At 40.0% G+C, this 469,678-nt stretch overlaps 7 protein-coding genes across 22 annotated transcripts; 5 read left to right on the forward strand and 2 right to left on the reverse strand.

Annotated features, from left to right (window-relative positions):
- Window positions 1-7,076: 7,076 nt before the first annotated feature.
- On the forward strand, window positions 7,077-127,040 carry LOC132404888 (atos homolog protein B). 11 transcript variants are annotated; one of them, XM_059989455.1, is made up of 13 exons: window positions 7,090-7,380; window positions 10,400-10,442; window positions 23,765-23,877; window positions 71,165-71,309; window positions 89,798-90,025; window positions 91,117-91,231; window positions 102,595-103,631; window positions 107,187-107,245; window positions 108,537-108,636; window positions 114,033-114,191; window positions 116,282-116,350; window positions 120,906-121,102; window positions 125,529-127,040. In XM_059989455.1, the coding sequence occupies exons 5-13, from the start codon at window positions 89,867-89,869 to the stop codon at window positions 125,680-125,682; spliced, it is 2,049 nt and encodes a 682-aa protein (XP_059845438.1). In that variant the 5' UTR covers window positions 7,090-7,380; window positions 10,400-10,442; window positions 23,765-23,877; window positions 71,165-71,309; window positions 89,798-89,866; the 3' UTR covers window positions 125,683-127,040. The 11 variants fall into 11 exon arrangements, with proteins under 11 accessions (XP_059845442.1, XP_059845445.1, XP_059845438.1 ...); XM_059989458.1 differs by having other exon boundaries at window positions 7,096-7,217; XM_059989459.1 differs by lacking the exon at window positions 10,400-10,442 and having other exon boundaries at window positions 7,077-7,217.
- Window positions 127,041-143,485: 16,445 nt separating this feature from the next.
- stoml2 (stomatin (EPB72)-like 2) lies at window positions 143,486-188,391 on the forward strand. The gene is made up of 10 exons (XM_059989469.1): window positions 143,486-143,609; window positions 170,867-171,019; window positions 173,688-173,787; window positions 174,832-174,890; window positions 175,916-176,017; window positions 178,527-178,661; window positions 179,663-179,807; window positions 180,443-180,522; window positions 180,641-180,769; window positions 187,630-188,391. Exons 1-10 carry the CDS (start codon window positions 143,571-143,573, stop codon window positions 187,732-187,734), a joined length of 1,047 nt encoding a protein of 348 aa, XP_059845452.1. The 5' UTR covers window positions 143,486-143,570; the 3' UTR covers window positions 187,735-188,391.
- Window positions 188,392-188,526: 135 nt separating this feature from the next.
- Window positions 188,527-254,122, forward strand: pigo (phosphatidylinositol glycan anchor biosynthesis, class O). 3 transcript variants are annotated; one of them, XM_059989466.1, is made up of 10 exons: window positions 197,750-198,684; window positions 211,001-211,144; window positions 220,920-221,043; window positions 224,605-224,764; window positions 225,809-225,985; window positions 229,076-230,675; window positions 232,831-233,034; window positions 241,885-242,072; window positions 246,609-246,679; window positions 252,735-254,122. In XM_059989466.1, exons 1-10 carry the CDS (start codon window positions 198,195-198,197, stop codon window positions 252,859-252,861), a joined length of 3,285 nt encoding a protein of 1,094 aa, XP_059845449.1. In that variant the 5' UTR covers window positions 197,750-198,194; the 3' UTR covers window positions 252,862-254,122. The 3 variants fall into 3 exon arrangements, with proteins under 3 accessions (XP_059845450.1, XP_059845451.1, XP_059845449.1); XM_059989467.1 differs by lacking the exons at window positions 246,609-246,679; window positions 252,735-254,122 and having other exon boundaries at window positions 188,527-198,684; window positions 241,881-242,061; XM_059989468.1 differs by lacking the exons at window positions 246,609-246,679; window positions 252,735-254,122 and having other exon boundaries at window positions 188,527-198,684; window positions 241,868-242,024.
- A 4,644-nt stretch (window positions 254,123-258,766) lies between these two features.
- fancg (FA complementation group G) lies at window positions 258,767-297,816 on the forward strand. Its single transcript, XM_059989470.1, has 15 exons — window positions 258,767-258,868; window positions 265,891-265,975; window positions 268,444-268,572; window positions 269,657-269,847; window positions 272,149-272,308; window positions 279,425-279,555; window positions 281,893-282,039; window positions 287,409-287,575; window positions 288,688-288,754; window positions 289,961-290,346; window positions 291,955-292,004; window positions 292,810-292,857; window positions 293,392-293,559; window positions 294,196-294,331; window positions 297,131-297,816. Exons 1-15 carry the CDS (start codon window positions 258,794-258,796, stop codon window positions 297,276-297,278), a joined length of 2,088 nt encoding a protein of 695 aa, XP_059845453.1. The 5' UTR covers window positions 258,767-258,793; the 3' UTR covers window positions 297,279-297,816.
- Window positions 297,817-319,103: 21,287 nt separating this feature from the next.
- On the forward strand, window positions 319,104-360,115 carry vcp (valosin containing protein). Of its 2 annotated transcripts, none has more exons than XM_059989471.1 (17): window positions 319,104-319,261; window positions 333,337-333,448; window positions 339,338-339,510; window positions 340,182-340,324; window positions 340,534-340,664; window positions 341,697-341,828; window positions 342,646-342,748; window positions 345,357-345,490; window positions 348,108-348,243; window positions 348,339-348,451; window positions 350,149-350,313; window positions 350,399-350,521; window positions 353,375-353,587; window positions 355,545-355,857; window positions 358,471-358,622; window positions 358,741-358,895; window positions 359,210-360,115. In XM_059989471.1, exons 1-17 carry the CDS (start codon window positions 319,245-319,247, stop codon window positions 359,313-359,315), a joined length of 2,421 nt encoding a protein of 806 aa, XP_059845454.1. In that variant the 5' UTR covers window positions 319,104-319,244; the 3' UTR covers window positions 359,316-360,115. The 2 variants fall into 2 exon arrangements, with proteins under 2 accessions (XP_059845454.1, XP_059845455.1); XM_059989472.1 differs by lacking the exon at window positions 319,104-319,261 and adding an exon at window positions 323,774-323,792.
- Window positions 360,116-368,810: 8,695 nt separating this feature from the next.
- On the reverse strand, window positions 368,811-408,476 carry akr1a1a (aldo-keto reductase family 1, member A1a (aldehyde reductase)). 3 transcript variants are annotated; one of them, XM_059989473.1, is made up of 9 exons: window positions 408,340-408,476; window positions 400,944-401,072; window positions 399,109-399,228; window positions 387,232-387,383; window positions 386,399-386,594; window positions 378,642-378,841; window positions 375,994-376,066; window positions 373,360-373,446; window positions 368,811-369,668 (listed from the first exon to the last, which is right to left on the reverse strand). In XM_059989473.1, the coding sequence occupies exons 2-9, from the start codon at window positions 401,025-401,027 to the stop codon at window positions 369,603-369,605; spliced, it is 978 nt and encodes a 325-aa protein (XP_059845456.1). In that variant the 5' UTR covers window positions 401,028-401,072; window positions 408,340-408,476; the 3' UTR covers window positions 368,811-369,602. The 3 variants fall into 3 exon arrangements, with proteins under 3 accessions (XP_059845456.1, XP_059845457.1, XP_059845459.1); XM_059989476.1 differs by lacking the exon at window positions 368,811-369,668 and adding an exon at window positions 370,622-371,395; XM_059989474.1 differs by lacking the exon at window positions 408,340-408,476 and having other exon boundaries at window positions 400,944-401,091.
- Window positions 408,477-426,164: 17,688 nt separating this feature from the next.
- Window positions 426,165-467,882, reverse strand: dnajb5 (DnaJ heat shock protein family (Hsp40) member B5). Its single transcript, XM_059989477.1, has 4 exons — window positions 467,797-467,882; window positions 467,335-467,595; window positions 449,754-450,364; window positions 426,165-428,545 (listed from the first exon to the last, which is right to left on the reverse strand). The coding sequence occupies exons 2-4, from the start codon at window positions 467,543-467,545 to the stop codon at window positions 428,312-428,314; spliced, it is 1,056 nt and encodes a 351-aa protein (XP_059845460.1). The 5' UTR covers window positions 467,546-467,595; window positions 467,797-467,882; the 3' UTR covers window positions 426,165-428,311.
- Window positions 467,883-469,678: the final 1,796 nt, after the last annotated feature.

Below are 469,678 nucleotides of genomic sequence, written 5' to 3' on the forward strand. Positions count from 1 at the left end.
ACTTTTCAGGTACTAGAATTAGAAGGATAAAGATTAATGAATGCAAAATTGGGTCCTTTACTGACGAAGAGTAGAGAATTGATAATAGAGAAAAAGGAAATGGCAGGGTAATTAAATTAGGGCTGCTGTTAATGTCACAGTTAGCATTACATTTTACAGTGCCAGCAATCAGGGTTCTATTCCTGCCGCTGCCAGTAAGGAGTTTGTATGTCTCCCCATATCTGCATGGGTTTCTTCCTGGTACTCTATCCCAAAGATGTAAGTTGTGGGCATGCTATGCTGACAGTGGAAGCAGGGCATTTGCGGGTTGCCCGACCACATCCTCAACCCTTTTGTTATTGGTGACCCATTCACTGCACATTTCGATGCACTGTACTTGTGACAAATGAAGCTAATCATTATTTTAAAATTCTTAAATAATGAACATTTTTTTAAATGCAGATGCTCAAAATGTGATATAAAAATCAGAAAATGCTATGGATGCTCAGAAGGTCGGGCAGCATGAATGGAGAGAAATTTAATATTTGTCAATAATTAAATAAATGAAATAAGAGGTGTTGTTCTTCCACATTAAGAGTGGCCTCATCATGGCAAAAGAGGATGCCATGGACTGACATGTCAGAATGGGAAAGAGGATAGGAATTAAAATGGTTGGCCTCCAAGAAATACCCATTTTGGCAGATGGAATGGAGGTGGTCGACAAAGTAGTCCCCCAATTTACACCGGGTCTCACCACTGTAGAGCAGGAAAAATATACACTGGATAACCAAGGTCCCAGTGCCAGGAAGGAAATAAACAAAATTAAAATTGTTAAAGAATTACATCTAGAAAAGTTACCAAGCCTTAAAGCTGATAGATTACAAGACCATGATAAGAACATAAGAGATAGGAGCAGGAGTAGGCCATCTGGCCTATTGAGCCTGCCACACCATTCAATAAGATCATGGCTGATCTGTCTGTAAACTCAGCTCCATCTACCTGCCTTTTCCCCATAACCCTTAATTCCCTTACTATGTAAAAATCTATTGAACTGTATCTTAAATATATTTCGTGAAGAAGTCTCAACTGCTTCCCTGGGCAGAAAATTCCACAGATTAACCACTCTCTGGGAAAAACAGTTTCTCCTCATCTCCATCCTAAATCTTCTCCCCTGAATCTTGAGGCAATGTCCCCTAGTTCCAGTCTCACCTACCAATGGAAACAACTTTCCTACTACCTTATCTATCCCTTTCAAAATTTTGTATGTTTCTATAAGATATAACCATATAGCAATTACAGCACGGAAACAGGCCATCTCAGTCCTTCTAGACCATGCCAAACGCTGGCACCTAGTCCCACCTATCTGCACTCAGCCCATAACCCTGTCCCTATACCTATCCAATTTTTTTTAATGACAAAATCAAACCTGCCTCTACCACTTCTACTAGAAGCTCGTTCCACACAGCTACCACTCTCTGAGTGAAGAAGTTTCCCCTCGTGTTACCCCTAAACTTTTGCCCCTTTTGCCCCTCAATCCCCTCTCATTCTTCTGAATTCCAGAGAGTATAGTCCCAGGCAACTCAATCTCTCCTCATAGGTTAACCCCTTCACCTCTGGAATCAACCTGGTGAACCTCCTCTGCACTGCCTCCAAAGCCAGAATATCCTTCCTCCAGTATGGAGACCAGAACTGCACACAGTACACCAGGTGCAGCCTCACCAGTACCCTGTATAGTTGTAGCATGACCTCCCTGCTCTTGAATTCAATCCCTCTAGCAATGAAGGCCAACATTCCGTTTGCCTGCTTAATAACCTGTTGTACCTGCAAGCCAACTTTTTGCGATTCATGAACAAGCACTCCCAAGTCCCTCTGCACAACAGCATGCTGCAATCTTTCAGCATTTAAATAATAATTTGCTCTTCTATTATTCCTTCCAAAGTGGATGACCTCACATTTGCCAACGTTGTATTCCATCTGCCATACCTTGGCCCACTCACTTAACCTATCTATATCCCTCTGCAGACTCTCCACATCCTCTGTACAATTGGCTTTTCCACTCAGTTTAGTGTCATCAGCAAATTTTGCTAGGCTACACTCAGTCCCCTCTTCCAAATCATCAGTAAATGGTAAACAGCTGTGGGCCCAGCACCAACCCCTGCAGCACTCCACTCACCACTGGCTGCCAACTGGAGAAACACCCATTTATATCAACTCTCTACCTTCTATTGGTTAACCAATCCACTCCATGCCAATACACTTCCTCCGACTCCATGCATCCATATCTTATTTATAAGTCTCTTGTGCGGCACCTTGTCGAATGCCTTCTGGAAATCCAAGTATACAACATGCATCTGTTCCCCTCTATCCACTGCACTCATTATGTCCTCAAAGAACTCCAGTAAGTTTGTCAAACAAGACCTGCCCTTTCTGAATCCATGCTGTGTATGTCTAACAGAACCACTCCTTTCTAAATGTTTCACTATTTCTTCCTTAATGACAGCTTCAAGCATTTTCCTGACTACAAATAAAAATAAATAGGCATCCGTTAGTCTCGAGAGACCATGGATTTGTGCCTTGGAAGTTTCCAGGGTACAGGCCTGGGCAGGGTTGAAAGGGAGACTGGCCATGCTGCAAGACTCCCCTCTCCATGCCACCGATGTTGTCCAGGGGAAGGGGAAGGGCCAATACAGCTTGGCACCAGTGTCATCACAGAGCAATGTGTGGTTAAGTGCCTTGCTCAAGGACTCAATACATTGCCTTAGCTGAGGCTCGAACTAGCAACCTTCAGATCACTAGACCAACGCCTTAACCACTTGGCCACACGCCAAAACTCCCAACTACAGATGTTAAGCTAAATGGCCTATAGTTGCCTGTCTTTTGCCTACATCCTTTTTTAAAAAGTGGCATGACATTTGTGTCTTCCAATCTGCCAGGACCTGCCCAGAGTCTAGAGAATTTTGGGAAGTGATTACCAACTTGTTTACTATAACCTCAGCCAATTCCATCAGCACCCTGGGGTGCATCCCATCAGGACCAGGGGACTTATCTACTTTCAGGCCCTCTAGTTTGCTCATCACTATCTCTTTAGTGATAGCAATTTTATCGAGGTCCTCACCTTCCATTTCGTCCTTAACATCATTCTTTGGTATTTTAGACCTGTCCTCCACCGTGAAGACCGACACAAAATAGTCATTCAATGCCTCAGCCATTTCCTTATCCCCCCAATATCAGTTTCCCCTTCTCGCCTTCTAAAGGATCTATGTTGACTTTAGCTGCCCTCTTCTGCTTTATATATTTATAAAAACTTTTGTTATCTGTTTTTAGATTTTGTGCTAATTTACTTTCATACTCTATTTCCCCTTTCCTTATTTCCTGTTCAGTTGTTCTTTGTTGTTTTTTAAAGTTTTCCCAATCCTCCAGTCTCCCACTACTCTTTGTGACTATGTACACACGAGCTTTTAATTTGATACTATTTTTTATTTCCTTAGTTATCCGAGGCCGGCTCTCCCCACACTTACTGTGCTTACTTTTGACTGGAATATACTTCTGTTGAGCACTGTGAAAAATCTCTTCGAAAGTATTCCACTGTTCCACAACTGTTCTACCAAATACCCTGTGCTCCCAATCAACATTAGCCAACTTCTTCCTCATCCTGTTGTAGTCTCCCTTGTTCAAGCATAATACACTAGTTTTAGATCTAACTATTTCATCTTCCATCTGTATGCGAAATTCAGTCATACTCTGATCATTCTTTCCAAGAGGATCCCTGACTACAAGGTCATTAATCTTACCTGTCTGATTGCACAGGACTAGATCTAAGATAGCCTTTTCCCTTGTAGGTTCACTAACATGCTGCTCAAGAAAGCCATCACAGATGCATTCTGTGAAGTCTTCCTCAAGACTTCCTTGACCAACCTGATTCACCCAATCTATGTAGAAGTTAAAATCCCCCATGACAACTGCCGTTCCATTCTTACAAGCCTCAGTTATTTCTTGGTTAATTGCCTCTGCCACTGCAATATTTATATAAGGTGGCCTATAGACAACTCCTACAAGTGATTTTTCCCTTTACTATACTTATTCTCTACACAGATGGACTCAGCATTCTGCTCTGTAGATTTTATATCGTCTCTCACAATGGCCCTGATCTCATCCTTAATTAAGAGCACCACCCCGCCTGATGGTCAACATCCCAGAGCTTTGAAAGAAGTGGCTACAGAGATAGTAAATACTCTGCACTTTATTATCCAAATTTCTTCAGAATTTGGAATCATTTTAAAAAATTCAAGGATTGCATATGAGAAACCACTATTTAAGAAAGAAGGGAGAGAAAACAGGGAACTGTCAAACTATTTGCCTGACACTTGTAGCTGAGAAACTGCTGGAATCTACAATAACGATGTTTAATCAAAATATAATCTGATTCAGCTGAGTAAACATGGATTAATGAATTGAAAATCATGTCTGACCAATATATTGGAGATCTTTGAGACCATACTTTAGAAGAGCAGGTTGATTGGAAACCTATATGGATTTTCAGCAGGCACTTGATAAGGTCCCACTATTCACATTCAATTTCCAATTTGGTTGAGGGAACCAAATGTAAAATCTACAAGTTTGCTCAATGCACAAAATTAAATTAAAAAGTTAGTAATGATAAAGGTTACAAAGAAATTGTAAGTAGGCAGCAATATGGCAAAGATGTGAGGTTATTCACATTGGTAGAAAATGGAAATCCTGATTATTGTTTTAAATAGAAAGAGATTGGAAAATGTGGATGTTTAGGGAGACCAAAGTGTTCTCATGCACAAATCACAAAATAATAACATGCACATACAGCAGGCAAATGGTATGGTGATGTTTTGAGATTGGAATATAACAGTAAAGAAGTTTTACTACAAATATATAGGGATTTAATGAAACCATTCATTTCATGAATATTGTCTGTAGTTTTGGTCTTCTCATCCAAGAAAGGGTATGCCTAAAAGGGACTACAGCATAAATTCTGGTGATGGTGGACATGAGGAAAAGTTGAGTAGACTGGGCCTATATTATCTGGCATTTAGAGGAATGACAAAGGGCCAATCGAAACATAAAATTCTCACGGGGTTTGAGAAGTTAAATGGAGTGTTTCCCCAGCTGAGGAATCAGAGGTCCTGGTCTCAGGAAAACCATTGACCACTTAGGGTTGAGATCAGATGCAACTTCTTCAGAGGGCACTGAATCTATGAAGTTTTCGATTCCAGGAGGTTCAGTCATTAAACGTTACATCTTGTTCATGTTTCTTCTGTACCATTTTACACAGAACAGAAGAAATAGAAATAGCAATTGACCATTCAGTCCTTTGTACCTGCTGTGCTATTCAACATGATTATTAGCTGAACTTTAACCTCAACCCCAGTTTTTGCCCTAGCCCAATATCCCTTGACTTCGCTCATCCCTCACTTTGAATCCAGTCAAGACTGAATCTCCACATCCTTAGTCAGGGAAACCTGGTTAAGGCTTTTAAATATTGTCCATGTTTTAAATAAATATTGCTTTAAATAATGTCAAGACTCATTTTTCTAAACTGCAGAGAAGGCCAGCCTATTCAACTCAGATCCTTTTCCTACATATATGATGGAACTCTGCTGTATTCCCACTATAGCATATACATTATCCTCTTGGTTAGGAGATTATAAATGTACTTTAAAAGCAGACAGCATCTATGTAAAGAAAAAATATTTCAAATACTAAAACCTATAGCAGCACTGGGAAATAAAGAAAACCAATTGGTTTTCAGATAACAGAGTAGAAGGTAGGACTTGGGTAGAACAAGGGCAATATCTCAGATATTGTGAGACCAAATGACTTTAATTAATAGCCCATTTCACTTCTTTGTGTTATGTGTTCGTAATAATAAGCCTATGAATACACCCACAGGCACAGGCTGGACTATACTAACATCAACAGAAAATGGCCAATTCTAATAGAGAAAAAGTGAATTATCTCACATGATCTGTTTCCCAGATCTAACAAAGGGTCTAAGATCTGATACAGTAGTTAATTATCCTCAACGTATCCATAAGGAACTTATCAAAAGCCTTCTTAAAATTCAAAGCGGTACAACCCTGGTTCCCTTTTATTTGTTTGACTAAAATTATATTCATTTAACTCCAGTCAATCATCAAATGTCATTTTTATTTTGTGCATAATTTGTGCCTGTTCAATCATGTTGTTACTTACTAAGTGACTTGACATTGCATCCTTCATTATAGATGCCAGAGGATGTTATGTTCTTTATTAGCTCCCACAGTTTTTCAGATTTCCATTATCAGACTTTGCTTTCAAGGACCCACCATCTCCCATCATGAAAGTCAACAAGTAAAATATTTAAGTTAATTTGTGAAAGAACTGAAGGTTGGAATTGAGAAATTTGGAATTTAAAGCTAGCTGCAGTAAAGTGGCATACCAGCAGCCCTCATGGTTTTTGAAAACTAGCCAGTTGAGCAGATGAAAAGCCATGACCTTAACAGCAACACATTAAAAACTAGGGATATTAGTCCAAAACAGACCATTTGACTGTCACCGATACAAAGAGCTGAGGGAAAAGTTAATACTTTTAAAGACTGGGGTCATTGTTCATATTTTGTTTTTTTCTTATGTTCTTCATTGCAATTTTCCTGCCTTCCCAACAAACATGGGCATGTGAGAAAGTTACCCTACTTTGACAATCCAATCTGTCTGGTTGAGATGTGGCATCAGAAGTGACCTTCGACCAGAGCTGCACCCTTTCACCACACAGGAGAAGGCATCAAAGAATGGGAATCTATCTGGACTGGGGACCATTGGTAATTGGTCACCAACATGATCCTCACCCACTGCACTCAAATTCCCAGGGCAGGGGGCACCTCCTCCATAATAAAACTCCTCCACGACAGCACGTGCACGAGAGGGGGGGGGGGGCTACACGACCTGTGACGTTCACTGATTGACACCCGTCCCACCGATTGATCGCCTGTGCCACGATCCTATTTATTAGCATTGTAATGCAAATGAGTCGCCGTGTGTCCAATCATCCCGCGGCTCCGGAGGGGGCGGGTATTGGCGAGGCACAGTCTCCTGACAACAGGCCGGAAGGAATGTATGTGTACGGAAGCCAGTGTGGGTCAAGCGATGTATGGAGCTGGGTTTGTTTCACCGAGCTGGAAGGGAGGAGATCGTAGAAATTAGGATACAGCGGGTTGGACGGTCCCCAGGTTAGTTGTGTTGAGTGTCGAGGGGAAGGGAACGATAGACAGAAGCGGGCGTTCCTCTGCCTTGTTTTCCAGCCACTTGAGCCGGCTGTTAGTTTCAGGAAGGAGTTAAACTCCCGACTTGCTACAACAGATCAGCTGTGAGCTCTGCTCCTGCTCTGTGAAGGTATGAACCTCGGGGCTTTTTTGTCTGTCAGCTGGGCTGTATCTTGAGGTATTCAAGAGACTGACGGGTATTGCTTTTTGATTCTTGGGGAAGATTGTTGCCTTTGTGGTTATTTGTGCTGTCGTAAAACTTGCAGCTTTATAGTTGTATTATTAGCAATTAATCCTCTTTCCAAATTTAATTCTTAATTTTAAGGGGAAATTAGAGGGGAAGGAGTTTTTGAAATATACGTAGATGTTCATAACGTTTTGATATGCAAAGATCCGTAGAGAACGCTTATATCTCGGAACGTGAGGACAGTTCGTGTTAGTGTTGGTTTAATCTGTCAACTTGTTTGCAGTCAGTGCATTAACAAAAAGGAAAAGGAGTGACTGTCTGGAGGGCTCGTTTGATCAAAAGGCTCATTTGACAATTGCAAATACACCTATTCTTCCGGATGCATTTGACGGATTTTTTTTATTATTAGCAACGAGACTGTGTCCCCATGGTGACCAAAAGAAAGTCCTTCAACGGTCTATAAAAAGTATTGGCATCTACTGGTTAACCCATTGTGTTCCGGATTTCAATTCATTGGGCCTACTTTCCCAGGCATACTTGGATTTTCAGAATCAAGCCATCAGCCCTTAATCTATAAAATAAAAATTCATATGAACTATATTAGTTTTTCTTATACAAATTTAGTTTTCCTATGTCTCCAGCAATGATGAGCATCCCTGAAGTTAATATCAGTATCCATATTTTGGTGTAATAAATACTGATTTTCTTTTAGTAAGTTTTCTAACTTTTAAGATGTTTGTTAAGATTTTGTTTTTCAAGACCATAACAGATAGCAGCACAATTAGGCCATTCAGCCCATCAAGTCTGCTCCACTATTCAATCATGGCTGATTTATTTTTCCCTCTCCACCCCCGTTCTCCTGCTTTCTCCCCATACCACTGACATCCTTACTAATCAAGAACCTATCAACCTCCAGACCATGGTGCACCCATAAAAACCTTTATGACACACAACACATAAAACAAAATATTACCACAAATAAGTGAATAAATATAATTCAAAGTGCATGTAGTGCGCAGCTTGCTGTCCTAGTGATGAGACCTCAGTGGTGGCAGGGTATTCATTCGTCTCATAGCCTGAGGGAAGAAGCTGTAACACAGTCTGGCAATCCTCGTCCTCATGCTCCTGTACCTCTTTCCTGATTTATAGAGGGTTAAAGAGATTGTTGGATGGGTGGTAGGGATCCCCAACAATGCTTCAGGTCCTTTGTCTACAACACACCCAGTAAATGCCACAAATGGGGTGAGGGAGACCCTGGTGATTGTCCAGGTGGTTTTTACTACCCTCTATAGGGTCTTGCAGTCTGATGCCTTGCAGCTCAAAATACACCCAATGACTTGGCCTTCACAGCCATCTGTGGCAATAAATTCTACAGATTCACCACCCTTTGGCTAAATAAATTCCTTTTCATCTCTGACTTGCTTCTGTTCTGAGGCTGTGTCCTCTAGTCCTTGACTCTCCCACTTTCATGTCCACTCTATCTAGGCCTTTCAATATTTGATGGATTTCAATGAGATCCCCTCCCATTCTTCTAAACTCCAGTGAGCAGGCCCAGAGATCTTAAATGCTCCTCATATTCTTTAATTCCTGGGATTATTTTTGTAATCCTCCTCATGACTGTTTAAACGCCAGTGCATCCTTTCTTAGATATGGGGCCTAAAACTGCTCACAATACCCTAAGTTGGTCTGACCAATTCCTTATAATGCATCTGCATTATATCCTTGCTTTTATATTCTAATCTTCCAGAGATGAATGCTGATATCATATTTGCCTTCCTTCATATTTATTTAAGTTTCTTTAAAACTACAGTACCAATGGTTTTTCAATGTGCAGCATCTAATTCTTGAATAGGTTTTGAAAAAAACAAACAGATTTAAAATATCTTTCCATTCAACCAGAAGTGAAGGCAACTGGAAGGAAGGAAGAAAACTTGGAGCAAACTCTTGGTTCACAGATGGCACTTTCCTTTGGGTTGGGTGGCACATGATCCTTTTAAGTGAACACTGCGTCACAATGAGGACAGCAACTGCTTAGTAGCTCCAGCAACCTGGTTTCAATCCTAGCTTCCAGTGCTCTCTGTAGAGCTTGCACGTTCTCCTTGTAACTGCATTAGTTCCACCTAGATACTCTGATTTCTGCCATGTTCCAGAGCTGTGCAAGGTAGTAAGATAATTGACCATTGTATATTTCCCCCTAGCTTGTAGATGAAGGCTGCAATCTGGAGGAGGTGAGAGTGGGGGTGGAACTAATGGGAATGTGGGGAGAATAGGGTACAGAGTAAGTCAGCAGAGTCAGCGTTGCTGTGTGAGTCAGGATCGATAAAATAGGCCTGAATGGCTCTGTCCTATGATGGAGGCATATGGATATTCATATCTGAATTTTGGGTTTACATGGTAAACTAAGTTGTGGTAAGCAACAGAAATTTTTTCTGCATTCAAATCAAGATACCCAGCTGATAGACTGGTTAGTTATTTGCATTATGGATCTTTGCAGCTTGTCAGAAAGTTAAATCCACCTCTTCACTCTAGAAAATGGCAAAGAAACAACAAAGCTGTAGAAAATATATAATGCATTGTTGAATGTTTATGCCAGGTATTAAAAAAATACTAAATAAACTCTTTGAATTAATGATGCACTTCAATCTCATTAATATAGGAGCTTTAAGAAAAACATTGGTGTCACTGGTCTTCGATCGTATACCCCTTTGTACGTGAAATAACTTAAAATGAAGGCTATTTTAGTTAAAGTAGACAATGAATTACAGTTCGTGAAAGTAAAATTGAATGACAGCAGAAATAAAGCTTTTATTCTTTCCGATATTTTGGAAAGCTCATTTGTTTCGTTGACTTGCTAATCCCTTTGGACAACATTTAAAATTGTTTCCTTTCTTCCATTTTGCCTGTCGTTGCCTTTCCACAATCTCCTCCAAACTTGTTCTGTTTGGCTTCCGTGGTGCTGCAGGTTGGGCAAGAGTGCAACTGCCCTTCTTCACCCTTCACAAGGAGTGAGTATCTTTCAGTTTAATATATTGAGAGCTACAGTGGCGTAGCGGTTAGCACAATGCTATTACAGCTCGGGGCGTCAGAGTTCAGTGTGCAATGCCGGCGTCGCCTGTAAGGAAGTGTGGTAGGTTAATTGCTTATTGTAAATCATCCCATAGTTAGGTTAGGGCTAAGCTATGAGTTGTTGGGCAGTGCAGCTTGAAGGCTAGAAAGGCTTGTTCTGCAAAACATCTCTAAATAAATAAATACAAACACAATGCAACGTGTACTCAGTGGCCACTTTATTAGGTACAGGAGTGGAACCCGGCATGGTCTTCTGCTGTTGTAGCCCATCCACTTCAAGATTCAACATGTTGTGCATTCAGAAATGCTCTTCTGCACATCACTGTTTTAACACATGGGTTATTTGAGTTAGTGTCGTCTCCCTGTCAGCTTGAATCAATCTGGCCATTCTCCTTTGACCCCTCTCACTGTCAAGGTGTATTCATGCACCGAACTTCTGCTCACTGGATTTTTTAATCTTGTTTTTTTTTTTTTGCACCATTCTTTATAAACTCCAGAGACTATTGTGCATGGAGAATTCCAGAGTAGCAGTTCTGAGATACTCAAACCACCCCATGTGGCACCAGCAGATAATTCCACAAGCAGTCACTTAAACATATTGGTCCCCCATTCTACCATTTTACTAGTTGGTCTGAACAACAAATGAACTTCTTGACCATGTCCGTATGCTTTTATAAATTGAATTTCTGCTGCATGACTGGCTGATTAGATATTTCATAAACAAACTGGTGTATTTAATAAAGTGGCCACAGCACGTATAATATGAAAAGAAGAATTGCAGAATATGTAAGGGCTCTTCCATACCAATAGTGAGGGCGATGTATTTTTGCTCAAAATTAATGATAATTTTCAGATTTTTGCTGGGAATGTCTTCTATGAAGGTGATGCATGTCTGAAATTAGGACGCTACCAGCTATCAGCACCTTCAGCTTTGTTTGGGGAAAATCTCCCAACAGAAATTTCCGGAGAATATCAAAGAACACTGGGGTCAGCTTAACTCTGCTATCTCTCTATACTTGTAAAAACATCCTTGGGCTCAAGTCCAGAAAGCATCAGGATTGGTTTGATGATAATGACATGAAGATGGAACAACTTATCTGTAAGAAAAGGAAAGCCTTTTGTGCCTGGCAGAACAACATTGGCAGCAAGGCCAAAAGAGAGGCTTACTCCAGAGCCAAGTCCAGTGCAGAGTGAGAGAGCTAAAGAATTCTCAGTGGACTGAAAAAGCCCTGGAAATCCAGAGACTGGCAGACACTGGTTCAGATCATTTGTGAGACTGAGGGAGTGATAGACAGGACATATTGAGGTAGTTACACCCAAGGTGCAGGACACAGGAGAGTGAGTGACAGTCAGGAAGGGGAAAAAGGTTAAAGAGCCGGTGCAAAATACCCCTGTGGCCATCCCCTTCAGCAACAGGTATACCACCTTGGATACTGTCGGGAGTGTTGACCTAGCAGAGGACAGTCACAGCAATTGGCATGAGTCTGGCTCTGTGACTCACAAGGGAAAGGGGGAGAATAGGTGCACTGTGGTGTTAGGGGAACAGAAAAGAAATTCTGTGGACAAGAATGAGATACCTGGATGGTATGTTTCCTCCCGGATGCCGGTATCCAGGTCATCTTGGATTGATTTCTCAGCATCCTTAAGTTGTAGGGTCAGAGGGTCATGGGAGCCAGTGGTCATGGTCCATGTAGGTACTCAATGACATAGGTTGGAAGAATGACGATGTTCTGCAAAGTGAGTTCAGGGATGAAAGAAAAATGGAGGGGTTATGGGGTCGTGTGGGTTTAGTACTTTTTTTTAAGGATTATATGGGTCAGGTCAACATGGAGGGCTGAAGGGCCTGTACTGTGCTGTAGTGTTCTGTGGTTCTATGTTCTTTGATGTTGGGTGTTAAGTTAATAGACAGGACCTCTAGGGTTGTGATCTTAGGATTGCTACCTGTGCCACGTGCTAGTGAGGTCAGAAAAACGAAAATTATACAGTTTAATACATGTCTAAGGAGTTGGTGTAGGAGGGAGGGCATAAGATTCTTGAATCACTGGACTCTCATCCAGAGAAGGTGGGTCCTGTTCAGAAGAGACAGTTTGCACCTGAACTGGAGTTGAACCAATATCCTGGTAAGAAGGTTTGCTAGTGCTGCATGGGGGTTAAAACTAGATTTGCAGGAGAATGGGAACCAGTGTGCCAGAACAGATAGTGGAGTGGCTGTGGAGGTAGATATTGTGAAGTCCTCTGAATAAGTCAGGAATCAAAAGGTTGAGCATAATGGGATTAATGTACTGAGCTGCATATATTTCAAAGGATGAAAAACTGTAGGATAGGCAAATAAGCTCAGGACATGAATCAACACATAGAATTATGATATTGTAGCCATAATGAAACTTGTTTGCAGGAGGGGCAGGGCTGGAAGCTTAATATTCTGGCATTCCATTGTTTTAGACATGACAGAGTGGGAGAGATTAAAGGGGGGGGGGTGTGGCGTTACTAGTCAGGGAAAATGTCACGTCAGTTCTCAGTCAGAACAGACTGGAGAATGAGACTTAAAGGGTGGAACCAAAGAATAAGAAAGGTATGACCATGTTAATATGGCTATATTCCAGACCACCCGACAGTCTGCTTGATATGGAGGAACAAATTTGTAGAGAGATCGCAGACTGTTGCAAGAACCATAAGGTTGTTACAGTTTGACTTTCCACATATTGATTGGGATTGCCAGACTGTAAAAAGACTAGATGGGATAGAGTTTGTCAAATGTGTTCAGGAAAGTTTCTTTAATCAGTGCAGAGATGTCCCAACGAAAGAGTGTGTGATACTTGATCTGCTATTATGAAATGAGACAGGGCAGGTGACAGAGGTTTGGGCCAGGGAACACTTTGCATCTGGTGATCATAATGCCATTAGTTTCCAACTAAATATGGGAAAAGATAACAAAGAAATCAGGAGAGCTAGAAGGCATGAGATTGCCCAAGCAGATAAGGTGAAGGAGAATCCTAAGGGATTCTACAGATAGTATAAGAGGAAAAGGATTACAAGGGACAAAATTAGTCCAATGGGAGATCAGAATGGTAGTCTGTGCATGGAACCAAAAGAGATGGGGGAGATCTTGAATAAATATTTTGCATCTTCATTTGTTTGGGAAATGGACTCGGTCTATAGAAGTGAGGGAAATCAGCAGTGAGGTCATGGACCCTTCACAGATTACAGAGGAGGAAGTGTTTGCTGTGTTGAGGCAAATTAGAGTGGATAAATCTCCTGGGCCTGACAAGATGTTTCCTTAAACCCATTGGAGGCAAGTGCAGAAATTGTGGGGACCCTAGCAGATATATTTAAATCATTCTTGACAACAGATGAGGTACTGGAAGATTGGAGGATAGCTAATGTTGTTTGCTGTTAAGAAATTTAACCAGGAAATTTTAGGCCAGTGAGCCTGACATCTGTAGTGGGAAAGTTATTGGAAGGTATTCTAATGGATCGGATCTTTGAGTATTTGGATAGACATATATTGATTAGGGATAGTCAGCATGGCTTTGTGCCTGGTAAGTTGTGTATGACCAATCTTATAGAGATTTCTCAAGGAAGTTACCAGGTAAGTTGGTGAAGGATGCTGTATACATGGACTTCAGCAAAGCGTTTGACAAGGTCCCACATGAGAGGTTGGTCAAAAGAGTTCAGTTGCTTGGCATTGAAGATGAGGTAGTAAATTGAATTAGACGTTGAGTTTGTGGAAGAAGCCAGAGTGTGGTATTGGATCGTTGTCTCTCTGACTGGAGGCCTGTGACTAGTGGAGTGCTGCAGGGATTGATGCTGGGTCTGTTGTTGGTTGTTATTGATATCATCCAGGTCAATGATAATGTGGTTAACTGGATCAGCAAATCTGCAGGTGACACCAAGACTGGGGGTATAGTGAACAGTGAGGAAACCAGCAGAGCTTGCAGCGGGATTTGGACCTGCTGGAAAAAAGCACTGGAAAATGCAGATGGAATTTAATGCGTACAAACAAGAGGTTTGCACTTTGGTAGGATCAACTGGGGTAGGTCTTATAAAGTCAACACTAGTGCACTGAGGAATGTGGTGGAACAAAAGTGTCTGGGAAAACAGGTTCATAATTCATTGAATGAGGTGGCATAAGGAAAGCTTTGGGCATATTTGCTTTCATAAATCAAAAGTATTGAGGTCAGGAGATGGGATGATACGTTGAAGTTGTATAAGACGTTGGTGAGGCCTAATTTGGAGGATTGTGTGCAGTATTGATCACCTGCCTACAGGAAAGATGTAAATAAGTTTGAAAGACTACAGAGGAAAATTTACAAGGAGGTTGCCAAGACTGTAGGACCTGAGTTATAGGGAAAGATTAAATAGGTTAGGACTTTATTCTGTGGAATGTAAAAGATTGAGAGGAGATTTGATAGGGGTATAGACAGGGTAAATGCAAGCAGATTTTTTTTCCACTGAGGTTGAGTGGTGCTATAATTAGAAGTCATGGGTTAAGGGTGAAAGGTGAAAAGGTTAAGTGGAACATGAGAAATTTCTTCACTCAGAGGGTCGTGAGAGTCTAGAATGAGCTGCCAACATAAGTGGTGCATGCAAGCTCGATTTCAACATTTAGGAGAAGTTTGGATAGGTGCATGGATGGCAAGGGTATGGAGGACTATGGTCCATGCAGGTCAATGGGATTTGGCAGTTTAATTGATTTGGCATGGACTACCTGGGCCAAATGGCCTGTTTCTGTGCTGTACCCTATGACAAGAGGGTTCTTTAGTGCCACCAATGCTATCTATGGTACAAGTTACTTCAGCACTCAAAAGATGGAAAGAACTTGCTAAAGGTTTGGAAGGATATCAATGATCAACTTAGAGAGCACTTTAAAAAATTCTTAACCGCAACAGCACTTCTGAACCAAAGGTTACTAACCAAATCCTCCAGAGACCTGTGAGTGAAGACATGGGGGAAATCCCCCAGTATGGATGCTATCCATGATGTCATTAGGAGCCTGAAAATCAAATCCTGATGGGATTCCAGCAGAGAAGGTGGATCAGTACTTTTGCACCATATAAAATGCTTTGCTCCTGAAGGTCTGGGAAAAGGAACGACTGTTCTTGGAGCTCGGGGCTGCTCTAATAGTGACTATATTCAGGAAGGGAGATGAGGCAGATTGTGGTAATTACAGAGGGTCTCCCTCCTATCAAAAACAGGCAAAGTGCTTGCATATGCTCTTGTCAACCAGCTCCTTTTGATATCTGAAGAAGTACTTGCTGAATCTGTGGCTTCTGCCCGTTTAGAGGTACTGCAGACATGATCTTCACACCACGCCCATTACAGGAAAAATGCCATGAACAAAGGGGACCCTTGTATTTGACAGACATTTGATACTGTAGAATGCCAAGTTCTCTGGCATACACTATCAAGATGTGGCTGTCCTGACAAGTACAGAAAAATACTGAGTCTTCTCATGATGGCATGTCAACTGCTTTGCTCAGCAGTAGGGGTGCTGGATCAGAACCCTTCACTGCAAAGTCAGGAGTCAAACAGGGCTGCGGCATTGCACCCACCCTATTTGCCATCCTTATTGCTACCATTCTTCACCTCATTGGCCACAGGGAACCCCAATCATGGAGACAATAGACACCAGGCTTTTCAACCTCAAGGCACGAACAAGGTCAGCACCACCACTGAGAAATGCAACTGTAGGAGAGTGACCTGCCCTGTGCCACAGGGAACAAGCGGCATCAGCGAAAGGAAAAAATCAACAACTAATCACGGTTACCACTTACTCATGTCCACACTACACCAGAATATGTGGATCCTAGATCAGCCTCTGGAGCCATCTGAGGGCCCACCTATTGACAATCCCTAAGGAGAACCTCTTACCTGACTTGAGTGATCATATTATTATGCATTTATTCCTGCTTGTCACTCCATTGAACTCTTTCATGTGACAAAGTGGTCAAATAAAAATGTTTCACAGAGGCCAGGCAAGTGATGAGTGACGGAAAACCAGAAGAAAGGCAGAAAACGTGTTGTGAAGGCAGCAAAGTTGAGTAAGCAATGCAGTGTATTTGGTAACTCATGCACAATATGAGAAATAGACAAATAAAATAGGAAAACTCATGTCTGCATGCTCTTTGAGAAATTTTTTCTATATTAAATCATTATGTGGGTAGAAGGTGTCGTATTTATGTTAATGATTTAATAATCCAGAAAATATTACTTAAAACTTAATATCTTTTAAAGAGTGGAAATTAATAACCAGTACTATTAAGTAGTCACAAAGCTGTCATATTGTTTTGAAAACCCAATTCTTTCACTGCTTATCCATCTGCTTCACATGTGACTCCAGTCATGTCTCAGTTGCTCTTTGAAGCAATCCTGCAGAACATTTTGTTGAATAAAATAAAGAATAAGAGTCAAAATGCAGTAATGACATAGACATCAAATGAGAATGAGACAAAGGCACATTGCCTAGTCTACATTGCAAAGGTCTTGCACTCTCATCTGGAGATTGTTGCAATATATTGGGAAAAGATAAGTTAGTCTACGATCCAGTAGTCATGCATACAAACTCGTGCATAAACCAAATTCCCCTTCCATCTCTTTATGTCTTGCATCAGAAGTAGAAATGATTAAATAAAGAACAGGGCAGAGTGCAAAATGTCATGACATTTGGTCTCAGTGCGCGTGCGCACACACGCACACACACACACACACACACTTACGATATATAATTGTTCTCATTGGACATCAGTTGGAGAAATTATTGAGAGCAGTAAGCAGTAAAGATTTAATGTCTATGGGATCCAATAACATTCAGGATGGAGGTGGAGAAGAAAGGGAATAATCACTGCCACCTTTTCCAGGGCAATTACAAATGGACAACTAAATGCTGGCTCAGCCTGTGAAGCCCACTCACTTGAATGAATATATTTAAAAATGACATCAACGCATTATCATTCAACCCAGAAAACAAGAGCATTAGAAAATGGCCTGAAAGTTGTCAGAGATGAAGTGCTTCGTGCAACCTTAGTGAATTGTTTGAAAACCCGGATCAATTTGATCTGGAAACATTCTGGATTTGGGAGTCCCCTGATCCCATAAAATCCTAACCCTAACCCTTTTGACACAACTTATCCATGCCAATCATGATGCCTATCTACACTAATCCCATTTGCCTGTATTTGGCATATATCCCTTTATGCCTGTCCATACATTTTCAATCTGTTTTACTTCAAATGATGTGTTGCTGACAATATATCCGAACAGAAACAATTCATGCTAGGAATTTACCTAAGAAAAAGGTAATTACCGTAGCACAGCAACAATTAGAATGTTTTCAATTGGTTTTCTTGCAAAACAGATATTAAAGCACTGGCCCAAAACCAAATGTGAAAGCTACAACAATCAGGAAGCCATATGAATCATGGCCCATAGTTTTCAATGGCGGGCATTTCAATTTCAGCATTCCCAATATTGTTTCTGGCATGAGCAGGTTTAATCTCGTGGTAATAATCCTGCTAGAAGCTACCTTGTTTAGTGAATTGCTTCCAGTACTCTAAAGTTTGGTCATGATTTCACCACACTTTCAAAAGGAAAATTGGTCACAGAAATTGTATTATAAACAGTTGGGCCAAGACCCTTCATTGAAAAGGAAAGGTGAAGATGCCAATATAAGAAAATGGTTGGGGGAGGGGAAGGAGGACAACCAGAAGGTGATAGGTGAAAGTAGGTGGGGGAGTATGATGAAGTAAGAAGCTAGGAGGTGGTAGGTGGGAAAGGTAAAGAGGGCTATAGGAGAAGGACTTAGATATGAGAGGAGAGTGGACCATAGGAGAAACGGAAGTGGGGGGCAGCAGGGGGAGTGACAGGCAGGTGAGAAGAGGTAAAGGCTATGGTGGGGAATTGAAGAGGGAAAAGGAGGGGAAAATGACCAGATGTTGGATAAATTAATGTTCATGGGATCAGTGTGGAGGCTACCTGGATGGAATTTGAGATGTTCCTCCTCTGAGCTGAGAGTGGCCACATCGTGGCAAAAGAGGTGACTGTGGACCAATATGTCAGAATTGGAATGTGACAGGAATTAAAATGGTTGGCCATGGGAAATCCTGCTTTTTGTGGGTGGAGCGCATGTGATCGACAAAGCAGTTTCCCAATCTACGTCAAGTCTCACTGATGTAGAGGAGGTCACATCAAGAGTAGTGATATAGTAGACAACCCCAACAGATTTGCAGGTGAAGTGTTGCCTTATCTGGAAGGACAGTTTTGGGGCACTAAGTTGAAGTGAGGGAGGAGATGAATGGGCAGGTGTAGCATTTCTGCTGAATGGGTCTCTTTTCCCCCACCATTGATGTTGCCCTCAACCGCATCTCCTTCATTTCCTGGACACCTGCACTCATCCCACCTTCCCACTGCCTTAACAGGGATAGAGTTCCTCTTGACCTCACCTACCACCCATAAGCCTCTGCATGCAACACATCATTCTCCATAACCTCTGCTTCTTCAATTTCCCACTCTGGCCTCCTGCCTCTTGTCCTCACCTCCCCCGCTGTCTCTCCTGCTTTCCTTTTTCCCATGGTCCACTCTCTTGTCCTATCAGATTCCTTCTCCAGCCTTTTTATCTTTTCCACCTATCACCTCTCTGCTTCTTTATTCATCCCCCCCACTTTCCCCACCCACCTGGCTTCTCCTATCATCATTAAGCTTCTCCTTCTCCTCCCCCCCATTCTTATTCTGACATCTTCCGTCTTTCCTTCCAGTCCTGATGAAGGTCCTTGGCGCAAAACGTTGCCTGTTTATTCAATTCCAGAGATGCTGCTTGACCTGCTGAGTTTCTCCAGCATTTTGTGTGGGTTGCAGAGGAAATTACTTGTGGATGGAAATAAATAGGCTTAAAGATTACCGTTTTTTATATGCTGATCACCAGACTAGCATTACAACAGCATTAAATGACAAATTACTTCCTTTATGCAATTTTCTCATTGCTTTCTGTATACTTTATTGTGAATTTTCACTATCTTTTTAGTTCCAATTAGTAAGAGAATATTAGGCTGTTTGCAAGGCTAAGAATAACAATCACGCATACTGTCCACTTTACATGATCTTGCTGTCAAATAACTCTGTATTTTGTGAAAATCTTTATGCTCACACTTTTTCACATGCCATGCTTGTCCATCATTAATTTCCACTTGTCATTTATCTTCTGAATCCTTCCAGCCAATAACTGGCCACTTGTCATTCTGCTGAAAATGGCTTTGTCAGGCACTAATCATTTACTATCAAGGAAGCCACTTATGCAGGAATATCTACAAGGTGCAAATTTCTAAAGTATGTGCAACAGCTGCTCAAGAAAGAATGTTAATTGTTTATTAGATGAGGACCACATATTTTCCATGGTTAAAATTTGACTATTCACTATTAATGGACATCTGATTGAAGGTGATTAGGGAATTCTGCATACTACAGTGCTGAGCACAGTACATATTGGAGGAGGTCTCCTACTTGCTGCTGGACTTAGCCCCAAGTCCAATGGAAAATCTGGAAGATGCTGAGCTGAAAAATCCAATGCACCTCCTTAAAAATAGCAAACTTTGCTAAATGATTCTATTTTTCTTTGTTTCCCTGTTATTGTTTCTAATTCGCAGTAGTGTATGCCGTTTTTAATGATTTATTATTTTTAATTCTATTATTTTGATTCATTTTAACTATGTCTCTGTAAAAGGGGGTGAAAGATAACCTTGCCAACAGCAAGTTCTACAGCGGTATAGGATGGCAGGGCTTTCAGTTCATCTGTCACCTGTGTGCATGTCTGCTTCCTGAGAAGTCTGTAGAGTGGTCCGTACTGAAATTGCTGTAGCAGTTGAGTATGTCCAGAAGAATAGCTTGGGGGTTTGAAGGATGCTTGGTGGGTCTGATCCATTGTTTTTGGTCTTCTTGCTGATTCCATTTCTTTCTTTGTCAACTGCAATAATAACATTAAATATATGGTACTGAGATGATGTTCTGATCGTCACCAAACATCATTGATGTCAACATTGCTAGGCTTCATATGTACCTCATGTTCATTTGCTGAAATCCTCCTCTGTGTGTTTGTTAACTCCTGTGCTCTGTCATTCCCCTCTGTTTCAAAACCCCTGTCAAACCTCTCATTCAAAACTCTGCTATGTGCTTTGTGCACCAACCTGTTCTATTCACATTGACCCTGGTGAGCTCCATAGGCACGCAGACAAAAAAAAAGTCTCCTTATATTTGAATCCATATTTGGCATTGGCTCTAATTCTAACTTTCTCCAGCTGTACATCCCCCAAGATATCTTGAATGTTCCCAGTTTTAATCGCTTAGTTGACAACTGTGTTTTGAGCATGCCAAGTCCCAAAACTCTGGCATTCCCCCACTAAATCTCTTTGCTTCTTTACCTCATTCATTTAAAATGTTTCTTTAAATATATATGCTACGTCTTTGAATAAACTTTTGATCATCTGCCAGTATATCAGTTATGTGGTGAGAGAGAAATAGGAGTGTTGCTTGCATAATTCATCTTGCAGATAATCCAAAATATGTTTACCCGGCTGTGCTTCAAGCTGAGGTCACACACTTGTGTCTTTCTCATGGTCAATCCACCAATGATCCAGTGAGGCACGACTGCTGAAGGTTAATCACATCATAATTACCGACCTGCAACCTTTATCTCAGTACTCCGCGTGGCCACGAGATTCTGTAATTTGCTCCTTCCTCCTTCCCCCAAACACCCCCACCCCCAAGCTGAGAAAGCCAGGGCTTTTGTTTTCCTCTCTCCCTGCCTGCTAACCGCGTCAGCTGTTTGATACAATTTTATTACGTTGCGAAGTTATAAAACTTTACACATGGTCAAACACTATTTCAATTGTACGAAGGAATTTTAGGTGGAAAGTGGCTTTGTCTGTTCACATGTTGTGAGAGAAACCTTGCTCTTGGTTTCCTCATGGTATGCTGAAATATTAGTTGGTGACTCTCCATGAGATGTGACAACAAATCCACCCCTAATAACAGACTTTTAGCCCAAATTGGGTTTTGTAGTTGTTGAACAATTTTTGAATAAAATGTCATTTTGTTTTACACCTTTTTAGCTGTCTGGTGTGGATCCTTTTTCCCTGCCTTCTGTCATCCTCTCTTTTATCAGCTACTGCTCTCATTTATTGTCTATCAGTCTTCAAAAATATTTTTCCAACAATCTGCATCTCCTTGCAATGTTCCTAAACCCTGGTATTACCACTTCAATGATGATATGCCTGCACCCTTCCAGTGTTCTTAAGGATCACAATGTCCCCTCTCTTCTTTGTTAATTATACTATTCCATTTTTCCCTCTTCCCTCTTACCCCTTCCAGAATAATGGAAAATTGGTATAACAGTCTACAAACCCTTTCAGACTAGGGACTTGCAAATGAGACCACCTTCCCTTTCTCCTTTTTCTCAGTATCCTTCAAAACACCACAGGTCTACAACTTAGTAGACCAGCATTTTGTTTATTTAATGTCATTTTAAAAATACCCCTTGTAATATGTACAGCCAACAAAATTTTACTATAAGCTCGGGATTTCTAAGTCTCTTGGTAAGCCATGGCTGATAACAAGAGATCAAACCTTTTGTTTTATCTTTTGATATTTCCATCAGGTCAATAGTATTTTTTCTGCTTTTCACAATTTTGACATTCTTCATCTCTTCAGCTGAGGGTTGTTCTTTCACTAAAGCAACAGACGACGCAATCTGATATTTCATTCCGTATTCTGAGCAGCAAATTAGAAAATTTCAACTAAATTTGCTAATACTGGATAGAAGGGAGAATTGAGCTTTGTCCCTATTACATTGACTTGGGAGCTTCCCTCCTCTATTTGTGATTTGCCTTTGTCAATAGGAATTCAGCACAGTCGTGTCATGCTGTCATCGTCATAATAGGAAACCTCATGGGGATCAACAGACTTGCATGTTAGAATTACTGTAGATTGAACAGAGTACTTGAATGTTTGAGACCATGCTAATTTATTTTAACCATTTGTTTTTCAATGAAACTTTCTGAGCCTGACGTTTGAATTTTTACTTCTCTCTTCTGAGAACTGGGTAATTCCTCAAGTATTTTTCTCACAAGGAAAACTATAAAGTTAATTATAAAATGGAAATGTGATATCAAAAAAAACATTTTAAATGATCTCAAAGCTTGTACTCAAAATTCTTGATATTAAGTGAAAAATTCTCATGAGCTCTAGAATGCTGGTTTATTCTGTTTTAGTCCAAAGTGGGGATAATGTTATAGTTCAATAGATTGACATTAAGATATTCAGGGAAATTGATTATCTTGTAAAACTTTTAGCAGCTTGGATTTTTCTGATTTTTAAAAAAATTTCTGCTATTGGTGTTATTCACCTTATCCATAAAATTTATAAACCAAAATGGCATTGAGTCCATGGTATCAGCTTGGCAAGTTTTGAAAGAAATCTATGCTCTTGCACACACGTCAGCTGAAATTAAAATTGCTGACCTGTTGTCATTGTCTAATTCAAACATCTCGTAATTGTGGTTTCCTAGTTCTACCATGTTTACCCCCAGTGATACTGTATTTTCTGTTATGTGGTATCATAAGAGCAGAAATAGGTCTGGATGATCTGTGTTTTAACCCTGTATGTCTGTTTTTCCTCTACAATCCCTTTTCAAAGATTTATTAAATTAACTCACATTCTAAAATAACAAATGATCTGGCACGGTTTGCAGAAAAAGGTGAGAAATTGCAGCTATCTTCTGAATGTATGTAGATTTAATTCCTAAATTTACTTCTGGAAGGTCTAGCTCTAAATTTTAGTGTGTATTTCTCATCTTACAATAGGAATAGGGTTTCTTAATTTCATTCCTTCTATGTACCCTTTTAATTCCCCAGAATATGTTTAATTTAATTTAAATCATCTTTTCACATTCTTATTGGTAAACTGGTTGTTTCATTTTGCTCATTTTATTAGTTAACCCTTGGAGTCCAATTATCATTCTTGTAAGCATTTTTATCCAAGGCCAATATTTAAACATTTTAACGTTTGCTGCTCAGAACTAAATATACAGTGTTATTGTGTCTTCTAACTTTCATTGCACTTCTAGAAATAAACACCCGTTTTCCATATGTTTACATGACTTGTGTGTGTTTTTGGACAGAGTCTATTTGACCTATGCTACCTCAGTTGTGTTTTCACCCCCCACCCCCAACCTTTTCTGGCTCAGCAAATAGTTTTCAGCATTGCTTCCTTCCCACAGACTGAAGATACTGATGATGTGACCAATGACTTATTGTGTGATGGTTCTGATGACTAAGATCTCCTGTGGATTTCTGTACCTTGTTTGAAAATGTGTAAGAATCAGCTGTATGGGTAAGCATTTGACCCCGCTCAAGGTGATTGACCATTCATCAAAATAGTATTTTGATCTATCAGTGTCATTGTAGATTAATATCTCTATTGTTGCTAATTTTGCATTAACTCAGTGACTGACCTGCCGTAGTTCTCTGGGTCAGAGAATTCAAGAGATTTAACATCCTCTCAGTGCAATAGTTTCTCCTGATTTTTGTCTGAATTGACCTATCCCTGTGCTAAGTTTTAGTCTCCTCAGTTTAAGATCTTGTCCACATCTACCTAGCACAGTAAAAAAATGTAAGTTTCAGTGAGCTCTCCTCTCATTAAACTCTAGAGAACACAGACCTTGTCTACTCGCCCTCTGCTCATACAGCCAGTCCACCATTTCTTGTCTTTACTTGGTTTGTTACAAGCCTGTCCATGCCAATCTATTACCCCAAACATTGTATTTTTATCTTGTGCCTTTTATGAATACGTTTTGTAAATCCAAATCTGCTGCATCTGTTCATACATCTTCATCCACCCTTTTGTTACATTCTCAAAAAACTGGCAAATTTGTCTCTTTTCAATAAAGCTGTGTTGATTCTGCTTGACTATCTTATGATTTAGAGAGTTATAGCACACAGAAAGAGATCCATGCCCACTAACTTGTTTCATGTACCCTCAAACCTCCGTGTGGAAAAACTTCTCCCTCAGGTCCTTTTTAAAACTTTCCCCTCTCAACTGAAACCTGTGCCCTACCCTTGGCAAAATACAGTGCTCTTCACCTTTTCCATACTCTTCATAACTTTTAAGGGTCACCTTTCAGCCTTCTTCATTCTAAGGTAAACAATACTGACCTATCCATTGTGCCTTAATAACTCCAACTATTTATTCCCAACAATATTCTTGTAAGCCCATACGCAAAGGAGCTGGAGGAACTCAAGAGTGTCAGGCAGTATCTGTGGAGGAAAATGGACAATTGACATTTTGGGTTAAGACCTTTCCTCAAAACTCCAGTGTTGCTTTAGATTCCAAGCATCTGCAGTCTCTTGTGTTTACAATATCCTTGTAAATCGTTTCTGCACCTTTTTCCAGCTTAATAATAATCTCCTAATAGCTGGGTAAGCAGAACTGCCTACAATCCTCCAAGTACAGTCTCACCAAAGAATTGCAATAATTTGATTTTGGGGGAGAAAAGGTGATTAGTTAATGGATTCCAGTATTTTCTCAATCATAGTTGATAGGCTAACTAGCCTATAGACTCCAGTGTCTTTATTGACATTGGCATTATGCTTCTTATAGCATGTTTTCAGAAACAAGAAATTTTGGCAGAAAATATACCCACTTTCTTGCGATAGCACCTTATGTAGATGCTTTCAATGGTGAGGAGGGCTGTGCTGGTGAAGGTCTGGACTCCGTCCACTACTCTTTGCAGCCTCTTGTGTTCCTGGATGTTGGAATTGCAAGTCTAAGTTTCTTCTCATTTAATGTGTAAATGTATACTGCCAAATGGAACAACTTTCCTCTGGACCAAGTTGCACCACACAGTGCATTTAATTCACTCAAAACATAAAAGTCCCACTGCCTTTTACAGTTTAAGATTGTTCATAGAGCCCATATGTCTAAATCTAAACTATCTCGATTCTACCCTAGCGTTAGTCCGCTCTGTGATAAATGCAAGAGAGGCGTGGCCTGTCTCATCCATATGTACTGGTTCTGTCCTAGCTTGGAGAAATTCTGGAAAGATGTCTTCACTACGTTGTCGTGTATTCTGAATCAGCACCTAGAACCAAACCCCTTAATTGCTCTGTTCGGTTTTTGGGGCGAGACAGATTTATGTCTGGGTCTGACCAAATGCCGAATATTATCCTTTGCCTCTCTCCTGGCTAGACGCTTGATCCTCCTCAGATGGAGAGATGTTGCCCCGCCCACTCATGCTCAATGGCTTAACGATATCATGGCCTGCTTGGACCTCGAAAACATTCATTATTCAGTTCTCAATTCAGATCTAAAGTTCCATAAGGTCTGGGGACCTTTTATTGAGTATTTTCATAACCTTCCTCTTGACTAGGGTTTTTTTTTCTTTTCGGTCCCTTGCTTTCAGCTCCTTTTTTTTCTGGTAGAAGGCATTATTATCCTCTGTTGCTGAGTGTATTCACAGTCTGGGAACTTGGCTGTCCTGACTTATACTCTCTATATTGTGTTGTGGTTGGTCTGGAGTTGCTGTTGTTTTTTCTTGTGTTGTGGGGCTTGGGGAGGACACTAAGCTTACTTGTCTTTAATGTAGGTGTTTTTTTTTGTTAAATTCTCTTCCTTTGTAGCATATTGTTATTGTATGCTTAATTTTGCACTGTTTTAATGTTCCTCATTGGGATTTGGGGTTTTTAATTTGTAAAATGTTTTGAAAAACTAATAAAAAAATTTAAAAAAAACACAAAAGTCATATTATCACAAATAAATGAACAAATAATAAAATCTATTCCAGGGATTTTGTGACAGAAGACAAGAGGTAAACAGTATAATGCTACTGACACTTGGCACTTTATAAGTATACAGACTTGAGTGGTGGTAGGGAGATCAGTAGTCTCATGACCTGTGGAAGAGGCTGTTTCCCTTCCTAACAGTTCTCCTCCTGATGCTACAAATCCTCCTACTTAATGGGAGTGGGTCAAAAAGATTGTGGGACAGATGGGAGGGCTCCACAAAGGGCTCTGCATACATATCTTGGCTAGGTGAACGAAAGACCCTGATGATTGTCTCAGCAGCCCTCGCAATCTTTTTTTTAGGATCTGGTAGTTGGTTGCCATGCAGTTCCCATGGCAAATGGTGGTGCAGCTGGTCAGGACACTCTCTTGTAAAAATTAGTTAGAATAGAGGGGGGGCTCACTTGCCTCAATCTGCTCAGGAAGTGGAGACGCTGCTGTGCTTTCTTGTCTAAACAGGTGGTGTTGAGGGACCAGGTGAAATTGTCCATTATGTACACTCTCAGAAATTTGGTGCTGCTAACTCTCTCAGCAGAGGAGCCGCTTATCTATAGCTCAAGTTGTTGTGCTCACAATATTCTACAAGCCACTCTACCTCCTCTCTGCACATTCTCAACACCAGCCACTGTTCTGTGATCAGCAAACCTGATGATTCAGTTTGAGCTGGATCTAGCAGTGCTGTCATATGTCAGCGGGGTGAACAGAAGTAGGCTGAGCATAGAGCCCTGGGGGTGATAGCTCTTGGCATGATGGAACTAGAGATGTGGTCTTTGTGTTGAGAATTGTGGACTGTGCCCGATAGGTAAATGGGAGCATGTGAAGAAGCGCCAACTTCACTCAGGTCCATGATTGAAGATTAATAAAAACAGTGCTTCGTGACAGTTTTTGGAGTTTGGCTGCACCTAATCCGTGAAAGGGATTCATTAGAGAGGGCAAATAAAACTAAGGCAGGCACAAGCAGAGCGGCCATTCTGTGTGAGCCATGTTAGTATGACTTTGGGTCATCAGGCTTTGGCGAGGTAAATATCTGGTAAGTTTCTTCTTTATTCTTCATTCCTCATCTATTAGGATGCAGTGGAGATGGCTGTGTTTTGTTCTGCGTGTGAGATGTTGGAATTCTGGGAGACCTCCAGCCTCGGGTGCGCCGAGCTGCAGCTCCTCAGAAAACGTGGTAAGGAACAGGAGCTGCAGCTCGATGACTTTCAGCTCATACAGGAGAATGTGAAGATGATAGATAGCAGCTACAGGGAGGTAATCACCCCTCAGTTGCAGGAGGCGGGTAACTGGGTGACTGTCAGGAGAAGAAAGGAAAATGGGCAGTCCGTACAAAGTAACCCTGTGGTGGTTCCCCTCAATGATAAGTATACCATTTTGGATACTGCTGGGGAGACAACCCTCTGGGAGGTGGTGGGGGGGAGCCTGAGGCTCTGGCACTGATTCTGGCTCTGCGGCGCAGAAGAGAGGTGCAAAGGACTGCAGTAGTGGTAGGAGATTCCATAGTTATAGAAATAGAGATGAGATTCTGTGGACAATATAGAGAGACCCAGATAGTATGTTGCCTCCCAGGTGCTAGAGTCATGGATGTCTCCAATTAGGTCCACAGCATTCTAAAGGGGAAGGGTGGGCGGTCAGAAGTCTTGGCACATATTGGTACCAGTGATATAGCTAGTAAAGGTGAGGTGGTCCTGAAGAAAGATTTTAGGGAGTTAGATGGAAAGCTGAAAAGCAGGACCTCCAGAGAGGTGATTCCTGGCACCAGTGAAGGTAGGATTTGGCAGATGAATGAATAGCTGAGGAATTAATTCAAGGAGCAGGGGTTCAGATTTCTGGATCATTGGGAAGGTAATACCTATACAAAAGGGACTGGTTACACCTGAACCCAAGAGGGACCAATATCTTTGTGGGCAGGTTTGCTAGAGCTGTTCGGGAGGGTTTAAACTAACTTAGCAGGGGAATGGGAACTGGAGCGATGGGGCTGAGGATGGGGTAGTTGGTTTACAAATGGAGGTAGCATATACTGAGACTGCTAGCAGGGAAAAGCTGATGATGGGACAAAATTACAATCAATGGGATGAGTTGCAATGTAAAAGGGGGACTAGATCAAAAAGGTCAATGAATACAGGACTGAAGGTGCTATTTTTGAATGCACGCAGTAAGGTAGATGAACTTGTATCCCAATTAGAGATTGGCATGTATGATGCTGAGGGCATTACTGAATTGTGGCTAAAAGATTATAACTGGGAGCTTATCATCCAAGGTTACACATTGTATCATAAGGACAGGCAGGTAGGCAGAGGGGCTGGGGGGTGATGTGGCTCTATCGGTTTAAAAAAAAATGAAATCAAATCCATAGAAAGAGGTGACATAGGATCAAAAGGTGTAGTATCACTGTGGGTAGAGCTAAGATACTGCAAGGATAAAAAGACCTGGCTGGGAAATATATACAGACCTCTGGACAGTGGTAAAGATGTGATCTACAAATGACAACGGGAGATGAAAAACGCATGTCAAAAGGGCAAAGTTACAATAGTCATAGGGGATTTCAATATGCAGATAGATTGAGAAAATCAAATTGGCGCTGGATCCCAACAGGGGGAACTTGTAGAGTGCATACAATTTGGCTTTTTATAGCAGCTAGTGGTTGAGCCCACTAGGGGATCAGCTATTCTGGATCGGGTGCTGTGCAATAAACTGGAATTGATTAGAGAGCTTAAGGGAAAAGAATCATTAGGAGGCAGTGATCATAATATGATCGAAGTTCAAAGCAAAATTTATTATCAGAGTACATACGTCTCATCACATACAACCCTGAGATTGTTTTTCCTGTGGGCATATTTAGCAAATCGAAAGAACAGTAACTGTAAACAGGATCAATGGACAACAAGCTGTGCAAATGCAGATATAAACAAATAGCAATAAATAACGAGCATGAAATAACAATATAACAGAGTCCTTAAATGTGTAGTTATCCCTTTTGTTCAAGAGTCTGATGGTTAAGGGGTAACTGCACTAGATCCTGGTGGTATGAGTCCTGAGGCACTTGTACATTCTACCTGATGGCAGCAGCGAGAAAAGAGCATGGTCTGGATGGTGAGGATCTTTGACAATGGATGCTGCTTTTCTACAACACTGTTTCATGTAAATGTGCTCAATGTTCAGGAAGGTTTGACCCGTAATGTACTGGAGCAAACCAGTTACCTGTTGTAGGATTTTCCACTCAAAGGCATTGATGTTCCCATACCGGGCTGTAATGCCGCCAGTCAGCACATTTTCCCCTGCACATCTGTAGAAGCTTGTCAAGGTTTTCAATGACATGCCGAATCTCCACAGACTCCTGAGGAAGTAGAGGTGCTGTTCGGCTATCTTTGCAATTATATTGAAATGATGGATTGGGATAGGTCTTCTGAGTTAGTGACACACAGGAATTTAAAGTTACTGACCCTCTCCACCACCAATCCTTTAATGATTACTGGCTCATGGACCCCAGGTTTCCCTCTCCTGAAGTCTACAATCACTTCCTTGGTCTTACTGACCTTGAGTGAGAAGCTGTTATTATCACACCACTCAGCCAAATTTTCAATCTCCCTCCTGTATGCTGATTCATCACCACCTTTGATACAGCCCACAACAGTGGTGTCATCAACAAACTTGTATATGGTGTTGGAGCTGTACTTAGCCACACAGTCACAGGTGTAAAGCAAGTAGAGCATGGGGTTAAGTGCACATCCCTTCAGTGTTCCTCTGCTGTAGGAAATTGTAGAGGAGATGTTTTTGTTAATCTGGACTAACTGGGGTCTACAAGTTAGGAAATCCAGGATCCAATTGCACAAGGGGGTACTGAGGCCCAGATCTTAGAGTTTACTGATTAGTTCTGATAGAATTCACCATGCAATTTGAGAAAGAGAAGCTAAAGTCAGGTAGACCCAGGCCGTGCCCTTTTCTCACTGTTACCATCAGGTAGGAGGTACAGAAGCCTGAAGGCACAAGCTCAGCGATTCAGGAACAGCTTCTTCCCCTCTGCCATCCGATTCCTAAATGGACATTGAAGCTTTAGACACTACTTCACATTTTTTTTAATATACAGTATTTCTGTTTTTGCATGTTTTTAAAAATGTATTCAATATACATAATTGATTTATTTGTTTATTTATTTATTTTTTCTCTGCTAAATTATGTATTGCATTGAACTGCAAACTAAGTTAACAAATTCACATCACATGATGGTGAAAATAAACCTGATTCTGATTCTGATTATTAGTATTGTAGTGGAGTAAAGAGAACTACAGAGGCATGAGGGAGAAGCTGGCCAAAATTGATTGGAAGGGAACTGTAGAAAGGAGCAATGGGTGGAGTTTCTGGGAGTAATTCAGAAGGTGCATGATAGATACATCCCAAAGAAAAAGAGGTATTCTAAAGGATTCTAAAGGATGTTGCAACTGTGGCTGACAAGGGAAGTCAAAGCCAACATAAAAGCCAAAGATAGGGCATATAATAGAGCAAAAAATAGTCAGAAGCTTTTGAAAACTAACAGAAGGCAACTAAAAGGTCATAAGGAAGCAAAAGATGGAATACAAAGGTAAACTAGGCAATAATATTAAAGAGGATACCAAAAGTTTCTTTAGCTATATAAAGAATAAGAGGCGAGAGTTGATAGCAGACCACTGGAAATGATGTTGGAGAAGTAGTAATGGGGGACAAGGAAATGGTGGATGAACTGAGTAAGTATTTTACATCAATCTTCACTGTGGAAGACTCCAACGGTATGCCAGAAGTGAATGAAATGGTTATTACTATGGAGAAGGCGCTTGAGAAACTGAAAGGTCTGAAAGTAGATAAGTAATCTGCATCCAGTTTGTTTTGAAAAAGGTAGCTGTAGAGATTGTGGAGCTATTTGTAATGATCTTTCAAGAATCAATAGTTTCTGGCATGGTTCAGGAGGGCTGAAAAATTGCAAATGCCACTTTCCTTTTCAAAAAGGGAGACAGGCAGAAGAAAGGAAATTATAGTCCAGTTAACTTGACCTCAGTGGTTGGGAAGATGTTAGAGTGAATTATTAACATTGAGGTTTCAGTGTATTTGAAGGCACGTAGGCAGCATGGTTTCCTGAAGGGAAAATCTTGTCGGACAAATATATTGGAATTCTTTGAAGAAATAAAAAGCAGAATAGAATAGACAATTGATATTTGGTGGATGTTCTGTATTTGGATTCTCAGGAGGAGTTTGACAAGATGCCTCACATGAGGCTGCGTAACAAGTTAAAGAGCCCATAGTATTATCAGCATGGAAAGAGCATTGGCTGAATGGCAGTAGGCAAAAATTGGGAATCAAGGGAGCCTTTTCTGATTGGCTGCTGGTGACTAATGGTGTTCCAAAAGGGTCTGTATTGGGACCACATTTTTACGTTATGTGTCAACAACTTGGATGATGGCATTGATGGTTTTGTTGCAAATTTTGCAGACAATATGAAGATAGGTAAAGGAGCAGGTACTGTTGAGTTAGCAGAGAGGCTACAGAAGGAATTAAATAGGTTATGAGAATAGCAAAGAAGTGGCAGATGGAACACTCTCAGGAAGTGTATTGTCATGCATTATAGTAGAACAAATAAAAGCGCAGACTGCTTTCTCAATGGACAGAGAATTCAAAAATCAAAGGTGCGAAGGGACTTGGGAGTCCTTGTGCCGAATTCCCTAAAGGTTCATTTGCAGGTTGAGTTGCTGGTAAGGAAGGCAAATTCAATGTTAGCATTCATTTTGAGAGCTCTAGAATATAAAAACAAGGTTGTAATGATGATGTTTTGTAAGGCAATGGTGAGGGCTCGCATGGAGTATTGTGAGCGATTTGGGCTCCTTAACCAAGAAAGGATGTGCTGATATTGGAGAGGGTTCAAAGGAGGTTCACAAAAATGATTCTGGGATTGAAAGGCTTATCATCTGAGGAGTGTTTGGTGGTTCTGGTCTGTACTCACAGGAATGCAGAGAAATGGAGGGGGAGGGTCTCATTGAAACCTATCAAATGTTGAAAGGCCTCAAAAGAGTGGGTGTGGAGAGGATGTTTCCTATGGTGGGGGAGTCTAAGACCAGAGGACACAATGTCAGAATAGAGGGATATCCATATAGAATGGGAACGCAGAGCTATTTCTTTAGCCAGAGAGTGGTGAATCTATGGAATTTGTTGCCATAGTTGACAGTGGAGGCCAAGTCACTGGGTATATTTAACACAAAGGTTAATTGGTTCTACATTAGTTAGAGCTTGAAGAGTTATCAGGAGAAGGCAGGAGATAGGGTTGAGAGGGAAATGGATCAGAAATGATGAAATGGCAGAACAGACTCGATGGGTCAAATGGCCTAATTCTGTTCCTATATCTTATGGTTTTAAATTTCAAGATCCAGTTACAGAGAGTAGTGCTGAACCAGTTGATTAAGAAACTATTAGGATATTTTGTACATTGCTTGTTTAGAAATTTGTCAGAGTATTTGGTGATATGCGAACTCTCCTTAAGCTTAGATATTAACGTGTTGGAACTTGAAGCTGCTAATTTTCTCTTTCGCTGTCCCACTAATGAAAACTGGCATGGGATGTCTGGTTTGCATCCAAAATTTGGTGGATTCAGCTGAGATTAGAAAAAGAAAATGACACATCAGAGGGATTAGAGAATGAGATCAGCTGTTGGAAAATACTGGAACTGGTTGTTAATGAAGTCCCAATGGAATACGTAAAAATGCATATGATTAACATGATTGGACAGTATAAGAGTCAGGAAGTCATTTTGCTAGCAACCCCATCCTGTAAAAACCCAGTGCCACAGAAATGTCAGCAGAAGCTCCAAAGACCTCATCTCTGGGAGAGGAAAAATTTTTGCTTAGAAGACATATAAAATCATGTGGTGAAAGCAGGACCCTCAGGGTCAGTCAACCTTTAGATCAGAACAAAGGACTCTGGTGAGCTGCTCTTGGTAGCCTATGCCCCAGCAGGATTGATGGGCTTAAGAAGAAGAAGAAGTCATATTGCAGCTTTATGAAACTTTGGTTAAGCTGCACTCTGCTTCTATTATGGTTATTATTCTATTATGGATTTATTGAGTATGCTGTCAAGAAAATGAATCTCAGGGTTGTATATGGTGACATATATGTACTTTGATAATGAACTTACTTTGAACTTCTAGGATTATTACATACCATTCAGGGTTGCCACATTTTCTGGAAGGATGTGGAAGCTTTGGAGAGTGTGCAGAAGCATTTCATGAGGATGCTGCTTGGATTAAGTATTAGCTTTAAGAAGAAGTTGGACAAACTTGGGTTGTTTTCTCTGGAGTGTAAGAGGCCGAGGGAAGACCTGATTGAAGATTAAGAGAAATGGAGGTAGACGGCCAGAATCTCTTTTCCCAGAGTACAAATGTCAATCACTAGAGGACATAGATTAAAGATGAAATGAGTTTAAATGGGATGTTTAAAGAGTGGTAGGTCCTTGAAACGTACTGCCAGGGATAGTTGTGGAAGCAGGCATTATAGTGACATTTAAATGGCATAAACATGAATAACAGGGAATAAAGTGATACAGATCACATGCAAGCAGATGTGTTTTGTTAGATTGGCATCATGGTCGGTTTAGACATGGTAGATCAAGGGGCCTGTTGTTGTTTTGGACCAATGCTCTTTGTATTAAACAGTATTTTAAAAGGAGCACTGAAAGTAGTAAGGGTGTAGAACATACTCTGGATGGAAGAGCTTCAGTATCCATCACCCGGTGGCTCGGTAGCACCATTAACAACTAATTGGCTGAATTTGGAAGTACACAGTTGCTAGACTCTGTTCACTACATGTTACTTACTTATTGTCAAGATGAATATAGAGCAAAACTTCTGACAAAAAATGGAGAGCTTTTAGAGACACCATGGATGTCAATCAGAATACTAAGAACATGACTGAGGCCAATCATTGGACCTGTTCCTTCCTTTAATAGATTCCATTGATTTAAATATCTGTGAGGTTGCCCACATCATATTTTTGCATGCCATAGTTCTTGAGGAGACATTTGATTTGGATGAGTGAAAGAGGAGGTTTATTAAAGGACAGGACCTCCAGGGTTGTGATCTCAAGATTGCTATCCATGCCACATGCTAGCGAAGCCAGAAATAGAATGAATGTATGATTTCACAAGTGGCTAAGGTGATGGTGCAGAAGGGAAAGCTTCAGATTTTTGGATCATTAGGCTGTCTTCCAGGAAAATGGGACCTGTACATACGGGACAGTTTGCACCTGAAATGGAGAGTCTAATATCTTCATGGGAAAGTTTGCTAGATCTGCCAATGAAGCTTAAGCTAGAGTTGCAGGGGGATCAAAACCAAAACTCCAGAACAGATAATGGAGTGGGCGGGGAAAAAGATATTGTTAAACTTACATACAAAGTCAGGAATCCAAAGGTCAAGCATGGTGAGACTAACGTTCTGAGCTGCATATATTTCAATCGAACGAGTATTGTAGGAAAGGCAGATGAGCGTGGGGTATAGATAGCATATAGAATTATAACATTGTACCGTTAGTGAGACATGGTTGCAAGAGGGACAGGACTGGCAGCTCAGTGTTCTGGAGTTCTGTTTTAGATGTGATAGAGTGGGAGGAATTAAAGGGGGATCTGTCATGGTAGTGTTCAGTCAGCACAGACTGGAGAGCTTCTCCAGTGAGACTTTATCGGTAGAACTGAGGAATAAAAAAGGTTTGACCATGCTAATTGGATTATATTGTAGACCTCCCAACACTCTGTGAAATTTAGTGGAGCAAATTTGTAGAGTTTGCAGACTGTTGCAAGGAACAGAAGGTTGTGATAGCAGGTGATTTTAACTTTCCACATAGTGACTGGGACTCCCTTACTGTAAAAGGGCTGAATGGGAAAGAATTTGTCAAATGTGTTCAAGAAAGTTTCCGTAATCAGTACATAGAAGTCCCAGTCAGAGAGAGTGTGATACTAGGCCTCTTATGGAATGAGACAGAGCAGGTGACCGACGTTTGTGTAGGGGAACTCTTTGCATCTAGTCATCATAATGCCATTAGTTTCAAGATTATTATGGAAAAGGATAGGTCTGGTCCTTGGTTTAAGATTTTAAATGGCATCAGAAAGGATCTGGGAAGTATGGATTGGGGCGAGTTGTTTTCTGGCAAAGGTGTACCTGGGAAGTGTGAGCTCTTTGAAAATTAAAAGTTGAGAGTACAAAGTTTGTATGTCCCTGTCAGAATAAAAGGCAAGCATGACAGGTTTAGGATACCTAGGTTTTTGAGAGATAGTGAGGCCCTTGTTAAGAAAAAGAAGGTGATACATATTAAGTAAAGGTAGGTAGGAACAAATGAGGCACTTGAGTATAAGAAGTGGAAGAGAACACTTAAGAAGGAAATCAAGAGGGTTAAAATAAGACATGAGGTTGATCTAGCAGATGAGGTGAAGGAGAATCCAAAGGCTTCTACAGATAAATTAAGAGCAAAGGGATAGCAAGGGACAAAATTGGTCCTCTGGAAGATCAGAATGGTAATCTATGCATGAAGCCGAAAGAGATGGGAGAGGTCTTAGATGCATTTTTTATGCATCTGTGTTTATTCGGGCAACAGACACAGAGTCTATAGATGTGAGGCAATGCAACAGCGAGGTCATTACAGAGGAGGAGGTATTTGCATTTTTGAGGCAAATCAGGGTGGATAAATCACCGGGACCTGACAAGGTGTTCCCCTGGACCCTGTGGGAGGCTAGTGCAGAAACTACAGGGGCCCTGGCAGAAATATTTAAAACATCCTTAGCCACGGGTAAGATGCTGGAGGATTGAAAGATATCTAATGTTCCATTGTTCAAGGCTCTAAAAATAAGACAGGAAATTATAGGCCGGTGAGCCTGACTTTAGTGGTGGGGAAGTTATTGGAAGGTATTGTAAGGGACTGGATAAATGTATTTGGATAGACAGACTGATTAGGGTAGTCAACATGACTCTGTGCGTATTAAGTTGTGACTAACCAATCTTACAGTTTTCAAGGAAGTTGCCAGGTAGGTTGACGAAAGCAAGGCAGAGGATGTTGCCTACATGGACCTTATTGAGACCTTTGACAAGGTACCACAAAAAAGGTTTAGGTGCTTGGCATTCAAGCTGAGGCAGTAAATTAGATTAGACATTGGCTTCATGGGAAAAGCCGGAGAGTGGTAGTAGATGTTGCCTCTCTGACTGCAGACCTGTGACTAGAGGTGTGCTGTGGGATCAGCATTTGGGTCTGTTGTTGTTTGTTATTTCCATCAATGATCTGGATGGTAATGTTAACTGGATTGGCAACTTTCTGGATGACACCAAGATTGGGGGGTGTAGTGGGCAGTGAGGAAGATTGTCAAAGCTTGCAGTGGAATCAGGACCAGCAGGAAAAAATGGGCCAAAAAATAGAGATGGAATTTAATTCAGCCAACTCTGAAGTGTTGCTCTTTGAGACTACTAACCAAGGTAGGTCTTGCATGATGAGTGGTAGGGCAATGAGAAATGTGGTAGAAGAGAGGAATCTGGGAATACATTTCCTTGAATGTGATGTCACTTGTTGCTGGGACGCAAGAACTTGAGTTATACCTGAGTTGAACCTGAGTTTGAATAGGTTAGGACTTTATTACAGAGAAAGTAGAATTGAGGAGAGAATTGATAGAGGTATACAAAATAATGAGTCTAGATAGGGTAAATGCAAGCAGACTTTTTCCATTGAGGTTGGATGAGACTACAACTAAGAGCCATGGGTTAAGGGTGAAAGATGAAATTTGAGGGGATTGATCATGGGATGGATCATCTTCACTGGTGAAGGGTGGTGAGTGTGGAACAAGCTGCCAGCACAAGTGGTGGATGTGGGGTCGATTTAAAGTTTGGATAGCTATGTGAATGGGGGGCTGGTGTATGGAGGGAAAGGCAGTTTAATGGTTTGGCAGGGAGTAGTTGGGTTGAAGAGCCTGTTTCTGTTTCATTTTTCTGTGTCTCTATATAGATGCAAGTCTCTGAGGGAAAAATACAATCACTGTGGCAATTTGGATTTTTTTGCTGATCTCCAATGCTTTCATTGCTATTTAGATTACTCAAGTGTCTGCCTGCAAAATATTACTTACTTTAAATGGCTTCTGAGTGCACAAATTTTTCCATTGGACTGAGATGTGGTGATTATAGAGTGCGGAATGACTATTCCTTGAAAGCCTTGATTTTTCCACTATGTTCTACCTAATGTATTATTTCCTGCCATTCAATGTCTCTCCAAATCTCCCATCAATATTTTTTTTTAAAGGGGTGTGGGGTTTACAGACTGAACCAGCATTAATTGCCCATTTCTAATTGCCCCAGCAGGTGATAGTGAGGTACCTTCTTGAACCATTGCAGCACTTGACATTTGGGTGTGCCTGCAATGTTTTCTTTCCAAGTCAGAATGGTGTTTGGCTGGAGGGCACCATCTAGGTGCTTTTGTCCAATGCCTTGTTAGCGGTCAAGGGTTTAAAAGGTGCTGCAAAAGGAGTCTTGAAGAGTTGTTTCAGAAGAAATTGCAGCTACTGTGTATTGATTGTAGGGTGACTGTGGATCGGATCCCTAACAAATGAACTTCTATGTCCTGTCTGATATTGAGTTTCTTAGAGAAGAGGAATATTTAACCATAAATAGAGAAAGTCAACATTTAACTCAAAGTTAATTGAACTTACTGTATGAACACTAATGTACCTGCTCAAAGTTCAAAGTAAGTGTATTATCAAAGTATATATATGTCACTGTATTCAACCAAGAGATTCATTTTCTTGTGGGCATACTCTACAGGTCCATAATAGGATCCATTGAAAGACCACGCCAATTTAGGCATTCAATCAGTGTGCAAAAGTTACAAAATGTGCAAACACATAAATAAATAAATAGATAGATAGACAGATAGATAGATAAACAGACAAATAAATAAATAAATAAGGAATTAATATTGAGGACATGAGACGCTGAGTCCTTGAAAGTGAGTCCATAGGTTTTAGGGACATTTCAATGATGAAGTGAAATTGAGTGAAATTCTTCCCTTTGGTTCAAGAGCCTGATGGTTGAGGGATAATAACTGTCCCGGAACCTGGTGGTGTGAGTCCTGAGGCTTCTGTACTTTCTTCCTGATAGGAGCAGCGAGAAGAAAGCATGTTGTAGGTGGTAGGATAATGAATGCTGTTTTCATGTGACATGTAGATGTGCTCAAGGGTGGCGAGAGCTTTTCCTGTGATTGTCTGGGCCGTATCCACTACTTTTGCAAGGGCATTGGTGTTTCAATACCAGTCTATGATGCAGCCAGTCAATATACTCTCCATTACATATCCATAGAAGTTTGTCAAAGTTTTGGATGTCATGCCGAATCTTTGTAAACTCCTAAGGAAGTAGATGTGCTGCTGTGCTTTCTTTGTAATTGTGTTTTCTTGCTAGGCCAAGGACAGGTAATAACACCAAAGCGTTTAAAGTAGCTAACCCTTTCCACCTCTGATCCCCTGATGAGGACTGGTTTATGGACCTCTGTTTTCATCCTCCTGAAGTAAATAATCAGCTCCGTGGTCTTGTTGACATTGAGTAAGAAGTTGTTGGTGGGGCACCCCTTGTCAGAGTTTCAGTCTTCCTCCTATATGCTGACTCATCACCACCTTTGATTCGGCCCACAACATTGGTGCTGTCAGCAAACTTGAATATGGCATTGGAGCTGTGCTTAGCCACACAGTCATACATGTAAAGTGAGCAGAGCAAAAGTCTAAGCATGCAACTTTCCTGATAAAGATTGTGGAGGAGATATTGTTGCCAATCCAAACTAACTGGGTTCTGTGAGAGAGGAATTTGAGGATCCAGTTGCACAAGGAGGTATTGAAGCCAGGGTCTTGAAGCTTATTGATTAGTTTTGAGGGGACAGTGGCATTAAATGCTGACTATTGTCAATATAGAGCATCCTGATATATGCATCTTTGCTGTTTAGATGTTCCGGGGTTGTTTGAAGAACCAGTGCGATGGCATCTCCTGTGGACTTGTTGCTCCTATATGCTAATTAGAGTGCATCTCAGTTGCTTCTCAGACAAGAATTGATGTGTTTCATCACCAACCTCTCAAAACACTCTATCACAGTGGATGTCAATGCTACTGGACGATAGTCATTGAGGCTGAAACGTGAGGTTAAAGATCTCAGTGAACATTTCAGCCACTTGATCATCACAGGCCTTTAGTACGACCAGGCTCCCCGTCTGTGCCGGATGTTTTTGTTGATTCATCCCGCTGAAGGCTACTTGTACATCGGCTTCAGAGACTGAAGTCACAGTATTATCGGGAGCTGTGGGTGCTTGTGATGGTTCCTCCGTGTTTTGACGATCAAAGCAAGCACAGGAGGCATTGAGCCCATCTGGAAGCGAGGCCCTGTTGTTACCTCTGTCACTTGATTTAACTTTATAAGGGATGATAGTATTCAAGCCCTGCCACAACTGTCGAGCAACCTTTGCTGATTCAGCTTTAGTCCGGAATTGCTACTTGGTCCATGAGATGGCTTTCTGAAGATCATACCTGGACCTCTTGTAACTTTCTTGGTCACTAGACTTGAATGCCTCTGATCAGACCGTCAGCAGATTAAAGATTTCGTGATTCATCCAGGGCTTCTGATTGGGGAAGAATTTGATTGCTATTGTGGGGACACACTTGTCTACAACTATTCTAATAAAGTCTGTGACAGCCATGGTGTATTCATTCAGATCCACAGATGAATCCTTGAACACGCGTCAGTCCACAGACTCAAAGCACTCTTCTGGCTCCCACAGCTACCTTTGTTGTCCTAATCACTGGAGCTTTGCTCTTCAGCCTCTGCCTATATGCAAGTAACAGGAGGACAGCTAAGTGATCCAATTTTCCAAGGCAGGCATTCCTCATCTTGGTCTAACAGTGGTCTAGCTTGTTGTGACCTCTGGTGCCTCAGGTTATATGCTGATGATAATTAAGCAGGGTTTTCTTCAAACAGGTCCAGTTGAAATTCCCAACTATGATTTGAAATGTGTCGGGATGAACTGTTTCTTGTTTAGAGACGGCATCATGCAGCATCTCAAGCACTTGATTATAGTCAGCCACTGCTGGTATATAAACTGTGGTCAAGATTATGGAGGAGAACTCTTCCTTTGACCATGAGATGTTCAAGGCCAGGGAAAAATTAGTTAAACAAAACCTCCACATTGGAGTACCACCATGAGTTTATCATGAAACAGCTATCTCCCCCTTTTGCCTTTTCAGTATCAGCAGTTCGATCCATTCGGTAATTTGAGAGCCTTCAGGCCTGATCGCTATATTTGGTGTGGTGGGGGAAAGCCATGTCTTGCTCAGGCATAGAACACAACAATCCCTCATTTCCCTTTGATACAGCAATCTTGTCCTCAAGTCCTTGCTGTATTATATCATGAGTTCTCACCTAATATCTCTGCACCACCAGTAATTCAATGGGGTACTAAGCCAGCACAAAGTAGCACTAAAATCTAGCATTAATCAGGTCAAAACTTAATTGGCCTCTTTATCCCCATGTAAATTCACCCCACCTGTCTGTATTATGTATTATCTGCAGAATGGACACAGGCAGCTTTTGGTGTTTTGGTGGTGAGGGTGTAGTCTGAGCTTCCAGCACAAGTGGTGGATGCAAGTTTTATTGCAGCACTTAAGTTTGGAGAAGTACATGGGTGAGAGAGGTATGGAGGGCTCTGGTCCAAGTGCAGGGTGGTGGGAGTAGGCAGAATAACAGTTTGACAAGGTCTCAATGGGTCAAAAGGCCCATGTGCTGTCGTGCTCTGTTTTGGTATTTGTGTACAATCACGTATCCTGTTCTTATACATGATTTGCAAGATCTCATCAATGTTAAATTGTATTCTCAGTGTGGCACATACATCCTTCAGTAGGCATCCATAGATAACATTGGTACAGCAGCTCCAAGGTTTGCTGCATTAACAGCCCAACGCAGAGCAACCAACTTTTCATGTCAGTGTTCTTGAGGAAAACTTTGATCGTGGACAGAGAGTAATATTTTTCCATTTAATATTGATGCCATAGCTACAATATTAGTCAGGCAATGATTATGATCTTTAGTGTGAAATTAATATACATCTTGGAATTCTTTTATTCTCCTTGTTGCCCATCACCCCAAGATCTTGGTCTGCTTCTTGTACCGCGAAACACATTTTTGGTTTATCTGTCCTCTTGCCTACCAGTCCCCTGGACTTGCTGTTCCTCTCTAGTGGTCTTGAATGAGGTATATTTCGACGAACTTGGTGAACTTAAAATCCGATGCAGAGGTAAGAAGGTGTTCCTTCATATCTCAAGTATTTGTTTCTGGTTAGTGGAAGCATTTAAGTGGTTAAAATTACTTAACTGTTTTGTTTTTCAAGAGCAACTTCATATCCAGAGGCAAATTTGAAATTGCTCCAAGTCCTTTCATTCATCAATTTCTAATCCCCTTTTGCAAGCAAATTGGCAAAAAGGAAGTTGCACAGCCCAGCCAGTTAAGTAAAACACTGCTAGTGGAAGAGAGATGGGTTACACCTGAACTACAAGGGGACCAATATACTTGCAGGGAGGTTTGCTAGTGTTATTGGGGAGGGTTTAAACTAAATTTGCAGGGGGATGGGAACCAGAGTGCCAGAGTAGATAATGGAATGAGGGTGAAAATAAATGATGTTAGTAGTTCATGCAAAGTCACAAATAGTAAGGTTGTGTGTGGTGGTAATAATCTTCTGAGGTGTGTATATTTCAATGCGGGGAGTATTGTGGGAAAGGCAGACGAGCTGAGGGCCTGGATTGACACATAGAATTATGACATCATAGCCATTACTGAAACTTGGCTACAAGAGGGGCAGGGCTGGCAGCTCAATGTTCCAGGGTTCCGATGTTTCAGACGTGATAGAGGCAGAGGGATGAAGGGTGGTGGGGGTGGCTTTGCTAGTCATGGAAAATATTACAGCAGTGCTTCAGCAGGACAGATTAGAGGGCTTGTCTACTGAGGCCATATGGGTGGAGCTGAGAAACAGGAAAGGTATGACCACATCTGCAGAGGGATAACAGACAACTGCAGGAGACAGAAAGTTGTGATTGTAGGGGATTTTAATTTTCCACATATTGATTGGGACTCCCATACTGTTAAAGGTCTAGATGGGTTAGAGTTTGTAAAATGTGTTTAGGAAAGTTTTCTAAATCAATATATAGATGTACCAACTAGGGAGGATGCATTATTAGATTTCCTATTAGGAAATGAGTTAGGGCAGGTGACGGAAGTGTGTATAGGGGAACACTTTGGTTCCAGTGACCATAACGCCATTAGTTTCAACTTGATCATGGATAAGTTCTAAACTGGAAAACGGCCAAATTTGAAGAAATGAGAAAAGACTTAAAAAGCGTAGATTAGGACAGGTTGTTCTTTGGCAAGGATGTGATTGGTAAGTGGGAGGCCTTCAAAGGAGAGATTTTGAGAGTGCAGCGTTTGTCTGTTCCTGTCAGGGTTAAAGGCAAAATGAATAAGAATAAGGAACCTTGGTTCTCGAGTGATATTGGAACTCTGATAAAGAAGAAGAGAGAGATGTATAACATGTATAGGCAATGGAGGAAGTAGGATGCTTGAGGAGTATAAAAAGAGTAAGGAAATACTTAAGAAAGAAATCAGGAGGGCTAAAAGAAGACATGAGGTTGCTTTGGCAGTCAAGGTGAAGGATAATCCTAAGAGCTTCTACAGGTATGTTAAGAGCAAAAAGATAGTAAGGGGTAAAATTGGTCCTCTTGAAGATCAGAGTGGTCAGCTATGTATGGAGCCAAAAGAAATGGGAGAGATATTAAATGGGTTTTTTGCATCTGTATTTACTAAGGAAACTGGAATGGAGTCTATAAACAAGGCAAACAAGTAGGAGGTCATGGAACTTATACAGATTAAAGAGGAGGAGGTGCTTGCTGTCTTGAGGCAAATCAGAGTAGATAAATCCCCAGGACCTGACAGGGTATTCCCTGGGACCTTGAAGGAGACTAGTGTTGAAATTGCAGGGGCCCTGGCAGAAATGCTTAAAATGTCGATATCCACGGGTCAGGTGCCAGAGGATTGGGGGATAGCTCATGTAGTTCCGTTGTTTAAAAAAGGCTCAAAAAGTAAGCTGGGAAATTATAGGCTGGTAAGTTTGACATCAGTGGTAGGTAAATCATTGGAAGGAATACTAAGAGATAGAATCTACAAATATTTGGATAGACAGGGACTTATTAGAAAAAGTCAGCATGACTTTGTGCGTGGTAGATCATGTTTAACCAATCTATTAGAGTTTTTTGAAGAAGTTACCAGGAAAGTGGATGAAGGGAAGGCAGTGGATGTTGTATACATGGACTTCAGTAAGACCTTTGACAAGGTCCCACATGGGAGGTTAGTTAGGAAGATTCATTCGCTAGGTCTACATGGAGAGGTAGTAAATTGGATTAGACATTGGCTCAATGGAAGAAGCCAGAGAGTGGTAGTGGAGGATTGCTACTCTGAGTGGAGGCCTCTGACTAGTGGTGTGCCACAGGGATCAGTGCTGGGTCCATTGTTATTTGTCATCTATATCAATGATCTGGATGATAATGTGGCAAATTGGATCAGCAAATTTGCTGATGATACAAAGATTGGAGGTGTAGTGGACAGTGAGGAAGATTTACAAAGCTTGCAGAGGGATTTGGACCAGTTGGAGGAATGGGCTGGCAAATGGCAGATGGAGTTTAATGCGGACGAGTGTGAGGTATTGCACTTCGGAAGGTCAAACCAAGGTAGAGCATACAAGGTAAATGGTAGGACACTGAGGAGTGCAGTAGAACAAAGGGATCTGGGAGTACAGATACATAATTCCCTAAAAGTGGCGTCACAAGTAGATAGGGTCGTAAAGAAAGCTTTTGGTACATTGGCCTTTATAAATCAAAGTATTGAGCATAAGAGTTGTAATGTAATGGTTGGATAAGACATTGGTGAGACCGAATTTGTTTGGTCACCTAATTACAGGAAGAATATTAATAAGGTTGAAAGAGTGCAGAGAAGGTTTAGAAGGATGTTGCTGGGACTTGAGAAACTGAGTTACAGAGAAAGGTTGAATAGGTTAGGACTTTATTCCCTGGAGCATAGGAGAATGAGGGGTGATTTGATAGAGGTGTATAGAATTATAATGGGTATAGATAGAGTGAATGTAAGCAGGCTTTTTCCACTGAGGCTAGGGGAGAAAAAAAACAGAGGTCATGGGTTAAGGGTGAAGGGGGAAAAGTTTAAAGGGAACATTGGGGGGCTTCTTCGCGCAGAGAGTGGTGGGAGTGTGGAATGAGCTGCCAGATGAAGAGGTGAATGTGGGCTCACTTTTGACATTTAAGAAAATCTTGGATAGATATATGAATGAGAGGGGATTGGAGGGATATGGCCCAGGTTCAGGTTAGTGGGAACAGGCAAAAAAATGGTTCGGCACAGCCAAGGAGGGCCAAAAGGCCTGTTTCTGTGCTGTAATGTTCTATGGTTCTAAACCTGAAGTAAAATGTGGGTAACACTCAAAAGATCAGGTATCATCCATGGAGAGAGCAAAAAATGTGTATTATTAATCTAAAACATTGACTTTGTTATCTCTCAATATAAACTACCTCACCTGCTAGGTATTTACAGCATATTCTGTTTTTATCCAAAGTATACCTCTACTAAAGTATACTTGAAAAAGGTTTTAAGGTATTTTGTGTTTAGAAAATCATGTTTAAGGTAATTTTTCCACAACTTCGTATTTCTTGAATATCATGTACTAATTGAACAAAATGTTCTATACCGTCATCACAATAAAACTGAGAGTCTATACAGAATGAAGGAAATAATTGGTTAAGTTCCAGAATTAATTGCAATGATAGAAGTAATTTTTCTAGGTTTAAAAATGGAGAACCAGTATCACTAGTTTTGGAAAAAATATTAACTTGCGAGGTGACTTGAATTTCTTCATTCTTTGGAATATTAGGTCTCAATGTATGATCTTTGTTGCTGTGGGCATTTCAACTTCTTTCATGGGTTAATGTTTAAAAATGTATGTTGTATGTACGATTATTTCCCCTAGTACATTACTACCTTTGAGATGATATGTTTAGTGGAAATTATTCTACTCTTGAACCCAATTTAATTACATTTGCAGTGCATGAATTGACATTTTAATAATCTAGGTTTAGATTCCTGTTGCACACCACCTGAATACTAATGAAAAAATAGTGAGGAAATTGATCTCTGATTTTTTTTTTTAAAAAGGGAAAATGTTATATTAACCAACAAGTTTTGAGAAACACAGTATCAGTGAATTTTCTGTCTGGTGCAAAGATTTTTTGCATACGGTATTTGCTGGCTTTATGACTGTCATCCTTGGATTCCTATCTTTAATCACGATTGTTTTTCCACTTCCATTGTCTGTCTAGATGTGCTTGAATGTACATTTAACAACTCAGATTATGGTCTTCCAGGCCCCATTCAGAGCTCCATGATCTGATTATGGATTCATTTAACAAGTACAATACCACCCATTTGGTATGAATTTAATTGAACTCGTGATAAAATTTCCCTTTCGGCCTCAAACTTATTCATTGGTTTGCGCTGCTTTTTCAAGACCCATTTCACTGCAAGTCATTTACAATCCAGTCTGTCTGCTATCTCATTCCAGAATGACTTTTTAATGGCTGCATATTAAATCTTTGGCAGTTTCTATTGCAACGGGTTCACGGAGCATCCTTTACTGACATTTAGCAGCTCCAGCAGTGCTTTAAATTCAGTGTAATACATTGAAAATGTTTAGCCAGATCTTTAGCAGAAAATTAAGTAGGATGAGTTGTACAGATTGACCAATAGAACTTAAAACTATATAAAATTGTCTTGCAAAACCAAATTTAATTGTAGAGGTATTCATTGAAAGAGGACTTGAGTGAAGTAATTTTGAGATTCGTGAAAAAAATCAAAATTGTCTTGATATAATTTCTGAGGCATGCATGTCTTATAAACAAAACAATCTGAGGAATTAGTTTCACTTTGAAGTGTGCGGTTTCAGATAATAATGCTTTATTAAATTGTCATCTTTGAGTGGGAGGGAGCATATAATTCTATTTCTATTACCCAAGTCTGCTATCCTTTGTGTTAATTGGTCTTGTACATAGGATAGAGTGGTGAAGAAAGCTTTTGGTATGCTGGCCTTTATAAATAAGAGCATTAAGTATAGGAATTGGGATGTAATGTTAAAATTGTACAAGGCATTGGTTAGGTTGAATTTGGAGGATTGTGTACAGTTCTGATCACCAAATTTAAGATGTCAACAAAATAGAGAGAGTACAGAGATTTACTAGAATGTTACCTGGGTTTCAGCACCTAAGTTACAGGGAAAGGTTGGACAAGTTAGGCCTTTATTCTTTGGAGCATAAAAGGTTGAGGGAGGACTTGATGGAGGTATTTAATGATGGAGGGCGATAGATAGAGTTGACGTGAATAGGTTTTTCCATTGAGAGTAGAGGAGATTCAAACAAGAGGACATGAGTTGAGAGTTAGGGGGCAAAAGTTCAGGGGTAACACAAGGGGGAATTTCTTTACTCAGAGAGTGGTATCTGTGTGGAATGAGTTTCCAGTAGAAGTGGTAGAGGCAGGTTCGGTATTGTCATTTAAAGTAAAATTGGATAGGTATATGGACAGGAAAGGAATGGAGGGTTATGGGCTGAGTGCAGGTCAGTAGGACTAGGTGAGAGTAAGCGTTCGGAACAGACTAGAAGGGCCGAGATGGCCTGTTTCCATGCTGTAATTGTTATATGGTTATATGCATGTCTAAGGGTTAGCAATCAAGGTTTAGCTTAGAACAAAATTAAGATTGCTAGATGTTTAAATGGGTGAATTGTTTAAAATAGTAAATTTAAATGCTCAATCTATACACCCATGATTTAAAACTAGTCAGTTAAATATATTTTGTGACAAACAGATGGTTAGTCCTGTTTTTTATCTAAATGAGCTGTTAAACCACAAAAGAAAACAAGGTCAACAGAAAGTATTAGAAAGATTGACTACATTCAAATGTAGATTTAATACTAAAATATAAATTAAGGAACAGAGAACTTTAATAGCAACAAACTAGGTATTAAATTGAATGCATCATGTTGAATTAAATAAGCAAAATATTGCAGAAACCGGAAAACAGAAGCTTTGAAAAAAAACATTAACTAGAAATAATCAACAGGTCATGCAGCATCTCAGGGGACAAGCAGAGTTCGTGTTTTGAGGTAATGATCATTCATCACAATTGGGAAAATTAGTGAGAAAATAAGTTTTTAATTGCAGGAGAAGTTGAGAAGATCAGAATGAAATATTGAACATCTTTGATGTGCTGAAAGATGAGAGAGGTTAAGTGACTTGTGGGTGATGGTTCAATAGAGGGAATGTTAAAGACATGAGCTATCATAAAAGATTTTCTCATTGAATCTCTCCTGCCTTCCATCCTCACCATCACAAACCTTCCTTGACCCTGATTTCCTTTCCACCCCTTTGTTAAAAGTTCAAAGTAAATGTATTTTCGAAGTACATATACAGCCTTGAAATTCATTTCCTTGTGGGCATATTCAATACATCTATAGAATAATAATCATAACTGAATCAATAAAAGACCTCCCATCCTGGGTATTCAACCAGGGTGCAGAAAACAACAAATTATGTATGCAATAAATATTGAGAACGTAGGAAGAGTCCTTGAAAATGAGTCCATAGGTTGTGGGAACATTTCAATGACGGGGCAAGTGAAGTTATCCCCTTTGGTTTAAGAGCCTGATTGTTAAAGGGTAAATAATGTTTCCTGAACGTGGTAGTGTGAGTCCCAAGGCTGCTATACGTTCTTCGGAATGGATGTAATGAGAAGAGAGCATGACTTGAGTGGTGGAGGTCCCTGATCATGGATATTACTTTTCTATGACAGTTTTTCATGTAGATGTGCCCAATGGTTGGGAGGGCTTTACCCATGATGGACTGGGCCATATCCACTGCTTTTGTAGGATTTTCCATTCAAGGGCTGTGATGCAACCAGTCAATATACTCCCACCACACATCTATAGAATTTTTTCAAAGCTTATTTGTGCTGAATCTTTCCAAACTCCTAAGGATGTAGAGGCACAACCATGCTTTCTTTGTAATTGCACTTATGTGCCTGGCCCAGGACAGGTTCTCTAAAATAATAATACTAATGAACTTAAAGTTGCTAACCACCTCTGATCCTCTGATAAGGACTTGCTCGTGGGCTTCTGCTTTCCTCCTCAAAGTCAATAATCAGTTTCTTGGTCTTGATGACACTGAGTAGAAGATTGTTGTTATGGTACCACTCAGCCGAGTCTCTCTCCTATATGCTGATTCATCTCCACCTTTGATTTGGCCTAAGACAGTGGTGTCATCAACAACCTTGAATATGGCATTGGAGCTGTGCTAAGCCACACGGTCATAAGTGCAGAGTGAGTAGAGCATAGAAGGCAGTAAGCTCATCTGGAAGCGAAGCCTTGCTCTTACCCATGTTGCTTTGTTATTCAAGCCCTGCCACAACTGTCGAGCATCCTCTGTTGATTCAAGTTTAGCCCAGATTTGTCACTTTCCCTGTGAGATGGCTTGCTGGAGACCATACTCGGACCTCCAAACTTTCTTGGACACCAGACTTGAATGCCTCTGCTGTATTACAATGCATGTTTTAAAAAAAAATGTAACTTCTACTTTTTTCTACTTTCTGTTTGTTTTTTCGCTCCATGATGGCTGTCTGATCTTTTAAATACTTCTGTCATTCTCTATTTCTGTTTCAATACCACCAACATATAACTCAATAGTTTTAGGACAGTGCTGTTCTGTACGCATATGCACACTTTGTACATTTATGCATAGAATATTAAAATAAAGTGAGTTAATTGGTTTATAAAATGAAAGAGATCCAAAATTAAAATTGAAAAATACAGCAAATGCTCAGAAAACTAAGTGGTAACTGACACAGAATCAAAATTGTCATTTGAAATTAATAATCTGTTGAAAAAATAGTGCTGATGTTAAGTAGTGAACTTCCCTCTTATTGAAATGACTTGTTTGGACATATCAGTTTATGTCTGAATATGTCGGTGAGTAGGTGGGAGGGAGGGAAGGGGCTTGTTTTGCTGTTGTTGTTATAGACCCATAAGATATAGGAGCAAAATTAGGCCATTTGGCCCATCAAGTCTACTCTGCTATTTCATCATGGTACTCTATTTTATCTCACAGCCCCAATCTCCTGCCTTCTCCCCGAGGAAATCTGCAGATGCTGGAAATTCAAACAATACACACAAAATGCTGGTGGAACACAGCAGGCCAGGCAGCATCTATAAGGAGAAGCACTGTCGACGTTTCGGGCCAAGACAAAGACGAGACGTGTTCCACCGCCATTTTGTGTGTGTTGTTTGCCTTCTCCCCGTGTCCCTTCATGCTCTGACCAATCAAGAATTTATCAACCTCTGTCTTAAATATACATAAAGACCTGACCTCCACAGCTGCCTGTGGCAAAGAATTCCACAGATTCACTACTCTCTGGCTAAAGAAATTCCTCCTCATTTCCATTCTAAAAGGAGCCCCCTCTATTCTGAGGCTGTGTCCTCTGGTCTTAGACTCTCCCATCATAGGGATATCCTCCCCACATCCACTCTAGCGAGGCTTTTCACCATTTGATAGATTTCAATGAGGTCACCCCTCATTCTTCTGAATTGACAGACAGACATACTTTATTGATCCCGAGGGAAATTGGGTTTCGTTACAGTGGCACCAACCAAGAATAGTGCAGAAATATAGCAATATAAAACCATAAATAATTAAATAATAATAAGTAAATTATGCCAAGTGCCAATTCTAGTTAATACAGGCCTAGAGCCATCAGACGCTCTTCATATGACAAGGCATTCAATCCTGGAATCATTTTTATGAACTTCCTTTGAACCCTCTCCAGTTTCATTACACCCTTTCCAAGATAAAGTGCCTAAACTGCTCACAGTACTTCAAATGAGGCCTCACCAGTGCTTCATCCTTGCTTTTATAATGAATGCTAACATTGCATTTGCCTTCTTCACCACAGACTCAACCTGAAACTCCCTTAGGATTCATTTAGGGAACCTTGCACAAGAACTCCCAAGTCCCTTTCTGGCTCAGTGTTTGGTGTGTTCTCTACATTTAGAAAATAGTCGAGCCTTCCTTCTACCAAAGTGCATGACCATACACTTCTCAGCACTGTATTCCATCTGCCATTTTTTGCCCATTCTCCTAATCTGTCTAAGTCCTTCTGAGGAAGCCATGCTGACTACAGTCTGTTTTATCATGTGCCTCCAAGTACCCTGAGACCTCATCCTGAATAATCGACTCCAACATCTTCCCATCCACTGTCAGACTAACTTGCTTATAATTTATATTCTTCTGCCTCTTCTCTTCTTGAAGAGTGGAGTGACATTTGTAATTTTCCAGTCTTCTGGAAACATTCCAGTATCTAGTGATCCTTGAAATCCCCCTCCTGTAATCCAGCACCAACCTGATTTTTCCCAATCTACCTACGTATTGAAGTCCCCCATGACTATTGTAACATTGCCCTTTTGGCATAAGTTTTCTATTTCCCATTGTAATTTGTAACCAACATCCTTACTACTGTTTGAGGGTCTGTATACAACTTCCATCAGGGACTTTTACCCTTGCAATTCCTTAGTTCTATCCATGATTCAACAGCTTCCAACCCTATGTCACCTCTTTCTAATAATTTGATTACATTTTTTTACCAACAGGGTCGCCCCCTTTGCCTTTCTACCTGTCCTTTTTAATCTTTCAGCCATGATTCAGTGAGATGCCTACAACATCATACCTGTCAATCTGCAGCTGTGCTGCAAGTTCACCGGCTTGTTCCTTATACTGCACGCATTCAGATATGACATCTTCTGTCCTTTATTCACCTTTTGATTCCTGACTTTATCTGAGGTCTGACCAACAGATCTGCCTGTTGCACGTTGTGTTCTGTGCTGTTCTGCCAAGCATTGCGGCCATTCTGTGTTGGCTGTGGGACGCGTGGTGACTCTTGCAGGCTGCCTCATGCCCTCAGGCGTGTTTGTTGTTAATGCAAGTGAGGCATTTCTGATGTGCGTGTGATAAATAAATGCATTTAAATGGTTCTCAGGCCTTGCTGAGTGTAGACACAGATGGCTTCATTACTGAGGGTTGGGAATGAAATTGTACAATCATCAGCAAATATCCCAACCTTATGATGCAAAAAAGATCACTGGTGAAGCAGCTGGAAATCATTGGGCCGAGGATACTGTCCGAAGGAACTCCTGCAGTTGTGATTGGGCCTTTGGAAAAGGAGATCAGATGACTGCCCTGTTCTCCAAACTATTGCTGGTTGTGACACTACTTCAGCTGCAGAATCAATTGCTGCAATACTGGACTTTATCAGACCCTGGAAGTAACTGAGCTGCCTGGTTAGCTGGAAGGGTGGGCATGAGGGGAGAAATTGATTAAGTCAATTAAGAAATTATATTAAAAGCTATGCCTGTGACTAAGCAATGGAAATATTTAAATAAATATTTATTAATTTCCACTGAAAATAAGGAAAGGAAGGAGGGGCAATAAAATTGTGAAGAGGCACCACAGTTGCATAACTATTAGCATAACGCTATGACAGTGTCAGTGGCCCAGGCTCAATCCACCACTGTCTGGTGAAAGTAGTGTACTTGGGGGATTTTGTAAAGGCATTCAACAAAGTCCCATGAAAAGTGACTGCACCGGGTAACAGGTCACGGTATTCTGGGTAATATTATTCACACAGATGGAGAATTATAATAGGATAAATGGGGCACTTTCTGACTTCCTCCATCATTTTGTGTGAGTTGCTGCATCTGTGAGTTTAACATTTTCAGGATTGTCTGGCTGTAATTATTAGGGTGCAACAAGGATCAGTGTTGAGACCTTGCGACTTGCAGTTTGTTAACTACTTGTATGCAGGGACCAGAAGTCACAGGAGCAGACAGGCCATTTGGCCCATCAAATCTTTTCCACCATTCCATTGTGGCTGATCACAGATCCCACTCAACCCCATTCAACTGTCTTCTCACCATATCCTTGGATACCGTGACTGATCAGGAAATGATCAACATTCGCCTTAAATATACCCACGGGCTTTGCCTCTACCACAGCCTGTGGCAGAGCATTCCACAGATTTACTATCCTCGGGCTAAGAAAAATTCCTCCTTACCTCTGTTCGAAAGGGTTACCCTTCAATTTTGAGGCTGTGCCCTCCAGTTCTGGATACCCCCGCCATAGGAAACATCCTCTCCAGATCCGCCCTATCTAGTTCTTTCAACATTCAATAGGTTTCAATAAGATCACCCTGCATTCTTCTAAATTCCAGTGAGTACAGGCTCAAAGCTGCCAAATGCTCCTCGTATGTTAGCCCCTTCATTCCTAGATTCATCCTCGTGAACCTCCTCTGGACTCTCTCCAACAACACCTCATCCTTTCTGAGATATGGGGCCCAAAACTGTTGACAGTGTTTTATAAAGGCTCAGCAAGTGTACCAAGTGTATTGAAAACAGTTTAGAAGATAACTTGTGAGTAACCTCTGAAAAAGATTACCAACAAATGTGGCTGAGGTAACTGGGTGAATAAGGAGATGGCAAATGGGTGACAATATGAGATTATCCACTTTAGTACCAAGAACTGCAAGCAGAGTACTACTTAAATGATGTGAGATTAACAAACACTTGCATCCATAGATTTAAGTATTTTCATGCAGCTTAATTCCACAAAACAATGTTAGATTGCAGATAAAGCTAGAAATTATTTAAAAACATTTTTTTGGCTTTATTGCAGGAGAAGTAGGACACAGTGAAATTATGCTACAATTGACAGTGCTTAACAACCTTTCTCGCAGAGTAGTGTCTAATTCTACTTTCCTTACTTGGGACATATTTGGTTTGAAGGAAGTTCAGAGGAGACTCCTTGTTTTATGAGGAAAAATAGCTGACTGAATTAGGCCTATGTTTTCTGGATTTTAGTAGAATGAGGGTGATTACTGAAAAATATATAACATAGAAACATAGAAAACCTACAGCACAATACAGGCCCTTCGGCCCACAAAATTGTGCCGAACATGTCCCTACCTTAGAAGTTACTAGGCTTACCCATAGCCCTCTATTTTTCTTAGCTCCGGGTACCTGTCCAAAAGTCTCTTAAAAAACCCTATCATATCCGCCTCCACCACCGTTGCCGGCAGCCCATTACACGCACTCACCACTCTCTGAATAAAAATCTTACCCCTAACATCTCCTCTGTACCTACTCCCCAGCACCTTAAACCTGTGTCCTCTTGTGGCAACCATTTCAGCCCTGGGAAAAAGCCTCTGACTATCCACATGATCAATGCCTCTCATCATCTTGTACACTTCTCTCAGGTCACCTCTCATCCTGCATCACTCCAAGAAGAAAAGGCTGAGTTCACTCAACCTATTCTCATAAGGCATGCTCCCCAATCCAGGCCATCATCCTTGTAAATCTCCTCTGCACCCTTTCTATGGCTTCCACCTCCTTCCTGTAGTGAGGTGACCAGAACTGAGCACAGTACGGTACTCCAAGTGGGGTCTGACCAGAGTCCTATATAGCTGCAACATTATCTTTTGGCTCCTAAATTAAATTCCATGATTAATGAAGGCCAATACACCATACGCCTTCTTAACCACAGAGTCAACTTGTGCAGCTGCTTTGAGCGTCCTGTGGACTCGGACCCCAAGATACTTCTGATCCTCCACACTGCCAAGTGTCTTACCATTAACACTATATTCTGCCATCATATTTGACCTACCAAAATGAACCACTTCACACTTATCTGGGTTGAACATCTGCCACTTCTCAGCCCAGTTTTGCATCCTATCAATGTCCCGCTGTAACCTCTGACAGACCTCCATACTATCCACAACACCTCCAACCTTTGTGTCATCAGCAAACTACTAATCCATCCCTACACTTCCTCATCTAGGTCATTTATAAAAATCACGACGAGTAGAATGCTTTGGGGATTTCCTTAACTCTGCCTGCCAAGGCCTTCTTATGGCCCCTTCCAGCTCTCCTAATTTCCTTCTTAAGCTCCTTCCTAGTTGCCTTATAATCTTCTAGATCTCTAACATTACCTAGCTCTCTGAACCTTTTGTAAGCTTTTCCTTTCTTCTTGACTAGATTTATTACAGCCTTTGTACACCACGTTTCCTGTGCCCTACTATAACTTCCCTGTTTTATTGGATTGTACCTATGCAGAACTCAACACAAATATCCCCTGAACATTTGCCATATTTCTTCTGTACTTTTCCATGAGAACATCTGTTTCCAATTTAAGCTTCCAATTTCCTGCTTGATAGCCTCATAATTCCCCTTACTCCAATTAAACGCTTTATTAACTTGTCTGTTCCTATCTCTCTCCAATGTTATTTTAAAGGAGGTAGATGCTGTGAGAATTCCCCTATTTGGGGGACATGATCCCTTGCTCTGAGATAGAGATGAGGAATTTTTCCTGTGGATTGTAAATCAGTAATTCTGGACTGAGATTCGTGGATGCGGAATCATAAGACCGAAAGATATAGGAGCTAATTGGCCTATCGAGTCTGCTCTGCCTTTCAATCATGGCTGATCCAATTCTTTCTGTCATCGCAACTCCCCTGCCTTCTCCCCATACACTTTGATGTCCTAACTAATCAAGAACCTATCTATCTCTGCCTTAAATACATCCAATGACTTGGCCTCCACAACCGATTGTGGTAACAAATTCCATAGATTTACCACCCTTTGACTAAAATAATTTTGCTGCATCTCTGTCCTAAATGGACAGCCTTCAATCCTGAAGTCATCCCCTGTTGTCCTAGACTCCCACATCATGGGAAATAACTTTGCCATATCCAATCTGTTCAGGACTTTTAACATTTGGAATGTTTCTATGAAATCCCCCTTCATTCTCCTGAACTCCAGGGAATACAGCCCAAGAGCTGCTAGACATTCCTCATACGATAACCCTTTCATTCCTGGAATCACTCTCATGAATCTTCTCTGAACCATCTCCAATGTCAGTGTATCCTTTCGAAAATAAGGAGCCCAAAAACTGCACACGATACTGCAGGTGTGGTCTCACGAGTGGCTTATAGAGCCTCAACATCACATCCCTGCTCTTATATTCTGTACCTTTAGAAATGAATGCCAACATTGCATTTGCCTTCTTCACAACCAACTCAACCTGGACGTTAATCTTTAGGGTATTCTGCACAAGGACTCCCAAGTCCCTTTGCATCTCTGCATTTTGAACTCTGTCCCCATCTGAATAATAATCTGCAAACACAAGGAAATCTGCAGATGCTGGAAATTCATACAACACACAAAATGCTGGTGGAACACAGCAGGCCAGGCAGCATCTATAAGGAGAAGCAGTGTCGACGTTTCAGCCCGAAACGTCGACACTGCTTCTCCTTATAGATGCTGCCTGGCCTGCTGTGTTCCACCAGCATTTTGTGTGTGTTGTTTGAATAATAATCTGCCCATTTATTTCTTCCACCAAAGTGCATGACCATACACTTTCCAAGATTGTATTTCATTTCCCACTTCTTTGCCCATTCCCCTAAACTACCTAAGTCTCTCTGCAGGCTCTCTGTTTCCTCAACACTACCCGCTCCTCCACCTATCTTTGTATCATTGGCAAATTTAGCCACAAATCCATTAATCCCATAGTCCAAATCATTGACATGCCTCATAAAAATAAGTGGTCCCAACACCAACCCCTTTGGAACTCCACTGGTAACCGGCAGCCAGCCAGAATAGGACCCCTTTATTCCCACTCTCTGCTTTCTGCCATTCAGCCAAAGCTCCACCCATGGTAGTAACTTCCCTGTAATTCCATGGGCTCTTATCTTGCTAAGCAGTGTCACGTGTGTCACCTTGTCAAAGACCTTCAGAAAATCCAAATACAACACATCCACTGCATCTTCTTTGTCTACCCTGCTTGTAATTTCCTCAAAAAATTGCAGCAGGTTTGTCAGGCAGGATTTTCCTTTCAGAAAACTATCCCTATGCCTACCTTGTCATGTGCCTCCAGGTATTCCGTAATTTCATCCCTAACAATTGATTCCAACATGTTCCAACCACAGATGGCGGGCTAACAGGTCTATAGTTTCCTTTCTGCTGCTTCCCACCCTTCTTAAATAGCGGAGTAACATTTGCAATTTTCCAGTCATCCGGTACAATGCCAGAATCTATCGATTCTTGAAAGATCATCGTTAATGCCTCCCCAATCTCTCCAGATACTTCCTTCAGAACCAGAGGGTACATTCCATTAGGTCCAGGAGATTTATCCACTCTCAGACCATTAAGCTTCCTGAGCACCTTCTCAGTCATAATTTTCACTGCACATACTTCACTTCCGTGACACTCTTAAATGTCCGGTATACAGCAGATGTCTTCTACTGTCAAGACTGATGCAAAATACACATTCAGTTCCTCGGCCATCTCTGTGTCTCTCATTACAATATCTCAGCGTCATTTTGTATTGGTCCTATATTTACCCTTGGCTCTCTTTTACTCTTTATATACTTAAAAAAGCTTTTAGTATCTTCTTTGTTATTAGTTACCAGCTTCCTTTCATAATCTATCTTTTCCTTCCTAGTGACCTTCTTAGTTCCCTTCTGCAAATTTTTAAAAGCTTCCCAATCCTCTATCTTGCCACTAGCTTTGGCTTCATTGTATGCCCTCTCTTTTGCTTTTCTTTGCTTCACTTGTCAGCCATGGTAGTGTCCTTTTTCCCTTCAAAAATTTCCTCAATTGGAATATATCTGTCTTGCACTTCCCTCTTTTTTTTCACAGAAACACCAGCCATTTCTGCTCTTCCGTCCTTCCTGCTAGTGTCCCTTTCCAGTCAACCATGACCAGTTCCCCTCTCATGCCATTGTATTTTCCTTTATGCATCTGAAATTCCAACACATTGGAATATAGTTTCTCCTCCTCATATTCCAAAGTGAACTTGATCATATTGTGATCACTGGTCCCTAAGGGTTCCTGAACCTTAAGCTTTCTTATCACCTCTAGATCATTGCACAACACCCGATCCAGCACAGCCGATCCCCTAGTGGACTCAACAACAAGCTGTTCTAAAAAGCCATCCCTTAGACATTCTACAAATTCTCTCTCTTGAGGTCCAGTACTGGCCTGGTTTTCCCAATCCACTTTCATGTTAAAATCCCCAATGATTATCAAAACATTGCCCTTCTGACACACCTTTTCTATCTCCTGTTGTAATTTGTAATCTACAACCCAGCTGCTGTTTGGAGGCCTGTATACAGCTGCCATTAGGGTCCTTTTACCCTTGCCATTTCTTAACTCAATCCATAGAGACTCTGCATCTTCTGATTCTGTGTCATCCCTTTCTAATGATTTAATATTATTTCTTATACACTGGGCCACACCACCCTCTCTGCCTACTAACTATACTTCCTGATAAATCGTATATCCTTGGACATGCAACACCCAATGGCAGCCATCCTTTAGCCAAGTTTCAGAGATGGTCACAATGTCATACTTGCCAATCTGTAGCTGAATTTCAAGATCGTCCAGTTTATTTCTTATGCTGCGTGCATTCAAATATAACACTTTCAGTCCAGTATTTATTGCTTTCTGTTTTAACTGCACCATGCCTTTATTGCCCTGTAACCCATCCTATTGGCTGTGATCATGCCTCATTTCCTGCCTGTCCTTTCTATCATCTCTGTTGCATGCTATCTTTGATTTATTTCTATTTTCCCCTTCCTCAACCCTATCAATCCAGTTCCCAACCCCTGCCAAATTAGTTTAAACCCTCCCTAACAGCTCTAGTAAACCTGCCTGCTCGGATATTGGACCCCTTTGGGTTCAGGTGTAACCCGTCCCTTTTGTACAGGTCGTACCTCCCCCAGAAGTTGGCCCCAAGATCCAGGAACCTGAAGCCCTGCCCCCTACACCAGTCTCTCAGCCACACATTAATATGCCTGATCATGCTATTCTTGCGCTGGCTGGCACGTGGCACAGGCAGCAATCCTGAGATTACTGCCTTGGAGGTCTTACCCAACTCCCTGAATTCTCTCTTCAGAACCTCCTCCCTTTTTCTACCTATGTCATTGATACCAACGTGTACCAAGACTTCTGGCTGTTCACCTTCTCCCTTCAGAATACTCTGCACCCGATCGGAGACATCCCATACCCTGGCACCTGGGAGGCAGCAAATCATCAAGGATAAGTTAGGGATTCCCAATCTTTTTATGCCATAGACCCTTACCATTAATTGAGGGGTCCCTGGACCCTTGGTTGGTTAATTGAATTTTTCATTACAGGGAGCTATTGTTGTGGGATTGAATAGGACAATGGAGTTGCGATTAAACAATGAAATCGACCGTGAGGTTGCCAGTCTTATTGTTGGATTATAAACTGGAGAATGGCAGTGCACAGGATATGTGTCATGAATTAGATTTATCAGTGCTTCTTTTAAACTAGTTCAGCCAAGCTTCCAAATGGTGATGACATGTCAACAGCACTATTTTCTTAGTTGGAATTAAGTAAGAACTAGAATAGTCTTAGAACATTGGATTTGAGAGGTGAAAATATATTTTTTTAAATAAGGTACAAGTATGTGGATGACTTAAATCTATAAAAGGATGCAAAAGTTCAAAAACTTTGTTTAAATAGCATCATACTTGACTGTATTGTAATGCAAATTTGTTCGTTATTTAAAATGGAAATATGTATTTGAGAATTCTAAATATTTTCATATTTCCACAATCGTGTTTGTGGGAACAGTGAAACGGCAAATTTAAAAAAAAATTGATTTAAATGGTCTCCCTTTCGAGCATGATGCAGTTCCTTTTTAGTTTCCTGTAGTCAGTTAAGGATCCACCTATTTAAATGTTTAAAATGGCATGCTTAAGATTACATTTGCATGAATTATCTTCGCTTTTGAATGGTTTTAATCTTTCTGTTTAGTCAGAATGTCTTGCCCATCATCATGCTAAGCAACAAGGAGGAGTTTTTCTAAGTTAATTGCCAATCGTGGCAGGCTGGAATCTTCCAATCAGCAGTGCGCTGTGCTGAAAAGCCAGAGCTGACGGAATGAGCTTGTTTAGTCAGCTGATAGGAAATGAAGTGAAGGCTGTAGCCGGCACGAACAAGGCTCTGAATGTGAATATTTCTCATTGTGCCTAGGCAGGGGTGAGAATCATAAACGGTTACGAATAACAAATAATGCTACTCAAGGTTTGTAATACACTGCCGTCTGTCTTTGTAACAATATAGAGCTTTGTTTCCTTCCCAGTGGGCACTGAGCAGCTCTGTTAGCACTGGAATAGAATATTCTGTGGAAAAGTTAACTGGGTAATTGCTGTTGGATTAAGGTATGCACACAGTGTTCTATGTAGTCGGTTGTGGGCGAAGCACTGGTTACTTGCCCTGCGCTTGATGGGAAGAATTTTAATGTTGACTTAAAAGTAGTTACTGATTATTCATACTGCTGATTTATTTACAATGTGTTGCTTTCATATGGTTTGTGCACAATTCTTTAAATTTGACTTAATTAGTTTTTTGTGTGCAGTTGTGCAAAATTGAGCTTTTGTAGTTTCTATGCAGTATTGGAAATAGCAGTTTTCATTTTTAAATATACCTTTGTGATAATTTAATTCTTCCTTATCACCTGTCACTAAAGCTGGTCTTGGTCTGAAAGCAAGTGAAATATTAAAGGAGGCGTTTATTCAGCAAGGTGCTAAGTACAGGACAAAATAACCCATCCAGCAGAGAACTGAGATATTGGGTAAATTGACCCGTGTCACAAACTGTTTATGTGCACTTCTGTTAAGAGCTTTTTGTGCTCTCATTTTGATTAATCATGATGACCAACAGAAACAATGATGCATTAGCTTTTGCTTCTAAGATTAGAGGAAATGCATTGTAATAGCATGATTGTTCATGAATCTTGAGAGGAAATTCTGCAAGAATGCTTCAGAATGTTTTAATGACCTAGTATAGCACTAGTGCAATTACTTAAATTAACAATTCCAGTCTTTGTGAAAGTGTTGCTCTGGATACATTTCAGGGAAGAAAATCCTGAATGTTAATTTTAAAACAACCATTTTAAAACATTTTTTAAAAGTATCCATCATATAAATTAGAAGCAGACTAACTCAATAGCAGGTGTACTTTCTCTAATATCTGATACATTTTTTTGTTAAAGTTATCTCTGTGGTCCTTATAGGGTCACTTCATCACAGTATCCAAGAAATGGTCAGATTTTTTTTCTCCCACAACTTTCTAATGGGTATGACACTTATGATTTATTAATTTTCTTTGGATCTTTTGTTTTACATTGACTCTGTACCTCAGACCTCCCATTTCAATAGTATTTTTCCATTAGTGTCACTGCTGCTGGAAGATATTCTCATATTTGAATCCAGCAACAGCAATAAATTTCTAAGTGGGGAGAGAGCAGAAATAAGGTATTGAGATAAAGAACTGATAGTGGAGCAGGCTTGAAGGGCAAAATGTCCTACTCTTGTATCTTAAGGGCGAATGTGTTTTGAAAACTGTTGGATTTCCATCTGTTTTGCTTTATAATTGCAAGAGCTTGAACTGCCATACTATTGAAGTGGGCCTGGCAAACTGCTGCTGCACAACTTTAGTAAGTATCTTGCATAATATGGTGTACCAAGGGTTAATGGTGTGAATGTTTGAAGTCAGGTGCCAATTAAATTGGCTGCTTTGTCATAAATGGTGTTCAGCTGCTTGAGTGGTTTGGATGCACTCAGGCAACTGGAAACTAATCTTTGACACCCATGAAGTCCCTCGATAGCAGAAAGGTTTTGTGGAAGTCTGGACACAAGTCATTTCCTGCAAAATGCAATGCTTTTGAACTATTCCTATCACCATGATATTTTGATGGAAGGTTATTGACCTGAAATGTTAACTGTTTTTCTTTCCAGATACTGCCAGACCTAATGAGTGTTTGGAGCATTTCATGCTTTTAACTTCTGGCAGGTTCTATCAGGTTTCAAACCTGCAATGACCCCAAGATATCTGTGGTGAGATTTTGGTGACAGCGATGTCATTGAATTGGGAGAGTTGCTTCAATGCTGTAATCTGTTTTCTGGTACATTTGCATGATGCAAAATTTACTTGTCTTTAGCTGCCCAAACTTTAATGTCTCTAGGTCTTGTCCTAAAAATAGGACTACATTTATTGCCTGAGGAATTGGAACTCAAATTAACACCCTTCAATCATCAGGTAATATCTTTTGCTCTGTCTGCACAAAAGCTGGTCTTTTTTGGTAGCTACCATTTTTAATTCTGCTTCCTATTCCAACATGTCACTACATGGCCTTCTTGAGGCCATGTTGGAGGAGCAACACCTCGTTCGTCTGAGTAGTCTCCAAGCTGGTAGCATGAACATCAATTTCCCTAACCTAGTAACTTCTCCTCTTCCATCTCTCGACCTCTTTTTCCATTCCCCATTCTGGCTCCCCTCTTGCCCTTCTCTCCAGTCCATCTTTCCCTAGAGCCCCTCCTCCTTCTCTTTTCCCATGGTCCACTCTTCTATCTATCAGATCCCTTTACCTGTTCCACCTACCACCTCCTAACCTCACTTCATTCCCTCCCCTCCACCTGTTTTCACTTATCACTTGCTAGCTTGTATTCCTTCCCTTACCCCTTCCTCTTATTCTGGCTTCTCCCCCATTTCCTTTCCAGTGTTGATGAAGACTCTGAGCCTGAAACGGAACAGTTTAGGTATCTCTATCAATGCAGTTGGAATGGCTGAGTTCTGCCAGCAGTATCCCTACTTTTAGTTGTGATGAAGCAGCTGGAGGTGATTTGATTTGGATCACTGGCCCAAGAGACTCGTGCTGTAATGTCTGGAGTTAAATATCGGTATCCAATAATCTTAATCTTGGCAGTATTTGGACTGTTTTGCAAAGAATTTTGTTCCCACCACCCAAATTGTACTATCCAACTCCAATAGTGACACCAACTCCACAAAGCTGAAACTCACCTACATCTCTCCTGTTTTCAAAAAGCTGGGTATATTTAATGCTGTCAATTATTAATATATCAGTTTAATGTCAATCATCCAAACGGTAACAGTGGATGTTGTTAACAGTGCTAACAAATAAAATTTATTCACAAATAACCAAGACCAAGAAATTGACAGTGAACTTGCGAACCGATGCACTGTTCATTTAGGGTTTTGGTAGGACTATTTGACTGCAGAGCAAACCATGTCATCATGGCTCTGGTCCAACGGAGGATAATTGAGCTGAATTACATAACTGGGGTGAGAGTGGCAGTCTTTTTCTTCAAGTCTTGGTTTTCCTAAATCTATTGTTAAAGAGTGCAAATAAACTTGAAGTCAATATAAATTATGATGAAAGCTCTCCACAAGCTAAACCACAAAAGTAACTCAGCAGGTCAGGCAGCATCTGTGGAAATGAATAAGCAGTCAACATTTTGAGCCAAGACCTCAGCCCAAGGCACACTGCAAGGCCTCCTTGGGGAAGTATTCAAGGCCTGGCTACTTTGAGTACTGAAAATTGGTTTCTTATTGTCACATGTACTGAGGTACAATGGAAAAACTTGCATTCTGTTCAAACAGATCAATTTGTTACAATAGTGCATTTAGGTAGTACAAGGTTAAAAATAAATCAATAAGAGTGCAGAATAAAGTGTGACAGTTACAGAGAAAGGACAATGGGAAGTCTAGACATTATACAGTAGGGGGAGGGGAACGGGGTGGAAGAGACTGGCTTTGATGTACTGAGCTACATCCACAGTTCTCTGCAGTTTCTTCTGGTCACAGTTGTCATACCAAGCCGTGCTGCATCCAGATAGGAAGCTTTCTATATAACGCAGTGATAAAAATTGATGAAGGTCAAAAGGTGCATCCCAAATTTCTTTAGCTTCTGAGAAAGTAAAAGAGATCCCTTATGAGTGCAAAATTGAGTTTTACTAGGAGCTCTGCAGACAAGGAGGCAGTCCATACCCAGGTACCATAAGTACCAAAATGGAGCAAGTTTCAGTCATGTATAATTCCGGCAATGAGAGCAATGTGACAGGAAAATTAATTGGCCCCTGGTCTGATGCTCAGTAAAGTGGCAGGTGAATCGGCTTCTGAATGCCCAAATAATTTAAACTGCTTTTGAGGCGCATCAGAAATATGGTGGGTAGATACAGGATTGTCTGCTTCAAAAACACTCTCTTTTTGACTTTAATCAAGACAAAGAAGCTATTTGATTGGCAGCCTATCCATCATTTTGAACAATAACTCCCTAAGGTGCAGGCATACTTTGAATGCAATAGCTCAGCTGTCTACAACATTCAGCGACAACACATGATTTCTTCAAAGCACCTTCCAAATTAGTTCCTCTGCCTTCTACAAGGGCATGAGGCACATATCAATGCCCCCATCTAGAAATTTCCCTTAAGGAAAAGATGTCATCTACTAACTGGACAAATTACAACTTTTTGGAGACAATATTTAATTAACAACTTCAGATAATCAGCATATCTAACATTTTTATTTTGTGTTTCCAGGTTTTACAGGATTTTCTTGTGTTGCCCTCCAGGTTGCATCTTAGTTTCTACATTAATGTTTTATCAAAATCCTACAACACCCACCTTATCAGCGTATTTGAGAGCAAGTTCATCCCAAGGACTATAGCATTTATAGAAATGGTTCATTACCTCTCTGAAAACATCAAGACTAAATGTACATTAGCAATAATGCTAAAATTAGAATTGGTTTATTTGTCACATGTACCAAGATGCAGTGAAAAGCTTGTCTTGCACACTGTTAATATGGATCAAATCATTACACATTGAGGTAGAACAAGGTAAAACAATAACAATGCAGAATAAAGTGTAACAGCTACTGAGAAAATGCAGTGCATATAAACAAAGTGCAAATCATAGTGAGGTAGATTAGAGTCCATTTTATCGCATTAGAGAAGCAGTCTTATTACAATGGGATGGAAGCTGTCCTTGAGACAGGAGGTGCATGCTTTTGGGCTTTTGCATCTTCTGCCCAATAACTGAGAAGAGAGAACATCCAGGATGGGTGGTGTCTTTGATTAAGCAGATTTGAATCAAATGAAAGATAAAATTCATTCAAAGGGGTGCTGCAAAATGAATAGAAGCAAGGAGGATGTAGATTAGTATTTGGAGGAACAACCTGTAGAGAAAAGACTGCAGATTCTCTAATCTAGAGCAAGTAACTAATTGCTGGAAGAATTCAACAGCTCGGGCAAAGCAATGGTGATGTTTCACTTTGGCATTTGCTCCAGGACCTTCCATTTAAAATCTTTTTAAACCACTTGCTTTAATTCTTCTGGAATATTATTACTGTTTATAAAGCACACTGAGGTTTCTGAATAATTTAATTTCCTGTGGGTGCAGGCAATATATCAAAGAATGATCTTCATTTGGAGTTGGAATATTATACTCATAACCATACAGGGATTTCCTGCAAAGTTTCTTGAAGTTGCCCATTTTTTATTACTTTGGACAGTGAGTAGGAAACACAAATCCCATTTATGTTTGCTATTTAATGTGAAAATGTTTCTAACAATGGAAGGTGTTTTTTCACCACTCTTCCCTTTTCCCTGAATTAGCACCAGCATTTATACATAGTAATATTCCAGCACAATGTCATCTAAGCTATTTCTAAGAACATAAAAGACCTGGTTCAACAAAGCTTTAATTGTCAGATTTGTGTGTCAGCTGTTGGTGTGTTTCCGAAGCACGTAACAGCTAAACCACAATGAATTGACCACAAAGCATCAGCAGGCACATGCCTTTTGAAAAGCTGCTTTTAGATAGTGAATAATAAAAACACTAGTTTCATTAGGAGTGTGTATTTTCATATTCCAGTTTTTTTAAAATTCTAGAATAGTAAGCAAACAAGTTTCTAATCTGCTTCACTTTACATTTTGTTATGTTTCAGTCTGGAACTGATTATTGTGTTACTTAGCATGAGAACTGTCTATGGACAGGTTGAGGGGAAAATAGAGTTTTAATGCCCTGCAGTGACTAGATTAAAATGTTGCATTTCAGTTAACTCAGTCTTTAGCTGTAATCATAAAAAAAGCTGACTCATTTAAAAATTGTTTGCAAGAGTGCAAACTGATGCAAGGTCCAAAAAGCATTATAATCTGACAAAACTAAATTACAGTTTAAACAGCTAAGGCACTATCAGCCAGCAGCTTTCAAACTGATAATGGATGAAAGCTATCCTTTTTTGGCTAATGTGTATGACAATCTATGTGAAAAGTAGGAGTGGGTGTTTCTAAGGCTTGAGACCTGTATCAAGCTGAACATGATAAGATACTTATCACATGACTTGTTTTGGACCTCTTGAAACTAAATCACAAGTTATATGACAGATTAATGGAACAAAAAATATCTAACCTCTGATGAAATTGAAGTAGTTATTTCAAGATTAGTTGATCTCTAACACTGAACTACAGAAGTGTCTATGTTTATCTACAAACTTCTCCATTTTGCTTGCATGATAAAATAAGTTAGAGCACATTTGGCCCATTGGTCCATATCGTGGCTTGATAAAAGAGCTACCATTTATTCCAGATACGTGTTAAGTTTTCCCACAGCCATGGAATTTTTTTTCTCGAAGTATTTACAAAATTCTGCTTGGAGTAGATTTCCATTACTAGTATAAGGATGCAGTATAAAAATTAGACCCTTCTGCCCATCAAATCTATGTTAACAATTGCCCATTTGCACCAGTCCTATGTTAACCACTTTTCTCCCCCGCATATTTTTAGCAACACACTGCAGTGCCCATACAGCCACATATTTGTGGCATTCAACCAATAGTGACCAGCTAATCTACTGTAAAGAAATGTCTTTGAGGTTATGGAGGGAAACCAGAGCATCTTAAGGAAACCCGCACAGTAACAGGGAAAGATTGCAACACCTGATGTCAGGTTTGAACTTGGCACTGTTAGGCAGCGACTCCACTAGCTACCATCTCACACATGACTGTGTACATCTATGAAAGAAGATGTATCAGGAGACCTCAGATGTTGTAAATCATGATTTTCTTAAAGGAAATAAATCTGACTACAGAGTGGTCCCCTTGCTGTCTACCTTTGGGATAAGTCATTGCCAGAGTCGTCCTCAGTTGTTCCTCCCAGTAACCAAACAACTATGTCCCCAAATGGCAATGTGGACTCCATCAATTTGTCCCAAGGATTCCCAGCCTGGGGTCTCTTGATCCCTCTGATAACGGCATAAAAAAGATTGAGAACCACCAATCCAGACACACACAATGAATATTATATAACATTATCCTAATCAGTGGGTTTGTATCAAAACCAGTTATCAGTCAGGATCACCCCAACATTATTGTCAATCCTTTTCAAGATACCTTGTGTGGAGCTATTCTTCAGAACTAAATGTGTCAATAGTGGAACATCACCACCACCTCACAAGCTACTCACTCAGTTAGTAGCAACGTACCCATCTCAGAATCGACAAAAATAGACTGGAAACAAATCACCTGTGACTGGGGGACAGCATGAGAAGAATAATTCTACAGCAGTACTTTTTACTTTAAAACATGCATTTAAGACATTCTAAATAAGAGGAAGAAAACATGGTTCAATATTGGATTAAGATTATCACCACTATTGGATATCAAGCAAAGCTTTGTATTGGTGTAAAATTAAAATCCAAACTGAATCCAATTCAATAATGCCCAATCTGAATCTGATCTTTTTGTCTGAGTACTTAAATTTGTATGCCAAGTTGGCCCAACCTGCAGGCTTAAGGATATTTTTTTAAGTACCTGAATAAAACAATATTTTTAATTTTGTCTTCAAACATTGTCTTGCCAATGGTTTGATGCATGTTTGTAACTCTGATTTAATTTATATTTAAAAAATAAATCTCAATTGACAAACGTTTTATGTAGCATGGAAGAAAGATTGCTTTATGAATCCTACCTTATCGGCTGTGGTCCCTATCTTTAAGCATAGTCTGGCCTAGAGAGGAACAAGTTAGAAACAAAGTTGTTGAAAATTAAGACAGCAAAGATGTTTAAAGTTGCAGGAAGGAAGTGGTAGGAAGACTCAAGGGAATGTCTGTGATAAGGCAGAGCCCATGAGAGAATGAATGACACAACTACTGTTGATGCCAATTCAGAGAGGAATGGCAAAGGTTTATTTGTCTGGATCAAAATAAATGTGTTTCAGGAATCATTTATTGTTATCTTACTCATTTGCCTGATTTAATATGAAAAGATTCTGTCACAGAATCTTCTGTTTTTCAAAACAGCATTGACATTGATTATCAGAGGATAAATACTTAAGCACTGTGGGCTGTTAATTAAATCTACCTCATTAATTGTTAATATATTTAATATAGTCTACTTGTATTTTTGCTTCAAAGTATCCATAGCAGTCTTCATAAGGACCTTGTGTTCTCATAATTATGGGATTCTGCTGTTTAGTTTTAATTCCCCAATCGTGACTCATGCTTTTTCCCTTTCTGAATACTTTCTCCATCAAGATGCCATAATAGTCATTATGTCTGACCTTCCTTCTCAAAACCATCATTTTTTCCCATTTGAATACACTGAATGCATGTGATTAAGATTCTCTTCTCCAGTACATCAATCTTGCTAACCTTGTGCTTTGAAAGATGCAAGCTGTAGCTGACGCCTGGATCAAACCGTCCAGCTCCTTTGTCAGAGGGTCTTCAATTGGCATTTCACCTAAATGATTCTGAGCTGGAGAGTTTTGAAAGCTGAGATGTCCACTGTCAGTTGTGGCTAGGTTTATTTTGTAATTCTACTTTTAACTTGGATTATCTGTAAGAACAAGTCTCAATTTACAATCGTGTTATGTAGGATGGAAAGAAAATTAGTGACTGAGCTTTTTACTGTGTCAAGTCTATACTAAATGGTACTATGCTGCCCACAAAGTTTCCCACTCTGCACATCTGAGAGGAGACATCTTTTTCTATTTCTTGATCTCAACTTGTTTGTTCCCACTTTTTTCATGAATTGACATTAAACACAGGGCCACTGAGTCATATTTTCAAAACCTATAGCCTTGGAAGCAACTAACCCAACCCCCCATACCTGCTTAGGATTCCAATTCTGACTACCAATGGCAAGTGAAGCAATCCTGTTTTAGATTAATAATCTCTGGGTAGAACATTAGTTCTGATGGCCCTTGATCCAGGCGCTACTTCCACATCCTGCTTGATATGTTTAGTATCCAAGCATATTCTGCTTATTAAACTCCTTGTGTATTTCTAGACCTAGGTAGTTTTGTAATGTGACGATATGTTGAAAAGCTCTCTGAAAGAAACATAACAGTGCTGCTCCTGGTGGTGTTATTTGCATATTAGCAATTTAACTGTTTCAGTGTCACTTTATGATTGCCTTAAATCTGAACCATCCATACAATAAATTACTTTTGATAATAGAGTAAGTCATAAGGTAACTACTTTGGATTAGAATAATGTGATTTCCAAAATAAAATGTTATACTTTATGATGTTCTAATATTTTTGTAAGTGTACTAAATGTTTTATGTGGCAGAACTGCAAAGAAGCCCCGAAGGAGCAGTGTTAATCTGTTCCTATCATGATTAAAAGCCGAATATTTACAGGACATGAATTTACATCAGAGAAACCTATCTGTCAGCAAAACAACACTTAAAGATTAACCTACTTCCCAGCACTCCGCTCCCCAGCTCTTTCAGATGGTTATCTGGAATCAGGGAATTGGAAAATAACTTTAGTTAATGCCTATGCCACTTTTCCCCATTTTTAATACTATCAGATATATTTTCTGGTGCAGATATATTTTCCAATGTCACCACAGTGATCCTGTTCCATAACATAGGACTTATAGAACTATAGCAATTTGTCCCCAAAATAAGGTACTATTTCGGTCTAAATGAATACACCAATCAATAAGTTTCCCCCCTCGTTTCATGCCTTCATTTTCCATTTTTTCATGCACCATCTTTTCCTGAGTAACTTTTATTTTTAACCCTGATGCACAGTATTTCTCCAGACACTTTGAATGTACAGTATTCCTGTTGGCATTTGTTATCTTCCTTTTGCTTGCCTCTCCCTATCTTAAATTGTATCTTGACATCAAAAGAGACCTAGATTTGGAGCTCTCACTTTTTCATTTGCTGGGGCAACATTAATTATTTCCTCAAATGCATATGGCGTTTTGACACCTGTTTATCATGAAGTGGCCTTTTCCAGTGTACTTCTCATCCTAGTAAAATAGGTGTATCCCAATTGAGTAATGTTATTCTTGGTCTATTTTTGTTCTTTTCCAGAGCAGTGCTAAATCTTTTTGTTAAACCTGCTAAACTCTCGTTCTGTTGAAGAGTATTGTGAGCAGTTTGGGCCCTTTATCTTAGAAAGGACTTTCTGACACTGGAGAGGGATCAAAGGAGGTTCACAAAAGTTATTCCAAGATTGACCAGCTTATTATATGAAGTGTATTTGGCTTTGGGCCTGGATTCACTGGAATTCAGAAAGATGAGGGATAACCTCATCAAAATCTTTCAAACGTTGAAAGGCCTCGATAGCATGGATATGTAATCTATGCTTCCTAGAATGAGAGAATCTAGGATCAGAGGACACGGCATCAGAATAGAGGGGTGTCCTTTTAGAATGGAAATGAAGAATTTCTTTACCCAGAGACTGAATCTGTGGAATTCGTTGCCACAGGCAGCTGTGCAGGCCGTCTTAGTGTATATTTGATAGGTTATTAATTGGTCAGGGCATGAAGGGATATGGGGAGAAGGCAGGAGATTGGGGCTGAGAGAGAAATGGATCAGCCATAATGAAATGGCAGAGCAGACTTGATGGGCCAAATGGTCTAATTCTGCTCCTATGTGTTATGGTCTTACGAATTTTGCTTCTCCAATGATTTCCCAGTGCTACATTTTTTTTAAATCAAACCAATCTTGTTCAATTAAACTGTTCTATAACTCCCCCACTTAGTACGTTCTGATTTCAGAATGGATTTTTCTCTACTAATATAGCTAAACTCCTTATTCCTTTTCACAATCCTTTTGATGTAAATATTGAACTGCTGTTTCCAGCATCTTTAAGCCGTGTCTTAGTAATTGCCACAATATTGTGTCTATTTCCTCAGTTCATATAATCATATAATCCAAGGAATTATAGAAATGAAATGTGCACAATTCAATGCAAACCAAGCTTTGAGATTTTATTACACATACCAAATTGTGCTTAGCATTCTGTATTTCACCAGCCAGGCAAACAGTGCTTTGGTTGAACAATGTAACGCTAATTTCTTCATTGAAAACATCTCATTTCTGATGAATTGCTCAAATTCTAGAGAAGAAAAGTGACTTGTCTTGAAAAATTCAAGTTTTCTTAGTCTAGGACAGTGCTACCAGCTGAGCCAAGCTAGTATATATTAAGCCATAGATCAAGATCCATAGCCCATAGTGTCCAATATATTTAAATTCCATTCTGGTCAGTTAAAGGTTCACCCTGACAAACTTTCTTGAACAGTGTGTATTAAAGTGGCAGGTGTAAGATTCCAAACTCCACTGGTATTGGGCTATTTCCTCTTCCTGGTCATCATGTGCGTTACTATAGGCATGCTGCTAAATTGTTTGCATGTTTTGATCCTACACAGGCTGAATGATTTTTCCAAACAGATATTTTAATATTCCTATCATTTCAATGTCCTGGGATTTCATTTAAAATGGCTTCCTTCATCAACAGGTTCTTGTGATACAACAAAGATTATTTTCTTTCGAACTCTCTGATTTGTGGAACTGTTGCACAAGCTTGAAGGTTGAACAGCTCATTGGCAGTTGTCGAACATATGATAACATGAAAATGATCATCAAATGATGTCCACCTCCAGGTTAGTTCAATGACATTTACTGCAAACCTCCCTAAAAGTAATGTTCACGTTGGTATGAACTTTCTGATGTTGGTAATGTTCATGTGTTCTGCTCTTTATTATTAAATGCTGTTCATTTGTTAACCCTCAATCTCAATCCATTATTCATTATTGATCTTGGACACTTTTTTTCAACTTTCCCTTGTTTTTGTTCTAGTCAGTGTTTTTTCTCTGCTTCCTTTTTGTGAAATGCCTTGCAGTATTTCATCATTTCTTTGTATTTGTTTATTGAAACATCTTATTAAGCATAATTGAATTGTGTACATTTTAATTAGCATTTAATCAAAAGATATTGCAAAGAAGCTTGGGCTCTAACTTTGGAGATGGTGAAAACTGTGGTGCAGGCACAAATTAACCTTGCTTGAGTGAGAGATTTAGGAAGGCTAAAGAAACTTAATTTTTTCATTTGAGTGCACTGAAGATGTGGTAGAAATGTTCAAAAATAATGAGAGCTAGAGGAGCTTGACAGAGAGAAACTGTTCCTTTTTGTGGAATAATGGTGAGCCTGAAGACCGGTATATCAGGGAAGTAGGAAACGAATGAAAAGTAATGTAAGGAACAGCCTTTCCAAAGACTGAAAGGTTAATGATTGGGTGTACTGTGCAACAAATAAGTGGAGGTAGATTCATTTGTGACTTTCAAAGGGGAACAGGATCAGCATTTCAAATAAAATTGCAGGGCTTCAAGAAAAGGTGGGGACGTAGACTTGGCTGCATTGCTGTTGATTTGATACTCTTTAGTACTGATGTTTTATGATCCTTTGTTGGCACAGCTGAAAATCAAATTCGTAGAATGTTATAATTAGGAACTTTGTCAAGAAGGTGTGGTAGTGCACTGGAGTTTAACTGCAGCTGAATAAATATTCAGATCATAAAGCAAATTCATTAATACCCTTTTGGGAAGGAAATATTATTACAACTCTGAACTGTCCTCCAAAAGTGGTCTGAAACTCCATTTCATTGCATCAAGGTGCTGCTAGCAGTTGAAGGTAGAGGTCCATCATCAAGGGCCTCAAGTATGAGCTTGAATGCATTTAATGCCAATATCCTGTGAATTCTTTTTCCCCACAATGAACCGTTCAGGTCATTCCTGAACTGCAGTGCATTGCGAGACAATTTGCTCAAGGAATCAGAAAACCTTCATAACTTTAATTACATCATCGTATCACCGAGCACTCTCCTTTACAATCATAGCAATCCACGAACATGAAGAAATACTGAGCAATCAAATTTACTTCATAGATCGACACCTGATAAAAGATACAATCACTATTACTTTTCTATGCTGTCTTTCTTCTCTGCAAGCACTGAAAAAGAACCAAGTTTAGTAACTTCTGAATTTTTTCTGTACGAGCTACTAATATATTTCCAGCATAACAAGTACTTTCTTTAAAGTTTAATAGGAAACAGGAATTGTGTTCAGTAAGTTAGGACAGTTTTTAAAGATACTGTGACACATTTTAACCAACCAGCTGAAGAATGGATTGCTGTGGACAAATTTAGAAAATTACATGCTTTATTTGAGTGGAACGGTTTTTCCTTTTTGAAGAAAGAAATACTGAGACGCAGCATAAGTTTGAGGACTGCACTTCCTCTTCCATCCGGGCACATTGTCATCTTCCAGATTCGATATTATTGAACTCTCCAGCTTCCATTAACTTTTTCTGGCTGGTATTAATGCTGACCATTCCTGCTATAATTCATCCATCTGTACCATTGGATGAGTTTTTCCTCTTTCTCTGACTTGCCAAATATGTTCCTCAGTCCTGTTATTTGCAAAATACTGAACTTTATTGTCACCTTCTAACTTTTATTGTTAATGCATTTGACTGTAGGACATTTAAAACTCGTCTCCATGGCAGCTCTGGTTTCACCCCAACACAGATATCCACTACTGCCCCTCATGACTTGAATTTTGTTTTTATTTTGTTTCCCAAGCTTTTCTTTAACTGGAAACAATGTTTTTACCACTGAACGCTTTAAGTATTATGAAGTCTAATCTAGATCTTCAGGTTAGTATTTTGGACATTTTGCTTGGATGCCAGATTGCTGAATTGAACAGGTGCAATAGGTTACTTGGTCTCTTTCAATCTTTTGAAAGTCCAGCACTTTGAAGATTCTGAAAAGTATGTTTTGTGCAAGTACAAAGTTTTGCCCGATGAGATAATAGAATATTGTTTAAGATAATTCCTTAATCTCAGACTTGTGTTTGTAACCAGAATTTGAACATTTTACTTTTAATATTATAAACTGTATTTTACTCAAGTCTGGTTGTGTAAGGAATTTTCAAAAATACATCATTACTGTTTAAAAAAAGAATAAAACACTCCTTAGACAAAATTAAACCTTTGACTTTCAGACATATTTGAAAAGTATTTGCACACCATATATAATTTTACATGTTTAGATTTACACCATTATGTTTTTGCAAGTCTTGATGTAGGTCTGTAGTCCCAGCGATTAAAATATAATCTGTTCCAGATAATTTGGCAGACCATTGTTATGCTTCTAGAACTTTTCATTAAAACTTAACAACAATCTGACTAATAAATAGACCTGCAAATTGTGCAGTTAATAATATATATTTTCTGATGTACTTCCAATATCAATACTCTGTGTATTCTATTAATTAGGAATATTTTTGACTAAAATGTAACGGGTTATTTTATAACAGCTTTCACTGTTGCCTAGAGTTGCTGGAAAACAGGAGTTTCATTCAAAGGATAGAAGTACACTCGGTGACCATTTCTGACTTCTGATGTCACTGTGGCTACAATCTGCTGAGGGACAGACTGCATTAGCAAATAATAGATGAGCAGACTGTTTTTGTCTTTCAGTCAAGCTGCCCTGGGTTCATTACAGCATGCTGCTTTAGAGATTGAAATCTCTAAAACAACATTTTCTGACAACTGCCCACCTGGTATATCTGAGGCCAGGCATCATAGGTGTTATAAAATGTCTCTCTTGGGACAGCACCTTAAGCTCAGCAGTACTAATCAGAGTGATAATGGAAAAATGTCAAGTATAATAATACACCGACAAGATAACGCATAAACTTTTAACTCCAGAAAAGTAGCTTTGAATCTATTATGCCTTCAAAGTTCTGATTGCAGTACTTATTTTTTTTATATATGAAGTTTCATAGTCTATCAAATAGTTTCATAGTCTATCATATCAAATAAATTGCACTTTTAAATTGTATTTGGTTTTAATCAGCTGTTCCCATTGTTCTGCTGAATCATTCAAATCAAAAACATTCTAAATTTGAATGCCAATTTAAGTGTTCTTACCTGAGAATACAGTATATTGAAAATGTATACTGTTTGAATTAATATATGTTCTTTAATTTAGATGATTTTGTCTACCAAAATGATTCAAGATTAGTTTGCAAGTATACCAAGTAAGTAGCAAGGAAAGTGACAGAATGTGATTATTTATCGCTAGGAAAGGTAATACAAAGCCAGCGAAGTTGTGCTTTATTTATTTAAGGCATTGATGAAACCATAACTAGAGTACTCTACAATATTTGCCTTTTTTTTAAGGATATTAATACTTTGGATGCATTTGGGGGGGGGGGGAAGTATACTATATTGAGCATTGGAATAGGCAGGGATTGTCTTTAGAGGCTGGGATTTAGAAGAGTGAGAGTGGACTTAATTGAAACGGGATTCTGAGATGTCCTGATGGGATGGATGTGGAAAGATCCATGAGTCATTTCTTATTTTTATAAAAGGATAATATATTTTGTATTCTAAGAATTGTGTGTCTTTGAAACTCTACTCAGGACTGTTGGAAGCACTTCTTGAATAGTTTTAAAGGCAGAAGTAGATTTATAGCTGATAAGAAGGTGAAAGGTTGCCCAAAGTAAGCGGGGAATGCAGAGTTGAGACTGAGGTCAAATTAACCCATCATACATACTGAAAGTAAAATTCAAAGTCATAGAATCATCATTACTTTTGCTCTACTATCTGTATTTTTCCACGCCTGTGTGCGTGTCTGAGTGTATGCATGTTTCTGATGTGACAACAGTGAATACTCTTTTAAAAAAATACTTAATTGGCTAGACTTTGGTAATGCACCTCTGACGTTATTTCCGCCCGGAGAGGGCAGGAGCTAGGGATTAAAAGCCAGCACCATGAAGTTTGAGTGAACTAGTCTCGAAACAACTTACCGACTGCGTGTCGTTGTTGCTAGCTCTGTATGTGGTACATTGCTACATTGGTGACCCCGACGGTCCAAACGGGATTTGGACCAAAGATGACTGACTCTTCATCTGTTCACGCAGTTTCACTAAAACTGCTGACTTTCTGGACGCTGCGACCACGCGTGTGGTTTAGCCAAGCAGAAGCCCAGTTCCAGATTTGGCAGATATCTTCTGATTCCACAAGTTACTATCACGTGGTGAGTGCCCTTGACCAGGAGATGGCCGCCCAGGTTGCAGATTTCATACAGTCGCCCCTGGAAGAAGGCTAATATGAAGCATTCAAAGTGCTGCTCATTGGGACCTTTGGCCTCTCACGGCGTGAGCGGGGTGCCCACCTGCTTCACCTGGACGGTTTGGGAGACAGATTGCCATCAGCATTGATGAACGAGATGCTGGGCCTAGCTGACGGACACAAGCCCTGCCTCCTGTTCGAGCAAGCGTTCCTAGAGCAACTGCCCGAGGACATACATCTGCTGTTGGCCGACGCAGATTTCAGCGACCCCCCGGAAGGTGGCGGCCCAGACAGACGTGCTGTGGAAAGCCAAGAGGGAGAGTGTGGCGTCCCTCGGTCAGATTACCAGGCCACACGCCCAACAGCGGACCAGACCAGGCCCGGCAGGGGGGCGCACACAACACAGAGGAGTGAGGAGGACAGTGAATAGTGGTGTTTCTACCACCAGTGGTGGGGCATAAAAGCCCACCATTGTCGCCCGCCCTGCAAGGGCCAGGGCCAGCTGCTGCTAATGACTATGGCGGCTGGCCACCAGGACAGCCTCTTGTATGTCTGGGACAAACCGTCAGGACACCGCTTCTTGGTCGACGCCAGAGTGGAAACCAGCGTCTTGCCCCCGATGGAGTACGACACCCACAACGGGAAGCCAGGAACCACCGAGAGCCACAAATGGCAGCACGATACGGACCTACGGCACCCGCACAGTGCAGCTGCAGTTCGGTGCCAGCCGGTTCACGTGGAACTTCACACTGGCCACCGTGGCCCAACCACTCCTGGGGACAGACTTCTTGCGAGCTCACAGCCTGTTGGTCAACTTGCAAGGGAAAAGACTGGTACTTGCCAAGACTTTCCAGACGATCTCCCTGGGTGAAGCCAAGTTGCCGGCCCCACACCTGGACTCCATCACGCTGTCGGACAACGAATTCACCAGAATCCTGGTGGACTTTCCATCGATTCTGGTACCGCAGTTCACGGCAGTCATGCCCAGACATGAGGTTCGGGACCGCCCCTCCACACCTGCGCACGAAGGCTCCCCCCGGAAAAGCTCCGCCTGGCGAAGGAGGAGTTCAAGAGGATGGAGGAATTAGGGATCGTACGGAGGTCCAACAGCCCATGGGCCTCCCCCCACACATGGTGCCCAAAGCAACTGGGGGTTTTAGACCATGCGGCGACTACTGCAGACTGAATGAGGCTACAACTCCAGACCGCTACCCTGTGCCGCACATACGGGACTTCGCAGCAAACCTGCATGGGGCAAGAATATTTTCCAAAGTAGACCTCGTCCGGGGATACCATCAAATCCCGGTGCACCCTGAAGACATCCCCAAAACAGCACTTACCACCCCATTCGGCCTGTTTGAGTTCCTCCGAATGCCGTTCGGCCTGAAGAATGCCGCACAGACGTTCCAGCAGCTGATGGATGCGGTGGGACGTGACCTGGACCTTGCGTTCATCTATTTGGAAGACATCCTTGTAGCCAGCAGTAGTCGCCAGGAGCATCTGTCCCACCTCCGCCAGCTCTACTCCCGCTTGAGTGATTTCGGCTTCACGATCAACCCGGCCAAATGCCAGTTCGGTCTCGATACCATCTACTTCCTGGGCCACAGGATTACCAAAGACGGGGCAACACCTCTGCCCGCCAAGGTAGACACGATCCGCCACTTTGCCCGGCCCAACACGGTCAAAGGCCTGCAGGAATTCGTTGGTATGGTGAACTTCTACCACCGTTTCCTCCCCTCAGCAGCCTGTATCATGCGCCCTTTGTACACCCTGATGTAGGGTAAAGGCAAGGACATTACTTAGGACGAGGAGGCCGCGACCACTTTCGTTAAAGCCAAGGAAGCCTTGGCAGATGCCGCGATGCTGGTGCACCCCAGAACGGACATTCCGACTGCACTCACGGTGGACGCGTCCAACACAGCAGTCGGTGGGGTGCTGGAGCAACTCATCGGGGGGGGGGGGGGTAGCTGGCAACCCTTGGCGTTCTTCAGCAAGCACCTACGACCACCCGAACTCAAGTACAGTGCTTTCGACCGGGAGCTGTTGGCACTGTATCTGGCAATCCGGCATTTCAGGTACTTCTTAGAAGGCAGGCCGTTCACCGCGTTCACGGACCACAAACCGTTGACTTTCATGTTCACGAAGGTGTCCGATCCCTGGTCGGCTCACCAGCAGCGACATCTGTCCAACATATCAGAGTACACGACGGACATCCAGCATGCCCCGGGATAGGACAACGTCGTGGTGGACACACACTCCAGACCAGCTGTCCAGGCCCTGTCCCTGGGGGTGGACTATGCAGCACTGGCGGAGGCGCAGCAGGCAGACGATGAGATGCCCAGCTACAGGACCGCAGTCTTGGGTTTGCAGCTGCAGGACTTTCTCATAGGCCCAGGTGAGAGGACCCTCCTATGCAAAGTGGCTACTGGCCAACCTCACCCCATCGTCCTAGCAGCCTGGAGATGGCGAGTTTTCAACTCCATACACAGTTTGGCGCACCCATCTATCAGTGCAACCATCCAGCTGGTCTCCAGCAAGTTCGCGTGGCACAGACTTCGCAAGCAGGTCAGTGAATGGGCCAGAACGTGCATGCAATATCAAACAGCCAAGGTGCAGTGGCACACTAAAACCCCGCTGCAGCAGTTCGAACCCACCCACTGGAAGTTCGACCACATTCATGTGGATATCGTGGGCCCCCTACCAGTGTCCCAAGGACCACGGTACCTCCTAACTATGGTAGACCGGTTCACAAGGTGGCCAGAGGCGGTCCCACTCACTGACACATCTGCCGATTCCTGCACCCGAGTACTGATTGCAACCTGGGTAGCACACTTCGGGGTACTGGCCCACATTACCTCCAACAGAGGTGTACAGTTCACCTCCAGCCTGTGGTCGGCTGTGGCCAGCCTGTTGGGAACTCAGCTAAACCACTACCACCCACAAGTCGAATGGACTAGTGGAAAGCTTCCACCGTCACTTGAAGTCTGCTCTCGTGACCTGCCTGAGAGGACCTAACTGGGTGGACAAGCTTCCCTGGGTCCTGCTTGGAATTTGCACAACGCCCAAAGAGGATCTGCATGCCTCGTCGGCTGAGTTGGTGTACGGCGCACCCCTGGCCGTCCCGGGAGAGTTCATACCAGCCCCAAGGGGGCAAGAGGAAGAACCCGCAGCAGTCCTGGACAGACTATGCGAAAGGCTCGGCAACCTGGCCCCCGTACCAACTTCACAGCACGGACAGACCGCGACTTACATACCCAAAGACCTGCAGAACTGTAAGTTTGTGTTTGTACGAAGGGGCAGACACCGGGCACCGCGACAGCGGCCGTACGAGGGGTCGTTCAAGGTGATCAACAACAACGGGTCCACGTACGTTCTGGACATTGGGGGGAAAGAGGAGGTTTTCATGGTGGACCGACTCAAACCAGCCCATGTGGACGGTGTAGTCGGTCGGGGTTCAGGCACCGTGGCACAGAGGCAGACCTCCCAAACAGAGGCTGATCCAGACTGTGGACATTGGGGGGTGTATCGCTGGTTCTGGGGTGGGGTTATGTGGCGACCCACTTTCTGCGCAGGCGAACCGGCTCATAAATGGCCAGCGCGTGGGGGGAGACTTTGGTAATGCACCTCTGACATAATTTCTGCCTGGAAAGGGCGGGTGCTAGGGATTAAAAGTCAGCGCCGCGAGGTTTGAATAAACTAGTCTCTTTCAGTGCTGTGTGTAGCACATCGCTACATGGCCTCCTTCCTTGCCTTACCAGCCTGAAACATGCTTACAAATATTGTGGGATAAGGTTTTAATATCTGTAAGGCTTTCCTAGGTTTTTATCTTGTTTGGTCTGATTCATGATATTGTATAGTCCAAGGAATATAGACCAAGTTGATATAACCTGTTATCATAATCTAAACTGTTATCATTCTGATGAAACAGTATTGTATCCACTATCCTCTAAAGATGGACTGCAAGTAGTCAAGACTTCATACGGTGTTACTTTCAGTGGTGTTTTTCTGTATCTTAAAATAAGTACACTTACTAATTTTTAATCTTATTTGTTACCTAATTTTGTTTTCCACCTGCCCACTGTACATTTTATTTTTTATATATTTGGATACCCAAATCTCATTGCTTCTCATCATTCAGTAAGTACATTAATCTTCTTGACCTGTCAGTTGGGATGATGAATGACTTGCCTCCTTTGTGGTCTCTGAGGTAATAAGTGATAACAGTGTGGCACCTGCAAACTTCTACAGGTGGGGCAGACGATACCTGATGGGGTAGGCAGGTGGGTAGTTGAAGATTTCCACAGAGCTTCTGTGCACTTCTGAAGTGTGGACTTCACTGAGAGGTGAGCAGCTTCATGTTCTTGGTTGTCACCATCTCAGAGGATCTATCTTAAGCCCAGTACATTGATGCTTCATTAGAAGTTTGAGGAGATTCAATAGGTCTCCAAAGACTCTTGCAGATCTCTATAGGTGTACGGTGCAGAGCATTCTGACTGATTGTGTCATATGTAAGTGATAATAAATCTGATTCTGCTTCTTCATGGAAAAAATGCTGTGCTGGTGAATTGAAGATGGTGGTAGATTTCATTTAGATAACTGCCTTCACTAAAATGTGGCTTCTGGGATTTGGGAGATGGTCTTGCATCCTGGGGTCTTGTGGTTTTATGTTGGTGGCCAGTGCTATATTACAGGTGCAGAGTCTGAGATCTTGAGGATATTGGGTGTGAAGCTTATTCTCTCATTGAATGATTCAATCTCACCCTCTCAGCTTGCACAAAAGCGTTGTGTTCATATGGCAGTTCAACAATTCGGGCTCAGTGGCCTTCATTTTGAAACACAATGACCATTGGTCAGAGAATTTGCTGATTTGACTGTGCTTCCTCAGGTAGTTTGTTGGAGGTGAAGTGCAACAGTGAAGTGAGGAAGATTTGCATATCTTGAAATTGGGGCAATCTTACACCCTTGTTTCATACCAGCCTTCACTGGAATAGGCTCCATTGTGCACCTGTTGGTTTGCATGCCATCCAATTTTTCTACTCAACTAGTGTATATCCTTTGGACTGTAGACTATAGAAGACTATAATGCAATTAAAAACTTTTTTAACTTAAATGTCCCATAAACAAGTCTCCGATCTCCACACTATCCATATCCTATATGATTTCATAACTTCATTATGATGTCATCTGAAATCTAAAATTGTACTTGACTGTAACAGCCAATTTATTTTGTGTTGAACTTGAGTACAAATACAATATTGGTAAGTTGTATATTTAAAGAATGCTTATAATATAATTTCTTTAAACTTTTAAAAATTTGGTTAAAGGACAGCACTGGAGTTGAGAATCTAAGCATCACTTGTAAATGCCCAAGATGATTGTTGGAGAAGACGTGAGGTGAAGTAATGAATTTATTGGACATTATTTAAGTTGTATTCTTTAGAGGACACAATTTCCTTGAATTGATACTGTATTTGCTGTGATGCTTTCTAAATCTTGTTATTTGCAATCAGGATGGCAGTCTGCATTAACTTTTTGATGCAGTTTACTTTTTAAAATATAAAAGACCATTTTTAGGGAAGGGAAACCAAAATTCTAAACACATGTAGGTGATTAATCCTCTGCAGTAATGTTGACATATTGAAGATCTGACCACAAAAATCCAAACTGAGATTTCAGAGTAGTGCTTTTTAAACTTGGAGGAACTGTATTTCAAGAGGCTTATAGTTAAGATGCTGTAGACTTTCCCCATTGGATGGAAAGATTATCATAAACACTTTTTCAAAGAGTGGTAGAGTTAATCCCTTGCCAAAATTAATCACTTGCCAATTATCTTGTCATGAAAAGGAATGCTTTGGAGGAAAATGGGCCAATGCAGGTATACAAGTTAAAGCTGAGGAAGGAAGCTTTAGTTTGCTTAGCTGAGTTGGGCTGAAGGGTTTGTTCCTTTGCTCTATTGAATTTCACCCTGACTATTAAGTATTGAATTGTAATTGGCTGCAAAATGTGTTTCCAAGTGAGAAAGTTTTGGATTAAAGGCTCACTCCAGAGGACATGTTCAAGTGAGTTCTTGTACAACATTTGCTTAGGTGTGTTCATTTGGATAATGGCAATGGATTTTTGAGAGGGTGCTGCAATGTCTTTCTGTTGAGGTGATGAACCAAAGTCTTTTCAGTTATACTGAATGAATGTGAAAAATCCATAGTATTAATTTGAAAAGAGCATCATGAGGATAATCAGTGCTGCGGTGGCCAATGAAGCCAAAGTGAGATTAGTAGGCTGCTCGGGAGGCACAGAAATTTCCTGATGGTCCAAGTGAGTGGTTAACTTTGGACCTTTGAGGAATTTTTGCTCCACCTGAGCACCCTACTGGAGGTGATGTACTTCTATCACCATTCATTCTGGACCTCTGATACATATATTGACACAAAGTTCTCCATGTCAAATTTAATTCCAATCTAACTGATCAGGGGCTAAGAGTTGGCACAAATATATTGCATGTTTTCAAGAAAGCTCAGAGGATGTCCTTGACTCTTTTCCTCTATCCCCATGTAAGGGTAATCCCAAGGCATTCTACACATAGGTGAATAACAGGAGGATAACTCGTGAGAGTAAAATTGCTCAGGGATAAATGGGGAAATGCGCCAGGAGTTACAGGAGCTTGGGGAGGACCTTAATGAATACTTTGGTTTAATGCTTACCAGGGGAAGCATCAGGTAGAGCAAGACACAGTAGGATAGATAAATACTAGAACCAGGTGACTGTTGGAAGAGAGGGAAGAGATTGGTAGGTGTGGACGAGATCTTTAAGTCCATATTGGCCACTGGAGGAGTACCAGAGGATAAGCGAATGGTGAATGTAGTTTCATTGTTCAAGAAATGTAATTGGGATGATCTTGAGAATTATAGACCAGTGAGTCTTACATCAGTGATGGGCAAACTATTGGAGAAGATTCCAGCAGACAAGATTTACAAACACTGGGAGAAGCATAGCATAGCCCAAAATGGAGTTGTGAAAAGCAGGTTGGACCTCAAGCCTGGTTGAATATTAGGGAAAATGACAAAATATTTTTAAGATAAAGCAGTGAATTCAACCTTTTTGGACAAATTTAAGAATTTTATTGGAACAAATTATTGGAATACAACTTCCACATAATCCAATATTATTTTTATTAGGTGATATTGAAGGGATAAAACCGATACCCAAATTGAATAAATATCAGAAAGAATTTATAAAAATTGTGTTAGCAGTAGCCAAAAAGGCTATTGCAGTTACTTGGAAATCGGATACATATTTAAGTATAGATTGTTGGAAGAAAGAAATTTATAGCTGTATTCCACTTGAAAAAATTACTTATAATTTAAGAGATAAATATGAAACATTTTTGAAAATTTGGCGCCCTTATTTACAAAAGACAGGACTAAATATATAGATGCTCTGAAGATGAAATAATTGGTTATTTGGGGAAATAAATAAATATATATATTAAAGTTATTATGAACTCCATGGAGCATGTGGAGATCTTCCGATATCCAGGCATTCCTTCTTTCTTTCTTTCTCTTTTTTTTCTATAGGGATGCTAGGGGGAGGGGTTAAGGGGAGGGGGGATGGGTAATATACATTTTTTTCTCTACTTTTATTTTGTAACTACTTGAAATACAATAAAAAAAGTTTTTTTTAAAAAAAAGATAGAGCAGTGTATATGGTGTAAAATTCCTTACTAAAATCCATATGCGAGGTTCCCTATGGTAGGCTCATTGAGAAAGCCATAAGGGATCCATAGAAACTTGGCTGCATGGATTTTGCATGGGCTTGCCCACAGAAGGCAAATGGAGTGTATTCTGTCTGGAAGTCAGTGACTAGTAGAGGTCCATAGCGATCTTGGTAGTTTTTAATAAATGACTTGGCTGAAGCAGTAGAAGGGTGGGTCAGTAAATTTGCAAACGACACAAAAGATGGTGTTGTGGATAGTGTAGATGGTTGTCTTAATTTACAGTGGGACAGAGGACAGGATGCAGAGCTGGGCTGAGAAGTGGCAGATAGAGTTCAATCTGGAAAAGTCTGAAGTGACACCCATTGCAGGGTTGAACTTGAAGCACCATACAACATTAATGTCAGGATTCTTAGCAATATCAAGAATATGAAATGAAGAGTCTTTTACCGTGTGCCCATAGGCTGTGGGAAAAGATTAGAGATGTGGCAAGTGAAATTATCTCCTCTGGTTGAGGGTTAATAACTGCTGCTGAATCTGAAGCTCCAGTACCTTTTTAACTGATGGCAACAGTAACAAGAGAGCATGATTTGGATGGTGGTGGGGGGCCTGATGATGGATGCTGCTTACCTGTGACACTTGGTATAGATATACCCAGTGGCAGGGAGGGCTTTACCCATGATGGACTGGGTCATATTCACTGCTCTTGTAGGATTTTCCATTCAAGGGCATTGGTGTTTCCATACCAGGCTGTGCTCCAGCCAATCGATATACTCTCCACTACACATCTATAGAAATTTGTCGAACTTTTAGATGTCATACCAAATCTTTGCAAACTTCTAAGGTAGTGGAGACACTGCTGTGCTTTCTTTATAATTGCACTCAATTGCTGGGACCAGGGCCCAATAACATCGAGGAATTTTTAATTTGCTGACCCTCTCCACCTCTGATCCCCTTGATGAGGACAAGCACATAGACCTCTAGTTTCTTCTTCTGAAGTCAATAATCATCTCCTTGATCTTTCTGACATGGTAAGAGGTGGTTGGTGTGGCACCATCCAGCCAGATTTTCAATATCTATCCTCTGAGTTATCACCGTCTTTGATTCGGCCAATGATGGTGGTGTCATCGGCAAACTTTGGAGCTGCGCTTAACCACACGGTCATAAGTGTAAAGTAAGTGGGGGGGGGGGGTGCTAAGCACACAGCCTTGTGGTGCACTTGTGCTGATGGAGATGTCCCCAATCTAAACCAAATGGACTCTTACAATGCCTGCTGCTACTTGAGCAGGTTTCTAACCCCAATAAATTTTTCATTGTACATATACCTTCGTCTATATTTCTGGCTCGAACCAGAGTAGACTAAAGACTATTTGCTTCCCTTGAAATCCAAATATTTGCTATCTTTTCTGCACTTTGTTCCTAAATGGAAAAATTTCCTTTGAATCAGTTTATTCCAAATAAAAAACATTACTATATAAACCTTTGAGAGCAACATTTTCCAAGGTTTTGTGAAACATATTTTGAATCCTATTGAGATTATCTCCCACATCTTTTGAACCACATGTTTTAATGAAAGGGAGGAGCAGCATGTGGGAAACTTAGATTAGCTTTTCCTTTAAAGGAAAACTTGCAGAAAGACTGATTTACAATGCATTTTCTTCCATTTCTTCCCCTCCAGGCGGTCGTAGTTAAATCATCTCATTTAGAATGTTCACTCTCTCAGCCAATGTCGCTATTTTTTTTTAAACTCCCATCTACAAAAAGGTTTGCAGGTGTTGCCACTAAAAGTTAGCAGTATCTCAAATAATGATGAGTCAGAGTGCAGGAGGGATATAGGAAGCCTGATGTCATGACACGACAACAGCCTTTTCAATGTCAGCAAATTAAAAGAGCTGGTCGTTGACTTCAGGAAGGGTGTGGTTTATTACATTTATTATCACTCATATTTTCTGACAATCTGAAAATTTAACTCAAACAGATGTGATTTTCAAAAATTTGTGATCTATAATACCTAGGGATTAATCTGCTGGCTGTTTTCAAACTTTCCTCATCTCCCTCTAGAAAGGAGGTTGCTATTTAGCCCATGAAGTTGATCCACCAATTCATCTTGATGGCCTTGTCTTGATTCCATGATTTACTTACTTGATAGATTTAATTTTAACATTCAAGTGATCTTGTTGGGGCCAAAGGGCTGTTTCTGTTCTGCACTTTTCTTTGACTTTGTGATCCAGAATTTAAAATCTTTTGAATTTGGACTGCTGTATTTTAACTGTCTTTCATACGATTAAGTACTTCCTGCATTTCTTTTAATTGGCATAATTCTGTTACAATTAACATTTTAAAGACCTCATTTAGATAATCTCTTAATCATCTCAACTCTCTGGAATATAACCAAAGTGAATAATTAGACCAGTGCTTAAACTGTAAAGTTCTATGAATATTCTTCCTTACACGAGTGCAGCATACCTTTCACTGCCAAAATATTGTTCTCGCAGATTTTTATGTAAAACTGAATTCATTTCTTATGTTGGGATCTTCCAATTGTTTTAGGCAACTGAATCGTCACTTAATACTTAAATTGCAACCTTCTCCTGATGAATATGTTGATCACTTACCATATTCGTGTGCAGGCTTTAGTCAGTTTGTGTATTCAGTCTCCTAATTTAAGTGATGCTACTTGACAGTATTTCCAACATTTTCTATTTTCTTCCAGACTCTAGTTCCTGCAATTTTTTTCATATGGTTCAAGAACAACGAATGATAACAGGCTAGAACAAGAGGATGAGGAAAGCCATTTAAATATGTGAAATTCAAGTACTGTAGATTAAATCTGAAATACGAATAGAAAACACTGGAAGCACTCAGTCAGGTAGCATCTGCCGAAAGAGAAATGGAGTTGATGTTTCAAGCCAAGTATCTTTCATCAGAATGACATCATACTGTCATATCTAATTCCTCTCTGATAACTTTATTTGCTAGTGCAAATTTGAAGATTTCAAAGTTGATTTTTAGGGCTCAGCATACTTGCATGTAATCTCTTCTAGATAAATTAGTGAGGGCATTCTAAGGAGCAGAATAACACTATGCAAATCGAAGCTGAAGCTCCAAGAGCCAACCTTTTTATATTAAAAAAAATATTAATACAGGAACTGAATTTTAAAATTACATACACCCTATCCTCGTTATATGCAGGGGATACGTTCCAGAGGGCTTCCTAAATATAGTTTATCTAATTTATTCATATTTTAATACCAATATGACAAAAAGCAGTACCACAAGGCAATATTCGTATTACATTTCATCAATTTATTCAATGTAATGAATCATAGAAAGTTAACATAGTAGGGTGTACAGTGCTCACCAACAGTGGCAGGTGTGTTTGCTCCGGAAAATGAGTGGCTGTTGTGGTGTCGGGCAGCTTTACATGGATAAGGTGGATGGTTGTGGTCATCAGGATCATATCAAGCACAGCAAGGGGTGAAGGCAGACTCTCAGAACTTTTAGAACTGCCAGCAACAGTAGATGACACCGGTTTGAATAAAGTGGTGAGGGTTGTTTGCTTGGCAGCATTTTGTTTTTCAGCATAAATTTGCTTGTGGAGAAGGGTTGACGGCAGGGAACGACTGAAATGCTGACTCCGTTCTAAACTTGGGTCCGTGTCCTTCGCCATTTGTGCCAAGTGTTCCGACTTCCACCATTCCCTCACGATTGGTAAACTCCCAAGATTTTTAAAATCGTCTGTTGCTTTCAGCATCTGAGAGAGTTAGCCGAGTGGTTGAATCAGCGATGTTGTGTTAGGCAGCAGGAAATGCGCTGTTATGGTAGGACTAATGCTGTCCAAATATTTAGGATGGGTTGGCACATTGTCAAGCAACAAAAGAACTTTAAAGGCAAGATTCTGTTCCCGGCAGTAGCATCCCAGAGCTGTGTTACCTTCACCTGACATGGTGCTGTTTGTACTTCCCAACTTTTATTCTCTGTAAAGTAGTTCTCTGCCGCTCGGCTGATGGCCAGGACATGACATCGGACACTTAGAAGGCATAGTTAAATATTTCAAGCACAAAATCACTGCACTGTAGGTAAAACTAACAAAAGGTTAAGAGCGCAAGATCGCACATCCACACCTTGCCAAAACCAATGTGAGACTGGCGGGAGTGAGATTGTGAGGTGCGCACTCTGACTTATATTGGTGGGAAAGCAGTGCTCTTCGCATAACTGAGTTTTCCACACATGTAAGGAGATGTTTGTAGAAATGGATTCCTTGCATAACTGTGAATCCTCATTGTCTGAAGACTCATAACGAGGATAGGGTCTACATGCAATATCAATTGTTCGTTTTAAATATGCCTTAAAGGTGTTAGTTATTTAGGTGTTATTTAGTACTTGGTCAAACAGATTATGACCTAGAAAATATATCAAATGAAACTTAGTAACAGGAAGTAGTAGTGAAAGAAATAGTTCCAATGGCAACAGATGTAAAAGCACCTAATGATAAAAATATTGAGAAAAAGTTTTCAGAATTGAGTTAACACTTCAGAGATTTTGTTTGTATTTCAGGAGCAGATAAAGGTTGGGGCTGGAGAAGTGGGAGCAGATTTGGTGAGGGGGGTTGTGTGCGGTATAGGAAAGCCAACCTTGTAGATTTAGCATTATTAAGGCTGAGGTGATTTAGGTTTTATTCAAAGGTTTATTAATGTGGTAAATTTCCAAACTAGCAATAACAAAAAGTTGCTGTAATGGAATGCTCTGCCTCAGAAGGCAGTGGAGGCCAATTCTCTGGATGCTTTCAAGAAAGAGATAGAGCTCTTAAAGATAGCAGAGTTGAAGGATATGGGGAGAAGGCAGGAACGGGGTACTGATCGTAGATGATCAGATTGAATGGCGGTGCAGGCTTGAAGGGCCGAATGGCCTACTCCTGCTCCTATTGTCTGTGTTCTTTAAATGACTCTGCTTTTGATAATTTGATTTGATCTCTTCAGTGGGTTCTACATTTTTCAGCAGTTACTAATGGATACTGTAGTCCTTCCAAAGTGAAATGTTCTGTCTTTAACGTGTGTATAATCCAGGTACCCTCTCTGTACTACTGCATTTATTGTCATATAATATGTTGCTGTCAGTTAAGAAAGTCAGCAGAGGTTCTTTTTGTTTCAGTGAGAATTACCCACGCTGTATGACCACTCAGGGTTATCTCACTATTTTCACTTAAAATTAAACATTTCATGTTGAGGGGGGATCTTATTGAAACGTATAAAATTCTAAAGGGATTGGACAGGCTAGATGCAGGAAGATTGTTTCCGATGTAGGGGAAGTCCAGAACGAGGGGTCACAGTTTAAGGATAAAGGGGAAGCTTTTTAGTACCGAGATGAGGAAAAACTTCTTCACACAGAGAGTGGTGAATCGGTGGAATTCTCTGCCACAGGAAACAGTTGAGGCCGGTTAATTGGGTATATTTAAGAGGAAGTTAGATATGGCCCTTGTGGCTAAAGGGATCAGGGGGTATGGAGAGAAAGCAGGTACAGGGTTCTGAGTTGGATGATCAGCCATGATCATACTGAATGGCGGTGCAGGCTCGAAGGACCAAATAGCCTACTCCTGCACCTATTTTCAATGTTTCTATGTGTGTGCAGTGAACAAAATGACTATTTATCTCTGACAATCAGAATAATAAAAAAAAATATCTGAAAAATGTGAACAATACTCATTTCAAGATAGCTTAAGTTTTTTAAATGTTCTACAAAGACTTTTGATCCAACTGATTATAAAATTTTGATTTATAATTTCAGATCTCTCTTGCAGCACTTGAGGGTGCCTGACTGTGTCATGGCAGACTGACTTGTACACTAAATATATGCATATTGAAATATATACAGAAATATAAGCCATCTGGCGATCACTTCATCAAATTTAGATTATAAAATTCTGTCATGAGGAGATTTTCATCGCCTTTGTAAGGCATACTGAACCATAGATGAAAGTATAATTGAGTTCATGTGGACTTTTCAGGGAACATGTCCGTTTCATATATTGGTATAATGTATATTCAAGTAGAATAAAAGTTTTCTGGCATCATTAGAATTCTTAACAGATTATTGGTTATACTGAAAATCATTATCTTGTATCTCTAAATTGAGTCTTTGAAGTCAAGCACAAATGTTTTTATGGAGTTGTTTCAAAAGTTCTTTTACTACATAATTTTTCAACTGAGCTACAAACACCCCTTTCACAATCTGAAACTATAATTCCATGAATCTTGTATATTAAACTGTAAATATAAGAAAATTAAAATAAAATTACTTTTCCTCCAGTATTCTAGGGTGCTGGTATTTCAGTGGAGAAAAAGTCATACCCATTTAAGCAAATTGCATGTTCCAGTGATGGTGGAAGCTGCTCTGCAACCATCTAGCATCTATCGTTGTGAAGATGGATTTGCCAATGTAGCTGATAGCACTAAAACTCTTTGGAATTTATTGTATCAAGAAAGTCGTGTGGCACAGCCTACGTTCAGACAAGGCAATCATCAGAATGTTGTAATGGTAAGTTTAACCAGGCAACTGAGTTGTTAATGTTAACTCTTTAACCTGAACTATGATGAGATTATGAAAGATCATCAAGCTCTGCTTTTCTCCAAGCATGTTTGCTTCACCTGCTAAGCACTTCTGTTTCATTTTTAGATTTTCAATGTCTGCAATATTTTGTTTCTTGGATTATTTACTTCACTTCCATGTATCTTGCAGGGCTGTGCACTAAAGTAGTGGATATCCATGATTTCTGTTTGACTTTTCCTCTGCTTCATCGACAACTTCTATTCCTGTCACTTATCTACTGAATGTTCCATCACCTCACTCCTTTGTCATCTTTTTCTTTTGCCCTTCAGGAGCACATTGGCCCCAAATGTTCACTCTTTTTGTTTTCTTTTAAAAGATTTTCATGTGTTGGATGTAGATTTATTTGCAATTAGCTGCTCTGTTTGGTTTTGCCTTGTGGTACTGAGATTGAACATTCACTGCACAATTTAAATTTCCATACTTATCACTTTTCATAATTAAATAGGATCATGGTGCAACTACAACAATCTCTCATTCAATATCAGCTGATTATCAATGATACGAGAATGCAAGTGGAGAGGGTTAATGGCTTTAAATTCCTTGGTATTAACATATCAGAGGATCTGTTGTAGGACCAGCACATAAGTGCCATTACAGAGAAGGTACAATTGCATCTCTGCTTTAATAGTTTTCAGAAAATTGGCGTGTCACCAAAATCTTTGACAAACTTCTGAACACAGTACAGAGTGGAGAGTATTTCTAACTAGTTACATCACAGCCTAGTATGGAAACACCTATGCCCAGGAGTGGAAAAGGCTACAGAAAGTGGTCATGAGGTAAGGAAACCTGAGGTACCATACCTCCAGATTCAGAAACAGTTATTACCCTGCAACCATCAGGCTACTGAGCCAGCGTGGATAACTACTCTGAGTTCTATGACCTACAGCTCCACTTTTCCAATTTATGTTTTCAATATTATTTGCAGTTTGCATATCTTTTGCACATTGGTTGTCGGTCTTTGTCTAAGTATGCTTTGTTATAAAACTCATTGTTTTTTTTTTCATGGAAATGTCTGCAAGAAAATGAACCTCAAGGTAGCCTGTGGTGATGTACGTACCTACTTTGATAATAGATTTACTTTGAGCTGTGAATCTTGCAGAGATGCAATCACTATCCCCAAGATCTCTCCCACAGGTATATTTCTACTTGTCCAGTATCACAGTCTAAAATACCTCTTGTTAAATAAGTGCTTTTAAATATTTTTCTCAATATCAACCATTGCAATTAGTTTTAAGTTTTTACTTTAAAAGTATCCATATAAAAGGACAAAAAGACAATCCAAAAGTGTAGATGTTTGAAATCCAGAACAGAATGGAAAATGGTGGGGGGGGGGGGGGGGAGAAAAACTCAGCAGGTCAGGCAGAAGGAAACAGTTAATAGTTTTGGTCAGTGAACATCCATCAAAATATCACTGGGCAATGTGAAATCAGGAACAATTGAACAGCTCCAGTTTAAAAACTAGAAGGGTGACTTTTTATCCTGGAAATTCTATGGAGCAATGGGGGAAAATGACATTTTAACTTTTCCTTAGTTTTTAAGCTTTCAATCAAGATTATTCTGTTAGGAATTAATCCAGTTGAGCTAATGGTGAATATGAGCAAGATTAAGCTGTCCATTTCCACAGTGTATTGATGAATAAAAATGTAATTATTTGCAGAGTATTCATCTATTTTTGCTGTCTTCGAAGATCCTGAGCTGAGTTTCAAATTCTATATGTTGCCCAGCAGAGAAAACCCACCGGCATCACTTTTCTTAGCAAGCAGGTTTCAGGAAAGTCCCAAGGCATCTTATAAAAACAGGAGAGCAGCTAGGTAGAGATTAGGACCACTCAAGGATAAAGGAAGGAATTTATGCCTGGATCCATAGAACACAGTACAGGCCCTTCAGCCCTCTGTTGTGCCAACCCAAATAATCCTTGAAGTACTAAACTGATCCAGGGGAAAGGGTAAGGTACTAAATGAGTACTTTCCATTTGTATTCAAAAAAGACAGTGAGATCATTGTGGGGTATGTTAATATTCAAGGACATATTGCTATCAAGAAGGCAATGTTTTGCCTTTTGTCTCTGATGGGAGCTATCCCAGGTTATTGCAAGAAGCAAGAGAGCCTTACCAGAGATATTTCTATCTTTTGAAACTGCACATAAGGACACAGGCTGGAGAATAGCCAATGTTCTTCCTTTTAAGAAGGGCAATGGGAATAACCTAGCAAATTATAGACCAGTAAGCCTTACAATAGTGGTAAGGAAGCTACTTGAAAGGATTCGTAGGGATAGAATATAGTTGCATTTTGGAAAGTGTGGGCTTATTAGGGATAATCAGCTTTGTGTGGGGTAGGCCATGCTTTATGAATTTGACTGAGTCTCATGAGGAGGTCACCAAGATGGCTGAGAGTGTAGTAATTGATGTCTGCATGGAATTTAATGTTTTTGAGAAGGTCACAGATACTGGGCTGATCCAAAAGATTAAGATACATGGAGTCCAGTGAGATTTGATAAATCTGGTTTAAAACTGGCTTTGCAATCGAAGATGGGGAAGTGGCAGAGTAGTATTTCTAAAACCAACTGTCATCTGTAGAGATCAGTGCTGAGACCTCGGCCCGTGATGCATACAAATGATTTGAATAAAACTGTAGATTAGTAAATTTGCAGATGACATGAAAAAGGTTAAGAGTTATGGTGAAGATTGTCAAATGATGTAGCAAGACAGGTCAGTTACATGTATGGGAAAAGAAATAGCAGATGAAGCTAAATTCAGGAAGTGTGAGGTATCACACTTATTAGAGTTCAGATGTTAAGGAGAAGTATACAGTAAATGCAGATTTAAATTCATTTATTTACCTTAAGTATCCTTGGGAGCATTGGTGGACAGGGAAATCTTGTGGTGCAAGTCAAAACTCCCTGAAAGTGGCAAGTCAGGTAGCAGGTGGTGAAGGCGATGTACAGCCTGAAGCAAGTACCTGCATTGTTTAGGGTGTTGAGTATAACAGTTGGGAAGTCATATTACAGCATAGATTAAAGATGAGGGGGGTTCAGTTTAAGGGAGATGTGAGAAGCAAGTTTCATTTTACAGAACGGTACATTCCTGGAGTGTGCTGCCAGCAGGGATGGCAGAAGCTGTGGTGTTTAAGACAATTTAGACGGGCACATTAACAAGCAGAAAATAGAGCGATTGTGGATAATGTGCAAACAAATAGGGGTTAGTTTATTTTGGCACACAGATAAAGGTTCTTTGTCCTGATGAAGGGCCTCGGCCCGAAACATCAACTGTTTATTCCTCTCCATAGATGCTGCTTGACCTGCTGAGTTCCTCTAGCATTTTGTGTGTGTTACTCTGGATTTCCAAGCACTTGCAGAATCTTTTGTGTTTACTTTGGCATCTTTATCGGCACAGTATCGTAACTCAGTGATGTCTCTTCCTCTGCTCTTCGGTTCAGTGTTTTCACCCCACCACCCTATACTGGCTTTGTCGTCTCCACACTTTAATCTGCTTTCTTAGCTAGCTAATGGAACACAACACATGGCATCTAAATTTCCAAAATGGATGGCAGCTATATCTTAAGATTAATATCTTTCGATCCTGCATGGCATTGAGCTTGTAAGTTTGTTCACAGCTTTTTCTCCTCCTAGCTTGACAACTTGCACTGGGGTATAACGTGTCTCTCTGTGAATCATGATACCCAGTCGACCAAGAGGGTCTGTAATATGCACAGTGGACCAGCTGTTCATTTAACTATCAGTTCTGTAAATTTTAATGTATTTTTAAGTAATCTACTCTCGCCCAAGAATCAACCTTAACATTTCTTATCCTCAACATTTGCCCTTCCCTAGCCACAATACTTATGACCATCTTCCGCTGCTTAACAATGGCTACAATTTTTTGGAATTTCATGCCTTGGTCATTTCACCTTTACAATTTCTTTTCCAAATGTGAAGTATGTTCAAAATTGTTTTTGTTTCAAGGGTTTCATTCATTATTTCAAAGCTACTTGGAGCTTTTATTTTTGCCTTAATTGAAATACCTTGGGACATGTGCAGAGTTGAAAGTGCTATGTAAGTTCAAGCTGCTGAACAGTATTTTTAGAACTTTCAGTGGAGTGGGGGATGGTAGGAAACTTTATCTGAATGATATTGTAAATAAATTTACTTTACATATTTAAAGGATTTCAGTTCATTGGTTAGATCTGGTGTTGTGTTTTGCCAGTGAGGCATTTAAACTTCATTTAACTTTCCCTGCATGTCTGTTCTCTCCAATTTAGACAAGGAGCCTTAAAAGGCACTTAATCTCAGCCTTTGCCATGGAGTTCCAGAAATAGAAGTTATTAGTCAGCTGGAAACCAATTCCAGTATCAATTTAAATCTGAATGTGCCATTGTTGATTAACTGGACACTGTGAAATTGTGCAAAAGTACTGCAGTTGTCTTTTAATTCCAAATCCTTTTGCATTATCAGTACCACATGGAGAAAATAGAAGCAAGCCAAGCCCTTTTTTCCCTGAATTGGTGAAAGGCCAAAAAAGACTAAACTTTTTTTCAGCTTCACTTGCTCTCAAGTTACAATTTGCTGGATAGTGCTGCTAATGATGGGAGGACATGCTGTCAATTTTCTGTTTATTGACTTTTGGAAATATTTTGGTTGATTAATTCATTCATCAATGGTTTATTGGTTCACTTCCTACTTGTGTAGATGCTCAACAATTTAACCCTTAACAATACAAACTTTTTTCTTTTTTTAAGTATGAGGTTTCATGTACTTTTTGGGTACAGATCAGAATCAGTGTTTTGTTCTGTTTCTAACTCATAACTGTAAAAGTACTGTGGGATTTGACAGTACCTTAGTCTAATGTAGTGGCATTCCTGAGTGACTGATGCCCAAATTGGTGCTCTTCCTAAATTCTGGTTGCATGATGTGGTGCATTTTTGACATTCTGTTGCTATTTTAGGCCTATTGAACCTCAAATCTCCCCCCTGACCCATTATAATGCTCGATTCAGAGTGCAGTTAGTCTTTTTCTTTCTTTTTGAAATATTGAGCTAGTTTTGCTCAATTGCAAAACAAGTTAAATAGATGCTTATGAAGTACTACATTGTAGTGCCCCTTTTTTGTCTCAAAATGTGAAACGATTTACAGGGAAATGAGTGATCTAAGTTTCACTGTAATGCTGGAAGATGGGGAAATGGTTTTGAAAAGTTTATCATTAAAATTAATCATTGATTGTGAGATATTTGGCTAAAATGGGCAAAATCCTATTTCACTAAGGAATATATGTGATTGGTGCAGGCAATATTGACTCCTCAGGAAAAAAAGAAAGATTAATGGCATTTTTTGTGCTTACATTGTATTTTCTAGCTTTTGAAGTTTACTTGGTTTTTGCATGCAAGTCTCTCGCCCTTTGAAGAACATAGAACATAAAACAGTACAGCAGTGGAACAGGCCCTTTGACTAATGACTGTGCCAACTATAATGCCAATTTAAATTGCTCATCTATGTACATAAAGATTATATCCCTCAATTCCCTGCCCGCTTGTGTAATTGTCTAAATGCCTCTTAATTTGCAGATTTTACTTTGTTCAACTGTTATTTTAAAAAAAATGCTGTTAGGTGATAGTGTGGCAATTTTTCCCCTTTTTAATGCAAAAGGGAAGAAGTGCATGATTTTTTGAGAAATTTCAAAATACTTTAAAACTCATACCTAGTACCGGGAACAGTAACTTGTGCAAAAGACACAGTTAGCTAATCTTTCTGGTGTAAGTCAGTGTATACAATCTATTTCAGGAATGTTATCATCACCATAATTGCAAATGTAACGGAGAGTATAGTTTAAATTGTATACTGGAAGTAATTTTTTTTCCAAATTGCATTTTAAAAAATAGATTTAGTACTATTTGTAAGAGCAATACAATTTTGAGACTTGTGATATCCTATAATCACTGGGAATTATGACTAAATGTGTATTTGTAAAACTTAATTGAAAATAAGTGCAACTGTAAGACCCTAAGCAATACAGTAGGCCATTAAACCCATCGGGTTTGCTCTGCCATGCTATTATGACTGATTCAGTATCCTCAACCCCATTCTGCCTTCTGTCTGTAACTGTAGATGCCCTTAATAATCAAGAACCTATCAACCTCCACTTTAAATGTATCCTATGACTTGGCTTCCCCAGCCGTCTGTGGCAATGAATTTCACAGATTTATCGCTCTCTGGCTAAAGAAATTTCTCCTCATTTATGTTCTAAAGGAACATTGTATTTTGAGGCTATGCCATCTGTCCCTGGACTCCTCCACTGTTCGAAACATCCTCTCCATGGCCATTCTATCTAGGTCTTTCAATATTTGATATTGATGCACCATCAATAACTCTTGGAGACGTGAGGCGAGATATAGGCTTTTATTGGCTGGAAGAAAGAACAAGCAGCAATTGACCACCATACTACATCCCGGAGACTGAGGCTGGGACGGTGTCTCCAATCGCCTTTATACCGGGGTCCGTGGGAGGAGCCAGTCAGCCGGAGGGGGGGTGGGGCATGTCCAGACGGGTATATGTAGTTCACCACAGATAGGTTTCAATGAGATTGCCCCTGTTTTTCTGAATTCCAGTGAATATAGAGAGCCATCAAACGCTCTTCATATGACAAGCTATTCAATCCTGGATTCATTTTCTTAAATCCCCTATAAACTATTTCCAATTTCAGCATGGTCCTCTCTAAGATGAGGGGCCCAAAACTGCTCTCAAAACTCCAAGTGAGGCCTCACCAGTGCTTTATAAAATCTCAACATTATATCCTTGCTTTTTTATTCTAGTCCACTTGAAATTAATGCTAACTTCACATTTGCTTCCTAACCAAAGACTCGACCTGCAAATTAACCTGCACAAGGATTCCGAAGTCCCTTTGCACCTCCTTTTTTCCTTCCATTTAGAAAATAGCCAGTCCTTTCATTTTTTTCTACCAAAGTGCATGACCATACATTTCCCAACACTGTATTCTCTTTCTCCTAATCTGTCTAAATCCTTTTGTAGCCTCGCTGCTTCCTCCACCTGTCCCTCCACCTATCTTCATATCATCTGAAAACTTTGCAAGAAAGTCATCAGTTCCATTGTCCAAATTGACATATAACATAAAAGGAATCAGTGCCAACACAGACCCCTGTGGAACACCACTAGTCAGTGGCAGCCAACCAGAAGAGGCTCCCATGATTCCCACTGTTTGCCTCCTGCCAATCAGCCACTGCTTTATCTGTGCTAGAATATTTCTTGTCGTACCATGGAATCGTACCTTGTTAAGTGGCCTCGTGTGGCATCTTGTCAAAGGCCTTCTGAAAATCCAAGTACACAACATCAACAAATTCTTCTTTGTCTATCCTGCTTGCTATTTCTTCAAATAGTTCCAACAGATTTATCAGGCAAGATTTTCTCTTGAGGAAAGCATGCTAAGGCCTATTTTATCACATGCCTCCAAATACTCTGAGACCTCCGCTTTAATAATCACCTCCAACATCTGCACAACCATTGAGGTCAGACTAACTGGCTTATAGTTTCCTTTCTTCTGCCTCTCTCCCAGTGGAGTGATATTTGCCATTTTCCAGTATTCTGGAACTATTCCAGAATCTAGTGATTCTTGAAAGATCATTACTAATGCCTCCACAATCTCTTCAGCCTCCTCTTTCAGAACTCTGGGGTGTACCCCATCTGGTCCAGGTGATGTATCTACCTTCAGACCTTTTAGTTTCCTAAGAACCTTTCTAGTAATGGCAACTTCACACACTTCACACATGGCACCTGGAACTTCCACCATACTGCTGGTGTCTTTCACAGTGAAGACTGATGCAAAATACTTAATCAGTTTGTCTGCCATTTCCTTATCCCCCATTTCTACCATCCCAGCATCATTTTCCAGTGGTCCAATATCCACTTTAGCCTTGATTTCACTTTATGTAATTTGTAGGCCACATTCTTACTACTGTTGGGGGGGTGGTCTGTGTGCAACTCCCATCAGGGACTTTTTAATCTTTGCATTTCTTAACTCTAACCAGAAGGATTCAACACCTTCTGACCCTATGTCACCTCTTTCTAATGACTTAATATCATGTTTTATCAACAGAGCAACCGCCCTCTCGTTGTCTTCTTACCTGTTTTTTTGATGCAATGTGTATCTTTGGACATTGAACTTCCAGCTATAATCTTCTTTCAGCCATGATTCAGAGATGCCTACAGTACTGTGCTACAGTGTAACTTAGTCCATACCTTCAGTCCTATATTCACCCTTTTCAATTTTCTCTGCCTTTTACGCTACAACTCATCCAGTTGACTGCAATTTTGGCCCATCAACAGCCTCTCCTCACTACATATTGTCTCTATAAGTCGGTTACCTCAACTTCAGCACTATCATCTGCCATTCCTACGTTACTACTTGCATTGGGCTATGCCCAATGTTGCCCTGATGTCAAAAATAGTTATTTTCAGCAGGTGGAATTAATTGAGCTCTGAAATAACAATAATATATTTTAGAGCAATTCTCATGCTAAATGGAGAATTTTGGATATGCACAGCATTTATGGGAAAGAGAAAAGCAATTAGTATATCAGGTCAATGACCAATCAGAACTCGGAAATGTTAGAAATAATTTCGAGACCAGGAGGAATTCAATTATTAAATTGTTGATGCTGTAAGCTGATAGAGGGTGTCAAAAGCTAGTGAATAATATAATTTGTGTCTGGAGAAGGTGGAGGGAGGAGGAGATGAATGAAATCCCAAATGCCATAAGAAAGAGGGGAAAATAAATAATGCATGAAAAGTGAATAGAAGACTTGGCAGATTATCTAATTTTTTTCTGTTTTTGATGTTAATGTTGATCTTTTAAAGCTGGGATGTGCCAAGTTGCAAGATGTAGTTCCGTTTCATGAAGCTTTGGAGCAGTGTAGGTTAGAGATAAATCTAGAGAGTGGTAGGTAACTGGAGGTTCTGTGACACTCTTGTGAACTGAACAAAACATAACCGCTTTGTAGAGCACATTGCTGATAACACAAACTGCAATTAATAACTTGGAAGAAATGAAAGTAAATCGCTGCTTCATCTGGAAAGTATGTTTGGGCCCTGGTCATCAAAGGGGTAAAAAGGATGGGTGTGGCATCTACTGCATTTTCATGAGAAAATATTGTGAGTAGAGGGTGTATTATTGTTGGAGATGGAAGAATGAAGAAGAATATCACAGGAAAACTGGAATGTTGTAGTAGGAGAGGAAGATTTGTTGATTGTGTCATCACCTTGAAGGCAGAAGAAATTACAGATATTTCTCTGAACGTATTGGAAGGTGTGGAAATAAATCATGCTTGTTCAGGTTGGGTAGAGAAGTGGTGAGAAAAAATTGATGTAATTGAGATCATTGCTAACAATGGTGAAGAGGAAACTGCAAATGCGAAAACAGGAAGACTTATTGCAAACACCAGCACAGAGGTAGTGCTATCAGAGCAGATGCAACAAAAAGAGAGAAGTAGTCCTTCGAAGCTGGGAGGGTAGCAGAAGGGGGAATGAAATAGTCAAGGTAGCTCTAGGAGTCTGCAGACTGAGTTCTTTGAGTGAATTCCAAATCAAATGAGTAGGTTATTAGTGAGCAAGCTCTGTTTGACAATGTTGTGTATATTTCACCATTTTACTGCATTCAGATTTTTACTTCAACTTGTTGGTAGTTGAGAGATGCTTGGATAATAATTAACCAGAATGGCATTTTCCTGCTTTTATTGGTTTTATTGACTGGATGTACTTGGGTAATTTTTGCCTTGTTGGATAGATGCTTGGCTGGAGCTGTCTAACTGTGAATATACTCAAAAAAAAAAGATTTGAGGGATATCAGAATCGCGTTTAACATCACTGGCATATTATGTCATGGAACTTGTTGTTTTGCCCCACTGTATTTTGCAATACATAATACAAAAAGCTATGAAATACAATAAGAAAATTAAATCTAAACACGTGGATTAAGCAGGAGATTCATAGTCTGTTGAGGGCTAGATCTGGCATTCAAGACAAGTGATCTAGAAGTACAAAAAGTCAGCTATGGACTATGGAAAACTATCCTAAGAGTGGGGGGGGGGTGGGAGAGAGGAAAATAAAAAAAATAATTGAGGTTAGTGACAGAATCAGATGAACAGTAACTTTGGCAGGGTTTGCAGGCCATTGCTTCCTACACAGCAAAACCTAACATCAGGAATGTCAGGGATGTTTCACTCCCAGATGAGCTCAACACCTTGTATGCACGCTTTGAAAGGGAGAATAAAACTACACCTGTGCAAATCCCCACAGCATCTTGTGATCTCTGTCTTAGAGGCCAACATCAGGGTATCTTTCATGAGTGTGAAGCCTCGCAAGGCATCAGCCCTGGTGGTGTATCTGATAGGACTCTTTAAAAACCAGTACCAACCAACTAGCAGGAGTGTTCAAGCACAACTTCAATCTCTCACTACTGCACTGTTTGCAGTGTCTGAGAAGAGTACAGTCAGTGGCCCTCACATTTACTGTGCTTTGAGAGGTTGGTCATGGCTCGAGTCAACTCCTGCCTAAACAAGGACCTGGACCCGCTGCAATTTGTCCATCACCACCATAGGTCAATAGCGGATGCAATCTCATTGGCTCTCCACTTGGCATTGGATCATTTGGGTAACAGCAATACTTACATCAGGCTGCTGTTTATTGATGACAGCTCAGTATTCAACACTATCATGTACCATAGAACAGTTACAGCCCAGAAAATGGGCCATTCAGCCCATCTAGTCTGTGCCAAAACTTTATTCTGCTAGTCCCATTGACCTACACCCTGTCCATAACCCTCCAGACCTCTCCCATCCACGTATCTATCCAATTTATTCTTAAAGCTTAAGAGTGATCCTGCATTTACCACATCAAGTGGCAGCTCATTTCATCCCACCACTCTTGAGTGAAGCAAATATTCCCCCTAAACCTTTCCCCTTTCACCCTAAAGCCATGCCCTCATATTTATCTCTCCTAATCTAAGTGAAAAGAGCCTACTTGCATTTACTGTCTATACCCCTCATAATTTTGTAAACCTCTATCTGATTCCCCCCCTCCCCAATTCTTCTAAGCGCCAAGGAATAAAGTCCTAGCCTATTCAATCTTTCCCTATAACTCAGCTCCTGAAGACCCGGCAACATCCTAGTAAATCTTCTCTGCATTTTTTCAATCTTACTGATAAATTTCTTATAGTTAGGTGACCAAAACTGCACACCATACTCCAAATTTGGCCTCACCATAACATCCCAACTCCTATACTCAATACAAGGAAATCTGCAGAGGCTGGAAATTCGAGCAACACACACAAAATGCTGGTGGAACACAACAGGCCAGGCAGCATCTATAGGGAGAAGCACTGTTGATGTTTCGGGCCAAGATACTGCCTGGCCTGCTGCATTCCACCAGCATTTTGTGTGTGTTCCTATTCTCAATACTTTGATTTATGAATGCCAGGATGCCAGAAGATTTCTTTACAACCCTGACTACCTGTGATGCCACTTTTAGGGAATTCTGTATCTGAACTCCCAGATCCCTTTGTTCCTCCACACTCCTCAGTGCCCCACCATTTACTGTGTATGTCCTACCTTGATTTGTCCTTCCAAAATGCAGCATGTCACACTTGTCAAAACTTGTACCTTCAGCTCCAAAGCCTGTCCTCTGTACTTTCCTCTGCAACTGGACCCTTGACTTCCTCAACAGGAGACCACAGTCGGTGCAGATTGGAAATAATATTTCCTCCTTGCTGACAATAAACAGTGGCACACCACAAGGATATGTACTTAGCCCAGTGCTCTGCTCCACTCTACTCTACACCCACAACTATTGGCAGAATTTCAAATGGAGTTAAGGAAGCGAACAGGAATGAGATAGATTCAGGTTGGGTGGTGTCACAACAAAAACATTGCACTCAACATTAGTAAGACCAAAAAATTGATTTTAGACTAAAGGGGAGGTCAGGGACACAGCCAAGGATCTGGGTATCAAAATCTCTTCAGCAGTGTTGACACCTGAGAACTTGGAACTGCTCACTCTTTCCACTTCTGATACCTCAATGAGGACTGGTGTCATGGCTGAAGTTGCAGCAGGATGTTGAACATGTACTCGGGTTACCTTAGTGGGCTGAAACAAGCTCTACTTACAAACTTGTTGCCTTCATGACAGCCCAACAATCTCCATTCAAGCGAATATACACTTAAAACCCCTGGCAGGTATGCAATCATAGTATACAGCAGAGAACCAGGCCCTTTGACCTGACATATCCATGCAAACCATCAAGGATCCATTTAATCCTTATTTTTTTTAATTAACCTTGTGCATCTCCCTGAGTTTCCCTTGTTGTAACTTGTCGGATCTGAAAGCAGATACCCCACCATAAATGCTTATCTTTGGAAATGCTTGCAATAAAGTTATTATATTGTGTTTTAATTGTGAATATTATCTATTAATTAAATGCTACTATGCAATTTTCTTTTTCAGATGCTATGTCAGAGGGAAATCATAAAAAGTACCATTGGTTCAACTTCATGAGGAATTACTCAGACCATTGCAAATTAAATATTTTTTTCTGTCCTCTGATTTCAAAATTTTTGTGGTGTAAGATTCCACAGTCCATGAGGCACATGCATCTGGAGACTTCTCAGAAAGAGCAGTCCAACAACTTGTCTCGGCAGGCTACCAGCCATGCAGATGGGAGCTTCCAAGATTCACCAATGAGCGACTATCGCTTGGACTCTAGTGATGTCATCCCTGAAAGAGGAATTTTGGCAGGGTATAGTGAGAATGAGGTTAGAATTCAAAAAGTGTATCAGCTTTCAATATTTTCTCACCTTTCTAACTCTTCAAATAGCTTGGAACAGAAAAATTGCAAACGGAGTATTAAAAGAAGTGTAACTGAACTTCATCCAGATCTTGAACTCAATCAGAAAAGAATTCACCTGCATTGCAAAAATTCCGCAACGTTGACTGAAAATTTAAATGCATCTCATTGTGGAGTTGATAATGATAGTCTTTCTGAAAAAAACATAGAAAAGGCAGGTGACTATACAGATCAACAAGATGTTAGCTGCCATGATGAAGAACCAATTGTGCATGGTTCTGCACAACACTTTTGTCACAGTGGTTTGCATGTTATTGAACATAAAGACTTCCAAGACAGTATTTTGATCGAAGATGGTGAGACAGGCACACCTAGAAATAAACTGGTGCCAACAACACCAACCTCTGAGAAAGAGGTTCAGCCTATTACCAGCACTGGACTGCTATCATCTGAGAAAACACCTTCCTCTTTAGGACACTCAAGTGCAATCTCTGTCAGATGTACAGCAAAACGAAAGCTGCTATCACCAACAAACGTATTAGGGAAAGATTTGTGCTCAGGGGATGAAACCCCCTCTGTTGCAAAGAAATGTAGGATTCAGTTAACAAATTCCATCCCAGTGTCTTGCAGAAGTACTGATGCCAAAGCAGCGCCTTTCTGGAATCACTTACTTCCATCCTCAAGAGATGCAAACAAGGTTTGTACTAATTAATATTTAATTATTTGATGAGCTATTGTATTTTAATGAAACTTGTATTTAAGTGCTTGAGTTAACAGTCTGCAAATGCTTATAGCATAATCTGTAAATAAAGCCATTTTCTTGCCCAATTCATTCTCCAGTTTGGGCAAAAATGTAATTACCAAGTGAAGAAATGCAACTTTAGTACATAATTTTCTTTGGTTCTCTTTTCTTGATCTGGGTATTGGTTGCCTGCATTTATCAAAGCACTATCTACTTGATATATGGGCTACATCAGTAAATTATATTACCAAAACCAAGCAGCATAAAATTCTAAAACTGAATCCACATAGATTTTCCTTGACAGAAATGTTCAGTTGTTATGGAAGCAGTCACTTGACTTGCAGGAAAACTGGAATGAGCATTAATTGCTGAATGATATCTAACGAGAAAAACAAGTTGAACAAATATCATTGCGGAAGTACAAATTTCTCATTTTAAAAAAATCTTCCTATTCTATCAAAATTTTCCCCACAATAAATACAATTTATGCACCAAACATTACATCTGTCAAGTCTTTCTGAGTTTGTTCTCTTCGGAGTTTGTTCCTCCAAGCTTTAACTTCTCGCAGAGTTGGAAACATTACATCCTGTTTCTCTTCAAGTTTCTCATCTAGATTGTAAATAGTTGCAAACCAAACTCTGATTGCATCAGAGGGGATCTACTTGATAAAAATGATAATGAGATTGATAATTAATCCTATCTTATTAAACAAATTGAGATTTAAAATTATTCCTTGATAGATTACTTAGAAAACCTGCCCTGAATGCATTCAATAAGCTCCCCAACTGCATTTAACTAGATTTTCTCAGCTTGTAGGAAGACTGAATCACCACCCCTCCCTCCCCCATCCATTGTTTTCTTTTGATTACATTAGCTAATTTGTTGAAAGTCTGCAGTCAGATAAGGATCATGTAATTTTAGATTTTTACTTTTACTTGACTTTTTTTAAAAAGATGATACAGTTCAACTCAATGTTCCCTTCCATAACATACTGCTTATTGACCACTTCACTTCACAGAAACAGAAAATGGCATGGCCATGAAGCAAAGTGCATAACTTTCCATGCCTTTATCCCAAATGCCACACTTTTTATTTTTCATTCAAACTCCTAATTACTTTCTAATTGTTAAATATTTTGGGGTGCCATGTTTAATTGGAGTCTTTTGCAACAAAATATCCACCTTCATTTTAGAATTAGAATTTTATTTCATACCACCATCTCACAACATGAGAGTTAAAAATCTTTGTTACCTCTCCGTTGATGTGTACAAGCAATAAGGAAGGAAAATGTGCTAGGATGTTACCCAAACACTCGGATTGTAAACATATTGTTTTGTATACATGTACAGTTAGTGTTGTTGCATGAATGAAATCACTGGAGAGAGAGTTACTAGTAGATACAAAGCAGTTTCTTTATTAGACAAAACAAGGTACAGCAGGCATCATACCGAGACGCTTTAAGTGGAAAGGTCTGTTGGCCCAACTCGGGGCTCGATATTTATTTGCTAAACACAAAGGATAATTCCCTATTTACTAAGTACAGACAATGCTTTCTTTTGAAGGCATATACAAACTTCACACCTTCTGATTCCATCCGTCCCACAGGCGCCAACAGCGTCTGGGCTGGGATCCACAGCTTTTAGGAAAAGCATTGTTTCAAATTAAATCCACAATACATTATCATGTAACAGAAGATTGGTAGCCAAAGCCATTTGCTAAATGTAAATGACCTAAACCCAAAAATCATTCTAATAATCAGCTATGCAATCAGATCTATGTATTGATAAATCTGATGGCCTGGTGAAAGAAGCTGTCCCAGAGCCTGTAGGTCCTGGCTAATGATGGTGTACCATTTGCCAGATGGAAGCAGCTGAAACAGTTTGTGGTTGGGGTGGCTGGAGTCCCTGATGATCCTCAGGCCCCTTTTTAAATTTAATACATTCAATTTTAAATAAATGGGGAAAATATGGAAGGTAATGAATAGTAATTCATTCAGAGGGTTGTTAAAAGTTGGAATACTTGATCTGAAATGTGATAGAACTAGATGCTGAAGAAAAATGTGAAAGGCAATATGATACAACAGGGTTATTACAAAATTTGGAGCATAGATTAAATTGGACAACTGTTCTAAGGACCCAGTACTAACCAAAGATCGCCACCTGTACTCAGTTCCATCATTGTTTTCCTCTAATGCATTATTGTGCATTAAAGTGCATTATTGATTGCCGAGTGGTCTTGCCATCTCCCTCATATGCTAATCCCCTTCACAAGCTCGCTCCTTACCCTTTGTTGTCCTTCAGTAGAAATGCTCTTGGGCATGAAAAGGGTTTTGGAATGAATGATGAAGATCAGTTCTTTTAAGTTATATTTGCCTAAACTCATCAAATAATGTTAGTTTTGTTATTTGTGCTTAAACAGTCTTTAATTGACAGGTACAGAAGTGGAACACTGGTTACAAGTTGCTGAACTGGAAGCCAGAGTTCTTGATCTTTGATTTAGGGGCGTGAAGTGGAATTCTTATTTGACAGATTGCGAATTTAAATTCAACTACTTAAATAGATGTTTTTATGTGATTTAAAAGAGCTAATCTTTTACAACAACTTTTAAGTTTGTCATTGAAATCCATTTGGTCTACTAGTGATGAGTGATGAAAACTTTGGTTAAAATGGTTTCAGCAAGACTTCACATTTTAGATTATTTTAAAGAATACCGAAAGCAAATCAAGTATTATTTTCTGTATCACAGATCTATTAGACATAGGAAAAGAATTAAGCCATTTGGCCCATCAAGTCAACTCCACCATTTAAACATGGCTGATCCATTTTCCCTCTCAACCCCAACTTCCTGCCTTCTCCCTGTATCCCTTCATGCCCTGACCATTCTAAAAATCTGTCAACCTCTGCTTTAAATATACATTATGACTTGGCTTCAACAGCTGCCTGTTGAAGTCCCTTGAGTCAGCCAATTGAAGATAATTAAACAAAGTTCGTTACTTCGGCCTTGGTCAAAAGCTGACTATCCTCAAGTATCTTAGTACTATGGTTTAACCTCTTTATCCCTAGAAGTTGCCTGGATGCGTCATTGCCGACAGGAAGCTACTTTTTGGTTTTTGATGGACGCTTATAATTTGTTTTTATATGTGTCATTAATATAATTATCCCAGTTACTAGTTTCATTTCTTGTGAAGCTTATTACTTATCGTGTTTTATAAAAACTCCGTGTTATTCCTGAGAGACAGGATTTCTGAAGTCTTAAACCTGAGTGGAGAAAATAATAAATATATGCATCAGTAAAAGACTAACTCCAAATCAATGGCTATTAATGTGCAACTCCTCAATGTCTCTGTGAATTTAAACATTTCTAGACTCTGTACTCTTTTGCACAGCTCATGTACTTCTATTGTTAATCATCCTTTTCTTTCCATGAAAGGTGACTCACTTTTCCTTCTGTAACATTTGGAGCAAAACTGCAATAGGTGCCTGTTAATGCCTGTATATGCTTTTTCTTTAGAATTCTGCTGACTGCATCAGTGCTGCCAGAAGGTTAAAGAATGGACTGCGTCTGAAATCGTAAGTAGTTGATATGAAATTAAGTATTCTGAATTTCACTTTGTGCTTTGTTAGAAGAATGAAAATTGCACTAGAAGTCAGTCTTCCTGTTTTCATGCCCATGCCCAGTTCCACTGAAAGGAATACTATTAGGAATATTTAGTTACTGTACTTTTAAAATTTTCCCCAGAAATGTAGTAAGTGATCTTTGTCACGTTGGCATCGGGTGATATATTTAATTCCAATTAATTAATGAATCAGCTTTAATTTAGTTTTCTGTTACTTGTCTGATCATTTTGGTGATCATGTTTTTGATTTGCTATTTAGAAGACCGGATCCTGAAGTACCTCATTCATTTCTCTAAGACTTAAAAATCGTATATCATTCATCAAGCATTTTCAGGACTTCTCACCGTACATGATTTTAAAAGTCAATTTTATCATATTTCTTGTTCTTTGTTCAGCTATTTGACCAGATGGTAAAAGAATTTTGTACATCTTCTGTTTCATCATTTAAAAAAATACAACTGTCCTTTTCCCTTTTCCTTAACTTCTGGTTCACAAAAATGATAAAAGTCCTATCTGAAATTAATATTGATTACCTCTGATTGCTGTCCATATAAGGGAGTTTGAAACTTCTGAAACACTTTCCTAAGTTCCCATGTTAAAACCTTTGTTCCTAATTTTAGGGCTATTTTCATTTGGTCTTGGATTCCCCAGAAAAAGCAAATAATAGTTTCTCTATCCTTTCAATTCCTGTCTTTGTATCCGGCTTCACAACTGCCATCTTATTTCTAAGGTGCCTAACGAAACTCCCATTGAGACAAAGCCAGAAAACAATCAGCTGGGTACTTTATTTGAATGACAAAGAGGAACATACAAAGTAGGTGATGAAAGCATTTGCTTGTATTAATTAGTGCAAATCAGTTTTGCTTAAAAGCAGAAATATTACTAGTAGGTCACATTGCTAAATTCATCAGTAGCTTTAGAATTCTCCAGCTCCAGAAGATGGCCACAGGTTCCCCTTTTGCTTTACATTTCAGAGCTTTCCAATGTACACTATTGATTTTTATCATGTTGGCAGTCAGTGAAGTCTGCTGGACGTTTTCAAACAATCCAGAGCGATTAGAATGAGAAGCTTCAAAAGTAAAGAGCTGAAGATAAATGATTACTATTCCATTAATTCTATTTTGTTTTTATTTAAATTGGGATGTGTTATGACATTAGATATACAAATGTTTTAAATAATGCTATTCTGTAACTGAAATTAATTTTTTTAAAGTATAAAGACATGATATTTATTTGGTCTACAGGAGACACCTAAGGAGTGCACTTGCAGGAGAATCCAATAAGTTTTCATCAAGAAACAACACAAGTTTTTCTGTTAGTCGTTCTTTGCTTGGAAATTTTGAGGTATGATTGCAGAACATGATTTGCATCAAAAAATGAGTTTAATTTTGCACTGTTTCCTGTTTCAATTAACATAACAAGAAATGTGTTTTATCCATGTACTGAATGGATCAATATTGGTTTATTAAGATACAGTGACTACATATCTTGCATACTATTCAAATAGATCAAATCGTTCTACAGTGCATTGAGACAGTATAAGGTAGAACTATAATACAGAATAAAGAGTAAAATAACTACTGGGAAGGTGCGGTGCAGATAAACAATAAGGTATTAGATTATAACGCAGTAGGCTGAGGTCAAGAGTCCATTTTATTGTACAAGGGAGCCATTTAATTGACTTATGACAGTGAGGCAGAGGCTGTCCTTGAGCCTGATGATGCGTGCTTTCAGGCTTTACCTCTACCCAGTGAAAGAGGGGAGAAGAAAGAATGTCCAGGCTGGGTGAGATCTTTGATTATGCTGGATGCTTTGTTGAAGACATCAAGAAATATAAACCGAATCCACGGAGATGAGGTTGGTTTTCATTATGTGTTGAGCTGTGTCCACAACTTTCTGCTGCTTCTTGCAGTTGCAGATAGAGCAGTGGCCATTCCAAGTTGTTATACACACAAATCTCATATGAAAGTCGAGGTAGTATGTGGTAATATATCTGATAATGAATTTACGGTGAACTTAATGCATCCAGATAGGATGCTTTCTGTGGTACACCAAAAATTGCTAAGGGTCAGTGGGACATGCCATTTTTTTTTTAAACCTCCTGAGGAAGTAGAGGTGTTCTTGGTTGTGGGTTTACATGGTTGGACCATGAAAGACTGTTGCTGATATTCAATCCTAGGAACCTGAAGCTCTCCACCACAACAGTGTTGATGTAGACACCTCCCTTTCTGGTTCCAGTGACCAGCTCTGCTGACATTAGGGTTGCTGTCAAGACACCATGTTGTTAAGCACTCAATCTGCTTGCTCCACTCCGACTCATTGTTATTTGAGATACAGATAAATTTGTAGATGGAGTTAGAGCAGAATCTGGCCATGACGATATAGGGAATGGAACAGGGGGCAGAGACCACAACTTCATGGAGCATCAGTGTTTAAAATCATTGTGGCAGAGGTGTTGCTGCCTATTCTTCTTCTGATTGGCTGCTACTTCATTCAGAATAATACATAAACTGAGTCTGAGTTAAATATGTGAAGGTTGCCAAGTCGCAGAGTGCAAGCTGTGAAGAAATGTCCTAGTCTGTGAAACAGCTCGACCACAATGCAAATAGTGCAACCTCACTTGGCCGACACTTGGCTTATACACATATCTACCTGACAGCTGTGCTGTGAAATAATGAGTTTGGTTCCAATCTTGCAGTCTCATGCATCTCAATTTTAATCCAATGAGAATAGGTTGAGTGAACTTGGCTTTTCTCCTTGAAGCGAAGGAGGATGAGAGGTGACCTGATAGAGGTGTGTAAGATGATGAGAGGCATTGATTGTGTGGATAATCAGAGGCTTTTTCCCAGGGCTGAAATGGTTGCCACAAGAGGACACAGGTTTAAGGTGCTGGGGAGTAGGTACAGAGGAGATGTTAGGGGTAAGATTTTTATTCAGAGAGTGGTGAGTGCGTGTAATGGGCTGCCGGCAACGGTGGTGGAGGCGGATATGATAGGGCAAAACAAATTATGAAAATAGTTTGCAGATAGATAATTTCTGTGTGTGGGTGGAGGGTGGGGGATTAGGGGAATGAAGCTAACTTTACCTAATGAAGTGTATTCATAGTTTTTAGCACTGACCCAACCATATATATGGCACAGAAACAGGTACTTCTGTTCACATTGTCCGCACTGATCGTGATGGTACTTGTGCTAATCCAATTTGTCTGCACTAGGCCTATATCCCTCTGCACCTCTCCTATCCAAGTACCTGTCCAAACCCTTAAACATTGTAACTGTATATGCTTCTATTTCCACTGGCAGGTCATTCTATCTATTTAATACCCTTGCCCCCGAGATCTCTCAAATTTCTCCCCATTAACTTTAAATATATGCTCTCTAGTTCTACTCTCCCTTGTCCTGAGAATACTATCTATCCTTTCTACTCTCTTCATAAATCTCTATAAGGGTACTCCTCCCAGATTTCAGTGAGAATAAATCCAACCTATCCAATCTCTCCTTATAACTACAGCTCTCTCTTCCATGCAACATTTTGGTGAAATTTTTCCAGTGACAGGGGAATCAGAACTGTATCCAGCTCTCTAAAGTGTGATCTATCCAGTGTTCTATATAGCTGCAATGTGACATCCCAGCAGTTGTATTCTAACTCAGCCTATGAAAGCAAAACACTCCTTTATCACACAAAGGTCTCTCTATACATCAGTACTTCTAATGGTCCTGTCATAACTCTAGATATCCTACAAAATTTGACCTCAAAATTTGCAGGCTTTATACATGTTTGGATTAAATTCCATTTGCCACCACTCCAACTTGAGCTGATCAATGCCCTATTGTATCCTTGAGCAACAATCCTTGTTATCTGCAACTTCACTAATTTGTCATCTGCAGCCTTATTAATCATGCCACCTACATTCTCATCTGAGTCACTTTACTTGCTTTACATTCTGTATACAATTTACATCCTCTCCCTTAAAACCTCCCACTGAGATAAGGTCACAAAACAGAAAGACTGGTTTTCCTTTTTTAATCTGTCAACCTTGATGTGAAATACTTCGAATAAGACACCACTGACTATTTCAAAATGTTCACTATCCTGTGGGCAAACCAGTGTAAGCTTGATGAGTAGCATCTGTATTACTGTGCAAAAATGTGCCTAGGGTGCCCAAGATTATTGCACAGTATTGTTTGCCTTTCCAGTTACTAAATAACACCTAGTATTACAGAGCTCATACAAAGCTTAAGTACTCTATTTCTGTTTCCCAACCACCTTCCTATTTTTAATATTTTTATTTCTTTTTTCCACAAACAAAAAAAATGCAGCACATCCACAAAAACCATGACCTTATCAAAATCAAATTAAATATTGAGCAGCAAAAGGGAGAAAAATATAAAGGCAAAAGTAAACATACACAGCAGAGGTGCACTGAACCAAAAAACCTCAGTTCTTCCCTCCGTAAGAAAGTCCAATACAGGGCCCCATATACTTTCAAAGATGTCCCCTCTGTCCTCTTTACACAGTCTCAGTCTCTCCAAATGTAAAGTATTTGCCAGGTCTCTCAGCCACAGATCGTACGTAGGCACAGCGTCCATTTTCCATATTTGCAGGATTAACTTCTTAGCAGTAACATTCCGAACAGTACAGCCATTTTTTCATACTTATTGGCTGAAGATAGGGAGCTTGTTGCTCCAAGGATGGCGATGAGCAGGTCTGCTTCCCATAAGCCTCAGAGAAACAGTGAAAAATACTTTTCCAGTATGCATAAAGCTTACAACATGACCAGGATGAGTGTGACAAGTTACTGTTCTCAGATTTACATCTATAGTAAACTGGTGAAACATCAGGGTAGAAGCTGTGCAACTTTTCTTTGGAATAATGGAGTCTATGTATTGTTTTAAACTGTCCAAGTCTGTGTCTGACGTTGACTGAACAATCATGTATACTCACCTTCCTATTTTAACCAATATATAGTACTGTGCAAAAGTCTTAGGCACCCTAGCTGCGTATATGTGCCTAAGATTTTTGCACAGTACTGTAATCAGGGCATCTTACCAATTGAATGCCATATACTATTTTTTTTTAAAGTGTTCTGGCTATTTGGGGCTCAACATTGAATTCAACAATTTCAGTAAAACACACTTTATAGCATGTGTCAGAGTTGGCCAATTCTGATGAAACTTTGTAACTGTTAACTCTAAATTTTCTCTGCAGATGTTGCCATACCTGCTGAGAATCTTTTATAGCATTATTTTATTATTTCAGATTTATACCAACTGCAGTGTTGTATATCAGTGTTCCAATGTTGTCATAGAAAAAAGACACAAGGAGAACAAACTTGTTCCTTGCCTGTGTTAATAGTTTGTTAGCAGTCTTGTGAGTAGTCACAGAATCATCCTCCAAGTTTATACTTTTCAGACTTTTGAAGCTAGAGGATACTTATGAAGCACCAGTAATGTTATACTGTTTACTATTTAACTTGTATTGTAAATGCATCCTATTATTAAGTAACTAGTGGCAATATTATTTTGTGTTGTATATGTGAGTCATACGTGTAGCCCCCGGTAAGCCTCAGGCTCGCTCCCCTTGCTTCCATCTCGGGGGAGCAGCCTTCGGCCTTGCCAAACCAGGTAATCAGCTAGTGTGGATGCTGTGTGACATTCCCAAAATGCCAAATAACACAGTACAACATATGTGATTGAATGAGTTCACTTTATAGACTTACTGGAACTATGTACTTAATAGAGATACAATATAAAAGGAAAAGTTAAAAGGCGCCAAATTTATCAAAGTCCAACTACTTCATGCACAACTGTTGGAGCTGAATTAATGAAGTCATTTTGCCACCATTCAGTCCCCTCAGACCTCCTCCACTCATAGCTCAGGACCACCCGAAGTGATCAACCAAGCACTCCCAGCACGTCTGTCTTCGTCTTCTCTCCTCACCGAAAACGCTGGCCTCGGACCCCGCTCGAGGTCTGTTCCATCGCCCAGCTTACAGCATCGCATTCGTTCTCTCCTCTCCCCCCTCCCCCCCTCTCCCCCCTCCCCCCCTCTCCCCCCTCCCCCCTCTCCCCCCTCCCCCCTCTCCCCCTCCCCCCTCTCCCCCTCCCCCCCTCTCCCCCCTCCCCCCCTCTCCCCCCTCCCCCCCTCTCCCCCCTCCCCCCTCTCCCCCCTCCCCCCTCTCCCCCCTCCCCCCCTCTCCCCCCTCCCCCCCTCTCCCCCCCCCGCTCCCCCCCTCTCAACAATAGCTTACAGACCCAGAAGAGAGAATAACATCTGTCCCAATTGGTTAACAAATGAATACAATTCTCGTTATCAGTAATTTTAACCCTAACAAGCTGCGAGAGAAAGCACTCCCTCTCCAGTTATCATAACAAAGAAGCATTCTTACTTTCATCAAAACAAAGCCGCCATTTTGATTAACATATGCAGTAACATAAAGAAGAAACCCCTTACATATGTACTGTGTTGTGCACCTTGTTCTGAAAGAACGCTGTTTCATTTGGCAGTATACATGGGTGCAGATGTACGACAATAAATTGGAACTTGAACATGGACTTAAATTAATCTCCAATTTGCAGTTCTTGATTTTGATTACACTGGATTCTCCATTTTATTCTGCTATTACTGTGCTGCCTAATGTTTTGTTTTGGTACCAAGACTTCAGAAGCATCCTGGAATATTTAAGGAATAAAACGCAAGCTTGCAAGTTAAGTTGCTGTTGCCTTTTTGTATCATTTCAGGAATCCTTGTTAAATGGCAGGTTTGCACCATCAGGAAGAATTGAAGGTTTTACAGCTGAACTTGGGGCAAGTGGATCATATTGCCCACAGCATGTAACATTACCTGTGGATGTGTCTTACTATAATATTTCCGAACATAGCGCCCCATCACCATTCCTGGTAAGCAAATGGCATGTGAACATAGTTTATCAAGGTTACTGTTCGACTATAAGATGAGAACAAAAGGTTAGCTTTATTTGTCGTATGTACATTGAAACACTGAAAACAGTGAAAAGTGTCGTTTGCGTTAACAACCAACACAGTCCAAGGGTATGCTGTGGCCAGTCCGCTTCCGATGCCAACACAGCACGCTCACAACATACTAGCCTGAACCCATGTGTCTTTGGAATGAGGGAGGAAGCTGAACACCCATAGGAATCGACACAGTCACAGCGAGAATGTACAAACTCCTTGCAGACAGCAACAAGAACGGAGCTCATTTTGCTGGTGCTGTAATAGCACTACACTAACCATTACACACCAGTGCCACCAAAGGAGTAGAATTAGGCCATTGGCCCATTGAGACTGTTCCACCATTCCATCATGACTGATTTATTATCCCTCTTAACCCCTTTTTCCTGCTTTATCCCTGTAACCTTTGACACCTTTACTAATCAAGAACCTATCAACTTCTGCTGTCAATATACCCAATGACTTTTCCTCCACAGGAGTCTGCGGCAATGAATTCCACAGATTGACCGCCCGCTGGCTAAAGTAATTATTCTTGTTGCTGTTCTAAAGGACGTCCTTCTGTTCTGAGGCTCTGCTGTCTGTTCCATGACTCCCACGTTTGGAAACAATCCTCTCTGTCACTGTCTAGACCTTTCAATATTCGATAAGTTTTAATGAGATTGTCCCCCCACTCATTCTTTTAAACTCCAGTGAGAACAGGCCCAGGGCCAACATACAATAATTCAGCTGGTTACATTAGAAACTCCATTTTAAAATTGTGAAGTCACATTCTACAGACTACAACAAAAAAAAACTAGGCTGATAGTGCACTGTAAAGTATTTCTGCCATAAGATCATTTTTTCAAGGTCTCATGTTAAATTAAGTCTTGTCAGATCTCCAAAATGAGTGTAACAAATCATACTATTTCAGAGCAAGCATTTTCCTCCTGGTATCTGGAGCAACATTATCCCTCCATTAATGTCACTAAACAGATTTTCAATTGATTATTAGCTTGTAGTTTGAGAGACTTTGTTACTATGACTCTGATGTTTCCTAAATTATAGTGAACACATTTAAAGAAATCTAAAATCGTAACAAAATATGCTGGAAACATTTGGTTCATCAATTTGCCTGGCCTGTCTGATGTTTGCAGCATTTTCTGTTTTTACCACATTTCTCGGGTCTTGTTATAAAACTGATGTTGTGAAAGATTAGATACAAGTCTGGTCAAGACAGAAGCCTTAGTACAGGTCTGGCAGACTTTCTGCTGCCAATCAGTAATCCAGAATAGATTATTTAATTTCCTTTAATGCTGTTTTATATGAATTGGATATTTTATCTGTCAAATCTTCAATGCAAAGGACAACTTGTGTTTCTCATTAAATAACACTAGCTTCCTTAATAAAAGTATCTTGATATCACTTTGAAACAAGCACAGTCAGCTCCCTGAGAGGAATCTTCAACAAGGCAGACAGAAGCATATGCTTAAAGTCAGCTTGAAATAGGTAGCATTCCATTCTTGTATGGGCATAAGAAATGTCTGAATCATAAGTGTTTTGGGTTTGAGTTGCAGAATGCAACACTGTGTCATCCTGAGGCAGCCAATTCTGGCAGCATTCAGGCAAACCAAGAATATACATATGGCCTAATGGAGAGTTCTTTGTTGGACCACGGTCATCAAACAGTAAGTTTATCAAAATGTTTACATGAAGTGTGGCCAGAAAAAGCTCAAACCCTATTTTCCCAGATCTATCCTACCTACTGTGAATTTTGCATTCTAAAACGCATTCTTTAAAAATATATACTATACCTATTTTCAAAGCAATTAATGATAAACTTACGAAAATTGACAGTGAATCTGATCATAATTTATATTACTGTGCATACACCTTTTGTCTAAAATTGATATTTATTGATTTACAACTTGATTTATTGTAAAGCTTAAGAAAAACCGCATGTTTGGGCATCTCCAACCAAAGATTCTTCACTGTTGGAAAGGAAACCTTAATATTTTTATTGCTATTTTCTTTTCCATTAGGGTGTGATAAATCTGGAATCTTTGGGAAAGAAGGGTTACAATGTCCCCAAGGCTGGAACCATCCAAGTGGTAAGTTGTCCATGTCTTTATTTTCTCAAAGGAACATAAAAAATAGGAGCAGGAGTAGGCCATCCAGCCCATTGAGCCTGTCCCGCCATTCAATAAGATCATGACTGATCTGTCTGTAAGCTCAGCTCCATCTACCTGCCTTTTTCCCCATAACCCTTAATTCCCTTACTATGTAAAATTACACTAAACATATGCACCAAATTAAAATCACTCTTTACATTTCTTAATCTGTTCTTTTTATTCTAAATAACATTATAAAATAGACTGAAGTCGCCACCAGAGAATTTTGAGTTTTGAAGCTGATTCCCAGGGTGAAAGTAAGAAAGAAAGCACCTAAGATTTCTAATTTCACCCCTCTCCCCTTCCCAGTTTCACCTATCACCTTGTGTTTCTTCCTCCCCTCCCCCACCTAACTGACTCCTTATCTTTTTTCTCTCGTCGTGCTGAAGGGTCTCAGCCCAAAACATCTACTGTACTCTTTTCCTGCTGCCTGGCCTGTTGAGTTTCTTCAGCATTTTGTGTGTGTTCAGAACTATTTCTCAGGATGTAACATGCCATGACAGGAATTGCATAGTATTTTTTCTTTCTTCGAATAAAGCAACCATAACTTCTGTGTAGTAATAAAATAATCTAGAAGAGACTGGAGAGGTGTTTATATGCTGAATTAACTTCATTGCTGTGAATTATTTTTCCCTTAAATGCTGTAAATGGAAGTTTTCTAATAGTCTGTAGTCTGCAGTATCAGGTAATTTAAAATTTGCATGACTTGCAAAATACAAATAAACTAAACTGAAGTCACAGGCATACTACAGTTTTAGGATTACTGTTCGGTTTACTAGGTAGATTTGCATGTCAGTAAAGTACAACAGGAAGGTTGTACCATTTAAGGTTTGAAAAATGATGACTATTTGTATACTAATTTTCATTCTTCAAAAGCCATTCTGCTTTTGGAAGTATGATTTTGGAACATTCCCCTTACTAATGCATTAGAAATAGGAACTGGAGTAAATCATTCAACTTCTCAAGTGTTGCTACATTTAAGAATCTCAGGATTGTCCTTGTGGTGGTTCTGTTATCTTTGACTTCCCTGCTGTCAGTGTCAGCCTAGACTAAGTTTAATGATTTTCAGTCTACAGCTCTCAGGTGCAGAATTCCTGAGAATTTCAAATGGGCAAGTACTTACTTTCAAAGCCATTAGTACTAGATTCCCTACAACAGGAAATGACCTTTCTATATGTACCTTGCAAACCCCCTCCACCTCAGAATGTTGTCTTTCAATAACATCTCATTATTCTAAGCAATGCACACAAAATGCTGGAGGAACTCAGCAGGCCAGGCAGCATCTATGGAGAAAAAGTACAGTGGACGTTTCGGGCCGAATGCCTTTAGCAGGACTGGAGGAAAAAAGCTGAGGAGTAGATTTTAAAAGGTGGGAGGAAGGCTGAGAGAAAGAAACACCAGGTGATAGGTGAAATCTGGAGGGGGAGGGATGAAGTAAAGAGCTGGGAAGTTGATTGGTGAAAGAGACAGAAGGCCATGGAAGAAAGGAAAAGGGGGAGAGGCACCAGAGAGAGGTTGTGGACAGGCAAGGAGATAAGGTGAGAGGGGGAAAAGGGGATGAGGAAATGGTGGGGGGGGGGCACTACTGGAAGTGTTCAAGCCATCAGGTTGGAGGCTACCTAAGTGGTCTCTAAGGTGGTGTTCCTCCAACCAAAGCATGGCCTCATCGTGACAGTGGAGGAGACCATGGATAGATATATTGGAGTGGGAAGAGGAGTTAAAATGGGTGGCCTTTGGGAGATCCTGCTTGTTCTGGTGGACGGAGCATAGATGCTCAGTGAAGCGGTCTCTCAATCTACTCTGGGTCTCACCGATATAGAGGAGGCCACACTGGGAGCACCAAACAGAGTAAATGACCCCAACAGACTCGCAGGTGAAGTGTTGGCCCACTTGGAAGAACTGTTTAGGGCCCTGAATGGTAGTGAGGAAGAAGGTGTAGGGGCAGGTGTGGTACTTGTTCTGCTTGAAAGGTTAAGTGCCAGGAGGGAAATCAGTGGGGAGGGGAGACATCATTATTCTAAAGCTCAATGAGGATAGACCCATTCACCTCCATTTCTTATGAGAGGTCTCTAACATCCCAGGAATCAACCTCCTTACCTTCTCAAAACTATTCTCCAGTGCAAATATTTGCAAACTTTAAGCATATGAATTTTTTTGGTAAAGACAATTACTCACTAACTGGCCAACATCATCTTGTGTAGCTCTCCAGTCACTTTTAAATTATTGACAGGAAGATCATTACTGAAATCGGGCATTAGTGAGATATCTCTAGGTTTGGCATAATTACGTGATATCTTCTGTTTTTGTGTGAAATAGTTCTGGTATTGCTCGTCCTGGAATTGAAAGCTGATTCAAATCTGTTGTCCATTGACTCATTTTAATTTAAAATGCTTAAGTGCCTGTAATTAATATTTGTCAATCTCATTTAAAATTATTTGTTCATTTTTCTTCCACTCATTTGAGAAAATGCTTTTTCAATTCATTTTTCTTCTGAATGGCCTGTCTCTGATTTTGGAATTATGCCCCTTATGCCCCTTATTAATGACTCTGTGCCATTAATAGTGGGGGTATGGGAATTTTTAACCCAATCTATCAAAATCCTAAAACTTTGAGTGAAATTATTACTAAACTTTAAGCATTTCAGGTAAAACAAGCTTAATTTAAATTCTATCTCACCTAGCCATAAGAGTTCTGATTACGTTATAGTGAATATGCACAGCACAAGCCATGACACCTATATCTTGTACAGTACTTTCTGTATAGTCTTGCCAGAGCTTTATATGATTTGTCTTTTAATTCATTTGTCATTATATAAAGGATAGCTGTTTAAGTATTTTTCTGCACCTGATGACAGCATTTTAGGAATTCTCACAATTTCTTATCTTTCACTTTTTCACCGATGTTTGGATCTAATCTTTTAGTCCAGAATATCTGTATCGCATTTGAATGTATTAAAATTATCAACAATAATTCCATAAGAAGTCAATTATACTCTATCCTCTCATCTTTGTAAGATGCCACCAATCTTTGCATCATATCTGGAAAATATAATCAAACACTGAATCTAGAGAGGTTTGGAAGTGTAAAGCTAAATCCTAAACATCGTGAATTGAAAAGTATTAAGGCCTGAGACTTAACCCTTCATAGTATAATTTCTAATACTCTTACCTGCATTAACTCTAGCAAGTTTTAGTCACTGACTCAATATTAATTGCTTCAGATGCTAATTATTCTAACACTTGAGCAAGATCTAGCATCTTGCAGACAACCACCAATTTTTAAATTCCAAATTCCAGAGACATGTTGTGATCGGCCTCAATAGGTCGGCCTGGGAGTGTATCAAATTTTTATTTATCAATTTTCCCAGGGTATAATTAATTTGCTTGACATGATTTTTTTTTTTGCATGTCACAGAATGGGCTGAAGAGGTTAGCTTGCTCTTGCAGTTTACCTCTCTTTCCCCCCCCCCCCCAAACGAACCTCTGCCATTCCAAATAGTCTTCATGAAAAGGGTCAAATGAGCAAACCAGCTTGGCAAAGGTTTGTAAATATATCTAATATTCAGAGGCACTTGGCTATTAACACTTTTTGACTAGTTAGGAGTTGTTAAATTTTAAAAAAAATGATTAAATTGCATAGATAAAAACAACAATGTGAAATGAGGAAAAAGGCATATACTTTTCCTTCCCAATCTAGGTCCAGAATCCCTATTCAAATGGAAGACAATTATGATTCTACACCAGTTCTGGTGCACAGTTGGGTACTCCAGCATATCCCATGGATATTCTGGCTCTGCTACCGGGCTCAGGAAGTCTCTCAATTTCTTTGGCCCCTCTCTTCTCCCCCCCTAGCCCCACCCCACCCCACCATCAGGCAGGAGGTACTGTAGCATTGGGGACTATAAGAATGGGTAACAGCTTCCCCCTCCTGGCGTGAGACTACTGAACTCACTGCCACCACCTGGGCCTCTTCCTGTTTGAAGTGCTAGCAGCATTATATTGTGTACTTTTTAACTTGTGTCATATATGCACATTGTTATTTGTTAATTTATTTCTGGTACTATTAGTGTTGTATGTGAGTTATATGCACTGTGTTGTGTACTTTGGAGAAACCTTGTTTCCTTTGACAGTATACATGTATATAGACTTGTATACTGCCAAATGAAATATATGGACTGAAGAATGATTGGTGCTTTGGTATCTCTTACTCAGGTCGTAAATGACTGAGGTAGAGTGACAATTCTTGGGAGAAGGTGGAAGAATTTTTAACAATTGTTAATTACAAAAATGTATTTTTATACCAAATTATTTACTTCATGTATCCCAGTTTGAGAATTGATAATCATTATTTATGTTGCAAAGCTATTGCAATCCATTTGTTTTTTTGTGTATAATTTATTGCAAAACTCATTAGTGTTTCTCTTCCTATCCATTCTGACAAATCCACAGACTATTTTATTTAAATTAGCAGCATAACAATTGCTCTCTACTTACAGACCTTATTCAACCCAAACAAAACTGTGGTGAAAATGTTTCTAGTAACTTATGACTTCAGTGACATGCCACCAAACCACATAACACTCCTGCGCCACAGGATCTTCCTTGTACCAGTGGAAGAAAATGAAGGAACATGTGAAAATATGGAAAATTCGGAAGTAAAAAGAAAAGTCCTATGTTACCTGATTCATTTAAGGTATGTATAATCTGAAAACAACACCTACATATATCCTAGCACAAGGAAGATTGCTAAAGACTTAGAAAAGTGCACCAGTTGTATAATCTCCCAACATGCTTTTCAGTAAAATTGTTTAGTTTTGGCTAGTGCAAGTTTGATTGTAAATGTAGTAATACAGAGGATGGAAAGAACTTGCAAGGTAATTTGATCCTGTGCTTGCTGATAAATTTACAAGCTCAGCATCTGGTTAGAATCTTGATGAGCTTTGTTTTTGTAAATCAAGCTGTTGGATCTTCAACCGTAGCCATGAAAAGACAGCCCCGATACCAACAGTAATTTAAGCTAAAAGCATTGTCTTTTTATAGAACCTTGCTACATGGGAAGTCATTTGCCCAACACTTCTAATCTGGCTTATTACTCAGTATTTGTAAATTAGTTTTAGAAAACTTAAGCATTTAATAATCAAAATCAGGAAGTGTCATAAATAATCAATTCTGTATATGTGTATGTGTGGAGCAAAGGGCCATGTAATGTGACATATCTAAACCTCAACTCTGTTTCTCTTTCCACAGTCCTTTGGCCTAACTTGTCCATGCCAAACATGTCCACCTGAGCTGCTCCCATTTATCTGCATTTGGCCCACATCCATAAGGCATAGGAGCAGACTTAGGCTTTTTGGCCCATCAAGTCTGCTCTGTCATTTGATCATAGCTGATGCATTTCCCTCTCAACCCTATTCTCCTACCTTCTGCCTGTAACTTCACACTCAAATAAGAACCTCTGTCTTAAATACACCCAAGGAGCTGGCCTCCACAGCTCCCTCTGGCATTGAATCCCACAGATTCACTATTCTCTGGCTGAAGAAATTCTTCCTCATCTCTGTTCTAAATGGATGTCCCTCTTTTCTGATGTTGTGCTCTCTTGACCTTGACTCCCCCACTATAGGAAAGATCCTCTGCACATCTTCTCTTGTCTTGGGCTTTCAACATTTGATAGGTTTCAGAGAGGTTCTTCCCCTCCCCCCCCCCCTTCTAAATTCCAGTGAATTCAGGCTCAGTACCATCAGTCTTCATATGTGATGCACCATCAATAACTCTCGGAGACGTGAGGCGAGATATAGGCTTTTATTGGCTGGAAGAAAGAACAAGCAGCAATTGACCACCACACTACATCCTGGAGACTGAGGCCGGGGCGGTGTCTCCAATCGCCTTTATACCGGGGTCCGTGGGAGGAGCCACAGGAGCAGTCAGCGGGGGGGGGGCATGTCCAGACAGGTATATGTAGTTCACCAAAATATGACAAACCTTTCATTCCCAGAATCATTTTCGTGAAATCCTGTGAATCCTCTCCAATGTCAGCATGTCCTTTCTTAGATAAGGGCCCAAAACTGTGCTCAATACTCCAAGTGAGGTCTCACCAGTGCTTTATAAAGCCTCAGAATTATAGCCTTGTTTTTGTATTCTAGTCCATTCAAAATGAATGCTAATGTTGCATTTGCCTTCCTCACCACCAACTCAACCTGCAAATTAACCTTTAGGAAATCCTTCACGAGGACTCCCAAGTCCCTTTGCACCTTGGATTTTTGAATTTTCTGCAAGTTTAGAAAATAGTCTATACTTTGATACCTTTTATCAAAGTGCATAATCATGCATTTCCTGGCACTGTATTCCATCTGCCATTTATTTGTCCATTCTCCTAATTTGTCTAAATCCTCTTACAGCCACTTTGCTTCCTCAAAACTACCTGCCCCTCCACCTATCCTCATATCATTCCCAAACCTGACCACAAAGCCATCAATTCCATCATCCAAATCAAAATAAAAAGAAGCAATCCCAGCATCAACCCCTATGGAAAACTGCTATTCAAATCAGAAAAGACTCCCTTTATACCCACCTCCTGCCTATCGGCCATGTTCTATCCATGCTAGTATCTTTCCTGTAATACCATGGGCTATTATCTTGCTATGCAGCTTCATGTGGTGCCTTGTCATTGGCCTTCTAAAAATCCAAGTACACAACATCCATTGATTCTTCATCTGTGCTGCTTGTTATTTCCTTAAAGAATTCCAACAGATGGGTCAGGCAAGATTTTCCCTTAAGGAAACCTCTAAACCTGTTCTATCTACGTACCTGCCCAACTGTCTTTTAAATGGTGTAATTGTCCTTGCATCTACCAGTTCCTCTGGCACCACCCTCTGTGTGAAAGACTTGCCCATCAGGTCCTTTAAAGTCCTTTCCTTCTTGCCTTAAATCTGTCTTCTAGTTTTAGACTTCCCTGACCTGGTTCGTAGATAGTCTAATACTAAAAATCATAGGTTTAAGGTGAGAGGGGAAAGATTTAAAAGGGACCTGAGAGGAAATTTCTCTCCTCCCCACCCCCCCCCCCCCCAAGAAATCTTGGGTATATGCAAAAGCTGCCAGAGAAAGCTGTAGGGGCAGGCACAATTACAATGTTTAAAAATCGTTTAGACAGGTGCATGTGGATAGGGAAGTTTTTGGAATGACTGGGTTTTAAACATATGCAAACAAGAGTAGCTGGGTCAGAGCTTTTAGTTGGCACGGATGAGTTGGACTAAAGGGCTAGATTCCATGTTGCTCAACTCTGACTACGATCCTGGGAAAAAGACTGAGAATTCACCTTGTGTGTGCCCCTATATTAATCTTTTATGCTCCAGGCCAGAAGTCCCAGCCTAACTAGTCTCTTCATATAATTAACACCCTCCAGTGCCTGTAATTCTCTTGTGAATGTTTTCTGCACAGTTTATAGCTCAATGACAACCTTCCTATAGCTTGGCAAACACAACTGCACATAATATTCCAAAGAACGTCTTAAGAGCACCTGAAACATGACATCCCAACCCTCACACTCTGTGCCCTGACCAATGAAGGCAAGCTTGCCAAGCACCACCTTCACACCTGTGTTGCCACTTTCAGAGAACTATGTGCTTTACCCCTGGATCTCTGTTCTAACTGTACTCTCCGGGGTCCTGCCATTTACTATACAAGTTTTTACTGTGGATTAACCTAAAATGAACACTTGTTGCGCTTGTCTGAGTTAAATTCCATCTTTATTTCCAATTATATTCTCATCCAAATTATTAATATGAATGCTGAACAACAGTGGACCCATCCCAGTCCCTGTAGCACACTGCTGAGCACAGGCCTCCAATCTGGAAAATAATCCACAGTCATCTGATTCTGAAAAGACTATTTTGTGTCCAGTTGGCTAGCTCACTCTTGGATCCCATGTGATCTAACCATCTGAGCAGCTGACCATGCAGGATTTGTCAAAGACCCTCCCCCCCACACCCCACCACCCTTGTCAATTTTCTTGATTTTAAAAAGCACTCCAGTATAAATGGTGTCCATCCACAAGTCAAATTCTGTAAATGCAAGAGTGTCTGAAATATATTTTTAAATGCTCAAGGCATTAGCAGTACTGGATGAAAGATGATATTAGTGTTTAGTTTGTAGGATTACAAAGAATACAGAGCACAAAAACAGTATCATGAGCCATTGCAGCTAATCTTTCATCATCTAGCCACGTTTGCATAATTATTTTCCTTATCCCATTACTTGTCCAGTCTCTTCATAAACTTGTCTATGCTTCTCACTAAAATCACCTTTTAAGTAATCAAATTTATAACTTTGTTATTAGATTTGATTCTGACTATTTTAGGGTACTCTAGACAAGTTCTACACAGTTAGAAATGTTGCATTGTTTATCAAAGCTCTTAATCATTTTAAAAGCTTCAGTTGCCTCTGAGAAAAGAAACCCAGTCTTAATCCTTCCCTCATATGTACAGTGTATTCCTGCATATTTGGTCACGTCCTTCAGATCATCTTTGCATCCTCTTCACTGCTTTGTTTGCTTTTTATATTAAATATGGATGAGAATATAGGTAACATTATAGTTGGTCTAAGAATTGATGGTGTGGTGGACAGTGGTAACTTGGAAAGTGCAAAGCAGTGCATCTTGAGAAGTTAAATCAAGACAGAACATAAAATGAATGACAGTGCCATGGGGAGTATTGTAGAACAGGAATCTAGAGATCGATCTTCCAAGCAGAAATAGCTGATTTGAACATCTCCTTGACAAGGAGGAAGTAGTTTCGTGTGTTGTATGAGAGGGTTGGATCCACTTAGTGAAATAATCTAATCTTCCTTGTCCAAGATTATATATGATGAATGTCTATTTTGGAATAAGTACAGAAAATGCCAGTGAATTATGTCTTAATGTAGTGGAATGTTAAGTATATATATTTGATCATTTGGCTAGAGTGAGGAATCAAATTCAGTTATGAATTGTTAACTTGATATGTGTGTTCACGTAGACTACATTTGAGTAATTTTCCCTGACACAATTTTGTTATTTAAAAAAAAACTTAATGTTTAAATTAGCATGCAGGTATTCACCTCATTCTACATTTTATCTAAATGCTCAGGTTTCAGAGTTCCAAGTCTGGAAAAATCTACTTGCACAGTGATATTAGGCTGCTGTTTTCCCGAAAATCAAGTGAAGTGGATGCTGGGATACCTTACGAGTTAAAGTCATTTACAGAAATGCCAAGAAATCCAAAATATTCACCACGAGTTTAGCACATCAATTTCAAGACTATCTATATTGGAATTCAGTAATTATTTATCTAGCAATTGGTTCTAACTATGGAGAAAGATTTTCAGTTCAGTGTTAAAACGCATGCTTTGTAATAAATATTAAAGATCTGTTTAAAGTGCAGTTTCCAATGGTGTCATTCTGTACATTTTGATTTTAAAAAGCACAGGAAACTTGCTTTAATGTAGGCTTGAAATAATATTTAATATACACTTTTGCTGTCAGTTGATGGAAATTTAATTCTTTAACCTCAATATCAAAATCCCATTTTACTTTGAAACATTGATCTATTTATCTTAAATATCTTTCATTGCCTATATTAATAATTATTGTAATTGTGTGTTCCCTGATTCATAAACTGTCAGGACCACAAAAGACACATTTGCAGTTTGGGAATAAATAATAGTTTGATTTAACTCTTTAATTTATAGGTCTTGTGCAAAAATCTTTACAATACTTAATGTACAATGTGAATATTGCTGCTTCCAGATTTACTTTCAGAAAACCTTTCCTTCTCCAAAAACTTAATTTTCTGCCTAGTAGGTTTATAAATCTCACTGAAAAGTTAATTTTGCTGCAGAAACTAATTTTAACTTGTTCTAATCTTCTCCCACTTAGAAATAATACTAACAAGGCCATTGGGAAGGGAAAGGGAAGGTGAGAAAAACTGGTTGAATTGGCAATAGTTTAGACCTTTTTTCAATTTAAATTCACTCATTTTACAATTATGTCCAACTTTCGGCGTTTGGCAATGGCAAAGAGCTGTTCTCTGGATGGGAGCTGAGGTAGGAATCTCTTCCTTTTATTTTTCCACCACCAACTAGGGAATCCATGAGACAAAGGGGTGAACACTGATTTAGTTTTGTAATTTTTGGTTAATTCCCCAATCAACAGAAGAATATCAAGCCTCTGCTTTCCCCTTGATGCTTCAACTGTTAATGTCCTTTTACTTGGCACACACACATTGATTATAAATGCACTGTGATGTTTGGTGATAGTTAATGAACTTTTATATTTGCCAAAGTGTTTGAGAAAGGGTGAGTTTCTTCGATGTTCTGATAACTAACCCTTCATTCTGGAGTAAATGAAACTTTTTGTATGGGCAAACTGTAGATTAAAGAGTTAATTAAAATGTTTCCTAATGTTAATTTTACTTTTCATTATGCACTGTGTAGTATTATATTCAGAAGGTACGCTTCAGAAAATACATTAGTTTTTGTTCTTAATATTATTGTTGTTCAAACTCCTAAACCTACTAATCATATTGTTGAAACAGTTGTAGAAACATAAAGCTAAGTGAAGTAGATTGTATTTTTTGATGGAATAAACTGCTGTAAAAATATTGGTTTTGAATATTCTTTTAAATATGCATGCCAAATAAGATCTCGCTGTTCATTTTCTTTATATCTATTTTCCCAAGAGCTAACTTCAAAGATTTTGTGCAAGACAGCAAGCTGATGTCAGATTTGATCTCTAGCCTGTTAATTGATGTCAAAAGTTGACTATTGCCACTAAGCTGCAGAATAAAAATTTGGGTTTCTGTGAATTATGAACTTATAACTACTCTAGCTGAAAATGTATGAGAACTGATAACATTGGGGGATGTAATGGTATTAGGTTCCCTGTCCACAATCCTTAACTCAAAAGGTGAGCCCTATCAGATACAAGTATCTACACGTACTCACTTTAGAAAGTTTATACTGTATCCACCATCAAGGACGAGCTTATTTCCCTGTCTGGTCTCTGCAGTGAGGTCCAGCTGCCAATACCCGATGCCTGAGTGGTGATTTCCCCCTTCCTATCAAGGAGGAGATGCTTCTAGCTAATGAAATAGTCTAAACACTTTTATTTTTAATGACATGTTTAAAATTTAGTCATTGTTATTTACACACTTAACACTCATAGCAGATTTTGTTTTATGAAAGATTTCCAAATTACAAAGAATATCTAAACTGCAAAGGATTTCCGAAAACAGGTACAATGCTTACAAGCTAAAGTAACATACCAACAAGTTCCAGGCAAAAGTCATCCTTCACAGAAACCGAAGATGAGGAATGAATTCTAGTTCTTTTGGCGCAAAGTAATTTACACAGATGATCTAAAACAGCGGTTCCCAACCATTTTTATGCCACGTACCCCCATCATTAACCAAGGGTCTAAAAGCTTCTCTGGATACAGATCCCAGACCCTCACAATGCTGTGAGAGTATACAAATATCCCAACCATTGATCAACTATTCCTGTGACCGTGTTTGATGTGCTAAGTCACATTACCCCATCTGCGTACTTAAAAAAAACTTCCCTCTTAAATTTTGTTTAAACATTTCTCACCTCTCAACTTAGACCTGTGCCTCCAGTGTATGACATTCCCATCCTGGGAAAAAAATTCTATCTATGACTCATAACATTATGTATTTCTTTAGTGTCATAGAGTACTTATAGCAAAGAAACAGCCCTTTGACACATCTAGTCCATGCCAAAATTTTATTCTACCACATCCCAATGACCCAAGCCTGGACCATAGCTTTCCATACTCCTCTCACCTATGTACTTATCCAAACTTTTCTTAAATGCTGCAATCGGGCCACTCCAAGTGGCTCTTTCAGGTCATTGCTTAAACCAAAACTCCAGGGAAAATAATTCAAGTGTATTCACATTTTCTTTGAAAGGTAATACACTCCAACCCTTCAAAACCTCCGCATCATTCCTATACAACACACACAAAATGTTGGAGAAACTCGGCAGGTCAGGCAGGATGCATGGAAATTAACAAATAGGCAATGTTTTAGGCAGAGACACTTCAGGATTGGAAAGGGAGGGAGGAAAGGAGGATGGCTAGTTGGTGACAGGTGAAGCCAGGTGGGTGGGTGGGAAGGGTAAAGGGCTGCAGAAGAATGAACCTGATACGAGAGAAGAGTGGACCATAGGAGAAAGGAGAGAGGTACCAGGGGAGGTGGTGGGCAGGTGAGAAGAGGTAAGGGGCTAGGGTCGGGAATAGAAGAAGGGATGGGAGGGTAAATTTTTACTAGCGGAGAAATTGATATTTAGGTCATTAGGTTGGAAGCTACCCAGATGGAATATAAGTTGTTACTCTTCCACTCTCACGGTGGCTTCATCCTCGCACAAGAGGAGTCGATGAATCAACATGTCAGAATAGGAATTAAAATGTTTCTAATGTCATTCATATAGTAGGGTGACCAAAGCTGCACACTGCTCCAAATATAAACAAATTATAAAAATTTATTTAACTGGAGTATGATTTGCCAAATTTTAATCTCAATGTCCCAACCTCAGCATCCACTTGTTACAAATTTCAGGAAGCTTTGGACTTTCATCCCTCCATCCCACTGTACATCAGTGATCCTAAAGGCCCTGCCACTTATTGCATGTTTTCCTCTTGATTTTGCAAAACACAAGCAACATCTCATAATTGTATGGATTAATCTCCATCTACCATTTTCTGTCCAAAGTTCCATCTGACCTACTAAATCCTGCTGTATCCTTTGGCAACCACCTTCTCTAGCTATAGCCCCATGAATTTTCATGTTATCTGCCAATTTACGAATGAAGCCACCTACATTTTCATCCATGTCGACCTCCAAGTATGCAGGCACAGAAGCATACTGTAGTTTGAAGGAGAGGTAATAGAAGTTGAATGATTTTGCATTTTTTCTGTGAATTCACCTCAGCTGTGGACATTCAAAATGAGATGAAGCACTGATGAGGAAGAATGAAGAGGACTGTACAATGACACAGCCTTGATTCCAGGTGGACACATTGTATGAGGATCATGACTTGTATGTCATTGTGATGCAAAGGATGGTAATAATTTTATTGAAGGTGTTGGAGTTTTTTTTTTAAAGTTTACAATTGTATAGGGTGTTGGTGAGAGTACACCTTGAGTACTGATCCCTTTAGAAAGATATAGTAGCATTGGAGGCTGTCCAAAGGAGATATACCAGGCTAATTTTTGGAATGAACTATGTACATCAAGAGGCTGGATAGGTTAGATCCATATACCTTGTGTTTAGATGAATGAAGTCTTATTGAAGTCTCTTATCAACAACATTTATAAGACATAAACAGTACATGTATAGGAAATGTTGGGCTAAATGCAGGCAAATGGAATTAGCTTCAGTGGATATCATCCAGTTGGGTCAAAACTCATAAATACTCATGGCCTTCTACAGATGCACTGTAGAGAGCATCCTAATGTGTTACGTCATTGCATGGTATAGCAGATGCACTGTGGTGGACAGGAAGGCTTCTACATTGGGTAGTCAGAACTGCCCAGTGCATCACCCATACCAACCTACTCGCCATCAAGGAACTGCTTATATACAGAAAGGTGCCAGCAATATCAGAAAGGATCCCACCCACCTTGCTCATGAACAGTTCCTCCCATTTCCATCAGGGAGGAGGCTACATTGCATCCACACCAGGACCACCAGAGTCAGAACAGTTATTCTGTCCAAAGCCAATCAACATCTCCACTCACCAACCCACGCCACCACCATTTAATCACTTTATATCAGTCACCGTATGTACGGACTCTCCTGCACCTAGCATCACTTTATGTACATATTATCAATATGTGTAGGTATATATAAGCTTTTTTATATAATTGTTCTGTATCTTAGTTTGTTTTTATATGTTGCATCTGATCCAGAGTAACAATTATTTCATTCTCCTTTACGCTTGAGTACGGGAAATTACATTAAACATTAAATAAATTAAACAAACAACGGGTCTGCATCTGTGCTGCATGACGGTATGATACTACACAAGATCCTTAGGCAGGGTAGATAATGAGATATTTTCCCTAAAGGGGAAATCATATATGAGGGGGTATAGTTTCAAGATAAGTGGCTAGTCATTTAATATCAAGGTATATGGAAATTTCTTAATGCAGAGGATAGTGAATTTCTGGAATTCTCTAACCCAGAGAATTGTGGAGGACAGTTCATTATGAGCATTTAAGACGGAGGCAGAAAATTTTTTGAAAGATCTTTGAATTGATGGCAACATGAAATTGGAAGAGCTGATAAAACGAACAGCAAAGAAAGCCTCGTGTTGATATCCTCGAAAGAGTGCAGCCTGTGGAGGACATCCACATCCACAAAGGGCGAAATCTTCAAGTTACTGCCAGTTTCACTGAGCAAAGTGGGCAAATTTCTATTGGTTTGTTTTCAGTACTACATCCTAAATTAGGGTATTCTATTTATCTAGTGCTGGCAAAATAAAATTGACATAGTTACTGACCTCAGCTCATTAAAATCTTTGAGTCATATCATAATTTCTATCAAGTTTCCACTATCTATTGCCTCCTCAAGAACAAATATGGCTGAGGTAACGAGAACAACGTACACAAAAGGCTTCAGTCACCCATGAAATATTTAGAAGAAATTCTAGGCTTGGAAGAAACCAGACAGATAAGGTGGAGCAATCTCAGATGAATTTATAGTCTGGAAAAGTTGTAAAATTTATGGAGTGTGGTGAGTTGAAATAAACAGGATGGATATGTGGGATTTAGTGCAGAAAAGATTACATTCAATGCTCTGAACAAACTTGATCTAGTGTCTATATAACATTTTGTCAGCATTGGCAAGTGTGATCTCATTTATTTCCATTGGTTTATCTTGTATTCAAATATTTCTAAAAATACTTCTTTTGCCAGTCATCTGACCTATGAATTTGAATTCATGAGTACTTATTAGGATTTATTGCTTCCTTCAATTTGATCTGTTTATTGTAATTTAGGTTACCATTTTTTTATTCTAGGCTTCAATTTTTCAGACTGTTACTTGGAAAGGGTGAAAGCTTTTCCTACTTAGAGGGGAGAAGACGCTGAGATATTAGTCATGGTGTCACCAAGCCATTTTAATTATCAGTCTGGATCCCACCCATCTCCTGGCTCATATGGGTCATTATTCAACAGGCAAGCTTAAACTTTGTTCAAAAACAAACCAGATGCTATCCATTCACTTGAAAATAAGTCATTTTTTGAATTCTATTTACAGACTTGAGGCAGCATAAAACTGTAGAAACATTCATTGGGATTGCATAAAGCCATTTTTTGTTTTGCAAAAATGCAAGAGACTCTGCAGATGCTCAAAATCTGGAGTTATACACACAGAATGTGGAGGAACTCAGCAGGTTAGGAAGCATTTATGGAGAGAAATTAACAGATGACATTTTAGCCAGGACCCATCATTAGGGCTATGATGATGAAGGGTCTGAGCCTGAAATGTTGACTGTTTATTTTTCTCCATAGATGCTGCCTGACTTGCTGAGTTCCTCCAGCATTGAGTGTGTTACTCTAGTTTTGCTGTTCTCATGATTAAGATAGAACAAAACAACCAGCTTTACTCGCATAATTTAATTATAACAGATTCTTCAGATTAAGTTATTTGGATTGAATAAATTAGGGTATTGTGTTGAGTGTTTAATGTTTGTAATTTTAGTAGTATGACTATTTTAATTCCAAACATGTGCTACTTTTCATGGTGTAAGTTGTAATTGGCCCTGCAATTTGAAATCCACGTGTTTTGTGGTAAACTTCAGTCAACGTGGAAGAAATGTTATGAGTGAACCTTTAATTTGTGAGGGAAATTGGTAGACAATACATTCTGGAGACTGAGATGGATGACATTTTAAAATTGTGATGCTTCTGTTTTTATTGTCATCCTAATTGCATCTTTAAAAGGGAGAATGAAATTGGGCAATATGCAGTCTCATTTCAGATTAAAGAACAGTTCCATTACTGGAAGAATAAAGTCAGCTTCTTAAATAAACAGAAGCTAACAATTAGGGCACTAAATAAATAAACATCAGCAAACAGGAAAAAAGAACAAACAGCGCACAAATATAGTAACGAGATCATATTCAATTTATGTAACATAAAACACATATCGCAACATCTGGGTGCATTATGTAAGGAATGCATGTCTTTCCAGCTGAGAAAGTGTTATCATGTTTGATGTGGACTGTTGTGGAAAAGGAGAGATTCACATGAATTCATACCGAGAAGTTATTCAAACAAAGAAGGATTCATTTTGCTTCACAAGAAGGCCCATTCATCCCAAAGGAGGATTATACAGTCTCTGATTGGCATTCTTATACATATTTTGGAATTGAGACAAAACAGTACCAACACCAATTTGCAAACAGTTGTCATCTTAAAGCAAATCTGAAGCAAGATGGTGTATAGGTAGCCACTCTGACATCAGTCCCCCTGCTTGATCATCCTATGTCTTGAAGGGCCCTGCATTTGTTTAAGATTGAGTAGTCTGAGCTTTCCTTCCTGTTTCCAACCTACCAGAGGCCATGTGTGTCAAACAGCTTTGTTATATCCGAGCCACATTTCTCTGGTGCCCACCTGTGTTCAACAGATCTACCATTCCCTCACATTTCTGAATTTGCCATAGGGAAAGCCTGTGATTCCTTTTATTTCCCTGTGGGGGGGGGGGGGGGCATTTATCTCAGGAGGACCCAATCATAATTACTTACCTTCCTCTGTTGCCCAATATTTGCACACACTCACCCCTCTGCCCCCTCATACCCCAATAATCCTCCCAAAGCTATACAGTATGTGCAAACACCAGTCAAAACATTGCTATGGATCAGGTCCTGATGTATTGTCCAAATTCTTATCCTGGTAAATTTCTCCAGTCAAATGATCCCTTCACATTAAATGAGCAAGTTACTTTCCTCAAGTGGCAAAAGCAATCTTGATAATCCTCAAATCAGGAGTAATGTGAGGCTCCTATCCAGAAATCTACTCATCGTTGTTTAAGGATTATGGGTTCATTTCAAAGTAGGTTAGTAGTTTTTATCTGTGACCAATATTGACTTTGGAGTACAATCTGGACAGACAGTATAAGTGTGCAATAACTTGGAAAAGTCTGATGTAGGAAGTGTGGGGTCATGCACTTTGATAAGAGGAATCAAAGGGAAGATTAATATCTAAATGATAAGAGAATATGAATTAATTAATTTGAGAAGGATCAAGATATTCTTGTCTATGAATCACAAAAGTTATCAGACAGGTGTTACAGCTGGTTAAGGAGACAAATAGCTTGACGAGGTAGATAGTGAGATGTTTTCACCAATGGGAGAGTGGTTATCTCTGGAATTCTCTATCCCAGAGATTTGTGGAGGCTAAACAATTAGAAGTATTTCAATTGAAGATGGATAAACATTTGGAAGATTGGGAAATGAGGGATCTGGCACAGGAAGAGAAATCCCATTTAATGGTAGGTCAGGCATGAAGGGCCAAGTTACTGACTCCTGCTTCTATTTCCAAGTGTAACTCTCACTTCGGCTAGTGGCTTAATATAGGGGATGATAGCCCCGCCCCCCGGCCCGGCTGAACTTAAGAAATCTCGTTCCGGTGGATGCTGCGCGATGCATCCCCTGATAAAAATCAGTACCATGAAATAACAAACAGTACACAATATGCGACTAAATGATTGAGCTTTATAATTCTTAATTTGGTTATATGGGTTAGTAAAGAAAACAAAAAAAGAAAAATGGCCCATTCTCATGAAACAGTCTAATGAGCAATGTTGGAGCTCAGTGATAAGGCCGTTCGTCCACCCTCGACCTCCTCCGATTGTCATTGACCTTCGGACCCTCGCACCAAGTCCACTCCTTTCGAGGTCTATCAACTCTCTCCATGCACGTCTTCTCTCCTCATCTCTCCCTGACAAAAGACCGCAAATTCCCGGCTCTCAGACAGACAAGAAAGGACAACATCCCACTCATTGGCTAGCGTGCCCTGTTAACCCAAACATTGCTGCTACAGAGTAACCATTACCTCTGCAGTGGAACATTACAGAGAAGCCATAACATTAGCATGAAACCTTACGGCATGTTACACAGATGTTTTCTTATCTTCTTGAAAAATACTACCATTGAAACATTAATCCCACTTATTTTTGTGGTGGCTTTGCCATTATTTTCTTTCCCACTTTAGGCACTGTTGCCTGGGGTTCCCAATCTCTTTCCAAATCATATATTTCAGGAGTCCTACATCTCCTCCCTTCTCTTGTGAAGATTCTTTCTGGCAGTCTTATTGCTGAACCTGTCATCAGTTCTTGGAGGATAACTGCAATTAATCTGCTAGCTATTGTTCCAACAGGATAGTTTCAAAATAGGTTTCTACAGGGGACTACACTTCAGTGCCCCAATTATTTATTTAGTTCTCTCTCTTGATACATAAAGTATTCCATGATATACAAGACACACAAAATGCTGGAGGAACTCAACAAGCCAGGCAGCATCAATGGAAAAGAGTAACCAGTTGATGTTTCAGGACAAGAATCTTCACGATGAGTCCTGAAGAAGGGTCTCATCCTGAAGCATTGACTATTTACTCTTTTCCTTAGATGCTACCTGGCCTGCTAGGTTCTTCCAGCATTTTGTGTGTGTTGCTTTGGATTTCCAGCATCTGCAGATTTTCTCCTGTTTCTATTTCATGATATGCTGTTGTTAAGTAACTATTCATGTCTAAGATTTGCTGCTCAGTACGAACTCACTCTGCATTTCCACAGCAGCATCCTCCTTCACAACCTCTCGCACCTGCACTCCCACTGCAGCATCCAACATCCCCGAGATTTTATTACCCAATTAAAACTCCATTCTCTGGTACTCAGAACAAAAGAACTGTCAACAGAAAGGGTTAACTTTCCTGCACAGATTAGCAGAATTTCAAGCAATGCAGCATGAGACTGAAATCACAATTAATTTACAATACCTTGAACTTTTAAAAATTCACACTGTCCAAAATTGAACAGGACATTTAAAACTATAACTTGCATTTATCAATCAAATTTTTGGTTCTTTCTTATGCAACAAAAGGGAGGAGCCAATCCAAAATCCTAGTCTCAGGCCCAAAAAAGCTCAGTTAAATTGCACTTGAATAATGCTTAAATTGAACCAAATATTGCCATTATTTTTGATTTAGACTGAATGAAACAAAAGCAACTTCACACTATATCTGAATTAAAAACACCATTTTTTAAAAGCTACATTGACTTAGAAGCAGAGACCATAAATTAATTATAATCACAGGAGGATCTTATCTTTAAGGACGAGGAACAGGAACTTGAAAACTCAATGATTTAGGAACAGCTTCTTCCCCTCCGCCTTCAAAACAGTCTATGAATACAATTTGCTATACCTCTTCTGCACTGTTTAACAATTGTAACTTACAGTAATGTTTTAAGTCTTGCATATACTGCTGCCACAAAACAACACATTTCACAACATGTACTGTATCAGTAACAACAAACCTGATTCTGATCCTTGGCTGTTTAGTTCCTAGATGATCTTCTTTCAACCATGACCCTCTGATGCCCACAACATAGTACCAGCATTATAAGCTCATTTACCTTTACTGAATATAACACCTTCAGTCCTGTATTCACTGCCCCTCTTCTCAGATTTGTCTCCATGTTACCTGAAGTTAAATTTTTATCCCTTTCTAAGCTTCCTGACTTACTTTTATTCTGAATATTTCAGTAGCGTCTCCTGCACTCCCCTTCCCTTTTACTTTACCCATAATTTTGGAACCATCCCCTACCACTTAGTTTAAAGCCTATCCATAGCCTCAATTATGCAATTCACCAAGACTCTGGTCCCAGAATGGTTAACTCCCTAGATTATTCCTCTGCTGCTTGTTGCACCAGTTTTTCTGGTCTTTGGAATCACAGCTCAGGTACCACCCAGCATTTTTCCCATCTAGTGAACTTTGGTGGTTTTCATTGAGCCCTCCAGTTAATAAGCCTTTTGATCCTCACTGTGGATCCCAGCTTTGTAGCCATGTATTACTATCCTCGTCACTACACTTTAGTTTTATCGGCCAGGCTGTACATGCATGTTTCTTGCATTAGGTCCTTCGATTGGAATCAAATTTACACGTTCAGGCCAAGACCCTTCATCAGAACTGGAAATAAAAGGGGCAGAAACTGGAATAAAAAGGTGGGGGGGGGGGAGAAGGAATATAAGGTAGCAGGTGATAGGTGAAACCAGGTGAAGGAGAAGATGGACGGTTGGGAAGAGGAATGAAGAATGAAGATGAAAGTGATGGGTGGAAGAGATAAAGGGCTTAAGATGGATTTTAGAAGAATTTATTAACAATGAAAGATATATATACACGAAGGATGAATCAGAGGAAAACATTTACATTCATGGTTGTTACATTATTAAAAGCACAATAAAATTATAGTACCATATTGGGGTGATACTCCCTTACTTTGTTTAAGGAGTTTCCCTGCCCAGGTCAGTCTATCCATGTGCAGTAGTGGAAGGACCCTATAGTGTGCCCCTTCCTCTCAGAGCCTTGGCATTGGCTTCTTCAAGATTCAGTGCATCCCTCAGCATGTCGCCCCGCACCCTGGAATGTGCCAGTTGGCAGCATTTCTTTATGGACTTCTTGCTGTCCTAAAAGTTTTCAGCAGACCAAAGGGAAACTTTCACTGAGTTGAAGATCTGCCAGCAGCACTTGATGTCTGTTTTTGTGTGTGACCCTGGGAACAGCCCATAAACCAGAGGACCCTCTGGTACGCGGCTGCTTGGGTGAACCAGGATAAGGACCCCGGAATCTCTCCCCTCAATCCCTTAGTAAATATACACTCTGCAAAGAGGTGGTGGCTGTCTCTTCTCCACAGCAGCCGTCCCAGGAGCAGAGTGTATTGGGAACATGGGTGTGGTCTGTACAGAAAGGTGAGAGCCCCTTTCACTGCCAGCCAAGTGAGGTCTACACAACCCAAATTCCTGTGCGTTCTGGGTCAGTGAGGCAATCTGAATAACAACTGAAAATGTTGTGGGGTAGAGTGATCACTCAGATGAGTCTTTATCTTGATTAAACTATGAAGTGTTTACCTACTACAGGGAAGAGAAAACTCATTCTCTGATGCACCATCAATAACTCTCTCTGAGACGTAAAGGCGTGATATCGGCTTTTATTGACTGGAAGAAGGAACAAACAGTGAGTGACCACTATACTACATCCTGGAGACTGAGCGGCCAGGCTCAGGCCTTGATCGCCTTTATACAGGGATCTGTGGGAGGAGCCACAGGAGCAGTCAGCAGGGGGCATGTCCAGACAGGTATATGTAGTTCACCACATTCTCTCAAAGACAAAATCCATGCACTCTCCCCCTCTGATTGCCATTCTTACACACATTTTGAGGAAAGGGGGCAGAACTAGACAAGGGAATGTACAAAAGTTCAGTTGCCATTTCTTAACCAATTAGAAGCAATAAAATGAATGATCAGCCACTTCTGACATTACTTTCCCTGCATGGTCGTCATGTTCCTGGAGGCCCTGGCTCTGCTCGATATTGAGTGGCCTCAGGTTTCTTGATTATTAGTGTCTTGTCAGCAGGACAAGACCAGCAGGCCTGTATTCTGAGCCATACTCCACCTGTGTTCAACAAGCTTGCCACCACTCCTGGCATTTCTGCAAAGATTATTTGTCGTAGTGACAAACTTGCAATTCATTTAATCTTTCTGTTGGCATCAGGCATTGAGGAAATCCTGGTCTTTGTATTTACTTTCTTCAAAAAGGCACTATCACTTGCTGTCCGCTATACCAGATCATACCATATAACCATATAACAATTACAGCATGGAAACAGGCCATCTCGGCCCTTCTAGTCTGTGCCAATCGCTTACTCTCACCTAGTCCCACTAACCCACACTCAGCCCATAATCCTCCATTCCTTTCCTGTCCATATACCTATCCAATTTTACTTTAAATGACAATGACAAAACTGATCCCATGAGTTCTGACTATGTTAACTAAATCTTAGATGTAAATCTTTGTCTATATTGCCCAACGTGTCCATGTGTTGACCCAGGCATTGGAGTGGGCAGTTTGTTCCTTAGCTCAGTCACACAAATTAACCCTGCTAAGGCCGAAATGTTCTTTTGTCTTATGATGTGTTTTCTATATTGTAATATGCAAGTTAGGCCTACGTGCTACCTTCCCATGTCAAATCTTTCGCATCACATACAAATAAGGCCAATTGGCCACTGTACTCAACAGTTAGAAAAATTGAGATCAACTTCCACCCCTATGTCATTGAGACATCTATTTGTTTACTACATTATTTTTGTCTACCATCTTCCATTCATCAGAAGTTTCTAATTCGGGACTAATTCCTGGAGATTTAACCAGTATTTTATCATCCATCTCAAATAGTTTGTATAACAAAAGCATTGAAGAAAAATAAATGACAGTCATCTTGTTATTTTTGCTGACATTGAGCAAGAGGTTAATCGTGGCTACCTGGAGAAATACAAATTTCTGAGAAGTACAGTATATCGATGTATGCTTTGTTCTTTTGTTGTGAAACCATTCATCCAGCTGTTCTAACTTGCTCTGATAGGCTGATTCATTGTCACCTGTGGTTCAGTCAGTAATAGTCATGTCACTTGATAAGAAGTCTGGTTAGACCAATCACTATACACATGGAAGAGTAAAACTTCAGCCAGATGCTGTATCTAGAAACTCTCTGTATTTGAACCAGTATATGCTGGGGGTTTCAGACTGACCTCATAAGCCAGGAGACATGCTTCCCATAAACTTGGCCACAAAGCCATCAATTTCGAAAATCCAGATCATTAACATGAAAATAAGTGGTCCCAACACCAAACCCTACGGAACACCACTTGTCACTGGTGACCAACCAGAAAACATCCCCTTTACTCCCACTCTTTTCTTCCTGCCAGTCAGTGAATCTTCTATCCATGCCAGTATCTTTCTTGTAATACCATTGGCTATTATCTTGTTAAGCAGCCTCATGTGTGGCATCTTGTTTAATGCCTTCTCAAAACACAAGTAAACAACATCCACTGACTCTCCTTTGTCTATCCTGTTTGTTACTTCCTCAAATTCCAACAGATTTGTCAGGCAAGATTTCTGCTTAGGGACACCATGCTGACTTTGGCCTATTTTATCTGGTGCCTTCAAGTACCCCAAAATCTCATTCTTAATAATGGACTCCAACATCTTCTCAACCACTAAAGTCAGGCTAACTGGCTTATAATTCCCTTTTTTCTGCCTCCCTCCCTTCTTAAAGAGTGGAGCAACATTTGTAATTTTCTAGTCCTCTGGAACCATTCTGGAATTTATTGCCTTCACAATGTCTTCAGCTACCTGTTTCAATAGCCTGGGTGTAGACCATATGGTCCATGTGACTAGTCTATCTTCAGACCATTCAGCTTCCTAAGCACCTTCTCCTTTGTAATAGTAACAACACTCACTTCTGCAAGACACTTACCAGTATAGAACATACAACACAGAGAATATACAGCACATTCCAAGCCCTTCAGCCGACAATGTTGTGTTGAACCTGTAACTTACCCTAGAAGCTGCCTAGAATTTCCCTACCACATAGCCCTCTATTTTCCTAAGCTCTATGTACCTATCTAAGAGACTCTTTAAAAGACCCTATTATATTCACCTCTACCACCTTCGCTGACAATACATTCCACACACTCACCACTCTCTGTATGAAAAACTTACCTCTGACATCCCCCTTGTACCTACTTCCAAGCGCCTTAAAACTATGACCCCTTGTGTTAGCCATTTCAGCCTTGGGAAAAACCCTCTGGCTATCCACACAATCAATGCCCCTTGTCATCGTATACAACTCTATCAGGTCGCCTCTCATCCTCCGTCGCTCAAGTTCAGGGTGTAACAAATTCGGATGTAACCCGTCCTTTTCGTACAGGTCATTCATTCCCCAGAAGAGACTCCAATGATCCAGAAACCGAAAAAGCTGTGCCTGCACCAATTGCTCAGCTATGCATTTATCTGCCAAATCATCCCATTCATTCGCTTTTTTCCCCCCCCCCCTTTACAATCTCTCCAGTGTCATTGTCCAGAGGTCCAATATTCACTCTTGCCTTTTACTCTTTATATACCTGGGAAAATAACTTTTGGCATCCTCTTTGTATTATTGCCTAGCTTACTTTCATATTTCATCTTTTCTCTACTTTTGTTATTTTTTTTCATTGCCCTTTATTGGTTTTTAAAAGCTTCCCAATCCTCTAACTTCCCACTAAGTTTTGCTATATTTTTCTTATCCTTTTCATCTTATGTTGTCTTTGACTTCCCTTGTTATCTATGGTTGCCTGATCCTCCCTCTAGAATACTTCCTGCACCTTCAAAATTGTCCCAGAAACTGAAGACATTGCTGTCCTGCCGTCATCCTTGCTAGTGTCCCATTCCAATCGACATTAGCCAGCTCTTCCCTCATGCCTACTGATACTGATACATCTAATTTTAGCTTCTCCCTCTCAAACTGCAGGGTGAATTCTATTATATTATGATCATTGTAATGACTATCGACCTAAGGCTCTGACATCAATTGCTATGAAGTGCTTCGAGCGATTGGTTATGCCACACATCAACCATAGCCTACCGGTCAACCTCGACGCTTTACAATTTGCCTACCAGAGCAACAGGTCAATGGCAGATGCTACCTCTCTGGCACTACATACCTCCTTGGAATATCTGGAGAACAAAGACGCATATGTAAGGTTCTTTTTCATTGACTACAGCTCTGCCTTTAATACCATCATTCCAAATAAACTGATTCCTAAGCTCCAGAACCTGGGTCTTAGCACTCAGATCTGCAGCTGGATCTTCAACTTCCTCACAGACAGGACCCAGGCTGTAAAAATAGGGGACAAGCTCTCCTCTACAATCACTCTGAGCACCGGTGCCCCACAAGGCTGTGTACCCAGCCCCCTGCTGTACTCACTGTACACCCATGATTGTGTAGCTAAGTTTCCATCGAACTCAATATATAAGTTTGCTGATGACACCACAATTGTAGGCAGTACCTCGGGTCATGATGAGTTTGAGTATAGTGAAGAAATTAAGAACCAGGTTGCATGGTGCGAAGACAATAAACTATCTCTCAATGTCAGCAAGATGAAGGAATTGGTTGTTGCCTTCAGAAGGAGTAGCGGACTGCACAATCCCATCTACATTGGTGGCGCACAGGTGGAACAGGTCAAAAGCTTTAATTTCCTCAGGGTCAGTATCACAAATGACCTGACTTGGTCTAACCAAGCAGAATCCACTGCCAAGAAGGCCCACCAGCGTCTTTACTTCCTGAGAAAGCTGAAGAAATTTGGCCTGTCCCCTAAAACACTCACTAATTTTTATAGATGCACTGTAGAAAGCATTCTTTTAGGGTGCATCACAACCTGGTATGGAAGTTGTGTTGTCCAAGACCAGAAGAAGCTGCAGAAGATCGTGAACACAGCCCAGCACATCACACAAACCAATCTTCCATCCTTGGACTCACTTTACACCGCACGCTGTCGGAGCAGTGATAATCAGGGACACGACCCACCCAGCCAACACACTTTTTGTCCCTCTTCCCTCCGGGAGAAGGTTCAGGAGCTGTACGGCCTGATTTGGGAACAGCTTCTTTCCAACTGTGATAAGACTGCAGAATGGATCCTGACCCGGATCTGGGCCGTACCTTCCAAATATCCGGACCTGACTTACACTACCTTATTTTCCCTTTTCTATTTTCTATTTATGATTTATAATTTAATTTTTTTATGAATTTACTATTGATTTGTACTCCAGGGAGCATGAAGTGCAGAATCAAATATTGCTGTGATGATTGTACGCTTTAGTATCAACTGTCCGGAGACAATAAAGTTCTACTCTATTCGATGCCTCCTAAGGCTTCCTTCACCTTAAGCTTACTAATCAATGAGGTTCATTACATAACACTCAAACCTAGTTCTCTAGGTGACTAGTTCTCTCTGGCTCCTACCTGTCACCTTCTCATTCTCCTGTATGAGTCGAAGGTTCTGAAAGGAGGTGCAGCTCGATGCACTTTGTGCGGATGTAGTTATCAAATACTTATCTTTATTTCAATCCCCTTGAGAAGTTTTGAGTTGCTGAAACACTAAGTCTTCTGGTGAAAAGGGAATTGCTTTTGGATAGGGTATTCCAGGATTTAGATCTGGCTATGATGTATGGTTTGGAAGGGAAAATGCAGGTGGTGGTGAGTTATGATTCTACTCTTCTTGTCCTTCTTATTAGCAGAGTCTGGGAGCTTGGGTGGTCCTGAAGAAATAGCCTAGGAAATACTGTAACTGATGTGCAGTTCCTAAATAGTGCACACTGCAGACGCTGTGCACTGGTGATGAATATTTAGAGTGGTGGACTGAGTGCCAATAAACTGGACGCTTTATTTTCGATGGTGTTGAGCTTCTGGAGGGACTTTGGTGTTGTGCTAATTATTCCACTAGGCTTGGATTTTGTGAAATCATATTGAGGGATATGTTCCAGATATGCCATTTAAGTTGACATTATGGTTAGCAGAGATATTGGGTTCCAAATAATTTGTTCCTGTGCTTTTCTGTCAGTTAGCACTGAGGACTGGAAACTTTTAAAAAAAAAATTCTTTGATTTGCTTGAGAGGTCTACCTTTGGTTCGGCGTATTACTGAACGTTTTATAAATCATTCATATGTACCATCCACTTAACGCCTATTTCTCTACAAGGAGACTATCTCATACCGATTCTTACAAATGGCCCAAATTCTTATTCAGCAGAAATCCTCGCAGGGGGATCCGGGAGATAAAATCCCCCCAAAAACATCTACAACGATGTGGTTAAAAAATGGGCATGTTTACAATTATTGGCAGTGTTTCGGTGGGTAGAGAGTTTGATTTCTCTCAGGCAGACGGGGAAGGACGCTCTGTTAGCTGCCGGAACCCTAGGCACTGGCTCTTCGTTGCCTGTCGGAGTAAATAGTTTGTTGCCCGTTCCGTCGGAGTTCCGCTTTTTCGGTCCGCCCATCTGCTCCATCCACAACCGCGCCGGGATGTTGCGCTCGCTGATCCGGGGACGGACCTTGTTCCAGGTAACCAGGGCAACACGGCCTGGGCGGCGACGAAGATAATTAGACCTCGGGCAGCGAAATCCAGCCACCGAGCACCCTTCACATGGCCGCGCTTCTTCACCCATCCCCTCCCCCACCCCGTGCTACTTTCGATTCTCCTCTGTCCCTCTGAACCACATCCCACACTCACAGCCCCTACCTCATCCCATCTACCTTAACCATCTCCCCTAACACGACACTTATTGCCTCTGCATCCTTACCCCTCTCCTTCACCCCACCCTTTCCTTGCCCTCATCCCAGCACCTCTGCCATCCCCACTCTCCTTCCTTCCCAACTCCTACCTACAACCTTCCTTCACTGTAATTTGAGGTTATGTATTTGTTGAAGTGTAAATCTTGGCCTTGTCTAGGTTGATGTAAGGGTTTACTTGGCGTTGCTTTGAAGGGGAGTCAGTTAATTATTTCTTTTAACAAATATATCCCTACCCCATTAACCAAAGGCAATTTCAGTCGCTAATTCAGCAGCTTTATGTAATATCTGAAGCATAGAAGGAAGATCCTGGAAACATTTAGCAGATTAAAGTGTACCAGTTCTCAGTAACAATGAATGTTTCAGGTCAAGCACCATCATTAGAATTGGGAAAGTGTGAAACTAAGCATGTTTTAATTTGCGAAAAATGGAAGGGTACACAGAAGAAAGAAATGTTTTAGATGCAGACCAAAGTTGTCAAGATGACAGCAACATTTGGTTCTGAAGGCAGGGGTTTTATATCCTCAGCTTGGCACTAAAGGATTGGACTGCAACTTTACACTTGCAGTCCTAATGTGGTTATTGGTCATCCATTTTTCCTTGCTAGGAAACAATGAAGCAGGGAACTGCATCAAATTTAACAATCTCTTCAGGATATGTAACGAGGATGTGACAGATCAAGGTGACACATAAAATGGACTGAAAAGAATTCACCATTTGCCTGTAGTCCAGTTCCATATCCAGGGAAAGACAAGTACTACACCTCGGGCAAACTTAGATATGTGATTTGCCATCGTCTGCAGAATCTGTAAACAGGAAGGCTGTGACACCAAAGATTTACAAGGAGGCCAAGTGTTCCAACAAGTATGCAATAAGAAGCAAGCTACTTCCACAGAATTTGCCCCACGCAGACTTCTGGTTATAATGGAGGGAACTGGCCACCATTCTTCTAATGGTAACACCTCTCCTCCTGCCATTGAGGCACCACTCAGGAATATGAGGAGGAAAGGATCAAATGAAGTGCTTGTTGACATCTCCCAACCTCTGCCAAACCAATTTGGTCAATGGAAGAGGAGGAAGCAGGAAACTGGCAAATGGTGAAAAGAAAAACTGTGTGTGTGTGTGTGTGTGTCTGTCTCCTAAAGGTTTCAAAAAACTCAACTGCTAACAAAATAAGGAAGTGAAGCCACCACCACCAGAATAAGTCATGACATGGAAGTGAAAGAACAGAAAGAAACTATATTTCAGCAAAGCCCTGCCAGGAGAGGAAAGACCCCAGGGGACTTTATTTTGAGGGAATCTGGAATGTGAGCGCTTCCTCTGAACTCATGCTTTGGAAATCTGGGTACAGTAATGCATCTAACTCAGCCCATTGACAGGAGACAAAGTGAGACAGTGACACTCAAGATCCAAGATACTAAGAGAAGCCATCTTGAAGGCAAGAGTCAGAAGGAGGAGACAAATTGTATTGAGAACCAGACAGGTACCCTTCAAATATTGATGCAGTATATAAAGCTCATGGAGATCTGGACTTGTATCTCAACCTGGGACAGATGCGGTAGCCCATTTGCACCGTAGTCATGCTAAGATGGAACTATCCATTGCGAGGTGACTTTACAGCTCTACTCGCTTTATACTTATAAGTATGAGACTAGCACAGTTCCAATGCTGATGACACCTCTATCGTTGGCTGAATCAAAGGTGGTGTTGAATCAGCATTTTGGAGGGATATTGGAAATACGGCTTAGTGGTGCCACAGTAACAACCTCTCACTCAATGTCACGAAGACTAAGGAGTTGATTGTTGACTTCAGGAGGATAGAACCAGAGGTCCATGATCCAGTCCTCATCAGGAGATCAGAGGTGGAGGGGATCAGCAACTTTAAATTTCTTGGTGTTATCCTGTCAGAGATTCAGTCCGGAGCCAGCACATAAGTACAATTATGAGGAAAGCACGGCAGTACCCCTCATTCCTTACAAGTTTGTGACGATTCGGCATGACATCTAAAACTTTGACGAACTTCTATAGATGTGCAGTGCAGATTATATTGACTACCACACAGCAGGTATGGAACCACAATGCCCTTGAATGGAAAATCCTACAGAAAGTAGTGAATAAGACCCAGTACTCCCCACCATTGAGCACAGTTGCACGGAATACTGTCGCAGGAAAGCTGCTTCCATCATCAAGAACCCCCACTGCCCTGGCAATGCTTTCTTTTCGCTGTTGCCATCAGGAAGAAGGTGCAGGAGCCTCAGGACTCACACATCCAGGTTCAGGAAGTCATCAACTCTCGGGTTCTTGAACCAGTGGGGATAAGTTCGCTCAACTTCACTTGCTCCATCCCTGAACTGTTCCCACAACTTACAGACTCACTTTCAAGAACTCTTCATCTCGTGTTCTCAATATTTATTGTTTATTTATTTTTTTTCTTTTGTATTTGCACTTTGTTGTCTTTTGCACATTGATTGTTTGCCCATCCTGTAGGGTGTGGTTGTTCAGTGATTTTAATATAGTTATTGGATTTTCTGAATATGCCTGCAAGAAACAAACCTCAGGGATATATATAGAAACATATACGTACTTTGATATTAAACTTACTTTGAAGTTGAAAAGTTTTATAGCAATGGGATAGAGGCTGTCTTTGAGACTGGTGGTACATGTTCTCAGGTTTTTGTATCTTCTGTCTAGTGGAAGAGAGGAGAACAGATAATGATTGGGTTGGAAGGTGTCCTTGATGAGATTGGCTGCTTTCCCAAAGCAGCAGGAAACTGAGGGAAGGCTGCTTTGCATGATAGGCCCGGCTGGGTTTGCAACTCTGCAATTTCTTTAGTAAAGCAGCTGCCTGCAAGCTGTGATGCATCCAGGTAGGGTGCTATCCTGGGTGCATCAATAAAATTGGTAAGGGTTACTGGGAGGCATGCTGAATTTCCTAAGCTGCCTTCAGAGGTATAAGCACTGTGTGATGTGTTGGCCAATGTGTCCATTTGTCTGGAACAGGATAAGTTGGTTGTATTTACAGCCAGTAACTTGAAGCTCAGCTGTCTCCACCTTGACAATTGAATTGGAGATGCTATCGGGTAAGCCGAGCAACAATACCAGACCAACTGTCAGTGGTGGTAAGGCTTGCGTGCTGTAACAAAACGAAGTGAGGCCATCTTCCTGGCAACACCACCTACCTCCCTGCTTGATGTATTCCAAATATCCTGCATCTTAGTATCCTGGATCTTGAGGTCAGTGATAAGTTGAGCCACACACCCAAAATGCTGGAGGAACTTGGCAGGCCAAGCATCAATGGAAAAGATTAAACAGTCGACGTTTCCAGCCAACGCCCTTCATCAGGACTGGAAGAGGAGGCGAAGTTAGAGCAAGACAGTGGGGGGAAGGGGAGGTGATATGGCAGGTGATAGGTGAAACCGGGAGAGGGGGAAGGGTGAAGTAAAGAGCTGGGAAATTGATTGGTAAAAAAGTTAAGGGGCTGGAGAAGGGGGGATCTGACAGGAGAGTGTAGAAGACATGGAAAAAAAGGGAAGGGGAGGAGCACCAGAGGGAGGTGATGGGCAGGTCAGGAGATAACGTGAGAAAGGGAAATGTGAAGGTGGTGGTGGGGGGGGGGGGGGGGTCAATTACTGGAAGTTCAAGAAATCGATCTTCAACAACATTTTGAGTTCCTCCAGCATTTTGTTTGTGTTGTTTGGATTTCCAGCATCTGCAGATGTTCTCATCTCAGTGATTTAGTGACATTGCTGACTTTGAGGAACAGGTTGTTTGTCTTGACACCATGCCACTGGGCTTTCCAGCTCCTTCCTGTATGCTGTCTTGTTATTTGGGATGTGGTCCAGTAACGTGTCATCTGCAAACTTGTAAGTGAGAGCAGAATCTGGAAGATAGCTGTGACACTATAAGAAATAATGTAAGGGTTGAAGGATCCAGCCTAGTGGGGCACCAGTGTTAAGGGTAATTGTGGCAAGGTGGTTGTTGCCTATCCTGACTGAATACAGTTAATTGGTCAGTTACTGAAGGATCCAGATGTGGATGGGGATGCTGTTCTAGGGCTAGGAGTTTGGAAATAAGTTTGTTTGGAATTACAGTTTTGAAGGTGGGGCTATAGTCAATAAACAGGAATCTTTGTTATCCAGATGTTCCAGAGATGAGTGTAGAGCCAGCTTCTTGAGTACTTCTTGATGGTCAACAGTCATTAAGGCATGTTACTTTTTTTTCCCCTTCGGCACTAGGATGAAAGTGGGTTCTTAAAGCAGGTGGGACCCCAGTTTGGAATTCGGAGAGCTTAAAAGATGTCTCCAAGTTAATCCAAAAGCCGATCCACGCAGGATCTGAGGACGTGGCCAGAAAGGTTCCTCATGCTCACTCTCGGGAAGGCTGATCTGCCATCTGCAATGGTGACTGTGAGCATAGGTGTATTGGAGGTCAGGATGGGCTGATCTTCTGTTTGAAAAATGCTTGGAATACATCAAGCAGGGAGGCAGGTAGTGTTGCCAGGAAGATGGCCTCATTCTGTTTTGTAGTCTGCTACAGCATGCAAGCCTTGCCACCACTGAAAGCTGCTCTGGTGTTGTTGCTTGGCTTACCTGATAGCTTTACAAAGGTCATATCTAGATTTTCTGTACAGGTCAGGGTGACCTGATTTGAATGGCTCAGACCTGGACAACAAGGAGTGGCTTTCTTGGTTCATCCATGATGTCTGGTTGGGGAACACCTGGATTAAATTCTTTGGTACCCAGTCTTTACATGCTTATGAATGAAGTCTGTAACTGCAGTAGTGTATTTATTTAGATTAGCTGCTGAGTCCTTGAGTATGGACCAGTTCACGACTTGAAGCAGATGACATCCCACTGACTCACAGCTATTTCAAATATACTGTTTATCACCCCCACCCTGCTTTCTATAGAGAAGCTATCCTTCTCAATTTCTTCTCCCTTGCTGCATGTGAGGCCACCTACTCTAGGGTATCTGTAGTGTCTTCCTTCTTCCAGAAATGTTGCTTCTCCTTTGCCATGGTTAGAGCCCTCACACACATTTGCTCCGTTTCCCAAATATCTGCACTCACTGCCAGACAGAACAGCCACAGAATTCACTGGTCGTTGCTTTCACCTCTGTGATCTCCCATTGCAACACATCATCTTCTGTCTTTTCTGCCTGCTCCAAGTGATCCTACCATGAATCATACCTTCCCCTCTTACCCCCTCCTCATTTCTGCTTTTTGCAGGGATCGCTCTCTTCAGGACTGGTCTGCTCCTTCTTCCCCAAGCACTTCTCCCTGTTCCCCTGTACTTCCCCCTGCAACTGCAGAAATTGTAACATCTGTCCCTTCTCTTTCAGCACCATCCAGGTACCTAAACAGTCCCTCCAGATTCTCCTGCACCTCTTCCAACCTGTATGTTGGGTTCCATGCTGAAGACTGATTGGCCAACCTGTGCTTGGTCTGCACGGGCCATCTCAGGCTTCCAGTTGTACGTTGTTTTAGCTCTCCTCTGCACTCCTACATCCAACACCCAACTGTTTATCCTCTGTCTTGTCCATTGCTATGGAGAGGCTAAACACAAACTAGAAGAACGACAGTTTATATTCCGCTTGGGTAGCTTACATTCTAAAGGTATGCACATTTCAGGTAGTCCTTACAATATTCACCCATCCATGTTCATCTTTATTTATGTCTTCCGTCCACTCCTTTCCTGCCTGGTGCCTGCTGCCTATCGTCTCCTCCACCTATCGTCCACTCTCCACCTATCACCCACCAATCTCCATCCCACCCCGCTATATACTGCCATATCTTCCCGCTTCCCAGTCAGTGCCGAGGCAGTTCTCAACCAGAAATGTTGACGTACTCAATTTGTCTCCAGACAATAGTTAACTCTTGAGTTCTTCTCTCATTCCATTCTCTCATTCTAGAAGTCATTGACTTCAGTTTTTTTGTCTTCTAGCTTTCTTTTGTCCCTTTCTGTCTCAATTTTCATGGAAAAGTGCAATAATGGAAATGAGCATTTGTGCATAAATCATGGAAGCTAAGGGTAAGAACCTAATACTATCAGAAATGGTCATGCAGCTCTAGAGTGAGAAAGACATGAGGCACTGAATGCCAGAATATTGGAGGATTAGTAGCAGTGTGTCCTTTTCAAAGGGTTCACAGGAATAAGCCAGGTACTGTAATTTAAAATTACAATCAGCCTGAATTTATTCATGGGTATGATGAATACTATAATCAATACAGCTTTATAAAACTAGAGTTAAGATTGGATCAGCCATGATCTTATTGAATGGCGGAGCAGGCTTGAGGGGCCGATTGGTCTACTCCTGCTCTTATCTCTTATGTTCTTATGTTTTATGTAAATAATTTCTGACATTTAAACATTTCTGGGAAGGTGAATATATTGACGAAAGAAAACCAGTGAATGCTCTGGATAGTCTGTTCCTGGGTTACGAGCATGCAACCTATGGATTTCCCAACATATGGACCAGCCCCCATAACGTTACTACATTCAGAAGTCCTACAAAGAGCAGAACTAGTTTCCTCTCACTAGTTTTAGTAATTGTTCATTCTTATCAATCTTTTGCACTTCTGATGCTATTTATTACAGTATTTAACCATATCAGTCTTGGTGTATTTTCTGACTTGAGAACAAAATCGACTAATGGGTTTCTAAAAATAGTGCCTGTTAGTTACCATGGGATGGTCTGTATGGAGGTTATAAAAAGTTTATGATAATGTCCATTTAAGAAATAGTTTGGTAAAATTAATTCAAGCATTAATAAGGTGTTATATGTGTGGCAAGTTAAATAAATGATTATATAAGAGTTTTAAGTAAACAGATTTAAAAGAGTAATGCTTAGTCGATGTTTTTTAAACTGAGGGGCGGTATATTTTTCTGTTCTCGTGCATTTACTAATAGTACCATTTCTCCTAAAGTAATTACCATTTCTAACTTTAGTGTTGATCACTATAACAGTAGGTATATTTGAGAAAATAATGGCAACACTCAGAGCTCCCGTAACAGAACTAGCTGCTGTACGTACTTTCTCTAGTTTCATAGCATCAGTCACACTTTATGTAGATTCCTCACTTCTCTGAGTAGCTGTGAATCAGGGATGTCATGGATGTAGCTTTTCAATATGAATTGAATGTTTTGCTGTATCTAAATATTTCCCTTGCTGCTTCTCCGGATGTTGAAATTGAGCCAAGAAATCGGTGAAAAGGGACAGATATGGATAATTAATTTTGTTTTATTTCACAGGAAATGTTTACATGTGCTATGTTTGAAAACATTTCCTTTAACTAATGCAATTTAATGTTCTCAATAAACTAGCCACACAAAATTGGGTCCCAAATGATCATAAGCAAAATAATATCTAATTACTTTTTCTCTGATTTTCATCTTGAAGTTTTTCCCTTGTACTTCTCTGTTTTTAATTTGGCAACTTTTTAAAAAAATCTAACTTTGGGATCTGAGCCTCTATTTTGTGAATGTAATCTCATTTGGAAGTGAAAGCTCTTCAGATATCTCCTGCTGTTGAACAGTGACCAGGGGTTTTCCAACACAGTGAAGCAAGCTAATGAAACTGAGGTACTAAAATAAAAGTCAAGCTCATTGACATTTGTTCCTTTTTAAATAAAATCTATATGCATTCTAAGAGGTAAATTGGTTAATTGGCCATTGCTTAACTGGGGCAGCCACTTATTTGGGACAACTCTTAAAGAATAAAAACTAATTGAGAAAATAGCCAGGTTTCCCTTTGTTTATTTGTGACACTATGCTGCTTAATTGGGACAGGAGGCTCTTGCAGAACAGTTTCTAACTAGTGTCAGTTGTGTGCACTTGTGTGTCTGTTAGACACTGCACTGAGCTTAGAATGAACAGTTTTTAAATAGCGTCAGTTGCATGCGTTTGTGTAAATTTATTATCAATGAACATATATGTCATAAAATACAACCCTGGGATTCATTTTCTTGTGGGCATACTCAATAAATAATAATGGAATCAATGAAAGACCACACCAACAAGCCAGACAACCAGTGTGCAAAAGAAAACTTCAAATTGAAGAAGAAAGAAAAGATTAATAATAATAATAAATAAATAAGCAATATCTATTGAGAACATGAGATGAAGAATCCTTGAAAGTGAGTTAATAGGTTGTGGGAACATCTCAGTGATGATGTGAGTGAAGTTTGGTTCAGGAGCCTGATAGTTAAGGGGTAATAAGTGTTCCTGAACCTGTCGGTGTGAGTCCTGAGGCTCCCCAACCTCCTCCTTGATAGCAGCAGTGAGAAGAGAACATGACCTGGGTGGTGGGGGGTCTCTGACGATGGATGCTGCTTTCCTTCTACAGTGCTCCGTGTAGATGTGCTCAATGGTGGGGAGGGCTTTACCTGTGATGTACTGGGCCTTATCCACTACTTTTTGTTCAAATATAAGTATTTTTTGTCAATAATAGTTGGCAAACAATAAGCAGTAAGACAATTGAGAACTGTTCTGCTCGCTGTGGCTTCAAGCATTCAGCCTTGGAGATGCCAGAAATGGTCTGGAGTGAAAAAGAAATGGTTTCACTATTTCAGCAAGTTAAGAACTACAAATAATTTAAAGGTATTGACAATATTCTTGAATGTTACAATGAAATGAAGTTTTGGAGGATGCCATCATCGAAAGCATTGTATGAAGGCAGTCCATTATTTGCTCTGGATGTTTATGCTGACTTTGTTTCTTTACAGTCAATCAAAAACACGGCAGCATCCACTGGATGAATTCCTTTGCCAATACTGTTAGGAACTGTTACAGTTTTATAGTACTCTAAATGTATTGGTATGTGTTCTGTATTTCATTTAAATACATAATTTGTTACTCCATTAAACAGTAGTTTGTCTTTTTTTTTATATAGCTTTTTAACTATTTCCATGAAACCAGTTAATTGGAGCAGCTGCTTTATTGGGCCAAAATATACTGATCCCAATTAACCAGAATCCACTGTATCTCTCCAAGCACTATTAATAAGGAACTCTTGCTCTGTATGCTTCTTAATGTAATGCTGATATAGTACACTGCAATTTTTTTCAAACAGCTCACCTTTGCCAATGTAACCTAAAATGTGGCTTTATTTACCCGTGACAGAGGAATGACTAGTAAATAATTTATTGTGAAATCCTCGCTGAGTAAAATTTTGTTGGAACCACCAGTTTCACCATTTTCAAAATGAATAGAGTCTGGAGCAAATTAACAGATTTAGAAGGTTGAATCAGTTATTCGGCCTATTGCTGGTTACCCCTCTTCCCTATCCCTTTCCCTACTCCCATCATGGGGGGGCCCAGTCATGGCAGAATTCTCCAGCATATCTGGGTGAATCATTTCTTATCAGGATGTAAAACCCCACAGATTCCGTTAGGAATTCTCAGGTTGCTAATTTGGAGCCAAAGTGGAGTTTTTAAAAAAATTAGTTTGGTTTAGCGTGATTTTGGTTAAGCTTTTTGAAACAAATGACTAATTAGTTACTCTAGTCTCAGGCACTTATTAAAAACTGCAAAGGTCAGTAACAGCTGTGGCAGAAGCCCAAGCCATGCCTTCACCTTTGAAGTCTGTACAATACTTCCAGTGATCCTTTTGCAGGTTGGATCTGATGCTTGATTTGAGGGCTGCTGTTTACCGCCCACCGTATCCATTAAAAGTAAGTCCACCTCAATGGGAGCACAAGCAGCAGTTCTGGGTGGTATGTCTGGTTCAGTGCAGTCTTCCCATATTTATAGACAAAATATAAACCATTTGCTGTTTTTAACAAAACAGCTAGACAAAATGGATCAAATGTTCAGAATTCAGCTCTGCTTTTATGCTGTCTGGCAGAATACTTTTGGAGAAACCAGTCCTTTGTGTCATTGAGATGTCTGCCTCTAGGACTTCAGCTATTCAGTGATTCTCTTCCCTCCTTGGTTCTCAGACACCATTGTTAATCATAGTCATTAGCTGAGTGGTGCATTGTTGTTTGATCTGTTCCAGTATGACATTGGGGTCACCTCTGCATCAGTACCAATGTAACAGCTGAGATCTCATTATTGTCAATAGACATTTCATCACTGTCAAATAAAAATCCAACCTTTGTTGCAAAAATGTTTGTAATTGCGTAATGGGATTGTAAGCCAAAAAATAAGCACATTTCTGGAGTTCTGTCTGAAATCTTTTGGGATGGAAAAAGTTTTTTTTAGTGTTAACAACTTACATGATATTTATAGCAGTACTAAATGGAATGTTTCAGCAGGGAGTAAATGTACATTTTTGTTACAGGCAACTTATTTAAGGCTAAAGTCTGAGAGCCATTTGGAGGTTGCAGATTGGATTAACTGAAATACTTGATTTTGGAAACTTCATTTACCAGCAGAACATGGAGAAACCAGAAATAACACAAAAAAAGATTGATAAAATTGCTTAGAATGTTCATCCTTTTTGATGAGGTGTTTGGGGGGGGGGGGGGAAGTATTTCCTAGAGTTCAAAGTTCAAAATAAATTCTTATCCAAGTACACATATGTCATCATATACAATCCCTGAGATTCATTTTCTTGCGGTCATACTCAGTAAATCTATAGAATAATAACCATAACAGAAGCAATGAAAGACTGCACTAACTCGGGTGTTCAACCAGTATGCAAATGCTGTGCAAATACAAGAAGAAAGAAATAACAGCAATAAATAAATAAGCAATATATGTTGAGAACATGAGATGAAGAGTCCTTGAAAGTGAGTCTGTAGGTTGTGGGAATATTTCAATGATGGGGCAACTGAAGTCGAGTGAAGTTATCTCCTTTGGTTGAAAAGCCCGATTGATGGCTGAGGGGTAATAACTGTACCTGAACCAGGTGGTGTGTGTTCTGAGGCTCTTGTACCTTCTTCCTGATGGCAGCAGCGAGAAGAAAGGTGGGAGTCTCTGATGATGGATGCTGCTTTCCTGTGACAATGTTTATCGTAGATGTGCTCGATGGTGAGGCGGGTCTTACCTGCAATGGACTGGGTTATGTTCACAGCATTTTGTAGGATTTTCTGTTCAAGGGCGTTGGTGTTTCCATACCAGGCTGTGATGCAGCCAGTCAATATACTCTTCACCACACGTCTATCGAAGTCTGTCAAAGTTTTAGGTGTTATGCTGAATCTTTGCAAACTCCTAAGAAAGTAGAGTTGCTGCCATGCTTTCTTTGTAATTGCAGTTGTGTGCTGGACCCGGGACAGGTCCTCCGAAATAATATCACTGTTGATCCTCTGATGAGAAATGGTTTATGGGCTTCTGGGTTTCTTCTCCTGAGGTCAATAATCAGCTCCTTGGTCTTCCTGATATTGAGTAAGAAGTTGCTGTTATGGCACCACTCAGTCAGATTTTCAATCTCTCTCCTGTATGCTTATCCATTACCATCTTTGATTCAGCCTGTGACGGTGGTATCTTGAATACAGCATTGGAGCTGTGATTAGCCACACAGTCATAAGTGTAAAGCAAGTAAAGCAGGGACTAAGCATTTAGCCTTGTGGTGCACCTATACTGATGGAGATTGTGGAGGAGATATTGTTGCCAATCCAAATTGACTGTCGTCTATAAGTGAGGTAATAGATGATCCAATTGCACAAGGAGATATTGAGGCCAAAGTCTTGGAGCTTATTGATTAGTTTTGAGGGGATGCTGGTATTGAATGCTGAGCTGTAGTTGATAAAGAGCATCCTGATGTAAGCATCTTTGCTATCCAGATGTTCCAGGGTTGAGTGAAAATCCAATGAAAAGGCATCTGTTGTAGGCAAATTGGAGTGGATCCAAGTCACTTCTCAGACAGGAGTTGAAATGTTTCATCACCAACCACTCAAAATACTCCATCATTGTGGACTTAAGTGCTACTAGATGATGGTCATTGAGGCAGGTTACCAAGTGCTTCTTGGACACTGGTGTGCTTGAAGCAGGTGGGTACCTCAGACTGCCAAAGTGAAAGGTTAAAGAAATCAGTGAACAGTCCAGCCAGTTGTTCAGCACAGGTCTTTAATACTTGGCTGGGCGCGCCATCTGGCCAGATGATTTTTGTGGGTTTACCCTCCTGAAGGCGCTCATATGTCGGCCTCAAAAACTTAAGTCACAGGAACATTGGGGGCTGTAGGAGTTTGTTATGTTTCCTCCAGCACAAAAGGCATTGAGGTCATCTAGAACCAAAGCTCTGCTGTCGCCTCTGTCACTTAATTTAACTTTATAAGGGGTGATAGTACTCAAGACCTGCCACGAATGTCAGGTATCCTTTATTGATTCAGGTTTAGTATGGAATTGCCACTTCGCTCATGAGTTAGCTTTCTGGAGATTGTACTTGGACCTTTTGAAACTTTTTTGGTCACCAGACTTGAATGCCTCTGATCTGGTCCTCAGCAGATTGCGGATTTCGTAATTCATCCTGGGCTTCAAGTTGGGGAAGTCTCTGAATGATTTTGTGGGGACACCCTCGTCTACAACTGTTTAAATAAAATCCATCATAACCATGGTGTATTCAGTCAGGTTCACAGATGAGTCCTTGAACAGGGCTCAGTACACTGACTTGAAGCAATCCTGTAGCCGCTCCTTTGCCTCCCACGAACACCTAATCTCTGAGCTTTGCTCTTTAGCCTCTGCCTGTAGGTAGGAGAAGGACAAACAAGTGATCCGATTTACCCAAATGCGCTCTGGGCATGGAATGGTAGGCATTTGTTTTCTTAGTTTAACAGTGGTCTAATGTGTTGGGGCCTCTGGTATTACAGGTTAAATGTTGATGGTATTTGGGCAGGGTTTTCTTCAAACAAGCCTGGTTGAAGTACCCAAATATGATATAAAATGGGTTGGGATGGACTGTTTCGTGTTTAGAGACAACATCTCAAGTATGTCAAGTGCTTGATTGTGGTTGGGTTGCTGGTGTTTTGGAAACTGCAGTCAGCATTATGGAGGAGAACTCCCTTTGTAAATAGAATGGATTGCATTTGATTGTTAGGTGTTCATTGTCGGGAGTTTGTCAAAACCGCTTCATTGGAGCACCTCTGATAGTTTATCATAAAACACATACCTCCACCTTTTGGTTTTTCCAGATCAGCAGTTCGGTCCATACGGTTGATTGAGAAGTCTTCTTGTTTGATTGCTGCATCTGGTGTGCCAGAGAAAACCATGTCTCCCTCAGGCAAAAAAACACAATAATCCCTCATTTCTCTGCAATGCAGCAATCTTGCCCCCACGTCCCTAATTTAGTTCAACAGTGATTCCACATTCTGCTAACAAGATGCTGGGTAGAGGGAACTCGACCCTCGTGCCTTGCTTTCGGTCATGGTAATGAACCTTTGTCCACTGAAAGGTGCTGTACTTTATTGGTTCGCCAAGTCCTTCAGAAGATAAGGAAATCTGTAGATCATTAAGTTGATTTAAAAGCACATTGCTTAAAGGGTAATTATATGCTGCAGATTGCAGTGAGGGTAATTCGATAAGAGGCATTTTTAGAAGTATTATACACAGCCCGCAGAATGTCGCCGGTGCCGTCTTATACAAGATGGTATAACTTCAGGAATGAAGTCAGAAGAACTTTGTTTTAGACTGCACATTTAGAAATGTGGAACATCAAAACTATAAGAAGGCACAAAGCATGACTATTTAAAATAGAACAAATACATATTTAAAGAAAAGAGAAAGCAAAGTATCTGTGTGTTAAACCCTTTCAATTGATCAACTCAACTACTGTATATTGATTGGGCCAAATTGCTTCCGTGAGTATGATTTTTTTTTATGTTTAACAGTTCATAGAGTTATATCGTACAAAAACAGGTACTTCGGACCAGCTGGTCTGTGTTAACCAAGATGTCCCATCCAAGCTGGTCTCATTTGCCAGCGTTTAGCCCACAATCTGCCAAACTTTTCCAATCTATGTACCTGTTGGAGGTTATTGTTGTACCTACCTCAATTGTATCCTCTGTCAGCTCATTCCACACATAAACCAACCTTTGTATAAGGAAAAGAAGTTCTTCGTATTTGATCTTTTCCTTCTCACCTTACGCCTATGCCCTCTAGTTCATGATTCCCCCAACCCAAGGAAAAAGACTGAGTGCACACACCCTTTATGTGCCCCTCAGGATTTAATACCCTTTTGTAAAATCACCTGTTGGTCTCTGGTGTTCCAAGGGATAAAGTCTCAGCCTGTCCATCCTCTCCCTATTCCTCAGTCGCTCAAGTCCTGGCAACATCCTTGAGTTTTAGAATCAGTTCTGTTGTCTCTGGCATTAGTTGCGAAATTTTTGGCAGCAGTATTGTGTAGGCATAACAAACTACTGTAAGTTACAATAAATAGAGGAATAGTGAGGTAGTGTTCATGGAACATTCAGAATTCTAATGGCAAAGGGGAAGAAGCTGTTCCTAAAACAATGAATGTGGGTCTTCAAGCTGTTGTATCTCCTTCCTAATGGTAGTAATGAGAAAAGGACCGTTCACTGGGCCATTGCTCAGATGCAAAAGCACTTGGACCAAGGTATCAAACAAGGAAGCATCACACGTGTGATGCTATGCAAAGGGACAAAGAATCTCTAATGTAGTGATGTTTTGTATTATTTTGCCCAGTACTACATATCTTTTACATAACTAATGTACAACATTATGCAAGACCAATATTAATTCCTGAGAACATAAATAATTTTACTGAAATGCTCGGGGTCATGGGGAATGGTTAACTTTTCCCTGTAAGGTAACATTCTTCAGAAGAACTCTTCACTTCTTCAGAAGAGATAACCACTGCATCATTATTCAAATCCCATCAATTGAACTGTCATACTTGGCGGCACATTTCAGAAATATGACATGACACTCAAAAATAAATCCTACATATAATTTGGATTTTCCTGGAAAAATGGATTTTGCAAAATCAAATGATATTCTTAACTTCATACACAGAGATAGATATAAAATACAAGAATGAGGAAGTTGTACCAGATCTTTATAAAGTACTGTTTTGGCCCTAGTCAGGCTATTGGTTCCAGTGTTTACTTAAAACTCCAAAGAAAAGGGTAGGGAGATTCCTAGAAGGGATACTTGGAATTAAATAATTTCTGAACTCTGTGAGATTTAATTTCAATTCATCTTTTTAAAAACTTCTGGTCCCTCAACCAATCCCGGCACAACACGCCTCCCAGACTTGTTTTCCTCTGCTTTCTTATCTGAATGCTACTGTACTCCTGGTTTGATGTTTGATATTATGTGTGTTATCTGCTTGCTTTTTGCCATTTACACAATTTGTTCTTCTTTCACGGGTTAGGATTTTGATGTTTTTTGTTAATGGGTTCTGTGATGTTTCTTTGTTTCATGGCTGCCTGTGGGAGGATGAATCTCAGGGTTGTATTCTGTATATTTACTTTGATAATAAATGTACTTTGACTTTGTCCCAATTGGTGAGACTCATTATTAGTGGATGCCACCTTTTGACAATGTCCTCAATGGTAGGGAGGACTGTAATGGAACTCATAGAATCTATGGTCTTGAGCAGAGCCAGTTTATGGATTATATTAGTAATTCTCATAGGGTATTACTCTGCTTACTTTTAATTAGTTTTTGTACAGCTTGGAGTCCAAAAACTGCAAATGCTAGAAATCCAAAACAAATGTTAAAAACTTTGGACAAGCTGCATCGAAAGGGTGAGAAATTATGCCAACCTTTCATAGAAATATAGAAAATCTACAGCACAATACAGGCCCAAAGTTGTGCCAAACATGTCCGAACCTTAGAAATTATTAGGCTTTACCCATATCCCTCTATCTAACTAAGCTCCATGTACCTATCCAAAAGTCTCTAAAAAGACCCTATCGTATCCGCCTGCACCACCATCGCCAGCAGCCCATTCCACAGGCTCACCACTCTGCGAGTAAAAAAACTTCCCCTGATATCTCCTGTTTACTACTCCTCAGCACCTTAAACCTTTGTCCTCTTGTGGCAACCATTTCAGCCCTGGGGAAAAAGTCTCTGACTATCCACACGATCTTGTACACCTCTATCAGATCACCTTTCGTCCCCCTTTGCACCAAGGAGAAAAGGCCGAGTTCACGCAACCTATTCTAGTAAGACATGCTCCCCAATCCAGGCAGCATCCTTGAAGATCTCCTCTGCACCCTTTCTATGGCTTCCATATCCTTCCTGTGATGAGGCAACCAGAACTGAGCATAGTACTCCCAAGTGGGGACTGACCAGGGTCCTATATAGCTGCACTGTTACCTCTCGGCTCCTCAGCTCAGTCCCACGATTGATGAAGGGCAATAGACCATACGCTTTCTTTACCACGGAGTCAACCTGTGCAGCTGCTTTGAGCGTCTGATCCTCCACGCTGCCAAGAGTCTTACCATTAATACTATATTCTGCCATCATATTTGACCTACCAAAATGAACCACTTCACACATATGGGTTGAACAGCAGGCAGTGAAGAAACCTAATGGCATGTTGGCCTTCATAACAAGGGGAGTTGAATATAGGAGCAAAGAGGTCCTTCTGCAGTTGTACAGGGCCCTGGTGAAACCATACCATACCTGGAGTATTGTGTTCAGTATTGGTCTCCAAATTTGAGGAAGGACATTCTTGCTATTGAGGGAGTGCAGAGTAGGTTCATGAGATTAATTCCCGGGATGGCAGGACTCTCATATGTTGAAAGATTGGAGCAACTGGGCTTGTGTACACTGGAATTTAGAAGGATGAGAGGGGATCTGATTGAAACATATAAGATTATTAAGGGATTGGACACGCTAGAGGCAGGAAGCATGTTCCCGATGTTGGGGGAGTCCAGATCCAAAGGCCACAGTTTAAGAATAAGGGGTAGGCCATTTAGAACAGAGTTCAGGAACAACTTTTTCACCCAGAGAGTTGTGGATCTATGGAATGCTCTGCCTCAGAAGGCAGTTGAGGCCAATTCTCCGGATGCTTTCAAGAAAGAGTTAGGTTTCAGAGTTAGTCAGGTAGAATACAAGATTAACTTATTTGCTGATGATGATCTAATTTATTTAACAGATCCATTACATTCACTATGCAAATTACCTTATAGATTAGAATATGGGAAAATATCAGGTTATAAAATAAATTGGGATAAAAGTGAAATTTTACCTCTTACTAAAGGAGATTATAGTCAATGTTGATTAATAACTCAATTTAGATGGTGGCAAATGGTATAAAATATTTAGGTATAAGAGTTGATAATGACATAAAAAACTTAAACAAATTAAATTATTCACCACTTTTGAAAAAAATTCAGGAAGATCTTGATAAATGGATGGCATTACCAGTAACATTAGTAGGTAGAGTAAATACTATAAAAATGAATATATTCCCTAGACTACAGTATTTATTTCAATCATTATCAATACAATTACCCCAGAAGTTTTTTCAAGAGTTAAACAAATATGTGAGGAAATTTCTCTGGAAAAGTAAGATGTCAAGAATATCGTTGGAAAAATTGACATGGAAATTTGATCTAGGAGGATTACAACTTCCAAATTTTAAGAATTATTATAAAGCAAATCAACTTAGATTTATTGCATCTTTTTTCGAGAAAGATAAACCGGCATGGATTAGAATAGAACTAGATAAAATAGGAGAAAACATACCAGAAGATTTTATATATTAATGGGAATCTAAATGGATACGGGAAAAGAAAGAATCTCCTATATTAAAACATTTGATTGACTTATGGAATAAGATAAATGTTGATGATAAGACAAAAAAATCTTTATTAGCAAAGAGATCTTTAATTCATAATAGACTTATTCCTTTCACAATGGACAATCAACTTTTATATAATTGGTTTCAAAAAGGGATTAGATAGATAGGAGATTGTTTTGTAGGAGGTATATTAATGTCATTTGATCAATTAAAGAATAAATACAAAGTATCAAATAACACTTTATTTTGTTACTTTCAATTAAGGGCTTATTTAAGAGAAAAATTAGGTCAAACAATGTTATTGCCGAAATCTAATGAAATAGAAATTTTAATTCAAAAAGGAAATATTAAAAAATTTATATCTTGTATGTATAATTTGATTCAAAAACAGGCAATTAAACAAGGAGTCCATAAGTCAAGACAAAAATGGGAAAGTGATTTGAATATTAAAATTGAAGAAACAAATTGGTCAAGACTATGTCTTGATAGTATGACAAATACAATAAATGTTCGGTTAAGATTAGTGCAGTATAATTTTCGACATCAATTATATATTACACCACAAAAAATAAATAAATTAAATCCAAATTTATCTGATCAGTGTTTCCGATGTAACCAAGAAACTGGTAGTTTTTTTACATTCTACATGGTCTTGTTCTAAAATTCAACCTTTTTGGACAAATTTAAGACTTTTACTGGAACAAATTACAGGAACACAATTCCCTCATAATCCAATATTACTCTTACTAGGTGATATTGAAGTGATAAAACCGAAACTCAAACTAAATAAATATCAGAAAGAATTCATAAAAATTGCACTGGCAGTAGCCAAAAAAGCTATTGCAGTTACTTGGAAATCGGATACATATTTAAGTATAGACTCTTGGAAGAAAGAAATCTATGGCTGTATTCCATTAGAAAAAATTACTTATAATTTAAGAGATAAATATGAAACATTTCTGAAAATTTGGAGCCCTTGTTTACAAAAGACAGGACTAAATATATAGATGCTCTGAAGATGAAACAATTGGTTATTTGGGGAAAGAAATAAATATATATATTAAAGTTATTACGAACTCCATGGAGCATGTGGAGATCTTCCAACATCCAGGCACTCTTTTTTTCTCTTTCTTTCTCTTTCTTTTTCTATAGGGTAGTCAGGGGGGAGGGGTTAAGGGGAGGGGGGGAAGGATTATATACATTTTTTTTTCATACTTTACTCTGTAATTACTTAAAAATGCAATAAAAAAGTTTTCAAAAAAAAAGAAAGAAAGAGTTAGGTAGAGCTCTTAAAGATAGCAGAGTCAAGGGATATGGGAAGAAGGCAGGAACAGGATACTGATTGTGGATGATCAGCCATGATCACATTGAATGGTGGTGCTAGCTCGAAGGGCTGAATGGCCTACTCCTGCACCTATTGTCTATAACTGTATCTGCCTCTTCTCAGCCCAGTTTTGCATCCTATCAATGTCCCGCTGTAACCTCTGACAGCCCTCCACACTATCCACAACACCTCCAACCTTTGTGTCATCAACAAGCTTACTAACCCATCCCTCCACTTCCTCATCCAGGTCATTTATAAAAATCACAAAGTGTAAGGGTCCCAGAACCGATCCCTGAGGCACCCCATTGGTGACCAACCTCCATGCAGAATATGACCCCTCTACAACCACTCTTTGCCTTCTATGGGCAAGCCAATTCTGGATCCACAAAGCAATGTCCCCTTGGATCCCATTCCTCCATACTTTCTCAGTAAGCCTTGCAAGGGGTACCTTATCAAATGCCTTGCTGAAATCCATGTACACTACATCTACTGCTCTTCCTTCATCAATGTGTTTAGTCACATCCTCAAAATCACCACAGTTCCTGTACCCTATCATAACTTCCCTGTCTGATTGGAACATACCTATACAGAACTCTACACAAATATCCCCTGAATATTTGCCATATTTCTTCCATACCTTTCATAGAGAACATCTGTTTCCAATTTAAACCTCCAATTTCCTGCCAGATAGCCTCATAATTCCTCTTACTCCAATTAAATGCTTTTCTAACTTGTCTGTTTGTATCTCTCTCCAATGCTATTGTAAAGGAAATAGAATTATGATCACTATCTCCAAAGTGCTCTCCCACTGAGAGATCTGACACCTGACCAGGTTCATTGCCCAATACTAGATCAAGTACAGCCTCTCCTCTTGTCGGCTTATCTACATACTGTGTCAAGAAACCTTCCTGAACACACCTAACAAACTCCACCCCATCTAAACCCCTCGCTCTAGGGAGATGCCAATCGATATTTGGGATATTAAAATCTCCCATCACGACAACTCAGTTATTATTACACTTTCCAGGATCTGTTTCCCTATCTGCTTCCTGATATCCCTGTTACTATTGGGTGGCCTATAAAAAAACACCCAGTGAAGTTATTGATCCCTTCCTGTTCCTAACCTCCACCTACAGAGACTCTGTGGATAATCCCTCCATGGCGTTCACCTTTTCTGCAGCTATGACACTATCTCTGATCAACAGTGCCACGCCGCCACCTCTTTTGCCTCCCTCCCTGTCCTTTCTGAAGCATCTAAAACCCGGTACTTGAAGTAACCATTCCTGTCCCTGAGCCATCCAGGTCTCTAATGGCCACCACATCATAGCTGCAAGTACTGATCCACGCTCTAAGCTCATCCGCTTTGTTCACAACACATTCATGTGAAGGACCCTTTATCAGAACTGGAAAATTGAAAAATTACTTTTAATTGCAAGAAAGGAGGATATGGAGAGAACAGAAAGATTGACTGTGATAGCATACAGAGAAAAGTTATCATCAGATCAAAAACTGGTTATTAGATAAACATTAGAAAAGGAGAACAAACTGAAGCAGAATATTTTGGTTGGAAACTGAACAGAGACAGCACGCTGACCAGGAGATGAGCTCACATTGGCTATGATTGATGCATCTATTAAGCCAAGTATAGGAATGCTACAGCATAATTGCGATGGAGAGGTGAAAAGGAAATTGCTGATTAATATTAAAAATTGAACAATTCATGTTCAAAGCATAAAATAACAAAAATGCTTTCAATTTCACTATATTTCCTTTCAGCCAGTGCCTTAGCTTTCTCCATCATGATCACATCATTGCATTAGAGTCATGGTCATAGAGAAGTACAGTACAAAAGCAGGCCCTTTTGCCCATCTAGTCCATGCTTAAAACCATTTGGACTACATACTCCCATTAGCCTGCACCAGGACCACAGCCCTCCGTACCCCTCCCAGTCATGTATCTATCCAAACTTCTCATAAACATTGAAATCAAGCTCGCATGCTCCATTTCTGCTGGCAGTTTAGTCCACACTCTGATGGCCCTCCTGAGTGAAGAAGTTTCCACTCATGTTCCCCTTAAACTTCTCACCTTTCACCCTTAACCCATGACCTTTGGTTGTAGTCCCACCCAACCTCAGTGGAAAAAGCCTATTTCTACCCCTCATAATTTTGTATATCTCTATCAAATCTCCTCTTAATCCTTATACTTTGTAAAGAATACAGGTAGTCCCCGAGTTACAACCGTCCGACTTACGGACAACTCGTACTTACGAACTGAGGAGAATGCCGTCCGCCATTTTAAGTTGTTGCCGTTGACGCTGTGTTGAGTATTTAACTTCGTATTTGGCTTAAAATTTTCTTAGGAAGATTCACCCTGACTCTTCCCCCCCCCACCGTTCCAGTCGGCTGGTGGCGCAGTGAGATCAGCGCCGGGCTGGATAACGGAGGATTCCTTGTTGGGTTAATGTCGATCCAGTGACTCCTGTACCATCCGTGCTAGTTTGATATCGAGCTCGCAACTCGACCTCGTAAAAAAAAGCTGCCACCTCCAGTTTAAATTCCCATGTGGAATATTGTGGATGATCAAATACACAAACTCAGCACAGCCCCCACGTGTCCTACAGCCTGTCTCAGTGCGGTGGTCCTTAAGACCCAGTGGACCTCGAGAGCCGGCAGAAGTCGGGACCCGACGCCCGCAGTGTTTCTGTTCTGTTGACAGTGTGCAGTGGTCCTTAAGACCCAGCAGACCTCGGGAGCTGGTGGAGGTCGGGACCCGATGCCCACAGTGTTTCTGTTCCATTGACGGGAAGTGATCGTGGTTGAAAATAAAGTGGAAATAATAAAGCTTTTGGAAAGAGGTGAAACGCCATCGGTCATTGGAAGAGCATTAGGCTACAGTTGGTCAATGATCGAACAATTTTAAAGGCTAACGGATAAAGTGAGAATAATGGAGCATTTGAAAGGCCCTGCCCCGATGAAAGCTACAATTATTACTAAGCAACGCAGTGGTTTAATTATTGGAATACATATGTTTCTTAAGTGTTTTATATGCATAGAAAGGTAAAATATATACTATACACTAAGACAAACGTTTGACTGACACTAAATAATACCGGATGTACTTGTTCCGACGTACATACAAATCCGACTTAAATACGGACTTAGGAATGGAACTCGTGCGTAACCCGGGGACTGCCTGTCTAGTCCTAACTTATTCAATCCTTACTTATAACTCAGGTCCTCCAGATCTGACAACATCCTTGTACATTTTCTCTGTACTCTTTCAACCTTGTTTACATCTTTTCTGTAGGTAGGTGACCAAAACAATACTCCAAATTAGGCCTCTCCAGCGTTTTAATAAACTTCAACATAAAATCCCACCTGCTGTACTCAATACTTGATTTATGAAGCTTTCTTTACGAGTCTATCTAATGTCACTTTCAATGAATTATAGATCTGTATTCACAGATCCCTTTGTTCTACCATTTACTGTGTAAGACCTACCCTGGTTGGTCCTGCCAAATTGCAAAACCTTGCACTCGTCTGCGTTAAATTCCACTTGCCATTTTTCAGCCCACTTTTCCAGCTGATGCAGATCTCTGCAATCCATGATCACCTTCCTCACTGTCCACTACACCCCCAATCTTGGTGTCATCTGCAAATTTGCTGATCCAGTTAATCACATTATTATCCAGATCATTTATATAGATGACAAACAGTCAAGGACTCTGCACTGATCCCTGCAGCACACCACTCGTCACAGGCTTCCGGTCAGAGAGACAATCCTCTACCACCAGTCTCTGGCTTCTCCAACAAAGCCAATGTCTAATCCAATTCATTACCTCATTCTGAATTCTAAGTGACTGAACCTTATTTACCATCCTCCCATGCAGGACCTTGTCAAGTGCCTTACTAAAGTCCATGTAGACATATCCACTTCCTGCAGACATTTTCTTGCTAAATTCCTTAAAAAACTCTGTAAGATTGGCTAGACATGACCTACCACATAGGAACCCATACTGATTATCCTTTATCAGTCCATGTCTATCCAAAAGCTTATATATCTGATCCCTTGGAATACTTTGCAGTAACTTCCCTATAACTGAAGTAGACTCACTGGCCTATAATTTCCTAGTTTATGAAACACCATGTCAGGCCCTGGGGATTTAGCCACCCTGATTTGCCTCAGGGTAGCAAACAGGATTCATGCAGTTGATGCTGCTTTGCCTCACTTCTATAGATTCTGTCCATAAACTGAGTAAATACAGATGCTAATAATTCATTTAATATTTTGTCACTTGCAATCCTTTTGCTCTGAACATATCTTTAGAATTTCTTAGGATTCTCCTTTACCTTATCTGCTAGAGCAACTTAATGTCTTCTCTTAGCCTTCCTGATTTCTTTCCTCAGTGTTCTCTTGCATTTCTTATACTCCATATACTCCTCATTTGTTCCTAATATCTCTTGAAAACCAAGGTTCTTTACGCTTGTTATCTTTACCTTTTATTTTGACAGGTACATACAAGCTTTGTAATCTCAAAATTTCATTTTTGAAGGCCTCCCACTTACTAGGAACACCTTTGACAGAAAAGAGCCTGTCCCAATTCCCACTTGCAGATCCTTTCCGACACCATCAAAATTGGTCTTTCTCCAATTTAAAATCTCAACCTGCGGACCAGACCTATCATTTTGCATATCTATTTTGAAATTAATGGCATTGTGGTCATTGGATACAAAGCATTCCCCTACACAAACTTCTGTCACTGACCTTGTCTCATTCTCTAATAGCAGATCCAGTAACGCACGGTCTCTTATTGGGACTTCTACGTACTGATAAAGGAAGTTTTCCTGAACACATTTGACAAACACTATCCCATCTAGTCCTTTTACAGTATAGGTTTGTCAGTTAATATATGGAAAGTTTAAATCACCTTCTATGACAACCTTATGTTCATGTTTAACCTCATTAACATCATCATACCTTTCTTATTTCCCAGTTCCACCCATAGTGCCTCACTAATCAAGTTCTCTAGTCTGTCCTGATGGAGCACTGCCATGACATTTTCCCTGGCTGGTAATGCCACCCCTTCTCCTTTAATCCCTCCCACTCTGTCATGTCTGAAACAACAGAACCCCAGAATACTGAGCTGCCAGTCCTGCCTCTCCTGCAACCAAGTATCACTGATGGCTACAACAGCATAATTCCATGTGTTGATCCAGGCCCTGAGCTCATCCACCTTTCCTATGATACTTCTTGCATTGAAATATACACAGCTCAGGACACTAGTCACACCCTGCAACATACCATCCAGGAATCTCATTCTTGCCCACAGAACTTACTGTCTTTTCCCCTAACAAACAAATCCCCTATCACAACACACCTCTTCTCCCCCACCTTTCCTTTCTGAGTTACAGAGGCAGACTGTGTGTCAGAGACCCGACTGCTGTGGCTTTTCTCTGTTAGGTCATCTGTCCCCAACAGTATCCAATCTGTTGTTGGGGTATGGCCATAGGGGTACTCTGCACTGGCCATTTAACTCCTTTCTCCTTCCCAATTGTCACCCATTTTCCTGTGTATTCCATTAGTGTTCTGGCCTCCAGAGGTGCAGTTCATTTTGTACAAGCATCACTTCCTGTACATAAATTGTTTTTATATCATTTCCTACGTGGGTGAATTTGGATTCACTTTGAAGCACATCGTAGAAAGACATCCACCTCCATCCCCTCTTTACTTGTCCTCGAAACTGCAATATCTGTGAGCCTTAAGCTTCGTTAATATTGGTAAACATTTAGTAGAGATATTTTGAAGGAAGTATTATGTTTATTTCTTATTGTTAGTAAGATAATGGCATCATGAGTTTACTCTTGTTTGCATGGTATAATTATGGAGTATTGCGTGCGGCTGTTACTTTGACTAACATTGATTCCGAGAACAATCAACAGCGTTAGTATATTTAAGAACCTGATGTTTCTGTATTGTACTAAATGCATATTTTGCTAAGCTTTCTGCAGTTTCACAAGTAAGACCTCTTTTAAAAACCTTGAAGGAAGCTTCCATGTCAGGTGATTTGTGAGAAGGTGTTTAACTCACTGAAGAGCTTTGTATGTACGCATTGCAAAGGCAGTAGAATTAGCATTTAGAGGCCGTTGTACACTTGTATATAATTGAAAAGAAGTGGCCTAAGAATCTTTAATGTTGGTTCCATGAAGATTTGCAGCATCAGGTTAAGCACAGACAATGCAGGTTGCCCTTTCTCAGCTGCTATTTCATTATTTCTCTGTGCTGGAGAGTGGCAAAAGCACAGAGTGTACATTCAATATCAATTATCAGGGGCAGCACTGGAGCACCTTTACTGACTGAGTCATGTGTATCCTGAATAATTTAGCTGCCAGATTGTGTTAGACCTTAGTAGAACCAACATTCCTTGACCTCATCCTTGCCAATTTAAATGTTGCAGATGTGTCTGTACAGGACAGTACTGGCAAAAGCAAGCACCATTCAGTGACTGTGGAGATAGAAATTCTGCTTTCATATCTGTGCAGACTTACTCAAAACTGATCTGCCTGCTCAAATTGGACAGCTTTGAGATACTGTGAGCATCAGCAGCAGGATAATTAACTACAGTCAGTGACCTGGTGGTCTGGTATGTACCTCACTACTGTTGTCAAGTTAGAGGGTCATCACTGGTTCAGTGAGGAGCACAGATAGGCTTACAGGTTGCATTAAATACTAAAAGCTGCATGCTATGGGTAATGAAAATGAGTTCCACTAGTGCAACTGTAATGCTACAGTGTGAGTAGGAGGATGGAAGAAATGAGCAAGATTTTCAGATCTGGATTCTTTATGGTGATCCTTAATAGTAAGTACTTGTGCACAATTATCAGTTATGAGTTTGATTTGTGATTGATCCTGGCTACAGGTCCTCTATTTTTTGGATGTTCCATTTCCTTCCCACGTCACAAAGGCATGCTATAATAATCAAGACATAGAGTAGGTAAAGTAGAAAAAGGAATCAATGCAAGTTGATAGGCTTTGATAAAAATAACTTGCAGAGCTGATGGGAAATAAGGACCTGTCTTGGCCCCAGCACTTAAGTACAATTACAAAGAAAGCACGGCAGTGCCTCTGCTTCCTTAGATGTTTGTGATGATGTCATGCCAAATCTAAAACTTTGATAAACTTCTATAGATATGTGGTGGAGAGTATATTTTCTGCCTGTATCACAGCCTGGAATGGAAACAGCAATGCCCTTGAATAGAAAATCCTACAAAAAGTAGTGGATACGGCCCAGTCCATCTCAGGTAATGCTCTCCCCTCCACTGAGCACATGGAACACTGTTGCAGGAAAGCAACCTCCATCATCAGGGGCCCCCATCACCCAGGACGTGCTCTCTTCTCACTGCTGCCATCAAGAAGATATAGGAACATCAGGATTCACACTACCAGGTTCAGGAACAGTTATCATCCCTCAACCATCAAGCTCTGGAACCAAAGAGGACAATTTCATTCACCTTCACTTGCCCCATCACTGAATGGCTCCCACAACCTATGGACTCACTTTCAAGAATTCTTCATCTCATGTTCTCAATATTTACTGCTTGCTTATTTATTTATTTATCTATCTATCTATCTATCTATCTATCTATCTATTTATTATTTTTTCGCTTTTGTATTTGCACAGTTTTTTGTCTTTTGCTCATTGGTTGTTTGTCCACCTTGTTGGGTCTGGTTTTTCATTGATTCTGTTATGGTTCTGGATTTACTGAGTATGCCTGCATGGAAAATGCAATGTTGGGGTTGTATATCGTGACATGTATGTACTTTGATAATAAATTTACTTTGAGCTTTGAAGTACAGAACTAAGACTGCTAGGACTGAGAAGGATCAGATGGGTTGAATAGCCTGCATTGTGTTATGTCAACCTTCCTTTTTGATGTCACATAATTAAAACAAGATTTGCTAACACCATCATGGTATGTCAATATGTTTAGAATAAAATTAAGAAGAACGCTTCAACAGAAACAAATAACCCATTTTCAATTGTAATTTTACTCTAGCATTCTAGAAGAGAACTACCTCAGGCGTGGTTAGCAGCAGCACCGCACCGATGGGCATCAAGCCTACCCATGAACACAGTTGTACTGTTTGTTCCACAACAAGAAGCGTGGGTAGTAGAACGAATGGGTCGTTTTCACAGAATACTTGATCCAGTAAGTCACTTCACTAATTGACCGAAACAGGTACCAGGGTGGTTGACTGTTATTGAGTATAGGGAATTATGATAATTAATTGCTGAGTGTTTGTTGATTATAATATTTTAAATGTGTGTAATAATTAAAACCCCTCAGTCATAACAATTTTTCCAGGCCACTAGACTCCACAGACTTTGGCAGATGTCATCATTGGCAGCTGCCTGATCCTAGAGGACACCCGCTGGATATAGATCCACACAGAGCTACATATCAGCTTTATAGGGTTGGTTGTTTTGAGGTTAATTTATAAATGAATCCCTTAAACTATTCAATATTACAGTTGGGAAAAAGAAGCTGAAGAGTAGATTTGAAAGGTGGGGGATAGGTGAAACTTGGAGGGGGAGGAATGAAACAGAGCTAGGAAGTGGATGGGTGGAAGAGACAGAAGGCCATGGTAGAAGGATAAAAAGGGGGGGAGAACCAGAGGGAGGCATTGGGCGAGCAAGGAGATAACATGAGGGAGGGAAATGGTGAAGGGGGGCCACTACTGGACGTTTGAGAAATCGATGTTCATGCCTTCAGGTTGGAGGCTACCCAAACGGAATATAAGTGTGGCCTTATCCCGACAGTGGAGAAGGCAATGAATTGATATTCCCCTCTCATATAACCATATAACAATTACAGCACAGAAACCGGCCATCTCGGCCCTTCTAGTCCATCCCGAATGCTTACACTCACCTAGTCCCACCGACCTGCACTAAACCCATAACCCTCCATTCCTTTCCTGTCCATATACCTATCCAATTTTACTTTAAATGACAATATTGAACCTGCCTCTACCACTTCTACTGGAAGCTCATTCTACACAGCTACCACTCTCTGAGTAAAGAAGTTCCCCCTCATGTTACCCCTAAACTTTTGCCCCCTAACTCTCAACTTATGTCCTGTTGTTTGAATCTCCCCTACTGTCAATGGAAAAAGCCTATCCATGTCAATTCTAACTATCCCCCTCATAATTTTAAATACCTCTATCAAGTCCCCCCTCAACCTTCTATGCTCCAAAGAATAAAGACCTAACTTGTTCAGCCTTTCCCTGTAACTTAGGTGCTGAAACCCAGGTAACATTCTAGTAAATCTTCTCTGTACTCTCTCTATTTTGTTGACATCTTTCCTATAATTCGTTGACCAGAACTGTACACAATACTCCAAATATTATCTCCTTGCCCATCTATCACCTCCCTCCCCCGTCCCCCTTTTTCTTCTTTCTTCCGTGAGCTTCTGTCTCTTTCACCAATCAACATTTTAGCTGTTTGCTTCACTCCCCATTCCCACCCCCTCCAAGTTTCACCTATCACCTAGTGTTTCTGTCTCCCCTCTTCCCCTCCCCCACCTTTCTAATCTACTCCTCAGCTTTTTTTTTCTCCAGTCCCGCTGAAGGGTCTCAGCCCGAAACGTCGACTGTGCTTTTTTTCCATAGATACTGCCTGGCTTGCTGAGTTCCTCCAGCATTTTGTGTGTGGCATTAGAAGTTACCATTCTTCAATACACAGAGAGAATGGGAAACCTGAAAGTAGTCGTGGCTGAAGCTTGTATATTTGTAAATAGCTTTTAAATATTTATCTGAGTTTTATTTTCAGATGAGGTCACTGGAATATTTCTTTCGGAGTTTGCTGACCATAAAGAGCCCTTTATAATAACATTCATGTTTTGGTGATAGACCTTTGTTGCTTAATTTTTTTGAATTTGATAATGAAAAAGGCTCCAGCACAATAATCTGATTGCTGTTGGTTTAGTCTACATTTTTATGACTGATAAATTGTAAGATTCCAACAGTAGCACAGGTTCAGAAACTTGGATTGCTCACTATTAAAAAAAACTCTGTTTCAATATATTAAAAATACAATAATAAAATAGTTTCTTGAAATTATTTTATCCAGAAAATATTAAAATTCTAAGCAAATTATTGGAAGTATTTTGCTTCTGTTTTAGAGAAAAATTTGTTTTCAAATGAAGAAATTTTCTTGTCTATTTTATAACTTTTGAGCACTTTTTGAAATCATGTTTAAAATTGTATGTATTCCAAAATGTTTGATGGAAAATAGTGTCTTTGCTAAACTACATACTGTAATTTATTTGGATTTTGAGAAGATTGTGTCCATCTTTACTGATTTTATATGATGCTTCTGTACAATATCTAAACTATTACATATCTAGTCTCCTAGCATTCAAAGAAAAATATGTGCATTAAACTGATGTTTAATTAATAGATCAAATTATCAGGTAGGCATTCAGGCAACAATACAGTGCTGGCCCTAAATCTGTAGGTGACAATGTCAAGATAAAGAAAAGAGATAAGGAAGAGAATAGATCATTGAGGTACAAGAGGAGGAAGAGGAAATAACAGGTTAAATTGTGCTTGATTCATCCACGTAAATGAGCACCTCAATTAGAGGTACAGGTGCAAAAGACAATGGAATTATAACTAGAAGTTAAAGCAATTTTTTCAAGCAACTAGACTCCATGGTTAAATATTAAATTCTCTCATCATCAGTTTCAAGAAATACAGATTCAGATTTAATTAGTTTATACTGTGCACTAAAACTAAGTTGTTCCTTGACCCTATATTTCACAAAAGGGACAGAAAGCATATATTGATCTCAAATTAATTTTTGTTGCCTTTACAAAGGGTTTGAATTTCTTGATTCCAGTCATAGATCGGATAAGATACGTACAGAGCTTAAAAGAGATCGTTATTGATATTCCAGAACAATCTGCTGTCTCATTAGGTAAGTGCTGTGCCAAGTTAATATTAAATATTTGATTTAGAGATTTCTTAATAGGTTTGCCATAATGCATTTCTGATAAATTTTAATTTAAACCTATTGAGGATAATAGGGGAGATGCTGGCTAATAGATCCCACCTGGAGAGCTAGAACGAGGGCTTGACTGACCATTTTGAACAGCAATGAGGAGAACCCTCAAAGAGTTGAGAAACTTTGGAGTTCTGTATCTCGGAGGCCCATGGATATTCACTTCTCAGTGTATTCAAGGCATACAGTTGATTTTTGGATTTTAAGATTCGCAGGATATTATATCTTAGTGTTTTGGAGTGCAGGCTAGGTCATGCCACTTCGTGTGTACCTCTCTAATAAGAAAATCATCCACATATTCCGATTTTGCCTATAACTTAGTTAATTATTTTTCAGTTATTTCCATCATCTCTTTACTATTTTATTATTATGCAGGTGGTTGATTAAATGACACCATTTGGTCCATAGCTAATCCATTATTATTGCTTATCTCTCTATTACTGTATCAGAATATCCAGATTATGCAGAGATAATTTGTATTTAACAAATCCAAGTCAGCTGATCCTATTATCTTTTTCCAAATGAGAATTAATTTAGTCCTTGCAATGATACCTTAAACTTTCCCCTGCAGTGAAAAAAAGATTAATTGGTCTGTAGATGCTAAGTTTGTCACTCCTCATTATTGAGTGCCCATGTACCAATTGCAATGCAATGTGACTCCCACTGAGGATCCTTCTGTATAGAATTTGGGGAAAAAACTGACTGAGATCCCTGGGATTCTATTTGTATGTTTTCAAAAGCAATCAGATCAATATTTTCTAACCAATAGATTTTAACTTCTAACTTCACATGTTCTGTCATTTTACTCCTTATTCTCACTTGTATTAATTGTTCTGAACGGACCGGACTTCTTTCTGTATGACAAGGCTGATGCTAAATATTGATGATTTTATGAACTTGTATTTTATCAAGCGTTAATGAATATGTGTAAAAATCACAATCTTTTATTTACTGTTACAGATAACGTGACTTTACAGATAGATGGTGTACTATATTTACGAATAATGGATGCATACAAGGTAATACAACTTGTGCATGTTATTCTTCTTATGCATATGCCACAACTTCAGGCTTTGTGAATTCATATAACTAGAGAGCATAGGTTTCGTGTGAGAAGGAAGAGTTATGACCTTTAATGAAATGTGCATAATACCTTTAAGGACCTGTCTTGCTATCATTAACGACGTATACACATCTGTGCACATGTATCTCCACTGCACTTAATATCTCCAACTATTAGTTATTGCATCTTCCATCTGGCAAACACATTACCCCACACTTCTCTCAATTAAAGTGCATTTACCATTTTTCTATCCAACTTATCAGGCCATCTGCAGCTTACAGAAAGTCTGTGGCTTTCGAGCTCCTTGTCAATAATGATTTTTAAAATCTATAATATTCTAATATATATTTGTTCAGATGGTCCCAAGATGGTGCTGAGTTGTGACCTCTGTTGAGTCGCAGCTCAGATTTAGTTGTTATTTTAATTGTTTCATTTTTTTATTGTTTTTTTATGTTCGAAATGTTTGTTTTTAGGGACAGAGAGGAAAATTAGAGATCAGGTTAGGGTTTAGGAACTGCGGATGAGAGGGAGTTAGAGAATAGGCTGGAGTTTAAGTCTCCATTCTGTGTGCAAAGCAATGTGGACTTGGGGCATCCATGGTGGGATGTACAATAAGATGGCAGATGCTGGAAAGGGCCTCCCCTAAGTTAGCCGGTTGTCGGCAGGTTGCAGAATCAAAGTTTCATGCAGGCAGGAGGAACAGTTCTGATTGCTTCCTGGATTCACAAATCGAATTTCAAAGTAAAGTTTATTATCTGTGAGACCAGAGTTTGAGACCTATAGTGTTCGGTGATTGGTGTGTCCTGGGATTGATGCCAAGGATCAAGGCCTGAGGGTTGAATTGAAAGTCCGGAAGTCAAGGCCTGTTGGCCAGAGCTGGGTCTGTGAGTCTACGCAAGTTCACTGGGGAGGTCGAGGTAATCGATAATATTGGATTGTAGAAGTTAAAAGAATATCTAATTCGTTAGTCATCTATTTCAGGCAAGTTACGGAGTTGAAGATCCTGAGTATGCAGTTACTCAGTTGGCCCAAACAACCATGAGATCTGAACTTGGGAAGCTTTCACTGGACAGTGTTTTCAGGGTGAGTAACATAATTCAGTTTCTCTTTTTTATGAAACACACTGTTATGTACTCGTGACATGACAGTGGTACCCTTGTCATGTGACTGGGGTTGAAGCTATACTGGACTTGAGGTAATGGTCTTGTGATGGTGGAGTGATGTCATTTTCCCGCCAGTAGAGATCACGTGACAGGTTTTTTTTACAGGTTATAAAAGGAAGACCCCACCCTGTGAGGAGAGGCAGTTCGTGGCTGGATTTGCCAAGTTGACTTCATGCCACTGCGTGATTTAATGTGATGACGCAGTTTAGTTGAAAGATGAAGTTTTATCTAATGCCTAAAGTTTAAAAGGTCATTGCCAGCAGGTTCTTTACAATACTGCTAGTTTGAGAATCAGTGGAGAGTGAAGATCAGAGTTCGGGAATTAAAGTTCGAGGAGAATCTATTTTCGACGGTGAAACGAGTTCGACCTTATTTAATCCTTATTCAAAAGGAATTTGTTGACTGTTCTCGTGTTAATCTCTGCGGGGTAGCAGAAGATTGAGGACAGTGTGATAAAGGAAAGGTCAGTGCCTTTAAGCCGTTTCGTTTCGTAAATTCTTTGTGGGAAAAGTTCGACGTTGGAGATCGAAGCAAAGCAACGTGAAAGAAAATTTAAATCGTCTTATAAAGTTTCTCCTTTTAAATGGACTGTGAGCATTTTTGAACTTTTGGCAATACTACTTTAAAGAACTGTTTTTGCAACATCGCTTTAAGAACTGTTTGAGCTGTTTCGCGCAGCAGTTGTTTCCGGTTACGTTAGTGTTTGTTTACTTTTGGGGGGGTTTGTTTTCTGTGTTTAATAAACGTGTTATTTGTTATATAAACCCTTGCCGAACTCATATATTTATTGCTGCCTGAATACGTAACAACACACAAAATGGAGGAACTCAGCAAGTTAGACTGCATCTGTGGAGGTGAATAAACAGTCGAACAGTTTTGGGCCGAAATTCTTTGTCAGGACTGGAAAGAAGGGAGGCAGAAAGCAGAATAGGAAGGTGGGGGGGAAAGGGAAGGGCTACAGGTTGACAGGTGAAGACAAAGGTGTGTGGATGGGGAGAAGTGATGATTAAGAATCTGGTAGATAATAGGTGGAAGAGGTAAAGGGCTGAAGAAGAAGTAGTCTATTAGGAGAGAAGAGTGGACTTTGGAATTAGGGGAGGAAAACCAGATGGAGGTGAAGAGAAGTAGTGAGAGAGAAAACAGAATGCCTGGCTTAGCAGAGTTCCTCCAGAACTTTGTGTGTGTTGCTCAGTAATTTACAGCATCTGCAGAATTTCTTGTGTTTATGTTCTCCTTTTTTTCTGGTTGTTTATTTGCAGATGTTGTTAGCATATCTGGTTCTAAGAAAGTAGTGCAGTGCTACCAGTTGGAATACAGGATGGAAAATCCAGCTCTTGTTATTGTTTGAGGGAAAGAGATTAGGGAGTAGTGACAAATGATCATTGAAATGAGATGCGACTTGGAACGGAAAACAGAGTTTATGTCCATGATTTTGTGACCTTCCAATTGCCCAAGGATGGTGATGGGTGGGGGGTGGAATTGTAAGAGTAATGTGTGTTTCTTCATGCAGACAAATGTGCTGCAGACAAAATATATTGGAGAATGAGGTTTTGGTGTTAAATTACTGAACTATTAATCCAGAAACCTGCGCACCACAGCAGGTGAGAATTAAAATTCACTTAATTAATAAAAACTGGAATTATAAATGGTTATTGTAAAATGACAAAATTAGCCTTTAAACCCCAAATGGTTCACTTATGCCCCTCATTTAAGGACAGCTCAGCTAATCTGGCCTCTCTGTGATTCTAAATCTACAGCAATGTGATGTACTCTTTATTTCCCCAGCTAAGTGATTCATTTGTAGCAAAAAGACATGACTAAATATTCATTGCAATTAGCCTTAACTACAGCTGTAAATGGTTTGCTCAGTGAAGTATGTGGTTTTATTACAGCAGAGAGGAAACATTACCAGAGACTTAATAGCTTTGCATTTCTCAGGAAATTGTGCACATTTGAATAAAGCACCTGTCTTAATGACAAAATAGACAGTCTCTGTTAAAGAAGCAGGATTAGACCAGTCTTTATCACCACATCTGACAAATGTTGGGGATTTATCATACAAATTTCTCTAAAGTGAAACCACTGCCCTATAACATTAGTCCATACTTCTGTAATTATTTGTTTCAATTTGGATGCAATTATAAAGTCCAAATGACAATGAAAATTGATCTATCTTTTTGACAGATTTTTTAAATGACTGATTGTAACTAATTTTACTAAACACTGATAAGATGCAAAATGTCCCAATTGAACCAAACATTAAAGCTATCATTATTGCTATGTAATTTTTCTAATTCTTGAGAAAAAATGTAAATGTATTGAAAATACTATAATTTCATCAGTTTAAATTGACATTCATCTCTCTGACACAGTAAATTAATTTCCATGTTGCATGTGGAAGACCAAAGATCTCTCGCATTGCTTTGCAGGAAAGAGAAGTATTGAATATGAATATGGTAACTCAGATAAATCAAGCTGCAGATACGTGGGGAATCCGCTGCTTGAGATATGAGATCAAGGATATCCATGTTCCACCTAAAGTGAAGGAAGCCATGCAGATGCAAGTAAGTATGCAATCTGAAGTTTCTTCAAGAAGATAAAAGAAAATCGGTTCATTAAAATTCTGTGGCTGGGAAGTGTTAGATTGATCAGGATATACGATGGAAGTCACAATTACATCATAACTAATCTTAGACCTCTTACAAAATTTTTTTTCGTCCACAATAAAAATTTGAGAAAACTTCTGCTTAAATATTGGAAGTTAGAACATAGAAAATCTACAGCACATTACAGGCCCTTCGGCCCACGATGTTGTGCCGACATTGTAACCTACTCTAGAGCTGCCCGGAATTTCCCTATCACATAGTCCTCTATTTTTCTAAGCTGCATGTACCTATCTAAGAGTCTCTTAACAAACCCTATTGTATCTGCCTCCACCACCGTCACCAGCAGTGACACACCCACCAGTCTCTGTGTGAAAAGTTTACCTCTGATGTGTGTTCCTGAAATGTGTGTTTCTTCATTCCTTGCATTTTCCACTCTGCATTTTCCCACTATTTTCTAAACTTCTCTCTGTGGCAGATACTATTCCATGGTAATGAAGGAAGCTGGTGACTATTTTCATGGTTTCATAATGACCACCTATCTACAACGCACCCACCTCTGTTATATGTGAATTATACATATTATGTTGTGCATCTTGATCTGGAGGAATGTTGTTTCATTTGGCAGTATACATGCATATAGTTGAGAGTCAATAAACTTGAACACAGACACAGGGATAGGAATGAGAGCTAGACTGTACCAAAATTGTTCCTTCCTCCTTGATGGAAGAACATTTAGTCATGTTCACAGTCTTATCCACTTTCTTCACTTTATTGTATATGCACAATGGAGTTTATTCCAGTTCCATACAACAAATTGTAACTAAATAGCTGTACTCTATGACAGTTGAATAAGGTTTGAAATAGTTATTTTGTGTTGTATATTTTTCAAAGTTCTGTCTGACACCTATGTGGAATGTATAAAGGAAATGTGGATTATTGATTTTATTGCACTGTTTTAGGTTGAGGCTGAAAGAAAAAAGCGTGCTACTGTGTTGGAATCTGAAGGGGCCAGAGAGGCTGAAATCAATGTTGCTGAAGGGAAGAAACAATCTCGAATTCTGGCTTCTGAAGCAGAAAAGGCAGAAAAGATCAACCAGGCTGCAGGTAGGCTCATAGCTGATGGACCACTTTGTATTCTTACTGTGAGGTCTCCCAAATGCACTATCAAAATTAATTTTCTCAGTAAATTGTAGGTTCTGTATGCTGTATTTCTAAAGTATTTTGAAGAATAATGTAAGTGATGCATATTACTGATAATTTTTGCGCATCAGTTGGTGGGTTAGAGACACAAGTGTCTTTCTAGTGATTTCTAAATGCAGTCAATAATGGGAGCAAAATGTCATTCTTCGCATGGTCACAAGAAATTTTGTGGAAAAATTTGAATAACACACAAAATGCTGGAAGAACACAACAGGTTAGGTAACATCTATGGAGGGAAATAAATAGCCGACATTTCGGTACTCGTGATTTCACCTGTTTATTTCCCTTCATAGATGCTGCCTAACTGCTGAGTTCATTCAACATTTTGTGTGTGATCCTTTTCATAATGCTGCCCTCAAGTAACCATTCACTAGATCTGGCATGTGTATCTCCCAGTGAAAGAATAAACAACTTGATAAATCAAGCTTATTTGTTAGTAAAATTATGTTGAAGCTAAAAGTGGAGCTGCTCATGCTATCTTTCTTACCGAAATGTCTTGTGCACAACATTTTACACTCCACTCTTTCACCTGTTCATAGGTGAAGCCAATGCAGTCCTTGTAAAAGCAAAGGCAAAAGCAGAGTCTATTCAAATGCTTTCTGAAGTCCTGGGTCAGCAGGTAAGATCAAATGAATCCACAGAATTAAATTACCTTCAGTTCTGATTTTGTGCTGCAATAGAGTGAAAAAAATGTTATTAACTTACACTTAATGTTTTTTTGTTTATTTGATCAACAGTATGGAGATCAAGCAGCTTCACTGAGTGTAGCGGAGCAGTACGTATCTGCCTTTAGTAACCTGGCCAAGCAAACAAATACAATTTTACTTCCATCAAATACAGGTGATATCACAAGCATGGTGTCACAGGTAAGATGACTTTTAAGCTTCAAGGTGTTCTGCCTTTCAATAGTCTTTTATTAAATGTTTATTCATTTCCATGATGTGGGCATCACTGCCAAAACTAGCATTGAGAAAACGATGCCTCATTTTAATTTGACACCCTCTTATGGAAATAAACTGCACAAGTGAAACTTAAGTACAGATAACTTTTATCATGCACTTTTTAAAAAAAGAATTAGTAAATGAGCATCTCTTTGGACTGCTTTGTGTATACAGTTATGGTTATACGGTTATGGATCCTGCCAGGGTCGTAGGAGCGCTGTAAAGATGGGCGCTGCATCAGTTGCCCCCATCTCTCATAACTGTGGACGAGTGCCTGGGTTGCAGCAAAGCTCTCTCCAGTCCACTCCACAATGTTGCTTATCCATTTCTTCCACTGTCTTCCCTTTTTTCTTTTCCCTGAAGTATGTTTTTTTGAGTGTCTACCTGATCTTGTATGTGGCCATACCTTCTCAGTTTCCACTTGTTACTGTGGACAGTAGATCTTTTAGTGTCTGGTGATGGTTCTTCATACTTCGTCGTTTGAGACATGCTCTGTATAGGAGATGCCGAGGTGCCTTCTGAAGCATCTCATTACTACTGCCTGGATCTTCTTTTGTAGTTCTGTTGTCAAAGTCCATGATTTGCATGCCTGCAAGAAGATGGAGAGCACAATTTCATCCAGGAGTTTCAACTTGGATCTGTGAGTAATGTTATTGTCTCTCCTGATTAGTTTAGTCGGTGTTGCTGTTGTTTGGGCTGTCCTTGCAAGGACTTCAGGCATTGATCCTTCTTGGTTGATGATGGCACTAAGACACTTGAACTGTTTGACAGTCTCTAGTTCTTGTCCACTGACTGTAATTTTTGTTGTGATTGGCTCCTTATTGTTTCTTATCAACTTGGTTTTCTCTGTGCTGATCTCCGTGCCATATTTTGTAGATGTATCATCCAGATGGTTCACAAGGCAGGCTAACTCATCCTCACTTCCTGCCAGCCCATCAATGGTATCAGCGAACCTGAGGTTGGTTATGATCTGTCCTCCAATGCTGACTGTACCAATATGGTCTCCGGGGAAGCTGTCATTATTTGATCTAGGAAAATGTTGAACAGCTTGCGTGAAAGAAGACAGCCTTATCAGACTCCAACAAGGTGTGGAACCACTCTGCAACAGTGCCTTGAACAAGTGCCGCACTGCTAGCCTTGTTGTAGAACTACTTGGTGGTTTGGATCAGCTTCTGGCCCATGTTTTGTCTCTTCATTGTGGCCCAGAGTGCATCATGCCACACCCTATTGAATGCCTCCTTGAAGTCTGAACATGTGGAAGATGTCCTGTTGATGTTGGTTATATTTCTCGCACAGTACTCAGAGGTTGAGTATCTGTTCTGTTGTACTACTTCCACTTCTGAATCCAGGCTGCTCTTTGGTGATTATTTCTTCCGCCTGTGGTTTCAGTCTGTTCAAGATTAATTTCAACATCACTTTGCTTACATGGTTGGTAAGACTTATGGTTCTATAATTCTGGCACTGTTGTAAATTGCCTTTCTTGAGGAGAGAGAGTATGAGTGATTTTTGTCCAGGGCATTGGCCATTCCCTGGTCTGCCAGATTTTGTTGCAGATATTGGTGAGGATGTCTTTCAGTGTTTCTCCTCTATGTTTTATCCGCTCAGCTGGGATGCTGTCTATTCCTGCAGCTCTCCCATTCTTCTGCGATCTTCTGGCTGCTCCTGCTTCTTCCTGGAGAATTGGAAAGTCATCATCGTTTGACAAGTCCTGGCTTGAGAGTATGCTGGGGTCTCCTTGGGGCTGATGGTTGTAAAGATCTGAACAATACTCAGTCCATATATTGAAAATATCTTCACCTTCTGTGAGACAGTTTCCTTTGTCTTGGAAGATGTTGACTTTTGCCTGTCTCTGTTTAGTTCACAATTTGGCATGATCTTGTTCAGTTTGGAATGATCTCTGTACACTATCTCTCAATTCAATCTTCCTTGGCCTTGATGATGCTTTTTCCTGATCTTCTTGCTGATGCGCTACAGCTCCGGTTGTTCTGTTCTTAGTTTTCTTCAGGTCTCTTCTCGTGTTATGCATTTCCAGGATCTTCTGTTATCCAGGGTTGGGTTTTCTGGCAAGTGTTTTCCAAGTATCTCATTGGCTGTTTCTATCATCACTGAACTTAGCTGTCAACACATAAGAATTTTCGTCAAGTTGTCAGCAGTGGGGCAAATTTTCCAACTGTAGCTTTGAAGGATTCAGCAATGGAATCTGTCCAAGTTGAATTTCATTCTGATGTTCTTGGGCTTCTTGACTTTCTTCAGCCTGATTCTAAAGTTCATTATCATCAGGTCGTGGTCACTTTCAATACCAGCACCTGGGAACGTCTTTGTTGTGGCTCTCTTGACCCCAGACCAAACCAGTTCCGCACCGGTATATAATCAATTTGGCTATGATGTATTCCATTGGGTGCATGCCAGGTCCAGCATCATGATGCCTTGTGCTCTTCAAGGGTTTTTGCAAACACCATGTTTTTGTAGCTGGCAAACCCAAGTAGGCACAATCCTTGCTTGTTGGTTATGGCATTACATGAGAGGCTGCAGAATTCCTTCCAGTCTTCCAGTACGTCTTCACTCATCTTGGCATTCGAGTCCCCCTGGATGATTAGAATGTACTTTTTGTCCACGTTGTCAACAGTGCTCTGGAATTGGGTGTAGAATTCCTGTACCTAGCCATCTTCATAGTCAGTTGTTAGTGTGTAGCCTGTATTACTGTGATGTTAAAAGGTGCTGTTCTAGGGCGAATGGAAATAACCCTGTTGGAGACTGGGTGGTACATGAGTACTGATTTCTTAATGCTCTTGTTGACAAGAAATACTACGCCACTGGCACATTTGTCAAATTCTCCACTGTAATCTGACTTTACGGAGTCCCACAATGTGCCAGATATACCTCTCTAGCTTATGTGCAAGCTCCTGCAGTTTCCCTGCTTGAGCAAGTGTTCTCACTTTCTATGTGGCTAATGAGATGTAGTCTTTGCACGGATCTTCTCTGGTGCACCTACACCAGTACACCTCCATCCTGGCGTGCGGTCCTTGGTGACCTGGGCGACGACCGATCCAGTATGTGGTCTATTGCTGTGTGCATCATGTCACTTGTCTTTGGTTGGTGAGGCCTGGCGGCATCCATGCCTCTCTAGGCCAGACAGTAGCCAATGTCGTCCAACTCTGGCTCGCCCTAGTCTGGAACACGTGGCCATTGTACTTCTTCAGGGACCTCATCCACCTTGGATGGTGACTTTGTTGACAAAGTCCTTCACCCAATAGTGCTGTGTTAACACCAGCCGTCGTGTCATTTAGCCCGCCAGCTGAACCGGTGTACCAGGATGTACCACCTGGAGGCAGACGTGAGAGATTTAGAGATGGGTGAGGACCAGTGATGCCTGTCCACTCTACTAGGTAGAGTGTAGCTGTTAGACATCAGAGGTACAACCTCTGTCCAGAGCCTCCTAGAGTCTAATTGTCAAACCCATAATAGTAATATAAATATTTGATCACAGTTTTGAGAATGACCCTGAGATAACTAAGTAATTGTCCATAGAAATAAAACGGAAAATAACTTGAAGAAGACTTGCAAAGTGATGACCAAAACAGATTTGAGGTCACTTTTGAGAGGTGAAGGCAAAAGAAGAGTAACATCTAAGTACTGGACTGAAAAAAAAAGACTTTATTTTGGTAGCTTACCTAAGCTAAATAGGTGGCAATGAAGAATAAAAAGAAGTTTCAAAGATAAATTGAAGACATATACCTAAAATGAGATTTAATGGGAAAAAAAATCTGTAGGTCTGGTATCACAACTCCAGATTAAGTTTATTTGTTGATAAAATTATGCTGAAGCTAAAAGTGAAGCTGCTTGTGTTATGTTTCTGGCTTGTGTTTCTTTTCCACTCTATAATAAATATTAGAGAGGAAGTACTGAGTTATCTTTTGTAGAAAGGAAACAGTGATTCAGATGGCTGTTGAGTAAGAATGCAGGTTGCCAATGATCATTAAAGAAAATAGCAAGAGACATACAATAGCATAGACACACAACTGACACTATTTGAGTGATATGAGGAGATGGCATTGCTGATGAGGTACCCTGTGCAAAATTTCAAAAAGCATCTGGAAAACTGGGATTAAGGATGGCACCAAATAAAATGCATCACACATGCATGATATGTGAGAAATCTCCTTAGACCATGCTACCTCCTTCCTTCTGAGTATACCCAGTTTTAATTGCTCCACATTTTGTATCCTCAACTGCTGGCATCCAAGCTCTGGAGTTCCTTTCTAAATGTTCCTGCCTCTTAACCACTCTTCCCCCTTGTAAAATGCCCCTTAGAGTGAGCTTCATTTCAGTTTATTTCTTCCTGGGTCAACATCAGAGTCTGTTTGATAAAGTTCCTTTAAATTACCTTGAGTTGTTACCACAATAAGGGCACTGGATAGGTTGGGGGTCACATTGCAGTGGGATTACTAGAGTGAGAAAATGAAGGGGGAAAAAATACAGGAAGTTGGAGAAATTCATATTCATGTCATCAGGTTGGAGGCTACCTGGACTGAACATGACATGTTGCTCCTCTAACTTGCGAGTGGCCTCATAATGGCAGAAGCGGAGGCCAAGGACAGACATGTTAGAACAGGAACGAGGATAGGAATTGAAATGGTTGGCCACTGGGAAATTCTGCTTTTTATGGAAGGAGTTGAGATGCTCAACAAAGTTGTCCCCCCAATCTACAGTGCATCAGATCTCACTGATGTAGAGAAGGTTGCACCAGATACAGTAAACGACCCCTACAGATTTGCAGGTGAAGTATTGCCTCACCTGGAAGAACAGATTGGGGACCTGAATTGATGTGAGGGAGGAGGTGAATGGGCAGGTGTAGCATTTGTACCACTTGCGGGGATAAGAGCCAGGAGAGGGATTAGTGGGGAAGGACAAATGGACAAGGGAATCACGGAGGGAGCAGTGGAGAGTGAGGCTGGGTTTAAGATGTGTTCCACCCCAGCAGCATCCATACAAGCACTGATTTAAGACTGATTTAAACACAGCATCAAATGGAATCAATCCCGAACGAGCCCCCACAATTGTGACCCTCAGGCTCGCCCACTTGTGTTTGTCTAGGGGAATCAGCCTTCAGTCCCGCCAAACTGGGTAATCACATTTGTGTGAATGCCGTGTAATGTACCCCCAGTTACAAACCCACAACGTAAAATATCAGACAGTACGCCATATGCAATTAAATTATAGACTTTATGAATCTTAATCTGAATATAGGGTTAGTAATTAAAATAAACAAAACAAAAAAAAGGGCCCAAGTCAAAGACAAAGTCCCCGTTGTTGCTCATTCAGTAGTCATTCGTCCACCATCGATCTCCTCCAAACGTTGCCGACCTTTGGACCCTCAGATCCCAGTCCACTCCGTCCAGTGGTCTACCAGGTCTCTCCACACGCGTCTTCCCTCTTCGTCTCTCGACAAAAGACCGCAAAAAACCCGGCTCCCAAACACACAAAGAACAACATTTCTCCCATTGGATAGCCACTGAATTCCAAAGCCCCGTTATCTCTAGTCATAACTCAAACATTGCCGCTACAGAGAAACCATTACCTTAACAGTGGAACATTGCATAGAAGCCATTACATTAGCCTTAGCAGTGAAACCTTACAGTGTGTTACAGATGTGCTTGGTGGTAGGGTCCCTTTGAAGATTGTGGAAGTTGTGGAGAATGATGTGTTGGATGCGGAGGCTCATGAGGTAGTAGATGACCAGAGGAACTCTATCCCTGTTGTGGCAGAAAGATGGGGTGAGCGCGGATGTGTGGGAAATGGAGAAAATGCAGGTGAGGGCAGCATCACTGATGAAGGAAGGGAAACCCCATTCTTTGAAGGAGGAGGACATATCTGGTGTTCTGGAAAGGAAAACCTCATCCTGGGAACAGATGTGGCAGAAACAAAGAACTGGTATTTTTACTGGAGACAGGGTGGAAAGGAGTATAGTCAAGATCACTGTTGGAATTGATGGGTTTATAAAAGATACCGGTAGACAGTTTGCCTCCAGTGATGGAAACAAAAGAGATGGCAGAAAATCTTGGAAACCAAGGTCTATTATGAGTAATCTTCAGAAGTATGTAATGTTAAAATTAATGACCCAGATTGTGCCAACTGCTGTCTGGAACTTCTGGAAATTTGCTCATCAGTGTCATTGTGTCATGGGTTTGCATGCTATAGTGCACAGGAACGTAAATACAGAATATGGTTTCAGGTGTATCAGAAACAGGTTTAAAAATTATAGTCACTATTATTTTGGGTTTCATTTTTGTTTGCCTTTTTAAAAGTTTCTGTAAATACTGGCAATCATTCAAGAGTTCAGTTCCCATTCTTCATTTGTGAAACCTGATGTGAATGTGAACAAATGCATCAAACAAAATGTCAAGTCTTTACCCTTTCCAAGAAAGTTTAGTGCAAAATAATCAGAATTGCCAACTTGACCTTCTAATGATTATTCCCAGGTTATTGATATGGAAGAGCAATCTGTGGCCTAATTGTCCATGATTCTTTTGGGTTATTTTTGTTAACTCATGCTAGAGATCAATCCTGGAAACGCTTCCTGCTCTGTCGGATTTACTGCACTGCCTTTATTTGGTAGAATTTCAGTATTACTGATTTGTCATTAACAGAAAGTCTGAGCATTACCTGTGTTTTCTGTGTTTAATGTGTATTCTGTATGTTTGAATTACATACTGTATTTGCTGTCATTGCTTTGACTGGACTGCTTTTTGGGAAGAATATTAATTATCTCCATTTATACATTAAAGGCCATGGGAATTTACAGTGCCCTCAATAAACCGGAGACCATGAAAGAGAAACTGACAAGGGATGCTGCTGATACTGATGAATCATCACTAGCCAGTGGAAATTGAACATTTTATTCAGACACATAACAACCTGAGGTTTCAACTGAATAACAAATGAAAATTGAAATTGCAGAATTTCGCCAATTCTGACTGTTCTGAGATGAAGATATGTTTCATTCATGACACAGCCAATTTTATACTCATAGAAGAATTGATATCGTTGGCTGCCTGTAGCTTATATGCCTTCTGTTGAACTCCATCATGGATATAAGAAAAAAATAGTAGAATTGATTTGGAGGGATTTGTAAAATTTCCTGAAAAATGAATTGTTTAATAATTTCTTTTTCAGCCTCAAAAGTAAATGTTTGTGCTCTTGGTATTTTTGTTTTGTCATGTAATTATTCATATTGTTTTCAAGTGGGGATAAAAATTAACAGTTGTATTTGCGATGATCCAAATGTGAGATGTTAACCTCGGTGGGAGAGGGTTTGTGTGTAAAGGAGAAAGTCAGAAAAATGGAAAGGAGAAACAAAAGGTACTATTTGGAATAAATGTGACTAATATGACAAATCAGATATAATTGTGATAAATGTATGCAATTAAAATACACAGAAAATTTAACATGATGCATTACAGCAAACGTATTGCAACTCTTTTTTTCAAATTTTAAAACAGGAAATGATTTATAGTTCCAAAACAAATTAAAAATGAGTGTTAATACAACCATTGTTGTATAACAGGATATTTACTTATGTTGCATGTTTGAAGTAATTTAAAAGCCCATTCTTTGAAATATTACAACTGTTTATTTCTGACAACCTGGTGTTGGTATGAGACCAATACTCAATTGTCTGGGCTATGAATCTGGATCAGCAAGTTTGAATTCCATCACAGCAGCTGAGAAGTGAGTGCTGAGGTAATTAATTAAATGTGAATTTTAAAGGAGTTTTAGTAATTGTTTCTGCTAAACTATGAGTTTTTTTTGTCAAACTCTTCAACAGAAAGTAACCTTGCACATTGGCAGAATCTGCCTGTGAATCATGATCTGGCAAATGTATATATTTTTTCTTTTATTAGATAATACTTTCCTCCCTTCTCAAAATGCATCAATAGCAGCCTGCAAACAGGCCATCTGCTCACTCTTGTGGTTTAAAAGTAAGCAACGCAGCATTGGAGAGAAAGAAAAAAATTACTCAGATTGTGCTGTTGCTATAGTGTGGTTGATGTTTTACTGTCAAGTGTTTTATATTGTACAGGATTTTTAATTGGCTTTTATCTTTGAACAACTGGCTGGCAGACATAATTTCAAGGTAACATTTGTAAAAGACAGATTAATACAAGAATATTCCTGAGGGCATTATATTGAGCTCATCTTGCCACCTTCACTCTGCACCAATGAATTTTCTGGAATGAATTATTTGGTTCACATGTAAGATTTAATGGCTAAATCTGGCTTGTTGAAGTGCCTTACGTCAACTAGTTTGAATTATATTAGCATCTGCATAACCTTTCATCCTGTCCAACACATTAGAAGATGTACAAATTGAATTTTCTTTGCCAGTAGTCAAAAAAATGTTTTGAACTGATTATTAATCTTAGAATCTTAGTAGGATTGATATTTAAATGTTGAGAATATAAATACTTAGTACATTCTATTTACTTATCAATTTAATAAATTAAAAGCAATTCTGTATCAACTGCAGGCAGATCAAAATTTGCAGTAGAAATAAATGTCTAAGGTGTAAATTGAGATGAAAGGTTTAAGATCCGTGGGCAGTTGGCCATGATACAGAACGAGTAGGTTGAAGTTCTGTTATTTTAATTTCGCTTGAGTTCCAAATCTTTGCGCCAAATAGAATTAACTCTTTTCTTTGGCTTCCTAGAACCATAGAACATTACAGCACAGAAACAGGCCTTTTGGCCCTTCTTGGCTGTGCCGAACCATTTTTTTTGCCTAGTCCCACTGACCTGCACCTGGGCCATATCCCTCCAAACCCCTCTCATCCATATACCTATCCAAGTTTTTCTTAAATGTCAAAAGTGAGCACGCATTCACCACTTCATCTGGCAGCTCATTCCACATTCCCACCACTCTGTGTGAAGAAGCCCCCACCCCAATGTTCCCTTTAAACTTTTCCCCCTTCACCCTTAACCCATGACCTCTGAGTTTTTTTCTCCCCTGGCTTCAGTGGAAAAAGCCTGCTTGCATTCACTCTATCTATACCCATCATAATTTTATACACCTCTATCAGATCACCCCTCATTCTCCTATGCTTCAGGGAATAAAGTCCTAACCTATTCAACCTTTCTTTGTAACTCAGTTTCTCAAGTCCCGGCAACACTCTTTCAACCTTATTAATATCCTTCCTGTAATTCGGTGACCAAAACTGCACACAATACTCCAAGTTCGGTCTCACCAATGTCTTATACAACCTCACCTTATACATTCCTCTGGGAGAATGTTTTAGCTAAGAACTCTAAGTAATGAACTTGAGTTGTTATCCTTTCCTCATAATACCTTTGTTCCAAGTTAAATCCTCTGTTCACAGGTTTTCTGTTTACTGAATTTGAAATTGTATCTGATCTAAGTTTTAAATCTGACCAATATCATATTAACTTTTCTCAATCCCCATAATTTTGGGAAAAAGAGGTCACCATTTTAACTTGGCAATTGTATGTAATAAATGGTAATAAAATATAATATAATTTATTATATGGATCACTGCTAGAATAATCAAGAATAGAAGACAATATATGACACAACCAACTTTATTTAAACCCCAAAGACAAATCCTTAATAAATAGTTTATTGCTGAAAGTGTTCTAATTAAATAACTAACACAGTAATACATTTAGTTTACAACTGTCTGCATTAAAACCTTAAGAAGAAATCTCAGTTGAATTGTCTTTCTTGAACACTATAGTTATCAGAATACATCAATATCTGTAAGCTAATTCTGTGTCTGAGGGCCATTTTAGTGCGAAATAACATGACAACAAAGTTTTAGTTGTGTAGATGGAGATCTTTTCACAATGAATTTTGTTCCTATTTCAGTTCTGCCTTTTTATTTCAAGCTGTCACTGCAGTGACTCGTAATGCATTGTCATCCAAGTTTGCTCCAAATGAAAGAGTGTGGTGATTATGGTGACTGATTGAAACTTTCCTCTGACAGCTGCAGTTATCTTTACATTTTTGCCAGTACTTCAACAGTGCAAAGATAGCGTTCCTTGCATATTTCGGGATTGTTGGTAAAGGAGCGGTTGTTTTATGGCAGAAGAGTTGAAAACTTAAATTTAAATCTTAAAAAAGCTCAAGTCTGTTACAGTAACCATGAAACTGCACAGCTGTTGTGAAGCCATTCTGATTCACTCATATCTGCCAGAGTAAGAAATCTGTCGTTCTTACTCAGCCTAGTCTATATTTGGGGATAGTGAATATGTTCTGATATTGCCAGTGATGGGAAAAATATAGAAAATCCTCTAATCAATATTTAAAGATGTTCATATATGATGATCCCATGTAACACATCTGAGAACAGTTCTCCACCTCTAACATTAGCTGGCATTCCTTGTTTGCAAGTATATTTCATTAAATGTTTGGTATTTGCTACCGTTACCCTATAATGACAGAAATTTCCTGGGTCCTGAATCTTTATTTCTGAGGAAAAGGTAATAAATGTTCCTCACATTATAAAATACTTTGACTTAAAATGAGTTATAATGGATTACACCAGATATACGGTGTAGATATTAGTTTAATATTGTCACATGTACCAAGACTAGTGAAAAGTTGGTATTGCAAACTGTTTGTGCAGATCAAATCTGCATAAACTGCATTGAGGTAGAATGAGGTAAAACAGTTAACAATGCAGAACAAAGATATAGAGAAGGTGCAGTTCAGGTAAATAATGAAGTGCAAGATTATAATAAGGCAGATTGTGTGATCAAAAGTCCACCTTATCGTACAACAGGCCTATTCAAGAGACTGATAACAGTGGGATAGAAGTTGTCCTTGAGCCTGGTAGTACATGCTTTCAGGCTTTTGTATATTGTTTGATGGGAGCGGAGAAATGTGTGATTCAACCTCATGTGTCCATGCCATTATACTGAAGTTTGCTTGGGTATGTTATGACCTTCTGAATTCCATATTGGCTTCAACAACTTCAGGTAACTACTTCCTCTGTTTCCATTAGAAGGGGACATTTTAAAATATGCCTTCTTGGACAGTATGAGAATGGCTCAGTTTTCCTCCACATTCACACAGCCTGACTTCATTTCACATAACTTAGCCTGTGCACGCATACTCACACCTACCCTCACGTCATTGCTTTGATGAATGTTCCCTCTGACTATCCTAGGTGCAGGTGACATTTGCAATTTATCCTCCGAGTAGCCCTGACATAATAATAGTAAGTATTTATCCTGAGTGGAAAATTCTTTCATTACAGCGGCAACATTTAAAAACACTCAGCAATGTGCAGGCTTGACTAATTATAAAAATATGCACAATAATAATTTACCAATGCGCAACGTACAAAATAATAAAAGAGACTATTGTACTATGATTTGTGTTCTCCTGTGTTTCTGGAGAACTTGCAGACAGGGAAAGCCAGCTAACGTTAGAGGTGCAGAACTGTTCTTGGATGTGTTGCATGGCATCATTATATATGAACACCAGGACATCTTTAAATATTGTTTAGAGGATTTTCTATACTTTTCCCCATCACTGGCAATATAAGAATATATTCTCTACCCCCAAATGGAACACACAAAGCAGTTAAAAGCATTTGGATGGGTCTGGATGCAGATGCACACCAGGCTGAGTAAAGATGAGATTTCTTATTTTGACAGTGAATCAGAATGGCTGCACAACAGCCTCGTCGTTTCATGGTTACTGTAACAGAGTCAAGCTTTTTAAATTTTTATCACATCACCTTATCACAGATGCTTCCTTTGTTCTGGTCATCCTTTCCACATCCTCTCTGCAACTTAATACTAATTTGTTTTTTTACTTTCCCAGTTCTGATGAAGCCTGACCTGAAATGTTAACTATTTCTCTTTCCACTGATACTATCTGGCCTGCTGAAACATCACAAGTGCTGAATATTATAGTTATTCATTTAATGGAGCTAGTTATGAAAAACAATATTCTAAAATGATGAGAATGAATGTTAATTCAGAAATTAAAATCACACTAGAACAAAACCTATTTTAAAAAGGAATGGACTGGAATAGTTATAATGAACAAAACTATTATTTTTAAATTTCAAAAGTGAAAAGAGAACAAATTGGTGTCATTCAGAAAGTAAATGAATTGCTGTTCTAGTCCATAAAATGACTAACAAATGTTTTACAGATGACATGCAGATGGATTTTAATTCCTTTGAAAAGAATCTGAAACAAAGCTACATGTAAGAATGGTGCAACAATTCCCTCAAAACTTTAGCATCCCTATATATTTCCCTTAGTTTTTCATACCCTGCTAATAACTGTGCATTATGCAAAACTGATCTGATTGACATTCTGATACAAATATTACTGAGATGTAATACCTGTGCAGCTGGATGCACCATACAAAAGTAGTGTGTTCAAACTATTGAAGTGATATGTTGTGACTTTATAACCACAGGCTTCTACATGGTGATGAGCTTGGAAAAGCCCAGTTGTTTCATTAAAGAGTTTCATTTCATCTTGAAGTAGAAGCTATAATCAGTAAAGAACAAAACTAATTTGCCCTGAGCAAAAAGTGAAAAAAATTAATGATTGTAGAAATATAAACAGGCAAAGTCAACAATGTGGTGCTGGCTCCAAAAGCCTTGGCTGATCTTTCCTTCAAGTTACAGCATCAACTGTTTCTACATTTCTATTTATAGTAGAATAGAGTTGATGATTCAGCCTTGGAAATTCCATGGATTCTCTAATTCTACAGGGAATGAAGCAGAGTATATACTGTACCTATTCTGGCCTAATGTAATTCTAATCGCATACCAACACCATGAACTCTTAAGTGTTCTCTAAAAAAATTATATTGAGGCAGTCATTTGTATTATACTGAGCTACTAGGGATGGAAAATAGATGTTGATTTGCCCTCCCCAACATGAGATACCTTCACAGTAGGGCTGCAGTGGTTCCAGAAGGCTGTTCCTTACCATCTTCTCAAGGCTTATTGGGAATCCAGAATAAATTTACAGAAGAAACACTCAGGAGGGATGTGTGGAGACATGTTTATATCTAGCATGTCGTGACCTAGTATTTGCTGCTTTCTCTCTCTCTTTTTCTAACCTCATCATCCCTTCCCTCCCAAATTCTGCCTATCCATTCCTGCTCCATCTTTCTCTCTTCCTTCTCCTCTCCCATTAATAATTAAGGAACTGATGTTTTAATTAAATTATATATTTTTTCCAGCTGCATCTAATTTCCACTTTTGCTGGTAGCAGATAAATAACTGCATCGAAGGTACAGTATTTATGAATCATTAAAGATTGTGATTAGTGTTGTAGCAAATACAGATGTACAAATTGTTCAACCAACACACACAAAATGCTGGTGGAACACAGTGGAGGTCAGGCAGCATCTATAGAGAGAAGCACTATCGACGTTTCGGACCAAGCCCCTTCGTCAGGACTAACTGAAAGGAAAGATAGTAAGAGATTTGAGGGGGGGGGGGAATGCAAAATGATAAGAAAAGACCGGAGGGGGTGGGGTGAAGCTGAGAGCCGGAAAGGTGATTGGCAAAAGGGATACAGAGTTGGAGAAGGGAAAGGATCATTGGACAGGAGGCCTAGGGAGAAAGAAAGGGGGAGGGGGGAGCACCAGAGGGAGATGGAGAACAGGCAGGGTGTTGGGCAGAGAGAGAAAGAAAAAAAGAGGAGGGGTGTTAAAATAAGACTGAGTCATACTGCATACCAATGTTTCAACCTCTTTGTGAGAGCTGCTAGAACACAGAATTCAATTGTGAACATCATAAAACAGCATTGTTGGGTTCCTTGTGTATCAACAATGAAATAGACAATGTCAGTTCCATTTGTATGGACAGGCTGCAAATTCTCACAGTTCTCATGGTATCGCAGAGCAATTGTAATCCATCCAGCTCTTAAAGGGACATGAATCAAAGAGACTTAAAGCTCTTAAATAGTACATGATAGGGAGGGAGAGGGAAACGGGAAATGGTTAGGATGGGAAGAGGAAGGGGAGAGGGAGTGAGGGATAGAGGAAGTCAATGTTGAACAGAAGGGACAATGAAGTAAAACGAGGAGAAAGGAGGCCACAAATTCTAATTCATCACCATATGCTATGTATAAATGTGCAAATGTATATATTTTAAACATGAGAAAGACACAATGCTGGAAGAACTGAGCAGGCCAGGCAGCTATAAAGGAAAAAAAGAGCCGATGTTTTGGGCCAAGACGCTTCATCGGTTCCTCTCCATAGATGCTGCCTGTCCTTCTGAGTTCCTTCAACATCTTATGTGACCTGTATGTTTTGTTTTGTTAACTTTATTGCTGATCATCAATTACCCTTGAGAAGATATTGGTTAGCCACCTGTTTGAACAATTGCTGTCGTTCTTCCTAAGGTCCCCCAACACTGCTGTGTGGATGGCATTCCAGTGGTGATAAAGAATTAATATATTTCCTAGTAAGAATGGTACATTTGGGAGGGTAACGCCCAGGAAGAGATGTCCATACGCCTGTGGCCCTTGTCCTTGATGGTGGTAAAAGTTTTTGGTTCGGAAGGTGCTGCTGCAGTAGACTGGGTGAATATTTTTTCAAGGATACTCACCAATACCATTATCCCACAGTGATGAAGGGAATGACTATTCTGCATGATTGACGAAGTGCCATCAAACAGACTCAAAGTTCAAAACAAGTTAATTATTGAAGTACAGATACGGCACCCTGAGATTCATTTTCTTGTGGGCATACTCAATAAATCTATAATAGAATAATAACCATAATCGAACCAAAGAATGACTACACCAACTTGGGCATTCAGCCAGTGTACAAAAGACACAAACTGCAAATACATACATAAATAAATAAATAAGCAATAAATATCAAGAACGTGAGATGATGAGGCCTTGAAATTGAGTCTTCAGGTCTTGGAACATTTCAAGAGGCCACACTCAGGTTGAAGGAGCAAACCTTCATTCCATCTGGGTACTCTTCAACTTGATGGCAGTGATCACCAATGTCTCTAACTTTCACTATAGAAGCTGGTCAGTTTTAGATGTCTTGCTGAATCCTCATAAACTCTCAAGGAACTGGAGGGATTGCCTTTATTTCTTTGTAATATTATTTACTAACTAGGCCAGGACAGCTCCTACAAACTAACACCACCAAGGAATTTTAAATTCCACCACCCATTCTCCGATGAGGACTGGCTCAAGGACCTCTGGTTTCCTTCTCCTGAAGTCAATAATCAGCTCCTTGGTCTTGCTGACATTAAGAGGTTGTTTTTATGGCACCACTATGTTAAATGTTCTATCTCCCTCCTATCTGCTCTCTTAATGGCAAGGGAAAAGTATTCCATCACTCTGTCATGTCTGTTGAAAAGGTGGCAACACCATGAGAAATCATGAGATAAATCACTTAATACAACATACCCCCTCCGACCTGCTCTTTTCGATACCATGTACGTACCTGATCAAGCTGAGGTTCTGCTCAGTGGAGATGCTCATGATATTGATGGAAGAGTTCTTGGTAAAAATGACTCATTGAATATCAAGTTAGGAAATCAATTCTATCACATTCTTATCTCATCTCTAGTAAGGTGAAATGGCTCCAAGAATCTGCTATGCAAAATTAAGCTATGCTCTTCAAAGATCTTTCTTGTCTGTGTTGTTTGCAATCTATCTTTGCTGGGACATTATGTTGACCTTTGCTTTACCACATCTTCCACAGTCTCAAGTCTGACTGGCATCTACCTGACAATGTACAAAATTGCTCAGGTAGGCACAGGTTACTCCAGGAATTTCTCAAAGCAGTGCCCTAGCCATAACAAATTACTATCAAAATCAGGTTTATTATCACTTGCAGATCTTCTGAAATTGTTTTTGGTGGCATCAGTATCATGCAAGACATAAAAAATTATTTTAAGTTATAAAAAAAAAGTGCAAAAGAGGACTAGTGAGGTAGTGTTCATGGATTAATGGGCTGTTCAGAGGGGTAGAAACTGTTGAGTGTATGTTACTCATCCCTGATGGTAATAATGGGCAGAGGGCATACCCTGGATGGTATTGTTCTTAAAGATGGATGCCATCTCTTGAAGCAGCGCCACTTGAAATGTCCTTGATGGGTTTTGCCCATGATAGAGCTGAGTTTAGGACTCAAGCCACCATATTCAGGAACTTCTACTTCCCGTCAACTATTTGTCAACTGGCAATAAAACTTCGTCCAAATCTCTAAAAACAAAACTGTTAAATGAACTCGCGACCCCAAATGTGGGCAATCCTTTCCCTCCCCAGATGCTGCTCGATCCACCCAGTTGCTCCGGCGGTTTTTGCTCCATATTGCTGCATCTGCAGCCTCACACATCTCTCAAAATAAAGACCACCCCCATACCATTCGCTCTTGCTGCGTTGGTGTGTTGGCGTTCAGTAATTGAAAAAGCTGCTCTCATTCATTCCCCTCTGAATAGAGATGCAAGCCCTCCTCCTGCAAGGCAGAAACTCTTCGGACAATGTGATGAGGCGGCTGCGAAAAGCCCTTGCGTCTATTTGTGGTTGTCTCAGCACACACAAAACGCTGGGGGATCTCAGCGGGTCAGGCAGCATCGGTGGAAGTGAATAAACAGTCCATTTTTCGGGCCGAGACATTTCATAAAGGCTGTTGTCTGGGTGGTTTGTATTTGTCGCTGTCATGGGACGGGAAAAGACGGGCGTCTGTCTCCCCAGGCAATAATTCCCATCAGCCGTGCATCTGCGAGTTCTCCGGACAAATCCAGGTGGTTGGAGGCGCCGCTCGCTAGAGCCCCAGGTGGCGCTGTAGCGGCGCTGTTGGAGGAGTCCTCCTCGGGGCCGCCGGCCGGTGGAGCGGCGCTGTTGGAGGAGTCCTCGGGGCCGCCGGCCGGTGGAGCGGCGCTGTTGGAGGAGTCCTCCTCGGGGCCGCCGGCCGGTGGAGCGGCGCTGTTGGAGGAGTCCTCCTCGGGGCCGCCGGCCGGTGGAGCGGCGCTGTTGGAGGAGTCCTCCTCGGGGCCGCCGGCCGGTGGAGCGGCGCTGTTGGAGGAGTCCTCCTCGGGGACCGGCTGCTGACCGCCGCCGGGAATGCGCGAACGGCTGACTGGGAGCGAGCTGGTGTGTTGGTTGGGGAAGTGACCTTGGGGATTACAAAGTCCGGTGCCCAGGTACTTTACAAGTCCGTCAGCTCGTCTCCCTGGAGACGGAGGGGCTCTGTGGTTGCCCCGCTGCTTTGATCGTGAGGGAAACACCGTTCACCACGCTGACGTTTGGCGTCGTGCCCGCCCCGCAGTTCGGCTCCACCGCACACCGGGACCTTGAACGGTGCCCGTAGCCTTCCAGGCGTCGTCATGTCGAGGATGGTGACCGTGCTGTCCCTCTGCTGGACTTGCCTGCTCTTCTGCGCCGGCCTCGGGCTCTTCCTCAGCGGCTTCATGCTGGTTCGGCTGGAGCTCCGCGGCCGCAGCTTGTGTCAGGACGCACGGTTCTCCGGTGCGGCGTCCTCCGCTCGGGCTTCAAACTCCTGCTGGATGCCGAGGCGCTTTGCCAAAGCCGTCGTGCTCGTCATAGATGCTCTGAGGTTTGACTTTGCCAAGTACGACCCAGGAAACAAGAATCCCAAACCGTACGAGAATAAGCTCGAGGTGATCCACCAGACTGTTGCTTCTAAACCCCAGCATGCTAGACTTTTCAAGTTCAGAGCTGATCCGCCCACAACAACAATGCAGAGGATTAAAGGGATGACCACTGGTACTTTACCAACCTTCATAGATGTCGGCAGCAACTTTGCATCTCCGGCAATCGAGGAAGATAATTTGATTCAACAATTTGTGCAAAATGGTAAGCTTGAAATGAACTGAACTAGTCAATAGTTTCTCATTGATATCTCTCACTGAGGAAGATTTGGATTCGATAGGCGTGTTGATTTTGATCAGTCCGCCGATTGGGTCGATATGGAAAACGTTGCTAAAAACTATGTAGGCTACATCAAACTCACTGGCCTTATCAAACCCTGGTTATCTGCAAAATTCAGTCAAGTTAGTCTGAACTGACATTCCCATAAAGAGGTCAAGCTGACTGTTGCTGCTTTCAAGGTGCCTTTCTAAATGAAGATTTACACTGTTCCTAATAATTCCAATAATTTTATCATTGTTGTTAAAAGTCTAGCCTGACACTACTTGCAATATTCTCATCTCCCTCTTCAGTGTTAAAACCTTAATGTTTCTTAATACTTGGCACCGTATCTCGAGCTGGAGAGGATTTGAAAATGACAGTTGGCCTCTGCAGTTTTCACCCCTGAAATTTTTAACTGTCTGGGATGAATGCCATTGGGCCTTTCTATTTATTAATGTGGAATTGGACAAAACCAAAAATGTTTCATTTTTTTTAGTTTGTAGTTTATAGACAATAGGTGCAGAAGTAGACCATTCAGCCCTTCGAGCCTGCACCGCCATTCTGAGATCATGGCTGATCATCTACTATCAATACCCGGTTCCTGCCTTGTCTCCATATCACCTGATTCCCCTATCCATAAGATACCTATCTAGCTCCTTCTTGAAAGCATCCAGAGAATTGGCCTGCAGTGCCTTCCGAGGCAGTGCATTCCACACCCCCACAACTCTCTGGGAGAAGAAGCTTTTCCTTAACTCTGTCCTAAATGACTTAACCCTTATTCTCAAACCATGCCCTCTGGTACTGGACTCTCCCAGCATCTGGAGCATATTTCCTGCCTCTATCTTGTCCAATCCCTTAATAATCTTATAAGTTGCAATCAGATCCCCTCTCAGTCTCCTTAATTCCAGCATGTACAAGCCCAGTCTCTCTAACCTCTCTGCGTAAGACAGTCCAGACATCCCAGGAATTAACCTCGTGAATCTACGCTGCACTTCCTCTACAGCCAGGATGTCCTTCCTTAACCCTGGAGACCAAAACTGTACACAATACTCCAGGTGTAGACAGATGTCATTCAGAAGTGGCTTCATTGACCCATATGTTTTGGTCATGTCCCACTTTACATAACTATTGGAAGGACATATTTGTTACCATTTCCTCAATTTGGAATATCGATTTACAACCTCATTTTATTACTGCAATTTTTCGTATACCAAATGAGGATGGTAATCAGTTTTCTCCTTCAATCAGACGAATGATTGCTTTTGTAACATTAATGGCCAGAAGGTCTATATTACAAAATTGGAAAGAAGTAAATCCTCCTACCACGTCTCAGTGGCTTTTTCAAACTATTTCTTATCTGAGTTTGGAAAAAATTAGAAGCACTATTTTTGACTCATCAATTAAATTTGAAGAAACTTGGGGACTGTTCATTCGACATTTTCATATGAATTAATTTGGCCTTTTCCAGACCTTCTCTCTGCTTATTATTGTTCAGGTATGGAGTTCCGGAGTTCTTTGACACTATCATATATTTATAAACTTTTATTATTGCCCATGTTGTTTAGTTTAGTGTTTTTTTTCAATATATATTCTCTTTTATATATTTTCAAATTTTTTTTCTTTTTCTTTTGACGATTATTTTTGTTTTTTTTCATATATAATTATATAGACTTGATTGATTAATGTACTTTTTTTTGTTGATGTTCAATAGGATATTATTATCTTATTATTAATGTAATTTCAAGTCTATTGTATTCATAACCTATTCATTATTATGTTATTTTTTTTATATTTATATGAAACTCAATAAAAAGATTGAAAAAGAAAAAAAAAGAAAGAATCCTCCAGGTGTAGTCTCACCAGGACTCTGTACAAATGCAAGAGGATTTCCTTGCTCTTGTACTCAATTCCCTTTGTAATAAAGGCCAACATTCCATTAGCCTTCTTCACTTGCTCATTCACCTTCAGTGACTGATGAACAAGGACTCCTAGATCTATTTGTATTTCTCCCTTACCTAACTCTACACCGTTCAGATAATAATCTGCCTTCCTGTTCTTACTCCCAAAGTGGATAACCTCACACTTATTCACATTAAACGTCATCTGCCAAGTATCTGCCCACTCACCCAGCCTATCCAAGTCACCCTGAATTCTCCTAACATCCTCATCACATGTCACACTGCCACCCAGCTTAGCATCATCAGCAAATTTGCTGATGTTATTCTCAATGCCTTCATCTAAATCGTTGACATAAATCGTAAACAGCTGTGGTCCCAATACCGAGCCCTGTGGCACCCCACTAGTCACCACCTGCCATTCCGAGAAACACCCGTTCACCGTTACCCTTTGCTTTCTATCTGCCAACCAGTTTTCTATCCATGTCAATATCTTCCCCCCAATGCCATGAGCTTTGATTTTACCCACTAATCTCCTATGTGGGACCTTATCAAATGCCTTCTGAAAATCGAGGTACACTACATCCACTGGGTCTCCCCTGTCTAACTTCCTGGTTACATCCTCGAAAAACTCCAACAGATTAGTCAAGCATGATTTACCCTTGGTAAATCCATGCTGGCTCGGCCCAATCCTATCACTGCTATCTAGATATGCCACTATTTCATCCTTAATAATGGACTCTAGCATCTTCCTCACCACCGATGTCAGGCTGACAGGTCGATAGTTCTCTGTTTTCTCCATCCCTCCTTTCTTAAAAAGTGGGATAACATTAGCCATTCTCCAATCCTCAGGAACTGATCCTGAATCTAAGGAACATTGGAATATGATTACCAATGCACCTGCAATTTCTAGGGCCACCTCCTTTAGTACCCTAGGATGCAGACCATCTGGACCTGGGGATTTGTCAGCCTTCAGTCCCATCAGTCTACTCATCACTGTTTCCTTCCTAATATCAATCTGTTTCATTTCCTCTGTTACCCTCTGTCCTTGGCCCATCCATACATCTGGGAGATTGCTTGTGTCTTCCTTAGTGAAGAGGGATCTAAAGTACTCATTAAATTCTTCTGCCATTTCTCTGTTTCCCATAACAACTTCACCCAATTCATTCTTCAAGGGCTATCACTGCTATCTCGATATGCCACTATTTCACCCTTAATAATGGACTCTAGCATCTTCCCCACTACTGATGTTAGGCTGACAGGACGATAGTTCTCTGTTTTCTCCCTCCCTCCTTTCTTAAAAAGTGGGATAACATTAGCCATTCTATATCCATACAGTTTACAGTTTATCCATACAATAATTGACTCTTAATCACTCTTTAGTTACGATCTTCACACTATGCTCTCTCTTCCATAAAACTAGTTCCAAAGTATTAAAAATCTCTAAAAGACCCTCCTCTTAGATACCCACTTACTGCGGTAACTAAAATATACTTTTGAAACATCTTTGTATTATCTTTCAAGTTATTTATTTATTGAGATACAAAACAAAGCTGAATAGGCCTTAATGGCTCTTTGAGCCATTCTACCCAGCAATCCCCCAATTTAATCCTAGCCTAATCATGGGACATTTTACAATGACCAATTAACCTACCAACCAGTATGTCTTTGGGTCAGAGTACCTGGAGGAAACCCACACGGTCATGAGGGGAATGTACAGACTCCTTACAGGCAGCATCAGAAATTGAATCTGGAATGCCAGTGCTGACCACTCACCTACTGGACCGCATGTGTCACTATTTTTTTCACGCTTCCTTTTTCTTTCCGAGTTTCCTTTATATTTTAACCCCTGCACTTTGCAGTCACTTCAAAGACCTTTTGTTGAATTTACCAGTGGTGTGCCTCAGGGATCTGTTTTGGGACCCCCTCAATTCGTGATTTTTATAAATGACCTGGATGAGGAAGTGGAGGGATGGATTAGTAAATTTGCTGATGACGCAAAGGTTGGTGGTGTTGTGGATAGTGAGGAGGGCTGTCAGAGGTTACAGCGGAACATCAATAGGATGCAAAACTGGGCTGAGAAGTTGCAGATGGAGTTCAACCCAGATAAGTGTGAGTGATTCATTTTGGTAAGTCAAGTATAATGGCAGAATATAGTATTAATGGTAAGACCCTTGGCAGTGTGGAGGATCAGAGGGATCTTGGGGTCCGAGTCCTTAGGACACTCAAAGCTGCTATGCAGGTTGACTCTGTGGTTAAAAAGGCATACGGTGCATTGGCCTTCATCAACTGTGGGATTGAATTTAGGAGCCGAGAGGTAATGTTGCAGCTATATAGGACCCTGGTCAGGCTGCACTTGGAGTACTGTGCTCAGTTCTAGTTGCTTCACTACAGGAAGGGTACGGAAGCCATAGAAAGGGTGCAGAGGAGATTTACAAGGATTTTGCCTGGATTGGGGAGCATGCCTTATGAGAATAGGTTGAGTGAACTTGGCCTTTTCCCCTTGGAGCGACAGAGGATGAGAGGTGACCTGATAGAGGTGTACAAGATGATGAGAGGCATTGATCATGTGGATAGTCAGAGGCTTTTCCCCAGGACTGAAATGGCTGACACAAGAGGACACAGGTTTAAGGTGCTAGGGAGTAGGTACAGAGGAGGAGTCAGGGGTAAGTTTTTTACACAGAGTGTGGTGAGTGCGTGGAATGGGCTGCCATCGACAGTGGTGGAGATGGATACGATAAGGTCTTTTAAGAGACTCTTGGATAGGTACATGGAGCTTAGAAAAATAGAGGGCTATGGGTAACCCAAGGAAATTTCTAAAGTAGGAACATGTTCGGCACAGGATTGTGGGCTGAAGGGCCTGTATTGTGCTGTAGGTTTTCAATGTTTCTATGTATCTCTGAGTGCCAGACATAAATGTAATGTTCCTTTTGCTTTGTGCTTAATTCACATTTGTCATTTGGGGCTGTGGGTTTGGCAGCTTCATCTTTTTCTTTGATGGAAGCATTATCCTGAATACCCAAGAGTATTATCCTGGGAAGATTTCTTCTTCTAATACTGACTTCAGGTAGATGCTTTCAATCTACTTCTGCTAAGTCAATTGACAGTCAAGTCAAATCACCCTCTTCCCAGTTTGGAGCCTTTGTTCTTACATTCTCTATGACCTTGCTCTAGTTACTACCATGAAAGTGGTCTCCCACTTGCACTCCTTCCATCTCCTCACCTCATTCTCTGAAACAATTTCCAGTATTGCTCACCCCTGTTATTGGACTTCCTACATACTGACTGAGAAGTTCCTCTGAATGAAGTTCAGGTATACCTTTCACTCTTCTGTACATTTCATACTGACTTCAAACTTGTTATTAATGTTGAAATAATTGAACACATACCACCTGACTGAAGGTCAGCTTCTATTCAGCTGTTATGAGACTAGTAAATGGCTCCTTTGGAGGATTGAACGGACTTGACCTCACAATCTAACTCATTAAGATCTTGCACGTTATTGAAGCTATAGCTATTACTTGTTCTCTGTAGTGTTATATTTTGTTCTGCATCTGTAATTGGCAAGCTTTTCTCTGTACTTGGGTATATGTGACAATAGTAAACCCCATGCAATATGCTAGTGCTTTTACAAGTCAGAAATTTACCTACATATTTGTTCTTTTTTTTAACCTTGGACTGTTTAGATTTGTAAAACCATTGCAAGTTGTCTTTTTTTGCTTTTCAATTAAACCCAAACACCTTCTTAGATCCTTCTCACAGCTTTGTTTCTTTAAGTTATATTGTTACCTATTTTAATCCTTTTCTCTGTCTGGTTTGAAAACTCTGCAACCGGAACACTAGCTGCTTTTCTTGTCCCAATCTAAACTATGCGAGTAATAGCTAGAATATATATTCTGTGCCTTCAGTTTGTTTCCTTATCCCCTACCTGCATTGGAATTTATGCCATTACTCACAATGAGACTGCTTTATCATCTATTTTCTAACCTTTGCTTATTCTATCTTTCAAATTTGCTAATTTTCTGCCTGCCCTCTGCATCTGTTTTTTTTTTCTTCAGAATTTATGTTTAGGCATCCTATTCCCCTGTCAAGCTTTATAAAACCCACCAATGTAATTGTCTGAAAGGATATTGGTGCTAGTCAGATTGAGTTGCAGCCTCTATGACCTGGACAAACCCTATTATTAATCCCAAAAATCTAAAGCAATACTTTCTGTGGCATTTAAAATTTTGTGCTGTTAAATATGATTGAAGTGTTTATTATTATTTTCCTCAAAAATTATTTTAAAATGCATTTGCAAATAATACACCCCACTTGCTTTTCTAAGTTAGGGTTATGAATACATAAGACGTAGTGAAGGCAATGAACAATATTGACAATAAGCAAATACTGTTGGCCCTCCTTATCGGCGAGTTCCACATCCGCGAATTCAACCAACCGCGAATTGAGAAAACCCAGAAGTGCTCTTCCAGCACACGTTGTTTGAGCATGTAAAGACTTCTTTCTTGTCATTATTCCCTAAACAATGCAGTGCAGTCAGCCCTCCTTATCCGCAGATTCAACCAACCGCGGATCGAGAAAACCCGGAAGTTCTCTCTCCAGCAATCGTTGTTTGAGCATGTACAGACTTTTTTTCTTGTTATTATTCCCTAAACAATACAGTATAACAACTATTTACATAGCATTTACATTATATTAAGTATTATAAGTAATCTAGAAATGACTTAAAAATGCAAGCAGTCCCCAGGTTATGAATGAGTTCCATTCCTGAGTCCGTCTTTAAGTTGGATTTGAAGTCGGAACAGGTACATCTGGAATTATTTAATGTCAGTTAGTCAAACGTTTTTCTTAGTATATAGTACATATTTTACCTTTCTATGCATATAAAACACTTAAGAAACATACGTATTTCAATAATTTAACCACTGCGTTGGTTAGCTTTCGTCGGGGCAGGGCCTTTCACATGCTCGATTGAAATTGTTATGATCGATGACTGACTAGCCTAACGCTTTTCCAATGACCGATGGCGTTTCACCGCTTTCTGATCGCTTTATTACTTCCACCTTATTTTCAATCATGATAGTGATTATTTTCGTGAACAGAAACACTGCGGATTCAGAGCTGTACCGCCAGGTCCTAGTGTCCATCGCACTGAGTCAGGTTAAATAAAGTCTGGGGTTCCGCTGGGTCCTAAAGAACAACGCACTGAGCCAGGTTAAATAAGGGACTTGAGCATCCACGTTTTTTGGTATCCGCGGGGTTCTCAGAACCAATCTCCCGTAGATAAGGAGGGCCAACTATATAACAACTATTTTACATAGCATTTACATTGTATTAGGTATTATAAGTAATCTAAAGATGATTTAAAGTATACAGGATGATTTGCGTGGGTTATCGTGGATTGGGATTGAAAAAAATCGGAAGTCTTCTTACTAAGTAAGTTGGAATAGGTACATCTGGTATTATTTAGCGTCAGTTAGTCAGACATTTGTCTTAGTATATAGTATATATTTTACCTTTCTACGCACATAAAACACTTAAGAACGTTATGTTAACTTAATTTACATAAGAGTGAACTTCTCCCAATTAATAAAGAAGCACAAGAACTAACATTTCATGATCTTCCTTTTAAAGTAGTCCATAATCAATTTACTTATCTTGGAATTACAGTCACAAGGAAGTTTAAAGATCTCTTTCATGAAAACTTTGCCAACCTTTCATATGCTATAAAACAGAGTCTGGTACAATGGTCACCTCTATCTATGTCTTTGGTCGGTCGTATTAATGTTGTTAAAATGTATGTTCTCCCCAAATTTTTATACCTATTTCAATCTATCCCAATTTTTATTCCTAAATCTTTTTTTGATTCCTTAGACTCTATTATTTTGTCATATCTGTGGCAGAATAAGCGCTCTAGAATTAATAAAATCCATCTCCAAAAATCTAAAAAAGAGGGTGGCATGGCTTTACCTAACGTTCGTTTATATTATTGGGCAGCTAATATACGTTGTGCTACTTTCTGGTCTTTCTTCCATGGCCAACCCGAGTGCCCTAACTGGGTGGTGATGGAGCTGAGCTCCACTAAAGAATTATCTATCTCTGCACTTCTTGGCTCTGCACTCCCTAGTAGTCTGCCCAGATCAATAGCTAATCCTCTTGTTAGACACACTTTGCGTATATGGACTCAGATCAGGAAATGGTTTCCAGGGGTTTTCTGTTTCCAGCCCTATTGCTCATAATCACCTTTTTTTACCTACTACATACGATTCAGCATTCCAGGTTTGGTATAGGAAGGGCATTAGACATTTTGAAGATCTTTTCATTGATAATGGCTTTGCTTCTTTTCAGCAGCTCTCTGTTAAGTTCAATCTGCCCAATGCTCATTTTTTCAGATATCTCCAAATCCGACACTTTATTGCTCCTTTAATTCCTAACTTCCCTGAAATGCCTACGAAAAATGCTATGGACCTATTTCTTTCCATGAATCCACTAGGTAAAGGCTTAATATCAATCATCCGAGATAAAATAGCGGCCTTACGACGGGCCCCCATGGATAAAATCAAAATGGCCTGGGAGCAGGATTTAAATATCTCCTTATCTGAGGAGAGCTGGGATTCAGTTCTCAAATCAGTTAACTCAACCTCTCTTTGTGCTCGCCACTGCCTTTTACAGTTTAAGATTGTTCCTAGAGCCCATATGTCTAAATCTAAACTATCTTGATCCTACCCTAGCGTTAGTCCGCTCTGTGATAAATGCAAGAGGGGCGTGGCCTCTCTCATCCATATGTACTGGTTCTGTCCTGGCTTGGAGAAATTCTGGAAAGATGTCTTCACTACGTTGTCGTGTATTCTGAATCAGCACCTAGAACCAAACCCCTTAATTGCTCTGTTCGGTTTTTGGGGCGAGACAGATTTATGTCTGGGTCCGACCAAATGCCAAATATTATCCTTTGCCTCTCTCCTGGCTAGACGCTTGATCCTCCTCAGATGGAGAGATGCTGCCCCGCCCACTCATGCTCAATGGCTTAACGATATCATGGCCTGTTTGGACCTCGAAAAAATTCATTATTCAGTTCTCAATTCAGATCTAAAGTTCCATAAGGTCTGGGGACCTTTTATCGAGTACTTTCATAACCTTCCTCTTGACTAGGGTTTTTTTTTCTTTTCGGTCCCTTGCTTTCAGCTCCTTTTTTTTTCTGGTAGAAGGCATTATTATCCTCTGTTGCTGAGTGTATTCACAGTCTGGGAGCTTGGCTGTCCTGACTTATTCTCTCTATATTGTGTTGTGGTTGGTCTGGAGTTGCTGTTGTTTTTTCTTGTGTTGTGGGGCTTGGGGAGGACACTAAGCTTACTTGTCTTTAATTTAGGTGCTTTTTTTTTGCTAAATTCTCTTCCTTTGTAGCATATTGTTATTGTATGCTTAATTTTGCACTGTTTTAATGTTCCTCATTGGGATTTGGGGTTTTTAATTTGTAAAATGTTTTGAAAAACTAATAAAAAACATTTTTTAAAAAAACGTATGTTTCAGCGCTGGGCTCGGGAGCCAGTGACAGACTGCTTTCAAGTGCTCTCTCCATTCGTGCTGGGTTGATGTGGAGGATCAAAAACTCAAAACCCCAAAACCCAATAATTAAACCACTGCATTGCTTAGTAAGAATTGTAGCTTTCATTGGGGCAGGGCCTTTCTCACTTTATCCTTTAAAATTGTTCCGATCTTTGACTGACGTAGCCTAATGCTTTTACAATAACCAGTGGCGTTTCACCTTTTTCCAATCGCTTTATTATTTCCACTTTATTTTCCATTGTGATCGTGATTATTTTCATGAACAGAAACACTGCGGATTCAGAGCTCCGCTGCCAGGTTCTAATGTCCACTGCACTGAGACAGGTTAAATAAGGTCTGGGGTTCTGCTGGGTCCTAAGGTCCACCGCATTGAGACAGGTTAAATAAGGGACCTGAGCATCCGCGTTTTTTGGTATCTGCGAGGGGTCCCGGAACCAATCCCTCGCGGATAAGGAGGGCTGACTATATACAAAAACAATCAAATGAGAGTGTCACGGTAGTGTAGTGGTTAGCACAATTGCTTTACAGATCAGGTGATATGGGTTCAATTCCAACCCCTGCCTGTAAGGAGTTTTTACGTTCTCTCATGACTGTGGGTTTCCTCTGGATGCTCCGGTTTTTAACATTTACTTCTTTATGTAAGCTGCCTGATCTGCTGATAGTTCCTTTTTTTCAGATTTCCAGCAATATCACAGTTATAGATTTTTCTCTTGCTTCTTTTCTCATTCTGCAGGAAGAAGTAGCTGTGATTAATGACCATACTATTTAATGGCATTAAATTTGTGCCATTTAATCTCTATCTATCACAGTCCAAAGATGTACTGACTGGTAGGTTAATTGGCCATTGTAAATTGCCCTATGATTAGGCTAGGATTAAATCGGGGGATTGCTGGGTGGCACAGCTTAAATAGGCCTGTTCTGCGCTGTATCTCATCAAATAAATAAAAATATTATTGACTTAGTGATACATGTTCCGCGATACCCTGCTTTATATGTGGGTTGGTTTTACTGTTAGACAATTCAAGGAAAAGGAAGTTGACCTCGTGGGTTCACCTTTGTATAAAGTGCATTAACATTGCAAAGTAAAAAACAGGAAAATGTTGGAAATAAATCATGAGAGAGAAAAAGAGTTAATATTTTTGGATATTAAGGGAGAAGGTGTAGAGCAGTAAGGTGGCGCTGAAATACAGGCAGTCCCCGGGTTATGTACGAGTTCCTTTCCTGAGTCCGTCTTTAAGTCAGATTTGTACCAAAGTCGGAACAAGTACATCCGGTATTATTTAGTGTCAGTTAGCCAAACATTTGTCTTAGTATATAGTATATATTTTACCTTTCTATGCATATAAAACACTTAAGAAATGTATGTATTCCAATAATTAAGCCAATTATAATAATTGTAGTAATTGTAGCTTTCATCGGGGCAGTGCCTTTCACATGCTCCATTATTCTCACTTTATCCATGATCCTTTAAAATTGTTCCGATCGTTGACCAACTGCAGCCTAACACTTTTCCAGTGACCGATGGTGTTTCGCCTCTTTTCAAACACTTTATTATTTCCACTTTATTTTCAGTCACGATTGCTTCTCGTCAACGGAACAGAAACACTGCGGGCGGCGGGTTCCGAGGTCCGCTGGGTCCTAAGGACCACTGTAGTGAATTCTCCAGGTCCTAAACTGCACCGCACTGAGAAAGGCTAAATGGGACAAGTGGGGGCTGTGCTGGGTTTGGGTATTTGATCCTGCACAATATTCCGCGTGGGAATATAAACTGGAGATGGCAGTTTTTTTTTACGAGGTCGAGTTGCGAGCTCGACATCAACCCAGCACGGATGGTATGGGAGTCACTGGATCGACATCAATCCGGCATGGGAGCGGTCTGTCACTTAATTGAACACAGGAACCTCCGTACTCAAGCCTGGCGCTGATCCCACTGCGCCACCAGCTGGCCGGAATGGGGGTGGGGGGGTCAGGGTCAGGGTGAATCTAACTAAGAAAAATTTAAGCCAAATACAAAGTTAAACACTCAACACAGTGTCAATGGCAATGACTTAAAATGGTGGACGGGGTTGCGATCCGACTTAAAATGGTAGACGGCATTCTCCTTCCTTGGTTCGTAAGTATGAGTTGTCCGTAAGTCCGACGTTTGTAACTCGGGGACTACCTTTATAAAGTCAGCCCTGATTGTTGTAAATGCCTCTGCAGGCAAGAGGGACAGAATGACCTACACTTTAATTTGTGGAATAAGGGAAGGAGTAGGGGTAACACATCTCCTGAAGACCTTTAATCAAAAGTAGCCACTCTGACTAAATTGTTTTCTGAATTTGTTGATAATTTGACTTTCCGTTTGTATCAGAACTTGGCTGTGGATGAATGGTCATCACCCTGAAACATTAACAACATTAACTTCTCTATGTATGCTACCTGATCTGCTTTATGTTCCTTTTTCTGATTTCCAGCAATATCACAGTTCCAGATTTTCCTCTTACTTCTGTTCTTATTCATCATCTACACCTTCTGTAGGAAGAAGTAGCTGTGATTAATGATAATGCTATTTAATCTCTATCTATCACAATCTTTGTTTTCACACCATTCTCTGAATTTAAAACATTTTTGACTTCTAATCTTGCTGAGATCATTGACTGAAAACTTTCACTTTATTTCTGTCATTGGCTGCTGCTGAACATTTCTGTTTTTTTGGATTCTCAGCAGCTGCAGTTTCTTGTTTTTCAAATGCAGCATGAAAATATGCATTTTCTATTTAACATATTAATTACATGACTTCTATCTGTGTTTTGTTACTTTAGAGAAAAAAGTGATATTCATGGGAGATGACACTTGGGAAGGACTGTTTCCAAATAAGTTTTACAGATCATTCCCCTTTACTTCATTCAATGTGAGAGACCTTCATACAGTGGATGATGGTATTCTTCAACATATTTTCACAACAGGTAAGAAATTGCTCAGTATCCCAATAACCAGTCATCTGTACCTTATTAAGTCAAGTCAAGTTGCTTTTATTGTCATTTCAACCATAACTGCAGGTACAGTACACAGTAAAAATGAAATAATGTTCCTCCAGGACCGTGGTGCTACATGAAACAACACCAAACTACATTAGACTTCACTGAATTAGACTTCACTACATTAGACTTCATTAGACAAAACTACACTGGACTACATAAACTGCACAAAACAGTGCAAGACAGTACAATAATTAATAAACAAGAGAATAGACACAGTAAAGGGCAAATTACAATATTGTGGCAACCCACTTCCCAGCGCACTCGAACCGGCTCAGAAAGTGGCGCATGCCGGCATTGAGGCCAGTCCCAAAGAGGGCGCCAAGCCTGCTTCACCAGCAAGGGGAAAAGCCTGCGCACGGGACGGGACTGTGAATATGCGCCCCCTACAGCATTCCCGCCCGGGGAGGGCAGGAACAGGAAGGCTTTAAAGCGAGGCCGCGAAGTTTGAATAAATCTTTTTCGCAACTGCAGCTCACCGACTACATGTCATTATCTCAGCACTGCATGTAGCAGACCGCTACAATTGGTGACCCCGACGGCCCAAATGATATTTGAACCAGAGATGAACGACGCCGCATCTGTTCATGCAGTTTCATTAAAACTGCCAAGCTTCTGGATGCTGCGACCTCACCTATGGTTCCAGCAAGCAGAAGACCAATTCCACATTCGGCAGATAACCTCGGATGCCACACGTTACTACTACGTGGTGAGCTCTCTCGGCCAGCAAACAGCTGCCCAGGTTGAGGAGTTCATACAGTCGCCCCCGGAGGACGGCAAATACATAGAATTTAAAGCCCTGCTCATAAGGACTTTCGGACTCTCACGGCACGAGCGAGCTGCCTGCTTACTGCACCTGGATGGTTTGGGGGACGGGCCACCGTCGGCTTTGACGAATGAGATGGTGTCCTTGGCCGAAGGACACAAGCTCTGCCTCATGTTTGAGCAGGCGTTCCTGGAGCAGCTGCCCAAGGACATATGCCTGCTGCTGTCCGACGCAGATTTCAGTGACCCCTGGAAGGTGGCGGCCCGGGCAGACGTGCTGTGGAAAGCCAAGAAGGAGAGTGGGGCGTCCGTCGCACAGATCACCATGCCACGCTCCCAGCAGCAGACCAGACCAGGCCCCGCCGCAGAGCCCACTAACCCCAGAGGCAGGGGTGAGGAGACCAATGAACACTGGTGCTTCTACCACCAGCGGTGGGGCACAGAAGCCTGCCGCTGTAGCCCACCCTGTAAGTTCCTGGGGAATGCCAGGGCCAGCCGCCGCTGATGGCTACGGCGGCTGGCCATCGGTATAGCTTCCTGTATGTCTGGGACAAGCAGTCGGGACGCCGTTTTTTTGGTCGACACCGGAGCTGAGATCAGCGTCTTACCTCCAATGAGTTACGACACCTGCAACAGAGAACTGGGTCCCACCCTGAGGGCTGCGAACGGCAGCACAGTAAGGACCTATGGCACCCGTACGGTGTGGCTACAGTTCGGCTCCAGCTGGTTCACATGGGACTTCACACTGGCCGCTGTAGCCCAACCGCTCCTGGGAGCAGATTTTTTGCGAGCTCACAGCCTACGACCTGCTAAGGAAGAGACTGGTCCACACCGAGACCTTTCAAACGTTCTTCCTGGGTGAAGCCCAGTTGCCGGCCCCACACCTAGACTCCATCACACTGTCCGGCAACGACTTCACCAGAGTCCTGGCGGATTTCCCATCGGTTCTGGCCCCGCAGTTCATGGCAGCCATGCCCAGACACGGCTTACAGCACTACATCCCGACACAAGGACCACCCCTCCACGCCCGTGCTCGAAGGCTTCTCCTGGACACGCTCTGACTGGCGAAGGGGGAGTTCAAGAGGATGGAAGAATTGGGGACCATACAGCTGTCCGACAGCCCATGGGCCTCCCCCCTGCACATGGTGTCCAAAGCAACAGGGGGCTGGAGACCATGTGGTGACTACCGCAGGCTGAACGAGGCTACAACACCGGACCGCTACCCTGTGCCGCACATTCAGGACTTTGCAGCAAACCTACAAGGTGCACTGATCTTCTCCAAGGTAGACCTCGTCGGGGATACCATCAAATCCCGATACATCCGGACGACGTCCCCAAAACGGCACTCATCACCCCGTTCGATCTTTACGAGTTCCTCCGCATGCCGTTCGGCCTAAAGAATGCCGCACAGACGTTTCAGCGGTTAATGGACTCGGTGGGATGCGACCTGGACTTCGCTTTCATCTATTTGGACGACATCCTCATAGCCAGCAGTAGTCGTCAGGAGCATCTGTCCAACCTCCATCAAGTCTACACTCGACTGAGTGAGTACGGCCTAACAATCAACCCAGCCAAATGCCAGTTCGGGCTCAACACCATCGACTTCCTGGGCCACAGGATTACTAAAGACGGGGCAACCCCTCTGCCCGCCAAGGTAGAAGCGTTGCGCCATTTCCCCTAACCCAACACAAACAAAGGCCTTCAGGAATTTGTGGGTATGGTAAATTTCTACCACCGCTTCCTCCCTTCAGCAGCCGGAATCATGTGCCCCCTGTTCGCCCTGATGTCAGGTAAGGGCAAGGACATTACCTGGGACGAGGAGTCCGCCGCCTCTTTCATTAAAACCAAAGAAGCCTTGGCAAACGCCATGATGCTAGTGCACCCCAGAATGGACGTCCCTGCAGCCCTCACAGTGGATGCATCTAACACGGCAGTCGGTGGAGTGCTGGAACAACTCATCGCGGGTCGCTGGCAACCCCTGGCGTTTTTCAGCAAACACCTACGACTACCCAAGCTCAAATACAGTGCTTTCGACTGGGGACTGTTGGTGCTATACCTGGCAATCTGGCATTTCAGGTACTTCTTAGAAGGTAGGCCCTTCACCGCGTTCACAGACCACAAACCGCTTACCTTTGCGTTCACGAAAGCATCCAACCCCTGGTCGTCCCACTAGCAGCAACATCTGTCTTACATCTCTGAATACATGACGGATGTCTGGCATGTCTCGGGAAAGGACAATGTTGTGGCGGACGCCCTCTCCCGCCCTAACATCCAAGCCCTGTCCCAGGGGGTAGACTATGAAGTGCTGGCGGAGGTGCAGCAGGCAGACGAGGAGATCCCTAGTTACAGAACCGCAGTCTCTGGTTTGCAGCTCCAGGACCTCCCGTAGGCCCGGGTGAGAGGACCCTACTCTGTGACGTCACCACCGGCCAACCCCGCCCCGTCGTCCCAGCAGCCTGGCGGCGGCACATTTTCAACTCCATTCACAACTTAGCGCACCCCTCCATCAGGACAACCATCTGGATGGTAGCCAACAGGTTCGTTTGGCACGGACTCCACAAGCAGGTCAGTGAATGGGCCAAATCGTGCATGCACTGCCAAACAGCCAAGGTGCAGCGGCACACCAAAGCACTGCCGCAGCAGTTCCACCCCACCTGCCAGTGTTTCGACCACATTCATGTGGATATTGTGGGCCCCCTACCAGTGTTGCGAGGAGCGCGGCACCTCCTGACTATTGTGGACCGGTTCACAAAATGGCCAGAGGCGGTCCCGCTCACCGACACCACCTCCGAATCTTGTGCCTGAGCACTGATTGCAACCTGGATATCTCACTTTGGTGTACTGGCCGACATTACCTCCGACAGAGGTGCCCAGTTCACCTCTAGCCTGTGGTCAGATATGGCCAGCCTTTTGGGGACACAGCTGCACCACATAACTGTCTACCACCCACAGTCGAACGGACTAGTGGAGCGTTTCCACCGTCACCTGAAGTCGGCTCTCATGGCCCGCCTCAAAGGGCCTAACTGGGTGGACGAGCTTCCCTGGGTCCTGCTTGGAATTCACATGGCGCCCAAAGAGGATCTGCACACCTCGTCGGCCGAGTTGGTGTACGGCGCACCCCTGGTCGTCCCAGGAGAGTTCATACCAGCCCCAAGGCGGCAAGAGGAAGAACCCGCAGCAGTCCTGGGCAGACTACACGACAGGCTCGGTAACCTGGCCCCCATACCCACTTCACAACATAGACAGAACCCGACCTGCGTACCCAAAGACCTGCGAAACTGTAAGTTCATTTTCGTACGACGGGGCGGACATTGGGCACCGCTACAGCGGCCCTACGAGGGGCCGTTTACAGTGATCAGAAACAATGGGTCCACATTCATGCTGGACATTGGGGGGAAAGAAGAGGTTTACACAGTGGACCGACTCAAACCGGCCCATGTGGACTTGGCGCAGCCAGTCAAGATTCAGGCACCGCGGCGCAGAGGCAGACCTCCCAAACAGAGTCCGACCCAGACTGAGGACATTGGGGGGGGTGTATCGCTGGTTCTTGGGGGGGGGGGGTTATGTGGCGACCCACTTGCCAGCTGACAAAGTGGCCCGCACCAGCATTGAGGCTGGTCCCAAAGAGGGCGCCAAGCCTGCTTCACCAGCAAGGGGAAAAGCCCGCGCACGGGACAGGACTGTGAATACACGCCCCCTACAGCATTCCAGCCCGGGGAGGGCGGGAACAAGAAGGCTTTAAAACGAGGCCGTGAAGCTTGAATAAACCTCTTTCGCAACTGCAGCTCACCGACTACGTGTTGTTATTTCAGTGCTGTGTGTAGCACACCGCTACAATATAATAACAAATTATGTAAATGTAAACAATGTTTTAGCAGGAATCGAGAAAGAAATGAGCAAAAATTGCAAAGGGAGTGGAGTGGTGTTCAGGTGGTGGGGGTTGGTTTGTGTGTGTGTGTGTGTGTGTGTGTGTGTGTGTGTAAAAGTTGGTATCAGACTAGACTCTGGGAATTGAGGGGTCTCATGGCTTAGGGGGGAGAAACTGTTACACAGTCTGGTTGTGAGAGCCTGAATGCTTTGGTACCTTTGGTCAGATGGCAGGAGGGAGAAGAGTTTGTATGAGGGCACGGGTGCGTGGGGTCCTTCACAATAACTCAATACAGAAAAAATCTTTGAATACTGTTTTCACCAAAATGGCACAACTTGGTGCTGGAAGTTGAGTTAATTCCATTGTGACTGTCAACGAAAGCCACTGGAGAGACAGTAGCTGGTAGTATATAACAATCTTTATTCGCACACACAAGCTGGCAGCACTTGGAGTCACTTCCTGACCCAACGGTACATCACATTTTTATATGTCAAAGAACAAAGGTAACAGCACAACGATTTCTATAGTTACAATGCATTCATAAAGCTTCCTTTAAGATACATATAATTTTCCAGTACCTAGGTCGAATTAGTAATTGCTATACAGGCAGTCCCCGGGTTATGAACGAGATCCATTCCTAAGTCTGTCTTTAAGTCAAAATTGTACTTAAGTCGGAACAGGTTAGCCTATCCTTCGATGCCTTATGCCCTGGTGCACTTTTTTCCTCTCTCGAAATGTAGGTCCTTACAGGCATAAGGGAATCTCATGTACATTAAATATTTTTTCTGGCAAATAACCTCCATCCTCAATAATTTTTTTCAACATTTCAGGAAAGTCACTCGCAGCACTTACATCAGCACTCGCTGCTTCACCTTGCACTTTAATATTATGTAAATTTGCCCTCACTTTGAAATGATTGAACCAACCCCTATTGGCAACAAATTCTTCATCACAATCGCCTTCAGTTACTGCACGTGCAGCTTTTAAATCATTGAAAAGGCTTCCAGCCTTTTCTTGCACTAAAGTAAGGCTAATAGGCAAATTACACTGATTTTGATCATCTAGCCAAATTATCTAGCCTTTCCATTTCAATAGTTAAACCACTGCGTTGCTTTGTAATAATTATAGCTTTCATCAGGACAGGGCTGTAGCCTAATGCTTTTCCAATGACGTTTCACTTCTTTCCAGATGCTTTATTATTTCCACTTTATTTTCAATCATGATTGTTTTCCTTCTCATTGATGCATCACCAGTACTTGCATCGGATTTACGCTTTGGAGGCATGATTACACACACATAGTAAAGTCCCTGTAAATATAATTGTGCAGAAAGAGAAATAAACAGGAGATGGGAATTATCAGTCCATAATTTTAACTCGTTTACCACATCCATCAACGGAATAGAAACACTGCGGATTCAGCAGCAGCTGCGGGCGGCAGGTCCGGAGCTCCCCTGGGTCCTAAAGTCCACCTGCACTGAAACATGTTAAATGGGACAAGTGGGGCGGTGCTGACTGGAAAAGGGGGTCAGGGTGAATCTTGCTAAGAACAATTTAAGCCAAATACAAAGTTACACACTGAACACAGAGTTAACGGCAGTGGGATCTGATTTAAAAAGGCAGATGGCGTTCTCCTTACTGGATCCGATGAATTTTTAATATAATAGGCTTTATGGCAGTCCATTCGTAAATACGAGTTGTCCGTAAGTCAGACATTCGTAACCCAGGGACTACCTGTATTCCATATCTCTAGAATATACCTTAATAGCTCTATCAAATCTAAATTCATGGAACTAATAATTCACGTCAGTTTTCTTTAAAAAAGGAAAAAATGTGCCTGTCATGATGCTCTAAAGTTCTTTATAGCCAGTTTTAGTAATCATTTCATCCTTTGCAAACTCCACAAACAGCAGTTTGGTAATAAGACAATAAGTCACAAAATGAAATTGACTGGACCACTGGGGATAGATTCCCTGCTCTTTGAAATTGTCATTCAATCTTTTGTGTTTCCCTGGTAGTTTAAAATCTCATCTGAAAGATATCGCATGAATTGTCTTCATTACTGGATTAGGATACCATTGTTATGCTTTCGTCTCTGGTGAGATTTGTACCCACAGCCTTAAAGCTCAAGTGAACAAATTTGTCAGGGTTGATGAATAGACTGAAGATTTTGTTTGTGTGGTGTTAGAAATATATTGTGGATTTTTAAAATATACATGACATCAGTTATATACAGAACATAGTACGGTATTGTATAAGCCCTTCGGCCCATGATATGCCAACTTTTTGACCTTCTCTAAAATCACTCTAGCCCTTCCCTTCCAGGTAGACTCTCCGGATAGGCATGTGGATGATAGGAAAGTGGAGGACTCGCAAATATCCCTAATGTATCTTCCTCTACCATCACCTCTGGCAGCATGTTACGCACCTACCACACACTGTGTATTAAACAAAACTACTTCTGGCATCCTTCCTAAACTTTCCTCCCATCACCTTAAAATTCAACTATATTGCTTGAACACAATATTCCAAGTGTGGTCTATCCAGAGTTTTATAGAGCTACAATATTACTTTGTGGCTCTTGAACCACAATGAACTAACCCACCCTTCCACTTCCTCATCGAAGTACACTCAGACCTTGCTTAAAGCTGAGGATGTGTTCTTCGGAGGTGGAATGCCATGTAAATCAGTGCTGTGCGGAGTCATTATAACATAATGTAAATGGACATGTGTGCCTGATGAAGAAAACCAAACCTAAGATATTGAGATATAATTTTATGTATACACAGTAGTTCATGGAGTATCCAACACACAAATAGGCCTACCCTTTACAGCAGTGGAGCAGCAACACATTGCAGCAGCAGTGGAGGGAAGCAGGACATGGTTACATCTTAGAGGAAGGGCCAGGCTGTGGGTCGTCCTCTAACTTTGGCTTCTTCTTCAAGTAGGCGTAGAGATTTGACTGCCTTTTCTTAAGTTTCCTCTCATGAAGTAGTTTTCGGTAGCAGGTAATCATGTCAAGAGCGCCTCTCTACCTTATTGCTTCACTCCCAGTCACAGTCATTAACGATGAACTGGTCCATGATTTGTGTGATTGTGGCGATGCTTGTGCTGAGGAATTTTGCGGTGAGATTTCTTGTTGGTGTTTCCTTTTATCCATCTGTGTCCTAGGATGTGTTGCTCTGCCAATTTTCGAAGCTCTTCATTATTAAGGCTCTCACCATGAGAATGCAGTAACTCTTCAACATCATCCTGATACTCACCAGCTTCCAAATGCCTTATCACTTGCAAATGCCTTTCACATCCAGTGCTAATGCTTTTCCTAGATATCTTAGACGTACTACCCTCACTGGAAGTTGTAGGCTGTTTTCCAGACATTATGGGTGGAAAAAAATGGAAAATTGGCAGGGGAGCAAGATCATTTACGCATGTGGGGAAGGCAGAGTGTGAACTAATACATGATTGGCTGTGAGTGACTCAGAATGTACGTTTTTCTCATTGGCTGATTGGACATTTACTGTAATAGCGACTGCTCTTGAATAGCTTTAAGTGTTGCTTAGAATGAATATTTGTCATTTTTTAAAAACCATTCAATAAAGAATTGAATAACTGTTGTAATGAATCAGCACCATGCAGGGCAGCATTGTGCAGGCTCTGAGTGTAATTTATAAAAATCACAAAGTGCAGAGTCCCTGTATAGATCTCCGTGGAACACCACTGGTCATGAACCTCCAGGCAGTATGCACCCTCTATTATCACAGACAAGATTCTTAGATGGACCATATGAAGTGATGTACTTCCTTAAAGAAAGTGAATAATCGGACTTTTATGTCAGTCAGCATTAGTAATTTGTACATTGTGCCAGCTTACAGATACCTGCAATGAAGTACAGTAGATTCCGATTAATTGAGCCATTGATTAAATAGAATGGCCACTTATTTAGGACAACTCTTAAAGAATAAAAGCTAATGGAGAAAATTACCAGGACTCCCTTCATTTATATGTGACATGCAGCTCAATTGGGGTAGTGGACTGTTGATGAACAGATTCCAACTAGCTTCTGTCAGCGCATTTGTGCTGCTTTTAGACTCTACACTGTGATTAGAGCAAACTTTTTTAAAAATAGCATCAGTTGTGTTCAAAAAGCACAGATATTTATCACTGATAGTTCGTGAGAAATAAACTGCAAGACAATTCCGAACTGCTTTGCTCACTGCGGTCACAAGCATTTGGGCTTGGAGGTGCCAGAAATGGCCAGGAGTGAAGATGAAACTATTTCACTACTTCAACAAGTTAAGAACTATGAAGAATTTAAAAGTATCGGCAGTCATCTTGAATATTACAATGGTAATGAAAGTTTGGAAGAATGTAACTGCATTGTATGCAGGCAATCCATTATCTGCTCTAGGTGTCTGCATTGACTTTGTTAAATCACAGTGAATCAAAAGAACATAGCTGCATACACTGAACGAATTCCTCCAAAGATAACTATTAGGATCTAACATTTTATTGTACTGTAGTTCAGTTGGTAGTATTCTAATTTATCCTGTATTTCATTTAAATACATAACTTTTTTCTCAGTTTGTCATGAACACTTAGGTGACGAACCATGTTTATCATTCACGTGTAAATTTTACAGCCTGTAATTATGAATTTGGTGATAGATTTGCTGTGTGTGTTTTGGGGGGGAATGCATTATCCAGTATCTTAATATTCCTTTATGCTTTGTAGTGGTTTTCCTCAACTTGGGATTTCCATTTCTATTCATTTTGGCACTATGCTAACTTCATTATTCAATGGGACATCTCTTTAATAAAAGCTGAAAATGTAAATAGAAAGCATCTGTTTCTTTCCACATACATGCCTGACATGCTAAGTATCCACAACATTATCTGTTTTTATTGCAGGCTTCCAGTTTGAGTAATTTATTGATTTTCGTAAGTCTCATTAACAAGTTTTTGTAAGTTTTTAACTTTATATAGTTAATTATTTTTATCTGCGTTTGATTTGGAAGAATAGATTGCAGTTGCTCTATCTTGACTATAATATTATGCTTTCTACTTTGCTTATAGTGGAAACTGGCGAATGGGATGTACTCATAGCACACTTTCTAGGAGTTGACCACTGTGGGCATAGATATGGGCCTCACCACCCAATGATGGCTGAAAAACTCAATCAGATGAACCAGATGCTGAGGTATGCTTTATGTGAGGACTGCAATTAGATAATTTTGAAGGCCAACATAATGGGTTTGAGTGTTGCTTTGTCGCAATTAATAATAATAACTTTAGAATACTTTTCATTCAGGCGATGTAGTTCAAAGTGCTTTACAATGGGATCAAGTGCAAACATGAAATTAATGTAAAAATAAAAATAAAAGACAAAAAGTTGTTAGTTAAAAACAAGGTTAAGTTAATAGGTTTTGACCTGGTGTTTAAAAGTGTCAACTGAGTCTACATTCCTTGTAGATTTAGGTACTCATTTCCACAGTCCAGGAGCATAAGTCAATGAAGCTGACCTGGCAGTTATCTTTTGAGGGAAATTGTTTAAATTTATGCGACCACTAGAAGAAGACCCGAGAGTTTGAGCAGGAGTATAAAACAATTCTGTGGTATACTCTGGTCCCAGACCATTAAGAGCTTTAAAAATAAATCTTATTATTTTAAACAAAAATTATTACTATTAAAATATTATTTTAAACAAACATTTGTAAGCCTGGTATTATTTGTCTTGTTGGATTACTTGGATATATAAGCACAAAGTAAACAGGCCAAGAGCCTAGCAAAAATTTTTCCTTTACCCCCTCTTCCTCACAGGACCCTAAAAAACTAGATCTTTCTGGTTTAACTAGTACTGTAGAATGTTTTTAGGCTGTTCCCTACCACTGGTCTCAATCCCTGTCAGTCTAGAAGAAAACAAGTGGTTCAGAATTGCAACCTCTCTCTGTTGTACAGTTTATCGGCTTTTTCACCTCATTATCTCATGTAGTTTCACTTCATGAAACAATGAAGCTTGTTCCATTGTAAACTTAAATTAGTGAGACATTATAAAACCCATATGTGTAAATACTTCCTTATAATTATATTGATTAACTTACCACTCAAGTGTTTAGAAGAATAAAATGTACTCAAAGTATTGATTAACATGAAGCTAAATTCTTAGCATGGAATATAATGGACTAAAATTCTGTATCCTGATTGCCGTGCAGAATGCGTTGCTAATAGTATGTAAGAGATGAAACAGTATTCGGATTGTCTGTGATGATTCTGTGGCTAAGTTGGTTTGTTTGGATTACAGAATCATACAGCATTGGAAACAGCTATTGGGTCTATTTTGTCCACGTTGACCAGCAGGTTCAGAATGCACATCATCAGACAGCTTAACGAGATAAGCTTTTGGCTGAAGCTGAGAGTGCAGAATGCAAGGACAGCTATTTGAACTGATTTTAATTGCTTTTCTCATTCTTGTCTATGCTAACGAGTTTCCTGTGTACAAATTCAATGAACCAATGACTGCAGATAAAACTTCCAAGATTGAAGGTTGAAAATTTTTCTTGAACCTTGAATAGAATTTCAATATATATCAATATAACTTGTATTTCTACTTCTGCAAAAGGAAAAAACTTCAGATATTTCAAAATCTCATTATATAGATTTCACATTTTTTTCAGTATAATTTTCAACATCATTGAATATAAATGAAAAAAGCAATTTTTGTTTAGTGCTATATTCCTGCAGGATTTTACAGAATGTTTCTCAAATAGTTACTATTGTGTAGGTGTAGAGTTGTCAGCTTGTTTATATTCTGCCGTGTCTCTTTTGGAAGCAACAAGATATTTAAATCTACAATTCCAGAAACATCTTCTGTGCTTAAGCTTCAAGCTGGAAGCACTTTACTTCAATTAGACATTAAACAAAGCCCCTGTTCTCTCTTCAGGTGGATGTAAAAGGTCCCAAAATGCTATTAGTATTGATACTTGGTATCCTCATCAATATTTATCCCTTGATTAACATTGTTTAAAAAGAAATAGATTATCTGGTAATTTGATACACTTGGATGTATGTGCTTAAAAATTCACAATGTTCCATTTATTACCAAAATCCATATATGTCAGAATTAGGTTTAATATCACTGGCATTTGTCAAAAATTTATTGTTTTGCAGCAGCAGTACTTTGCAATGCATCATAATAAAAACTATAAATTACAATAAGAAGTACAGTATATAAGAAAAATATTTAGAAAGTAGTGCAAAATGAGAGGAAAATAATAGTGAGGTAGTGTTCATGGGTTCATTGTCCATTCAGGAATCTGACAGTGGAGGGAAAGAAACCATTCCTGAAACATTGAATGTGTATCGTTAAGGTTCTGTACCACCTCCTTGATGGTAACAATGAGAAGAGGACATGTCTTGGGTGTGATGGAGGTGCTTAATAATGGATGCTGCCTTTTTGAGGCATCATCTTTTGAAGGTGTTCTAGATGCTAGGGAGGCTAGTGCCCATGATGGAGCTGGCTGTTTACAACCTTCTGCAGTATTTTCTGATCCTGTGCAGTAGCCCCTCCATACCAGATGAGGACCTGTGTGTGTTCCCTTGAATTCCCCTTCCTGAAGTCCCCATCAGTTCCTTGGTCTTACTGACATTAAATGCAAGGTTGTTGTTGCGACACCACTCAACCAGCTTACTTTTCTCACTCCTGCGCGCCTTGTCACTGTCAGAAATTCTGCCAACAATAATTGTGTCATCGGTGAATTTATAAATGGCATTTAAGCTGTGCATAGCCACACAATCGGTGAAGAGAGAGTGAAGCAGTGGGCTAAGCTTGCATCTTTGAGGTGTTATTTTTGATCTGCACAGACTGGTCTCCCAGCGAAGAAGTCAAGGATCCAGTTGCAGAAAGCAGTACAGAGGCCCAGGTTTGGGAGCTTGTTGATTTGAACTAAGTGTTGAATGCTGAGCTCTAATCAATAAACAGCAACCTGATGTAGGTATTACAAATATCCATGCGATCCAAGGTCAAGTGGAGAGTTAGTGTGATTGCACCCACTGTAGACCTACTGTGCTGATAGGCAAATTACAGATCCTAGCTTAGGCAGGAGTTGATTCTAGCCATGACCAGCCTCTCAAAGCGCTTGATCCCAGTAGCTGTGAGTACCACTGGGTGATAGTCGTTGAGACAGCTTGCCCTGTAGAGATCATTGTCAAATTGCATATAGGAACTGCAGGGTCTGTACATGGATCATTATGCTGCAACATTGAGAGATACTGTATGCCTTTATGGTCCTGAGTCATCACTTTGTTTTCATTCATGTTTGGACTGTAAAGTATACAGCAGGCTAGGTTGGTGCTTGGTTCAGCCATTGGTGGACCCCTCGGGCTGTGGGGTCTGCTTGGTGTCATGGTGCTACACGCACCCCTGGCCCATGCACAATTCATGGATGCCCTTACTTCTCTGCCTCTGGATTTGTATGTAAGTGGCAAGTGTTATAATGTTGACCGCCTTGGAGCAGGTGACTTGCTGACCACAGTGAAGACAGGACACTGATAAGTAAGCCAAGGTGAACTAGCTTGTCTGAAATGAAGGATGCAGACAAAATAGCTCTTAAAAAGTCAAAGTAGCATGGTAGGCTTAAAGTCAAAGCTACATCATTTCTATTAGGTAAGTGCACCAGGAACTTTAAATATTTAAGTTGTTGGAAATTGTAAAAATAAATGTAGAGTAACTTTTGCTGGTAAGATATTTTTCTGTATTTGACAGGTCATTAATTGCAAAACTTCAAAATGATACCTTGCTGGTGGTTATGGGAGATCATGGGATGACGGAAACAGGAGATCATGGAGGTGACAGTGAAGGCGAAGTTGATGCAGCTTTGTTTGTTTATAGTCCGTTTCCCATGTTTGAGGAAAATGCTGTTGAAGTAGGTACTATTTTGCAGCATGTTGCATTTATCTGGATGTCGTATTACCAGAAATGTGACTGCAATTCATTCCTTGATATAACATATTTAAATTTTTAGTTATGACATAGACACATCAAATACACATTGCCCCCAACATATGCAGTATGTAATGGAAAATTCTTTTACAATAAAAATTTAATGGCAAAATAGTAAGAAAAATTAGTGCTTTCTTTAATACACAAAGAATAGTTCTTAAATCAATGTCACAAATCCTTTTTCTTACCCTTTGTTCTTTGTGATAACTGTCTGAAACTACACCAGATTATTCACAATTTTAGGATCATATTTGTCTATTGAAACCACCATTATATCAGCCATCATTAAGATAATCTATTTTGATCTCTTGCTCTTCTCCAAGTAGCCATCCAATTGCTATTCAAAGCAATTTGCGTTCCTTGCTAGGTCTCGCTAGCCTAATACAGGGCATGAAAGCAAGTCACTGTCTTCTGTAGTTTGAATATATAAGTAAATAGTAAGTAGGTTGACTAGAAAAGGAAATGGACAATACACAGATTTCAGGTTTGCAGAGTCTGTGAAGTGAAAAGCAGAGGTACAGTTTCAGATTGATTACAACTCGGGTTCTCAATATTAATATTGCTTACTTATCATCATTACTTTGTTTTTCTTTTGTATTTGCACTATTTGATGTCTTTGTAGTTTTTCATTGATTTTTTTGCAAGAAAATTGATCTCAGAAGTATATAGAATGTACATGTTCTTTGATAGATAATAGACTTACTTTGAACTTTTCTTCTGAAATGTGGAAAGTTAGAAAAGGCACTTTTGAAACGACGGAGTAATTAGGAGGAATGCAGGAACAGAGGCAATTATTGCCTGCTCTACTGAAAAGATATATGTTTAGCCAATACTAGTGTTTCCTTTCATTGAAATAGTTCCACATTCAAAGACAGTCTATTTTTATTTCTGTTTGAGAAATTTGTATTCATTCCCTTAATTATGTATTTTTCTACTTAAATTTACATCAAAATATATTTGCATTTAGGACCCAGAGGTCGTCTCTCAGATAGATCTTGTACCAACCTTAGCTCTTCTACTTGGCATTCCTATTCCATACAGTAATATTGGCATGGTGATTGTGGACATGTTTACATCTTTGCCAAACCTGACTGATAATCATGATCTTGAACAAGCAAAGGCACTTCGCTTCAATGCCATACAGGTACAAGACTAAAAGATCTGTTGTGTATTGTTTTCTGTCTTGCTTCCTCTCCCCACGTTCCAGACACCATGATTTTAGACTCTATTGGACCTGTAATAGAAAAAATAAGTGTGTCTTGGCGTGGTCCAGATTAGTGTTTTTCTACAGCAAGAAGGCAAATATTTCATTCTGTTCATTTGGAAATTTGACTAAATGAGGAAACTATTTCGAATTGCAAAAAAAAGTTGATAAAATATGGTATACTGTAATTTTTTGCTGTGAAAATGCACAGAATTGAATGCTTCAGTACTCTTGTGCAGAGGAGAAAATAAGTTGGAGAGGGCATCATTATAACAGGATTTGTACATCTATAGTGCATAAATTAGACTACATTTGTAATATACTGGCAAACAGGACAAAGCACATGAATACTTTAAAACTATTAAAAATAGGCTGGTATACTAATGGTTTATGTGCCACATGTGGGGACAATAATGTATAAACTTTGGATGTTCTGTAGCTGTTATGATAGTAATTTTTTGAAGATAACTGGTGAATTCTCTAATTCTTAGTCAAAATTATACTACTAGAAATCTCAAAAATCTCAAAATCTTCTCAAAAATTAAGAAAGCTTCACAGTCAGTTTATAACATATTGCTGCGCATTAAATTGCCAGAATTGTGCATGGGTCATTTTCTCTCGGGTATCATCTACAACATGCAAATGGATCTGAGTTATTTATTCTTTCCAGATTGTGGATGTGACAGATGAGGTTAACTTTGTTGGCTAAGCCCAAGTGTTTTGGTATTGATCTATCCTTTGAGCTACAGCAGTCCTTGCGGGGTAGATACTGCTGCTAATATGATGGTTCCAGGATGAAAGTGAATTTCTTTGTGCTTGGTTTACCTTCTAGATTTGGATATTTTGAAATTGGGAGATGATATTAAAGAGTTTTGGTGAGATGTTGCTTTTTGAATTTGGGAGTATTCCATCACATTACTAACCAGTAGGTAGTAGAAAGACTTGTAGAGTTAGACTGTAGAGTTTGATTGTAGATTGTAGAGTTTATTACTGAATATCTGTTCGTAGCAGCAGTAAATATGTGGCTGGTCCATTTTTGCTTCTGATTGCATGTGATCTCCCCTGCCCCCCCCCCCCCCCCCATATATTGATGGTGAGAGTTTGGTAGTGGTGTTCTGTTGAATATCAAGAGATGGTGGCTGGAATCTAATTGTAAATATTCTTGTCTGTGTATAACAGGCATTACTTGCCACTTTTCAGCACATGCTTGAATGCATATGTGGTCTTCCGATATTGAGGCATGGGCTGCTTCATTTTTTGAGGAGTAGCAAATGCAACTGAATGTTGTTTTATCATTAGCTTATATCACTACTTTTGTCTTGATAATGGAGGGAATCTTACTGATAAAGCAGCTGAAGATGGCTAATCAAGGATGTCCCGATGATGATCACAACCTCCAATCACCATCATATTTTCGTACAAGCTATGAACGCGGACAATAGAAAGCTTTGCCTTGATTCATGCTAACCAGTTACTTCTAGGGTTCTGTTGGATTCAGGTGTTTAAATTCAAGTTTCTTTTAGAAGTTAGGAACGAGGCAAAATGCGTGTTGCTTCACAAACATTTTAGTAAGAGTTGATAGGAACATAACAGCAACAGAAGTTCTTACTAGAAGAAGAAAAGAAATAAAGAAGAGAAAGAAGATGGCACCTAGCACAAAATAGCCTCTTTTATACCATAAAGCTGAGAAAAATTCCATTCTAATCTATAGATACTAGTAATCCAATTGGAAAATACTTATTCAATACTGCAGTTAAAAGTTAACCAATGAGAAAATACGAGCCACTTAACAGAAGGCAAAGAAGCTTTACAATTATGCTTTGTTTAGTCACTAGAGGCATATTAAAATTGTGTATATTTATTTATTTTTTCGATATTACACGGAGTAGGCCTTCTGGGCTTCAAGCCATACCACCCCAGCAACCCCTGACGAACCCGATGAACTCTATCCTAATCGGAAGACAATTTACAATGACCAATTAACCTATATGGTAGGTCTCTTGACTGTGGGAGGAAATGGAGAACCTGGAGAAAACCCAAGCATTCTATGGGGAGGACATACAGAGACTCCTTACAGAACAATGCCGTAATTGAACTTCAAACTCTTGAGCATCATGCAAACCGTCACACTATCCTGGCACTTTGTCCCAGGTGTAACACATTTTCTTGGTGTATCCTTCCTCTCCCAGGGATGTGCTGTTTGGAGCTTCTGTTGATATATCTGTCCCATTTAGCACATTAGCGGTGCTGCACAGCTAGATTGAGGATAATCACAGTGGAACCCTGGGATTTTGTCACTCCTGTCAATGCTGTCAGTGACCATTAAATATTGCAACAGATCAAGACATGTTGGATACAGTTAAGCTGCTGGTACTCTCACCATTTCAGATTCATTCAGGAATATCTAATTGTCCTTCAATGGGGCAAGGATATTTTCTCTCCCTTAGAATGAAGCAATCCTTCAGAGTGAACTGTTTAGTAATACAGCAGAGACGTTTCTGGAAGCCGTGGTTTTATATGTGTAACCTTTATCCCGAATTACAAATTTGACTTTGTCATTCATGGTTGTCATTTTCAAGTGCAGAGCTGCTAATTTTTGATGCTTGACTCAAGCAGGATTATGTCTGCTTAAATTTCTTTCTAGTGAAGTATTCAAAAACATATTTTGCTGCACTCTAAATTAACAGCAGGATAAAGGTCAGGATTGGTCATTTCTTTTTCAGAGCCCAGAGGTAGCAAGACCAGCAGTGTTATCTAATTGTCATGTGAAACCTGATTGTAAAGCTAGCTTTTACTTTGTCATCTTTGAAAATCTGATAGTGTCAGAAGTCTACCAGAAATTCAATTTCAGATTTAAATCAACTACTGAATTTTATGTACTTTTGTGTGGACTTTATTAATTTTATCAGTTTGTGAAAACTTTATCACATTGCTTAAGGCAAATGATGGTTGCTAATATACTAAAAGGATATCTAGTTAATACTGTATCATTGCTCTTGGTAATTTGCTGCACGTGTATTCATTTTATAGGTGAATCAATTTTTGGAAGCCTACTCTCAAGTTGCCAAGGATCTCCCCAAGGAAAAGCTGAGTTACCTGTCGCAATTGTTTTCCACTGCAATATCTGAGTATGATGCTCTGATTACAAGCCAAAAGGTTTCTGAAAAAAATATTCCTAACCAAGATCACCATGCAAGGATGCAAAATCTGGTAATAACATTGCAGCGTTACTTGAAGGAGACCAAGGAAACATGTCAAGAAACATGGGCCCGATTCAACCCTGCGCACATGCTGTGTGGTATTCTGCTTCTTGCAGCATCTTGTGTACATTGTTTTTTGGTATCTGAAAGTGTATCAACTTTTGAATCATTATACAGAGCACTTCTTATCTATCCAATTATCTGGGGCCTGTCTTCAGGGTTAATGGTCAATATCTGCATGCTGATATCTGGCATTAGGTTGGAGCCTCTAATAGCATGTTGTTGGGTAGCTGTTGGGTCACATTTGGGCTTCCATTGGTATTTTTGGAGATCTAAGTACATTGATGATCAAGGTACAAACAAATTATCCCAATGCTTCAGTGCTGGCTTTAAAGGGAAGTGGCAAAGTTTGTGGAAGTTCTTTGTACCTTTGGGAATGCTGCTGTTACGGTGTGGAGCGATGTTTTCCAATAGCTTTGTAATAAGTGAAGGACAAGTGGTATCTTTCCTTTTGAAATCTCTTGTGACTTTTACTGTCATAAAACTAAAGTGGGATGGTAAATTTAATAATTATAGTTTAAATGTGCCAGATATACATAGGAACCCTAGTTTAATTACATATAAAAGAGAAACTGTTTACCTCATTGGATTACTGGTGACCTTTTTGCTGTGTGTTCTGTTCTCTAATAACTTTTATAATTGCCGTGAAGAACTTGTGAACTGTGTGCCCTCTTCCTTCCTCAAACCTTTGTCAAGTTTAAACACCAGGCAAGAAAGGAACCTCCATTATATCTTGTCAGTGTCATCACTTGCACTCTTGATCTACCTCGTACGAAAATGGTTCCTTCATTACGGAAACCTCAACAGCTCACACTTGATTGTGTTTTTTGTACGTTTGGGCTTCCCATTTATTGTATTTTGCCTATGCTGTTTCTGGGCTGTAAATGCTGCTCCAGAAGAAACTTCCATTAAACTTCAAGATCTAAAAAAGAAGATAATAATATTTCTGCCAGGAATTGTTGCTAGCCTAATAATAACAGGCTTCTTTATTGTGCTATGGAATCCAATCACTGTATTTGTGAAAGACAACAAACAGTCTGATGAAACTCTTATTCCTTCTTACAAAGATTCTGCTGAAATGAAAACTGATTCCCTACATGTAATCCCACTGATATACCGTAAGATCCAGCAATCAATGAAAATGCATTTTTATGGTGATCAGAATGAGTCTCAGGCAGTATCTGCTTATGGCCTTGGAACTGTGTATTCTGCAGCACTCCTCGTTATTATTGTTCTTTTAACATTTTTGCTTATTCTGCTGCATAATGAGAGAATGTCACTGGCTTTCCTGCTGCTGTTTTTGGAAGGATTTACTTTCCTGGAGATACATGGTACAGCAAGGAACCTGTCATTACAGTCTGACAACATAGGTGTGTAACCAGTGTAAGAAATTTCATTTGTTGTTTAGTAGCAGTTTGCAGATTTTTAAAATATTTTATTGGTCCTTTCTAGGTTTACTTTTAAACTTTTTTGAAATCTGAACAGAAACCCCTTGAAAGTGTGCAGACTGTATATTTAACATTCTTATTGCATTGTTTTAAACATTTCAATCATCAAAAAATTCCACCTGGCTCAGGAAAGTCCAAATATCCTTAAAGTGAAATATAAAGGTGATCATATACTTAATTTTTTTGAAGAGTATCTAATCCACAAAGTGCAGAAGAGATTAAATAAAAGAAAATCAGGGACAGAAGACTTAAAGATGTGTACAGGGACCAGAGAAGGTTGAGGAAATGTTTTCAGCAGTCTGATTTGGTGTCCAAAAGTATAAATGTCTCACCACAAATCAATGGGTAAGGATATTTTTCGTGACCTGAAGATTTGTGATGGTAGTAATTTGCAGAAGGTTCAGGTCCTAGGTCAGGGCTATGACAAACCTCTCTCTCAAAGCATTTCATCACATTAAACATAGGATCAGAATTAGGCCATTTGGTCCCTCAAACCTGCTCCATGATTCCATCATGGCTGGTTTATTGTCCCTCTCAACCTCATTCTCTTGCATTCTTCCTGTAACCTTTTGACACCCTATCTCATCAAGAGCCTATCAACCTCCGCTTTAAATATAGCCACAGCTGCTTGTGGTAATGAATTCCACAAATTCACCCATCTGGCTAAAGAAATTCCTGCTCATTGCAGTTCTAAAAAATGTCCATCTATTCTGAGGCTGTTCTCTTTGGTCCTCGATTCTCCCACTACTGGAAACATCTTCACCACATCCACTATCTAGTTCTTTCAATATCAATAGGTTTCAATGAGATCTCGTTTCCCCCCCACCCCACATTATTCTGAACTCCAGTGAGTATAGTCCATCAAACACTCCTTATATATTAATCCTTTTATGCCCAGATCATTCTCATGAAACTCTTCTGCACATTCTCCAATGCCAGCAGATTCTTTCTTAGATGCAGGGCTCAAAGCTACTTATAATTCTCCAAATGTGGTCTGACCAATACTTCATAAAGCTGTAGCATTATATCCTTAAATGTGACTGCTACTGGCTGATAGTCATTGAGGCAACCTTCTTGAGTTTCTGCTCTTCTTGGGGCTGGTATGATTGATGTCTTTTTGAAGCAGTTGGGTACCTCTGACTGTGGCAGTGAGAGTTTAAAGATGTCTTTGAACACTCCAGTAAGTTGGATGGCACAAGTTTTCAGTGCCCTACCAGGTACACCATCAGGGCCTGGCATCATGTGAGGGTTCACCTTCTCGAAAGGTGTTCTGGTGTCCACCTCTGAGACAGATATCAGGTTGTCAGATGCTGAAGGGATTCACACAGCTATAGTTTCATTCTCCTTTTTAAAGTGTGCAAAAAGGCATTAAGTTAATTTGGAGAGGGAGGCATCACAGCCATGTCAGGCTTTGCTTTATAGGAAGTTATAACATGCAACTCCTGCCAAAGCTGAAGTGCATTCAGTTGCATCTCTGACTTCACTCAGAATTGCTTTTTTACTCTTCACTTTGCATAAGTTGTACCTAGACATAAGTTCCGTGCCTTGGAATCCCAATTGCCTTCAAAACACCAAGAAGTAATAAACAACACACACAAAATGCTGGTAGAACATAGCAGGCTAGGCAGCATCTATAGGGAGAAGCGCTGTCGACGTTTCGGGCTGAGTCCTTTCGTCAGAACTGAATTAATAAATATTGTTCAGTCCATGATAAGTTTGTTGAAAAGGTTGAATTCACTAAAAAAAATTAATCTTAAGTACTGAGAGCAAAGGCAATCAACTTTGAAGCTTCCCCCTTTATAATTGCCTTGAATCATTTCTTCAACCAATACTTAAGCTAGAAAGGTGGCATAATATGTATAACATTGTGAGATGAGATAAACCATTTTTATATTATTAAATGTAGTAAAAATTTACATGTTATTTCATTTTTATATTCTAAGATTTCTGTATAAGTTTTAAAGTAGATATTTAGTTTCAGCAGATGGTAGATGTGCTTTACAAATTAATTATTGACTATTATTTGATTTCCATATATAATATCACAGATGTTTCATACTGATTATATTTTTTGAAGGCTATTTTACAGTCCCGTGGTCTGCAGTTACAGCCTGGGTTTTCACAGCTACACAGTTCTTTTATGCTACTGGGCATCAGCCAACTTTCCCGACTATCCAGTGGAATGCAGCCTTTGTCGGGTTCACTGAAGGGCACAGCTCCAATGTGCTGCCAGCAATATTGGTTGGGATGAATACATTTGCTTCTCATATTCTTTTTGCAGGTAATTATTTTGTTACTTTAAAAATTCCGTATTATTCAATAGATTTTCTAAATGAATATCTGCAAAGAAAATTGTGATGTGAAATGTATGTTGCTGGCAAATATTTTGTTTCAGCAGAGCACTGAATAATATCTGCCATTACCAAGACTTTTTCTTACATGTTTAGATTTTTAAAGTTTTATATGTAATAATTGGCTGTAGTGTGAGCCAAGTTTTATATGCAATAATTGGCTCAAGTGACAGAAACAAGACCGCTGGGACTTGAGTAAATATTTAAGAAGAGTGAAATTAATGGAGAAGTAATGTAAATATATATGGGTGAATTCAATGCCAATGGACAAAAGGAGAAAAAGACGTTTGACTGGAAATAGGATCTCATCTATTTTCGGTGCACACGGTACCATTGTGTTAATATGGTCCATTAGATTAGACAGAAACACCCTTGAAACTTATTAGAATGTTTTACATCAGATTTGTGCATTAAAAATTGAATTGGCACAGCCTTTAAAGGCATGTTAACCAGTTTTGGACACCTGTATAAAATGCACCACCACCACAAGAATATTGATCATTGAAGGCACATTGCCACACACAGATTGCAGCTGCACACATGACTGTAGTAGAGGGGGAGTACCTAAATTCATAAATAGGCCATAAGACATGGGTGTAGTATTAGGCCACTCAGCTGATTTATTTTCCCTCTCAACCCCATTTGCCTGCCTCTCCCCATAAGCTTTGATCAAGAACCTATCACTCTTCACTTTAAATACACTCAATGACTTTGTCTCCAAGCTGCTGGTGGCCATGAATTCCACTGATTCAACACCCTCTGGCTAAATAAATTTCTTCTCATCTCTGTTCTAAAAAGACATATTCAGAGGCTTTCCTCTGGTCTTAAACTCTCCCATTATAGGAAACATCCTCACCACATTCACTCTATCTAGGCCTTTCAATATTTTGTAGGTTTCCATGAGATTCCCTCACCCCCTCATTCTTCTAAACACATCAATTCTCTTTGTATCCCAAAATCAGCTTCCATAGTAAGAACTCTACCAATTGCCACATCATCTTTAAACTTACCAATCTTGTTTCCCACTTCCACATTTAAGTCATTCACATACACTCAGTGGCCACTTTGATTACCTCCTGTACTTAAGTGGTCACTGAGCGTATGGTCATGGTGTTCTGCTGCTGCAGCCCATCCACTTAAAGGTTCACGTTCAGAGATGCTTTCTGCACACCACTGTTGTAACACATGGTTATTTGAGTTATTGTCGCCTTCCTATCAGCTTCAACCAGTCTGGCCATTCTCCTCACTTCTCTCCTTAACAAGACATTTTGCCCACAAAACTGCACCATTCTCTGTTAACTCTAGAGACTGTGTGTGAAAATCCCAGGAGATCAGCAGTTTCTGAGATATGCGGAGCACCCTGTCTGGCACCAACAATCATTCCACAGTCAAAGTCACTTAGATCACATTTTTCCCCCGGTCTGATGTTTGGTCTGAACAACAACTGAAACTCTTGACCATTTTTGCATGCTTTTATGAATTGTTTGGCTGACTAACTAGCAGGTGTGCCTAATAAAGTGGCCATAAACAGCAAATGTCCCAGCATCAGTCCTTGTGTGACACCAGTCACAGGCATACAACTTCAGAAACAATTCTTTCCCATCACTCTCTCCTATTGCCAAGCAAATTTTGATTTCAGTGTGCCAAAACTTGCTTCCATCTCTGATGATTAAGAACTGTACCTCTCAGAAAAAGCCCATTTATGCAATATATTGACGATGCTTTCAACTTGAGTTTTGTCAGGGGTTTCTCATTGGTCACTGACATCAAACTTCATTAGCTTCAAATGCAAACCCTTGAAGGATCTCGAGTCCATTATCATTGGCACAGGAAAGTTTATTACTTTCAGTTGCAGAGGCTGTTACCCATCAACAGCAACAGTAATCCAAAGGGCTTGGTATTTTAAAGAAATTTTACATCTGTAAAGCTAAGCAAATACAAAATGAATTATTCAGTGCCTACTCCAGCAAGCCTTTGCAATATTTAAATGAAATACTGAAGGTTCAAGCCTTCCAGGCAATACTAACTACTGAGTAAGTTGAGGTAAATAGGTTCTGCCATAAAATGTAGCATTAATCATAATAAGGTGTGTCTTCTGACCTGACACAATGTGGATGGAATCCTAATCCATTGAAGAAGTCATGATTATTGAGTAGAGCTTTACTCGGGCTGTGGATGCATCTGTTGGCTGGGTTGTGCCTCTGTTACTGTAGTGAGCAGCAAATTGTGATACATGGTAAATGTGATTTTTCTGAACACTGTCGGCATAGACTCTGCTTTGACTCAGAAGGTACATGTGTGTCCCAAGTGTCTGACATTACATTTACAGAGCCAATCACCACCATATTGATTCCTCAGTAGCAAAAAACTGCCATTACTGTTAACTACTGAGGACCTCTTTACCTGGGTGTATGAACACTTAAACACCAGAAAGTGAGGAGAAATTCATCCATTGAGTTATCGCAGACTCTGAGAACCTTTGGTAGTCCTTGAGCAGCTTTCCTAGGACAGGCTACACTTGTTTCTGAAGTTGCCCAGTCCCTACATCAACAATGCTTAAATCATAAACAGAGCTGGAAGTATATGATATACTCCTAGTTAAAATTTGAGCATACAAATGAGTCTAGTTTCTCAGCAGTTGATTTTTTTTTTAGTTTTCCTCAATCCAAGGGAAAATTTTCAAGTATGGTTAAAGCTGGTTGCTAAATTTGCAGATGGGTAGGAAAATAGATGGTGAATAGATAAAGATTAATTAAGTGAGAAAGTGTATGGCAAATGGAATATAATGTGCAAAAATATGAAATTGTATATTTTGACAGGGAAGATTTTAAAAGTACATATATAAATGAGAAATTTCAGCTTAGCACGGGGCAAGTGTATACATTTCTCTGATGTTAAATGTACCATTGAAACCTTTGGAAGGGATTTAGTGTATAATTTTGCATAAGGATTGAATGCCGGTTCAGAAAGTAATTAGGAAAGCTAACTTTTTTATTATTAGGTGAATTAATATTAGAAGCAAAGAAGTTATGCTGTAGTAGGTAGAGCACTGGTGTGGCCTCATCTGGGATATTATGTACAGTTTAGTCTCTATTTCACAAACCATGTTCACGCATTGGAAGCAATTCAGAGAAGGTTCACTCAGTGTACAGTAACATTTGGAATTGATAGCTTGTCTTAAATGAAAATATGGGACAGACTACATTTGTTTCCAGTGATGTTGACTGAAACTTAAGATCTTGACAGATTGCATATTGGGAGAATCTAGAACAATCAATCTCAGGTTTATTATCACCAGCATGCATCGTGAAATTTGTTAATTTAACAGCAGCAGTTCAATGCAATTCATAATATAGAACAAGAAGAAAAAAATACAATAATAATAAATAAGTAAATCTAATTACACTATATGTATATTGAATAGATTAAAAAGCATGCAAAAATCAGAAATAATATGAAATGTCAGTGGAAATCAGATTCAGATTCAGCTTATTGTCATTTAGAAACCACAAATGCAATGCAGTTAAAAAAATGAGACAACGTTCCCCCAGAATGATATCACAAAAGCATATGACAAAACAGACTACACCAGAAAATCCACGTAACGTTTGGCAATCCCCAATCCAGAGTCTGGAGAGGCTGCTGCATATTAATATTGCGCTACCATCTAGCGCGTTCCCCGGAAAGGAGCTCCAAACCCACCAGACAAAAGCAAGACCAAAAACTAAAGCTACAAGACCTGCACAAAACCACATAATTACAACATATAGTTACAACAGTGCAAACAATAGCATAATTGATAAAAAAAACAGACTATGGGCACAGTAAAAATGTGTTGTTAAAGGTGTTAAACCTTTGATGTTAAAGGACTGTAAATTCTAAAGAAATCACCACAGTTTCCACAAGTCCCTAGGGTCCCGACAGACTTGCTGTCCCACGCTGGCAGCAGAAGGGAATACCCCCGCTATGGACTTCCAAGGCTCTGCCCGACTCAGCCTCGCAGACGCAGCACACAGTGAAAGCTCAGTCGAAGGCAGCCTCGCAGATGCAGCACACACTGAAAGTGACCTGAGTCCGTCGAACCTCTGAGTCGACGACCATCCCCTCCAGCACAGCTTCTCCGAGCTCCATCCTCTGCCGAGCGTATGAAGACGGCCCTCCCAACGGCCATTGGCAATGCGACCCTGAGGACTGGGGGCCTGGTCTTCCCAGCAGAGTCCCGGACCTCACAGCAGCAGCAGCAACGAAGAAGGTCTTCCTGGAATTTCCCAATGTTTCTCTGTGCTTCCACGTCCGTTTTCAATCGATTATGATTGCGCACAGCACCCCACTTCACAAATAGCAGAACATCAGTTCCGGAGTAGCCACTGCAAGCTGAGTCGCGCCGCCATCTTGGATCTTCAGTGCTACAAATGATATAAGCCCTAGAAGATCTGGGCATAGATATTCTCTTTGAACTGTTTAATGGCATATATGATTCTGGTGTATCGATTGATGACCTCTGGAAATCAGTATTTATAACTTTGCCGAAAATTCCTGGAACTATTGACTGCGAAAATTATAGAACAATCAGTCTTAAGAGTCACATAATAAAGATTTTGTTGAGAATTGTTCTGAGTCGAATTAAAAACAAGTTAAGGCCAGAAACTTCTAAACTGCATTATGGTATTGAGGATAGACGAACTAGGAATGCAATTTTCATACTACGAATGCTTTCAGAAAGGGCAATTGAATATCAAAATGATGTCTTTTTATGTTTTATTGATTTCACTAAACATTGACGGAAGGGACCAACAATTGCTTCAAAATTTATATTGAAATCAAACGGCGGCAGTAAAAATTAGCAGTTGGACTAAAATTCAAAGAGAGTTAGACAGAGATGCGTTGCCTCACCTGAATTATTTAATATCTATAGTGAAATGATTCTCAGAGAAATAGACCTAGATGGAATAAAAATTGGAGGTGTTAACATCAACAATATTAGATATATAGACGATAGCACCCTAATAGCAATTGCTGCAGAAGACCTACAAATCCTCTCCGACTAAGTAGTGCAAACAAGTGCAGATTTTAGTTTAACCATCAACTGAAAAAAAAACAAATGTGTGGTAATGTCAAAAGAGCAGGATGCTCTCAACTGCCAATTGTACATCAGTAACCAAGAGATTGAACAAAAGACCAGCTTTAATTACCTTGGTAGCTTTATATCACAAGATGCTAGAAGTAAAGTAGAAATAAAAAGAAGAATTGCCATTGCCAAAACCAGCTTCCAAAAAATGAAACCCATGTTTACCAACAGACTCTATGACAAGACTCAGGCTACTAAAATGTTACATCTGGTCAATCTGGCTGTATGCTTCCGAAACACGGACTGTAACACCTGAACTGCAAGGAAACTTAGAAGCAACAGAAATGTGGTTTCTTAAAGGAATGCTGAAACTATCATATAGATATAGGGTAACTAATGAGACAGTACTCCAACATGCCCATACAAAAAGATCTTTAATGAGAACATTAAATGAGAGGAAATTTAATTTCCTGGGCCATGTCATCAGAAAGGGAGAAACAGAATGCCTTACATTACAAGGCCGTACGCCTGGGAACCACGGAAGAGGAAGGTAAAGAAGAAAATATATGGATACTGTGAAAGAACTAACAAATCTAAATGTGCGAGATATCATTGACACTGGGGGATCGTTCGATGTGGAGAGCCATGATCGCCCAAGCATGTAATGCGCAAGGCACATGAAGAAGAAGAAGATAAAAGTGAGGCAGTGTTCGTGGGTTCAGAGACCATTTAGGAATCAGATGGCAGAGGGGAAAAAGCTGTCTCTGATTCACTGAGTGTATGCCTTCAGGCTTTTGTACCTCCTACCTGATGGTAACATTAAGAAAAGGGCTGGGCCTGGGTGCTGGAGGTCCTTAATAATGGATGCTGCCTTTCTGAGACCCTGCTCCTTGAAGATGTCCTGAGTACTTTGTAGGCTAGTACCCAAGATGGAACTGACTAGAATTACAATCCTTTGCAGCTTCTCCTGTGCAGTAGCTCCTCCACCCTAATACCAGACAGTGATGCAGCCTGTCAGAATGTTATCCATGGTACATCTATAGAAGTTTTTGAGTATACTTGTTGACATACCAAATCTTTTTAAACTCCTAATGAAGTATAGTTGCTGTCTTGCCTTCTTTATAACTGCATCAATACGTTGCGACCAGGTTAGATCCTCAGGGATCTTGACATCTAAGAACTTGAAACTGCTTACTTTCTCCACTTCTGATCCCTCTGTGAGGATTGGTATGTGTTCCTTCGTCTTACCCTTCCTGAAGTCCACAATCAGCTCTTTCGTCTTACTGTGACACCACTCCACTAGTTGGCATATCTCACTCCTGTACACCCTCTCATCTCCATCTGAGATTCTACCAACAATTGTTGTATCATCAGCAAATTTATAGATGGTATTTGAGCTATGCCTAGCCCCACAGTCATGGGTATAGAGAAAGTAGAGCAGTGGGTTAAGCACACACCCCTGAGGTACACCACTATTGATCGTCAGCAAGGAAGAGATGTTATCACCAATCTGCACAGCTTGTGGCCTTCTGGTTAGGAAGTCGAGGATCCAATTGCAAAGGGGGGTACAGAGGCCCAGCTTCTGTAGCCTCTCAATCAGGATTGTAGGAATGATGGTATTAAATGCTGAGCTATAGTCAATGAACAGCATCCTGACATAGGTGTTTGTGTTGTCCAGGTGGTCTAAGGCTGTGTGAAGAGCCATTAGGATTGCATCTGCCATTGACCTATTGTGGCATTAGGCAAATTGCAATGGGTCCAGGTCCTTGCTGAGGCAGGAGTTCAGTCTAATCATGACCAACCTCTCAAAGCATTTCATCACTGTAGATTTGAGTGCTACCGGGCGATAGTCATTAAGGCAGCTCACATTATTCTTCTTAGGCACTGGTATAATTGTTGCCTTTTTGAAGCAAATGGGAACTTTTGCCTATAGCAGTGAGAGGTTGAAAATATCCTTGAATACTCTCACTAGTTGGTTGGCACAGGTTTTCAGAGCCTTACCAGGTACTCCATCGGGACCTTCCGCCTTGTGAGGGTTCACCCTCTTTAAAGACAACCTAACATTGGCCTCTGAGACAGAGATCACCAGGTCACTAAATGCAGCAGGGATCTTCACAGCTGTAGTTATATTTTCCCTTCAAAGCAGGCATAGAAGGCATTGAGTTTATCTGGTAGTGAAGCATCATTGTCAGTCATGCTATGGGTTTCGCTTTGGTCACATTCTATTGGTCACTATTTAAAAAGGGATAGTTCATTTAAGACATTTTTTTCTCCCCATCTTCAAGGACATGAGTCTTTGGTAATCTTTCTCAAAGGGTGGTGGAAGTAGTGTCTTTATCTCTAAGGCAGAGGTCAATAAATATTTGATAAATGAGGAGGTGAGAGTGTCACAATCAGATAAACCATGATGTTATTAAATGCAGGGCCACATATGGGCTGCTGCTCCTTGTGGCATAAATAATTTTAAGATTTTGTATAATAATTATGCAAAGGAATGAGGCTATATGCTTTTGATAGTTCATCTTCAGTGTTGAGAGAGATTGGCAGTAACTATTGCAATCATGTTTGAAAAAAAGAGACTTAATTTATATCTACTGTGTGAATAAGTTAACTTAATTTTTATATGCACTGTAAATGCCTGGTACTGAATTTTGCATAATGCATTTGTATATCTTCTTCCATTTCACAACATAACTATTCACCACCCCATCTTCTTTTTACTTCTGAAGCCAATTTTTTTTTAACTCTATGTTGCTGCTACCCATTTTAAAGAAGCTTTTTTTGGTAACTAGCTGAATATGATTCAGGTGCCTTTTGTAAGTGAAATGTACAATATCAACTCACTTTCTTAATCAACTGACTCCGTTACTTCATAAAATTTGTCTCATGTTGACTAAACATGTTTCATCCTTTTATAAATCTTTAGTGAATTTACTTTCCAAGTCTACATTTGTCAAAACGTTTGGAGACATTTAACCAACTGGACTGCAATTGCCAGATTTATTTTTTCTCCACCTTGAGTATTTTTTCATTGTATGAACCAAGTAAAACATTAGCATTTGGGACTGCAGCATAGCACTACAATTACCATTGGCATCTGTTACAACAGTGTCCTGTTTTCTTGCTGCTTGTTAATTCCTGCTGGAATGTATGCCTCTAAATATTGGTTGAAGAAAATGATATTTCCATAGTTAGATTAAACATAGAACAGGTAGAGCACTGTACAGGTCATTCAGCCCACATTGTTGTGCTAAATAATACTAAATGTCATCCTCCTCCTGTGCATCATCTATATCCCTCCATTTCCTGCATATTTATGAGTCTTGTCTAAACACCTCTTCAACACCAACAAATTGTCTGATTCCACTACATTTTCTACCCTGGGGAGAAGAATCTGCCTCTCTATCCTACTTATTCCTCTCATTGTCTGTCATTGTTTCACCATACATCTATACAAGAATCTCCCACTCTGTCTACTCCTCAAGGAATGGAAGATTAATTGTGTGCATTAGTAGGTGAGGGGGTGTGTGAGGTGGGTGGCAGTAGGATGATGCCATACAAAGTGTCCAGATTGTCGATATGATTAATCATAATATCTTGGATTAACTACATTACAAGCTGGTGCTAAAAGTATATTAATAAAATATTATCAACCTTGCAATAAAATGCAATGAAACTTTTAACTGACTTTTCAGTTATATTCTTGAGATAGTGGGATGCCCCTTGTTACTGCTTTGGCCATTTATCCGTGAAGTGAAAAACGCTAAAAGCAAGATCGCCAGGAAGGAATGTGGAGAGGAGGAGCTGATGATGGAGATGAGATTGCGAGAAAATCCTCAGATGTTTTCTATAGCCATGTTGCAACTGGGAATGAGATACTTGTTTGCCTACGGTGTGCAGGTATTTTGTATTATCTATTCCACACAAAAGTCAAGTTATTGTAATTCTACAGTGCCACTCGCAGGAAAAATTAAATTAGCTATGATGTCATTGCATTAAATAAATTCTATAATGTGTCAGTCAGACTGCAGATATGATGCTCTCTAACTATTGTGTAGTCAGGGGAATTAATTGACCCTCTGGTAGCTTACAGCTACAAAATACTTGACAATAATTTCACAAGGTCATTGCCTTGGCCTTTGTCAACATTGCTGCATCTTGGATGCTGCAACAGATCTTGTTTTTCCCTGTGCCTTTCTCAACCCAATAAGAGGGTGTTTTGAGCTGTATTTCACAGTAGATTCTTCAGATAACTTTTCATTTCCTTCTACAGACGCAACCTGACCAGTTGGGTTCCTTCAGAAATCATTTTTTGCTCTTTAAATATTGCAGTTGCACCTCCTCTAACACCATCTCTAGCAGCTTGTTTGATATATCCACCATCCCCTCTGTGAAAAAGCTTGTCTTTTGGGTCCACATTAAATCCTCTCACCTTAAACTTGTAATTCTTTAGTTTTAGACTTCCCCCATCCTTGGAAAAGGCAATAACATTTCTACCTTAGTAAATGCCCCTCATAATTTTTATAAACCTTCAATAGGTCATCTTCAGAGTCTAGCATTCTAACAAAAACAATACTGGCCCTTCTGCTGTCTCCTTGTTACTATAGCCCTCCATTCAGCACTCTTTATAGTCCCACCAGATCCTTTCCACGGCATGGTCACCAGAAGTGCACATACTATTCCCAATGTAGTCTTGTGCAAGAATTGTACAACTGCAGCTTAATGCCCCAGCTGTTAAATTCAATACCTCATCCTGTGAAGGCAAGCAAGCTGTATACCTTTTTCCACTACTCTATCCGTCTGTGTTACCATTTTCAGGGAGTTATGAACTTGCATCCACAGGTCCCTTTGTATATTAGACAAATTCCCCAAGTCCCTGCTGCTTACTATATGTATCCAGGCAGTATTAAATAACCCAAAATGCATTACCTCCTATTTCTCTGGATTAAATCACTCATCTCCAAGTTAGGAGAAGTCTGATTCCTCAGGAAACTATCCTTGCTGTCTTCAGCTTCACCGATCTTTGTCTTGCATTTCAAGCCACAGATGTTATAACATATATATAGGATCCATCACAGCTTCCTGTCATGCACCACTAATTACAGACTCCCAGTCAGAAAAACAACTGCCCTTTTCCTCCAGAGCAAACACGAGGAAATCTGCAGATGCTGGAAATTAAAACAACACACACAAAATGCTGGTGGAACACAGCAGGCCAGGCAGCATCTATAAGGGGAAGCACTGTGGACATTTCGGGCCGAGACCCTTTGTCAGGCCCTTTTCCTCCTCTCATCAAGTCAATTTCTGCATCTGTTTGCAAAAATACATTGGATCTCATGTGCCTTAACTTCCTGGACTGACCTCCTGTTCAGTACTTTGTCAAAGTTTATGCTGAAGTCCACATCTGCCAAATTTGTGAATCAGGATTTCCCAAAAGATGTTGATAGCCCTAAATATCCCTGCCTTTCCAGATGATCATAAATCCTATCCCTAGGAATTTTTTGCCCAATAACATTTCAATTCATTTCAATCAACTGATGTAAGGCTCACCAGCCTGTAATTTCTTGGCTTGTCCTTATTGCCCATCTTGACTATAGGAATATTACTACTCTCCAGTCTTCAGTCTTCTGCATCCTCATCCATGGCTAAAGCTGATGCAAAAAATCTCCAGCAGAATCCCAGCAACTCCTTCCTTGGTTCCCATAATACCTTGATGGATTTTGTCAGGCCCTGGGGATTGGCCTCTAATCCTGGTAATTAGAGATTTTGTGTCATTATCTCTAACTCTTGCTCTTTCTTAATGAGTACATGTCCCAAACTATAATGCAATCCGTTCCCAGCTTTATCCCCTCTCCCACCCTTCTCCCTTGTGAATACTAATAATTCACAACAACATACGTAAACCCTGGCTGCACACTTCTGGTTTCTAAGGTTCTTATTCTTTCCCTAGCTACCCTCTTTTCGTACACATACAAAAGGTTTTAGAATTATCTTTAATTGTGTTGGCCTGTTCCCTCTTTGCTCTCCTAACTGCTTTCTTAAGATCTCACTTATATCCTCTATGTAATCTATAAATTTTGCTAAACTGATGTAAATTATATTGGGAGTAAAATAGGTGCATAAAGGAATACACTAAATAAAATCAACACACACAAAATGCTGGAGGAAGTTAGCAGGTCAGACAGCATCTATCAAAACGAGTAAACAGTCGATGTTTCAGGCCAAGACACTTCTTTAGGACAGAGAAGACAAAGGAGGCGCTGTTGTAGTATGGTGCATCGACTTATGTTTTGCGGAGACCAGGCCAGACACCTCCTCATGTCTATCCCTCAAGGAGGACCCCACTTCAGACTATCAGAACACTGTCTCCAACACCATTACTGACATCATCCACTCTGGAGAATTTCCAACCACTGTCACCAAACTCATTGTTCCATTACCCACTCTGATCGCTTCTATCTGCTACCTAAGATCCACAAACCAGACTGTTTGGGTAGACCCATTGACTCTACCTGCTCCTGCCCTACTGAATTTGTGTCTTTATGTCTTGAATCCATTCTATCCCCTTCCCTTCAGTCCCTTCCCACCCACATCCATGATACTTTTGATGCCCTCAACATCCTCAGTAACTTTCAATTCCCCGGCCCTGTGACCGCCTCATCTTCACCATGGATGCTCAGTTCCTATATACTTCCATCCCCTATCAGGAAAGCCTCAAACCCCCAAAAAATTTCTTTCTTAACAAAAGAACCAGACAATCCTCTCCACCATCACCCTCCTCTGTCTGGCAGAACTGGTCCTCACCCCGAACCATTTTTCCTTCGGTTCCCACTTTCTCCATACCCAAGGGGTAGCCATGGGCGCTCACATGGGCCTAAGCTATGCCTGCCTCTTCGTCGGCTATGTCGAACTATCTACGTTTGAAGCCTTCCCCAGTTACGCTCCCCAATGCTTCTCCGCTACATTTACAACTGCACTGGCACTGTGTCATGCACCCATGCTGATCTCATCAATTTTATCAATTTTGCCTCTAACTTCCACCCTGCCCTTAAATTCACTTAGTCCATTTCTGACATCTCCCTCCACTTTCTTGATCTCTCTGGAGACAAATGGTCAACCATCAATTTTAATAAACCTACTGATTCCCATGGTTATCTTGACTGTACCTTTTCCCACCCTATCTCCTGTGAAAATGCTATTTTCAGCTTCTTCACCTCCGTCATGTCTGTTCCCAGGATGCAGTTTTCCATTCCAGGACATCCTCCTCTTTTAAAGAACGGGGTTTCCCCCCTCTACTGTTGATGCTGCCCTCAGTCGCATCTCCTCCATTTCCTGTACATTTGTGCTCACCCTGTCTTCCCACTGCCACAGTAGTAATAGAGTCCCTCTTGTCCTTACCTACCACCCATTTAGCCTCTGCATCCAACATATTAGCCTCCACAACATCAGCTATCTCCAAAGGGATTCTACCACTAAACGTATCTTTGCCTACCTTCGCCGCCCCCCCCCCCCCCCCCCACTTTTCACAGGGATCGCTCCCTCCCCACTAACATCCTACCAGGCACTTATTCCTGCAAGTAGCCCAAATGCTATACCTGCCCATACACTTCCTCCCTCACCTCAATTCACTGCCCCAAACAGTCCTTCCAGATAACCAAATACTTCACCTGCTGGGGTCGTCTGTAGTGTCTAGTGTTCCCAGTGTGGCCTCCTGTACATTGATGAGGCCTGTTGTAAATTGGGAATAACTTTGTTGAGCACCTCTGCACTTACTGTCACAAGGGAGTTTTCCCGGTGGCCAAACACTTTAAATCCGATTCCCATTCCCATCCTGATGTGTTGATCTAGGCCTCCTCATGTGCCCAGATGAGGCAACCCTCAGGGTGGGGGAGCAACACCTTGTATTCTGTCTGGATACCTCCAACCTGATGGCATGAATATTGATATCTTTTTCCTGAGAACAAATTCAACAGGCCCCCCCCCCCCACCGCATTCCGCACTCTGACTTTTCACTTCTTCTCAGCTGCCTATTACTTCCCCCTGGTCCCCACCACCTTCTCTTTGTCCTATTGTCCACTCTCCTCTCCTATCAGATTCTTTCTTCTCCGGTCCTCGACCTTTCCCACCCATGTCGCTTCACCAATCACCTTCCAGCTAGCCTTCCCCCCCTACCCCCCCCTCCCACTTTTTATTCAGGCATTCCCCCTCCCCTTCCTTCTCGGTCCTGAAAAAGGGTCTTGTCCTGAACTGTTGACTGTTTACTCTTTTCCACTGATGTTGCCTGACCTGCTGAGTTCCTCCAGCATTCTATGTGTGTTAATTTGGTTTTCCAGCATTTGCAGACTTTCTCGTGTTTGTCATTAAATGAAATCAATTTGTTTTTTAATTAAATGTTCTGTTACTTAAGATATAATAAACTTTTCCTTCTCTATACAGCTCCTTGCTTCTGTTTGTGCAGCGGCCATATTACGGAGACATTTAATGGTTTGGAAGATCTTTGCACCAAAGTAAGTTATGCTTCATTCGTGAGCTGCTAACTATTAGTAGATAGGAAACATTTTTTTTAAACAAGCAGTGATTTACTGCTTCTACATTTACTGCTCCTTTATTAAGACCATAGGATACAGGAGCAGAATTAGGCCATTTGGCCCAACAAGTCTGCTCCACCATTTCATCATGGCTGATCCAGTTTTCCTCTTGGCTCTGATCTCATGCCTTCTCCCCGTGTCCCTTCATGCCCTGACCAATCAAGAATCTATCAGCCTCTGCCTTAAATGTACATAAAGACTTGGCCTCCACAGCTGTCTGTGGCAAAATATTCCATGGATTCACTGGCCCCTGGCTAAAGAAATTCCTCCTCATCTCCATTCTAAAAGGAGGCCCCTTTACTCTGAGGCTGTGTCCTCTGGTCTTAGACTCTCCTACCATAGGAACATCCTCTCCACGTCCACTCTATCAAGATTTTTCACCAGTCGATTGATTTCAATGAGGTCACCCTTCATTCTTCTGAATTCTAGTCAGTATAGGCCTAGAGCCATCAGATGCTCTTCATATGACTGGGCATTCAATCCTGGAATCATTTTCATGAACTTCCTTTGAACCCTCTCCAGTTTCAGCACATCCTTTCTAACAAAAGGGGCCCAAACTTGTTCACAGTTCTCCAAGTGAGGCCTCACCAGTACTTTATAAAGTTCCAATATTGCATCCTTCCTTTTATATTCTCGTCCTCTTGGAATGAATGCTAACATTCCATTCACCTTCCTCACCACAGACTCAAACCTGCAAATTAATCTTCAAAGAATCCTGTGCAAGGACTTCCAAGTCCCTTTTCATCTTTTTCAAAAATTTCCTCTCCATTTAGAAATTAGTTACCCTTCTTCTACCAAAATGCATGACCATACCCTTCCCAACACTGTATTCCATCTGCCTTTTATTTGGCCATTCTCTTAGTCTGCCTAAGTCCTTTTGTCTATTTCTTCAAAACTACCTGCCCCTCCAGCTATCTTCATATGATCTGCAAACTTTGCAACAAAGCCATCAATTCCATCATCCAAATCACTGACATATAATGTAAAAAGGACCGGTCCCTACACCAACCCCTGTGGAACACCATTAGTCACCAGCAGCCAGTCAGAAAAGGCTCCCTTTATTCCTACTCTTTGTCTCCTGCCAATCAGCCACTGCCTTATCCATGCTGGAATCTTTCCTGTAATACCACAGACTTGTAGCTTGTTAGGCAGCCTCACGTGTGGCACCTTGTCAAAGGTCTTCTGAAAATCCAAGGACACAACATCAATCGATTCTCCTTTGTCTATCCTGCATGTTTTGTTATTTCTTCAAAGAATTCCAAAAGATATATCAGACAAGATATTCCCTGTGGAAGCCATGCTGACTACGGCCTATTTTATCATGTGCCTCCAAGTACCCTGAGACCTCTCCTTAATAATCAACTAACATCTTCCCAACCACTGAGGTCATATTAACTGGCCTATAGTTTCATAGAAACATAGAAAATAGGTGCAGGAGTAGGCCAATCGGCCCTTCAAGCCTGCACCGCCATTCAGTATCATCATGGCTGATCATCCAACTCAGAACCCTGTACCTGCTTTCTCTCCATACCCCCTGATCCCTTTAGCCACAAGGGCCATATCTAACTTCCTCTTAAATATAGCCAATGAACTGGCCTCAACTGTTTCCTGTGGCAGAGAATTCCACAGATTCACCACTCTCTGTGTGAAGAAGTTTTTCCTCATCTCGGTCCTAAAAGGCTTCCCCTTTATCTTTAAACTGTGACCCCTGGTTCTGGACCTCCCCGACATCAGAAACAATCTTCCTGCATCTAGCCTGTCCAATCCCTTTAGAATTTTATACGTTTCAATGAGATCCCCGCTCAATCTTCTAAATTCCAGCAAGTATAAGCCTAGTCGATCCAGTCTTTCTTCATATGAAAATCCTGTCATCCCAGGAATCAATCTGGTGAACCTGCTTTGTACTCCCTCTATGGCAAGAATGTCTTTCCTCAGATTAGGGGACCAAAACTGCACACAATATTCTAGGTGTGGTCTCACCAAGGCCTTGTACAACTGCAGTAGAACCTCCCTGCTCTTGTACTTGAATCCTTTTGCTATGAATGCCAACATATCATTTGCCTTTTTCACAGCCTGCTGTACCTGCATGCCCACCTTCAATGACTGGTGTACAATGACACCCAGGCCACATTGCACCTCCCCTTTTCCTGATCGACCACCATTCGGATCATAATCTGTTTTCCTGTTTGTGCAATCAGTGGATAACCTCACATTTATCCACATTAAATTGCATCTGCCATGAATTTGCCCACTCACCTAACTTATCCAAGTCACCCTGCATCCTCTTAACATCCTCCTCACAGCTAACACTGCCCCCAGTTTCATGTCATCTGCAAGCTTGGAGATGCTGCATTTAATTCCCTCGTCTAAATCATTAATATATATTGTAAATAACTGGGGTCCCAACACTGAGCCTTGCAGTACCCCACTAGTTGCTGCCTGCCGTTCTGAAAAGGTCCCATTTACTCCCACTCTTTGCTTCCTGTCCGCCAACCAATTCTCTATCCACATCAATTCCATACCCCCAATACCATGTGCTTTAAGCTTGCACACTAATCTCCTGTGTGGGACCTTGTCAAAAGCCTTTTGAAAATCCAAATATACCACATCCACTGGCTCTCCCCTATCCACTCTACTAGTTACTCTAGAAGATCCACTCTACTAGAATCTATAAGATTCGTCAGACATGATTTTCCTTTCACAAATCCATGCTGACTTTGTCCGATGATTTCACCTCTTTCCAAATGTGCTGTTATCACATCTTTCCCCACCACCGATGTCAGGCTAACCGGTCTATAATTCCCTGGTTCTTCTCCCTCCTTTTTTAAAAAGTGGGGTTACATTAGCCACCCTCCAATCCTCAGGAACTAATCCAGAATCTAAGGAGTTTTGAAAAATTAGCACTAATGCATCCACTATTTCTTGGACTACATCCTTAAGCATTCTGTGATGCAGACCATCTGGCCCTGGGGATTTATCTGCCTTTAATCCCTTCAATTTACCTAACACCACTTCCCTACTAACATGTATTTCCCTCAGTTCCTTTCTTCTGCCTCTCTCCCTTCTTGAAGAGTGGAGTGACAATTGCAATTTTCCAGTCTTCTGGAACCATTCCAGAATCTAGTGATTCTTGAAAAATCATTACTAATGTCTTCCAAATTGCTTCCAGAAATTCCACCCATTGCTGCTCTGCCGTCATCCCTGCCAGAGTTCCTTTCCAATCAATTCTGGCCAACTCCTCTCTCATGCCTCCATAATTCCCTTTACTTCACTGTAATACTGATACATCTGACTTTAGCTTCTCCTTCTCAAATTTTAGGGTGAATTTGATCATATTATGATCTCTTGCCTCTAAGAGTTCTTTTACATGAATATTTGGCATTTTATAACCACAATGATGAGATGTCCTTATTGTTAAAGTGCTTCACAGCAATGTAAAAATTTAGACGTGTATACTATAATATTCCACTAATTATTTGGAAATCCTAATGGATTGGCATTTGAATCAATGAGATATTGCTTATTTATTGATTATTATTTTGTATTTGCACAGTTTAATGCATTTGTCCGTCTTTGTGTGCAGTTTTTCATTGATTCTATTGTGTTTCTTTTTATCTACTGTGAATGCCTGCAAGAAAATGAATCTCAGGTGACATATATATTTTGATAATAAATTTGCTTTGAATTTTGAAGTTTGAGTGCTGACTTGAGTGTTCTCTTCAATGCAATGAGGTCCTGTTCTGCTCCCTTTAACCTTGCAGGGTCTAATTTCCCACACTCCCTTTAACATTGCTAAGTTTGCTGTAAAAGTCATTATACAACTCTAATAGGTTATAAACAAAATTCAATAGGAACTGGACACTGTAGTATTAATTGGAATAAGATTAAATAGTCCATAAAATCTATCAGTTCTACATTACCAGAATTCCCAGCAGCTAGATTAACTGGACTTTTACTATTTGCCAATATAAATTTAAAAATTGTTTTAAATGAATGCAAATGTTGGTATGTCTGCTGAGTGAAAAGTAAATGAACTCATCCTTAATATGTTATATGTTCAGTTTTCTCAGATTCAGAAAGAAATTTATGTTTTGATAAACTGGTTTTGTAATCAACTATCATAAAGTAAATTGTGAAATAGTACTCCAGATCAGATGAATTTTGGAAATTGAGTCAACTGCGTTAGTGACTGTTTGATCTTGAGTATTTACCAAAATTAGCCTTTTGTAGCATAAGGGTTTTGCTGGCAAGATTATATTTATTGCTCATTTCTAGTTGTATTGAAAATTTGGCAAGGCATCTTCAGAACCATAGCTGACCAAATGGTACAGGAATTCCCTCAGAACTGTTAGGCAGACAGCTCTAGAAGTTTGAGCCTATGAAAATTGAGGGTTGCAGTGGCAGTGTTCCTGAAATGATAAATGGACAGTTAAGTATGAGCAAATGTTTCTTGACACGTATGAATAAAAAAAACAAAATGTGTTCAGGTGTTGATTGTCAGTAACTCTCTTATAATCAACATGAATAAAAAAACATTTAGTTGCAACAGCTCAAGGTGCTTAAGCCCATAGACACTTCTTTAAAGAACAAATATAAAAATATTGTGGGACTGAGATGATGACTATCAAAAATCATAAACTTCTTCCATCATATTTGGTATGATCCCAGATGTCAACTAAACAAGGGTTTGTAGCACTCTGTTTTGAAGTTGAAACCTTTTCAACTAACCTTTTAGAATTAATCTTTTTTGCCTGTTTTTACTAAATCAAATCCAACACAGTAGTTTACTCTTTAGCGTAACACTATTACTGCACCAACAACCCAAGTTCAATTGTTCCGCTATCTGTAAGGAGTTTGTACATTCTCCCCATGATCAAACAGGTTTGCTTGCGCATTCCAAAGACGTACGAGGTCGTAGACTAATTACTCATATACGAGAAATTGGGTGGTGTGGGCTCACTGGGCTGGAATGGCCTGTCACCACACTATATCTCCAAATAAATAAATAAAATTGACCATCAATGGTCAACATATAACCATATAACAATTACAGCACAGAAACAGGCCATCTCGGCCCTTCTAGTCCATGCTGAACACTTACTCTCACTAGTCCCACTGGCCCGCACTCAGCCCATAACCCTCCATTCCCTTCCTGTCCATATACCTATCCAATCTTACTTTAAATGACAATATTGAATCTGCCTCTACCATTTCTACTGGAAGCTCGTTCCACACAGCTACCACTCTCAATAATTAGTGGGTAAGTTAAAATGAGTTTACTGTCATAGGTTCATCTGTCCACAAGTACAATAAAAATGTCACTTGCAGCGATATCATTATTACTTAGCATCAGAGACAGAACATTTACAAGAAAAACATAACCATAAATCATACAGTACTTATGGCATTGATTGATGACAAATTCAGTCACAAATTGTGGTTAAACTATGGAACCAGTTTGGTTCACTGCTTTGTTGTAAGTTTTAATAGTTTGAAATTTCATTTTCAGGTTGCCTCATTTTTAGATATGCCTCCTGTTGTTCATTTACATCTATTGATGCAGGTTGGGTTGGTCTTCTTCCCAATAGTAATAATTTAAGCAAGGACTTGTAACCCATCAACTATAATAGCTTAGCAAGACGGTCGGTTTAAGACATTTATGTACACCTTCCAAGTGGAAGTAGGAGAGGGTCTTACCACTCCCACTTCTGGTGATTAAATTTTTTAAAATGCATCAAATAAAAACAGGGAACACTGGTAATTCTTTGATAGGTAGCCTGTACGCAGAAATAAATAGTATTGCCTTTAATCAGAAGCAGTTCTAATGATTCCAGGTATTTCCAGTATTTTCTGTTTTAATCTCAGATCTCCAGCATTTACGTTTTGTTTTCCCCTATCACTTGCATCTTTTGTTTGAATTGAATGACAGTTGCTTCCTAAATTTGATGTTTATTTTCTTCTTTTTGCTTTCTAGGTTTCTTTTTGAGGCTTTGGGCTTTATTGTTACAAATATCTACCTTGTTATCACCTTTTGTTTTGTGATGCGTGTGGATGTCGGTGTCAATACATGGTTTAAAGAATTACTGAAGCAGTCAAGGTAGTTAATTAATACCTTTACAAATGAAGTCCAGTGAAGATTGCTATGGAGTGTTACAATTGTCAACCTCACTGAATGCCAAAAGAAAACCAACCATGACATTGTAATTATCTCTAGACATTTACCATTGGGGAAAAAAAGCACAATTTACCTTCTTGCCTTCTGAAGCCAACAAATGAATGCTGAGTTTTTATTGTACGCACGATTCAGGAGATTTGAGCCACTGAAGGGAAAGTAAAACTGTTTGCTGTTTCTTGGTGTTGACAAATACTTGTAAGAGTTTATTTGTAAATAAAGGTGTGCTTCTAGCACTTTTATGGCTTGTGGTAAGTAGATATGATGACCTAAACTTAAAAATTCTTTTATTCTAGTGAATGACATCAAGCATAGAAAACCTAGGCTATGTGTTTTTATTTTAACTCCAAGGTTTGTTTTGTAATGCGGCAAATTGCTACTGACTGCAAATGTAATTACAAAACAAAAACAGGAATGTAAAATTTTTCATATGTCAAGTACCAAACTTTGTTTATGATAGCTCTGAAAGTAGACATATTGCAAGGATTGCTCAAATATAAATTTACATGCACACATGTTGTGCAAATCCTTGAAAGGTATGCACAAAGCGGTTCTATTAGTTCAGCTAAATTACTTGAGAGGTACGTGTTTGGAGGTACTTTACAATTTCCTGTTCCTTTATATATTTGCCATAATATGAGCAGGTTATTCATCCTAGAATGCCAAACTCATTTAGTTTAAGTATTTTGATTTTGCAGTTCTCCAGTTTCAAAAGTTTAATTATCTACTCCACCGTTTTAATGCTTCAGCAGCATACACATTTCCAATTCTGAGGAAAGGTTGTTGAACTGAAACACTCTGCTTTCTCTTTCCACTGATGCTACTTGATCTTCCAACATCTGTTTTTGTTTCAGAATCTTGCTTCTGCAGTTTTATTTGTTTTAAGCTCAATATTAAGTTCATCCTGTGTTCAGTAAGTTTAGTAAATGTAATTAATATTTTTAATTAAAAAGGCTTCTGTGAAAAGAGTTGTTTTATATTATTGATATATTGCAGCAGTGCAGATTAAATTATTTCTTCCCTAAAATCAATAAAACTGACTAATGTAGATAAAGGTAATTGTTAATTCATTTATTGTTGTTGCAGTGTTTGTCTTGTAAGTTAAATATCATTTGACTTCTTATGAAATTTCGTAGTATTTGTTAAACAAATTGAAGAATGTTGAATAAAGACTTTGTGTGTAAAACAAATTATTCAAGCCATAATCCTTGCGTATTGTGCATCACTTAATCTATTTTGCTGTAGAAACAGAAACTTGGCTAGATAAATATTAGAATATTTTTTGTCTTCTATGGAGAAGGAAAACTCTGATTTTAAACCTCCGCTGTCTTGTGGCCATACCCACCCATGGGAGAGGCTTTGGGAGTAAACCCAGAGGAAGAAATCTGGGGAGCCGGGGTTCCTAAGGCAGTTTGATGTTGTTTACAACTTAATTCTGGCGACCTCTGCAATGACACTGGTGCCAAGCTGTATCGGCGCTTGCCCTTCCCTTGGACTACATCAGTGACATGGAGAGGGGGAACCTGCTGCATGGGCAACAGCTGGTTCTTCAAATCTTCCCCCCCCCCCCAGGCTTGCAACCTGCAGAGGACACAGTCCACCAGAGGTGCAAACTCATGATCCCCTGGGATTGACGTCTGCCTCCTATTCAGGGATGTGTATCCTCCATTCTTCTCCTTCATCTTTTCCCAATAACATTATATTGCTTCCTGCTGTTCAGTACTCTGCTGTATTTTTTAAGATGTGATCCTAAAAACTGAATACAGTTCCCTTGCTCACATTAAAAGTTTGTTAAAAAATACTTATTTGATTTGGAAAGTTGATGCATATTTTATGCATTATTTTCAGTTGCATCAATACATTTTACCACATAAACACATCCCACCAGAGTACTGAAACAGTGATAGCTACAAAATTTAAAAAAGCAAAGGCTTCAGATTTATCAACAAGGATATGGCCACTGTAGCTAAATCCATCTAGAAATTGCAGTAGGTTAATCAGAGAAACAGCGTTAAAGTTCATTTCAGCAGCAACTGGTCTTAGCTGCATTTTCCTTTGCCAGAGGTTAATTTGTTAACCCATATTTGAACAATTTCTTCTGTTTTATTCTATCATTACTTAAAAGAGCTCTCATGGTCTTAAATATAATGGGTGAATAAGATTTTAAGATATAGGAGCAGAATTAGGCCATTTGGACCATTGAATCTACTCCACCATTTCATCATTGCTGATGCAATTTTCTTCTCAGCCACAATCTCCTGCCTTCTTGTGGCAAAGAATTCCACAGATTCACCACCCTCTGGCTAAAGAACTTTCTAATCTTCTTTCCAAGGACACCCCTCCATTCTGAGGCTATGTCCTCTGGTCTTAGACTCTCCCACTATAGGAAACATCTTCTCTACATCCACTCTATCAAGGCCTTTCACCGTGCGATACAAAGCTATTCAATGAGGTCACCCCTCATTCTTCTGAATTCTAGTGAATACAGGTAGATACTGTGATACACACTTTATATGACAAGCCATTCAATCCCAGAATCATTTTTGTGAGCATTCTTTGACCATGTCCAGTTTCAGCGCATTCTTTCTAAAATAAGAGCCCAAATGTACTCTCAATCCTCCAAGTGAAACCTCACCAGTGTTTTATAAAGTCTCAACATTACAGCCTTCCTTTCTCGTCCTCTTGAAATTAATGCTAAAATTCCATTTGCCTTCCTCACCACAGGTGCAAATTAACCTTCAGGGAATCCTGCTTAAGGGCTCCCAAGTCTCTTTGTACTTTCTGCCTATTTAGAAAATAGTAGACTCTTTAATTTCTTCAACCAATGTGCATGACCATACACTTACTGACACTGTATTCCATCTGCCATTTCTTTGCCCATTCTCTAAATGTAATTCCTTCTGTAGCCTATCTTCTTCCTCAAAACTACCTGCCCTCCAGCTATCTTTAAATTGTCTGCAAACTTTGCAATAAAGCCATCAATTCCATCATCCAAATCATTGACATATAAAGTAAAATAATCAGTCCCAACACAGACCCTTGTGGAACATCACTAATCACCAGCAGCCAGTCAGAAAAAGCTCCCTTTATTCCCACTCTTTGCCTCCTGCCAATCAGCCACTGCTTTATCCATGCTGGAATCTTTCCTGTAATACCATGGGCTTGTAGCTTGTTAAGCAGCTTCATGTGTGGCACCTTGTCAAAGGCCTTCTGAAAATCCAAGTACACAACTTCAATCAATCCTCCTTTGCTTAGCCTGCTTGTTACTTCTCCAAAGAATTCCAACAGATTTGTCAGGCAAGATTTTCCCTTGAGGAAACCATGCTGACCATGCTTATTTTATTATGTGCCTCCAAATACCCTGAGATCTCATCCTTAATAATTGATGCCATCTTCCCAACCACTGAGGTCAGAGGAATGGGCCTATAGTTTGCTTTCTTCTGCATCTATCCCATCTTGAAAAATGGAGTGACATTTGCAATTTTCGAGTCTTTCAGAAGCATTCCAGTGATTCTTGAAAGATTGTTACTAATTCCTCCATGATCTCTTCAGCCACTTTTTTCAGAACTTTGGGGTGTACACTATCTGGTCCAGGTGACTTATCTACCTTCAGACTTTGCAGTTTCCCTGAACCTTCTCTCTAGTTATGGTAATTTCACTCACTTCACTTGGAACTTCCACTATACTCCAGGTGTCTTCCACAGTGAAGACTGATGCAAAATACTTATTCAGTTCATCCACGATTTCCCTATTACTACCTCTCCAGCATCATTTTCCAGCAGTCCAATATCCACAGTCGCCTCTCTTTTACACTTTCATGTATCTGAAGAAACTTTGGTATCCTCTTTAACATTATTGGCTAGCTTTTGTATTCCATTTTTACCTTAATGACATTTTTAGTTGCCTTCCATTGGTTTATAAAATTTACCAACCCTCTAACTTTCCACTAATCCTTGCTCTATTATATGCTGTTTTTTTGGTTTTTATGTTTGGCTTTGAATTCTCTTGTTAGCCATGGTTGGCCATATTTCCTATAGAATACTTTTTCCTCTTTGGGATGTATATATCTTGTGCCTTCTGAATTACTTATAGAATTACCAGCCATTGCTGCTCTGCTATCTTCCCTATCAGTGTTCTTTTTCAATCAATTCTGACCAACTCCTCTCTCATGCCTCTGTAATTCCCTTACTCTATAGCAGATGCCTGACCTGATTGGAATTTACTTTATTTCGTATCTCCAACAACTGTAGTCGGTATGCCATACTTGCAGGTTTGGTTTCTGATCTCTCTCTGATAACAGGTAACTGAAAGCTGCATTATTAACAAATCTTCGCGCCCTCTCACTTGATCTCCAGCCTTACACACATTCCTCTTTGAATGTTAAGACATGCCTATTTTCTATTTTTTTTTCTAATTTAGAAAACTATATGGAATAGGAATCGACTTTGCATCGACTCAGCATTATGAAAGACCCCATGCACCCCTCATACAATCTCTTCTCCCTTCTGCCGTCTAGGAAAAGGCTCCGAAGCATTCGGGCTTTCACGGCCAGACTATGTAACAGTTTCTTCCCCCAAGCTATCAAACTCCTCAATACCTGAAGCCTGGACTGACACCTTGCCCTACTGTCCTGTTCATTATTTATTGTAATCCCTGCACTGTTTTTGTACACTTTATGCAGTCCAGTGTAGGTCTGTGTAACTTTCTCTGATTTTTTTTATTACATAGTTCAGTCTAGTTTTTTAATACTGTGGCATGTAACACCATGGTCCTGAAAAACGTTGTCTCATTTTTACTATGCACTGTACCAGCAGTTATGGTCAAAATGACAATAAAAGTTGACTTGATTTGACTGCACTACTGTCTTTTTTCTGCTGTCTTCACCTCGTCTGACTTACGTGTGACCCCTAAGTTTGGTTTGGAGTAAAGGGCGAGCAAACTACTTAAGGTCATTTAGGGATATGCATTAAATACTGGCCTTGACTATAGCACCAAATTCAAAAATAAATATGATTTAACCCAATGCAGGGCAATGTCTTGGAAGGTGAAATTAGTCTTCTTTTGATTAGTGGAAAATAAACAGTATTGTCTATATTAAGGAGCAACTTTATTTCCATTTACATGTATTAGGGTTTTTCTGTCCTGTATTGGTCAGCATACAACAAAAAACAATTCAACCATTATAAAGAATAATTGTACGGACATCGAGATTAAAGTACGGACATGGAATAAAATGTGCATAAATAAATATTAAATATTACAAACTTTCAATCACACTTATGAAAAAAAATCAGGGGCATCAAATTAACAATTGGGATCTGATGACTGATGTTCCTTCAATTAGTCCGTCAGTAATTTAGAGAATATTGCGACACTGATTTGATAGTATTTCTCCAATTTCTTAAATCAGATAGATTACAATGAAAAAGGTGGCGCTGAGGTTAAAATTTCTTGTTGTCGAGTCTTTCTGTGGTACTGAGATAAAGGTGGGAAAAACCTGATTATTAAAAAAGGGAACAGCTCGTTTCAGCAAAGCTTTGATTGTGCTGCAATGGTTGGACAAGTATATCCTTTTAATTAATATAGCCCTTATAAAGTGGATGTAAAATAACTTGCACAAATGCTCTCAATCTTGGTATATAAAACACGTAGCCATCCCTTCAACTATTTTAGTTAGCGATGTAAAGGTGGAAGTTCACAGTCCCCTCGTAGTTTGCGTTCAGGGTCTGAAATTGCGGAGAAGCCTTTGACAGAATTGAGAGGCGGGATTTCCTGTCTATGTCCCAGTTTCGTGCTTCCGATACTTCTGTCGTTACTTCCGATTCTATGAAGTTTTGGCGGCGAGGGATACATTGGGAGTGATGGATAGTATCGGTGGTAAAAGCTGTTTGGAAATCTGGACAGAGGAAAACGACAAGTTGGTGGCAGAACTGAAGGTAAGTAGTTTGTTTGAATCATCTGACAGAGTCAGTGCTTTGTAAAGTTGCAAACTATAGAGCAAATCCTTTAAATGTACAGTACTGTAGTTTTAACATGCTTTGCAGCCTTCTACTGTATGTGAAGATAAAGCTATTTAATTTCAGAGTATCAAAAAATAAACTTTGCACTTTGATGTTCATGTGTGCCAGGGAGAGTATATGAGTGCAAATAGAATACATTCGGTATCAGTTTACTTAGGTCTCTCCGCGTCAAGAATTGCCCCTGTAGTTTCACCCTTATGAACAAATCCAACAGGCGACGTCCTCGATTTAATCTGGATTCATGATCCAAGATTAGTCTCCCTGTCACCCCGCGCAGACTCTACTACATGAATCCTGACATGCTGGAAGTACACGACAGGTTGGGCAGCACCTGTGGAGAGAAAGAGGGGGAAAAAAAGTCAGTGTTGCGGGTCATTAGCGTTTCATCAGAATGGCATTCATTTATTGAACTTAGTGGACCAGAACCCTGCGTTTTGAGTGAGGAGGAGAGAAATAAGCAGGGGATACAAAACGTGTAGGAACAGAGTGAAATGCATGGGTAGATGTAAGGGTGAATTTGGGTGCTTGTAAAATGAAAGAAAATCTGTTAGGTGAAGGCATATGAGTAAATGTATAAACTAATGTATTTAAAAATTACAAAAACCAATTAAAAGATCTCTTTTAGGAATCTGGTATTAAAATTGCAAGTAATACCACACCTTCCCTCAGCCAGCTGGTTTCAATCCAGGCCCTAATAGTGACAATATAGGAACCAGAGAGGACACTGACTTTGGTCTCCTCAGCCAGTCACTGATTTGGAGAACTTTGTGAGACTGCTTTGATAGCACCTCTCCAGTATTTCAACATGGCTCCTCTCGGCAACTCATCTCAGAAGCATATAGGATCATGGCTGCTTGTTTGACCATGATTTTTTTTTGCCAGGTTTCAATGTTCAAAGTAAATTTTATTATCAAATTATGAATATGTCACCATGTACAACCCTAAGATATGTTTAATTACAGGCATTCACAGTAGAACAAAGAAATAAAATAGAATCAATGAAAAACTGCACGCAGGACAGACAACTAATGTGCAAAAGAAGACGAACTGTGTAAATCAAAAAAGTACATAGACAAAACAAGGAACATGAGTTGTTGTGTCCTTGAAAGTGAGTCCATGAGTTGTGAAATCAGTTCAGAGTTGAGGTAAGTTATCCATGCTGGTTCTGGAGCCAAGTGGTTGAATATCAATTGGGAGGATGTTTTCTCTAAGCAGGGGTGTCTCACACCAGAGGGCGTAGCCTCAGAATAGAAGGACACCCCTTTAGAAGAGAGATGAATTTCCTGAGTCAGAGGGAGATGAATCTGTGGAATTCATTGCCACAGATGGCTATGGTGGCCAAGACATTTGGTATTTTTAAAGTGGAAGTTGATATTTTCTTGATTAGTAAGCATGTCAAAGGTTACGGGGAGAAGGTAGGAGAACGGGGCTGAGAAGGATAATAAATCAGCCATGATGGAATGGTGGAGCAGACTTGATGGGCTGAATGGCCTAATTTGCTCCTATGTCTTATGATCTCATGGTAAACAAATGTTCCTGAACCTAGTGGTGTGGGACCCCTGTATCTTCTTCCCAATTGCAGCTGCAAGAAAATAAAACATGACCTGGATGGTGGGGATCTTAGATGATGCACTTCCATGATAGATCTCCTTGTAGGTGAGCTCAATGATTGGGAGGGCTTTTCCTGTGATGGATTTGGTTGTATCCAACACTTTTTGTGGACGTTTTCTGCTCATTGGTGTTTCCATTCAGACCATAATGCAACCAGTTAGGATATTCTGCAGTGTGCATCCATAAAAGATAATCAAAGGTTTAGATGACATGCTGAATCTGTGCAAAATTTTAAGAAATTCTAGAGGCCTTGACCCTGAAACGTTCTTTTACCTCAGAACTCCATTGTAATGGATGGCAGAGTGGCACAGCTAGTAGAGCTGCTGTCTAGTAGAGCTCTGAGAGAAGATGTGTTGGAGCTTTTGGAAAGCATCAAGTTGGATCAGTCTCCGGGACCAGATGAGTTGTACCCCAAGTTACTGTGGGAGGCGAGGGAAGAGATTACTGAGCCTCTGGGAATGATCTTTGCATCATCAATGGGGATGGAGAAGGTTCTGGAGGACTGCAGGGTTGCAGATGTTGTTACCTTATTCAAGAAAGGGAGTAGAGATAGCCCAGGAAATAGAGACCAGTGAGTTGGTAACTTGATGGAAAAGATCCTGAGAGGCAGGATTTATGAACATTTGGAGAGGCATAATATGATTAGGAATAGTCAGCATGGCTTTGTCAAAGGCAGGTCATGGTGCCTGACAAACCTGATTGAATTTTTTGAGTATGTGACTGAACACATTGATGAAGGTAGAGTAATAAATGTAGTGTATATGGATTTTAGTAAGGCATTTGATAAGGTATTGCATGCAAGGCTTATTGAGAAAGTAAGGAAGCATGGGATCCAAGGGGACATTGCTTTGTGGGTTCAGAATTGGCTTGCCCACAGAAGGCAAAGAGTGGTTGTAGACGGGTCATATTCTGCATGGAGGTCGGTGGTGATGTGCCTCAGGGATCTGTTCTGGGACCCTTACTCTTCGTGATTTTTATAAATGACCTGGATGAGGAAGTGGAGGGATGGGTTAGTAAATTTGCTGATGATGTAAAGGATGGGGATGTTGTGGATAGTGTGGAGGGCTATCAGTGGGATATGGATAGGATGCAAAACTGGGCTGAGAAGTGGCAGATGAAGTTGAACCTAGATAAGTGTGAGGTGGTTCATTTTGGAAGGTCAAATGTGATGGCAGAATATAGTATTAATGGTAAAACTCTTGGCATTGTGGAGGATCAGAGGGATCTTGGGGTCCAAGTCCATAGGACACTCAGAGCTGCTGTCCAGGTTGACTCTATATTTAAGAAGGTGTACGGTGCATTGGCCTTCATTAACTGTGGGATTCAGTTTAAGAGCCGAGAGATAATGTTACAGCTATATAGAACCCTGGTCGGGCTTGGAGTACTGTGCTCAGTTCTGTTCACTTCACTACAGGAAGGATGTGGAAACTACAGAAAGGAGGTTTACAAGGATGTTGCCTGGATTGGGTAGTATGCCTTGTGAGAATAGGTTGAGTGAACTCGGCCTTTACTCCTTGGAGCAACGAAAGATGAGAGGTGACCTGACAGAGGTGTATAAGTTGCTGAGAGTCATTGATCATGTAGATAGTCAGAGGCTTTTTCCCGGTGCTGAAATGGCTAGCACGAGAGGGCACAGTTTTAAGGTGCTTGGAAGTAGCTACAGAGGCGATGTCAGGAGTAAGTTTTTTACGCAGAGAATGGTGAGTGCGTGGAATGTGCTGCTGGCGACAGTGGTAGGGGCGGATACCATAGGGTCTTTTAAAAGACTCCTGGATAGGTATATGGAGCTTAGAAAAATACAGGGCTATGGGTGACCCGAGGTAATTTCTAAAGTATGTACATGTTCGGCACTGCATTGTGGGTCGAAGGGCCTGCATTGTGCTGTAGGTTTTCTATGTTTCTATCTAACCAGGTTCTATATAACTTCGGGTGCTGCCTGAGTGGCATTTGCAAGTTTTCCCTCTGACCATGCAAATTTACTCCAGGTGCTCTATCCAAAAGTTGGTAAGTTAATTTCCCTTCTTTTGGAGCTGAGTGGTACAGTCTGAGCAAGGTGATAAGAATGTGGAGGGAATAAAAAAGGGATTAATGTCAGTTATATTAAATGGGTAGTTGATGGTCAGTATGTATTTAGTGGGTTATAGGACCTGTTTCTATGCTGTACGTCTGTATGATTCTGGTAGTTTATGGATCCTAGATTAAGACTATTAAAACTGGAACATCCAAGTGGTCAAACATTTTAATTCTGATTCCCATTCCTGTTTCAACATGTCAGTCCATGGCCTCCTCTTGTGCCATGATGAGGCCATTCTCATGGTGGAGGAGCAACACTTTATATTCTGGTCTGGGTAGCTTCCAATCTGATGGCATGAACACTAATTTCTTCTTTTCTATTTTTTCCTTCCCTTCCTCTCTTCTCCACTATAGCCTCTTACCTCTTCTCACCTGCTTATCGCTCCCTCTGGGTTCTTTTCTTCCTTCCCTTTCTCCAGTGGTCCACTCCTCTCCAGTCAGATTCCTTCCTCTGCAGCCTTTTACCTTTCCTACCTACCTGGCTTCACCTGTCATCTACTAGCTCTCCTCCCTCCTGTTCCCCGACCTTTTTTATTCTGGCATTCTCTCCAGTACCGAAGAAGGGTCTTGATCCAAAATATCGATTATTTATTCGTTTCCAGAGTGGCTACCTGACCTACAGAGTTCCTCCAGCATTTTGTGTGTGTTTGACTCTGAACTAACTGGCCTTGAGGATTTTATAGGTTTGAAAAATGCCATATGTGGTGATTACAGTTGTCATATGATAAAGAGTAGGTGTACTTCACCTCAAGATAGATAGAATCTGCATTGATATTCACAGAGCGACTGTGACCAGGCAGCTGAGCAGGACCTTGGTAGTGACTTTCCCTGTGGTACAGAGCAGAAGATATTGCAGTTTGATTTGATTACTTTCTTCAATGTGGTCTTCATTGCAAAATCTGTAAGGTGCCATGGCATTTAAATATCTTTCTTCCTTTTTTCATGCAGGTAAAATAATAGTACTTTGAAAGTTGAGGCTTTCACTGAATTTGGTTGATAAATTTGTCCAAGAGCTTATCAGAAGTTAGAACAGAAGTAGATGGAAGTTATTTCATGTAGGGTGAGGTGAGGGTAGAGGAATACACAGTAGCCAGGAAATGAAGGTCATAGTATCGGGAAAAGCCTGAGTACAGGAAGGGTATGCAGAAGTTATAATTCATGAAAGGTCACAAACAAAGTTGTGAGTGACAAAATGGTCAGGGGTTTTAAGGGAGGATGAAAAGTAGAAGGTATTGCTCTGTACTGCTTCTACAAAACAACAAATTTCACAACATATGTCATTATAAATAAATCTGATTCTGAGCAGTGAGAATTCCAGAGCTTAGGACTTAGACAGCTAAAGGCAAATGCTGTATATTGTTGAGGAAGCAATTAAAACTGGTGATCTTTGAGCAACACACAAAATGCTGGAGAAACTCAGCAGGCCAGGCCGCATCCATGGAGGAGAATAAACAGTCACCATTTCGAGACTGACGAAAGATCTTGGTCGGAAAAGGGTTTCGGCCCGAAACGTCAACTGGACTTTGTTCCATAGATGCTTCCTGGCCTCCTGAGTTCCTCCAGCATTTTATGTACCTTGCTCGGATTTCCAGCATCTGCAGAATCTCCTTTGTTTGTATCCTCTGGTTTCCTCCCGTGGTTGAAGGGCGTACTGCGTAGGTTAATGGTCCCGTGATTAGGTTAGGGTTTCTCAGGTGTTACTGGGGCAGCGTGGCTCAAAGAGACAGAAGGGCCTTACTCTGCACTGTCACAAAATAAATAAATGGGTGTTTGAGTAACTTTATCAATGGCTGGATAGCTTCCTATACAGTCAGATACAAAACTCAAGTAACTAGGAAATCATGGTTGTAGTATACTTCATTGTAACAATACATCAATTGTTCTTAGCAGGCCAGTCATATGCGAAAATAGTGTATTAACGTGGTCAGTACTGGTAAAATACTCAAGAGGCTCTCAGTCATGACTATTTTGACAACTGAATGACTGTCCTCTTTGCTATAAAGACTAGATACAACTCCAGTATAGTATTTCATCAAGTGTCACTGAAGAAATTTTAGAAAAAAAATTCAGTTAAAGCATTTTTAATTCACCAGGTGTATTCAAATCCATTTGAGAACAACATAATAGAAGAAAGAAATCAGAAATAGGGCATTTGGCCCCTTCTACACACTCCATTTTTCTCAAAGCTACTTTCCTGCATTAGTCTATATTCCATAATTACCCATGTATCTAAACATCTATCGATTTTAGTCCTGAAAATTTTCAGTCTTTGAATGTCCACAAAACACTTGGGCAATAAATTCTACCCAGTGTTCTCTAGGTGCAAACTTTTCTCCTCACTGTTCTAAAGTGGCAATACTTTATCTTGGAACTATGACCCTTAGTTCTCCACACTGAAAAACACAGGTCCATAATTTGTTGAACGTGTCATCACAGGTAGATAGGGTCGTACAGAAAGCTTTTGGCACATTGACCTTCATAAATCAATATATTGAGTACAGGAGTTGAGATGTTATGTTCAAGTTGTGTAAGATGTTGGTGAAGCCTCAGTTGGAATATCGTGTGCAGTTTTGGTTACCTACCTACAGGAAAGATGTCAATAAGGTTGAAAGAATACAGAGAAAATTTACAAGGATATTGCCAAGATTGGACCTGAGATATAAGAAAGGATTGTATAGGTTAGGACTTTATTCCTTAGAACATAAAAAATTGAGAGGAGATTTGATAGAGGTATACAAAATTATGAAGGATATAGATAGAGTAATTGCAATCAGGCTTTTTCCACTGAGGTTGGGTGGGACTATAATAGAGGTCATGGGTTAAGGTGAAAGGTGAAAAGTGTAAGGGGAACATGAGGGAAAACCTCTTCACTCAAAGGGTCGTACGAATGTGGAACGAGCTGCCGGCACAAGTGGTGCATGTGAGCTTGATTTCAACTTTGAGAAGTTTGGATTCATACATGGATGGTAGGGGTACAGAGGGCTATGGTCCGACTGCAGGTCAATGGGAGTAGGCCGTTTAAATGGCTTGGTATGGAGTAAATGGGCTGAAAGGCCTTTTTCTGTACTGTAGTATTCTCTGACTATTGACAAATTTATAAGAACTTTCTTTTCTTCAGTGACAGCATTGTGCCAGTTTATCTAATCTCACCTCATGCAAATAATTCACCTGAATCTCTTCACTTACAGATTTGTCTTTTGTATTTAATTATGTGGTGTATCGTATAATTGCCTAACATATTTTATCTCTCCCAGAATATTTCTACCCACTCTGCAAGTTGGAAAGATACCTTGCGTCAGAGCTATGTTGCCTTCAACAAACTGCTAGAGAAGATCCAAGGTACTGATGTGGAAAGCTGGTCTGTATCATCAATCACTGTTGCGTCCCCTGCCAGAAGAGCAAAAGGTTATACCTCCTCCCTCACCACCATCCTCCCAAGTGAGGCAAGTGTTCACGTGCATCTCCTCCAGCCTTGTCTGCTGCATTATTGCCTCCCCTCCATTGACAAGACCAAGTGCAAACTCTGCGACTGTTTTGCAGGACACGTCGTCTGCACTGGCCACCCTGAGCTCCCAGTTGTCAACCATTTCAAGTCCCCTCACCATTCCCACACTGACCTGGCCATCCTGGGCCTTCTGTACTGCCAGGATGAACCCCAATGCAAACTGGATAAGAAATACCTTCTACTCAGTCCACAACCCAATAGCATGAATATCAAGTCTTCCAATTTTAGGTAACCCCTCACCTATGTTCCCTCTAAGCTGTGCGCGCGCACACACGTTTTTCAACCAGCGCACAAAGGAAATTAATGTGCGCACAAAAGGCTAGTTAACTAAAATAACGTAGTAATTAATAATTACACTTATTGAAAATAATATTTTAGCTAAATGTTACTATTAATTAGTTAGTAGATTTTTGAAATACCACAATGCACGTTGCTAATTTATGTCACCTCACCTTTCCTGTTCCGGTTTGTACAGCTGCATCACGGCGGCAGCCATCTTTGGTGGACAGCGTTCATATTGTAACGTTTCCAAAGATCTGTTTCAAATCCTGTAGATAGCTTACTAAGTTCTTAATGGAAAAAGAAAACTGATTCACTATGTCGAATTCGAAAGAAGTGAAAGGCGTGAAGCGCAAAAGATGAGGTACAAGAATGGTCAGCTTTTGATTTCTCTGCAATTGCAGATTCTGACTTCACATTCGGCAATGAACAAGTTAATGCCTTTTGTCTAAAATATCATGATTTTCTAGCTGAAAATACTGTAATAGTTAGTTTAATGATTGCAAATTTTCCGTGCAAGAAAAAAAAATTTAATCTAAACTGATTTCAAACTTTGATCAAATGGTGGCATTTGTACTTCAAAATGAACAGTTTTGCAGCCTTATACAGTTGATGGACATTGGGAGGAACCTTTCTTGCGTCTAGTGTGGACCGTGAGAGAGGTTTTAGCCTAATGAATCAACGCAGAAACAAGCTGAGAAACTGTTTAGGTGAATGTCATTTGGATATGTTAATGAGAATCAAAAGCTACCAATTGGATGGAAGTTCTATTAGTCTGGATAGAGTTTACAAAGAATGGGTAAATGCCAAAGACAGGAGAGAGAAAAAATAACTGAGTGACTTAAATATGTATGTTATTTTGTTGTTATTCTCTGCCGTTTTATGTCAAATATTTTGTAAACCTACATAAACTGTGCCATGTGTGCATTCGGTGCGCACATACTTTTGTCACAGGAAAAGTTTTGCACAACATTAGATTTTTGCACACACTGACTACTAAAAACTAGAGGGAACATAGCCCCTCACCCCTTTTCATTATTCCCTCCTCCCTTTCTCCTTCTGGTCCATTGGTCCTCCCAGCCCACCATTCACCCATCTTTGCCTTTTTCTGCTTCCTTGATCCACCGACATCACATCTAGGTCCCTCCCCCCCCCCACCTGTTTCCAACTGTTATTCATCTCTCCTTTGCCCTCTAATGGTTCCTGTTAACACTTCTACATATCAGAATCTGGCACAGGTGTTCCTGCTGATCTTCCTACAGCAGACATCTCTCATCTTCTCACTCCGGTTTCAAGTCTGGTGATACATTAGGTAATGCAGAATGACAAATGATCTTCAAATAGAAATATCAATTCCATTCTTCTCTCCACTTCTCTATCTGATCTGCTGAATGTTTCCAGCATTTTCTTTTTTATGCCAGATTTCCAGCATCTTCAACGTTTTTTTATTAGTTTAAATTTCTAGTCTGTCTTTTGCATTAGTTCCCCCCCCCCCCCATTAGCATTCCAGAAGATGTGCAACATTGTAGTTTCTCTGGATTTGGCTGGCTTTCCCATAATGTATAACCAACTACAGCAAGTTATCAAGTTCAAAAATTACCTCACTATTTTCCAACTTTGAAAAATTAACTCAAAGAGACGTAGGCTAGTGTGGAGCTGCAGAGCTCAGAAGTCCTTGGTTCAGTAAGTAGAGAGTTCAGCAGGTAATAGTAGGCTGGCAGAAGGTGCAAACAGATGGCGGATAAAAATTAATATCCAGGAGGCAAAACGCAAGTCAGGTGGCATTGTTCCAAAGTGTGAACAGGAGCAGAACGATCTCTTCTTTTATTGATTTTCAGTGGTTGCAGCATTTCTCGGGAAAGACATTTAAAACACCTGGCACACTGGCATTGAGTGGTACACAATTTCAGCTGGGCAATACACTAAGCAGCCTGTTTTATTGTCCACATGTGTGGTCTGATTGCTCATTAACTGGGAAACCTTGTTTTTCTACAGAATGCACACTAAATGTATTTTCCTGCAGGATTGCCACCGACTATACCCAGCGTTCCCCTGGAACTGACTGTGCTGTACAATGCCATTGTCTTAGGTATCAGTTTGTCTGACGTCATTCACAACGATCACTCCCTGTTGTTCCAGGGATTAACCCGAGGTAAGTTATAAACTTCCAGCGCTGATTGTGATTTGTTGTAACCACTGTGCTAGTAGTTTGCTGCCTCCCTAACTTGTACATAAGCTGTTTGCAGGATGTTTCTTCTTTTTTCCTTCAGATGACCTCATTGCGAAATGAGATGGGGGACTTCACTTGTGAAAGCACTCAGACTGAGTGCAGTTGATATAATCTGATGCAGATATTATAATAGCTGGACAGATGCAGACTGTCGTAATAAGTGCTTGTGCCTCACTCAGCACTGACACTTTAAATTTCAAGTAAACTTTTTATTACCACACACTTTTCTAAACTTTGTCGTTGCACCTTTAGTCATCTCTTGTTGACAATTGTGTACTGTTTTGTGACCGGGAAGAATACATTCACGAACTGAGGATTTCCAAAAAATACCCCATGCTTTCAAGTAGATTTGAAGTGTACTGCTGCTGCATGGCAGCCATTTTACTCATGGAACTTCCACGAAGAATGAAATTTATAAGCAAGAGAACTCAGGACAATATGCAGTTCAGTCTTTTTGTATCCACTTGGGAGGAAGTTGGGTTCAATTGAACATTTTGTTTATGAGATCAAATCTTTGCTGAAGCATTAGCCAAAGCTGCATGCTCAATTCTTTGGAGTGTGGTTGATTCTCCAACTATCTGACTCGGTGATGAGGGTCCTGGCACCGAGCCAAGAAAGAAACCTGTGATTGAGGCTCTTAAGCAATCTTTACAAGGTGTCTAAGACTAGCAAGCTGTTAAGACTCTTGCTCTAATCTTTTATTTCATTCAAGCTGCCTCTTCTCATTGGCTTCTTTAACTGTTGTTTGCCCAAACAAATAAATAATATCTTCTAGTGAGCATGCACTGTCCACAATATCGTGTTTAAAAATCAATATTATTCTTTAGAATTGGTGCTTGTACTAAATTTTTCTTTATGGTAACAAAAGTTAATGAAACTATTTTTGCATTCTTCATGGCCTAAGTATGTGCTTTCTTTGATAGGAAAGTTTGCTGATTGTGTTTTGGACTCAAGAGCTACAAGGCTGTTTAATCTTCATGGTTCTTTGCAAATTTGTTTGAAACAGGATTAGAAGCATATGGTAAATGTTTTGACGAACAGGACATCATGAAATTATGCAAAATGATATTTCAGAACATCAGTGACCCTACTTTTATTCAGGCAGTTCATTGGATAATATATCTGCAAAGCTTGCTGTGGCTGGCTAGAAATCAGCTGGAGAAGGTTGATGCAGTGCTACACATGCTGAAGGAGAGAGTAAGTTTGCCTCGCTAGATAAGGATTTATTGCTTGTACATTGTCTAATTCATTGCATATTGTGATATATCAAATTTCTTTATTGCTTCAATCAAGGTAGACAAGCAAAGCTTGAGTTGTCTGAACTATTTATTTACTACCAGCATTTTCTGTTTTTAATATTAATGAAAGAGACTCTGCTTTCAATAGTACCTGGGGTTAAGAGGGTAAACAGCCTTAGGTTCCTCAGTATCCTCATCACCAAGGACCTCACGTGGTGTGTACACACCAGCTGTATGGTGAGGAAGGCACAACAGCGCCTCTTTCACCTCAGACAGTTGAGGAAGTTTTGTATGGGTCCCCAGATCCCAAGAACTTTCTACAGAGATAAAATTGAGAGCATCCTGACTGGCTGCATCACTGCCTGGTATCACGAGATCCTGCAGAGAGTGGTACGGACAGCCGAGCACATCTGTAGTTGTGAACTTCCCACAAATCAGGAAATTTACAAAGACAGGTGTGAGAAAAGGGCCCGAAGGATCATTGGGAACCCGAGTCACCCCAACTTCAATCTATTTTAGGTGCTATCATCCAGGAAACGGTACCTTAGCATAAAAGCCAGGACCAACAGGCTCCGGGACAGCTTCTTCCACCAGGCCATCAGACTGATTAACTCACGCTAATTTGAGCATAACTCACGCTAATTTGAGCATACTTCTATGTTATGTTGACTGTTCTATATATTATAAATGATGATAAATTACTATGATTGCACATTGCACATTTAGATGGAGATTTTTTACTCATGTATGTAAAGGATGTAAGAAGTAAAGTCAATTCAATTCAAAATACTTGCAAATTTACAAATCAGGAATAGGACACGGGAATCCCTGCTTTCTGTTGGTTTTAAGACTGAGGCCCTTGCTGGGTAACTTTTGCTTGCCTATTGGAATACAGTACTCATTCCCTCTGCAAGGATTTCCTATGAATGGAATCTCAAATGTATCCAGCATAGCAAGTCCCTGAATGAACAGTTAAATGACATTTGAGTTCAGGAAAAAAAAGAAACAGACGTGTCTTTATATAGCACCTCTTTCCAGCCAATGAAGTATCTTTCTCTCTCTGTACTTGTTGTGATTGGCTGCCACATTTCTTACAAAACAATTTTCTCAGAGAGATCTGCCATACACCAATGTGGTAACAACCAAACATTTTCTGCAAATTCTCTGCCTCCCTGGTGTAAAAAATCTGGCTTCAAAACCTTCAGCTTTTGTTAGAAAACAGAAATAATGTAAGAAAGAAAGACTAGTTGTATTTGTTACATGTACTGTGCATTAAAACATACAGTGAAATGTATTATTTTTGCATCATATCAAATCAGTGAGGATTATACTGGCATTTGATAAGTGTCACCATGTTTCCGGTGCCAACATAGCATGCCCACAGCTTACCAACCCTAACTAAGTTGTACGTGTTTGAAATGTAGAAAGATATTGGGGCACCCGGAGAAAGCATGTAGTCACAGGGAGAACATACTACAAACTCCTTACTGACAGTGGATCCCCAGCGCTGTAATAGTGATATGCCAACTGCTACACTACCATAATAAGAATCTGATTAAATCCAGAAGCGGAAATGACAACTGATTCAACCTCATTGTATCTTTCAAAAAGTCAGACAGCATGGGAATAGGCCTTGTGGCTCAATTGGTCCAAGCTAACCAAAATACCCATCTAATCTGCTCCCACTTTCCCACATTTTGCCTGTATTCTTCCAAGATCTTTCCTATCCATGTGCCTTTTAAATATTGTGAATGTACTTGTCTCAACCTATTTCCTCTGCCACCTCATTCCATATAATGACCACCTGGGACCCTCAATATGTTATCCTTAAATATGTTCAGTGTGTTTTCCTTCAAAAGCTGAAAACTGATTCGCCTGACAAAAGGAGAAATTTGATTCAAATATCATGCAGTTATATATTTATTTTCAAAATTAAAGTTCAAAGTAAATTGATTATCAAAGTACATATACGTCACCACGTACAAACCTGAGGTTTCTTGTGGGCATTCACAGTAAATACAAGAAACACAATAGAATTATTTTGCTTTAGCTGACTTTGCTTAGTTGGTCACAAGGCAAAGCATTTAACATAACTGTTCAATAATCAGTTCATGAAATATATACTTGTCCAAATATTGTTCAAAACAATACTTGTCCATGGACTGTAGGTTTAATATTGTGTTAGGATTCTGAAATTGTTTTGGAATAATGCAAAGAAAGTTTTTAAGCCATTGTTTACTTTTTTGCTTGCGTTTTTCAGAGTTCCTCGGCCTCCAGTTTGAATATACAGTCTGATGATTTGTGGCAGTCCATTAAAACTGGAAACCTATTAAACGATAGAAGGGGAAAGCATCTTGTGTTGGCACTGAGTCTCAGAAGTCTGGGACAGTTGATATACACCTGTGCTACATTTTTGCGAGGTACAAGACCTTAAAACCAGGATGAGTCCAATTTAAAAATCTGATTACTAAGTGATCAGCATAGTGCATGTGAAAATCTGTTGCCTGATGTAGTGGTACTGCTTATAACATGACACGTGATAAGCCTTTTGGGTGTTGGTCTATTGGAGGATACAATTTGAAAACTTGGTAATTAATAGAAAGACAAGCATTAGCACAAAAGAAACTCATAAAAAGAAATATCAGCTTTATTTGTTATATGTATATCGAAACGTACAGTGAACTGTATCAAATGAATTCAGCGCCGGTTGTGCTAGGCATGCCGTAGATGTGGCCATCCTCCCAGCACCAATGCAGCATGCCCACAACTCACTAATCTAAACCCTAATCCGTACATCTTTTTGGAATGTGAGAGGAAGCTAGAATACCCAGAGGAAGCAGCGAAAACATACGAACTCCTTACAGACAGTGGTGAAAATTGAATCTGATCTCCAACTTTCTAAAATGTGTTCCGTCAATGGAGATAGCATTTGCCCTGTGTTCCTTCCTTGGAAACCATTTTGCCCTTCTGTCAGCAAGTCCTGCAGTGCCCTTTGTGGAAAATTTAGAATGCTTTTCCTCATTTCTGCAATGATACTGCACAGATGGAGATGGCAACATTTTTGAAATGATTGCTGGTGTAATCTGAACCTCCACTGTGTGGTGCTGTGCCACTGACTTTCTCTACAACAGGACTTCTATTTGTTAACTTAGTGTCTACAACCACTTCACATTGTGCTTCATATATACTGATTCAGTTTTGAAAACTTTCACCGTAAACCCATGACCTCTAGTTCTAATTTCACCCATTCTCAGTGGAAAGGCCTGCTTGCATTAACCCTATCTAACCTTACCTTGTAATTTTAACGTCATAAAACACAGGAGCAGAATTAGGACATTTGGCCCATCGAGTCTGCTCAGCCATTCCATCATGGCTGATTTATTATCCCTCTCAACCCCATTCTCTTGCCTTCTCCCCGCAACCTTTGATGCCCTGATTAATCAAGAAACAATCAACCTCCGCCTTAAATAGGCCCAATGATTTGGCCTGCACAGCTGTTTGTGGCAATGAATTGCACAGATTAGCTACCCACTGGTTAAAGAAATTCCTCCTCATCTCTGTTCTAAATCCATGTCTTTCTATGCTGTGGCTGTGCCCTATACTCCTGGACTCCCCCACTATGGTAAACATCCTCTCCACATCCACTCTATCTAGCGTTTCAATATTAAGTTTCAATGAGGTCTCCTCCTTATTCTTTACTCGGGGAGCACAGACCCAGAGCCATCAAACGCTCCTCATACATTAAACCTTTCATTCTCAGATTATTGTCATGGAAATCCTCTGCTCACAATACTCTTAACAATACCAGTGCCTTATAAGTGTCCGCATTATATCCTTGCTTTTGTATTTTAGTCTTCTCACAATGAATGCTAGCATTGTATTTGCCTTCCTTACCGCTGACTCGACCTGTAAGATAACCTTCAGTGAATCCTGCACGAGGACCCCCAAATTCCTTTGCACCTCTAATTTGTGTATTTTCTCCCCATTTAGAAAAGTCTATAATTTTATTCTTTCTACCAAAATGCATGACCGTGCACTTCCCTACACTATACTTTCATCTGCCATTTCCTCACCAATTCTCGTAATCTATCTAAGCCCTTCTGTAGTCTCTCTGCTTCTTCAATACTACCTGCCCCTTCACCTATCCATGTATCACCTGCAAACGTGGCCACAAAGCCATCAATTCTTTCATCTAAATCACTGACATACAATGTGAGAGAAGCACTCCCAACACAGATCCCTGTGGAACACCCCTAGTCACTGGCAGCCAACCAGAAAAGGCTCCCTCTATTCTCACTCTTTGCCTCCTGCCAATCAGCCAATCTTCCATCCATGCTAGTATTTTCCTGTAATACCATGGGCTTTTATCTTGTTAAGCAGCCTCATGTGCAGTACCTTGTTTAAGGCCTTCTCAAAATCCAAATAAACAACATCACTGACTCTCCTTTGTCTAAGCTGTCTATTATTTCTTCAAAGTATTCCAATATATTTCAGGCCAGATTTCCCCTCAAGGAAGCCATACTGACCTTGGATTATTTTGTTTTGTGCCTCATCCTTAATAATAGACTCCATCACCTTTCCAACCACTAATGTCAGGGTAACAGGCTTATGATTTATTTTCTTCTTCCCTCCCCTCTCAAAGAGATGAGTGACTTTTGGCAATTTTCCAGTCCTCTGGAACCATTTCAGTATTTATTAATCCTTGAAAGATCATTATGAATGTCTCCACTATCTCCTTAGTTGCCCCCTTCAGAACTATGTGGTGTGTTTCATTTGGTCCGGGTGACTTATCTACCTTCAGATTTTTCAGAGTCACCTTTTCACCTTCTCCTTAGTTATACCAATGACAATCAGTTCTGCTGTCTGGCACATTTCTGGCATTCTACTATTATCTTCCACAGTGAAGGTTGGCTCAAAATGTTAAGTTTGTCTCCCATTACTACATCTCCAACATCATTTTCCTGCGGTCCAATATCCACTTTTGTCTCTCTTTTACTCTTTGTATATCTGAAAAAGGTTTATGTATCCTCTTTTATATCATTGGCTAGGTAACCTTCATTTCATCTTTTCTATCTTAATGGCTTTTTCAGTTGCCTCCTGTTGGTTTTTAAAAGCTTCCCATCTACAAACTTTCCACTTTTTTTTCTATACCTCTATTTTCCTTGTCTGACTTTTCTTGTCATCAATGGTTGCCTCATCCTCCCTCTAGAATACTTCTTCATCTTGGAAATGTATCTTTCCTGTGCTTTCTGAATTGTTCTCAGAAACTCCAGACATTACCATTCTGCCATCATCCCTGCTAGTGTCCCATTCCAATCAACTTTGGCCAGCTCCTCTCTCATGCCTCTGTAATTCCCTTTGCTCCACTATATTGCTGATACATCCAAACTCAGTTTCTCCTTCTCAAACTATAGGGTGAATTCTATCATGTTATAATCACTGCCTCCCAAGGGTTTCTTTACCTTAAGCTCTCTAATCAATTCTGGTCCATTGCACAACACCCAATCCAAAATAGCTGATCACCGAGTGGGCTCAACCATGAGTTGCTCTAAAAAGCCCTCTCTTAGGCATTCTAGAAATTCTCCCTCTTGGAATTCAGCATCAACCTGATTTTACTAATCTACCTGCATATTGAAATCCTCCAGGATTACTGCAACATTGCCCTTTTTACATGCCCTTTCTATCTCCTGATGTAATTTGTAGCCCACGTTCCAGCTACTGTTCGGAGGCCTGTATATAATTCTTATCAAGGTCTTTTTAACCTTGCAGTTGCTGAACTGTACCCACAAGCATTCTACATTTTCATATCCTATGTCATCTCTTTCTAAGGATTTGATTTTGTTTTTAACCAACAGAGTCACCCAACCTCTGTCTACCTACCTATCCTTTTGATACAATATTTATCCTTGGATATTAAGCTCCCAACTATGATCTTTCATCCACGACTCATGCCCACAATAGCACTACGGTCATCTATCATAAATTCTGTATGCATTCAAATATAACACCTTTAGTCCTGTATTCTTCACCCTTTTCGATTTTTTTTTCTCCACCTTAACTCATCCCACTGACAGCAATTTTGCTTATCATCTGCCTGTCCTTCCTCACTGCATCTCATTACATACAAACTGCTCCATCCTCAACCCTATCACTCCAGTTCCCATCCTCTTGCCAGCTTAGTTTAAACATTCCCCCACAACTCTAGCAAATCTGCCTACAAGGATATCCTTCCTTTTTGTACAGGTCCTACCTGTCCGAGAAGAGTTCCCAATAATCTACAAATCTGAAACCCTGTCCCCTGCACCAATTCTTCAGCCACACATTCGTCTGGCTAGTCATCCTATTTTATGCCCATTGGTGCATGGTACAGCCAGCAATCCAGAGTTACTACCTGGAGGCTTTCTACCTAATTCCCTGTATTCTCTCTTCAGGACCTCCTCCCTCTTGCTACCTATGTTGTTGGTACCAATATCTCATGTCTTCGGGCTGTTTGTTCCCCCCTCCCTTTAGAATGCTGTGGACTCAATCTGAGACCTCCCTGACCCTTGCACTTGGGAGGCAAAATACCATCTGACTGTTTCTTTCTCACCAAGAATCTGCTGTCTCCTCTGCCAGTTATGGAATCCTCTAACAGTATTGCACTCCATTTCTCTTCCCCACTCCTCTGAGCTACAGAGACAAAGTCTGTGCCAGAGATCAGGTCGTTCTGTCTTCCTGTAAGTACGTCTCTTCCCCCCCCCCCCCCCCCAAAGGTATCCAAAGTAATATTGTTGAGGGGAATGGCCACAGAGGTACTCTGCACTGGCTACCTATTGCTTTTCCCTCACTTAACAATCACTCAGGTACCTGCCTCCTGTAATCTTTGTATACTCCTTATCAAATCTCCCCCTATTTTCCCATGCACCAGGGAAGAAGAATAGCAATGTTCCTTGAAGTCTGATTTGTCTTATTTTTCTTGTGAGGTGAGGGCTTCTGTCGGTCAGAGTTGACCATGGATAGTGCGTCCTAGCTGCCTAGATATGCAAGCCTGGGCAGTATGATATGGAGAGCAAGCTGTTGCCCATGTAGCAAGCTCCCCCTCTCCACGCAGCTGATGAACCCAAAGGAACGGCAGAGACTGATGCAGTTTGGTACCAGTAGAGTTGCAGGAGTTGCCATTTAGCATTGAGCTCAACGTAGGACTGCCTTAGGGACTCCAGCTCCCAATTTTTCCCTTGGGTTTTACTCCCGAAACCTTCCCCGTGAGTAGGTATAGCCACAAGGCAGCCGAGGTTTGAGATCAGAGTTTTCCTTCTCCCAGATGAGCTGCCAACCACGGCTGACAAGCTCCATCTGCTCAAAGCGACTGGTTTTAAGGTGCCAGTAACTTGCCTTTGCTCCTCCTGTAGCTAAGCCACACATGAAGGCCAGGAGCTGGACTTGGTTGTCAGAGTCTATTTGTTGGGAACATTTAATAGGCAGTGAGAGCTTGTCCCCATTACCACAGCCGGCTATAACAACCTTAGGGAATCTTAAAAATGAACTAAATAAATGTACTTACAAGTACATTCATCAAGCCACTTAAATACTTTCGCATTCATTACATCATTTGCTTCTGACAATTTTTCCCACAAAGCAACTTACTATATCTCAGACATAACTGAAATTGATCCTTGTGCAGTGAACTATGGTGTACAGCATGTAGACAATGCAGCACAAAGGGTATATACTGCAGGGATATGTAAACAGCAATTCATGTATCAGGTGGCAGTGATCACAAAATATTTGACTCCTTGTGTTATTTACTTACCTCGTATTCCATCAGGAAAAGTGGAAACAAAAGCTTTAAATACCCTTCTGGAATACTGCTTAGTCATGACGACCAATTGATTTTTTTTTGTTTTAATTCACCCAAGGGATATGTGAACGAAAACCTGACAAGGTCAGCACTTATTAACCATCCATAATTTATTCTTAGAGCTGAGAGTCAACAGTCTTCAAGGATCACTGCAATGCCTGATGTGAAAGTGCCCCCACAGAGCTTTCAGGTAGTTTTGACAAGTGACTTCACAGTAGAGTAGTGGTTGGTGTAACAATACAGCGATCAGGGTTCAATTCGAGCCCGTGTGTTTGTAGGTTCTCCCCATGACCACTTGGGTTTCCCCTGGGTGCTCATGTTTCCTTCCACATTCGAAAGGCATGCGCTTCTTCTTCTTGTAGTCAGGAGTCAGCTCTTTGGTTTTGCTGGCACTTAGAGGTCATTTTGATTTCATTCAGTCAGATTTCCAATCTCCCTCCAGTATGCCAATTCTTCGCTTTTTTGATTCGCTCAACAACAGTGGTGTCATCAGCAAACTTAAATATGGTGTTGGAGCTGTACTTAGCCACACAGTCACAGGTGTGAAGTGAAGAGAGCAGGGGGTTAAATACACAGCTTTGTGGTGTACCTGTGCCGAAGGTGATTGTGGAGATGTTGTTGCCAGTCCGTATTGACCGAAGTCTGCAAGTGAGCAAGTCGAGGATCTAGTTGCACAGGGAGATATTGAGGCCCACATCTTGGAGCTTACTGATTGGATTCAAGGGGATGATAGCATTGAGTGCTGAGCTGTAATCAATAAAGAACATCTGATATGTGTCCAGAGATGAATGACAGGCCAATGAAATAACATCTGTGACAGTAGACAAACTGGAATGGATCCAGACGGCTCCTCAGGCCTCATGACTAACCTCTCAAAGCACTTGGCCACAGTGGATCCAGTAAGTGCAAATAGGTGATAGTCATTGACACAGGTTATGTCGTTCTTGAGCACCAACTTGATGCACATGGGTACATCAAACTGCTGAAGTGAGAGGTTTAAAAATGTCAGTAAATGTCCAGCCAGTCTTCAGTACTTGGACAGATATGGTGCCTGAGCCAGATGCTTTCCATGGATTCATCCTCCTGAAGCATACCTCCTTCTCATCCCCATCAAAAAAGCTTGTCTTGAACACTTAAAGCCCCTTTAGAGTTTTTGTCTTCTGCTATGCTGTTTTTTATGTGGATTGTAACACTGTACTTAATTTATATGTGCATAGGTACGCGGAGGGGCTGGGCTTTGTATATGGGCCAAGCATAGGAATTTGAAAATGGTTGAGTGAGCACTGTGGTCGGCATAGATTGATTGGCCAAAGTGTATCTGGGCTGTATTGCTCTATAACTCTATTGCTACTTTGGTTAATTCACTGATTGTTATAATAAACCGAGTAAATATTTGGATGGTGGTTGATGTTATTTATATGTATACTCTTTTAAAATAGTTGGTAGTATCCTTGACCTGATAAAATGTAATACTAACATTTACAAACACTGATTAAGTGACTGCTCTATTCTCTTTTAAATCGTTAGTTGTACCTTCAACCTGATAAATTGCAGTTAACCTGATCAATGCAGATAAACTTCTAAAATCAATCTGAGACCTTCATATTGACTTGACGGGAATTCTGAATGATCTGCTTTTATGAACTCCTTGCTATTTGTCAGGCGAGTAAGTGAAGATTGATTTTTGTGCTCTTTCCAGGTGTTGGTAAAGTGGAAGATGGTAATTACCTGGAAGCCATTGATATCCTGCAGCAAGCAACTGAGGGACTTTGCTCCAAGAAAATTCTGGCAGAGATCTACACTCTGATCGGTTATAGTTCAGTCCAAGTGGTACACAAATCACAATTCCTTTCTGCTTAGCCAGAAAATAGTCATTTTTAAGCTGTGAATGGAGGGAGATGTCTGAGAATGTACAAATCCATTTCCAGAAAAGTTGGGATATTTTCCAAAATGCAATAAAAACAAAAATCTGTGATATGTTAATTCATGTGAACCCTTATTAAACTGACAAAAGTACAAAGAAAAGATTTTCAATAGTTTTACTGACCAACTTAATTGTATTTTGTAAATATACACAAATTTAGAATTTGATGGCTGTAACACACTCAACAAAAGTTGGGACAGAGTTAAAATAAGATTGAAAAGTGCACAGAATATTCAAGTAACACCGGTTTGGAAGACTCCACATTAAGCTGGCTAATTGGTAGCGGGTGAGGTATCATGACTGGGTATAAAAGTAGTGTTCATCAAAGGCTCAGTCTTTGCAAGCAAGGATGGGTCGTGGCTCACCCCTTTGTACCAAAATTCGTGAGAGAATTGTTAGTCAGTTCAAAAGGAACATTTTCATTTGCAGAGAAGTTATGCCTTTCAACATCAACAGTACATAATATTGTGAAAAGATTCAGAGAATTCAGAGACATCTCAGTGCGTAAAGGGCAAGGTCGGAAACCACTGTTGAATGTGTGTGATCTTCGAGCCCTCAGGCAGCACTGCCTAAGAAACCGTCATGCTACTGTGACAATTATAGCCACTTGGGCTTGGGAGTACTTCAGAAAACCATTGTTACTTAACACAGTTTGTCGCTGCATCCAGAAATGCAACTTGAAACTGTATTACGCAAGGAGGAAGCCATACATCAACTCTATGCAGAAACGCCAGCGAGTTCTCTGGGCCCAAGCTCATCTCAGCTGGACCGAAAGACTGTGGAACTGTGTGCTGTGGTCAGATGAGTCCACATTTCAGCTAGTTTTCGGAAAAAACGGGCGTCGAGTTCTCCGTGCCAAAGATGAAAATGACCATCCTGATTGTTATCAGCGAAAGGTGCAAAAGCCAGCATCTGTGATGGTATGGGGGTGCATCAGTGCCCACGGCATGGGTGAGTTGCATGTATGTGAAGGTACATACATGGACTCTGAGGTGTATATTAGGATTTTAAAGGGACATATGTTGCCATCAAGGCGACGTCTCTTCCCAGGACGTCCATGCTTATTTCAGCAGGACAATGCCAGACCACATTCTGCACGGGCTACAACAGCGTGGCTTTGTAGACACAGAGTGCGTGTGCTTGACTGGCCTGCTGCCAGTCCAGATCTATCTCCTATTGAAAATGGATGGCGCATCATGAAGAGGAGAATCAGACAACAGAGACCACGGACTGTTGAGCAGCTGAAGTCTTATATCAAGCAAGAATGGACAAAATTTCCAATTGCAAATCTACTACAATTAGTATCCTCAGTTCCAAAACGATTAAAAAGTGTTATTAAAAGGAAAGGTGATGTAACACAATGGTAAACATGCCTCTGTCCCAACTTTTGTTGAGTGTGTTGCAGCCATCAAATTCTAAATTTGTGTATATTTACAAAATACAATTAAGTTGGTCAGTAAAACTATTAAAAATCTTTTCTTTGTACTTTTGTCAGTTAAATAAAGGTTCACGTGAATTAACATATCACAGATTTTTGTTTTTATTGCATTTTGGAAAATATCCCAACTTTTCTGGAAATGGGGTTTGTAAATGTTATACTGGAAGTGAGTTTTAATAAATGACAGTTGTCTTAGTATGGAATCAAGAGTGAACAGAAGTTCCTGCAAATCAAAATATGAAGTATACACTCACTTAACTTAATTGGATGACAAAAAAAGTTATTTCTGTATTGGTGTATTCGCAATATAAAATAAAATCATTCAAATCTTAGAATCAGAAGTTATATCAATTTAGTAAAAAGATATGTGCAGAGTTTCATAAGGATTTCATAAACATTAGTTCTTGAAACAAATACAGATTTCAACCATAAAAATGGCCCGTAGTGACTTTTTTAAATGAATGGTAGTGCTCTTGTTAATACAATAGTCATGTTGGAATCCTAATTATGGGTATACTGTATCTGAACTTAATTTGTATACCTTTTGAATTCCCTTTCTGGTAATATCTGTACTTGTGGAATCACTGATGAAATTGGATTGAATTTGTTCACTTTGATAGGTTAAATTGGATTTGAGCTGATTCTTTTTCAAGGTTAACAGTAGCATTTACTCCCGTTATAATTTACTTGGAAAATGTATCACAAATACTTGACTGAGAAATTATTTTAAATATAAATTTGATGATTTATAAAATTAATCCCCCAAATAACAAATGTGTTATTTTTGTTAATTGAATTGTTTTAGGGCAAACCACAAACTGGCTTGCAATATTTCAGGTGGGCACTTCAATTAGACATCCAGTGCCTTCCTGCATTGTATCATGCTGCTATGGTCTATCGACAGCTTGAGATGGTGGAAGCTGAACTTGGGGCCCTAAACCATCTTTATATGGTGAGTTTAATTTTATTCATTACTTTTCTGTTGATTGCTTATCTTTCAACTTCTAATATTGTCATCGGGCAGAATGTTTACAGTCTGGTGGACAGAATTTGTTGCAGGTGTCAGTCTTTTGGTGGAACCTTGCAAGATTATGGGTTAAATTGTGGAGAGACAGTGATGTTGATGACAATGAGATACATCAACATTTCCATTAAGCACTGAAATATTTATGTATCTGCATATCACTGAAGTAGTCCAGATTCTGCAAATGCATTATAAGAGATACGTTGTTAGATTTTCCATTGCATTACTCTGAACCACATGCTGTTTCATTTCCACATAAAATTCTTGGGCATTCAGAAACTTTGCAATTGTCATACTTGTGTCTGTTCTTTGTCGATCACAGCCTCATTGTTCATACTTGGCTCTTTGTGATTTTACATTCATTTAAATATTAATTTATGCCTCCTGGGTTAGAGTACATGTCTGTCACTTGAATCACTTTGGCTTCATTGGTTGAGACCACTTACAGCCCCTTGCTTTGCTCATATTAGAACAAGAACTTGCGTTGATATACTGTTATAACCATAACAGGTTTTTCATAGGGACGTTCTTCTTCTTCATGTACCCTGCATGTTACACGCTTGGACGATCATGGCTCTCCACATTGAACGATCCCCCGCAGTGTCAATGATATTTCACACACTTAGATTTGTTAGTTCTTTCACAGTATCCATATATTTTCTTCTTTGCCTTCCTCTTCCGTGTTTCCGAGGCATAAGTAATTGTAATGTAAGGCATTCTATTTCTCCCTTTCTGATGACATGGCCCAGAAAATTAAGTATCCTCTCATTTAATGTTCTCATTAAAGATCTTTGGAGTACTGTCCAAAGATCTATGGGCATGTTGGAGTACTGTCTCATTAGTTACCCTATCTCTATATGCTATTTTTGGCAATCCTCTAAGAAACCACATTTCTGTTGCTTGTAAGTTTCTTTGGAGTTCTGGTGTTCTAGTCCGTGTTTCGGAAGCATACAGCAAGATTGACCAGATGTAACATTTTAGTAGCCTAAGCCTTGTTGTCATAGAAATGTGTCTGTTGGTAAACATGGGTTTTATTTTTTGGAAGCTGGTTTTGGCAATGGCAATTCTTCTTTTTATTTCTACTTTACTTCTAGCATCTTGTGATATAAAGCTACCAAGGTAATTAAAGCTGGTCTTTAATTACCTTGGTAATATTGCCAATATCCCATAAGACATTTTGATACTTGTTTGTTTAAAATATTTCCAAATCCATACATATGCTGTTGACCTCCAGAATACATTATCAGAGAACTATTTTTAGTAGATTTGTCACTGTAGGTCCATCTAGTTTCTGACTTGCCTAAGATGTCAACTTCCAACCTATTCATTTCATCTAACATGTTGTCCAACTTTCCTTTCTGGTGAAGTGTACGGATGTTCCATGTTCCCTATTGCTCACAGTCTCTGGATGACGGTCTGGTGTCACCTGCAGCACATGCCTACCCCTACCGTGTGAGGTGTTGTTCTGTTGATTAGAATCAACCCCATTCAGGCTGTCGTCTGGCTTCCTTCTTTGACTAGGCAGAAATTTCAACAGTGGTTTGCCGTTGCCTTCTGTTGTTGCAGTGTTCATCTAACTAGAGCATTTGACCACTACTGGTGTTCCCAATTGGGAATCATACACTAGACATTGCCCAACCTTTGCCATTGTTGTACAAAGACAATCCTCCACCAAAGCTTGGAATCCATCTCCCTGCTGCCAAAGACTTCAATGATTTTAGGTGACACCACCAGCACCATTGGTTTGGTTATTTTTCTGGCATCAAACACTCGCCATAGACTGAGCTCCTTCAGCGAGGCAGGGTACATCCAGACCTAAGTCCTACGTGAAGGCAGAGTTGTCTTGGGTGGGAGAAGCTATATAATCGTTATTGGCATTTCCTGATATTTTAGTGAGGACCAAACCACTCCATATGCTCCATTGGTACATTATCAAACAAAATTTGATTAAAAATATGGAGTTGTGTAGTTCACCACCCTGGCGAGATCTTTGGGAACTGTAAAGTACTGCTCAAAAGCCCCTTAAAGGTTTGTAGGCAACTGCAATTGTAAGATACAGAGGGATATCCACTCTTAACTGAGAATGAGCACATGAGCAGATCCAAAATCAGGTTTCATTTAAATCATATCGGAACGGGCATAATCCTAGTTTTTTCTCTTACATTTTGAAAATTTGCATTCTTTCAGCTTAGATGTAAAGTTAGATCTAATTCTATTTGTTTTACAAGTTAAGAAAAGCATTTTGAGTAGCTCATGAATTTCTAATGAATCGAACTTTGAGATTAGCATGCAGATATAAAGGACAGTTCTCTGCACAAGTGCTACAGGATTCCAACATAGATTTAAAGTTTTGCATTTGCTGTTCACCCTTGACACTAGACTTCTCAGAGAGTTGTGCCTGAATTACGCAGTAACCTGTCTGGCAGAGCTGTCTCCTGACAGCTTTGGCGTCCAGGTTCAATTCTAACCTGTCGCATCTGTGTGGAGCTCACACATTCTCCTGGTGACCACGTGGCTGCTTTAGTTTCTGCAACCGTTTCCAAGGCTGGTAGGTTAGTTGGCCACTGTAAATTGCTTGCAGTGTGCAGGTCAGTGTTGGAATCTGGGAGGAGTTGGTGAGAAAGCAGGGAATGAGGAAGTGCTAGCGGCTGTACTTCACCAGGAAGCTGAAGAGCATTCAGAGATCCTAGCAACTTTCTATCGATGTAGAGTGGAGAGCATTCTGACAAGTTACATCACTGTCTGGTATGGAGGCTCCAAGGTGCAAGGTCGAAGGAGGCTGCAGAGGGTTGAGGGCTTAGCCAGCTCCCATTACTGGCACTAACCTGCCCCACTATTGAGGACATCTTCAGAAGGCACTGCTCCAAGAAGGTTGCATCCATCTTCAAGGACGCTTACCAACTGGGACATGCCCTCTTCTCATTATTACCATTGGGGAGAGTATAGGTGCCTTAAAACCCACACTCAATGTGTTACAATGATTCTTCCCCTCCGTCATCAGATTTCGATAAAGTCATGAACAGCCCATAACTTTTAAGGGCAAGAATGGACCTTGTGACAGAGTATTAAGCTGGGGCAGTGCAAGCTATGATATTATTAGGCAGGAACCAGAGAGAGTTAATCGGGAACAACTATTTTTGGAGATGTCCATATCTGACATGTGGAGAGTGTTTAAAGAGTAGAGGACAGGTATGTCCCAGTAGGAAGGCCGGCAAGGTAAGATACTTGGATTATAAGAGAGGTGATAGTCAAGGTTTGAGAAGGTCAAATCAAAAAGGGCCCTTGAGGATTATAAAAGAGCCAGAAAAGAACTTAAGAAGGGAATTTGGAGAGTCAAGAGGAGCCATGATGAGTCCTTCACAACTAGGATTAAAAGAGAATTCTAAGGCATCGTACATCTACTTCAGAGTAAGAAGATAACTGTGGAGAAGGTAGGACCACAAGGATAAGGGAGGGAACATGCGAATATGTGCTTGGAGGCAGAAGTAGTGGGTAAGTCCTAAATGAGTACTTAGTGTTGGTATTTACCAAGGAGAAGGAAGTGGAGGATAGAGAGATCAGTGTGGAGTGTGCTGATATGCTAAGGCATTTTAAGATTTGAAAAAAAAAAGTTGTGTTGGGTCCCTTAACATTAAGATGAGTGTCCCCAGGGTCTGATGGCTACTGAGAGAAGCAAGAGATGAGATTGTTGACCAATATCTTCACGTCCTCTGGTGACATACAGAGGTCTGGTGGAAAGCTAATGTTATTCCTTTGTTAAGAAGGGGAATTGGGATAATCCTGGTAACTATAGACCGGTGAGTCTCAAGTCAGTGGTCAGGGAGCAATTGGAGTGGATTCTCAGGAACAGGATTTAAGAGCATTTGGAAAGCCATGGGATAATCAGCATGGTTTTACTTGGGATACAAGGAGAGGTTGGACAAACTTGAGTTACTTTCTTTGGAGCAACAGAGGCTCAAGGGGGACCTGAAAGAAGTTTATAAGATTGTAAGGGGTAGATAAGCAGTATCTTTTACTCGGGATACTAGAGGTGGTAGGGTGGAGATACGTCTCTACCAAAGGAGATGTGAGGCGCTCCTTCCTTCCGCTAGCCTGCCGATCACCCGTGGACGAAGTGTAGCACCTGCTTAGTGCCCCCCCCCCCCCGCCCAGATCAGGGTCACATGAAGCCATGGGAGCAGGTGGTAGATGGTCAATGAGCAGCTGGTGCATGTCACAAGTCCTTATTATATGACCACTGATGCCAGGTAGACAATCTCTGAAAAGTATTGATCACGGCTGGGGTCGCCCGCCTTGTAAAGGCACTGCCCAGAAGACAGCAATGGCAAACTACTGTCGAAAAATTTGCCGAGAACAGTGATGGTCGAGGCCAAGATCGCCCACGTCCTACGACACGACACATTGTGATGATGATGAATACGGGAGGGCGTACATTTAATGTGAAAGCGGATGAGTACAAGGATGTGTGGGACAAGCTTATTACACAGAGAGTCTTGGGTGACAGGAATGTGTTGCCAGAGGACGCATTCCAGGCATTTATAGCCTTTAGTTCCATTTATGCTGTGTAATGGTAGCGTTTGAATATATTTTAGCATCACCATGGTTTATCTGATCCTGTTTATTTATCGTGCTAACATGCTTGCCCTTTTTTTGTAGCCCAGCATGATGAGCAGAATATTTGTAACTTAGTTAGGTCCTGGATAACGTGGTTGTTTTTCTCCTAAAAGACTTGTTTTAGCAGCCGCTGCTAGCATTCTAATCATAGAGCCACCGAGAATACAGTTGCCCAAAAATATTTCTTCTGAGGACCTTCAAAAGCAAGGTTTACAATCCCTTAACTTTAATTATCTAACCCTTGAAGAGGTTTTATGCTCCTCTTCCTGGGATGTTGGAGTTATTAGCCCTTTTCCTTAGGATAGATTTATAATTGCAGCTTATTCAGAAAATCAGGTTTTTGACCAGTTTGGAACCTGGCCAAGTAAAGGTTTGTGGTTTTGCCACCTGTCAGTTGCTTTTTCATCCATTTGTTTAATCCCATATGGTGGGGGTGATAACACTGAACACATTGTCTGTCCCTACATTGTGTGTTATCAGGGTGCATTTCACTTTGGGGTACAAGGTAATAATGGCAGATTTACTATTTGTTATTATAGTGTTGTTACCATTGGTGGTAAATTCTGGTCTGGTCTTTCTATTAAAAATCTGTTTTGTATGCCTGTTGAATGTATATTTCTGTATTCTAAGTTGCAGACTTTGTAGTTGGCTTTTGAGCTGAAATGCCATGATTCCTGTTCCAGATTTTTGAAAATTGTGGTAAATTTAAGGATGCCAATCATGTTGAATCTCAGTTTTTGATCAAGCCGGAGCAACTGGTTCAGATTCCAGCAACATGCTGTCTGTTGACCAATGTAAACCAAGTATATGTGAAACATTCTCTTGCAAGAAGATATCTTCAGATAGGAAGGTATGTAATACTTCCATTTTATAGGTTGCATCTGGAAAAACCCAATGATTGTACTGGTTCAGGAAGATAATCTGCTACCTCAGAATGACTCGGCATGGATATTTGATGCCAGCTGAGACATTATTACCCACATTCCAAGAGCTTGTGGAATATGAGTCGCACAACTCTTTCTTGGTGGGGGAGGGGGGGCTGAAAGAGTTTGGATTTATTTTCCTTGGAGTGGAGGGGACCTGATGTAGAACAAGTTGTGAGAATCTTTTACTGTACCCATATTGGGGGTATCTAAAACTAGTGAGTGCATGTGATGGGTAGGAGGTGAGGAGGGATATGAGGAAGTATTTTTTTTTAACTTGGGCCTTTGGAAACTGGAATGCATTGCCTGAATGGGTAGTGGAGGCGGAGGCTCTCACAACATTTAAGAAAAACACTTGAGTCACCAAGGCAGTGAAAGGTCCAGACCAATAAATGGCAGTCCAGATAGGTGGTTCTTGATAGTTGATGTGAACACGATGGGCTGAAAGGCTCTAAGTATTCTCTGGAGTTGAAGTTCAGTGTCAAAACAGTACATGCAAGATGTGTTCTGCTATTTTTTTTTTCATTTTTCTTTGTCATGAAAAATAGACTCATGAATGATTTGTAGTTCCTTGCCCAAGTTGTAATTATGAATAATTGTATTTGGATGTACTGTTTCTTTAAAAATTAAAGATTATAGATTAGTTTTATTTTTTATATGCACATTGAAACACACAGTGAAGTGCGCTGTTTGCGCATGGATCTGTCCAATCTTGTATTAGTTCATAAACATCCAAACAGCATGGAAATAGTCATCACATTAATCTATAGTCATGACTGATTTTCCAAGCTTGCTACAGGAATACTGAGGCCAATAATAATATCAATATTAGTGTACAAATTGAAATTAAGTAATTGGAAATACCTCTGGGATTTGTTTAATTTATTTCTTCCTCCTTCCTCATCTAAACAATCTCAAACATTCAGCAATATTAGATGCCAATCCCTGTAGGGAATATTTCTGTATCTTCGGACTTCTATGGCCGTATTTCAACAATCTTAAAGAATATTTCTTTTTTCCTACAATTTACTTTGTTTAGGGCTGGAGAGGCAGCAGAACATTACCTTGACCTACTGGCTTTATTCTGTGAAGGATCACAACAGGAAGTAAGTGATCTTTAAAAAAAATTATTGGTCTTGCACTAGGTTTTAGCAAGGTAATTTATTTGGTTTTAGCAAAGTTCTTGTTAAAGGACAGAGTGTTAAATTTTGGCTCTAAAATGTGCTACTTTTTATGATTGACCATCAGCTTCATTCCAAATGGAGTTTAGTAACTTCTGCCTATCCTTTTTTCCCCTTTCAAAGTATTGGCTTTAGGGAAGGACAGTAGTGCAGCGATTAGTGTAATGCTATCACGGCACCAGCAACCCAGGTTCAATTACGCCACCATCTGTAAGGAGTTTGTACATTGATCCTGTGACTGGGTGGGTATCCTCTGGGTGCTCTGGTTTCCTCACACATTCCAAAGACACATGTAGTAGGTTAGTTGGTCACATAGGTATAATTGGGCCAGACGGGCCTGTTACCATGTTGTATCTCGAAACAAAAGGAAATTAAAAAGTTACAAGTTTGTCGTCCCCTACTCAGTGCTTTCCTGGTGGCCTTAGATTTTCCCCCATCCTGCCACATCATTCTTTCCTCCACAACACTCTTTCCTTCTTCCATTCCTGGCTTTGCTCCATTTTCTCCCATTGATTAACCAGAATCTAATCTCTCCCCGTGCCCTGCCACATATCTATCTCTCTACCTCTTTGCATAGTAGGACAACCTCGTCAACAGTCCTACAGCTCAGAAACAGGTCCTCCAGCCCATCTAGTTCTTGCTGACCTGCCTGGTCTTCTCATAGGTTTCCTTTGGAGGTGCAACATTAGTTGAGCCAAGCCGGGCAGAAACAAGGATTAATAACTCTAGAGGAGAGGAATTCACAACAACATCCATAATAAAATAACAACCGGGAAGGTGTAGACAGCCGATTGAGTCTAATCGGGATATGGGTTATTCGGGGATAAGTCACTGTATGGCTGCATTGGGCCCAGGATTGAACATGGCACTTTCAAGGGAACTTAGAAGCCCTGAGAATATGGAGCAGGTTAATTAGTTAATATTGTTCTTGGAATGTGTTCCTGTTTGTCTGTGTTTTCTTTGCCTATCATGAAAAAATATATATATTTTCCCCTATTCCACATCTTTCTATCCTTGTCTTTCCTTTCTGGTGAGTGTTGTAACAGGAAAGTGGGTACTGTTGGCTTGTGATGGATCTTGTACGCATTGTTCTGCCTTTTCTTATATTCACCTTTTTTCAATCTTTCCTAGGTATTTCTTGTAGCAGACTGCATGGTTCCTCGGATTCCTGAAATCTATTTGGAAACAGCTGTGGCTCTTCTGCAGTGTCAGAGATGTAACGATGCCATCACTGTCTGTGAGGAAATTACCCACAAACTGTCAAGTTTACTTTCAGAAAATTTAAGATTTGAGATTAGAGTTAATGATTGGTTGCCTAAAGATTGCTCAGAAAAGACTGAAATTAACACGGTTTGCCGGAGTTCCCTTTCAAACTATTCCAGTGAGTCACAAACCCAATGTTCAACAAAGAAAGAAACCCTCAATTATATCCTATGGATGGCAAGTGCATTATTATATCAAGGACAAGCTTTTGCTCTCTTGGGAAATAATAAGGAATCAATTACTAATTTTAGTCGGTGAGTTGCTGCCGGTCTCCTTGTCTTTGGAAGTTCTGTTTTCTTGGGCAGAATTTCAGAATTCTATATGGTTCTAGTGACTGTAGCATTTTCTCCTGGTGCCTTTGACTTCAGTTTTACCAAACTATCATGGCCATGCTGACGAGTAGTTATATTTGATCCCACCACTTTCTATAGCAGGGAGTTCTATAGAAAGTGTATTTATCAATCACAGGTACATCAAAGCATACAGTTCAATGAGTCATTTGTGTTAACAACCACTACTGGGGCAGCTCACAAATATTGCCTCATATTCTGACAGCAACATAGTATGCCCGCAATGTTGAGCCGGAAACGGGAAAAAAATAAGCTCTCCCTTAAAATCCATTCCTCTTATTTTGAATCAGTGCTCTCTTGCTTGTAGTGGAGAAGGTCAGTAACTTGAAAATCCTTGGTGAGGAATAGTCCTGGGACCAGCATGTAACTGCCATTACAAAGAAGGCATCGCAGTGCCTCTACTTTCTTAGAATTTTGTGCAGATTTGGCTTGTCATCTAAAACTTTGGCAAACTAATGTAGATGCACAGTGGAGAATATCCTGACTGCTTGCACCTTGGCCAGGTATGGAAACACCAATGACCAGAAATGGAAATGCCTACCAAAAGTAGTGGATATAGCCCAGTCCATCACAAGAAAAGCCCTCCCTACCACTGTGCACCTCTAGAAGGAGCGCTGTCACAAGAAGGCAGCATTCAGCATCAAGGGCCCCTTCCTTTCTTTAGAACATTACCAAAGACACTTGCAAATTTCTACAGGTGTACCGTGGAGAGCATTCTAACTGTCTGGTGTGGCGGGGCTACTGCAGAGGATCAAAATAAGTTGGAGAAAGTTGTAAACTCAGTCAACTCCATCATTGGCACAAACCTCCCGAGTATTCAGAACATCATCAAGGAGCAATGTCTGAAAGAGAAAGCATCCATCATTAAGGACCTCCATTGCCCAGGGTGCCTTCTCATTGTTACCATCAGGGAGGAGGCACAGAAGTCTGAAGGCACACATTCAGCGATTCAGGAATAACTTCTTCCTCTCTGCCATTAGATTTCTGAATGAACATTGAACCCATGAACACTACCTCACTACTTTTTCCTTTTCCTTTTTTACACTACTTATTTAATTTAACTTTTTAATATACATACTTGCTGTAATTTGCTTTTATTGTTCTGTTTTGCAATGTTCTACTGCCGTAAAACAACAAATTTCATGACATATGGCAGTGATATTAAATCTGATTCTGAATATACTCTAGTTGTTGTTTTAAATAAATAATCATTATGCAGAACCAAACAGCCTGCTTGATTTGAAAGCTTCATTTGGATTGAATCCAAGAGGCTATCAGGTCATTGTCAGAACAAGATTATTGTGATAGAGTTCAAGAAGAGAGTTCATTTTTTAATGAACTAACATGAGTGTAATGAGGTGAAGGCTACCTCCTACGCTCGGTACTCTTAAACTGCTGAGCATTTTGCCTGTTGCTTGGTGAACATTATCTAACCATTTATATTGCAACTTACATTTGTATTAATAGATTATCATCTTTGACCACTTTAGTGATAGTATTTTTTTTTTGCAGATGTGTTAATTTGCTCCTTAAAGTTCAAGTTGTAGATTCTGATGATTCTGGTAAGCTCTATTGTGTATTAAAGTTTTTTTTTTAAGTTTGCTCTATTTATCTATTTAAGGTTATTAAAGACTATCAAAATTTTGATTTTTGATTATATGAACCTATTTTTAAAATCTAAATACTCATGTTTTGTGATGAAATACAGGGCTGCTTTTGTGTACAGTACACCAAGTTTAAAGGAGCCTTTCAATGAAGACAATTTTCTGACAGTAAAATTGGAATGTCTTTTGCCTGGCCTGCAGCCATGGTAACAAAACAGAATGTGTACGCTCGAAGTCCCAACACTTGCAGTGTGGTAGAATGAAGCCTGACTGAAGTGGCGGCTTGAATTTCAGGTTTCTGTGCAAGTAATTGTTTAGTAGAAAGTGGATGAAATAAAAGTTGTGAACTGTATAACCAGCAGACACCAAGTAATCCAATCCTTGAACTTTGAGCTTTTGAATTTTCAAATGATCTCTTTTGGTAATTTTCTTTCATTCACTGTGTGAATGAAAAGTTACTGTGTGCCAAATTTAAAATAACTAATCCTCCTGAAGAATAATGATTCTTAAAATAGGTTCTAACTTTAACTTCGGATTCTCATGTCAACCAAGCAGAGAATGAGGAAATAACAATATGGTGGGGCAGTGAAGGGAGAAAGCTGGGGCAAAGGTTTATGGACAGCCAGTACATGGGACAAATCAGTTGATTTGGCTGAGGGAGCACTGGTGTAAAGGACACTGTATTTCTTAGAAGCCTTAAGTTTGCTCCAACGCCGAGGAGACTCTTCAATGTGTTTTATGTTGACCTTGTCTTCCTTCCCAGTGCTTCCAGACAAGAATACTGCCATTCCCAAAGGATCTGATCTTCCAGGTATGATATTTTTAGGTTCTATTTAAAATATAACCTTCCCATTCCCCAGTGACTTCCCATTGCCAGTAGGATATAATATCTGAATATTTCAGAACTTGTCAGTCCTCTGTGTAAATGTCATACCTTGTGCTGTTCCTAGACTTTAGACGCTCCCCAGAAATCTAACCTTCCTTGCTCTATCTGACCTTAGATTTGGCTTTATTTTACTGCTAAATCCCAGAAACATTTCTTTGTTGCCAAAGCCCAGCATTTAACTTGCTTGAAGATTTAGTTCCTGATTTCCTGTTTTGGAGCTACTGTATTTCATGGAATACACTGCTGGGGGGGGGGTGGTAGAGGTGATGTATTAAGGACATTTTAGGGACTCTTCGATAAGTCCATGGATGAAAAAGAGGATCATGGGATTTGTAGGAGGGGAACGTTAAATTGACTCTGGAGTAGGTTAAAAGGTTGGTGCAACATCATGGGCCAAAGGGCTTAAACTTACTGTTCTATGTATAAGACACTGAGTAATTCTTAAGTATTTTCATGCAGGAGAGCCGAATAGTCAAATTGATGCTTTGAAAGAGAACATAATGGAAGTTAAATATTTGCAAAAGCTGAAATCATTGGCTTTTGTTGGAAAAGGAGTGCAGCTGACAGAAAGAGGTCAACAAAGAGAAGCTCTGCAGAATTTTCAGCTGGGTCTACAAGCTTGTCCTGGTATGTTATTTTTGGACCTATGGATCATGTTTCCACAGACTAAACAGTAAAAAATAGCCCCAAGCATGGAAACCAATAGTGCTAGTAGTATTTTATGGATCCAGAAATACATATGCGTGATGTTCTGACAAAGTTAAGTTCTAAGTTTCTAGTTGATTGTGATGGGCATACATTCCCAGGTATAAATGCTATTACAATTAGCTTGCTGCATCAGCAGCGCAGAACATTGCAAACATGACGATATAAGTTACATAAACTTCAATTAACATAAATTGCACATAACCTGCATGGCAGAATATTAAACATAAGCATAACAACATTGTTATTTGGATGATCAGTGTTGACTCATCCTGTCTGATTGGTCCTTCATGTGCCTGTGCAGCATTGCACAAAGATGCCGTTGGGTCATTGCACACGTTAGTGTGGAGGTGAGCTCCAAGTTGTTTGTAGCATTTGGCACACCCCACTGACAGCTGTGTGCAGCCACAGATTAATTTTTAAAAAATTTTTTAAAATGAGAGTTTCATGATCCTTGTTCCTGTTGAGACCTGTGTGTCTGTTTCTGTTTTTAATCATACTATTGTATAACCTGCATCCAGAGAATACATTATAGATCCTTTTGATTTTCTCTTCTAGATAGTTTAGAAGCAATGTATAATCTGGTGCAAGTTCTGTGGAAACTTAAAAGGAAGGATGAAGCTGTCTCTTACTGGCAAAAATATCACAGTTCAACAAAAGCATCTGCAGAAAAGATGCAACAAGAGTTTTCCAAGTGAGTGAAACTGATTTCCTACTTTATATTTGCAAATGTATCTGAAGTACCTTGGGGAATTAAAAGAATATTCTTATTTAAATAACCAGAAACTTTGCAGATTAAACTTTCATGTAATAAACATGATCTTGGGCTTTAATATAATATAATTGATTAATATTTAAGTAATTAAATATAATGTAATTGAGCTTTAATATAATAATCATGGAATGGTGAAAAACAATTCAAAGATTCAATATTTGGGTAATAGAAAAGGTACATAGTGCTTTTTTCTCCTCCATTTCCATAAGCCATAGGAGTGGAATCAGGCCATTTGGCCCATTGAGTCTGCTCCACCTTTTCATCGTTACGTATCCCGTAACTGGATAACTTACCAGCAAAGATAGAGAGGTCCGTTGAAGTCTGATGGCACTATTTTCAAACGTTTTTATTTATAAAGGGGGCACAAAAGTAAGGTTAATACAAACATTCAGATAATATACGTCGTCAATACTCAATCTAAAGCGCGGGTATAGTAATAATCATCATTAAGAAATAAGCTCTACTGTTGTCTAGGGGATAATATATTGTCCATTGGAAATATAAAAGTCACTCAGAGGTCTGCAGGCTTCAGCCTTTTGGGAATTGCTGGGTTTCACATGGGGCGACAGAGATTTGGTGTCCGGGTCTTTATGAAGCAACTCCGTTGAATCAGGGGAGCGTTGGTTCCCCGTTGTTAGTTCGAAGTCCTTTTCGGTGTTATCAGCCACCCGCTCCCCAGGCAAAGGTGAACAGAATGCACGTGGCTTTGAATGGCTTCCTGCTAGCACGGGAGCACTGAACGATGGTGTGTCCTTCTGGTGCGTCGCTGGGGTACCGCCTCCTGCAGTCCCCTTTTATCTTGACTTGCAGAGTTGTAGATGTCCATCAAAGTAGGGTGATGCACTCCCCACCCCCACATTGCCCGAGGGTGTCCATGTCCCTGGTAGCTTGCACGTAGCAGGGAGTTGCAATTCACACAGGTATCTCTAAGAACAATGGTCAAAACCGTTGCATTGTCTGTCATTTCCTGGGTCCGAGACCCGAATTAATGGTGATCCTGTGATTCTCCGGAAGGAAGGGGCTGCTCCCGCCCCTTCGGCCCCTCCGAGCTGTGGTACATTCATAACATCCATTTTCCCTCTCAACCCCATTCTCCTGCTTTCTCCCCATAACCTTTCAAGCCCTTATTAATCAAGAACCTAATATACCCCACCTTAAATACACCCAATGACCTTTCAAGCCCTTATTAATCAAGAACCTATTATACCCCACCTTAAATACACCCAATGACCTGGCTTCCACAGCCATCTATGGCAATGAATTCCACAGATTCACCCACTATCGGAAACATCCTCTCCACATCCACTCTATCTTGGCCTTTCAGCATTCAATAAGTTTCAATGAGATCCCCCTAAATTCCAGTGAGTACAGGCCTAGAGCCATTAAACCGTCCTCATACAATAACCCTTTCATTCTCAGAATCATTCTTGTAAACCTCCTCTGAACGCTGTCCAATGTCAGGACATCCTTTCATAGATTAGGGGCCCAAAACTGCTACTATACTCCCAGTGAGGTCTCATCATTACATACTTGCTTTAATGTTCTCGTTCTCACAAAATGAATGCTAACATTGCATTTGCCTTCCAATTCCACCTCTAAGTTAACCTTTAGGATATCTTCCCAATGACTCTCAAATTCATTGCATCTCAAATTTTAAAATTTTCTCCTTATTTAGAAAATTATTTACATTTTTATTCCTTCAACCAAAGAGCATGACCATACACTTCCCGACACTGTATTCCATCTGCCACTTCTTTTCCCATTCTCCCAATCTGTCTCAAATCCTTCAGCAGCCTCCCTGCTTCCTCAACACTACCTGCCTCTCCACTGATCTTCATATTGTCTGCAAACTGGGCCACAAAGCCACCAATTCCATCACCCAAGTGATTGATAAATAACATTAAAAAAAGCAGTCCCAACACCAATCCTCGCGGAACTCCACTAGTCGGTGGCAACCAGAAAAGGTTATCTTTATTCCCACTCTTTGCTTCCTGCCAATCAGCCAATCCTCTGTCAATGCCAATATCTTTCCTGTAATACCATTGGCTCATAGCTTGTTAAGCAGCCTCATGTGTGGCACTTTGTCAAAGGCCTTCTGTATAATCCAAGTATGCAACATCAACCAATTTCCCTTTGTCTATCCTGCTTGCTGTTTCTTCAAAGAGTTCCAACAGATGAGTCAGGCAAGATTTTTCCTAAAGGAAACCATGCAGACCTTGGCCTATATTATTATGTGTGTCCAAGTACCTAGCGGCTATGGGGAAGGAACAGATGCTGGGAATAACTAAATACCTGTGCCAATCATCACCAATTATCATATTGGTTTGTTGCTTTCCATGAGCACAATGCATGCAAATAAGGGTTATATTAGACTGATCTTTCATTGCAAGTGTTGAAGTGAGAAAATGTAAATAGTTCATTTTGGCGCTAGGGTATTAGAAAAGTACTTTATACCTTCCTATTTAAATCCTGATTTAAATGTTTTTCATCAAACTGAGTTTGGGCAGTTTCAGTCCACTTCTTAGGGATATGGAGTATTCTGGCTGTAGACGAAAAGAGAAAATATATTGTGATTATTTAAGAGTATTTTTCTAAGGTAAGAGATTATAAAAAACATTTTCAAGGTTAATTTACAACTGGCCTGATGCTTAGTGCTGAAAACACTAGACTAAAGTACTGCATTCCCTGCCTGTCATTTATCTTGTTTTTCCTTTTCAGAAAATTCCCATTATTCTTGATTCCTCATCTCAATGAAGTAAGTCCTTCAGAGGAAGAAGCAGTTTCTGGAATGTTACAGGCACATTGTGTCTCTCATTCTAAAGAGAAATCAGCTGTTCAGTTTCTGAGATCCACGTCTTATTCATGACCATCAAGTCATCCAGGTCCATCTGAAAGAAAACAGCAAAGAACATACTGAATTAATGTCATTTTAAATCATTTTGAAACATGCACTTATCCTGTCTGTTGCATGATTTGGACATGGCAAGTACCTTTGTGACAAAGGAAGATTGCACTTGATATCTCAATGTTTAAACTTCTAGTTCGGGTATTACATAAATCTGTAATGGAGCCATGCAGCAGCTCTCCTAGAAGATCATTATTCTTTTATCTGTATCCCACAAAGCTGTGAATTCAGGAATATTGTCAGGATTCAAGGCTGAGGCAGACAGATCTTTGGTCTACATAGAAGGCCAAACATAAAACATAGGCCAAGGTCAAATCATTAATGACCTCATCGAATGGTTGATCAGGTGGACATATCCTCCTAATATTTTCTTATATTTCCATAAATTATTTTATTATCCAATCTTTTGAAATGAACAGAGAATTTATTTAATCAGCATTTACTTTTGACATTTATAAAGAATCCATCACATACAAAAGAGCATGTCTAAATGTTCACAAGAATGTAACTTTTTAATAAATTAAGTTGCAGCAAAAATGATTGTTTCTTGAGATTTAAAATTCTTATGTTTAAAACAAAATTCAAATTAAATGTATTATCAAAGTACATGTATGTCATCAGTAGATAGTAGAGCTAATAGGACTTGATGTTTCAATCCCTATGATAAAGTCAGCACTCTCGATGTTGGCTGTAGGCTTGGAGTGGTGACGAGGAGGGTAGCTACGTCATTGGGGTCATCAGGTGGGCACCCTGCTTCTTTGACGTTTTGTTGATAAGCCCACGACGTCTCCAGAGGGCTCAATGATGCTACCTGGTGTCCCAGATACACCCCCCTCAGTTCCGTACCCTCCTGTCTTCATCTTGCAGCCCAGTTGTTGTCTTTCCTTTTAATCCAAATCCAATTGCTGCTTTCTTCTGCTGCATTTGACAAGAACTTGATTGCTTGTTGGAGGGGGACACCCCTCACCCCCATCTTCTTCAATAGACTGGTTGTAGATGTAGCAACGAATCCCCTGCATCCCACTTCTACAGGGAAAATCTTGGTCTTCCAGCCGTTCTGAGCAACTTCAGTTGCCATTTCAGAGTACTTGGTCTTTTTCTTCTCATAAGCTTCTTCAACACCATCTTCCCATGGTACTGTCAATTCCACAACATATGCCAGCTTGGCTGTTGTGGACCACAGGACTGTATACTACCCTGAGATTCATTTTTGTGGACATACCTGTTAAATCCAAAGTGGAATAATAACCATAACAGAATCAATGAAAGACTGCAGCAACTTGGGCATTACACAAGTGTGTAAAAGTCAACTATGCAAGTAGAAAGATAAAGAAAAAAACAAATAAATAACATTGAGAACATGAAGAGTCCTTGAAAGTGCATCCATAGGTTGTGGGAACATTTCAATGATGAGGTAAGTGAATTTGAATGAAGTTATCCTCTTTGGTTCAATAGTCTGGTGGTTGAGGGTAATAACTGTTCCCGAACCTGCTGGTATGAGTCCTGAGGCTCCTGTATCACCTTCCTGGTGGCAGCAGCAAGTAAAGGACATGGCCTGAGTGCTGGCTGTCACTGTATATGGATGCTGCTTTCCTGCGACAACACTCCATGTGGACATGCTCAATGGTGGGAAGGACTTTACCTTCGATGGACTGGGCCGTATCCACTACTTTCTGGTAAGATTTTCTGCTCAAGGGCATTGGTGCTTCTATACCAGGCTATGATGCAGCCAGTCAATATATTCTCCATCACACATCCATCGAAGTTTGTCAAAGTTTTGGATGTCATGCGGAATCTTCGCCAGCTCCTAAGCAGAGATGCTGCCATGCTTTCTTTGTAATTGCACTTGTGTGCTGGGCCCAAGACAGGTTGCCCAAAATGATAATACTGAGGAATTTAAAGTTACTGACCCTCTGCACCTCTGATTTCCCTGATGAGGACTGCTTCTGGTTTCCTCCTCCTGAAGGCTCCTTGGCCTTGCTGATGTTGAGTGAGAGGTTGTTGTTGTGGTAACACTCAGCCAGATTTTCAATCTCCTACATGCTGATTCATCACCACCTTTGATTCAATCGATGACAGTGGTGCCATCAGCAAACTTTAATACGGCTTAGCCCCACCGTCAGAAAGCGTAAAGCGAGCAGAGCAGTGGACTAAGCACACAGCCTTGTGGTGCACGTCTGCTGGTGGAGATGTTGTTGCCAATCTGAGCTGAATGGGGTCTGCAAATGAGGAAATCAAGGATCCAAATGCACAGTGAGGTATTGAGGCCAATACCTTGAAAGCAACAGACCTTGCATTCTGAAGGAATGCAGAGCACCACATGGCACAATTCGATAAAGGGTTGTGTGGGGGAAGAGGGGCGGTTGCAAATGTAGTAGTCATAGGAAATTCCTTTTTCACGGAGACATATGAGCGTTATTTATAAGTTTAAACACGAGTTTCATCTTGTCTCTTTGATGCCAGAAAGAGTATCGTGGTGGAATGAAAGACATTCTAAAGGCAACGCACCAGTGATTAGTGAAATGCTTTGCAGCGGACAGTGTCCGTCATCACAGATCCGGGTTTGACTCCTGCCACTGAGGAGTTCCTACATTCTCCCTGTGCCTGCGTGGGTTCCCTCCGGGTGCTCTGGGTTCCTCCCACATTCCAAAGACGCATGGAAGAGTGCTGACACCTGTGGGCTGCCCCCAGGTTATTCCTCGGACTGTGTTGGTCATTGACACAAACAATCTCAATGTATGTTTCGATGCTGATATACATGTGATAAATAAAGCTTTCTAAAAACCCTAGAAGTCATAATTCATGATGGACCTTTGACATAGGAAGTCAAAAAATTGTGGGTCTTTCATTCAAAATTTTCGGAGCTTGGGAAGAAGGTTCTAATCTCAAGGTTATACCCACCATTATTGAGAGTAGAAATAGTAAATTCAGTATTTGTTGGGAAAATGCAGTATGCAAAGGGGAGGAGCTCCAAGAGCATCGGGCAAAAGAGTTTGGTTGCACCTTAACTGGGCTGGTCCAGTGTTTGAACAGGGTGGTGTACTAGTCTGGGTGGAGATCAGTATATGGTAACAGCAAGGAAAAAAAAATGTACAAAAAATTGAGATTATTTGATTGGAACAATGAAAGATTTAGTTCAGTATTAGATACAAGGGGAATGAGGAATATAAAAATGAGTCTTGAATGTATGTACACAATAAAGCAGTATCTATAAGATTAGTGAGGTGCAGATATAAATAACTAGGTAGGATTAAGATGGAAGTAAAAACCAATATCAGTCCCGAAAGAGGATAGGACTTGGTGATGGTATTCTAGGATAGAAAGTGCTTAGGAAAAAATAAGACGGGAAGGAACAAGTGACAATTAACAACTAAGGAAGATGTTATGAAAGGTCACAGATGGGAGCTATGTGATTTGTGCTAAAAGTAGGGAGCTATCAAGTCCCTGGAGTTATTCTGTAACGACAGAATTAAATAGTCAGTAGTAGCACAGGTAGGGAATTGACTTATAGGCAAGCAAACACAGGATTAAAGATTAACTTTATTTGTCACATGTTCAGTGAAACATGCAATGAAATGCATCACTTGCATCAATCAAATCAGCAAGGATCGTGCCGAGGGCAGTCCACAATTGTTGCTACTCTTCCAGCGCCAACATAGCCTGGCCACAACTCACCCACCCCAACAATACATCTTTAGAACACAGGAGGAAATTGGAGACCCCCCCCCCCCCCCCGGAGGAAACTCACGTGGGAATAACATACGAACCCTTTATAGACGGAGGTGGGAATTGAACTCTGATCTCGAGAAGGTGCTGCAAAGTGCTGTGCTAACTGCCAGGATAGTGAAAAGTGGTATTCCTGAGCCATTGCTGGGACACTTCTTTGATAAGTACATATATTGATTGAGACTTGGGTTGCGGTAGGTAAGGAATAGAATGTGGGGAGTTTGATGGCATTCTTTGTTTCATCCTTACACATTCAGCTTTAGTGGTTTAACCTGTTCCACCTGCCAGATATCTTCAATCTATCAGTGAAATGCTCCACCACAGTTTGGTGCTCTCTAGTTTCATGTATTTCTCTCTTTCTCAGGTTAGATGAACAGTCTCTCATCCAAAATGATAATGTTCCTCCCTCCACAAATGCTAACTGATCTATTCAGTTTTATCAGTACGTTTTTTTAAAAATCATATTTGCTCAGGTTTTCTTAAGTTACTCAAAGTCTTGCCTGCCTGATGGCTCAAGGATTCACTATCTACAGCTTATTATACCGACAAGAAGCCTAATGTGTTCATAACTACCACCATGTTCAAAGGAGAACTCTGACAGTATATCCACAATATTAACTATAAATGGTCTTTTTTTTAAATAAACATCTCTTCTACAATTTCTCTCTTACTGAAAACTTGCTTGCATCTACTTTTTTCCAGTTCTGTTCTAACAAAGGGCCGTGGACCTGATACATTGTCATGTGCTGCCTGACATCCTGAATTTTTACAGTATTTTCCATTTTTATTTCAGATTTCCAGCGTCGTGTTTTTTTTTGTATTTTCAAAGTTGATTCGTTTGGATAATAGTTTTGAAAGTTCTTATGAAACTCATAGATTGCTGAAGCTTTGACAACCTTCCTGCAGGTTGGTTTCCAAATTGAGTGCTGAATTCCAGTTGAGTCATAATGGTTTAGCATAACCTCTTTGTTTGCTCTTTATATTTTTACTTAAAGTGCCAGTGGTCCCAGTATGCATTTTTATAGCCTTCTCAAGCTGGCCAACTATCAACAAAGATAAGTGTGTGTACACTTCAAGATACTTCGTTTCTGCAAATTCTTCTAAAATCCACCATTCACCTTGTAGGTACCTCAGTCTTTCTACAAGGTACAGGATATCATGCACCCTCTATGTAAATGTGATATGCTCTGCATTGGTCTGTTTCACTACCTTCTTTCTTCCTGAAAGCTTGTATAATTGCCATTGACGAGGTTTTGAGATTTGTTTTGTATGAAAATATTAACATTCTGCCTTTGTACGTAATTCCAAGTCAATGACCTATTGGAGGAAGGTACGGGGGAATGTCAGAGGTAAGTTTTTTTTTTACACAGGTTTGTGGAAGACACTGCCAGGGTGGTGGTACAGGCAGATAGATTAGAGGCATTTAAGAAAATTTTATATAGGCAAATGGATGCTAAAACAAGTGAGGATTATGTAGGAAGGAAGGTTTGGATTGATTTTAGAGCAAGTTAAGAGATTGGTACACCACTGTGGGCCAAAGGACCTGTACTGTGCTGTAATGTTCTAAGTTCAATATACAATAAAACAGTACTTTTGACTCCTGGAGATTTTACACTCTGTAACTAGAATAATCTGAGCGAAAACCACTTGTCATTGCTCTTTGCTATTAGTTCCTTAGTCAATTTTATAGAATTCCTTGATTGCTCCTTTTAAAAGTTCACAAGAATATGCTGTGCTCTACCTCGACAACACTCCCTACTTCTTGTCAAATTAGTCAAATAAACATATCTTTAATAAATTACTGGTGACTTTCACTTTTAACTTGCATTTTTCTGCAGCTTCAACAACATTTCAAATGTGTTCTTCCATCTAATGAATCTGATTTGGTATATCTTACTTTTCAGAGGATATGTTGCTCATATCCTCCTTGGTGCATAATTAGAACTAGTAATTATAATACGTTTGTAAATTACCCATTGCATGATTGATTTTACTATCATCACAGAATTAAAAAAAGATGAAGTGTAGAAAAAGACTACTTTGAGCTCATGTCAGTTTTCTGCAGGTATAATCCATCACCATTACTTTTCTTCCCCTCTCCAGCCTTGCAAATGTTTTCCTTTCAAGTTTTCCATTTTAAATTTCACAAGTGAGCTTTCCATCACAATTCCTCTAATGGTGCTTTCCAGACCCTGATTACTTTTAGTGTTCTTTCTCATATAGCATTTTTAATTCTTTTGCTTTCACTTCATGTCCTCTAGTTCTTAACCCTCCCTTTGTTTATAACTTAATTACTTGCATCAGATACCCTTCCAAATTCTTTCAAACCGTTCAAAGGAGAACTCTTACGGTATATCCACAATACTAAAGCTTCTTATCCCTAGAGTCATTTTAAAATTATAGCTTTCCAAAAGAATAGTGCACAGAACTGCATATACTCTGCAAGATAATCTTGTGGCTGAACTGGTGTCAAGTTCATCATTGCCTCTTTGCTCTTTAAGCCACAGTTCATAAAGACTTGGGTCTTCCATATTTTTAACTGCAATCGCAGCTTGACCTGCCACTTTTAATGAAGTACACACATCTACATCCTTTTGAAGTATTTTTATGCTTCAGAGTTTACAAGGGATGCTTGATAAGTTCGTGGCCTAAGGTAGAAGGAGATGAGCTATTAACTTCAAACTTCCTGCATTATCACTCAAAGAGTTGACCTGCACGTGTATGATACGAGAACGTCTTGGACCTCCAGGTAGTCCACAGCAAGGGTGATTGATAAGTCCGTTGCCTCAGGTAGAAGTAGCTGAGTTACACAGCTCTTGTTACATGCACGTGCAGTTCAACTCTGAGTGAAAATGCAGGAAGTTCGAAGTTAATAACTCATCTCTTTCTACTTTAGGCCACAAACTTATCAATCACCCCATGCGGTGGACCACTTCTGGAGGTCTAAGACACCGACTTCTACAAAGAAGGGATCCGTACGCTCCACAACTGCTGGACTAAGTGTTTAAATGTAGGAAAAATAAATGTGCTAGGTTTTCTGAAATTGACTCCTCCTACCTTAGGCCACAAACTTATCAATCACCCCACATACTATCCTTCAAAGTTTTGTTTCATCTATAAATTTGGAAATTGAGCCTTGTAGACCTAAGACAAAGTTAATAATTTGTAGTAAGAAAAGCAGTGGCTCTAAGATTGACCCCTCTCCTCAACTTTTTCAGCCGTTCCACCTATCACCTGCCAGCTTTACACATCATTACCCTTCCACACCTATCCACCTTTCCTTCTCACCTGGGTTCACCTATCCCCTGCCAGCTCATACTCCTCTCTCACCCTCCAACCATTTATTCTGGTTTCTCCCCTCTATCTTTCCAGTCCTGATGAAGGGTCTTGGCCTGAAACATCACCTGTTCTTTTCCCTCAATAGATGCTGCCTGACCTGCTGAACTCCTGCAGCATTTTTTCTGTGCTGTTCCATTGCAGTTGTTGTGTTTCTGTTTTACTTAGCGCAGGGGAATGCCACAATATACTTTCCTCCAGTCTAAACACCGACAGTGTGTTTCTGCTCTTATCTGGACCTCCGTGTACCTCATTATGATTTTGCACTGTTTTGTTTACCTGCGTTCCACTTTCTTTGTAGCAGTTACATTTTATTCTGCATGGTTATTGTCTTCCCTTGTTACCTCAGTGATCTGATCTGTATGGAAGATGAGCTTTTCTCAGTACCTCTGTAAATGTGACAATAATAAATCAGTTCCAATCCCTATCCTGAAGATAAACCCATTAAGGAGAATTTCATCAAATGCATCTTGCAGTAGAATCTCAACCCCGCCATCAGCTTTTTTCTGCTTTCTGGTAAAATTTGCCTCAAATGCTTTGTTAATGAGCAAACCTTTGGAAGATTTGTTGGCTCAGAAAATGCTCACACCATCTTTGTTGGCAATAAATTACCATTATGGGTCATCCGGCCCAACAAGTTGTGCTACCCAGCAACCACCTATGTAACCCTAGTGTAGGGTTCTCAGTATCAGTAACCGTGGTGTTAACTGTTCAGGCTAACAAAATGGCTTCTCTAATGCAGTAATGGGATTCTGTGTCTGGTATGTTTGGGTTATGGCTACTGATAAGGGGGAAAATAACCAATGGAGAATTGTTATACTATCTTGTCTGTGTAAGCCGAGCAGGAGTTCACGGTCTTTTTCGGGAGGAGAGCAAGGAGGATGGATGTGTGTGGAGTGGGCAGCGGTTCCAGAGCAACGGATACTGAATGTCGACAGTTCAGATGGTTCAGAAAGCTCGCAAGGTCATTGCAGAAGGAACCAGAGGCGTGAGCTCCGACGTATTAAAATATGCGCACAGACTGACAAATTTATTATTACTTTGGTGCCTGTTTCTACTAACCCATCACTAAGAAATCCCTATAAAGTTGCAATTATTTACTTGCTTTTGGGTATTGTCTGGTATTTGTATTGTGAGCATGTACTGGGGGGGGGGGGGGCATTACACCATATTTACACCGAAGTATTGCACTACTGGTGGGGCGACGGCGGTTCACCCCAGGCAAACGGGTCAGCTGGGGGCACGGAGGCTACACTAGGTTAATCACAAGACAATATACAATGGCCAATTAACCTACTAACTGGTATATCTTTGGACTGTGGGGAAAAAAACCAGATCATTCAGAGGAAACCCACATACTTCACTGTGGAGGGCACTAGCAGTGTGTCAGGTGTTGAAGGGTGTGAGGGAAGAGAAGTGAGTGTAGTTACTATTACAAGGGAGAAGGTTCTCAAAAAGCTGAAAGACCTGAAGGATTCGTGTCACCCTCTGGACCAGATGGACTGCACCCTTGGGTTCTGAAAGAGGTAGTGGTAGGATTGTGGAGGCATTAATAATGATCTTTGAAAAATAATTGGACTCGGGCATGGTTCTGGAGGACTGGAAAATTGCAAATGTGACTCCAATCTTTAAGAGGAAGGCAGCAAAAAAGAAGTTATAGACCAGTTGGCCTGACCTCAGTGACTGGGAAGATGCTGGAATCAATTGTTAAGGATGAGGTGATGGAGTACTTGGTGACACAAGACAAGATAGGACAAAGTCAACATGGTATCCTTAAGGGCAAATCTTGCCTGATGAACCTATTGGAATTCTTTGTGGAGATTCCAAGTAGGATAGATGAAGGGGATGTAGTGGATGGTGTATATTTGGACTTTCAGAAGGCCTTTGACAAGGTGCCACACATGAGGCTGCTTACCAAATTAAGAGCCCATGGAATTACAGGAAAGTTACTGGCATGGTTACAGCATTGGCTGATTGGTAGGAGGCAGCGAGTGGGAATAAAAGGATCCTTTTCTGGTTGGTTGCCAGTGATTGGTGATGCCCTGCAGGGTTTAGTGTTGGGGCTGCTTCTTTTTATGTTGTATATCAATGATTTAGATGGTGGAATAGATGGCTTTGTTGCCAAGTTTGCAGATATGAAGATTGGTGGAGGGGCAGGTAGTGTTGAGGAAACAGATGGGCTGCAGAAGGGCTTAGATTAGGAGAATGGGCAAGAGAGCGGTGTTACGAAATTCCCGTAACGGGATCACTTACCAGCAAAGATAGAGAGGTCTGTTGAAGTCTGATGGTACTATTTTTAAAAGTCTTTATTTATAAAGGGGCACAAAAATAAGATTAATACAGACATTCAGATAATATACGTCATCAATACTCAATCTAAAAACCGCAGGAATAATAATAATCATCAATAAGCAATAGCTCTATCGTTTGTCTAGGGGATATTGTATTGTCCGATGGAAAGATAAAAGTCACTGTCCTTTCAAGCTGCAGCTCTTTGGGTTTAAGAGAGAGACAGTTTGAAACTTGCCCGGGTCTTTTATGAGGCCAATCCGTTGCGTCGGGGGAGTTGGTTCCCCGTTGTTAGTTCCAAGTCATTTTCCGTGGTACCAGCCACCAGCCCCCAGGCAAGGGAACCGAACGCACGTGGCTTCCTTCAAATGGCTTCCCGCTATTATGGGATCGCTAGCGTTTCTTCTGGTGCGTCTGAAGGGGTTGTTCCCCAGACCCTCTTTTATACTTCCTCACAGAGTCTCAGATGTCAATCAGGTTGGGGTGATGCAATCTCTCTCTCAACCAGCCCACTTTGCCCAAGGGTTTGCACGTAGCATAGTCCCCGATTCACAAACGTTGTCTCTAGGAGACAATGGCCACGTCTCTCTCTCTCATTTCCTGGGTCCTCTGACCCAACCCAATAATGCTCTTGCGATTCTCACAAAGGAGGGGGCTACCCTGCACCCTTCGGCCCCTCAGAGCTGTGGTGCATTCATAACAGCGGCAAATGAAATACAATGTTGGAAAATACATTGTCATGCACTTTGGTAGTAGAAATAAATGTGCGGACTATTTTCTAAATGGGGAGAAAATCCAAAAATCTGAGATGCAAAGGGACTTGGGAGTACTTGTACAGAACACCTTAAAGATTAACTTGCAAGTAGAGTCAGTGATGAGGGTTCAGAGGAGGTTCACAAGGTTGATTCTGGGAATGAGAAGGTATTATATGAAGAAAGTTTGATAGCTCTGGTTCTGTATCCACTGGAATTTAGAGAAGGATGAGAGGGGATAGTTATGTTACTTCTATTTAAACATGCCGTGGGTTAACAATTAACAGTCTCTCTCTGGGTTTACGAACACGAGTAGACCTTCTAATTGGTACACACAGATCTTGTGTTTCCTTGTTATTATTTACATGTTTTGTCTCGTCTGCATCAGTTAACTGAATCTCTGAAGAATCACATCTTCTTTTCCTTAAAAAGAAAAACAAATAACACCATTAACCAATAAACAAATCAGCTAACTGAAACTCTGACATTGACTCTTTGCTATCTGAGCCATGACTCTTCCTGTGCTTCTTCTTTTTCTTCTTTTCTGCTTTACGCTTTTCTTCATGTATCTCAACTAAACTTTTTGATATACTCTCATACGTCTCCTGGTTGGAATCTGAAATTTCAGATAAGCAGTTCACGCTATCCTCCTCAGCAATCTGCCTCCCTGCTTCTGTTTGGACCGTATCTTTCCTAATTCCTTCCACTTCCATTTGTAACGAAATGCCAATCTTCTTTTCTTCATCTAATTCATTCATTAACTGTGTAATTTATTTAATGCTAAGACTTCATCATTTCAATAAAACTTCACAATTCCGTTACTTGTGCTTTCACTTCTTCCTTACACTGTGCCCACTGTGAGCGTCCTTGCTCTAGACAGTGATTAGACTGAATCTCATATTCTCTCACTGTCTCTTTCATTACCACTTGCATTGAAGCAACCTCCTCCTGCCATTGCTTTCACATATCATCAATTGCCTCCTGTTTGGTCGTCTCAGACACTGCAGCTACTGCTTTTATATTTTCCATGTCAGCATTTTCATAAAGCGCATCTATATAAAATTCCTCATGTTCATCTTCAATCACTGCATTTACTTGTTTCCTTTCATTTTCCTTCTTTCTACTTCTACAACAGCGTGAAAAATTATTAATCTTACCGCAGTTGTAGCAAATTTTGCCATATGCGGAACACTGATTTGGGCAATGTTCCCGCGCACAGCGACCGCATGACTTTTTTTCAAATGCCGTATTGCTCTCCGTCAGTTTTGTCAACGTATTATTATATTTCTTGATATATTTGCGCTTTTTTACGGTGTTTACATTGCAGTTTTCAACAAAAAGCTCTCCAGCTTGCAACGTCATGGCCTCAGAAGCTTTGCAGAGCACGAAAGCTTGTTCAAAATTTAAATCTTGCTCACGCAAAAGCCTCTCTCTCAGAGCATTATCACGAATGCCACAAACCAGTCTATCCTTAATGAGAGAGTCTGTGAGCAAGCCAAACTCACACATCCTACTATGCTTTCTTAACTCAGTTACATACTGATCCAATTGTTTCAGTAGCCTTTTACGCACATGTGAAGAATTTATATCATTCATACGTTAAATTACGCTTATGTATACAAAATACTTCAAATCTGTCCATTATCGACTTTCAATTGAAAATATCTCCACCTTCAAAGACAAAATTATTATATACCTCTACTGCGTCATTTCCATTTCATGGAGCAGGTTTGCCACTTTGGTTTTGTCTGCTTTTCTATCAGCTCCAATGGCCGATAAGTATATTTAAGACTGTTACTTGAATATCCTCCAATCGTCAGCTCTATTGCCAGTCGGCTGCAATTAATGTAAAACTTCCATTTCACTGATTACCGTTCGAGCTTTTTTCTTTTTTTTCCCCGATTATCTTTGATTCTTGATTCTCAATTCTCCCGTATTAATTCTTCCAAAAGCACTTCTGACACCATGCTATGTTACTTTTTTTTAAACATACTGTAGGTTAACAATTAAGAATCATATTCTGGAAGAATTAGAGAATTTTTATTTACAGAAATAAACAAACACATCTTAACCCCGCCACATGCGGAAACGTTCTGGCAATTCCCACGCATGCTCAGTGGTGTCCAATCAGGTACTGTCATTTCATTGCACGTGATATCGCCACAGAGGTCTCAATGAAACCTTTTGAATGTTCAAAGGTGTAGTCAGAGTAGATGTGGAAAAGATGTTTCCTATGGTGGGGGGAGTCTAGGACAAGAGAGCACAGCCTCAGGATACAGGAGCGTCCATTTAAAAAAGAGATGCAGAGAAATTTCTTTAGCCAAAGGGTGATGAATTTGTGGAATTTATTACCACAGGCAGCTGTGGAGGCCAGGTTGTTGGGTGTATTGAGCTTGATAGATTCTCGATTGGACCCGGCATCAAAGGTTACTGGATGAAGGCTGAGGAGGGGACAAACAGTTAGCCAGGTGAAATACCCTGGTTTCCTCGGCTGCATAAGTGTAGGGAAGACTACCTCCAACCCCGTCGAACTTGTGAGATTGAGGTGCGCTTCCCCCCAAACCCCTTTTCTGTGTGGATGCTGTGTCATTTGCTACCCTGTTACAAATTAATGCCACGAAATAACAGACAGTGCACTGCAGACAATTAAAGGAATTATATTTATGAATCTTAACTAAAGGGTTAGTAAAGAATAACAAAAAGAAAAGGCTCATTATAATTGAACAGTCAGATATGCATAAGCTGCAGCTCATCTTAAACTTCTCTTTCACTCATACACTGGGCCCCTTGGTCCACGTGAAAGCACACACCAGCTTCTGAATGTTGCTCGCAGTCTATCTCAAACGAACGGGTCTCCCAGCAGATCATGTGCTATGACTGGTTCTCCCCAGCATCTTCTCTTTTCATCTCCTCTTGAACAAAATCTTCACCAAACCCTAGTGTCTCTCACTACAGAAACCTCCCTTTAATCCGGCCATCCTAATTGGATGGCACACATTTCTCCTCTCTTATCTTCAACAATAACCCAAACAAGCATGAAAACACAGCAGACTGTTCTTAACGAACAGTCAAAATGAAATACATACAGCATAACAGTGAAAACATAAATCAGGGCATTACACATGATTGAATGGCAGAGCAGAAATGATGGGCCAAATGGCCTAATTTTGCTTCTATGTCATAGTTTAATAGGAAGAATATACAAACCTTCTTACAGAGGACGCCGGAATTGAACTGGCAACTCTGACACTCTCATCTGCAATAGCATCATGTTAACTGCTACACTCCTGTGAGTCACAAATTCCTGCAGCTGTCAGCATTCATATTAGTCTGTGAATGATTCTATTTAAATTTTAAATGTTGATGACACAATATAATTCTTCCAGCTTCCTGAAACAAAATGGATGTTGCAGTGACAGGAAGTAAGTGAGAATATTCCATGAGGTCAGGAAGAACAATGCCCTCATGAATCATACACATTGATGCAGGGTGGAGCAGTGGTTAGTGCAATTGCTGTAACAGTGCCAGTGATTAACAGAGGGGGTTTGATAACCGCCATGTCTGTCAGGAATCTGGACGTTATCCCTCTGACCACACGGGTTTCTTCCAGGTGCTCAAGTTTCCTCACACAATCTGAAAACGAATTGTTGGGGTTAGGATTGATGAGTTGCAGGCGTGCCAATTTGGCACCAGAAGCAGGCCGTGCCTCAAAGAGTCCTCATTGATGTGAAACAACATATTTCACTGTACGTTACGATGTTTCAAGGTAGTGTGACAAATAAAGCTGACTTTCACTCCTTCATAAAACTAATCTACTCATTGTTTGGGGGAAACCCTTCAGGGTTCATTCATGTACTCCTGATGGAAAGCTGTCAGGCAGATGTCTGAAATTTTTGCAATCCAGGAGGGCTGCAAAAGCAAGTAAATTTTTTAAACAAAATATACTTCATTCACAATAAAATTACTTACAATAAACCGTTCGATAACTCTGAATACTTTACAGACATTACCATTACATTCTACACAGTTCAACAATTTCAGTCACTCACATGGCACTCTGTTGATTCATATTGTAAACCACTGTTGAGGGGTATACCCCCGCCACCCTACCCCTCCCTCTCCCGCGGGAGAAGAACTCTAAACCGTGGTCCTTCTCCAATGGGCCATTGTGGTGGCTGCACCGAGTTTGAGTGCGTCCCTCAGCAAGTACTCCTGCAGCTGAGAATGTGCCAGTCGGCAGCATTCCCTCACGGACATCTCCAGGTGCTGGTAGACCATCAAGTTTCGGGCCGACCAAAGAGCGTCTTTCACCGAGTTGAAGATCTGCCAGCAGCACCGGATGTTTGTCTCTGTGTGTGTCCCTGGGAACGGCCCATAGAGCAGAGAGTTCTCTGTTACGCAGCTGCTGGGGATGAAGCGTGACACCAGCCCTTTCATCCTCCTCCACACCTTCTCCGTGAACCCACCGTGTGCAAAGAGGTGGGTCACCAACTCCTCCTCACTGCAGTCCTCCCGTGGGCAGCGGGATATAGAGACGATGTTCCAGGTGTACAGGAGGGATCTGACTGGGAGGGCCCCTCTCACTGCCAGCCTGTTGGTGAGATCTGGTGATGTGGCATTTTGCCACGTGACCTGGACGGTCTGCTCAGGGAACCACCCCACTGCGTCCATCACGTCCTTCTGCAGTGTCTGTAAGACATTATGTGCCGACCACTGCCTGATAGCCCTGTGCTCAAGGGTGTTGCCCTGGAAGAACTTCTCCACGAAGATCAGGTAATGCAACACTGTACAGCTGACTGGGGCATTGTGCAGGAAAGGGGCCAGGCCCATCCATCGTAACCAGGGCGACAGGTAGAACCTGGGCACGTAGTGGTACTTGGTGCCCACATATTTGGGTTCCACACACAACCTGATGCAGCCACATATGAAGCTGGCCATCAGGGTGAGGGCGACATTGGGAATATTTTTGCCCCCATTGTCCAGGGACTTGTGCATGGTTGCCCTTCTGACTCACTCCATCTTGGATCCCCAGATGATCCTGAAGACGGCTCTGGTGATTTCTGAGCTGTAGGAGCAGGGGACAGGCCACACTTGCACCAAGTACAGCAGCCCTGAGAGCACCTCACACCTGGTGACCAGGTTCTTCCCCTTTATTGATACACAGTCCCAGTTTATGTTTTACCTTGGCAGTCTGCTCCAGGCAGTTCTTCCTGCACGCCTCTGCCCCCACACCAAACCAGATCCTCGACACCCTCACATGATCAGACCTAATGGTGAAGGGGCACTGGATCGGTCAGGCCAGTTGCCGAAGAGCATGGCTTCGCTCTTCATGCGGTTAACTCTGGCCCCTGACATCAGCTCAAACTCGATGCTAATCAGCCTGCGAACTGACCTCGGATCAGAGCAGAAGATGGTGATCTCGTCCATATACAGGGAGGTTTTCACGTGGGACCCTCCACTGCCTGGTAGCTTCACCCCTCTTATGCCTTCATCCCTCCTGACGGCTTCGGTAAACAGTTCTATGCAGCACATAAACAAGACAGGGGAGAGAGGGCAGCCCTGCCTGACTCCAGACCTGATGGGGAAGCTGTCTATTTCCCACCCGTTGACCTGGACTGCACACAGATGTCTGTGTAGAGCAGTTTGATCCAAATCCTGCTTCCCTCCCCAAATCCCAATTTGGAGAGTACGTCATCATGCAGGTGTGTGATATCCTGTTGAAGGCTTTCTCCTGGTCCAAGCTGACCAGGCAGGTGTCCACCCCCCCCCCCCCCCCCCGTCCTGCATGTAGGCAATGGTGCCTATGTCAGCTCTGTTGGTATCTTATGTTTGAAGCAAGTGTAGATGAAGTCCCTTCTCAGTGTTAGAGTTTGAGCGGCCTCCTTGATGTAGCAGTGAGTAGCAAATGTGGGATGATGCAGAAACCAGCTTCAGCAGCCTAGAGTAATCCTAAAGTAGAAATCAAGAGTGATCGCGAGTTTGCCTTCTGTGTCTGAAAAAACCTATCGGCACAGCATTGTATGTAAATTATCAGGAAAGTACAGACTTCAATGAAGGCAAAAGAAATGGTGGATCTAATGCATTTTTCTTTACCTAGCAGTTTCAGAGGACACAGGGTTAAGAAAGCCTGTTAATTTTTGTAAGTAAAAATTTAAAAAATTTTCAGACCAATGAGGTTGAAAATATTACCCTTGACAAATCCCTGCAAAGTTGAAAGGTCGATGTTCACGAACCCACATGTCCACTGGAGTTTCGGAACTGTCTATGTTCATGGGTGGGTGGGTGGTAGGGAGGAACAGGCCTTTTTGCTGTTGTTGCTTTGTGGCTTGGTATGTTCTGTTTTGTTGTGCTCTATGTTGTTCTGCCAAGCACGGATGGCATGCGATGTGGGTGCTGAAATCCGTGGTGACACCTGGGGATCTGCCCCCAGCACGTCATCCTCGGATGATAACACAAATGACACATTTGTCTGCTTCAATGTACATGTGATAAATAAATCTGAATCTGAATTTTCCTTGTACTATTGTTAATGTCATCTATGGCAGCTTGCCACCAGAAAAATTGTACTATGAAAACAAATGTCTTACTGAAAACTGAGGCGACAAATTTACAAATGGACACCATGGCAATCAGAAATGTAGTCAAAATTGCTCCACTCTGGGTTAAAGTGATTCATTGAACAATTTATTTTGCATTTGTTCTAGGCCAATGTTAATCCCGATCACTGACACTGCAAAGCATTACTCTAAATGCTATGCTAATTAAATGCCTCTATCATATTTTCCTCCACTCAGAGCCTCTACTAATAAATCCATCTGTGCTATACCACCCTATGAACCCGTGTAGTCACTCTCAAGGAGTTATGGACTTGGACCCTAACATTCCTCTGTACATCAAAACTGTTAAGTGTATACGTCTTAAATGTTGTGAACTGTCTCTGCCTCTCAGGCAACGTTCTTACATTGTTATCAGTAGCTATATGTCAAGATAAATGGAAGTTAAGAACATTTTTATAAAAGTTTTCTAGTGAAACGATTGCTAGTAATTTCTTCAGTGAGCTTTCTCTCCACTCTCTTACTTGCAATCCATAATCTATTATATTGCTTTATGTTTTTATTTAAAAATAAATGCTCAAAAACAAAAGAACACATGAAATGGAACATGAGTAAGTTATTCAGCGTCTTGAGCCCAATCTGCCATTGCGGAAAATAATGCGTGATCTTCCAACCCAGTTTTCCTGCCCAAGCCCCATATTCTTTTAATATCCAGAAACCTATCACTAACTGAGACCCCAGCACTCTTTAAGCTGAAAATTACAGAGATTCAACCCCTTTCTGAGTTAGGAGATTTCTTTTCAGTCCTAAGTGGCCTGCCTTTATTTAGAGACTGTAACCCCCTTTCGAGAGTCCTCGGTCAAATCCCCCTCTGGGCTTGCAAGAATGTTAACAGACTCAGCGAGGTTCTCTCTCATTCTTCTAAACTCTATATATTAGAGGGCTGGTCTCTTCAATCTCACATCATGTAACAGACCTACCATCCTAAAGGCCAGTCTGTTGAATGTTAACAGCATTCCCTCTATAGCAAGTACAGTTTATCTTTTTTTAAAAAATATATAGATAATTGGACTGAAACTGTATAGAATGCCCCAGGGCCCTAATTAATTGTAGTACAATATCTTGTACGCAAATCAACTACCAATAAAGGTCAAAACTTCATTTTCTTTTCTGATTGCCTGCTGTAGCTGCACGTTAGCTTTGTCTGTACAGATCCACAATCCCTTATCTGAAATTCTGAAATCTGAAAAGCTCCAAAAACCGAAGTTTTTTTCCTGGAGTGTACAGTGTGTTGTAACAAGGCTTGTTTGGTGCGCCAGCAGCTGACGTCACTCAGGTGTGACGTGGCAGCACTAGCAGAGGCCGCCAGACGTCACTTGAGTGATGGGGAAATTGCTGAACTGGTGTTAAATACAGATCAGCATGAAGATAGTAGTGATTATGATGATGACATAGTGAACACAGGTGAAAAAAATCTCCATAGATGATATGGTGAAAATGTGTGATCAGTTAATTGCTGGCCTTGAACAATGTGCATTTTATCAGTGAGCAAGAGATTATGGCAGTTTACTCAGTTAAAGAGAGATTGCTTAGACATAAACCTATGTTAATGAGACAGATGACACTTAAAGAAGTCCTTAAAAATGCGGTCTGTCTTAGTGCTGCTTCATAACTTGAGAATCCTGTTCCTGGCCCATCAGGTACCTGTAGAGTATTTAGCTTTGCTTGCCAGACATAATGCAACTTAACTAGAGGTACCTGTACATATTTAGCTTAGTTTGAACCTGTGCATGTCCTAGAGTATTTACATTCTACATTTATTCCAATAAATCATTTACCACGTGTTTGATTTGGTTCGTTTGAAGCAGTATATTTTTATGTTTTATTGAATGTTTTTGTTGGAAATAAAATGTACTAGTGTATTTATGGTTTATAATTATCCCACTATTTCATTTATCAGTATACTACTCTATAAATAAACTGTAATAGTATTTGTAAAAGAGAAAACCTGGAAACCTGGAAGTTCTCTCTCCAGCACTCATTGTTTGAGCATGTACGGACTTTTTATCTTGTCACTATTCCCTATACAATACAGTACAACAACTATTTACATAACATTTACATTGTATTAGGTACTATAAGTAACCTAGAGATGATTTAAAGTACATGGGATGATGTCCGTAGGTCCGTAGGTCCAGAGCTCCCCTGGGTCCTAAAGTCCACCTGCTCTGAGACAGGTTAATTATCAATATAATTATCAATTTTCTGAAATCTGAAAAGTTCTGAATTCCAAAATGCAACTGGCCCCAAGGATTTTGGATAGGGGATTGTGGACCTGTAGTTTTGTTTGGCAATATACATGTGTACAGGGTGAAGATAGAGTTAGATGTATCAGTATGAACAGTGGAGTAAAGAGAATTAGAGACACGATAGAGGAGCTGACCAAAATTGATTGGATGAACAGCAAGGCCTGGAGTTTCTTGGGGCAATTCGGAAGGTGCAGGATAGATATGTCCCAAAGATGAAGAAGTATTCTAAAGGGAGGATGAGGCACCAGTGGCTGACAAGGAAAGACAAAGACCACATAAAAGCAAAAGAAATGGCATATAATGTAGCAACAAATAGTGTTAGATTATTGATGTTTATATCCCACATCCTAGCTACTGTTCAGAGGCTTGCATATAACTCTCATCAGGGTCTTTTCACCCTTGCAGGTTATTAATTCTACCCACAAGGATTCTGTATCTTCTCGTCATAAGGATTTGATTTCACTTTTTACCAACAGTCACTCCATTCCCTCTGTCTACCTGCCTGTCCTTTCGGTACAATGTATATCCTTAGATGTTAACGTCCCAACTTCTTTGAGCCAGGGCACAGTGATGCCCACACGTCATAACTGCCAGTCTCTAACTATGCTACAAGGCCTTTCCTCCTTTTCTTGATCTTTCTGTCTCCATCTTTGGAGACAAACTGTCAATCGACATCTTTTATAAACCTACTGATTTCTACAATTATCTCGACTGTAGATCTCCTGCAACAATCCCCTTTCTTCATCTCTTTGGCATCTATTCGCAGGGCACAGCTTTCTGTTCCAGGACAAGAGAGATGTCCTCCTTCTTTAAAGAATGGCGTTTCCCTCCCTCCACTACTGATACTGCCTTCACTCGCATTTCCTCCATTTCCTGTACATCCACGCTCACTCCATCTTCCCGCCCATAGTGATAGAGTTCTTCTTGTGCTTACCTACCACCGCACCCTACACATTATCCTCTGCAACTTCAGCCATCTCCAAAGGGGCCCTACCACTAAATGTATCTTTACCTCCCCCACTCTCCGCTTTCTGCTGAGATCACTCCCTCTGAGATTCCCTTGCACATTTGTCTCTCCCCACTAATCTCCTCCCAGCACTTATCCTTGCAAGCGGCTCATTCCCCTCCTCCCTCACCTCCATTCAGGGCCCGAGGTAGTCCTTCCAGGTGAGACAACGCCTGTGAATCTGCTGGGGTTGTCTATTGTGTCCAGAGCTCCCGATGTGGCCTCCTCTAAATTAGGGGACTGCTTCGTTGAGCACCCCCGCACCATCCGCCATAAGCGGGACTTCCAGTTGGGCAAATATTTTAATTCGCGTTCCCATGCCGACGTGTCGGTCCACGACTTCCTTTCGTGCCAAGGTGAGGCCATTCTCAGTGTGTGGAGGAGCACACTTTTTATTTCATCTTAGTAGCCTCTAAATTGATAGGATGAATATTGATTTCTCTTTCCGATAAACCATTCCCCACTCTGACCTTTTATCTCTTCTCATCTGCCTATTACTTCCCTCTGGGCCCCCTCCTTCTTCCCTTTCTCCTATCCTCCACTCTCCTCTCTCACCAGATTCCAGCCCTTGACCTTTCCTACCCACCTAGCTTCACCTATCACCTTCCAGCTAGTCTCTTCGACTGCCCCGCCCCACCTGTTTGATTCTGGCACCTTCTCCCTTCCTTCTCTGTCATGAAGAAGGGTCTTGGCCCACACTGCAGATTGTTTACTCTTTTCCATAGATGCTACCTGACCTGCTGAGTCCCTCCAGCATTTTGAGTGTGTTGCTACAAGACCTTATTCCCTGCACTGCGTGCCTTCAAATATAACAAACTCATCCCACTGAGGGCAATTTTGCCCCATCATCTGCCTGTCCTTCCTCACAGTCTCACTACACACAATACATTGACTGACATGCCAACTGCCCCACCCTCAGCACTGTCACTCTGGCTCCCACCCTCCCTCCTCCGCCAAATTCGTTTAAACCCTCCCCAACAGCTCTAACAAACTCGTCTTATAGAATCACAGTATCACAATTGTACTGATTTAAAATTCTCATCATTGGGTAACATTACTAGCTTGCTAATATCCTCTTGAGGCCTTTTCATCCTTATTATGATTTAAATTCTCACGTAGTTTTGCGTCATTATTGAACTTGCGGGTGTTACGTTTCATCCCCTCGGCCAAATTGCTGATACGGATTGTGAGTGGTTGGGGCTCAAGCCATAAATCTAGGGGTCGCAGACGGCCAATTTAAGACACTTTTATTTTCAACTAAGGCTCGTGTATCGCCCCTAATTCCATGTACACAACCCCCCGGGTAGAACCTTATCGAGTCTTTTGAAAATCCATATTTTGCTCCCCGTCATCATAAAGCCCAGAAAATTTCCCCTAAATTAAATCCATGTTGACTATTCAATGACGTTCAATGGTTTCGATTTGTTTGTTGATCCTCTTAGACCCGGACATTATGAAAAATGATGGGAGTAAAGTGAGGCTCAGCTGAGACCGGCAATTGTTTTTTCTTAAGGCTTAAACAAATCAGGAGAGTAATATTGAAATGCAGTGATTGCAAAGTACTAGATTTGAATGCCTTTAAAGTGCCAAAAATGCTATTACCGTATGGCAGACTGCTTCGCAATGACTGTACAGAATCAGTTCTTTCCGGGTCGGATGATTGACAGCTCGGACTCGGAACGTGACACGGGGCGCAGCCGCGCGAGCCCGCGGGGATCGGGGCGGCGGTGACGTGCTGTTCTGAGGAAGGTTCTGGATTGGGCAGCCTCGTTGTGAGCCTGGGATGACGCGCCGCAGTTGCTGAGGGGTGTGACTCGGGAGGCTGAGGGAGGCTGGGGCCGCTGAGTGACGGGAGAGAGAGAGAGTGTGTGAGGCACAGAGGGACCTGCTGAAAATCGGCTGCAGGGCCACAGAACTGACCACACCCGCGGCGTGAAGAGGGAAGCTGATCGGCGATGGCGTCGGGCGGAGAGTGAGTTAACACGGGGGGCCGGGGGCGGGTGCACTGGAGGAGCCGATGTCTGCTCTCTCCCCTCCGTCTTTGAAGACCGGTAGGCCTTAGGCTTCTGCTGGTTCACTGCAGTAGGCAGTAGGGAGGGGGAAGGGAGAAGGAGGGCCGTCCAATTTCACTGTGTCATTCCGGCCTAGCTGCCAGCGCTGCGCGGGGCCGGCGACATGAAGATGCCCAATTCCCTTGAATGTGTGGTGTATTTTCTCGGTGGGCCTGCGGGGAGGATGCAGTCACGTCCGTCCGCTGCTTGCTTGCCGCAATTTAATTCTCCCCGATCAGCAGGATGAGTTTTTTTTGTAAGGGCCTAGTTCGCCGTATTTTCAGGGTTGCTGCTTGGCATCTTCCAAACAACCGAGATCAATGGCATACCATTTGATTGACTTCTGCCATTATCTCAATTCCATTACCCAACACTGAGAATCGGCATTAGCGAATAAGCAAACGCCCAGCCATAATGTTATTCCTGTCGCTTGACGTTGGAAATTTGACATGGACTGATCGACGGAAGTAATCAGAATGGACAATAGAAATACTTAATTTTTGTTTGTTTGATAATCTGCTTTTGTAATTCCTCAAGAATGGGCCTGACACTATGATATTGTTCAATCAGCGTTCATATTTTAATTTTACAACGGAAATGGGGATACTGTAAATAGTACACTTGTACCTCATTTATGTTGCTAATATCATACATTTTTAGTCTTTGGGCCTTTCATGTTTTGAACTAAATATGCTCGGTTGTGTGTCCTACAATTGTATGATTGTACGTGCATACACACAAAAGGACATGGAACACTTTGATAAATGATGGCAACAATATATTACATATGCAGCGGGGTTGAAGGTCAATTTTACTTTTCCAGGGTTGTATATCTGAGCTCATGTTGAAACTGTCTGCTGTGCAGGCATATCTTAGTACCTAGTTGTTTTCCCATTTAGTCAATATCATCATTATCTGTAATCATAGTAATTCTAGTTCTTTAGCAAAGTTTATCTGTAACCATTTCCATAAGAAATTCTACTCAAACATTAATCCTATATTATCTCCTGTGTTGTTTGCCTGGGTTTACCACATTAACTATACGATTTCTTCCAAACCCATTCAATGTAGAAGTCCCTTGTGCACGGATATAATAGGTATCGCACCACATTTTCAGGATAAAGTATCTGCCATGTTATTGGATTTTTCTGGTTTTAACATTCATACTGTTTATTTTCTTGATTTTTCTGGAGTAAAGTTGAGGTCTATAATTCCAAATTCTCATTTGAATTAGATAAACCTGTTTTAAAGTAATTGTTAAGTTGCCCAATAACTTGCACAAAGAAACAAACAATGCTCCTTTCCTCGAGAGGGGAGTCCAAAACCAGGGGATAGAGATTAAGAATGGAAGGGGAGATATTTAAAGTGACTTGAAGGACAATTTTTTCCACACATGATGGTGAGTGTGTGGAGTAAGTTGACAGGGGAAGTGTTTGAGGCAAGTACAGAAGTACTATTTCTGAAGCATTTGGATAGCTTCATAGAGGGGCGGGCCTTGGAGAGATATGTAATGAATGCAGGAAATAGGGACCTTGGTGCAGACTCATTGGCCGAAAGGCATGCCTCTGTGCTTTATTGCTGTAGGGCTCAGTGCTGGAAATGCTGAGGATTTCCACCATCTTTGTTTCAGATAATCCAGTTTCAGTAATTTTTTTAATATTTTGATATTGGCAGTAACATGCATGAAACAGCTTTTGTATTTTTTCTTTGTTTAATTTTTTGCTTTTGATTTTATTTTCAAGCCAGTAATAGTGTAAGATTTTTAACTCCTTGTAATGTAACTGTTATTCTTTCTGAGTCAAGGGTGAATGACTTCCAATGGCAACAACTTTTCAGTTATGAGTCCAGAACTAGTAGCATTTTCATCTCTAAAAAGGAACTGGAATAATATCCACAATCCTTGATTTGCTTCTTTTGATAAATCCTTTGGTAGCCTACACTATTTCTTCATATGGTTTTCAACCTTCTCACATGCCCCAAATCTCCTAATTTTGTTCCCATTCTCAACCATCATTGTTTGAAAAAAAAAGCATTATCTTGAAATTGCAGAGTGATCTGGGTTTCCTATTGTATCAAAAAGCTAGTGTTCAGGTTCTTATGAAAGGTAACATAATGTATTTTTTTTAAATGATGGGGATTGAACACAATTAGAGATGTTACGTAAGGTGTCAGAGAAGACTTAATCGAATGATACATGAGTTACAGATTGTTTTGAGGGAAGATGTTAGTGTGTAAATTTGGAAGAGTAAAGGGGAACTTGATTGAAACATAGAATCTGTTTCAGTTGTGGAAATGAAGAGAATGTTCTCTTTTCTAGCTTTAACATTTCCCAGAATTGAAAATAAATGACTGTCTTAAGACAGAAATGTGAATTTTTTTGGAATTTGATTCTTTGGAACCTGGTTCATGAAAATGTAGTGGAAGAGGTGCCTGATTACTTTTTGAGGCAGGGAAGCTAAATGTTGTCAAGGATAAGCAGGAATGTTGAGCAAGGTTATAACCTAATCAGCTGGGAATTTGAATAACAGCAGACTGTTTGTAACCAGTTTGACTCCTGCAACACATCTTTCTGTTGATCGCACCTAATATTGGTAGCTTTGCCTTCGTTAACCAGGTCCAGTGTTATGGAATTCGTCCTTTAAAGTCTAACTCTGATCAATCAACCTTTGGTAATTTGTTCTTTGATCTCCTTTTGTACTGTAGATCCAAATTAGGTAAAAGGTATTAATTTAGAAAAGTCATTGTTTAAAATCTATTATGGAGAACTTTTGGATTTATCATTTCGTGAAGAGCATTTTGGTTACAGCAAAGACTTGATTAAAACATCAAATTATTAGGTTTACAGCAAAAATTGTTGACATTTCAGATTGAGACCAGTCTTGATGCAGGGTTTCCATCTGACAAGTCATTTCATCTCCCCCATCGTACATGTCTCCCACCCTCACAGATGCTGCTTGACCTGCTGAATTCTTGCTGTCAGCCACTGTTTCCTGTGTCTGAATTAAGATGTAACTTTGTATCTGTTGTCTCTAAGCAGTGGAGTTTGAATTGCACACACAAAATGCTGGTGGAACACAGCAAGCCAGACAGCATCTATAATGACAAGCACTGTCGACGTTTCAGGCTGAGTCCCTTCGTCTCGTCTTTGTCTTGGCCCGAAATGTCAACAGTGCTTCTCCTTATAGATGCTGCCTGGCCTGCTGTGTTCCACCAGCATTTTGTGTGTGTTGTTTGAATTTCCAGCATCTGCAAATTTCCTTGTGTTTGGAGTTTGAATTGGTTGATTTTTAGCAGTATTAATGTGATGAAGTTTTCTGCATGGAATGCATAAAAAAGTTTTTTCCTTTTTTAGTACATGTGATTTATCAATATTCTCGAATTGGCTTTGCCTGTGGAAATCAGTTCTTTTTTTAGGGTTATCTCCCTTTGCTGATTTGTCTTTTGAAATTTTTTTGCATCTGAAGACAACAGAATATATTGAGACAGGGAATGGAATAGTTCCTGCTAATGCAGATGGGCCAAATATTTCATATGTCGCTCTAGGTATAAAATAACAAAGGATATAGTGGGATTGTGATCACACTGGATGAAGATTAACTCAATGTAAGTAATTGGAAACAACCCTGCATTTGAGTGCTAAATATATTGCCTGGTATCTCAATTAGTCTTGCATAGTTCAATGTACGACTAAGGGACTAAAGCATGGACTGTTCAGTGATTAGAAAGACTGTTCAGTTCATATTAATGTAATGATGATTTTCTGGTGCTGTAATGTATTGGTAGTATTACACTTATTATTTTAAGTGAAAATTGAAGTGCTTTGGATGCCTTTGCATTAACATAGCAGAAACTGTCCTGGAACCAGCACAAAGTATCATCACAAAGGCAGCTTGACAGTGCCTCTACTTTCTTAGAGGTTTGTGTAGATACGGCATGTCACTAAAAACTTCAACAAACTTTTAGAATACAGAGTGGAGATCATAACTGGCTACATCAAGTCCTGGTATAGAATCACAAATGCCCAGGAGTGGTAAACGCTACAGAAAATGGTGGACACAGCTCATTCTCCCCACCATTGTATACATTTACATGGAATGTGTCTCAAGAAAGCAGCATCCATTATCAAAGATTCTGCCATCCACCCTCTTCTCATTATTACCTTTGGGCAGGAGGTACAGAAGCTTTAGGTCCCACAATAGTAGGCTGTTGCCTTACAGCCATCAGTCTCCTGAATGGCATGAATAACTTCAATCACTATTGTTATGAACTGTTCTACGACCTAAAGACCCTCTTTCAAGTATTCTTTATGACTCATATACTTGATATTTTTTATTTGCAGTTTGTCTTTTGCACATTGGTTGTCCTGCCGAAGGGTTTGGGCCCAAAATGTCATTTGTATTTTTTTTCCATAGATGCTGCCTGGCTTGCTGAGTTCTTCCAGCTCTTTGTGAGGTTTGTTTTAGTATTTGTCTACTAATGTATGGTTTTTCATAAATTCTATTATGTTTTTCTTCTGAATACCTGCAATAAAATTAATCTCAAGGTAGTATATGGTAACATGCATTGTTTAGTGCTAAAATTTACTTTGAACTTTAGGGGTTCATTACAAAGAATGATCTTTTAGGCTAGGTTCAAACAGCACTTTGCCAGATTTTTTTCACTGAATAGGTTTTCATTCTTTGAAAGGAAGTGTGTTAAAATGGAAACTGAAACAATAGAAGATAAAAAATGTTGTAATTTTAAGGGCTTGCTGTAGCTTTGGAAAGACATTTCAAGCCTGAGAGAATAAAATAGGTTTGTCGTTGTGAGCAGACAAGGGGAAAGTGAATGATGCAAATGATGGTGCCAGCATTGTGTCAGGCATGGCAAATTACGTCTGAAGAGCAAAGATAACTGAAACTGTGAGATAAAAGACTGGACTATTTGAAATGATTGAATCTTTTGGCTAGAATATGACTATTGAAAGATAAGGTACTATTTTTCATACTTGAATAGAGCTTCATTGTAACATAGAGAATTGAAATGATAGGTGTCTGAAGCTCTATGGGCTATATGGAGAAAATCTGCGAAGCAGTCAGCCTCTGTTTTGGAGATAAAGGGGAGAATTGATAACACTTGTGGGGAAGGTGTTGTGAAACACTGAGAGGAGGAGGCCACACCAGAACGCCAGTATATTGGAAAATATAAGGAGAAGCATGATTTGGATGGGAATGTAACATTTTGTGAGTTTTACAGAAAGCTGGGCATTGCTTGGATACTTATAAATTGGAAAAATAACTTTTTTTCAGGTTAAGCTGAGTGTGTTTAAATAACTGGACTTAAAAGAGAATGCAAAGTTAATATACTAAAATAGAAATGTGAGCATACAAAATAAGTGGAAAGTCTTTTCAACTGAATGGCGAGGCACTTAGACAAAGTTAGATGTTAGTTTCATATTCCTCTTTGTGAAGGCATTGACCCAAGGCTTTGATGTGAAGCTGCTGGCAATTACCTTTTGTAACTGTGAGGATTTGCATATTCACATATACTTGCTTGGAAGTTCCAATATGGCTGATCAGTATTGCCATTCTGACTTTTAACCAAAATTAGAAACTACATGGAGTGTCCACAGCTACACTGGGAATTCAGTCATCTGGATTTGCAGATTAATCAGCTCAGGAACAACTGGAAAAGTTTCAAGAATTTTGTGTTTTTAATATTGGAAGTATGAAAGCTTTGGAATATTTGTGTGATACAGATACTTGTAGACACCCATGCTGATTAACAGCATTCACTAATGTTCCTTTAGGCTGGGTTCAATCAACACTTTCCCAGAGTTTAGCTAGCTGTCAAAAGTATTTCTGTGAAATTTCTAATTGAAGTGCCATTTGTGCCATTAACAGTTGATGTTTAAGGTTCAAATTAACTTTGGGGACTGAGCTGTCTCTGGGAAATGAAGTGTTTTGAATGCATTTTTTCCCCCAGATTTTATATTCCAATGTCTTTAAGACAGAGGAAATGAATTAGGCCATTTGGTCCATTGAGTCTGCTCTGCTGTTCCATCATGGCTGATTCTCCTGCCTTCCTGAAACCTTTGACTCTTTTATGAATCAAGAAACTGTCGACCTCTGCTTTAATTATACCAAAAGACTTGGCCCCTAGAGTCATCTGTGGCAATGAATTCCACAGATTCACCACCTTTTGGTGAAGAGATTCCTCCTCATCTCTATTCTAAAGAGATCTTGAATTCTGAGGTTGGTTATCTGGTCCTAGACACTCTCACTATTGAAAACATCCTCTCCGCGTGCATTCTATTTAGGCCTTTCAACATCACCAAACTGCAAATTTTTTTGAAAGTGTTGCTTCCTCAGAAATTTCCTTTGGTTATGATAGACCTCTTGAATCTGAACACAAATGCAATTTCAGATTACTTATATCACATACAAATTTGAAGAAATAAGAAATTAACTTTTGAATATAATGCATTTAATTGCATAAGTGGTGTTCAATGGTTGAAGAGTGTCTTGTTGATGATTTTTGTTTGTACTCGGTGTCTGAGGTTTCTTGCTTAACAATAATCAGCTAGCATCGATGGATTCCAATTGCCCGGATACTGTTTCTTCATGACTGTAGTTCTTGGTGAAGCTTTTCATCATGCTGGTCACTGACAGCACCAAGATTTGCAGGAAAGAAGTCTAAATGGGAATGCAGATAATGAATCTTTAGTGACATGTTGCACTTCATGGTTTTGTATGTTTGAAGCATGTTGTCAACTAGCTACATGTAGTGTGGTGCTCTATAGTTGCCAAGAAAGTTTTCAACAACATCTTTGATTGTCTTCCATGTGATTTTCTCTGTTCCCACTAACAATTTTTTGAATTGCCTGTCATTGATGACCTGTTTGATATGTGGACCAACGAAAATGCCTTCCGTAATCTTGGCATCAGTTATTTTGGGAAACATCTATCTCAAATATCAAAATCCTCAGGGAAATTTTTGTGCCTAGTGACAGCAAATTCCATCCTTCTGGTCTTGAACCTAGTAATTCTACTTTTGACAAACCCAAGTCTTGAACCAGGTCACTTAATTCAGATTGAGTTATCAGATGAGGCTCACTCAGCATGAATCTGTATCAGTATTTCCATTCTTGGCTTGTGCATCATGGTATCTTTGGCTCTTCGAGACTTCCTGTGGTGGCTTAGGTACTGGAGGACTATCGTCGTGTGGTCACAGATCTCATGGCTGAAGGGAGATTTAGGTATTCAAAGGATTTCTTGTTTTTAGCTGAGAAACGAGACATTGGTTAGACAGAAGTAGTAGTCTGTCACATGGTTCTGCTCTCGGCATATCATTGGAACAGCGAATGGCATTGACTTCCGAGTACCTCTGAGCCAAGTTTTAAGATCAACAATATTGTGCAACGAATGTGAGGAGCCCAGGCTTTGGTTTGGTGGCCAGTTTTACACCCAGAGTAAAGCTCATAGGCCTTTTTAATAAGAGGAGTCATCCTCTGTCTTTGAGATTTAAGCGTATACTCGACACTAATATAATAAAGTATTGCAGCTGTGCAACATTGGTGAGGCATTTTACTATCATGTATACTGAAAATATAACTACTGTACTTATAATTATGCACAATATGCACATAGAGCATTTGTATCATCGTGATCACAAACTGATGTCCATGTAAATGGAATGCATAGAACAATGCATGCATGATGCTTTCATTGCCTCTCAAAAACCTGTCCTGCCATGCAGTAACCACCCTGTCTTAGCATGCTCAGGCATGCCTGCAAAGATAGAGATGATCTCAGCTTATATTGTGGGCAACATTTTAATTGACTTGAATTATGAATTGAAATAACAAATGTAAGTGGTTTAAAAATATGGTGCATGATGGGGAAATTCCATGGTGTTTTCATGATCAGCAGCCAAAAATCCATAAGATGCAGCCAAAAGTATTCAGGAAGCAAAATGTTTGTTTGTTTTTTTTAAACTTTTTTTATTGCATTTTTAAATGATTACAAAATATGAAAAAACAATGTATATAACCCTTACCCACTCCCCTTAACCCCTCCCCCCTAACTGCCCTATAGAAAAAAAAGAAAGAAAGAAAGAATGTTTGTTGTCCAGCATATTTGATAGGTTTCAATTAGATTTCAATGAGAATGTCTAAATATTTCAGATTCTTTAATGTTTTGCAGTTGGCACTGATTGTTAAATAATGTACATCATCTTATTTTGAATTTTCTCTTATGTGATACGTTACCTCTCTATTTGATTAAAATATTTTCTTCTGTCAATATATGGATCTTGATAATCTATCTTGCATATGCTGGATGTGATTCCTGTGATCTAAAGCTAACTGATTATGTAAATATCACAGATTGAATTTTGCTGTCTCTCTTATTCAGTTCTCTTTCAGATCAAACTTTGTCCTGTGTACTTCCCCTCCCACAAATTTCCTCTTCTCAGCTAAGGATTCCACACGAACTAGTGTGACATTGTGGCGACTCATTTCCTAGCGTATCCGAACCGACTCACAATTAGATAGCCTACGGGGGTTTGCGAGCACAGAGCTTTGGAGCCTCTTCGCCATGGGGGGCCGGTTGACAGAGGCTTAAAAGTGAGGCTGAAGTTTTCGAATAAAGTTTTTTCCTTCGACTGCAGTTACCGACTCCGTGTCGTAATTTTAGCGCTGCGTGTAGCACACTGCTACAACATTTTATTTATTTTTAATAGATATTTAGGAGAATGTGCTATAAAAGTTGGGGTCTTCAATATATAGGTAGATAGAGAAAATCAGGTTGGTGCTAGATTACAGGAGGGGGAATTTCTAGAGTGCCTATGAAATGTCTTTTTAGAGCAGATAATGGTTGAGCCCACTAGAAGATCAGCTATTCTGAATTGGGTGTTGGGCAATGAACCAGAATTGATTAGAGAACTCTTAGGGATAATATGATTGAATTCATCCTGAAATTTGAGGAAAAACTAAGGTCCTTTGTATCAGAGTTACAGTAAAAGGAGTTAGAGGCATGAGAGCAGTTGGCTGGAATTGATTGGAAAAGAACACTGACAGGGATAACAACAGAACAGCAGTGCATGGAATTTCTGGAAGCAATTCGGAAGGCACAGGATATCTACATCCCAAAGAGGGGGAAGTATTCTAAAAGCAAGATTACACAACAATGGCTAACAAGAGAAGTCAAAGCCAACATGAAAGCCAAAGAGAGGACACATAATAGAGCAAAGGTTAATGGGAAGTTAAAGGATTGGGAAGCTTTTAAAAACCAACAGAAGGCAACATAGAAAAATAAACATCATTAAGGTGAAGATGGAATACAAAAATAAGCTTGTCAATAATATTAGAGGATGCCAACATTTTTTTTCAGATACATAAAATGTAAACGAGAGGCGAGTGGATATTGGATTGCTGGAAAACAATATCCCAGAGTAGTAATGGGAGACAAGGAAATAGAGGATAAACTGAATAAGTATTTTGCATCAGTCTTCACTGGTGGAATTACACCATCAGTATGGTGGAAGTTCCAGGTGTCAGAGGGCATGAAGTGTGTGAAATTACCATAATCAGAGAAAAGATTCTTGGGAAGTTGAAAGGTCTGAAGGTTGGTAAGTCACCTGTACGAGATGGTGTACACTCCAGAGTTCTGAAAGAGGTGGCTGAAGAAATCCAGGAGGCATTAGTAATGATCTTTCAAGAATCACTAGATTCTGGAATGGTTCCGGAAGACTGGTAAATTGCAAATGTCACTCCATTCTTCAAGAAGGGAGAGAAGCAGAAAAAGGAAATTATAGGCCAGTTAGTGTGACCTCAGTGGTTGGGAAGATGTTGGAGTCGATTATTAAGGATGAGGTCTCAGGGTACTTGGAAGCACATGATAAATTAGGCCATATTCAATATGGTTTCCTCAAGGGAAAGTCGTGCCTAATAAATGTGTTGGAATTCTTTGAAGTAAAAAGCAGGATAGACAAAGGAAAATTTGTTGTTGTGTACTTGGATTTTCAGAAGGCCTTTGACAAGGTACCAGACATGAGGTGGCTTAATAAGCTATGAGCCCATGGTATTACATGAAAAATTCTAGCATGGATAAAGCAGTGGCTGATTGGCAAGAGGCAAAGAGTGGGAATAAAGGGAACGAGCCTATTCTGGCTGGCTGCAGGTGACTAGTGGTATTCCACAGGAGTCTGCTGAGACCGATACTTTGTTAATCATTTGGATGATGGAATTGATGGCTTTGTTGCAAAGTTTGCAGATGATATAAAGGTAGGTGGAGGGGCAGGTAGTTTTGAGGAAGAAGTGTATTGTCATGCACATTGGTAGATGAAGAAAATACAAAACAAGGTGCAAAGAGACTTGTGAAGGGTTCCCTGAAGGTTAATTTACAAGTTAATCTGTGGTGAGGAAGGCAAATGCAATGTGAACATTCATTTCAAGAAGACTTGAATGCAAAAACAAGGATGTAATGTTGAGACTTTGACACTGGTGAGGCCTCACTTGCAGTATTGTGAGCAGGTTTGGGCCCCTTATCTTTGAAAGGATGTGCTGAAACTGAGAGGGTTCAGAGGAGGTTCATGAAAATAATTCCAGGATTGAATGACTTTTCTTATGAAGAGTGTCGGCTCTAGGCCTGTATTCATTAGAATTCTGAAGAACAAGGCTTGACCTCATTGAAACCTATCGATTGGTGAAAGGCCTTGACAGTGGATGTGCAGTGGAGATGAAGGGGAATTTCTTTAGTCAGAGAGTGGTGAATCTGTGGAATTCTTTGCATTGGCAGCTGTGGAGGCCAAGTCTTAATGTATATTTAAGGCAGTGATTGATAGATTCTTGATTATTCATGGCATGAAAGTATACGAGGAGAAGGCAGGAGATTAGGCCTGACAGGAAAATTGGATCAGCCATGATGAAATGACAGAGCAGACTTAATGGTCCACATGGCCTAATTCTGCTCCTATATCTTATGGCCTTACGGAGTTTTGTTTCTAAAGTTGTGTTAATAACTGTGGACATGCTGTATTGTGGTTGTCTCTTGAAGTTAGAGCACTAAAGTGTAGACTTGTATTTTTAGAAGAAAGCCACTTGATAAAATAATTTGCTTAACACTCCATTTATAAATTTTTTTGTTGATTGAAAAATGCTGAGCCTATGTCCCAAAATAATTTCCTGGTTACAATAGAAGAGAGGTGAGACATACTGATAAAAATAGCTTCTAATTTACTTGTATGAACACCAATATATCCATAATTTCTCTCGTGCTGTGGAGGACAGGGAATTGTTCGTTGCATTCATAGAAGTCATGTCAACTTGCAAGTGCATCAAGAAATGAGAGCCGGAAAAATACATTTTTATTCATTTAGCACCACACACAAAATGCTAGAGGAACTGAGCAGCTCAGGCAGCAGATGTGGATGGAAGTGAACAGTTGACATTTCAGGCCAAGACCTGAAAGGTAAGGGGAGGAGGAGGAGTACAAGCTGGTTGCCTATAGGTTGAGTCCAGGTGAGAAAGGTATGTGGGTGGGGGAAAGGGATTATGGGAAATGATGTGAAAAGCTAGAAAGTGATTGGAAGAAGGGCCGAAGGAGTCTGATATCAGAGGACTGTAGGCCATTGAATATAGACAGGGGACCAGAAGGAGGTGATGGGTAGGTCATTCTCTGCAACTTCCACAATCTCCAATGGAACACCACCATCAGGCACATCTCTGCGCCTACTTTGCTTCTCTCTCCTCATCGATCTCCCACCTGGCATTTGTCCTTGCAACCATGCTTATTGCAGATGCCATCCCCAACACCTCCTGCCTCACCACCATTCAGGAACCGAAACAGTTGTTCTGTGTGAGGTGGTACTTCATCTGCCAATGTGAGTCATTTATTGCATCTGGTGCTCCTGATGTATCCTGCTGTCCGTTGGTGAGACCTAACACAGGCTGAGAGACCACTTCACTGAGCACCTTTGCTCTGCTGCAATAGCAAGAATATCCTGCTGCCTAGCCACTTCAGTTCTGCTTCACGTGCACATTTTTACACTACTGTAGCGGTGTGCTACGGACCTGGCGCAACCGGTCGAGTTTCCGGCACTGCGGCGCAGAGGCCGACCTCCCAAACTGGGTCCGGCCCAGACTGTGGTTCTGGGCGGGGGGGGGGGGGGGGGCAGGGTTATGTGGCGACCCATTTCCTAGCGCACTGGAACCGGCTCACAAATAGCCAGCATGCCGGCACAAAGGCCAGTCCCAAAAGGGCGCCAGGTCTGCTTCGCCAACAAAGGGAAAAAGCCTGCAGGGGTTTGTGAGTACGTGTCCCTTACAGCATCCGCGCCCGGGGAGGGCGGGATGAGGGAGGCTTTCAGGCAAGGCTGTGAAGTTCGAATAAAATCATCTTTAATTGCAGTTTACCGACTCCGTGTTGTTATTTTAGCGCTGCGGGTGTGTGTCCGTCGGCCAGAGACAACATCTCATTCATTAAAGCCGATGGAGGTCTGTCTCCCAAGCCATCCAGGTGCAGTAAACGGGCAGCTCGCTCGCGCCGTGAGAGTCCAAAAGTCCTTAGGAGCAGGGCTTTGAATTCCGTGTACTTGCCGTCCGCTGGGGGAGACTGTACGAACTCCACAACCTGGGCCGCTGTGTCCTGGTTGAGGGAGCTCACCACGTAGTAGTAACTTGTGTCCTCTGATAACTTGTATCTGCCTAACGTGGAATTGGGCTTCTGCTTGCTGGAACCATAGGTGAGGTCGCAGCGCCCAGAAGCTTGGCAGTTTCAATGAAACCGCACGAACAGATGTGGCATTGGTCATCTCTGGTCCAAAAATCGTTTGGACCGTCGGGGTCACCAGTTGTAGCGGTGTGCTACACGCAGCGCTAAAATAACGACACGGAGTCGGTAAACTGCAATTAAAGATGATTTTATTCGAACTTCACAGTCTTGCTTTAAAGCCTCCCTCATCCCGCCCTCCCCGGGCGCGGATGCTGTAAGGGACACGTACTCACAAGCCCCCGCAGGCTTTTTCCTTTTGTTGGTGAAGCAGACCTGGCGCCCTTTTGGGACTGGCCTTTGTGCTGGCGCGCTGGCTACTTGTGAGCCGGTTCGAGTGTGTTAGGAAGTGGGTCGCCACACTACTTTCTCTACTGCCACAATGAAACCAAATGCAGGTTGGAGGAGCAACACATTATACTCTTCTTGGTAATCTCCAGCTTAATGGTATAAACATCAACTGTTCATTTCCTTCCATCGATGCTGCTTCCCCTGCTGAGTTCCTCCAGCTTTGTGTGTGTTGTTCATATTTTGTAGCATCTGCAGAATTTCTTGTCTGTACTTTTATTCATTAACTTTTTTCCACATGAATTCTGTAAGAGGGTTTTTTTTTTAGCATGCATCTGAAATTTTTAGATGATGAGTGAATAGTGTAAGAGCAAATTTCAGTTATCTGAGCAGCTGTGGCATGGGGTTCACCTGTAATTATACTGGAACACATATATTAGCAATATTTGAAGTTAATTTTGTGTAATGAGAGCCTGAAAGAGTGATTTAAAAATTTTGGAATAACCTTTGTCAAAGTTATATAATGACTCCGATCATCAAAGCCAAAATTGGATCTTGATTCTTCAGTATTTGCTTAAAGCTGTATTCATTATTCTGTATATATTATCTATAACGGGTATAGCAAGGTTATTAATGGCATTTGTAAATTGTTTCCTGGTGTTTCTTAGAAATATCAAATGTCCTCTCAATTGTGTATTAAGCAATCCTTTTTGGATTGTTGGTCCTAAAAATACTGATGGTATTGAGTCTATCATAAAATTTAATCATGGGAGTCTATCATTGAAATGTAATGTATTATCAGCAATTTGATAATATGATTGTACTAAAACAGAAATACTTCAGCTGATTTTTACTGATAATGGATTATCTTTTCAGACCAGTTCATTTACTGTATTTGTGTTAAATGGTATTGTTGCAATTAAAGAATTTTCATTTTTTTATACATTTATTTTTTATAGGTCTAAATCTGATGATTTATCAACTGCTATTCTGAAGCAGAAGCATCGACCTAATAGATTAATTGTTGATGAAGCAATTAATGAAGACAACAGTGTGGTTTCACTGTCTCAGGTATGCTTATAATTATGTAGTTGGAGCAAAGGCTTTTTAAGATCCAAAGCTAATGCCTGTTTCCCAATGTCCTTTTTATACCTTTTGAAGAATGCTAGAATGGTATTTCAAAGGGGCTCTGCAGTGTTCAGTCTAAAATGGCCATTCATTATTTGTGACTTCAAATATTATTTTACTTGGGAAGTGTTCAAACTAAACTTGTTAGTTGAGCCTTGTTCTAGTTTCTCCTTGCTGGAAGCCAAGAAGTGAAAGTAATTTCCAGATATGGTAGATAAATATCTCGTGTTGGTTTTCTCTTTCCTTTCCCATTTCTCCCTCTACCATAACCTAACATTACATGTATGATTAAGTTTGATAGTAGTTTGAATTTAACTTAAACTACATGGTGTTTTCCACTTGAAATGTTAACTGTTTCTCTTTCCACAGACACTGGTTGATAGCTTCAAAATTTTCCTGCCTTTTCTGTTTTCATATTAGATTTCTAAACACATGGCAATTTAAAAAAAAAAATCATCCACTTTGATGTCCCAATGAAGGACCTGGGCCCAAAATATCAGCTATTTGGTCCTTTTCACAGTTGCTGCCTGATCTGCTTTGTTTCTTCAGCATTTTGTGTTTGAGCCATTTTGATTTCTTTAGATCCACTCCACGTTTGCATTATATTTTATGCTGGTACTATATGGAGACAAGTAAATAATTTTTTGTACAAAACAAAAAATTATAAGCCTAAGCTCATGTACTGCTGTTTTATTATGTTTAACCAATTTTCGTAGGTTTTGAGGTAGTATAGACTAGTGTGCCATTTTCAGTTTGTTTAGAAATTTGAGGTGTTGAATAAGCATATTTTGAAAATGATCTATAATGCAGATTTTTTGTGTTCATACTTTTCTCAAGAATTGTCACATTTTTTGCAAATGGAGTAAAAAAAAATCTCGAGGCTGATTTGTATTAAGAACTCCAACAGCTGCCTTTTCATATAACAAAAGATTTTAAGCTATCCCATTCTCTGGTATTTTGAGGAAATCAATAAGCTATTACTATTGCTACTGTGAAATTCTGGTTCACAAATGTTTGCAATCTTTAAATTATTAAAATGCACATATGCCTGTGTTCCCTTTAGTTAAGCAATGTTTGATACAAAGATTTTTTTTAAAACCTGGCAGTTGTATATCCCCTGTTGTGCATCTACAGTGGTGCTAGGAAGTTTGTGAACCCTGTAGAATTTTCTCTTTTTCTGCATAAATATGACCTGAAATGTGATCAGATATATGGGTAACCCTGGTAATTTCTAAGGTAGGGACATGTTTGGCACAACTTTGTGGGCCAAAGGGCCTGCATTGTGCTGTAGGTTTTCTATGTTTAAATGATCCAATATTACATGTATTTGTTGGAAAAAGTATGTGAACCTTTTGCTTTCATTAATTGGTGCGACCCCCATGTACAGCAATAACTTCAACCAATGCTTCTGGTAACTGTTGATCAGTCTTGCACATCGGTTTGGAAGAATTTGATGCCATTTCTCCTTATAAAACTGCTTCAATTCTGTGGTGCTGGTGGGCTTCCTCCTTGCATAAACTGCTTGCTTCAGGTCCTTCCACAACATTTCTAGAGGATTAAGGTCAGGATTTTGACTTGGCCATTCCAAAGTCTGAATTTTCTTTTGTTAACGAACCTAACTATTCTGTTGTTGATTTACTCTTATCTTTGGGATTATTGTCTTCTTGCATATTCCAAATTCTATTAAGCTACAGGTGATAGAGTGCTATCCTGATATTCTCCTGTAAAATGTCTTGATAAATTTGATTTTATTGTTCCCGCAATGATTGAAAGCTGTCTTTGGCATTGAAACAGCAAAGCAGCCCCAAACTGTGATGCTCCTTCCACCAAACTTCACTTTTCTTATGAGGTTTTGGTGTTAGTATGCAGTGTTGTTTTTCCTCCAAACAGCGATGTGCATTTCTGCCAACGAGTTCAACTTTGGTCTTGTCTGTCCACAGAACATTGTCTCAGAAACAGTAGAACATCAGCTGGTCTTTTGCAAACTTGAGAGTGCGGCAATGTTTTTTTTTGGAAAGCAGTGGTTTCCTACACAGTGTCCTTCCACGGACACTATTCTACAGTGTTTTTATTGTAGTGGACACATGAACAAAGACTTTAGCAAGTTCTTGAGATTTCTGCAGGTCTTTTGCTGTCACTCTTGGTTCATTTTCACCTCCTTCAGAATTGCACAATGTGCTGTTGGTGTGATCTTTGCAGTATGCCCACTCCTAGGGAGAGCAGCAACAGTATTCAGTTTCCTCCATTTGTAAACAATTTCTCTTACTGGGACTGATGTGCACTAAGCTCTTTAGAAAAGCCTTTGTAGTCTTTTCCAGCTTAAAAGCATCTCTACAATTCTAAGGTCCTCTGAAAGTTACTTGATCAAGGAATGGTACACATAAACAGTTCTTTCTTGAGAGGAGCAGGTTTTGTTAGAAATCTGGCTTTGGGTGTCTTTTTTATAGGGCAGGTCACCTTGACAACTCACACCTCCAATCTCATCTCATTGATTAGAACACCTGACTCCAAATAGCTTTTGTGGAAGGCATTACCCCAGAGGTTCATGTACTATTCCCAACAATCATGTTACATTGAATCATTTTCTCAATAAATAAATTAACAAGTAGAATGTTTTTTGTGTTATTTAATTGGGCTCTCTTTATATGTTTAGGACTCTCATGAAGATCTGAGCACATTTTAGGTCATATTCTACAGGATTTAGAAACTTATAGCGCCACTGTATACTAGAATTATGTGCAAAGGTTATTCAGTGCCTTTTGGGATGCTGGAGCTAGAAAATCCAAATTCTGCTTCAACAGCTAAACACAAGCTTTATGTTGCAACTTCCAAATGTGTTAAAATGGACATTGGATTGAAGATTTAAGTGATCGTGCAATGTGTTGAGCAAGGTGGTTTTCACTTGGTTTACTTTGCATTTAATGAGTGTTAATATTGTTTTAGCAGAGAATATTCCACAAAGTAATCTGTATTTGTATTTGTTCAAGATATGCCATAAAAGCTCATGTTTGCACTTGTGCATATTGCTCCTGCTCTTTAGGTCTGCACTTAACCACTGAAAGTGATATTACATTGATTGCATAAAGTTATTTAATATTGCTAAATTTTAAATTTTCTTTGGCCTGGTTCTATAATTTCTTTGCTTTTGCTTCTTTAGGCCTGTGTAACATGAAGGAGCAATATAACTGAATTATATTGCCTATTTATCTAATGTTCATTTTATTATGAAGCTAGCATATGTTTTAAAGCAGGTTCCACACATCAAATAGTAATCAAAGAAAGTTGAAGATGTACTTTGTCCATCATGAAGTAATTATTTGTGTTGAATGCTATGTTTTACTTAAATAGAAAATGTGTATGTTAGAATTTCAGTTGAGGAATAATCTGCTATCTTTAGCTTTTTTTAAAATGTCAGTTTGTTTTCCAGTTTAATATTTGATCTTTTTGCTCTTGATCCCTGAACAAACCCTGAGATGCTGTGCATTGTTAACTCTTCCAACAAGTTGCAAACCATTGTCCTCATGTTCCTCACTTCTGGCTAGTGTGCACAAACCCAATCTAAAGCAAGATCAGCACTTTTCTTGTTGTGATAATACTGAGTTTTAAAGTACAATGAATTATAATCTGCTTTATTAGACCTTTAGATGCTTCTGGAATGAAAGTTTTCTATGTAGTTATGAGATGTACAAAATTTTAAGCATCAAATATGCATTATTTAAATGGGGAGAAATCATTAATGAGAAGATAAATTGAAATACTGTAATTAACATTTTTGGTGAAGTTGGCAGATAATGCATGACTTGAAAATGATGTCATTTAACAATTATTGTTTAGTGCATCATGACTTTATTTGATGCAGTTGTTATGTGTAAGAAATGAAGACCTCAAATCATTAAAAGTTGTTTTCAAGTGGATGTTAAAGAAATGCTCATTCCAGCTTTTTTGGAAACTGTTCAGAAATCGTACTGCAGTTTCTTTACTTAAATGAAGACGTGTTGATTGTAAGTTACTTCTCTTGTTTGGAATTTCATCTTGCACCTTGTCTGGATCGCAGTAATGTGTAGCATGTGAGTGAGTATGATTGGGTGATCTGCACGTTTCTGCCATTCTTTTTGTAAGTGGCTGAAATTTAATAGTTATGAAAGGCATTGTAACTGAGTGGCTAAGATAACAGTAGAGGTACATAAGGAAGATTCATCAGCCAGAATAAAAAATCCCCATCAGGAAGTGAAACAATGAATCAAGAGTGTCATCAATAGCTTTTTTTTAAAGACTGTCTATGGACAAGGCATTTTGAATTTTCTTTTGGCTTATTTATGTTGGGCATTTTTGCCTGTGCACAAAAGTTGACTATGTTGCACCTGCTCCCCCATTTTTAAGCTTGATTTGAATCTCTTCTATTAAAGATTTTATCAAATTACACACATTAACATTGCATGTGACTTTTAACAGCCAGTTGTCAATTTCTTTTTTCATTTATCTTAAGAAACTTCTAACAATTCTGTAAATTAGTTTCAAACTTTTAAGTAACACTGTGTAATATGCTAGAGACACCAGATTTGTGGGGGAACCAGGAAAGGTGTTAAAATACATATCCAATCATATTCCTGTAAACAAGCAAGAAGCATATTAAAGACACAAGATTCTACAGATGCTAGAAATCTTGAGTAATACACATAAAATGCAAGAAGCAGGTCAAGCAGTTTCAGTGGAGGGGGATAAACAATTGACAGTTTGGGCCAAGACCATTCCATCAATCCTGAAGGCTCTTGCCTGACATGTCAACTGTTTATTCCCCTCTATTGATGTTGCCTGAAAAGTATGTTAAGCAATTAAGCAGAACTTGTTTTAGAACCTTAAAAGTTATACAAATTCAAAGAAATGGAAATGGCATATAGCAAGTTCCTTGACCTCCTGCAAACACGAAAATAACCTAGAATCTCTCTAAAGGTGAGTGCTTTATTTAAATTTTAGTGATGCTGACAGGCTCAGGAGAGCTGCTTGATCCCATTAAAAACCTTCTTGGCTACCCCTCTGTTCTTCCCCTCTGAGTAGGCTTTGTCTGGTGGTGAGCTATAGCTTGTCAGTTTTGCTCCTTTCCACATTGAGGGCTTGCTTATTAGTTCCTGCAGCTTGGCATGAAGTCTAAAAGTGGTTTGACCTTCCTTGCTGCCACAATGCTCTATCGAAAATATGCTTGTTCATTGCCCAGCCTGAAGGCTTGACCCCAGATATGCCAGAAGTTGTCATTGGCAAAGAGAGTTAGTGAAAACAATCAGAAGTTTTTTTTATACTGAAAATATTTCTGAAGGTGTTGCAAAATAGTAACTTCAAAATGTTTTTGTTGAGATTTCTGCTAAAACAGCGGAGTTTCCATTTCCAGGCAGTTGTATGGCATGCTGTATTTGTGAAATGCTAAATTTCTCAGAGGGATTTTGGCTTTATAATTGCAATTCAACTCAACGGAGAAGTGCTCTTGTTTATAATTCTAAAGTCCAATCATGGTGCTTTGTAGAAATATTTCTAAGCGAATACAAATACAAGTAAAATAAAATTTAACTCCACATAGGTGATTGAGTTTTAAAGAGCTGAATTTCTGCTTTTTATGTTGAAATTTATTTACTTAAATAAGCATTTTTTCAGTAACTGATAGTTTCTAAACAACATTCTTGGCAGTTTCTGTATTCCTTCCATAATTTGATCTTGCATAATCTGTTTTGTAGCCTCAACCTCAGACTCGCTTGTGTGATGTTTTGTGGTATTTGTGAAAAGATTTAATGTCTTTTACATTGGATACTGTTATTTAATGAACCAAACTCATCAATTTGACAGGCAAAGATGGATGAACTTCAGTTATTCAGGGGAGATACGGTATTGCTAAAAGGAAAGAAGAGAAGAGAGACAGTTTGTATTGTTCTGTCAGATGATACATGCTCCGATGAAAAAGTTCGCATGAACAGGGTTGTGCGCAACAACTTGAGAGTTAGACTGGGTGACATTGTAAGGTAAGAGTAGTTTAAAAAGTTGGCACAACATCGTGGGCCAAAGAGCCTGTACTGTGCTTTACTGTTTTGTGTTCTAAGTGTTTATTGGAGAATGATGAAGCACAACTTAAAGTGATTTAGTGTCTTGGTGTATTACAGCATGGAAACTGGCCCTTTTGCCCAATTCGTTCATGCCAACCACCATGGTGACCTATAGTCCTATTTGGCAAAGATCCCTCTAAATTTCACCTGCATGTGTAATTATTGAAATGTCTTGCAAATGTTGTTATTGTAATGGCTTCTATGGCAGCTCACACTGTTGATGCACCATTCTCTGGTTGTACTTTTAGTCCCTTTCACCTTTTTGCCCTCTAGTTTTTAATTCCCCTTCCATGGAATACAGGCCACGTGCATTCACCCAATCAGTACCCACCATGGTTTTATACACCTCTAACTTTACCTGTAATCTCCTATCCTCTAAGTAATTAAGTTCTTGCTTGCCCAGCATCTCCCTATAATTCAAACCCTTGCTTTGAGGGTGCTGCCAGGGGTCCTCTCTGTACTCTTTCCAGTTTAATTGTCTTTCCTTTAACAGAGTGACAAAACTATTAGCAGTTACAATCAACTATAGTATCACATCCCAGTGTGATGTGACTTCACTGTTTTTGAAAGTTTTATTCTTTTGTCTTCAGCATTCAGCCATGCCCAGATGTAAAATATGGCAAACGAATCCATGTACTTCCCATTGATGACACAGTTGAGGGTATTACTGGAAACTTATTTGAAGTCTATCTCAAACCCTATTTCCTGGAAGCTTATAGGCCAATAAGAAAAGGTGAGCTACAAGACAGTTTAATGATTTTCTGAATCTTCAAATTGTTCTCAGTAATTTGTCCTATTTTATTGACTTTGATTTTTTTGGATAGCAAAGTCAAGTGTTATAAAGCAAATTAGGATATATTTTGAAATATTTATTGCACTGATTTTGCAAGTGATTTGCAGTACATGATGGCAGCTAATTTATTTATCTGTTTTACTCTAAAGGTGATATTTTCTTGGTTCGTGGTGGAATGCGTGCTGTGGAATTCAAAGTAGTGGAAACTGATCCAAGCCCATACTGTATAGTTGCTCCAGACACTGTAATCCACTGTGAGGGTGAACCCATCAAGCGTGAGGTATGCCCAAGATTTGATAGGGATTAGGTATTTGTAGGGAAAGCTTCTTGTACAGAAGAGTGGGGTGCTTTTAATTTTTTTTTAGAACTTGTCAGCTGATTAATAAATTACTACAGCTATCTAGATGCCTTATCAGCTTAGAATATTTGTGAAGTTGGTATAGGTTTATTTATTTCAATTTATTTGTTTATTTTGATTTTGGTGTAGTGTTATGTTGTCATTGAGGACAATGAGAAACCTTAAGATGCTCGGAAGCCTGGAATGCTGTCATTATTAAAATAAAGCATAATTTGCTTTTTATATTGGTATTGGAAGGGAGCTAAGTTCAATGTCTATTTGCTATCGTAAGGTGGAATGGTGCACATTTTAAATGTTTGTAGATGTTCAGATAATCGTATGTTATATTCGCAGAGGCATAGTCAGAGAAATACAATCCTTTAGCCCATCTGATCTATGCTAATTGCAGCATACCGACCATAGGTTCTTCCCCAGTTGCCTGCATTTGGCTTATAACCTTCCAAACTCCTCCACATAACCAAATATCTCTTCATTGTTGCAATTAGTTGTCTTGAACATTTCCTCCAGCAGCTCGTTACAGGTAGCCACTATAAATCTCCTCCCACTTTCATCTGTGCCTTCTAGTTTTGGATTCCATAGTCACGGGGAAAGGACTATTAACTTTCACTTTATCCATACCCTTCATGGTTTTATGAACTTACATTAGGTCACCCCTCATTGCCCTGTACTCCAAGGAATAAAGTTCCAGTGTGGTCAACTTCTCCTTATAATTCAGGTTCTCTAGGCCAGGCAGCTCCATTGTAAATCTCCTCTGCACTCTCACGAGATTTTAAAATCTATTTTAATCCTGTTATTTTTCTATTTTAACTGCAGCTAAAATTTTGGTGCTCAAATGGTATTTGTTTGAAATGCTTTTATGCATGTAGAATTAGTGTTGATTTCCTAAAGTTATATTTTCTTTGGGGAAGATATAACTACTAAAGACATGCAATTTGTTTTGGTTTCCACTTGAAGGATGAGGAAGAATCTCTGAATGAAGTTGGTTATGATGATATTGGTGGATGCAGAAAACAGCTTGCTCAGATCAAGGAGATGGTTGAGCTGCCTCTTCGGCATCCTGCACTGTTCAAAGCTATTGGTGTCAAGGTAAGGATGATGTTCTTCCTCTTAAAATTCCCTCTTTTGATGGGTATTTTAAAGATGTTAGAAGTTTACAGGTTTCCCCTGCTATCCGAAGGTAGAGCATTCCTATGAAACTGTTTGTAAACCGAAATGTTGTAAAACGAAGAAGCAGTTACCATTTATTTATATGGGGAAAATCTTTTGAGCGTTCCCAGACCCAAAAAATAACCTATCAAATAACACAAAACCTAAAATAACACGAACATATAGTAAAAACAGGAATTATATGATTAATATACAGCCTATAGAAAGTAGAAATATTGTATGTAGGGTGTAGTTTCTCTTAATAGGGAAGTCAGCAAGCCAAAATTGACTTGGAGAAATAAATAGGCGTGTACACTCACGTGCACGTACACACCTACGCACGTAAAGCCATACGTACGTACATGTGTACGCACGTACATGCATGTGCACGCAACTGCCTGTACAAGGCTCCACAGTCATGGTAGTCTTTCTTGGGGGTAAACACGTGTATAAAGCGGGCGTCTTTTGTAAAAGTGAAAATCCTTTTTGGTAAGCGAAAACAGGTACTAATTTAAGTTTTTCGTAACAGTGAGCTGTCGTAAAGCGAATTAAACGAGGGCAAATTAAAAATAATTTGCAGTATTGCAGTTGCAGTAAATTTCAAACATTCTATTTCACCATTTTTTAAGTGAAAGGCTCCTTTAGTAGTTTCATGTCTTTTTTGTAATTTAATTTCAAATTTCTTCTGATATTTAATTTATAAGTACAGTTGAATCATTATTTAAATTCTCAAACTTGCTCCCATTTCTCAATGTAGCCTCCACGAGGTATTCTCTTGTATGGGCCCCCTGGAACTGGCAAGACCCTAATTGCTCGTGCAGTGGCAAATGAAACTGGTGCATTTTTCTTCCTTATCAATGGTAAGATACTACTTTATTGTCAAGCTAAAATGATTGCTGAATGTTTGTGGCTTGAAAGACTAAAAGAGTATGCTCTTAATAGGTTAATGCTTTTTGGTTGTCATATATGTGCTGGTGATATTAGGAACTGGAGGCCAGTGCAATCAAGCATGAATGAGCATGGTTTGTATAATGCTTTGAAGCCTCAAATATGCAAAAGGAAGCATATTGAATTGTGATGAAATGCAAAATGTAAACTTCTATCTTTTGGCTTTGACATGGAGCCTGCCTGCCTCGGGGGAAAAATGGTACATTCAATTCAATTCAAGATTCTCATGAATTGAAATCTTGATATGGGTGATGTATATCATCTTTTTGCTTTTGAATATTGTAAATGTGGTTATTATGCTGTGGCCTAAATTTTTCTGAAATAGTGAGATTGAGGTTTGATGAAAATTTTGTAGTTTAATGTATCAGTTTTAGATTTGAGTTTTATCTTGTATTTAGTCTTAAATATTACAGTATATCCAAGTAAACATTTTGGGGGGAAAGTTGAATTGGTCAATGAATGACTGTCAAGTGTATTTGATAAGCTGGTGAACTGGACAAATTTGGTGAACGTGGAGCATAATTAATGGGAGATTAAATAAATCATGAAATGAAATTACTCTTATCCTCTTCCTCAAGCATAAACAACAAAGTCCCTACCCATTCATTCAACTTTTCTTATGTTTCTACATTTTACAAAATTCAAAGATTCTAACATGTATGTTAGTGGCACAAGACTTAAGGAAGTTTTGGGTGACATTTCATGCATGTCTACCCAATTACAATGTACTCATCCAGAAGAGTGGCACAGTAACATATTGGTTAGCACAATGTTTTGCTGTACTAGTGACCTGGGTTCAATTCCTGCTGCTGCCTGTAAGGAGTATGTACATTTTCTCCCTGACCACATGGGTTTCCTTTGGGTGTTCCAGTTTCCTCACCCAGTCCAAAGACATACCAGTTGGGAGGTTAATTGGTCATTATAGATTATCCTATGATTAAGCTGGGTCAAATAAGGGTTTGCTGGGCAGTATGGCTTGAAAGTCTGGAAGGCCTACTTTGTACTGTATCTCAATAATAATATATAAAATGTGTACCAATACAGCATTCCAGTTGGCTGATAATATGTATGGGAAGAATTTGAAAATTCTTGAGTCATTGTTGGCACCTACTAATTCTTTTACCAAAGCAGTAGCAGATGACTAGAGAATCAGCCTGTACTGATTAATGTTGACTGCTTTGAGTGTTGTTGCAGTAACGTATTACTCTCTAGAGCTATGGCATGAGCAATTTCAAGCTGAGTTATTGGCACCATGACAGTATCGTTCTAAATTTGTAAGTCACCTACAACAGTATTAACTGGGGTTCATTTTGTGGTGGTGGTCTGTTCTTTTTTGGATAACAATATCTAATGTGAATGGAAGTTTGTGGGTCGGGGTGGGGGGTGAAGTATGTAACATGCTTTACCAGATAATTAATGTCCCATTATTGTACAATGGTGGAATTTATTTGGTCTTCACAGCAGCTCCCTTTTGCCGTGGCAGCTGTCACGAGTTCCCTCCTCATCTTTTGGATGGCAGGAATTTTATCAAGAGGACCTTTCTCTGTGGATGTTTTAGGCAGTGTCATCCTAATTACCGACCTTGTAGTCAGCAGGTCAGTTTGTTGAATCTATTTGGAGTTTATGGGAGTCTGTTGGAGATGGAACATTTTAGTTGATATCCAAATCAACTAAGTTCTTAAATAAATTCGGCTCGTAATTTGTATAGAACTTGAATATTATATCAGTGCTCCTGAAGTTGAATTCTACTTGGTGGAAAGTGAGTGTTTATTGTAAAGACATTTTTCCATTCTTAGACAGCTAACGCTGTATGTGGTCACACAGAAACATTTTAAACAGTGCTTTGATAGTCACTAGCACCTATTCATACAGTGGTATAAATTATTATCTTTGAAAGAAAGGTCTGGAGGGGGGAAAACTTAAGCTTCAAAAGAAAAGCTTCCTTTTTGGATGACACTCCAATAGCTTTTGGTAACGCTGGCTTACCCCTTTAGTCTGTGGAGATGTATGTTTTGAGCTATTGCATTGGGTTGTGTGTAAATGTGTGTGAAAGAAAGAGGGTAAAGAGACATGTCAATGAATGAACAGCAGATCAGTGTCAGTGGAGAGAGGTTAAAACTTTCTGCCTGGCACTTGTCTTGATTTTGTGCTAATTACAATAAAGAGTGACCTCAGTTGGGATATATATATCCTCAATATTGGTGATTTTTTAAAAAAAAGACGTGTGATACTCTGATTCATTTTTAAGAATTATGCATATGAAGATATGAATAATATTAAGCTCATCTGATTTAACATGAGATTTGGTGTTCTTTACATATGAAGATGTAATGCTCAGGCAGTGTCGCAGAAGATTGGTGAAAGTAAGGTATTATTGAACTGCTTCTCATTACACAGATTATCTTGAATATTTAAGCATTGCATTGATAGTTAATTTCTTTCTTTTTCTTCACTAGTGGCAACTTGATAGTTCTAAATGCTGCATTATTAGAGATCACATGCTTAAATGTTTTCTTCCAGGACCTGAGATTATGAGCAAACTTGCAGGAGAATCTGAGAGCAATCTGAGAAAAGCATTCGAAGAGGCTGAGAAAAATGCTCCTGCTATCATTTTTATTGATGAACTAGATGCTATTGCTCCAAAGAGAGAGAAGGTATATACTGAATTTAATTTGGGTGCTAGTATTATTAGCTGTTTCTATAAATTGTTTTTGGTAACACCATTTATAACTCTAATCCATTCTGTCTCAGTTGTTTCATCATTTATATATTTAAAATACTGGCACTGATTTTAAGCTTCCTGTTGCAGGGACTTTTCTTTATTAACATTTAGAGATACTTTGAATGCTAGCAACTAAAGTAGTTGATGTTGGAGCTTTAATCAGATGTTTTTTTCTTGAAAGTATATAAGCTTAAATCATATATTAGATTTGTCTGTCACAGTGTTCTAGTTTGTTAACATATGTTTGTAAACCTATTTCCAATAACTCCATTCTTTTTGTTCTCATCAGGTTAGGCAGAAAATGTTATGTAATTGTATTTCCACAGCTAGTAGGAATGGAAAAGTAACAATACATAGAATAGTTAATTGCCCTGCACATGACAAAATAAATGATGTAGCCTATTGATGTAAGCTGAGGTATAGATGTTTGCTAGATCTTCAGGAAGATCCCTGTCCTTAAGGTATTTTTTCTAAATCTGCCTTGGGCAGATGTTCCCATACCTATGGATCCACTTTCAAGGTCACCATCTCCTGTTCTTGATATTTATTTATTTATCTATCTATCTATCTATCTATCTATCTATCTATCTATCTATTTATTAATTATTTCTTTTTGTATTTGCACGGTTTGTTGTCTTTTTCATGCTGGTTGAACACCCAAGTTAGTGTTGTCTTACATTGATCCTGTTTTGGTTCTATGGATTTATTGAGTATGCCCAAAGAAAATGCATTTCAGGGTTGTACATGGTGACATACGTACTTTGATAGCAAATTTACTGTGAACTTTTTGAACTTTGATGACATTATGAACATGTCACGAGAGAAAATTTATTCCCTCAATCTGGACCAAAATGAGACCCCAAGATTTGTTGGAATGGATTTTGCACACCTGGTTTACCTGTGAGTACCTACACCATATCAAGGTTGATGTGATATATTTGATTATTTTGTGAATATGAAGACTTTTGTATTAATTGCATATATAATTTTAATCCTTGTACAGTAGAAACAATTATTAACTAGTATCGGTTGTGCTGAATTTCTGTTACATATGGTTTCTGGTTCTTGGGACTGTGGCTCCCTGTAAATGTGGCAGAATGTGTCATGTCATTTGAGGAAATTGGTGAGAAGGGAAATAGTTACAGGCACTTGATGATGAGGAGCTTGCAGAGGTTAAGGAAATAAAATGGCTATGTGAAGCAAAGCATGACTGCTATTTAATAGACCTGGTACACAGTAAATGTTGGGGTGGGAACATACCTCTGCTGCTAGTTTCTGTGATTATTTGACCTTCATTAATGATCTACTGCTAACATTGTTTATTATAGCTATTGCTAGTATTTCCTCATTGTTTGAGAATTAGCATCCTGAGATTTACAATAGCTAATGAGGAAGGAAAAAGTCAAAGTTTGCATAGTTGGAAAATGGAGCAATGGATTTTTGATGTAATAATACTGAGGCAGCACAGTTGCTTTGCTGACAAGCTGGAAAAGGCCATGAGAGAAACGGTTCTGTCAGTGTGTGTGATAGGTGGGATAGATAGGTAACAGTTGAGTGGTTATTATTGAACTAATACAGAAAACCGATACTGGGGCTCATGGAGGGGAGTTGCATTTTCTTAAAAAAAATAATAAAGTGTGAGCAAACTTTATGTATTGCAGATTTTTTGGTAGACATTTTGAGTAGCTGTATGCCTTATAATTCAGAGGCTTGGTTCTGTGATCCAGAGACATCCAAGGATTTTAAATTTGTTTAAGCTGGATTTAAAGTTTGTCCCAGAAATAGTGAAAATCTGTCTGGTTTAGGAATGTTCTGAGGGAAAGAAATTTACACTTTTCACCTTTTTGGAGCCATTGACGTTGCAGACATATCGTAAGTGAAGAGTCAAAACAGCAGAGAGGACTCTATTTGACCAGAAGTTAGAAACTGGCATGATCACTGGAAAATGCTCAGTGATAATCGAGCAAAGTAAAGATTCCAGATCAAGATTGATAGAGGCAGCAGTTCAACAGAGGAAACTGAAGTTAATGGATATAGTTGGTAATGAGACTCAAAAGATGAAAAAAAATGCATATCGATGGTATTACTTCATGTTAAAAAACAAATCTGAACATTTTTCATCCATGCTTTCATTGGTCGAAACATACAGATCCTCATCTAAAAGCTGAATTTACTCAATATCACATGAGGGAATGGATGTTATTGAAGAAAATTCAAATTTAGGGCAACAAATATTTGAGAGGCTCCAAATCATTTTTGTTTTCACCTGTCTTTACTCTCCCTTCTAATTATATTCCTTGCTAGTTATCTTTCTACCTGTCTAACCTTGTGTCCAAATTATGCTACCTTGCATTTTGGCATATTCCAAGTCCTGCAGTTGATTTAGTTAATTAATTTTAAATCTAAGGCCACTATACATAATTTTGTCTTGTCTGTTCCATTTCTCTCCTTGTAATAGATTGCATATTGTGCATTAGTAGCAATCCCATAATTATTTCATTAATTGATGTTTGGTAAGTCAATTGCTTCCCTTTTTTTAAAATCTGCAGACTCATGGTGAAGTGGAACGTCGCATTGTGTCACAACTCCTCACCTTGATGGATGGTTTGAAACAACGTGCTCATGTAATTGTTATGGCAGCTACAAATCGGCCAAACAGCATTGATCCTGCTCTTAGAAGATTTGGTGGGTTGAAACTTCTTTGTTCATGTTTGTTAGAGACATGTTTTATGTCTGTAACTATTGTACAAGAGTAATTGGCTTAACAATTTAACTTGCAGGACGGTTTGATAGAGAGGTGGACATTGGTATTCCTGATGCCACAGGTCGATTGGAAATCCTGCAGATTCACACAAAGAACATGAAATTGGCAGATGATGTAGACCTTGAGCAGGTCTGTAAATTAAAATTTGTTTAATTGTCGATTTCAAGTTCGCGCATCCTTTTCCTATTCAACATAATAAACACACAAGTGGCAGAAATATATATGGCATTTTTGTTACATTTCCAGTGTTTTAAAAATACTTTTGCATGAAAACATCAAGAGACAGTAATAATAGGCCATTTGGCCTGCTGTAATATTCAGTGTCATCGTGGCAGTCATCCAAATTCAGGACCTTGCCTCAAATACTGTCCTGCTTTTTGATGGCCTCTTCCTGTAACACTAAGACCCAAAGATAGGAGCAGAAGTAAGCTATCATGGCTGATCTACTATCCCTCTCAATCCCATTCTCCTGCCTTCCCTCCATAACCTTTGATGCCCTGACTTATCAGGAACCTATCAACCTGCACTTTAAATGTACTCAGTGTCATGTACTCCGTAGTCATCCATGAATTCCACATATTCACCACCCTCTGGCTAAAGCAGTTCCTCCTGATTGCTGTTCTGCACAGATATCCCTCTATTCTGAGTCTGTGTCCTCTGGTCCTAGACTCTCCCACCATAGGAAACATCCTCTCTGCATCCACTCTATCGAGGCCTTTCAACATTTGATAGGTTTCATTGAGATCCCCCTCATTCTTTTAAATTCTAGTGAGTACAGGCCCAGAGCCATCAAATGCTCCTCATACATTAACCCTTTTATTTGTGGAATAATTCTTTTGATCCTCCTCTAAACCCTCTCCAATGGCTGCACCTTTTTGTTTTAGATAAGGACCACAAAGCTGCTTACAAGACTCCCAAGTGCTGTCTGATGAATGCCTTGTAAAGCTTCAGCATTACACTCTTGTTCTTGTATCCTAGTCCCCTCAAAATGAATGCTGACTTTGAATTTGCCTTCCTAACTTGCACGTTAACTATTAGGGAATCCTGCAGGAGGACTCCCAGTTCCCTTTGCACCACCTGGTTTTTGAATTTTTCTCACTGTTTTTAAAGAATAGTCTATGCCTTTACTCCTTCTACCAAAGTGTATGACCATACACTTCCCTACATTATATTCCATCTGCCTCTTCTTTGCTCATAATCTTAAGTCTTTCTGTAGACTCTCTGCTTCCTCAACATTGCCCGCCCCTCCATCTATCTTTGTATCATCCACAAACCTGGCCACAAAATCTTCAATTCTGTCACCCAAGTCATTGACATATACTGTGCAAAGAAGCCAACCCCCATGGAACACTGGTAGACAACCAGAAAAGGTTGCCTTTATTCCCATTCATTGCCTCCTGCAAGTCACCCAATCTTCTGTCCATGCTAAAATCTTTCCTCAAATACCATGATCTCTGATCTTATTAAGCAGCCTCATATGCCGTACGTTGTCAAAAGCCTTCTGAAAATCCAAGTAACCAACATCCACGCTCTCCTTTGTTTATTTTGTCTGTTACTTCCTCAAATAGCAAAAAATTCCAGCAGATACAAGATTACCCTGTAAGGAAACCATGCTGACTTTGGCCTTTTTTATCATGTACCTCCAGAACACTGGACATTTCAAGAGTCTGTATTTTTAGTTTTGTATACCAGTCAGCAAATTAACAGTGAAAATAATGATTGAGTTATCTTTCCTAACTTATTTCAAAACTTGATCATAATTTTCTGCACATCTATTTCTACTTTTGAATCTTTAATTTATTTCCCTTGGAACTTCTTGCTTTTAGGTTGCTAATGAAACTCATGGCCATGTTGGAGCTGATTTGGCTGCCTTATGTTCGGAAGCTGCTCTTCAGGCTATTAGAAAGAAGATGGATGTTATAGATCTGGAAGATGAGACCATTGATGCTGAAGTTATGAATTCACTTGCTGTTACTATGGATGATTTCAGGGTAGGACTTTTTAATGAAGGCATTAAACTCTTGTTTTATTTTAAGCTAATTTAAGTTCTGCAATTAATATTCTCATTGTTTGCAGTGGGCTTTGAGCCAGAGCAATCCTTCAGCACTGCGCGAAACTGTGGTAGAAGTGCCTCAAGTAACGTGGGAAGACATTGGTGGATTAGATGATGTGAAGAGAGAGCTACAGGAACTTGTACAAGTAAGCTCTTTTTTGATTTCCAAATTGTGTGATAAATATCTTAATTGAGTTGTAAATTTGGTTGAAAATTGATAAATGAAATAACTTTGAAATCAAATAGTGCTATTATCTTTAATTTCAAAAAATCCAACTACATTGCTTGAATAGTGATGAAAATGTACCCTGGTGCTGACTGTTATACAGATCACAACCCTGTGGTATTGGACAAGAGTGTGCGTTTGAAGAAGATGAGAATGGCCAAACCATCAAATAAGATAGGCTTTGATTTACTCATTACGGATGAAGCATAAAAGATCAAATATTTGGTTGAAAAGGAGAATAGATTTTCAGTCTTAGATGATGAGGGTAGCAACATGGCAGTGGACAACATCTGGGAAGAGCTTAAAACAGCAGTGACAGAAGTTGTGGAAAAGACTTCAGGTTATCGGAAAAAGAGGAAAATACATAACCCTTGTTTCACCAATGAGTTGAGAAAGTTAACTGAAGAAAGGTAAAACATTGGGATAATGAACTATACAAAGCCCCAAACCACTTGACTCAAAGAGAATGTAAGGAAGCGAAAGAAAATTGGATGAATGAACTGTGCGAAGAAATTGAGAAGTATGAACAAAGTCACGATTCTCGAGGCCTTCACCAAAATGTAAAGGATATGACGAAATGAAAGAGGACCGTGTATCAACTGAGTGTATCAAAGATGGTAGTGGTATCCATGCTATGAAAAAGAAGAGATCATGGACAGATAGGTTGAGTACATCATGGAATTATTTGAAGATAGCAGGATTGAGGATTTACTAGAATTAAATCAAAGGACTAATCAACCTAAAATATTGATGTCAGAGATGGAAAGTGCGATTTGGAGTCTAAAAGTCAGAAAGCGGATGGTGAAGATAAGATTTCCACTGAAATTTCTGTTATCACTTGGTCTGAAAGGAAAAATGAACCTTTTAGTGCTATTAAACAACAGTTAAATGACAGGAAATCTTCTGGAGGACTTTCTCAAATCGATATTTATCGCCTTACCAGAAAAACCAAAGATGATAAGATGTAACAAACACAGGACGATAAGCATAATGTCTCACTGCATCAAGCTACTGTTGAAAATAGTGTTCAGCAGAATGAAAGGTACGATCAGCGATGAAATTGGAGAAACGCAGTTTGGTTTTCGTAAAAGCTCAGGAACAAGGGAAGGAATATTTGTGATGAGAAACATCATGGAGAGATGCATTGAAGCACAAAAGACTATCTCTTATTCTGTATTGACTATGAAAAGGCTTTTGATAAACTAAGACACAAGAAAGTAATAGAGGTGCTGAACAAATATGATCTGGGATGGGAGAATGTGCAGATAATAAGGAACTTGTATTGGAAACAGAAAGCGGCGGTCAGGGTAGAAAATGAGCAATCTCCATGGGCATGTATTAAATGAGACGTAAGGCAAAGCTCTTGGCTCGAAAGATTTGTTCATCCTCTACGGAGAATGGATTTTTTTGGGAATGTGAACATCAGGAGACAGGTATTCCAATCGGAGGCCGGAAGGTGGAGAACATCAGGTATGCAGATGATACCGCGTTGTTAGCTGACAGCAAATGTGAACTGCAAATTATGCCGAATAAAGTGAATGAGAAAAGCCATGACTACGGACTAAAAATCAACCCTAACAAAATAAAATCGATGGTGGTAAGTAAAATAAAACACTGAAGATTCATTCATGATGGTATCGTTGCAAGTGAATGGAGAAGACATTGAACAGGTGCAAAAGTTTGAATATCTTGGCAGTTGTCTGACGGATGATGGGAGATGTGAAGTTGAGATCAGAAGGAGAATGGGTATGGCTAAGACCCAGTTCATGAAGCTAAAAGATCTACTGTGCAATGGGAAGGTAGACATCCAAAGTAGAATCCGCTTCTTCGAGTATTATGTATGGTCTGTACTGAGGTATGGATCAGAAACATGGACCCTGAAGAAGGATGACATGAAATGAATTAAAATGTGTTGCTGTTGATGAATGTTGAATGCTAGGTAGAGAAAGTTTCAAATGAGAAGGTTTTGTTCGAATTTGACAGACCACGGACATTGCTGGAGAAGGTTATGAAGTTAAAAGTTGCTTATTGTGGACACATTACGCAGAGAAATAACATTTTGTTGGACTTGCTATATGGAAAGGTGGAGGGAAAGAAAGGAAGAGGAAGGCAAAGCACAATGTGGCTGGATAACATCAAGGATTGGAGCAAGCTGGACAAAACTAGGGATGTTGTGGTCAAGTGTTGGGATAGAGCGGTGTGGAGGGAAATTGTCTGCCAACTGAAAATTCCAGATGCGACCTAACGGCAATAGCGATTTCTGTCTTTTTATTTTAAGATACTTTTTTTTAGATTTTTAAAAATTAAGCTTTCTAGAACATTTTGTGCACAGCCTTGGTCACTGCAAGCCTATCCTATTATGGTGGCTTTTTGATCAAATTTATTTCTGCATTCTCCTGCGATTTTAATTACCTAATGTTTATCAACCCAAGTCATCATTTTGCTTTACACCTTGTACATTGTTCTTCTAAAATTTTTCCTGTTGTGAAATTTGCCACTGTATTTCCCTTCTCCTAAATTTGCAATCGTCATTTGATTAGTGACCAATTTATTGTCCAGGTATTCTGTACTTTGCTTTGTTGACGCAAACCATCCAAATAGAAAACAACAGCTTTCCCCTGATTAATGTCAGTGCCCTGTATTGTACATGTGAATTAACTGGAGATTTAATTGCACTTGCTTGTTGAATTGTGTACAGCACCATTGTTACTATGTTTTGCCCAGGTTAATGATTTTTGTGTTTAAGTGTATGAGTTTGATTTGTATTTAACAGTATCCTGTTGAGCATCCTGACAAGTTCCTGAAGTTTGGCATGACCCCTTCAAAAGGTGTACTATTCTATGGCCCACCTGGTTGTGGTAAAACCTTGCTGGCAAAAGCCATTGCTAATGAATGCCAGGCCAACTTTATCTCGATCAAGGGACCAGAACTGCTTACCATGTGGTTTGGCGAATCAGAAGCTAATGTCCGAGAAATATTTGATAAGGTATGTAATGGAAGTGCAACTAGAAAAAATTCCATGAAAATTTTGTTTAAAATTTTTAGTATCATTATTGTTTCTCGGTATTTCGGCTTTGTGCGAGATGATTTTTGATTAAACTGTCAACTAAGCAGTTGACAGACACTTGTTGACAAAAGCAGAGAAAACTATTCACCTCTGTTTGTGCATCCAGAATTCTCATGCAACCAGCAAAAATTAACAAGAATATTAAGCAAATACATGAAATTTTTCAAAAAGACCACTTAGTAAATTTCTTTTGTATTAGATAAAATGGTGTTTTTGAGTATCTGAAACACAATGAATGAATTGTACTGCTCTTTTGACATTTAGTATGCACTAAGTTTGTGATAGCTTAGGCAAGACTATGTGTTAACGTTTGTGTAGCTTACAGAAGATTATATGGGTTTTCTGAAAATTAGGTCAAATGTTGAATTTTATTTCAAGTACATTGCAAAATAGGTTTGAAAATATGTCATTAGTGGATTTCCAGTTGTAGGTTGATTAGCAGCAGCTTCTTTGAAGACAACATTTTGATGTGATGGTGAGAACAGACAATTTTGATTTATTTTTTTGCTGTATTTTACATTTGTACAGTTAGTGTTAGAGTACAAAGCATTCTTTAAAGGTTAAAGAATGACATATAGGTCAGTGAGGTACTTCAAAAGGTATGTGTGTGATTTAATTTTATTTAGCGATTCTCATGTAACCCGTGCATTTGTGTAACTGGCGCCCTGATGGACAGTCATTGAACACTACAGCATAGAAATGGGGTCTTCAGCCCTCTAGTCTTTACCGAAAGTCATAAGATTGACAATATACTGTAATAGGTTTTTGGATAAATTTTGATCTTTTGGGTTGACATAGTAATGTTATTTGAAATCAACAAAGTCTGATGTAATTATAAGCATCTACGTTAATAAATTTAAACTTGCCATATGTCTTTATCCTTGGATATTTTATTTCAGTTCTACTACTGGGTACCAATGATTCATTGGTTTGCTGGTTTTAAATAGTAGTTTACACTTTTGTCCCTAAGTGTCCCTAAAAGTAGAACAACATCCGTAAGCTTAAAATCTAATTAACAGAATTCCCAAATGGCTAACATTTTTTTCTTCTGGGAATGACTTAAATCTACTGTGGATACTATTGTTTATTGTGGAGCTCAGTGGTGCAGAGATGGTCCTCTGCTGAACAGCAAGTTTTATAAACCAGGTGGAAGGTAAGGCTAAGGGGGGGGGGGTGGAGGGGGGACAGGAGGAAGTTTCTAGAATTGGTTCCTATAGAAAATCCATTCTAGTGAGTGAAGTCGTATAAAGGAAAATACATTAAATTCAGTTTTGATGTAGAATTTCCTGCGGGAGTTCTTGGAATTTTGCACCGCCAAAATATGGCGATAAGATGGTGCTAGAAAAGCCAAGCTTTGGTGCACTATGTGGGATTTGGTTGAATCTAACTTTGGTCTTGTAGCTATTTTGACTTAAAATAATGAGTTTCCATGATTTCCGCTTCAAGTGATCGGCATTTCTTCTGCACCTGTCAGGTGTTTCCCAAAGATTAGTTGGTCTCAGAATTTTCAGAATATTTGGCCCTGAAAATAAAAATTTACTTTTATGAAAAGGAGCCTGTGAATATATGTTCTGACCCTGGGACCCAAAAATCAGTGAGGATATTTAAATTAATTACAGGATGTGTTTCATGAAATGTCCTTGTTCACTGATTTTTCTTTCCTGAATTTTGAAATAGATAAAATATCATAACTTGTAGGGACTGAGGGGATAAATGTTTTACTTGGAAAATGCATTCTTTGTTTACTTCTGCAGTGAACTTTAATTTTAAGTAATGTTGTTTGAACTTTAGTGCTTCTTTCTAACAATCACTTTAGCCCCCAAATCTGCCAAGTCTAAATGAGCAGGTGTTTATCATATTCTGTATCTATTTTTAGGCACGTCAGGCTGCCCCTTGTGTGTTATTCTTTGATGAACTTGATTCCATTGCTAAGGCTCGAGGCGGGAATATAGGTGATGGTGGTGGTGCTGCTGATCGTGTCATCAATCAGATCCTGACAGAAATGGATGGTATGTCTACCAAGAAGAATGTCTTTATCATTGGTGCTACCAACCGCCCTGATATTATTGATCCGGCAATTTTGCGCCCTGGGCGCCTTGATCAACTGATTTACATCCCATTGCCTGATGAAAAATCTCGTGGGGCTATTCTAAAAGCTAACTTGAGGAAGTCTCCTATTGCTAAGGCAAGTATGATAAAGTTCTAACATTTGAAATGAAATATTATTCAACAAGTACTTAGGATCACATTGCACTGTAATTAAAAAAATCTTGTAAGTGCAATAGATTTTGCACTTTTTGTTTTGGTTGAAGATCCTTCATTAAAACAGGAAAATAGAAAAAAACAGGAAAATTTTTGGTACAGTGAGTTCAGGGTTGGAGTAGTGATGCTTTGTATATGAAACCTTCTGGTTGATAAATCACTGAAGATATTTCAACAGGGAAAGTAATGGAAATGTAGAATCCGGACACTACTAGCATTCTCTTGGTGTCATTTCTTTGTAATAACCTGACTTGTGTTTCACAGATTATACAAATTTATACAATTCCATTTTAGTTTTAACCTGGAATTGTATAAATTGCCTGTTACATTGCAGTATGTTTTATTCCGTTCCACCACATCAACTTTATACTCTCCTGAGCATCTAAATACCAATTTAAATTCATATTTCCATTTCCCTTGTGTGCTGTTTAAGCCTCTTCTTAAATGCATCTACACTTCATTCTGTTTCTGGTTGCAATTTCCATTTTTTCTTTGCTCTTGTCAGGAAAATGTTTAAACAGTATTATAATTTTTTATTTTTTTGACTGTCTTAAAATAATTTTCTTCAATACAAGTCGAATGTTGATTATTTAGATTCTTTCTTCTGAGGTCCACATAGTCTACTTATTACTAAGCTGTAATGTTCTTTGATTTCCAATACCCAGTGTTTTCTAGAAAAATTATTTCTTTATTTTAATGTATTTTGCAATGTTAATATTCCTACTTATTTTGAAAATGGAATTTATCTGCCAATAATTATTTTTCTATTCATTTACAAAATGTGTGAATTGTCTGTTTCTAATTTTTAAAAAAGGTGGTGATGAGTATTTCCTGTGAAAGTGTATTTTTTGTTCTAGATTTAGACATTGACAATGAAGAATTGCTGGTAATTTTAGGTCAGAGATGCAGATAATTTTAGGTGTCTTCAATGGAAAAGGTGTAGTTGATGGTTTGACTGATGTATCCAACTTTTCGGGTTGTAATGTTTATGGGTTTGGGAGGTATTGTCAAAATATCCTTTGATTCTCATGAAACTCTTGCCTTTATACAGTGGTGTCATAGTCATGAGATACAAGAAGTCAGGGTTGTGCTCCCAAGAAAATAATGATTTTATGTAATGCAAAGCCACGTCATCTGTGCTTGCATCAAGAAGTGAGGGTAGATCATAAAATTATTTACTTTGTCTCTCCTCACTGATATTTTGTGGGGGTTACGTTCATTCCCCATCTCTCTTTTGGGTAATATTTTGTGAATTTTTGTTAACCTACTGGCCATAATTTGGAGATAACCTGTCGAGCACAGATATGGGCCTGCATGATGTACTTACAGATGCTGGCCATCAACCACCTACTAATCCTCCACATTTCTATCAACTCCCTCTCCACACTACTTCAGATTCTACAATTTACCTTCTCAGTAAGAACAGTTTACTGTGGCAGGTTAACCTACTAGATTGTATGTCCTTGGGTATTAGGAGGAATCTGAAGCATTTGCAGCAAAGTTACGTGTAGAACATATAAACTCTCCATAGGCAGCAAAAGACCAAACCTCGATCACTGGAACGGTGAGACAGCAGCTCTACTAGTTGTGTCACTGCACTCACTGGTAACCAGTTACTGTTTGGATGATGAATGGGTGCCAGTCAAGGTTTGGCTTGCACAGTACTATGTTTGAGCATTATTAGAGCTAGATAGATTCAGGCATTTTACCAATATTCCGACACGCACTTTGAATGTGGAACGATTTACTGATTGCAACACACTAGGAGGCCATTTGGCGTATTGGTCCTATGTCTGCTCCCAGCAGAACAACCTCATCAGTCCCATTTTTCATTCTCCTTGTTTCTTCATAACCCCGCAAGTTTTGTTTGGATGCTCATCATTGCCCTTTTGCTGTTTGGGGCAAGTTAGGTGGGTGACTTAATGCAGAGTTAACAACTTCTGACCTTTTCTTTCACCATAATACTAAGTATTAATATGATAGGTTTACTTAATTGGATGTTGATGGCAGAGGACTTTGAAATTGTAATGCCATTGAATTTTAGGGTTCGATGGTTACTTTCTATTTTATTGGAGGTGGTTATTGTCTCTAGTCTGGCATGAATGTTGCATGCCAGGTCTTGCTGCATGTAGATGTGGAGTGCTTTGTTTTTTGAATTATGAATTGAATGCAATACAACCATCAACAGATATCCTTGTTTCTGACCAGATGGAGGGGAAATCACTGAGGTAAAATGGTTTGATGTAAAGCACTGCACTAAGGAACAATGTTCTGTGTTGGAGATACTTAACATTTCCAACCATCATAGTCACTGTTCCTTAATTTTTCCTCTATTTTTCATTGAGTGTTTTTAATGCTGCTGGATTGTTAATGGGTGATTTGTATATATTCAACATGTACATCCAAAAATGCTTGATGTATGAAGTTCTTTCCTTTCATAGCCTAATGCCTGAAATTTTTAAGGCAATTGTGTGTTTGCACTTCTATCACAATTTTGTTCAAGCTGTAATTCTCTATAGTTGTCATTATTTTGTAGGAAGTAGACTTGGAGTATTTAGCAAAGACCACCAATGGATTTTCAGGAGCTGACTTGACTGAGATCTGTCAACGAGCTTGTAAGCTTGCAATCCGAGAATCTATAGAAAGTGAGATCAGACGTGAACGTGAAAGACAGGGTAACCCTTCAGCAATGGTAAGTTCATAATTTAAGCTGCTAATTAGAGTAATTGGATTTTTTTTAACTTGTAAAGTAGGTATTTTTACCAGTTGCTAAAAATGTTCACCACTGTTTAAAATGGTTCTAAATGCAGGAGGTTGAAGAAGATGATCCAGTTCCTGAAATACGCAAAGATCATTTCGAGGAAGCAATGCGTTATGCACGTCGATCTGTCAGTGACAATGACATTCGAAAATATGAAATGTTCGCGCAAACACTGCAGCAGAGCCGTGGATTTGGCAGCTTCAGGCAAGTTATCTCAACTTTATTAATTATAACTTTCTAGATTTTTAGCATGTTCACATTCTGTTTCATTTAGAAAATGATAATCATGCTAGTACTTATTGAGCTAAAGTAGTACTTATTTCTAATTCTGTTTTGGATACAAAATTCCTTTATATTCAATGTCTACAGACCAATTACATTTCTTGATCAAAGTTTTTAATTTAGATGTTTAATGATCATTACTAATAGGCATCATATTTGTTAAGGATCTGTGATTTCAAGGAGGATTTATTTGGAGATTTGTTTTATGTCATAGTCTTAATATTATCTACTTGCAGATTCCCATCTAGTAGCCAACCTGGAGCAGGACCAAGTCAAGGAACTGGAGGTGGAAGTGGCGGAAACATGTTTAGTGAAGACAATGATGATGATCTGTATGGTTAAACATACACTGTGGACCAAATTTGATCAGGCCAAGTTGTACAATTTCCATTTCTTGGACTGTTACTTTTTTCCCCCTTCAGTCCATTCAAAGAAGTGTGTGCAGCTTGTCATATCTGGTTCAGGGGCCTCTAATGAACCTATTCTTGATGTTGGATGTGAAGTTAACTGTTAAATCACTGCAGAGTAGTCCATGACTACCTTCTGGGAAACCTCTGTTTTAATTGGTAAGGCAGATTCAGCAGCTTTTGCAGTGGGTATAACTATCCTGAAAAAATACAAAATGCTTATGGAACTTCATTTTTTTATTTCAGTAGGTAACATGATAAATGTATGCATTTGAAAATAAGACTTGAAATGTTATGGAACTTAATATGAACCGATAATAAAATCTCAATTGTTGCACCTCCAATAAAGTACTGTGTTTTGCCTGAATGTAAACCTGCAGTTATAGGTTAAGCTGTGTAATCACAAAAGACAGTTGTATAGCTTACCCGTTGCAAGTAAAATTTTGTGTTATATTATGTTGACATTTGACGAATTGTCAGCGCAATCATTAAAAATCAATTCTGATTTTCAAAATCTAAAATTCATTGCATGTTTGACATTCTAAATGTCAATAATCCTAGTCATGCTAACTTAATTTATTTAAATTTTGACAGTTTTTAAGATGTGAAAGAAAAGTAAGCACACTACATGAACCATTTTGGAGAATAGTACAATGGACATTAGTGTCAAAAGGTTTGTAAAGTTGAGTCAGCATTAACTTCTAATAATGCAATAAATTTGATTAATTTTCAATACATTGGATTCCGGTTAATTCGACCAACAGTTAGTCGGGCTGGTTACTTATTTGGGAAAAGAACAAAAATTAATTGAGAAAATAGCCAGAATTTCTTTTGTTTATTTGGGATTGGAGATTGTTGCCAAATATTCTCTAACTAATGTCAGTCACGTGCACTTGTGTGGCTGTTCGACACTACACTATGCTTCAAGTGAACAGTTTTAAAGAAGTATCAGTTGCATGAGTTTCTGATCAAAAAGCAATTTTTGTTATTGATGGGAAAAATAAGCAGAAAGACAATTTAGGAATGTTTAGCTCACCGCAGTTTCAAGCATTCCGGCTTGAAGGTGTCAGAAACGTCCAGGAGTGAAAATGAAACTATTTCACTACTTCAAATTAGGAACTACGAAGAATTTGAATGTATCAGCAACTATCTTGAACGTTTCAATGAACATGAAGATTTTGAAGACGCAATTGCCGAAAACATTGTATGAAGGGAGTCCATTATCTGCACTTGGTAACTGCGATGATTTTATTCACATACTGTCAATTAAAGAACACAGCAATGTATACTGGATAAATTCCTTTGTTAACAATTAGGGTATAATACAGTTAAACTACTGTAGTAGTATTGGCAGTGTTCTGATTCATTCTGTATTTCATTTAGATACATAATTTGCTACTTAATTAAGTAGTTTGTATCTTTATAAGCTGTTTCCATGAAGCTTCAGCTAATTGGGGCAGCTGCTTAATTGGGCCAAAATGAACTGGTCTTGAAGTGACCCAATTGACCTGAATCTACTGTATATAAATCTTCCTTTCCATCTGTAAACTACAACTACTAGTCACAGGCATATTTCATTCAATTGCTGGGGAATCTCAATTTTAAGAGGAGAGAAAAGTAGCTAAATACTGAAATTTAACTCCTTCCCCTCCCCCACAACTCCACAAGAAATCTGAATTCAGATTCTGTTTCAATTATGCAGTTTTGCTTCCAATGAAGTTGATTTTTTTTTAAGCTGGCAAGACTTTGCAAAAATGAAGAGCATCTGGAATATTAGCCATCATACTGCAAATATGATTTGGGCAATGGTTGCCTTTTATTCATCTCTGTACTGAAATTATCAAGAGGGCATTAGAAATACGAGAACTTAATCAGGTAGCAGTGAGTCAGCTTCTCAAGTAAAAAGCATGGATCATAGGTTCCAGATTAGTTGGTGTCAACCATATCATCAGATTAACATTTTGATACTGTTGTGTTAAGTATTGTCTTAATGTTTTGTTTTCTAAAAAATAGCTTTAGGAAGTTCTAACTTAAATAATTATATTTTTAATTTTAATATTTTAGCATATGAAAATTTGTATTTAATGTGTAATTTTAAGACTTGTTGAATTCATAAAATGGTTTAATATAGTTTTCAGAGCAAGTACAAATTATCAAAGTTTTTAGTTTGAAATTTGGTTTGTTATGAACATTTTAAATACCACTAATAAAAATAGAGAAACTTGAGTTCTGCAAAAGAAAGAGGCTTGTGCATATGCCATTTCTTTCAGTCTCTACCAAAAATACTCTGTAGCCAATGATGTGCTTTCGAAATGTTGTGACTGGTGTTTGTAATGTGCTTCAAACAAGAAGTGCAATGACCAGATGAGCTGAAGTTAAAATAAATTGTCAATTTAAACATGTATTTATGAATATGGGTCAAAAAAGACAGCATAATGTTATGGTAACGAGTATGACTTGTGCATAATTGCATTGTATAGTTAGCATAATACAGAATTAACCATTTAACTCAAATTTTCTAACAATTGTTTTTCTAAATTTATTGATTTGGGGTTTAACAGTTCTGGGATATTGTATCAAACACTTGATCTAAAGTTTTTCCCTTTTTTGTTAGATTATATTTCTTGATGACTGAGAACATGGGACTAATTAAGAAGACTCAATTATTGGACAAAGAACTGTAGTAATTCCAGCCTTATTTCAGCTATTTTTTAAATTGGTTTTAAATATAACAATTTCCCCTTATCTTGAGTATTAGCACTAGTTAATGCATACGAGTAGGCTTTTTTAGTATGCTGTGCAATTTTCTTGCATGTTGAGATACATATTTTGAAACTTTTCTGCATGTCGGTAGGTTAAGTGCTTGAGAATAAAGCATTCTGTCCAACTATTTACTGATTTAAAAATGTTTCAGGTTCATTTGTAGGAAGTGGGTATCATATGCATTCTTAGTTCTTACTGCAATTATATAATTATGTAATGTACTAGTGTCTGGTCTAGTGATGCTGTGCCTGGAATATTGTGTACAAGTCTGATCTTCCCCAACGAAAGATTCCTGGGATGGGTGAATAGTATGAGGAGAAAAACATTAACATTTAAAGGTACTTAACAGTTTAAATACAGGAATAATATCTCCCTCAACATAAGTGTTTTGAATCAAGGGAAACTTTAATATTACTTTAGTCTGACTGACCCAAGAGCCATAGAGGCAAAGTTGAGTATATTGAAGAATGGAAACTAGTGTCCCTGATTGTAGTAATGAGGGGTGAGGAAGTGGCAGGTGAACTGAATAAATATTTTGCATCAGTCCTCACTGTGGAAGATGCTAGCTGTATGGTGGAAATTCCAGGTGTCAGGGGCATGAAGTGTGTGAAGTTAACATATCTAGAGAGAAGGTTCTTGGGAAACTGAAAGGTCTGAAGGTGGATAAGTCACTTGGATCAGGTGTATACTCCATAATTCTAAAAAAGGTGGCCGAAGAAATCTTGGAGGCATTAGTGATCTTTCAAGAATCACTAGCTTCTGGAATGGTTCTGGAAGATTGGAACATTGTAAATGTCTCTCCACTCTACATGAAGGGAAAGAGGTAGAAGGAAGAAAATTGTAGCGAGTTAGTCTGACTTCAGTGGCTGGGAAGATGTTGGAGTACATTATCGAAAATGAGGTCTCAGGGTACTTGGAGACACTTGATAAAATAGTCTGTAGTCAGCATGGTTTCCTCAAGGGAAAATCTTGCCTGACAAATCTGTTGGAATTCTTTTGAAGAAGTAAAAAGCAGGATAGACAAAGGAGAATTTGTTGATGTGTACTTGGATTTTCAGAAGGCCTTTGACAAGGTGTCATGCATGAAGCTGCTTAACAAGCTACAAGCCATGGTATTACAGGGAATATTTTAGCAAGGATAAATCAGTGGTTGATTGGCAGGAGGCAAAGGGTAGGAATAAAGGCAGCCTTTTCTGACTGGCTACTGGGGACTGTTTTGGGAGAGAGTCTTTTTATGTTATGCCAATTATTTGGATTATGGAATTAATGGCTTTGCTGCAAAGTTTACAGATGTGAAGATAGGTGGAGGGCCAGAGATTTGTGAGGAAATAGGCTACAGAAGGTCTTGGATTAGGAGAATGGACAATGAAGTAGCAGATGGAATACAGTGTCAGGAAGTATGTAGTCATCCACTTTGCTAGAAGAAATGAAAGGATTGATTCTTCTAAATGGGGAGAAAATAGAAAGGGACTTCGGAGTCCTTGTGCAAGATTCCCTCAAGTTTAGATTCAATCGGTTGTGAGGAAGGCAAATGTGATGTTAGCATTCATTTCAAGAGGACTAGAATATTAAAGCAAGGATGTAATGTTAAGTCTTTATAAAGCACTGGTGAGGCTTCACTTGGAGCAATTTTGGGCCCTTTATCTTAGGAAGGATGTGCTGAAACTGGAGAGGGTTCAAAGGAGGTTCAGGAAAATGATTCCAGGATTGAATGGCTTGTCATATGAAGAGCATTTGATAGCTCTGAGCCTGTATTCACTAGAATTCAGAAGAAAAAGGGGTGATCTCATTGAAACCCATCAAAAGTTGAAAGACCTTGATAAAGTGGATGTGGAGAGGATGTTTCCTATGGTGGGAAAGTCTAAGTCTAGAGGACACAGCTTCAGAATAGAGGGGTGTTGTTTTAGAATGGAGATGAGTTATTTCTTTAGCCAGAGAGTGATGAATCTGTGAAATTCTTTGCCACAGGCAGCTGTGAAGTCTAAGGCTCTATGTATATTTAAGCCAAAAGCTGATAGATACTTGATTGGTCAGGGCATGAAGGGATATGGGGAGAAGGCAGGAGATTGGGGCTGAGAGGAAAATTGGATCAGCCATGATGAAATGGCAGTGCAGATTTAATGGGCCAAATAGTCTCATTCTGCTTCTATGACTTATAGTCTTTTTGAGTTAACCATCCAATGGGAGAAGGGAGAGGATGTGGCCCAATAGCAGAAGAAGCTGAAGCACTTGTACCTGGCAGCTGAGCATAAAAAAGCTGGCTGGAGGACTGTCACCTACCCACGGAGGCTGGATACTGGAGCTTTGTTGGCGCATTAACGACAAGGTTACTTCGTGATAGGGCAGTGACCGGAGCGAAGCTTGGAAGGTTGGCTGATGAGGCAGAAATGAGCAGCTTTTGGCTGTGGCCGAGGAGGAAGGGCAGAAACTAGGGGACTGACTAACCCCATTGGAAGCTACAGGGAGATATCTCTGCCACTGCACAACCACCAGGAGATATACCAGGTCTAATGGAGCAAAACGTTATTGAGGGGTGGCCCAGATGTTGACCCTGCAGCTGACCTAGGGGAACTGTTGGTGGTGTGGCAGGTGGGAAACAACATCTTCATGTAATCTAAGATGAAAGATAAGCAGTAACTAGCTCTTATTCTGACAGTGACATATCTTTTTTCGGGAAGCATGTGATCTACATAATTTGCATGGGATGATGTGCCCATGTATCTACCACCCTTGTCATAGATGGCAAAGTTTTGGGAGGTGCTGTGAAAAGGCTGTAGACATGCTTATTATATCCCTTAATTTCCAACCATGGCTTTTGCTGGTGGTTGAGAAAGAGAATGTTCAGGGTGCTATGGTTCTGTGCATCGCATTGATTTTTATTTTTCCAGGTGTTGATATGCTTTTTGAAGGCAGAAATTGTACCCAAAATTCAGTGAACATAAACTGCTGTGAAGATTATTGCTTTGTATCTCACTGTGAGCAGGAACGGATATGGTATTTCCAAAGGCTTTATTACTGTGCATGAATAATTTTTTTCCAAAAGTGTGAAATGGCAATGTCCAATGTGGTTTATCAGGATGAATAATAAAATAAAATAAAATGGGCGGCATGGCATCCTGTTGGTTGGCACTGTTGCCTTGTGGGATTCGGTGAAAACTAGAGTTAAGGTTGGATCAGCCATGATCTTGTTGAATGGCGGAGCAGGCTTGAGGCAGATTGGCCTACTCCTGCTCCTATCTCTTATGTTCTTATGTCAGATCTAATTTTGGCACATTGGAGTTCCGAGAACTAGAAGACACAACACCTGACTATATGTGCAGTATATAATGAAACTTAACATTGCTTGATTACTTTAAGTTTCATTTTAGAGGTTTTTATTTGCTCAGCAGCCACTCTTTCTTGCAGCCCCCTCCCCCCAAATGTGGATAAATTAATAAAATTTTATTTTTAAGAACAAGATTTGGTGGAGTACAACACATATCAGCAAAACTTGGGTGGTAGTGAAGAAGCACCCTGAGTTATTAAGGATGTTCAGCTTAAGAAAATATTGATTTCATGGTGACTTTAGCATGGTAACAACTACTTTTTCAGAATATTTATTAGATGAGAACTACTCTGAATTTGGATTTTATTCTAAAAAAAAAGTCACTTTTTATCTCCCCATTTAGCTTCTCGAGTTTGCTTCCTTATTTGTTGCCTATAAAATTACAAATCTGAATCATTTTGAATAAGAAATATAATTAAGAAATGTGGATTGTATTAATATTTTCTGTTTCATGCCCAGTTGTAGACTACTCAGTTACTGTAAACTAGCAGGATGTGCACAGACCATCTGTGGAATTGTTCTTTATCCCCAGACACCAAGCCTTCTCTTAAATGAGATCATAGATGTAAATTCAACCCCTAGTATTCTCTGTTCATTTTGTGCTTTTGCTTACATTCTTTTTTTAGAACTTCAGCTTAAGTGTAGTAGGGCATAAGCCTAGAAATTGTAATATGTACTGCTGTTTATTTCAGTAAAATCTAAAATCTAAATTAATGAGAGTAAGTTGAATTAGTGATTGTATCTGGGTGATGTTCAGCAAAGTGCAAAAATAACTATTTCCCATATTAGTGTGTTTGTTGTTTTCTATGTGCAGGTGTTGCTGGAATTTAAACCAATTTCAGCTTGCAGCTCAGCTTCGAATAATGCCCATTTCAAAACAATCTTGAGTAGAGCATAATGCTCAGATCCTGCTTTATTTGATATTTTATTAACTCCTTCACAAGGTAGCTCTAATACTGACGGGAAACTGCATGAGCATTCTGTTGGCTCATCATAAATGTTTTTAAAGTATAAATTAATAACTAACTTTAGTTTTGATTATCCAGCAGGTAATGAATGTAATATAACTCTGGGAAGGTAGCTTACTCTGAGAGTAGAGGTACAGATTTACACAGTTGTCGAAACCCTTTTCTCCAAGTGATTTTAAATTCCATCTTTTTAAGTGGAAACAGTGCTAACACTGCACACATTCTTTAGCCAATTCTGTAAGGTACTCATTTTGGCCTTAAGCTTTACTGCACCAAAAATAATTTTCTCAAAATTCCTGTTTCCCTTTGTTTTTCATCATAATGCATGTGGTTTTCTAGTTTGTGTTATCAGTTTATGTGCTCTGATTGGCTTGCTCTATTACTCAAGGGGCCTACTATTACTAGCATACCATCTCTGTGACTGTGGCAAGATCACTTTAGCTGTGATCACCTGCTTTCCAGTAGGCTGGACCTGAAAAAGAGCATTTGCCTTGTGTAAAATTGAGAAACACAAGGAGTTAATTCAGAAAAAGCATAAACCACAACAATTTTAGGATAACTAGGATATGATGTGCTTTTGGCAAAACCTAATTTAGCACTGAATGAAATGTAGCATGAATTTGATACACTAAAATTGTGCATCCAGTTGCCTGGTCTAGTGATGATAGCTTCAACACTTCTACAATGACTTCCTATCTCTTTACTTGTGGCTTCCCCTCATGTACCTGTTCCTTAGCACTGCAGCAAGCATTGAGGAGTTTTGGATGGAGATGTGATGGAGAGGAGGAAGTGGGGTATGTTTTCTTCTATATTAAGACATTCCGTTCTGTTGCAGGTGAAATTACAGAAAAACATTTACCCCTCCCACCCTATCACCAAACACATTTTCCCTTCTTTGTCCCCTTTTCTGCATTCCACAGCAACTGTTGACTTTTTGACTCCTTGGTTCACTTTTTGTCTTCACACTCACCATCTCACCTTCTCATGGCATCTTCTCATTTTAGGTCTTTCGCCCTCTGCCATCTAGGGACCTCTTGAAGATGAAACAGTAATTTACTTAGCCAAGTTGGGATGTTGGATTTGCGCACATATATGCTCTGGTCTGAGCAGCAAAAACTAAAGGTAGACAGGATGACAGCTTTGAAGAACAACTATGGGGAGTCTCTGAACTTTTAGTTGTCTATGTCACTTTAATTCTCTGTCCCACTCAGATTTTTGGCCTCTTGCAATGAAGCCTAACATCACATCACCCAGCAAGGAATGTTACAGCCTTTAGACCTCAATGATGAATTCATCTGGCTTCTCTATTTGCATCAGAAACAGCTAATTCTGATGGATCATAAATATGTAATGTTAACTTGTTTTCTCTCCTCAGATGTCTGATCCTCTGAATATTGGCAACTTTATTTCAGATTTCCAGTCACTGTAGTGTTTTGTATATTTTCATCAATTGGAATGTAGGGTTATGAGCTGAGTGCAGGTAGGTGGGACTAGGTGAGAGAAGCGTTTGGCACAGACTAGAAGGGCCGAGATGGCCTGTTTCCATGCTGTAATTGTTATATGGAATTATATGATATTGTTATCTTTAAAATCAATTTTGTTTAATCACAGCAGGCAAGTCAGCAGCTCTAATTCATTATGAATTTGAAGACATTTGGTAGGTCACCAAAAGCTTACAAATTTCTATAAATGTGAAAAGTGAAAAGCATCCTGACTGGGTGCATCACAGTCTGGTATGAAGTCTCCAGTCCATAAAATCATAAGAGGCTGCAGATGGTTATAGACAGAGCCAGCTCCATCCCTTCCCACCAGCGATGACATCTTGATGCACCGTGTTACATAACCCGTTGGGTATCTTGTGACTGTTTTATGACCATGATGTAACTGAGTATCTTGTGAGCTTGTGATGGTGGGGTGATGTAATTTCCCGGCAGTGTGAGGTCACGTGATAACATGTTCCAACAGGTATAAAACGGGAAAACCTCCTGTGACACAGGAGTTTTGTGTTGTTGTCATTTAATTCGTCAGTTCGTTATGCTGCGTATTTGTCTCATGACACAGTTTCATTTTAAAGTGCAGTTTTACTTTTTATTGTAAGGTACAGAATCGTTGTGCCGGCAGTTTTGACAATTGCTGCCAGTTTTGTTTGATGTATCTTCGATTTAATTTTAAAGTCTTAAGTATTGGACAGTGAGGATTTTACCGAAGTACGGGAACCCGAAGGATTGAGTGAAGTTGGTGTTGTTTGGTGGTTTAATACAGGATTGACTTATTGAATCTTTGTTCAGAAAACAGTGACCTGCATCTGAGATAACCCCTGCCTGTAAGAGTAGAAAAGGATTGTGCAATGTTCAATCACCAAGAAAAAGGTCAGTTCCTTTAAGCTGTTTTTATTTCCTTCGTCATGAATCCTTCATACAAGGCATACTTCGGCTGGGATCAGCAGTAATGTCATGTCATCAAGGAATTTGTTACCTCAGGGAAGCCTCTCCTAATTAAATGTATAAATCACTTGGACTTTCATAGTTACCACTTTAAGAACTGTTCCAGAGTTGCCGTATAGCAGTTAACTTCTGGTTAAGTTAGTCGTTTGTTTGCTTTTCATTTTTTGTTGAGCAGAGTTTAATAAATGCTTACTTGTTTATAAAATGTGACTCAATTCTATATTCATTGTTGCTGGACATTTAACAACTGCGTATTGAAGGCAGCATCCATCATTAAGGACCTTCACCATCTACTACACGCCCTCTTTTTGTTACTACCATCAGGAAGAAGATACAGGATCTTGAAGACCCACACTCAACAAACTTGGAGCAGCTTCTTTTCCTCCACCATCAGGTTGCTGAATAGCCCATCAACAAAACCTTGTTTTTTTGCACTATTTGTTTATTTTATAAAGTATAGTAATTTTATATCTTTTCACTGTACTGTTGCCACAGAGCAACAAATTTCACATCAGTGACAAAAAATTTTTATTGTCAATTTCTATTTTTATACCCAACCCGTGAACGCACTGATTATTAACCCAATGAAATACCTGTGTTTTTAACATTACAATTATGTTCTCAGTTTGTATTATATGTATTTAAAAAGAGAAATGGTGATTTTAAAAGGGAGACTATTTCCACAATATGACAGGAATGTTTTTGAAGTTGCAGATTGACTTTCAATAAGGATCGTTAAAAGGGAAGTATGGATGACTTGAATCTCTCCACACTCTCACTCCATCCCTCTGCAAAAAAAAATGTAAAATCAGTCAGTTTTATTCTTTTCCTCTGCAAGGTTTAGAAATTGTCTCTGTGCAATTAGCTTCTGAGATTTATTGTTCCCTCAGCAGACATGTTCTGATGTACTGGTTTCCATAGAATTCTAATGATATTATGTTTTTTAAAATTTTTAACAAAGGTAACCAATATACAAACTAACATGATTTTAGAAATCTAAGTCAAAGCAGATATGTATGGGTGTCATTGCCATGGCCTGCACTTATTACTATCTCTGCCTTTTGAGCAGATAGTGGTGAAAGTACCTCTATGGAACAGGTTTGTTTGGAATTTCTTGGAATTGGATCAAGGATCAATAACCACACTCAACAAATTTGGAGCAGCTCCACTTCCTCCAGGTTGCTGAATAGCCCATCAACACATCCTTGTTTTTTGCACTATTTGTTTATTTTGTGAACTATAGTAATGTTATGACTTTGCACTGGGCAACAAATTCCACGTATCAGTGACAATAAATTTGATTCTGTCTTCCTAACCCGAAGACCACAATCTGTACAGATTGGTGATAACATTTCCTCCTCGTTGACGATCAACACTGGCACACCTCAGAGGTGTGTGCTTAGCCCACTGCTCTACTCTGTATATACCCATGACTGTGTAGCTAGGCTTAGCTCAAATGCCATCTATAAATTTGCTGATGATACAACCATTGTTGGTAGAATCTCAGGTTGTGATGAGAAGACGTACAGGAAATGCCAACTAGTGGAGTGGTGCCATTGTAACAACCTGGCACTCAACATCAGTAAGACAACAGAGCTGATTTTGGACTTCAGGAAGGGCAAGATGAAGGAACACATACCAATCCTCACAGAGGGATCAGAAGTAGAAGGAGTGAGCAGCTTCAAGTTCCTGGGTGTTAAGATCTCTGAGGATCTAACCTGGACCCAACATATCGATGTAGTTATAAAGAACGCAAGACAGCGCCTATACTTTATTAGCAGTATGAAGAGATTTGGCAAGTCAACAAATACACTCAAAAACTTCTATATTTGTACTGTGGAGAGCATTCTGACAAGCTGCATCACTGCCTAATATGGGGGTAGGTGAGGAGGAGGCTACTGCACAAGACCAAAAGAAGCTGCAGAAGGTTGTAAATCTAGTCAGCTCCATCTTGGGCACTAGCCTACAAAGTACCCAGGACATCTTCAGGGAGCGGTGTCTCAGAAAGGCAGTGCCCTTTGCTCACTGTTATCATCAGGTAGGAGGTACAGGAGTCTGAAGGCACTCTCTCCGCAATTCAGGAACAGCTTCTTCCCTTCTGCCATCTGATTCTGCCATTGAATGTTTGGACACTACTTCACTTTTTAAATATACAGTATTTCTGTTTTTGCACGTCCTTACAATCTATTCAATATACATAATTGATTCATTTGTTAATTGATTATTATTATTTTATTTATTATTTCCCCCCCTGCTAGATTATGTATTGCATTGAATTGCTGCTAAGTTAACAAATTTCACGTCACTTGCTGGTGATAGTCAATCTGATTCTGATAGGTTTCCTGGCGGTATGTAACTTGGGAGAAAATCCTGCAGGTGGCAGTGTTCTCCAGCCCTGACACCATCTTAGTATTTCTGCAGAGACTAGAGTGGGTGGTGTTGGCAGTAAAGTGCTTGGAAGAACATGGCAAATCAGCCAAGCTTGAGCTCATCCGGCAGCTCAATGAACACCACTCTAAAAGAAAATAAAACACAGGAGAAAGAGGTTATGCGGTCTCTCCAACCTGCTCCACCATTCATTAAGATCACTGGTGATCCTCAGCATCACTTCCACTTTCCTTAACAATCCTTGTACTAAAGTTCTAACATCTCTGACTAATTTAGTCATCCTTTAGGGTAGTTTAAAAAAAAGAGAAATCCCAAATAACTATTTTTTCTTGTTTTGGTTTTAAATGGCATCTTATCCAAGACCAGTCACCAGTGAGGAGATGAAACCTGGGGTACACTTTATCATGGGGTACAGAATAGCATTCAGCTCATGACACTCTCATGACACAGGTTTGATTCTGAACTCTAGTGCTACCTTTGGAAAGTTTAAACAGTCTCCATGCGATTTTTGTTCCTGATTCTCTAGATTCCTCTTACAAAGCAAAGATGTGTGTTCTCATGGATTAACTAGCTACTGTAAATTGCCTTTACTGTGCTGAGGTTGAGAGCGTCTAGTTCTTAGGAATGAACATCACCAAAAGCCAGTCCTATTCAACCACAGACATCAGAGCCAAGAAATTTCACCAATGCCTCTACTTCCTCAAAGGGTGAAAGAAATTTGGCATGCCCCTGTCGACCATCACCCAATTTTATCAATGCACCACATCTTGGACAGCTTCGTGGCGAGGAGGTTGCGGTGTGGGGGGGGTAGAGCTCGAGTTGGTGTTCCATTCAATTTGATTCCAGTGTTTGCTGATTAAAGCATTGAGGGAGATGGAAAAATTGAGGTGACTGCAGAAGGTGAGTGATGACTGCCTGCCTTCTGAGTGCTGATGGGATTGCTCTGCTTCTGTGACTAGAGGATGCTAATGAAGTTTTCTGCATTTTGAATATGGATATGGATTTGGACTTGCGGCTATGGACTATTTGTCAGTTTTATAGTTTTTTTTTATATTGTGTTTTTCACCTGTTCTTTCTCGTTTTTTTTTGTGGGGGAGGGAGAGTTGGGGATTGATGTTCTTGTGGCATTTTGTGTGGGGGAGGGGGGACTGGAGGTCAGGGTTTAATATTTATGTTGTGTTTTTTTTTGTTTCTTTATGTAGGGAGATTTGAAGGCCGATGTTCTTTTTGAGTTTCATGTAGGGGAGGGGGTTTGGGGGTCAATTCATGCATTCTTGCATTCATGTAGGGGGAAGGTGGGTTTGGGGTTGATGAATGTGTTGCCTTTTTTTTTGGTTTTGTCACTATCTGGAGAAGAATCCCAGAGTTGTATGCTTTGTTTATAAATGAAACTTTTGAATCTTTCACTATGACAGCTGCTCTGCACATGAGCCCAAGGAACTACAGAGAATTGTGGACATTGCTCTGCCATCATCTGTATGGAAAAATATGTATCTTGGTAGATCCACCTTGGTATATGTGATAATAACCAATTCCAAAAGGAGGTGTTGGTGAGCTCCCTTTGTTGTGGTGTCCATGTGGTTGGACTATGACAAGCTGTTGTTGATACTAGGAACATGTTGGAACTTAAAACTCTCTACCCTCTCAACTTCAACACTTTTGATAAATATAAAACCATCCCCTTCCTAAAGTCAGTGACCAACTCTTTCATTTTGCGAGAAGGGCTGCTTTATGTGGAATGATGCATAGCACCATGCCTTCTGTGAAAACTACACAGGAGTTTGGTTTATATGCAACATAACACACCACTGATAGACAATATTTTTGGTTTTGAAGATTTTCAAATCAGCTTACTTTTAAATAATCATGTTTTGTTTTTTGTAGCAGGAAGGACATTAATTCCCAAACTGTTTCTATAGCACACTGATGTGCCCTTTTTCCTCCTCAAATTCCACTCTCACCAACTGAAATGCATAACACGTCCCTGACTTTAGATGGGATGTATATTTCCAAGATGGACTAAGAGCTAACAGCAATGTGTCACTTCCTCAGTTAAAATCATGACAGAGAAGATGGAATGTGTTTACTTACTTCAATAGCTGGGACTATCAATCTTCCATTGCAGTCAAATGAATCAATTTGTTTCATATCCTCTTTAGACAAGATGAAGTCAAACACCTGTTTTAAAGATACATTTTCTTGTATTCCCATTTAACAAATCACAAGTTCAGCATTATTTTAGTCAATATCTACACACACAGTAACAGTCTATAAATACTGTCATACATAAAAACAGGAAATGTTTCACCAACTGACTGTCAAACTAAATAATAATTACTAAAATATACGTCACCATTTTAAAGAGGATCAATATATCCAGTTGGAAAATTTTACACTATCTGGTTGATCTCGGGTTGAATTTTGATGGACAGAAACAATAATGACCTCCTCATCTGCTTTATTGTTGTTTCAACAAAATCTTGTCTCTCCTTAACTAAAACCAGCAAATATTCACATGCAAGCACGAGGAAATCTGCAGATGCTGGAAATTCAAGCAACACACACAAAATGCTGGTGGAACGCAGCAGGCCAGGCAGCATCTATAGGAAGGGGCACTGTCGATGTTTTGGGCCGAGACCCGAAATATTCACATGGCTGTCTTCGTTATTTTCACCCTTACTTCTAGCTCCAATTCTTCATCATCACAGCAGGTAAAGAAATGATATGAAGTCAGGGCACTTACAAACAACCATTCTTGAGTATTTTACATAAATATACAGATAAAATATCTATATAAACTTTGCTATTTTCCTACTTCCTGTCTATCATTTTGACACTTTGTTTTTGTAAAAAAAAAGTGATTAATTGATCTACTTCTATTGATTTGTAGTTTTCTCTAGCTAAATCTTGAGGAGGTAATCACCATCTTTGCCTCTTACTTTGCAACCAGTTCATCTCTTCCCATTTACTGCCTCAGCCTAACCAAACTAGTTCCATCCAGACATACTATCAACACAGGTGATGGGATGAAGGGGGTTGAATTTCCGGGGGAAAGGAATTCATAATTCTGGAAAGAGAAAATAAGGCTAAAGGGAATGAAGCTACAAAGAAATTTCTACATGTAGATGAAAGTTTGGTGAACCAGCAGCCAAGTAATAAGTGTGGGTGGAAGTAATGGTAGGAAATAGGATATAGGAACAGCAATGTTTCATATGTACAATAGTTTGGTTAGGCCGAGGCAGAAAATGGGGAAGGATGAATGTTGCAAAGTAAGAGGCAAAGATGGTGATTACCTTCTCAAGATAAGAGGCAAAGATGGTGACTACCTCCTCAAGCTAGAGAAAAGTACAGCTCCAATGCAAAAGCAAGTCATATAAGACTGAATTTCAGATAAGCATTGTCTGTGTGGTCAGTAGAGTTGAAAGAAGGGTCTTATTAGATGCTAGTAGCATACAATTGGAAGAAAATCCCCTGTAAGTAGATGATAGCTCATGTGAGCACCATGTAGATAGGAAAAACATAACATACAGAGCTTTCCAAAAAACTGCTCTATGTTGAGCTGGGCAGGACTTGGGAGAAAAGAAGCCATTGTTGAATATGTTCTGATTATAGTTAAATTGTTCGGAGTGAACTAAGCTGAAGCAATGCCTTTAATTAGGTAACAGAGGAAAGGTTATGGAGGATGAAAATTTGGTCAACTATGTCAAAGGAATGAGGATGATGATTTTAAAGTACGATACCTTGTTTATGATTGATTTGTTATTACATCATTCAGGAAGGCAGAGACCAATAGAAGCAGATCAATTAATTAGACTGTTTCCAAAAACTGTAAAAATAATAGTCAAAAAGTGGGAAAATAGCAAAGTCTATAAATAGACATAAAATTTCTAAATGCACCAAAAATTCCAAGGGTGGTGAATACGTATTGTAGGTAATGTATTTGCATCAATGAGCATGTGTAAAGGTGTACCTAATAAAGTGCCACAGAGTTTATATTTCTTATTGTAACTTAGAGTACTTCGTTGTGTATTGCATGCCTGCTGCAAAACAAGAAATATCAAAATATTTGTCATTCATAATGAACCTGTTTCTGATTCCGGAGAACATTGTGACTGGTTTGTTATGGTCTGGTACGAAAGCTCCAATACCCAGGATCAGAAGAGGCTGCAGAAGGTTGTATACTCAGCCAGCTCCACGACAGGCACAACCCACCCCACCACCACTGAGGGTATCTTCTGAAGCAGGGGTTACTAGCTTGGGGTCCATGGTCCCTGGCATTAAAATGGTTGGTAACCCCGAAAGTGGCAGTAGCCATCATTTAAGGACCTTCACCATCTGGGCCCTGCTCTCTTTTCATTACCATCAGGGAGGGGGTATAGGGAACTGAAGACCCACACTCAGCTTAGGAACAGTTTCTTAATCAGATTTCTGACTGGTCTATGAATACTACTTAATTCTTTCTTTGCAGAATTTCAGTGCATTTGTCTAGCACTATACCACTCCCACAAGATGACAAGTTTCACAACATGTATATCAGTGGTAAAAACCTGATTCCGATCTGTTTGTTTATACTGGTGTGTTATTAAATTCAGAAATTGCCTAACATCTCCACAACTGTCATATTTGGAAAATAATGACAACTGTCATTATTTGGAAAAATTATGATACTGATAAGATAACTTGCATTTCTGTATCATTTCTATTTAAATAAAAATCAAGTGTTACCTCCATATTTTCTTTAATCCTTGATGGTGTGGCACTCTTAGGAATGCACACTATTCCTCTTTGTAATTGCCATCTAGGAATAAAAAAAAAAATTAGTGTTCTGAATGATACTAATAACACTGTCAGCATTAGCAGACTTGTAAGGACCTATTAAAATGGGATTGCTATGAAGCTAGCAAATGAAAATTGGATCTGTCAGCACAACAAAGATTTCATATTTGGGCCCCTTCTATACAATGCAATTTTTTGCCTTTAAGTAAAATAGTCAAAAATGTTCATATTTCAACTAGTCCTTGTACCAAGCTCAAAGAATGCTTGCTCTGTAGTACATATTTTACTTTCTCCAACTGAATGAAGGATGTAAAAAGAACATTTAAAAAATGGGGATGCGCTGTTATAACTATAAGTACTGTCAAATTATACCTGTCTTAATTATCTACAATATGCTCTACGATCCATCAAAAATGGTCACCAGCATCAAAACAAATTTGCAAAATGATGGAAAACTGTGGAGTTATATATGAAATATTTTTGGCAGAATGAGGATTTGATTCAATTGTTTTAATTTATTTAAATGTTCTTTGCAGAACCTTCTAGGGTTATAGATGGCAACATTAAACCATGATGGCTGATGGAAAAATAATAGTGAAATGATTCTTCATAGAAACAGTTACAGAATGGAAACAGCTTTCGGCTCAATTGATCTGTCAAATAGGACATCCCATCCAAGATAATCCCTTTTGCCTGTATTCAACCCAAAACCTTCTAAACCTTTCCAAACCATGTACCTTTACAACTGTCTTTTAAAACTTATTATACCACCTCAATCACTTCCTCTAGTAGTTGATTCCACATAGAAACCACATTTCTTATAAAATTATGTTGCCCTCAATTTCCTCTTGTATCTTTTCTCTCCAGCCTTAAGCCTCCACCCTCCATTTCTTGATTCCCCAACCCCAGAGAAAGACTGAGTGCACCCAGCTTATCTCAGCCCCTTGTGATTTTATAAACCACTATCAGATCACTTCTCAGTCTCCTACTCTATATGGAATCAAGGCCCTGCCTGTCCAACCTTTCCTTAAAATTCAGTCTCTCAAGTCCTGGCAGCATCCTTGTAAGTCTTTTCTGCACATCTTCCAATTTAATATTTTTCCTACATCTGGGCAAACAAAACTGAACCTAATACTCCAAGTGTGGCCTTAGCAGCAAACTGTACAACTGCACCATGACCTCCTAGCTTTATACTCAGTGCCCTGACTGAAGGTCAGCATGCCCAGAGCTTTCTTTACCACCTTGCCTACCAATAATCAAATGCAATTCTCCACTTATTTCAATCCACCTCAAACCTGTTTCCAAAACAAGCATTATCCAGCATTTCTTGAAGGACATTCAATAAAGCATCACATGGTGTAGTTTTAATCTATTCTACATATCCTCTATTCTGAAATTTAAAAAAAAAATTCCTGTGTGGTATTAGGTCACTGTATTACCCAAGCAACAAAAATCAACCTATGACAAAGGGGAAATCATATCCAATCATATCCTTTCTGGCAGGGAATATTGTTGACACCATGTGAAGCCTATTATATTTGCTTGGGTACAGAATGCAGCTATGGAATATAGTTACAATATTGTAAAATCTACCATGTTCACAAAAACTCCTCCTTTGGCAGAAGCAGAGTTCCTTTATAATTGAGCTTCTCTGACAGTCAATGTAAAAAGCCAGCATGTGAATGAAGTTACACAGAAAATATGTTCACTAAGTGATCAGCTGAACAGTGATGCTCAAGACTATTAATTTTAAAATGAGCTTGGCCTCTTCTGCCCTGCTGCTCAACAGATATAGTGTGTAGAATTTGAATTCATTTTTAGTTTGCTTTAAATGGCTAGCACTGACATTAAAATGATGGTGGCACCATAGTCGGTGCTTGATTTGAGGGCTGCAAAGTTCTTGTGCAATTATGCACCTCTGAGCAATACATCCAAAAGTCTGAGAACTGCCTATTAAAAATATGGTGGTTTCTGCCAAGAGCCTCACCAGTGACTGCGTGATACTTAGTGCTAACTACTTTTAATTCCTGAATCTGGATGATGAAAATTCAAAGTCCTGGGCTACTTGTAAGTAGAGATTTCTACAAATTGAAAAAATGACCACAATCAAAATCTGGTAAAAGTCTTAGATGTTGAGTCAAAACATTAAAATAATTCTGAAGACTTTGCAACTAATTATTAGACTCCTGGATATGAAGCAAATGAAGACATCATTCGATCACTATAGTCATTCAATTCTACGGATTAAATCTGACCCTTCAGTAGATCTGAATTTCAGCATCCGGCTCAGAATTTAAAAGTATTGGAACAAACATCACACAGAAAATGACAGCCATCTTGGCTTTTGGAAGGAGTATTTAATTGGTCCCAGGCAAGTCTATCAGTTACTTCACTAGTCATCATTTTTCACAGGACAGTAAAGGAATCCTTGAACTTCACTGTGTACCTATTAATTCAATTAATTATTGAATGAATTATAAGTAATTGAATTACAAAATTTATTATCAAAATAATATTTGTCTCTTCTTGAAGAAGCTATGAAGAAAGAAATAAATGCATTTGTCTGTGAAGTTTATTTGTCTTTAATGCTACTTCACCGTATAATAACTTGTGCTGGAGATTTTCCATATTTCTTTGCTATTTCCAGTATTCTTTGATCTTCCAACAGTTTTGGCTCACCAGGTCTGGCCCAGGGACGGTCAGGTGATCCAAGAGGACTGTATGCTGTAACTATGATCTTTCGTTTTGTGCAGTGATCTACAAGCCGATTTTGGATAAGGTAAGGGTGACATTCTACCTGCAAAAGAAAAAGACAGACGTTTAGTCCACAATGAGGGAAGCAAGCATTGCATTTTCAACATCATTTGAGGCTACCTCGATTTTTGAATTGAAGCACAGTTCCAAGTTTAGAGAGTTTAGGGTGCTAACTGAATCAAAATTTCACTAGGATTTTGAAATTCTGCTAATCCAAACATCTCCATTGAGTGAAATATTGACAACTTGAAGCAAAGAATATATGATTATTAGTTTGCATCTGACATTTTTCAAATTTTTCAAGTTTTTTAAAACTTGTTGGGAGATACTAGAGTTCAGTTGCTATTAGATTCTTCCCAATGACAATGAAAAGGCAATTGGTTGGTATCAAGTTCTACTTATCTACTTATGGTGCCCGAGCGGTGTTATTAATTTTAAAAATCATAACACAAATTAATTTCCAATTGATAGCATTCAGAACAACTACTTATCTAGTTTTTAAATAGTACCCTCTCCAATGAGTGAATTAAAGAAAATATACTCTGGCATTAAAATAGGATACAGAGTGGTTGTTATTGTTATGTAATGATGGTTCTTTATCTGTCTGAAGAACAGAATGTTTTATCTCTATAAGAAAGTTTATGATTCTGAACATGCCTGAAATTATTTAAAAAACCTATTAGTTACTTTGTGATCAGAATCAAATTTGTTTAATTAATCACCATGTAAGGATCAAACGGTCACAGTTCACAAGTGCTACGAGAAAGGACTGTACAACTCCTTTACTACTTCAGCTGTACTAAAGAGCCAGGGAATCAAAGTCTTGAATAAAACTGTGGGGATTTTGATGTTAAATTATTCTGTACCATTCAATACACTTCCGGCAGTGATCTCCCTTTGTGCTGCCTTCCTGGCAGGTTTCTGGTGTATCATCTGCAACAGTGCCACCGTTCGCTTGCTCAGCTGGAAATGGTTCAGTAACAAAAGTGCTACTTAGAGCTGGGTAGTAATGCTTAAGACATGCCTGTGACTCTTAAACTGTGCTTGACATCATCATTTGGAATTGTCTTGCAGCAAATGAGGTCTGATAATAGGACAGTTCATGATTCTCCAGTTCTGGTAGCAGAGGGGAAGCAGAGTGGCTGCTTTATTAGGTACTTGTACACCTGCTCATTGATGCAAATATCTAAACAGCCAATCATGTGACAGCAACTCAACGAATAAAAGCATGCAAATATGGTCAAGAGTATCAGTTGTTGTTCAGATCAAACAACAGAATGCTGAAAAATGTGATCTAAGTAACTTTGACCGTAGAATTTTTGTTAGTGCCAAATGGGATGGTTTGAGTATTTTAGAAACTGCTGATCTCCTGAATTTTCAAGCACAAGTTTACAAAGTTCAGGCTTGGTGAGTTTCTTCGACCTTATTCTTCATTCCTGGCCTGTTAGGGCAAAGTTAGAGCAGTGAGAATGACTCCAGGGGCAGTGTTATATCCTTTGACTAGGATGTGGAAATTCTGGGAGACCTACAGCTTTCCGGATGACCACATCTGCACCAGGTGCACTGAGCTGCAGCTCCCCAGGGATCATGTTAAGGAATTGGAGCTGCAATGGGAGCCTGAGAAAATGAGGTAGTCACCCTGAGGTTGCAGGAGGCAGCTAACTAGGAAGGGAAATGAGCAGCTAGCACAGAGAAGCCCTCTGTCCATACTGCTCAATAATGGGTACACTGGATATCGTTGTGGGGAATGACCTATCAAAGGGAGCTATAGCAATCAGGACTCTGGCACAGAGTCTAGCGCTGTAGCTCAGAGGTGAAGTAGTGATAGGCAGTTCCGTAGTTAGAGCTAAGATTCTGTAGATGTGATAGACACACCTCTCAGGTGCCAGGGTCGGCAATGTCTCAGATCGGGCCCACGGGGAGGGTGAGCAGCCAGAAGTCTTGATACATATTGGCACCAATGACATGGGTACAAAACATATAGAGGCCCTAAAGAGAGATTTGTATGAGCTAGGTAGAAAGTAGTAATACCTGGATTGCCTCCTGTGCTACACACCAATGAGGGTTAAGAACAGGATGATTTGGGAGATAAATGTGTGGCTGAGGAACTGGTGCAGGGGTCAGGGATTCAGATTTCTGGATCATTGGGATCTCTTCTGGAAAGGTACAACCTGCACAAAAGGGTTAGGTTACATCTGAACCTGGGAGAGACCAATATCCTTGTGGGCAGGTTTGCTAAAGCTGTTTGGGAGGGTTTAAACTAAATTGGCAGGAGGATGGGGGCTGGAATGATAAGGCTGAGGATGGGGCAGTTGGTTTGCAAACAAAGGCAGAGTGCAGTAAGACTGCTAGCAAGGACAGGCTGATGATAGGGCAAAATTTCTGTCAATGGGATGAGTTGTAATGTAAAAGGGGACAAAAAAAAATCGAAAAGGGTGATGAATACAGGACTAAAGGAGTTGTATTTAAACTGACACAGTATACAGAATAAGGTAGATGAACTTGTAGCATGGTTACAGATTGGCAAGTATGGTGTTATGGGCATCACTGAACCACGGCTGAAAGAAGATTACAACTGGGAGCTTAACATTCAAGTATTGAAAGGACAGGCAGGCAGAGGGGATGGAGTGGCTCTGTTGGTTGAAAAATGAAATCAAATCCTTAGAAATAGGTGACATAAGATCAGAAAATGTAGAATCTGCGTGGCAAAGAACTTGCAAGATAAAAAGACCCTGATTTGAGTTATTTTACTCCAGAAAGTTGTTGTTGTTCGTCCTTCGGAGTCGAAGACGACCACGACTTCTGTCAGGTGGAGGGTTTGTGACTGTGGGTCCGGAGGTGACTGGTGAGGCCAATCCGGGCCCTGAAAGCTCGCCCACGTGTGGGACACACGAGGGTAGGTGCTGCAGTGGAAGTGGAGTTAGTTCGAGCCTTGCATGCGGCGCGTTTCCTCTGAGCCTCTGTGCTGCATACGCTCCTTTAGTGGTCCTGCTCCACCAGGTTGGGCAGTCCAGAGCAAGCGATTCCCAGCTACTGGGATTGATGTTGAGGTCTTTGAGGGACACTTTGAGGCAGTCTTTGAAACGTTTCTTCTGCCCTCCAACTGAGCGCTTGCCCTGGCTCAGCTCTCCATACAGCAGCTGTTTCGGTAGTCGACTGTCAGACATCCTGACGACATGGCCAGCCCATCTGGCTTGGGCTTTCTGTAGGAGGGTGTAGACGCTGTGGTTGCTAGCCCGCCCCCGGACCTCCGTGTCTGGGACTTTGTCCTGCCATCGTATGTGGAGAAGTCTGTGGAGGCAGCTCAAGTGGAAGTGGTTGAGCTGTTTAGCGTGTCTGCTGTAGACAGTCCAGGTCTCGCTGGCATAGAGGAGGGTGGTGAGAACCACTGCTCGGTAGACCTTTAGCTTGGTGGTAAGGCTGAGTCCTCTCCACTCCCATACATTCTCAGAGTCTCCCAAAGGCGGCACTGGCTTTGGCAATTCTGTTGCTGATCTCTGCATCTATGTTCACTGCCCGTGATAGAGTACCGCCCAGATAAGTAAAGGTGTCAACTGCCAGTAGCTTCTGCCCCTTTACTGTGATGTGTAGTTCCTGGTAGGGCTTTCCGGGTGTGGGCTGGTACATAACTTCAGTCTTTTTGGTGCTGATTGTAAGTCCGAAGTTGTCACAGGCTCGTGAGAGGCAGTTCATTTCTCGCTGCATCTTCTGCTCTGTGCTGGCGTTGAGGGCACAATCATCAGCGAATAAGAGATCTCTGGTGACTGTCTCCTTTACCTTTGTAACAGCCTGTAGACGCCGGAGGTTGAATAGCCTACCGCCAGTCCTGTATCTGATGTGTATACCATCCTGACAATCGCAGAAGGTATCATTCAGCATAGCAGAGAAGACCATGCTAAAGAGTGTACTCCAGAAAGTACCAAAGATGTGGTCTACAAATTACTTCAGTAGATAGTGAAGGCATGTCAAAAGGGCAATGTTGTGATAGTTATAGGGGATTTCAATATGCAGATAGATTGGGAAAATCAAGCTGGTGTTGGGTCCCAAGAGGAGTCATTTGTAGAATGCCTGAGATGGCTTTTTAGAGCAGCTTGTGTTTGAGCCCACTAAGAGATCAGGTATTCTGGATTGGGTGTTATGTGATGAACTGGAATTATTTAGAGCTTAAGGTAAAAGAACCTGTAAAGGTGCAGTCATAATATGATAGAATTCACCCTGCAATTTGACAGGGAGAAGCTAAGAATCAAGTGTAGTAGTATCACAGTGGAGTAAAGGGAGTTAGAGGCATGAGAAAGGAAAAGAGAGACACCAGAGCTGATTGGAAAGAGACATCAGCAGGGATGTTGTGCATTCAGAGATGCCCTTCTGTAAGCCACTATGTGTGGTTATTTGAGTTACTGTCACCTTCCAGTCAGCATCAACCAGTATGGCTATTCTCCTCTTAACTTTCCACTAATTTTTGCTCTATTGTATGCCCTCTCTTTGGCTTTTATGTTGATTTTGACATACCTTGTCAGCCATGATTGCATCCTCCTACCTTTAGAATACTACTACCTTCTGCATTGTTCCCAGAAACTCCAGACATTGCTGCTCTGCCATCATGGAAGTGCCCGTCCACTATGGGGTTCAGTAGCAGAAGACCATGAAAATACACCCAGTAGCCACTTTGTTAAGTACAGGAGGTGCCTAATGAAGTGCTTACTGAGTGCAGCTGTAGGGATGGGAAATGGGAAGGTAGGCGGTTGCAGGCTGCCAGGTGATAAAGTGCTGTCCAAAAGAGTAGTCCAAAATATATGGATGCGCCTTCAACTGTGCAGCCTAGCAGCTGCACCATTTCTCAATTCACCACCTCATTCATCTGCACTCATAACAAAGTGGGCACATTTTGCTTCACCCTCACACACTGGAACTGGTTTATTATTGTCACAGTGGTTTATTATTGTCCAGTGAAAAGCTAGTTTTGCATACTGTTTATCCAATTCAAATCATACACAGTGCACTGAGATGGTACAAGGTAAAACAGTAACACTGCAAAGCACTGGTTAGCAGTAGACCAAGCCCATATTTCCTCCTTAACCCACAATCTCTTCTGATTTGCAGCAGCAGATGGCATACATTTCCTTTTATCCTTCCTTTATGTAGACAGCTTTGCCCTATCGATCAAGCTCTGGAGATTCAGAAGATGAATTATAATGTGGCATGAATCACTTTACTCCGCACTGATTTTTATTGCAGGGTTGAAAGTATTTTGGATTTCTGATGACAGACAAGATAAGAGTATGGCACTATAGGTGATGGGGAACTGGGTTTGGAGCTAATGGTTTAGCATTTGATTTAGTTTATCACATATGGCCTGGCCAGAATGAGCTGCCTTTTCCTCTTCAATGCTCTTCTCACTTCTCTGTTAGAAGCTCAGTCTGGTGTGCTGTATCTCTGTTCATTTTCTCCAGACATACTCAGTTCAAATAACAAGACTAGTCACTAGTCACTGTAAAGTTCTGATGTTTCAATCCAAGGCTCTTACAAAAGTTAGGAAAGAGGCACAAAATTTGTTTCACAATTTATTTCATTAAGCATTGTGTTATGAGTGCTGAACAGACCTGATGGAAATGGGGTCCGGAGTTAACCACCCCCCCACACTTTTTGGGAACTATGCTGCTAATGAGAGAGAGAGAGAGAGATGAAGAATAGAGGTAGAGACATCTGCTACAGATAAGACAGAGAGAGAGAGACAATTTGATTTATGTATTATGGCTCTTCACTGATTATTTACCTTTCGCTACAAGGACGTTTCTTTGCTCATTAACATTCCTGAGGGGGCAGCAGGAGTGGTCTAGTTTGATGGAGATAGACATATTGAGTTGATGGATAGCTGATACCCCGTCAATGGGGATAAAAGATGGGTCTGGGGAGACACCCTCAGACACACCAGTGGACACTGAAAGAGTGTTGTGCACCCACAGGAAGGTGGGGGCTTAAGAGGACCGAATCAAGAGATCAGTCACAAAAGCTCACAGTGTGACGGGAGGGTTGGTGGGGGCTTGTGTGTGTCCACTCATGCCAGAGTGATGAGTCCACCATGGAAGAATGGTCTAGTCGAGAACGGAGGGGTCATAACTGAATGACCACAACGGTACGACGGAACAAGAAGATAACAGAAGGTTTGCCTGCTGCAGCTGCCAAGCCTCTCCCTCTCCCTCTCACATTGCAACACAGCAACCAACTACCTCAGCCCAAACTGAACTGAACTCTATATTCTCGTATGACAGTCCATTTACCCCTAGACTTTGATTGAGCTTGTTTATTACTGTTGAGTATTATTCCTACACTTCTATGTTTATTATTGCTAACCTGTGTTATATGTATATTGGGATTTTTGATGCTGTATTATTTAGTTTACTAATAAACACTTTTAGTTGCAGTACCACCAGACTCCTTCGTATCCTTCCATTTCTGCTGGTCTGTTAATCCAGTTACAGGGTACGTAACAATTGATAGAATGAAGGAAAATTGAATAGCACAACGATAAAGGTCTGCTAAGTAGAGGGAGATAGAAGCAATAAAGAACTAAGATAGCACTGCCTCATGGTACAATTCTTCTATACTACATAGATAAGGAAAATTCCATTCAAACTTGTAGATGAGAGTCAACCATAGAGAAAGCTCTTAGTCAAAAAATGTAGCACCAAGAGAAGCTTCCAGAACCTTCCAGAATTATAATGATATCACCACTAGGGGACATACTGAACAACTGGATATACATTCTGTGGCCACTAGGAAATATTCTGAATTGTTACAAGTATATACACAAGAACTACTTAATATACAAGGAGATAATTGTTAAACTGCAAAGAAATTAAGAATTAAGCAGTCAGATCCAACATCACCGTGTCTCAGTGCTGCTGATTTGAGCAGAAGTCAGCAAAATACCTCAGCAGCTGGAACAACTAGGCTGTCAATCTGATCACTATTGCTTGCCCTGAGAAGAGGGGAGTTTGGCTCAGCTGGGGAAATCTAAAGGAATAGTGCTGACTTTAAACCCGCGGTGCACATTGATTTATGTCTTGATCCACCTGCTCTGCATGATTTGTACATATGTTAAGAGCATCTACTATCTATAAATATGGGATTGATGTTTCTCTGGCATGGATGCCTGGAACCAAACTCTAAATAAGAGGTTGGCTACTCAGGCCACTAGGAAGAAATTTCTTCTCCTACAAAGTAGTGAATATTCAGATTTTCCATCCGTGGCCAAATGGCTAACTTGTTTTTTTTTCCTGTTTTTAAGATGGCATCTGGTTTGCTTTACTTAAGTATATACACCTATGTGCAACAAATGACATTTCTGAAATTAAGACTGTTGTGGTACCCAATTATTGTACACAGACTTAAGGTATATTTGGAAACGCAGAAACAGATATCTATGAGAGCTTATATTTTTGAAAGCCCCATGACTTCCTCTAATTCCTTGTTATTGGTTGACCCTTGCATTCAGACAAGAGTCATACAGCAATTTATGATCTTAAATACAAGTCATTTTCACAATAAGTGTTTCTAAATTAGAAGAAAGCTCATTAAACATAGTGATGTTGACACTAACCTGATTAACAACTGGTCTGTAGGTTGCAATTGATAATAGATCATCTATTTGCCTTGCATTGAAGTTGGATAAGCCAAGTGCCTTGACCAAACCCTTTTCTAGTAGTTTTTCCATGGCCTTCCAGGTGTCCTTGTAATCAGTACTGGCATAACGCACTGTACCGTCATCATTCTTTGGAATCACAAGGTTGCCCCGTCTATAGAGACAGAACTATGTCATTATCTGTGAAGGAAGGACTTCCCCATTCTGAGTCTCAACTCTTTCTTGCATTTCAGTCTAGCTCATGAATTCATTAGACCTAAGCTGGAGAAAAGGAGTCCCAGTTTATATTGGCTATCTTCCCTCTCCAATCTCTGTCCTGGTTTTGAACATTACCACCATCAGGGGAGGTATGGAGCCTGAAGATGCACACTCATTGCTTTCGGAACAGCTTCCTTCCCTCCACTATCAGTTTTCTTGAACAGTCTATGAACATGGCCTCACTATTTTGCTCATTTTCTTGCTATTTATTCATTTAGGTAATTTTTTATGTATCGCCCCCTACTGCTGCTACAAAGATATTACGACATATGACAGTGAAAAAAAACCGGACTCTGATCTGATTCAACATTTCCTTCCCCTTCCTCTTCTCTTCAGATGTTGTTCAACTCGCTGAGTTCCTCCAGCAGTTTGGTTTTTTTTGCTGGATATACTTAACATTTAGGTTGCTTTAATCAGGCTCTGCTACCATGGGATGAAAAAAAAACTCAACTATTCTTATGATTTAGAAATACAACCATAACGTGGAGATGAAATAAAGCTGTATGAAGTTATATAAGCACACGTCTACTTACTCGAATGCCATTGGCCAGTGCATCAAATACAAATCTAGGTAGTCCAGCTGCAGGTCTGCCAGTGTTTTACGACATGCAGTTTCCACATCATCCGGGTGATGCTTGGTGTTCCAAAGTTTGGATGTAATGAAAATATCTTCCCGATTGATGGACTATAGAAGGATAACAATATATATATATTTTAATATAAAACACAAAGCAACCTTTCTTTCAAGTACTACAGAAAAAAAAAAAATCAGCCTCGGATCCACATTCACTTGTTACAGTTTTTGTTTCTGTCATTTGTAATCCTATCGTGATTCGAAACTAAAATGATAAAAATAACAGTGGATAAAGCCAGCATGTGCTGTAAGTACTGCAGTGCGCACAAGGAATTGGACCCAGAGAGTAAAGGGAAACGGTCCGAGTTTAAACAGCACTTGGTTCAAACAAAGACACAGACAGTTCAAATAAACATTTGTTTGGGATAATTAACACTAAGTAGTTCAATTGTAACAGTATTTAAAGTAAATTATTTGTTAAATCTAGTTAAGGTATGGCATCTCAGACCTGTGGAATGTAAATCCCGTGCTATAAGGGAACTCAGTAAAGCTTCTCATAAAATCACCTGACAGGCTAAAGGTTCAGGGTATATCTTATGGCATTTTAGTCTCAGTTCCGAATACTGATGGGATGAGAGGTTTCCTCAAGAAATGTAGTCAAAGCCAAGTCAAACCACCCCTGAGTTACTCAGCTCTCCAAAATTGAAGGAGCAAGGAAACAGAGCAATAGTTAAAGAACATTCTTTAGTGTGGAGAGCAGACCTGATTTCAGGAGGCTGTCTCCCAGGTGCCAAGGACATCTTTGAGATGATGTAGGACGTTGTGAAGGGGGAAGGTGAACAGCCAAGAGCTCTGGATCATATGTAGAAAAGTTGAGTAGGAAGCAAATTTTGAAGGTGTGAAGAAAGGGATCATCAAATATTTATGCAGAGCAGTGAAAAAGAAACTATACCTATTTGATGGGACATGATTAAAGAAAGATAAAGGAGGAATTATTTTAAAGCAGTGAATAATTTATGTCTGCAATGTACTTACTGCCAGCCAAGATGGTAGTGGATCTTCACAAATACCTGAAAGGCAATAACTCTCAGGGTTCTGGAGACAGCAACTACAAGTACATTGAGTACAAATACTTTGTTCCCTGTAAGTGGAGTCAGAGGCCGAAAGAGTGGTGAAGAAGGCTTTTGATATGCTGGCCTTTACAAGTCAGGGTATCTGGTACAAAAGTTGGGAAGTCAACGTGCAGTTTTACTGGACACTACTGAGGGCCACACTTGGGAGTATATTTTCTATATCAGGTTTGATCAGCCTGATATAGAAAAGATTAAACAGGAAAGAGTTCAGAAGTAGCTTACAATGAAACTTCTTCTACCCAGTATATTGTTAACAAATGTACAGTTGCTGGAGAATAAGACAGAGGACCTAAGCGCAAGAGTTCTGTATTGGAGGGAAATGAAGAATTGCTATGTTCTGTGTTTGGTGGAGACGTGGCTCACTTTGGACATGCTGGATACATTGGAAAGACCTGAGGAATTCTCAAAGGTAAAAGTGCTTAAAACTGAGTGGTCTTGTTCTGCTCTTGTTCCCCTGACCAGGAACAGCTAACTGAAGTGCCAACTGAACTACTTAGCAAGGGTTCTCCTCCATGATCCTGACCACAGTTAACATACCACTGTCAAAGGCTGATGTTAATCAGGCAATCAAGGTACTGAGTGCCGCCATTAACGGACAAGAGAAAGCCTACTCTGACACCCTTGAAATAATTGTTGGGGACATCAATCAGGCTTGGTTGAAGAAATCTCTGCTCAGTTGGTAGGGGGATGGGAACCAGAGTTAGGATGCATGGTAAATAAGCAAAGATAATCTGCAGTCAGACTGTCAGGAAGGGCAGGCAGATGATAGGGCAGAATTGCAGCCAGCAGGGTCACTGTCAGTGCATTAGCGATGCAGAATTAGAAAGGGTAACAAATACAGTACTCATAGGTTATATCTGAATGTATGGAATATAAGAAATAAGGTGGATGATATTGTTGTATTACAGATTGTTAGGTATGATGTGGCCATCATTGAATCGTGGCTGAAGGATGGTTGTAGTTGGCAACTGAATGTCCAAGGTTACACGTTATATCAGAGGGATAGGAGGGTAGGCAGAGGGGGTGGTGTGGCTCTACTGGTGAAGAATAACATCAAATCAGAAGATAGATATGACATAAGATTGGAAAGTGTGAAATGCTTGTGGATTGGGTTAAGAAACTGCAAGGCTAAAAAGACCCTGATGGCAGCTATATACAGGCCTCCCAACAGTAGCTGGGATACGGACCACAGATTAGAGTGGGAAATAGAAAAGGCATGTCAAAAGGGCAATGCTATGATAGTCATGGAAGATTTTAAAATCAGGTTGGTAATGGATCTGAAGAGAGTGAGTTTGTTGAATGCCTATGAGATGGCTTTTTAGAGCAGTTTGTCATTGAGCCTACTAGGGAATCAGCTATACTGGATTGGTTGTTTTGTTACGAACCTGAGGCAATTAGGGAGCTTAAGGTAAAATCCTTAGGAGGCAGTCATCACAATATGATTGAGTTCAACTTGAAATTTGATAGGGAGAAAGTCTGGTGTAGTGGTATTTCAGTGGAGTAAGGGAAATTACAGTGGTACAAGAGAGAAATTGGCAAAAAGTAAATTGGAAGGAGATGCTGGCAGGGATGTCAGCAGAGCGACAGTGCCATGAGTTTCTGGGAAAAACGAGAAAGGTGCAGGATAGATGTATTCCAAAAACAAAGAAATACTCAAGTGGCAAAAAGATCAACTGTGGCTGACAGGGGAAGTCATAATTAATGTAAAAGCAAAAGAGAGGGCATACAACAAAGTGAAAATTAGCTGGAATATAGAGGATTGGGAAGCTTTTAAAAAGCTAAGGGGAGTAACTAAAAGTATCATTAGGAAGGAAAAATATGAAAGCAAGCTAGCAAACAATATCAAAGTGGATAGAAAAAACCTTTTCAAATATATAAATATTGAGAGATGAAAGTAGATATAGCACTGCTAGAAAATGAAGCCGGAGATATAATAAATGGGGTAACAAGCAGATGGCAGATGAACCAAAGAAGTATTTTGCATCAGTGTTCACTGTGGAAGACACTAGCAGTGTGCCAGATGTTGAATGGTGTGAGGGAAGACAAATGAGTGAAGTTACTACTTCAAGGGAGAAAGTGTCAAAAAGCTGAAAGGCCTAAGGTACATAAGTCACCCGAACAGGTGAACAGGACCATAGGGTTCTCAAAGAGGTAGCAGTAGAGATTGTGGAGGCATTACTAATGATTTTTCAAAAAATCACAGGACTCTGGCATGGTGCCAGGGGACTGGAAAATTGCAAATGTCATCCCACACTTTAAGAAAGGAGGAAGGCAGCAAAAAGGAAATTATAGACCAGTTAGCCTGACCTCAGTGGGTGGAAAGATGTTGGTGTCAATTGTTAAGGATGATATTACTTGGTGACACAGGACAAGTTAGGACAAAGTCAGCATGGGTTCCTTAAGGGAAAAATTTGCCTGCTGAATCTGTTGAAATTCTTTGAGGAGATTACACAAGTAGGATAGATAGAGGATGCAGTGGATGTGGTATATTTGGACTTTCTGAAGGCCTTTGACAATGTGCCACATGATGCTACTTACCAAGTTAAGAGCCTTTGAAAGTTAGAATATTGGCTTGATTAGAGTATTGGCTGATTGGTAGGAGGCAGCGAGTGGGAATAAAAGAATCCTTTTCTGGCTGGCTGCCAGTGACTAACGGTGCTCCGCAGGTGTCGGTGTTGGGACTGCTTTTTATGCTGTATATCAATGATTTAGATGATGGAATAGATGGCTTTGTTGGCAAGTTTGCAGACAATACAACGATTGGTGGAGGGGCAGGTAGTGCTGAGGAAACAGAAAGGTTGCAGAAGAACTTAGACAGATAGGAGAATGGGCAAAAATGTGGCAAATGAATTATAAGGTTGGAAAATATATGGTCATGCACTTTGGTAGTAGAAATAAACGTGCAGACTATTTTCTAAACAGGGAGAAAATCCAAAAATCTGAGATGGAAAGGGACTTGCAAGTTCTTGTGCAGAACACCCTAAAGATTAACTTGCAGGCTGAGTCAGTGGTGAGGAAGGCAAATGCCATGTTAGCATTCATTTCAAGAGATCTAGAATACAAGAGCAGGGATGTGATGCTGAGGTTTTATAAGGCATTGGTGAGGCCTCTCCTTGAGTATTATGAACAGTTTCAGGCTCCTCATTGAAGAAAAGATGTGTTGGCATTGGAGAGAGTTCAGAGGAGGTTCACAAAGATGATTCTGGGAATAAAATGAGTAATCATACGCAGAACGTATGATGGCACTGGGTCTGTACTCACTGGAATTTAGAAGGATGAGGTGGGGAGCTCATTGAAACCTTTCAAATGTGGAGCGGATGTTTCCCATGGTGTGGGAATCTAGGGCAAGAGATCACACTTTCAGGATAGAGGGGCATCCAGTTAAAACAGAGAGGAGGAGAATCTTTTTTAGTCAGAGTGTGGTGAATTTGTTACCACAGGGAGCTGTGGAGGCCTGGTCATTGGCTGTATTTAAAGCAAAGATTGATAGGTTCTTCATTGGCCACAGCATCAGAGGTTATGGGAAGGAGGTCGTGGAGCGGGGCTTAAGAGAGGAAAAAGGATCAGCCATGATTGAAGTTGCAGAGCAGACTCAATGGGCCAAATGGCCTATTTCTGCTCTTATGTCCTATGGTCTTATTACCATCAATATATCATCTGCAGCATCAGGGATCCCAATAAACTTGACCATTGCTATACTACAATTAGGATTGCCTGCTGTCTCATTCTTAGACCACATTTCGGGAATTCTGATCACTTGGCTCTCCTCCTCCTCCTACCAGCATAAACGTAAAGAGCAAGGCTTCAGAGATGAGGACAACAAAGAGGTGGTCACGGGAGGCAGAGGATTGCTTCAAGTTGGTGGACTGTTTTGAAGAGTTCATCAGAGAATTTGAACGAATACACCACCATTGTCATGGACATTATAAAGCTGTTGTAGAAGAGTGTGCCCCATAAAGTCATTCAGAGTTTTCCCCAACCAGAGACCCTGGATGAACCATGAGATCTGCAAACTGATGTGATTTTATTGGCTCTTCACACGGCCTTGGATCACCTGGACAAAATTAATACTTACATCACGCTGCTGTTATTGACTACAGTGTTTAACACAATCATTCCTACACTTCTGATCAGAAAGCTCCAAAACTAGGGCCTCTGTACCTCCCTCTGCAACTGGATCCTCAACTTCCTCCCCGGAAGAACAATCTGTGCAGGTCAGAAATAACATCTCCTACCTCCACCTCAAGGATGTGTGTTTAGCCCACTGCTCTGACCTCTCTACACTCATGACTGTGTGGCTAGTCACAGCCCAAATGCCATCTATAAATTTGTTGATGACACAGCTAGCGTTGCTTGTTTGTAGGGTTTTTCGCCGAGTTTGGAGGTTAGGCTGCAAATGTTTCGTCACCAGTCGAGGTGACATCATTATTGTGCAATTGAAGTGTTGTTTCTGCCAAGTGCTTGACCAATGTTCTCATTGGTGGGCTGTCACACTGGCTGATAGTCTCTGCTGGCTCCCGGCAAACCAGATAACTGACTGACCTCCACTGGCACGTTTCCTTGTTTATTGGTCATTATGAGTGCAACCCTTGGCCCCGATCCTGCAGATGCATAGGTTCATAAATTGCATCCAGTTCAATACGCTTGTTAAGAGCGACCATAGCGACCCAAGCTTCCAAAAATTCTCTTGATTTCTTGTTTTGTGCTTCTGTCAGAATTTTTGTAGTTTCCCCAGATTAAATTTTGTCATTCTTCATCTTCATGTACTGAGATGAGTAACAGAGGATCACATCTTCTTATGGTTAGCTGACGTTTGTGTAGTCTCGTGAATAGTTTACTTACGACTGTGAGGTTAAGCACAGCTCCAATGCCATATTTAAGTTTGCTGATGATGCTGCTATCATTGGTCCAATCAAAGGAAGTGACGAATCAGGAGGGAGACTGAAAATCTGGCTGAGTGGTGCCACAACAATAACTTTTCACTCAATGTCAGCAAGAAAGGAGCTTATTATTGACTTCAGGAAGAGGAAACTATTGGTCCATGAGCTGGACCTCATCGTGGGATCAGAGGTGGAGAGGGTCAGCAACTTTTAATTCCTTGCCATTATCATTTCAGAAGATCTATCCTGGGTCCAGCAGGTAAGTGCCATTATGAAGAAAGCAAGGCAGCACATCTACTTTTTTTTGGGTTTGCGAAGATCGGCATGGCACCTAAAACTTTGACAAACTTCTGTAGATGCATGGTCGAGAGTTTATTAACTGTTTGCATCATGGCCTGGTATGGAAACACCAATGCCATTGAACAGAAGAGCCTGTAAAAAGTAATGGATATGGGCCAGCTTATCATGGATAAAACCCTCCCCATTACTGAGCTCATCTACACAGGCACTCTCATAGGAAAACAGCATCCATCATCGAGGTCGCCCACCATCCTGCTCCCTTCTTGCTACTTCCCTCAGGAAGGAGGAACAAGAGCCTCAGGACCCACAATACCAGGTTCAGGAACAGTTATTGCCTTTCAACTACCAGGCTCTTGAGCCAGAGAGGATAGCTTCACAGAACTTCACATGCCCCCTTCACTGAACTGTTCCCACAAGCTATGGACTCACTTTCTAGAACCCTTCATCTGTTGTTTTCGATATTTATTGCTAATTTATTATTATTGTTTATTTTTCTGTTTTTATTTTCAGTTTGTTATCTTTTGTCCATTCTGTTGGATGTGGTCTTTCATTGAATATATTGTTACTTGTATTTAAGACCATAAGACACAGGAGCAGAATTAGGCCATTCAGCCCATCGAGTCTGTTCTACCATTCCATCATGGCTGATTCCAGATCCCACTCAATTCCATACACCTGCCATCTCACCATATCCTTTGATGCCCTGACTGATCAGGAAATGATCAACTTCCACCTTAAATATATGCACATAGACTTGGCCTGCACCGCGGTCTGTGGCTGAGGTGATTTAAGCAATGTTTTGTTTTAATATGTTATGTAACTAAAGTCAGTAACAATATATTATCTGAGTATGCCCACAAGAAAATGAATCTCAGGGTTCTACATGGTGACCTATATGCACTTTGATAATAAATTTCCTTTGAACTTTTGCAACTTGAAGTTTGAACTTTAGGGATTCGGTTATAGGGAGATTGGGCAGATTAGGGTATCAGTCCTGGGAGTGTAGAAGACTAAGAGGTGATCTAGTGGCTGTGCATAATATCATGAGGCACATAGTACACAGTCTTTTTTCCTGGACTGGGGAATCAAGAACTGGAGAACAGAGACTTAAGGTGAGAGGGGAAAGATTTAAGAGGAACCTTTACTTTACACATAAAGGATGGCATTATGTGGTTTATTTGAGATGAGCTGCCAGAGGAAGTGGTTGAGGCAGGTGCAGTAACAACTTTTAAAGGACAGGTATATGGATCAGAAAGGTTTAGAAGCCTGTGGTCCAAACACTGGCAAATGGGACTAGCTTGGAGGGGGCATTGTGGAAGGAGCTGTTTCCATGACGATAACATGAGAGGGTGGAATACCAGCTGGATGGTATTGGTAGAGACTCCTGTGCTGTAACCATTGTTATTCTATGGTTCCATGTGCAAGGCCTGATCAAGGGTTCATTTTAGATGTCATGACATGGATGACTTTTACCTCATAACTCCCTTCAAATTCCATTGAGACATAATCAAGTGTCGGGGGGGGGGGGGAGATAGAGAATGGGAGGTGAGAAAAATCACCCATCTGAATACACACTACTTTGTATGTGTCACAGCTTCTAAGTAGTTTATTTACATGTTTAACAGCAAATTTGTTACTTCATCCATCCCATTCAATCAAGCAAAATAAAGGGATACCTGATCACTGGGAAGTGCTGAACTGTCAGCCAATCACCTTGTACTGACAAGAACTGAAAAGTGGGAACTGTATGCCTAGAACTTAAACAATACTTTTAAGATCAAGAATGTTGGGATAGATCAATATTATTATATTCTGGACAGACAATGGGCTACATCTATTAGGCCAAATCAGCATTGCTGATTTGGACCAAAGTGGATTTAGACTTGGTGACTGATGCACCATCAATAATTCTGAGACGTGAGGCGAGATATAGGCTTTTATTGGCTGGAAGAAAGAACAAGCAGCAAGTGACCACCACACAACATCCTGGAGACTGAGGCCGGGGCTGTGCCTCCAATCGCCTTTATACCGGGGTCCGTGGGAGGAGACACAGGAGCAGACAGCGGGGGCAGGGGGGGGGGCATGTCCAGACAGGTATATGGGTATATGTAGTTCACCACAGTGACTCAAGCCCAATTATTGAGTAGAGATTAAGTTCCACGTGTCATTGTGTTATCCAAGTTACCAGGTAATCAAAAACATGAGAAGATCTGCAGATGCTGGAAATGCAAAGTAACACACACAGATTGCTGGAGGAACTCAGCAGGCCAGGCAGCATGTATGGAAAAGATTAAACAGTCAACATTTTGGTTTGAGACCTTTTACCAGGACTCATGAAGGGTCCTGATAAAGGGTCTCAGCCCGAAACATGAACTGTTTACTCTTTTCCAAAGATGCAGCCTGGCCTGCTGAGTTCCTCCAGCATTTTGCGTGTGTTACTTAATAATCATTGTTATTCTCCTCTCTCAATAGCCACCAATTTTCATGTAATAAAATCTTTGAGATATATAGCACAGAAACAGGTCCTTCTCTCCACATTTTATCAAACATTCTACAGATTCTACCCAGTATAGGCAATTTACAGTGGCCAACTAATCTACCAACCTGCATCCTTTCTGAATGAGCAAAGAAACTGGAGCATCTGGAGGAAATAGATATGGTCACAGAGAGACCCTGCAGGTCAGGGTTCAGCCTGAATCACTAAAATTGTGAGGGAGTGGTTCTACTAATTATGTGGTTGTGTTATCTAGCAACTGACTAATCATGTCTCCAGCATTCACATGTAAATAATTATGTATATAATAAATGAGGGTTCCAGCACTGATCCCTGTGGTACACTGCTGGTTGCTGGCTTCCGATCACAATCCTATAACAATGCCAGATTTGGATCCAATTTCCACTTTGCCTTGGATTCCATGGCCCTAATCTTTAAAACCAGCCTTTTGTAAAGGACCCTGTCAATAATCTTTCTGAAACTAAATCAACTGTATAGCTTTTATCAGGTCTAACTTAATTGAGTATTTCAATCTTTAAAAAAAATACTCAAATTAGTCATATCAACAAAATTGTGCTGATACCCCAGATCAATTCCCATTCTTCTGATCTTCCTTGTTGATTAAGCTTGTCCCTCAGTTCTGTTGCCCAATAATTTCCCTAAGACTGAATTAAACAAACTACCCTATAATTACTCAGCATAACCCTGCTCGCCTTTTTGAATAAAGAACCATATTTGCGGCAAGTAAATACTTACACATCTCCATCAGGCCCCAGTGATCTTCTCCCTTGTACCCCCATAGTAGTCTGCAATACCTCACATCAGGTCCTGGAAATGTATCCACTAAAACATATAGTAAAAACCTCCTCTTTAACCTTAACGTGTTCTAAAAATTTACCACTTCAACTGAAATCTCCAACTACAATGTCTGTTAACGAATACAGATGAGAACTATTCACTTAGGACATTCCCCCCCACCCCCCCATTGCCTACATACAGTTCACTTGTTTGGAGACTAATGAGCCTATTGTTCTTAATATACTGTACATAAGATGGCTTGGGATATTATTTTATCTTATCTGCCAGTTATATTTCCCGGTCCCTCTGTGTCCACCTGATTTCCTTATTTTAACATCTAAACTCCTTATACTGTTGAAGGGCTCTCCCCATTTTCAATGCTCCTAACGTACTATGTGCTTCCTTCATTGTAAATGAAAGCTTTAATATCTCTGGTTTCCTTGATTTGCCATCCTTACTCTTTGTCCTCATGGGAGCTCTTTGGACCTGAACTCTCTGTTTCTTTTTTAAAGTGTGGTAAGCCTGAAGGACAATAACACAGACGTTTTAGGTGAAAATAGTTTGAACTGCAGTAATGCACAAGTAGGAGAAAGCAAGTCCAACTGTAACTATGAACTGCCACTCCAATGAACATTCAGCACTTTTACTTTACGTAGAAATATTGAGTTCCACCAGAGTTAACACTGTCTCATATGACTACATACCAAGTTCAAAATAGTCATGGATACACTGCCTCTCACATAGTTCCCCCAGAAGGTGAAGCCCCAAGATCTGGCTTATATCATCAGTATTTGAAATATAGTATCCAAAGGATACAGTTTTATTATGTGCTAATCATATTGAAGTTCAAAGTTCATTTTATTATCAGAGTACATATATCACCATATACAACCTTGAGATTAATTTTCCTGTGGGCATATCAGCAAATCTATAGAATAGTAACTATAACAGGATCAATGAAAGATCAAACAGAAGACAACAAACAGTGCAAATGTAAATATAAATAAATAGCAATAAATAATGAGGAGCACTTATTTACAATTTCACTATGGAGACATGATTACAGCGTTGAGATAAAGTAAAAACGTTAAATCTTTAAGCGGAACTAAATGCTAGGTAAAGAATCATAGCTTTGAAAGAAAAGTGTCAAGAAACTTGAAGTTGTAAAACATAAATAAAAAAGTTATTAGCAGCAAATTAAGAGCTAAAACAGAATCTTTAATTTTAAATCCAGTTCTCTCCATTATCAACAGACACTGAACCACCTAAGTCTTGTACCAATTTGGAGATTAACCACTGCTATTTAAATAAAACTTACACTTTTAGTTACAATCAATTTTCAATATGAATAAACTAACATGGTAAAGATCAAGCGTTAGACTTCTCTTTCTGGCTGCCCGAAAATAGGTATGAGCTACGAGCCAAATCTAAACTGGAGCCATTGTCATTTTATCATGGGCAGCATTACAGCAAACCCCAATTCTGTCCTCGGTTGACACTCTGAAGGAGCAGATGATTTGGAGTGAAAACTTTGGCTGGATTTTCCATTTCTGAATCTAAAGTGTCTAAAGAGCTAATTTTGAAAGCAGCGGCGAAGTGCAGAATCAAATATCACTGTGATGATTGTACGCTCTAGTATCAATTGTTTGGTGACAATAAAAGTAAAGTACTAAATCAACAAGGGCTATTTTTCCAGCCTGATACCAGAACCTGCTCACTAGTTTGAAAAGATATACTAAACCACTCCTGAGCCCAGGTGAATAAAGGTCAAAGGAATAAAGAATAAAGAATAAAGAATAAAGAATAAAGGTCAAAGGAATAAAGGTCATGGTCAAAGGCTGCAGTCACAAAGTCAAACTCAAGCGCAATTATCAAAGTACATATCTCAAAATATAGTACCTTGAGGAACATTTTCTTGCAGGAAAATAAAGGAATACAATTTCGTGGAAAACTATACGTAAACAAAAACTGACAAATGTCAATTCACAACCAATTTCATTCTTAACTAAAAACCAAAGTTCCAAATTACACAAGCATTTTTGCATTGCAGGGGAATTAAGGGTTATGGGGAAAAGGCAGGTAAGTGGAGATGAGTCCGTGGACAGATCAGCCATGATCTTACTGAATGTCGGAGCAGGCTCGACAGGCCAGCTGGCCTACTCCTGCTCCCATTCCTTATGTAAGCATTCATATTGCTTCTATTAAAACTACAAGTACTGCAACATCCTTACCTTACTGTTTTGTATTTTCTCAAAGAGCGCTTCTCCAATTTCATGCTCATTGCCATAAACGGCAGCACAGTCTATGTGACGGTATCCTATTTCAAGGGCATAATTCACTGCAGTTTTCACCTGTACAGGGCAAAGCAAGACTTAAAAATGTCAGTAAGTTTCAGAGCCCATTGACACCGGTATTTTCCGATGTCATAGAAGGAGGCCATTTGGCCCACTGAGCCTGCTGGCTCTCAGAGCAATCCCTACATTCTCACTCCCCCACTTTACTGTGTCCAAGCTCCACACCACAACACCAGAGGTCGGGACTGAAACCAGGTTGCTGGAGATATGAGTTAGCAGCATTATTTTGTCTGTCATTGTTTCAAATTCCTAGGTGTAAACACCACCGACAATTTGTCCTGGTTCAGTCACGTGGATGCTACAGTCATGAAAGCATATGAAGCCTCTCCTTCCTCAGAAGGCTAAAAGGAAATTTGATGGGGGACATGCCAATTTTTATAGAAACCATTTTATATGCTTGCATCACAGTTTGGCAATGACAACTGGTGTGTCCAAGACCAGAAAAACTGTGAAGAATTGTTAGTTCATCATGAAAACCAGCTTCCCCTCTATTGACTCCATCTGACTTGGGAAAGCAACTGAAATAATCAAGGACTCCTCCCCGGTCAGTCTCCCTCCTCCACCCTCCCACTGGACAGAAGATATAAAGCTACTCTCCAATGGAGGGGGCAGAAGAGAAAATGACCAAGGGATCATTCCACTACAATGAAAACTAGGATCCAAGACAGTTTTATGAAATTGTTGAAAGACTCTAGAATGAACAACTTCCTTTATTAAGATGAACTTTTCACTTCCCGATCTATGCCATCATGGCCCACACACATTACTTGTCTCCTCGCACAGCAATTTCTCTGTAACTGTAACACTATATTGTACATCATCTTTTTACTTTCTATCTCCAAGTACTTACTTATGGAGTGAATTTTTCACTGATCTCATTACATGTGCAAAAATCACAAATGTGTAGAGTTTTAAAAGACTGATCTGAAACCGTAAAACAATCAAAATACAAAGCATTAGTAAGTTTCTGCAGAAGAATTTTGATCCGATTAATGGGAAGAAGTTTTTCCTCTGTTGACCAAATCAAGTCAGTTTGGACACTGTACAGTATCAGAAAATGCAGCAGAAGAATGCAGACTCAGCCAGCTCCATCATGGGCCCTAGTCTCCCCGGCGTCGACAATATCTTCAAAAGGCGATGCCTCGAGGCAGTGGCATCTGCCATTAAGGACACCCACCACTCAGACAACACCCTCTTTTCATTATTACCACCACAGGGGAGGTACAGGAGCCAGAAGATATGCACTCAACAGTTTAGGAACAGCTTCTTCCCCTCTGCCATCATATTTCTGAATGCATAAAGAACCCAAAAACACCACATGATTTTTGCTTTCTTTTTTTACTACTTATTTAATTTTTTATACATATTTCTTATTGTAGCTTATAGTATATTTTATGCATTGCACTGTACTGCTGCCGCAAATCAACCAATTTCAAGGTATATGTCAGTGATAATTAACCTGATTCTGATTTTGATCTTTATCTGTATTAAATTGGTTTATTACTGTCACGTACCAAGATACAGTGAAACTTATCTTGCGTACTGTCAAAAGTGTTCAAAATGCAAGAAAAATATCATTCTAGACGAATTTCAGACTAAGTGATTATCTTTCAACTTAATAAATACAGTAATGATTAGTGTAATGTAATAGTTCAAAGGATTAAAAGAACAAATAATTGACCATTAAGAATACTACAAATTGAGACACTTACCTGACCAGGTGAACTCTTCCATGTTCCCAATCCAACTAACGGCATTTTCTGGCCTGTTTCAAGTTTCACATAGCTGAGATTCATGTTTAATATACCTTGTTGAATAATGAGCTGTCACAGAAATACAGCCTGTGTGGAGTCATAAAAACACAAAATGCACACCTGTAAGTACCAGACAATTAGAAATTACTGATAAGCTATCATTTCTAATAGCCTGAAAGTGGAATCTAAATGAGTTTTTTTAATCAACAACAATCTCCAATCTTACAGCAAGGAGGAGTACTTGATCTTTGATCAATTGCTGCAAATAAAAATGATATCAAAATTATCTCTTTGCTAACACTGGGGAACTTTGCAAATCTGCCGATTTGGAACATTAAATCTGATTTGCTGAATATTTCCAGCATGTTCTGTTTTAATTCAGATTTTAGTATCTAGTTCTTCCCTTTAGCATACTTATTAGGGTTCCAAATTAAATTCACTTTTTTCCAGATGTTCTTGATGATGAAGGTAAATTCAGTGCATTACACTCTCAGCAAAGAACCTGCGTTGGTTGGAGATAGATCAAAGCCTGTAGTTTGTTTATTGATTTTAGGGCGTAAGTGATTATATTGGTGATGTATTCTCAAGCGTCCCAGCATTTAGGTGCTAACAAAACTCAGCAGGTTTGTTTGGGCAGGCCATGAGATATGCATGCCAGACACCAGACTCCCGAACTAAGCAAATCATGTAACTGAAGTATGACTTAACAAGAGGACACAAAATGCTGGAGGAACTCAGCACCAATAGAGGGAAATGAAGAGTCAGCCTACCCAGTACCCCTCCACCATCACCCTCCGTGAGTTCCTCCAGCATCTCACGTGCGTTGCTCAAGATTTCCAGCATCTGCAGAATCTTCTGACTTCTTTTAGTTTTCCTAACTACTTGCTGTTGCTGTATACAGGCAGTCCCCACATTATACAGGGTTCCATTCTTGAGAACCGCCTGTAAACTGAACTGTTCATAAGTCGGAAATGAACAAAAATAGTAAGTGGGAGAGAATCGCAGGAATGACTCTGACAGAGAGTGAGCGGGTGTGGGAACATCTGCCAACCAGTCTCCCTGATTCAGTGAGAAAGTGATCCTACTCACTGCTGTCAGTTCAGACCCCAAGTGTTACAGCTCAGGGAGAGAGATGGCATGTGGAAATCCCCTGTCCCCATCCGGAAGAAGATGCCTAAAGCTTGGCAGCAGCTGGAAAATCCAATCTGCCAATACCCCACATGCTCATCTGCATGCATAGGCCATCCATATTCAGGCATTCATTATCTAGTGAGGATCCACTAACTTCTTGAGAATCATGAGATCTCTCTGCAACCCATAGTTTTCAACCTTTCAACATATAGATAATATACTTATTTTTCTGCCAAAAAAATTAACTATTCCACATTGTATTCCACTGAGCAAGGTCTTTGCCCACTTGCAGCCTCTTTGTAAAATCTGCAAAATTGGTGATCATATATTCAGTGCCTTCATTGCAAGTAAATTTATACAAATTATGTTATGTAGAGGACCCCCACATTAATTCATGTGACACACCCATTGTAACATCTTGCCAACCAGAAGAAAGCACATCCTATCTACAGTTTGTTTCCAGTTAGCCAGTGAATACAGTTATCCATGGGCTTGACAACTTCTGTCTTAATCGTATGAGGAGTGTTGGATGACTCTGGGCTTGCACTTACTGAAGTTTAGAAGAATGAGGGGGGGGAATCTCATTGAAACCTACTGAATATTGAAAGATCTAGATAGAGTGGACAAGGATGGAAAGTTTCCAATAGTGGGAGTGACTAGTACCAGGGGGCACAGCCTCAGAACACAAGGACATCCCTTTACAACAGAGACAAGGAGGAATTTCTTTAGTGAGACAGTAGTGAATCTGTGGAATTCATTGCCACAGTTGGCTTTGGAACCAAAGTCACTGGGTATATTTGAAGTGGAGGTTTCTAAGATAGTGGTGCACTCAGAAGCAAAGGTGCTATAGTCGTTTTTTATGATCACAGGACACTGCAGGTCATTAAGAACTTCAAATGTTGCAGGTCTACCCCATCAGTGAGTTGCTTGTTAGCAGAGCAGCTGGACAGTGTGGATTATGTTGCTGTCTGCTACAGAAAGGCATTGGAGTTGGTGCAAAAAAAGCAATGCGCGATTTAACGGTGAATTCTTGTCTTGGACTTTTTTCTTGTGATCACAAGATCCTGTTGGGCATTAGTAATGTAGAATACCGCAAGTCCAGTTCACCGGTTTATTGGTGAGACTGACAGCGGGGGAGTTGTGTGGCTTTGGTTGAAGTGTAGACGAGGCCTCCTGCCACGGTGTCACCTGTTGCAGCCAGGAGAGGTGATGCTGGAGGCAGTGTGGCGTAGTGTCCATACCGGATCGGGGGCTGGCCCTGCCTGCCAGTGCTGTCCCCTTCACTGTTTACTTGGTGGAAGATTACAGGCTTGTTCGTGCTGACAACATCCATAGACTCAGGGACTTGGGCTATATTATATATTCTTTATGTGACTGAATGTTATGTGCTATGTGTGGCTTGTGCTGTGTATGACTATTGATACTGTGTTTTGTACCTTGACCCCAGAGGAACACTGTTTCATTTGGTTGTATTCTTGGGAATTCATATATGGTTGAATGACAATTAAACTTGAACTTGATGAATAAGGGTGACAAAGGTTATGGGGAGAAGGCAGGAGAATGCAGTTGAAAGGGATAACAAATCAACCATGGCAGAAAAGACTTGATGGGCAGATTGGCTGAATTCTGCTCCTATGTCTTATGATGCTATGGTGGTCTATAACTCATTACAGAAAGGAAGCTTCAGAGAGGGTGCAGAGGAGATCTATCAAAATGCTGTCGAGATTAGAGAGTACATCTAGCGAGGAAAGGTTGTGCGAGCTAGGGCATTGATAGAATGGACAACAGAGGCTGTTTCCCAGAGTGGAAATGGCTAATATGACGGCACATAATTTTCAGGTGTCTGGAGGAATGAATAAGGGGAATGTCAGAGGTAGATTTTTTTTTAAAAAAACACAAAGTTTGTTTAAATGCACTGCCAGGGGTAGTAGTAGAGGCAGGTGTATTAAGAACATTTAAGTGACTCATAGATAGACACATGGATGATCGAAAAATTGGGAGCTATGTGGGAGGGAAGGGTTAGATTGATCTTTCAGCAGGTTAAAGGGTCAGCACAATATCATGGGCCAAAGGGCCTGTACTGTGCTGTAATGCTCTACAAATATAATACAATTCATAAAGACACTTAAAGATAATCATCTATTTGACTTTTGAGTTAAGTATCAATTCTTGATAAGCCTGGATGGGACTGTGGTGGGAACAATGAAAAATTAAACAAACACAGAAAGAAAGAGTGGGGAAAATACAGTGCATAAGGGAATGGCTATGTTTGAGCCATTCTTCAACAAATTCAATTGTTGGTTATGGAGGTAAAACAAGAAAAGAGGACAGCAGGCATCCTTCTCCCAAAGTTCCAATGTAGCATGACATTAGCTGTCATGGTTGGCCAGTGGACTAAAACCAGTGGGCAGAGAGCAAACAGTTCTCATTCACTGTCACAAATATGTGTCCAATGAGCTGGCTGCAGCTTATTATGTAATGCTGAATTCCATTTATTAAGAAAAGAACAATTTTCCATGGTCATCTTTTTACAAATCAGCCAACTGTACTTTGGGACTCTTGTGAATAATTTACATGCTTGATGAACATTAATTTCTTTTCACCTATAAGATTTGTTTGTGCATGGTTAAAATGATGGCTCAAAAATCATAAATTGACAAAAAAAAACATTTTATTTTTTCATGCATTTTTAGTGCTGAAGAAATGTAGCTTTCTTCTACTTACCCTGGTTAAAACATTAATCATCTTACATAGTTCCAAAAAAAAAATCTCTGCTTTATCTTCTGTGTTCCAGGGTAAACAACCATGTACAAACATCAGAACAAATTTCAATCATTCAGCTGTTCAAGTCCTTCAGGATTCAAAGCCTGTGCCTTTAGCAAACTGCCTATGCACTCAGAGTTTTGCTTTGAGGACTGACTAACTCCATTGCACATACCCAGCTATCTCTGTAACTGTGTTTTTAATAAAACTTTCTTACATTTTGCATAAAAATACCGTGCTGTGTGCAAGAATTTCTAGGTCATAAACTTTTTAAATAATTAAATGGATTTTTAATTTTATCAAAGATTATCATTCACACACAAATACCTCAAAGCACTTCGTAAAGAAAAAAAAGCTTTGAGATGAGGTAATTTTTAGCAAAAACAAAATGCATTCACATGGAATCATAAAATTGTTATGGTACACAAAACAGCCATTTGGCCCATCAGATCTTTCCTGCTTTCATAGTAAAGCTTTCTTGTCAGTTCTACTCATTTCTTTTCCCTCACATCTCTGACATTTATTCTCTCTTTGAAAAGCATAAATCAATTCTGTTTCTAACATCCCTATGTATTACTGTGTAAAAAACATTTTTCCTTTCTCTGATTCCCCTTAAATTGCTTCAAATTTTAAATCTATATTCTTTGGCCATGAACCATTTGCAAATGTGAACAGATTTTGCTATTCATTTTAACTAAACCAGTTATGTCCATCTCTGTCAAAGCTCTGTTTAACCTATGTTCCAAGAAAAATAACCCCAAATTCTCCAGTGCCCATTAGGCTAAAATTGCTTGTCCCTGGAATCATTCCAGTAAATCCCATAGCATGTCTCAAGACATTTCACAGGAACGATTGGCAAATTTATCAACAAATCACATAGTGATTCTCTAGCAAATCACAAAAAACACGAATTAAAGGAAGCTTATATGAAGTATTTGAGGACAGGGAAGTGGGAAAATTTCAAGAGGCAATCTCGGAGCTTAGTGTCTATGCAGCTGAAGGCATGGTAATCAGAATGGCACAAAAGACCAGAAATGGAATGGTGCAGACAACTCTTAGAGTTGCTATAGAGATGGTGAGGGACAAGGCATTGCACAGATATGAAAACACGCTGGAGAATTTTAAGTAGGCTAAACTGAGTCATTATCCACAAAACATGATTCCATAAAAAGCAAGGAGATGACTGATCAAGTTATTTTGCTAGTGATGGCTGGGTAAAGAAAGTTGGCTAACGCCCAGGACATTCTGCTCTTTTTCAAATAATGCCACAACTACTTTCATATCCATTTATGTTACTGGATGGATGTGCAGTCTTTGGCTTAACAATGACACCCTAAAGAATGTACCTTTAGCTACATAATTTGCATTCAAGTGTCAGTCTTTATGCGGTAAGTTGGAAATGCTCCTAAATAGATCAGGATTCTTGCCTTTCACATGAATTAGCTGACCAAGGATAAAAGATAGAAGACTTAAAGATGGTTTTGTTTTGTCATTTGTCATACTTGCATTAAAAAATGGCTCTGAGAGAAAAAAATACATATCAGCTGGGTTAGAACCTCATAAAACAACTGCAGAAAATCTCTGGATAGCTTGATTAATTTTGGTGCCAGTTTTGATTGTTTCTCAGATGGATTCCCGAGAGTATATTATTTTGGCCTGAAAAACTAATTTCCTAATGCCAGGAGACAGGGCTGATTGGGAAGTGAGATGGTGGAGACAACAAGGAAATATTGATATTGGCAGAAGTAATAGAGAGGGAATAAGAAAACTAAATTTATCAACCAAAGGTTGATATTTACACTTTTTCCCCTTTGATATGCCAGTTGGCTTTCTTAATTATATTTTCAATGTTTTTCTCATGGCGGTCACATACTTTGGGTAAGGACGGTTGGAAAGAGAGTGATTCTATTGTTGGAAATGTTTCTGATGATGTAAAGCTACTTGGAAAATGTAATGGCATATGTAATGAAACAGCTGTTCACTGCTGAAAAGTCTCCAAGGTTTAAAGTTTCCTATATATGTTTCAGCTGCTGGAAATGTTTCTATGATGCGGTTGGCCATACACCAGTGACGATCTTAAGCTGGTGCATGGACCTAATTACAGAAGTGTAGATTGGTTTCCTCACAAGTCTGGCATACACACCATTTGACACAAGCTGTTGCTCACAGGACAAAGTATTCATGAAACCTTGCTCAACTCACTGAACCATACCTTGTGTAATCTTTTGAAGCTATTATTATTCTGTTGTTCATGCAAGGACAAAAATAGCTAAGTAAGGATCAAAGATTCAGATTACAACATGACCCCAGAGACAGTATGCACATGGCCAAAGTTCCATAGCAAAGATGGCACCATAGAAGTTTGAAGTTTTCCCATTAAAAACACACACTGAGAACAGTGAAATGCTGATTCCTAACTTTGGAACAAAAGCAAAAAAAAAATGCTGGAAAATCTAGGCCAGTCAGCCTAGAAAGAGAAATAGTCAGGCTATAACACTTAGTCAGAACTCATCCAGAACTTGCAGATGCAATCGTTGGCTATTCCTCTTTCCACTATTCTGCCAGACCTGTTGAGTTTTGAAAACATTTTCAGTTTGCTTCAGATTTCTAGTACCTATAGCTTCTTTCCTTGGATTTTCAGTTACTGTTGATTTCACAATCTCTCCAGTAACTATGATGATAATAATTGTTACTGTTATGCTTTTATCTCTGAACACTCAGTATCAAACGAGAAGCTAAGTTTTATTCATCTGTCCAGAGACATTGATTTAAAGTGCTGTTGAATGCAGAAAATAACCCAAAGCATTTTGCCCAAGCAGTAGCTAATCAGATGGGCTGTTGGAAATAGATTACAGTTATCACCTCAGAGTTATAATGTCCTACACTGTGCAACAAACATACCTTTGGAATGAAGTATTCAAATGATCATTTCAGGTGATTTGAAATAAAAATAAAGGATCTTAAGTATTGCAAGGTACATGGAGATATTCATTCTTAGCTATATTTTTCTATTTTAAATTGAGCAACTGTGACTGACTATAAAGCTCATTTTGGATAACTTAAAGACTACAGGGTGAAAAACACTGCTCTTTAAGCAGCACAAGATTAAAAACAGGCCAACAATTGCCACTTCAGTATCACAGAAAGAACTCTTGGTCATTAAAATAACACATACGGTGCTCTTCACATTAACAATCTTAACAAAGCCCTTAACAGGCAAGATTATAACATTACTGTAGGAAAATCAAAACATGATATTCTCAAGAATCCTCAAAAATCTAACAAAAGGGTGAATATGGATTTAATGTTTCAAACCTTGAGTTTGCTTACAGTGATTCCCAACAAATCAGCTTTATAACTTCTAGCACAAGAAATAATGCATTTCTAACAAATTGCACTATTAGTGATTTTTTTTTAATATAAGTAATCTGCTGTAAGCATTTTCCTAATAAGTACTTACTTATTGTTGAGAAAATGTTGAAGGCATCTATGGCTTGGCGTTTCTGGTATTCGCAATTGTGTACTATTCTGGCTGATTATCTGCCTCTGCTCAAAGGTTCTATTCTTTGGTAAATAATTGTTAACTATTAATGAAACCTGTTAATTGGGAGAGTAACAACATTAGCAAAAAGTTTAAAGTTTAAACCCAAGCATCCTAGTCCATAGTTGCATAAGCCTACCAGATAGCACAAGGCAGAGAGCTCCTGTGATTGAGGCGCAAGCTAACGTTTGGTAATAAATTCTCCTTATTTCAAGGAATCCTACATTTTACCATCCAGGCACACTTTGCTGGTCAGTTTAACTTTGGTTAGATGGCTGGGGTGCGGTTGGGTTGGTGGGGGGGAAGGTTACACTTATTTGCTTGGGCTTAATTTTATTAATTCCTGGAATGTGGCCATTGCTTTCTTTACCAGGGTTTTATTGTCCCTCCCTCACCACCATCAAGAACACCTTCAAAACGCGGTGCTTCTGGAAAGTGGCATCCATCATTAAGGACCCTCACCATCTGGGGCACCTCTGTACTCCCTAAATTTTATTTACATCTTTTCTGTACATAGGTGACCAAAACCACACAATACTCCAAATTAGGCCTCACCAATGTCTTATACAACTTCAACATAACATCCCATCTCCAGTCCACAATACTTTGATCTAAGAAAGCCACTGCGCTAAAAGCTTTCTTCACGATCTTATGACGCCACTTTCAATGGTTTATGGACCTGTATTCACAGATCACTTTGTCTGACCATACTCCTCAGTACTCTGCTGCTCAACTGTGTGAGACCTACCCTGGATGGTCCACCCAAAGTTCAATATCTCAGGCCTGCCTGTTTTAAATTCCCTCTGCCATTTTTCAGCCCATTCTTCCAGCTGCTCCAGATTCTGCTGCAAGCTCTGATAGTCTTCCTCGCTGTCCACTACACCCGCAATCTTGGTGTTATCCATAAATATGCTGATCCTGTTAACCACATTGTTATCCAGATTGATGATAAAGAGGACAAACAACAATGGACCCAGCACCAATTCCTGCGGTACACCACTAATCCCAGGCTTACAGTCAAAGTGGCAACTGTCTACTACCGCTCTCTAGCTTCTCCCACAAAGCCAATGTCTAATCCAATGTACTAATTTATTTTGAATGCTAAGCAGCTGAACCTTCTTAACCAATGTCCCATGTGGAACCTTGTCAAGGGCCTTGCTAAAGTCCATGTAGACAACATTTATTGCCATGTCTTCATTAACTTTCCTGGTAACTTCCTTAAAAATCTCTATAAGATTGGTTAGACATGATGTACCATGCACAAAGCCATGCCGACTATCTCTAATCAGTCCCTTTCGGTCCCTTAGAATACTTTCCAATAACTTTCTCACGACTGATGTCAGCTCACCAGCCTATAATTTACTGGTTTATTCTTAGAGCCTCTCTTAAACAGCAGAACAGCATTAGCTATCCTTCAATCCTCCAGCACCTCACCTTGCTAAGTTTGAATACTTTGCACTTTGGCCCCAGAGAAATACAGTCTCATTCAGCTGTAGCTATGTATGACTTGAATGATAATTAAACTTTATTTGATTTGGTTTGCTGCTAAGGATGATTTAAATATCGTTGTAGGGTCCTGCAGTTTCTGCACTTGCCTCCTCCAGGGTCTAAGGGAACATCTTGTCAGGCCCTGGAGATTTGCTACCCTAATTTGCCTCAAGACAGCAATCACCCCCTCCTCTGTAATCTGTACAGGGTCCATGACCTCGCTGCTGCTTTACCTCACTCCTATAGACTCTGTGTCCATCTCCCAAGCAAAAAAAATCCATTTAAGAAGCCCTCAAGATTCTCTTTTACCTTGTCTACTAAAGCAACCTCATGCCTTCTTTTAGCCCTCCTGATTCCTTTCTTAAGTGTTCTCATACATATTTTGTACTCCTGAAATACCTCATTTGTTTCCATCTGACAATAGATGCTATGCACCTCCTTTTTCTTAACCAGGGCCTCAATAGCTCCTGAATACCAACATTCAACAAACCAGTTCTCCTTGCCTTTTATTCTGACAGGCACATTCAAGCATTATACTCTCAAAATTTAACTTCTGAAGGCTTCCCACTTACCGAGTACACCTTAGTCAGAAAACAGCCTGTCCCAACCTACACTTGCTAGATTCTTTCTAATACTATCAAAATTGACCTTTCTCCAATGCAGAATTTCAACCTGAGGACCAGACCTATCCTTCTCCATAATTACATTGAAACTAATGACATTGTGATCACTAGATGCAAAATGTTCCCCTAAATAAACTTCTGACATCTGCCCCATCTCATTCCTTAGTAAACACACACTCTTGTTTGACTTCTATGTACTGGTTAAGGAAACGTCCCTGAACACATCTGACAAACTCTATCCCATTCAGCCCTTTTACAGTAAGGGAGTCCCAGTCAATATGTGGAAAGTTAAAATCACATGCTATCACAACCTCCTGTTTCTTGCAACAGTCTGAAACCTCTACAAATTTGTTCATTTAAATCTCTTGGACTGTTGGGCTGTCTTTAATATAGTCCTATTAATGTGGTAACACCCTCCTTATTCTTCAGTTGCACCCATAAAGCCCCACAAGACAAATTTTCTTGTCTGTCCTAACTGACATGCTGTGACATTTCCCCTGATGATTAAAGCCACCTATCCCCCTTTACTCCCTCCTAATCAATCACATCCAGAATACAAAGCTGCCAGTCCTGTCCCTCCCAAAACCAAGTCTCACTAATGGCTATAATACTATAATTCCATATGTTGATCCATGTCCTGAGCTTATGCATCATTCCTACAATACTTCTTGCATTGAAATATATGCAACTCAGAACATTAGTCCCACCATGCTCCACCTTTTGATTCCTGACTTTGTCTGAGGTCTTAACAACATGTCCCCACAACCACTCCACTATCTGTTCTGGCACTCTAGTTCCCACTCCCCTTACATCTCTGATTTAACACTCCCCCAACCCCATGTAGTACCAGCATACCTTCCCACCAGGATATTAGCTCCCCTCCAGTTTAGCTGCAAACCATCTCTTCTGTACAGGTCTCACCTTCCCTGGAAGACAGCCCAGTGATGCAAAAATCTGAAGCCCTCTCTCCTACACCAGCTCTTTAGCCATGTGTTAAACTATATGATCTTCCTACTTCTGGCCCCACTGGCACATGGCATAAGTAACAATCTGGAAATCAGAACTCTGGATGTCCTGTCCTTTAACTTAGCATCGAACTCCCTGAACTCACTCTGGGAATTCGATCCGAGATGTCTGGCAGCCGGGAGGCAACATACAATCTACGAATCACATTCTCATCCACAGAATCTCCTTTCTGTTCCCCCAACTAACAAATCCCCTATCACTACAGCTTGTCTCTTCTCTCCACTTCCTCGAGTCACTCAGTGCCAGAGACCCGACTGCCGTGACTTCCCTCTGCTGGGTCACTCCCACCAACAGTATCCAAAGTGATGAGGGGATGGCCACAGGGAGATTCTGCAGTGGCGGTTTAATCCCTTTCACCCACTTGATTGTCACCCAGTTCCCTCTGACCTGCACCTTGGGTGTAACTGTCTCTCTATATGTCCTGTCTATCACCTCTTCAGCTATGGAGTTCATCCAGTTCAAGCTCCAGCTCCTTAACATGGAGTGTTAGAAACCAGATGCACTTCTTACAGGTGACTGACTGGGCCGCTTCTTCTTTTGACTTTTAATGCCGGTTGGCAGTCCAACATAAAGGTGCATTATCACCACCAGCTAGTGGGGATGTGGTTTAGAGAACTGGGAAAAAAAACCCTTGCTACTTCTCTTTTCAAATGAAAACTAAATGACCCCAAAAAGCCTCATAGATTGTAAATAATGAAAGACAAAACTGTGAATTAAATTAAAGTCATCCAATAATTTAACAAAGTTTTTAAATTAATCTCTTCTAAGACTGTAATGATGCCTGCATTTGATTTCAAAATTGAAAAGGGATCTGAACAAATTTCAACTTTACATTGTAACATTTCCTCCATCCATGTAAACCTAAAATGATGGCAACTACTTCTGTTTTATATACTGATAAATGGTTAGTGAGTCATTTCTTTATCATTACCTGTAATTCAGGCACAAAACAACCACATCAACATTCCCAGTTAAATTATCTTTTGATCCATCTGTAAAAATGATTAACATATCATAATAATTTTCCTTAATATATTGATGAACCAACAGATCCTCAGGTACAACAGAATCCTTAGACTTTATTAAATCGTGTAATCTAATGTCATTTGAAAAAACCAGGCAGATATATTGCATAATCCAACAAACCCATATTCTAGCAGAACCCAGCCACCCAAAACTAAACACTATTCTTGTAAAGTTCCCAAAAGTCCTCCAATACACCTTTAACAGGATGATCATTTCTTTACACTGTCAAATTAATCCAGTATGTTAACATCAACTTCAACCCCTGCAAATTTTGACCAGTAGAGCTGAAACAGGGACAACCTTATTTCACCACAACACTCTCTTAAAGCCTGTGCTTGTATCACATCCAAATATTTTAAATTCGAAAATGAAGCTGAACCATAAGCCACACAGCTATAATCGAAAACAGATCTAATTAAACAAAAATAAAATGGTCAAAGATTTTCATGTAGCACCCAGAGAATACCCCCACTGATACCTAAGAATACACTTACCAGTTATTTTACTGATATGGTGCTTCTTATCTATCCACATGCCCAGAAATCTTACCACCAGCACTTCTTCAAGAATTTGACCATATAATTTCAAATCAAGTACAGTACAGGTCTCTTAACCCTCTTTGTAAAACACATAACTTGAGATTTAGCTGCTGAAAGCTAATATTCATAAAATATCATACGCTTTTTCAATACCAAAGAAAGCTGCGATACAACTTCTTTATTTACCTGTGCTTTTCTAATATCATCTTCCATACGTAGAACTTAATCCAATGTTATTCTACCCTTTTGAAATCCACTCTGCTAGAACACAGTATCACCTCTCAATACAATTCAAATGCTCTATTACCATACGTTCCATAAATTTACCTAAATGAGATGTAAACGATAAAGGCCTACAACTAGAAGGATCTGACAGGGGTTTCTCAGATTTTGGAAAAGGCACTATTGCTGCTATTTTCCACAATGGCCTAACCTCCAAATATGATTCAAAACCTTTAAAATTATCTCGAGAGTTGGCAGTCATATGCCTAATCATACAATAACATATGTCATTCTTTCCTGCAGAGGGTTGTAAATTCAGTCAGCTCCATCTTGGGTACTAGCCTACAAAGTACCCAGGACATCTTCAAGGAGTGGTGTCTCAGAAAGACAGTGTCCATTATTAAGGATCTCCAGCACCCAGGGCATGCCCTTTTCTCACTGTTACCATCAGGTCAGAGGTACAGAAGCCTGGGGACACACACTCAGCAACTCAGGAACAGCTTCTTCCCTTCTGCCATCCGATTCCTAAATAGACATTGAACCCTTGGACACTACCTCACTTTAATATACAGTATTTCTGTTTTTTGCACATTTTAAAAATCTATTCAATATGCATTTATGGTAATGGATTTACTTATTATTTTTTCTCTCTGCTAGATTATGTCTTGCATTGAACTGCTGCTGTTAAGTTAACAAATTCCACGTCACATGCCGGTGATAATAAAGCTGATTCTGACTTCTGGCCTGAATTATTAATCACCTTCATAAATTCATACAAAGTAAACTCTTCATCAGTAGTATTATCACTGCTACAGCTGAGTTCCAGCACGTCAGGGTGTTCATTAGAACCTCATTTCTACATTATTTAACCTCTTCACCAATATTATCTTGATTAGGAATTGCAGCAAATGACCTAGCCTGTTACTCAACCTTTCCTGTTTTAGTATCAATCATTTTACCCTTATCAATCAATACTGAAATATTATTATCCTAATGAATTCCCCCATTTTCTTAATCATTCCCCAAACATCCTCAAGTTTGATATCCCTTCCAATATTATCATAATAGTAAACCTTTCTCGCAATCTTCACTACTTTCCTCACTACGGCCTGGGCCCTTTTATACTTAATAAGGTCAGTTGGAGAGTGATACTTCTTACCTTTCCCAAATGCCTTATTTCTCTCACTAATTGCCTCTGCACACTTCTTAGTCCATCATGGTACAGCTGTTTTCCTATTACTGTTTTTTTAATAGGAATCACTTCTAATGCATAACCTTTCATGACAAGAATCCATGTCACCCTCAATGTTTGGCCCTGACAAACATTCATGACATAAAACCTTAAGCCTCTCCCAATTTACTTTACAAAAATTCTGCCTCCTAAAAGTGGCCCCCTGTCCCCTATATAAATCCAAACTCAAACTTAGAAATGTAGGAAAAAAACTGAGCTCCTTGACCCTGTCTGCCTACTTTCATGCTTTGAGTTGCTACCACATGATTGGCTGATTAGATATTTGCATTAACAAGCAGGTGTGCAGATGTATCTAATAAAGGGGCCATTGAGTGTATACTTGTGTTTATTGGCCAACACACACAATAAAAGAGTAGGGAGGTTTTAGTAGAATCCTATTCATTTTTAGTTGGGCTATAACTAGAGTTCTGTGTATATTTCTGAATACCATATTACATAAAAGATGACCATACTAGGAAAGGTTGAGGAGATTACCATGATGTTGCAGAGATGAAGTTGCAAAGAAACGCTGACTGGGCTCTAAATAGATGCAATATGACCTCTAACTAAGTGTTTTGCCTTATGCCACCTTAACAGTTGTGTTTAAAGTTCTTCCAGTGTCACGATTGCTGTCCAGTTTTGAGCTGCCTCTGCTGTGCTTGTGAGCACAGAAAGAAATATGTTAGTGCTATGCTATCAGTACTATTTGATTTTTACAGCCTTCACTAAACTGCCATCTTCAAATTCTCTGTAAATCTTTTACAGAGTACCAAGAGACTGCTGATACTATAATCTGGAGCAACAGACCATCTGCTAGAGGATCTCAGGGTCAAGCTGTATCTTGGAGGGAGGGGGAAATGTGATGTATATTCACTATATGGGGCTGGGGGGTCCTCTTATTAAGCTCAGCTTTTTTACACAGCAGCTGTCAGTTCCAGAAATTAAAGTTGTTTTTGACTAAGTTAAACCACCAGCCAATATTATTTGTTCAGCTCTTGTCATAACCAGCAGTTCTTAATGTACTCACAGATAGTAATCAGTTAAAAGGACAGTGCTGCAAACAAATAATACTGTCTATAGACTCAGACTCCAGGCCCACGGCACAGGGCTGGTAGCCCAAGACAAGCAGTGCAAGACAATGGGGCCTGCATCAATCCAGACAACATTGATTAAGTTATTTAGTTCAAGGAAGCTTGTAGACCAGTTTGATATCATCACTTAGCACATCAAATTGCTAATCTATCAATAATTGAGAGATTCATGTACTCATAAAGACAGCCTTCTCAGAATTAATTGTGAGTGCTTGGGATTTTTGTTACTACAAGCTTTTAGACAATCTGTATGTCTCCCAAATGTCATAAGTCAGTATAAATTTAAGAGAGCAGTCAGGCTTGATAGGAATGGTCAAGGGTTGACAAGAATGACAGAAAGATGGGGTGAGTAGAATCCATTCCTCTGCCTTCAATTTCTATGACAGATGACGTTGGTATGTCTTTTTAGCTTCTAAGTTCAAAAGTTCAAAGTAAAATTAATTATCAGAGTACATACATGTCACCACAAACAGCCCTGAGATTCTTTTTTTAGAAGCATTGAAAACCTACAGCACAATACAAGGCCTGCGGCCTACAAAGTTGTGCCGAACTTGTCCCTACCTTAGAAATTACCTAGTGTTACCCATAGCCCTCTATTTTTCTAAGCTCCATGTAGCTGTCCAAAAGTCTCTTAAAAGACCCTATTGTGTCCACCTCCACCACCGTTGCTGGCAGCCCATTCCACGCAATCACCACTCTCTGAGTAAAAAACTTACTCCTTACATCTCTGTACCTACTCCCCAGCACCTTAAAACTGTGTCCTCTTGAGGCAACCATTTCAGCCCTTGGAAAAAGCCTCTGAGTACCCACATGATCAATGCCTCTCATCATCTTATACACCTCTATCAAGTCACCTCTCATCCTCCGTCGCTCCAAGGAGAAAAGGCCAAGTTCACTCAACCTGAACCTTTCTCATAAGGCATGCTCCCCAATCCAGGTGGATTTTCTGTGGGCATACTTAGCAAATCTATAGAGCAGTAACTGTAAACAACTGAAAATGCAGACATAAATAAACAGCAATAAATAACAAGCATGAAATAACAAGATAAAAGAGTACTTAAATGAGTGTAGCTATCCTCTTTTTCTCAAGAACCTGATGGGAGAGGGCAGTAACTGTTTTTGAACCTGCTGTTGTGAGTCCTGAGGCACCTGTACTTTCTACCTGATGGCAGCAGCAAGAGCAGGGCCTGGGTGGTGAGGATCTTCAATGATAGATACTACTTTTCTACAGCAACGTTTCATGTAAATGTGGTCAATGGTTGGGAGGGTTTTACCTGTGATGTAGTGGGCCAAATCCACTACCTTTTGTGGGATTTTCCACTCAAAGGCATTGGTGTTCCCATACCAGGCAGTAATGCAGCCAGTCAGTACACTTTCCACCATGCATCTATATTGATAGCATGCAATTCTCCACAGACTTCTGAGGAAGTAGAGCTGCTTTTGTGCCTTCTTCACAATTATATTTATATGTTGGGTCCAGGACAGGTCTTCTTAAATAGTGACACCCAGAAATTTAAAGTTGTTGCCCTCTCTACCTCTAATCCTCCAATGAGTACTGCCTCATGAACCTCTGGCTTGCCTCTCCTTAAGTCTACAATCAGTTCCTTGGTCTTTTTGACATTGATTGAGAGGTTGTTGTTATTACACCACTCAGCCATGTTTTCAATTCCCTCCTGTATGCTGATTCATCACCACCTTTGATACAGCCCACAACAGCAAACTTGTGTATGGTGTTGGAGCTGTACTGAGCCACATAGTCATTGGTGTAAAGCAAGTAACTCCTGTGCTGTTAGAAATTGTACCCGTGTTTTGGAAATCATTCAAAATTTTAAAATCTTTTACAAGATAGAAATCCCCTGAGTTTTAAATGTGCTTTAAGAATTGTATCTAAATTTAAATGTTCATCACTAAAAATAAATGAACTCTATTTGAAATACTTTGTTAACTGGAAGTACCTCTTTCTTGTTGGAGTCCATCACTCAAAAAGAGGGTATTGGCAGCTAAAATTGCTGTGTAAGATAAACAGGGAAGTGATATTGCTTTGAAGAGTAAGTGGTTACAGTATAACCTTCCTTTAGTGAGGGTACTTCTAGCTTTAGAATCTATATCGGATAGGGCTTCAGATATCCGTTTGAATTCAGAACTTAGTGGACATCCAACCCAATATCATCACAGGTGGATTTGTCAACACTTCAGGTTGATACAGTGCTTAAGGCAATGCATCACCTCCACCCCCACTCCCAACACATACTGCCCGATTTGCTGAGTTCCTCCAGGTTTTTTTTCTCGCTTTTTTACATCTGTTCATTGTGACTAGGTACTCTGGATACTGAAGGCAATAAATAAAATATTGTATAAATCCTCCACTGCTTCCTCATCCACCTGATTGAAAGCCCTGCTCTTTACAGAGAGCCAGAGGGAACAATGTGGTCAGTGGATATTCTCTCCCTCTCTCTCTACAAAGAAATAATATGTTGAATAACTAAGATTGTCGGCATGGTATCTCCTCAAGCTGAGCATCAGGGCATCCCCTGCTGGTGTTACTTGGAACCATCTTAATAGAGTTTACAGCAGGTAGCATTCGATACGTTTCTATGTTTCTTTAGAAGTTCTGGGAGAGGTACGTGCTTTAATTTGTGTTTCTTGTATTTACTGTAAATGCCTGCAAGAAAACAAATCTCAAGAGTTGTAAATGGAGGTACTGTATATACAGAACCTATAAATAGTATTCACACCTCCCCCCCCCCCACCGTAAGTTTTCATCTTTTATTGCTTTACAACATTGAATCATAGTGGATTTAATTTGACTTTTTTTGGACACTTTTGTGTCAAAGCGAAAACAGACCTCTACAAAGTGATCTAAATTAATTACAAATATAAAACACAAAATGATTGATTGCACAATTATTCACCCCCTTCAAGTCAATATTTAGTAGATGCACCTTTGGCAGCAATTACAGCCTTGAATCTGCATGGATAGATCTCTATCAGCTTAGCACATCTGGACACCTCAATTTTTTCCCATTCTTCTTTACAAAACTGCTCAAACTGTCAGATTACATGGGAATCGTGAGGGAATGCCCTTTTCTAGTTGAGCCTCAAATTCTCAATTGGATGAAGCTCTGGACTCTGACTCGGCTTTGTTAAGCTGTTCCTGTGTAGCTTTGGCTTTATGCTTGGGGTCATTGTCTTGCTGAATACAATTTTTCTACCAAGTTGCAGTTCCCTTACAGACTGTATCAAGTTTTCCTCCAGGATTTCCCTGTATATTACTGCATTAATTTTACCTTCTACCTTCACAGGCCTTCAGGGGCCTGCTGCAGTGAAGCATCCCCACAGCATGATGCAGCCAACACCAGGCTTCACAGTAGGAATGGTGTGTTTTTGATGATGTGCCGTGTTTGGGTTACACTAAACACAGTGTGTAGTCTGATGGCCAAAATGGTCAATTTTGGTTTCATCAGACCATAGAACCTTCTCCAGCTGACTTCAGAGTCTCCCACATGCCTTCAGGCAAATTCTAGCCGAGATTTCATGAGAATTCTTTTTCCCCAACAGCAGCTTTCTCTTTGCCACTCTCCCATAAAGCATGGTGAAGCACCTGGGTGACAGTTGTATGTGCAGTCTCTCATCTCTGCCACTGAAGCATGTAACCCCTCCAGAATTGTCATATGACTCTCAGTGGCCTCCCGCACTAGTTCCCTTCTTGCACACACAGTTTTTGAGGATGGCCTGCTCACAGCTGCGCCATATTCTTTCCATTTCTTGATGATTGACTTAACTGTACTCCAAGGGATATTTACTGACTTGGAAATTTTCTTGTATCCATCTCCTGACTTTGCTTTTCAATTCCATTATGTGGAATTGCTTGGAGTGTTCTTTTGTCTTCATGGTGTAGTTTTTGCCACAATACTGACTCAAAAGCAGCTGGACCTTCCAGATACAGATGTATTTTTAATACAATCAATTGAAACACCTTGACTGTACACAGGTCTCCTAAAACAGATCTCCATTTAACTAATTATGTGACTTCTAAAACCAATTGGCTGCACCAGTGATGATTTGGTGTGTCATATTCAGGTGGGTGGGGCAGCTGAATGCTTATGCAATCAATTATTTTGTGTTTTATATTTGTAATTAATATAGATCACTTTGTAGAGATCTGTTTTCGCTTTGACACAAGAATCTTTTTCTGTTGATCATTCCATTGTCAAAAAAGGCAAATCATGTCACTCTTAATCAATGTTTGTAAAACATAAAACTTCCAAGGGTGAATACTTTTTACAGGCACTGTATGTACTTTGATAAAATTACTTTGAACATTGAAAAGGGCAGTATATTAGGTAGCTAGGAGCAAATGGAGTGAAAATAAAGACATATACAGTACAAGTAAATGTACAATGGATGGGTTGCTGGGCGATGCGACTTGTTGGGCTAGAAGGGGCTGTTCTGCCCCTTGAAATGGAAATCTTGAAATCTCTAAAATGGAACCCTTTGTGGTGGTAATGATACCTGCTGCACATGATAGCACAGAGAAATTTTATAAAACTGGACCCAAATGCTCAACAATACTTGACAAACTATGATTATGAAAAATAAAGATCACTAGAACTCTAGAATGATAGAGCAGATTGATAGTCTACATGACCCTGGCATCTGACAGGATCATAGCTGAACTGCTTTAACTCCACTTTCCAACCAGAAACCCAACTTGATACCCCAAAATTATAAGTGTGAACTTTCAATATATTAATTGATTGCACATCCTCAGTCTGCTGTGATAGAGAATTGCAAATGGTCTGTTTTCTGAATGAAGAAATTTCTTCCGTCCTAATTGTTCAACTTCACCCCAAGAGGAGAACCTATAGTTATAAGCCCTTAAGTATACTCTAACAAGATACCTTGCAGTTCTCCAAATTCTTCAGTCATTGATGCCTAATCATTTTCTCTGAAGTGCTTTAGATTGGTTCATCAGATTTAGGACAACACTAAATTACAATTTTAAAAAAAACATCAAATTTCTTGCATACCATCACATCTATATTTTGGGATGTTATAGCTTAACATAAATGCATTTTTTTCCTCCTATCTTCAACAGCAGCAATGGGGGAAATTCTGTCTTTAAACTTGATGAAACAACACATAATAAATTTGGAGAATTATATGCATATGTATGTAAATTATATATACACACACACATATATATATAAAAAGAGGTATACAAAATTATGAAGGGTATTGAAAGGGTAAATGCACCAGACTTTTTCCACTGAGGTAGGGTGGGACTACAACCAGGGGTCATGGGTTAAGGGTGAAAGGTGAGAAGTTTAAAGGAAACTTCTTCACTCATCCAATTCCTAAATGGACGTTGAATCTTTGGACACCACCTCATTTTTAAAAAAAATATACAGTATTTCTGTTTTTGCTCATTTTAAAAAATCTATTCAATATATATATATATATCATGTGATTTACTTATTTATTATTATTTATTTTATTTTCTTATCATTTTTCTCTGTTAGATTATGTATTGCATTGAACTGCTGCTGCTAAGTTAACAAATTTCATGTCACATGCCAGTGATAATAAACCCGATTCTGATTCATAGGACCGTGAGAATGTGAAATGAGCTGCCAGCATGAGTGGTGCACGCGAGCTCGCTTTCAATGCTTAAGCCACGTTTGGATAGGTACATGGTTAGTAGGGGCATGGAGGGCTATAGTCCCTGTACAGATCAATGGGAGTAGCTTCGGCATGGACTAGATGGGTCAAAGGGCCTGTTTCTTTGCTGTATTTCTCTATAACTCTTATGTGGATAACTTGGGATTTCAACTTCTAGCATTTATTTTGTATGAAGTAGGGTGTTGTATATAAAAGTAGAAAAGATACTTTTTCTAACAAATTAAGGGAAATATTTTTATAGAAAACTGAAAAGTTAGAAAATGAGAAAGCATGCTTATTTACTATACAGTTTCTACCACTTCAACATCCCTACAGAGTACCCCAGAATGTAATTACTGGAAACATTATGCCTGTTCACCATTGATAGACAACAAGATTAAATGGCAAAGTTCTCTATCTTCAGATATTTTGAGTGAATGTTTTTGAAGAAAAAAATGAACAAGATTAACCAGCATACAAATATCACCCAGTGGCAATTTTTTTCCATGCCCAAGGTCTGAAAAAACTAATTAGTCTATAGTCTACCAACTACCTTTGGCCCTCATTCTCATATATTCCAAGGAATAAAGACTTGGCTTGGCTAATCTCTCCCTCTAATTCTGGCCCTTAGTCCTGGCAACGTCCTCATAAACCTTTTTTGTATTCTTTCTAGTTAAACCACATCTTTCCTATAACAGGGTGACCAAAGCTGTACACAATACTCCAAATGAGGCCTCACAAATGATTTTTACAACCTCAACATGATGACCTAACTCCTATACTCAGTGCCCTGATGAAGGCCAGTTCCTTTACCACCAGTTTGTCTACATGAGACAATGATTATGCATTTGTATCCCTAAGTCCCTCTGCTTCAAGAGACTCCCTGGTACCCTACCATTCAAAGTGCAAGTCCTATGCTAGTTTGATTTTCCAAAATGCTTCAACCTCAAACTTTTCTCTATTGAAATCCATTTGCTACCCTTCAGCCTACTTTGTTAACTGTCATCTAAAGGTTTGACAAATTTCTATAGATTCACATTGGAAGGTATCCTAACTGGTTGCATCATGGCCTGGTGTGGAATCACCAGTGCTCAAGAAGAGAATCCCTACAAAACATGGTGAATACAGCCCAGTTCAGCACAGAAAAAGCCCACAGAGTGCTGCCATAAGAAAGCAGCATTGATCATCAATGTCCCCCACCGTCCAAGCAATACTCTCTTCTCACTGCAACTAATAGGAGGTGGTACTGGAACTTTAGGTCTATCAGTTACTAATCTTCAACCATCAGGCTCCTGAACCATCATGGACATCTTCACTCATCACAACACTTGATCATTGAACAAAACCTATCAACTCATTTTCAAGGACACTACAACTGATGTTCTCAGTATTATTTATTATTACTATTTCTTTCTCTTTGTATTCGCATGTTTGCTTGCCAGTTTTTGTTTTTGTGTAGTTTTGCATTGATTCTATTGTTATACTGTGAATGCCTGCAAGAAAATGAATCTCAGGATAGTATTTGATGACATATATGTACTTTGATAATAAATTTACTTTGAACTTTGGTCAAAATACCCCTGTAATCTATGATAACCTTCACTATCAACAACACATCCTAATTTCATATGATCTGCAAACTTACTGATCAAGCCTTGAGTATTTGCATCCAAGTCATTTATAAAAATGACTAATAACAAGGGTCTGGACAGCGACACCGGCCTCTGTTCTGATAAACAATGTTCAACCCCCATCCTCTGCTTCTTACCTCCCAAGCCAATTCTGTGTCTGAAATTGATAGCAAGCTACAAAAACAATTGGTGTATGTATAGAAACTTACACTTAGCAAAACATCCCAAGGTGTTCTACAGAAACAAAAATTGGCACTGAACCATGTGAAGAACTGTAAAAATCTTTGATCAGATGGTAATCTGCACTGTGCGAGTTGGGATAAAGGCAGCAGAAACTTCCACTTGAAAAAGTCAAGTAATAAAGGTTTCAGCAGTAACCAGTCTACTGTGGGGCAGAAATCGGTATTATACAAAAAGGTGGAAATAAGCAGCTTTAACGGGTCAGAAGCACAACTCGGGAGCAAACAGAAGCGAACAACTGAGATCAGTTTCAGATAGACACCACGGATAAGATGGTGTAGGTAGGTGGGGAACAGAGTAGACAATCTGGTTTTCCCATTATATCTAGTTAGAGGACATTTCTGCTCATCCACCTGGACATTGGATAATCTATATTTGAATACAAGGGTACGATACAATTGTAAGTCTCTGTATGATATTGCTGATGAGTTGTACACAAACAAGAAACAGGAAGGGACCAAGACGGCTTCTTGCAGGGCTGGGAGGTAGGTCATTACAAGTTATCAGGAAAGTGTAAGAAGAGAAACCAAAGCTAGTGATTCTCTAATTATGTTCAGTAATGAAGGAACTAGGCCAAATACAGTCCCAGTCTGCAGACAGAAGTTATAGAATGCATGCTCAATTATTCCAAAAACTACAGATAAGACAGATCACATTCGTCATATCTATGATATCATTAGTAACTTTCATCATAGTTGTCCTGCAATTTGTCTATCACAATAGATTTACAACAGATATGATCTCAATGGCTCTCCACACAGCCTTGGATCACCTGGACAATGTAGGATGCAGTTTATTGACTACAGCTCAGCATTTAGCACCATCATCTGATCAAAAAGCTACAGATCCTAGGCCTCTGTATCCCCCTCTGCAACTGGATCCTCGACTTCCTAACTGGCAGACCACAATTTGTGCCGATTGGAAATAACATCTCTACCTTGCTGACAATCAACACTGGCACATCACAGGGTTGTGTGCTTAGCGCACTGCTTTACTCTCTCTACACCCAGGACTGTGTGGGTAGGCATAATTCAAATGCCATCTATAAATTTGCTGATGATACAACCATGTTTGCAAAACTTCAGATGGTAACAAAAGAGCATACAGGAGCAAAGTATACCTGTTAGTTGAGTAGTGTCACAGCAAAACCTTGCACTCAACATTAGCAAGATCAAGGAGTTGATTTTGGACTTCTAAAAAGGGTAAGAAGAGGGAACACAAACCAATCCTCATAGAGGGATCAGAAGTGGAAAGAGTGAGCAATTTCAAGTTCCTGGGCGTCAATCTCTCTGAGGACCTAACCTGGACACAACATATTGATGCAGCTACAAGGAAGGCAAGACAACGGCTACGTTTCATTAGGAGTTTGAGGAGATTTTGTTTATTAACTAAAACACTCAAAAACTTCTACAAGTGTACCATGGAGAACATTCTGACTGTCTGGGGGTGGGGGGGGGGGACACTACTGCACAAGATCAAAGTAGGTTGCAGAACATTGTGAGATTAGTCAGCTCCATCATGGGAGGTGGCCTCTATAGTATCCAAGACATCTTCAAAAAGCGGTGCCTTAGGAAGGCAGCATCCATCATTAAGGACCCCACCACACAGGACATACGCTCTTTTTATTGTTACTTTTGGATGGAGGTACAGAATCCTGAAGGCAAACACTCAGCAATTCAGTAATATCACAAGTTATTTTAGCTTAACTAATTAATAGTCACTTACTGTAATTCAGTTTTTTCTATTTATTTATCATGTATTTCATTGTACTGCTGCGGTAGAGTTAACATATTTCACGACATATGCTGGTGATGTTAAGCCTGATTCTGATACTGGTACAGTGCCCAAAAACAAAGCTGGAGAATTTGAACAAGGATGAACAGGGTGAGGATGCTTTAGTTCTTCACTGCCCTTTGTTGGCTATTCTGAACAAGGTCATGCCATCTCCCCTGCTGGTAGCAGTGGATTCACTTGACAGAATGTGCTGATATGTAGCAGACCAACAGTCATTCTATGAAATCAAATTTCGGTAACAACAGATTGAATTAAATATTGTAAGAACTGTGCAGGGTAACTTAGAATGACCAAACAGAAGCAGGTGTGTGTTCTCATTGAAACCAGCTGTCATTGATTCAGATTGATTTGCTTCTTAACCAACAAAGATGGATATCCAAAAAACTGTATTTTGAACCTTTCAAGGAAATTAAATCAGATTGCAACTAAAAGAACCATGTATCTAGTGTTACATGAATTATTGCTTCTTCATCCAAAATATGCTAAGAGATAATTAACTCATTCTCAATTTCCTTGATCTGAGATGGGTTAATCTCAGGAATTTTCATTTACTTTCCACTGGCTTTTCATTTACAAGAAGACGTACTATGGTTGGACCCAATTCTTGCTGTGAAGCTCTAAGGAACAATGGTTTCCATTTTCTTGATATTTTCACTGAATAACATCAATATATGGTATGTATTCTGTCTCTGTTCTCAAGGATGATTACCTTGGGGCACAAATATAATGAGGCACAAGTGAATTCAGTGGGTCAAGCAGCATCTGAAGAAGTAAAATGATAGTCAACATTTCAGGATGAGACCCTGCATCAGGACTAGAAAATAAAGGGAACTTGGAAAACAAAGTTGAATAACAAGCAAATCCAATGCATTCTTATTATTTTATGATTGAATCAATCGGTCCCAATCATTTGCCCTTGCATATTTGGTAAAAGGGAGAGAGCATATTACACAAAATGACATGATTTATTTGAAAACTGTAGAGGTGAGCTTTGGCTTCTGCTTTGTAAACTTTTTTTTTAAAAGGCTGTTCTTTTAAAAAAAAAACTGATCAACCTGCATCTTTCACAGAAATAATGAACATAATCCATTATGAAATTTAAAAGTAATTTGAATTGAACTGTTGGTACAAAAATAATTGCCAAAAGAAAAAGCAGAAGAGTAAACTTCAGTCAAAATGCAGTTTATTTTTAAGAATTAGTACAGATGAAGTATTAAAACAGTGAATTTATAGGTTTGAAAAACAAGAACAATGCGGATTGCTCCTCTTTTGAAAGTCTATTTAAAATCAATAAAAATATTCAAGAATAAGGTTCAACATTCTTCCTCAAGCAGCACTGTTATACTTTCATTCTTTTCCTATTAGGACAATACAAAGTTTTGTTACAAAATACCAGTGTAAAGGGGCACTCTGCTTCTTGTCAATTTTACTAGGTTTGCAAAAGGCCGGTTTAGAAATTACCAAGTGGTGAAAGCTGCACAGTATCTTCTACTGGTAATGAAGAACCATGAACTATTCGTTAAAATTCACAAATTTAAGAGATTTTCACAGTAATGAACAGATTCATAGGCCATAGTTATGCAGTCTTATGCACGCAAAGTAGTAAAATTTTTGAGCTTTTAGTCAGTACTGATTGCACTTCTCCTTCTCTAATTGGCAATTTAATTTGATTGTGGGAGTGGTGTAAACAAAGCAATCATAAATAATTCTACTTTGATAAAATAATGAACTAGTGTGGGCATTCCCTGAAGAAAGGAGTTTACAAAATCACAAGATTATTGTATACATGGACAGAAAGCCTCTTAGATGCTGGTACTAAGCAAAGTGTAAAATCATTTTGACTGTAAATTGCCCAGAATAAATTCCTCCCTTGCTTACATCATTTCCTTGCTCTGCAAGGCTTTGAAACTACTGACCAGGTTTTGAATGTGCTAATTTAAGCCATGGCACTAGTATAAATGACTGAAAATAAACTAAATCTCTAAACAAATTAAAGATCATTGGACAGCAGCCAGTAGTTTGCTTAAGATGGAGAATAATGGTCTGAATATTGCAAACAAGTTTCTCAAATGACGATTACTGTCCAACTGAAAAGGCGAATATAAAACCCAATATCCAAATCTATATGGTAATGAAGGAAAAGCTGGATGAATAAAAAGTGGCATAATTCATAAAATTACATAAAACAAGAAACTTAAAACAAGTCTTATTATCTCAGGTAAAAGAATTGCAGTGACTGTTAGCAGAAAGTTGGGGGAAAGAAATACAACAGCATATTTAGGGATTCACACAAAAAATTAGGAAAATACGAAGTCAGACATTTGACAGTGATAAACATTGAAGATAAATATTTCTCAAGAGTTTTAATAAATTTCCCAGATGTAGGAGTTCTAGCTTCAGTTTTAAAAGCAGTGAACTACAGCTTCCAAAGCTACTCACCTTGTTGCTCAAAAACAACTCTGAAAGATGGTGCTTGGTTTTTCTCAAATATTGCATTTGGTTCATATATCATCACCAAAAGTAACTAAACTTTAAAACAGTTTTAACCTTTGTATTAAGTTTTGAAGTACATATGCCTTCTCAAAATCTAACTTGCTTGAAATGAGAGCTATTAAATGTAGACTGGTTCTATTGCTTCCAGAAAATTGGACCAAATGCATGTGATTTGTAATTTATCCCCTTAAATTGTGCAATTCTGTAAAAATAAAACTACGACCAATAATGCTATATTTTATACAGCTTTACAAAACTTGTAATTTTCTTGGTAGTGATTTTTTTTGTAAACTTGCTCAAGTTATTTCATAGTTCAAACAAAATGCACCATTCTATGGCACTGCGTTGATCTGTGCATTAATACTACTATTTTATTCTACAATTATTTAACATTTGTTTTGTTGAAGGATAATACACTTCAAATTCATCTGTCAAATTACAATATTAGTTTACCATTCAGATCTTTTAGCTGCTTCACTAATTGCTCTGCATTGATCAAATCCAGCTTTGGAAATCTATCTCCATACCATAACTTTTCAAGTACATACATATGTAAATCTAATTTTGCTCCACACCCTCAAAATACTGACGAGAAATGATTTCAGTATGTGTTACGTTATTTTTTAAAACTACAACAGATTCAACAGTTCTTTTTCCACTTACCATTATTATGCTCATGAGGCTTAGCATATTAAAGAACTGAAAGCTTTTTTTTTATAACTTATAATTTTCTTTAAAAGATATTGCATTATATTAGAAAATGTATGATCCTTGTTGGTTTCTTCAAACTTCTGGCACAATGTCAAATATTGCTCTGATTTGAGCTCTAAGAGATGGGAAGATGTTGCTTCAGGATTTCTTTTGTTGTTGGAGGCATTTTGTCAGGAAATTTTATATGAAACTCAACTATATAGTCACCACGTTGATTTGGAGTCTTAGGAAATGGTAAACCCTCTCCTCTCAGCCTCTTCACAGTCCCGGGCTTGATAACATCATTGCAAGGTAGGGGAATCACTCTGCCATCAATTGTAGGGATATTAACTGTACAACCACACAAGGCCTATGAAAGTAAACAAATATTTCATTATACTAAGATATTTAGAAGTACTTTCAACTGACAAAAAAGTTAAAACAAATTATACATACAAAATGGAATAGAAATCCATTTATTTTTTATCAGATTCATCACCTTGAAGGAAAGTTCCTTGTTCAATACTGAGCAAACAGTGAATTAACAATCAGAGAGAACTTAGACACTACCCAAAACTCCCTGATTAAATTTCGCTTACATAGTTAGTACGGAAACTTGTGATGACTGTACAAATACATGGTATTAATAGAGCTGCCTGTTGATCAGAATGACCTTTTCTCTGTCATTGGCTTACATTATTAAAGTATCAAATACTTAATTAATACAACTGTGGCATCCAGGGTATCACTTATGAACTGACTTCAAGACAATGATATAATTCAGTCTGAAGTTACAGGTGTTGCACACTGTAGAGAGGCTTTTCAGAAATACTGAAGATTTTTTTTGCCATGTACAGTATGATGCTATCATGGGCTTAGTGTTAACTTTTACTTGATATTCCTCTGTAATGTATCTTTGAAGACATGATGGCAGAGTTTGGAAGCATGGTGAAGAGAGACAGACATAGACAGTAAAGCCACTTCAGACATGCAAAATATGAATAGATTGTGTATACTCATATTTTATTTCAGGATTAAAATTTACAACCATAAAGTAATCTAGAATGAAAATTAGTTGGTACAAAGTTGAAGATTTTAAGGAACAGTATTAGTTCATTTGGAAATGCAAAATTAATTAAAAATCAACATAGATTTGTAAAATCGTCTCATGTATCTGATGGGAGTTTTTGGGAGGATAACTAAATAACATTAAGGCAGAGTGGTAAATATAGTTCAAGGATTTTGATGAAAATGATTAAAGGTATCTGGAATCTGAAGAGTGCTGGCAGACGATTGGGTGTTAGGAGATGCAGGGTAGTGGTTTGCAATATTGTTTACATTTAGCAGCCACCTTATTAATTACCTCATGGACCTAATAATGTGGCCACTTAGTGGTACGTTTGTGGTCTTCTGCTGCTACAGCTCATCTACTTCAAGGTTTTGCCTTCCTGTCAGCTTGAACTAGTCTGGTCATTCTCCTCTGACTTCTCTCAGTAACAGGGCATTTTCACCACAGATCTGCCACTCACTAGATTTTTTTTTAGCTCTCGCATCATTCTGTAAACTCAAGAGACTATTGGGCATGAAAATCCAAAGAGATTACGAATTTCTGAGATACTCAAGCCACTCCAATTGGCACTATTCATTCCATGATCAAAGCCACTTAGATCACATTTCTTCCCCTTCTGATACTCGGTCTGAACAACGATTAATCCTCTTGATCATGCCTGCATGCTTTTATGCTTTGAATTGCTGCCACCATGATTAGCTGAATTATCAAGCAGTTATGTAGGTGTACCTAATAAAGTGGTCATTGAATATTTAAATGTATTTTTAATGATCACAAGATCCTGCTGAATCTTAAGAACTTAAAGTATCGTAGACCTGCCCAATCAACGAGTTGCTCGCTGGCAGAGAAAATGAGAGTACTGTGCATTGTGCTGCTGCCTGAGTTGAAGGAGGCCTACAGTCTAATAGTGATCACTCTTCTAGTGATCGCAAGACCCTTTGGGACATTGTTAATGTGGAATATCACAAGTTCGATTCACTAATTGGTCAAGAGTAGGGCAGTCGTAGCGAGGACTAGGCCTCAGGCCATGGTGTCACCTGTTTACAGTGGCCAGGTGAGAGATGTCAGAGGCAACACACTCACTGGGTACAGTGAGGTGCGCGGTATCCAGACTGGACTCAGTGCTGCCCACACCCTCTTTCCCTCAAGTGTTCACTTGGCAGAAGGCAAGCTCTACTATGGTCGGCTGCAGATTTCAGCAGTATTCAGTTGGTCTCTGCGCTTCAAGCCTTGGTGTTGCTTGTTTGCAGCTGCCTGGAGAGAGGCATCGGAACCGGTGCAGCATGGCCTCCAGGCTGCCCCTGCCCACCACAGTTTTTGCTCAGCAGAAGACAAGCTCTGTTGTGTCATCTGCAGATTTCAGCCGTGTGGGATGGCTTGACTTTGGCTGTATTTTTCTATTTTATATTTGCTGTTTGCTTTGTGCTGTGTATGACTGTTGATACTGCGTTTTGCACCTTGACCCCGGAGTAACTCTGTCTCATTTGGCCGTATAAGGAAATGGCAGATGAGTTGAACAGGTACTTTGGATCTGTCTTCACTAGGGAAGACACAAACAATCTCCTAGATGTAATAGTGGCCAAAGGAACTAGGGTAAAGGATGAACTGAAGGAAATTTATATTTGGCAAGAAACAGTGTTGGATAGACTGTTGAGCCTGAAGGCTGATAAGTCCCCAGGACCCGATGGTCTGCATCCCAGGGTACTTAAAGAGGTGGCTCTAAAAATCATGGACGCATTGGTAATCATTTTCCAATGTTCTATAGATTCAGTAACAGTTCCTGCTGATTGGAGGGTGGCTAATGTTGTCCCACTTTTCAAGAAAGGAGGGAGAGAGAAAACAGGGAATTATAGACTGGTTAGCCTGATGTCAGTGGTGGGAAAGATGCTGGAGTCAATTATAAAAGAGGGAATTACGACACATTTGGATAGCAGTAGAAGGATCAGTCAGAGTCAGCATGGATTTATGAAGGGAAAATCATACTTGACTAATCTTCTGGAGTTTTTTGAGGATGTAACTATAAAAATGGACAAGGGAGAGCCAGTGGATGTAGTGTACCTGGACATCCAGAAAGCTTTTGATGAAGTCCCACATAGGAGATAAGTGGGCAAAATTAGGGCACATGGTATTGGGGACAGAGTACTGAAATGGATTGAAAATTGGCTGGCTGACAGGAAATGAAGAGTAGCGATTAACGGATCCCTTTCGGAATGGCAGTCTGTGACCATTGGGGTTTGGTGCTGGGACTGCAGCTGTTTACAATATACATTAATGATTTAGATGAAGGGATTAAAAGTAACATTAGCAAATTTGCTGATGACACAAAGCTGGGTGGCAGTGTGAAATGTCAGGAGGATGTTATGCGAATGCAGGGTGACTTGGACAGATTGGGTGAGTGGGCAAATGTATGGCAGATGCAGTTTAATGTGGATAAATGTGAGGTTATCCACTCTGGTGGCAAGAAAAGGAAGGCAGATTACTATCTAAATGGAGTCAAGTTAGGAAATGGGGAGGTACAATGAGATCTAGGTGTTCTTGTACATCAGACAATGAAAGCAAGCATGCAGGTACAGCAGGCAGTGAAGAAAGCTAATAGAATGCTGGCTTTTATAACAAGAGGAATTGAGTATAGGAGTAAAGAGGTCCTTCTGCAGCTGTACAGGGCCCTGGTGATACCACTGGAGTATTGTGTGCAGTTTTGGTCTCCAAATTTGAGGAAGGACATTCTTGCTATTGAGGGAGTGCAGCGTAGGTTCACAAGGTTAATTTCTGGAATGGCGGGACTGTCATATGTTGAAAGATTGGAGTGACTGTGCTTGTATACACTGGAACTTAGAAGGATGAGAGGGGATCTGACTGAAACATATAAGATTATTAAGGGATTGGACACACTGGAGGCAGGAAGCATGTTCCCGCTGATGGGTGAGTCCAGAACTAGAGGCCACAGTTTAAGAATAAGGGGTAGGCCATTTAGAACAGAGATGCGGAAAACTTTTTCACCCAGAGGGTGGTGGATATGTGGAATGCTCTGCCCCAGAAGGCAGTGGAGACCAAGACTCTGGATGCATTCAAGAGAGAGTTAGATAGAGCTCTTATCGATAGCGGGGTCAAAGGATATGGGGAGAGGGCAGGAACGGGGTACTGATTGTGTATGATCAGCCATGATCACAGTGAATGGCGGTGCTGGCTAGAAGGGCCAAATGGCCTACTCCTGCACCTACTGTCTATTGTCTATATTCACGCATGTACTGAATGACAATTAAACTTGAATTGAAATGACATGGGTAAAAGTGAAGATTATTTGTATGTTTGGATGAAGGTTGGTGGAGTTGTATTAGTTAAAAAGGCTGTCTAAAGATGCAACAAAACAGATTGGTTGGAGAGTGATGTGGCACATGGAATTTAATCCAGTTAAGTGTGAGTTAATAATACTCAGGGACATAAAATTGTGGTGGGGCAATTAAAAAAATAAGTCAGGATCATTCGCACATTTATGGTCTCTTCAAGCTTATGCTATCTTCAGTGGAATTATCCAGCAGAGTCATTCATTTAAATAGGGGAGATAATTTTCACTAAAGTATGAAAAGATGTGGTTTTCATACTTTTCATAACATGTGCACCAGCCATTTGGTCATTGAATTTATGCTATTAACTATTTTCCAGTAACATGTTCTCTCATACATTATCGACTTCCCATGGATTCTACTACCACCACCACCTGTACTTGAGGCAGTTTACAGTAACCAACTAATCAGCACATTTTAGGATGTGGAAGGCAACCAGTGACTTCAGAGGAAAAGCTTCACGGTCAAAAGGAGAACACGTAGACAGTCTCCAGGATCAGGACTGAAGTCTGGTGACTGAATTACGATTTTTCAGTGGTAGCTGATGCACCGCCAAAGTTATTAATATTTGAAATAAATTTCTGTAACATGTTAAAATGTTAGTAAAAATATAATTAATTTTAAATATCAAAAACAGTCAAAATGCATGACCTCTGAGAAAGCCATAAGGGTAGCTAATGGACAGGACCCTGGCTTTTTGCCATCAGCTGTGTATTTGCTGCTTGTGGCTTGCTTTATTTCACCTTGAATAAAGGGCATGCAGCAATGTTGAGAGGCCAATAAACCATATAGCTACAAAAGGAAATTACCAGTACTGACAAGTGGGTTGAGGGAGGGTTGTGAACAAAAGATATAGGTCATTTCCAGTAAGATCAGGCCCCATTGCTTCAAAAGCAATGAAGATCAGAACTCCAATGTGGCTGTGTCATTGAAAAAGAGAATTATCTGAAGCCAAACCATCGTATGTCTAAATGTTTTAATGATTGAATAATGCCCTCATACAACCTTTCACTGCCTAAATGGAACAATTAAATAGATTCTGCAGCAAGTGAAGCCATCGTAGAAGAATCATGGTGTATAAATTTAATCTGTCCAAATATCACTGGTTTTGACTATCTGGTTTCACTCAAAATGATTAAGCTTCAAAATAATAGTAGACGATAAGCACTGAATAATTTCATAATTTTAGAGACAGAATTGTTCTCAACAGATAAAGTATAAATGATCTTTCCCTTTTTGTAATTATCTTTTGAATAAGCATATTTAGTTAGGTTTACCAACCATATATCCAATGTATGGTTAATCTGCTTTGAGGATGATTTGTCTAATTCAATTCTTGCATCCCTGAAATATGAAGAAATTTCCCATTTTGTTTCTTATTTCCTCTGAAAACTGCGTCCCTTTTTCTAATCTGCCTCTTTAAGCTCCTGACCTAGTTAGAATTGCTTGACATAAATTGTCAAAATTCAAAATATATTCATCTGAAGGTGACAAATTTGTTTTTAATCTATGTTTCAAATAAAACCGTAAGACATAGGAGTAGAATTAGGCCATTTGGCCCATCAAGTCTGCTCTGCCATTCAAACATGGCTGATCCTTTTTCTCCCCCCCTCAGCCCCATTCCCCAGTCTTCTCCCCAGAACCTTTGATGCCTTGACCAATCAAGAATCTATCAATCTATGCCTTAAATATACCCACCAATCTCACCTCCACAGCTGCCCGTGGTAACAAATTCCACAAATTTAACACCATCTGGCGAAAGAAATTTCTCTGCATTTGTTTTAATTAAACACCCCTCTATCCTGGGGCTGTGCCCTCAAGTCTTAGAATCCCTCACCATGGAAAACATCCTTTCCACATCTACTCTGTCAACATTTGAAAGGTTTCAATGAGATTCCCCCCTCATTCTTCTAAATTCCAGCGAGTACACGCCCAGAGTCATCAAAATTGGCCTGTACTCTGGTTCCCATTCCCTTTCCAAATTAAACCCTCTGCAACAGTTCTAACAAAACTGCTTGCGAGAATACTGGTTTGTATTTGTGATAACTATTTCAGAAGTGTGACAGTTTCAGAAATAGTTATTCAAAATATAGGAATATCTACGTTAAGCTGCAATGAACATAGAGTACAATACTGTATTTTTCTGTTCTCATTTCAATTTGAATTGGATTAGTACCATGAATGAGGGAAGATGAAAAAAAGTACAAGAAAAGCACCCAGTTACTGTAACAACTGCACATTTTCAACTTTTTGCTACTGAGTAAAACACTTATAACAATTCATCTGTATATTACATGATCGCACAAAAATTCATTCAACAATCCTCATCTAAAAAGATACTCAATCTTGAAAATTTAATCCGAATGAATACTTATTAACTTCCAGTAAAGTGAACTTCAGATTACTACTGTCCTCGATTTTGAAGTAATACTGAGACCCCTCCTTGTGACACCAACCAGTGATGCAACATTGGTAGGAAAGTACAACTACCGTATATTACTCAGGATAGTGAAACACAACAGTGGTCTCTGGAAGTGATCTGACCAGCAACTTACTAAGTAAAAAGCTACAGTTCCAAAATTCTGTACAGCCTCGCTCATACAGTACCCAAATACATCCAAAACTTTCCCTAGCACCTTAAGTTTTCTTACATTTTATTTGAATCGTGTATTAATTTCTGCATGGACTGTGTTGGCACAATGTCTCAGGTCATTTACAAAGACAGTGAACAGTAAGTAACTCAGGATCAAACTTTGAAGATAATAGTAACATGCTTCCAGTGAGAAGGACAAATATTATGAGAACCTATGGTTTTCAGTATTGGAACCAATCAGTAAGCGTTCATAGTTCCTATTTATCACAGGATTCTAGTTAACTCCATAAAATACATATTAGCAAAGGCTTTCTGAAAGTCAAATAAATGTTACAGTGGATTCTACTTAATTAGGATGTTGGTTAATCAGGGCACCCGCTCACTTGGGACAACTCAAATAACAAACACAAATCGTGAAAATAGCCAGGATTTCCCTTTGTTTATTTGGGACAATATGCTGATTAACTGAGGTAGAAGACAGTTGCTGAACTAGCGTCAGTCACATGCACATATGGCCATTAGATTCTACACTGTGCTTAGAGTGAAGTTTTTAAATAGCATCAGTTGCACATGTTTGTATTCAAAAAGCAGTGATTTTTCTTGCTGATAACTGGCAAGAAATAAGCAGTGAGAGAATTCAGAATGGTTTTGCTCACTGTGGTTTTAAGCATTCAGTGGGAGTGAAAAATGAAACGATTTCACTTCAACAAGTTAGAAGCTACAAAGAATTAGGGTATCAAAAATCCTTTTGAATGTTAACTTTAGTCTCCACTGGGGACTCAGCTCTCACCTGTGGCTCCAAGTAGCTGCACGTTACAACCACTATATCCCAATACAGCACTTCAGCAGGTGGGGTAAACCAGGTGAGGGTAGCTGACGGGTTTCATGTCCTGGTGAGATCTACAGTCAGATCTAATGGCCAGGAAGGCAGTCCTGCAACGCTACGTGGCGAGCGAAAGGCATGACGAGGCACAGAAGTAGTCATGGTCATCCACTGCAACCAGGTAAAATGTGACATCACACAAACTACTTATAAACAGACAGTGGTGGGATCTGAACCTCAATCTCACAGCTGGCACTGTAAAGTGATGTGCTAACCGCTACATTACTGCACCACCATTTTGCAGCTGTCTTAACCAGTCTGGAATTTAGGTAATGAAGCTTGAAAATCCCTTTTGGAATTTCCTGTAGATATTCAGCGTCTCTACTTTCTGCGAAGGCTGAGGAAAGTCCATCTCCCACCCCCCATCCTCACCACATTCTACAGAGGATGTATCAAGAGCATCCTGAGCAGCTGCATCACTGCCTGGTTTGGAAATTGCACGATCTTGGATCACAAGACCCTGCAGAGGATAGTGAGGTCAGCTGAGAAGATCATTGGGGTCTCTCTTCCCACCATTACAGACATTTACACCACAAGCAGCACCTGCAAAGCTAACAGTATTGTGAAGGACTCCACACACCCCTCATACAAACTCTTCTCCCTCCTGCCATCTGGCAAAAGGTACCAAAGCATTTGGGTTCTCACTACCAGACTGTGCAACAATTTCTTCCCCCAAGCCATCAGATTCCTCGATACCCAGAGCCTGGACTGACATCTACATCATTTATTATTATAATATTGTAATTTGTCCTCTACTGTGCCTAATGTCTTGTTTATTATTAATTAATTAATTAATTAATTATTGTACTGCCCTCCACTGTTTTGTGCACTTTACGGAGTCCTATCTGGTCTGTAGTCTAGTGTAGTTTTTGTTTTGTTTTACATAGTCTATTGCAGCCTTGAGTTGTCTCACATAGTCTGGTGTAGTTTTGTGTTGTTTCATGTAGCACCATGGTCCTGGAGGAATGTTATTTCGTTTTTACTGTGTACTGTACCAACAGTTTATGGTCGAAATGACAATAAAAAGTAACTTGACTTGACTTGAGCATTTAATAGCCATGAGATACTATGCCATAATATAGCCAAGAATGGCAGACAACTTGTTCACTGTAACTTCACACACATGTAAAGAAAATAACCAAGTAATTTTTTGGAAATTTTGGAGGAATACACTGCAGTTGTTTCCCTTGTTTATTTAAAGTTTTGCAATGCTTGATTTTATGATTTCCCAAGTAAGAAATCATGAATTATCCAATTTGAATCCAAAGTTTTGTGTCTCAGAAGCAAGTATTTAGTAAAGAAATCAAAACACTTATTTTTATACAAGATAGAATGAATCCTACCCTCATTTTTACCCTTGGCTATAAGGCTCTATAATGAGTCAACCTATAGCTGGGGAAGTGATGAGCCCCTCCTGTTAGACTGTTTATGGTAACTTTTTTTTAAAGTTTATTCTCCTTACTTCTCTTTTAACATTGTATATCTATACACTTGTAAAGCTACTGTGACACTGTAATTCCCTTTGGGGATCAAAGTATTTATGTATCTTAAACTTACCAAAAGTTAAGGATTATGGTCACTTGAATGTTTCAAGGCAGAGTGAGATGCTTTGAAAGGGAGAATAAAACTACACATCTGCGAATCCACACAGCATCTGGTAACTCTCTGAAACTCTGTCTCTGACCTTAGCCCACTGTTCTATCCTCATGACTGTGTGGCTAGGGACCGCTCAAACACCATCTATAAACTTGCCAAAGTCACTACTGTTTTTGGCAGAATTTCAAATGGTGATAAGTAGGGAGATACGTTGACTGGTTGAGTGGTGCTGCAATGACAACCTTGCATTCAATTAGCAAGACTAAGGAATAGATTGTGGACTTCAGGAAGGGGTAGTCAGGGAAAATAAATACACCAATCCTCATTAAACGGATAATGGTAGAAAGGGTGAGCAGTTTCAAGCTCATAGAACATAGACAACTGCAGCACATTACAGGCCCTTTGGCCCACAATGTTGTGCCAACCATGCAACCTACTCTAGAAACTGCCTAGAATTTCCCTATTGCATCGCCCTGTATTTTTTCTAAGCTCCATGTACCCATCTATGAGTCTCTTAAAAGACCCTATTGTATCCGCCTCCAACATCTCAAAGGATCTATCCTGGGCCCAAAACACTGATGTAATCATGAAGGCGGCACGCTAGTGACTATACTTCACTTGGACTTTGAGAAGATTTGGTACATATGCCACCAAAGACTCTAGTAATATTTTATAAATGCATCTTGGACAGCATTCTAAATGGTTGCATCAGTGCCTAGTACAGAAGCTCCAATGCACAGGATCACAAGAGGTAGCAGAGGGCTGTAAACTCAGCCAGCTCTATCATGGGCACAACCCTTTCCGCTATTGAGAACATCTCCAAATGGCGGTGTCTCGAGAAGTCGGCATCCATCATTATGAACCCTCACCACCTGGGACATGCTCTCTTCTTATTACTACCATCAGGGAGGAGGTACAGGAGCCTGAGGTCCCACTCTCCTTGTTTTAGGAAAAACTTCTCCTCTGCCTTCAGATTTCTGAATAGCCCATGAACACTATCATATGATCCCACTTTTGTCCTATGTATTTATTATTGCAACTTATACAAAATTTTCTGTCTTGCATAAAGTTCGCAAAACATTTCAGTGGTAATAAAGCAGATTCTGATATAGAACAGAAGTGAAGGCAATCACCAGCAAACACCTTCTCTTTACACCACCCAACCACCAATACATTCAGATTAATTGTCGGTTTTGCCCTTACCCACTTTACATTATTGATATAATAGTATCTGTACTACACAATTATATTTTAGAATAAATACTATACACAACAAGAAAGAAAACACCAGTCTGTTTCACCAACCGCAATATAGCACAAGTAGGAATTGAATAAAAATTCATAAATAAAAATATAGCTGCAGGGCATCCCACTACTAGAAACCATCAAACAGAGGACATGTGTACAGTACTACCAACTTTCTACACTTCCCATGTTCTGCTTTTACCCTTTTGTTAAGCTTCATGATCCAAACCTCAACTCTATTTACGTGGATGCCTTATAGTAACAAAAATCCTATTTCTGACTCATTTTATACAATGAACAATCCTGACTGAGATTGCAAATTGTAGGAACTACTTATTGTATGATGTTTCAATACTTACAAAATTTAAGACAGAAACATACCTAACCAACTTTTTAGGTCACATATATATCTCTGGTCTGTTTTAAAACCAGTTTTAAAGTGCACAGAGAGCAAAATCCTGTATTTTTGGGGAACAAGCTGAGAATAAATACTGGGCAACAACAACACCTTCGTCAGGCTGCTGTTTATTGATTAGAGCTCAGTATTCAACACAATCATACTTATCAAGAAGCTTCAAAATCTGGGCCTCTGTACCCTCCCCTGCAACTGAATCTTTGACTTCCTAATCGGGAGAGCACAGTCGATGCAGATTGGAAATAACATCACTTCTTCGTTGACGATCATCACTGGAACAACCACCTTGATATCAGAAAGACCAAGGAATTGACTGTGGATTTTCTGCAATGATTGCAGAAAAGTATGACTTTAATTTTGAAAGGGTACGTAGGTTTAGGGCATACTTGGAGGATGGTTTGAGTGCTTACAAAGAACTGTATGATAGAAAAATGCATGAGGCTAAGCAGTCAAGCATACTATCGTTTTTCAAGCCTTCCACATCAGCCATAGCAGATGACGAACCTTGACCTTTGACATTGAGGCAGGCAGATATAGAAGACGTTAGTGACCTGCCTGCCCTGATGGAAACAAACGACGGAGAGATGACACCCCAGTCTCCTGTACCTCCCACCACCCCAACCTCCAACGACTCAGCCAAACGCACCATCATCAGTGTGCTCGCTGTCTTCCTGATTCTGGTAAGTGAAACTACACTATACATACATTATTTCTACTTTATTTAGGCTGTGTACTTTTATGTGTTATTTAGTATATTTTGGCAGCTTCATAGCTTAAAGATTACTGGAGAGACTGCTTCCACCGAGACTGCTTGCGTTTGATTTTCACAATGCTACAGAATGCTGCAATGATTGCAGAAAAGTATTTCTTCTTTATATAGGCTGTGTATTTATCATATCATTCCTGCTTTTACTATATGTTACTGTTATTTTAGGTTTTATGTGTTATTTGGCATCATTTTGTAGGTTATTTTTTGGGTCTGGGAATACTCACAAATTTTCCCCATATAAATAAATGGTCATTGCTTATTCACTTTACGACGTTCCGGCTTAAGAACTGAGCCATAGGAACGCTCTACCTTCGGATAGCAGGGGAAACCTGTAACAGTATTATTTTGAAGGATCAGTTTTTAAACAAAATCAAGCTTAGACAGAAGCAGTTACTGCGCTTTTGGTAGAGAGCATACTATCCAGTAAAGGGGATGTTTGCTGACCACAGTTGGCATCGGCAATTCTTTGGCAAAAAAGGCAAATCTATTTTCAGTGACTAGCAAATATGGTGACAGGCAATGAACTTTGAGACTGACACAGAAAGGCAGCAAAACCTGATCAAGCAGCTACCTAAGTAACAAATTCTCTGGAAATGAGTGAAAAACAATTAGCTAAACTGCCTACCGCTCAACACCTAATGGTTGCAATATGTAATAAGCCATCACTCACATTTCCTTGACATGCAGTTGAAATAAATTGGTACAAAAGGCTTAGAGGTAGGTATGTGGGTCAAACACAGACAAATTACTAGCTTAGATGGGAATATTAGTTGGCATGGACCAGTTGGGCTGAAGGGCCTATATCGGTGCTGTATGACTATTTCAAAAGAGGTAAATGTGGAAGACAATTGAAAGTTGTGGGGCAAATACAATCTGCTAATCAATATATAAACTGCAAAAGCAACACTAAATTAGTATGAACAAAATATAAAACTATTAACTTCCAAATCCTTTACAAATGATGTTTGAATTTAGAATTACAGATCATCTATGTTAGGATAAGTCCTCAGCCCAGTTTGCAATTATTTCAAATCGTCATTTATCAGTCTGATTTTGTACTGCAGGTACACTCAGTGGAATGTCAAAATCAAGGTGTACGTTTAACATGAGAGAGAGGGACAGTCTGGTTTCAACACAAATCAAAGCTGAGCTAGTCAAATTTCCAGTATACGAGGAAAACAAAAAAAAAGGTTTTTTTTTAGTAAAGTTATTCTTAAATAAAAATGCAACTTGCATAAATATGCAGAGTACAAGACTGTAAACTCTGACATGGACCGTCCCAAGCATGATTGCAAGAGGAGGAGGGTTGGGCATGGGGTTAGCAGCCCCATCCAGTAAAAGCCCAGTGTTACTGAAATGCCAACAGCAGTTCCAGAAACCTCATCCCTGGGATAGGAAGTATACACCAAGAAGCTGGGCTACACCTGAGAAAAACTGAAAGACTATCCCAGGACAAAGGATTTTAGTGAGCTGCTGTTGGCAGCCTACGTCTCAGTAGGGGTAATGGGCTTAAGAATCAGGTAGGCCAGAATGCAAAGGCTACAACATTTCTAAGTACATAGAACAGGTCCTCTGGCCCACAGTGTTGTGCTGTCTTATATAAATCTACATCCATCCGACAGACCATAACCCATATTTTTTTCCTTACATCCATGTGCCTATCCAAGAGTCTCTTGAATGTCTCTACCACCATCCCTGGCAGTGTGTTCATGGCACTTACCACACTGTGTACAGAATCTGCTTCTGACATACCCTTAAAATTTTATCTACTTACTTTAAATGGATGTCCTCTGGTTAGGCACAGGAGTACATTCAGCCAGCGACTCATTCCACCGAGATGCAACACTGAGCGTCAAAGGAAGTCATTCCTGCCTGTGGCCATCAAACTTTACAACTCCTCCCTTAGAATGTCAGACACCCTGAGCCAATAGGCTGGTCCTGGATTTATTTCCACTTAGCATAACTTACATTATTATCTAATTATTTATGGTTGTATATTGCTATATTTCTACACTATTCTTGGTTGGTAAGGCTGTAACGAAACCCAATTTCCCTCGGGATCAATAAAGTATGTCTGTCTGTCAATGCATCACATGCCTTCTTAACCTTCCTATCAGCTTGCATGACAACTTAGAGGAATCTATGAACTTGAACTGTTTCTCTAAACTGGTAAGACTCTTGTCATTATCTTTGAACTTTGCCTTCAAGTTTGATCATCTGAAGTGTATCATTACAGTTTTCTGGATTGAAGTCCATCTGCTGTTTCTCCACCCAGCTCTGCACCCCCTTGTAACCTACAACATTCCATGCTATTCACAACACCACCAACCTTCATATCATCTTTGTATCATCTGTCCCTAATGTATGTAAGCAGATACATTAGGGACATTTAAAAGTCTCTAACATAGGTACATGGATGAAATCAAAATTGAGGGTTATGAACTATCTAGGAGGGAAGGAATAGAATGATTGTGGAATTGGTTTAAAGGAGAGCTCTATAATGTGGGCTAAAGGGTCCATTCTGTGTTGTACTCTTCTACTTCTTCACCTGTTTTTTATTAGAATCACAAAGAGTAGGGATCCCAGGACAGATTCCTGTAGAACACCACTAGTCAGTTACCTCCAAGCAGCATTTGCTCCAACAACTAACCTCTGCCTTTTACGGGCAAGCAAATTCTGAACCAAACAGCCAAGTTTCAATAGGTCCCATGCCTCTGAACTTTCTGGATGAGCTTGCCACAGGAAACCTTGTTAAATGTCTTACTAAAATTCATCAAACACCACATTCACCACTCTACTTTCATCAATTTGCTTTGTCACCTCCTTGAAAAACTTAATCAGGCTGTGAGGCACGGCCCCTCCTCACAAACTACATGGTCTAAATTGTTTCTCTGTCTTATTTTGTGTGTGTGTTGCTCATGATATATACTGGTTTCTGAATTACAATCCAGTACTTACAACAATGCAAGAAGCAGCCATTTAGTTCACTGACTCCAGGCAGGATACCAGTGAAACAAACTTGTAGTTTCAAATTATTCACATAGACTTGAGAGAAGTGTATAAATTATAACATGCATCAATGGAGTGGACAGGCAGCACATTTTTCCCTCCAGAGACGCAGTGGCTAATACCAGAACTGTGCTTTGCGTGGGGAGGAGTGTTTAAGGGAGATGTCAGGGATAGTTTTTAAAAAAAAGAGAATGGCAGGTGCCAGAAACACACTGCTGGGGATGATGGTAAAAGCAGATACATTAGGGACATTTAAAAGACTCTTACATAGGTACATGGATGAAATCAAAATTGAAGGTTATGAACTATGTAGGAGGGAAGGAATAGAATGATTGTGGAATAGTTTAAAGGAGAGCACTATAACGTGGGACAAAGGGTCCCTACTGTATTGTATTGTTCTATGTTTTCTCTTGCCCTATACCCAACACACAAAACACCCTTCTGATTCTTTTGCCACTAAATTACACTAATTGGAAGAAACCATGTAGTCAGTGAACAGAGAAAATGCAAACTTCAAAGAGATAGCATCTGATGTCACAACTGAAGCAACAATGCTGTGCTCACCCAGATGAGGAGTTTCATTGACACCAGGATTTATTTCAGATTCGCTTAGTCACTTCCCAATTGTGTTGCTGGAATTTAAACTCAGTTCAAAGTTTGGGTTGCCAAATCTTTCACACTGTAAAGTACAGAAGGCACAGCAACTTCTGCCTTCATTCCAAGCCCAACTCTTCAGATGGTAAAAATCATTTTTATTTACCATTTCAATAATGTAATATTCTGGAGCTAACAACCCACGTTTCATGCCCTAGTACCTTAAATCCTTATGCTTGCCACCTCTCTCCATCATTTCTGTTTCATCATACCCTCCCCTAATATATAGTAATTAAATTACTGAGAATTAAATTCAGTGGCCTGCACTTTTTTGATATGAATTCAAATCTCAAAGTTCAAAGTAAATTTTATAATCAAAGTACATATATGTCACTGTATACAACCTGGAGATTCATTTTCTTTTGGGCATACTCAATAAATCTATAGAATAATAACCATAACAGAGACAATGAAAGACTGCCCAACTATGGTGTTAAACCAGAGTGCAGAAGACAACAAACTGAGCAAAATACAAAAAGATGAAATAATAATTATTATAAATAAGCAATAGATGTCAAGACCATGATAAAGGAATGGGAGAATTTAAACATGGTCTCTATGGAACTTAATCTTTGGGTTTTGAGAAGGACTGTACAGTGAGGAGAGAAGAAGAGAACAGGATAGAAATTGAGATTTAAGGTAACTACAGGTACAGATCTATTACTAAACAACAGACAATAGGTGCAGGAGTAGGGTATTTGGCCCTTTGAGCCTGCACCGCCATTCAATCTGATCATGGCTGATCATTCACAATCAGTACCCCGTTCCTGCCTAAACCCTTTCCCTAGGAATGATCAAGTCTGACACAAATCAGACAATCTAAGAGGGCTGCACAACAAAGCAGATGATTTGGGAGGAGGATGGATGGTCAATCTGTCACTGATGTTGTACTAGATGCAGAAAGCATGGAGGTGGTGCAGGTCTATTAAAGAACTGGAAGGGAATGTGCAAAGGAAGTTTTAATAGCAGCTGTTCTAGCTACCCAGGAGGAACCCAATTCACTATGGCAGGTTATTCATATTGATCTTTATGTGCTGACGTAAACCATACATGGTGCAAGATTCTTGGGATAATTTTTAATGTTGCAATGAGACGAATCAAGGGATACAGCCCTGTCACAGTAAAAGCTCTACCCCACCACTGTGCACATTTACCAGGGAGAGCAGCATCCATCATCATGGACCACACCATCCAGGCCATGCTCTCTTCTCACTGCTGCCATTGGGGAGGTGGTACAGGTGACTCAGACCCACACCCCCAGGTTCAGCAACAGTTATTACCCTTCAGCCATCAGGCTCCAAAGCCAGAGTGGATAACTTAACGCATCTTAACAATGAATTGATTCCACAACCTATAGAAACACCTTCATTGACTCTACTACTCATGCTCTCAGTTTTATTTATTTATTATTTGACTTTTAAAATTTGCACATTGGTGGTGTCTTTGTGTGTAGTATTTCATCAATTCAATCGTGTTTCTTTGTTCCACTGTGAATGCCTTCAAGAAAATGAATCTCAATAGTATATGGTGACATACACATACTCCAATTATAAATATATCAGAACTTTGGTGGCTCCAAAGGAAATTGCTAGCACTTAGCTGCCCAAGTCAGTCAATCTCAGTATCATATAGACACTCTACAAGTCAAGGATGTGCTGATTTTAGATTATTGACACATTAAATAATTAATATATCTATTCAGAGAGAGAGTGTTTTCTGGTATCACTTGCCAGACCTTGCACTAGAATGGCAATCTATTTGCTTTGCATGAGAATGAGGATTCCCTGCCCTGTAGATTAGATGGGGAAACAGGCACAGTTTTAAAAAAATCTTATTTTAATGCAGTTAATTGGTTTTATATTCATTTAAATTTACAATAAAATTTAAGCAATTTTAATAAATTTTAAATTTCTCCAGTATAGGGAAACCATTAGAGCTTTCACAAACTTTGGAGAAATTTAGTCAAGCTTCCCGTTAGCCTTTCAGAGTGTCTGAGGGCAGTGTCTCAGAAATCAGCTGCCTGACACATCATCAGGCTTTACTTTGCAAAACCACCCAGTGCAGGAAGAGCAAGTTGGCTCATTCAACTCTACACCAATGGCTACACTAGATACCTCCTGTACCTAGTGAAGTATGCTCATGACCTTCTGCTGCTGTAGCCCATCCACTTCAAGTTTCGACGTGTTATGCAGAGATGCTCTTCTACACGCCACTGTTATTGAACTACTGTTACCGTCCTGTCAGCCATTCTGGCCATTCCCCTCTGACCTCTCTCAATCGCAAGGTGCTTTTGCCCACAAAACTACAGCTCACTGCATGGTTTTGTTTTTTTGCACCATTCTCTGTAAACTCATAATAAGAACATAAGAATATAAGAAATAAGAGCAGGACTAGGTATCTGGCCCATTGAGCTCCACCATTCAATAAGATCATGGCTGATCTGGCTTTGGATTCATCTCCATCTACTTACCTTTTCCCCATAACTCTTAATCCCCTTATTATGCAAAAATCTATCCAACCTTGTAAATAGATTTACTGGGGTAGCCTCCACCGTTTCATTTGACAGAGAATTCCACAGATTCACCACTCTCTGGGAAAAGCAGTTCCTCCTCATTTCCATCCTAAATTTACTCCCCAGAGTCCTGTGGCTATGTTATCTAGTTCTATTCTCACCCACCAGTGTAAACAACTTTCCTGCCTTGATCTCATCTATCCCTTTCATAATTTTGTGTGTTTCTATAAGATCTCCTCTCATTGTTCTTAATTCTAGCGAGTACAGTCCTAGGCAACTCGATCTCTCCTCATAGTCTAACCCCCTCATCTCTGGAATCAACATGGTGAACCTCCTCTGCACCGCCTCCAAAGCCAGTATATCCTTCCACAAGTAAGGAGATCAGAACTGCATGCAGTACTGCAGATGCGGTCTCACCAGTACCCTGTACAGTTGCAGCATAACCTCCCTGCTCTTAAATTCAATTCTTCTGGCAATGAAGGCCAACATTTCATTTGCCTTCTTGATAGCCTGCTGTACCTGCAAACCAACCAACCCCTACCATTAATCAAGGAGTCCATGGACCCCAGGTTGGGATCCCACTCTAGAGACTTGTGCATGAAGGTCCTAGGAAATACTCAAAACACCCCGTATGGCACCAACAATCACTCCAGTCAATGTCACTTTGATCACATTTCTTCCCTATTCTGGATGTTTGGTCACTGAGTATATATATATATATATCCTGTGGGGGTATTCCTTATTCTGATTGCTGAAAGTCACTTCTATTGGGATTGGTTAGTTTAGAAACTGCAGCTGCTTTTTCTATTGGATAGATGCCTGGTGTCTAGTTTCAAATATCCTGGGTATATAAAATAGCGCTTGGAAGGGGCTTGCTCTCTACTTCCTTTGTTTAAGGCAAGGATGCACATGATGATTGAGAAGGTATGTGTGTGTGTATGTATTTAATAATGCATGCATGCAGGTAGCTGGGTTTATCCCATTAACCAGTTTTAAAGAAAGAGCATTTGCAAAAGGAAACCAACATAAATTTCCTGATCAATACATACACAAAAAGCTGGAGGAACTCAGCACGTCAGGATGGATGAAGGGTTTCAGCCTGAAACATCAATTGTTCATACATTTCCATAGATGCTGCCTGAGATTCAATTCCTCTAGCAATGAAGGCCAACATTTCATTTGCCTTCTTGATAGCCTGCTGCAACTGCAAACTAACCTTTAGTGATTCATGCACAAGCACTCCCAAGTCCCTCTGCACAGCAAGATTCCAAGATGGCGGCGCGACACAGCTTGCAGCGGCCACTCCAGAGCTGATTATCTGTTATTTGTGAAGTAGGGTGCTGTGTGCAATCGTAATCCAATGAAAAACAAATGTGGGAGTATGGAGGAACATCTCAAAATCTCAGGAAGACCTTCTTCATTGCTGCTGCTGCTGTGAAGTCCGGGTCTCTGCTGGGAAGAACAGGCTCCCAGTCCTCAGGGTCGCGTTGCTGATGGCTGTTGGCGGGGGCGTCTGAATACGCTCGGCAGAGGATGGTGCTCAGAGAAGCTGTGCCGGAGGGGATGATTGGAGGCTCGGAGGTTCGACGGACTCTGCGACGGTCCGCTGCAATCAGGTCGCTTTCACTGTGTGCCGTTTCTGCGAGGCTGGGTTCGACGGAGCTTTCGCTGTGTGCTGCGTCTGTGAGGCTGGGTTGGGCGGCGCCGTGGAGTTCCATAGCGGGGGTACTCCTTTCTGCCGGCAGCGTGAGAGGACGAGTCTGTTGGGACCCTGGGGACTTCTGAAAACTATGTGGTGGTTTCTTTCAAACTAATAGTCTTTTGACATCTTTGGACTATTTTTATTGTGCCCATGGTCTGTTTTCTTATCAATTATGTTATTGTTTGCACTGTTGTAACTATATGTTGTAATTATATGGTTTTGTGCAGGTCCTGTAGCTTCAGGTTTTGGTCTTGTTTGTCTGGTGGGATTGGAGCTCCTTTCTGGGGAATGCGCTAGACGGTAGCGCGATATTAATATGCAGCAGCCTCTCCGGACTCTGGATTGGGGATTGCCAAACATTATGTAGATTTTCTGGGTAGTCTGTTTTTTCATGCGTCTTTGTGATAACATTCTGGAGGAACGTTGTCTCGTTTTTTAACTGCATTGCATTTGTGGTTTCTAAATGACAATAAACTGAATCTGAATCTGAGCTGCTGAGTTTCTCCAGTTATTTTGTGCGTGTTACTCTGGATTTCCAGCACCTACAGAATCACATATGTTTATAAATCTCCCAGTCATGGCTAATTTCCAATGACCTGTGTTAAAGTTCTTGCAATGTGCCCAATTCAAATAGATTGTTTCTCCACATTAAACAATGTTTCATGCCCAAATTTATTTTTATACCAATATTCCTGTTCTGTTTATTGTATCTTTCAAGACATCCTACCACCAATTTCAAAATATAAGGTGTTTTTTCAGTCTGCCAGGGAGATTTGCTATACAATACCAACTATAGTTGACGCGTGGCCAAGTGGTTAAGGTGTTCGTCTAGTTACCTAAAGGTCACTAGTTCGAGCCTTGGCTGAGGCTGCGTGTGTGTCTTTGAGCAAGGCACTTAACCACACATTGCTCTGCGACGACACCGGTGCCAAACTGTATGGGTCCTAAAGCCCTTCCCTTGGGCAACATTGGTGGCATGGAGAGGGGTCTTCCATCAAAAAAACTTTGCCCAGGCTTATGCCCTGGAAACTTTCCAAGGTGCAAATCCATGGTCTATCGAGACTAACGGAGGCCTACATACTACTAATTATACTCCAATTTCCAAAAGTCTGTTTCCAATTTCCGTTGTAAACTTCTGTTGGTGCTGGATTAATACTTCAGTAATGGTTGTTGCCACATCTTTTGGAAAAAAAAATGTTCTTTCACTGATATTGAGCTGAGAAAGTTCTTGATTCAATATGTTTTATTCTCATGTATACTACCCTGTCTAAACTTTCCCCTGAAGTAATTTTTTAAAATGTCATGTTTACACCATCTACTGTATTTATTTAAGCGATAAATGCACCTGACATAACACCAATTTATTTTATGTTGGATAAATGAAATTACACATACTCCAAAATTTTTGAGGAGCAAATGATCACATATAGCATAAACTACATAGAATTGTGAAATTCATGAACCTAGAATTTCACTACTATTTGCAAAGGTACTTTAAGTTACTTCGGTGCAGTTGACTTGTAAATTATTTAAGGACATTTTGCACAGGGTACCTCTCTAGTTCCCAGAGAGTTCCCTTATGCACAGAAATTAATTTTTATAGGCATGTGGAAGCCTATCCACTTGTATTTCACATTTGTCTTTTTAAAAAAACTAACTGGAATACACAGCACACAAAAAGAGGCATTATATTAATTTGAAGCTAATCTTCTGTAGTGATATCAGGTAACAAAAAAAAAACCAAATAAATTAGTCCCAAGGAAATAATAGAAACTTATTTTACCTACCTCTCTAAGAGTGATCTTGGCTACATAAACTACATTGGATCCATCCCTCTTGAAACGAAGATGAGGTTTATCTTTCAGAATAAAGACTATATCAGCTGGGATGTTGGTTGGTGTTTCATCACCTTCCCTTGGAAATGTGATCTTTGTGCCCTCTTTCCAACCTCTTTTAATAACAACATTCAGAATCTTGTCTTCAGTCCTTGTGGTTCGGCCATCTGGGTTCAATCGTCTACGTGTGATCTTCATTCTTTTGGTACAACCATGATAGATTTCTTCAAGGGATACTCTAAGTTCATGAATTACTGGAGGATCCTGCACCTTCCTTCGAGTATGGAGAGAGTCTGGATGCCGTCGATTAAATCCATTCATTCCATTAAAACCAAAATGATTAAATTCATTGAAGGGATCATGATCATCATCATCATCAATGTCCATGTCTTCATGTCCAAAGCCATTAGCCATTCTACTGGAGCGTCCTTGAGTACCAAAGAAAATATCAAAGGGACTTGACCCACCAAAGAAGGATGCAAAGGTAGCATGTGGATCACCATGAAAAGTGTAATGGAACGTGTTTCCAGGGCCACCAGTGGAGGCTCCTCCAGCCTTCAGACCTATAAATAAAAAAAAGATGAATTTATTCATATGACGTGATGATATTTCACATTAAACTTTACAAGATGGAATATGGAAGCAGAGATTAACCATTTGTAATTTTACCAATATCATGACAATCTAATTAAATGCATATTTCTACGATATCATCCAAACTAAGAAAATGCTCAATGGATAAGATTCGAGGATATCTATCATAGGTAAAACATTTAAAGAGGATGGATTAAAGAAGTTCCTCTCAACAAGGGAAATTTGCTAATGTAAAATTCTAATGTTATATTTTAGTTGCATCATATTTGAAAACCGCAATTGAACAGAATGCATGACTATTCAAATTCTTTTACTTAAAATTGAAGGACTTATTTCTCAATTATGACTTTTCTAGTGTAATAATTCATGCTCTTAATCAAGGTTACATCAGACTATACAGGTGTCCCCCGTTTCTCCAACGTTCACTTTACGACAACTCGCTGTTATGAAAGACCTACATTAGCACCTGTTTTCGCTAACCAAAGAGGATTTTCGCTTTTATGGAAAAAAGACGCCCGCTTTATACGTGTGTTTACCCTGAGAAAGACTACAATGACCGTGAAACCTTGTGTGGACAGTTGTTTGCGCATGCGTGTACGTACGTATGTATGCATGTACATGCCGATTTTTTTCTCCAAATCGACTTTGGCTTGTTGTCTTCCCGATTTTGATAAGTGAAACTACACCGTACATACAATATTTCTACTTTATATAGGGTGTATATTTATCATATCATTCCTGCTTTTACTATACATTAGTGTTATTTTAGGTTTTCTGTGTTATTTGGTATGATTTGGTAGGTTATTTTTTGGGTCTGAGAATGCTCAAAAATTTTTCCCATATAAATTAATGGCAATTGCTTCTTCACTTCATGACATTTCAGTTTACAAATGGTTTCATAGGAACGCTCTACCTTCGGATTGCGGGGGAAACCTGTATACACCAGAAATTTTGTCAAAGTACACAAAAGCTTCATAGCATTTTATAAAATTCAGATGTGATAGTAAGCAGCCTCAATAGTTTAAGTGCTGTGTCACTAAAGTCCAAGCCATCATCTTGTGTTTATGATTGCCACAAAATAACAGCTCACCGTAAAAGATCTAGTTTTACCTTTTCCAATACTGGCCTACTTGCTAAAACTGCTTCAAATCGTTTAACATTGATGCTGGTCTGGTTATTCAATAGCCATGTCCACTATGTATTAGATAGTTTGGAAAGAGCACATTGCATTCCTTATTTATATGTGCATACGCGCCTTATGCAAATCACTTTGCATTTCACAAGTTTGCTAGTTTAATGTTCTTCTTGCCAAAAAGAACATTTCATATTTCCCACTATATTCCTTTTTTCCCCACTTCTTAAATCTTCTATATTTCTTTGTCGCCTCCTTGTGCCTTTTCTATAACTGAAGTATTACAAGATGAGGGGTGTGTGAAAAGATTGTATTATTATTATGACTGAAACAAAATTAAAAAGGTGGAATAGAAGCTTACATTAAAAGGCAAATGACTATTACAACAAATACTGTATTGCTTTCTTGATGAAAGAAAGGAGGTCATTGTTATGTATCAATTAAGAATTGTAAAGTATACCAGTTTTAATGAAATATATTCTACTCAGTTCAATTTCTTGAATCAATTATTGCCCACTTTAACATACTGCATCCAAAATGCACCACTATTACAGTGACGTTTTCCACAGATTTCTCACAGTTAGCTTTTCATGTAGTTCATTGGAGAAAACTGGTACCAGGTATCAGTCCTGAAGTTTAGTGAATGAAAAAAAAACCAATGGGTCCACTATCGCTGCAGGAATGTCCTTTAAAACCTCAGCATGCAGCCCATCAGGTTCTGGTGACTTGTCTGTGTTAAGCCCCAAGCTGCTCCAATACTTTATCAATAGTAATTAGGATATTAGCAATGTCTCATGACTCATACAAAAAAACCCTCACTTTATATTTCTCCAATTCCACCACCTTACAACTACTTTGTGAAATCACATTACTTATACAAGTCACCCTAATTAGATTCTATTCCAAATACTCTCAAGTGAAAAGAGAAGATTCAAGATATCCTCAAAACCTCCTTAAATTTAAAAAAAAAACAACTGTTTGGAACCTTGGGGTCACAACTTTTTGGAAAGTCCTACGGAAGAGCCCAGAAGTTTCCATTTCCATTCAAAGCCAGTGCCATATTCTGGGACTTTTACATGGATGAATAGCAATTTCTCGTTGAATGCAAGGCTATTCAGTGGATACAAAAATTTCTTTTTTGTACAGACATAAATATCAAACAGAACCACAAGGTCATCTATGGAAATGCAATGGCTATCGTATGTTAAAAGACATGGACAGAGTGGATGTGGCAAAGTTGTTTCCCGTGGTGGGGGAGTCTAGTATTAGAGGGCATGACTTAAGGATTGAAGGGCGCCCATTCAGAACAGAGATGCAAAGGAATTTTTTTAGCCAGAGCATGGTGAATCTGTGGAATTTGTTGCCACGGGTGGCAGTGGAGGCCAAGTCATTGGGTGTTTTTAAGGCACAGATTGATAGGTATCTGAGTAGCCAGAGCATCAAAGGTTATGGTGAGAAGGCAGGGGAATGGGACTAAATGGGAGAACGGATCAGCTCATAATAAAATGGCAGAGCAGACCTGATGGGCTGAATGGCCGACTTCTGCTCTTTTGTCTTATGGTCTTATGGAAAACAACAACCAATCAATGAAAACTCTGGCAAATTTCCTTTTTCTGCTTCGTGAAGTTGTTCTCAATGGTGGGAAGGGCTGAGCCCATGACAGAGTTGGCTGAGCCATAGCACAATTGCACTTCACTACCAAAAGCCTTCCCACTGGACTTAAAACAAAATTTTCAGTTTGCAACAACTACACTCTAAAAGTGGGGCCAACCAAACCTCAGTGGTTGTTATGATATGAACATACTGAAAGACTGAATTCCAAACATCAACTCATCCACCAAAGCATACAGGAGAACCTTAACAGTCAACACGCACTAAACCAAAGTCTTCAGCTAACTTGCCCTGCTACCTGAACTGCCACCTGGCAATAAATGCATGACAATAAAAATTTTATATAATAGGAATCAGCTTTCAGTCAAGGCAGATGGATAGTTAAATTCACTAAAGCGTTCAATATACCACACTAACATTTAATCAATTGAGGAAAATAGTATTTGAAGATTAAGACTTCAAATACTCATAATACACTGTGCAGTAGTGAACTCTGCCCTTGTAGATGCTTTTGAGACTCGGATTACAGGCAGTCCCCGAGTTACGAACGAGTTCCGTTCCTGAGTCGTCTTTAAGTCGGATTTGTACCTAAGTCATAACAAGTACATCCGGTATTATTTAGCGTCAATTAGTCAAACGTTTGTCTTAGTATACAGTATATATTTTACCTTTCTATGCATATAAAACACTTAAGAAATGTATGTATTCCAATAATTAAACCGCTGTGTTGCTTAGTAATAATTGTAGCTTTCATCGGGGCAGGGCCTTTCACATGCTCCATTATTCTCACTTTATCCTATATCCTTTAAAATTGTTCCGATCTTTGACTGACTGTAGCCTAACACTTTTCCAATGACCGTTGACATTTCACCTCTTTCCAAACGCTTTATTATTTCCACTTTATTTTCAATCGTGATCGCTTCCCGTCAGCGGAACAGAAACAGTGCAGGCAGTGGGTCCTGAGCTTTGCTGGGTCCTAAGGACCACTGCACCAAATTCCCCAGGTTGTAAAGTCCACCGCACTGAGACAGGTTAAATGGGACAAGTAGGGGTGGTGCTGGGTTTGGGTATTTGATCCTCCTCAATATTCTGCATGGGAATTTAAACTGGAGGTGGCTTTTTTTTTACGAGGTTGAGTTGCGAGCTTGACATCAACCCAGCACGTTCTGGAGTGGTCTGTCACGAGATCGAACTCGGGAACCTCCGTTCTCAAGCCTGGCGCTGCACCACCAGCCGACTGGAAAATGGGGGGGGGGCGGCGGGGTCAGGGTGAATCTTGCTAAGAAACATTTAAACCAAATACAAAGTTACACACTCAACACAGTGTCAAACGGCAACGGTAAACGGTAAAATGGCAGAAGGAATCGCGATCCTACTTAAAATGGTGGATGGCGTTATCCTTCCTCGGTTCCTAAGTACGAGTTGTTCGTAAGTCAGACGTTCGTAACTCAGGGACTACTTGTACATACATTAGGCTTCCTAAAGTACTGCAAAAAATACAGACAACATTGTCTTTGCAAGTTTGTCCAAATTCTTTGGAAGGATAAATAAACCACCTTCACCATTCTCTCCCAGGCAAGTATTCCTAGCAATATACCATGTTGACCATGTTGGGCTGACAAAATCACTTGCATACCGAACACCAGATTACCAAAACAGGCACACTTTTCTGAGTTATACGAGGAGATTACCAGGTAGACAGATAAAAGTGTAACATTATAACTAACACCCAAGAACATCTAGGGAATGACCACTAAAATGAAAAATATACATTCAGTGTGACATTGAGACCCTTAAGATCAGAGGCATACAGAAACCCTGTGCAAATGGTGGAAAGGGAGCACTGCCTTACAAACTATCCATCTCACTGCTGTATAGTAAAACTTGGCCAATCTGGACTATGATGATGGCAGGGTATTGAATCTTATTCTTGTTATGCTTTTATATAAATATACTTTACATTGCCAAAATTGTTGAAACATGCAAGCGCTTTGGCCTTTATTTGGGATACTTGGTGGCTCTCACCCCTTCTCTAGCCATACAGACAGACCGTACTCCCAGTCATGCGTGTTCATCCTTGAGTGTTCAGATCCATAAATAGTATACCCTTGCTAATGAGGACTTAATACCTTAATGGATAAGTCAAATGACAAATGATCATCATTTCTGAAATGTCCAAAAATCCTATTTGAGTTCAAAAACAGAAAACGGAAACTCTCAGCAGGCTAGGCAGGAACTTGGACCAAAATTATTAACTGTTTCTAGCATTTCTGTTTTTGTTTCAAATTTCTGGCATTTGGAATTTTTTCCTTAAATTGTCATCACATTCTGATTTCTTGGGTACAATCCAAACATTACATAAACTAAAATGGAAAACTGCAAACATTGCCAGATATAGAAGTGGAAAGAAAGCCTCCTTGGGAACAGGAGATTGTCCAAAGATATGTTCAGTCTTCCCCTGGAAGGGCTCCAATATATCACAACTAAAACTCAGAATGTAAAGAAAATTGTGCTGTATCCATTCTTCTTCACAGTTACTCTAAACTTTAAACTTCACAGAGTTTAAAGTTACTCTAATAATTTCAAAAACGAATGCAATTTTCAAACCAAACCATTTTCAGTAAATGATTTATTTCCTTTATTACTAATATATTTTTCCTACCTAGTGAATCAGGCATTTGTAAATGTTAAACACATGAGATTCTGCAGATGCTGGTAATCCAGAGCAACATATACAAAATACTGGAGGAACTCAGCAGGTCAGGCAGCATTTACAGAATTAATAAACAGTCAATGTTTCAGGCCGAGACCCTTCTTCAGGACGTTTTGTAAATGTTACAATTTATTAACAAAAAGGAAAAATTCCAGATAGCTCAAATTTCTAAGATATTTAAGTTTTTTTTCATCACCTGTCTTTTTTACAATATTGAAACCTAGCATTTGCAATTTAATATTGTTCAGCAGTTTCCTATATAACAGCTGAACATACTTCATTTTAATCTTGGGCTTAATTAATTCCATGCCAGATAATGTTCTTTTAATGCTAACAGTAGAAAAGATCATTTTTAAAGTGATTAGTGAACTAAGGGCTCCATGGAACTGGCACATAACAGGAGTTGAAGCATGGAGCAGATAAGCTAATGACAGGCTTTAGGCAACTTGGTGACATACTCCTGCTCCTATTCCTGTGTTCAATAACGCATCACCTGCAGAATACCCCATGTGGAAATATTCAATAATAATTAAAATGTGGTCTTTGCAAAATCTATTCCACTGCAGGATAAGCATCCTGAGCACTGCGACCTTAATTCATGTGCCCAATTCCAGACTTAAACACTCCATCTCAGAAAATGGAGAAAGGATATTCTCACCACCTCCCTGAGAACATGTAACATCTCCCCCGCCCCCCCAATCTGATGGAATCCGTGATCCAAGACACTTCAAAATGGATGGTATTGACATGCTGGAATCCATTTGTTAGGAGCATACAGAAGCTTTGTTCAAATAGTAGACAGCACACACCAGCTCACATATCACCCATCTGCCTGTCCCATCAAGGGGGAAGGCAGGTGAGTGATCCTGCTCCATTTCTGTTCCATCAGGTCCTTTGCTGGCTTTACCATCCATTTCAGAACTATCAAGGTAGAGTGAAAACCAAATTATTAACTGCCATTCGAACACAGAATGTTAAAATTTTCCTCAAATTTTCATTAGGAAGAGTCATCAATGTCACTCCCAAAAGGGCTTCAATGATTCCCACCCCAAAGAAAAATGCAAAGGATCATAACAGACTTCAGTTGATTGTAGGCTCAGCCAGCTCCATCATAGGTACTAACCTTCCCATCATTGAGAAGATCTCCAAGAGACAGTAACTCAAGAAAACAGCATCTATCATTAAGGACTGTCTTCTCAGTAATGCCGTCAGCGAGGACGTACGGGAGCTAAAGACCCACATGCACTGATTCAAGAACAGTTTCTTTCCTGTTGTCATCAGATTTTTTAATGATCCATGAGCACGATCTCATTTTTCCTTTATTTGCACTATTTATTTTGGAAATCATAGTAACTTTTGTGTTTTTGCACTGTACTGCTGCTGCCAAACAACTCATTTCATGTCATAGAAGACAGTGATAACAAACCTGATTCTGAAAAGGAAGGTCAGCCCTAGACCAAGATTCATTCGTTGCTTGGGAGCATGTTTAAGGAAAAACAGAACTACCATTATTCAGAATGAAGAAACAACACGCTTACATTCACTGCTGAGCACATTTACAAAGAATGCTGTTACATGAAAGTAGCATCCATCTCCAAGGGACCCCACCATCCAGGCCATGCTCTTTTATTCCCACTGCCATCAGGAAGGAGGTATAGGAGTCTTAGGTCCCACACAACCAGTTCAGAAACAGTTACAACTCTTGAACCACAGAGGATAAGTTCACTCACCTCAACACTGAAATAATTCCATGACATATGGACTTACTATGTTTCTATCGTGTTCTTGATAGAAACATAGAAAACATACAGCACAATACAAGCCCTTTGGCCCACAAAGCTGCGCCGAACATGTCCCTACCTTAGAACTACCTAGGCTTTAACCATAGTCCGCTATTTTTCTAAGCTCCATGTACCCATCCGGGAGTCTCTTAAAAGACCCTATCGTTTCTGACTACACTACCATCGCCAGCAGCCCATTCCACGCACTCACCACTCTCTGAGTAAAATACTTACCCCGACATCTCCTCTGTACCTACTTCCAAGCACCTTAAAACTATGCCCACTTGTGCTAGCCATGTCAGCCCTGGGAAAAAGCCTCTGACTATCCACACGATCAATGCCTCTCATTATCTTGTACACATTAGATCACCACCCATCCTCCGTCGCTCCAAGGAGAAAAGACTGAGTTCACTCAACCTTTTCTCATAAGGCATGCTCCCCAATCCAAGCAACATCCTTGCAAATCTCCTCTGTACCCTTTCTATCGTTTACATGTCCTTCCTATAGTGAGGTGACCAGAATTGAGCACAGTACGCCAAGTGGGGTCTGACCAAGATCCTATATAGCTGCAACATTACCTCTCAGCTCTTAAACTCAATCCCACGATTGTTGAAGGCCAATGCACCGTATGCCTTCTTAACCACAGAGTCAACCTGCGTAGCAGCTTTGAGTGTCTGATGCACTCCGACCCCAAGATCCCTTTGATCCTCCACACTGCCAAGAATCTTGCCATTAATGCTTTATTCTGCAATCATATTTAACCTACCAAAATGAACCACCTCACACTTATCTGAGTTGAACTCCATCTGTCACTCCTCAGCCCAGTTTTGCATCCTATCAATGTTCTGCTGTAACCTCTGACAGCCCTCCACATTATCCACAACACCCCCCCCCCAACCTTTGTGTCACCAGCAAATTTACTAACCCATCCTTCCACTTCCTCATCCAAGTCATTTATAAAAATCACAAAGAGTAGGGGTCCCAGAACAGATCCCTGAGGCACACCACTGGTTACCGGCCTCCATGCAGAATATGGTGCATCCACAATCACTCTTTGCCTTCTGTGGGCAAGCCAGTTTTAGATCCACAAAGCAATGTTCCCTTGAATCCCATGCCTCCTTACTTTCTCAATAAGCCTTCATCAATGTGTTTAGTCCTATCCTCAAAAAATTCAATCAGGCTTGACAAGCCTTTGACAAAGCTATGCTGACTATTCCTAATCATATTATACCACACCAAATGTTCATAAATCCTGCCTCTCAGGATCTTCTCCATCAACTTATCAACCACTGAGATAAGACTCACTGGCCTATAATTTCTTGGGTCATCCCTACTCCCTTTGTTGAATAAGGGACACAATCCGCAACCCTCCAATCCTCAGGAACCTCTCCCATCCTCACTGATGATGCAAAGATCATTGTCAGTGGCTCAGCAATCTCCTCCCTCGCTTCCCACAGTAGTCTGGGTTACATCCTATCTGGTCCCGGTGACTTATCCAACTTGATGCTTTCCAAAAGCTCCAGCACATCCTCTTTCTTAATATCTATATGCTCAAGCTTTTTAGTCCACTACAAGTCATCCCTACAATCGCCAAGATCCTTTTCCGCAGTGAATACTGAAGCAAAGTATTCATTAAGTACCTCCGCTATTTCCCCCGGTTCCATACATGTTACACCTGATTGGTCCTATTCTCTCCCATCTTATCCTCTTGCTCTTCACATACTTGTAGAATGCCTTGGGGTTTTCCTTAATCCTGTCTGCCAAGGCCTTCTCACGGCCCCTTCTGGCTCTCCTAATTTCCTTAAACTCCTTCCTGCTAGCCTTATAATCTTCTAGATTCCTATCATTACCAATTTTTTTTTAACCTTTCATAAGCTCTTGTTTTCTTCTTGACTAGATTTACTACAGTCTTTGTACACCACAGTTCCTGTACCTTACCATCCTTTCCCTGTCTCATTGGAACATACCTTTGCAGAACCCCATGCAAATATTCTCTGAACATTTGCCGCATTTCTATGAGAACATCTGTTTACAATTTATGCTTCCATGTTCCTGTCCGATAGCCTCATATTTCCCCTTACTCCAATTAAATGCTTTTCTAACTTGTCTGTTCCTATCCCTCTCCAATGCTATGGTAAAGGAAATAGAATTGAGATCACTTTCTCCAAAATGCTATCCCACTGAGAGACCTGACACCGGATCAGGTTAATTTCCCAATAGCAAGTCAAGTACAGCCTCTCCTCATGTTGGCTTATCTACATACTGTGTCAAGAAACCTTCCTGAACACACCTAACAAACTCTACCCCATCTGAACCCCTCATTCTAGAGAGATGCCAAAAATATTTGGGAAATTAGATCTCCCACCACAACAGCCCTGTTATTATTAGTCCTTTCCAGAATCTGTCTCTCTATCTGCTTCTCAATGTCCCTGTTACTATTGGGTGGTCTATAAAAAACACCCCTTCCTATTCCTAACTTCCATCCACAGAGACTCTGTAGACAATCCCTCCATGACTTCCTCCTTTTCTGCAGCCGTGACACTATCTCTGATCAACATTGCCACACCCCCACCTTTTTTGCCTCCCTCCCTGTCCTTTTTGAAACATCTAAAGCCTGGCACTTGAAGTAGTCATTCCTGCCCCTGCACCATCCAAGTCTCTGTAATGGCCACGACATCATAGCTCCAAGTGCTGATCCACGCTCTAAGCTCAGCCCCTTTATTCATGATACTGCTCGCATTAAAATAGACACATCTCAAACCGATGGACTGAGCGCGTCCCTTCTCTATCACCTGCCTCTCCTCCCTATTGCACTGTCTCCAAGCTTTCTCTATTTGTGAGCCAACCTCCCTTTCCTCAGTCACTTCAGTTTGGTTCCCACCACCCCCCTCCCAGCAATTTTAGTTTAAACTCTCCCCAATAGCCTTAGCAAACCTCCGTGCCAGGATACTGGTCTCCCTTGGATTCAAGTGCAACCCGTTCTTTTTGTACAGGTCACACCTAGCAAGAAGAGGTCCCAATGATCCAGAAATATGAAACCCTGCCCCATGCTCCAATCCCTCAGCCACGCAATTATCCTCCACCTCATTCTATTCCTATATTCACTGACACGTGGCACAGGCAGTAATCCTGAGATTACTACCTATGAGGTCCTGCTTCTCAACCTCTTTCCTAACACCCTGTAGTCTGCTTTCAGGACCTCCTCCCTTTTCCTACCAATGTTGTTGGTACCAATATGTACCACAACCTCTGGCTGTTCTCCTTCCCACTTCAAGATATCATGGACGTGATCAGAAATATCGCGGACCCTGGCACCTGGGAGGCAAACTACCATTTACGTTTCTTTCCTGCATCCACAAAATCGCCTATCTGACCCCTGAACTATAGAATCCCCTATCACTGCTGCCATCGTCTTCTTTTCCCTACTACCCTTCTGAGCCATAGGTCCAGACTCTGTGCAGCGGCACAGCCACTGTTGCTTCCCCCAGGTAGGCCGTTCCCCTCCCCCCCCCAACAGTACTCAAATGGGAGTACTTATTGTTAAGGGGGACAGCCACTGGGATATTCTCTAGTACCTGCTTCTTGCCCTTCCATCTCCTGACTGTTACCCACTTCTCTTTCTCCTGTGATCCCAGAACTATCTGCCTATAGCTTCTCTCTATTACCTCCTCACTCACCCTGAGTAGACAAAGGTCACTGAGCTGCAGCTCAACACACCTGGTGCAGATGTGGTCGTCTGGGAGGCCGGGAATTTCTAGGACCTCCCACATCTGACACCGAGCACAGAAAACCGGCCTGACACACATACTATCTGTCTTTACTTTAAACAGATAACCGATCTGGCCTTGACCCTTTATCGTCAAAGCCCCATTGAGCCAAAGCCTTCATACAGTGTCTCCCTCTACACCGTTACCTGGTCCTCCGACACCCACTCTGTAAATCTGTTTTCCTTTTAAACTCTTCCCACTGTTCTCACTGGCTGACATCCAGACACTTATGCAGTCGTGCCCCATTTAAACTGTTGAAGAAATAACTGTCACCTTTTCAACTCTGTTGACTTTTAAACTCATTTATTTTTTTTGTATTCACAGCTTGTCATTTGCACATTAGTTGTCCATTTTAGTTTTAGTTAGGTTTTTCATTGATTCTATTGTGTTTCTTTGTATCTACTATGAATGCCCAAAAGAAAGTGAATCTCAGGGCACTATATTCAAGTTTGTATAATGTCATTTTCTATACACAAAAGTAAAGGAGAACGAAAAAGGGTCTCAGCCTGAAAAGCTGACTGTTTATTTGTTTCTGTAGACTTCACTAATTCCACTGCCTTAAGAAAATGGTAACCTGCCACAATGACCATCGTCCAGTAACACTTACATCCAAAGTGATGAAGTGTTTTGAGTGGTTGGTGATGAAACAAATCAACTCCTAACAGAAAAGTGACTTAGATTTGCTCCAATTTGCCAAATAAAGCAAAGGGTTCATAGCAGATGCCATCTCATCGTCTCTTAAGGGTGGAATATCTGGACAGCAAAGATGCATATGTTTTAGGATGCCCTTTATCAACTACAACTCGGCATTCAATACCATCATCTCTTCAAAACTAATCAATAAGCTTCAATACCTTGCCCTCATTACCTCCTTCTGCAATTGGATCTAAATTTCCTCACTTGCCAGTCAGTTCAGATTGGCAACAACATCTCCTCCACAGTCTTCATCAGCTCAAGTGCACCACAAGGCTCTGTGCTTCATCCCCTGCTGTACTCACTTTATGACTGTGGGGGGATAAGCACAGCTACAGTGCCATATTCAACTTTGCTGATTACACCACTGTAGTAGGCCAAATCAAAGGTGGTGACATATCAGCATATAGGAGATTTAAAATCTGGCTGAGTGGTGCCAGAGCAACAACCTCTTACTCAATGTCAGGAAGACCGAGGAGTTGATTATTGACTTCAGGAGAAGGAAACCAGGGGTCCATGAGCCAGTCCTCATTGGAGGATAAGGGGTGGATAACGTCAGCAACTTTAAGTTCCTCAGTGTTATCATTTTGGAGGGCCTATCCTGGGCTCAGGAATTAAGTGCAATTACAAAGAAAGCACAGCAGTGCCTCTACTTCCGTAGAAGTTTGTGAAGATTTGACATGACATTTAAAACTTTAACAAACTTCTACAGATGTGTGGTGGAGAGTATACTCACTTGCTGCATTACAGCCTGGTATGGAAACACTAACATCCTTGAACGGAAAGTCCTCATTGTTTACCTTTTTTGCAGGATTGGCTGGAGGACAGACATTTAGCACCATTGACTTGTGTCGAGCATACTTGCAGATGCATGTGGAGCCAGAGTCACAGGAACTGTTGACCAAAGTGACTCACAAAGAAATATTCAGCAGCTGAAAGCTGTCATTTGGCATCACCTTGGTTCTCCCAATCTTTCAGCAAGCAATGGACCAGATCCTGAGCAGGTTGACAGGGGTGGAATGCTATTTGATAATTTATTCATTACTGGGGAAAATTAGTGTTAATGCCTACAAAACTTGAACGCCACACTACAGATACTCAAGGGCTAAGGGTCTGGAAGGACAAGTGTGAGTTCATTCGACCTTTCATTGAATATTTGGGCTATGTGATCGACAAGGTACCATCAATGGTGAAGGCAATTGTGGAGAATCCATCATCACAGAACGCAAGTCAATTAAGGTCTTCCTTAGAACTACTAATATACTATGTGCAACACTCTCACCGGTGAGAAGGCCACCTTCCATAAATAGCACACGTCTAGGGTCGGTATGATTTGGGGTTCAACCAAACAGGTCAGCTGGGATTTTCTGATTAAGGAACATTGATTGTAGCAAATGCTGTGTAATTACTGCTCACAAACAATTATTGGTCGCCGAGAAATGACAGATCATACAGCAACATAAAATTATAAAGGATGTATATTTACCAATTTTCAACTTTATCAAACAGCTAACAGGAAAAAAGAAAGACAAAAGGGTAAAACCAGTGTAATGTGCACATAAATGTAGGAACTCATATCTGGAGCAGTCAGGTGTATCACTTCACTCGTACACTGAACCCATTGTCTTCATAAAGGCACCCGCCACTGTCTGAATTTCCCCGAAGACCACCTAAACAAACCGGCTCTCAGGAGTATTGTCCCTTCCTCCTTGGAGCCATTCATCTGCACTAAGCATTTCTTACAATAGAGACTCTCCTTTGAAAGGCATTCTGCAGCATCTTCCTTTGTGCCCTGCTCCGCAGCAGCCACCGAAAAAACAGAACAGAATACCGTCCTTCTGAAATCTGCTCCCATCCAGAACTCCCGGATGTTCCACCAGGCAAAAAGTTACTACAAGTAACAAGACAACCCCGACTGGCTGACACAAAATTCACAAGTTGGACAACATGGGTCCTTAACTTCAGTCAAAGCCAGAAACACTCATACTACCAGAACACACTGCTTTTACAGAAAACTGCTAAAATAAAAATACCTCACAGTATAGCAGAAAAATTCTTATCCAGGGCATTACATCCACAAAATTTGTTCCTAACCTAGCAAGCATGCCACTTCACAAGCTTTTAAATAAATCAACACATTAGCAGTGGACAGATCGCTGTGAAGAAGCTTTTAAAAAAGCCAAAATAGTTTTATCACAATCTGAAGCATTCATATACTTTTAACCCATTATTGCCCATACAGCTGGCCAGTGACACATCATCCTATGGTGTGGGGACAGTTATCTCATACATCACAGAGCTGGGTGAAAAGCATCCAATTGCTTTCGCATCAAAGACATTAAGGCAGAAAGCCCCTATGCCCAGATTGAATGGGAAGCAATAGTCTTTGGAATTCTATTAGTTTTGCTTTGGTTGATGATTTATGCTACTGACAGATTATCACACCTTGGTGTAAATTTTTAGTCCACATGTGGGCATGTGTTCCTTGGCTGCTAGTCGAATGCAACATTGGGCTCTGGTTCGAGCACCTTTCGAATACTGATGGACTATGCAGACTTCTCTTAGCTGTTACGGCTCTAGAGCCATCCCCAAGAGATCTTATACTTCAAGGAAGTATCTACAACTCTAATAACTGTAGCACAACTTCAGAAGCACAGATGTACTGACTCATCTCTTGAAATGTTCCTACAACCAACAATCTCACTTTCAGACCTCATCTTGTTATTTCATACTCTCATTATTTATTTATTTACACTTGCAAAGTTTGTCTTCTCTGCTCTAACTCATCTTTCACTGAACCTGTTATAGTTACTATTCTATAGATTTGCTCAGTACGCTCGCAGGAAAAAAATCTCCGGGTTGTATGTAGTGTACTCTGATAATAAAGTTTACTTTGAACTTTAATGTGGCAGACATGGTAACTCATGAATGGAAAGGAAAGCAAACCAGAGAATTGAAATCTTACCAGGCTCGATAGAAGAAGCTCAGCCCAAGCAAGATGCTTACTTTTGGGCTACCGTGATGCCACTCCTCCACCATTAAGAAAGCGAGTGTTTGATAAGCTACATGCTATTGTGGCATGGTGCCACAAGTAATCATACACAGCTACTTCTGGTAGCCAGGACTTAATGTAAACATTGAAAAGGCGGCCAAAGCACGGCAGCGAGTGAGAAATGCTCCTCAGCTTGCTCCTTTGCCTCCATGGGAATGGCCTGAAGAACCATGGCAGAGGATTCACATAGATATTGCAGGAACTGTAGAAGGTCATGTCTTGGTTGTAGTGAATGCATACAGTAAATGGCCTGAGGTTGCCATCATGAAGAGCACAATATCTGAAAAACGCACTGAGGAGCTACATTGCACCTTTAACCATTTTGGACTTCCTCAACAGCTTGTAAGTAACAATGGCCCACAATTCCTGTTAGAAGACATTTATGGAAGCACACGGTATTCAGCATATCAAGTCAGTATCATATCATCCAGTTTTACAGAATGATTCATACAAACAATGAAACAAGCCCTCAAGACTTCAGTGGAAAGTGTACTCCTCTAACAGTGTCTTAGCACTTCCTTGCTGACATTCACACCACCACCAAAATGGCTCCAGCCACTGCACTGACGAAAAGACCCAGCTTGAACTGCTCAGACACCCCAAACGCAAAACAGATTGTGCTACATGATCAGAAAACCCAAGCAGAGAGATGTGCCAAAACACAATATAGACGTTTCAAAGCAGTAAAGACAGTACTTGCCCGGAACTACATCTCTGGAACAAAGAGGATACCTGCTCTTGATGTGAACTGGTACTGTGTTGTACACAGAAGAAACTAGTAATCACAACATAGTAAGCACGTCATTCAACTATTGCTTACTTCTGAGGCTACTAAAAGCCAACACACACTGACCGATCCAAATCCAGCTGTAAAAATGGTACAAGATTCTGAAACAACTACTGCAGAACTTCCGCTAAGATCAAATGACAGAGTCAGTGCTCCCCCATCACCTGTGCTTTCTGAAGTGGTCCCTACTGACAATGCAGTGCCCAATTCAAGATCTATACATACATCACCAAGAAATAAAATGACTTTGGCGTTATTCCCAGGCTTGTCAGTACCCTCACAGGAAACCAGATTGAAGCTCTAGTTTAATGACTAGCCATTGAAGACTAGCTAGCATATGGGGGCAGAATAATCCTCTGGGTTATGCTTAAGAATAGAAGTAGTCTATCCTCTTTCCCTAGTTTACAGAAAACAATAGTTCAACAGCTGGTCTGTACGTGGGAAGGGGGAGAAACCTTTAAAATAATGAGGGAGGGGAGGGATATGTTATGTATTCATGTACATTTTGATCTTTACGGGTTGCTGTCAAGCTTTCCCACAGTGTTGTGTACTAAAAGTAATGTATGAGGGCATTCTGGATCGATGACTTACAAGCAAAATTAACAGCAGCACATTTGTTCCTCACCTCTCCGTCTCTGGTGTGTGTTATTCACACCATCTGGCTTCCTAGAACCACCAACATTAGCACCACCTATTGCTTTTCCACATGGGTTAGCCAAAGTCCTATGCTGCCATTAATATATACATACTGATGAAAGGTAATCGACTATCATATGTCTACATAAAAACAGACCTAGGGAACACTGGATGGCACACACCGATATATAGGAGGCTGCATATAGCACACATTACTGCCAAACACAAATTAAGACTCTAAGTGCACTTCCCTCTACAGATCTGCTTACTTTGCTCTTTTCAAGTTAATTAGCAAGAACCAGTACCTTTACCTTCGTTATTTTGAGTCACTGCCACATATCGGTTACATTGAAACGCCCCTCGTTCAAAATTAAAGTGAAGCATCATGTGTACAAGTACAGTATGTGGAATGGATTACAGTGAAAATCAGAACAAACTGCGCTCAGAAGGCACTGTCACAGAAACAGTGCTTACATCAAAAGAAACCCTTCAATATGTTGTCGCTGACAGCACTGGAATCGCTCAGGCACAGAGGGGTATGGACCAAGTGCTGGGCGGTGGGATGAATAGGGATGGGCGCCCACTGGTCGGCGTGGACCAGTTGCGTCGAATGGCTCGATTCCATACTGTACAATTCCCTGCATAAATTCCATCTGCGAGCGATACCATCAATTTGCTTGCACTGACAAGCAGCGGCGGCTCCCGAAAACCAGGGTCTGTCGAAAACAAGGACAAGAGACCAGCCAGCTCACTCCAAGGACACTCACCTTCTTCCCCGTACTGATCGTAAATGGATCTCTTCTTTGGGTCGCTCAGCACTTCGTAAGCCTCGGCTACCTCTTTGAATTTCTCCTCAGCGTTAGGCTCCTTATTTTTATCCGGGTGAAACTTCAAGGCCATTTTCCTATAAGCCTTTTTAATTTCATCGTCGCTGGCTTCAGAGTTGATGCCAAGAATGGTATAATAATTTTTACCCATGATTTTTCAGCAACGTTGATCTGAAAGCCCACCAGAGAGTAGCGATTTTGCTGAAACCACAAGAATACATAATTGCACACATTTGTGATTAATTCCATGTCATTATTAAAAACATACAATTTTTGTAAGAGGAAACTGCCATTTTTGTATGAAAATATACAATGATCAAGCTCATTCGCGATACATACAAAACACTAGTTAAAATCCATCTGTATTAAAGTATTTCAGGTGTAAACTACAACATTTATTACCGTTAAATGTTTATGTCTACTTCAAGCCAACACGTCAACTGGAACCACTCTCTGGTGCTCACTAACTTGCTCGATGCTGCTGCGCCCGTTGGAACGCTAGCCGCCCCGCCTACCTAGGCGCTGATTGGATGGTTTGTGTTCTCCCCGCCCCGAGGTTGTTTTCATTTGGAAACCTTCCCCGACAATTCGGCAGCTCGCAGAGGTGATTGGTGAGCGGCGACGTCGATCATCCGGTATTTGAAAAAATCTGCAGCTAATAAGTTAGGGTGAGCTGGCAGCCGTAAGGGGTGACTCATGAGATGGAATTAGAGAGGGGGCGCGGGCGGGTGGGGGCAAGAGGAGAAGGTTCGAGAAAGATTTCGTCAGCGGAAACTGGTAATGTTTCCGGTTGGAATGGAATCGCCTGGGAGTGGATGTGACAGATGGGAGAGGATTTGTGTTGATATCACGAGTGCTGCGATTAGGCGGAGTATCTTCCCCCTCATACTTTGACGCTGTGATACTGTCAGGTTTTTTTTGCAAAATAAGCTACATGAGGACGGATAAGTATCATTTGGTTTCTCGTTTCAAGATACAGACACGTTCTGTCAGTGGACCAGAATGTGGCAAGATGGGCCGTGATGTAGTGGGAAATAATGGGAGGTCTTGGTGCACGAAAAATATTTTTTTTTAACCCTAGTGACAGATTGGCAGATGTTACAGTTCAAAGAACTATAGAACAGAGATGAGGAGGTATTTCTCTAGTCAGAGGAACTAAATTACCACAGACAGTTCTGGAGGCCAAGTTATAGTGAGTATACTTAAAGCGGAGATTCATATGTTCTTGATTAATAAGGCCAGCAGAGGTCATGGGTCAGGAAAATGTGGATTAAAGGGAAAACGAATTAGCCACGATCATAAGCAGAGCAAATATGGCCTAAATCTTCTGTGCCTTGTGGTCTCATGCTTCGAATGCAGGAGAATGAAAACCTTGCTACAGTTCTGCAGCACCTTAGAGAAACTCCACTTGGAGTGTGCTGTACAGGTTTGGTCTTGCCCAAAACAAAAGCAACAGCAAAGATTTATCAGAATGATACCCGAGATGCTGTGTTTCCTATCTCGTTGAGTAGACTTCTCTTGACGATCGTGCTGTCATTGGAATTACAGATTTCTTACAGCTCTTAACGGAATGCAGGAAGACTACAAAATGTGAAGTGCTCTATTTTGGGAGAACTAATAATACCATGAACTTTGAGTGTACGTTTGTAGGTCATAGCAACAGAGATATGATTAAAATGGTATATAGAAAACTTCACTAGCAGTGTCATTATTTGGAAGCAGGGAGTTAAGCTACAACTTTAAAGTATTGGACAACAGTTGAACTGTAGTTCCGTTTGTTACATGATTGAATGGTTGTGATTGTATTGATAATTCAATTAAGTTGTAATGTTTCAATTATCAGTAGACTGGATAATCTGTGTAGCTCTGCTTGAAGTGAATGTTTTCCTTGGCTGAGGTGTCTAGAATTTCGGGTCAACACAAGCAACTACAATACACAGGAAGCGGTGTGGGGACAGGGTACGATTACACAAACAAAGAACAAGGGAAAAGCACTATAACAGCTATCCCCCTTGACCTTGGATAGCTGCGGCTCCCTTACCAGGACAAACAATAGACCTTCCCAAGGTCAATGCACTTACCTCCAATGTGGTGGTCTGCAAGAGAGGGTGAGGAAGGCCAAGTCTCACCTTTTAAGGTATGGGGCTGGGCGAGATAATCCAATTAAGGTGACCAATAATTTAGGTGTGCATGTGGTGTGTCCTCTGACCAGCCAGGTGGCGGTGCATCTGTCACGTGGCTGGTATCTCTGGATAAAGTAAGAACTTAAGATTTTTGGGCAGCA

Source organism: Hypanus sabinus, chromosome 14 (assembly GCF_030144855.1).
Source record: "Hypanus sabinus isolate sHypSab1 chromosome 14, sHypSab1.hap1, whole genome shotgun sequence".
NCBI lineage: Eukaryota > Metazoa > Chordata > Chondrichthyes > Myliobatiformes > Dasyatidae > Hypanus > Hypanus sabinus.

What these genes read in the sequence shown, in the direction of transcription:
- LOC132404888 (XM_059989459.1), top strand. Translation starts at nt 89,867, where the DNA reads ATGGTGGAAGCTGCTCTGCAACCATCTAGCATCTATCGTTGTGAAGAT. An exon ending in AATGGACTGCGTCTGAAATC is followed by an intron (nt 107,246 to 108,536) that starts GTAAGTAGTTGA and finishes TTTGGTCTACAG; the next exon opens with GAGACACCTAAGGAGTGCAC. An exon ending in GCGCCCCATCACCATTCCTG is followed by an intron (nt 114,192 to 116,281) that starts GTAAGCAAATGG and finishes CTTTTCCATTAG; the next exon opens with GGTGTGATAAATCTGGAATC.
- stoml2 (XM_059989469.1), top strand. Translation starts at nt 143,571, where the DNA reads ATGTTGCGCTCGCTGATCCGGGGACGGACCTTGTTCCAG. An exon ending in CACTGGACAGTGTTTTCAGG is followed by an intron (nt 176,018 to 178,526) that starts GTGAGTAACATA and finishes ATTGCTTTGCAG; the next exon opens with GAAAGAGAAGTATTGAATAT. An exon ending in TCACAAGCATGGTGTCACAG is followed by an intron (nt 180,770 to 187,629) that starts GTAAGATGACTT and finishes TATACATTAAAG; the next exon opens with GCCATGGGAATTTACAGTGC.
- pigo (XM_059989466.1), top strand. Translation starts at nt 198,195, where the DNA reads ATGTCGAGGATGGTGACCGTGCTGTCCCTCTGCTGGACTTGCCTGCTC. An exon ending in TCAACAATTTGTGCAAAATG is followed by an intron (nt 198,685 to 211,000) that starts GTAAGCTTGAAA and finishes TTGTTACTTTAG; the next exon opens with AGAAAAAAGTGATATTCATG. An exon ending in CAGATGAACCAGATGCTGAG is followed by an intron (nt 221,044 to 224,604) that starts GTATGCTTTATG and finishes TGTATTTGACAG; the next exon opens with GTCATTAATTGCAAAACTTC.
- fancg (XM_059989470.1), top strand. Translation starts at nt 258,794, where the DNA reads ATGGATAGTATCGGTGGTAAAAGCTGTTTGGAAATCTGGACAGAGGAA. An exon ending in TACACATGCTGAAGGAGAGA is followed by an intron (nt 269,848 to 272,148) that starts GTAAGTTTGCCT and finishes TGCGTTTTTCAG; the next exon opens with AGTTCCTCGGCCTCCAGTTT. An exon ending in GTGAAGGATCACAACAGGAA is followed by an intron (nt 288,755 to 289,960) that starts GTAAGTGATCTT and finishes AATCTTTCCTAG; the next exon opens with GTATTTCTTGTAGCAGACTG.
- vcp (XM_059989471.1), top strand. An exon ending in AGCTACAGGAACTTGTACAA is followed by an intron (nt 350,522 to 353,374) that starts GTAAGCTCTTTT and finishes TGTATTTAACAG; the next exon opens with TATCCTGTTGAGCATCCTGA. An exon ending in CGTGGATTTGGCAGCTTCAG is followed by an intron (nt 358,896 to 359,209) that starts GCAAGTTATCTC and finishes ATCTACTTGCAG; the next exon opens with ATTCCCATCTAGTAGCCAAC.
- akr1a1a (XM_059989473.1), bottom strand. Translation starts at nt 401,027, where the DNA reads ATGAATCTCAGCTATGTGAAACTTGAAACAGGCCAGAAAATGCCGTTA. An exon ending in AGAAAATACAAAACAGTAAG is followed by an intron (nt 387,384 to 399,108) that starts GTAAGGATGTTG and finishes ATCCTTCTATAG; the next exon opens with TCCATCAATCGGGAAGATAT. An exon ending in GGATTAAAGAAAATATGGAG is followed by an intron (nt 373,447 to 375,993) that starts GTAACACTTGAT and finishes TCTTTAAAACAG; the next exon opens with GTGTTTGACTTCATCTTGTC.
- dnajb5 (XM_059989477.1), bottom strand. Translation starts at nt 467,545, where the DNA reads ATGGGTAAAAATTATTATACCATTCTTGGCATCAACTCTGAAGCCAGC. An exon ending in CGATCAGTACGGGGAAGAAG is followed by an intron (nt 450,365 to 467,334) that starts GTGAGTGTCCTT and finishes TTTTATTTATAG; the next exon opens with GTCTGAAGGCTGGAGGAGCC. An exon ending in CCAAGATCACTCTTAGAGAG is followed by an intron (nt 428,546 to 449,753) that starts GTAGGTAAAATA and finishes TTACTTTCATAG; the next exon opens with GCCTTGTGTGGTTGTACAGT.